Genomic DNA, 555,946 nt, shown 5'->3' on the forward strand with positions numbered 1-555,946 from the left:
TTGTGATTCATGTGAAAGTCCTGAATAATTACTTACTATTACTATTATGAATAAAAAAAAAAAAGACAAGTCGCACCCAAGGATCTGGAGAAAATATGGTACTGCATCCGATATCGGACCCACGTTGTGGGTTTTATGTGCGTTTTCATTTAAGGGAGTTGAATATTCATTTTACAGTTTGAGTTGATGTTTTGTTTGAGCTTTGCAAGGCAAATCCAGACAAATGTATTTATTAACAGATTAGTTTTAATGTTGCGTTCACACCGGGCGCGACACGAGCGACTGCAGCCACAGGTTGCCATGTAATTCCTATGCAATGATGCATTTTGGCGCCAAACTGCGCAGCGCCACGCGATGGATGCGAGTGAAGTGACGCGAGTGAAGCGATTTTGAGCGTTTTGCGCGTTTGTAGCGCGATATCGCGTCGCATCACGTTGCGTTGCCCTCCTCCCCAAGTTGAAAAATCTGAACTTTTTCGGCTCGTTTCGTCTTTTTTCGTGCCGCGATGACCAATCAGGGACTGGATATGTAGTGACGTGGAGATGTCTGGAGTTTGACTAAAGATGTGAACATGTCCTGTCTCTGGTAGCAGCCTGTGAGCAGGACTTATGTCTCTTTTGTCCTTTATTTCACAATTATGACAGAGTTTTTGGAGCGAGCAGCAGCACCACAGCAGGGTTTATTTTACGTGTGCGCGCGAGGGAATCATCCATGGAGATTATTTTACTTATTAACTACACAGATGTATAATAAAGCAAATGGTGACTGGTTCCTAAAGACAATTATGACAGAGTTTTTTGGGAAAGAGCGAGGAGCAGCCTCACAGCAAGCAGCGGAGTTTCTTTCTTTTTTTCTTTTTTTTTTTACATGCGTGCGTGAATCGTCTGTGGAGGATATTTTATTAATTAACTACACAGATGTATAATAAAACAAATGGTGACTGGTTTCTAAACACAATTATGAGAGTTTTTTGGGGGAAGAGCGAGGAGCACCAAGCAGAGGAGTTTTTTTTTTTTTATTGTTTACATGTGCGCGCGTGAACGGGACAGGAGGTCCTCAAACTGGGTCCTGCAGAGGCGGAAGGACCGCTGAAAGTGGCCGTTATCCAGACGCAGCTCCTGCAGCAAATAATGATACTCTCTGTATTGGGAGATTTTCACAACAACTCGCTCTGTGTGATCAAGGTCCGTCATGATGACTTGACGCCGAGCGGAATGGAAGCTCCTCCTATTTGATGACGCACCGTGGTGAATTTTCGCAGCGAAAGTCCACCCAAGCAGAGCGACACACCGGGCGAAGGAGTCGCGTCCATCGCCACGCGACCCCCGCGAATTTGTAGCGTCTGATCACGCCCGGTGTGAACGCAGCATAAGACTGGGATTTGAAGATCACAATATATTATATCAAATTGCAATCCAGGTGGAATTACATTTCTTAAGAATATGTATCAAACGGGGAACCAAGTACCACAATAAGTATTATAGCGGAAATAAGTATAACGTAATATAATATAAAGTTATGCCAGCTATCCTCGTGGTCATGACTAAGAGAGGTGTGCACGTGCCAAACCCAAACTCATAATGTGACTGTCACAGATCACTCACATGTGGTTCCACCTGCGAGGTACCACTATGAAGGTCCACAAACCAAAAATAGTTTACTATTTAGCTGAAGAACAATCTCTTCTCATGCTGAAAGGTTCCAGGCATCAACACCACAGCTCTTACGAAACAGTACAATGGATCAAACACATGATTAATTTCCCCTAATGACATTTATTTGTCAATTGTACCAAACCATGTGCGGCACAGAGGTGGGATGATTGACCTGAACAAATTGATGGTGCACACTGATGCCATGGTTCAAGTCACATGGTAAACACAGAAACTCAACTCCCTCCATGATCCAGTCTTGGGATGCAAAACATTTTGCAACGTGTATCAAAGACAGACAATAATGACCACTGTACTCTCAACATAAGCAGTTTAGTTATTCACACGTTTGTGTGAACGTGTCTGATGCAGAGTTGGACATAAACATCACGTGTCACAGTGTCTGCAATTGTTCTAGCATCTGATTAGTTCTCTGTGCCCAACCCCTCTATTAATAATTCATCAGATCAGTCAGATGCAAAGTCATTACAGCCATAAACCTGAGTGTTGATCTGCAGCTCGATGATGTTCAATCACTTTTAATTTTTCAAATACACGAGACCAAAATCTGATATGTGCAGAACAAGGACCACCACCAACAACAACAACAATGACATGGCTCATATTTTAATGAATAACTTCAATTTCTGTACCCAGTAAGTTTCATTTTGGACAATACTTACAACACATACAAGTCCTGGAATGTGGTCCATTTGGAAAGCTGCTAACCATGTATATGATCCTTGGTGTCTTCCAGAAGCTTGCTTAAGAATTTATCTATCATCCATTGTGCTTACATGGCAAACCAGAAAACAAAATTTAACAGTAAAAAGTGTCTGTCGACCAGCGATAAAAACAATCGTCTCCATCTTCTCCAAATTCAAAAGTAGAAGACACCAAGCTGTTCACTGAAGCCAGGGAACTTCCAATTTTGCAACATGAAAAACATTACTGTCACAAACATCCATAATGCCAATTCTATCTATATATTCTCTATAAAGAGAGAATAACAATGGAAAAGAACCTGGAGGTACACCATATGCAACTGCAGGAAATCCAAATGGAGTGCTGTTATACAGAACATGCAATCAACCTGACAAGATATGAGCAATGAGAGTATCTGACCATAATTGCCAAAATAATTGTAAATTATCTCCAACAAAATATAATGATCTTACTTAAGTCTGTGGAAAAACAGCCTCTAAATGCCAGCTGTTTGGCAAATGGTTCAAAAAGACCATTCTCCAAAATCTGTAAGAAGGTGCTGAGCACCCATTTTTTTCCGCAACTCTTGTATCCCTAAAAAAAGAACTGAAAAAAATTTAAAATAAAATACTGTAAATGAATTGCACATATATCTGTATTTTGCAGAAACCCCTGACTCCAAACAGAGTTTCTTAAGAGGTTCTTTCGTGGATCTTTAAAAGCTAATAGAAGCACTAATGATCAGTAAGTGAGCAATAATCAACATAGATTCAGTGTTAATTTCGTCAGAGGAGATGACACAAAACACACTACACAAAAACACTTTTGTTTTTGCTCCCATTTTTCATGAGCTGAACTCAAAGATCTAAAACATTTTCTATATTTCTCTCAAATATTGTTCACAAATCTGTCTAAATCGGTGTTAGTGAGCCTTTGCTAAAATAATCCATCCAACTTCACAGGTGTGGCATATCAAGATGCTGATTAGACAGCATGATTATTGCAAAAAAAAAAATAGAGGTCTGATATTCCCTTACAGACCGAGCAAGTGAGGTTAATAATTAATTTATTATATGGCTGTTCAGAGCTGTGTTTTCATCTTGTATGTCCACTTCGAGTTTGTTTGCTGTTAATTCTTCCAAGACCTCAGTCTGATATTTTCCCATACAGACCTCGAGCTCGGTCAGTAATCCTTTAATACTGACTAACATGGTAATCAGAAATAATCAAATGTATTTTATATCAAAAAGACTGAAATGTCTCAACTGAAACGAGACTAAAACATTAACTCTTTTGACTAAAATTAGACTAAAATTAACAGACCTTTAGTCGACTAAAACATGACTAAATAAAAATGGTATGTGCATGCCTAAATATAACTAAAACTAAAGAACATTTGACATAAGACAAATACTAAATTAAAAACAGGTGACAAAATTAACACTGCATAGATGGTCTTAGTTTTAACCAGAAATCTTTTAAAAGCCTGGTTGTTAACAGATCAAAAAATAAGTAGTATATTTAGCAGCCCTTACCATCTTAGACAATTTCTGTAAAGAAATAATGTCTAAATTAAGCAGAATATTTTGTTTTTAATATCCTATGTTTTATTGTTGAAAAAAAAAAATCCATAGTTACTAGTTAAAAAAAATTTTCAACATCTTCGACCCTGGTGGTTCTTGGTAACTATTTTTCTTGGCTGTATTTATATCTAAGATTCTGAAGCTCATCAGTGAGCCAAGGCAACTTTATAGGTGCAACTGAGTCCAATAAATCAGCACTAAATTAAAGTTATCAGTAATATTACCCACATGATCAGCCTGACCACAGAGTGACCAAAGAACTCCTGGTCATCTCAAATTAAGTCTATGAATGCAATGGATTAATTAAATAGTGGTGATAACTGTTTGTTTTCAAGAAAATGCTGAGAAAAGCCAGCTTGAAGAGAAAGCACCACTGGAAATATCGACACCCAGAGTAAAAATCAAGTCTGGACTGCTTCCACCACTATCAGAAGATTTCTGCACAAACTGATGAAACCCAAATCACAACAAGGTTGCCCTAAGGCGCTTCACAGAAGTAAGGTCTAACCTTACCAACCCCCAGAGCAACAGTGGTAAGCAAAAAGTCTGAGGAAGAAACCTCAAGCAGACCAGACTCAAAGCGCTGACCCTCTGCTTGGGCCACGCTACTGACACAAATTACAAAACAATTTACAAAACGAACATACAGTAAATGTTGCCGGTTCACAGGATGGTTTCTGGAACATATATTACACCCATCTCTGGATGGAGCTGCACCTCAAACAGAGAGAAAAGAAAAAAAAGCAGAATCAAGCATCAGAAAGACAACAAATAGAGTGTAATTTGTCAGCATTAAGCAACAAGAAAAACAGAAGAAACAGAAGGTGATTGCTGGTCTCTTGGCCTAAGCTTCACTAAAAGACCCACAATTTAGATAAAATTGAGGCCGCAGCCCGCTCCGTTTCCTAAAAAAATGAATTAAAAGAGTAAAAAGCATAGTAAACATACTATGCCAGTATGCTAGCCATACAAAAGGGAAAATAAGTGCGTCTTAAGTCTGGACTTGAAAATCTCCACAGAATCTGACTGTTTTATTGATGCAGGGAGATCATTCAACAGAACAGGGGCACAATAAAAGAAAGCTCTATGACCCGCAGACTTTTTATTCACCTTAGGGACACAAAGTAGTCCTGCACCTTGAGAAAGCAAAGCCCGGGCCGGTACGTAAGGTTTAATTAGGTCAACTAGGTAGGGAGATGCCAGTCCATGAATAATTTTATAGGCTAGTAGCAGAACCTTAAAATCTGATCACATTACCTTATCCGTTTGTTTTTTTGTTTTGTTTTTAAATACTGTTAAAATTCAAAAAAGTTATAACACAATCTCTTTGATGGCAGTTGTTAAGCCTTTTCTAGTTCATCTACAAAATTTAATAAATATTTCTTCTCATAACATCCAATATCCTACCACATTTCCTCAAACAAACAAATTAAAATCTGTTTATGACTTTTCAAATCATCAGCTTCTTCATGATGTTTGCACAGTTGTTGTGAATCATGATAAACTGAATATTTATTTGAATACTTCAGTGAATAGATCATCTGTTGGAATCACTCTGTAATTATAATCTCAAGTGATTTGTGTCGCTTGAAGGCATGTTGCCAGCATGCGAGCGTTCAGATGTTACCCAAGAGGGAAATGTCTGAAGAATCTGTCTCATATTCATCTCTGGCACAGTTGCCATGGCAACTCCATCGACAGAGAGACACGATTGTGCCTGTGATACAATGCGAGAGAAGGAAAAAAACGCCAAAGCACAGTGTCACCTGGTTGTTTTCCTTCTCCGTCTGCACGTGCAGTCATTCACTCAGCCACACCTGAGCAAGCACACGTGCACATATTGATCTGAAGCCCCACATTCTGAATCAGCTGCATTGGAGTTAAAGTCAGTCCACAAGGCCCTGTTTTTGAGTTTCTGGGATGCATTTGATTAGTTGTTAATGCTGAAGGACAGAATCCCTCTCTATTTCACTTAAAACAGCTGCTGCTGGAGAAACCAGATCACGTTCTTGCTGTGACTTTCCTTTGGAACTGATATTCTAATGTGTCAGCTTAGAGCATCAGATGGTGCAGACAGGAAAGAATTAACATTACAGAGGAGATACAAGAGAAATACATAAAACACAAAAGCAAGAGAATGTTTGGATACAAAAAATGCTGGTAGCAGCGTGATGACGACTAGCGTGGCATGGACGGATTTAGACATTTTTCTTGCGTATCTCTAAAGGCCCCTTCACACACAACTCGAAGTTGGGCAAAACAGGCTGAATTAGGCCGAATCCGATAAATTCGAGCCACAGTCGGGAAGGATAGATATTTGGGCAGGTGCGACCAAATGGCATCTGACTGCCACCAGAATACCCAGAATGTGGCACAAAGCTGGCCCAAATGGATCGGGGAAAGTCGGATGCCATTTGTGTGGCATTCGAGAGGAACACGACACACTCAGACGCCATGCATGTTGCACTCAGTCCCCTTTGAAACAGGGACTGGTGTCACACAGGTACAATCCACCTCACCCGTGCACACCCATGCCATTTGGTCACGGTCTGTGGTGGCTGCCCATTGCAGTATGTCACCCGGCCCCATCTGTACTGTTTCAACTGCTGTCGGGGTATTGTTCCTGCCTCCTTGGCTGCAGGCAGGCTGTGGCGAGACAGCTCATTGCCTACCCTGCGAGCTTTCGGCACCTGGGCCGCACCTTGATTGTGATGTCATGTACACTACATTTGCGCTGGCGGTGTGAACTGGCCCAGCTGTTGTAAGTGCACTGCAACTTCTGTTGGAGGAGTTTGGCTTGCACGTGGGTCGATTGGCCATTTGGGCACCATTCGTCCTGGCTCAATCGCAACTTTCGGCCAAGATTCAACGTGGCCGAACATTTTGTACAGCCCCTCGATCGCAGTCCGAATGGTCCAACTTGCCGTACGAATGTTGCAACTGCAGTCAGATGGCGGTAAAACCTCATCTTGACCGCCGTTCGATTGGGTTTCCAACACGAGTGCGCCGCGACTGTGATGTGCAAGTGCTGTGGCCGAACGGCTGTGCGAGGCATTCGAATACAGCTCGACGTTTTACGAATGTCATTCAAATACTCCGCGCAACATTCGGCTTCAATCATGCGAAGGGGCCTTAAAATTTATTTTGACACCCATAAAAAAAATGCAGGTGGTCATGATGCTGCAGTTGCATGTTTTGGTGGTCTTTTTATCTCGGGTGGTCTGCAAACCCCAGGAAGAGAAAAAACAATGAGCAGCAGTATTTGAAGTTAGTGAATTTAAAGGTGCAGACCAACAATATAATTACATCAGCAAATAAAAAGGCAGAATTTTGTGAGAATGCTTGATCAAATTAGCTATTATTTCTATGAAATGAATAATGTCAAAGTTAGCTTCTGATTTGGCAACAAAGGGGAACATTAAGGGAAAACCCACCGACAGTGCTAAGATATGGATAAAAAAAAAAAAAAAAGAAGATTATTATCGTTATTATTATATTTTTTGCACATCTTACAGCTGTGAAAGTACGGAGCCCACATTGCAAAATGTTTTGCATGTGGAGAGAATTTACGCAGTTTTATTATATTGCGCGCTCATTTTATCATATTGTGCGCACATTTTATTATATTGTGTACAACCTCCACTCAACCTTAGTCATATAACACTTTAAAACAACTACAGCACACAAAGTGCTGTACGTGACACATAGAATACTAAGAAATAAGAAAATGAGACAATAAAACAAGTTAAAAAAAACACTAAAACAAGACAAGTAACCAACAAATAAATTAAATTAAGAATAAGAATAGAGTCTCATGCTGGGTTAAAAGCCAGGGTGTAGAAATGGGTTTTGAGAAGAGTTTTAAAACTGGACAGTGAGGGGGCTTCTGTGGAGTGGAAGCTCATTCCAAAGAGTGGGAGCAGCAACACACCTGGGCTTCCGCTTCCCTAAAACTTCAGCACCATCTGAAATGCACTTCCAGATTGTGAAACTTGATTAATTTTGTGCAAAATGCATGTTTAGATCATACTGGATTGGGCCCAGGTCAGAAAATACTGTACTTAAAGTTGTTAAATCTGGACTGAAAATGATCAGACTATGAATATAAATATGACCAAGCTCCATGATTGTGTACTTAAATCAGGATGTATCTTTTTATTTACCATTTTTTTTTAAATAAATGATGCTGTTGGTTACAAGTAGAATAATCTCAGTTACTAAATATATGCAAAAGTATGACGCTTTCACAAATCTAAAGCTATGTTTTAAACAAGAGCAATCAGAGATTTCTGACATCTGGCAATCTGGACCCAGATCACCTCCAAAATTCAGTGGAGTCTTCCATGCCCTAATATCTATCTGTGGTGCAAATGTGGTGAGAATCCAAGTAGTTTTGACGTAATCCTTCAAAGCCTATGCAAAGTGAAATCTTGATCCAGAATCCGCATCCGGTGTCGCTGACTGAACACTCCCCCTAACAATCGGTCCCCCCCGATGACGCGGTCCACGGATTAACACCTTGTTTCTGCTTCAAACTGCACTCCAGTCATCATCTATCTCAGCGACAGATATCTGAAGGTTTTGTACAACAATCATTTCCACATAAATTCAGCATTATTTCATCACAAAAGGCAGCGGAAGCGATCAGAGCAGCGCGGCTAAATGAGCTGCTAGCTGATGCGTTCACTCAACTGCACGTCGGACAATTCAATGCGTGATGGAATTTTGCAGAGTTTCTGCTTAAAATGGCCTCATTTCTGCTTAAAACTGACTTTAGAGGTTTTACCTTTATCATCTGATGGTTAATAATCCCATTAAACCATTTGATTGCTTTGGGTGAAGAGACTCCGTCTGAGACGTGCTGCTGTGGTCCGACATGACGCATGCGCTGATGCAAAAGGCAGACCGATTTTTAGGGGCAGACCCTTCGGTCTGCGAGACCAGATCACCCCAAAAATTCAGTTAAGTTCCATGGCCTAATATCTATGTGTGGTGAAAATTTTGTCAAAATCCGCGCAGTAGTTTTGATGTAATCCTGCTAACAGATAGACAAATAAATAAATGTCAATGATTTTATTACGTCCTTGGTGGACGTAATAATCTTTATCTTCTCCGAGATAATCTAGTCCAGATTTCACAACGTTAGGTAGAGTAATTTTTATTTGGAACTGGTCCATTGTGGTGCAGATGTCCAGACATGAGAGAGAGAGAGAGAGAGAGAGAGAGAGAGAGAGAGAGAGAGAGAGAGAGAGAGAGAGAGAGAGAGAGAGAGAGAGAGAGGGTTAAATGTACCTTTACCTACAGTAATGCTGCAGAAAAGGGATCAGAAGGGTTTTGATGACACTGTTCTAGGTAAGATGGGTTGGGCTGAGCCAGTGGTAAAACAAACTTTACTTATTGTGCCATTATTGTTTACATCATCGCTTAATTTGATGCTGAGAGCTCACAAAGAAAGTGACTTTTTAAAGGGGTTTTAATATGTTTGCATTATAATATTTCCTTCCTGCACCCTGCCTGTGTCTAACCTATGAGATCAAGGTTCAAGGGTAACTTTATTGTCCCAAGGGAAATTTGTCTTGGGCTTGCAATGCTGTGATTAGAATAGTAAAAATACGTACAATCATACTACAACAACAACATAATATACAATTACAGGAACAAAGGAAACAGTTAAAATTAGATAGTCTTCAGTGAGACCCCTCAATGTCCAGTAATGCATCTGTAGGTACTATCCAGATTTATTCAAAAGACTAATAGACAAAGGAACAAAAGAATTTTTAAATCTATTACTCTTATACCTGACAGCCCGATACCGTCTCCCTGATGGCAAGAGCTCGTATTCACTGAAAAGCGTGTGGGGAGGCTCCTTAAGAATGTTTTTAGCTTGCGCCAGTACGGGGGTTTCCAAAATAGTTTTTAAAGAGGGATACTCTCTCTTGCCAATAATTTTCATGGCGTATCAAACTAGTTTCTCAATTTTGGATTTGCTCTGGACAGTAAGAGAGCCAAACCAGGCTACCATGCCATATCTTATTAGACTCTCCAGCACAGCGTTGTAAAAAGAAGCCAATATTGTTGCAGTTGATATTCTGCAGACACTTAAACCAGAATTTTAAAACGTGGATTAAGGTAAATACATAGACAAAATGGAATATCTGACACAATTAAAACAAAAGCAATTAATTTTCTGCAATAGGCCTTACAAAACATGTTACTTGAACCAGTGAACATTTATTCGTAGTGGTATTACTACTCAGTCATCAGAGTAAATCCATGGGCAATAAATAAATAAATAAATAAGCAAAGTGAGCGCAGCTTTCAGTCCAGCTGCACATTTGCAACACATCAGAATTTAATTTGTGCGTAATTGTAAAATATCATATAAAAATAAGAGTACGGTATTAAGTGTTATCCAGTAAACTTACTGAATAATGGGGGGTGGTGGTGGGGATCTTAAATATTTTTTTGCAGGCAATGTGTATGTGGCCTCCTTGTTAGGTGCTGACCCCCCTTAAAGATGTAATCATAGATCCGCCCCTGCAGCCAGATATGAGAAAGAGTGGTGATGCTGGTGAGGAGCAATTGTTCTTTGTTCTCAGATCCTAAAAGTATGAAGTAACACCATGTCCCTGATTCATCTAATTGTACAGGCGATAAAATGATGACACCAGAACCACAAGAGGGACTGTTTTACAGCAACCAGAAGGCATAAGCAGCTGATTTCCAAAGAAAAGGCCAAAAGTCATCAGAATCAGAAAGTCAAGAAAATCCAAATCACTGTGTTGTTTAGAAGAAGACAAACACACAAGGACATGAGGACTTACCGAACAACAGTATGAGATGAAACCGGAATACAAAACCTGGGTATTTAAAAAAAAAAAAAAAAAACACAAGTTAAAAGAACTGGGTACACTTGGCTACAAGGTGGAAGCAGGTGGAGGTAGACTTCTTATTCTTTTTCCTTTATGGCAGTTGGAAGACGAAAGTGTACTACTGCCACCTATTGGACTGGAGTATGGAGGGCGGTGATTTGATTCAGAACCGTCCGCCTTTTCATTTTAGTTAGCTAATCACAGACACGAACCGCTTTTCATTTTGCTATTTTATGTTATTTTGTGTGGTATTTTGATTGTCTCGTTTTGTTTTTATTCTATTTTTTTGCTGCACTTCACATTCAATATGCTCTTAATAAAGTATAAAAAGAAGACTTTAATTACTCATAATAATATAAGTAATCACAATAACAATGATGATTATGAGGGTGATTATTCATATCATACTTTTATGACACCAGTAAATATATAGAAATTTAAACAATAATATAAAATACATACATAAAATTAAAAGACAGTAAGCTACCAAACATCAAATGGTGACATAAACTGTCATGAGCTCATGTGACGGAGGCCACCAGGAGGCGCTGTGCCATAGCAGTCAGTAAACCTCACTCTCCTACAGCTAAAAGGATTCTCTGGCCACGGGGCCAGAACTCTGGGTTTTAGCCTTCTGGTTAGAGAGTCGGCCCCCTATTCTGAAGATCGTGAGTTTGCGTCCTAAGTAGAGGTGGGCGGATCGATCCTAATATTGATAATATCGATACCAACGCTGGTATTGATATTGAACGATCCTCGTGTAAAAAGATCGATACTCAAGCTTTTTCTCTTCCGCACGCACTGACTGCTGCGCACACAGATTCATCAAAGTCTACTATCTGTCTGTAAGAGCACCCTCCCCCCTCTGGTCTTTTCTTGTTGCGCCGTCACGTGGCTTAGTGGCGCCAGCCAACAGCCATGCAGGTAGGCTCAGCCTGGCTCGCCCACTCAGCCCTCTACCTCAAGAGATTTTGTTTTAAGTTATGTTGAGTGATATTTTTTTAAACAAAAATGTTGATTGTGATAATAAAGTATTTTGTTGTCACGCACAACGTTTGGCGAAATTCTGTCCTAGGTCTTTTGGATCCTTTGGATCTATGAAGCTTAAATATGAAAAGTATCGGTATCAGTATCGATATTGGCGATACTGGGCCTGTATTTACTTGGTATTGGATCAATACCAAAATTCCCAGTATCGCCCACCTCTAGTCCTAAGAGGAGCAAGTGGTAGGAGTCAAAAACACAATGCAGAGAAAGCCGCTACGGTTAGAACTTGTGAGATGTAAGTAGGGTTGATATAAACCAGTATGTGGGATTAAATACAGGGAGCTGAGCATATTTCTGTTATACATTTAATGAAGACAACATTACAAATATTTTATTGCTAATGTTATTTCATTGCTATTTTGACCATATTCTACGCTACCAAATGCTATTTTTCAAATTTTTGGTACTCTGATACAGTTGGCCTGTTCACGCTCACTTATTTGTTCCCAAACAATTTTTTTTGAAAAAGGATTTTTCACAAACTAATGTAATCATCTAAGGTCAGTACTCACTCAGTCATCTGAATGCTGGCAAAGTTTTAAAAGAGTACGGCTGCAAAAAAAAAAAAAAAGTGAACTTGTCCTTTAAGGTTGATCTGTGCAGGATAGTCATTCACTGTAAATAATACAGCAGATTAGTGAGAAGAATGAAACACACACACACACACACGCATGTATTCCAGCAGGCACGCTCTCGTGTAAGCCAAAGAATTGTTCCCATGTGCTGCAGACGTTACGGATTAGCAGGGAGCGTGAGAGCAGCAAATGATTTGTAAGGTTTTGAGGAATGTAACTGAAGGACTCAGTGACAGCTGAGAAAAAGAAATAAACAAACGAACAAACCCAGAAACAAACAGTGAAATTAATTATGCTCTGAGGGGAGAGAGAGAAATTTTTCCATTTTTTTCTTTCTGAGTGACCATTAGTAATGATGACTGGAGATTGTTTAAGTCTGTTCATGTAAGTGTTTCACAGAAAACCCTCTGAGCAGGTCACTGAATGACCTTCAGGGCCTCGTCTTCAAGATCTACTGTGTAGTTTACAGTCTATGATGTTAGTGCAGGTAGATCTGGGGTGTGTCTATGTGCACGTTAATGTTTCAAGGGTGTGTAATCTGAGGGAAACAGGGCACAGGGTGCAACGGAGTTGAATTAAAGGCTGATATGGATGTTAGTTATATAGGTTATTGTAGGAAGGTTATAAATTGAGGCCAAATGGTGCAAGAAGGAGGATTCCAGCGCCACTCATAAAAATCGAAGCCGCCTCACACGCCTTGTATAGCAGTTGCCACATGCATTCGGGCACGGCACATACACTCTACATTTGTATGTCACGCGTTGAAAATCCATTCGAACGGTGGGCAGGATGAGGTCGCACTGCCATCTGATCGGGTTCGCAACATTCGCACGGCATGTCAAACATAGGTCGGACACATCATGCTGCGGGCGAGGGGCTGCACAAAATCATTGGCCATGTTGAACCCCACCCGAATGGGGCGATCAAGGCAGCCTTCATACCAGTGGACAAATGACGGCAAATGACGTGTGAGTGCCCATTCGAGCCACTCTCGGTCGGAGTCATCAGAGTCCAGGTGCCATCTACGAACATCCGACACCACTCGCTGGGCACTTAGTAAAGTCGGGGCCATTCGTGCAGCCATCACAAAAATAGAGCAGGCGACCACTTTCGAGCAGGATGCGTGAATAGCTCCACCTTTACTAAATGCCCGGCGAGTGTGCTGTGTGCCCCCAAGCAACACAAGTGGCATGCGAGTGTGCCATACCCCTCCCCACCGCAAAACAAATGGCGTGCGAGTGTTTCGCCCACCACCACCACACCATGATCCAACATTTTCGAGGTGCAGCTGAGGTGGGGATGACTTGAACAGAAGTGAATAATCACAGAAAAACAGACAAACACAACTATAGATTCTATTAAACACAAATACTTGTATGAAGCCATATAAACTTCATATTGGTCACATGAACTTTGAACATGGGTGACCTGGAAAGGTCAAACTCATATCCGTTGACTGTTTCTCGGAATTGGTCGAAGATGCACTTATTAAACACTAATATGAGGTCATAAAACATATCATCCTTTCCTTGGTTATATGACCTTTGACCTTGGTGGACCACAAAAGGTCAAACTCATTTCAACTGGCTATTTTCAGGGTTTGGTTGAAGATATGCCTGCGGTTTCTATAAAACACTAAATGTATGTATTACCTGTCGACTGGTCAAATTACCTTTGAACCTGAGTGGTCTTGAAAGGTCAAACTCAGTCAGAATGGCTGTTTTGTGAAACTGGTTAATGAGAAGAAAAAGCTTACTATGATACACTAATGTGAAGTCAAATAACTTTTTCTTGGTCACATGACCTTTAGTGTTGGGTCCCCAGAATGTTCAAATTCAGGGTCCTAACTTTGTAACTCATACAGTTTGAAGCTAATATGGATTAAAGAGGGTGGAGGGGGTGTGTGTTATGCAGAGCTAACGTGGCTCGAAGAATTAAACTATTTGTTTTTCATTGATTTTCAGATCAAATGTTTAGCCATAGCAGGAGGATTCTTGTTTTTTTTTTTTTTGGTCCTCAGGGAGCGGCAGTTTGAACCAGCTGCCAACAGTAAAACCGCAATGACGTACAAGCAGGGCCCACATAGTTTGCATTAAAAGAGGAGAATTTTTTAACCCTTTGTGGTGATGTGAATAGAAGTTCTTTTAAACCAACAAGAAAACGGTTTATTTGAGCTTTGGCTTTGATCACGTTTCTTTATTTATCCATCTTGAATCAGGTTTGTACTCAGCAGTGGATCAAATCACAGATTCAAACTCTGCTCTGTTCATGATTCTTCAAATAAACCTCAGCAATCCAACCTGGTGTAAACTGCAGAAAGATCAGACTAAAGTGCCTTTGTGCAGCTGGTGAACACTGTATAATTACAGTCAATCGACAACATTTATACGCTGGATATACTTTGTACCACTGTGAAATTATTTCCAAACATCAGCTGTCTCAATGAAGCTTTTAATGTGCCGTGAATCCATGACTGTGCTTGTAGAAGCAAACCTTTTACAAGCAAAATTTATGGCAGAAACAGCTCCTTTTATTTCCATTCAAAGTGAGATGGACAGAAACAGGTCATCCCTGACCGACCAGACCATTAACAACAACAAAAAAATATTTTAAAAAAGGCTGCAACACTCCTGTGTTAATGTTTTTTGGCTACAAATCTCAATTGGGAGGTCCAATCATCATGGAATTTTCACACATCCGGGGCTTTCAAACTTTCACAAAAAGAGCAGGAGATGGAAAAAACATCCCAAGATATTCAAAGTAAACATCATCTGGCTTTATGAGTCTATCTGCAGTGATATTTTACACATTAATATTACAACCAGCAACTATTTTTTATGTAAATATTTAATGGTTTAATGAAGCAACACTCCCTCTGTGCTCTGAGCTTTTCTGTCCCGTTTGCATTCTTGATCTGGCTGTGCATGCACATTAAGTACATCAGATTTCTGCATCTGCACTTTGAGGAGACAGCAGTAGTAGTCACTGCATAGCTATTGAGTTTCTTTCAAGATGGTGGATGGCAGTTACTTTCCAGAAAGACATCCAAAAATTTGATTTAGAGGACAAAAACACCTCTTATCAAGAATGCAGCACAACTAAAGTTCACATATGGGTCTGGCTTTTCCCACACAGAGCTGTTAGACCTGTTAAGTCTCCAACTGCCATTCCTTCTGCTCAATGTGAAAGATGGATGGGAGGGCTGGGGAGGGGTGGCCAAGAAGGAAAGCTTTCCTTTGATTCTGAAAACAGAGCTTAGTGTGACATCTAGCGGCAAGAAAAAAACTCATTAAGTGCACCTTCAGACATTGTTAGCATCGCTATCGCATGTTGACTATGTGCAGCAGACGTTAAACCAAATGGCTTTTTTAAATGTGAGAATGACAAAAATTCCCTCATGTGGCTGTGAACATCACATCTACACCACGGCTGAATCTGCTCTCAAAAGTCAGCTTTTTTCTGCTTGCTATAGCAACAAAGACAAGAAGATGCTGTTTTATGTTTAACGATGGGAAAAGATGAGCTGCAAGAGGTGGACTGTAAGTGCAGACGCACCTGCTTTTATATTAAGAATAACAGAAAAATTAACCTTCAGTATCACATTATGCAAAACGCTAAAACTCTGTTGCACAGTATCTTTTAATTAAATTGTCTGTTTCATCATCTCAGGGTTTTCCTGATGTTACGGTAATCCATGTAACTGTAGGACTGGATTCCCTTTGAAGAAATTCAGTTTAATTCCATTTATTTACACCACCAGTTAAGAATTTGGACACACTTTCCCATTCATTTGATTGGGAAAGTGTGTCCAAACTCTTACAGCGCTAAATCACAACATATGTAGATCATTCCGAGGTGCTACAGACAATCAAGGTCTATATTTACCCACCCCATGAGCAAGCACTCTGGTGACAGTAAATGGTCTGCATTTATATAGCGCTTTTCCATCTGCATCAGACGCTCAAAGCGCTTTACAATTATGCCTCACATTCACCCCGATGTCAGAGTGCTGCCATACAAGGCGCTCACTACACACCGGGAGCAATAGGGGTTTTAAAGACCTTGCCCAAGGGCCCTTAGTGATTTTCCAGTCAGGCGGGGATTTGAACCAAGGATCTTCTGGTCTCAAGCCCAACACCTTAACCACTAGACCATCACCTCCCCCAGTGGTAAAGAAAAACTCTCTCAATTTTTTGATTATAGGAAGAAATCTCAAGCAGACCAAACTCAGGGGGACCATCTGCTTAGATAATAAAACCAGTGTACAATCAAGAATTGTCAGAACATGCTGTGACAGAAAAGTTGGAGTTAAGCAACTGTATACCGTCCAGCGTTCAGAATGACTGATAGTTAAAAGGGCACAAGTTGGTGAAGATTAGGGTCCCAGTAAAGTGGGATATGATTGGTGATTAAGTGACTGTATTGATGCTTGACCAATCATTGAAATATCACACTCCCCAGTTGTCACACCAATCATAATGCATCTCCATTGTAGATGTATATAGGATAATTGTGATGTCCAGCAACTTCTTGGGGATCCCACGATGGACAGAACACCCAGGCAAATATATGGCCACCCCAGGTGTATTACTCTAACATCCATATCTTGACATGTGATGATCTTTTAAAAATATTTTGTGCTTGTAGCAAGAGAATAACTGACTCTGGAAACTGGGATGAGATTTTCTCCTGGTGTTTTCATTGATACAGATTATCCAGTTGGGAATTATTTGCATTGTTAAATAGGTCCTCTTATCATCTCCTCTTTTCTTTCCTGGCTGAAAATATCTCCTCTCATCCTCTGAGCTCCATGGAAGAGACGTTAGGTGGTGTTAAGTGGTGTCACTTACTTCATCTGGTGGGAAGAGCTTTGTTCCGTTTTTAGCATTATTAGATAACGCTGTCGCCCCTGCAGACCTGCACACCTTTGAGGACAATGTAAATGTGTGTTCTTTCTTTCATCAAGTGATATAATTCACTCATGATTCAGTTTTCAAGCAGGTTTGGAGTGAAAGTTTTTTTTATGGTGGGGCAGTTTTGATGGTCAGGATAGAAATTACGTAAAACTCAGAGTGTCGGTAGAATTTAGGCATCAGTTTTCAATGTAGTCGTGATTTTGTTGAAGAAAATGTGTTATATTAGTCATTAAGGAATACAAACAGAATGGTACTGTATTGTTAGTCTGAGTGGAGTAGGCAAAAGAATCTGACAGTGCAAGGATGCCCTTAAGTAAAGGGAAGCCACCAACACATCCATGACAACTCAAACTCAAACAAAGGTTTCTGTTTCTGTGACTGGCGAAGCTGTGCACACTGTTGTTTCATTACTCACAGCCTCATGGGGGAGTCAAACAAGCAGGAAAACAGATCATATATAGGCTTGAGTTTCCTGTTTACTTTCAGGCTTTAAGTTTCATGTCTTTAATTAAAAAAAAAAAACTCATTCAGTGCCACACGGTGAGTCTTGGTGGCTTCCCTCACTGGTCTACATCTTACACAATCAACTCCAAACAGATTTGCTATGTAGTATCCAAATTAAGTCCAAGACATGTTCAGTGACTTGGAAATGTTAATGTGCTCATCAGGTGACGTATCCAAAGAAAACTGCTGCAAATGTGGTGATTCTCAGAATGTAAAAGATGGAGAACCGTGCCCGACTTTTTCTGGCTCAAAACTTCTCAGTTGCCCCTTGTACTTATGGTCTCTGAAAATGGAGGTACTCTGTATAAAAACTGTAATTCCTGAAAAGTTAATGTACATGGGTGGTGGCCAAGTGGTTAGCATGCTTGGTTTTAGTGTGGAAGGTTTCTGGTTCAAACCCCACCCCTGCCACATTTCTCCATATAATGTGGAGTTGTGCCAGGAAGGGCACCCAGCATAAAACGTGTCAAAATCAACATGTAGATCCACTTTGGATCTGCTGTGCTGAACCTGTGTGAAAACAAGGGAGCAGCAGAAGGGACTTACTTACATACGTAAAAAAGTTAATGAGATTTTTGTTGTTGTTGTTGGAGTGGGGGCAGTAAACCCCTTGAATTAAAGCTACAAGACTGATACAAGAACAGCTTAATTGTTTCATTTCAACTCCATTGCGGGGGAGCACAAAAGCAAAATTCCAAAGTGTATCACTGTCCAAATACTTATGAACCTGACTAGATTCACAAAATACAGTTTCAAAATCTAGGCTATGAGGAAGAGAATGAATACTTAAATAAATAAATAACTACCCAAAAACAAGTCACCAGAGACAGCAGGAATATGTTCATGCTTTTCTTTTAATCACTTCATAGAAAAAGTATTTCAGATTTATTTTTGAACACAATATACAATATAATACCCACATTGTGTGAAACATTTATAACCTGCCAGCCACAACGGGTGGACTTTAACATACTGGAGGGAAAAAAAGACCCATCTCTCATGCAGACAGTGCTAAACCTGGCTAACCGAATTGGACACAACTAGGACTGGAAAAAAAGAAGCTTGAACATAGATAAACAGTGCTAATATTGACAAATTAGATTTTCAAAACTGCTAACAAAGTTTGGTCAGAAAGAATTAACACATTAGCACAATCAGTTACATACCTTTTCGTATTAATTCAGAAGTCACGTTAGTGACGAGCGTGTTGTAGCATGCTATCAACAGCGCCCCGTGTTAGCTACTGTTACATGAAGTGTTTTAAGTGTAAAAGGAAACAATCTCTTTGTGTTTGTCAGTCAAATGCCTGATGGTGAAGCTTTGTTTGTGACAAGTTGCCGAGAGAAAATAAGCCGTTGGTGCGTTTTGTTAGCGCGTGTGTTCGTTAGCAAGCTAATGTGTAGCCTATAGCCAATCTGAAGCAGTTTAACATGTCCTCTATGTCACATCTGGGTTACCCGATTGCTGCTGTCAGATGAAAACCTTCAAAAACTGCTTTGGATTTGTTTATTTTTCTTAAATAACAGAATTAAGAAACACAATTACTTTTCTCATATTCTGTAACATTATGGTTGTTGAACAGATTAGAAAAGAACACATAGCATAATCATAATCACATTTACATAGTCAAGTTATGTCAACTGGTGCCAAAAAATCTTTATTGTTTACGTCAGAAAAGCAAATTGTTACACAAATTGTAATTAATTGCATATTAAGTTTCCTATTTAAACAAACACTTTCTGTGGGACCAGTTGACGTAACATTTCATTTTTTAGATTACAAAACCAAATTTTTATTTCCTGCAAAGACAAGGAGGTCATTGATATTTGTAATTATGTCATAAATAGGCATTTTTGGTTTAAATGTCAGTGCTTTGAGAGTTGCACGTTTATGTATAAAATTGCAGCACAATCATATTTATGTTAAATTCAACATACAGTACTGTGCAAAGCTTTAGGCACATTTAATGTGCAATAAAGTTTTGAAAATAAAGTACTATTTATTAATAAATATTAAGCAAAATGAGTGTGATGTTTTCAAATAATAATAATAATTGGATTTTTGTTGGAATTATCTTGGACATATCTAATTTAATTTTTTGTTTAAAATCTGAAAATAAATGTTGCATTTCCACCGACTTTCTGGCATGCCTGAAAATTTTGCACAACACTGTATGCCATGGAAAAAACAAAACAACACCAACAAAAAACAAAAATCCAAGTTAAAAAATTGCAGTTATAAGGTTTTCATGTGACAGCATCAATGTCTCTTTAGCTGCTGTTCTGCTGGGCACTCAAAATATTGTGCGAATATATACTTTTATCTATTTAGATATATAAAAACAATCTATGATACATATATATATACGTATATATATATATATATAAAAGACTCAAATCCACAGTCTCCTACATATTAGACACCACCACTTGTAGGTAATGCAAATATAAATTAAACAGATTTTACACTGACGCAGTATTTATGTACAAGCTTAAAGTATCAAATAAATACTGTTATAAACAGCAAAAAGGACCAACTTGAGCTCCTGGTGAAACAGCAGAGACAAAGGTGTGATGTAGGTGGAAGAATAAGGCCTGATGACAAAGCTTTCAAACGCACGCACACTCATACACAACCTTGCACACATAACCGCACGCAACGATGACCACTTAAGCACGCCGGGATGAAATTAGACAAAGTACCTTTGAGTGTTGCGGTAAACAGAGATGCAGCCAAGCGATCTGCAAAAGATGAATTGGAACGCCAACTTATCTTTATGCAGTGACATGCTGAATCCAGCAGTTCCATCTGTGCCACATCTGAGCAGAAAAACTGTCCTGGAAACCTGATACAGTCCATACGACGAGGGGAGGGGGATGCAGTGACGTCACTGAGGTCTTTAAATAAATCGGCGGCCTGATTGTTTTGGGGTCGTGTCTGTGAGGCCCAGCGGGTTTTGTAAACCGTATGAATAGTTGTGCTGATGAGGGGACACGGTGCCTTTCAGACATTTTAATCATCTGGTCCTCGCCTGATTGCAGACGGGCAGGAGGGGTGCAGCAGGCCGGGTCAGGGTTAAGACCTGATCCCGCTGACAGGATTCTGAAGTCTGCAGTGTACCTGCAGGATAAGAATAGTGACGTGGCTGCTGTGCATTTTGTTGTTGACGGATGTCATTCTATTTTGAGCAGCTCGGTGTCATGAGGTGTTTTGTTTTTCCTGATTTGTTTGACTTTATCTAATCGGTTCTGACAATTTAAACGAGGTTAAGGTCCAGTGCACACAGTAACATGCGGAAATTTGAATAATCAATTATTTCACTACTTTTGCAGTGTGCAATTTTTTTCCAAATATTTGAATTTTTTTATGAAATAAACTGATCAGAAAGAGAAAGAAAAAAAAAACAGAATATGGATTCCAGACATCAATGGTGTGACGGTGTAACAAATGGATGCGCTACAATTTAAAGTCTATATATGAAGACAAAACAGTACTCAGATTGAAATGCAAATGCAACAAAATGTGCGTACAACATGGGCGTGTCAGCAGACAGTTGGTTGGATTTCTGTATTGCCCAATACATGGAAGACTTTTCTTTACATACAAAAAAGATTTTGCTCTTTCAAAACAAGCAAACAAATAAAGAAAAAAATCACAAACATACTAGAGTGTTCAATAAATAAAAAACTATTATAAAGACGATAGTAAAAAAAGGCACACAAAAGTCCTTTGACAAACTGTACAGGAAAAAGTAAACACCTTTTCTCGCTATACAAATATTATCAGTAGACCTTTACTCTATGCTACTTCTAGATTATATCATAGTTGTAAAAAAAAAAAAAGTCTTAAGGTACAAAACCTCTCTCAGTAGTGTCGATGTTTGTTTAGTGCCAGTCCAGAAAATTAACAATTTCCCAAACTGGCCAAAATCCTTCAAGTTCCACGCTTGCTTGTCCGTCCATCAGGACTGAAATATTCCCGCTAATTATTTCCTGAGAACTCTGAAGCCACCTCACGCAAACTGTCCGTCCACATCTGGCTTCAAACACCCAAGTGCAAGATGCCCCTCGTGGGCTAAACCTAAGCCCCTGCTTCTGTTGCAAGAGGATCTCTCCTTTTCTCACCCCCAAAAATCTTCAAATCACCAAGTGAGCCTGATGACTGGAGTCCTATGTGTCCGTGGGCGACGCCTCGTGCGTCACGATCTCTATTGCTGACGTGGGCATCACCATGCATTCCTCCTCCTGTCGCTGACCATCCAAATAGTCCAAGGGAGGAGAACGAGAACCTCCCAAACTGTCCTCTTCCTCTTCCAAATCCTCCCCTTCACCGTCCTTTTCAAATCCGTCCAAATCCTCCTCCTCCAAGGTCAGCTCAAACTGAAATTTATCCCCACCTCCCTGCCCTCCGTTACCTCCATTGTGTCCATGCGTAACCTGGTCGTAGAAAGGCGGGGAGGGGCTCTGAGGGATCATGCTTTGGTACCAGTTCCTGTTGTCCTCCAGTGTGTCCAGAATGTCCTGGGCATCAGGGTGGACCAGATCGGCCCAAGTCTCCCACAGAGGGTGCACAATGTAGTCGATGAAACCCACCTGGAAGAGAATACAAGAGGCTTGGTTTGATTGTGGGTCATTGTGTTTGTCACTTCCTGTTTGTGCATGACTTTGTTCAGGTGTCTTTTGTCGGTTGTGTCCTACCTGGCTCTTCTCCACAGAGGCTGTGTGTTTGTCACACATGGGGCTGATCTCCATCCCCCTCTCCCGCTCTCTATCCCCTTGGTGGAAGAACTCCTCCATGATCCGGTCGGTCCACTGACGATAGAGCTCCAGGGACTTGGTGGGGTTGCTCAGGTCAGCACAGTGAACCATGTTTCGCAGAACCTGCAACCACCAAAAAGCCATGTTGCATAACCCATTAAAAAAAAACAACAACGACAACATAGAAACACATAGCACACTTTGTTTTCCTTGTACGTTTGTCTCGTACGTTATGTCATATTTCAAGAACCACTGGTCATAACTACACTTTGGTATCAAATTATTTGCAAGATACACATTTCTACAGGCTGCATTGGACCATTTTATCAGAAACTGAAGTGTTACCATGGTAACAAGCAACACCCCCCCCCCCCCAAAAAAAATTCCTTTCCTACTCAGCTCTCACTCATCACTGACAAGACATAATAAATGACATGAGTTAAATTATAATTTAATTATATAACTTAATTAAATATTAATGTCAATTTGGGGGCCCCAAATTGACATTTGATGGAATTTAGTATTTTTTTTGGGTAACACTTTATATTAACTGCATGCTATAAAGCATTAGTAAAGCATTTATAAAGTGTAAGTAAATGCTTACATAACTACTTGTAAAACATTTACAAAGCATTCTTTTTTGATTAGGTACTCATTGGTAAGAACATAAATAGATGGCTTAATAATGATTAATAACAAAATATGTAATAAAATATTTATAAATGATTTTTTAATTATCTATAATCCATTTAAGAAAAGTTGATCATTAATAGTTTCATATCAAATCATATTTTTATTGTCTTTACATTTTTCCTCACAAATTATTAAGCCTTTACTAAGCATTAATAAACCATTAGTTGATGTTCAATGTATCAGTTATAAGATTTGTAAAGACTACATGAACTACTTTTCCTTATTCCTTAATACTACATGAACTACTTTTCCTTATTCCTTAATACGTTATATATCATTTGTTAATAATGTACAAAGCTCGTCTCTTTCCCCATCACTATAAGTATGCAGTTTTAAAGACTTTATCTATGTACAATTTCTTCTTTCAGTGTACGAATAAGACTTTCCTAAAAACAACCTTATATTCCAGTTTTGACCTCTGACTCCATCCCTGCCCCTCTTACTGTATTTCATTAAAAAATCATCAGAAATCATTTCCCCCGATGAGACAAATGTAACAGAATAACAGGAATGACAGTTCAACTCGAAAACAGAAATGTTTTGTCTGTTGGGGAAAATGTAACACCAACAACCAGTTCAAAAATCAGTGGAATATGCCTGCCATGAAATCAGTCGAGGTATTATCTTCTGTTGGAGGGTTTGTAAAAGGGTGACTCCCCAGGAACAAAGGCCTACCTGTATCCTGTCAGTGTAATTGTCCAGCAGCAGCACTCCGGAGCTCGTCACCTTCTTGGTCTCCACCATGGTCTTCAGATCAGCCAGTAGACTCATGTGTTTGGACATATCAGTGGCCAAAACCTGCAGAAGAAATACAAAAAAAACAAAAAAAAAAAAACAAAACACTACACTCAGCATCAAGAGGATTCTCATCTGCATCAAGAAAATATGAGCAGATCATCAGTCTGAATGTCTCACCATGTCGATGACCATCTTGCGTAGTGACTGGCGCTGCTTCTTGGTGAGATTCTGGAAGATATCACAGTTATCTTCTTGCAGCAGTTTGAATCCCACGGCCAAGTGATGGTTCTCCAGCACAGACTCATCATTATACATGAGCGCCAGCTCGGAGTCTAGACAGGGGGTAGGAGGAGATACCATTACGTTAGCTCCTGTTAGGAAATGTCAGGCGGTCATGCTAGTGGCTGCCTGAACAGCAGCTTCTGTACTTACTGGTATTGATCAAGAACTGGTTGGAGACTCCAGGATGGTCAACATCATGGATAGCTGCAGCAAAGATGGCTGCTAGGATCTCCAGATCTGTGAAAACAGCCTATGAAAGGAAAGAAAGGGTGCAGAGAGAGAGAGAGAGAGAGAGAGAGAGAGAGAGAGAGAGAGAGAGAGAGAGAGAGAGAGAGAGAGAGAGAGAGAGATGAAAAATCAATTTTTGAACATATCAAGAAACAATGTTCATTAAATCAATGTCCAGCTATTAATTCAGAGAGCTGCACACAATTTAGACCTAATTGTACCAGTAAAGGGAGAAAGACAACATTCAGAATACAGCCTGATTATACCATGGTCTACCAATAAGAAAGAAAGAAAAAAAAAAAAAAACATGATTAACATCTGAGGGTGGCAACTATATCAAGGGTAGGGGGGTCACAACATGCTGTCTGTCTCATCACAACGTTTCCAAAACAGTTATGGGGTTATGGAGTTATGGGGGTAAAAGTGCAAAAATTATGACAAAAGCTGATTTCAGTTTGCAAACAAGTCAAAAATTAAAGTTACTCCAATTTGTCCAAAAGTGATACAAATTATTGGTTGAGCAAATCAGATTTAAACATGGAACCGTTTAGAATGATTCTTCTGCAAAGAAACTGTCATCAAGGCAAACATCTAGATTTTACGACTAATGTCAGAACTAAGAACTAAGCATAACAGATGTTGTAAACTATTCCTTTTTTAAACAGTCCATGAGCCAGTCATCAATTTTGGCCTAATTGGTACCACTTAAGGTGACAAACGACTTTAACAAATAAAAATTGAAATTGAAATTAGAATCCAGCCTCAGTGTACCATGGCCTACACAAAAATGTACAACAGCCATCCCAGGGTCAATGAAGGGTTACACAGAGACCATGATGAAAACTATACCACATTATTCGTCTATTCATAACAATTCCAAAAAAGTATAGTTAGGACTATCTATGACTGAATGTTCTTGAGTTATGGGGTAAAAACAGCAAAAATTCTGAAAAATTACGCAAATTATTGGTTGAAATAAGAGGATTAATAAATGGAATAGTTTTGACTGTGTTGGATGTTTGGATTCTATGACATGTGACATATGTTTACCCTGTAACATGATAACTAAGCATGACAGATGGTGAAAACTATTCCTTTTTAGAATCCTATTAACCCAAACAATAATTAGCACTTCTTAACAAAATTGGAGCAACTTTAACTTTTGATGCCTGTACAAACTGAAACTGACCTTTGTCACCATTGTTGCCTTTTTTTTTTACCCCATAACTCCAGAATATTCAGTAACAGTTAGTCCAAATCATACCTTTTTGGAATTGTTATGATCAAATAATGTGGTATAGTTTTAAATATGACCGGAGCATTTTTTAATTTTGACCTGTGTGCAATCATTCATTGACCCCTACCTGGCTACAGCTGCCACCCTGGGATGGCTGTAGTACATTTTTGTGTAGGCCATGGTACACTGAGGCTGGATTTTGTGTTGTTTTTTCACCTTAAGTGGTACCGAAAGCCTGCTTGACCCATGGACCAAAACCAAGAATCTTTTTTTTTTTTTTTTTTTAATTATTACCAAAACTGAATCAACTATAGTTTTGGACTCCGGTACAAACTGAAATTGTTGCTGATTTTACTCCATAAAAGAGATTGTGGAATCTGTACCTTTTTGGTCTCTTTACGATGAGACAAATAAAGAGACATACATTTCAACATGATTGAAGCATTTACAAATTTTGACCCCTGTCTGAATCTTAACCTGACTCTAACTACCCTTTCCCCGAGTCCAGCGCACATTTTTATTGATATCTATGGGATGACAGTGACAGTTACTTTTGGTATCCCAAAACAGTACCAAAGCTGGATGATGATCAGTGTGAGGAGGAGACAACAGAACCAGGGTAAAATGCTGAAAACCCCAGACGAGATTAACAGAGACACAAAAAACACGATTTTAAAAATATTAATTGGACTCGTTCTTATATAGTATAAAGGACCTGCAGTCGGTCACACGAGGCCACAGAAATATTATTTTGAATTATTTCCTCACAAAAACAACAAGCACAATATATATATTTTTTTAAATCAAATGCATTTGGGAGACTTTAACACGGCGTGTGCAAGGGATGGGAAAAAATTCCCATATTACACTCCAAAGATTGGGACATTCTGACCTGAGTGGATCCAAACCGAACAGAGGGCTGTGAGAAAATGCTAGCCAGGGGAACTGTACAAAAGAGGCATGGAGAGGAATAAAAAACAAAAAGCGAGGTCCCCTGTAATGTGTGGGTGCAGGCAGAGGAGTGGAAAAGATGATTCAGTGGAAAGATGTTGTGCTCTCAAAAGATTTTGAAGTGATCCAGGAAATTGGCACATGTAAGAGTGATGTAAGAGCCCGCTCCTCTAATTTAGATTTCCCCCTTTTCTGTGGCCAGGTCAGAGCTGGGGAACTTTTTCAACCATCAGGGAATTGAAGAATGTGATAATAACAAGATCCATAACTGAGGCAACAAAAATACGAAATACTCATTCAGCCCTTCAAAATAAAACTACAGGCTTCTATATCAAGACTGTGCGGAGGCTGTTTTTTTTTTTCTTTTTTTTTTTTTAAACAAGCAAAGGTCACCAAAGTTCATATTTGACGATGTTCACCCACTTGTCAAAAAAATGGTCAGTGACATATGCAGGTGAGCCAGTAAACTTAAAAACCTACTGATCGTTTTAGCCAAGAAGCAAAACCTCTTAAAGGGGTCATATTATTTATAGATCTCATCAGCAAGCTGACACACATCATCAAGCATCTCAAGAAGATAAAATCTTGCAGACAAAAATGCACTCAGGTGGTGTCGCCCTTAAAAATTCAGTTATTATGTCCCCAAGAAACAACCTGTTCTTGCACATGTTGCTTTAAACAGAAATAATCTACTGCTGGCCACACCCTCTCTCTAAAGGGAGGCGGAGCCAGAGCAAGGTAGTGACTGAATGCTCCGTTTTTCCCCAATAGTTCATGTTATCACATCACAAAGAGTGTAGAGTGACTTGGCAAAGTAAACGCGCATGTTTAATTTAATTATGCCACATCACGAGTCTGCGGGATGTACACATGCACATCACAATGGCGATGCTAAAACTTTATATTGTACAGCCCTATTTTGCAGCACGGTCAGAAGACTGAAGAAAAAAATATAATGCAATGTTAAAATACCCTCGGCCCTATGAGCACTGTGTTCTTTATAATTTGCAGTTGATTATTTAATTATTAACACCCTATTTCTTATGTACAATTTGTACATGTTCAATAAAGCCCCTCTACCAATCGATCAAAAACAATATTTACCCTTTAAGAGCGGAAGTTGTGCAAATCAAGGAATATTTGTATATCACCTTCTGTGCATTTGCAGGTATTGAGACAAATTCAACTACATAGGTAGTTAGCTTTGAGTTAGCGGCACGCTAACGCTCCAAAATGTCTTATAAATGACTCCAGAGGTGTTATCTGGTTACAAAAACAGCATTTTCAATTTTAGAAGTGTTTATTTCTCGCTAGCTTTTACATAATCTATGAAAAACGTATATAAACACACAAAATGAAGCGATTTTGGGCCTTATTTTTTTCTGCAATAGCAACGGACTTTCTACATGCACAGAAGCAGAGTTGTGGGACTTTGAGGATGTCTAACTTGTAATAATTAGTTTGTTTTTTTTCTTCACACTGCAACCCCTTTAAGGAACTATGTTTGGACTTACATCAAGAGCCGGTGTGGAGAGGAGGATGTGCGTGGATTGGGCTACATCTGCTGCGTGCAGGCTGTTATGGTAGGCCACGTCTGAATGGTAGTGATCCTCCAAGGTCATCATGTAGGCCACGAATGTATCCACCGGGATCTTAAATGTTTTCAGCAGGTCTCGCTCCTACAAACAACAACAACAACATTAGCGTGTGCTGACGAATTACAGTCAAAATTTGTTGCTCCTGTTTGTGCTGTAAAGGCAGCTCGTACCTGGAAGATGGCGTACATGATGCAGGTGAGAGGTCGGTTGTTTGAGTACTCTGACACGGTGAAGATGTTCAGACCCCACTTGTTGAGGTCTTCCAGCTCTTTGGACAGCAGCTCCTCCTTGTCGGTCTTGACGCCGAAGCGAGAAATGCTGCTGCTGGAGAGCGAAGGCCCGTGGGAAACCTTCTTGACACCGCTGATCTGTGTCATCAGCTGCTGTTTCTGCTGCTTCTTCTTCTCCCGCGTCTTGGATGTCGGCGACGGGATCTCCACCTCATTCTGTTTGTCTGAATGAGAGGAAGAAAAAGCTTGAAATTTAACATTTGTGCATTTTTTTTTTTGCAAAGAAATGAGGCTACATCAGCAGACAGCGAGGGCGAGGGGGACAGTTTAATCTCTCACAGTGTAACTCGCCGTTTTAATGCACTTCACAAGGAAAACTGTGCGAAACACGTAGGCTGTGTGTGAAAGCAGGTGCAGCGGAGGAACGCCTGCAGCAGGCTAGCTCCGGAGGGATTTGCTGAGTCGTCGTTCATCACAGAGTCCATTCATGCTCCCGGTCTCCTACCTGTAGTCTCACTTGTATAATCTCTCCTTGGAACACCTTTTTCCCCGTCTCTCAGCAGGAGGCATGTGCCTCGTCTGCTGTTCTGTTCCTCATGCACAGCCTCAGAACTGCGGTACTTTGGTGATGTTTAACATGAAGTTCCAGTCATAGGGAACTAAACAACTTGCACTGGTGGATCTAACCCCCACCGAGCTGTGCCAAAAATTAAATGGCTATGTTACAACTTGCCAGACAAAAGCGTAATCCTCTGGGTGTAATTGGCCATTTTTGACTACTTTGGTTTTACCTTCATAACTTACCTTAAAAAAAACAAAAAAACTGTTTTCTTTGCCTTGTTTGGTGTCTTTTTTTCAGCACTACCTCCCCTGTGTGACTTTACAGTCTTTCTTTATTCTGACATGCTGTATTAACAGGAAATTTTCAATTTTCAATTTATTCAATTTATAAAAGCTCCAAATCACGGCATCGCCCCAAGGCGCTTCATAGAGAACAGTTCAAAAACAATTTAGAACGAGTTAAAAAACAACAAATTAAAAACAACTAATAAAAGCAAAAAATTAAAAGAATAAAATTGAAAAAATAAAAAGAATAAAATACAACACACTGTATTAACTGTAGCACTGATGGAAAAAATGTGTCTTTAGTCTTGACTTGAAAACCATAAACATTTTTAACAAACCATTTTTATAACATAGAATGCAAATATGAATGGTTAATTTCAAAAACACATGTACAAATGTAGCAAACAACAAAGTTATATACAACTATTTACAATAAAATGCAGGAAATGCAGCAGGTGTTTTTGTTCAACTATTTACAAAAAAATAAAATGGCACACAAAGTATTTGTGCCACTCAAAGAACAATTCCGGTGAACACGGTCCTGACCCACAAGAGGAGTGTCACTTCTCCTGTTGTCCACCTAGAGGCAGTGTTGGCATTTTAATCCGTCTTTGGTGGGACCATCTCAACTTGTTCATAAAATTATAGCAATTACCTGAGACAGCAGAAAAATGCACCCTTATATTAAAAATTTTAGTCACCCCCCCACCCCCCCACCAACTGTACTTCGTGTATAATCCTATGAATTTCCATGTAAATCACGTTTCACATTCAACATTCAGAAACAAGGGTTAGCGTTAGAATAACAATAAAAGACTAGAGCACCGTGCTAACCTCCACCAACACTAGTTTCCAAATCCACAAAATTTTACTTTAACCTTTCAAGGTTAAAGTCCTGTTAGATGGGGATTTTCATAAGCTAAATTATATGTGATCAAATGTATCAAATGTGTCAAATGTAGTATGTATTTAGTTCATGCATGTGAATTAAAGTATTTCTTGTGGTGTTGTCAGATTTTTTCCCCCAACTTTTTATCTTATACATTAAATGGGATTTTCAATGTTAAATTTAAATGGCCACAAAATCTGCAATTTGGATCAGATCCAGATAAACTATGTCAGTCGATTAAGGTTACCATCCTATATAATGCTCTCAAATATGAAAGAAACTTGCTCCTTTTTGTCAGTTATGGATTTTTGAAAATTTGTTCAATGTTAAAGGTAGGAAAAATCTTGGAAAAATTGCTGACTTTGACCTTTGATCTTGAAAACTGAGTCAGTTCTTGTCTATCAGGATATGAATCTTCAGTAAAACTTTCATACGATATATATGAAAAATTGTGGGCTCCAGGCTGTTCACAAACAAACAAAAAGAGGTGAAAACATAACTTCTTCCAACTTTGTTGGCTGAGGTAACCAGAAACAGCCGCCTCCTGGGTGAGTATTACTTGGATTACTTTTCATACGTTTTACTACGAACGCTTTGATGTTGACAATAGCAGGTATTCACTGCGATGAGCATGGTGTGACTGAGTGACATATCGTTTATGGCTCCCAGTGGAGTTCAGACACCAGACTCTTCACTCAGGAGAGCAAGGCTCTACCAGGTCAGCCAAAGAGGGAATTCCTACGAGCCAAGCTAGTAGGACCATATTTCAATCTGGATTTTATATTGCTACAGGTCTCCCCACCTTTTTTTGACCGTCATAAGGTCACAGGCGCAGTTAAGAATTAAGAGCCTTCATCTGTGATTATCTGGTCAACTGCCACTTCCTGCCAGCCACAACAATTTGTAACTGAGCGACATATCTTTTGGGGCTGCCGGTCAGGTTCGGACACCAGACTCCTCGCTCACGAAACCAAAGCTCCACCAGGTCAGCCAAATGGGAACCAAACATATGTCAATCTGGATTTCATCTTGCTACAAGGGCAGGTGTGGGAGTCCATCAGTGAGTGGGTCCCCAAAAATAGAAAGTGGTCAAAAACAAAGCATAGGATGGGACTGCAAAGAGAAAAATGGACTAGGCTCAATAAATCAACATGAACATGAACACTGTGATCCTCCACTGTTTCTTTTAATATTTCACCCAAACTCAAAGCATCCCATTGGGTTCCTTAAGCTCACTGAGGAATTGAACCAAATCCTTCAGGGACGGGCTATCAGCGTGAGTTCTACGCTCATCCATTAAGCTTTGACTCGGTGTGCGTGCCGTCAGCCTCCCCCTGTGGAAGGTTATTCAATTACCAACTGTAATTCAAATAATCACTTTGGCTCTTGTGCTCTTTCTCTGCATTTGTCTTCAGTCCTCCAGCGGTAATTGAGAATGGGCAATTAAGCGCCCTCAGACTCATGCAGCATGAGAGAGGACAGGACGGGCAATATATTGCCATCTAATTTATTAGAAGTCTTCACTATCTTCACGGCTGTGTGGCGTTTGCTGAGCGGCCTGTCGGCATGAAATCGGAGCGTGTTGCAGGAACGCCCACACACACACACACATTTAATTCAGCTCCACAGCTTACATGATTTGTTGGTACAATTTTTTTTAAAGCCCTGTTTTAACAATCTTGAGCCCAAAATGTGTCAAATACAGAAGGGTATTTTTTTAAATTTATTCTACTACGCTCAATTGTGTCATTGTTTATCTTTATTTTCTAATTAAATTTTTAAAATGGTGAGAACTGAAGTGTGTTAAGTGTTTGCTATGCAGACACCTTAAAAGTGATTTAAAAAATGTAAATGTAGTAAAATAAGAGTGAATGGAGAAGGCTACAATAGGCAAGAAAAATTCAAGAAAATGTATGTCATGTGAATTTTCTTTCCTTTATAACTTTATTTATTTATGGCTGGGGCTTCAAAAGCCCATGTTGATCTATTTATTAATTTAACATATATTCATTATTTTCCCCTGTTTATTGTCTTTGCAGAATCATGTATTTTGTTTGTAAACCAACAAATTGCTAAAAAAAAAAAAAAAAAAAAAAAAAATTCACATGAAAAATTTTATTGCTTTAACACACCAATTTCTTTAAATAAAACTGTCAAATGTCTCCAGCATTTTTGCACTATTTTGAATAGAAACATTTGAAAATTTCTAATTTGGTATTTTAGTGATGTCATAAAGAAAACCATCAAAAGCCCCTTCTGCACAGAAACAGTTGGACACCTATGTCTGTTGCACTGTATCTGGTGTCACTTTTGATCATTTCTCCATCACCTCCCACGTTGTCTCCATTCTGCCCTCCCAGCATTATTTATCTACATGTATTTACTGCTGTCTCATCACCATGAACTGAGATGTTTTGATGTTCAGACAGTTCTGGCAGTAGAAAGGAGCAACAAATGCACAAATAAATAAACCAATAAATCTAAAAACCCACGTACAATCATCACTGGTGTTCAAAACTCCAGTCCAGCTCTTCCTTTTTCCCCCAGCAGTTTTTATTTATTCAGGGGAAATATCTGCCCTCCAAGAACACAGAGCTTCTGTTTGCACCAATGGTTTGCCTCAGTTTTTTTTCTTTTTTTGGGGGGTGGGGGGGTTGTAAATGGTATGTGAGAAAATGAAAGTGACAGGGATTTGCAGTGGAGCAGGTTTCTCCAAGCCTGACTGGAAGCTTAAATAAAATGGTACAAAGCAAAAAAAAAAAAAAAAAAAAGGAAAGTAAAAAAAAAAAGAGCGTATTAATCATTTGATGCTAATCTCTGTGGACGGATGGGTGGATGGATTAAACCGCTCTAGCGGTCATCTGAGGCTACACCCCAAACTCTGCATCACCTAAGTTGATTTTTTTTCAGCCACATCATTAATGTTAATGTAGCGTTTATTGCTGGGTGACTGTACACTTCTTATCTGTGGAGTTGTGGGGGAGGGAGCGATGGGGAGCCAGTAAGGTATTCCTGCCGATGCATTAAACCCGGGATGAGTCACCCAATCTGCAGAGCCAGCAAAGGGGGTTCCTCTGTACCTCTGCAGTCATCTCCCTCCCTCATTTGTTTATGCCTTCTCTGCACCTCACCCCTCCTCCTCGGCGCTCGTCGGCAGTGGGGGATCCACCGCTAACAACGCGATCCCAATCGATTGGAGGCATGATGCTCGTACCCTGATCCATCTTGGGTTTCCGTTACTTCTTTATGTGTCAGATCATGTCGGCTGGTCATGCTCATCTCACAGTTTTCCATAGGGACTTAATAATCTGAGTTGGCACTGGGATGGTGTCCGTAGGAATGCATTTCACTGTCCTTATCTTAATTTCATCCTCCGACCACATCCAGTTCAGGAGTGGCCCAACCAGCTCACTTTGTGAAACGTCACTGTGGCCAACTGTCTTCATTCTTGCACTTCGCATATTTTATACTCATACACCAACAGAGATGGCGTCTACGCTTAACGGCACATCTTTTTATGGTGCACCTCCCACAAACAAGCCTGGCAGATCAACATGCAGAGTGCTGAAGAAGCACAAATCCTACTTTACAGTATGTAGCCACTAAACAGAATTTCTATGGATTCATTTTGGATTGCAGAAGCAGGATTTGCATGTAAGTGTTTTGTTGTGCACGTGAAGGACTCTCGGTTACCTAGGAAAGTGTTGGAGATGAATTCTGAAACCTGATTCCCAGACCGACTCATCTCGGAAAGGTGCGTCAACTCCCGGTTCAGCATTCTCTTGAACTGCAGGAGGGAGGGAGGGGGAGAGAGAGAGAGAGAGAGAGAGAGAGAGAAGGGAGGAGAAATGTCATCATCACTTCGCCCCTCAGGGAAAACCAGGAAGAAATTATGGAAAATGCAGCAAAATCCAACATTATTCCACCAAATCATAAATAATTTTTAAATTATAGCACACAATCAGTGTGTGTATCTGTGTTGGGCTGGAGGAGATTGGTGTGTATGTGCATGTGTGTGTGTGTGTGGGATCACATTTTAATAGTCCTCAATTTGCTGCCCTGCAACCACTTTGAACTTTTATTGCACTGCGTTACATTTTTTGGTGTATTTAACTGTTCTGACTGCATCATTGTGCAAGAATTTCAATGAGCTCACGAGGAATATCAGCACGCCGCTGCCTGCCTGTCTTCTTCCCCCTCCTCACTGTATTACGTTACCTCATTCGTTAATTAATTTATGAATTTAAATAAAAACAGTCAGAGACCCTGGATGCACTTGCAGGAAAGGGGAGACCTGAGCACTGCAGCAGCATCAGCAGCTGTTAGAGTGATGCATGCGTGTGCGCACACACACACACACACACACACACACACACACACACACACACACACACACACACACACACACACACACACACACTGCAGAGGGTTTTAAGATGGAGTCTGAGCCACAAAACACCATTCTATCAGATCAATGATGAAACTTCCTGATGCATTTAGGAAACCATCCTAGACAAGATAATGCAGTTAAGAATTACCCATAAAGCAACAGTGACTTAGCACAGGAAAGCACAGAGAATCGAACTCGGTATCCCGACGACCTACGTAGACAGACGCCACACACCTTAATGTATCCCCAAGACACGGACAGCAGGTAATTGGCTTCAGGCATTTTGGACCCCGTTTTCTCCACCCTGCACAAAGCCAGCACTATAATCCAAGAAAAGGCGAGGCAGACGAATGGGAAAGTGATGGTGGGGAATAAAAAAAAAAAAGCTCTGCTCTTCTCGCTCTTCCTCAGCGGCTAAAAGAGCAGCTCGATGACGCCTTGCTCTCTCTCAGCAGCAGAAAAGGGCCGGCTCCGGCTCTCCATGGCTGATAACGGGTGGATGTTGAGGGGGAGCGCTGAAGCTTTGGTGCAGACGAGGAGGTGGAGTTCCAGCAGGCTTGGTGGATCGGCTGGAGCTCCGAGCTAGGAACTCTCAGCACGATGATGAACAATGGAGGAGAAGCAGAAGGGAGGAGGGGAAAAAACAGAGCTGGAGACAGGAGGAGGGAGTGAGGCACTGATGCTCATCTGACTGGAGGTGGAGGGAGGGGAGCAGGAGTTCCTTTTCTGGTTCTGTCTTGCTTCATTGCTGCTGTAGCTCTGCTCACGCCCCCTCCATATCTTCTGCCTGTCTGTCTGCAGACCCCAGCAGCAGAACGCTCTGTGCAAAACACTGCATCACCCAGAGAAGGGGAGCCCTCATGTACAGTCAGTTTGGAGATTTTTAGTACATCAGAGTTGAAAGCAAATATTGAATAAATCTGTGAGGGTGAACACGTCTACACAGGTCAGAAGTTATGGAACACTTTGTGTGTGCAGTCTACACATTTAAATGTATACATTGGACAGCTGACATAGCTGCACTGTTTAATAGCCTTTTGGTACTTTTCCTTCATTATTTCTAGGCTTTGGAAAAACCAGTGCACTCTGTAGTGAGGATGAACAGATTACACTTTGGTTAATGTTTATGCACACATCAACACAAAATACATAGTTGTTTTGTATCTTTTGTCTGTTGCGTTACCAGTCACAGCTTCATGGTGGACCATAAAAAGGATTTCCTTCAAAGTAACATGAAATTTCAGCTACACCTTTCCATCATGAAGCTGTGATTAGACAAATAATAAATATAGACAAAAGTTGTGCTATGCACAGTTTCTTCAATCAGCATTAGAAGCCTACACATAACTTTCAGTGTTGTGTCTTGGTGGCTTCCCTCACTAATCTCCTTCTTACCTGGTCACATTTTGAGAACCACCAAGTCCAGATACATTTAAAAATGGATGGACTGTGTATAAAACTGACTGTAATTAATAAATGATTATTGTGATACTTTTGCTAAACCCCTTGAATTAAAGCTGCAGGTCTATAATACAAGCACATCTTGGTAGTTTCATTTCATTTCCATTGTGGAACGGTGCAGAGATGAAAACTACAAAAATGTTGATGGTCCAAATACTTAAGGACCTGCCTATATAAATATATGCGTGTATAACTCCTCTTGTTTATTTATTATGTGGTGGTCGGCTGATAATATCCACACTAAGATGTCAGATCAGACTTTTTCTGCATATCTTTTGCAGAATATTCACCATCATTTCCACCGTTTTTATTTTCTTCAGATCAACTGTCGTGACGGAACATCAGTGCACACAGCTGCGCCTCTTATCTCCAGTAAAACAAAAGTGACGCGGCATGTTTGGAGGAATGTGAACGCACAGCGCCCGTTTGTGTCTCTTCGTTATCTCTTATCGTCTGCTGCTTCTGACATCCCCGAATGCAGCGGCGTCAGCAGCCCGTGATGCTGCCAGGGTAGCACTAAGGAGAACCCAGAGGGTGCTGAAGATGGTCAGGGGATAGAAAAGAAACAGATGAGCCGGAAATAATTGCATCTATTCCCAATTTGAGTTATAACAGCAGCGCAGTTTTTTCGGCCAATGCCATGGCAACCGCATCAGTTTGAACAGAGTGTTCAGAAGGGAAGTTTTCCTCTTTTCCTTCCCCGGCAGATATGCAGTGGAGCTGCTGGTCTGTCACGAGGACACACACGTCGCTGGTGCTCATATCAGCCGATACACAGGCTGAAAAAAATAAGAAATCGTTGGCCGCCCTCCCTTCCTCTGCTCAACCACTTACATGTCAATTTCCCTCCCGGCTGCCACTTGCCAATGGTCATCAATCTCTCTGTCTGTGTGCACTGCTGCCACGATCAATGGACTGTCCTCGGCGCAGGTGTTGATACAGCGGCGGAGAACACGGTACAGGGCCGCCTGACTGGAATGCACTTACATCATTAACAATGGCCATTTTGAGGCATGTCTACTCCTCTTTTGTCAATTTTTGTCGGCCTTACGGAGCGATGCATCAGTGTTCTGCTAATGGGAAAACAGTTCCTGTCAGAAGTGCTGGGAAACTGTTAACAGAATTTCCCGGGAAGCCTTCAGTGCAACGTGTGGGCCCAAGTTCAGAATCGGGGAGGGGAGAGAGATCCAAGGTTTCCCCAAGAGGATTCCAGATTATCCGCCCACTGAGGGAAAGAACGGGAAGCCGGGAGGTGGAAAAATCGAGAGAGGAGGCAGAGCTTTATATACGCCTCACTGCATAATATATAAAGAAACCAGAAATAACAGCAGCAGAAGGTCTGTGTGCAGCGTGTGCAGGAGCTGAGGAGACCTGCAGGCTGGGAGAAGCACCAGCATGTCACATGTTCTCTGTATGTGTTCAAGCATTGAAAGCAGATCCACAGCTGCACATGGACATAAGCAAGCAGCAGACACAGCGCCTAATTACTGACACCACCATAATGGAACGAGAGTACTAGATTTTTGTAGATGACACAAAAATCTAATTAATAAGTAAGCAAGTGCTTATTCTCCAGGCTCAGAGGACTGTCAGCATGGCTGCACATTACTGCATTTGTTATTGTAAAGCAGACGAGGGGCCTGTGATTCCTCCTGGACCCGATGCCAGGAAATCGCAGGTTATGTCGGGGAAGCATCTCGTTCAAGGATACAGGTAGCGTGACCAAGAATCAAATCCAGATGTACATATTGGTAGGCTTAAGTTCTTATCCACTGAGCTACCAAGAAAGTAGACAAAGAAGAAATTCAAGAAGTTCAGTTATGGCAACTGCTAATGGCTCAAAATACAAAATACGAGGTTTATTAGAAAACTAACCGGCAGTTTTATTAAAAAAAAAAAAAAAAAAACTATATGGATTTGAATCACGTGCGATTACACCAGACATGCTTGAACCCTTGTGCGCATGCATGAGTTTTTTCCACGCGTGTCGGTGACGTCATCCGCCTGTAGGCAGGCTTTGAGTGAGCACTGGTCCAGCTCTCTCGGCTGAAATCCTTTGTCTGCGATGCTGCTGGAGACGGCGCGCGTTGCTTTATCAAAATTTTTTCAGGACCTGTGAAGGATATCCGAGTGGACACTATTTGAGAAATTCTGCTGGTTCTCGGTGACAAGTTCAATGGCTGATGAGAGATTGTGGAGTTTCTTTCGCATTAAGGACAGCTCACAAAGCGGATTGGCGCGGCGCGGTCGGAGGTGGCATCCGGCTGGCTGTTTCGAGCTGAAAACGTCCTAATTTAAGGCTCTGTTCACCCAGGTCGTCGTCAGAGAACTGAGAAGTTTCAGAAGAAGTCAGCATGAGGAGTTTATGTGGACATTCCACTATGAAAGGAGATTTTGTAATGAAAGAACGTGCGGGCAAATTCGCTGAGTCGGTTCCGTGACGACGCAAATCCGTCTGCGCCGCGACAGGAAAAACACCTCCGTGTTGAAAACCATTTGTAAAATTCAGGTGGCTTTTGATGGCTTTCAACAAGTGAGTATCTGAGAAATTGTTTAACAGTTGGGCATGTTCCAACTTGTCCGTTAAGGTTTCCAATGGAGGTGTTTTTCCTGTCACGACCCCCCGCAGTCGGGTCCGGCCCGACATGCGAATCTGTCCGCACATTCTTTCATTACAAAATCTCCTTTAACAGTGGAATGTCCGCATAAACGCCTCATGCCGACTTCTTCTGAAACTTCTCTGTTCTCTGACGACGACCTGGGTGAACAGAGTCTGAAATGTGGAAGTTTTCAGCTTGAAACAGCGAGACGCCGCCGCCTCGGAGCGCAGATCGCCGTCAGGCGCCGTGGGCCATCCTTAAAGCGACACTTACAGACCAAAATCTCTCATCAGCCGTTAAAATTTTTACCGAAAACCAGCTGAATTTATCGAATGGTGTCCACTCAGTTGTGCCTTACAGTTTTGAAAAAATTTTGATCAAACAAAGCAGCAGTCTCTGAGCCATTCCTAAACAATGAAAAAATCGACGAGAGGGTGGGCGACTCCTCACTCAAAGACTGCCCACAGGCGAATGACGTAACCGACAGGCGTGAAAAAACTCTCGCATGCCCACGAGGGTTCAAGCATGTCTGATGTAATCACACGTGATTCAAATCCATATGGTTTTTGAAAAAAATAATAAGGTCGGATACTTTTCTAATAGACCTCGTATACTACAAAGGCCAATGATATACGAGCTACAATCAAACATCTGTCCGTCCGTCCGTCCGTCCACAGCCTGGAGTACGGTATGCACACTTGGTCACCACACTAGCGTGCAGATTTACTCTGTGTTTTAATTTTCTTTTTAATACGCTCCACTTCCATGGAATAATCTGCAAAATAGTTTAAATCGATTTTAAAACTCACCCTTTTCTGTTGCTCACAGTTAAAAAATTAATAATTCTAACATTTTAACCTCATATTGTGCATTTGTATAATTGGGTTGCTTTTGATTTTTACTGGATTGTTTCAATTATTTAATTGATAATATTACTATTATTATTACATCTGCCAGGGACGTAATAAAATCATCTGCGTTTATTTATTTATTTAGTTAGTTAGTTGTTTGTTTGTCTGTCTTTTAGCAGGATTACGCCAAAACTACTGCACGGATTTTGACAAAATTTTCACCACAGATAGATATTAAGGCATGCAAGACCACTGAATTTTGGAGGTGATTTGGATCCGGATTGGCGGATGTTAGAAATCTCAGACTGCTCTTATTATTATTATTATTCTCAGCAATCTGCCTCCCCCTTTTGTCTGTTATCGTTTTTCTGCTGTTTCTTGTTCATTTTCAATGTTCCATCTTGTCTCTCTCTCTGTCCAACCTTTTACTCTCACGTTCCTCGTTCCTCGTCCCTGACGGTCTTTGCAGGGGAGTCAGGTCGATTTAGCAGAGCTGCTGTGACTGAGGCACAGAACGTGAATGGAGCTCGTGACATTTCATCGGATGACGGAAGGAAAAAAAAACCTTCAGATCCTCCATTGAGATGTGAATGCATCAGACAAGTCAGTGTGCAGAGCAGACGGGAAGGCAGGCACACAGTCTGCCTCTGAGACCCGTGTCTGAGTTCATGCATGCTTTGCATTCATTATTTCATGATACACTGAGCTCCAGTTTATCGGCAGGACTCAAAAATTTAAAACATTGACAATAAAGACGACTGCCCTTTAACCTTTAAAATGAATTCTTTTTGCTGTCGCAGTGATTCCATAACTACATCCTGTTGATCACTTTCTCCTGTTTGTTGTCTTGGTGGACTGTTTGTCACTTGCAGGCTGTAAACCGACAACTCTGTCTTAATGTGTTCTTGATTGAAATAGATAAAATTCAAAATTTGGTGTTTTTCTGTCAAACTAATGCAGAAAAAAACATTTCTAAAGTATTTATAAAGAAACACGAAGGTGCTTGTACATAATTCTATAACCAGCCATCCATTGATGGATCTGTCATCTAATCCATTGATCTATCTATCAATGACCTATCAACCATTTATCTATCCATACATTCATTCATCAACCATCATTTTATTGATCCATCCATCCTTTATTGAGCTATCTATACATCTATTGATCTTTCCATCATTTATGTGAACAGACCAATCACAACCCAATATTCAAATGAACTACTTAACTTTATACTCAATTTTTCAGTGACAAAAGAGGAGAAATGTGCATATGGCCCTTTTCTGCAGTAAAATAAATAAATATTTGTGGAAAAAGATATGAATCAAATTATTAAATGTAATCTGTTATGTTTGCATACCACAAAAATAATTAATCCTGTAGGTGTCTTCACCACACAGCTAGTAAACTTTGATTTCATTAGAAATCATTTTAAATAAGAACGTTTAACTGTGAAACAGGCTGAGAATTTTCAAAGGAATTTCATATTAAAACGAGAGCAGATCAAAGGTGTGAAGTAAGCGACTGAAGATGTGTGTGTGTGTGTGTGTGTGTTCCTATGCTTTGGTCACTAGTGGGCGCAGTGTACACAGGCTGTTGTTCAGCAGCCGCTCTGTCTCCAGGGATGATTGACTCATAACCTTTCAGGTACATGCTTAAAGTCACTTTTTGTCGAAATAAAATAAAATTAAACTATGCAAACATCTCCAAGTTAATCTCAATGTGAAGCATTTCCTGTCGTGATGACATTCTGAATTTTTCTGGAGCTCTGGTATATCGATGCCATTTAATTTCTTTCTTTGGTAAACGTGTGACATAAAAGTGGGTGTGCAGTGACATCATCAAGGCGAGATCAGGAAATCGATGTATGTATGTTACTTGTGCACACGTTGGATGCAGGTAGGGAAAAGTGACAGAGACAAGCTGCTGCCTCTCACTTCCTCTGACTCACTCATGCTGGTGTGTGTATGTGTTTGTGTGTGTGTCTGAGGGCATTGAGGTGTACAGAGGAAAAAAAAACAAGCAGGGTCAACGACACAAAGGAAGAGATAAAAGAAAGCAAGAAATGTTTCATCAGACTGATAACTTCCCATCAATCTCACCCACACAAAGCCTCTGAAAAACAGAGAGAAACAATGAACACCCTTAAAAAAGGAGTGGTAGATTTTAAAAAAACAAATAACTAAAATTTAACACTAAAATGAAATCAGAGCTGTATTTCCCCGACTGTGGTCAAACAACGGCGTGCTTCATGACTGCATTTCCTGTTTTCCTCAGATGACCAGCATGTTTTCCAAGCGTCCAAAAATCAATGTTTATCACCCACTGAGGCTTCAGATGTTTGAAATTTACAGCTTAACTCCACATCTCTCTCACTTTAGAAACTGAGGATGCAAAATAAAAGAAAAAAATGAGGCAAACACTCTCCTGATGTTTTTTTTTTTAAGGTACTTTTACATTTCAAAAACTTAACTAATTCCACAGTTCCACTGACTGCAGCCTACACTCTAAAAAATGTTAAAATTGACGAGCACTGTCAGCTTGAGGAAAAAAAAAAAATTGAACGTGGGCATGTTTTAGTAAGTTACTCACTTATTACAAGATGCCAGTACATTGGTTGACAATAAACACTTTGATTATAAAACTGGAAATCTTACGTGACTTAAGTAAAATAAGTTACTAAACTTAAATAAATAAATAAATAAAAGGTAATTTACCTGGACATTTGTGAGTATAATGGAAGTAAAATAAGCATCAATAAAGTGTTAAATAATTTACCGACTTAGTAACACTTAAACCTTTTAGTGAAGTTGGTTTCATTTAAATAACCTCATAGAGGAGAAAGTGAATCAAGTGTTCTATAATACTTAACTAAATGCTTTACTAAATATGTGTTAGTCTGACTCTGAACATCTCATAGCATTAACTTGTGTGGTGGCTGTGTTGAAATTACTTAAAATGACCCATGCAAATTATGACCTTAATTTTAAGTTGAGTCAGTATATATATATATATATATATATATATATATATATATATAGTTTTTACAGTGTGAGGGAAGTTGTAGAATGTCAAGAGACAACAAACAAAAAACTCCAGAAAACTGATATTTCTCTTCGATTTAAACTTTGAGGAAAGACTTAAAGTAATTGACTCGACCAAAAACTGGACATAATTGTCAGCAAATGGCTGAGTCTTCATGTTTTTGAGGAAAAAGTGGTTAAGACTTTAAAACTGTTCTGGTATTTAATTATTCGAGTCGCTCTTCGGGCAAACATTCTCTGATTGTGTGCTCGCACCGCTCGCTGTTTTATATCATATTAAATAACATTTTCTGATGTGTGAAAGCATGATCTGCAACTCTGGAGATGTGACAGCTGTTTGACGTTAATAATCGATCAATAATCAACAGCTTCAGCTTCAATTGTGGCTTCAGTGGAGCGCTGTTTATCTGCAACACACAACTTCAGCTCCATGTGAACGGATGCACAAAAGCAGTGCACAAGTGCCTTAATGAAATAAAATAATGCACTTTGCTTTAAAATCAGTACAAAGCATTCCAGTATTAAAGCACCTACGGTGATCGAAACCATGCAAATGTGATAATGAGCTCTCACGCTTCCATTCAGCAGCCAAATATGTTTCCCCATTCAACAACAGCAAAAGGACTGAAGTGATCTCCTGAAGCAGCTCCTTTTAAAAATGACCAACCAGTGTGTGTGAAAGTCAAATCAGCAAACTCCAAAACTCAGTAAAAGTCCACAAGAGGCACGAAAACAAAAGCGGGAACCTGTAACCTTTAAAATAAAAGTAATAGTTCTGAAAAACTCACCTTTCTCCAACCATTTAGTTTCCCCAGTTTCCTCTCTTTCTTGTCAAAGCAGCAGGCTCCCATGTTGCTGTACGTGTGTGTGTATGTGTGCATGTGTGCGTGTTTGTATCGGTCTGAGTCTGACTACAGCATGAGTAAAAGCTCCTCTGTGACGCTGGAAAAGGCAACGACTCCAGTGATTCACTTCGGGCTGCACGCTGTGACTCGGCTTCACCTCACACACTCCCTGTGCATGTGCTGTGAGGAGTGTGTGCGACAACTCAGCCTTATACACACTTCCTCATGGGGGTGGTCCCGCCTGTACCCGCCCCAGCCTGCCTGCAGACTGTCAATACTGTACAAGCCCTTCTGATAAATACAACACATTCTGTTTTGATTTGATTTTTTTAAAGTGGATTTTTGTGACTTTCAGCCAATAAAAATATGACCTTCCCCTTCTTCTTGCCCCCAATGGACAGTTTAAATCTGTCACATAAAATTTTATGAGTCAAATTTGGAGGCATAACTGAATTTTACACCTTAGTAGAGTCAAATTGGAATCTCATGCTGTCGGACATGTCCTGTCCTCCCAGGTCCTGTCCCTGTCTTCTAGTACTGTCCTAATAAAAGCTAAAGAACACTCAGAGTGCGTACTTCTTCCAAGGTCCAGTAAAATGCAAACAACATGGAAATCAATAGGTAACATTATGAAACTATTCATTTAAAAGTCATTGTTTCTTTGGGATTCAGTGATACTGTAGTATGACATTCCTGCCTTGTCCAGACGGAAACAGAATTTTCCCTGTACGATCTTTTGCTTTTCTGTTTTCAAAAAGAGTTTCGTAAGCATGGCACGCTTTCAAGAACTATCCGCGTGCACACAAAACAACTAAAAATGACTGAAAATGCTGTAGTATATATGCCAGGTCTGTATGTTTATATTCCTCCGCTCCTCTGTCCATGACAAAAACTCCTGTAACAGTGGAATGTGCTGAAAAAGTGGTATGTCCACCTCTTCTGCCATTTCTGTCAGACGATGTCCCGGATCAACACAGCGTTCAATTTGGAAATGATCTGGTCATTTCAGCCTGTCGATTGCCGCTCGGAGCGCGGCGCGCCCTCCGCCGTTGTGCGCTGTCTTTAAACCAGTTGTAACACTCCTTAATCTGTGTGATCCCCATAGAATCGTCCCTGAAAGCCGTCTGAATCTTCCGAATGGTTTCGACCTGGCTGTCTCTCACAGTTTCTGGAAAAATTTGATGCAGCAAAGCTCCAAATCATTCAGACATTTTCCTCACAATGAAAATCCGACGAGGGGGGTGGACCACTGCTCACTCAAAGCGTGCTCACAGGCGAATGACGCAACCGGCAGGCGTGAAAAAACTCACGCATGCGCACGAAGGTTCAAGCTTGGCTGATGCAAGCGCACGATTCAAATCCATATAGTTTTTGTAAAAAATAAAAAGGTCGGATAGTTTTCTAACAGACCTCATATGGTGGAGAACACATTTGGAATCGTCTGAAAGGTAATTTTTATTGTAACGGATTTGTAAAACAGTTGCATGTTCCTTCCTTCTTATGAGTTTGATAATGTATCTGTAAAATTATGTTTATTATAGATGTAACCTCTTGTAATCGTTCAGATACACTGCAGAATGAGACGCATTGACACACTGTGTTTTTGAACAGGTTGCGCAATGTTCACGACTATTTCACAAAATTAATGTGTGCCAGAAGTTTTGAACATTTCAAAGATTTCATGGCGCACTGGCTCGCAGCCGCACACTGGCTCGCAGCCGTGCACAGCTCATGCACAGTTTACAACAGTTAACAACGGATTAACTCACTGGCACACCAGATTGCGTGTCAGTGTGGGGATCAAATTCATGCAAGTGTCGAGGTGCCTTAAGTCGACTAAAACTACAAGAGAATGCTGACTGGGAATCGTGTCAATCCAAATTAACCATATATTGGACATGTTGCTGCAGTATCCAAGACACCTGACTGAGAAAGACGTGTTGTCTTGCAGCCGGAGTTAAAGCTGAGGTTAGATGGGTGGGGCTATGACATGATCGATTCACAAAAGTTGTGTAGTGGTTGCAAAATTGCAAAGGCAGCTCTCATTTCTAGAAATCTGGCCAATTTTCTTAAATCCTCCAAACCGTGACTATCCAGGGTTGGGACCAGGAAGCAGAGTTGTAGTCTTACACACCTCTCTGCAGCTTCTCTCCTCCTGCCATCCCCTCATTACCCCATCCCCGTAGAGACGGTGCCTGCTCCCAGACCACCAATAACCAGCAAAAATCTATTTAAGCATAAAAATTCAAAAGAAAAAATAATATAGCACCTTCAACTGCACCACAGACTAAAACAGTTAAATGTGGTCTATTAAACATTAGGTCTCTCTCTTCTAAGTCCCTGTTGGTAAATGATATAATATTTGATCAACATATTGATTTATTCTGCCTTACAGAAACCTGGTTACAGCAGGATGAATATGTTAGTTTAAATGAGTCAACACCCCCGAGTCACACTAACTGTCAGAATGCTCGTAGCACGGGCCGGGGCGGAGGATTAGCAGCAATCTTCCATTCCAGCTTATTAATTAATCAAAAACCCAGACAGAGCTTTAATTCATTTGAAAGCTTGACTCTTAGTCTTGTCCATCCAAATTGGAAGTCCCAAAAACCAGTTTTATTTGTTATTATCTATCGTCCATCTGGTCGTTACTGTGAGTTTCTCTGTGAATTTTCAGACCTTTTGTCTGACTTAGTGCTTAGCTCAGATAAGATAATTATAGTGGGCAATTTTAACATCCACACAGATGCTGAGAATGACAGCCTCAACACTGCATTTAATCTATTATTAGACTCTATTGGCTTTGCTCAAAAAGTAAATGAGTCCACCCACCACTTTAATCATATCTTAGATCTTGTTCTGACTTATGGTATGGAAATAGAAGTCTTAACAGTATTCCCTGAAAACTCCCTTCTGTCTGATCATTTCTTAATAACATTTACATTTACTCTGATGGACTACCCAGCAGTGGGGAATAAGTTTCATTACACTAGAAGTCTTTCAGAAAGCGCTGTAACTAGGTTTAAGGATATGATTCCTTCTTTATGTTCTCTAATGCCATATACCAACACAGTGCAGAGTAGCTACCCAAACTCTGTAAGTGAGATAGAGTATCTCGTCAATAGTTTTACATCCTCATTGAAGACAACTTTGGATGCTGTAGCTCCTCTAAAAAAGAGAGCTTTAAATCAGAAGTGCCTGACTCCGTGGTATAACTCACAAACTCGTAGCTTAAAGCAGATAACCCGTAAGTTGGAGAGGAAATGGCGTCTCACTAATTTAGAAGATCTTCACTTAGCCTGGAAAAAGAGTCTGTTGCTCTATAAAAAAGCCCTCCGTAAAGCTAGGACTTCTTTCTACTCATCACTAATTGAAGAAAATAAGAACAACCCCAGGTTTCTTTTCAGCACTGTAGCCAGGCTGACAAAGAGTCAGAGCTCTATTGAGCTGAGTATTCCATTAACTTTAACTAGTAATGACTTCATGACTTTCTTTGCTAACAAAATTTTAACTATTAGAGAAAAAATTACTCATAACCATCCCAAAGACGTATCGTTATCTTTGGCTGCTTTCAGTGATGCCGGTATTTGGTTAGACTCTTTCTCTCCGATTGTTCTGTCTGAGTTATTTTCATTAGTTACTTCATCCAAACCATCAACATGTTTATTAGACCCCATTCCTACCAGGCTGCTCAAGGAAGCCCTACCATTATTTAATGCTTCGATCTTAAATATGATCAATCTATCTTTGTTAGTTGGCTATGTACCACAGGCTTTTAAGGTGGCAGTAATTAAACCATTACTTAAAAAGCCATCACTTGACCCAGCTATCTTAGCTAATTATAGGCCAATCTCCAACCTTCCTTTTCTCTCAAAAATTCTTGAAAGGGTAGTTGTAAAACAGCTAACTGATCATCTGCAGAGGAATGGTCTATTTGAAGAGTTTCAGTCAGGTTTTAGAATTCATCATAGTACAGAAACAGCATTAGTGAAGGTTACAAATGATCTTCTTATGGCCTCGGACAGTGGACTCATCTCTGTGCTTGTTCTGTTAGACCTCAGTGCTGCTTTTGATACTGTTGACCATAAAATTTTATTACAGAGATTAGAGCATGCCATAGGTATTAAAGGCACTGCGCTGTGGTGGTTTGAATCATATTTGTCTAATAGATTACAATTTGTTCATGTAAATGGGGAATCTTCTTCACAGACTAAAGTTAATTATGGAGTTCCACAAGGTTCTGTGCTAGGACCAATTTTATTCACTTTATACATGCTTCCCTTAGGCAGTATTATTAGACGGCAGTACTATCTAGCCTGGTTCTGCTGGAGGTTTCTTCCTGTTAAAAGGGAGTTTTTCCTTCCCACTGTAGCCAAGTGCTTGCTCACAGGGGGTCGTTTTGACCGTTGGGGTTTTACATAATTATTGTATGGCCTTGTCTTACAATATAAAGCGCCTTGGGGCAACTGTTTGTTGTGATTTGGCGCTATATAAAAAAATTGATTGATTGATTGATTGATTTTTATTACTCGTCCAAATCCTAGTAACAAAGAGATGAGGTGTGTTCAGGCTTGATTTGTCCTGCACAGGTGTCTCTGGTCTTGCCCATCCATGCTCCATGTCTTTACCCATTTATGGGTTGGCTGGGAGTTAGGCGGAGTCAGCCACAGCCAAGTTGGTTACATTTAGAGCCACTGTCTCAAACCCACTCCTCAGAAAACCTATGGGTGATGTTACGGACACTTTGTCCACTCATTCCGCCATTTCCAGACAATGAAAATCCGACGAGGGGGCGGGACCACTCCTTCCACAAGGCGTGCTCACAGGTGAATGATGTCACCGACAGGCGTGGAAAAACTCACGCATGCGCACGAGGGTTCAAGCATGTCTGACGTAAAAGCATATGAATGAAATCCATATAGTTTTTGAAAAAAATAAAAAGGTACGATACTTTACGGACAGACCTCGTATATATATATATACACACACACACGAGGTCTGTTAGAAAAGTATCCGACCTTTTTATTTTTTGCAAAAACCATATGGATTTGAATCACGTGTGATTGCATCAGCCAAGCTTGAACCTTCGTGCGCATGTATGAGTTTTTTCACGCCTGTCGGTTGCGTCATTCGCCTGTGAGCAGGCTTTGTGTGAGCAGTGGTTCACCCCCCTCGTCAGATTTTTATTGCGAATAAAATGTCTGAACGATTTGGAGCTTTGCTGCATCAAATTTTTCCAGAAACTGTGAGAGACCTCCAGGTGGACACCATTTGGAAAATTCAGATGGCTTTCAGGGACGATTTTATGGGGATCACACAGATTAAGGAGTGCTACAGCCGGTTTAAAGACCGTCCACAACGGCTGAGAGCGCAGCGCACTCCGAGCGGCAATCGACAGGCTGAAACCCAGCTGAAACAACCAGATCATTTCCAAAGTGAAGGCTTTGTTGATCCGGGACGTCGTCTGACTACCACAGCAATGGCAGAAGACGTGGACATCAGCACTTTTTCGGCAAATTCCACTGTTTACAGGAGTTTTTGTCATGGAAAGAGAAGCGGAGGGATGCACCACAGAGCCGCGAATGGCGCGGACAAAAGCACCTCCGTATTGGACATCAGATCTTGTAGCCAACATTCATTTTTTTTCTGGCTTACACAACATCAGAAACCTCAAGGGAGGCAGCCAGTGTCTGCTCTAAATCAGCAGGTTTGATACAACAGGAAGCATATTACTTTAACACACAGCAGTATTCAAACTCACAAGAGCCCTTGACCTGCATACGTCATCAGTGTATAACAGAGCAGACAGTTACGTACGCCGAGCGCTCCGCAGTGACAGTCTGCTTCAGTTCACCTTGGAGCAGCTTCTCACATTTCACATCCCTTTCACTTGTGTTTCATACTCGGCCATGGCTGGGATTACGCCCTTCTGATCTAAAATGCATGCACTAATTAGCAGCAGCGTCTAGTCGACTGTCATGTAACCTTGTTAATAAAACCCGGCTCTTGTCTAACGGCCCAAATGGCAACGGAGGCTGAGTTGTGTGATGTTCTAGCTTTCTGTAAGATCCTGTTCAGAAGTAATATTTCAGCTGAGTGGGAATAATGACACGGTAAAACAGCACAAACACATACAATAAGTTAAAGTGTAAAAAGACAGGCATGCTAATGGGGATGTGGACTGCGGCCTTGACAGGTCTCGATGGATTCTGTTCCTTATCAGTGTCTTAGTCACGGACGATTACATGTCAGGATGCCAAAGTCATGTCATTGCGAGCAGGTCACAGCACGCAGCATGACATCATCTGATATGGAATGACAGATAAATTAAACCAGATCTACACTCATTTTTACGAAAAGCTTTGAAAGCTATGCACACAAACATAACCATAAATAAAAGTTTGTAATCCCCCCCCCATCATTATAGACAAAGAATAAAACTATGCAGTATGACCTTGATAAAAAGCCAATATATCTGACACCGTCTGAGCAGCTGGACGATAACGTGATGTGACTAACAAACGTGGGCTTTTTTTTTTCTTTGTTTTGTTTCTGGAAATAAGGTGCTAAAGCTGCCAGTTCAATGTGCCAAGGCCGAGATATTTTGCAATTTCTCAATGCAGGAGGCTCCTGAAATCAATCACAACATGCTGACGTCACGCTGCTTCAAGCTTTTGTTTTTCCTGCGATTGCAAAAGCTGGAAATTTAGCGTCTTAATTTAGAAAATTAACTTGTTCAAATCAACAAATGAGGTTTAACATAAACCCGCTGCTGCATTCATCAACAAATGGATCCAATGTGATTCAGTGCTCCCCGTGCGCACGTCAAACAGCCAGTAACACGTCATAATCGTCATTCGAACCAACAACGGCCAATAAGGTTCACATCAAAGTTCATATTGTAGTACGAAATTTAAATGTTTTAGAGTATAAACCGGTAACGAGCCTGAACAAAGACAGCGACTGACATCATGATAAATACATTCTAGAGTACAATTAACACCAGAAGTCGCACATTTTTCTGTATTATCAGCTCTTTAATTTGGAATTTTTGTGTTTTGTTGTAGTTTACTTTTTATTATTGGCATTTATTCTTTTTTATAGGACTTCATTTTGTTTAGGGTTTTGATTCCTGGGAAAGTCATACATAAATACTACTACTACTACTAGTACTACTGCTAGTAATTAAAAATAATAACTGAACACATGATTTTTATTGGTGTACAAATTGCAGGACCTCCCAAACTTAACAAAAAAACAAAAAACAAATAAATGAATGAATGAATTTACTTATCCGGCACACAGCTGAGCAACAACAAAGGCAATAACAAAACATAAAAGACACAATGTACAAAGAACCCATGTGGCCAAAAGGGTGAAGGCAGAAGCAAGGCTTATAAGCACCCTCTCCTTATACCATTAAAAACAAAGAATGTATATATATATATATATATATATATATATATATATATATATATATATATATATATATATATATATACGAGGTCTGTCCGTAAAGTATCGTACCTTTTTATTTTTTTCAAAAACTATATGGATTTCATTCATATGTTTTTACGTCAGACATGCTTGAACCCTCGTGCGTATGCGTGAGTTTTTCCACGCCTGTCGGTGACGTCATTCACCTGTGAGCACGCCTTGTGGAAGGAGTGGTCCCGCCCCCTCGTTGGATTTTCATTGTCTGGAAATGGCGGAATGAAAAGGACTTTTTTTTCCATCAGAATTTTTTCAGAAGCTGTTAGAGACTGGCACATGGAAACCATTCGAAAAATTTATCTAGCTTTCAGTGAAAATTTTACGGGCTTCACAGAGAATAAGGACTTTAACTACAGGTTTAAGGACCCCTTTAAAGGACGGTCGGTGCGCCGCGCTGCGAACTGCGACGATGCGGCACAAACCACTGGATCATTTCTAAGCTGATGGCTCTGTGGATACGAGACCGTCGTGTGCTCTTTCTCTGGTTATCCCAAGACCTGGACATCAGCCATTTTCCGGCAGATTTCACTTTTAACAAGAGATTTTGTCATGGAAAGCCGCGCGGAGGCTTCGCGCGTCACGACCGATTCGCTGATGAAACGAGACAAAGGAACACCTCCGTTTCGGAGTGTTAGAGGACAAGTTGGGACATGTCCAGCTCTCCACAAGTTCTTTTATACTCACTGGGCTGGTAAGCACTGAAAGCCGAGATAGACATGTCCCAACTTGTCCTCTAACACTCCGAAACGGAGGTGTTCCTTTGTCTCGCTTCATCAGCGAATCGGTCGTGACGCGCGAAGCCTCCGCGCGGCTTTCCATGACAAAATCTCTTGTTAAAAGTGAAATCTGCCGGAAAATGGCTGATGTCCAGGTCTTGTGATAACCAGAGAAAGAGCACACGACGGTCTCGTATCCACAGAGCCATCAGCTTAGAAATGATCCAGTGGTTTGTGCCGCATCGTCGCAGCTCGCAGCGCGGCGCACCGACCGTCCTTTAAAGGGGTCCTTAAACCTGTAGTTAAAGTCCTTATTCTCTGTGAAGCCCGTAAAATTTTCACTGAAAGCCAGATAAATTTTTCGAATGGTTTCCAGGTGCCAGTCTCTAACAGCTTCTGAAAAAATTCTGATGGAAAAAAAGTCCTTTTCATTCCGCCATTTCCAGACAATGAAAATCCGACGAGGGGGCGGGACCACTCCTTCCACAAGGCGTGCTCACAGGTGAATGATGTCACCGACAGGCGTGGAAAAACTCACGCATGCGCACGAGGGTTCAAGCATGTCTGACGTAAAAGCATATGAATGAAATCCATATAGTTTTTGAAAAAAATAAAAAGGTACGATACTTTACGGACAGACCTCGTATATATATATACACACACACACGAGGTCTGTTAGAAAAGTATCCGACCTTTTTATTTTTTTCAAAAACCTAATGGATTTGAATCACGTGTGCTTGCATGAGCCAACCTTGAACCTTCGTGCGCATGCGTGAGTTTTTTCACGCCTGTCGGTTGCGTCATTTGCTTGTAAGCAGCCTTTGTGTGAGGATGGGTGTAGTCTCTCGTCGTTTTTTCTTTGCAAGGAAACGACTACATTAAATTTTGCCAGAAACTGGGCGACAGCCAGGTGGAAACCATTTGGATTATTCAGACGGCTTTCGGTGACGATCCTATGGGCATCACACAGATTAAGGAGCGGTACAACCGGTTTAAAGACGGCCGCACAACGGTGGAGAGCGAGCCACGCTCCGGTCGGCCATCAACATGCTGAAATGACCAGGTCATTTCCAAAGTGAACGCTGTGGTGATGTGGGACCGTTGTGTGACTATCCGAGAAATTGTGGAAGAGGTGGACATCAGCACTTTTTCGGCACATTCCACTGTGACAGAAGATTTGGCCATGAAAAGAGTTGCAGCGAAATTCATCGACACGAAGCTGATGGCGCAGCAAAAGCACCACCGTGTTGAAGTCTCACAGGACATGCTGTAACATGCCCAGCTCTTCTACCATTCGGAAGATTCAGATGGCTTTCGGTGGCTTTTCAGTCATGTGACTATCCGAGAAATTGTGGACGAGGTGAGCATGTTACAACATGTCCTGTGAGACTTCAACACGGTGGCGCTTTTGTTCCGCCATCAGCTTCGTGCTGAAGCCATCGGTATGAATTTCACCGCCACTCTTTTCATGGCCAAATCTTCTGTCACAGTGGAATGTGCCGAAAAAGTGCTGATGTCCACCTCTTCCACAATTTCTCGGATAGTCACACGACAGTCCCACATTACCACAGCATTCACTTTGGAATGATCCGGTCATTTCTGCATGTCGTGGCTCGCTCTCCACTGTTGTGCGGCTGTCTTTAAACCGGTTGTACCGCTCCTTAATCTGTGTGATGCCCATAGCATCGTCACCGATAGCCATCTGAATAATCTGAATGGTTTCCACCTGGCTGTCGTCCAGTTTCTGGCAAAATTTGATGCAGTGGCGCTGCTCCAGTCGTTCCGCCATTTCCTTGCAAAGAAAAAACGACAAGAGACTACACCCATCCTCATACAAAGGCTGCTTACAAGCAAATGACGCAACCGACAGGCGTGAAAAAAAAAATCAAATTTCCCATAGTAATGTTTGTCAATATATTGTCAAAAAGTGTTGATGAATTCCTAGTTATCCTAGTTGGATGAGTAATTACTGGATACAATCCCATACAAAATACAGAATCAATAAATTCATCTATATGTGACTGACTATGAGGATTGAGGAAATTCATATTGAAATCTCCACAGATAAACAAAAGCTTATTATTTTTTAAAGGTATTATACATATCTGTCAATTTATTCACAAAATATTTGTGTTTGATTCAGGATCTCTGTAAATACAACTTATGATTATGTTTTTTGATTTTTCACATTTAATTTACACTGAGACACATTCCATGACATTGTCAAAAGAAAAGGACATATTAACAATTTCACACTGATAACTAGAACTGACATAAAGTGCCACGCCACCACCCCTTTTATTCATCCTATTAACAACAAAAAGATTATAACCATCGAGCTGGACCGTGTCCATGTGCTCATCCCTCACCACTCTCTGTAACCGCAATGACAGAAATCGGATTATTGACACTTTTTAAACAATCCTGAATTCTGGGCAAATTCATAGGAAGACTTCTACTATTAAAATGTATAATGGAGAAAGAACCGTTTATCATGGAACAGTTCTTAAGTTGTTCCTCGGTAAAGTAATTACAGTGGTGAGTACCGTAGTTTCTGCACCATAAGGCGCACCGGATTATAAGGCGCGCCCTCAATTAGCGGGTACTTAACCCTTACAAAAGGCGCACCGGATTATAAGGCGCAGCCTCAATTAGCGGGTACTTAACCCTTACAAAAGGCGCACGCTAAAACATATAGTCTACAAAAAAAAAAAAGGTCACGGAAGCAAAACGGTGAGTTTATTTGAACTTTTTAACAACTTTGAACTACCGGTATTTAACAATATGGTACTCATTATTTTTTATTATGGTTCTGTCACAAATCCATCGAAGTCTTCATCTTCTGTGTCTGAATTGAACAGCTGGTCTTGTAGCTGTGGCCACCTCTCTTTGTTTCTGCGGAAACTCCGTTTGGTCTTTTTAACTTGGTGCAGTTCATTTTCTTGTTTCCTCTCGCAGCTGCTCTATTCCCATGAACAACCGTGTAACTGATAGCCTGCAGTTTTAATTGTGCCTCGTAAGCATGTCTCTTCGCTGGCGCCATTTTCGGGGGTCCTTAGACAAACAAATGTTTTGCAGGATACCTGTAGTATACGGTAACTACCGGAGGAGTGGCGGAGGTAAGTGTACGTACCACGGACTCACGGACTCTTCTCTGATTGGTTTATCGCTCGCAACGTACGTACTCTACGCTACCAGCGTACGTACTTTACGTATTACGTAATGTTCTCCGATTGGTTTATCGCTGCCAGGGTACGTACTCTACGCTGCTAGCGTACGTACTTTACGTATTATGTCCTTGTGTCAGCGGGAAATGGTCTGATATTCCGACTGTCAAAGACAACGTCGGCCGTTTTTACAGATTTTGGAATTCAGTGCGCACATAAGGCGCACCAAATTATAGGGCGCACGGCTGATTTTTGTGAAAATTTAAGGCTTTTAGGTGCGCCTTATGGTGCGGAAAATACAGTAGTATTTTTAAGAAAAAAAAACAATCCGGATCTATATCGTAATCAATGCTATGAGATTTACGTTCAGAGTAATAAAACACTTTTAGATCAAGCTCCTGTGCAGAAGCAAGTTGAAAAGAATCAACTGACATCATAAAAGGGTTGTAATCGACAAACCAAAAATGTGGCTAAATATAACTATTTCATGTAAACCAGTATGTGATATGGATTTAGTCAAAAGTTGTCTCATAACAAAAAAGGAAAACAAAACAAAAAACATAACAAAATCCCTTCAGATAAACAATATCGAAACAATAAGGAACATTTTCCTCCATAAGGAGCAATCATTTAAAATTATCCAAATCCGCAAGCTCTCTTATCATTATAACCTTCGCTTCCTCCGGAGTTCCATTTAATTTGATCCACACTTTACAGTTCCTAGTCCATATCGCTTGTATTTTGTCTGCTTGCGAAGGACTCTGGCTTGTCTTGCAATCTCCGCAATTTTCTTTGTCAAACGCTCGTTCACATACACCGCGGTTCCTTTCAACTTTTTTGTTTGCCTTAACAATACATTCTTAAACTTTCTATTTACAAACCGGATGATGACAACCGGTTTCGTCTTTTTGTTTCTTCTTGCAACTGAATCAATCAGCAATATCAGTACTATTAATGCGGATGTCCTTGGAAGAAAAAACTGAACAACCTGTTGCTCCAGGGAATGAGTTTCTTCTCGCGTGTCATCTGCATTATCGGCACCGCTGCCCACAGCAGTGGCCTGAGAGTATGTCCGATGCTTAATGTTCAGTCCTGAAACAATTACTTCCTCCATCATCATTTGTTGCTCAAGGTCATCGACACGATGAAAATGGGACTCATACGCCCGAAAACATGGTAAATGTTTGCTGCAATATTGGCAAAAAAGATGAAATCTGGTAGTTTTAAGTTAATAAAATGATAAGCTGCCATCTGTCTAATCTATCTGTCGGTCTAGAGTTTTTACTGACATTATAGCCTGGAATTCAAAATTAAATTTTTCCAATCGCTTCGTTTGCTGAATTTTAACGTTCCCAGTTTGGGCTTCCGGAATAATCTCATTGTTTCCTGACCTAGTTAGAGTTATATGAAATACCGGTCCGTAATGTTCAACGTAAGGCCATGTGGCATAACGTTACAACAAAAACATTTATTGGTATATTAGTATTATACACTGGCTGCACCGGAAGTACAGCTGACTGTCAAGCTCAGTAAAATAAGGCAAAATAATGACAGTGGACCACCCCCAACAGTGGCTCTGATGTGACGGTATGTGGCAGGAGAATTCCACTGAGTGGTTTCTAAAATCTAGCTCTGGACAGACAAACATACAAACAAGCAGTCCTGATATCCACATAAGTGCCAATCACCCAGTGCAGAACAGAACAAATGTATAGTCTGTACTAACCCTTGGCACCCTGGGTAAACATTGATAAACTTAACACTGACAAGTGACACTTTTCTGCAGAAGGGTTTAACTTGAAACAATTCAGGAATTTGGACCTTTGGCCTTTTGACCCCTAAATTTTTTTCTATCTGAATATTTTGTGTGCCGAATAAAAACTGTCACTTGTAAAAGAAACCTGGACAATTATAAATTATAATTATAAAATCATCAGACTTCATGAGGTCATCATGTCTAATACACATACCAAGTTTAGTGACAATCAAGCAATTATGAAACAAGTTATCATGCTAAAGACTTTTACAAGGTATATTTCAGTGACCTTGACCTTTGTGCCCTAAATCAATAGGCTTCTTGGAGTCACCATGCCTAACACACATACCAAATTTGGTGGCATGCACACAATTAGGAAAGATGTCATTGTACTCAGATTTTTAGAGAGTATGCCCCAGTGACCTTGTCCTTTGGACTCCCAAATCAATAGGCTTCTTGGGGTCATTATACATAATAGATATGTCAAGTTTTGGTGACAATGGGGCCAGCACTACTGAAGTATCTAAGCGACTGACCGGTCCTGCACATCATGTCAAGCATTTTTTTTTTTATTTGAACAATTTAATTTCACATCAGTATTTGATCAACAACAGACATGCCACACAAAACACATGTACACCTGTAAAAATACCCAGATGATAATTGTGATTCAATAAGATAAGAATGCCCCAAAATCTACTGTTCTGAAAAGGAAACGGTGGTGTGAAGTGGATGATAATTTGCCTCTACTGTTGTTCTACACATTTAAATGTTTGTTAAAATAATAAACATAATATTAAGTCTTCAATTCAATTCCGCTCTTGTTTTGAGTGATATCAAGCCACGCAAAATGCTGTGATGGAATAGAGTAGTGTTCAGAATAATAGTAGTGCTATGCGACAAAGAAGATTAATCCAACAAGACCTGCATATCATGAATGCTTGGTCTTGTTGGATTTGTGAGAATCTACTGAATCTACTGGTACCTTGTTTCCCATGTAACAATAAGAAATATACTCAAAACCTGGATTAATCTTTTTAGTCACATAGCACTACTATTATTCTGAACACTACTGCATATATGGCCGTCTGGAGAGAGCAAGGGATCAGGAGGGAGACAGGAAGAGAGTCACTCTGCTCGGGGATTCCGCTCACACACACACACACACACACACACACACACACACACACACACACACACACACACACACACACACACACACACACACACACACACACACACACACACACACACACACACACACACACACACACACACACACACACACACACACACACACACACACACACACACACACATTCTCTCTTCCTCTGAATTTATTGTGTTTGGCCTCACTGTGGGATCCCTCACATCCTGTTGTCCTGTTTTATGAGAAATAACCTCTTTTGCTTTTGGTTCACTGTCTTACAAACAGCTGCCACTCACGTCACGAGTTACTGTTAAAAAACTGAATCAATGACCTGAGATGCTGATGTCACTGAGCGTGGTTAAAAGATCAAAGTGGCATAGTTTCCTGTGGACATAGCAATGAAAGAAATAAAACCACACGCATGCTGAGAGAGACAAAAAGAGAGAGAGTATGAAGAAGTGTCTGCTTCTGATAAACAAAACCCTTCCTGCAGTGCAGTGTGGACTTGCTTCTGTAGTATTTGAGTTTATCAATGTTAGTCCTGTGATACAATCAGAAATTAAAAAATTCTTTCTCTGATTTATTTTATTTCTGTGTGAAAATGGTCTCTTTCCCAGGTTCCATTCACTGCATATTTAGCCTAAACATGTCCCTCTTTCTTGTTTTCTTTCATAGTTAAACTCATACAAAATACTTTCTGCTGGGAGATATCACACTTATAAAGAAAGAAAATAACTGCTGTGATCCCATCACAAATAATTTACTTCTCTGATTCCCTTTTTCTGTGGAGTAATGTACCATCTCGCAAAAATGACAACCACACCTGCTCCTAATCCATCATCAATCCAGCAGCAGGTGGTAGACATGTCTATGGCATATTACGTAGGCCATGCTAAGTTTGCGGTTTAATTGATCTGGTGGATCAAAATTTACCAAATGTGCAAAGGACCGTTTTCATTACGTGGACTTATAATCAAGATGGTTGTATTTATTGTTTTGGAAGTACTGCGTTAACAAACTGGACAGGATCAATCAATCAATCAATTTTATTTATATAGCGCCAAATCACAACAAACAGTTGCCCCAAGGCGCTTTATATTTTAAGGCAAGGCCATACAATAATTACGTAAAAACCCCAACGGTCAAAACGACCCCCTGTGAGCAAGCACTTGGCGACAGTGGGAAGGAAAAACTCCCTTTTAACAGGAAGAACCCTCCAGCAGAACCAGGCTCAGGGAGGGGCAGTCTTCTGCTGGGACTGGTTGGGGCTGAGGGAGAGAACCAGGAAAAAGACATGCTGTGGAGGGGAGCAGAGATCAATCACTAATGATTAAATGCAGAGTGGTGCATACAGAGCAAAAAGAGAAAGAAACACTCAGTGCATCATGGGAACCCCCCAGCAGTCTAAGTCTATAGCAGCATAACTAAGAGATGGTTCAGGGTCACCTGATCCAGCCCTAACTATAAGCTTTAGCAAAAAGGAAAGTTTTTAGCCTAATCTTAAAAGTAGAGAGGGTGTCTGTCTCCCTGATCCAAATTGGGAGATGGTTCCACAGGAGAGGAGCCTGAAAGCTGAAGGCTCTGCCTCCCATTCTACTCTTACAAACCCTAGGAACTACAAGTAAGCCTGCAGTCTGAGAGCGAAGCGCTCTATTGGGGTGATATGGTACTATGAGGTCCCTAAGATAAGATGGGACCTGATTATTCAAAACCTTATAAGTAAGAAGAAGAATTTTAAATTCTATTCTAGAATTAACAGGAAGCCAATGAAGAGAGGCCAATATGGGTGAACTCATCCATTTATCTATCCATCTATCGAGAATATTTTCTTCTCCAAAGCCAAAAAAGAGAGAAGCAAGATGGTTTCCACCATAGGAACTCCAACCTGATTTGAGTACGAGGTCTGTTAGTAAAGTATCCGACATTTTTATTTTTTTCAAAAACCATATGGATTTGAATCACGTGTGATTGCATCAGCCAAGCTCGAACCTTCGTGCGCATGCGTGAGTTTTTTCACGTCTGTCGGTTGCGTCATTCGCCTGTGAGCAGGCTTTGTGTGAGCAGTGGTCCACCCCTCTCGTTGGATTTTTATTGTGAATAAATGTCTGAACGATGTTCAAATGTCTGAATGCAGGCTTTGTGTGACCACTGCTCACACAAAGCCTGCTCACAGGTGAATGACGCAACCGACAGGCGTGAAAAAACACACGCATGTGCACGAAGGTTCAAGCTTGACTGATGCAATCACACGTGATTGAAATCCATATAGTTTTTGAAAAAAATAAAAAGGTCGGATACTTTTCTAACAGACCTCGTATGTACCACATATTTTTTCTATGTCTAATTTTCAATGTATTACATTAACGCTGATTTTTTTCATGTCTGAGATATTTTTTTTCTTTTGCATTTGGTTTTTATTTAATTCGTCCTTGATTTATATTGTATAAGTCTATGTTGGCTGGGCACCTGACAAAATGAATCAATTAATCAACCAACCAATCAACAAAATCAACCAGAAAGTGTCTTAAGTGTCCACTCATTTCAATGTTAATTTATCACTTTTTCAGTGTTAACTTTAACAGTGACACAGCTTATTTACCACTGACAGTCTTAAATTAATACTTTTGAGGTGTTAATATAACACTGAAAATAGTGGACACATATAGACATACTGTAGTGTTAATTTAACAATGAAAATAGTGGACACATATAGACATACTCTAGTGTTAATTTAACACTGGCAATTTTGCTTTGAGAGATTCTTCTCGTCTGTACCACAAAGATTAAACTTGACTATGGTCCAGAGGTTGATGTTGCCACAAATAATGTCAGTGAATGTTCAGACACTCGCATGTAAGAACATAAGGCAGCTTTATTTTAATCACTATTAGTTTGTAACTAAAAACAGTTACGTCCTTCCAGCTTCTCCCTTGTTTGACCTGGTGTCACCAAAACAGATATGAAGTAGATCTGCATGGTGATAGTTTCAGCCCGGATGCTCTTCCTGACGCAACTCCATATTACATGGAAAAATGGGCTGGGGTGGTCTTGAACTGTAAACCTGCCACACCGGAAGCAAGCCCACTTAACTGCTTGGCAAACACCACCCCTGTGTAACTATAAAACACAGACTTGACCTTAATAACAGGCAAACACACACACACACACACACACACACACACACACACACACACACACACACACACACACACACACACACACACACACACACACACACACACACACACACACACACACACACACACACACACACACACACACCAGGAAGACACAGCGGCCGTCTTTTCAGCATGGTGAAAACAATAAGCAGGAACTAAGCCGGCAGCTGGGAATTTCACCTGAAAGCCACATAGTCTGGTCCCCAGGATCTAGTTCCTGTTAAAAAATGCCTTTTGTCATCCGATGGATTGTATCGAGCTCACGTTGCTGATGGACCTACATGGTTAACAAACCCAGTGTACTCTTCAAAACTACATGTCTACTACTGCAACAGGACAACAACAGACGGTCACATCACTAGTATTGGTGGAAATAGTAATAATGTTAGTAATTACAACGACGAATTATCAAATCAATCAAGAGTAGGGCTCTATGTCATTTACACTTACATGTAAATTCACTTGGACAATTCTTCAGTACAAGCTCTGTTGAGGATATCTTGACAAACCAACAAATAAACCTCAGAGATAAGATGCATTGCTGCTCGGCAATGAGCTTATTGATATGAAGAACCACAATGAAACTTGGTACATGACATATTCATCAATGCAAACTGTAACATGTATAAAAAAGCCTATATAGGCCTTGGTGCTGGAGCTAATCCCCAGATTCCATAGGGTGAAAGGAATTAGACTCTATGGCTGTTCCTTCCACATACCATATTTGCCCCTTGGGGGACCCAGGGCCAAGCATCATCCCAACCCCATTTTTTGAATAAAGTCAGTTAAACGCCCAACTGAAATTAAATTAAATTACATGAAATACATTTAATGAATGAGAAAAGGATAAAAAATGGACAGAATCAGGTTTGCGATTTGTGTATTTTGTGATATATTTTTTATTTGTGATAAAATTAGACAATTCATTGGAATTGGCTTCCCGATGTACGCGATATTGGTCATGCTTGTGCATTGGCCCACCCCTCTTCAGGCAGAAATTCATGTGGACAGCCTTGGACCCTCTGATGGGAGAATGGGGTGTAACTGCAAGCTTAAACTTTGTATCATAACTTCTCATTTGCTGGTTAACTTTCCTGACTTTTGAGTTGAGCTCTATTTTGGATGAACACTGTATCTCTCTGTCGGCACTGTAAGCTTGTTAAATGGGTTACTTCAGTCATGGCAGGTACACTTGCTATAGGTATTTGGTGCCTCGTACTGCTGTAGTGTACATGACATGTAAAGTCTAGACCCTGAATATAACATGAACCCATTTTTGTCAGATATATTTCCAAATGTGAAAAACTCAAAACTATATGGCATTTAATGTGGGTAATATCAGATCTGCCAATGGTCAAATCCAGGCAATTTTCTGGACCTTTTTTGCCACTGCCCAGAGTACAAATGAGAAAACAGCTCAAGTTTGCATAGGATGGCCACAGAGATTGCTTCACTTTCATACAGTGGAACTGAGTGGTGGTGCAAGTTGCATGGTTACTTCTTTGAAGCATCTTTAAAAAATAGATTTTTCATGTATTTTAATATAAATGATACAAACTTCAAGAAAAAAATGTACATGTTGAAATGATGGCATAGAATTATATTATTGAAAAGTAAGGATCTGCCTCTCCTACCTTGTTGGAGGCCATGTCACTGACAGAGCGGTAGGTCTGGATTGTCTCCAGCTGGTCCAGACACCAGTCCAACTCCTCCATCGTCTCTGTGGCCAACTTCTGGTAGGCCTCATCTGTCAACAAGCAACCAGCATACAGAAACACATGGTCCCGTCAGAGTGTGCACATGGAGCAGGAGTCATGCCTGGCCACTCCCAGGCAACGTTCACCCAGAGGTCTCGCTCTCAACGGTGGCTTCTGAGAGGGAGTGAACTCTCTACAGTGCTCCTTCACCGGGAGGGCATTCGACCGTGGGGAGCTGGTGGGGCTGGCAGCTGTGCACGAGCCCACATTCCCCACAGTAGGAGGCCGACAACTCATTCACATGAAGGCACGCGCTACACTCAAACACAGAATGCTAATTAAGTGCACGGAGCTATGCAGACTAATTCTGGTTGACCATCATTATTTAACCTAATCACAAGTGGACAGATAAGAGAACTCAGCAGTTAGTGATACTGCTTTGTTTGATTAGAACACTGTGTTAGTAATAGACCCAGGTGTGTGTGGCAAGGCTTCACATGACAGCATCAATGTGTGTTTCTGATATGTTCCCTTCTGATATGTTCCATACACAGTCATGGAACAAATCTGCCTCTTTCAGACTTTTAATCAAAGTAACCAGACAATAATACACTACTTTGAAGTGCTTGAAAGACCAAAAGAAACAACTGTCTGAAGGCTGTTTCACAACTATACACCAAATGAAGCAATTGCTTCAAAGATTCACTCATTCACTGTTTTGGAGTGTGTGAAATACTGAATGAAACAACTGATTCAGGAACTGAATCAATATTTTGAAATGTATGAAACAACAAATGAAGTAATTGCCTTAGTATTCACTAAAATGCACAAAACACTAAATGAAACAACTGCTTGACAGAACAATGAGAAAAGAAATGAGACAAATGTTTCAGAAAATAATTCAAACTGTATAATTCAAAGGCTCAGAATGCTAAATAAAACAGTTGGCTTTGAAAATGATTCACTGATTTGAAACACTTGAACAACTAAATGAAACAATTACCTTAGAATATAGTTCAGTGCTTTCATATACTCAAAATATTAAATGAAGCAAATATTCAGAAAATAATTCCCGCTTTTCAAAGGCTACATAACCAAATGATTCAAATGATTCAATTTTGAAATGACAGACACAAAGTGGCACAATTGCATTTGAAAGTGATTCAGTGTTTGGAAAGGCTCAAACCACTGAATTAACTTATTGCTTCAGAAAATGTTTTGAACATGCTCAGTTTATGATATTCGTGACACCTAGTGAGCAGTGGAGGTCCTTTTGGTTCAGAAAATGATTATAGCTTTGAAACACTCAATAAGCTGAAAGAACCAATTGCTTAAAACAAAGGCTGACTCTTTCAAAATGGCCAAAACACAACTTTGTGGACAATTTCCAATAGGAATCACTTGCTATGCAGCTGCGTGACAGCATTACAGAATGTTTTAATGGGTCTATTAATCTCTACTGAGCCAAGAAACATTTTAAATTTTGGTGTGAAGTAGAAACAGTTACAACCAAATTATACTATATCACTTTATCTGTACTGTATTTATTGTTTAGGCATTGTTGCTTGTTTTTATTTCTTAAACGTTATTATGTTGGCCAAGCAGGTTGCGTTTTCAGCAACTGTGAGTGAGATAACTTATTGGCTGTTTGACCACATTGACCATTTGTCCCACTTTACAGTCCACTGTATGCTTTACATAATTTTAGTTACAATTTGGTTCCATTCATCATTCATTTGGGTTCCATATGTTTCATTCCTCTAAAGGACCCCACTAACTTTTTGTAAAAATGTATTCATGATATGAGGATGCTATCTACAGGTGGATTTTGCCTTAACTATTGTCTATTTAGGTGTCATAGAATAACAAAGCCTTGTTTAATGGATCATTCCATCTTCCATTGAATGAAAATGTTGCTTCCATTGTACTCATTAACATTCATTATTTGTATGAGATTTGCACTTTGCGGTAGAATAGAAATGATTATATAACAGCTGAGTGGATCCTTGTGATTTGATTGGTGCTTTGTATGTCACATGACAGATTAATTCATCCCATTTGTGTTGCATTGCATTCATAGTGCGGCTCGGTTCCATTTACAGTGCAAATTTGGTTCCATACATTTGGTACCATTGCACTCTCACATGCACGCGCACATTCACGGCCTCGTGCACACGCGCACATGTGATCGCGCATACACACGTGCGCACGAGTATGCGTGCACGCGCGAGCATGCTCGTGCACGCGCATAAACGCCCTGTGCATGCGCACACATGCTCGTGCACGTCGCAAAAACGTACTCGTGCCCACGCACGCACACACACAAAACAAATCCACTGTGCTGCCTGGAGGTTGTTAACAGCAAGAGAGAACAAAAGCTGGACTCATTTTTGACGTGATTTTTTTATTTATTAATTTTTTTTGCTGCACTGAGGACGTATACAGTCTTATTTTTGTTGTTCACGCACGCACAAGCGCCGACCAGGTTGCGTGTGTGTGTGTGCGCGCGCGGGGGGACATGACTCTCCTGAGACATAATTTGAGCTAACTAACACTGCTAATTCTTGTAAGATACACAAAACAAATCCACTGTGCTGCCTGTTAGGAGGAAGAGAAAGAAAACCTGGACTCATTTCTGACGTGACTTTTTTTTTTTGCTGCACTGAAGAGGTACAGCTGGACCGAGTCGGTTGCGTGGGCGCACGCACGGGACAGCGACATGATGATTTGATTGAGTTAACTGACGCTGCTACACACACACACACACACACACACACACACACACAAAATTCACTCCCCTGTAAGCCGTCTGGATGCATGAAGAGCTGCTAACATGAAACACTGATGTGATTTTTGGCTGAACTGAGGAACTACACAAAGTCTTTTTTTTTTTTTAATGGAAGTCCGAAGTCAGTGCACAGCATCACTGGACTACACGTCACAGTGTAACACCAAAATGTAAGTCCCTTTTCTGTTGTTTATAAATTAATAAAATATCAAATGACAATGATCTATTTTAGCCGTTATATAAAACAAATAATGAATGTTTTTACATTCTTTCAATAGTACGAATATTTACTTCGGTGAAATTTCACCTCATGAAATATTCATACCATTGAACTGATAAACATTCATTATTTGTATATAACTGTACCCTACTTCTTATAATTCATCAAGCTGATTCAGATCACCTATTTCAATGAGTTTTTACTGTAATTTATCCAGATCTTTATCTGGATCTGCCTGAATTATCATTTGCTGACTGTCACTGGGAATTAATTCATGTGACAGTTTTCCTCTGGATCAGTGGATTAAATTTTGAGAATACCAATCAAAAAAAAAAGGGCAAAGTAAAAAAAAAAAAAAAGAAAAGCTGCAGAATCCAAGCTGCTGATGAAGTATAAGATGCAACCGGTTCTTTTTCTTGATAACAAATGACAATTCCCACATGATTTGTGGAAACTGGATGAAAAATTACTGGCAAAACAAATACTGGTAATCACATAACCTGTTCAGGTGAGATTTTTAGGGTATAGTACAGCCAAGTGCAACCAAATCAGATTCTTATTAAAAAAAAGTCAAGCAGACAATCAGCTGTATGAGTCTTGTATGTGTCCGGTGGTGCATGTGGAAAAACAGGCAGAGGACTGAAATATTCTGGCAGAATATTCCAGCCACTTTTTTCAGAACAATCTACTGCATATGTAGTTTGGGGTCTGTGTTGGAAATCAAAGGTCAGTGTGTGTCGTGGTGGCTGGTGGGGCTGGACAGTGCACACACACACACACACACACACACACACACTTGTCTGGCGCCCTGTGTTTTGTATACTGCGGGTCTCCTAGCAGCGGAACACAACATGGCAGGCGGGTGTACACTGCAGTGACCTTAGCACGGCCGCTCAGAATGTGTCCCCCTTCTCTGATCTCCTCACCAAAGACACCAGCCTGTTTGCTCTCCCAAACATGAGAGGCACCTGGCAGCTTGCCCACTGCCTCCGATCAGGGCACAGAGCACACAGTCACACAGTCAGCGAGGTCCACGCCGACTCAAGTTCTGCACAGTTGTTCCGTTTCTTTTCATGTAGCACATGTAAAATCCAGAATTGTACTTCCCAACAAGTTTTCTTATGCACACTTTTGATCTGCTCAGACATGAAGTAACGCAGCAGACATCAAAACAACAAGCACAATACTAGGGAAAAATGTAACCATGCTTAAACCTTTCAAATTTCAGAAAACTTAGAAAATTTAGTTTCTACCAAAATCCAAGTGTGAAAATGTAGCCTTATTTGTGTAACATGTTGCACAATTACAGCTCATTTTATTGAAGAGGACATATTTATCTGGGAGGAAATTGCACAGTGAATACTGTCTTTTCCTTCATCACCATCATGTGATGTAGGGCTGAAACGATTCATCAAGTAATTTGAATAATTCGATTACAAAAAATGTTTGAGGCAAATTCTTTGGCTTGAGGCTTTGTTTAAAGCTGTAGTACATACGCCAGGCCTGTATGTGGCGCTGTAACACTCCCACAAAAAACAGAGAAGACCATAGCGCTAATCAATGTAGCAGGCGATGCTACAAGTTTGCAAAGCCACACGCTGAGTAAAATAAAGCCTTTTAAGAGAAAGGGTCCGCGGATCGTCTGAAACGGACTTATTGTGCATTTTAAGTGAAGCAGTGTGTTTGTATACGAGGTCTGTCCAAAAAGTAACGGACCTTTTTATTTTTTTCAAAAACTATATGGATTTGAATCACGTGTGATTGCATCAGCCAAGCTTGAACCTTCGTGTGCATGCGTGAGTTTTTCCACGTCTGTCGGCTGCGTCATTTGCCTGTGGGCAGGCTTTGAGTGAGCACTGGTCCACCCCTCCCGTCGCATTTCTTTTGTCTGAGAACTTGCTGAGAGACTGCCGCTTTGCTCCAGGAAATTTTTTTCAGAAACTGTTAGAGACAGGCAGTTGGAAACCATTCGATAGATTCAGTTGGATATCGGTGAAGATTCTGTCAGCGTCACACGGATTATGGACTGTTAAAACCTTTTTAAAGACGGCCCACAGCGGCGGAGGGCACGCGGCGCGCCGTGCAGCCATTCAACAGGCTGGATCGACCAGATCATTTTCTAAACTGAACGCTGTGTTGATCCGGGACATCATGTGACTACCACAGAAATGGCAACAGAGCTGGACATAGCACTTTTGCGGCACATTTCACTGTTACAGGAGATTTTGTAATGAAAGACGTGCGGAGGATTCCGCGCGTTGGCACGGAGCCGCTCAGGATGCACAGCAAAAAAAAAAACACCTCCGTGTTGGAAACCATTCAGAAGATTCAGACGGCTTTCGATGGCTTTCAGTCGAGTGAGTATCCAAGAAATTGTGTAACAGCTGGACATGCCACAACATGTCCTGTGAAACTTCCAAGACGGAGGTGTTTTTTTGCTGCGCGTCCTGAGCTGTCAATGAGCCAATAGAGGCAAACATGCAAATGGACCAAGTCTGTTACTTCTTTAACAAAGCAGGCAAATTAATATGTCATTTATACATTTATAAAAAAGCAACAGTTGTAAATTTCATATCCGGTATTTTACTAATGTATTAAAGAAAAACAAGATGATACGGACTTAATATGATGCCATCCATCCATCCATCCATTTTCTTCTGCTTTATCCGGAGTCAGGTCGCGGGGGCAGCAGCTCAAGCAAAGCTGCCCAGACCTCTCGATCCACACACACCTCCCCCAGCTCCTCCGGGGGAACCCCAAGGCGTTCCCAAGCCAGCCGAGAGATGTAGTCCCTCCACCGCGTCCTGGGTCTTCCCCGGGGCCCTCCTCCCAATGGGACATGACCGGAACACCTCTCCAGCGAGGTGTCCAGGGGGCATCTGCAAAAGATGCCTGAGCCACCTCAACTGACTCTTTTCTACGTGGAAGAGCAGCGGCTCAACTCCGAGGTCCTCCCGAGTGACCGAGCTCCTCACCCTATCTCTAAGGGACCGCCCAGCCACCCTGCGGAGGAAACTCATCTCGGCCGCTTGTACTCGCGATCTCATTCATGAGCCAAATCTCATGACCATAGGTGAGGATCGGAACGTAGCTCGATCATTAAATCGAGAGCTTTGCCCCCCTACTCAGCTCTCTCTTCACCACGACGGTCCGATACAGCGACTGCATCACTGCAGATGCTGCACCGATCCGTCTATCGATCTCACGCTCCATCCGTCCCTCACTCGTGAACAAGACCCCGAGATACTTAAACTCCTCCACTTGAGGCAAGGACACTCCACCGACCTGAAGAGGGCAAAGCACCTTTTTCCGGTCGAGAAGCATGGCCTCGGATTCAGAGGTGCTGATTTTCATCCCGGACGCTTCACACTCGGCTGCAAACCGCCCCAGTGCACGCTGAAGGTCCTTATTTGACGAAGCAAACAGAACCACATCGTCCGCAAACAGCAGAGACGAGATTCTGTGGTTCCCAAACCAGACCCACCCTACACCCTGGCTGCGCCTAGAAATTCTGTCCATAAAAATAATGAACAGAACCGGTGACAAAGGGCAGCCCTGGCGGAGGCCAACGTGCATTGGAAACAGGTTTGACTTACTACCGGCAATGCGAACCAAGCTCCTGCTGCGGTCGTACAGGGACCGGATAGCCCTTAGCAAAGGACCCCGGATGCCGTACTCCCGGAGCACCCCCCACAGGGTGCCCTGAGGGACATGGTCGAACGCCTTCTCCAGATCCACAAAACACATGTGGACTGGTTGGGTGAACTCCCATGAACCCTTGAGCACCCGATGGAGCGTGTAGAGCTGGTCCAGTGTGCCGCGACCAGGACGAAAACCACACTGCTCCTCCTGAATCCGAGGTTCGACCATTGGTCGAATTCTCCTCTCCAGTACTCTGGAACAGACCTTACCGGGAAGGCTGAGGAGTGTGATCCCCCTATAGTTGGAACACACCCTCCGGTCCCCCTTCTTAAACAGAGGGACCACCACCCCGGTCTGCCAATCCAGAGGCACTGTCCCCCATCGCCATGCGATGTTGCAGAGGCGTGTCAACCAAGACACAACATCCAGAGACTTAAGGTACTCAGGACGGATTTCATCCACCCCAGGAGCCTTGCCACCGAGGAGCTTTCTAACCACCTCAGTGACTTCGGCCTGGGTAATGGATGAGTCCGCCTCTGAGTCCCCAGTCTCTGCTTCCTCTTTGGAAGACGTGACGATGGGATTGAGGAGATCCTCAAAGTATTCCTTCCACCGCCCGACAATATCCCCAGTCAGGGTCAACAGCTCCTCACCTGCACCGTAAACAGTGCTGGTGGAGAGCTGCTTCCGCCTCCTGAGGCGTCAGACGGTTTGCCAGAATCTCTTTGAGGCTGACCGATAGTCCTCCTCCATGGCCTCCCTGAACTCCTCCCAGACCTGAGTTTTTGCTTCTAAGACCACATGGGCTGCGGCACGCTTGGCCTGCCGGTACCTGTCAGCTGCCTCCGGGGTCCCACCTACCAACAGGACGCCTTCTTCAGCTTGACGGCATCCCTTACTTCCGGCGTCCACCACCGGGTTTGGGGATTTCCGCCGCGACAGGCAGAGACCTTGCGACCACAGCTACGAGCGGCCGCATCGACAATGGAGGTGGAGAACATGATCCACACGGGCTCCATGTCTCCAACCTCCCCTGGGATCTGGGAGAAGCTCTCCCGGAGGTGGGAGTTGAAGACCGTGCTGACAGAGGGTTCAGCCATTCGTTGCCAGCAAACCCTCATGATACGTTTGGGCCTGCCAGGTCTGACCAGCTTCCTCCCCTCCCAGCGGATCCAACTCACCACCAGGTGGTGATCGGTCGACAGCTCTGCCCCTCTCTTCACTCGAGTGTCTGAGACACGTGGCTGAAGGTCAGATGATACAACTACAAAGTCGATCATCGACCTCCGGCTCAGGGTGTGCTGGTGCCACGTGCACTTATGGACACCCTTGTGCTCGAACATGGTGTTCATGATGGGCAAACTGTGACTAGCCCAGAAGTCCAACAAGTGAACACCACTCGGGTTCAGATCGGGGAGGCCGCCCACGTGGGCATTGAAATCCCCCAGGAGAACAATGGAGTCCCCAGTCGGAGCGCTATCTAGTACCCCTCCCAGGGACTCCAAAAAGGTCAGGTACTCTGCACTGCCGCTCGGCCCGTAGGCCGAGACAACGGTGAGAGACCTGTCCCCGACCCAAAGGCATAGGGACGCGACCCTCTCATTCACTGGAGTGAACGCCAACACATGGCGACTGAGCTGGGGAGCAATAAGCAATGCGACCCCAGCTCTCCGCCTCTCCCCGTGGGCAACGCCAGAAAAATGAAGCGTCCAGCCCCTCTCCAGGAGTTGGGTACCAGAGCCCAAGCTGTGCGTGGAGGTGAGCCCGACTATCTCTAGTCGATATCTCTCAACCTCCCGCACAAGCTCAGGCTCCTTCCCCCCCAGCGAGGTGACATTCCACGTCCCAACAGCCAGGGGCTGTGAGCATGGACCGGGCCGCCGGGCCACCCGCCCTCGACCGCCACCCAATCCTCTCTGCACCCGACCCCCATGGCCCCCTCTGCAGGTGGTGAACCCACAGGAGGGCGGGCCCACATCACTCTTTCGGGCTGAGCCCGGCCGAGCCCCATGGGAATCTAATATGATGCCTTAGATTCCAAAACAATAACTAGATCAAAGGTTCTCAGAGCATAGCGATGCCACACTCACATCAGGCATGGAGGGAAAACGTTCAATAACAATAAAATGTCTCAACTTAATAAAATTTGCTATATATATATATATATATATATATATATATATATATATAGTCAGATGTATCAAACGCTTCGGTGAGGTGAGAACTCATTCCCTCATGACTTCTGCATCTGACTATCTGTGAGGAAATTAGCAGTTAAAGAAAAGCACCAGAATTACTAGAATCCTCACAGTGATGTAACCTTTATGATGATGTAGGACAAAGAAGTTGAAAATGTAACCAGGCAATGGCAACATGTGTCAAAGTGAGACTGTGTACTGTAATGGCCATAGACGGACTAAAGGAAACAACATTTAAAACCTTGTTGCAATCCCCCCCCCCCTCACACACACACACACACACACACACACACACACACACACACACACACACACACACACACACACACACACACACACACTCTGAGTGTAAGATGTCAGAGGGGATTTCCACCGCCTCCCCCTCCACCACACAAAGACGGCTGTCATCAAAGCCTGTAGAAAAACACACATTCACTGTCCGTCATCATCATCACTACCAGTTTAGTATTTCAAGAATTCTTGCATTGCACGATAACCTATTAAATCTGTTTTATGGATTAAATACTGTGAATGTGTGATGAAGATTCAAATTTCACCTTCAGAGTGGATAGAAAGAGAAAAATCAACGTGAGATCCAAGCGTAACATCTGTGCTAATCAAATGGGCAAAAATATACAAACTGGTTGATATAAACTGGTATACTAGAAAAAAAACACCTATCTGGTCACATTTCTTCACATATTACTATATGATTAACTTGCCATTGGCTCAATCAAATCAAGTCTGGGAGCATAAGCTATGTCAAGGCGTCACTGCATCAATCACACCACAGAACAACCCTGGGTCCTGGATGGCAACCACCCAGGCAACCTATCTGTCACAATCTAGGTGAAACATGGGCGGCCGCTTGGCATTCTCCAGCATTCATCCTCAACACTCAGGCACCTGTGTACTGGATCATGTGCTGGGAGGTGATGGTCTAGTAGTGAAGCATTGGGCTTCAAACCCCTGCCAGGCCGGACAATCACTAAGGGCTCTTGGACAAAGTCCGTAATCCCCAAGTTGCTCTCCGTGTGTAATGAGCACCTTGCGTGGCAGCACCCTGACATCGGTGTGTGTTTGTCTGTGTGAATGGGTAAATGTGAGGCATCGGTGTAAAGCACTTTGCGCTTCTGATTGAGATGGAAAAGTGCTACATAAATGCAGTCCATTTATTCTACCTAAAGAAATGTGCCACATTGGCTCCCTAAGTAGCCATTCATTGGGCATAAAATCATTCCATTGGTACCTAAGGATCCTCCAAAAAGACCTACTTCCAAAGACAACCATGTCACTTTAGGTTTACTGATGACCATACGAGACTCAACCATTGAGTCAGACAGAAAACACCAGGACCTGAAAGACTTAAGCCCCGGTCACATGGCACTAACGAAGGACACCAAAGAAACAAGAAATCTGGACTTACATCAACTTTCGGAGACATCGTTTAACCATCGTCCAGCTTTGTTCCTGTAGCTGGTACTTCGTCAGAATTTTCAAACTGTTGAAAAATGTGAACGAATCCTGACAACAACCTCAATTCGTCTATTTTTGTTTTGCTTGCGGTCTTGACGGTTCCTCATCATTTGCATAGTTCCTGTGTCGCCGGCGTTCTGTTTGATTGTCATCCAACTTTGTCCAACCTCCCAAGTCTGACGTCTTGCACGAACGTTGATGATATCTGAATGGATCAATAACTAAAGCTCAGACAAGCTGAACGTGACTCGTCCATGTGTGAGCCGTAAAGCAAGCAATGTTTACATATAGAAACAATAGCGGCAAGAACGTTTTATCAACTACTGTAAGTATTTACACACTTTGCAGCCATCTCTGGCTGGAATGTGCATGTGTGCACGCACACTGCAGCCATGAAGACAAACCTGTTGTCAAGACAACTAGATCTCAAACCTGCAGGTGCTGTGCAGAGCATAGGGTGGCTGCAGAAATGATAACAGACTGTGGCACTTGGCCTGATACCCGCTGCCAAGTCACGTCATCATGAATGTTTTGTTTTGATTTTGTTTAAAGCATCAAGGTCACTGTTCGCTTCGTGTGTCTTTTGTTAGCTTTGGTTTTGTTTCATTCTTTTATGTGCTCTGAACTCGCAGGCTTTTCGGTGATGGAAGAAGTCCAGGCACATTTGTCCAATTTTTCTCGACAATTTGTGACTTTTTTCCTTCGTTCAGCTATCACCGTGTGCTGTGTGACCGGGCTATTAGACCTTCATTCTCTTGCAAAAATGTCACTATGGCCAAACACCTGTTTCCAGTGACCTCATGACTCTTCCCAGGAGTTTCAAAAGCCAATGACCCAGAGACATGCCTGTTACTGCTGAGGTGTCTCATTCCTTTTCATTAATTCCTTTGTCAAGCAATTTTTAACCTCGATGATACACTAATTTTACAGTTGAAAGGCTTTGTGTTTCCCAAAAGTTCAAAGTTTGCACAGCATGAACACAGTGAGAGAGAAAGAAAAAGAGAGCTGGGAGAGCGAAAGCGAGAGAGAGAGAAAGCAAACAAGAGACACAAAGAGGGAGGGAGAAAGGGAGAGAGACAGAGACAGAGAATGTAATTTTTACTCTGTAACACTTGCTTTGACAATGTAAACATATGTCTCCCATATCAATAAAGCTCCACTGAAATTAAAAATTGAGGAGAGACAGACAGAAAGAGTGCTGTCTTTTCTCTTTAAGTCTATAAAAATAAGGCTATAAAAGTCTATAAAAATAAAAGTACTTAACTCTTTCAACCAAAACATAAAATCTAGGCTTTTATCTTAGATGCACCTTCTGGCAAATTGTAGCTGAACTTTCAGGTCTCTTTTTTAAGAAAATCCTCATATAAAAGCAACAATAATGATAATAATAATTTTAAAGCAAACAGAGTTTATAATTAAATTAATTTAACTTCATTTATATGGCGCCAAATCACAACAAAGTTACCTCATGGCACTTTACACAAGTAAGGTCTAACCTTACCAATACCATTCCAATACCAGAGAAAAGTATCGGTATCAGCAGATATCCAAATTCAGGTGTCGGGATTGGATCGGAAGTGAAAAATTGTGGATCGGTGCATCCTTAATTGTGCCCCTGTTCTGTGGAATGATCTCCCCACATCAATAAAACAGTCAGATTCTGTAGAGACTTTCAAGTCCAGACTTAAGACGCACTTATTTTCCCTTTCGTATTGCTAGCATACTGGCATAGTATGTCACTATGCTTTTTACTCTTTTAAATTAATTTTATTAGGAAACAGAGCGGGCCGCAGCCTCAACTTTATCTATATTCTGTCTTTTAGTGAAGCTTGGGGCTAGTGGCCGGCAATCACCTTAGTATTTCTTCTGTTTTTCTTGTTGCTTAATGTTGACAAATTATACTGTATTTGTTGTCTCTCTGATGCCTGATTCTGTTTGTTCTCTCTGAGGTGCGGCTCCATCCAGAGATGGGTGTGGTGTCTACTTCTGAAACCCTCCTGTCCTGTGCACCGGCAACATTTCCTGTATATTCGTTTTGTGAACTGTTTTGTAATTTGTGGTGGTAGCATGGCCCAAGCAGAGGGTCACCCCTTTGAGTCTGGTCTGCTTGAGGTTTCTTCCTTAAATCATCAGAGGGAGTTTTTTCTTACCACTGTCACCTGTGTGCTTGCTCTGGTGGTTGGTAAGGTTAGACCTTACTTGTGTAAGGCAACTTTGTTGTGATTTGACACTATATAAATGAAAATAAATTGAAAAATTGAAATGAACATATCTTGCGAACACAATGAGAAAATAAAATGTGATTTTCTGAAAAGTAATTCTGCTCTGCTGTGGAGAGCAAAGACCTCTGATGTCAAAACAAGTTGAAAATTAGTGCCACAATCATCTGCATACTTTGTTTGAAAAAGGAATTTCTTGCCAGTGAGGTGAGCATGACACTCAGAAGCTTGTAACAATGCTTTAATATAACTGAGGGTGTAAAAACACCAACTTATTATTCAAACTTTGTGGAGATAATCTATTTCTTTAAATCTAAATATAAACTGTATCTTGTATTATTTACTGAGATTTATTTCAGGGAAGATTTCTTTAATTAATCGCTTTTCACCTCATTTCTTTTATGCTCATTTTTGAAATTCTCAGTTGAGCTGATTTGTCTCTTCTGCATTTCTATTAAAAAAAAAATCTTCTTTTTTATTTAGTAGCTTATGACTTTATGAGAGTCTTCTTTGAAGCAGATGAAAAAACACTCAAATGCTGACAGAGTATAAGACATATGATGCTGCTGGCTGATTCAGCAAGCGTGAGTGTGCCTACAATGTGTTTATGTGAGCAAGCAAGCGAGAGAGAAAGAGAGAATGAGAGCGAGAGAGCTGCATCCTCTCACAGGGAGCATTTTTCTGCATGTGATGTGATGGTTGGAGGTCTGCAGCACATTATCAGCAACCAAAGGCTTTGGCATAACTGGTTTATCACAGTTGGATTGGATGACATGCTGGAGTTGAAATATTTACACGCAATGTACATGCTCGAGCACATACTGTGCCGACTGTGGCTTTTAAATATGAAGTTCAAAAACAGTGTGATCCTAGTTCATTCACTTGTGTTGTAATGTTTGCACATCAAATGCACTGGAACATTTCAAAACATTTGTTTGGAATCTGATGGTGACATGCTGAGGCACCATTCGATATGGAGTCTGGAACAATGTTTCAAAACAGGTTTTGAAATATTCCGGAGCAGTGTTTCAGCTTAGTGTCATTAATTTGCAGAACTGCCAGTAAGTTTTGGCACCATCTCCAGCCACATGTTCTATCTATAATTTAATTCCAGTTTTAGTTTCTCCTTCTGTTGCATATTTTTCCTCACATATTTTTCCCTGTAGTGATGTCATCATTTTCATATGAACACTGAAACAATGCTCAAAGCAGGTTTCAAAGCGTTACAGACTAGTGTTTCCAGTTAGATGTTGTTAACTTGTAGAACCAAGAAAAAGTTTTGGCACCATCCCCAGCCACACATTCTATCTATTGTTTAATTCCAGTTTTAGTTTCTCCTTCTGTTGCATATTTCCTCACATATTTTTCCCTGTAGTGATGTCATCATTTTCATATGGTCACCGAAACAATGCTCAAAGTAGGTTTCAAAATATTACAGACTAGTATTTCGAGTTACATGTCGTTAACTTGTAGAACCAGAAAAAAGTTTTGGCACCATCCCCAGCCACACATTCTATCTACTGTTTAATTCCAGTTTTAGTTTCTCCTTCTGTTGCATATTTCCTCACATATTTTTACCCAGTACTGTTGTCTTCCTTTTCATATGGACACTGAAACAATGCTCAAAGCATGTTTCAAAATATTACAGACTAGTGTTTCGAGTTAGACGTGGTTAACTTATAGAAACGAGAAAAAGTTTTGGCAATCTCTCCAACCACAAGTTCTATCTATTGTTTAATTATAGGTAAGGTTTCCTGTTTTATTGAGGTCTTCTTTTGATATAGACTTGAAGCAATGTTCAGAACAGGTTCCCAATAAAATCCAGAGCAATGTTTCGCGTCAAACATCACTAATTTGTAGAATCAACAAAAGCATTTTCCACCATCCCCAGGCACACACTCTATCTGTTGTGAAACTCCACCTTCAGTTTCCCATTATGCTGCATATTTTGCCTAAAATATACCCACATGGTAAGAAATCATGGTTCTCTTTGTGACTGCTAGCTAGTTAGCTCAGAGGAGCACAGCAATGAGTACATAATGTATAAAGTGTTTGGGAACTGGCCGCATACTTGAGTTCCAGCTGTTCATAATTTTCAATAATTTATCCAGTTTCCACTAGTAATGACCCCTAACTTGTTTACTAATGATTGTGAAGGTAGGCGCTTCCACTAATGATCCAGCAGGTGGTGGTAACATCACATAGGACACTACAGTGGCATAGCGGTTAGCACTGTTGCCTCACAGCAAGAAGGTCATGGGATCGATTCCTACCTGTGGCATTTCTGTGTGCAGTTTGCATGTTCTCCCTGTGTTTGCGTGGGTTTCCTCCGGGTGCTTCCGGCTTCCTCCCACATTTAAAGACATGCAGGTTAGGTGGATTGGAAACTTTATAATTGCCCAGGTCTCTCTTGCAAAAGAGATCTTGATCTTAATCGGACTAACCTGGTTAAATAAAGGTTAAATGATATTGAAATAGGCAAAACAAAAGTTGCTTTTTTGATATATCCAATGCATCAATGTTCACCAGAAGGAAAAGAGTTTGTCATTATATGTCCTTTTAATAATTGCTGACTGTTTTTGAGTTATTACCAACACAAGCTGCCTAGGATGTACCCCCCCACTCAATCATCTCCATTTTGACTCTCTAAAGCTTATGGTATTACCAAAAACAAGCACAAAGCCATTGACAGACAAGCTCCTCCACTGTCACAGAAACTCATGGTGTTGACAGGTGACGTGATTCACTTCCAGCAAAGCAGCATAAACGCGCCAGACAAACAGAAACCAAACACTGACGTGAGCTGCTGGTCAGCAGAGCCATTCTTCAGAATGACACAGCTATCTTTACAAGAAACCGTATGGCTTGATATGAAAAGCTGCAGGCGGTTACAACATTTCCTCAAGCAGAGAGAGCTGACGGTCAGCCAATGGGTATCGCCATTTTAGGAGCTGAATTATGACTCTTACAGTGTTGCAAAAGCCACCACTAGCAGGCAGCATGAGAAATGTGGAGAAAAGGTGGTGGTTATTTCAGAGGATGTCATGCAGCGCTGCAATCACTATGACAAACGTTTTTGCATTCTGAGAAGTGACAGGATTACTTCATCTGCATCTGTCCTTCATTCATGTACAAAGAGGACCTATAAAGATTTTGTTGACCTGCGATGGGAGAATTAATAACTGGACATTCTGATGCAATGGAGACTTTTCACATATTTCACCACTTGTTTCAACACGGTTTCAGTGGATCAATAACTGATGAATTTATTGGCTTTTTTCCCGGTTTGTTACACCCTGCAGACACATCACGGTGACACATTTTGGATGCTCGGACTGATTAGGAATGCTGGTGCGTACTCTAATGAAACAAGCAAATCCCACAATTCACTACAAGTTCTGTTAAATTTGACCTCAACCTTTTCAGTGTGACCCTGGTCAGGTTTGCTCATGACCATAAAGTCTTGTAATGGACTGGTTAAAGAGTTCATATGACACTTCAGGTATGTAGGTCTACAGGTGACCTACATTCTTAAAGAAGAAAAAATCTTAAAGATGACTTTCTTTTTGTACCTGTTGCTTTAAATAGAAAGACGCTATTGTTGTCTAGGCCCTCACTCCATTCAAGAGCAGCCAACACTTTCTTTATTTCAGACACCCAGTATGTCCTAACGTTGGTTATGGGGCTATTCCAGAGCGCCGTTCCTTCCAGTTTAATCTCAAATACCAAATCGGGGCATGTTTTGAAGAATCATAGTAACTTGTTGACCCATCTTTGTCCATCTTGAACAAACTTGGTATACGTAGTAGTTACGGCTATTATCTGCACCAAACTTGAAATCGGATCCAAATTTGAACTGTTCAAAAATGTCATCCTGATTCTTGAAATTGTTGATAGTACATGGTAACATCCAGGAATCCACAGTCTTAACAGTTTCAATCATGTTTAGATGACTATAAACTGGGTTTTCCTAGTGAGTACTGCTTGAAACGACGCTAACAAGGCTCATCGCTGAGCGTGACACTAACTTCGTGAAGTTCAAAATTTAGCTAAAATAGCACAGGGAGATTTGTGTAGGAAGTACTACAAGGACAAACAAGGATGTTAGAGGCATGTAAGAGGTGAGTACGAGGTTGTTAGAAGCCCATTATCTGAGTATCTGGCAGCTATGAGGATAGGACAGGCTACCTGCAACAGAGCAGGTTCCACTCTGAGAAAGCCCTTGTAGCCTTTAACATCTGTTTCCTGAAATTCCTTCTGAAGAACATCATATGTTTCAAGATTCAAACAACTTTATTGATCCCTAAATGGGCAATTCATCTTCACACCCAATTACCTCAAACAATAATACAGCAATTAATCCACAATTATTACTAGTTGAACGTAATAATGGCACACATCAGAATTAAAACAACTGCACATATACATTTGATTTGTTTATGTAGCTTTGAAACAGTCCGTCATTAGAATTGAGGCAATGAGTGTGTGGGAGCTGCAGCAGCATTTCCGCCACACGGCCGATCTCAGGGGTAGTGGCAGAGGTCGGGGTGGGGGGAGACAGAAACACAAGAGAGGGAGTAGGGGTGGGGGAGCATGTGTCATGAGTGCAGATGAGTTCATATCAGTCTCTGTCTATGTATGCATAGGGTCTGGAGTGGCTTTGACGACAGCAGACTGTAGGGGAGGGCAAATGAAAAGGAACCAGATGTTTCACCAAGGCTGTTGAAATCCTTCTGGAGGCAAACAAACGGGACATTTTAACCTTCAATAGCTGATAAGGCTGCCATGTTTGGGTTAGGCAGGGAAGCACACAATTCCAATACGGCATCACTTTAACTGTCCAGATCCAATTGTGAATATTCACTAGTCTCCAACATCAATTCCTTTGCAAGGCAGACATTGCTCCGAGATGATTTCCAACTTGCATTTAAGTTCAAGAGTTAACACAATCTAAGACTGTACCGCCTTGCCCACCTCATTAATCATGACCGACAGGTGCAGGGTTGTGGTTTTGGTAACAGCCTTCTTGCCAATTTTCCGGTAGGTCAGGGCAGCACCTAATCAGCAAAAGCCCTCCTACCATAAAAGAAAATAAGAATAAATCCTCAACATCTTCCACGGAGAGTGGTGCCAAGCACGCGGCGCGCCACTTCTCCCAGGTATTGAGAACATAGCCCACAGGATAGGTTCCATCTGGGCATGCAGGGTCCCCCAGCCCTGATTTTCTTGTTAAAAAGATGGGGTTGAGAGACCAGCTGATCAATTCCATGGTTATTCCAAATATAGTTTGAAGAATTCACAGTCTGGTGAAGTTGGGACTTTTGAAGGTTGGGGCAGAGATAGAGAAACACAGAACAAGAGGAGAGAGGAGGAGATGCGACCACCCTCGCCGGAGTCCCAACCAAATATGTGTGGCTCATTATTCGAATAATCACTGAAATTTCTGACAAATCCATATGTGGCTCATTATTCATGGCTTTATTATTTGGTCTGACCAGGGCTTTAGAAACCTACTACCCAATTGTTTAATACACACTAGAAGAAAGTGAGTTAGTAATAGGGACACAATTTGGAGGAACTACACCGCCGACCTTTTACTGGATCTTAACAGATGGTGCATATGTGCATACCCGCATATCCCTCAAAAATTCAGACTTTTTAAAAATGGCTCCTGTTAAGTATTCCACCACCCCTTGAAATCTGCTACTATTTTCCTGTATGGCCATTGTCTTCTTTGCATTTTTCCTGGAGGTTCTTCTTTGGTTTAAAGCCTACAGCTGCCTCATAGTGTAGTTAGTCTGTTTGCACACTACGGAGGTAGCAGATAATCTGGATACTGTTCAACTATGACTAAATGCCTATGTTTGGTTTCTCAGTCATCCAGGCAAAGATCAGAAACTTCCTAAAGTTTAGTTGAGGCAACTGGACTAGTTCAGCTGCAGCATTTCGTCACTCATCCAAGTGGCTTCATCAGTTATTACTAATAAGATAACACACAGATTTTCAGGGTGGAGTCCTCCATTGTTAGCTGCACAAGGTCGCACGAGTGAACAATGGCCCCAGTTTTGCTGGAAGTCAATTTTTTGTCAGGACTCAGCTGTATTCCTACACCTTAAAGACAATGGACACTCCTTTGAAGATGGTCAAGTTCATACTTTGGACTGGGAACACATAATTTTAGAGGGGAGCAAAGGAAGCCATCCATGTCAGAATTGAAAGGTCTTTCCTCAACAGGGGCAGAGGTCTCAGACATCACCTTACCACAAGAGAGAATGTTGCCCTTTTATCTCTTTCATCTCTTGCCAGAAGAATCAGAACCACTTCATACCTCCCTCAAAGGGACATTAGCCTAATGACCCTATGAGGATGGAAATGATTCTGATGACTTCCAGTGAAACTCAGGCCATTGTTCATTCTTGCAGTTAAAGCCCTGGTTCCACCAAATATGAATGATGAATAATGAGCCATGTAGCATGTTTTTTGGTATGAGTCCAGTTATTCAACAAACGTGGGAGAATAGTGGCTCTTAAAGGCAGAATATTCAGCTAACGAGGCTCATCTCTGAGCGTGGTACTAATTTCAAGAAGTTCAAAACTTAGCAACAACAGTGTGGGGCAGTTTGTGTACGAGGTACTACAAGGACAAATGAGGATTTTACAGGCATGTTTGTGGTGAGGACAAGAACGTTACAAGCCCATTTTCTGAGCACCTGGCGGCTACGAGGACAGGACAGGCTATTTTGGCTCCACCCTCTTACACACTTCATCATGACAAACCCACCTGCTTTGTGCACTGGACGCTGTATATAAAATATTGTTCTACAAGATTAATCATTTTCTGTCAGAGTTTAGATGTTGAAAACACCTCTAATTGTTTCTGGACCCTTTTTCCTGTCTCTCTCGTGTGTTGCATGAGGTGGAGAAGGTATATGAAACAGCCTAAAAGGTAATTATTTATAATGTTTATGTTTTAATAGCTTGGTAAAACAGTTGCATGTTCATTCCTTCTTTATAAGCAGCTGTAAAAGTATGTCTGTGATAGAATTAACATCTTGTTATAATGGATCAGATGAGCTCCGCTGTGTGTACGTACTGATGCAATGACTCGCACTCAAGACGAGCATTTACATAGAACGCCGGCACGCAAAAGAGGAATTTTGCAATCAATAACGGATGAACACAAAGTTAAAAGTTGGATCAACAGTGTCAATATGAGGATGAGGATTTACATAGAACACCAGTGCGCAAAATAGCGATTTTGCAGACAATAATGGACGAATGCAAAGTTAAAATTTGGATCACCGGTGTCGAAATGAAGACGAGCATTTACACAGAATGCCAGTGCGCAAAAGAGCAATTTTGCAGACAATAATGGATGAACACAAAGTTAAAAGTTGAATTACTGTGTCAAAATGACTGGAAGCCACAGAGGCAACTCTCCGGTTATAGCTGGTCTATGGATGTGTTTTGTGTTGTGTCTTTTTTTTGGGGGTGGGTGGGGTGGGTGGGTAGTGAACCACACAGTTGCGGGTGTATATAATTAAAGTGGCCACCTCACTGTGGTGTGCTTGGTAAACATGCAAAACTGCTGGATTTAATGACTCTGGACCACAGGTGAACTGAAGCCTGACGCAGGGATGCGCACACTGGTCGGACTGTACAGGAGTCTTTTTTTTTGGACTGTGTTTTAAAAATGTGACATCTTGAATGGATTCTGTCAATTGAAAACCCACACTTTAAAGGGACCAAGTGTGGGAGAGCTGGAGGTTTGGACCAAACCCATGCCAAAACATGTACTAACGTCACGCTACATGGCGCTACATGGATCATATGCGGCAACACGAGCCATTCGAGGCTGGATGGGGTTCAAATGACTGGTCGGTGGTGGCTCACTAGAGGCTCATACCTGGCACATGTGAGGTACTTAAAGGCACATAGAGGCTTCTTCATAGTGGATACGTGATCGATTTATATGTGGGTCATTATTCAAATAACACTATGTAACACAATTTTTGTTCCTGGCTTCTAAGTGTTATATTTCAACTGCTTATGTCTAAAGTCTATGGAAAAATGACTACATTCAGCACAAACTTTGATTTTTTTTTTTTTTTTAACGTTCTAGAAAGTTCTAAAACTTTCTTGAAATTTCTAGATAATTCTGGAAACTTCTAGAAAATTCTGGACAGCTCTAGCAGTTAAAGAATGTTCTAGAAGACTACTCAGTAGTAGTGAAGGCGAATCGAAAATATTCTTGAAAACAGACAAATTTCAAAATATCATTGTCCTGATCACAGAAGCAAAGTTTCTGTGGAATAACAGCTATTTTCTATTTATTTAAGGCATAACAGGTTAGGAAAACACACTGTGTACCCAGGAACAAAACAAAAAAATAAAAATTTGTTACTAAGTGGCTCATTATTCATGGCTTTATTATTCGGTGGGACAGAGGCTTAACAATGGAGGACCCCACCCTATAGGGGGTATAATGTCATGTTGATGTCATCAAATCACGCCCTGAGATGGTATACCTTCATATTAGATGGGAAATTGTGGAAAGAAATCAATCGTTTAGAGCAGCCGAAAATTCCACAACCTCAGTGCAAAATCCTTTTTTTCCACTGGTGAAATCAGCAAAAGATAGGCATATGATGAACATTTCAAGGACCACAATGGATGTCTCTTGACTTTTTGTGTTATCCTTGAAATTCCATTGTAAATGTATTATATATGTTTTAACACACTGCATTTTAGTATACATCTTATGTGGAATTTCTGAATCAATCAATGACTAATGTGTGGGCTAGCCTTCAGGACCCATGTTTTTTGTAGATGTTTTCAGAGCTGCTGGCATGCGAACATGTCCCTGATATTCAGTACCTGCACGTCTATAACTATTTCGTCAGGGATACAAATACTTCGTTGCAGGGTTCGTGATCAAGATTATCATAACACGTGTCTCAGTTCATTACAGTAAAGGTGAGTTGCTTTGTGCACAGTTTTGTTTTTTTAAATGGTGGCAATGAAAATCATGTGCATCCACAGCACATGGGTTAGTTCATGTTGTTCTTCCTGCTTAGCAACACATGGAGGTAAAATACACATTAAATACTTTTCATATCAAAGTAACTTGCTTTAATGATTGTCATTGTTTTATCACAAATGCAGAGTTTGTGCATTTACCGGCGTTACTTCTCATAACACTGGTTCGGCTTTAAAGATCATTAATAAAACCAGAGCTCCGACAGCCTTAAAACAGTATTAAAGCTGTCTGATTCATGATTTTTTTTTTTTTTAATGTTCAAGTCTAAAACTGTTCCGATTCCTGTTCTCACAATGTGGACTGTCCCGTTGTCCACCTTGTTCACACACAGTTTATGGACGAGTGAACACAGCTGTTGTCGCTTTGTTTGCCATCCAGTATGCCGGTGTCACCAACCGAATGATCCGCCCCTAAAAATCGGTCCATCTTTTGCATCTGCGCATGCGTCATTTCGGACCACAGCAGCACGTCTGAGATGGAGTCTCTTCACCCAAAGCAATCAAATGGATTAATGGGATTATTAACTATCAGATGATAAAGGTGAAACCTCTTAAATCATTCTAAAGTCAGTTTTAAGCAGAAACAAGGCCATTTTAAGAAGAAACTCTGCGAAATTCTGTGACGCTTTGAAATGACTGACGTGCAGTGAATTGGATGTGGAGGTGTTTGTCAAGATGGCGCCGTTGTATGTGGCCTGCCGTTGGCACTCGCTTCTTTTGTTGTCGTTTTTATTGTTTTTGCACTTTGTTGCATGGAATGTGTCACCGCTCCTGGTGTATGATCGCCAGACTCTTATCAGCGTTCGGGCTTCACTGGAGAATTTCGCTGTTTCTGGCTCGGGCGGACAGCCAGGGTCGCAGCTGCCCCCGCCGCCTGTCTTAGCGTCCGTACCAAACTTTCTATGCCGCCCGCTTGGCGTGTTGCCTCGGCATCTGCGCCGCAGAGGACGCGGGAAGAGAGGAGGAGTCCGTGTTTGGCTCAGAGTGTGCCTGACTGTTTCCTGCAAACATGCTTCATGACAATTCATAGCCGGATTCTTCACACCATATGATGGCTACGACGTGCAGCGTTCCCTGACTTTTCGCTATCGGTTGCTCCGGCCAGTTGTGTGGGGTGCCGGGTCTACACTTCCGCGTCGCCGTCCTGTGAGGAGCTGCAGTCGTGGCTGTGTGCAGGAGAACCTGCGCCCGCTCAGTCATGTCTCCCAGCAGACTGACGTGCGCTCAGTCTGTGTGGCGCTCATCAACACAAGGTCACTCACAGGTAAGGCTTTCATTTTGAATGACTTTCTCCAGTCGTGCTCTGGATTTTCTCCTGTTAACGGAGACCTGGCTGAAACCAGGTGAAAATAGCGCCTTTTCTGAGCTCCCCCCCGGCTGCTCGTTTTTCAGCTCCCCGCAAGCATCAGGTCGAGGCGGGGGTGTGGCCACGGTTTTTAAAGACAACTTTAAATGCGGATTTTTATCTTCTAATGCCTACTCCGCTTTTGAACTTCAGTTGTTTGTGATGGAGTTCGACTGTCCTGTGCTCTGTGCTGTTGTTTATCGTCCACCAAAATTTAATAAGGATTTTATTCAGGAGTTTTCTGAGTTTCTGGCAGATTTTATCCCAAAATATGATAAATTTTTGGTCTGTGGTGATTTTAATATTCATATCTGTTGTCCTTCTAATCAGCTGGCTGATGATTTTAAAAGCCTCCTGAACTCTTTTGGTCTAACACAAGTTGTGGATGGACCAACACATAATCTTGGACACACCTTGGACCTGGTTATTTCTTTTGGGCTCTCAGTTTCACTTAAGGACATATCAGACATTGCTATTTCAAATCACTTTCCTGTTATTTTTGAATTTATTGCTCCTCCATCTGTTAGTAAGCCACTTGTTCCTGTCTCTCGCCGCCGTTTGGTTACCTCCTCGACAGCGGGAGACTTTGCTGCTGCCTTCATGGACTCTCAAGTTTTATGCCATGAATGGACTGGTTTCTCCATTACTCCCAGATAACATCCTCTCTTCTTTCCACTCTACATGCATAGTAATTTTGGACTCTGTTGCACCGATGCGCTGCAAATCCAGGAAATCAAAATCTGACCCCTGGTTAAATGCCACGACCCGTGCCCTCAGGCAACGCTGCAGACAGGCAGAGAGAAAATGGAAAAAGGACAAACTACAGGTGTCTCTGGGTTTTCTGAGGGACAATCTAACTGACTATCAGAAAGCTGTGAAGGAGGCAAAAGCACAATATCTGTCTCATATTATTTCGAGCAGTTGTCATCGTCCCAGTGTGTTATTTCAGACTATAAACTCAGTTGTAAATCCACACACCTCTGTTTTGATGGACACTACAACCACAACCTGTGAGGAGTTTCTTCAGTTTTTTATTGATAAGGTTTCATCAGTCAGACAGAACGCTGATCAGAGCTGTAATGTTGAGTTGTCTGCTCCTTGTGCACATTCTGCTGTGCTCGAACAGTTTGGGCCCATTTCTTTTGCATCTCTTGCTGATGTTGTAAAACACATAAAATCTACAAGCTGTCCTTTTGATGTTGTTCCAGCTAAGGTGCTGAAGGAGGTTTTTAAATACTGTTGGGGCGGGTCTCCTAACTTTTATCAATGCTTGCCTTAGATCAGGGTCTGTTCCAGCTGCTTTTAAACATGCTGTGGTTCGACCTCTTCTTAAAAAACCTCACCTGGACTCATCAGTTTTATCCAATTTTAGACCCGTGTCTCATCTGCCATTTCTATCTAAGGTTTTAGAAAAGGTTGTCTTTTTACAGTTACAATCATTTTTAGAAGACAATCTCATCCTTGAAAAATTCCAATCTGGGTTTAGATCGTGACACAGCACTGAGTCAGCACTTTTAAAAGTTCATAATGACATCACTTTGTCTGTGGATGCAGGGAATCCTGCTGTGCTGGTTCTGTTGGACCTCACAGCAGCCTTTGATACTGTGGATCACACAGTACGTTTCCCGGTTGGAACATTTTATTGGCATTCATGGTACTGCACTTAAGTGGTTTAGATCATATTTGGCTGAAAGGAGCTTTTCTGTCATGATTGGGGACCTCTCCTCATCAACTGTTCATCTGTCTTGTGGAGTGCCGCAGGGTTCTGTCCTTGGGCCGATTCTATTTTCTTTGTACATTCTGCCATTGGGGTCAATTATAACCCAGCACAACCTGTCCTTTCATTGTTATGCAGATGATCTCCAAATCTATCTGCCTGTGAGGACTAATGGGAGTGATGCTTTGTCATCATTATTTAATTGTATTCGTGATGTAAAGCAGTGGCTGTCCCAAAACTTCCTTTACCTGAATGAAGGTAAAACTGAGATCATGGTGTTTGAGTGCACTGGCATACCAAATGTGGTAACACCAAATTTTGGTGCTTTGGCTAACTATGTAAAACCAGCTGTCAAGAATTTGGGAATGATATTTGACAGCTGTTTGAGGTTTGATCAACAGATAAATTCTGTTGTCAAAGCTAGTTTTTTCCAACTTCGCCTTTTGGCTAAAATAAAGCACTTCCTCAGTAGACAGTTCAGTTCAGTTTATTTGCCATTTGCAGTAAAACTACATTGGAAAAAACGTTGCAAGAGCTTAGTGTGCATAAACATACATTTTAAAAACATGGACACACAGACATAATAAATAATAAATTAATAAATAGATAACACTTGCCACAATAAAAGCAATAAGAGCAATAAGAGATAATAAAAATACTAAAGTGCTTGTCAGTCAGTGTGCACAGTTCAAAGCCATCACAGCTTGTGGAAAGAAGCTGTTTACATGGCGAGACGTGGTGCATTTAATAGAACGATGGCGTTTCCCAGAAGGAAGAAGCTCAAATATATTCTTAGCAGGATGGGTGGGGTCATTAATGATCAGTAATGCCCGCGAAAGAAGCCTGCCTTTAAAAATGTCCTCCAGGGCTGGCAGCTCACAGCCTATTACCCTGCGAGCAGAACGCAGCACTCTGTTTAAAACTTTTTTTTCTTTACATGTAAGATTTCCAAACCATACAGAGATACAGTTTATAAGGAGACTTTCAACAGCACAGTGATAAAAATTTAAAAGAATGTGCTTATTTAGAGTAAATTCCTTACGTTTACATAGAAAATAGAGCCGCTGTCTGGACTTTTTGGCAATAGCTTGAGTGTTAGCATGCCAGCTCAAATCATTAGAAAGGGTCACACCAAGAAATTTCACACTGTCAACCCTCTGTACCTCTGTGTTGTTAATAATAATAGGCAAGTGAACATTGCTTTTCCCAAAATCAATAATCAGTTCATTTGTTTTGGAAGTATTAAGAACTAAATGATTTTGTTCACTCCACTGGACTACATACTGAACCTCTGACCGATAGTTAGACGTGATCTTGAGACAGCCATTCATGCTTTCATCAGCTCCAGACTTGATTATTGTAATGCACTTTATTCGGGCATTAATCAGACATCTCTTGCACGTCTCCAGTTGGTGCAGAATGCTGCTGCTCATCTTTTAACAAACACTTTTAGACATGAGCATATTACACCCGTCCTGTACTCACTCCACTGGCTTCCAGTTTGTTTTAGAATTGATTTTAAAATTTGAGTTTGTTTTTAAAGCTATTTATGGCCTTGCACCTCCCTACTTGTCTGAAATTTACAGTAGGACATTAAGGACGTCTGGCCAGCTTTACTTAGATGTTCCAAGGTCAAGATATAAACACTGGGGTGATCATGCTTTCGCGGTAGCTGGCCCCAGACTGTGGAATGAGCTACCTCTTGAGTTACGTACTATTCCTGACCTAGCACTTTTTAAATCTAAGTTAAAGACTTATTTATTTAAACTGGCTTTTAACACTTAGTGGGGAGGTGACATGTTCTGTTATTTTTATGCTCTTTTTTATGTGCTGTTTTAAAATTTTATTTATTTTTGTAAATTTGTGTTTTTAATGTTAAGCACTTTGGACAACAGTCGGTGCTGTAAAGAGCTTTATAAATAAATGTTGATTGATTGATTGATTGAATTCATCAGGGAGCAACTCGTTTAGCCATGGCGCTCTGATCACTTCCACCGTCTTTTATGATGAAATAATGCTGAATTTATGCGGAAATGATTGTTGTACAAAAGCTTCAGATATCTATCACGGAGACAGGTGATGACTGGAGTGCAGTCTGAAGCAGAAACAAGGTGATAATCCGTGAACTGTGGCTAATGACGCATGCGCAGATGCAAAAGGCGGACCAATTTTTAGGGGTGGACCGTTCGGTTGGCGACACCAGTATACTGCTGGCTCCCGTGGGTTTCACAACGTCATGTGCACACTCTCTATATCTGGGTGTTGCCAGTATTGACTGATGAAGCCACACGGTTGAGTGGTGCAACGTTGCCCAGTTAAATAAGAAGTTCCCACCCTCACATTGGGTGGGAACCATCTTACTGGGCGTGTCTCACCAAGCAAACAGGAGTGAAAATGTGGAGTTGGGCTATGTATATCAGAGGCATTTAAAATACACTTTAGTAGAGAAGCTTGAATCTTCGACTGGACTGGGTTGCTTGACGTGGGGACGTTTCGCTTCAAATCACAGAAGCTTCCTCAGCTAAAATTCCTTGCTCTGGTAGACTTCTGTCTTGACTCTTGTAGAGAAGAATAAACCAGAAGCCAACAAAAGCTGGAGTTTTTACTTAAGATTTAACCTAAGATGCAAACAAAACAATGTTATTCCCAAATGCATGAAGCAAAAGGCACTAGAAGCAGGCCACACAGCAGAAAAGATCCAGCACAGTTACCTTAGGAGGATTTTTGGTCTTAGAAGGCTTCATTGTAAAATATTAGACCTACAAAATAATCTTGATAGTCTTTACAAAAGGTTAGAAACCTTAGTGGGGGAAGAGGCCCATAATAAGATCACAAAAGTTCATAGTTAAAATTCAAAATTCAAATGGCTGAGCATTTAAAAAGTAAGGAGAGGCAAATCAGGAAGTTTCACAACCTTTTAGTGCAGAAAAGGTGTACTTTCAGTGGGAGTAGTTTTAAAGATACACCCAGACAAATTAGTGACAACAGGGAAAATTGGGTAAAGAATCTGTCCGACAGGGTTCTTACACAGACAGAAAAGGATGAGCTCACCAAAGGACTAAATTTCTCAGTGACCCCTAAACATATACCGACAGTAGATTACATCACTGCAGTAGAGTCAGCCATTAAACACAACAGTTTGTCAGAGTCAGAAGCTGGGGGCCTCCGACTAAGAGTCACAGCAGTGCTTAACAGTGCTAAGCCTCCTCCGTCCAACATCACAGGAGAACAGAAAGCTCTGGCAGCACTGCAGAAGGACCAAAGCATCCTTATCCTGCCAGCAGATAAAGGCAGATGCACGGTGGTCCTGAACACATCGGACTACGAGGCCAAGATCAACAACTTGCTCAATGACTCCAGTACATACGAACGTCTGAAGAGAGACCCCACGAGTGGCTATAAGAAGAAAATCGTTAGCTGCCTCCAAAACCTGGAGAAAGAGGGACTCATCGATAGGCAGACATACTACAGACTGTACCCGGGGGACGCCACTCCATGCATCTATGGACTGCCCAAAATCCACAAACAGGACGTGCCACTCAGGCCTATTGTATGTAGCACAGATTCCATCACATACAATTTGGCCAAGCACCTCAAGTGGATTTTGGTTCCTCTAGTGGGTAACTCAGACCACCATGTGGAGAACACACAAGATTTTGTGAACAAAATCAAGGACCTGCAGCTGAAGGCAGATGAAACTATGGTGTCATTTGATGTGACTTTGTTGTTCACCTGCATCCCCACCGCTGAGGCCATCTCAGCTGTGAGGCAGAGACTGCTGGAAGATGTGTCTCTACCTGAAAGGACCAAACTCACACCAGACCACATCTGCCAACTCTTGGAGATCTGTCTTAACACCACGTATTTCCTGTTTAGGGGGAATTACTACAGGCAGATCCATGGTTGTGCGATGGGGTCTCCGGTATCCCCCATTGTGGCCAATCTGTACATGGAGCGAGTGGAGAAGACAGACAGCCTTGACGTCGTTCACAGGCATCTCTCCCAGTCACTGGTTCAGATATGTCGATGACACATGGGTTAAAATCAAGCAACAGGAGGTCGAGGACTTTACAGACCACATCAATTCGGTGGACTCCAATATCAAGTTCACACGTGAGGATGCCAGAAACAACCATTTAGCCTTCTTGGACTGTGATGTTACGATTGGAGAGAACAGGCAGCTCCAGACAAAGGTTTACAGAAAACCCACTCACACTGACCAATATCTGCTCTTTGGCTCAAACCACCCCCTTGAACACAAGCTCGGGGTAATCAGGACTCTTCAACACAGAGCCCTACAGGTGCCCACAACTGCAGAGGGAAGGGCTAAAGAGCAACAACTTGTACGGAAAGCCCTCACAGTATGTGGGTACCCACGTTGGTCCCTGGACAAAGTGCAGAAGTCCCAGAAAACAAAGAGACCAGATAGACAGGAGACGGAGACAAGAAGAAGAGGAGTGTCTCTCCCTTATTTAGCAGGAGTAGGGGAAAACTACAGAGGATCTTCAGACAGCACAAAATCCCAGTTTACTTTAAACCAGTCAACACCTTGAGACAGAAATTAATTCACCATAAGGACAGGATCTTACAAACAGAGCAATGTAGTGTATCATATCAGATGTCAGGAAAACTGTAATGAACACTACATAGGTGAGACGAAGCAACTTTTACACAAGAGGCTATACCAGCACCGCAGAGAGGTCGCCAGTGGACCTCAGTCTGCAGTTCATCTCCACCTGAAAGACACTAACCACACGTTTGAGGACAAGGAAGTTAAAATCTTAGCCAGAGAGAGGAAATGGTTTGAGAGAGGTGTCAAGGAAGCATTCTTTGTAAAACAGTTGAAACTCAGCCTTAACCGCGGAGTGGGTCTCAGACACGCTTTGTCCCCTGTTTACAATGTGGTACTCAGGTCAAAGCAGGTTCAGTCTTTTGTTCATGGTAATGAGTCATTCACATCATCAGGAGAGAGTCGTCAAAAGAGCCATCAGGGGAGGCTTCCGTCCTGTCATTAGGAGAGTGCTAACTAGAGCACAATAGGTGCTAATTAGAGCTATTGTTTAGTCACTAGCCTATAGCAGTCAGCCTCTTGGTAGGTGGGGTCTGGTTAGGTTAAAAAACGCCAGCTTTTGTTGGCTTCTGGTTTATTCTTCTCTACAAGAGTCAAGACAGAAGTCAGACTATCAGAGCAAGGAATTTTAGCTGAGGAAGCTTCTGTGATTTGAAGCGAAATGTCCCCACGTCAAGCAACCCAGTCCAGTCGAAGATTCAAGCTTCTCTACTATGGAAACCACCTGGACAACTGAGAGCCTACACAAAATACACTTTAGTTTAAAACAGGAGCATTTGGTGAAGTTTTGTCAAATTGTAACTTCAAATTCTGTTAACAGGCTGGCATTCTGTCAAGGGTGAACCTTACCTCACAGCCTGTGACTGCTGAGAAAGGTTTCAGACCCCCCATGACCCTTTATTTCAGTCACTGGGTATAGAAAATCAATGAATGAAAACAACTTTAAATTTTCATTTGTTAAACCAAGACACGTGCAAAGGTGGAAAGAAATATGATGGATATGTGCTTATTACTGTTCCTTCAAAAACAAATACAGAAACAAATTGAATGTTGTTGCTCAATTAAAATTTAATGTGGGGTGTTTTCTTTGTGAGTCCACCAACAAGTATGTTTATAGTAGTTTATAATAACCAATTAGCAGTGCCGATTAGGACAATTTATGATGCATCCTCTTATCACTTCATTGAATCATTTCATCATTTACTTGAGTTGTAATTGGCAGTATTTGTACTCAGAGTCATGACCAAGTCACTACGAGGGGCGATTGAGACGTTTTGAACCTGACTCAGAACACGTAGGGCGAGGTTCTCCATCTTTTGCCTTCTGAGAAAACAACAATTCTAGAGAATGTGACATTTTGACTCACAGGGTGCAATGTTGAGAAATGTTGGTATGTCAGTACCCTCAGCTGAAGATAGCCTAAAGCAAATCACAACAATTTTCCAAAATATGACAGAAAACTTCAAATAACGCCGCAATTCATGCTGCATTTTTTTTAAATTAGGTCTGATGATGCTGTCAAAGCTCAAAAACATTCTGACAGATTTGGACTCTAAGATAATGTTCACTTTTGGGTGAAAAAAAAGCACAACTAGAAGGCAATGAGACAGTGTTTACCTCCGTGAAGGCCACATATTCCCCACTGCCAAAATACCCCAAAATTCACTTGCATTTAGCATCAAGGATTGTTTCCTAAAAATTTATCAAAATATCATCAAGATCCCTTCATAACATTTTGAGTTCAATGTTGCTATTTCACGAACACAGATCCACAGTATATTCCAGATTGACTCAAAAAAAACCCAGAAATGATTTCCTTGGACAGTATTCATCTGCTCACAAAATATTGATGTTCATTATTAATACATTTGTGAATTAAATCTTCTTGAATGCCTAAAATGTCTGGATCCTGGATCCAAAATGTTTTCAGGATAAAAATAAAACTCCTCTTTTTTGAGGACAACATACAGTACATCTCCTCACTAAATTACATCAACACCCCTCACCTCTTTTTAAGTTATAAATGTTGCTATGTGCCAAACAAAGTTTTCTTCCTGATCTCAGTTCTACAATATACTCTGGATCACCTCCAAATTTGAATCACTTATTTCCTGTAAAATTATCTACCTCTTCTCCTTTCGGCTGCTCCCGTTAGGGGTCGCCACAGCAGATCAATAGTTTCCATCTTGCCCTGTCCTCTGTAACGTCATCTGTCACGCCAACCACCTGCATGTCCTCCCTCAGGAAAATCATCTACCTGCTCACCAAATTTAAGAGAAATCAGTTCATTACTTTTTGAGTTATCCTGCTAACAGGCAAATACAGATGAAAACATAACCTCTTTGGCAGAGGTAACAATGCTAATACTAATACTAATAATAACAACCACTATATATCAAGCACATTCAGGGCTTTGTCAGAAAAGATACTGTCAGAGACATTTTATTCTGGTTTTCTGTACATTTTTTTTCTTCTGGTTACCCAAGGCCAAAATATGGCCATCGGGTATTGCGAAGACCTTGCGCTCGTCAGTCTGTGCTCAGCACAAGTCTAGTCCTATTACTGCCAGGGTCTTCAAATTCACAGGGAACATTCTTGGAACACAAACCTTGGACAAGTTCAAAGATGGCTAATCTTGACCTATTTTAAGAGGTCAAAAGGTCACATTCTGGTACCTATTTTTATGCTCATATGGCCGAGGGTATTTTAGAATTGCGTTATATTTTTATTGTATTGTTGTTGTATATTGTTCTTATGTGGTCAGCTTTTACTTTTGCTGTATAAAGGGCTATAAAAATAAAAGTTGACTGACGGTTGATTGATTGATACTGCAAAATAAATTTCACATCAGACTTATTATGGGGCAGCGCAGTCTCGTTTGAAACCCTCCGTGATATCACGGGATTTGACCACTTCTGGGGACAGCCTGCACAAACACAGCATCACTTCACATGGAAAGATGGTGTACCGTTTTGTTTTCAGCTGCAATCGCAGCAGCAGTCGTAAAAGTGCAGTGTCTTTCTGGTTCCCAGTGGAGAAGAGAAGATGAGGCAAATGGGAGAGGTCGTATTGGTAAATTTATTTTAGTTTGATTTAATGTGAATAATGATAATGGGGCTGTCCCCGGAAGTACAATTTTTGCATCATATGCTCTTTCAGTTAACCCCTTTATCGCCCACCCTCAAACAAGACTATGATGCCCAACTGGAAGATACTCAGCATTATTGACTTGAATGTGGATTAAACATTAATAATTTGATTACAACACCCGTAACATCAACACACTTACTTGAACACAAGGGAAAACCCTGTTTATAGTCTAAAAACTCACACTACTTAATCTATAAGCCTGAGGAAAACAAGGTTTCACAGTATAGCGACAGATTTTACAACTATTTCAGAAAATAAAATCCACAAGCTGGAGTTCAAGTAGAATTTCAAAGCTACAAATTTAATTCAAAATACAGGTGAATACTAAAAAAGTGGCATTTTTATAAGCTACAAACAGAAATGTTTGCTCAGCAAAGCCTCAAACATCCCAAGCCGGTGTTCAAGGTCTCGTAAAATTTGATGTTGTTCTTCGTGTAGTTCCAGCAAGCTGATGCATTGTGGTTTGACTCAGTATCGTAAAACTGGTGCAAATTCACATTTTTGTGGGTTCTAGTCTGATGCAACTCTTCCACTAAAGTTGGTTCTGGTAGCAATACTGTATAAATAAATAAATAACTAAATAAAAAAAAAAGAAAAAAAAAAAGGTGTTGACTGGTTCATGTGTGTGTGTGTGTGTGTGTGTGTGTTACACTGATGGTTGGTTCTTGTGCTTCTCAACCTCTTAACCTTGACACCGTGTTCCCTGTTCCCCCAATAACACACATATTCACATTCTTGTCTAATGTGGATTGAACACCATGAAAATTTCTATAAATCCAACCACAAAAAAATTTAAAAAACACCCATCAGAGCCAGATAACAACATCAGACCATATACATAATCTTTGGAGTAATTGCTGTGCCTCTCGCTTTATTTAAATCCAGGTGGGTTGAAATAAAATAATGAGGTTGTGTTAATTTTATTTTAGATGGTGTGTCTTCTTGGTGAAACAATGCATTGGTTTATTCAGGTGAAGCTCAAAAACCTTTCCATTTAAAGCCATTTAAGTCCCATTTTATTTTTTCTAAAACTTTATTTATAAACATTTTATGATTTCACAATACAAAGTTAACAGTACAAAACAAATCAAACCCACCCCAAAACTAAGGTAACACAATACAGAAAAAAGAACAAAACAAAAATCCAAATAGACAGTGACTCATACACAGTTTATAAAGTCAAATTAAGCTTTTCTTACGCATATTTCAGAAAGGGTTGCCAGATATCCAAAAATGTTGTGTTTTTGCCCTTGAGGGTATGCCTGACCTTTTCAACTCTCATGAAGTAAAAAGTGTCTTTAATCCACTGCGAGTGTGTTGGAGGTGTTGCATTTTTCCAGTTTAGCAAAATCTGCCTGCGAGCAAGAAGTGTAGAGTAGGCCAGAAAGTCCTGTTGGTATTTATTTAAATTATATGAGTCTGGGATTACGCTAAAAAGAGCCACTACTGGGCATGGGTCCAAAGGTAGCCTAAAAGTGTTCGAAAGTGTCTTAAACACACATGTCCAGAAAGGCATTAATTTTGAATAGCTCCAAAAAATGAAAATAGGTACCACATGTTATTTTACAATGATCACAGTTAGGGTCTATGTGAGGAAATCTTTTCGATAGCCTATCCTTGAACCCGATGCACTATTTTATATTACAAAAGGCCATGTCTGGCACAGATTGACAAAGTATGGACCCGAATGAGAATTTTTGCCCATATCTCCTCTCACAGATCTCTCCCTAGGCCCTGTTCCCATTTTGTTTGTATAATGTCAAGAGATGGATCACTGAATGATAACAATGCATTATAAAGAACTGAAACAATGTTAGTAATGTGTCGGAGTCTGGGTGCGGAGTAAGTCCCATTTTAGAATGAATTTAGTTTTTTGTAAATTCGGGGACCTGATTGTTGCACCAGCACATCATAGTTTAACTGAGTGGATCAGATCCCCCCCCCCGCTTTTAAAATAACAAAAGCAAAAGCATATAGCAGCCTTTGCCCACATAATATTGCCAAAGTAGAGTAGAAAGTGTTTGAACAATACAATCTATTCAAAGAGAGAGAGAGAGTACTCAACTGTGTGAAAAGTCCCTTATTGTTGTGTCTTGATTGTTTGGGATGTTAAACCAAAAAGTGTTTGCTGCCAGCGCTGTGCTGCTGAGATTTCTGACCAAAATAACGACCTCAACAAGATGAAGGGAACCATTGTGACAGTTGTTAAAGAGAACTTTTCTGATGTGGTCAAAATCACCACATTGCAACTCAAATGCATCCCAATTGTTGCTGTGTGGGTGTCTGCGCAATCCAAACTTGATGTCATTAATAGTAAGTCCAATACAGGCTCTGAGGCCTGTTGGTGACAGTGTCACCGACTGAACAGTCCCCCCTAAAAATCAATCCCCCCCACCTTTACTGCGCATGTGTCATTTCTGAGTGTCAGCAGTGATCCACTGATTATCACCTCGTTTCTCCTTAAAACTGACTTTAGTATGATTTAAGAGGTTTTACTTTGTCATCTGATGTTAATAATCACATTATTCCCTTTGATCGCTTTGGGTGTGGAAAGTCAGACTCAGAAAGTCTCAGACATGCTGCTGTGGCGCTCTGATCGCTCCCTTGTCTTTTATTATCAAATAATGCTGAATTTATGTGGAAATCATTGTTGTACAAAAGCTTCAGATATCTGTTGCTGAGACAGACGATGACTGGAGCTGGTTTTAAGCAGAAACAAGCTGATATGACGCATGCGCAGTGAAGGCAAGGGGGACCGATTTTTAGGGGTCTGTTCAGCGACACCAGTGGTGCTTATCTCTGGATTTTGTAGTCTGAAGTGGATGAGACTATGACTACTCTTGGACTGGACACCAGCCCAATGCAGGTTACGTCCCCAGTAAAGGCCGGTTCCCATTTCCAGCTGGGTGGACTGAGACAGCGCAGATGAGGTGTCTTGTTCGAGGACACAGATGGCAGCACAAGTAGAATTTGAACCCAGCTCTACATATTGACAAGCCAGGTCCTTATTCATACATTTATGAATCTGCATGTTGATTTGGCAGAAAATGTACGCTGGATCCCCATCCTGAGGCAACTCCACATCACATGGAGAATGATCAGTGGTGGTCTTGAACCCGGGAAGCTTCTGCTATGAAAGAAAGCACACTAACTGCTTGGCCACCACGCTGCCTGATACTTTGGTACTTGTATTCAGGATTAATATTCTTGCTAAGGACACCGGGCCATCCCAAATGAAATTGACTCAATTCTGCACTACCAAGTCAAGTCCAGTTAAAACTGGCAGCATGCACTGGTGCCGTGCATTGTTACATCCACCATACCATGGAAATACCTTGGGTTCTGGTTGACAGACACCCAGGCAGACAACCAGTCAAACCCCTCCTCTTGAACATATCCATGTATCTGCTACAGCCAGATGAAATGTGGGTATCCTTTGGCTTTCTCCTGCTGCTGGGGTCCTCAACACTCAAGCACCTGCATGCTGGATCATGCACAGAAAAATGCACCACATGGACAAAATATAATACCTGATGTTCCCTCACTATGCACGTTAACCTCCTCATCCGGGTCTCCTTAAGTAACCGTTTGTTCAACACAAAGTCATTACAGTTGCACCCAAGAATCCGCCAAAGAAACCTAGTGCCACAGACACCCCCTTAGGTCACAGGTTAGTGCCCAACTCAGGAAGCACCAAAACCCTAAGGACTTGGGCCCACCGAATGGAATTTTTAGTTTTTGTTATTCACTTTAAACAGAGTTCATTTTATGTTACTAATATAATTTTGATACTTGATTCATTAGGCTTTAACTTGTTCAGACAAGGTGTTTCTTGAAAGTGTCCGAGTTGTGTGTCGTTAGGTGCCAGACAAACCTATTCACCCACCTCACCGAGGAAATCTGATTCAGTCTAAATGGAGCTTTTCTCTTTGCTGACCCACAAGAAGAACCATCACAACAAATGCACATCGTGATCTTTATATAGTGATTAAAAACAGCTTAACTGGCATGAAATCAGATCCAGTTTTTTCCACACCGAGGCACACTGTGCATTCTCAGTCAAACGTGTTCTTTACGCATAAGCACAGTGAGTCAGTCACGAGGTCAACATGACGAGCATCCAAAATCCTGACTTCACAGGTCCCGACGTCTCACTGGAGCCTCTCTTACAGCGTATTCCACTACATGACCGGTCATCATGCTCTGGAGTGTTTTGTTTCTCAGTCCCCCCCAAACCCGATAAAATGGACAGGCGTCAGACCGGCTGTTTGTTTATCCTATCAGAAAGCTGTCTTCAAGGTTTTGCCCGTAGAATGGCGTCCTGTCCTTGAGTTCGCTCTGTCTCTCACTGTCTGTTTTGTCTCTGGCACTTTAAAACTCTCACATATGCCTTCTCTCCCTTTCACAGCTTTGTACTGCAGCGGCTCTTATCCTACGTGCGCCCAAACACACAGCAACAAGCCCGGCTTTGTCTGTGTTACCTGGGGTGAACTGGGCTAAACGATCCCCTTAGTGATGTCACTTGGCCCTCAGGAGGTTAAGCACAAAGAGATAAAAAGTTTTTTGTGTGCTAGAAGGAAAACATAACCTGAAAAATACCTTTTTTTTTTTTTTACATTTTCATGATATCACAAAATTTGGGGTGGCCAGGGAAGGAGGGTGGTTATGGTTAGGATTATGGTTAGAGTTAGGGGTAGGTACGGTTAAAAATAATGAGCTAAAGTTGACAGCCCCATGAAAATATGACCCCTTTTGTGACAGCATCACACAAAAAGCACGAGACTGGGCTGAAACAAAATGACAAAAAGCTAGAGTACCTTTATTCAGAAAGTAGCGACATGAAGACCCCCCCCCCCAAAAAAATGGTCACGTGATGCGTGGTACCATCTTAGGGCCAAAATTGCGTTCGCTGTTAATCTGTTTGCATGTAAATCCAACTATTTTATTTATTTATTTGCTGCAAATGCCGGGTTGCTGTGCATTTGGATGCACAAATAGTCACAACAAGGGCTTCAAGATGCAGAAATTCCCTTCAGATCTGAACAGAAAAAAATTTGGGGAAATCGTGTGGGATGTAAGTGATTTCATCGTCAAAGTTTTGCGAGGTAAAGTTATTGTTAAGTACAGTAAAACTCCCCTAAACAGTCATCGTATAAACCGGATATTCGCAGTCATCAGACAAAAAAGTCCCAACGTTTTTGTATTGATTTCCATGTAATAAACACCGTATATAACGGATTCTGTATAATGGATTTTCACTCACATCAGACACATCAGTGTCTCACATCAGTATTTCCATTTAAACCACCTCCACATACCGGACAGAGCAATCTGGATGTGCACAGTAACAGAGGCACAAAATTAAAGTTCAGAGCTGACACTCGCTGATTTGAGTAAAGTGGGACCTGAGCCATTTCTGTGATTAAAAAAAAACAACCATTTATTTTTTTCAAACTGTCCTCAGACTCGGATCCACAGCCTGATGTGCACCTGTTAAATCAGACACCACAAAAGGCTGTGATTTGACACTTTTCTGCTTTCACTCTTTCCTCTCATATTTAATAGTTTTTGCTGTGCACACACTGATTACATTTTGGGATCACATACATTTGGCAGAAAAGTCAGCAAATTTACAACGCTGAAATTGGACAGCTTAATTTTGAATTACAGGTGATGATTCTAGAAAGAAAAGCTTGAGGGACAAATGAGTCCAGAATAAAGCATAATCCAGTGACAGAGAACCTTAAAACTGCCATGAGTTACAGAGCTGCAGAAGCAGGCTTTAAATTAATTAAATAAATCATCAAAAATTGTAAATTAATGTAAATTTGATAGGTTAACTATTTTTATATTTTTTTTGATAGTACCTGTTCCTGGATGTGTTGCTGTATGTGATTAAACTGATAAAAAAATGTTGAAAACATAAAAGGTTCATTCAATAGTTCAGCACAATTGGCCCCAAAATGGTGCCATGTTCTCAGTTGTTGCTAACCTCTGTATAAAGGGACTCTACTAAAAGCTAGCAAAAGGCTTAAAACATCTTCAACTAAGAAATGAGAAAAAAAGTCCCCCCCCCCCCCCCCCCCATACAGTTGTCATGGAGGAGGAAATTACTGTATCTATAAGCGACCAAAATCGTTTTTGTACACAGTAAAATCACCAGTGTTAAATTAACACTGACAGTGAACATATGGTCCCACTCTGACCAGAGTAGGACCATATGTACATTGGCAGTGTTAATTTAACATTGTCAGTGTTAATTTTACACTGGTGATTTTACTGTGTACCAGACATGATTATTTCTGCTCTTAAGTTGGACATTTTTACATGGAGTTCTATGGGAATTTTCTCTGTTGTGAAGACAAGCTCAAGCAGCCAGTCAAGGAACTGCGACTATTTGTACTTCTGAAGTTTACCGCTTGGTATTAAGTGGAAGTGAGTGTACAAGTAACCCATTGAATTGGTGGCATGGTGAACTGTGGCAGCACGTTTGCCTCACAGGAAGAAGGTCTAGGGTTCAAAACCCACATGTCTAACAATCTCTCTGGACACCAAGGGTTGTGTCAGGGAGGACACATGGCATTCAACTTGTGTCAAATCCACAGAGCATAAGGAAAATCACACTCATGGTGAAGAAGAGGAAAAAAATTCTTCTTGACTCGCATCATTAGATTCTAAGATAATAGCTGAAATTAACTTACTTTTTAAAACTTCCATTTTTGTTGGAAGCAATTTTTCAGTATAACCTTTTTCCTGCAAGCAATCTGATTTTAATTCTCACACTCACACAAAGACTGAAGTATACGTACAGGCATGTATTTGTCCATTAACTGAGTATCAGTGGGTAAATCAGTGTCCCATGAACAGGTGGTTTGAGAGACGAGGATGAGACATTATGGAGGAGAGCCAGCGGCACGATTTCCACGTGGAGGGTTTTCACAAACACAAACCAGTTTTCAGCACTAAAAACAATCACTGGACTGATGCTCAACAGGTTCAGCTTGTGAAATCATTTCATGCTTGTTATCTGAATATCCCTTGAAAGCTGTCAAGAAAAAAAAAAAAAGATTTTGTTGTAGCTGTTGAGCTGCTGCCAAGAAAAACATGATTGTCTTATTAACATTATCTAATGGCCTTGAATCAAATCCAAGCAGCACCAGGTCGGGTGGGAGTAGAACTTGTGGAGCGGTGAGCACCAAAGTTTCATGATGAAGGAGTTTACGTGCAATGGCAGATCACTGTCCTCAGGCAGATATGAAAAGCAGCTGATATTAAACCCAAGTGCACACAACTTGCACGACTCCTTATGAAGCATAAATGTGATGCGAGTAACATCAAACCAGCATGTGTTTGCATGCCTCCGTGTCAATGCCAAAGCAAACACAGTCAATGCACTGCCAAGCCAAACCGAGCCAATGAAAGCGACTGGCACTGTTGAGCAAGCAAGAGAAGATTGATTGTGTTTGTGCATGTTGGCTGAAAGAAACTTCTTGATTGAATCAACATAGATCTACACTCAAAAGCACGTGGAGTGAGCATATGTATACCAAGGCTGGCAGCAACCTCACAACAGGCTTGTGCCCAAACCCATCATATGTCTTACTCACTCACTCACCTTCAACCGCTTATCCGAGATCAGGTCACGGGGGCAACAGCTTTAGCAGGCTCTAGCATCATATGTCTCAATATACGAGGTCTGTCAATAAAGTATAGGTCCTTTTTATTTTTTTCAAAAACTATATGGATTTCATTCATATGTTTTTACGTCAGACATGCTTGAACCCTCGTGCGTATGCGTGAGTTTTTCCACGCCTGTCGGTGACGTCATTCGCCTGTGAGCACTCCTTGTGGGAGGAGTCGTCCAGCCCCTCGTCGGAATTCCTTTGTCTGAGAAGTTGCTGAGAGACTGGCGCTTTGTTTGATCAAAATTTTTTCTAAACCTGTGAGACCCATCGAAGTGGACACGGTTCGAAAAATTAAGCTGGTTTTCAGTGAAAATTGTAACGGCTGATGAGAGATTTTGAGGTGATACTGTTGCTTTAAGGACTTCCCACGGTGCGAGACGTCGCTCAGCGCCGCCTGGATTTTACAAATGGTTATCAACACGGAGGTGTTTTTCCTGTGCCGCCGCACCGCGTCGGCTGCGTCCCGACGCGCGGACCCGTCCGCACGTCTTTCATTAAAAAAAATCTCCTTTAACAGTGGAATATCCGGATAAAATGCTGAAACCGACCTCTTCTGAAACTTCTCTGTTCTCTCACGACGTCCTGGATCAATAGAGCCTGAAATGTGGAGGTTTTCAGCTTGAACAGGCTGATGACGGCAGCTGAGAGCGCTGAGCGACGTCTCGCACCGTGGGAAGTCCTTAAAGCGACAGTATCACCTCAAAATCTCTCATCAGCCGTTAAAATTTTCACTGAAAACCAGCTTAATTTTTTGAACCATGTCCACTTCGATGTGTCTCACAGGTTTAGAAAAAATTTTGATCAAACAACGCGCCAGTCTCTCAGCAACTTCTCAGACAAAGGAATTCCGACGAGGGGCTGGACGACTCCTCCCACAAGGAGTGCTCACAGGCGAATGACGTCACCGACAGGCGTGGAAAAACTCACGCATGCGCACAAGGGTTCAAGCATGTCTGACGTAAAAACATATGAATGAAATCCATATAGTTTTTGAAAAAAATAAAAAGGACCTATACTTTATTGACAGCCCTCATATTTATATTTTCACTGTCAGAGAAACATTAAAAGTGTTTGCAACATGCTCACACTCAGGTGGCCACGTAGGTGGGTATGTGGGTGGGTATTTATGTACAACAGGTAGCTAGGTAAGTATGTAGGTGGATATTTATGTAAGTAGGTAGGTATGTAGGTAGACATTTGTGTATGTAGGTAGGTATGTGGGTGGGTATTTATGTAGGTAGGTAAGTGGGTATTTATGTACACTAGGTAGTTAAATAAGTTTATCGTTGGGTATTTATGTAGGTAGTTAGGTAGGTAGATATATAGGTAGTTAGGTAGGTGAGTATTTATGTAGGTATAGGTAGTTAGGTAGGTGAGTATTTATGTAGGTATGTGGGTATATAGGTGGATATTTATGTAGGTAGGTACATATGTAGGTGGATATTTATGTAGATGGGTAGGTATTTATGTAGGTATGTGGGCATGTAGGTATGTATGTAGGTAGATAGGTTAGGTAGGTAGGTGGGTATTTATGTAGGTATATGAGTAGGTAGGTAGGTACGTATGTAGGTAGATATTTAGGTGGGTATTTATGTAGGTAGGTAGGTACGTATGTAGGTAGATATTTAGGTAGGTATGTAGGTGGGTATTTATGCAGGTATATGGGTAGGTAGGTGGATATTTATGTAGGTAGGTAGGTATGTATGTAGGTGGCTAATGTGGATTGTCTCTTAATTTGGACTGTCTGCTCTACATGTGATCTGCTTTCGCATTTTTACTCATCTTTCTGCAGATGCATTTTGTGCTGCTTTTAATCTTTTTATTTCAGATAATGTAATGTAGGTGGGTAGGTAGGTATGTAAGCTGGTATTTATGTAGGGAGGTAGGTAGACAATGTTTGGACAAAAATGAAATAGTTGTGAATTCCCATTCACGATGAATTGTGGGTCACGTTGCCTGCTAGGCTCTATCCTGGAGACTTCTAAAATAGACAATCATTTTTGTTTGCATGTTTGACCATTCTTTGTTGTATTTTGTTCATCTGATTCTTGTTATTGTAAGTGTGGCCTAAGCAGTTGGTCACCCCTGTGAATCTGGTTTGCTTGTGGTTTCTTCCTCAAAAATGCTCAAGAACTTTTTTCCTTACCGCTGTTGCCTATGTGCTTGCTCAAGGGCGTTGGTAAAGTTAGGCCATACCCTTGTGAAGCACCTTGGGTGCGACGTCTGTTGTGATTTGGTGCTATATAAATAAACTGAACTGAAACTGAATTGAGTTGTACGTACAGGGTGACCACCCCCACCACAAAAAACCCAGAACCCATAAAAATTGTAAAAAAAAAAAAAAAAATAATAATAATAAAAATCCTACAATCCTAAACTTCAGGTTGTGTACGATCATTTCCCAAAATTTTAGTTATCTTGGTTGCGTTGCATAAAAGTCATGTTCTTTCAAAATCATGTTCCAAACGGTATGATTTTTTTAAACAAAATAAGCCTCCACGCAAAATGTCTTTTCCTTGTTTGACCAAGACATTTTGCCAGTGTCAAATTTCAAGAAATTTGCTGGACCTTTGTAGGATATATTGCAATTATTATTATTATTATTATTATTTTTTAAGGAACCCAGAATGAATTGAACAAAAACATATAAGGATTACTGTAAATACAAAACACTGCTATTACAGCCACTTTTTTTCTTCAGGGGATAGGAAACATGAACAATTACACATCACTGAATATGTCTTGACTTCATTTCCACCAATCATTCAGAAATACAAAAAGCGCAGTCTTATGTGATAAATCTGTCTGGAGGAGAGAATGCAAGAAGAAGGCTTGTGAGGGAAGCCACCAAGACACCCAGGACAAAACTGAAAGAGTTAGAGGCTTCTGCGGCTGTGATTAGATAAACTCTGTACACTGTGCAACTTTTGTGTGTTTCGTCACACAACTTTGCAACTCAAAAAAATGGCAAATGTTAAAGAAGATGACCTGAATCAGAGGAGATTCTTTTTTGGCCCATGCCCCACCCTCACCTGATATTCTTAAAAATGGGATCAGCATTTTTTGAGTAATTCTGCTAAAAGATAAACAAATGAACACGTGGTTTGAAACATTTACTTCCTTGATGAAAGTCATAAAACTCTCAGAATCTAGATGTCTGGATCCTGTCTGTGGGGGGGGTTGAGTGACCACATCGTAATGATGGACAAAAACAGGGTTCAGACGCTTGAGTTTTTTTTTGTTTTAACATATGACAATCAAGAGGATTTAATTGCAGTGGACTGTTGTTTCTCGCCAAATTGATTTTGAAAAAGCTCTTACGGTCCAGCTGCGTAAAGAGAGCGTCGTGGCAGCGATGCTGATTGGGGCATACCAAACAAAAGGGCCTGTCTGTGAAGCCGAGCGTTTGAATCCATCTGTGCCGAGCTGAACAAGCCTGCTGTCAGGGGAATACTTCAGGGGAAGGGCAGCCGTCTACTTTATGACTGTGCTGACGTCAATGGCATAATTCAAATACTTGCAGAGCGCATGCTTCCAGCCATCTAAAACCTGCACTCTCTCTGTGCGGCAGGCCGCAGCTAAAACCCGACGTGGAATCTGACTCCGGTAAAATAACAAACGACAACAACAACACAGCAAAAATAAACTACAGCTGAAGCAAAGCACTGCTGAGATGAAATGGGATGACATGGAACGAAAGAGACTCAGCTTTGAAAGTCAGATTATAGATTATGAAATATAACAGATGCCAAACTTTTTCAGACTGAAGGAGGAAACAAATCTGTCATTCATAAGAAGTGTACTTTATAGTATATATTTATCATGAGTATAAGTGAAAACGGAACGAGAAATTCCAACTAACGCCAACTCAAACCACTTTCTACAAAGAGAAATTCTCAAAAGAGAGAACTAACACCGATTTTGTGTAAATCTGTGGTATTGTACTACTGTGTTTCAAGACAAAAGACATCGACACACAAGTACACACAAACATGTGATCAGTATCACAGACAGCAAGCTTCTCCATCTTGAATGTAACTGCTAAGTTCTATGAACTGGGCAGTTAATATGAAAATCTATATATTAAAAGCCAAGTGGCCTCTGTGTATATGTGCACGTGAATGACTTCGATCACAGAGAAACTGTGAAGAGCTGACATTTGTCGTTTGATATGCTTATATATTTTGGGTCAAGGATGAACACCACAAAAACGGAAACTGATAGGACTAATATTTTGGATAAATTAGAGATATTAGCTATAACAACAGTGAGTGTGAGCCCAAATTACATTCTAGTCTCACACACCATTCCAGCAGGGGGCAGTAAATCATCTATGAATTAAAAGCGAAGTGCCCTCTGTGTACGTGAGTCTGTGCACCTTTGAATATGGACAAACAGGGGAGAGCTGGCATGTGCCGTTTGGTATTCTTATATATTTTGGGTCAAGGATGAATGCTGCCAAAATAGAACATTGATAGGCCTAATATTTTTTAGAGAAATTGCAGATATTAGCTAACAACAGTGAACAATGGATGTTAATAATTACATTGTGGACACAACCGCCATTCCAAATCATTATAGAAACTTTGCATTATTTATTACCACCCTTGAAAAATGTCAGCTGCCTGTTTTAAAAACACTACCCAATCTAAAGCCTGTGGATCCTCACGGGCAATGCACTAGTGATAAATTAACTTTTCAGGGTCATAAAGTAGTATGTATAATTTTAGGTCCATTTGGCTGATTTAGGGTCATTTCCAATTTTTTTTTTTTTAAATCACATCCACTATTATAATTTTTATGACAAGATATCATGTGCATGAAGTTTCAGAGACGTGACCCCCTGCTGGCTACAACTGCAACTGAAGCATGCCCAATGTCACCTTGCCACAAAGTTTTTGTCAGAATATCATGTACGCAAGGTTACAAGGTTAATAGCAGTAGCTTTTCTTGGACATGCATGCAGACCCACAAATGATTAAAGTCTTTTTTTCTTTTTTAGGCAAAACTTAACTTTTACACATATGCAACTTTGTGATCTGGAGTTTTTAAAATATTTTTATTAGTTTTGATTGTCCAGTAAATGTGTTATTGTGACTTTTTTTTAAAAAATGTGCACAACTTTAAAAACCATCAGAGCTCATAAAACCTCATGCAACCCCCCACCCTGTAAACTCTGACACCCCCCCAAGGGAGTTTCAGACCCCAGGTTGAAAACCAAGGGTTTAGATTATACCTACATCCCATAATATGCACATGCAATAAATAAATAAATAAATAAATATATATATATATATATATATATATATATATATATATAAAACCAAGAAGTAAAATCGGATATTATGGAAAAATTGGAAATAATGCAATGAGTTAAAGGTTTCTATCAAAACTAACCACATGCATGCACAAACACACACACACACACACACACACACACATACATACATACAAGGTCTGTCAATAAAGTATAGGTCCTTTTTATTTTTTTCAAAAACTATATGGATTTCATTCATATGTTTTTACGTCAGACATGCTTGAACCCTCGTGCGCATGCGTGAGTTTTTCCACGCCTGTCGGTGACGTCATTCGCCTGTGAGCACTCCTTGTGGGAGGAGTTGTCCAGCCCCTCGTCGGAATTCCTTTGTCTGAGAAGTTGCTGGGAGACTGGCGCTTTGTTTGAGCAAAATTTTTTTAAACCTGTGAGACACATCGAAGTGGACATGGTTTGAAAAATTAAGCTGGTTTTCAGTGAAAATTTTAACGGCTGATGAGAGATTTTGAGGTGATACTGTCGCTTTAAGGACTTCCCACGGTGCGAGATGTCGCGCACCGCTCTCAGGCGCCGTCAGCCTGTTTCAAGCTGAAAACCTCCACATTTCAGGCTCTATTGATCCAGGACGTCGTGAGAGAACAGAAGTTTCAGAAGAAGTCAGTTTCAGCATTTTATCCGGATATTCCACTGTTAAAGGAGATTTTTTTAATGAAAGACGTGCGGACGGATTGCAGCGTCGGCTCGCAGCTGCTGCGACGCTCCGCCACAGGAAAAACACCTCTCTTGGAAGCCTTAAGGACAAGTTGGAACATGTCCAGCTGTTAAACAATTTCTCATATACTCACTCCACTGAAAGCCATCAAAAGCCGCCTGGATTTTACAAATGGTTATCAACACGGAGGTGTTTTTCCTGTGCCGCCACACCGCGCCGGCTGCGTCCCGACGTGCGGACCCGTCCGCACGTCTTTCATTAAAAAAATCTCCTTTAACAGTGGAATATCCGGATAAAATGCTGAAACCAACTTCTTCTGAAACTTCTCTGTTCTCTCACAACGTCCTGGATCAATAGAGCCTGAAATGTGGAGGTTTTCAGCTTGAAACAGGCTGACGACGGCGCCTGGGACCGCTGCGCGACGTCCCGCTGTGTGGGAAGTCCTTAAAGCCACAGTATCACCTCAAAATCTCTCATCAGCCGTTAAAATTTTCACTGAAAACCAGCTTAATTTTTCGAACCGTGTCCACTTCGATGTGTCTCACAGGTTTGGAACAAATTTTGATCAAACAAAGCGACAGTCTCTCAGCAACTTCTCAGACAAAGGAATTCCGACGAGGGGCTGGACGACTCCTCCCACAAGGAGTGCTCACAGGCGAATGATGTCACCGACAGGCGTGGAAAAACTCACGCATGTGCACGAGGGTTCAAGCATGTCTGACGTAAAAACATATGAATGAAATCCATATAGTTTTTGAAAAAAATAAAAAGGACCTATACTTTATTGACAGACCTCATACTGAAAACCCCTCTGATAACTGTGCAGGCAGGTGTTTTCCTGTGGATCTGCTTTGGGCGGGAGTCTCGGGTGTCTCTGTGACAGCGGCTATGAACAGGCTCAAGTTGGGTACAAACTTGTTACCGTAGCTTTTTCATGACACTGCAGACTTGTATGATTATTTTCATTGAAACTATAAAGTCCTGACCTCAAATAAGGCTCACTTGCTCTGCAACACAGGCAGTAAATGCACTTTTTGAAATTATTTCTTAATTCGGGAATTCTGAAATCCACAAGCCATCAGCCATTGTGTGTGCAAAATCTCTCTCGGCTCCTGACTGAGACCCAGCGGGTCATGGTGACGGCAAAACGTGACCTGATGATAGACAAGGCATGTCGATAAACCGTCGCCTTTCCATTTCTTATCTGTGAAGCAGCAGGGTTTGGTACACGCAAAAAGAATCCTGTTTATAGCTGAAATGCTGCTGACTGAGTATAATTTATCTCTGGTCACGGGTCAATGTCATCCATCTAAAGTGTATATTTTTAACTGCTGCGTACGTGTAAGTATTTGGATGTTTCATGGCAGTAGATCCCAAACTGCCCCCACCTACATTCTACACTTTTTCCTTCCAGCTTTGCACAAGTGACTGTTAAACACGAAATATTGAGTTTATACATTTGAGATTCTGCAGATTAACAAAACCCCCACAGGGCTTGTACAACAATGACGGGAGTGCAAACTAAGCCTTGACCTCTTAGTTTTGACAGACATCACTGTTATATAAGCATCACCTGTTTTGCTTTTCTTCCCAGCGAAAGAAAATATTTGTCATTCTTGACATTAGCAATGTGTAAAGTACAAGTCAAGTCAGGTCCGGGAGCAAGCACAGGTATTGGCATGTTGCCACATCCAAACACTGCGGACCTGCCTTGGGTGCTGGTTGGCAAGCATCCAGATAGACAACTGAAAGTCACCTCTCCAGAGTAACCATCAATCTGCTGTAACCAGGTGAAATGAGGGTGCCCCCTTGGTCTTCTCAAGCCACACTCAAACCACCCGTTATGAAAACCACTGCCCAGTTTGCAAATGTATGCGTTAATAAATACTGTAAATAAGAATATCGAGAGACGCCCCATTTGAGCTTTAAAACTGTTCTTTAAAAAGCCTATGGCTGACGTCATGTAGAGGTTTTCAGTATGCTACACCCCAACAGACATGTTAATTTGAGATTAGGGATAGGTATTGATAGGATTTTATTGATATCGATGCCATTATCGATTCTGCTTATCGATCTGATTCCTTATCGATTCCCTTATCAATACCTCCTGTGAATTTTCTGTGTACTAAAAGTAGGGTTTACAGATTTTCTATGTCAACAACATTTTAATGAGTCTTAAAGTAAATAAATGTGAAATTAATCGCTGGATCTTTGATCTCTGGACATAAATATAAATAAATAAAATCTGTACATGGTCACTGGATCCTTGATCTCCTGACAAAAATAAAATCTGTACATGGTGGATCCTAGAGCTCTAGACAAAAATAAACAAAATCTGTTATTTTTGTTAAAAGCATTTACTTTCAGATATTAATGGCACAAATGTAACAACGTATGTCTGAGCTACAATGACACTGCTTGCAGCAGCGTTGGTCCAGAGCCATGTAGACTATGCTTGTACTTCATGGTATACCAATTTGTCCCAAACAAACTTCAGATATGTCAAAACAAACTTATTAGAACTATGCTTCATCTTCCAGCCAGAACTCATTTAGATTACTCGCACTTTTCACAAATAAATTGGTTACCGGTAGAGAAAAGTGTAACTCGATTTAATTTATGTAATGTTTATCAAATTGTTCATGGTAACTGTCCCAAATATTTGCAGAACTATTTTCGTTATGTTTCTGAGGTACACAACAACAGAACTACATCTAGTCACTCATCATTATTCATTCTAAGATACACCACAAATGTTGGTAAAAAATTCTTTTAAACATATTGGCGCTATTAGTTGGAATCAGTTGCCATCAGTTGTACAAATTTGTGATAATCTGAACCGTTTTAAGAGAATGGTCAAGTCATTTCTGCTTAACAGTATTCTAAAAAGTCAGTCCAGCCAATTTGTGTAACTATGTATTATTGTATTGGATTCTTAGTGTTTTTTTTAATTTAGTTTATTATTTTTATTTATTTATTTAGATTTTATCTTGTTGCCTATTGTGTTTGTTTTATGTAAGGACCAGAAGGGAAATAAGTCAACTGACTTTCTTGTGTTATCCTTGAAATTCCATGAATTGTATTAGACATATGTTTTGACATATTTTTGTTTATGTTTTGTATGGAATTTCATAAAACATGGACGTCTCATTTTGGGGAAAAAAAAATGTTTTGGTTTGTTGTCCATATTACAACGTTTGGAAAGAGGTGTCATTTGATTTAAAACTGCGATTTGCTTTGAAGTTATTAATTCTGACCTGACCCTATCTTTGTAACTTGACTCGGCAGAGAGCGGCACAGCGTTTGGAGTGGTACAAACGGAACGTTAGACGATTCTCGTTTCTTGCTCAAGCAGAGCCGCTACAGAAGCAGTTGATTACAGACCTGCTGCAGGGTCTCCAATCAACATAAAGAAATTATAGTTTTCCCTATAAACACCCTCAAAAACAACGGCCGCTCTGAAGGACCAATAAGAGAATAGTCAAGCAAAAAGGCTATTTATGTCGGTGCATGGAATCATTTCATAATGATTCTTGAAAAGAACTGGTTCTCGATACCCAACCCTATTTAAGATGCATGTATTTTCCATGTTATCTTTTATTACAGTCCAAAACTTTGCCTGGAAACCTTCTGAAGGCAACATAAAATAAAGGGGGGGGGGGGGGGGGGGTGCATAACTTGTATACAAGAGAAGGTACTCAAGTTCTCATGGTTTGGTTTTTTTGGTCATGAGGGTGCAACACAAAGTTTAGAGACTTTAGTGCCATCAGCTCTGTGACAAACCAATTATACAACTACTAAAATCCACTTAAGAAGTGGATATTTGAACAAACAACCCACACAGGCTTAAGAGAGAAGGTCAGAAGACAGAGAGATCATGTCATTGACATAGAGTCAGCGCATCTTTCCATCACAATACAATGATAAGCTCTACGGTCTTATGCAACACATTTCTGTGCACAAACAGGTGTACAGTACACATCGCGTCCTGTGCTTCTCTCTGCTGTTTCTCTGAGTTGCAGCCAACTCATCAATCACCACCTACAAAGAAAAGGCAAGGAAACAAATTCCTGGAAAGAAGCAGAGGAAGGACAAGCACATGATTTTTTATTTTTTTTTAAGTCCTGTCAGGAGAATATCAAAGCTGACAAAACAACTCATGAATGTCATGACTGTGTCTGTTATGAATAAATGAATCATGCTGACATCACATAAACAAAGTGACTTAATTACCTCTATAAATCTGTTCTAATTGGGATTGAGTTTTCCACGTATTGGAGGGGTGTTATTCCCCCATTACTGCCATGGCATGACTTCCACCAAACAGACGGACCTCTGTTGAGATGCTGGATATGATTATCTTTGGATCTTTGGATGTCTCCCACATTTTCCCAACTTTGTGCTTTCAGATCTAACATTAAACAGGTTTTCTAGAATATTTTTGTGAAATCTGAAACAGCTGTAGCAATCATGAGTTGCTACACTAGAAGAAGAAGAATGTCTGTCATTGCACGTTATATACTCATACAATGATATTTGTCCTCTGCATTTAACCCACTGTATTTGAATATATATGTATATGAAACAACGAAATCACTTCTTCCACATTTACATCAAGTCCATATTTGGCAGCCTCATACACAGTTGCAATCATGGCTTGAACTCATAAACCCTTCAGTTACTGGACAACCCCCTCTAACATTGTTACAGTCACTCCTAATGAGTTCATACACGCATCATCTGTGAGATCACAGAGGGTAATGGCAACAGCTCAGCGTGAAGCAGTTTAGTGAGCAGTGTTTATTATATATATATATATATATATATATATATATATATATATATATATATATATATATATATATATATATATATATATATATATACACGAGGTCTCTTAGATAATAAAGCGACCCTTTATTTTTTTTTAACTATATGGATTTGAATGACATGCGATTACACCAATCATGCTTGATCCCTCGTGCGCATGCGTGAGTTTTTTCACGCGTGTCGGTGACGTCACTTCCCTGTGGGCAGGCCTTGAGTGAGATGTGGTCCCGCCCTCTCGGCTGAATTCCTTTGTTTCACACGCTGCTCGAGACGGCGCGCGTTGCTTTATCAAAATTTTTTCTGGACCTGTGAGGAATATCCGAGTGGACACTATTCGAGAAATTAAGCTGGTTTTCTGTGAAAAGTTTAACGGCTGATGAGAGATTATGGGGTGTTTCTGTCGGTGTAAGGACTTCCCACGGAGCGGGACGTCCTGCAGCGCTTCCAGGCGCTGTCGTCGGCCTGTTTCGAGCTGAAAACATCCTAATTTAAGGCTTAATTCACCCAGGACATCGTGAGAGAACAGAGAAGATTCAGAAGAGGCCGGCATGAGGAATTTATGCGGACATTCCACTGTTTAAGGACATTTTTGTAATGAAAGACGTACGCGCAAATTCGCCGAGTCGTTTCCGTGACGACTCGGCAAATCTGTGTGCGCCGCGACAGGAAAAACACCTCCGTGTTGAAAACCATTTGTAGAATTCAGGCGGCTTTTAATGGCTTTCAACAAGTGAGTAACTGAGAAATTGTTTAACAGCTTGGGCATGTTCCAACTTGCCCGTTAAGATTTCCAACGGAGGTGTTTTTCCTGCCGCGACCCCCCGCGGTCGGGTCCAGCCTGACATGCGACTCTGCCCGCACGTTCTTTCATTACAAAATGACCGTTAACAATGGAATGTCCGAATAAACTCCTCATGCCGACTTCTTCTGAAAGTTCTCTGTTCTCTGACGACTTACTGCGTCAACAGAGCCTGAAATGTGGAAGTTTTCAACTTGAAACGGCGAGACGCTGCCGCCTCGAAGCGCAGATCGCCGTCAGGCGCCGTGGACCGTCCTTAAAGCGACACTACCAGACCAAAATCTCTCATCAGCCGTTAAAATTTTTACCGAAAACCAGCTGAATTTATTGAATGGTGTCCACTCAGTTGTGCCTTACAGTTTTGAAAAAATGTTTATCAAACAAAGCAACAGTCTCTGAGCCATTCCTAAACAATGAAAAAAATCGACGAGCGGGTGGACGACTCCTCACTCAAAGACTGCCCACAGGCGAATGACGTAACCGACAGGCGTGAAAAAACTCTCGCATGCCCACGAGGGTTCAAGCATGTCTGATGTAATCACACGTGATTCAAATCCATATGGTTTTTGAAAAAAATAATAAGGTCGGATACTTTTCTAATAGACCTCGTATAAGGGGTGGGCCGATGTAAGAGCATGACCAATATTATGTTCGTCAGAAAGCCCAGTTCAATAAAATGTCTGATTTCATCACAAACAAAAAATGTAAATCACAGATAACTCACCCATTTATGTGGATTTTTTGTCCTTGTCTCATTCGATAAATGTGTTCCTTGTAAATACATCCACCAAGGACAAAATAAAATAACTGGGGTTTATATATTTATTTGTCTGGCTGTTTTACGTCAAAACTACTGCACGGATTTTGACACAATTTTCACCACAGATGGATATTAGGCCATGGAAGACTCCATTAAATTTTGGACGTGATCTGGATCCGGATTCTGGAACAAGATTTCACTTTATATAGGCATTTAAGGATTACGTCAAAACTACTTCACGGATTCTCACCAAATTTGCACCACAGATAGATATTAGGCCATAAAAGACTCTACTGAATTGTGGAGGTGATCTAGATCCGGATTCCGCATCAGGATTTCAATTTGTATGCTTCACTTTGGAGGATTTTGAGGATTACGTCGAAACTAAAGTTTTCACCAAATTTTCATCACACATTGGTGTTAGACTTTGTAAGATTCCATTAAATTTTGGAGGTGATCTGGATCCAGATCCTGGATCAGGATTTCACTTTGTAGACTTTTAAGGATTATATCAAAACTACTTCACATATATTTTATTGGAGTCCTCGTTAACCCTTGGCGGACATCAGAAATCTCTGATTGCTCTTGTTTATTTTAATTTCAGGTGGGCTTTTAACCAACTTTCTTCAAAAAGAAATAAAAAACTGATGGGTTGATGCTCGGGCCCTCCGATGGGGGAAAGGTGGTATATTTTAGTGAAGTCAATCGATTAGAATTTTTAATTGTGCATTTAATTTGAATTGTGATTAAAAACAGGATTGTTCATAGCTACCTTGAGATACATAATCACACATTTTTATCTTCAATCTAAGCTGGTTCTTAATATATGAAGACAGAATTTAGTTTAAAAAGATTAAATAAACAGATTTTTTGTTGTTTTTTTTTGTTTCATCAATTTCACTGCAGAATTGTAGTCATGGAACATAAGCGTAATCATAGTAATCACAAGTGAGTGTTTCAGTTTAAAAATACATTCATTATCATTAGTATTCTTAATACTGTTCTCATTATTATTAGTGTTGTTGTTGTTGTAATTTATAAAAAGATGTCTTCAAAAGTGGATCTGTACTCTAACGGTGGTGCTTTTGACACCTCTCTGTGGCTCAGCACCACATACAACGGAGAGAAAAAAAAAGCTGTTTTTGTGGAAATCACAAGCTGATTGGCTGGGAGGAAGGTAATCTTACTAGAAACAGACTTGGTGTGTATTTTAAGCGATGTGTATTTTTAAACTTTCACCGTGGGAGCTGTGACAGCTCTCAGCCTCTTACTGGTCACTGCTTATGAGATGGAGCAAGAGGCACTGTTTACTGATCACACACCAGGTTCATAGCAAAGCAGACAACATGAGTACACACAGCTATTTGGCAACTTGGGTTTAATTTATCTGATACAGATCAATCAAAAAATATATACCTTTTTTTTGACTGATCTAGCGATCTTGCAAATGCCAAAGGTCAAATCACAGGGGCTGAGATCATGTCTGTTGGTCCCGAAATCAACCTGAAATAATTCATTTTGTCAAAGGTCAAGGTCAAGAAGTTTGATTTTCAAACTGATTTGGACCAAATGTGGCAGACAGGAGGATTCCAGAATTACCTGGGCAAGGTGAGCCAGAAGTCAATCATTTGAGTGAAGTTAAAGGTCATAGGGTCAAATGTCAGATTGCCTTCACCCTTAGTGTCTGCCCAGTGGTACCACTATCTACTCGTAAAAAAAAAAGAGGCACTAGTCTCCTTTAAAAGTGAAAACAAGCTTCTTGCCTTCTCTCCAACAGACTGTTGATACGACCAAATGTGTAAGTGACTATTGTGGTCTGGTGAGGTCTGTACGTGACAATTCATGCACTGCTGTACATTCACCATCACAAAATGTCCAGCAGAAAATATTATTGAGGACCTCTCCAAGACTCATATTGTATAACCAACAGACGTACACATTCAGCTAGAGTAACTGCTGTGGTATTCAGCTCCTCCCCAACAAGAGTAAACGGCATTAGTCAGAAAGTGTATACACACACACACACACACGCACACACACACAGACACACACACAGGAATGGTAGGCTCTCACTAGCATGTAGTACCTGAGCACGTAGCTCCACCTGATGATGCTGAATGATGTTTGGACACACATGCTTGCTGTGTATGTACATACAGTAGTGTTCAGAATAATAGTAGTGCTAAGTGACTAAAAAAATTAATCCAGGTTTTGAGTATATTTCTTATTGTTACATGGGAAACAAGGTACCAGTAGATTCAATAGATTCTCACAAATCCAACAAGACCAAGCGTTCATGATATGCACACTCTTAAGGCTATGAAATTGGGCTATTAGTAAAAAAAAAAGTAGAAAAGGGGGTGTTCACAATAATAGTAGTGTGGAATTCAGTCAGTGAGTTCATCAATTTTGTGGAACAAACAGGTGTGAATCAGGTGTCCCCTATGTAAGGATGAAGCCAGCACCTGTTGAACATGCTTTTCTCTTTGAAAGCCTGAGGAAAATGGGACGTTCAAGACATTGTTCAGAAGAACAGCGTAGTTTGATTAAAAAGTTGATTGGAGAGGAGAAAACTCATACGCAGGTGCAAAAAATTATAGGCTGTTCATCTACAATGATGTCCAATGCTTTAAATGGACAAAAAAACTAGAGACGCGTGGAAGAAAATGGAAAACAACCATCAAAATGGATAGAAGAATAACCAGAATGGCAAAGGCTCGCCTACTGATCAGCTCCAGGATGATCAAAGACAGTCTGAAGTTACCTGTAAGTGCTGTGACAGTTAGAAGACGCCTGTGTGAAGCCAATTTATTTGCAAGAATCCCCCTCAAAGTCCCTCTGTTAAATAAAAGACGTGCAGAAGAGGTTACAATTTGCCAAAGAACACATCAACTGGCCTAAAGAGAAATGGAGGAATATTTTGTGGACTGATGAGAGTAAAACTGTTCTTTTTGGGTCCAAGGGCCGCAGACAGTTTGTGAGACGACCCCCAAACTCTAAATTCAAGCCACAGTTCACAGTGAAGACAGTGAAGCATGGTGGTGCAAGCATCATGATATGGGCATGTTTCTCCTACTATGGTGTTGGGGCTATATATCGCATACCAGGTATCATGGATCAGTTTGGATATGTCAAAATACTTGAAGAGGTCATGTTGCCTTATGCTGAAGAGGACATGCCCTTGAAATGGGTGTTTCAGCAAGACAATGACCCCAAGCACACTAGTTATCAAGCAAAATCTTGGTTCCAAACCAACAAAATGAATGCCTCGCAGATGTGAAGAAATCATGAAAAACTGTGGTTATACAACTAAATACTAGTTTAGTGATTCACAGTATTGCTAAAAAAGCAGTTTGAACATAATAGTTTTGAGTTTGTAGCATCAACAGCAGATGCTACTATTATTGTGAACACCCCCTTTTCTACTTTTTTTTTATTAATAGCCCAATTTCATAGCCTTAAGAGTGTGCATATCATGAATGCTTGGTCTTGTTGGATTTGTGAGAATCTACTGAATCTACTGGTACCTTGTTTCCCATGTAACAATAAGAAATATACTCAAAACATGGATTAATCTTTTTAGTCACATAGCACTACTATTATTCTGAACACTACTGTACTGTACTCACAGGTGTCAAACACAGTGGTACATGCAGGTTTCAGAGTAGCCATGTGAGAAACGCTCACAGCACAGAAACAGCAAGGAGCTGGTCGGTGTGTATTGGTGGCTTTCCTCACTTGTCTTCTTGTATAGTCATTCTCTTTTGGACAACTATTCTAGACAGATATGCCATACAGTACCATACTATTTATATTTATTCATGACTGATTTATCAAAGGCATTTTTAGCATCTTGGAAATGTTCATGTATTCATCTCCTGACTAGAACAGAGGGAGTTTTTCCTTACCACTGTCACCTGCGTGCTTGCTCAGAGGAGTTGGTAAGGTTAGACCTTACTCTTGTGAAGCGCCTTGAGGCAGCATTGTTGTGTTTGGTGCTATACAAATAAAAGTGACAGTTTGTATGAGCAATACTTCTTTTATTTAGTTTGGATAATTACTTATGGGCTCTGAAAATGGAGGGCCAATGAACAAAAATGGCTAGACTTTAATGGTTAATGCAATGGTAAATGGACTGCATTTACAAGGTCTGTTAGAAAAGTAACGGACCTTTTAATTTTTTTCAAAAACTATATGGATTTGATTCATATGTTTTTACGTCAGCCAAGCTTGAACCTTCGTGTGCATGCGTGAGTTTTTCCATGCCTGTCGGTAGCGTCATTCACCTGTGGGCAGGCTTTGAGTGAGCACTGGTCCACCCCTTTTGTCGTTGTTTCATTGCGAGGAAATGGCAGAATGATTTGGGCTTTTTTTCCATCAGAATTTTTTCAGAACCTGTTAGAGACAGGCAGCTGGAAACCATTCGAAAAATTTATCTGGCTTTCGGTGAAAATTTTACGGGCTTCACAGAGAATAAGGAGTGTTACTACAGCTTTAAGGATGGCCCACAATGGCGCACGGCGCACCGCGCTCCGAGCCACCATCGAGAGGCAGAAACCACCACATCATTTCTAAACGGATGGCTGTGTGGAGCCGGGACCGTCGTGTGCAATTTCTCTGGTTATCACAAGAGCTGGACATCAGCCATTTTCCGGCAGATTTCACTTTTAACAAGCGAGACAAAGGAACACCTCCATTTCGGAGTGCCAGAGGACAAGTTGGGACATGCCCAGCTCTCCACAATTTCTCTTATACTCACTCGACTGGTAAGCACTGAAAGCCGAGATAGGCATGTCCCAACTTGTCCTCTGGCACTCCGAAACGGAGGTGTTCCTTTGTCTCGCTTCATCAGCGAATCGGTCGTGACGTGCGAAACCTCTGCGCGGCTTTCCATGACAAAATCTCTTGTTAAAAGTGAAATTCCTTTTTGATTTCCTTTTTTTTACTTGCTTGTTCATCCTGTAACTTATATTTCAAAGTGACTTGGAAGTCAAAAACACAAGGCCACAAGATGGCTTAGCAATGACCCGCATGACAATTAAAACTGGCTCATGCGCAGTAAGTTAAATGAGGGGCTGTGTGATCCATGCTGTGGAGTTGAAGGTGGCAATGCACCATTAAGCTTGATGCCAATTGCCATAAAACAAGAAGAAGAGGAAGCACAACAGAGGAGGATTGTGAGACTAAGATAAGGCTAACTCTAATCAGTCATTTTACTAAGTTGATTGGCATCCAGTGAGGTAAGCATGCACATGTTTAGCTTCAAGTTGAAGCAGTCCGTGCACGCGGGCAATTCCAATGACATTTTCCTCTGTTCAGTGGTGAGAAGAAGCAGTTTACTCTGAATTCTCTGTGCCTCCTACAATAACTTGTATTAGCCTGCTAGCTCCTGCTTCCTAATGTGGTGTTTGTTTAATAAATAAGCAATACTCCAATTAAATTAATTTTGCTTTTTGTTGCATAAAAAATACCACTATGTTTCAATAATAAAGGTGACCTACAGACGGATGTAACGTATATATATTTTTTCTTTTGCATGACACGAGGTCTGTTAGAAAAGTATCGGACCTCTTTATTTTTTTCAAAAACCTGATGGATTTGAATCACGTGTGCTTGCATGAGCCAACCTTGAACCTTCGTGCGCATGCTTGAGTTTTTTTCACGCCCGTCGGTTGCGTCATTCACCTGTGAGCAGGCTTTGTGTGAGCACTGGTCCTCCCCCCTTGTTGGATTTTCATTGCGAGGAAAATGTCTGAACGATTGGAGCAGCGCTGAATCAAATTTTCCAGAAACTGTGAGAGACAGCCAGGTGGAAACCATTCGGAAGATTCAGATGGCTTTCGGTGAGGATACTCTGGACGTCACACAGATTAAGGAGCATTACAACCGGATTAAAGACGGCCCACAGCGGTGCAGGGCACGCCGCGCTCCAAGTGGCCATCGACAGGCTGAAACGAACAGATCATTTCCAAAGTGAAGGCTGTGTTGATCCGGGACGTCGTGTGACTACCAGAGAAATTGCTGAAGAGGTGGACATCAGCATTTTTGCAGCACATTCCACTGTTACAGCAGATTTTGTAATGAAAGACGTGCGGAGGAATTCGCGCGTCGGGACAGAGCCGCAATGGCGCACAACAAAAAGCACGTCCGTGCTGGAAACCATTCGGAAGATTCAGACGGCTTTCGGTGGCTTTTCAGTCGAGTGAGTATCCGAGAAATTGTGTAAGAGCTGGGCATGTCACAACTTGTCCTGTGAGACTTCCAACACGGACGTGCTTTTTGTTCTGTGCCATTAGCGGCTCCGTCCCGACGTGCGAATTCCTCCGCACGTCTTTCATTACAAACTCTCCTGTAACAGTGGAATGTGCCGAAAAAGTGCTGATGTCCACCTCTGCTGCAATTTCTCTGGTAGTCAGACAATGTCCCGGATCAACACAGCGTTCACTTTGGAAATGATCTGGTCGTTTCAGCCTGTCGATGGCCACTCGGAGCGCGGTGCGTCCTCCGCCATTGTGCGCCATCTTTAAGCCGCTTGTAACACTCCTTAATCTGTGTGATGCCCATAGGATCGTCACCGAAAGCCATCTGAATCTTCCAAACAGTTTCCACTTGGCTGTCTCTCACAGTTTCTGGAAAAATTTGATTCAGCGCTGCTCCAATCGTTCAGACATTTTCCTCGCAATGAAAATCTGACGAGGGGGGGAGGACCAGTGATCACACAAAGCCTGCTCACAGGCGAATGACGCAACCAACAGGCGTGAAAAAAAATCATGCATGCGCACGAAGGTTCAAGGTTGGCTCATGCAAGCACACGTGATTCAAATCCATCAAGTTTTTGAAAAAAATAAAAAGGTCGGATACTTTTCTAACAGACCTCGTATATTTTTGGACAGATGTGACTAATACTTCAGTGCGACATAGTCTAGAAAATATGCAGGATGTTGCTTCTGAGAAATAGAAGCTGCAGTAGGGTGCATAAATTGAAACACCTCAATGCCATGAAACAGCACCTGGCCCAGTGCTGACCCTTCATAAAATGTGGATGTAGTTCCTATAAAACAAGCGGAACCATGAGGATAATGAGCCACACTGAAACTAGAGTAAGCTCTTCCGGCTTCTCCCTTTTTCACTTGAGCTAGCTACAGCAGATCTGATACGGATCTGCATGTTGATTTGGCACACATTTTTACACCAAATGCCCTTCCTGACGCAACTCCACATTACATGGCGAATGGGCAGGGGTGGTGTTGAACTGGGAACCTTCCGTTCTGGAAACAAGCACACTAACTACTTGGCCACCACGTTGCCTACCAGCCACACTAAGATCAATACATGTATTTATTTCATGCCAGACTGTGATAGAACCAAAATATATCAACTGATCAACTCTGTAAGTGAACTGTTGGTTCTGTAAGGGCCTAAAAAAATGTGGAGTTACTCCTAACATTCACTGTGCACTTCATAAAGGATACCATGCTGCTGTGCAGAGGACTTATCAGAGGACAGCTGTATGAGAGGATAATTGTCCTGGATCAAAAACAAAACACAAAGGGTCTATCGGGGTATAAACACACACCACGACAAGGGTTTATCAACAAGAAATGGGCAATCAATGAAGAACTGAAGTGGATAATACATGACCGGGAGTCAAGCACCTCTGAACACTGTCCTCATAATGAACCTGACACAGTTACCTTCTAAAATTAGAAAGCTCGTCTCTGAACTCCTCCTAGGGAGCACCTGCTCTGCAACTGTCCCAACTTTTTCTCCCACCCACAGCTAGTTAACTATGTCAGGTGCTCTTTCTAAGTATACTGTAGAGCAGGTATATGAGTGCAATAAGGACTTGTTCTTCCAACATATAGACCTGGATTTGATTTGCAGTCAGGCTACATGTCTGTGTCCTTGGACAACATTTTCTGCATTGTGCCAGTCTACCAAGCTGTAAATGGGTACCGGCCTTGGCTGGAGAAGTAATCTGTGTTGGACTGGCGTCCATTCCAGCCGGGGTCACAGACCCTCATCCGCTTCATGTTATGGAATCTGTGGATATGTGGTGTTAACTACAGGCACTCTGTACGCTCTTTGATGAGATCTTGGGTGGCACAGCGACTTAGTGATTAGCTGCCTCAAACACGAGCTGGTGCTTTCTGTGTGGAGTTTGCATGCTCTCTCCATGTTTGTGCCTCCATGTTTTCTCCCATCTCAAAAAGAATGCAGGTTAGATGGATTGACAACCCTACATTGACCATACAGCATACAGTGGTCCCCCCTCATTAGTGCATAGGTTAAAGCAATAAATTTTCATCCGACTGAATTTTTTCCTTCCAAAAATTAATGCCTGCAATTCCCTAAAATGTGGCGTAGTGGGGGCACACACTCCTTTTTCCTCAATAAATACAATAAACACATTATACAGTGTACAAATCTATTCTAAATAGCCTCTTAGGAGAGAGAGAGACAAAGCATGAAAGAATGCAAAACCTGAACATAAAGGTACATCAGGGGTCGAAATACATTTTTTAACCTACTTGCACTGGTCCTAGTAACAAAAAAATTACTTGCACCAAAAAAAGTTACTTGCACAACCAAAAGTCAGTCTTATATCAACCTTAAAACTCCTCCTCTGATGTGTTAGACTCTTCCTCTCTGGGGCGAGTTTGAGGGGAGAGCAGCAGCAACAACAGATATTTTTTTCACGTTCACGCACAAACGAATCGTCCGTGAAGATTATTTGATTTATTAACTACACAGATGTATAATAAAACAAATGGTGACTGGTTTATAACACAATTATGACAGAGTTTGAGGGGAGAGAGAGTGAGGAACTACGGAGCCCTGGAAGTGTCATTGCAAAATGTTTTGCATGTGGAGAGAATGTGTGCACGTTTTATTATATTGTGCGCTCGTTTTATGATATTGTGCGCACATTTTAAGCATTGTTTGAGTAAAACAAGGGCACGATCTACTTAAACGTGGCCACAATTTGTAAAACGTGCACTCAATATCGTCTTGACACATAAATGTTGGCTATTAGCCAACAAACCAGGAGACAGTGTAATACATTTCCCCATTTCGGCCCCAAAACATGCAGGACATCATGTGCGCGCGTATGTGGTTAAATTTTCCAAATGACGGAAATCCATCGTGGTGACGGAGAACTTTAACCCATGCATTAGTGGCCCCTCTCAGGAGAAGCCACCCCTCATATATGGCCTCATTTCTACTGCAACAACTATCTTTCTGTTGATTTCACCTCTCAAGAGAGGCCACCTCTCAAAACGTGGCCAGCAGCTCACTCAAAAGGATAAAAATACTCTCAACAATGGCCATTCCGTGGAAATTCCCAACCGGGTTTTCCAAAAGAAATCGCATCAAAACTCTCCTGCAAACGTGAACTTGTGAGATTACTCCAGTACAGGAAAAATGGCTCCTGTTGGCGAAACGTCCACATCTCGGAAAAGAAAAGCTTTAACATTAGAAGAAAAGGTAAAAGTCATTCGTTTGAATAAGAAAGGAGAAGATTCCCAGAAGTTAGCTGTTGATTTCAGTGTTGGTAAAACGCAGATCAACAACATTCATTTAAACACTGAAGATGCACTACAGAAGAAACTCTTGCATCATGACCTGATGGTGATGGATGACATTTCCAAGGCATCAGATGTTGCCAGGCAAGTTAAAGATTTTATGTGCTGAACTGTTTTGTGGACTGATCTTGTTACGAGTTTACATCATTTCTGTGACTTTAAAAGATACAATTCTTGTGCTGTGATATTTTGAACTGAGACTGAGTGGAAGACATAGTTTGTCTCTGACTGTACATTAGTCAATAAATCTGTGATGTTTTCCCTGATACTTCATGCTTGTAACAATATGTTATCAACTACTGTACTGTAGACATGCTGGATTTTTGTCGCCCCCTCGACAAAGGCCATCCCTCTGATGTGGCCACTTTTAGCTTGCAGTACAGGTGGCCTTAATAGAGGGGGACCACTGTATATGACTTAAAGTGCAAATGGGTTTGTCTGTCTATATGTGTCGGCCCTGTGAAAGACTGGTGGCCTGTCCAGGGTGTATCCTGGACAGGTTTCCTCGCCCAGTAACTCCTGGGACAGGCTTCACTGGGTTCAGAAAAAGATACAAAAAATTATGACATATTGTTTCCTTACATGTGAGGACACAAAATCAAATGGGGACAGAAAATTCAAGTGGCTTTGTTGAGATTAGTTATGAGAGGAAGAGTACTATGCAGTGTAGTGTACTCTACTCACTGTATTGATGTACAACGTACATAGTCCAGTGTGTGGAAACACTCGTAATCTGTTGTTCTCACAGAGATAAAGACACTGACGGCAGCAACTACTAACCTGCGATCGCCGAGAACAAACTCTTCTCTGAGCTGCTGATTAAACACCCGATAAACTGCACCAGCGCACATTCCTTATGCAACTCAGCATGTAGTATTTATTACTTTGCCAATTTAAACTGTTGCTACTGAAGTGTTTACGCAGGTTAGTGATGCATGCCAAGTCAACAGGGAGCACATTTTGTGCTGCCGATTTAGATAATATATATCTGACAAGGAGTCAGAAGATTAAAATTTAACAGCCTCATTATGTAAATGTGGCTAATCCTCTGTTGTGTGAGATGCACTGCTGATGTCTGAAGTGAAATGTCATTCTCTCATCTGTCACGCAAATTGCTCAGTAAAGATTGCAGAGAACAGTGAGTACACTCGGTGTACTTATCAGCAATGCACAACAGCAAAAAGACAAAGACACAATTTACAAATGTTTGACCAAAGTAATTGCTCAGAGCTCCATTGACATGGCGAAGTTAGTGAGACATCATCACGTGTTCCTGCAGCTTGCGTAAAATACAGAGAGTGGCGTTAATGCAAAATGTTCACTGTGCTGATTTTCAACCGAGAATCTATCGTCATAAGGAGAGGAGCACACGCAAATGAAACATAATTAGGGATGGGTATTGATAAAGTGCTATCAATATCAATGCCATTATCGATTCCGCTTATCGATCTGATTCTTTATCGATTCCCTTATCACTAATTCTGTGAATTTTATGTGTACTATAAGTAGGCTTTACAGGTTTTCTATGTCAACAACATTTTATTGAGTCTTAAGGTAAATAAATATGAAATAAGCCACTAGGTCCTTGATCTCTGGACATAAATAAAATCTGAACATGGTGGATCCTTGATCTCTGGAAATAAATAAAAATAAAATCTGCAGTTTTTGTCAAAAGCATTTCCTTTCAGATATTAATGAGACAAATGTAATTCCATACATAGCCTCCGAGCTGAGCTCTTGCAGCCGGCTGCGCTGCACATCAAGATCAATGTAATTCATAAAAAACGTAGGACATCTCATTTTCAGAGAAAAACGGTTTGGGCGATTGTAGTTTATTGTTTGTATTACTACTTTTGGAAAGCGGTGTCATTTGTTAGTTAGTTTTATATATATATACAGACAGACAGACAGACAGATAGATAGATAGATATAGATAGATTTTTATTATTACAAGTGGAAGTTACAATTGCAATGAAATTATGTTCACACCCAATTACCTCAGACAAAAATATAGCAATTAAAACACAATTATTACTAGTTGAACGTAATAATGGCACACATCAGAATTAAAACAACCATACATATACATTTGATTGTTTATGTACGCTAAACTTTAAGACAGTCCGCCACCACAATTGAGGCAATATGAGTGTGGGGTGGCTGCAGCAGTATCACGCGCAGCTGCGAGCTTGGGGGGAAAAGGAAAGCTGCAGCAGCTGAGCCATGCTGCTTCCCAGAGGGTGGAAAGGAGTGGCGGTGCGGAGGCTGGGGTAGTGGCGGGGTGGACAGAAACACAGGGGGGGGGGGGTGCGTGCATGCGTCCATGTGTGCAGGTGGCGCATATCAGTCTCTGTCCGTGTATGCTGGAGTTGCCTTGACAACAGGAGGCTGTGGGGGAGGGCAGATGGATAAGAGGGGAGCCAAATGCTTCACCAAGGCCGATGAGATCCTTCTTGAGGAATAACAAGCGGATATAAACGTGTGTGTGTGTATATATATATATATACACACACAGTAAATATTTCACATTTAAACATTTTTTGTGGTGTATAAGATGTCTCGTTTTTCTTTTTTGTGGTATACAGTAGCTCTGCAGGAGCACCCCCAATTTTGTTGTACTCCCCCCATACAATGAAAGACTATTCTATCCTATTCCTGTATTACTGTATGGTTGTGCGACATGGGTGCTAACCAGTGAAGTAAAGCATCAAGTACATGAGAGGAGTATCAACTGCACTGTGAGGGAACAGCTGCTATGATATTTTGGACATGTGGCTTGTTTTTCTGGGCATGATCCAGCATGCAGGTGCCTCAGGGTTGATGACACCAGCAGCTTCAGAAGGCTGGAGAACTCCCAATTTATACCTGCTTGTGCCAGATAGGTGGCTATTTTCAAGAAGTGAAGATGAACCAGTTGTTTGCCTAGGTGGTCGCCATCCAGGACCCAATGTGGTTTCGTGGTGTGGTCTAAGTGGCGATGTGGTGACATATAGCACCAGCGACTGTCACTAGACTTCACTCTCCTACACGAACACTCTGTTCAATAAGGTCACAGAACAAGAGCCTTAATTTTTACATAATCTTTATCATAAAATACACCTCAGTAGAACACGTGCTTCTCCCAGGGCCACACAGTCCTTTTTAAATGTCCACAGACACAATTGTAGCATCAGCTGAACAGCATTTCTGGTGTGCAGCAGATCTCCTTTCACAATGACTGTGTGAATGCAGAGTGAACAACTCACAGTGATATAAACCAGCAAACTGGTGACTGAGCTGCAATACTGTTTTCACGTGTGTTCCCTGTGCGACTTCTGTCTCGCACCAAAAAACCTCATTTGACCCCACAAACAGTTGAATGCACGGTTGTGGAACAAAAGCCCGCAGGGGGCATCCACACACCTGGGGGTCGGTGAGTGTGAATGTGAGGAAATCATTGTCATCCCACTGGACTGTTTCCTCTTTAGTGTCATGGCAACTTGGACTTCCATCCACAGATCCCAAGCTGCATGTTCAACGCACACAGCTGGACACTGACCACTTGTATTACATTACAATGTGACAACTGTGCAATGAATTGCATTTCATTATCCATGCGCACACCTGCACGACACTGACACAAATCCGGACACAAACACTTCCTTTAGCAGCTTGAGCTCATGCTGCTGCCTCTCGTCATTCTGTTGTCCCACTAAAAGTGACACTTTGAGGTGTCAGCACTCACAGCAACCGGCATCTCAGTCTGGAGGCAGGGCAATGCCGTAATGAGAGTACTCAGTAAAGGGAAAACTTTAAAATCAAATTTAAGAGCTGAATGGCACATATCTCAGTATATACAGTTGTGTTCAGAATAATAGTAGTGCTATGTGACTAAAAAGATTAATCCAGGTTTTGAGTATATTTCTTATTGTTACATGGGAAACAAGGTACCAGTAGATTCTCACAAATCCAACAAGACCAAGCGTTCATGATATGCACACTCTTAAGGCTATGAAATTGGGCTGTTAGTAAAAAAAGTAGAAAAGGGGGTGTTCACAATAATAGTAGTGTGGCATTCAGTCAGTGAGTTCATCAATTTTGTGGAACAAACAGGTGTGAATCAGGTGTCCCCTATGTAAGGATGAAGCCAGCACCTGTTGAACATGCTTTTCTCTTTGAAAGCCTGAGGAAAATGGGACGTTCAAGACATTGTTCAGAAGAACAGCGCAGTTTGATTAATAAGTTGATTGGAGAGGGGGGAAATTATATGCAGGTGCAAAAATTATAGGCTGTTCATCTACAATGATCTCCAATGCTTTAAAATGGACCAAAAAAAAAAAAAAAAAAAAAAAAACCAGACGCGTGGAAGAAAACTGAAAACAACCATCAAAATGGATAGAAGAATAACCAGAATGGCAAAGGCTCACCCATTGATCAGCTCCAGGATGATCAAAGACAGTCTGAAGTTACCTGTAAGTGCTGTGACAGTTAGAAGACGCCTGTGTGAAGCTAATTTATTTGCAAGAATCCCCCACAAAGTCCCTCTGTTAAATAAAAGACGTGCAGAAGAGGTTACAATTTGCCAAAGAACACATCAACTGGCCTAAAGAGAAATGGAGGAATATTTTGTGGACTGATGAGAGTAAAATTGTTCTTTTTGGGTCCAAGGGCCACAGACAGTTTGTGAGATGACCCCCAAACTCTGAATTCAAGCCACAGTTCACAGTGAAGACAGTGATGCATGGTGGTGCAAGCATCATGATATGGGCACATTTCTCCTACTATGGTGTTGGGGCTATATATCGCATACCAGGTATCATGGATCAGTTTGGATATGTCAAAATACTTGAAGAGGTCATGTTGCCTTATGCTGAAGAGGACATGCCCTTGAAATGGGTGTTTCAACAAGACAATGACCCCCAAGCACACTAGTAAACGGACAAATTCTTGGTTCCAAACCAACAAAATTAATGCCTCGCAGATGTGAAGAAATCATGAAAAACTGTGGTTATACAACTAAATACTAGTTTAGTGATTCACAGGATTGCTAAAAAATCAGTTTGAACATAATAGTTTTGAGTTTGTAGCGTCAACAGCAGATCCTACTATTACTGTGAACACCCCCTTTTCTACTTTTTTTTTTTTTACTAATAGCCCAATTTCATAGCCTTAAGAGTGTGCATATCATGAATGCTTGGTCTTGTTGGATTTGTGAGAATCTACTGAATCTACTGGTACCTTGTTTCCCATGTAACAATAAGAAATATACTCAAAACCTGGATTAATCTTTTTAGTCACATAGCACTATTATTATTCTGAACACTACTGTACTTCCATCAAATGGTCAGTGTTTCAATGTTAAAAATTTATGAAAAAATTCCATGAGTTCATGGGTGGGGTTGTGGAAACAAATGGGATATAGTACCTTGACTCTTGCACAAATTTGATCAGCAATCTGCCATACCAGAGAGTAAACTCACTGTAAGCTGTGCACTGTTGCGTGCAAGTGGGCAAATAAAATTTTGAAATGTTCAAAATCTCTGGCACGCATTAATTTTGTTAACTACACGTGAACATTGTGCAAACAATTCAAAAACACTGTGTGTCACTGCATCATCTGAACGATTATGATGAGATGTTAAATCTGTATTGAATTAAATTTTACAGATATTCATAAGAAGGAATGAAAATGAAAATGTTTTACCAAGACATTACAATGTAAATATTACAAACTTTGAGATCATTCCAAATGCGTTCTCCACGTCATGAAAGGCACAAGAACAGCCGCAGCTGTAGAAAGTTTCTCTGTGATTCCGGAGCGATTAGAGGTGGTTTCATCAGCCAAGTTGTAAGAGCCAATGAGTAATTCGCTACAAAATAATTATTTTATATAATGCAGTGTCCAGCAGCACAAAACGCAGCATCCAGAGGAACACAGCGGGTGGCATTGGCACGACAAATTGTGTGGCAGTGTGGGGGTTAAATGCGTGCAAGTGTCAAGGTGCCTTAAGATGCCTCTGTTTTCGAGGAAAGGTCTACTAACATTGAATTTGTGGTTGATGCTGTGATGTACATACAAGTATGTGGAGTCAATTCAAACCCTGATAGCAGCCTTTGAGAAGGTGAGTGCGGAGTCAGAGTGTCTGGATTTGTAATTGTTCTGAATCAATATTAACATTCAGGCATTCATTGACTTGACTTGGCCATCAGAAGTGTATCTGTGTGAGATGAAAGTGCTGGATTTGTGGAGGTATTCACGTATTTTGGCAATGACTTCATGTATTTGGGTCTTTGGCCTTTGAGATCAAGAGACATCTGGGAAAAGCATATGGAGTCATGAGGTCACTGGACAGAGGTGTTTGGTGATGCAGATACCTTTGCAGGACAAGGAAGGTCAATGTCTTCAGGATCCTGGTGGCTCAAGGTAATGACTAGATGTCTTTGACGCTAAGTCTCATCTGAGGGTCCTTGGGTACAGTTGGAATGACTGTGTCAAATTAATGGATACTTAGGGAGACTAACATGAGAAGCATCAGTTGCACTGTCAGGAAATGTCAGCTATGACATTTTGGCCATGTGGCAAGTTTCTTTGGGCATGATCCAATATGTAGGTGCCTCAGTATTGAGGACACCATCAGCTGAACAATGCCAAGGAGATACCCAAGTATCATTCTGTGTCTGATACATGTTTATTTTCAGGAGGTGGGGATGGGCCATTTGTCTGCTTCAGTGGTTGCCATACAGGACCCAAGGTGATTTTGTAGTGTGGTGGCTGGATGCAGAGATGCGTAACCACAGCACAGGCTCTCAGATCCAGCCTTTTACTTAGAGCCACAACAAAATTGGATAGCACAAATGAATGAAGTAATAACGTCTTCATTGGGGAAGCGATTACATCATTAATGTTTCAACATAAATTCCAACAACAGACATATGGGACAACATACACATCAGCTAATTCCACACAGCCAAAACTACAACATTCTGGCTCAAGAATTGAACTTTAAAAACTTGTACAAAACCCAAAAATGGATTCTTCTCCTTGGGAACCACAGGTTGTTGGAGCTCAATGTCAAGCAGACCTAGTAGCCCAGTGGGATACGAGTTGGACCACAAATTTGTAGATCTGGGTTTGATTCCTAGTCACGCTACTCACTTGTGTCCTTGGACATGACACTTCATCTGTATTTTCCCACTCTACCCTGTAATGGGTACTGGGATTGGCTGGGGAAGTAACCTGTGGTGATATGGTATCCCATTCAGGGCATGTTGTAGACTCTTGTCCACTCCACGCTACAGAATCTGAGGATAAATACCATTACCAATGGGTTTCAGGGCCTATATAGTACTTACATCTTCTTGTTACACATGGAATAAACAGCAATTTAACAGCTTAATGACAGATTTTTGACAAACGACAATGAAGAAGTAGAAGAACAATCTTCTCTTTGTCAGCAGAATACCTGCATCTCCAAAAGGTATAAATGGATTTCATTTAATTCTTGGATATGTCTTGGGGTGAAGAAGCGTTTATACATTTTTTGAGGTGAATCCAAGGACCATCTGGGCAATTCCATGAAAAATGGGACATAACCAGGCAAATGATATTTTCAGTTGTAGATTCTTATAAAGGCTGCAACTTATTTATAAAACACCCAACTTTACAAGTTGAATTCATTAGGAAATATCTCTTTCCCACATGAATCCTGACTGTCAAATGATTAGTTAAATTGGTTGGTTAACAATTTTAGCCAGATTTGTACATTTGACTGTTTGGTTTGCCATATGTTATTATTACATGTATCTCTAGAAAGGTCGAGCGTGTAGGGAGAGTGGAAACAGTTTTCTCAGATTTCATAAAACCCTCTGAACCCAGAAATGCATGAAAGGGTGTAACTTGATGTAATATCGTCAATAACTGGGTCATCTTTTCCTAAGCAAATCAGTAAAATATTTCAGAAAACATGCCTTTTTCATCTGCAAGTCATGTTAATCAATCAAGATGTTTTATTTGTTGAGATCATTGAGATCAAGATCTCTTTTACAAGGGAGACCTGGACAATGTTAAAAGTTTCCAATCCACCTAACCTGCATGCCTTTAGATGTGGGAGGCAGCTGGAGCACTCGGAGGGAACCCACACACCCACACCCAACACAGGGAGAACATGCAAACCCCACACAAAGGCCACAGGAGGGAACCGATCCCATGATGTTCTTGCTGTGAGGCAACAGTGCTAACCACTAAGTTACCATGCTGCCCAGTGTAACGTCTGGTACATGATTGAATCTTTCACAACCCTGGAACCAGTGCTGCCAAGTACCTCACTATATGATCTCTACTGCAGCCAGTATATTCGCGAGGTGATTGCCCCTATATCCTTGTAGTTCATAATCATGGATTCATGAGGAAATTTTCATGTGTCTTTTTTTTTTTGTAACATCCATCACACTCATATTTTTTTATTATATATATAAAAAAACAGAAGCATTACTGGATATCTTTTCTCCCAGCCTAAATACCTCCAGACCTTAACTATGCCCACATACAAGATAAGGGACTTATGGCTTCAACTTTGGTTTCACCCCTTTGAGTCTGGTCTGCTTGAAGTTTCTTCTTCAGTGTTATCAGAGGGAGTTTTTCCTTACCACTGTCACCTGTGTGCTTGTTCTAGGGGTTGGTAAGGTTAGACCTTACTTGTGTGAAGTGCCTTGAGGCAGCTTTGTTGTGATTTGGCGCTATATAAATGAAATAAATTTAATTAATTAAAGTGAAATAAATTAACTTTTAGTTGGCTCAGACTCCTTACATATGTAACGTCAGTCATGATGGAATTGCGCAACTACACAGTAAATTTTGCTGAGTAATAGGGGTGCCGGAAAAAATCGATTCATGTCCGAATCGTGATTCTTATTTATTACGATTCTGAATCGATCCAAAATGTCCAAGAATCAATTTTTAAAAAGCATTTTTTAAACATTTTCTTGCTTACGAGGTGTATTAGATAAGAAACCGACACTTTTATTTTTTTTTTTTAACTATATGGATTTGAATGACGTGCGATTACACCAATCATGCTTGAACCCTCATGCGCATGCGTAAGTTTTTTCACGCGTGTCGGTGACGTCATTTCCCTGTGGGCAGGCATTGAGTGAGATGTGGTTCAGCCCTCTCGGCTGAATTCCTTTGTTTCACACGCTGCTCGAGACGGCGTCAAAATTTTTTCTGGACCTGTGAGGAATATCTGAGTGGACACTATTCGAGAAATTAAGCTGGTTTTCGGTGAAAAGTTTAACGGCTGATGAGAGATTATGGGGTGTTTCTGTCGCTGTAAGGACTTCCCACGGAGCGGTACGTCGCGCAGAGCTTCCAGGCGCCATCGTCGGCCTGTTTCGAGCTGAAAACATTCTAATTTAAGGCTTAATTCACCCAGGACGTCGTGAGAGAACAGAGAAGATTCAGAAGAGGCCGGCATGAGGACTTTATGTGGACATTCCACTGTTTAAGGACATTTTGTAATGAAAAACGTGCGCGCAAATTCGCCGAGTCGTTTCCGTGATGACTCGGCGAATCTGTGTGCGCCGCGACAGGAAAAACACCTCCGTGTTGAAAACCATTTGTAAAATTCAGGCGGCTTTTGATGGCTTTCAACAAGTGAGTAACTGAGAAATTGTTTAACAGCTTGGGCATGTTCCAACTTGCCCGTTAAGGTTTCCAACGGAGGTGTTTTTCCTGTCGCGACCCCCCGCGGTCGGGTCCGCCCGACATGCGACTCTGCCTGCACGTTCTTTCATTACAAAATGTCCGTTAACAATGGAATGTCCGAATAAATTCCTCATGCCGACTTCTTATTAAAGTTCTCTGTTCTCTGACGACTTCCTGGGTCAACAGGGCCTGAAATGTGGAAGTTTTCAACTTGAAACAGCGAGACGCTGCCGCCTCTAAGCGCAGATCGCCGTCAGGCGCCGTGGGCCGTCCTTAAAGCGACACTACCAGACCAAAATCTCTCTTCAGCCATTAAAATTTTTACCGCAAATCAGCTGAATTTATCGAATGGTGTCCACTCAGTTGTGCCTTATAACTTTTGAAAAAATGTTTATCAAACAAAGCAGCAGTCTCTGAGCCATTCCTAAACAATGAAAAATCGAGGAGAGGGTGGGCCACTCCTCACTCAAAGACTGCCCACAGGCGAATGACGTAACCGACAGGCGTGAAAAAACTCTCGCATGCCCACGAGGGTTCAAGCATGTCTGATGTAATCACACGTGATTCAAATCCATATGGTTTTTGAAAAAAATAAGGTTGGATACTTTTCTAACAGACCTCGTACTCACTGCGTGTACTGCTTGTCAGGCAACAGCTTCCGTACTACAGCGTCCCGCGAGGGGAGGGTCCGACATGCTTCAAACATTCGTGAGCTGCAGGTTAGCATGGCGGACGAAGAGCTAATTCAGCCAGCACCGTCTTTGCTGAAGGCAAATGTTTGGGCGCATTTTGGATATTATTATTTGTTGCGTAACAAGGAGCTTGACATGACTTATGCAGTGTGCAAAATCTGCAAAATGAAAGTCAAGTACTTCGGAAACACTTCAAATCCGCAAGCCCACATGCTACGCCATCACCCGGAGCTAAAAGAGGGGAGCAGCGGTATCTGCCAACTACTGACCAGCGCTTTGCTAAACTGCCAGCCAACTCTGAACGAGCAAAGCAGATAAGTAAATTTACATCTAGAATCACTTGATTAACCTTGTAAAGCTGTATTTTCTTAAACATAAACATTTTTTAAGTAATATAACTATTTCTCAGAGCTCTTTGAATCGAAAACCGATTCTGAATCGAATAGTCACCCCAAGATTCAGAATTGAATTGAATCGTGAGTTGTTGTACAATTTACATCCCTACTGAGTAAAATATACTCTGCCGGGATAACATTTGGTCCCAGTCTAAATAGAGTATTATTGTAGTAGTATTATTAAATACACTATTATAGAGTGAAATCAGCTCTACCGTCTTGTCAAATCAAGTGTTTCTACTCCAATAAGAGTTGATTTTACACTGTGATAGAGTTGATTTAGCACTGTGATAGAGTATATTTAACTCTATTTGGACTGGGACTAAATGTTATCCCAGCAGAGTAAATTTTACTCTGCTAAATTTACTGTATACGTAAATGTGAATGGTAGCAGAAATGTAATTTGATGATGTAATTATTTTTATAAAATCTTTACTTGTATGATGGTCAAACTTTTCACCATTTCCAACCATGAATGTTCACAAGGTTAGTCTCCTGGCAGATTGCTGAAGTAGGTGCTTTTCTCTGCTGTGGTTTTACAATACCAAGAACATGTGTTCCAGAAAGAAAGAACAAAGTGATTGTACAGAACAGGAAGATTTTGTCTAGTGTTGGTACAAGACACTTGATATACCAAGCACAAAGGGGTCAAAGTCATTTTTGACAAACACCACCCCCCCACCCCAAACACACTACACATACAGTAAACCCCACCACTGAGCTTATTTGCTGTCCAAACAGTAGTTGCAGTACATGAGAAGGGAAAATAATACTTCACACGGGTTCCCATTAACTGTCCGAAGCGTTTCCGAAAGGTAAACCCAGATCCTTTCCCATCAGAAAAGTTTTGTCTCTAAGGTTTCACATGCATTCTCTGCCAAGCAACCGGACAATTCTGTCTGGATACCTGAAAGAGCTGTTGGTGATACGGGAAATTTAGCCATGCTCGGGTTATTTTGTTAATGGTGTCGTGTTAGCTTTTACTGTAACAATAATTTTAGCTCACAACATGGCCCACATTCAACAGAACAAGGTTGCCGTGTGCTTGTATATTGTACTTGGCCCCACAAATCTTAGAAACATGGTGTCTAACCAGATCCTTACTCTGGATGCCATTACCCTGACCTCTAGTAATACTGTGAGAAATCTTGGAGTCATTTTTGATCAGGATATGTCATTCAAAGCGCATATTAAACAAATATGTAGGACTGCTTTTTTGCATTTACGCAATATCTCTAAAATCAGAAAGGTCTTGTCTCAGAGTGATGCTGAAAAACTAATTCATGCATTTATTTCCTCTAGGCTGGACTATTGTAATTCATTATTATCAGGTTGTCCTAAAAGTTCCATAAAAAGCCTTCAGTTAATTCAAAATGCTGCAGCTAGAGTACTGACAGGGACTAGAAGGAGAGAGCATATCTCACCCATATTGGCCTCTCTTCATTGGCTTCCTGTTAATTCTAGAATAGAATTTAAAATTCTTCTTCTTACTTATAAGGTTTTGAATAATCAGGTCCCATCTTATCTTAGGGACCTCGTAGTACCATATCACCCCAATAGAGCGCTTCGCTCTCAGACTGCAGGCTTACTTGTAGTTCCTAGGGTTTGTAAGAGTAGAATGGGAGGCAGAGCCTTCAGCTTTCAGGCTCCTCTCCTGTGGAACCAGCTCCCAATTCAGATCAGGGAGACAGACACCCTCTCTACTTTTAAGATTAGGCTTAAAACTTTCCTTTTTGCTAAAGCTTATAGTTAGGGCTGGATCAGGTGACCCTGAACCATCCCTTAGTTATGCTGCTATAGACGTAGACTGCTGGGGGGTTCCCATGATGCACTGTTTCTTTCTCTTTTTGCTCTGTATGCACCACTCTGCATTTAATCATTAGTGATCGATCTCTGCTCCCCTCCACAGCATGTCTTTTTCCTGGTTCTCTCCCTCAGCCCCAACCAGTCCCAGCAGAAGACTGCCCCTCCCTGAGCCTGGTTCTGCTGGAGGTTTCTTCCTGTTAAAAGGGAGTTTTTCCTTCCCACTGTAGCCAAGTGCTTGCTCACAGGGGGTCGTTATGACCGTTGGGGTTTTACATAATTATTGTATGGCCTTGCCTTACAATATAAAGCGCCTTGGGGCAACTGTTTGTGAAAAAAAATTGAATTGAAAGCGCCTTGGGGCAACTGTTTGTGAAAAAAAATTGAATTGAATTGTATAATGTATTATCTTGGAGTTTGCTTGTTGACCGGAAGCAGCAGTGAACGTCATTAATATAGTCTGGAGCAGAACCCCATTTACTAAAAAAAAACAAAAGAAAGAAAGAAAGAAAAACAATGCAGAAACATGGGCTTTGCAACACCTCTGACACCTTTGGACGAGCGTGAGAACTGGTATAAAGAGGAAGCGGTAGCATTGCTTTCTCCAGAGTTGCTGCCATAGCAACTGTTTTTTTGTGGATGTGCACAGTGGAGTGAGAGACAGAACGAAAGGTTGGCAGACACAGTATATGTGACATTTAGACATGCAAGTCCTGCCATGATATCTCGTATTGAACTAATGCCATATCACGACTGCAAGACTGGCATTGCTGGAGCATTACTTCACCAATCAGTGCTGCCCAAAAGAGAATGAAGACAGTGTTGTTTGTGTTATTTCACACTCCAAGTTAACAGCACATTTCTACCAAGCAAACTGCTAAAGCTTTTATATTTTTAGGCAATACAATCAATTTAGGTGTTGCTGTAGGTCATTTATTCACATGTCTCTTGTTGAGATGTTGTGCAAGTGTCTTCAGTCATTTTGCATAAACATGTTGTACTCACTTTTCTCACCATAAAAAAAACAATGTTCACTGTTTAGGCACTCTGGAAAAGCAATTTCCTTCAGGATTATTAAAGTAGTTCTTATTATTATTTTAAACTCAAAATATTGATGGGTATTTTACATACATTCAATAGACAAAATCTGTTCCATTTTTAACAAAAGGACAACACACTTACAAATATGAGTAACTTCTGTTGGAAATACATGCATTATGTAGAAATCAAGGCTTTGAACTTGTTCAAGAAACAACAACAAAACCAGAACCTTTATACCCCCGTCAAACTAGAGGCCGAATGCCGGCTTGTAAGTGCATTCTTATTGTTCTTACTGCAATCTGGCAGCTGTCCAGGTACTCTTACTGTGTTCCACGTACATTTGTACTGCCTTCGGAGGCTCATGTGCACGGCACGTGCACAAATCAGTCAGGGCGGGATGGTCTATGGCAGTCTGGGTATTTGGATGGCTGTCCTCTGCAATTCTTATTCCCTCCCAGATGTGCCACGAATTTTGGTGTTTTTAACATTCCGCCTGATTTGGCTTGGCTCGTGCTCATTCGTACTAAGTGATGGGGCCCTTATTTTTTAAATATTGTGGAGCACAAATGTTTATTTAAAATGATGGTAATCTTGAAATAATGTTACTTTTTACTCCTTTGATTACAAACTATAACACTGCTTCCAATAACTTGGTGATGAGTTTGTTTCCTGTCTGCCTCTGAACTTGGTGACTGTTTTTTGAACAGTTAAAGGAGACCTGCATTGAAAAAAATGCAGTCAGATTTTTTGAACAAAAAATGACTTACATTTACACATGAGATCCTTCTGAATGTAGTAAAGTAAATCTGCAAGCCCAGATCTGTCATTCAACAGAGAAATCTTCATTTGAAAATGACAAATTTACAGCTAACATTTAGCCCTCCGCAAATTGTCCCTCTCATCATGGACGCTGCCGAGACGTCACGGACAAGACCCTCTCCCAGCATGCATTGCGCCAATTGTAATTTGTGGATTTACGTCAGTTTGCATCTGCACCTTTTTCTTGTCTTATATGGAAGGATCTACTTTTTTTAAAACTTCATATTGTCTTGCAGCACGTTTGGTGAGTACACATTTCTTTTATTTGTGCTTGAAAATTATTTTGAGGAACTTTTTCATACGCCCGTTTGATTGAGTGGTGTCGCATTGAAAATCTACTGTCTTTCGCCTACGGTACCATCGCGGGATATGGAGGCGAGACCCGCAAAGAATCCCAGTCATTAAAAATATATAAACCTCTCTCAGCGTCCATGGAGCTCTGGGGCTCCGACTGCCGAGACGTGCGGTGCTGTGGATTTTGCTGCAAGAAGTCTGTCCTTGCAGCAACAGGTGTACCGGCCGCTTCGCATTAAAACAGCGAGCGTAGCAGAGGCAGAGAGCGGGAGAGGAAGAACGGCGCCCGCTGTCGATGTCGTTGCTGATCTGAGCACACAGATCTGTATCTCACATTCATTGCAGCTTACTTTTGGATGTTGAAACCAGGACGTGTATAAGTAACATTACTAACAGATAAAATCAATTTCAATGCGGGATCGGACTGAAGGCGGGAGCGCGTCGTCTTGTCCCTGACGTCATGGAAATGATACGGCTGTACAAACTGTTTTCACAGAGGGCTAAATTTTAGCTGCAAATTTGTCATTTTTAAACTAAGATTTCTCCGCTGAATTACAAATTTGGGCTTACAGATTTACTTTACTGCATTCACAAGAGTCTTATAAATACATATCAGCTATTTCTTTCTGAAATCTGACCACATTTATTTCAATGCAGGTCTACTTTAAGAGCGGTAGTGTGGGTTCCCTGTTCACAACCACACATTTATCAATGTTTGATGGACAGACTAACATACAGAGAAATTATGTAACAAACAGTTCACTAAACAACATGCCCGGCATAGCCAAGCTAGCTAAATATGCCATGAGCAATAGACTACAGAGGAAAATATAACCTGTATCAAAGGATGGCGAAAAGATACATACTTGTATTGTTCTGTCACACAACCTTAAATTAGGAATGCTTAATCACGGCAAAAACCTTCAAACACAATTATTATGCCCAACACTGAAATCACAATTATTTAACAGGATAACTCATTGAGCTTTGAAACACTGATGAGAAGTATCACTCATTGTGAGGAGCATCAGCTTCAACATTTTAGCCATATTCTCTATGCAACGTCGAGCACATATAGGTGCTTCAGAGTTGAGGACCCCAGTGACTGGAGAATGACAAGGGGACAACCACGCTTGGAATGTGGTGTGAAGACCTGGCAGAAAGTAAAATCACAATTTCATCAGAGTCATCGGAGCCTTGCTAACACCTGGCTCTATTTTGAACAGCGCTCACTGAACTCCTGACTGTGTAGCTCTGAAATGATTTCCACTTGAAAGCCTATCACTCCAAACCTTGTTTTTACAGCTAAATATAACAGTCCTGGTCACAAAAAGCACACAGGCCACCTGTCATATATTCATCTGTTTGAAGTCATCACATCAGTGAAAAAATCCAGACAGGTGCACTTGTCTGGAGGTACTGCTACTGGAGCGTCACGTCACATGACGACTTATAACGAGTATTTGGGAAATAAGTGCCAGTATGCACATTTGTATTCAGCTTATGTGTGTCTGTAAAAAATTCAGGTCAACTCTGGAAATCAAAGTCATGCTATTACACATGGTCTTGCTGTGTCAGGCCTGTTTTCACCACCAACAGAACCAACTGGCCAACAGCACGCAGTCCCTGTGCGAACAAGACTCTGAAGAAAAAAAAGAGACTATATATTAATTTAGCTTTACTCAATAAATACACCCTCAAATAAGAAAAAGTGATTTCTGTTTCATTGTAGTCAGCATGAACCCAAGATGGTTTGTGTTTTTTGTGGTCACTTTTTAATATACATCCAATATATTACAAAAAAATGGAGTTAGTTTCCTTGAGACAAGTCAGGGGATGGAAACATGCACATTTCCACGTTACTGAATATATAATGTACTTTATTAAAGTCAATCATTCATTGAGTAATGACGCTGGAAACAGACTAGTGAGGGAAGCCACCAAGACACCCAGACAACTCAGAAGGAGTTATATAGGTTTCTATGGTTGTGGATGGAGAAACTGTGCAAGTGTAAGTTTAGTCTGTTGCATCATCAGCTATACAGCTTTGTGATGAAACAGTATAGATGAGGATTTGAAGAAAAAAAAAAAAAAAAGAATGTGAAATTTTAGCTGCTGTTTCCCAGAGACATGGGGGAACCCGAGCTGAGAGATTATCTGTTTTCCTGTATCACAATCTTTCTTTACTCCACCCCGACATGAAGTTGTGAATGGGGATGCAACATGCAACTGTTGCACCATTCCCAGTTTCTACACTCCCACCCACAGAAGTATAGAATTCTGTCAGGTGTGTCTTGGCAGCTTACCTCACGAGGCTCCTTTAAGCATGGTCACCCAATTTTTGAGTACTGCCTATTTATTAGATTTACCACACAGTACCATATTGATTGTATTTCTTAACGACTGATGTAAATAAAGTTCAAGACATATTCAGTGTCTTGGTTCCATCCCTTGACTTCTCTTAAAGGAACTGGCCATAAAAGTAATGATTAAATTCTTATATCTAGAGTAAATAGCCTGTGTCCCAACTTTTTCTGGAATGAGCTGCAAGTTGCAAATGCAAGAATGGATGTATATTAACAAATCAAATGAAGTTGCCCACACAAAACATGAATTATCTTGGCTCTATATTGTCTGAAATGAAGTAGAAGTCAAAGTAAAATGTAAGGATCACTGCATTTTGTTTTTAGTTGCATTTTCTATACTGTCCCAACTTTTTTCTGATTTAGGGTTGTCATTAAAAAAATATTAATAAATAAAAAAACAGTGGTGGGCACAGCTAACCAAAGAGTTAGCTTCGATAATCGTTAATCCACTAACAGACACACACCTCCCTCAGCTCTTCCGAGGGAACCCAGAGGTGTTCCCAAGCCAGCTGCAAGACGTAGTCCCTCCAGCGTGTCTTGGGTCTTCCCCAGGGCCTCCTCCCGATGGGACGTGCCCGGAACACCTCTCCAGCGAGGCATCCAAAGGGCATCCAGAAAAGATGCCCGAGCCACCTCAGCTGGCTCCTTTCGACGTGGAGGAGCAGCAGCTCGACTCCAAGCTCCTCCCGAGTGACCGAGCTCCTCACCCTATCTCTAAGGGAGCGCCCAGCCGCCCTGCGGAGGAAACTCATCTCGGCCGCTTGTACTCGCGATCTTGTTCTTTTGGTCATGAGCAAAAGGGTCATGGGGGTCGGAATGTAGATCGATCGGTAAAATCAAGCGCTTTTCCCGCCTGCTCAGCTCTCTCTTCACCACGATGGTCCGATACAGCGACAGCATCACTGCAGATGCTGCACCGATCTGTCTGTCGATCTCAGACTCCATCCGTCCCTCTCTCATGAATAAGACCCCGAGATACTTAAACTCTTCCACTTGAGGCAAGGACACTCCAACGACCTGAAGAGGGCAAAGCACTTTTTTCCAGTCGAGAACCATGGCCTCGGATTTGGAGGTGCTGATTTTCATCCCAGATGATTCACACTTGGTTGCAAACCACTCCAGTGCATGCTAAAGGTCCTGATTTGACAAAGCCAACAGAACCACATTGTCCGCAAACAGCAGAGATGAGATTCTGTGGTTCCCAAACCGGACCCCCTCTACACCCTGATTGCACCTAGAAATTCTGTCCATAAAGGTAATGAACAGAACTGGTGACAAAGGGCAGCCCTGGCCGAGGCCGACGTGCACTGGAAAGAGGTTTGACTTACTACCGGCAATGGGAACCAAGTTCCTCCTGTGGTCGTACAGGGACCGGATAGCCCTTAGCAAAGGACTCCGGATCCCGTACTCCCGGAGCACCCCCCACAGGGTGCCCCGAGGGACATGGTCGAACGCCTTCTCCAGATCCACAAAACACATGTGGACTGGTTGGGCGAACTCCCATGAACCCTCGAGCACCCGATGGAGGGTGTAGAGCTGGTCCAGTGTGCCGCGACCAGGACAAAAACCACACTGCTTCTCCTGAATCCGAGGTTCGACTATTGGTCGAATTCTCTTCTCCAGTACTCTGGAATAGACTTTACCGTGGAGGCTGAGGAGTGTGATCCCCCTGTAGTTGGAACACACCCTCCGGTCCCCCTTCTTAAACAGAGGGACCACCACCCCGGTCTGCCAATCCAGAGGCACTGTCCCCGACCGCCACGCGATGTTGCAGAGACGTGTCAACCAAGACAGTCCCACAACATCCAGAGACTTAAGGTACTCCGGACAGATTTCATCCACCCCAGGAGCCTTGCCACCGAGGAGCTTTCTGACCACCTTTTATGAAGCTAATCCAATAAATCCCTAAAAAATTTAGCGGAAGTTACAGTTAAAAGCTAAACTGATAACTTTCAGTATTGACTTCAGTAAACGGCAGCTACTGACACAACGACTCAGCGCTTTTGTCTCAGATCGGCTTTCTCTCAGCAAAAGAGACCTGGGGATCATACAGAAGGGAAACAAAATTCTCTTCCAGGACTGTGAAATGAAAATTGTGAAATCAAAGGAAAATTTGCAGGGGGGGGGGGGGGGGGGGGGGGGGGGGGATGCTGGGTCCAGGAGCTGGGGTCTAGGGCCCTGTGGGGCCCCAGAATTAAATTTTTATCTATATCTTGTCAGCATCTCCTGGAAGAACAAATCTCAAAATTAGTGCATATTTAAATGATCCGACATTCAACCTTTTATTTGACCTGTCAATGATCATGTTGAAATAACAGAATATGACATGGAAGTAGGACCTGGAATTATTTTCCTTTTAATTGTAAACCAAATTACGCATTAACTCAGAACAGATAAACTACATGAAATTTCTGAAGACTGAAAAGACTGTTACAGCATTTCAAAAACCACTGCTAAAGCTTGTAGAATATTTGGAAAATCATGGTAAAATATTAATAACATACCTTATAGTAAAAAGTCACATATTCTTATGTAAATTCATGCAGCCTAAATCCATTCAAAGCCACAATGTCTTTTTTACAATGAAATAAAGTCTAGATTAGTGAAGAAAAGTCACATAATCTTGTCTAAAATCCTGTTTGACCAGCAGAATGTTTATTTTCCAGGGAGAGATAAATTCTTACCCTGTTTCCTGTGAGAGCACACTTCACTTTTCCCGTTTCTTTTATCTTTCAGGTGTGTTATGAAGCCAGTGACAATTCCATGGATTCTTGTCCTTATAAGACTTTTTCAAAGTCTTTCTCGCCATCTTCTCTCTGTGCGATGTCGCTCCGTGACACAGACATGCTGCACAATTCTTCTTTTAAAAACTTGAAAGCTCTAAAAGTTGGGGATATCCACATGCTACATTTAGCTTAAGCACCGCACAGGAGCCACACAGCATCGCCGCAGCAACCAACCAGTCCTGCTTTACGACTGTCGTAACAGCTACACTTTGAGTGGCATTTTTCCTCCGCGAAACTCCGCGGATCTGAGGAAACTGATTTGTATCTGTAACACACAGATTAGTGTCCGCGGACTTATAAAACTTACACGATGTCGTAAAAAAGAGAATGCTTTGCGATAAGCATTTTAAAAACTCAGTGATATTCACAATTAAAGAGTACACCCCACCCCCTCCCCATGATGAAATCCGTGGATTCCCGCGGATCTGCAGAGTTTTCACAGCCCTGCTCTTCACACCATACAGACCTGCTGGCCATTTCACTGGAGACTTGCACAGGCAGACAGTTTTGACTTATGGTTATAATTTTAAACAAGCTAAATCTGTACAAGTTATTGAAATCAACATCACGTCTGTCGGTTTACAAAGTGAAAGTATCAGCTATATGTTTTAGTTTTAAAGTAATGCACTAATTTTGAAGGTTTTAGTGTTTAGACACACATGCTGCATTGCATTATGGGTACATTAGTTTCCTGACGTCATGGTTGGCTGGTCGGTATAACACACAGTTACTGAAACGTGTGGTGGGTTTTACAAATAAATCTATATTTGTAAATATGTCATTTTTTTCATTTGTAAAAAAGGCAATTTGAAAACTGAAAATTCTGTTTCTTAAGTTCTTCATCACTTTTAGCGAATGTGTGGCACACTGACATGAACATTGCCATCTATTTTACATTACAAACATTATTATACAGGGAACGTGCAGGTCATACCGACAGGCTTTGCTGTGCCAGATCCAGTACAAGGTTCCCTCGTATGCACTCAAATCATTTTGGATCCCATTTTGCAGCCATTGGAATAGGCAAATTGCGGTCAGTTGGTCCTCAAACTGCACATGGACCGCCGCAGGATAGCTGTCCCATCTCGACAGCGCCCGGAGGGTTTTGAACATGTGCATCACACTCAGGGCTGCAGGCTGATTTTGACCAATAACTGTGTGGACTCTCACAGATGGCTGTCAGAACATTTTGGAACTGAAACCCGACATTTTCGGATGTGCGCCGATTCGACATACTGACGTCATTCTGCGTGATTCTGGCTATGTGTGACGGGGGTACCAAGAAGATGAAATCAAAGTATTTGGACATTATAAAAGACTCAAAAAATCAATTTTGAAAACAGATGGAGATTAATTGAGTAGCCAATTAATCATTAATTAATTGATTTATCATTGCAGGGCTACTGGGCTGTACTCCAGTTGCTTTCACTGTGTACTTCCTCACTACTGCCACTGCTGTACTGGATCAACTGCTGGTATACACAGTCCGAGGTGATATTATACAACGTACTTTGGACTGTTTTATGGATACTGACACAAATACACCAAAATTAAAAGCTTAAATGTTACAATGGAATCCAAAGGCACACTGTTAGAAGTTTTACACCTTAAATGAAGGACCTGCTTTGGTTCATCACCAGTGTGTCTTACATTTGTCTCCACCTCCTCGTCTTCAGTTCTTTTTCCTGTTTTTGTTGTATCATATCTTCTCTGGCACCTTTTTTTTTTGCTCATTCTTCCTCCTGTCTCAATGTAGGTTTTATCTCTCCGGCCCTCTCACCTCTTCACTCCTCATTTCCACCTTTCATCCCTCCTCCTGCTCTCTTTCTGGTTTCCTCCTCTCTGTGACCTCCTCAGTGCATTCCTGCACGCACTCAGCCGCTGTTTGCTGCAGGGAGTGGAGGGTTGTCTGTAGCTTGCAGCATTCATGAACATGCTGATGGATACTCTTTGCTCATGGCTCTTTGCGCCACTCCACCTCCAACTCATGACTTCCAATTTGAGCATAAATGGTGTGTGCACAGAATTATTCTGTAATAATCAAGGTTTTGCTGTGCAGATGTATTGCATATCTGATTCCAATCTGAGCTCACTGACTGACTGCCCACATTATGTATAGCAAGTGAGCAGATCCGCTCTGTGGGTCCGTGTCACAATCCATATTTCACTCTGATCCACATCGGATGCCATAGTAAAGCACTCCAGAATGCATGCACATATACACGTGACAGCTTTATGGGTGCATATGTATATGTGTATCCATTCTATTTTTAATATTGTTACTATTATTACCCCCCCCCCCCCCCCCCCCCCCCCACCAAATTGGATTATTTAACTGAAGAACGGCTGGCACCAGACAGGATATCCTTGTGAACACGCCTCATGTCAAACATTTTGTTTTCTTTTTTTGAGTGACTTTACTTTAGTTGTCAGGGACAGAGTGAAGTAGTAGTGACTATGAGGGGGTGGAGTGAGGCGTGTGAGTGATGTAAAAGAAACCTGGAAGTGGTCAGTTGTTGCACTTTGGGACATAGGAGTACACAAGACTGAGTCAAGACCGGTGTTGCAGACTGACCCCCAAGCCCCAACCCCCCCCCAGCCTAAATTGGTCCGCCCTGCCTTCACTGTGCATGCGTCATTTGGGACCACAGCAGCTCGTCTGCATCTGACTCTCTACACACAAATGCATCAAACGGAATAATGTGATTATTAACCATCAGATGACAAAGTAAAACCTTTTAAATCATTCAAAAGTCAGTTTTAAGCAGAAACCATGCAATAATCGGTGAGTCACTACTGACACTTTGAAATGACGGAGGCGCAGTGAACACATCAACAGCTCAGCTTGCTGCTGATCTCTGATTGCTTCCTCTGTCTTTTATTATGAAATAATGCTGAACTTATGTGGAAATCATTGTTGTACAAAAGCTTCAGATATCTGTCACTGAGATAGATGATGACTAGAGTGCAGTTTTAAGCAGAAACGAGGTTATAATCGGTGAATCGTGGACGACGCACAGAAATGACGCATGTGCAGTGAAGACAGGGTGGACCGATTTTTAGGGGGAGCCGTTCGATCGACGACAACGGCTCAAGTATAAGCATTCAGACACATCTGCAGAAATCCAAGAGGAATCAGGATTCAAACCACCTCCATATGGGGCTTCAATTAGATTAGGAAAATTCCTATTTCACGTGTTTGTTTTTTTTTCTGTTGAATTTGGACTGGAAATCTAAATGTGGCCTATGAAGTTGCTGAAGGCTTGTTTACAGCAGTAATGTAAACAAAGTTGAAAAACAATGTCTATGCTTTTAGTTATATTCAACTTGCAAACAATGTAGAATGCTGATTTTGTTTTTTTTTACTTTACAAATTGTAAACTTTTCATATGCTTACCCAATGTCAGGGAGCCCTGAATATAGGTCTGTCTATAAATCAGGAAAATACATTGGAAATACTGTGCCAGACAATATTATATTATTATTATTATACATCTGATTACTTCCTAAACATGTCAGCTATTACACAAAAAAAATCTAGAAAATATATCGGAAATATAGTGTAATAAATAATTATATTGTCATATGATTATTTTTATCATAACTTTTGAAAATATATTAATACTGTGCAAAACAATATATGATTTTATTCTTATTATAAATCAGACAGCTTCCAAAATTTGTCAGATATAATAAATTTTGAAAATACAGTGTAAATACTGTGCCAAATAATATTTTTAAACAAGTGCAAACAGAGATTTCTGACGTCCACCAATCCAGATCCGGATCACCTCCAAAATTCAGTGGAGTCTTCCATGCCCACATATCTATCTGTGGTGCAAATGTGGTGAGAATCCATGAAGTAGTTTTGACATAATCCTTCAAACCGTATATAAAGTGAAATCTTGATCCAGAATCCGGATTTGGATTATGATCACCTCCAAAATTTAGTGAAGTCTTCCATGGCCAAATTTGTATCTGTGGTGAAAATTTCGTCAAAATGTGCGCAGTAGTTGTGATGTAATCCTGCTTAAAGTAATCTGTCAAAGCCTATATAAAATGAAACTTGATCCAGAATCCAGATCCAGATCAAATCCAGAATTTAATAGGTCCTTCCATGGCCTAATATGTATCTGTGGTGAAAGTTAGGTCAAAATCCATGCAGTAGTTTTGACACAATCCTGCTAAAAGACAGACAAATAAATAAATAAATAAATAAATAAACAATGATTTTATTACGTCCTTAGCGGACATAATTATTGAAAAACATGCTGCTTATTTAAAGAAAAAAATTATATGGTGATATTCGTGGATATTCATGGAACAAAGAACTGCCATTAGAACAGGAAAACCATTTTTATCCCTTTTGTGTTAAACCTAACAAAATAAAATTTTCTCAGAGGGACATGTTGGAAAAAAACACTGATCCCTGTATTTGTACAGCAGTGTTGCCACAGTTACTTTGAAAAAGTAATCCAATTACTGATTACTCCTTGAAAAGGTAGCTTACTGATTACTCAATTTTAAAATTAACTAAGTAAGATTACTAGTTACTTTTTTAGTTACTTTCAGCAGCTGCCGACAACCCCCCCAACGCTACCTCAACATGAAAATGGTAACCCGTTTTGCCAATACTCACTTTATAGCCACCCTTTCTCGACTTCAATGAATATAAATACTTGTTTAATAAAAAATGAAATAAAGACACCTTTCTTGACCTCATGTTCAAATGTTGACAGCACTGTAACAGTAAAACTTGTTTTTTCTAACCTACATTGCTTATAAATGTAACTTAAATTCTTTCTAACATTTGCTAACATTTAAATTTTCTCTAAACATTTTAGTTGTTGAAATTATTATTATTATAAGTAGTATTACTAGCTGCAGCAAAAAAAGGCTTCAAAATTGGACCTTTAATCTAGGGGTGTTGTGGGGGGGGGGAGCATACCTGCACCGCCCCATGCCCCCTTTCCGTCTGGATTCACCCCTGCTTTGGTGTTTGAGCACAAAGAATGGATAACATTTATTTATGCAGAAAACATGATCAGAACAGGTAAAGCATTAACAGCATTTTTACATCATGTTGTCCTCAGAAAGAGATTTTAGGTCCATTTGAGTGGAAAAATAGAGTTAGTGTATGCACGTCACAGATCAACTGTTTTTAACAAGGACATGCACAGAGCGGCACAGAGTTTTAAAGAAAAAAAATTTGTAAAAATGTCTTTGTAAAACCGCAGCTCTGAGCATCACCGAGCTTTGACAGACAACTGTTTTTCAACTCGGAGCTGAACTGCACAGTGGATGAGGCTCTGCAGCAGTTTGCGTAAAGGGGACCTCCACATGCATCTCGTCGAGACACCTGTTTTAACCCTCTGGAGTCGAATGACGCGCCAGCGCGTCAAAAATCACATATCCTAATTAAAGAGACGTAGGACATAATTGGCTCCACTCTGAGTGCCTGTCTGAATGCGTGTTGAACGCAGAGACTTCAACCTCCACAGCACTTTTTAAATTTTGTTAATAGGCCAAGTCTAACTTGAATTATGATTAATAACACTATGTAACAAATTTTTATTTTTGTTTTGTTCCTGGGTACACAGTGTGTTTTCCTAACCTGTTATGCCTTAAATAAATAGAAAATAGCTGTTATTCCACAGAAACTTTGCTTCTGTGATCAGGACAATGATATTTTGAAATTTGTCTGTTTTCAAGAATATTCTCGATTCGCCTTCACTACTATAGCCTTCTACAACCCCTGGCAAAAATTATGGAATCACCGGCCTCGGAGGATGTTCATTCAGTTGTTTAATTTTGTAGAAAAAAAGCAGATCACAGACATGACACAAAACTAAAGTCATTTCAAATGGCAACTTTCTGGCTTTAAGAAACACTTTAAGAAATCTGGAAAAAATTGTGGCAGTCAGTAACGGTTACTTTTTTAGACCAAGCAGAAGGAAAAAAATATGGAATCACTCAATTCTGAGGAAAAAGTATGGAATCATGAAAAAACAAAGAACGCTCCAACACATCACTATTATTTGTTGCACCACCTCTGCCTTTTATAACAGCTTGCAGTCTCTGAGGCATGGACTTAATGAGTGACAAACAGTACTCTTCATCAATCTGGCTCCACCTTTCTCTGATTGCTGTTGCCAGATCAGCTTTGCAGGTTGGAGCCTTGTCATGGACCATTTTCTTCAACTTCCACCAAAGATTTTCAATTGGATTAAGATCCGGACTATTTGCAGGCCATGACATTGACCCTATGTGTCTTTTTGCAAGGAATGTTTTCACAGTTTTTGCTCTATGGCAAGATGCATTATCATCTTGAAAAATGATTTCATCATCCCCAAACATCCTTTCAATTGATGGGATAAGAAAAGTGTCCAAAATATCAACGTAAACTTGTGCATTTATTGATGATGTAATGACAGCCATCTCCCCAGTGCCTTTACCTGACATGCAGCCCCATATCATCAATGACTGTGGAAATTTACATGTTCTCTTCAGGCAGTCGTCTTTATAAATCTCATTGGAACGGCACCAAACAAAAGTTCCAGCATCATCACCTTGCCCAATGCAGATTCGAGATTCATCACTGAATATGACTTTCATCCAGTCATCCACAGTCCACGATTGCTTTTCCTTAGCCCATTGTAACCTTATTTTTTTCTGTTTAGGTGTTAATGATGGCTTTCGTTTAGCTTTTCTGTATGTAAATCCCATTTCCTTTAGGCGGTTTCTTACAGTTCGGTCACAGACGTTGACTCCAGTTTCCTCCCATTCGTTCCTCATTTGTTTTGTTGTGCATTTTCGATTTTTGAGACATATTGCTTTAAGTTTTCTGTCTTGACGCTTTGATGTCTTCCTTGGTCTACCAGTATGTTTGCCTTTAACAACCTTCCCATGTTGTTTGTATTTGGTCCAGAGTTTAGACACAGCTGACTGTGAACAACCAACATCTTTTGCAACACTGCGTGATGATTTACCCTCTTTTAAGAGTTTGATAATCCTCTCCTTTGTTTCAATTGACATCTCTCATGTTGGAGCCATGATTCATGTCAGTCCACTTGGTGCAACAGCTCTCCAAGGTGTGATCACTCCTTTTTAGATGCAGACTAACGAGCAGATCTGATTTGATGCAGGTGTTAGTTTTGGGGATGAAAATTTACAGGGTGATTCCATAATTTATTCCTCAGAATTGAGTGAGTCCATATTTTTTTCCCTCTGCTTGGTCTAAAAAAGTAACCGTTACTGACTGCCACAATTATTTTCCCTGATTTCTTACAGTGTTTCTTAAAGCCAGAAAGGTGCCATTTGAAATGACTTTAGTTTTGTGTCCTGTCTGTGAGCTGCTTTTTTTCTACAAAATTAAACAACTGAATGAACATCCTCCGAGGCCGGTGATTCCATAATTATTGCCAGGGGTTGTAGAATATTCTTTAACTGCTAGAACTGTCCAGAATTTTCTAGAAGTTTCCAGAATTATCTAGAAATTTCAAGAAACCTTTAGAACTTTCTAGAACGTATAAAAAAAAAAATCTAAGTTTGTGCTGAATGCAGTCATTTTTCCATAGACCTTAGACATAAGCAGTTGAAATATAACACTTAGAAGCCAGGAACAAAAATTCTGTTACATACGCAGTGTTTCTTTTGGGATGATATTCTCATATTCACTGCGTGTTTTCCAGACATCTGCAGGAAAACAACCCCTTTCCTCTTCTTTCAGCTGGAGAAGCGAGAGGGCTGGGAAGAAACAGGACTCCCTCAACTGCAGCAGGAGAAAGGGGTGTTACCATTGCTGGAAAACTCAGTAACTAACCGATCATATTCACCAACTTCGCGTGGGTTTGATGACAACAGACAGTCCCACATGGGTGGGTCAGCACACTCACTGATGACTTTACACTCTACTAATCACACGCACATGCAGCCATGTGCATGTCATGGTTCAAGAGAGTTCAGGAGCTCTTTGCCTCACATGTATCCTGTATGACAGGATTTTATCACAGCTGACGACTCCAACAGGAAGTCAGGTCAGACCTTTGTGGGGTTTTCACAGGCTGCAAAACACATAAATGGGACTGAGAATATCCTGGCGCCGCCATGACAACACATCACAGCAGACAATCTCAAGTCCCCTTTGTCATTTTCAATATTACAGTTATAAACTGGATTGTTGCAAGATTTGAAAATCTGAAGACAAAGTGGATATATTTTTTAAGCAGTTGTTTGATTTGGAGTGAATTGCACATACAAAGCATCCTAAATGGAATATAAAAATATAACGCAATGCCTCGGCCATATGAGCATTGTGTTTTATAATTTGCAGTTGTTTAATTAATTATTAAGATCATACCGTCTTACGTACAATTTGTACATGTTCAATAAAGCCTCTCTATCAATCAATCAAAAACAGTATTTACATTTTAAGAGTGGAAGTTGTGCAAATCAAGGAATATTTGTAGCTCACCCTCTGTGCATTTGCAAGTATTAATGACACAAATGAAACTCAAAGTTAGCTTTGAGTTAGTGGAAGTTAGCATGCACGTGAACGTCTGCAAAATGTCTTGTAAATGACTCCAGAAGTGTTATGAGGTTACATAAACAACATTTTCAGTTTTAGAAGTGTTTATTTCTCGCTAGCTTTTACATAATATATGAAACAGAGGGTATGTTTACACACAAACAAAACAGAGTTTTGCAGCTAGCTACCAGCCTGTGATGTCACCACTCTAATGTCCGCAAAATGGCTTGTAAATAAGTTCAGAGGTGTTATTAGACTCCCAAAACAGCATTTTCAGTTTTAGAAGTGTTTATTTCTTGCTAACGTTTACATAATATATGAGAAACATGTATATAAACATACAAAAGAAAGCAACTTTGGAGAGACCAGCCACTGACATCACACTGCAGCTCTACTCTGATTGGCCGTTATGCCTGCCACTCAAACACAGAACTGAACATACTGAACTTGGACAAGTGTCCCAAGAATGTTCCCTGTAAATTTGAAGACTTTGGGAGTAAAAGAACTGGACTTATGCTGAGCATAGACAGACAGACCATCACCTTTAGGGGAGGTGACGATCCAGTGGTTAAAGCATTGGGCTTGAGACCAGAGGACCCTCGGTTCAAATCCCAGCATGACTGGAAAGCATCCTGATATCAGGGTGAATGTAAAACATTACTTGTTAAGTGCTTTGAGCACCTCACACAGATGGAAAAGCGTTATGTAAATGCGGTCCATTTACAGACAGACAGACAGACGGACGCAAAGCCTCCGCAATACCCAGTGGCCATATTTGATGGCCTCGGGAAAAAATGAAAAATCTACTTTTTTGTATTTTTTTTTTTAACATTATATTCACAATCTTTTGTGCAGGGTTCTTGAGAATAGCTCAAAAATGTATTCCACAAATTTTTTTGTAGTTAACTGAAGTAATTACTTTACTACTTCATTGCAGCACCAAAATAAAATAAAATAAAAATAAAAAAGTCCACACTGTATGAGCTACAGTTGACAGCTCAGTGTATGTGGTCTTGTTCACCCGCCTTCAGCATCTTAATGCAGTGAAATATATATACGAGGGCTGTCAATAAAGTAAGGGTCCTTTTAATTTTTTTCAAAAACTATATGGATTTCATTCATATGTTTTTACGTCAGACATGCTTGAACCCTCGTGCGCATGCGTGAGTTTTTCCACGCCTGTCGGTGACGTCATTCGCCTGTGAGCACTCCTTGTGGGAGGAGTCGTCCAGCCCCTCGTCGGAATTCCTTTGTCTGAGAAGTTGCTGAGAGACTGGCGCGTTGTTTGATCAAATTTTTTTCTAAACCTGTGAGACACATCGAAGTGGACACGGTTCGAAAAATTAAGCTGGTTTTCAGTGAAAATTTTAACGGCTGATGAGAGATTTTGAGGTGATTCTGTCGCTTTAAGGACTTCCCACGGTGCGAGACGTCGCTCAGCGCTCTCAGCCGCCGTCGTCAGCCTGTTCAAGCTGAAAACCTCCACATTTCAGGCTCTATTGATCCAGGACGTCGTGAGAGAACAGAGAAGTTTCAGAAGAAGTCGGTTTCAGCATTTTATCCGGATATTCCACTGTTAAAGGAGATTTTTTTAATTAAAGACGTGCGGACGGATCCGCGCGTCGGGACGCAGCCGACGCGGTGCGGCGGCACAGGAAAAACACCTCCGTGTTGATAACCATTTGTAAAATCCAGGCGGCTTTTGATGGCTTTCAGTGGAGTGAGTATATGAGAAATTGTTTAACAGGCAGGACATGTTCCAACTTGTCCTTAAGGCTTTCAACAGAGGTGTTTTTCCTGTGGCGGAGTGTCGCGGCGTCTTCGTCCCGACGCGCGGACCCGTCCGCACGTCTTTCATTAAAAAAAATCTCCTTTAACAGTGGAATATCCGGATAAAATGCTGAAACCGACTTCTTCTGAAACTTCTCTGTTCTCTCACGACGTCCTGGATCAATAGAACCTGAAATGTGGAGGTTTTCAGCTTGAACAGGCTGACGACGGCGGCTGAGAGCGCTGAGCGACGTCTCGCACCGTGGGAAGTCCTTAAAGCGACAGAATCACCTCAAAATCTCTCATCAGCCGTTAAAATTTTCACTGAAAACCAGCTTAATTTTTCGAACCGTGTCCACTTCGATGTGTCTCACAGGTTTAGAAAAAATTTTGATCAAACAACGCGCCAGTCTCTCAGCAACTTCTCAGACAAAGGAATTCCGACGAGGGGCTGGACGACTCCTCCCACAAGGAGTGCTCACAGGCGAATGATGTCACCGACAGGCGTGGAAAAACTCACGCATGCGCACAAGGGTTCAAGCACGTCTGACGTAAAAACATATGAATGAAATACATATAGTTTTTGAAAAAAATAAAAAGGATCGTTACTTTGACAGCCCTCATATATACATATATATATATATACATATATATATATATATATATATATACACGAGGTCTATTAGAAAAGTATACGACCTTATTATTTTTTCAAAAACCATATGGATTTGAATCACGTGTGATTACATCAGACATGCTTGAACCCTTGTGGGCATGCGAGAGTTTTTTCACGCCTGTCGGTTACGTCATTCGCCTGTGGGCAGTCTTTGAGTGAGGAGTCGTCCACCCGCTCGTCGATTTTTTTCATTGTTTAGGAATGGCTCAGAGACTGTTGCTTTGTTTGATAAAAATTTTTTCAAAACTGTAAGGCACAACTGAGTGGACACCATTCAATAAATTCAGCTGGTTTTCGGTAAAAATTTTAACGGCTGATGAGAGATTTTGGTCTGGTAGTGTCACTTTAAGGACGGTCCACGGCGCCTGACGGCGATCTGCGCTTCGAGGCGGCAGCGTCTCGCCGTTTCAAGTTGAAAACTTCCACATTTCAGGCTCTGTTGACGCAGTAAGTCGTCAGAGAACAGAGAACTTTCAGAAGAAGTCGGCATGAGGAGTTTATTCGGACATTCCATTGTTAACGGTCATTTTGTAATGAAAGAACGTGCGGGCAGAGTCGCATGTCGGGCTGGACCCGACCGCGGGGGGTCGCGGCAGGAAAAACACCTCCGTTGGAAATCTTAACGGGCAAGTTGGAACATGCCCAAGCTGTTAAACAATTTCTCAGTTACTCACTTGTTGAAAGCCATTAAAAGCCGCCTGAATTCTACAAATGGTTTTCAACACGGAGGTGTTTTTCCTGTCGCGGCGCACACAGATTTGCCGAGTCGTCACGGAAACGACTCGGCGAATTTGCGCGTACGTCTTTCATTAAAAAAATGTCCTTAAACAGTGGAATGTCCGCATAAATTCCTCATGCCGGCCTCTTCTGAATCTTCTCTGTTCTCTCACGATGTCCTGGGTGAATTAAGCCTTAAATTAGGATGTTTTAAGCTCGAAACAGGCTGACGACAGCGCCTGGAAGCGCTGCAGGATGTCCCGCTCCGTGGGAAGTCCTTACACCGACAGAAACACCCCATAATCTCTCATCAGCCGTTAAACTTTTCACAGAAAACCATTTTAATTTCTCGAATAGTGTCCACTCGGATATTCCTCACAGGTCCAGAAAAAATTTTGATAAAGCAACGCGCGCCGTCTCGAGCAGCGTGTGAAACAAAGGAATTCAGCCGAGAGGGCGGGACCACATCTCACTCAAGGCCTGCCCACAGGGAAATGACGTCACCGACACGCGTGAAAAAACTCACGCATGCGCACGAGGGTTCAAGCATGATTGGTGTAATCGCATGTCATTCAAATCCATATAGTTAAAAAAAAAAATAAAAGGGTCGGTTTATTATCTAAGAGACCTCGTATATATATATATATATATATATATATATATATGCATACTTTAAAATGTTCCACGGGAGGTTCACCTGATAGCTACATCAATTATGTGCGAATTAAAAAAAGACATGCACAAAAAACCCAAAATAAATGTGTACTGTAAAAATAAATAAATAAATAAATAGGGGGGGGTGTCTCATCTTCTGTGATCACATTGTTGTTACCGAAAATAAGAAGAATAAGAAAAGTGCTGCATAAAACAGGTAAAACATGGCCAAACAGAGAACACATGCCATACCTCTGCACTGCCCTCATGCACAGAAAAAAAAGTCTCCTCCCTGTTGGGCTGTCACACCACTCCTTGCCTAAGGTAACAAATGTGATCAATTATAGGATTATATTTATATCAGGTCCACCACAATACCACACCTCAACCGACGACTCCTGCTATCTCACCAACTGTCAGCTTCTCCGCTGAATATACATTAAATGCTCGAGTCGGCTCACTAAGTTCCTTCATAAAACAGCAGAGCGCTTGAGCGAGAACAACAAGAATATAAGCTGCCTGCAATGAAATTATTTAGAGTAAATGTAAGGGTGACTGCGTGGTTAATTTTTTTTTAATTTCCCATATCTTCCCACCTTTTTCTGTTTTGGGGTTTAGAGAGTGCAGCAGGTCCATGTGTGACCACCACAGTGTCAGTGTTATTCCATATTTGCGTCTCATATCATTGTGTCAGCTTGTGTGAGTGTGTGCAGCGTGTGGCCACATGACAATAGGCTTTTGTCTCTCCACATCCTATTTTTCTCCCGTGGCCTGACACAAACACCTCATCGACAGTTCCTCCTGGTTTCCGTCAAGTTACAGCCTTTAGAGACAACAAAACAGGAACAATCTGATCTTCTCTTCCTGCCCAACACTTCCTACGTTCTTCCTCCTCTGATACAGCAGCAAACAAACAGATGAATGAAAAGGAACGCCATCAGCAGACACGCACGCGGCGGTCCAGTCGCAGCTGTCGAACCCTCACTGTACCCGAAGCACAGCTACATGTTTGGAGCCGATTCTGCAGAACACAACAGTGCTGATAGAGACAGAAGACAAAACTGTCGGTGGCGTTTAAAGCGTGAATCAGCCGTCACATTGCTGATGTGTGCCAACGTCCGCTTAGTACAGCGTGACTCACTACATTTCACCAAAACGGGTTCTTTTCAGGTGCATCAAATTCATATGGAAACTTCTGAAGCATTTCTACCCAAAGTGGTGATTTCCAGATGGAATCAGAAAGTAGCGCAACTTGAAGTGGGAAGTGTGATGACATCACAAACGGGTGCGTATTATTCCACCTGACAATAAACGGAGAAGGAATTGTTCTCTATTGGAATGTCTCTACTGTGAATTGGTGGAAGTTCAGGATTGTGCACAATTTGGTTCATTCATATCACAGAAGAGATCTGGCTGGAGAAATAAGCTTCATTTGTTGCAGAACCGGTGGAACAGTGGTGCAGGGGTCACACGCCCGACCTGGAAACCGGGGTTCAATTCTTGTCTCTGTCTGGATGAGACACTTCATCTGCAATGTCTCAGTCCATCCAGCTCTAAATGGGTACCAGCTTTGGCTGGTAACCTGTGCTGGACTGCCGCCCCGTCCAAGTGATGAGGTGTCACAGATTTCTGCAGTGCTAATGAGGGTAAGGAGCAGCACCAAAGGTCCTCGGGATCTATATAGAAATCACTTCTCTTATTTTTGAGAAACAGGTGAGTGGGGGGGGGGGGCATTGTGCAAATTATAAGTGCAAAAAAACAAACAAACAATTCAATTCAGTTTATTTGTTCATCTCTAAATCACAACATGCCCCGAGGTGGTTTACAAGGAAAAAATTCCAACCTAACTCACAACAGTGACAAGGAAAACTCACTCTGGCATTTTTTGTTTTAAATTGTAGGAAGAAACCTCAAGCGGACCAGAGTCAGACAGGTGACCATCTGCTGTGGCCATACAAAGAAAAAGAAATAAGCAGCAAAATGGAGCACTACAAACAACTGTCAAACATGCAAAGACAGAAATTACGAAGGTAAGAAACTTATAGAGTCTAGTGGTCGCATTAGCCACTTGTTCAAACATCCGTTACCAATTTAGCATCATTCAGCAATTTAATTTTTCTTCATGACTTAAGTATAAAATCTCCAAAGGCTGATCTGAAGGGTTCTTTAAAACAACAACAATAATAATTTTACAGTGCTATTTGAAAGTAATTTGTATACATTTTGCATAAAATTTACACTAACTAGAATTTCAGAATAAGAAGTTAGAAGTTAGGGCAGCACGGTGGCTTAGTGGTTAGCACTGTTGCCTCACAGCGAGAAAGTCGTGGGTTCAATTCCCGTGGCCTTTCTGTGTGGAGTTTGCATGTTCTCGCCGTATTTGCATGGGTTTCCTCCGGGTGCTCCGGTTTTCCTCCCACATCCAAAAACAAGTGGGTTAGGTGGATTAGAATCTTTAAAATTGTCCTTAGTTGTGTGTCTGTGTTTGTTTGTCTGTTTGTGGCCCTGCGACAGACTGGCGTCCTGTCCTGGGTGTACCCCGCCTCGCACCCTATGACTGCTGGGATAGGCTCCAGCCCCCCGCGACCCTTAATTGGACTAAGCGGTAGAAGATGAATGAATTAATGAAGTGCTTCTTTGTGCTTTTTTTTCTTTTTTGTGCCCTGCAAAGCATAAATTTGCTCTCAAAGTGACATGCAGCCCAGACAAACAAAAATAACAGAGAAAAGGAAACGTGTCCAGAGGTGTATTTTATGAAGTTTGTTGAATGAAAAAGCTGAATATTTCAATCACAGCCACAGAATACCTCCTTCAGAGTTGCCGTGGCAGTCTTGATGGCTTCCCTTACTAACCTCCTTCTTGCACCATCAATCAGTTGTTGACAACTGTCTACTCCAGACAGATTTACTAAAGAGTACAATACTCCTCTCACCTGCGGGATCAACCCAAATTTTGTTGTAACCCTCCGTACAATGACAATAAAGATTATTCTATTGTGTGGTGATGTACAGAGAAAAAAGTATAAAAAAATGATGTCTATATGGACCTGAGTGTACATTTCATGCCATATGTTATGATGATTTTAAACATGACCACAAATGTTTAAAAGTTACAAACTGCTGATGATCGTAATTTGCTGCGCCGTGCCAGTCTCATTTTCTCTGAATTGCAAAGGTCATGATTCACGTTATGGGGTCGATTTACTAGATGTGTCTGCACACGCGCGCGCGCACGCACACACACACACACGTGCATATGTGCACAATAAAACTAACATCAAAACTCACAGCACCTGATGAGCTGCGGTTCTGCAGAGGGAAGTGAAAAGTCACTCCATCTGCTTTGGCAGGAAGTCAACAGAAGCCACATACAGGCGTTTTGACGTCAATCACAACCACAGGAACCCCCCTCCTCCCCCCCACCGTCCGCTGTTACTCACAGCGACGTACATATGCCACCATACACACACAAATTAAAAACACATTGCTTTTCTATCCAGTTTAAATACCACTGCACATTTGTGCACTATTGTGCACACGCAAAAACAAAAAACAGGCAAATTAACCAAGTCAACTCTTTCCAACATGAAACTGAGCACAAATACTGACAGATACAAATCATTCACACACTTGCATCAATTTAAAGTTTAGTGATTATACATTATTTCGAGTTCCACTAACTCGGTGTCATGTCGTGATTATTAAACGACTACTCCGACAGAAGAGGCAACTTTTCGGTTTTAATAACACACACGGGTTTTGTTTCAACGTTTCCTCAACGTGTTCTTTTTTCATTGGTACTGTTATTCCTGAAACTGCTCGGGGGGGGGGGGGGGGGGGGGGGGGGGGGTGTCGCTCTTTAAATGAAAAAGAAAACATGTTTCCTGAAACGAGGACTCATTTTCACTATTCTCAGTTGCGCTGTTTGTTGATGTCTTCACACAATATGTGCACAATGTTGTTTTTAGTTCTTGCTCTTTCTGCCCACTAGTGTGGTGAGAAAGTCTTGATGATTTACTGTTACAGTGATCAATATAACTGTGCTTGTGCTCTATGATGCACAAGTGGTTTAAAAACATTCCACACAAACTGCCTTCAGGATAAAATGTCCCCAATAATTAAAGTGCTCTTTTTCACTAAAAAGGTCATATCCCACACCCATATATTACATATGTCATATCACAGTTGGCCCTGTGGAAGCATGCACAATACTGAGAGAAGCACATAAGTAAGGTGCAATTTATATAGGATGGTTAATTCTTTTTAATTTGATAATTTTATTAAGACAGAAGGAAACAAGCATTTTTGTTTCTGCAAGGATGTAACTCCATCTGGACACAGATGAGGAAGTCTACACTGTTTCTTGACGCAGAGCCTTAGAAAAATTAACATCTTCATATGTGATCATTTGGTCTTTCTCTGCAAATCTAATTGAAGTTATTTTGGAGTTGGAATCAACGCCATGGCGGACCGCTTGCTGCTTTTTAATCTGCTGTGTTACTGAACAGTGCTATAAGTGTTCTCATCTTTCTGGTTCTGTACACTCTCTTTAGGATGAGGTGGATCAAACTGTGCACCATTATGGCCTGTATTCCCTTAACTTTAGCTAATGTGTGGACTGTCTCATTTTGTTTGTTTGTTTCTTTGTTTTTTAGAAGTCAGTATGTGCATGTCCCAGTCTGTTAAGAAGCTCTACAAGACTATTTCTGTTCAACTTCAAACTTTGTTTTTTTCTTAATTGGTCAGGGATCACGGGACAACTGTGATCACAACTTCAAGTACTTTCAGTTGATCATTGTCTAATTTACAGAAAAAAAGGGCAAGATGTTATGTATGTGTAAACCCACCTCCAGAAAGGGCAAAGAGGGCGATGGTTTCTTGGTAACCACCAACTCCACGAGGTGATCTTCACTGATTAACAGCAGACGGGATGAGTTCATCAATCACCTGGTGGAGTTGGTGGTTACAAAAAAAAAAACCTGAACCCTCTTTGCCCTTTTTGGAGTCAGGTTGACACCTATGGTGTTAAATTATTCAGACAAATGGTAATGATTCGGCACCGTAACTTCCAACATTTTGTACATACAGCGTCAAATCACAAGATACTTCAAATCAAAGCACTGCACAGGATCAAAGTATGTAGACTCTGGGACATTTGCATTCCGATAGTGATAGACCTCCCTCTGTGCCAAACAGGGACAGCTATTGAACTGTAGGACTCTGAATATATCAAACATAAAATTCAAACCATATTTGACTGTAAAAGATCAATAAAAATAATGTTGCACACAATAGAATAGAATAGAACAGAACAGAATAGATGTTTGTCATTGCATTTCTGCAATGAAATTCTGGTGGCACTTTCCAAACAGCTATACACAAAAACAGCACAGCAGTAGCTTTAAAAAAAAAAAAAAACAGCAAACAGCTTCACAGGATGGCAAGTCCTTCTTAAAATACCAAAAAAAAAAAAAAGAAAAAAAAGAAAAGTGCTTCATAAAATTTAAAGGTGCTTAATGCTCAGTGAGATAGGATAGTTGTAGGTATGTAAACAGTGTATTATGTTGTTATTCGTGACTGAATGTCTGTGTTGGTGGGAGGGGGATGGAGGCTACAGCTCTGGGGAAAAAGCTGTTCCTTAGCCTATTAGTCTGCGTCCTTATCGTGCAGTACCTCTTCCCCGATGGCAGAAGAGCAAACAGGGAATGTCCCGAGTGGCTGTTGTCCTTGCAGATGGCCCGTGCCATCCTCTGCAAGAGCTCAACACCCTTTTAAACTGAACGCCAGCCTACAAAGTTGGACGACTACTACTCTTAGTGGTGCTGCTACTGCACCAATCCACATTTTTATCCTGTACCACCTCCACCTTACCAGCATCCTTCTGCAATCCCTGGCTGTATTCCACAGAAAGAATAACCTGTTATTCCACAGTCTTGCCGTATGGTACCCAGATTGTGCTGTATTAACATTTCAATAAACTACAAGCACCAGCAGTATGTGTCTGACTGACAACGCCCAGACACATCCCACTGTGCCAGTAACGCTAATTAAACTAATACATAAAAAGATAACTGCAAATGATAATGTTAAAAGATGGCAAGATGGCTCAAAATAGGAGGTTCACTGGTCCTCATGTAAACATTCAAAGTCAAATCTAAACATTCAAACCTGAATATGAAGTAGTTCTGATGATTACTGAAGGATTTTTGCAATCTCGCTTGTTGACTCACAGACTGATTGCATGTGACCAAATGCATCTCCAGATGCACAGGGAAACAGACAAATAAAAAGAATAACTAATCTTCTCCCAGTATTCTTCTCAGCCTAACTAAGTGCCATATGAGGCACCACAGGTGCACCACAGTGACACACCTACAGCATCTTAAAACCCACAATGAAAGAAGAGAGGGAGACTCGCTGTCCACTTTGAAGCCTTAATGTGTGTGTCTGTGTGTGTGTGTGAGACAGAGAGATTCCACTTCAATTGTGTGTTCAAAAAACAGTTAATGAGCTTGATGACAAAACAGTCCAGAGCAGCGCGACACGGCTGAAGAAAGGGGGCACGAAAAAGTGAAACTTTTCAAATACACAATTTTTTTTTTCTTTTCAGAGACAGATGAGATGGAGCAGACAGAGCGAGGGAGGAAAGAACGGTGACGATGAGTAAAAAGAAAAACATGGTGGTGAAAGAAGGTGTCAGGCAGAAAGATAACCAAAAAAATATTCTTTACAAATGTCAGACATGTAGTAGGACTTTCCAGTGAGCTTCTTACCTGGTAGACAAACTCTGGTGATGGGAGGCTGAGTCGTGGCTGCTGGGGACCTCCTGAAGAAAAAATAGAAGTGCATAAAATGGAGATGTGACAAAAAGAAGATGAGTGCCTCACAGAGTCACTGTGCTTAGATTTTTTTTCCTCTCTGCTGGTTTCAACAGAAATCATTTATAGCGACGAGTACCGATATACAGTGTGTAAGGGCCACTGTGGATTTTTCTTCACAAGAGCTTGGCAGTGGGGGGGTTACACAAAAAGCTGTGATATTAAAAATTAAAGTATACAGTAATAAATTTGTGAGGGGGAAAAAAGTCAGATTCTCCAAAATGAAAGTCATGAATTTACAAGAAGGAGAAAAAAGAAATAAAGAAAGAAAGAAAAACCTCAGAAAACAGTGGTGGGTTTTCATTGTGGAACCACCACGCTTCACTTTGCAGGTAAATCACACGCATTCACTAAATCGGGATTTTTGTTTTTCACAAATTTGAGGGTTTTTTTTTTAAAAGGAATTCTACAAGTTATTGTCCTGCAAATGTATGATGTTTTCTTGCAAATTTATGACTTCATATTCTCACAGAAGTGTTTTCTCATAAACATGGGGTTTTTCTTGTAGATTTACGAGTTATTGTCCTGGAAATTTATGATTTTTTTTTTCTTGCAAACTTACGGCTTTTTTTTTCCTCATAAACTTACAAGTTCATGTTCAGGAATTCAGGAGTTTTTTGTTGTTGTTGATGTTTTTTTTATTTGTTTAGTAAATATTGCTTCATTACTTCTCCCTACTCTTTTTTAATTCCTACAATGGCCCATTATGCCATTGTATCTATACATTTCAGATGGATTATTTCAGGTAGTTTAAAAGCATATACAGCATATATGTGCTTTTCCATGCTGATCCATGCCAGCTTTTGTGTGCAAGTGTTTCAGTCTCTGAATGTAGGTCAGACAGACTCAAACTATTCAATGCTGCAATCTGAGTGTCAATACACCAAACAGAACCTGATCGTGCACACACAAAAGCTACAGACAACTACACAATATAATGCACAAATATGATGAGTGACAATGCATCTGCAGCCTGACCTCAAGGACAACAGTGCTATGAAAATCACTGTGTGTGTGTGTGTGTGTGTGAGAGAGAGAGATTGAGTGAGTGAGAGAGAGAGAGAGAGAAAAGATGAAAAATAGCATCACAAAGCAGAACTTTCAGTGATGGCTGCAGTAAGGTATTTTTTTTAATTAGGGGTTATTTTATATTAAAAATAATTAGTTTTTATATTCATGTGTTTCTTATTTATTTATTTTTATTATTAGCTTATAATTAGAAAATTAATACATTTTAATGTAAACAGTTGCACTGCTTATAACATCAAGGCCATTATAACAAAAAAAAAAACAAAAAAAAACAAAACAAAAACAATTATGTCTGTTGTACAGACGTAAAGAAAAAAAAAACATAATAAAGCTAAAAATCTGGGCATTATAAACCAACATTTTGCACTTGTGATACATATATTTGCCTCCTTAAAAAAAGGTACTGTTCTGTACTACTACACAAGTGGTAAAGAATAAATGTTAAAGAGACAGAGCAGGAAATTAAGGTTGTTGTAATGTCATTCAGGGTTTTAAATCACTGCACACTTTTTATTGGAGATTTTCAAAGGTGGGTCATCATAGATCTGCATTTTTGTTTGCAGTGCTGCTGAGCCACAGTCCAATACTGCCATCGTGTGGCCACAACAAGAAATCGCAGACCAATGTAAATACCAAATTCCCTCTCCCTCCCTGTTATTTTCATTTATGGCAAATAAAACTATTCTGAAACACATTTAATGGGGATTTTTTTTAACAACTTTCCTGTTAAATATTATATGCACAATTTAACTGTTTTATGAGCCTTGTGGTAAATCAAATGTCTGAAGGAAATCATGCAACAATCAGCAGAATTTATTCATGATTTTCTTTCTCATAGCCAGATAGGGCATTTTTGATCTTTTTTAAAAACAATAACTACAGTACTTTTTGATAGAGGTCACAAGCAAGAGCTCAGTGATCTAATATCATCAATAATTTGTTTTCAAGACTTCAGATGTAAACACTTTTGGCATTGTTGACTAACAACTAACAAGTGCTTTTCTAGCTTTTATGTTGATTTTTACAGTCTGATTGTGAGTTACACTCAAAAATAGAAACGCAACACTTTTGCTCCAATTTTCATGCATTAAAGTGACAGATCTAAGACTTACTCTATGTGCATTATTTCTCTTCAGATTTTGTTCCCAAAATTGCTAAAATCCCACATTAATGAGCACTTCATCCTCACCAAAATAATGCAGTTTGGTGCAGCATATTAAGCTGCAGAGTAAACACTATGATTACTGCACATGTGTGTCTTGGATTGGTCACAATAAAAGTCACTTTAAAATGTGCAGATGGTGTTGAAGAAAAGCTCTTTTTTTCCTGTGAAGAATCTGGATGTGATGGTCCGGAGCTGGCGTGGTTACACGTGGACAGCATGCTTTTATTCTGACATGTCTAAAGCACATCAGTGCAATAATCATGCTGTTTAATCTGCATGCTGATATACCGCACCTGCCAGGTCAATGTATTACCTTGGCAAAGATGAAGTACTAACTAACACAAATTTTGAAAGTTTTGGGACAAGGATGTGAGATAAATAAGCCTTTTGGGCACTCACAGAAGGAATCTTCCATCTTTTCATTAAATAAATGAAAAGTAGGAATGAAAACAAGCGTTGCATGAATATTTTATTTAAAAAAGTAAAGGTCTGCAGCCATACAACACCTAAACCTATGTCCCTAAATCAGCAAGGCAGTTTCATGGAATTCCAGAGTCACATAGTAAATATGAATAAGACAAAATGTATAAATATCTTAATTAATGAATTCTTAATAATAGTATACGTTAAAAACAGAAGGACATCTTTTTTTGGTTGTGCAGATCCCAATTAACTGCAGCACTTTTTAAAAACTGTCTCAGCCTGTAAATCCCAAATGAAAACTGACAGCACATCACTCACTACATTTTGCTTAAAAAAAAAAAAAATCTCTTAATTGTTCGTCTGAACACTGATTGAGACTTACTTGCTGGAGGCACACTGGACATTGGTCAGAACAGTGAAGTTGTTCCTGACACTTCGGAGGCTTGCCAGAACCTAGAAAATCCCAATGAGGGGCAAATAAATAAAGAAAACTTACTATTTGTTTTTGCAATTAGGTGGTAATAATAATAAAAACAACAACAACACTGGTCAACATGATTTTTCTTACATGGAGTTTTTCCAATGGATTTTGGATAATTTGGGTGCTCTGAATCCCAATCTGGTTTTAGTTTTGCCAATTACATCACGTTTTTGAGATATGAAAACATTGAAGCAAAAGCTGCAGTCTCACACACCTCTTCGGTGTCATGAACGATATTATAGCTCTTGTTCACGTTTCATGAACCTGGTTTAAAAACTATGCTTCTGAAGCTGTTTTGAGCATGATTAGTGGTGTCAAACTTGTGAGTGAATCAGCAACTTTTGCGTAATCCATCAATATAGAACATGCAGACTGCAAAAAACGTGATGTGATAGAGGAAATCTAAGCTCAGATTCGGATTCAGTGCCCCTAAATCAGTTCTCAAAGGGCGTGCGAGAAAAAAAAATGTTTACCAGTGTAATAATAGTAATTTTATAGTATTATTTTATTCTCTTTTTTTTTAAAATATAATATATTCACACTGAATTTTTTGCACACATATAAAATCGTCATGTGTTTATGTTTGGGTGCATGAAGCGAGATATTTACCTGAGCAAAAGGTGTGACAATCAAATCATCACCATGTCTGGAAACACAAACAACAGATGCATTAAGTAAGACGTTAAAAACCCAGATCAGGTTTCACTGTGGCATAATGTTTAGACTGCAATCTCCTTCATAGCCAAATGGGAAAGACATGAAGAATCAATAACCAATAATCACCCAACGAGCTTCATTAGGACAATTACCTCTATTAATTATCATGAACAGTATACATTATTCAACTTCCTTTTAAGCATTTGTTGTTATTTAATAATGTATCAGCCTTCAGGCACACACTATTCCATTGTTGCATTTGGTTCCAGTCTACTTTTATTAATTATATATTTTACTCAATGACAAATTTCAGAAAGTTGTTGACTGTTTGAATAAGGAAAAGGCTATACGCCCAATCGTTGGGCAAATAAATATAATGTCCTACCTTATTCGCCCAACCGTTGGGCAGATAAGTCATACACTGATCGTTACATGCACAACCGTTGGGTAGATAAATATAATGTCTTACCTTATTCGCCCAGCCGTTGGGCAGATACGTCATACATTGAACGTTACATGCACAACGGTTGGGCAGATAAATATAATGTCTTACCTTATTCGCCCAACCGTTGGGCAGATAAGTCATACATTGAACGTTACATGCACAACCGTTGGCCAGATAAATATAATGTCTTACCTTATTCGCCCAACCGCTGGGCTGATAAATATAATGTGTTATCTTATTCGCCCAACCGTGTTCGGGTAGTTGACACGTTTTGTGCATCACCACTTTTTAAGGCTCTATTGCGGCGTATGTTTGACACATTTAATGGCGCCGTCTTTAATTACTGCGAAAACACCGCAGTGGATGAAAACAGACAAACTTCATAAGCATTTTGAATGGAAACCTGTTAACGACGAAACAGTTTTTAACAAAATGCTGCTTGCTGGCTGTAAGATGATGTTAGTTTGACACTGTTCCCTGGGTGTGATGAGCTAAACAGAACCACTTTAGATCACAGCTCCTTCGTGGGCTGCGAACCCTCCCGCAGCCGGCGAGAAAATATCTGCCTTTTTTCCCCTCCTGCGGTGAAACCAAAAGTGAGCTTACAAGCGCGCTCATTCGTCGGTTGTGGTTGGGCGTATATGCTCGCATATTTACTTTACTGAACCAACGGACAGGCGTATAGCCACTCTCTTTGAATAAATGCGCACAAATTGTTTTTAAAAATTATGTTTTCTGACTTATCTAGGTCTACATAAATGCCTGGGAGGAAGGTGGGAGGGGGTGCTGATAATTTGGTGAAACAACTTAGTAATATTATTATTATTATGGCCTGAATCTAAAACCAAGAAGATATAAAGTTAACTGTAAGCTCAGCGAATATAAGGTGAATAAATTTAAAATGAACTAAATATAAACTGCTAACAAAAATAGTAGAAAGCGAAGTGAATATAACCTAAATGAACAACACAAAGTTTACTGAATAAAGCCAATTAAATCTAAACCCAATGGAATATAAAACTAATTTAGAGTTATGATCGAAAACTATACAGATCTAAAGTTAATAGAGATAACTGAAAGCTTAGTGGATTTAAAAGTAACGATAAAGTTCACTGAAAGCTAAGTGAAATATAAAGTTAATAGAATAGGAGGCTTGTTAATAGAATAGGAGGTCACTGAATGTAAGAGTTATGCAAATATTTTGATCAAAAGTAAAATAGATTTAAAGTTAATGGAATATAAAGTTAACAGAAGAGTAGGCTAGTTTGTCTAAAACGGCAATAAATATATAAAGGTAACTAAACGTAAAACTAACTCAGAGCTATGTGAATATTTTGATCGAAAACAAAATAGATTTAAAGTTAATGAAATATAAAGGTAACAGAATACAAGGCTAACTTTTTATCAAACTAAAAAAAAGAAATAAGATTAATTAAACATAAAACTAAGAGGGTGGTCTGTGTCACAGGGCTGTGAAATGAAAATTGTGAAATCTGAGGAAAATTTGCAGGGAGTCGGGGCGGGGGCGGGCATCCAGGAGCTGAGGTCTAGGGCTCTGTGGGGACCCAGAATTAAATTTTTATCTAATGATACTTTTTCAGCATATCCTGGAAGAACAAATCTCAAAATTAGTGCATATTTAAATGATCCTACATTCAACCGTTTACTTGACCTGTCAATGATGATGTTGAAATAACAGAATATGACATGGAAGTAGGACCTGGAATGATTTTCCTTTTATGCATTAACTCAGAACAATTAATCTACATGAAATTTATGAAGACTGAAAAGACTGTTACGGCTTTTCAAAAACCACAGCTAAAGCTTGTAGAATATTTGGAAAATCATGGTAAAATATTAATAACATACCTTATAATAAAAAGTCACTTATATTCTTGTGTAAACTCATGTAGCCTAAATCCATTCAAAGCCACAATGCCTTTTTTACAATGAAAGAAAGTCTAGATTAATGAAAAAAAGTCACATAAACTTGTCTAAAATCCTGTTTGAACAGCAGAATGTTTATTTTCCAGGGAGAGAAAAATTCTTACCGTGTTTCCTGAGAGGGCACAGTTCACTTTCCCCGTTTCTTTTATCTTTCAGGTGTGTTGATGAAGCCAGCGATGATTCCATGGATTCTTGTCCTTGTAAGACTTTTTCAAACAGTTTTTCTTGCCATCTTCTCTCTGTGCGAAGTCGCTCCGTGACACAGACATGCTACACAAATCTTCTTTTAAAAACTTGAAAGCTCCAAAAGTTTGGGATGTCCACATGCTACATTTAGCTTAAGCCGCACAGGAGGCACACAGCGTCGCCGCAGCAACCAACCAGTCCTTTACGACAAATGTCATAACAGCTACACATTGAGTGGCATTTTTCCTCTGCGAAAACTCCGCGGATCCGAGGGAACTGATTTGTATCTGTAACGCACAGATCAGTGTCAGCGGACTTATAAAACTTATGCGATGTCGTAAAAAAAGAACGCTTTGCGATAAGCATTTTAAAAACTCAGTGATGTTCACGATTAAAGAGTACATCACTAACACCCCACCCCACCCTCTCCATGATGAAATCCGCGGAATCCCGCGGATCCGTGGAGTTTTCACAGCCCTGGTGTCAGCGTCACGGTCACTTGAAATTACTGAGCGGCCAAATCTTAACTGACATGATTGTTTTATTCACGTGTACTTTTCTAAATATCTGAATACACTCAGCATGCACGTGCACTGAACGTGTGCTGTTCTTATCCGTGTAAAGTTCTGCTTACAGTTCTGATGCAATGGAGGAGTTCCGGGACATGGACTTGGGGGACAGGTCATAGTCGCTGTCTGAGCGGTAGAGGAAGGACTCTCTGCGCTGGTTATGAGTAGGGAAAGTGGTGTGGAGGACCAGACCAGAGCCAGGAGACGTCTGGGAGTCCAGCGGGCTGCAACTGGCAGATGGGCCATTTTCCACATCAAAACTGCAAACACAAACAGTTTTAAGATGTCACATATAAAATGGATAGAAAATCTTCTTTTCCACTCCTTTAAAATACTTTTTCTAGCAACTAAAAAGGGCAGGAAGCTCCTGTCATTTAATTATAACAACCACAACATGAAATGACTCTCCTTTTCTCACATTTTATGATTATTGACTGAAAGTGAAGAAAGGGGAAGTGGAATCCCTTCATGTGCACCATCTACATCCCCTTTAAGAGATAAGTGGACTCAAACACTCTCACACACGATGACCGGGTAAGAACAATCAGGATGACACGCTGCAAAGCACACAGCTTGATCAATAATGGAAATTAGACAAACAAACGCTACTTTGTGTGCACTGAGGGAAACGTGGAGGTGGAGCTCATTAAAAGAAAATCCCCTAAAAGTAACAGGACCGGAGCAGGGTGCATAACTTTGAGGAGGGTTCCCCCTTCACTGTTTTTCTGCCAGCATTGTTCATTAGCTGGCATCCAGTTTTAGTCTAATCACTACCACCTACAGTTACTAAACATAAAGTCCAGCCTCAGTGCACTGAGGATGACGCTCTCCCAGGGTGGTTTGGATGTCAGTGCAGGATTACACAGGGATCAAAATATAAAAATACTCCAATCATGTTGAAAAACATACCACATTATTTGCCTGATCATAAGGATTACAAAAAGGTATAGTTTGGACTATCTATGGCTGAAAGTTGTGGAGTTATAGAACAAAAACGGAAAAAAAGGTGGAAAAGCCCATTTCAGTTTGTACATGAGTCAAAACAAAAAACTACTCCAATTTGGTCAAAAGTGGTACAAATTTTTGTTTGAGTGAATAGGATTAAAAACAGGATAGTTTTGAATACTTGGTTCAGGGTCTGGACTTCTGTGCTAGTCACAGTTTGTCCATCACAAACACCATGTTCGATCACAGGGGTGTCCATAAGTGCACGTGGCACCAGGACACCCTGAGCCGGAGGTCGATGATCGATTTTGTAGTCGTATCATCTGACCTTTGGCCACGTGTCGCGGACACTCGAGTGAAGAGAGGGGCTGAGCTGTCGACCGATCAGCACCTGGTGGTGAGTTGGATCCGCTGGGAGGGGAGGAAGCCGGTCAGACCTGGCAGGCCCAAGCGTGTCGTGGGGGTCTGCTGGGAACGACCGGCGGAACCCTCTGTCAGCGAGGTCTTCAACTCCCACCTCCGGGAGAGCTTCTCCCAGATCCCGGGGGAGGTTGGAGACATGGAGCCCGAGTGGATCATGTTCTCCACCACCTCCATTGTCGATGCGGCCGCTCGTAGCTGTTGTCACAAGGTCTCTGGTGCCTGTTGCGGCGGCAATCCACGAACCCGGTGGTGGACGCCGGAAGTAAGGGATGCCGTCAAGCTGAAGAAGGAGTCCTACTTGTCTTTGTTGGTAGGTGGGACCCAGGAGGCAGCTGACAGGTACCGGCAGGCCAAGCGTGCCACAGCCCGTGCGGTCGAGGAAGCAAAAACTCAGGTCTGGGAGGAGTTCGGGAAGGCCATGGAGGAGGACTATCGGTCGGCCTCGAAGAAATTCTGGCAAACCGTCCGACGCCTCAGGAGGCAGAAGCAGCTCTCCACCCGCACCGTCTACGGTGCGGGTGGGGAGCTGTTGACCCTGACTGGGGATGTTGTCTGGCGGTGGAAGGAATACTTCGAGGATCTCCTCAATCCCATTGTCATGTCTTCCAAAGAGGAAGCAGAGACTGGGGACTCAGAGGCAGACTCATCCATTACCCAGGCCGAAGTCACCGAGGTGGCTAGAAAGCTCCTCGGTAGCAAGGCTCCTGGGGTGGATGAAATCCGTCCTGAGTAACTTAAGTCTCTGGATGTTGTGGGACTGTCTTGTCTGACACGCTTCTGCGACATCGCGGGGCGGTCGTGGACAGTGCCTCTGGATTGACAGACCGGGGTGGTGGTGCCTCTGTTTAGGAAGGGGGACCGGAGGGTGTGTTCCAACTACAGGGGGATCACACTCCTCAGCCTCCCCGGTAAGGTCTATTCCACAGTACTGGAGAGGAGAATTCGACCGATAGTCGAACCTCAGATTCAGGAGGAGCAGTGTGGTTTTCATCCTGGTCGAGGCACACTGGACCAGCTCCACACGCTCCATCGGGTGTTTGAGGGTTCATGGGAGTTCGCCCATCCAGTCCACATGTGCTTTGTGGATCTGGAGAAGGCGTTCAACCGTGTCCCTCGGGGCACCCTGTGGGGGGTGTTCCGAGGGACACCGGGTCCAGGGTCCTTTGCTAAGGGCTATCCGATCCCTGAATGACCGCAGCAGGAGCTTGGTTTGCATTGCCGGTAGTAAGTCAAATCTGTTTCCAGTGCACGCTGGCCTCCGCCAGGGCTGCCCTTTCTCACCGGTTCTGTTCATTATCTTTACAGACAGAATTTCTAGGTGCAGCCAGGGTGCAGAGGGGGTCTGGTTTGGGAACCACAGAATTTTATCTCTGCTGTGTGCGGATGATATGGTTCTGTTGGCTTCGTCAAATCAGGACCTTCAGTGTGCACTGGGGCGGTTTGCAGCCAAGTGTGAAGCGTCTGGGATGAAAATCAGCACCTCCAAATCCGAGGCCATGGTTCTCGACCGGAAAAAGGTGCTTTGCCCTCCACAGGTCGGTGGAGTGTCCTTGCCTCAAATGGAGGAGTTAAAGTATCTCGGGGTCTTGTTCACGAGTGAGGGACAGATGGAGCGTGAGATCGATAGATGGATCGGTGCAGCGTCTGCAGTGATGCGGTCGCTGTATGGGACCGTCGTGGTGAAGAGAGAGCTGAGTAGGGGGGCAAAGTTCTTGATTTACCGATCGATCTACATTCCGATCCTCACCTATCGTCAGGAAATTTGGCTCATGACCGAAAGAACGAGATCGCGAGTACAAGTGGCTGAGATGAGTTTCCTCCGCAGGGTAGCTGGGCGCTCCGTTAGAGATAGGTTGAGGAGCTCGGTCACTCGGGAGGAGCTTGGAGTCGAGCCGCTGCTCCTCCACGTCAAAAGGAGCTTGTTGTGGTGGCCCGGGCATCTTTTACGGATGCCCCCTGGACACCTCGCTGGAGAGGTGTTCCGGGCACGTCCCATTGGGAAGAGGCCTCGGGGAAGACCCAGGACACACTGGAGGGACTGTGTCTCTCGGCTGGCTTGGGAACACCTTGGCGTTTCCCTGGAGGAGTTGGGGGTTGGTGTGTGTGGATCGGGAGGTCTGGGCGGCTTTGCCTGAGCTGCTGCCCCCGCGACCCAACTCTGGATAAAGCAGAAGAAAATGGATGGATGGATGGTTCAGGGTCAATGTCTAATGGACTTTATGACATGAAATATGAGACCCGTCGTCTTGCACTGTTATGCTAGCTTCATGGCACAGCACCCTATAAATGAAGAAAAGCCAAAACCTGTAGAGCTAGTGCGCTGTGCATCTCATATTAACTACTTTGGTGTGTAGTCAATTCATATGTATCTTTGTTATTTTTGTGTGTGAACATTGCCAATGACCCTGTGTCATAACTGTTAAAAGTTTCCAATTGTGTTTTACCAGGAAGTATAGTACAAGTATTACCAGGAATTATGGATAATCGCATTACAACCTTCTGTCATGTTAACAGTGACAGTAAACAAAACTGTTTCGCTATTCAAACAATAAAACAGAATACATATACATACAGCAGCATGGTGGCTTAGTGGTTAGCACTGTTGCCTCACAGCAAGAAGGTCATGGGTTTGATTCCCACCTGCAGCCTTTCTGTGTGGAGTTTTCATGTTCTCCCTATGTTTGCATGGGTTTCCTCCGGTTTCTTCCGACATCTAAAGACATGCAGGTTAATGACCTGAATTTATGGAGTGCTTTTCAAGACACTTAAAGAGCTTAACAAGTTGCATTATTCATTCACTCACACATTTACACATTGTTGGTGTCAAGTTACTACAAGGAGATGCGGTGTAAGGCGAAAAGAGAAGTGGCAAAAGTGAAGGAAAAGGCATATTGCGAGCTGTACAAGAAGTTGAATAGTAAGGATGGAGAAAAGTTCTTGTACCAATTGGCCAGACAAAGGAACAGCGCTGGAAAGGATGTGCAGCAGGTTATGGTGGTAAATGATGCAGATGGTAATGTGTTGACAAGTGAGGAGTGTGTGCTGAGAAGGTGGAGGGAATATTTTGAAGAGCTGAAGAATAAAGAAAATGAGCGAGAGAAAAGGCTGGATGATGTGGTGAGAGTAAATCAGGAAGTACAAGAGATTAGAAAGGAAGAAGTGAGGGCTGCTATGAAGAGGATAAAGAGTGTCCACATGACATTCCAGTGGAGGCATGGAAATGTCTAGGAGAGATGGCAGTAGAGTTTCTAACCAGATTGTTTAATAAAATCTTGGAAAGTGAGAGGATGCCTGAGGAGTGGAGACAGAGGGTGCTGGTTCCTATTTTCAAGAACAAGGGTGATGTTCAGAGCTGCAGTAACTACAGAGGCATAAAGCTGATCAGCCACAGCATGAAGTTACGGAAAAGAGTAGTAGAAGTTAGACTTAGAAAACAGGTGAAGATCTGTGAGCAGCAATATGGTTTTATGCCGAGAAAGAGCACTACAGATGCAATGTTTACTGTGAGAATACTGTTGGAGAAGTATAGAGAAGGCCAGAAAGTTACATTGTGTGTTTGTGGACTCAGAAAAAGCTTATGATAGGGTGGCAAGAGAAGAGCTGTGGTATTGTATGAGGAAGTCTGGAGTGGCAGAGAAGTATGTTAGGGTAGTGCAGGACAACAAGAATAGTGTGACAGTGGTGAGATGTGCAGTTGGAATGACAGACTCATTCAAGGTGGAGGTGGGATTACACCAAGGATCAGCTCTGAGTCCTTTCTTGTTTGCAGTGGTGATGGACAGGTTGACGGATGAGATCAGACAGGAGTCCCCATGGACTATGATGTTTGCAGATGACATTGTGATCTGTAGTGAGAGTAGAGAGCAAGTTGAGTCTAGTCTGGAGAGGTGTAGATATGCTTTGGAGAGAAGGGGAATGAAAGTCAGTAGACGCACGACTGAGTACATGTGTGTGAATGGGAGGGAGCCCAGTGGAATAGCGTAGTTGCAAGGAGTAGAAGTGGTGAAAGTTGATGAGTTTAAATATTTGGGGTCAACTGTTCAAAGTAATGGAGAGTGTGGTAGAGAGGTGAAGAAGAGAGTGCAGGCAGGGTGGAGTGGGTGGAGAAAGGTGGCAGGAGTGATTTGTGACCGAAGAATATCAGCAAGAGTGAAGGGGAAAGTTTACAAGACAGTAGTGAGACCAGCTATGTTGTACGGCTTAGAGACAGTGAGACTAACAAAAAAGACAGGAGGCAGAGCTGGAGGTGGCAGAGCTGAAGATGTTGAGATTCTCTTTGGGAGTGACAAGAATGGACAAGATTAGGAATGAACATGTCAGAGGGACAGCTCAGGTGGGACGATTTGGAGACAAAGTCAGAGAGGCGAGATTGAGATGGTTTGGACATGTGCAGAGGAGGGACCCAGGGTATATAGGGAGAAGGATGCGGAGGATGGAGCCACCAGGCAGGAGGAGAAGAGGGAGGCCAAAGAGGAGGTTTATGGATGTGCTGAGGGAGAACATGCAGGTGGTTGGTGTGACAGAGGAAGATACAGAGGACAGGGTGAGATGGAAATGATTGATCTGCTGTGGCAACCCCTAACGGGAACAGCCGAAAGACAAAGAAGAAGGTCGTGTCAAGTTACTAGTGTAGCCACAGCTGCCCTGGGGAACTGAAGGAAGCTTCGCTGCCTTCTGCAGTTCTACGGTTAGGTGAAGTGGAAACTTTATAATTGTCCAGGTCTGCAAATGAGATTTCAATCTCAGTGGGACTAACCTGATTAAATAAAGGATAAATAAAATAAAAATACGAGATCTTTGAATCTCTTGAATCTCTTAAAATAGCAGTAAAAACTTTTTTTTTTCTGCTCATTTTTTGCTAATTTTTTGCTTTGGGTCAGGCCACCTAAAATACTACAGGCACACCTTAATTACTATTTCTGGCTCCGCCCCTGCTGTGTAGTCTTTCATTGACTCCTGCTTGGCTACTGATGCCAATCTGGGACGGTGATCATCCATTTTGCTATCGGACCTGCTACACTGAGCTGGGGTATTGTTTTGTCACCAAAAAACAACAATAAATGACTCGTAGACTAATACCCCCATAACACATATATGCTGATTGAGGCCAAACTGTGTCAGAATGACACATCCAGCCACAATTGGGAAACACTGAGTTGCGGTCTGAAGACCAACAGATGGCAGTCTGTGAACATCTACATATTTGGTCCTATTCACTCAGCTGTCCCGAGTTTGTTGAACATGTTCAAAACACTCTCGGCGTAATCAAGATGGAACGCACATCTGACGGTGGTCTATATGCAGTTTTTGCATCATCTGATCGCAGTCTACATATTCGGACGGCATCAAAACAGCATCTGAAATGATCTGATTGTGGGTGATTGAGCTCTGAGATCGATCGGTCACAGCAAGGCCGGCATGTTGTGGGATGTCCACCTCCACTGGACCCCGGACAGGGAGAGCAACCAAAATGTTGATACGTAATAACATGTATGTGACACACATTCAACATATACAGTGAATGTGAACAGCGCACAACCAAACCGAATGTACCATGTGCCGCTGCGCCTCTACGTCAGACACGGAGCTGAATGGATCTTATTGCTGTAATATGCACATTATTACCTGATCACCATCTAAACTCTGTTGATGTGGAAATGTATATCCCAGGCCGTGACAATGTTATTACACATGAAACTCACCTTCCAGCACAGAACCATGACCCTTTCACAGCACAGAGTGCACAGGAACCAAACCACAGCCTGTGGTGAAAAGCCTCACCCTGGCTGTAAAAATTAAATCCCATGTGATAATACAACCAACATCACAGTGTACAGAGTTGTGCTGTGCTACTGAAGTGAGCAAAAAAGAAAAAAAGAAATTAAAGTTTGCTGGAAAGGCTGCGTCTGACACATGGTGGGACTGCTTGGCCCACTGCCAGCAAACTTTCAGCAAAGGTGTCCAGCGGCACGGGGCGCATGTCCTTAGTGGCTCATGCAGCCTTTAAGTACACTCACACACAGGAACACACAACTGAGTGATAATTTCAGCACCACACGTGTGAGCAGGGCACACATGAGGAACACAGCGCTGCCTCCCACTCCGGCCCCGTGTTTGCCATCCAGACGTCTGGACATGGGGCAGTCTTCAGCGCCTTTTATGGTGCTTTGGATGCCATCATGCAGGTGTGGACGATGTAATCTGGATGCGTTCTGACACTGCTGACCATGCCTCTTCTTCCTGACTGTGTCCGACGATGGTAATATTTGCCGTTTCAACCTGGTTCCTACACATTCTTGCTATGTGTGACAGGGGCTTAAGAACTGACTTGTCAAATTGCATCATGTTCTTCATGATATCCTTTTGTAAATTTTTTTTCTTTATTTTGAATAAGTTTCTCTTTTATCACTGTTTGTTTTGCCCTGATCCAGCCCTGTAAATACACATCAGAATAAGGAGTGCTGGTTACAGTACAAACTCAAAGCAGGAAAAGCATGATTGTGGAAAAACTAAACAATGTATTGTAGATGTGTGGGGACACACACACACACATTCTGTTAAAAGCCAGTGTTGCCTGAAAGGTCTAAATAACATTTTGAAGATGTATTTGATTATACTGTGTATTCTGTGGTGTCACCGCACAGATCCTTGTATGTTTATTCTTATTAAATCTGGAAAGAAAAACACAGAATATATTTTATACAAAAGGATTTCGCCAAGAGTGAACACTGTGGAAATGTAAAGCCTCTTTCAAAATAGTTTTGGCTGCACCAATACCTCCGTGTTGATTCAAATAAAGTTTTAAACTTGGACACTAACCAGTGGCCTAAGGTGATGACAAGATGTCTTTGGTACTAGGTCCTTTTGGAGGATTGTTGAGTAACGTTGGAATGACTGTGTCCAATGAATGGTTACTTAAGGAATGTCAGCTACGACATTTGGGTATGTGGCGCATTGCTCGTGCCCTGATCCAGTACACAGGTCCCTCAGTATTGACAAGCCCACTGGCTGGAGAAGGCCAAGGTGATGTGGTACATAGATGGCTACTGTCAAGAGCTGGGGATGGATGTGTTGTCTGCATGGGTGGTTGCCATCCAGGAGGCGGTTCTGTAGTGTGGTGGAGAGACCAGACTACACCAAAATCTTATCATATCTAGATATCTATCCAAATAATATTTCCACCAAGTTTAAAGGAAATCTGTCCAGCCATTTTTACCTGAGGCCAAAATATAGCCATTGGGGTATTGTGAGGACTTTGAGTCTGTCCGTCCATCTGTCTGTGCTCAGCATAAGTCCAGTCCTATTACTGCCAGGGTCTTCAACTTCACAGGGAGCATTTTTGGGACACAGGCATTGGACAAGTTCAAAGATGGCTAACCGTGACCAAGGGGTCAAAAGGTGATATTCTGTTTCCTATTTTTATGCTCATACAACCGAGGATATTTTAGCATTAATTATTTTAAAAATATTTATTTCAACTGTAGCCTAATTGGACTTAAAAATAGAAATTATGCGTGTCATGTATTTTTACAAATAGACATGCACCAGACCTTCATTTGTTATGACAAGTTTAAATAATCCATCAATTTCAAATTAAATGGAAAACATGGACAATACAATATATCATGCCGACTTCAGGTTTCAGTTCATAAACATTGCAGGTGAAGCACTGACTGTGTTGAACAATAAAAAAGCAACAGATCAGCAACAAATTAAAAATGATAATTGTTGCGAATTGAATGCGTTGGCCCTCAGGTCATGCCACGGCTTCCTGAACTGTAACCACGTGTACAGACGGGAAATTCTGGAACCAGCGCAGGCAAGTCAAATTAACCACAGCACACGAACGCTTCTTTCAGCTTCAATAAAGCACAAGAAGCTTCCTGTAAACTGCAGAGGAGGATGACGTTTCTGAGGAAAAGGCTGCCAGTCTCACAAAGACTAAATGTCCCCATTAGGGTCAGGAAAAGTCTGCAGGGCCCCTTTGTCCCTAAATATGTACTTAAAAAAACCCTTCCCACCACAAGGTAAACACTAAGGTTGTTATATTCCAGCTAAATGATCTTTGTTGTATGTATAGTGCAGAATGTTACACGTTATTCCTGTGTAGCCCTGCTGCTAACATTACGTGCTATCAAGTTATTACCTCCTCAATGACCAGAAACAGAGTCACGTCTTCAGAAACTCTTTACAGTAATACGAGTCATACGTAACAAAGTAGGTGTTATGATGTCAAATTATACTTTTGGAAGACATAATATAGTGTGAAGCTGTGGCTTCCAACCTGGGGTCCGAGCTTCCTGCATGGAGCTAGATCAGAAACACCGGCCGTTCTAAGATTCCAGCCCATTACAACATAGTCTTTTTAAAATTTGTAAATATTTTTAACTGTCGTGTTAGCACTTTATTCATTTACACAAAAGGGCTTATTTTTTATGTATTTAGTTAAATACATTAAAATAATTTATCTGATGTCTATACTGTATGAAGCACTTGCTAATCCATATATATCAGTCCTCAGAAAAGTATTTATTTATATATTTATTCTCATCACTTTCATTAAGTAGCATTTAATAAATTATTTTAGCTGACTACACTTACAGTATAGTGTACTACAGGATAGTATAGTGCATGCAGTACAATATAGTACAGTGTAGCATAGTGCATTATAGCATTGTACATTGTAGAATGCCATAGTTCTGTAGATGACCGTTATAATAAAAAGAAATCTCATTAAAACTTTGATAATAAATTAGAATTGTAGTTATAGAATATAAAAAGCAGCTCTTCCTAAAATCTACTGGACCTCAGATTCCAATGTTGAAAAACATTATGATAAACTTCGATTTCACAGATGGTCTCAAGACTCCCTGGTGACTTTGTGAATGATACCAGTGTTGTGTCACAATCAGTCCCCAGGTAGCGCCAACTACACCCCCTTGCCTCCCCCTCGTACTTAAAAGTCTCATCGGACACTTGACAAAATTACAAAACATGTTGTACATTTAGTGTGTATTTAGTTTATCTGAGTGTCCTAAATATCTCAGTATCGCATTGTATTTTGTAGTTTTACTTTCCACCCAGTCTACTCAGCAGGAAATAAAAGGTACATCAAGTTATTCGGACTTTGAGTAACCAAACGGAGTCAGACGTTGGGAATCGTGACCCCCCCCCATTGATCTGGGTGATTACTGTGTTTCTTGCTGAAGCTGCTCTCTCGTGCTTTATAATCCGAGAATGATCTACACAGTAAAGCAGACATCCATCTTTTCAGGCATGACTGGATGGAAACAAATGCAAATGTACACACGTATATTTATAGTCTTTGTACCAAACTACTCACTGACTTTAAAAGCAGAGTTGTGTTTGTGCTTTTCGACATGACTGGAATAAATGTTTCCAACACAATATCGATTTCTGAGAATCAAGGGTGTATTTTGAAATGAACGATAACTGAGTCAGTAATGTTTATTTTTGTTAACGCGAGAAGGAAGCCCCTCTGACCTCGAAATTATTTAAGAGAGTGACAAACATCCCGTTCCCATGAACCAGCGGAACCTGTCTGAGCAGCTTTATGACTAAGCGTCGGCTACACCAGCACAAGAACAAACAACACCGCTCCAACCCTGCTGATCAAATCTGCATTTGCTCCGAGGTTCGTGAAAGTGTCACTAATTATTCTGTGAAAATGGAACACTGAAGGTGCAGGCGGCTCCTGAATGGGAACGCCAAAGCAACTTCACACCACTCACATAATGCCGACTTGTAATTTTGAGACAGACAGATTTTCTTATGAGTTTTACACAGTTTATACATTAGTACCCTTAGCAGCCAACCCTCCGTACGAAAGAACCCCCCTGAGTGCATTGGAGTGGTGGTCATACTGCCCCATGTGGTAAAGATCTGAAGTGTACGATCAAATAGAGCAGAGAAATATTGCTATCCTCAGCCCAACAGTGCAGATATTTGTGCATGGTTGAACGTAGACTTAAACGCACATTCTGTGAATACCTTATAAAGTGTTTTAACAGTTCAAAAGTTTCTGGATAAATCAGCTGATTGACAGGCATTGACAAAAACTATTCTAAATATCACTTCTTTGTTGTGAAAGTGTAGTGACACGGACCCACAACAGGGGGCGCAAATGAACGGACAATAGGAGAAGTTAAATTTGAACACTTTACTGTTGTGAATGCCACAACTACACACAGCAGATTATAGAAGGAATACAAAGTCAACTAATAAAGGTGTCGTGTGGGCAGGCTCGACGATAGAAGACGTCCGTCTGGAGAAGAACCGGAACCACCCGATTTCCTCCGCCACCGAACCAGGAGGATACTGGAGCCGCCAGGTCCCGAGTCCCCCAGGTGGCCACCGTCTCCGCGTGTCGGATCTGGTACTGCTGGCGAAGAGCAAAAACAGTCAGGTGTGGGTGTGTGTACACCCCGTAACAAGGATGGTGGTTATTCCACCTCCACCTCTAATCACACGCTCGTGCAGCTCCTGTCTAATTACTTATCTGGCGGAATGCAGAGCGAAGCAGTCGCAGCATACGCCGGTCCTTCGGGAAGACAGCTGCAACAATGTATCAACTGAAAACAACGTTTAGGAATTCTCAGGCTGAGAGAGTTACCTCCTTGGAAGAACGATATCTCGGCGACGTGGTGGAGGTGTCGTCCTGCTTTTATTTGGGGTGAGGCGTAGATGATTGGTGACAGCTGTCATAGCCGATGAGTGACAGCTGTCAACCCAGCCGCTCTTGGGAGGTGGCAGCGCCCTCTCGTGCCTGAAGCCCGCACTTCAGACAGGGCGCCCTCTGGTGGTGGGCCAGCAGTACCTCCTCTTCTGGCGGCCCACACAACATTCTTAATCTCATCATCTTACTCACCTCAGAGTTATTTACGGTGTCTTTTTTCCTGGTTGAAATGCAGATATGAATGAATGAATCTACCAGACTTAAAAATGTTTCATGCTTTTTTTTTTTTAAATTGGTCTAAAAATACATTCATTATCATGTTAATCAAGAAATCATCATGGTTTTAAGTTACAGATTAACAAAGATTTCTAAAGAACCTTTTCTATATTAATTAAAAGCTTTTTAATGTAAGAAAGGTTTTTTAAGTTCAAAATGTACAGTAATCAGAAATTAATCTTGAGGTTAAAAAAACATTTGTATGGATTTTCTTTAGAAAACTGCTGTGTATAAATTAGCAGTTCTGATATTCCTCTGACAAACATTTTTGCACTCTGTTGTTGCCTGTGTTTAGGCTTGATGTGTCAATTCTACTGGACACGCAAAGATACCTCACAGCGTGCAGCGGTGAAAGTTGGATTGAGTTGAACTTTGACCACGGTGAGTTTGATGTCAAGCGGCACTGCACAGTCACTTGCGGGCGCAAGTTCTGTTTTTACACATCGTGTGACGTAGCGTTTGCACAAAGCTTCTCATTGAGAATAATGGGTTTTAGAGCGAGGATGTGTTTGTGTGCTTGGTGCGAAAGGCCCTTTATGCTACAGAATCTGGCACTAGCACAGACTCCAAGGTATCCAAACATTTCATTCTTCAAGTGCTGCACTTAGGCAAAAGTCACCTCGTGAACCTGTTTTTTTAATACACAGTACCTTACACACATAATACATACATACTGTACGTGATAATGATGTGGACTATTTCTAATATTTGCTTTATTATCCACAATAGATTGTACTATTAAAAATGATTGTCTGCTGCACAAGAACTGTGTGTGCAGGGCATTATGGGATATTGCAGAACACTCAAAGCTCATTTGCATTTCATTTATATATGAAAATCTATCCATGCGTTTCAAAGACTGTAACTGTCACTGCCCATATACTTCCATACGTACTTTACATTGGCATGGATTTGGACTGCATTTACACTGAACAAAAATATAAATGCAGCACTTTTGTTGTTGCTCCAATTTTTCATGACCACTGAATTCAGCTCATAAAAAATGGGAGCAAAAACAAAAGTTTTGCATTTATATTATTGTTCAGTGTATATAGCGCTTTTCCATCGGCATCAGAAGCTCAAAGTGCTTTACAATTAGGCCTCACATTCAACCATTCACACAGATACACTCACACACCGATGTCGGGATGCTGCCACGCAAGGCGCTCACTACACACAAGGAGCAACTAAAGGATTAAGGACCTCGGCGAAGGACCCTTAACAATTTTAAGATCTGGCTGGGTTTTGAACAGAGGATCCTCTGGTCCGAAGCCCAACGCTTAACCACTACACCATCACCTCCCCTGGAACTATTTGGAGCAAAATAGCCACTAGGGGGCATTACAGGGCTTCTTTAACTTTTCTGACAACAGCAAACATACACAACTTGTTGACCCACATAGAAAATAAAATCAATCAATCAAGTTTTTTATATAGCGCCAAATCACAACAAACAGTTGCCCCAAGGCGCTTTATATTGTAAGGCAAGGCCAGACAATAATTATGTAAAACCCCAACGGTCAAAACGACCCCCTGTGAGCAAGCACTTGGCTACAGTGGGAAGGAAAAACTCCCTTTTAACAGGAAGAAACCTCCAGCAGAACCAGGCTCAGGGAGGGGCAGTCTTCTGCTGGGACTGGTTGGGGCTGAAAGAGAGAACCAGGAAAAAGACATGCTGTGGAGGGGAGCAGAGATCGATCACTAATGATTAAATGCAGAGTGGTGCATACAGAGCAAAAAGAGAAAGAAACAGTGCATCATGGGAACCCCCCAGCAGTCTAAGTCTATAGCAGCATAACTAAGGGATGGTTCAGGGTCACCTGATCCAGCCCTAACTATAAGCTTTAGCAAAAAGGAAAATTTTAAGCCTAATCTTAAAAGTAGAGAGGGTGTATGTCTCCCTGATCTGAATTGGGAGCTGGTTCCACAGGAGAGGAGCCCGAAAGCTGAAGGCTCTGCCTCCCATTCTACTCTTACAAACCCTAGGAACTACAAGTAAGCCTGCAGTCTGAGAGCGAAGCGCTCTATTGGGGTGATATGGTACTACGAGGTCCCTAAGATAAGATGGGACCTGATTATTCAAAACCTTATAAGTAAGAAGAAGAATTTTAAATTCTATTCTAGAATTAACAGGAAGCCAATGAAGAGAGGCCAATATGGGTGAGATATGCTCTCTCCTTCTAGTCCCCGTCAGTACTCTAGCTGCAGCATTTTGAATTAACTGAAGGCTTTTTAGGGAACTTTTAGGACAACCTGATAATAATGAATTACAATAGTCCAGCCTAGAGGAAATAAATGCATGAATTAGTTTTTCAGCATCACTCTGAGACAAGACCTTTCTGATTTTAGAGATATTGCGTAAATGCAAAAAAGCAGTCCTACATATTTGTTTAATATGCGCTTTGAATGACATATCCTGATCAAAAATGACTCCAAGATTTCTCACAGTATTACTAGAGGTCAGGGTAATGCCATCCAGAGTAAGGATCTGGTTAGACACCATGTTTCTAAGATTTGTGGGGCCAAGTACAATAACTTCAGTTTTATCTGAGTTTAAAAGCAGGAAATTAGAGGTCATCCATGTCTTTATGTCTGTAAGACAATCCTGCAGTTTAGCTAATTGGTGTGTCCCCTCTGGCTTCATGGATAGATAAAGCTGGGTATCATCTGCGCAACAATGAAACTTTAAGCAATACCGTCTAATAATACTGCCTAAGGGAAGCATGTATAAAGTGAATAAAATTGGTCCTAGCACAGAACCTTGTGGAACTCCATAATTAACTTTAGTCTGTGAAGAAGATTCCCCATTTACATGAACAAATTGTAATCTGTTAGACAAATATGATTCAAACCATCGCAGCGCAGTGCCTTTAATACCTATGGCATGCTCTAATCTCTGTAATAAAATTTTATGGTCAACAGTATCAAAAGCAGCACTGAGGTCTAACAGAACAAGCACAGAGATGAGTCCACTGTCCGAGGCCATAAGAAGATCATTTGTAACCTTCACTAATGCTGTTTCTGTACTATGATGAATTCTAAAACCTGAATGAAACTCTTCAAATAGACCATTCCTCTGCAGATGATCAGTTAGCTGTTTTACAACTACCCTTTCAAGAATTTTTTGAGAGAAAAGGAAGGTTGGAGATTGGCCTATAATTAGCTAAGATAGCTGGGTCAAGTGATGGCTTTTTAAGTAATGGTTTAATTACTGCCACCTTAAAAGCCTGTGGTACATAGCCAACTAACAAAGATAGATTGATCATATTTAAGATCGAAGCATTAAATAATGGTAGGGCTTCCTTGAGCAGCCTGGTAGGAATGGGGTCTAATAAACATGTTGATGGTTTGGATGAAGTAACTAATGAAAATAACTCAGACAAAACAATCGGAGAGAAAGAGTCTAACCAAATACCGGCATCACTGAAAGCAGCCAAAGATAACGATACGTCTTTGGGATGGTTATGAGTAATTTTTTCTCTAATAGTTAAAATTTTGTTAGCAAAGAAAGTCATGAAGTCATTACTAGTTAAAGTTAATGGAATAATCAGCTCAATAGAGCTCTGACTCTGTCAGCCTGGCTACAGTGCTGAAAAGAAACCTGGGGTTGTTCTTATTTTCTTCAATTAGTGATGAGTAGAAAGATGTCCTAGCTTTACGGAGGGCTTTTTTATAGAGCAACAGACTCTTTTTCCAGGCTAAGTGAAGATCTTCTAAATTAGTGAGACGCCATTTCCTCTCCAACTTACGGGTTATCTGCTTTAAGCTACGAGTTTGAGAGTTATACCACGGAGTCAGACACTTCTGATTTAAAGCTCTCTTTTTCAGAGGAGCTACAGCATCCAAAGTTGTCTTCAATGAGGATGTAAAACTATTGACAAGATACTCTATCTCCCTTACAGAGTTTAGGTAGCTACTCTGCACTGTGTTGGTATATGGCATTAGAGAACATAAAGAAGGAATCATATCCTTAAACCTAGTTACAGCGCTTTCTGAAAGACTTCTAGTGTAATGAAACTTATTCCCCACTGCTGGGTAGTCCATCAGAGTAAATGTAAATGTTATTAAGAAATGATCAGACAGAAGGGAGTTTTCAGGGAATACTGTTAAGTCTTCTATTTCCATACCATAAGTCAGAACAAGATCTAAGATATGATTAAAGTGGTGGGTGGACTCATTTACTTTTTGAGCAAAGCCAATAGAGTCTAATAATAGATTAAATGCAGTGTTGAGGCTGTCATTCTCAGCATCTGTGTGGATGTTAAAATCGCCCACTATAATTATCTTATCTGAGCTAAGCACTAAGTCAGACAAAAGGTCTGAAAATTCACAGAGAAACTCACAGTAACGACCAGGTGGACGATAGATAATAACAAATAAAACTGGTTTTTGGGACTTCCAATTTGGATGGACAAGACTAAGAGACAAGCTTTCAAATGAATTAAAGCTCTGTCTGGGTTTTTGATTAATTAATAAGCTGGAATGGAAGATTGCTGCTAATCCTCCGCCCCGGCCCGTGCTACGAGCATTCTGACAGTTAGTGTGACTAGGGGGTGTTGACTCATTTAAACTAACATATTCATCCTGCTGTAACCAGGTTTCTGTTAGGCAGAATAAATCAATATGTTGATCAATGATTATATCATTTACCAACAGGGACTTAGAAGAGAGAGACCTAATGTTTAATAGACCACATTTAACTGTTTTAGTCTGTGGTGCAGTTGAAGGTGCTATATTATTTTTTCTTTTTGAATTTTTATGCTTAAATAGATTTTTGCTGGTTATTGGTAGTCTGGGAGCAGGCACCGTCTCTACGGAGATGGGGTAATGAGGGGATGGCAGGGGGAGAGAAGCTGCAGAGAGGTGTGTAAGACTACAACTCTGCTTCCTGGTCCCAACCCTGGATAGTCACGGTTTGGAGGATTTAAGAAAATTGGCCAGATTTCTAGAAATGAGAGCTGCTCCATCCAAAGTGGGATGGATGCCGTCTCTCCTAACAAGACCAGGTTTTCCCAAGAAGCTTTGCCAATTATCTATGAAGCCCACCTCATTTTTTGGACACCACTCAGACAGCCAGCAATTCAAGGAGAACATGCGGCTAAACATGTCACTCCCGGTCCGATTGGGGAGGGGCCCAGAGAAAACTACAGAGTCCGACATTGTTTTTGCAAAGTTACACACTGACTTAATGTTAATTTTAGTGACCTCCGATTGGCGTAACCGGGTGTCATTACTGCCGACGTGAATTACAATCTTACCAAATTTACGCTTAGCCTTAGCCAGCAGTTTCAAATTTCCTTCAATGTCGCCTGCTCTGGCCCCGGAAGACAATTGACTATGGTTGCTGGTGTCGCTAACTTCACATTTCTCAAAACAGAGTCGCCAATAACCAGAGTTTGATCCTCGGCGGGTGTGTCGTCGAGTGGGGAAAAACGGTTAGAGATGTGAACAGGTTGGCGGTGTACACGGGGCTTCTGTTTAGGGCTACGCTTCCTCCTCACAGTCACCCAGTCAGCCTGCTTTCCCGGCTGCTCGGGATCTGCCAGGGGGGAACTAACGGCGGCTAAGCTACCTTGGTCCGCACCGACTACAGGGGCCTGGCTAGCTGTAGAATTTTCCACGGTGCGGAGCCGAGTCTCCAATTCGCCCAGCCTGGCCTCCAAAGCTACGAATAAGCTACACTTATTACAAGTACCGTTACTGCTAAAGGAGGCCGAGGAATAACTAAACATTTCACACCCAGAGCAGAGAAGTGCGGGAGAGACAGGAGAAGCCGCCATGCTAAATCGGCTAAGAGCTAGTAGCTACGCTAAGCTAGCGGATTCCTAAAAACACGCAAAGTGAATAATGTGTAAATAATTTAGAGGTGATTCAGCAGAAGGAGTGCTTTAGTTAAGGCACGTAAAGATTACAATGGGAAACAAATCGTAATCTAGATAACTAGATCAATCTAACTGCGCAGATTAAACAGCTAACAGATACAGAAAAACACCGCTGTGCTCCGGAACAGGAAGTGATACAATACCGCAGTGAGAGCCAACCACCAGTAGAGGCCAGCAAGACCCTCTGGATAAATTCCTAAATAAATAAATAAATAAATAAATAAATAAAATAAATAAATTCCTCTGGAGCTGCCACTGCCTCACAGTCTTGCTCGTGTGTTTACGGCAGCTGATGCGGAAGCGGCATTAATCTGATCTCTGAAAAAAATTTAAGCTGTGTAAGGCTGACAGTGACCGGTGAAAGAGACTCTGTTCTGCTTCACACATGAGTCATCTCTGTGTTTGTGTTCGCTGATGGATCATAAACAGTTTTCAGTCCATGTTTTTCAGGATTTTTAGTAACACAAATTGACATCTAATGCAGAAAAAGTGAGAGCGGTGCAAAAAGACCTGAGATCTTTTCAAAAGGTTGGAGCCCAAAAAGTTTTTTTTCCAACTCTGATGTTAATGCTGACAGTTAATAAATGTTGACATTTATGATATATAGAACACTGTATAATCCAAGTAAAAATAATACTTAAAAAACTACTAAACAAAGCAAAAATATATGGGAAATAACTCAGTGATCAGGAAAGAAACATTATTTTTGAACTTTGCTGATGGTTTTATATTGGCCTTGCATTAAACTGATTTTAGTTTAGAAATCTTATATTAAAATTTTATTGAAGCAAACAACTCTTTGCTCACTGAAAACAGACCACAGTGACAAAAAGTAGTGACTAAATATGAAGATGTGTGAAGGTATGTGACAGATATTACTACATACATTGTTCATCAGAACTGACTTTGATTCCCAGCACTGATGTACTTGTTCCAATTTCCAGGTTAAAGCGTCATCACTGACCGTCACTGTGTGCATGTTCCTTTACATTACTCATGTTCCACAGCATCCATCACAAGACAAAACCATCCAGGTCCTGGATGACAATCACACAGGCAGGCAACCGCACCATCGCTACCTCTCAAAAAGTAAACATCAGTCTGCCATAGACAAGTGAAACATGGCCTTTTCAGATTGGTGCAGCCCTCAACTGGGTACACAATAACTCACTAACTAGAGGACAGATTCCCAAGCATTTTATCAAAAGGTGACCCTTGGATCAGTTAAGATTTGATTACACTGAGACACATCCAAAATCAGATTCCTATGACATCATAAAGACCTGCATAAAAGGTGCATAGAGAGTTTAAGATCCAGGATGACAACAACTCTTTGTTAGATGGCTGAGTGCAGACAGGTAAACAAAGTAACAGGGTTCTGATAGAGATTGGGGACCCGTGTCAGTTTGAGATGCTTAAAATGAAAAACATAAATAAATAAAACAAAAAAAATATTTAAAATTATTATTGTGTTTTCTAGGGTCCTCTTTATTATCTCCAGCAGAGAGGTTATAATTTCCAATTGTCTTCGTGGTGAGCTGAACTTGTAGTAAAATTAACTGAAACAGAAATGTTTTGTTTTTTTTTGCATAAAATACTAGAAAATGTGGTATGGTACCAGGGTTGTACAAAATTCCAAATTGAATTGAGAATGACTTTTTAATTTTAATTAAATTCTTGAATTTGAGTTGAATTTTGAATTGAAGTAGCAAACAGAATGCACAAATACAATTCAATGTTTCTGAATGGTGCACAGCCCTGCATGGTAGACGAGCCTACGAGGATTGGAATGATACACCAACTTTTCAATGCATATCGCGATTCACCTATCATGATTGAACACATATCACAATACATAATTACATCACCGTTCCCAACAATTATGCAGAAAAAAAATGTGAATCTTTAACTTTAATGAAACAAATTATTCTGAAGTATAAATTGTAATCCTCGATCTTATCCAGTTCCTATTTGTATATGTTATAAATCATCTATAATTATTTTGCCAGAGGTTACTTCTTATGTTGTAATTGACTTTTCATTGTATCATAATACATTAAAAAAAAAAAGCACGATTCGATACATGCTTGACAACAGGATTATCACAATTCACCATGCATTGTTACACCCCTATAACTTACACAACAGCGATAAGCTTTCATTGTGTTTTTTTTAATGTTTTGCTTGGCGAGCAACAGTGACATCTCGAGGCCGCCTACAATCTGGTATGCATGGTGCAGATGCAGGTGTTAACGACAGGCACAGGTGTTTATGATGAATCTATGAACACTGACGCCAAATGTAAATTGTCCCTTCATTTTAAAAGCATAAAATGTTAAATTCTTGATGGAAAAGTTAAGGTTCACTGCTTCTGGGGGAGAATCCCTTCACAGTTATTTGTTCTTCAGCTTTAATCCTAAACATCTCACGTTAGCCAGCCAGATTAGAAAGTGAGACAGACGAGGGGGGGACGCTTTCTTACACTCTGATTCAATCTTTTCCTTCCTGTCTTCCTGTGTTTTATGCTGAGGGGAACTGCTGACCATTTGTCTGTCTGGCTGTACAAACACAGGTGCCATGGTGACACCTCATGTTTGTCCCACTGTGAGCTGAGGATTTAAACAGATGTTTCAAAATTCTTTGGAATTGTTGAATTTTGTTCTCTTATAGAAACGCCATGAACAGAACTGAATGTGCATCCTCATATTGGAGACAGTATTATGAATGTCATGAGGAAATATACATACATACATACATATGTCTTCAACCACTTATCTGGGATCGGGTCACAGGGCAACAGCTCCAGCAGGGGACACCAAACTTCCCTTTTCCAGGACACATTAACCACCTCTGGCTGGGGGATCCCAGGGCGTTCCCAGGGCAGTGTGCTGATATAATCTCTCCACCTAGTCCTGGGTCTTCCCCGGGATCTCCTCTTAGCTGGACGTGCCTGGGTAAGGACGCCCAGGGGGCATCCTTACCCAGGATGGACCGAGCTTCTCACCTTATCTCTAAGGGAAACATCAGCCACCCTCTGTTGTGAAAGTGTAGGTACACGGACCCACAACAGGGGGCGCAATGAACGGACAATGGAAAAAGGTAAGAACAAGTTTTACTGTTGTGAAATTAGCACAACTGATACAATAATTCACAATTTGGAGGTGTAAGCCGAAATCTGCTGGTGTCTTGTGGGCAGGCCCGAAGGTAGGAGACGTCCGTCCTAGTCGAACCGGAACCACCCAGATTTCCTCTGCCACCGAAACCCAGAAGTACTGGAACCGCCAAGTCCCGAATTCCCAGGTGGCCACTGCCTTCGCTCGTCGGATCCGGTACTGCTGGCGGGAAAGAACACAAACACACAGGTTGGGATGCGACCGCACCCAGTAGATGAGAGGGGCAAGCCGCCTCCACCTCTTGTCACAATAAGCAGGAAGGTGAGTACTTATCCGATCACTCGGCTTTCGGTAGTCAGCTGTCCTGAAAGGTTTAACAAGTATTATAGGATTATACTTAAAGAAGCTGCAGAGAAGATTACCTTAGGCTCAAGGCGATATCTCGGCACTGAGGTGGAGACGCTGTCCTGCTGATATACCTCCGTCCTGAGTGCAGTCAGCTGTGTCCAGTAATGGGTGACAGCTGTCACCCTGGCAGCCTTCGTCGGCGGCAGCGCCCTCTGGTGCCTGGAGCCCGCACTCCAGGCAGGGCGCCCTCTGGTGGTGGTGGGCCAGCAGTACCTCCTCTTCAGCGGCCCACACAACACCCTCCTGAGGAAAGCCATTTCGGGCCGCTTGCACCCACAATCTAGTTCTTTCGGTCATGACCCAACCCTCATGACCATAGGAAAGATAGGAACGAAGATTGATCAGTAGACTGAGAGCTTCGGCTTTTGGCTCAATCTCCCTTTTCGTCACAACAGTACGGAGCAACAGAGCAAATGCAACACTGCCCCTGCTGCGCCGATTCTCCGGCCAATCTCATGCTCCATTGTCCCCTCACTCATGAACAAGAGCCCAGGGTACTTAAACTCCTTCACTTGGGGCAAGACATCATTCCCTACCCTGAGTAGGCAATCCATCGGTTTCCTGCTGATCACCATGACCTCAGATTTAGAGGTGCTGATCCTCATCCCACCCGCGTCACACTCGGCTGCGAACCAATCCAGTGAGTGTTGGAGGTCACAGGCCAATGAAGCCAACAGGACCACATCATCTGCAAAAAGCAGTGATGAGACCCTGAGCCCACCAAACTGAAAACCCTCCTCCCACGACTACGCCTCGATATCCTGTCTATGAATATCACAAACAGGATTGGTGGCAAGGCGCCAATTTCACGAGGAAATAGTGTGTCTATAAATGCACTAAAAGTTGCCTTTAAATTGAATTTTCTACTTATACTTCTACTTTTATATTCTACTTAATTATTTTCTACTTTGGGCAGCATAGTGGATTAGTGGTTAGCAATGTTGCCTCACAGCAAGAAGGTCATGGGATCGATTCCCACCTGTGACCTTTCTGTGTGGAGTTTGCATGTTCTCCCCACGTTAGGTTTCCTCCGGGTGCTCCGGTTTCCTCCCACATACAAAGACATGCAGGTGAGGTGACTTGGAAAACTTTATAACTACCCAGGTCTCCCTTGCAAAAGAGATCTTGATGTCAATGAGACTAACCTGGTTAAATAAATGTTAAGTTAAATTCAATTAAAACCAGTACTGAAACAATGGTTATTTTTCTATAGTGATGTTTATGAAGAGCTCCAGTCAGAATGGAAACGCACATGACCTTCATAAAAATCATTGGACAGATGAGGTTTGATATCAATGTTCACGTGTCTCCTGACCCATTGGTTATTACTACCTATGCCAAGGAGGTTAGGTGTCTGTTGGTTGGTTTATTTGTTCAATTGTGAGTAAGGTAGGGATAAGGATTAAAAACAGCAGCGATAATAACAATAATGATAATAATAATAATAATAACAATAATAGCATATATGTTGGGGTTAATATGGTTGAAGAGTCTGTTGTGCCAATTGAGATCTGTGCTTTAGTGAATGCAGGTCAAGTCAAGTCTGGAAGCGAATGCTGGTGCCAGTGATCATCACATACACCAAACTACAGAACCACCTTGGGTTTTGGACAGCAACCACCCAAGCAGACAAATGGTCCATCCCCATCTTCTGAAAGTAGCTATCTATCTGCCACAGCCAGGTGAAATGTGGGTGTAGCGTTGGCCTTTTCCTGTACCTGGGGTCCTCAACACTGAGGCACCTGCACACTGGATAGTGATCAGAGAAGCACACCACATGCTCAAAATGTCACGATATTTCCTCACAATACAAGTGGCTGATTTATAGAAACAAAGTAACCGTCTGTTTGACAATGCCAATGCAATAGTACTCAAGGATTGTTTTGGTTACATATTTAATATTGTGTTATAGCTGCAACATTTTGGCCATGTGGCATGTTTATATGGGTATGATCCCACACTCAAGTGCCTCAATGTTGAGGACAGCAAAAACTGGATAAGGCCAAGGGGACACCCATATTTCACCTGGCTGTGGCAGACAGATGGCTAATTTTGACAGGTGGGGACACAGTTCCTCAGTGTGGTGAATGTGGCAAGTTGGCCTTCAGCACACATTATTTCATGTGTTTTTTTTTTTCTTCAGTTTACAAAGAGGACCAATCAAAATTATATTAAATTAGATAATCTAATTATATTAAATATTATTGCCGGAAGCATATGTGACTGTGAATTAGTTAAAATATGCCATATATATGTTCAGGAAAAGTCCATCATTATAATGCCGTGAACCTATATATCTAGTACTGCACCAGAACAAAACCAGGTCAGGCCTCATGTGTCTCAAAAACCTTCGGGCAGTTTCATATTTTTGAAGAGACAGCAATAGCGTGAGTGATCTACTGATTTTGTTTTCAGAGGAACCAAAAACAGCGCTTCACTTTATGTTCCACAGATTCCAGCTAGTTTTGCCTACTTTCACAGATATCTAAAAATAGATCAAGGACTAAAGCAAGTCCAAATATGTACCTAATGAAGGAAACATGATGTCTTGATGACATTCAGATGACGGAGGACAACTCAGATTGTACAAAATGTCTAAACCCATCATAAAAGGGGTCTCTCAGACTGGGGACAAGGATACCCTTGAGAGGTACTGAGCTATTGCAGAGAAGGATCACCCTATTGGTGGAAAATTCCATTCGGACAATCTGTTTCACTTATACCATTAGGGGTTGAGGGACACTTTGGAGCCTATCCCAGCATAGACATGACTGAGATGTGATTTGTCCAGGCACAACACAAACAGTCAATTATTCACACAAAGTCATTTTAGTGTTTGAAGGGCAGATGTTTTCCTGAAACACCTGATCCTGGTGAAATGGGCCCTCGCCAGATCTCATTAACAGATCAGAAATTAAACGTAATTATTTTCCAGGACATAAACAACAGAAGTTATATAATCATAGCTTTCTTTCAACTGATGATGTGATACAGAAGTGACATTTTTCACCAACAACAATATGATACAATCAGTCCAAAAATATCTGGGGATGGCCTGCAGAAGAGTGGGCATTGCAGTGTCACAAAAATTTGCTTTGTTATTCTACACAAGTCAATATTCTTGGATAAAGAATCTGTTCAATAGATGTGGATACCAAGTTAAATCTGGGAGCACACTTTGGCGCTGCTCATCACTGCATCCACCACACCACGGAACTTCTTTCGGTTCTTGATGGCAACCGCCCAGGTGTTCGATCCCCACCTCTCAGAAATAATCATCTGTCAGGCAAAACATGGGCATGGCCTTGGTTGTCTCTACCAGCTGGGGTCCTCCACACTGAGGCACCTGCATCCTGGATCATACCCAGAGAAAAACACCACATGGCCAAAATGTTATAGCTGACATTCTCTCACCAAGCACGATGAGGAATCTATTCTCCAGAAGTGGAAACCACAGTAATAAAAAACATGAATTGTTAGAAATAAGTATACATATTAACTACTGGACTCTAATTTGTGGACACGTTTTAAGAATAAAACAATGAAAATAATGAATCAGTGTCTTTAAGTTGAGCTGATACAGTACCAATTAGAAATTAGGTCACTGACATTACTCAGTCACCCACTAAATAACTGCACATGCATATGTCACAGCAGGGGCGTAGGTTTGCATATGGACCATAGGGACAAGTCACAACCAATATTTTGGGATGGCAAAATAGTCCCTACCAATATTTAGAATTTTTTTTATATAACAAAATCATTCACTATTTTTTTGCGAACTCGATACTATAATTTTAGTCGTCACGTTTTGTGTTTTCGACGTGCCAGAGTGACAGGGTTACCCATGTTGCAATTTCATTAGCTCACGTTCTTCTCACATGGACGTAAACAAAGCGCATCTCGTGGCAGGCAGTGCTTAATTTGTAAAGTGGGAGGTCCCAGAGCGCAGAGGATGGGTGGCTCCGGTGCAGTGTTGCCAGATGTACGATAATTATCGTATTTGTACGATAGTTTTGCCCTCTGTACGATGTACGATCAATAAATGTACGATCAATAATGGGAAAAAATCCAATATGTACGATAATTTCAGTTGGTTGCCCAAACACGCATCTCTCTCTGACACCCAAGAATCATTTTGCAGGTGTTGCACTCAGGCGGCATCAAATGCTGGCTTTGGGCGACCGGGACAGTCATTTGAAAGCCCGCCCCCTCTCCATACAGAGTTCCCATCCAATCTCTGCCGTGACAGGAAGATTCCCCAACCAACATCTTTTTTTTTTTTTCAAAACTTTATTTCAACAAATGCAATAACAAACGAACAAAACACAAGAGCAAAGAGATATACAAGAAGAATAAAAAAAAGTTAAAGTTCCTTATGGAGGTGTCAACATTTTTTTCTGTGTTCAACAAAATCTGCACAAGTGGCCATGGCATCGGATGACGACAGCGACCTCGAGGTTGAATTCGACTCTTTCTAGTCTGGTAATTAACACGTTTGTGTCCCTTCACAGAAAAAAAAAAATCTTTCTAGTCTGGTAGTGCATTTGCGTTCTTTTTGTGCCATAGTTTCCCCATTACTATAATTACTGTTTAAAAATGTGACATAAAATTCTTTGTAAATTAAAAAAAAAAACACTAAAATAGCTACGTTGTATGCGTTTTGTTTGTGTACGATAATTTCTCCCAAAATACGATAATTTTGAGGTTTTGGTACGATAGTTTCATATTTCATATCTGGCAACACTGCTCCGGTGCAGAAAAACAAGAAGGGCGGGGGCTTGCGAACAATGCTGTGCGCCACACTTAAAATAAACTGCACACCCACACAAACACGCACGCACACCTTCACAAATGACACTAACACCCTGCCTTTTCCTCAAAAATTACTACATTTATGTTTGCTGTCTGTACTTTTCTGTCACTTTTGCGCTCTTTTTCATACTTTTCCCTCGTTTCAAAAGTCACCGAACGCACTTTACCGTAATATATGCAACATATAGCATACTGTTGGAAAGCACGGGTTCTTGGCTTGCTGTCAGTGTTGAAATTTTTCAGCGTGAGGGCTTACATGAGAACTTACGGTAATGAGAATCAGCGGCGCACTAGTGTGAAACTTCCATGTTTTTCCTCTGCACAGGCTTACGTTTACCGTAATACACCCTATATATCATTGTAAAGCCCTTTTTTTTGTTGGCAAATTAGGTTGCCAGATACCTACAACTGCATTATTGATGAAGAGAATAGATTATACATCTTGGTTGCAAAAACCTTTTTTTTTTGTTAGCTCCACAAGTATTTTTTTTGTTGCCTTGTTCTCTCAGGTGTAGGCCTATAGAATAGATTCGTGATTTTGGGTTTGTTATTTAAGCTATTTCTTTGTCTGCCTACACACTTAATAATGTAAATAAAGTGTTAAATTATTCAGCATTATGTCGTCATATGTTATGTATTATGCTGTACTTGTGCGTCTAATGGTATGAGTGGGTTAGGGGGTGGTGGTGGTGGTGGGCAGGGGGGTGGTATTGTCCCTACCAAAGCTGAGACCAAACCTACGCCCTTGTGTCACAGTCATTCAGCAGATGGCCTTTTATAATCATTTACAGTCTAAATAAAACAACCCTCATATAACACAATTTGAGGAAACAGAAAACAGAACAGGCTAAAAGGTATCATGATGAGGGTGGTGATGAGAAGGATGTTACAACCACATGAGGGTGACAGAATGACGGACACTGAGCAGATGTCAAAGATAGAAACTGAGTTTGTAACCGCAATGTCTAAAGATAGAGGATGTAACCTAACAGCTAACACACAGAGATATAGGAAGGAGAAACAGAGCACAATTTGGCAGAACTTGATTTTTCAAAAAAAATCCTGTCAGCTGTCATATTGCAGAGTGGCATTCTACTTTTTCCATGACATATCCCATTTGGTGCAGTCAGCCGAGGCCACTAATCCATGAGAACAACTTAAAAAGTCAACATTTCAAAACACAAAATGAAACCAACTCTTCAGAAAATAATCAGTAGTGAAACCCCCTAAACGCTACATAAGAGAAAAGCATGAAACACTACTTTGGAGAGATCTGTTTCATAGCTATTACCCTGCATAGCAATAGGGGAAGAAGCTAATGTATTGCCGTTTCCCAATCACTGTCAATGTCAGTTGGTTCCGGGCAGTTAGATGATTCCATCATCAATTACTGGATGATGGAATCATCCATCCATCACTGACATAAGCACCTTGATGCCACCTAGAACCGCCTTGGGTTGTGGATGGCAGCCAAGCCGCCTACACCTCTCTAAAGTAACCATCTATGTGCCACAGCTGGGTGAAACATGAGCATACCCTTGGTCCTCTCCAGCCGCTGGGTCCTCTGCACTGAAGCATCTGCATGCTGGATCATGCCCAAAGAAACAAGACTGTCAGGCACCTGAATTGTCAGGACCCAAAATGCAAACTCTCTGACTAGGTGTGGATGTTGAAGAAATCATGGTGTTTAATACAGGCTCTGGTTCGGTACACAGGTGATCAGTTAGCGAGGCAGAAGCACAAACAGGGTCAGGCAAAAACGCAGTCATGGGCAAGCAGGGTTCAATGGCACGAGCAGACAGACATCATGGGCAACGCAAAAGGCGCAGTCAAAAAACACAAAGCAGGGTCTGGATACACAGCGAATCAAAAACAGGACTAGAAACAGAGCTGGTAAGCGTGCAAAGACAACAAACGAGCAAGGGTGTGGTGGCTGGGTGGAGATTAAATAAGACTGGTGTTAACAAGGTGCACCTGAGGAACAATCAAGAAGGGGCGTGGCTAGTGAACGAAGATACTACATTGTGCAAGACAGTGAGGGAGGACAACACAAGGTGGAGACAAAGATTTGTGAACAGGTGTCAAGAGTGTGACTAAATGAAAACACAAAGCAGACAGAGTTAAAGTGAGAGACAGGGACACATAGCAGGTGCAGAGAGAACTTAATCAACTGGCTGTGAGAGATGAAGACAGGAATGCAGGTGCAAGATGTGGAGTGAAACAGAAATAAGTACAAAGCTACAACTGAATATAATATTACTGAACAGGAATCAGACATGAACATGAGAACTGGACTAAACATGAACTGGCGAGAGACTTAACAGGACAGAAAAGCAGACCGGAGATAAACTAGATAACACAGCTCACAGAATAATAAGAAATTAAACACCATGACAAAACTAAACTGGAACTGGCAGACAAACTCCTGACAAAGTGCAAACAGAAATGAGAACAGCGAAAATAGGCAAACGATAACTAAATGATAACCCATGAAAACACAGACTGATAGAATGGAACTGAGACATGGCTAAAGTATTAAAGTAACAAGGAAAGAAAGTGACAAAGCAAACAGAACTGAGAATAACCATAAGATGAAAATAATATAACTAGTGAATCAAAACACGAACCAAGTGACAAGAAAAACAAGACAGAATAAAACGATGAAAATAATTACTAATAAATCAAAGCCGCAGCAAACGGGAAACCATAAAAGGGGAAAAATAAGGGCTCAGCGCCCTGACCTGGCCCAATCGCTGACAAAGCCAAAATATTGACGCTGACATTCCCTCAAAATGCAACTGATTCTCCTCAACTGGATCTTCCCAAGTAACATCTAATTGTTGCCTAAGGTCACTGGTCTGTTATAATGTAACAGACACATTATAGTAAAGACACGTTACAGTAAAGAGCATCAGTCAGAGGGCGCACAACTCAAAGATAGCACTGAGCCTTTAGTTGTTTGTGAAACAGCTGAGATAGACTGTGACTGAAATGTGGTGGGAAGTCTGACAGAGCACCAGCAGAGCATCAGAGGAGATACTATACTGCCCAACAACAAGCAACTTGGCATCCAAGTCTTACCAAGAACAGAAGAAATTCATCTGAGATATCAAGAAGAGTTCTGTTGCCTTCCTAAATTTACCCAACTGGGAAAAGATGACGTTTCCTGACTTTTACCAAATGCTGAGAAGGATTCAGCTTCTCTGAACACAGCCAGAAAGAGCAGTTCAGAAAATCAGCTGATGTGTGTGGTTACTAGGCTAGTTACCGTAGATTATTAACTTCATAATAGTAAATTAAATTAGCAATTAATATCTTATTTAATGAGTAGGTAAAGAGCAAAATAAAGTAGACCTGCCAGCAGGTACACATGGGGTTCAAGCCCTGTATGTGGACCACCTCCTGAGCCCCCGCAAGGCCCATGTGACTCGTAAAGTTGCAGCTGTTGGGATGTGGGTGACGGCGCTGTTACACCACCTTTGTCGCCCAAAAGACTAACTTTAACTAAGAAGTCAATACGTTTTCTTTAAGTCCACAAACAAGCAAACAATGGAACGCCTTCTGGCCTTCTCCACACTTCATCATCACTCTCAGAGCAGATATGGCATCTGCAGTGCTCAGATCTGTGTGTGATTGAAAACTATTCATATCAAAACTTAGAAAATTCTTCCTTCAACTTTGATGGTCTTTGCCGTATACATTGTTGAGATATGAATTTTATGCTTTTCTATTCACATAATTTCAGATTATTACTTTCCCCTTTATGGCACCAATTGCTGACTGAATGCTACAAAATTTGGCAGGCCGGGTTTTGTTAATTTTTCTGACATTGGACCATGTTTTCTGTTTATTGGACTTACTTTTTGAAGATAAGCAAGCCTTCCTGTTGTGACTGCTATCCGCAGTGGCTTTTCTTGTACAACCCCAATTCCAATAAAGTTGGGACTTTGTGTGAAATGTAAATAAAAACAGAATACAATGATCTGCAAATCCTTTTCAACCAATATTCAATTGAATACACTACAAAGACAAGATATTTAATGCTCAAACCCATAGACGTTTTTGTGCAAATATTTGCTCATTTTGAAATGGATGCCTGCAACACATTTCAAAAAAACTGGGACAGAGGCAACAAAAGAAATTGATGAATGCTCAAAGAACACCATTTTGGAACATTCCACAGGTAAACAGGTTAATTGGAAACAGATGAGTGTCATGATTGGGTATAAAAGGAACATCCTCAAAAGGCTCAACCATTCGAAAGCAAAGATGGGGCGAGAATCACCACTTTGTGAACAACTGCATGAAAAAATAGTCCAACAGTTTAAGAACAATGTTTCTCAACATTCAATTGCAAGAAATTTAGGGATTCCATCAGCTACAGTCCATAATATAATCAGAAGATTCAGAGAATCTGGAGAACTTTCTACACATAAGCGGCAAGGCCGAGAACCAACATTAAATGCCCGTGACCTTCAATCCCTCAGGTGGCAATGCATTAAAAACCGACATCATTGTGTAAAGGATCTTAGCGCGTGGGCTCAGGAACACTTCAGAAAACCATTGTCAGTTAACACAGTTCGTCGCTACATCTACAAGTGCAAGTTAAAACTCTACCATGCAAAACGAAAGCCATATATCAACAACATCCAAAAATGCCGCCGCCTTCTCTGGGCCCGAGCTCATTTGAAATGGACAGACGCAAAGTAGAAAAGTGTGCTGTGGTCTGATGAGTCCACATTTCAAATTGTTTTTGGAAATCATGGACGTCGTGTCCTCCGGACAAAAGAGGAAAAAAGACCATCCAGATTGTTACCAGCGCAAAGTTCAAAAGCCACCATCTGTGATGGTATGGGGGTGTGTTATTCCCCATGGCAACTTACACATCTGTGATGGCACCATCAATGCTGAAAGGTACAGCCATACATCCATGCTTTGTCATGACTCGGATGGACAACTGTAATGTGTTCACTGTTTGCCAGTTCAATACCGTATTGATTTTAAAATTTTATTGTTTGTTTTTAAATGTCTCAATGATCTTGCCCCACGTTATCTGTCTGACCTGCTCATGTCTTATTCTCCATCACGTTCTTTCAGGTCACGAGATCAAGCTCTGCTTGCAGTTCCTCAGACCAGTGGTGGGCACAGTTCCGCTAGCTGATAATTATAAATAACAAAATTTTGGTCCGATAAATCTGTTTTTGCAGGCATGGTGAACAAAGCTTAACAGTTACAAACATTTATGAAGTCCGAAATCAAAGATTTGAGTACCTACCTGTTAAATGCTTTGTAGTAGATGCACAGCTGTATTCTCTGCAAACAGAGGAAAGCTGGTTCCAAGAGAAACTGCTCTATCCTCTGCAGACAAAGGAGAACTGGTCACAGAAAAGAAAAGCTCATTTCTTTTGACCCCAAACGGATGTGCTGGCAATATCACCCAAGCCATCCAGAGGCATTCAGTTTTAACTTATGGTTAAAATTTTAACCAAACTAATTTCGGACTAGTTATTTAAATTAACGTCACGTCTGACGTTTTATAACGTGAAAATATCAGATATATGTTTTAGTTTTAAAGTAATGCACTAATTTTGAAGGTTTTAGTGTGGACATTGTGTCTCCACAAAGTGCATTATGGGTTGGCTCTCACTGCGGTATTGTATCACTTCCTGTTCCGGAGCACAGCGGTGTTTTTCTGTATCTGTTAGCTGTTTAATCTGCGCAGTTAGATTGATCTAGTTATCTAGATTACGATTTGTTTCCCAGTGTAATCTTCACGTGCCTTAACTAAAGCACTCCTTCTGCTGAATCACCTCTAAATTATTTACACATTATTCACTTTGCGTGTTTTTAAGAATCCGCTATCTTAGCGCAGCTACTAGCTCATAGCCGATTTAGCATGGCGGCTTCTCCTGTCTCTCCTGCACTTTTCTGCTCTGGGTGTGAAATGTTTAGTTATTCCTCGGCCTCCTTTAGCAGTAACGGTACTTGTAATAAGTGTAGCTTATTCGTAGCTTTGGAGGCTAGGCTGGGCGAATTGGAGACTCGGCTCCGCACCGTGGAAAATTCTACAGCTAGCCAGGCCCCTGTAGTCGGTGCGGACCAAGGTAGCTTAGCCGCCGTTAGTTCCCCTCTGGCAGATCCCGAGCAGCCGGGAAAGCAGGCCGACTGGGTGACTGTGAGGAGGAAGCGTAGTTCTAAACAGAAGCCCCGTGTACACCGCCAACCCGTTCACATTTCTAACCGTTTTTCCACACTCGGCGACACACCAGCCGAGGATCAAACTCTGGTTATTGGTGACTCTGTTTTGAGAAATGTGAAGTTAGCGACACCAGCAACCATAGTCAATTGTCTTCCGGGGGGCCAGAGCAGGTGACATTGAAGGAAATTTGAAACTGCTGGCTAAGGCTAAGCGTAAATTTGGTAAGATTGTAATTCACGTCGGCAGTAATGACACCCGGTTACGCCAATCGGAGGTCACTAAAATTAACATTGAATCGGTGTGTAACTTTGCAAAAACAATGTCGGACTCTGTAGTTTTCTCTGGGCCCCTCCCCAATCGGACCGGAAGTGACATGTTTAGCCACATGTTCTCCTTGAATTGCTGGCTGTCTGAGTGGTGTCCAAAAAATGAGGTGGGCTTCATAGATAATTGGCAAAGCTTCTGGGGAAAACCTGGTCTTGTTAGGAGAGACGGCATCCATCCCACTTTGGATGGAGCAGCTCTCATTTCTAGAAATCTGGCCAATTTTCTTAAATCCTCCAAACCGTGACTATCCAGGGTTGGGACCAGGAAGCAGAGTTGTAGTCTTACACACCTCTCTGCAGCTTCTCTCCCCGTGCCATCCCCTCATTACCCCATCCCCGTAGAGACGGTGTCTGCTCCCAGACCACCAATAACCAGCAAAAATCTATTTGAGCATAAAAATTCAAAAAGAAAAAAATAATATAGCACCTTCAACTGCACCACAGACTAAAACAGTTAAATGTGGTCTATTAAACATTAGGTCTCTCTCTTCTAAGTCCCTGTTGGTAAATGATATAATAATTGATCAACATATTGATTTATTCTGCCTTACAGAAACCTGGTTACAGCAGGATGAATATGTTAGTTTAAATGAGTCAACACCCCCGAGTCACACTAACTGTCAGAATGCTCGTAGCACAGGCCGGGGCGGAGGATTAGCAGCAATCTTCCATTCCAGCTTATTAATTAATCAAAAACCCAGTCACAGCTTTAATTCATTTGAAAGCTTGACTCTTAGTCTTGTCCATCCAAATTGGAAGTCCCAAAAACCAGTTTTATTTGTTATTATCTATCGTCCACCTGGTCGTTACTGTGAGTTTCTCTGTGAATTTTCAGACCTTTTGTCTGACTTAGTGCTTAGCTCAGATAAGATAATTATAGTGGGCGATTTTAACATCCACACAGATCCTGAGAATGACAGCCTCAACACTGCATTTAATCTATTATTAGACTCTACTGGCTTTGCTCAAAATGTAAATGAGTCCACCCACCACTTTAATATCTTAGATCTTGTTCTGACTTATGGTATGGAAATAGAAGACTTAACAGTATTCCCTGAAAACTCCCTTCTGTCTGATCATTTCTTAATAACATTTACATTTACTCTGATGGACTACCCAGCAGTGGGGAATAAGTTTCATTACACTAGAAGTCTTTCAGAAAGCGATGTAACTAGGTTTAAGGATATGATTCCTTCTTTATGTTCTCTAATGCCATATAACAACACAGTGCAGAGTAGCTACCTAAACTCTGTAAGTGAGATAGAGTATCTCGTCAATAGTTTTACATCCTCATTGAAGACAACTTTGGATGCTGTAGCTCCTCTGAAAAAGAGAGATTTAAATCAGAAGTGCCTGACTCCGTGGTATAACTCACAAACTCGTAGCTTAAAGCAGATAACCCGTAAGTTGGAGAGGAAATGGCGTCTCACTAATTTAGAAGATCTTCACTTAGCCTGGAAAAAGAGTCTGTTGCTCTATAAAAAGCCCTCCGTAAAGCTAGGACATCTTTCTACTCATCACTAATTGAAAAAAATAAAAACAACCCCAGGTTTCTTTTCAGCACTGTAGCCAGGCTGACAAAGAGTCAGAGCTCTACTGAGCTGAGTATTCCATTAACTTTAACTAGTAATGACTTCATGACTTTCTTTGCTAACAAAATTTTAACTATTAGAGAAAAAATTACTCATAACCATCCCAAAGACATATCGTTATCTTTGGCTGCTTTCAGTGATGCCGGTATTTGGTTAGACTCTTTCTCTCTGATTGTTCTGAGTTATTTTCATTAGTTACTTCATCCAAACCATCAACATGTTTATTAGACCCCATTCCTACCAGGCTGCTCAAGGAAGCCCTACCATTATTTAATGCTTCGATCTTAAATATGATCAATCTATCTTTGTTAGTTGGCTATGTACCACAGGCTTTTAAGGTGGCAGTAATTAAACCATTACTTAAAAAGCCATCACTTGACCCAGCTATCTTAGCTAATTATAGGCCAATCTCCAACCTTCCTTTTCTCTCAAAAATTCTTGAAAGGGTAGTTGTAAAACAGCTAACTGATCATCTGCAGAGGAATGGTCTATTTGAAGAGTTTCAGTCAGGTTTTAGAATTCATCATAGTACAGAAACAGCATTAGTGAAGGTTACAAATGATCTTCTTATGGCCTCGGACAGTGGACTCATCTCTGTGCTTGTTCTGTTAGACCTCAGTGCTGCTTTTGATTCTGTTGACCATAAAATTTTATTACAGAGATTAGAGCATGCCATAGGTATTAAAGGCACTGCGCAACGGTGGTTTGAATCATATTTGTCTAATAGATTACAATTTGTTCATGTAAATGGGGAATCTTCTTCACAGACTAAAGTTAATTATGGAGTTCCACAAGGTTCTGTGCTAGGACCAATTTTATTCACTTTATACATGCTTCCCTTAGGCAGTATTATTAGACGGTATTGCTTAAATTTTCATTGTTACGCAGATGATACCCAGCTTTATCTATCCATGAAGCCAGAGGACACACACCAATTAGCTAAACTGCAGGATTGTCTTACAGACATAAAGACATGGATGACCTCTAATTTCCTGCTTTTAAACTCAGATAAAACTGAAGTTATTGTACTTGGCCCCACAAATCTTAGAAACATGGTGTCTAACCAGATCCTTACTCTGGATGGCATTACCCTGACCTCTAGTAATACTGTGAGAAATCTTGGAGTCATTTTTGATCAGGATATGTCATTCAAAGCGCATATTAAACAAATATGTAGGACTGCTTTTTTGCATTTACGCAATATCTCTAAAATTAGAAAGGTCTTGTCTCAGAGTGATGCTGAAAAACTAATTCATGCATTTATTTCCTCTAGGCTGGACTATTGTAATTCATTATTATCAGGTTGTCCTAAAAGTTCCCTAAAAAGCCTTCAGTTAATTCAAAATGCTGCAGCTAGAGTACTAACAGGGATTAGAAGGAGAGAGCATATCTCACCCATATTGGCCTCTCTTCATTGGCTTCCTGTTAATTCTAGAATAGAATTTAAAAGTAAGAATTTTCTTCTTACTTATAAGGTTTTGAATAATCAGGTCCCTTCTTATCTTAGGGACCTCATAGTACCACATCACCCCAATAGAGCGCTTCGCTCTCAGACTGCAGGCTTACTTGTAGTTCCTAGGGTTTGTAAGAGTAGAATGGGAGGCAGAGCCTTCAGCTTTCAGGCTCCTCTCCTGTGGAACCAGCTCCCAATTCAGATCAGGGAGACAGACACCCTCTCTACTTTTAAGATTAGGCTTAAAATTTTCCTTTTTGCTAAAGCTTATAGTTAGGGCTGGATCAGGTGACCCTGAACCATCCCTTAGTTATGCTGCTATAGACGTAGACTGCTGGGGGGTTCCCATGATGCACTGTTTCTTTCTCTTTTTGCTCTGTATGCACCACTCTGCATTTAATCATTAGTGATCGATCTCTGCTCCCCTCCACAGCATGTCTTTTTCCTGGTTCTCTCCCTCAGCCCCAACCAGTCCCAGCAGAAGACTGCCCCTCCCTGAGCCTGGTTCTGCTGGAGGTTTCTTCCTGTTAAAAGGGAGTTTTTCTTTCCCACTGTAGCCAAGTGCTTGCTCACAGGGGGTCGTTTTGACCGTTGGGGTTTTACATAATTATTGTATGGCCTTGCCTTACAATATAAGGCGCCTTGGGGCAACTGTTTGTTGTGATTTGGCACTATATAAAAAAAAATTGATTGATTGATTGATTGAACCTTAATACATTCACGACAGAAGAAATGCATTTGCGACGCTCTGATCAGGCTCCACACGGACAACAGTATTAAACCCTTTGTATATTGTGCCTAAAACTCTCGTGAATATATTCTGTGGGTTTATAGACATTGTTATTGGGTTTGTTTTATGTAAAAATCCCAGAAGGAGCTCGGGTTGCTTCTCCATTATTTTCAATTGGAATCATTGTGAGCTGCAACGCTTCATGTTCTTTAATGTCTTGCTTTTGTCAAACACTGACTGTCCTCTTTGTTCCAGAATAATATATATAAGATGTCTGAAATTCGGTTTGCGTTAATTAAATTCCATGCATCTTAAATGTAGCAGACATGGACGGATTATTTATAAATGATCCGTATGATCCGTATGAAAACTGCAAGTTTTCAGGGTCTCTACTGCCATCTACTGGCCAGTAGTGTTCATGGCAGTATTCGCCCTAAGTACTAAGCATCTGGGCACCAGTAGATGGCGGTGTTCTATTTATTTTGTCCCCGGTTATATCAGATGGTTGTCAAATCAACTTTTTGGCTTAGCAAATGTGTGTTTTTTTTAAAAAAATACAAATACGAAAATGGCATATTTGACCAGAACACAACACACACACACCTCACATTAACGTGTTGGTTTTTACAGAGAATGAATGACTCAACCAATCAGTGATAGCGGAGGCTCATTTACCCATAATCCCTTTGGCATCTGTCTGTGTTTGTTACAAAACTTCAGAATTAGTGCATTATCTAAAATTAAAAGATATATTTTACATTTTAACTTTGTGCAAATGACAGATCTGACATTAATGGAGTTATTCTATCTGTATTTATTTTATTTACACTTCAGAACCATAAGTCAGCACTGTTTTATTTTCCAAGACCTCCGCCTCACGGTGACACTGCTCTTGCGTAGAGAGTTGAGCTTTGCAGCTCCTCTCAGCTGCTTCACTGCTACAAGCTATGTAGTTAACAGGAGCTTCCAACAGTGGGCAGGGTGCACAAAGATGGGTGCTCAAAGTGCTGACTCATTGTTTGGGTCTGTGGTCGCCTTTGACGCTACCAGAAGTGATTCAGCTTGTTAGCTGCAAGTGTACCGAAGACAATACTGAAAGTTATCGGTTAGCTATAGCTTCCGATAATTTTTTGGGTGGTTTATCGGTTTAGCTTCATAAAAGATAACTTTTCAGTTAGCTGATTATCTGTTATCGAAGTTACCTTTTTGGTTAGCTGTGCCCATGACTGCCTCAGACCAAGCTCAAACTTAGAGGTGATTGAGCATTTTCTGTTGTTGGTCCCAGATTGTGGAATGACCTGCCTCTCTGTATCAGGCAGGTGGATTCACTTCGAGTCTCGCTGTAAATCATATTTGTTTTCTTTGGCTTTTGACTAGAGAGTTGATGATTTTACTGTTCTAAAGACTTATATTGTTGCCACTTTTGTCTACTATGTATCTATTTTTTGTCTACTATGTATTTTATTTATTTATGTCTGTTGTACAGCACTTTGGGGTAGGTGATGATCTAGTGGTTAAGGTGTTGGGCTTGAGACCAGAAGATCCTTGGTTCAAATCCACGCCTGACTAGAAAATCACTAAGGGCCCTTAGTGAGGTCTTTAATCCCCTATTGCTCCCGGTGTGTAGTGAGCGCATTGTATGGCAGCACCCTGACATCGGGGGTGAATGTGAGGCATAATTGTAAAGCGCTTTGAGCGTCTGATGCAAATGGAAAAGCACTACATAAACGCAGTCCATTTTATTTCACTTTGGTCAACCTTGTTGTTTTTAAATGTGCTCTACAAATAAATTGGATTGGATCCAGATTTTGGAGCAACACATCATGCCATGCAGGCAACGTCTTTTTCAGGGATGTCCCTGCTTATTTCAGCAAGACAATGCCAAGCCACATTCTGCCCAGCTTTTTTGAAACGTGTTGCAGGCATCCGTTTCAAAATGAGCAAATATTTGCACAAAAACAACAAAGTTTATCAGTTTGAACATTAAATATCTTGTCTTTGTGGTGTATTCAATTGAATATAGGTTGAAGAGGATTTGCAAATCATTCTATTTGGTTTGATTTACATTTTACACAACGTCCCAACTTCACTGGAATTGGGGTTGTATAACTTCAGTAGCCGTTGAGTTATCAAGCTTATCTTAATAACATAAATCTTTGAGTGTCCATTGAATGTATGTGCAACTCTTGGTGCAGATAAGACTCATGATCAAGGCTGAGGTTGAAAAAGGGAAAGTTTTACATTTGTTGCAATTTTGCAACAAAATTAAAAAGTAGAAATGGGCGTAGCCCATTGTGGAACATTCAATACACATAAAATGATGTGGACATGCATGTATTTTGATTGACACTTTGAATGCTGACTTAATTTTGCAATGCACATGTAACCCAGTTTATATTTATACCCGTTTCGTGTTGAGTGAACTACATTTCCCATGAGTCTTTGCGATCCTATCCGGAAGTCCGGTGCGCTCTAGTGAATAAATCCGCAGTAGTAGCCGCCGGCCGGCTAGGTGCGTGGGGAATACTGGAACGCTGAGAAGCTACAGGTGTCTATGTGTGGAACCGCTACCATCACCCCTTTGATGTTTTTTATGAATGGGATCGGCCAGGTATCACTGAGGGAGTGTAGCTGCCAGAAAAAAAGCCAGTTGTACAGGGCCTGTGTGTGCGCCCTCCACTGTGAGACCACTGGAACTAAGGGTGCGGTAGGAGGCCTTGTGGCCATTTTTTCCTCCTCCTCTGTTGTGCTGTTGCGCGTTCCCACCACCTCCAACGCGCTGGACTACGGCGGGCCTTTGGGTCCCGGTTCAATTTAGTGTTGAGGAGAACACTCTCCCCAACCATGGACTTTTTAGTAGTGGATTTCTAAGGGCAGAGTGTCAGAGTATATTGCTCATTTCTTCATGAACTTTTAATCTGAACTTTAGACCTGAGGCCATTTATTTTGAAGTGCACTATTCTGTAAGTATTGTAGATGTAAACATCCTACTGTAAATATCCCCAACCACTAAAAGATATTTGGGTTGCACCGCACATTGTTGTGTTTATTTGAACACTGTTTTAGTATTTTCCTCCTGAGAGACGAACTAATATACAATTGTACTTGCATATGAATATAATCACATACACTTTATTTAAATCTAAAGCCTTGCAATTGTTACACACATTTCAGGCCAGAATGCATTTTTCTTTATAATAGTGCCATGTGTAGGTGAATAAATGTAATTCTTTGGATGTGAGTAACATCAACAGATCTTTATCGTCCCTAAAATTTTCAGGTTGTTAAGCTGTATGGTGTGAGCCACGCCCCCTTTCATATGATAAGCCTTATTTTGAAAAATTAAAAAAAAAAAAAATAGCAAACTTGGACCAAGCATGAAAAGAAATTACACACTTCATTTCTACATGAATGATGAAGTTTCTCTCAGCTTTGGTAGTATTTTACATAATACATGGAAAGATATTAATTTTAATGATTATTCATATTTTGAAAAATATAGAGTGACAGGCTTCAAAATAGACAATAGGTATCAGTGTATGAAAGTCTGTTCTTTATTCACTGAAGATGTATAAAAAGTTTCAGCTCTGTAGGACAAACGGGTAATTTTTGGTGAATTTTTGAAATTTTTAAGGCGGAGGTACTTGAGTATCATTTGCATAATGAGGCACACCCACTTGATGCAATTATCACCAAATTGTAGGGTTCAACTCAAACATGATCTCCGATCATACCATGCAAATTTCGTGCAATTTGGTGCACATTTTTTCAGATTATTCTTTTTGCATTTATAGTGCCCTCTATTGACAAAAAAAAAAAAAAATCAAAAACAGAACAAAAAACCACAGGGTTCCCAGCCTTGCTGGGATTGGTAACAGTGTTGCAGCCCATTCGGGCTTGAACCCCTAAATATGTACAGCACAGAGTCGACGCCCTACCCAGTTCCACTGCCCAGCACAGTGTTCTATTGTAGACGTCATGATTTTCCAATGAAGTAAACATTTGCAGCTGGATCTAGCCAGTTGTATTGTTTTGGTTAGTATGATAGCTATAATTTGTGTTTTGATCATTGACAAACTTGCTGTTCATGCCAAACCAGTTATTATCCATCAATAAATTATAGCAGTGGAGATGAAGAAACTAATCATTAGTAATTAACGTCAAAGTTCCATGATGAAAATAATGTCTGGCTAGGGAAAAAAAAAAAAAAAAAATGCCCGTGTGTTTGTGTTTTAATATGCTGCATCAGCCTAAGGTGACGAAGTTATAAGCCTTCAGGCTATTTGCTGTGTTTGACTGTTTAAAGATAAAGCACAAGCTTTAGAAAAGATACTAGTTTAAACTGTCTTTGTATTCAACTGAAGGTGATTTACAACCTTTTGCCTTGTTTTTAGCCTCCAAACAAAGTTCTCAAAGCTTGTTAGGCTAATTTTCCCCTTAGTAATGTTTCTAGGCTTCTTGGTGATTGGAGTCTGAGGAAAATCCATTGTGTAGTAAATCCATTCTGAGGTCGAGCTGCAAGCGGCAGATTTACACAAGTGGGCGTGGGACCAAGATTAATGCATACTCAAGTCAAAACACAATGGAGCAATATTTTTGTTGCAACTCTGAATTATTTACAACATCATAATAGCTCCACCAGAAAGGCAATGAAATACATATTTCTCAACTACAGGTCACGTCTCGGTCCATGCAATGGTACTATTACAGACCCTGTGTACCTGGTACCATAAGATGCTGTAATTGCTATGTTGGAGGGGTAGAAAGGCTGGTTAGTGCAATGTATAACTTGCAAATTCTGTACGTCAATAATCTGTTATTTTGGAACCTTCTGCTTGAACACATGGGTTCATTTTAGTATAAGGTTTACCAGTTGACATGGACAACAGAAGGATATTTCCTTCTAGAGAATTGCATGAGACCCAGAAAGATGAGCTAAATGAATGGCAAGGACAGAGTAGGGGACAAGACATTTAACACAGATTTCTCAAATGGTATGTTGTTCTCTTAGTTTTGCTAACAGTATGAGATACGTAATTTGTTAAGACTAGAAATGTGGCATGTCTTTTTTTTTTTTTTTAACACCTCAGACAAGTCTGCAGAATTGGGCACCGCAGTCTAGTTTGAGGGCGGGCACTAAAGGGGTAAAATCTGATGCATATGATGTAATTTCTCTACTTCCGGGGGAAATACCACAGCATTTTTGGGCAAATTACACGCAAATAAAAAGTTATGATGCGGTGGAAAATGTGTTGCGGTTTGTTTATGACCCAGAGCACAAACATGTCGAGGCGGTTAGCTGTGTAGGCTAACACTTACCGACACGGTTCCACTGGGAACCGAAAAAAAAAAAAAAAAAAGTTTCGCAATGGCTTTGGTGATTGCAGCCAAAAACAAAACAGTACACCACTTATCCGTGTGAACTTGTGCTGTGTATATATTACACAACCGTAAATAATCAAATCCCACGATGTCACATGGGGTTCAAACAAGACTGCGCTGCCCTATTCCTCTGTATATGTGTGTGTGTCTGTTTGTATGCTCCTTTCTATATAGACAAGTGGCACAAGTCCTTATCATAAAAGGGGGATGGAATACCCACCATATTGAATTTTGGTCACGCAGGGGATTGTGGGAAATGTGTGCCTGGTCCAGATGCACAGACATGGTCAGAAAGTAAACAAAAGGCTCAGAATGCTGGGCATGACTTGTTACATCCCTGGATGCTTCAATAACCATCTCAGGGATAAACATGTGAACTTCTATGTTTTTCCTAAGAATGCAATGCTTAGAAACAAGAGGATTCACAACATTGGGAGGGCTGGAAATAAGTGAGTTTAGTAAGTTCAAGCAGACATCAACCCATCAAGTCTGCAGCAGCCAGAAAACTTACATGGTAGACACAAATGGTTTTTCCACTCAAACCACTTCCATTACTGTAAAACCACCAGTATTGTAGTTTTGACGACTTGCAACAAAATCACAGCCAACATTTAACTTAGTCACGTAGTAAATCCCTCCCAAAATCTTCCGCTTCTTCGCCCAGAGTAGCTTTTTCCTGCTGCATTTTAGTGCAGATTCAACTCTCTTTCTTTCCCTGGAGGTTCGGAGTCCCAGCCACAGAGAAATGCATGTGCTTAGCTCAGCACAGAGACGATGCAGTGCACACTTACTGATCTGAGTGAGCTCAAAGATGTGTAGCTAAGATTATCTCCATTACAACAGTTTTTGTTTCCCCAGTGGAAAAAGGCCAAATATTAAGCATTTTATAAACATTTGATATATAACCTCTACGTAAAATTTACCTCTTCACTCACAGGGTAATACGTTAGCTGGAACTTACTCCTCTATCAGAGCCTTTTTTCTTGACTTTTAAACTTGCAATTCTGCACTTTAACCAGTTTTTTTTTTTTTTTTTTTTTTTTTTCTTTAGTTCTGCTACTGTTGCTGCCTCGACTAGTGAGTTAGTAACAGCTCCAGGTGCATGTTCTCGGTCCAAAATTGATTTAAAAGTACTGCATGCCTCTTTGCTTACATCCATAGATACCAGCTGTAGGCATACAGTCTATCCCATGATACACTGCAGGAAGGCTACTTGAATGCATGCATGCGCACTGACACATGCAATCCCCGTAATAACGTCCCCTTAAATGATCATTTCTTCTTTCTTTACACCATTTACGAAGCTTGTTTAGTGCATTTATGTTGGAATCAATGTCATTTCGTACTGGTACTTGTGAATGAGCAGCTCTTTCATGAGTAGCACAGCAGCGCATCTGGTTCTGTTCCCTGTTCTGGTTCAGTTTTGCCATTTAAACCAGGTGCATTTACCCTGTGGTTATTTCAAACCAGGCTTAATTAATGTCAAGTTACTTTTGGACGTTTTTAGAAATTAACACATGCACTGGAGTTCAGGAACTCCATGGGTTCATGTCTGGTCAGCTCCAGTCTTTGTGTTATTTACTCAACAGTCACCATGATACAGTTATACCAGGCATTTTTACATTACCATTGTGTAGTTTGAGGAAGGAAAGGTAGTTAATTAAATCACTGGTTCCAACCTTTTTCTTTGGAACCCCCCTACTTGTAGATAAGAAAGGCTGAGTGCACCCCCTTCTCTCCCGCCCCACAAAAAAGATCATTCTCTTCTCTTTGAATCACCCAAATAAAATGAGCTTTTTACTTAGTTTTGATTGTCATAGAAAAGGGAGCTGACTCAAAAGGCGAAGCTCTCGATCTACATGTCAATCTTCGTTCCTACTCTCACCTATGGTCATGAGGGTTGGGTCATGACCGAAAGAACTAGATCGCTAGATGGCTAAACTGGGCTTCCTCAGGAGGGTAGCTTAGCGATAGGGTGAGAAGTTCGGTCATCCGTGGGAGCTCAATAGTAGAGTTGCTGCTCCTTCGCGTTGAAAGGAGCCAGCTGAGGTGGCTCGGGTATCTGATAAGGATACCTCCTGGGCGCCTCCCTAGGGAGATGTTCCAGGCACGTCCATCTGGGAGGAGACCCTGGGGAAGACCCGGGACTAGGTGGAGAGATCATATCTCCACACTGGCCTGGAAGGCCTCGGGATCCCCCAGTCAGAGGTGGTCAATATGGCACGGTAAAGGGAAGTCTGGGGTCCTCTGCTGGAGCTGTTGCCCCGGCAACCCGAACCCGGAAAAGCGGTTGAAGATGAGTGAGTGATGAGAGTGACTGTCATATGTGTAATTATGACTTTATTTAATAGTTGAACATTTAATAATGTTAACCTCAGGCACCCCGTGTGATCTTAGGTGCTCCCCTACCGGAGACTCAGACCCCAGGTTGGGAACCAAGATGATAAATTATCCACGCAGACTGAATGGATCCTGCACCCCAAAAACCAAACATTTTGCCACATATATCGATCCGTAACTTCACCGTCTAAGTGTTCAAACTATTTAGAGATGACCACATTTGTGCCTGTGCTTTGCATGCACATTATAAAAAGCATATTCGTGCACTACGGGAATGAATCCAGTGTCTCTTTAGTGACGTCATCACTGAAGTTGCATGACCAGACTGCACGTCATTACTCCACGGGGTCTCTAAAGGTACCAGCAACGACTGTCACCATAATCACTGACACCCGTGCTTCACAGCATCAGGTGCTCGCTTCAACTGGAGCCTGTCGCTGTGAAAACTGAACATCGCAACCATTTCAGGCCTGCGAGCACTCTCCATATTTTCTTACACAACCATCTCTGGAACAACAAATTATACAGTACATGTTAGGCACTGAAAATAAAATACTCCTGAGCCACAATTGCACACCAACCATGAACAGGCCTGTTCAGATTGTTGAGTAAGTCCAGTTCTCCAAAAACAGAATATGGAAGGGAATCAAATACAATATGTTGTGAAATACACAGTGGACTAAGCACCAGTGTTATTTTGTTTTAAATATTTTCATTGCAGGAGTGAAAATCATGATGCTGTTAAGCAGACAATGATACCTTTTTTCCCCATTTGTGGGCATTTGACACCTTTATTTAACCTTCAAACAACCCAGCTTTTATAGCAACTAAAATGAGTCATTTATACGTTTTACTTTTACAATTCAATTTGTTGATAAATTAATTGGCTGAATTTATTTACTTTTTACTGGCTCTATTTGTGAATCATACTGCTTTCTTTATCTATGATAAATATTCTGAAATATTATAATTAATTATTGATTTTATATGATAAATCAAAGTCTCTTAAAAAACAACAGTCATAAATGACCCCACATAAATTTCTGTTATCCATGACACACCAATGAGACAATGCCTGTAAAAATAAACACACAAACAAACAATCAAACAAATAAATAAACAATTTATAATAATAATAACAATTAATAATAATAATTGACCCCATTCGGACACTTGAAGGTTAAAGCCACAGTGTGTAAGGTTTAGTATCACTGCGTAAAGAGGCCGCAGAGTGCTTTAAGTAACAATGTTTTGGTGTAATGGCCAATTACTTTCACTGTTACAGGTGCCCATACATTTCGTAGGGTGGCCTTCCTCTGATCTTAGTGACATAAAGTTTGGGGTTCCACAGGAATCCGTTTTAGGCACCCTGCTTTTTTCCCCTTTATGTAGCACCCCTTGGGAATATACTGCGGTGTTCTGGGATTGCCTTTCATTGTTATGCTGATGACACCCAATTGTACATGCCGATAAGTGCTGGTAATCTCATTCACATAAAATCTTTGGAAGATTGCCTTGCATCAGTGAGAAGTTGGATGTCTAGTAACTTCCTACTTTTAAATTCTGATAAGACTGAAGTGATGGTTCTTGGTCCAGTGAGGTATCAGCATCAATTTGATCAGCTAGCACTCAGCTAGCTGATCATTAGTGTGTTATACATCATACGGATATAGAGAGAAATCTTGGGGAAATTTTCAATCCTACGTTGTCTTTTCACCACCACATTGGAGACATTACTAGGACTGCTTTCTTCCATTTGCGAAATATAGCGACGATTCATCCCATCCTGTCTATGGCTGATGCTGAGACTTTGATTCATGCATTTGTCTGTTCTAGATTAGACTATTGTAATGCTCTATTTTCTGGTTTACTGCAGTCAAGTATTGGGGGTCTTCAACTGCTTCAAAATGCTGCTGCCAGACTTTTGACACAAAGCAGAAAACTTGACCACATTACACCCATTTTGGCATCCCAACACTGGCGTCCACTCTCTACAAGATTGGATTTTAAGGTACTGTTATTAGTTTATAAAATTGTTCATGGACTTGCACCTCTCTATCTGGCTGACCTGGTAAGACGCTATGTACCAGCTCGGGCCCTGCATTCTCAGGGTGCAGGACTTTTATGTGTTCCCTGGGTGAATAAAAAGTCTGCCGGTCACAGAGCTTTTTCCTACCGTGCCCCAGCTTTGTGGAACGATCTCCCAGCACACATACGACAGTCGGATACTGTGGAGACTTTTAAATCACGTTTAAAGACTCATTTGTTTTCCTTTATTTATCATTAGTGTTATGTGTTTTTACTCTTGTATTCTTTTATAGTTTTGTCTTTTTATTGTTTTTAAATTTTAATTCAATTTTTTCTGTTTTTATAATGCTGTGTGAAGCGCTCTGAGACGATCTCATCGTGAATTGGCACCATATAAATTAATAAATTTGATTTTGATTTGGCCAATAAGAACATTTTAACATCAAACCAATGTTGTGCTATGGAAGTAAATCTGTGCCATCAGAGTTGAGTTTTTAAGGTTTAATTTTTTAGCATCAAAATATTCAGCCTCAAAACTTTCAACCTAAAAAAAAAAAAAAAAAAAAATTCAACCTCAAATATTCAACCTCAAAAAATTCAACACAGAAAATAGAAAAGCAGGGAGAAGAAATCGATCCCTGTCTCAATCATGCAACATTCACGTTTTGCTCCACTGGTCATGTGACACAGACCAAATCAAAAGAAGATGTGATACATTCAGTCAATCACGTTTCGCTCCACTGTCAATTGTCACCGAGACCAAATCAAAAGAAGACGTGATACATTGCTGAACACTGGATGACTGAGACAGGGATCGATTGCTTCTCCCTGCTTTTCTATTTTTTGAGGTTGAATTTTTTTTTTTTTAGGTTGAAGTTCTTGAGGCTGAATATTTTGACGCTAAACAAATTCAACCTTAGAAACTCAACTTCAAACTCTAATTTTGCATTAAAAAAAATTTCACCCTTAAAAATTCAAATTCAAACTCTGATGGCACAGATTTCCTCCCATATTGCACTTTTTCTGTTGAAACATTAACAAAAGTGCTCAAGGAAAGGATAGCTGGCTAACAGGGCAATGGCACTCCAGCTAACAAGGGAAAAACTATGCAAAAAGTAATTTTAAAATTTTAACAGTGTTAATAAATTTTATTAGCGACTCTTTGGAAAACATACAATATCCAAAAAATTATTTTTAATCACAATTTTTGAGGTCATCCAGTTATTGTTTGGAGAAACTTGCAATAGCTACAGCGCTAAATAGGCAACAGAACCCTAACCCTAACTACAGCTTTGCCATTTATACACTGACAAAAGGAAATTGAGTTAAATATGTCCATCTGTTGTACATGATCACAATGTGTCTAAAGATAATTTTCTTATGTGTCTAATTAAGATACATTTTTAAAAATGTCATTTGGACACATTAGGATCATGTGCAATCCAATGTACATATTTATGTAAATCCAACAGAAATCTGAATGTTGCAACTAAATTATCCCACATTATAAATGCTGTCACTTGAGAAATTATGCAGGTGATCTAAGATAGAAATGGGTGAAAAGAAACCAAGTGACACTGGGAAAGCTCTAAGTAGCAGTAATCCTCGTTATTGTGCCATCGGTATCCGGGTCACTGTCCAAATATTTGGATAAACCCTTCTCTCAGAGAGATTATCTGTGCTGAATGAACACGTGAGAAATGCATTCTGGGAAATACATGGATTGGCAATTTTTTTCATGTCCACATGCCAGACATGGCACAGGACAACTCTACACAAAATGAGTAATACCACAGGATACTGAGCAGCTAGACAGAAAATATTAGGTGTAGTATGTAAAAACAACTACACTATGTGGTCCATTATTACAAAGTAGTAAGTTCTATATACCCCACGAGGCCTCTTAGGTGTCACTGCTTATCTCCGGATTCCGTAGCATGATTCAGATGAAAGTCTATGACTCCCACTTGACTGGACACCAGTCTGAGACAGGTTATTTCCCCAGCCAAGGTCGGTACCCATTTATAGCTGGGTGGATGGAGACAATGCAGAGGAATAATCTCATCCAATGACCCAGACACATAGTGTGACCAGGAATTTATCCAAACTCCTTAAGGGGTGGTGGTGGTGCAGAATTGATTATTTCAGATGGAAAAATAACAATTTAGACCATGACTATCAAGGGTGCTGGTCAACAAAATAAGTAAGAAAACACATGGCCAGATCAAGAACCTCCTCCACACAACTCCAAACGTACATGGAAAATGGGGCACTGCTGGGCTTGAATTGGAGGCAACCAATTAAGATTCTACTTTTCCCAAGATAAAACTCAAACAGCAAGGCCTACTCTTAGCATAAGAAGGGCCAATTTTTTTAAAGTAATAATTGCACACAGGTCGCTGTCTTTTAGTTATTTCAAAGTGCTGCATGATAGAGAACCTGTACTTTTGAAAGCCTGAGTCACACAGACAAACTTTGACCAGGCAGCTAGAGGTGGATGGTCAAAGTTTTGTCAAATCAGCAGCTTTCCCTGATTACAAGACATCTAGCAATGTGCCATCAGGACGGCTGTATTATGTACCTAATAAATTGACTGTGGACAACATAGAGCACTTTTCCATCTGATGTAGACGATGAATCCTCTTTGCTGAAAGGCACCTTGGTGATTTACCATTCTGGTTTAAGCCCGCTTCTCTAACCTTAATGATAGACAAAAGCATTATGTGGAAAAACACATTGCACAACATATATATTTTCCCCAAATCTCATTTTTGTGAATTTTACTTTTTAGCAGATATTTTATTGTGCTCTTTTCCCTGCAGACGATTGTGAAAGCAGTTTTCTATACTTGCATTTGTTTTTGCAGTTGGTGTCCTCCTGTTTTTTTTCTTTAAAGTCAAGTCATCCTTGCGACGCTCCAAACCATCAGCCTCATTGTCTCTGGCTGAGCTAGAATACCCACAATCCTCCTGGGAGGAGACCCAGTCTAGTTTATCGCACCTCTTTAATCCTTTCCAGACTGAAACATTCAAAAACACCCCCCACGTATAACTGCTGTTGCTCCTGGTCACATCTCACTTCATTTTTATTCTCCAGTGAAGTGGTTTGAGAGTGTTGTTTAAATTCTAATTTTAGCAACGACACACTGATGCTGATACAGTTTTACTTTCTTGTGTTACAACAAAACTGATCAAACTGATCTCAAAACTGATCAAACAGGAATATAAAACTTCAGCTTACACATTTAAAATCATGAACACCAAATACCAAAGATGAGACTACAAATTACATTTTCATTTAGTCAACTAACAGCTAATTTGCTAAGCTAACTTTCTTGTTTGTGGATTAGCTTTTCTGCTAACTTTGTAAACCATTAGTGTATCAATTAGCTTCCACTAAATTTAGTCCGGCTAACTTTAAGCCCACTAACGTATTTTTGAAATAAATTTGACAAGTCCAAAAATGTTGAAAATCATATATATTTGTTCCTGTTGGAGCTTATTCTCAAGGTCGGTCATGCGGCCATTTAACCTCAAGGGGTGGCGTTTCTCGGTGAAAACATCCACAAACTCAATACCAATACATGTAATTTGGTCACTTTTCAAACGAGTGAGACTCATCAATAAAGTCAATTTAATATACAACGGTTCATTTTAGGTCAGCTTGGTGTATAAATTTCATCATTCAACTTGATCTAAATTCTGGGTCTTTTAGTGAAGCTTAGGGCTAGTGGCCGGTGATCACTTTAGTATTTCTTCTGTTTTTCTTGTTGCTTAATGCTGACAAACGATGCCTGATTCTGTTTTTTCTCTCTGAGGTGCGGCTCCATTCAGAGATGGGTGTGGTGCCTGTGTCTGTTAAAATTATTTTCCACATGTATTTTTTTCTTAAATTCATTATATTTTTAATGCTTTCTGTACTGTGAATAAAGTTTATGTTTGTGTTTTGTGTTTTATTAGTTATTATTTATTATTAATGTTTTAGCGGTTTAGTGATATTACAGTTAACTTTTCAGTTCTGATTAGCAGTTATTGATGCTAGCTTTTAAGTTAGCTCTGGCCATGATAAAATATTTGTGACAAACTTAATTTTTCCTAAAAGTAACCATACGTCAATCAACAACAGTAAATTTGGGTGTTCATCATATAGTTCACATTTGAACAAAAACTAAACAGCATGTGTCACACATCTGACAGACTCAAAGTCTTTTAAGTGAACTACAATAATTATTTAAATGTATTAGTTCTATCAGGTTTACATCAGCCACTCTTAACAGATTTGTTGCATTCTTCTAAACAACCTATCTGAGTTAGTCTACTAGAGTATGGCTAACAGTAGTAGTTATTAATAATATGACTGACTGCAATCATGTAGCAAGCATTTCTCCCCATGCCACTTCCTGCAATCTGGACCAGTGATCACAAATCAATCAAGTTCAACCACCTGTGGGGTAGGCTGAGCTTTTGTGAATATCTGAGTTTTCTGTAGCCTGAAAGCAGAGGCAGTTTCTCTAAGACTGCAAGGGAAGCTCAGCATCCCCTAAATTGTCAACAAATTAAATGTACAGTTTATAATTTCATTGACTACAAATGCGTTCGAACACGTTCATCTTGAAGACGAGTTCTTTTGGAATCAGCTACTTATCACAAATCGATTGACTCTATTTTGTTCATTTCTCATACATCTTTTTTCTCATACGCTCTGTGGTCAGTACATTTTCCTGTAGAAGCTGAGCATCTGTTCACTTCAATGGGACTGTCTGGAAAGGTTTTTTCATTGCCTCGAAACGTGACAGTCATTGGATAAAGCCACGATTTTGTCCCACCCCCGGACGCTGAGCTTATCTGGGGGTGAATGGAGCTGTGGGCGGTCCTGGACCCTGGAGTTCTGCACAATGATTGGATGATCAGTCAAAAGGCTGAATCTTGTTTTGATTGACAGCTATAGGAATGAGAATTAGTTTGCACATTTTTGCGTATTTATGCATTTTTAAATCTATGCCAAAGTGTTTTGTGTGTGCTATAAATCTGTTTTAAAGGCACACAGAGAAGCACACTAGATTAGACGTTATGTCAGAAGATCTAGGTGAGTTAATCTCTGCTTCGTTCTTCAGTAAGTGTTTAAAAGTTGTCGCACGTTAATTAACGTCTCGGTTCGCAACACAACATCAAAGTAGTTATAATTACAACCCCTGGCAAAAATTATGGAATCACCGGCCTCGGAGGATGTTCATTCAGTTGTTTAATTTTGTAGAAAAAAAGCAGATCACAGACATGACACAAAACTAAAGTCATTTCAAATGGCAACTTTCTGGCTTTAAGAAACACTATAAGAAATCAAGAAAAAAAATTGTGGCAGTCAGTAACGATTACTTTTTTAGACCAAGCAGAGAATGGTCCATGACAAGGCTCCAACCTGCAAAGCTGATCTGGCAACAGCAATCAGAGAAAGTTGGAGCCAGACTGATGAGTACTGTTTGTCACTCATTAAGTCCATGCCTCAGAGACTGCAAGCTGTTACAAAAGCCAGAGGTGGTGCAACAAAATACTAGTGATGTGTTAGAGCGTTCTTCTGTTTTTCATGATTCCATAATTTTTTCCTCAGAATTGAGTGATTCCATATTTTTTTTCCCTCTGCTTGGTCTAAAAAAGTAACCGTTACTGACTGCCACGTTTTTTTTTTTTCCTGATTTCTTATAGTGTTTCTTAAAGCCAGAAAGTTGCCATTTGAAATGACTTTAGTTTTGTGTCATGTCTGTGATCTGCTTTTTTTTCTCCACAAAATTAAAGAACTGAATGAACATCCTCCGAGGCCGGTGATTCCATAATTTTTGCCAGGGGTTGTATAACTCTATCCTGGCATATGTGGTAATAAGTAGCGGTTGGTGATGTATTTTATTCATAGAAATCAGTGACGGAGAAATCGAAGCATATCGAAACACTGGATCAATATGAAGCAATGGTTCAGTGTTTTGAAGCATTGATACAATTACATATGGTGACATCTGCTGGCCAATCTTTAAAGTAACATTTGCATGGAACAATGTCAGGAAACAGGCTCTGTTATGTATGTTTAATAATAAAGGTTCTATGTGCTTCTTGAAATTTTTGATGATATTTTTGTTTAAAAACATTAATATTCTTGTAAAAGTAAGTCCCTTTGGCTGCTCCGGTGTTTGTACATTTTACACATTTGAATTTACATATAAAAAAATAAATAAATTGATACATTTTATGATGTAAGCTGACAATGAGCTTCCCCTCTTTGACAGACCAACAGCTGCCACTGTCTGAAAGTAACCTGCCTTCTCAAAACAAATTGGTTGGAAAAATGCCACTGAGTGACTCCCATAACCTGTATAATCATTGTGCAAAAACACGTGGATGATGGAATTCAGGGTGTGGAGTGGTGCTGAAACCAGCCCTTTGTCATGTTTTAGACAGCACAATACTATAGATGGTTAGGTCAGGTCTGGGTGCATGCACTGGTGCCTTGTGTCACTGTATCCATCACACTATGACACCGCCATGGATCCTACATGGCAACCACTCTGGGGCACAACCAGGCCATATCCACCTCCCAAAAGTAAACGTCTGTCTGCCGAAACCAGGTAAAATTTGGCCTTCCACTTGGTATTCTCTAGTTGCTGGGATCCTCAACACTGAGCCACCTGCTTGCAGGAGAAACACACTGCATGGCCAAAATGTCATAACCAATGTTCTCTCACAATGCAAGCGATACTCCATCTCCCTAAATGACCATTTGTTTGACACAAAGTCATTTCAGAGGTGCTCAATAATCTTGGCCTGTCAGTCTGTGTATAAGAAATCTCAAAACACAGACATTTTAACAGTACTTTGTTGAGCGATGGTGCTTGGATCAGGGCAGCTTTTTATTAATTCAGATAGATAAATAGCTGTATGAATTTTTCCTTTTATTTTTATTTTTTTTAATTTTTATTTTCCTTTTATTTTTAACACAAATAAAAGAGAAGGCACATTCCAAAAATTCTAAATTTTTAACTGAATTTTTAGTATCTTGAGCTGATCAACAAACAAAAAGCGGTTGCTGCAGACTGTCAAATTAAAATGCAGTGTAGACAATTACCTGCAACATGCACCTTATGGTTATTTACAATGTGTTTATCACAAATAAACAGACTTTCTTACACGAGAAGACAACTAAAACCAGAAACATTTGTGCACGTTTTGCTTGAATAGCATATTAGTGTCTTGTATGTTATTTATTATATATATATATATATATATATATATATATATATATATATTGGGTTTGCACCCTGTTTTTAAAGAAATGAGAGGCACAAACACTGAAAAGAACCCAGTCAGAGAGAGACAAATATATATTTTTTGCTCTGCGCAGAAGAGGAGAACAATGAAGCAGCTTGTAAGTGCTCAGCTACAAAGCTCTCCTAAAATCTCCTCCTCTGGCCCAGCCTTTTATTTAGTTCAACATGAGAAAAAACAAAGAAGGACAGTCGGGAGAGGTTACACGAGTCATGTCTGCAAGAGGGAGATATCGGGACAAGGTGACTGCTGGAACCTTCCATTCCTGCGACATGAACCTTGCGGCTCCCACAGCAGGATAAGGCACTTATGTAAAATGAAAAATAGCTTGCTCACTCATGAAGAATGCAGTCAACAAATCTTTCTTTCTAAAATCTCCTCTTCTCACAAAGAGGAAAAATAAGCATAAACTAAAGAAAATAAATGATAAGAGCATGAACTATATAAAATCCTTGACAATATATATATATATATATATATATATATATATATATATATATATATATATATATATATATATATATATATATATATATATATATATATATATATATATATATATGGACTGGCATCTTGTCCAGGGTGTACCCCTGCTCACGCTCTACAACTGCTGGGATAGACTCCAGCGCCCCATGACCCTTATTTGGAGTCTGGTTTCAAATCATGTGAGAGATGAAACTACATTTTTTTGAATTGCAATAAAGATTTTTAAGCTGCTGAGTTATTTGTAAAAGACGTAACATTTGCTTACACTAGTAAACTAAATCTTAAAATGAGACATCACAGTTCAAGACCTTATTTTAAGAACTCAATTAAATTTTCACTTGTTTCACTGGGTAGTATTTTTAATGTTACGAGTAAAAATTCTATTTAGGTCTTTTTAAATTTAATATAACCATTATTTAACCAGATTACTCCCACTGAGACTGAAATAAGATGAGAAAGTAGTATTAAGTGCTACATCTTTTAGAAATACAGCTAAAACCTTGCTAACTCGCGTTCGTGTAAGTCGCGTTTCGACTTTACTCGCATTCGATTTGTGGACCCTGAAAATTTAGACTATTGTATAAAAGTCCATTTGGATCTGACCGGTTTTTTGGGAGGAATGATCAGTGCTGATGATTCTGGACAATGATTTCTTCTTCCTCCTCTGGCTGCTGCATGTCAGCGTTGAGGGCGGATGATTCTGTGAGGACAATTCTGGGCGATTTGAAGTTTTTGGATATGACCTTCCTTTTTAGATCCTTACTGACGGTTCAGATTGGACCGGAATTTGGGAACATGTGTAAATTCCAGCCCGATTTGAACTGGCAGTAAGGATCTAAAGAGGAAGGTCACATCCAAAAACTCTAAATCATCCAGAATCGTTCGCGTAGACAAAGTCATCATCACTGACATGCAGCAGCCGGTAGAGGAAGAAAAATATCTCAAACCCACACCAGATGACGAAATCATCACCATTCAAGAAGAAATCACACTTCAAATGGTCAAAACTATTGTAATATGGCAAGGTAAGCTGATTTTAAGTTTTTGGTCAGCCTCATTAACTCGTGGTTTCAAATAACTTGCGGTCAGATTTTGTGGACCCCAACTTGCGAGTTAATGAGGTTTACCTGTAGCAGCAGTTTAAAAAAAAAAACCTTATGGTAATGATGAATATATATTTAAGATGTACTATCTAAAACCAGGTCCGTATATATTCCTGAAATTTTACTTTAACTGATTTTGTCTTATTGTAAGTGTAATTCGATATTTTGGCTAAAAACAATACAAACTGTGTGTGTTTTTCCATTGTGCAGAATGCTGACATTCACAAAATGAGCACTGAAACCATACTTTCACCTTTGGAAACACATCAAATCCCATGTGGGGGAAGCTGGCCTCCGAGTCCCTTGAAAACTATCTGTAGCATAAAACGTCTGATGTGTCACGTAAAACTTTATAAAGCTGAGATCTGCCTGAAAGTGTGTGTGCGTGTGTGCGGATGGCATCGGCGTCCTGACCTGTGAGGGTGGCTGTGGTTGGCGGCGTGAAGCCTCCTGATGACTTCCTCACTGAAGTCAAAGTGAACCCTTCCTCTGGCACATGGGGAATGCCGCCGGTACATGGCCCCGACACGTATGCACGTGTACATACAATCATGCACACACCAGCCAACACACACCAATCATGCGTGTGACCACAAACAAGCAAAACTGTGAACTATAACACACCCAACACTATTTCACACACAGACCGCAGCACAGGAATGTGTCAGGCACAAACATACACACACCAGACCAGCAGCAACACATGGACACATTCATGTCCTTTGTGTCACATACAAACAATTCAAACCTGATGCCGAGCACCATCACATGCACAAAAACCCGTCATCTCAAAAGCAAAAAGTCTTCATGAAGCTCCAGCAGCACATAGAAGTACTCCTATACAATCTGATCAAAAGTTACTCTGTAGATTATTCACCAGAGATCAGGTCTACTAGAAAAGCCAAAACAGCAAAGATCTCATTCACACACTTTGTGTCACATCACTCATTCACACACACAGACGTCACATCACACACTCCTCACGCTCTTTTCACTCTGCCCGGCTCTCTTGTTTCTCTGCTGACTCCTCATCACAGTGGATACTTCCTCACCATGGTGTGTGTGTGTGTGTGTGTGTGCGTGCGTGCGTGCGTTTGTGTGTGGTTTTCCTTTCAAAGCAGCCAACAGTGTCAGGAGGAACACCCAAGATGTGGAGTGGAGTAACTGGAGTGGACTCATCATCCATTCATCACTCCTCATGGAGCTACTCCACAGTGCGACATTCCATCCCGTTTAGTCCAGAATAAAAAAAAAAAAATCAGGGCGTGTTTTGAAGCATCGTAACTTCTTCACCCATCTTTGCCAACCTGATTTGAAATCGGGATTCAGTTTTTTAGCTGTTTAAAATTTTCATTCTTATACTCAAACTCGTGGATATCACTGGTCAAAATAATTTTTCTTGCATAGAGTTGCACAGAGTTTTTCAATGGATTATGGGTCATTTGGGGACACTGAATCCAAATGTGGTTTTAGTTTTGCGAATCACATCACGTTTTTGAGATATGAAAACAAATTTCTTGTGTCAAGTACTGAAGCAAAAGCTGCAGTCTCACACACCTCTTCAGCACCATAAACGATATTACGGCTCTTGTTTACCTTTTGCAAGCCTGGTTTAAAAACTATGCTTTTGAAGCTGCTTTTGTGCATGAATAGTGGCGTCAAACTCATGAGAAAATGAGTAACTTTGGTGTAATCCATCAATACAGAACAGGCAGATTGCAAAAAAAATGTGATGTGATAGAGGAAATCTGAGCTCAGATTCAGATTTAGGACCACTTAATTACCCTAAATCAGTTCTAAATGTCCATACAAGAAAAAAAAAAATAAATAAACTTGTTGACCAGTATAGTACGTGGCAACGTTCAGGCAGATGTAGTCTTAACAGCGTTTTGCGTTCAATTGTCAAACTTGTTTGATCGTGTTCCATCTACGTAAAAATTTGAAGCCGAAGTACCATTTGTGCTGTTTTTGTTCAAAGTTGAACAACTCGACCCTGTCTGGCCGAGGCACAGCTCCATTCTTTTGTTTTTTGGGCATGTTGCCAGGTCTGCGCTTTGTAAGCCAGCCTGTTAGCAAGCAAGCCGGATTAAGCCTTTTATTCCATTTTTACTCTAGGACCAGGGCTTAATTTGAGGGGGAGCAAGCCAGAGCGCGCTCCAGAACCTCTGACGCGCGCTCCGGAACCTCTGACGTTGGCTCCGCCAGCTATTTATACTGGATCCATGATCCGCCACCTCTCTTGACTAACAATATATATATATATATATATATATATATATATATATATATATATATATAAAAATCACCGCGATTGCTCTCACTGCCAATCACACCGCCGCCCTCCTGTCTGCTGTGCGGAATTGCACCAAATCTGGCAACAGGTCCAGAGGCTACGCTCGCTGTTTTGATCCGGATGTTGACCGTAGCCGCAGAGCTCCGTGGCCACCGAGAGAGGACTTGGATTCTTTGCGGGTCCCGCATCCGTACCCCCAGAGGCAGTGAGTGAAGGGAGAGCCGCGCATTGTGTTCTGCGTGTGTCTGTTTATAATCTTCTCGCACAGAAGAAAAAAGAGAGTGTTTACACAAGAGAGAAAAGTGAGAAAATGTTAATGCCTGTTTGAGAAAAGTGTGTAGTGAGGGGTTTTACAGCCTTAAAACATCTATAATAAGTGTAAAAAATAGCACTGACTACGCGGATTTCGTTTATCGTGGGTTATTTTTAGAACGTAACTCCCGCGATAAACGAGGGACTACTGTACATCATTAAACAGAAATTTGTACTCTATCCGGATTTGGTGTGACTAGTGTTATTAGGCCTACAATACATGCCCAGTTTATTTTCGGTGTGGCGCACAGCGTTGTTCGCAAGCTCCCCCGCCCTTCTTTTTTTTTCTGCACTGGAGCCACCCATCCTCTGCGCTCCGGGACCTCCCACTTTACAAATTAAGCACTGTCTAGGACAAAATAAGGCCATCGGGTATTGTGAAGACTTTGAGTCCGTCCGTCCATCTGTGCTCAGAATAAATCCAGTCCTCTTACTGCCAAGGTCTTCAAACTCACAGGGAACATTCTTGGGACATAGACCATGGAGACATTCAATGATGGCTAACCATGGCCTATTATAAGGGGTCAAAATGCCCCATTCTTTCTACACATTCAGCATAACTCCATTCCTATTACTGCCAGGGTCTTCAAATTCACAGGGATCATTCTTGGGACACAGAGCTTGGACAAGTTCAAAGGTGGCTAACCTTGACCTATTCTAAGGGGTCAAAAGGTCACATTGTTTCTACACACTCTTTGATTACATGCTCATATGGCCGAGGATATTTTAGCATTGCATTATACGAGCATTTTTTTTTGGGTTCATGGGCGATTGCAGTATAACGGTGCCCTGCGGAATAGCCCTATTACTGATTTTATATGAGAGGATTAATGGTTTCAGTGTGCTTGATCAAAATTACCAGTCCAGAAGCCATATCTGGGTCACAAGAGAATTTTAGAAGGATGACAACATGGGGAGAATTTATTCCTTGGCTTTGGAATGTCCTTGGAATAAACACACAGACTAACCAACAACTACAAGCATGTTCACACAACCCCTGCCCCTCCTCCGAGAGTTGGCAGACATTTACACAAACTCAGTGTTTATGTTTAGAATTTACTGATTTTTTTTTTTTTTTTTTTTTGCTCCCCCCATATATTATTACTGGGGCTGGATGATTAGGATTTTAGCTTCCAACTATTACAAGAACAGCATAATGAATGATGCAGATCGCTACTGTTAGCAGTAGTCTCTGCTAGGCTGGCAGGAGGCAGTTAGCTACTGTGGACTTGGCTATGTTTTTGCTTTGAACATTTTATTTGAAATATCTGAGATCATTTAGCTTGCTGTGTGGTTCAATGTATTAACAAAACATCTAAGAAGTTGGTGATCCAGTATCGCAGTTTAGTGAAATTTTAGTCTTATTTAATTTACACTGTTAGCACTAATTAGCAGGACCAAATAGTTGGTGACGTTAGCTCCAGTGATGGCGCCACACTTGCTGAGGCAAAATGCTGGTCATAGTTTATAATACACCCAAACTGAAGTCACCTTTTATGATAACCACCACCCAAACTGTAAAAATATGTGTTAATCATACATCTGAACCAAAATTAGCCTGTTAGCCTTCGCTGGCTTGGAAAATATGAGAAGGGGCACATTTTTGCTGAAGAAAATCCAGTGTTTTAAATTTAAGGGTTTTTTTTGTTTGTTTGTTTTTTTTTTTTGGCAAAGTTCAATAAATGCAGATTGTTTAGAAACCCGATGAATAATCATGTTAAAATCAGACTCAGTTTGGCCAAAATAACCGTGATTGTGATTTCTGTCTAGCTGTGATAATTACATCATTTTGCTTCTTTTACCCCCCACCAATATTCAGCTGAAACAGACGAATATAAGGAGAAAATAGTGCATGTACACAGCTTGTAATGCCGATCACATGTGAATGAGACATTGAAAATTAAAGCTTTACAAGCTGAGGAATTTTGGGAATCACTGGTATGTCTAATTACATAAATCTATACAAATGAGCTATGCAGCTGATCTTTTACAACCCATAAAATAAATTTTAAAATATGTTTAAGCTATATTTACACTCACACATGCACACGTCAGAAAAAACAGTATGCTTGAGATTGTTAATTCTGCTAAAATGGTCCTATGTGAAGAGAAGGTGACATCTGTTCCGCTCACAGGGGGCCACAGAGCCTGATGACGTTCGGGGACTGCTAAACAACATTTGTGTTCGGCTGTAACACATACAAGAGACAGGACCTAAAAGGTAATTAACATAATTCATGTTGAAGATATATTAGTTTTATGACAGTTGTAGCTGCTCTAATTTTATGTCTGACTCTAAATATGCAGATTCTAGTGAATCATAGCAAAAGTACTAAGGTGGATCAAGGGTAGGACGTATTGGGGCAGCACCCACACCAAACAAAGAATTTCAGAAGCCCCTGCAAGAAATCAAAATTCTGTTGTCAAACTCACTTTCTCATCGTCCCCCCCCCCCGACTAATCTAGTCCTATAGGGCTCCCACTTTCCATAGCACCCGTGAAGTATTGCTTATATTAGCTGAGCAAATTAACACCGCTCACCACTCTTTGGGGGGGTGGGGGTAGTGGTGGTTAGGCTAGTATACTAGCATGACTAAGAATGCATAATTTACTTATCAAACAACTTTGCCTGGAAACCAGAACCCATTAAAATTAGCAACGACGCAGACGGCAGCATGGTAGCCAAGAGCAAAACATCCCTGGTTCAAGACCCCCCCTGCCCATTCTCCATGTAATATGGAGTTGCATCTGGAAGGGCATCCGTCATAAAACATGCCAAATCAACTGTCACGCCCCAAGGAAAAAGCCAAAAGGACTCACAGAAAGAGTGAGACATCCACAATGAGTGAAGGACATTATAAATTATTGGTTGAAATAAAAAGATTAATAAATTAAATAGTTTTGACTGTGTTGAATGTTTGGTCTCCAAAGTAAAGGCCAAACAAGGTCGATGTATGTTGGATTCTATGACGTGACCCTGTAACATGATAACTAAGCATGACAGATGGCATAAACTATTCCTTTTTAGAACCCTATTAACCCAACCAATAATTTACAACATTTTTTACTGAAATTGGAGATTAACTTTTGACCCCTGTACGTACAAGCTGAAACTGACCTTTGTCACCATTTTTGCTGTTTTTACCCCATAACTCCAGAACATTCAGTCATAGATAGTCCAAACGTCACCTTTTTGGAATCATTATGATCAGACAAATGATGTGGTATAGTTTTTAACATGATTGGAGCATTTTTACATTTTGGCCTCGCTGTAATTCTTCATTAACCCCTACCTGGCTATAACTAAATTTTTGTGTTGGCTATGGTAAACTGAGGCTGGATTCTAAGTGTTGTTCTGTCACCTTAAGTGGTAACAAAAACCCGTTTGGCCCATGGACTATCCACATGAAAATGCTCAAACCACCTGAAAACGCTGCAGTACATATGTTCGGACTGTATGTGATGCTGTAGCACTCCCGCAAAAAATGGAGAAAAAGAAGTGGAGCATACAAATAACCAATGTAAGGAGCTAATCAGTGCAGCAGCAGCAGAAGCTCGATCTTTACAAAGTAACACACAAAGTAAATATAAAGAAGTATTTTAGTCTGACCTGTTGCATCCTTTCAGTCGGATTCATCATCACCACCTGACGAAAACTGTTGTCCACATGGATGACAACGTCTGGAAATACTTCAATCTCTTGTCATGGAAACTGCTTGTGAATAAGCGCAGCATTTTTAAAGAAGGCCCTCTGTGTCCCACATCCAACAAGAAGAAAAAATAACTTATTTTAAAAGCTGAAAGACCTTTCTACAATTATTTATTAGCATCACAGCGCTCCATTTAATTACAATCAGCATGCATGCTTTTGTCTGCTCCCAGTGTTTCACTGTGATTCCTGGTTACTGATCTTGTTTTTTCAGTGTTTGACTTTTCCCTTCAGCCTGCTGTTTTGGATACTGTTTGCCTGTGTTTTATCTCCTTAACTTTGACCTCTGGTCTGTTCCCTGTTGTGCAAACCCTCCCAGACAACTCTGCTCATTTATTGATCTCCTGTGTATGAACTTGGACAGTCTCTGCATTATGACTAAAATGTTAGAAATAAAGCATGAGAACAGAACTGTTCAAAATTCTTAAACATTCTTATGGTTTTATATATATATATATATATATATATATATATATATATATATATATATATATATATATATATATCTCAAGCAGCAACCTCTAGGGCTGAAAAATGAAGCCCACGTGGAAGTGCCAAAATGTGCAGTTCTTTGAATAACCACTTGAGGCTGTCTCCAAAAGCAAGTCAATCCTCCAATAGACCCCCATATTAAAATCCACAACTTTACAGCAGAACTAAATATATTTACAGCCTGCTACATAAAACAGTTTTTGTCTCTATAACTAGTTGTCTCCATTCATGACAATTGTATGGAGGGTGAGGGGGGGTGAAGTTTTAAAATAACTCATCAGTTAAAGCTATTTTAAGCCATAAAGTTATGAATAATTAGGGGTGTAATCATTTTGAGTGGCAGCTAGTGTGTGCCACATCAAGTTTGCCATCCTCTAGGTGCTAGCACCAGCCGCTAGTAGTCAGCTCCAGGATAGCTCCATATCTGAAAATAAACATTAGTTAATTTAGAATATGTGTGCCAAATTCCATGCTTTTATCACAAAATGAACAATTTTTATGTAAACTTTAGCTAAGCTGCACCACTACCTGAACCAAGTTAGCCTCAGCTTGCTTGGTAACTAAACGATAGACAGGTGGGCATGTTTGGGCTTCATTTGTCCTGCTCAGGTCACAGTAGTCTTGGCCAGGCTCCACCCCTTTATTTGTTTATGGGTTGGCTGGGAATTAGGTGGAGTCTGGCATTGATAAGATGGTGACATTTGGAGCAGTCCTATTTTGGCTTCAAACCCGCTCTTCAGAAAACCTATGGGTGATGTCACAGAGATTTTGTCCATATTTCTATATACAGTCTGTGATTAAAAACCTTTCCACTTTATAGGATTTAGACTTTGTAGAACGTATGATTCTACATAAACACCAAGCAGGTGGTGATAACAATGAGGTGATCATCATGCCAGTCTTGCAAATCCACAGGGCAGGTCAGCCAAAATAATTCATTTAGAAATTTGTCATTGTTTTTGCAGCATGTTAGAGTTACAGATTCCTAAGACTTTTGCACAGGACTACTATACATATTGCTTGGCTGGAGGGTGCATAGTGAAGCAGAGCTTGCCTAATGGCACAAGAGGGCAGTGTTTCCCTTCACTGTCACACTGATTTTCATTGCTTCATTGTGCCAACATGGACACGAGATGGCAACGTGTGCCTGGATTTTCTGCCTTCAACGTAGAAGAGACGAGCCACGAAATTCATTTGCAGGTTGTGACATGCCAGATGTGCCACCAAATGAGACATACATTGAGGAAAATAATCTCAAAACTGCACGTATGAGATGCGGACACAGTTCTTTGAACGTCAGTTGGAAATACAAAGGTAGAGTAACTGGCATAATTGTGATCAAAGAGCATCCTTTAACCACAGAGTTAAGTGCATCCCTTAATTACAGCAATATTTGATGCTTAATTATGTATTTTTGCTTGCATATGTTGCAGCAAATTGTTCCAATTAGCCTCTTCTCTGTTCAGTTGCAACCCGGTTACTGATTTATGTTAAGTATTTTTATATAATTTAACTTCCTGCATGACATTTGACAGCTGCAGCAGGTCTATAATCTGGGTGTAAACACAAGGAAGCTTGCACATTAAGAGCAGCACTTATGTAATTAAATTTTTTTTTTAACATTTTCAGCAGAGATTCTCAATTAAACATCAAACAAGCATCCTTTTGATGGTATAAGAACGTCTGTTAAATTTTCACCGACAGTCTGACACTGTGACTTCCCTTTTGAATTTAACTGATAAAATTGGAGGGGAAAAAAGCAAAGATATTTTCTGTCCCAATGCTCAAAAAGGAATGACTGCAAATAGAATCTCATCTTTCTGTCTTTGACAGATCCCAAAAAACACAACATCACCTTCGACATGAAAGCCATTTCTACCTCACCGCCGAACACAGGCATATTAAACAGAGATCACAAAAACATATCAATCAAAGCTGCATGGATATAAATTCTACAAAGGGACAGACAAATCAAGTGGAGGTTAGACTTTAAGACAAGTTCACCAATGCACAGTTAATTCTTGTCTCATTTTCACTTAAATAAAGACAGGGTGAGATAAAGACAATAACACCGTGAGCCACTGTTCTTTAGTGGGACTCAGATACACTTCAGCTTAAACCCTCATGTTTAATTCCAACCTAAGTTAAATCAGCTCTGGGAGCATGTGCTGGTACCAAGTGTTACCACATCCATCACACTATGGACCCACCTGTGTCCTGGATAGCAACCACCCAGGCACACAGTCGACCCATCTCCACCTCGCAAATGTAACCATCTACACCGATCATCCATAACATTGTGACCACTGAGAGGTGAAGTGAATCACATTAATTATCTCCTTACAGTGGCACCTGTCAGTGGGTGGTACAGATATTAGGCAACAAGTTAGCACTTTGTACTGGAAGGACATTATATAGTCATCTCATCCATCCGGGCGTCGATACAGGTTTCAGTCCAGGCGTCAGTCTGTAAAGGTTTCATTTCTGCACAATAAGTAGAGAACACCTCATCTGATTGAAACCATTTCTTTGTTGTGTATTGTAGGAGGCTAGAGGAAGAGTCCTTTTGAAAATGGCTGTTGTCCATTACCAATACGGGAGTTATGGACGCCATCTTGATTTTTGTTTCTGCGCAATAAGTAGAGAACACCTCATCTGATTGAAACAATTTCTTTGTGCATTGTAGGAGGCTAGAGGAAGAGTCCTTTTGAAAATGGCTGTTGTCTGTTACCAACATGGCCGCTACAGATGCCATCTTGATTTTCATTTCTGCGCAATAAGTAGCACCTTGTTTGATTGAAACCATTTCTTGGCAATGTACGGGGGAAGCCACAGGAAGTATCATTTTGAAAATGGGGTCTATACACCATATTGTAAAGTGGCAATCTTTTACTGTACAAGTAGGCATACCATCTTTAAACCACCAGTCTTTACTATAGAAACAATTTCAAGACTTCATTTTCACCTTTATTATAAAACCAGACACAAACTTAGCATATGAGTGGGGGTATATGCCACACTTTGCATTACTCTTATTGTTACTATCCTGTTCATTCTGGGGGTTTTGTGAGTTCTGTTTAGATTTGAATCTTATTTATATATTTCCTTTTTGCTTATTGGATGTTTTGTCTCAGCTGTTGGTGTCTGTCAGGTATCCTCCCTTGTGTGCTTTCACCTCCCTGCTGTGTTGTACACGTTGTCTCCACTCTAACCATATCTGGTGTGTCAAGTTGTTATTCAGCTTGTGTGCTGTGCACGTTGTCGCTGCCCCTAACCACATCTGGTGTGTCAAGTTGTGGTTAGGTCTGTTCTGTCAGTTGTTATTTAAATTCTCCCCAGTCTGTTGCATGTGAAATCTCTTTTGTCTGTCTCCTTCATTTGTGATATAACACCCTGTTGCTTTCTAGTTTTGCAGTATTTGTCACACTCTCTTTTCTGTGATTATGTCTTTGAATTTTTGTGTGAGTCTCTGTGTCTGGTTGTTTGTGGTTATTTCTTTTGTCTCTCAGTTTGATCACCTTGCTGTTTAGGTCTTCATTTAGAATTAGCTTTTATGTTGTACATTCACTAGTCATTTGTGCAGTTCATGCTTCAGTCACCTTTGCTTATGTTAGTTCTTCTCTGTCGCCCTCTTGTGATTTGTTCTTTTATTACTACTTGTTGCAGCCATATTTGATGTCACACGTTTCCAATTACCTGTGATTACCACACCTGTGCATTTATGTGTTTGTGTATTTAAACCACACCCTTGTCCTGTTTGCTTTGTGAGCCCATTGTGGTTTGTTATCTCTCTCCTGTGTTGCCAGTGGTTTCTTCGAGTTGTGAGTATTTGGTTAAGAGTTTTTGGTCCTTCTTGTTTTGTATTTTTGAATGCTTCTGTCACCTTCCTAATTCCCTTTAACCTGAGAGGTTGGAATTGTATTTTTGTTGGACTTGTCACCTCCTTGGTTTTTGTGTTTCACCCACATTTTTTGGATGAATAAATAGTTTTTTTTACTTCACTTTTGAGTCCTCACTGACCTGCATTCTTTGGGGTTCTAGTCAGATTGATTTACACTAGCGTAACACTTATTTTAAGGGAAAGTTCTTTCTCAGATTAGATCAGTAAGATAAGGAGTTGGGCTACTAATATGTAGATCTAGGGTCAATTCCTGATCATGCTTCCTGTCTGTGTTCTTGGACCAGAAACTTTATCTGCATGGTCCCAGTCCATTTATCTGTAAATTGGCACCAGTTTTGGCTGGGGAAATAACCTGTGTCAGAGTGGCGTCCCATTCAGGGGAAGCTAGACTCTCATCCTCTTCACCCTATGGAATCTCAAGCTAGGCACCAAATGGATCTCAGTTTACATAAGACTTGTACTTGCTGTAGGATAAGCTTCTAGATATCGTTCACCTGCAAGATTGACAACCTTCCTCGAGAAGCCCCAACACACCAAGTCCAGTTGCATCTAAATTCGGTACAAGGGCAATACTATGGTCACAACATTACAATGACTGCAAAATCTTGCCAAGTCTCAGCTTACTGTTAACATAGATTGTAACTCTATTACTATAGAATTACTCACAAACAGCAGTTATACTGTACTGACATGGTGGCTGCACACAGCAGATAGTAAAGTGGATGTTACGTTGTTTTCGATGAGGGGAAGCTTAGAAAAACTTTCCCCCCCCAAAAAAATCATCATCAGCCACAAATCATTAACATTAGAATAATTAATAGCAGAGCCCTGGACCACGACATCTGTGGGTACCCACAATAAACCGACAGATAATGTATGAACTTACATTACACAATAACAAAAATATGTATTTCTGTTTATACCATATATGCACAGTGGTTCAGAAATGTTATTATGCTATTATCACTTATTTATATATCATCATTTATAAATTCTTTTTTTTACTTCAATTATAAAATACCTTATTATAGTGTATCGATAAGATTTTAGCGATATCGGTACCATTATCGATTTTGCTTATCGGTCCGATGCCTTATCGATTCCCTTATCAATGCCTCTTGTGAAAAGTAGGCTTTACAGGTTTTCTATGTCAGTGGGTCAAAGAGCTTTTTCTTATCGTGCACCCACTCTGTGGAACAGTCTGTGACCGTGAGGCAGTCGGAGTCATGGACATTTTTAAGTCAAGACTTAAAGCCTATTTTTATTCTCTTTCTTATGAATAGCTTTTAATTTAATCTTTTTTATTCTTTTACTTCTGTTTTTAATTATGAATTTGAATGTTTTTATTTTTTTATGTTGAACTGTTCTGTGTGAGGCGCCTTGAGACGGCTTTTATTGTAATTTGGCACTTTATAAGCTGATTAAATTGAAATTGAACAACAATTTGAGTCTTAAAGTAAATAAATATGAAATTGGTGCCTGGATCCTTAAGCTCTGGATATAATAAACTACATGGTGGATCCTTGATCTCTGGACATATATAGAAATAAACAAAATCTGTAGTTTTTGTTAAAAGCATTTCCTTTCAGACATTATTGGCATGAATGTCTTACCATACATCTGAGCTGAGCTCTTGCAGCTGGCTGTGCTGCACGTCAGGATGTAATTCATAAAGAATGCAGGATGTCTCATTTTGGGAGGAAAAAGACCTTTTAATCGACTGTAGTTTGTCTGTATTACAACGTTTGTAAAGAGGTGGCATTTTATTTAAAGTGGCAATTCGTTTTGAAGTTATTAATTCCGATTGGACTCTGTCTCGGCAGAGAGCCGCACAGCATTTGGAGCTGTGCCAATGGAACAGAGGACGAGTCTCGATTCTTGACTGCAACAAGACAAAAGTCCCAGTTAGTGACTTTAATACACACAAAGTAACTCACGATATTTTAATGGCTTTGAGAGGGGTTAAGAAGCGGACTTGCCGTTTCTGAAAAGCAGCGAATCAAAGAACCGAGCCAGTAGATCAAAGCACTGGTTCACGCTTCACAGTGGTGTCGCGCTGCAGAAACGGTTGATTACAGACCCGCTGCAGGATCTGTAGTCAACGTAGAAAAATTACCATTTTCCCGACAAACACTCAAAAACAACGGCCGCTCTGAAGGACCGATAAGGGAATCGTTAAGTACAAAGGCTATTGATATCGGTGGATCGAATCATTTCTTAATGATACTCGAAAAGAACTGGTTCTCAATACCCAACCCTATTACAGTGATTACAATTATTTTTGTAAACAGTCTAAGGGCAGTCATAGTGACAACTGTATCCTACAGTCAGCAGTTCCAGGGCATCCCACAGTATTTATATAACCTTCCACTTAATAGGAAGTGTCCTTCATGGATGTGAGTGTGACTTCATTTGGAGTGACACTCAGCACTGGAGTGCTACTGGGGAGGACAGGTTGGAAAATGCTGGAGAGACGTGTACATCCACATTTAACATCACAGAATTTCCTGATCAGGAAATTCTGGAGTTGCCAGGGAAACATCACCATAGCACGTGAATGTGATGCAGGAGAATGGCAAACAAATCTCCAAGCTCTGATGCTTTAATGAGGACTTTAAGCGCCACGCCACTTTTGCCCGACAAACTCAATGTGCCGCTCATCATGTGCAGAGATTCAGCAATTCAATCTGATAGGTGTGCTTCCAGTGTGAAGGGGGAAAAGAGAACTAACCAGGAGAATAAATCTTAAATCTCAACCAAAGGTAGAGAGAGTGATAGAGAAGCGGCAGAGAGCAGACAGAGATAATACACCCTGATGGAAAAGATGCAATCTTCGATGAGGCAACAGAAGAAGACACTGTGATCAATGGGGGGTGGGGGGGGGGGTGGGGGGGTGGGGTGTCTTTCTGCCAAAGTTTCTTCACCTCTGACTCTCTGGGAGATGGCAAATTTAATTTGCCTCTCTGAAAATCAGTTTGCTCCCTTGTGATCAACCTAATCCACTAGTCACCGAGTGCATGGAGCTCTCTTTTTAGTTCCTGTGACACATCATATATGACGTCAGTATCATCCATGCCCCCCCCCCCCCCCCCCCCCAAAAAAAATAAAAATTATAAGCAAGGCACACTGTCACAGATATATAGGAAGTGCCCCCGGTCAAAATGCTAAAACCCCGCAGTGCTCAGTGTGGAAAATGTCAATGTTATGTCTAAAAACAGGAATATGGGTGATTCTTAGAGTACGGGCACTTATTATGTCCTTTGATCATATTGTATGAAAAACAGAAAAAAGGGGAAATTTCGCACTTTTACAGTTATCTTTACAATGAAAGTGTGTTAAGAAATTTGTTCTAGTCTAATCTATGATGACTTTTTCACCTTTTTTCAGTGTCATTACATGCAAATATTGCCGTTTTGTGCTTGTCCCACACCCAGACTTTTGATCTTCAATGATAAAAATGAATGGTAAAAAAAACGTTTTTTTTTCTAATGTTTTAAAATATCTCAATGAAATATCAGTAAAATAATCAAAACATAATTGGGGTATTCAATGTCATACAACTGTTGTGATTTTTTTTAAACAAAATGTAGTTGTCCCACACTATTGCCATAATTTCCACCACAACACTGTAATGTCCCTTTAAACAGTTTGTATGAAAGACTGTTTGGGTAGTTTCTATGGAGATAAACAGTGACATCACAGCACATGTATGTAGGTCCAAATCGCAACAAACAGTTGCCCCAAGGCGCTTTATATTGTAAGGCAATGGTGTGGTGGAAATTACATTTACAAGGCCAATAGTGCCCGTAGTTAAAGAATCACCCATATACAGTAGGTGAGACAAATGACAACAAATAACTAGAAGGATGCACTGAGAGCTCATGTCTCGACTGGGGTAACAATGGTCACATGTCTGTTAATTAAGAAGGGCTAACAGTTTATGTCAAGGTTCTTCTAATAAGTGGTAATAAACTGGTTTTGGTGCCATTATAAGTGCTTATATAACGCTTATTAAGAGTATTATGTGTTAAAACATAATAACCATATGCGTTAACACAGTAACTGCATAAGAAACACATTATTAGATTATAAGGCATTACTCTTATTAGGTAGCCACAAAACCCGTGGTTGAACATTAACACATGTATGGTTTCCCAATAAATGCATAACTACTTATGTATCAATCAAAATAAGACAAGAACAAAAAATCAGTAAAGATAAAGACAAAACAACTGGAAGACCAACGAGAAGTCTAGTTGCTGTTGAGGTAACGTTTATTCTTAACATATAGTCGCATTAATGAGCATCTTGGAATATGTATAACGTCTATTACTAATTAACTCTTATGACATGGACCTTAATAAGAAAGTGTTACTAAAGGGAGAGCAAATATGTTTCGCCCCATTAGGCCTTTAGAGATGGCGTAAGGTAAGAATGTAAAATTAAATAAATAAAAAGCATAAAAAAATAAAATTGATTTTGTTATGTACAAATATGCAAAATGGAAAATTTTGAGGCACCACCACAATTTATAGAACTCCGCCCTGACCTAAGGACCATCTGGTCAAAAAATTGACAACTGCATAACCTCAGCCCAACTCTATTGGTTGGTTGGGGGAGGTATAAACAATGGTTGGGGAGGGTTTGGGTCTCCTTAACTAACTGTGCCACCAGTAGGTCAAGTGATACCCAAGGATTCTTTGCAGTAAAGACTTCCCGTTACTGGGTTCAATCACTACTTAGGGTACAGTGTCGCAGACCGAACGGTCCCCCTAAAAATCGGTCCCCCCTGATGACGTGGTTCATGGATTAACACCTTGTTTATGCTTCAAACTGCACACCAGTCATCATCTATCTCAGTGACAGATATCTAAAGCTTTTGTACAACAATCATTTCTATACTCAACAAAAATATAAACGCAACACTTTTGGTTTTACTCCCATTTTGTATGAGATTAACTCAACGATCTAAAACTTTTTCCACATACACAATATCACCATTTCCCTCAAATACTGTTCACAAACCAGTCTAAATCTGTGATAGTGAGCACTTCTCCTTTGCTGAGATAATCCATCCCACCTCACAGGTGTGCCATACCAAGATGCTGATTAGACACCATGATTAGTGCACAGGTGTGCCTCAGACTGTCCACAATAAAAGGCCACTCTGAAAGGTGCAGTTTTATCACACAGCACAATGCCACAGATGTCACTTACTGGGGATTCTAAAAGTACTCAGGATGCCTCAAAGAGCATTCTATTGAAATGGGTCAAACACAAATTGTAATAAAATACTAAGTGATGCATAAAAAGAAAAGTGCATGGATATTTCTCAAATCTAGGACCCTGATGAGTTCATGTTGTACAATTAAACTATGCAAAATATTGTGTACCCACTGTACAGCATCAGTGCCATGGTATGTACAACATTGCACAGAACACTTCTTGACTGCTTATAACACAAAGCTGAATGATACTGTATCTTGCACAGATTACCTGAACACATCACTTTAAAATGGAAAAAGTACATCTGCACTTAGGTAATGAGGCATGTTTGCCAAAAGACATGTGCCACTCATTCACACAAAGGCAGCAAGACTCAATTATTCAGAGGTACTACATTGTTAAATTATATGGGTGTGTGCGCTGTGGTGAGGATGTGATTGGCTAAGAACAGAGTAGATGACTCGTGTATAGGGTTAGAAGTCTTAACCCTGACAGAAGAGTCGGGTAACAAGAACCATGTGTCAGCTTGTCTCTCTTGTGGCTTCTTTTCTTTCTTCTTCTAAAGATAGCACCTTTCAATGAAATCCATCTCCACCTGTCAGTTAACAAGTGCTGGAGGAGAGTGGTTCAAAAGCAATTCATTCCAAGATCACAGATCAAGGACAATGAAGGAGGGAATCAAATCGTCAAATCACTGCTCTGGCAGCTCTTCATGCACTTGAGTGGTGCTTTTTTCCAAACAAGTGCACGATACATGTTCCAGATGAAACCATGAGAGGATTACTGAGTTGACAAAAGGTAAGTGACTGTTGTGTGGGCCGCTGAAGAGGAGGTACTGCTGGCCCACCACCACCAGATGGCGCCCTGCTTGAAGTGCGGGCTTCAAGCAGGAGAGGGCGTTGAGCAACCGGGAGTGACAGCTGTCACTCATCATCAGCACCAGCTGTCACTCATCCACAGTTCATCACCACCACCATAAAGGCCGGACTACAACTCCACCTCCCCGCCGAGAAATCAGCCACTAGAGAGGTAATTTTCTCTGCTGAACTAAAACATTGAGTAATAGTCTGAACTTATTTGCAGCCGTTTTCCTGTGGTGTTGCCTTATCTGAGGGATTGGCATTTGGTGTGATCAGCGACGGCTTCGCTTCACACTCCAACCAGATAAGTGGTTAGACAGGAGCTGCACGAGTGTGTGATTGGAGGTGCTCCCTCCCAAAAGAACACAGACTGTGGGATTACTGAGTGTGCGAACTCACATTCATCAATACTGTTTGTTCTCTGCCAGCAGTACCAGGTCTGACAGCTGGAGACGGTGGCTACCTGGGGATCCAGGACTTGGCGGCTCCGGTGTTCTTCAGATCTGTTGGCGGTGAAGGCCGTGTGGGATCCGGCTCGGTTCAGGACGGACGTTTCCTATCCTCAAGCCTGCCCACACCTCACGCTACATATAATTGTCTGTGGTACCAAAACTGTTTCTGTATTCCGTTGTGCACTTCACAACATTAAATTGTTACTGTTTGGCTTATCCATTGTCCGTAAATTTAACGCCCCCTGTTGTGGGTCTGTGTTCCTACACCTTCACAACAGTGACATCGATTCTAAATATCCAACAATATCTGGTTTCACGATTCTTCTAAAATGAATCTAATTTAGAAGACGTAGAAATCTTGTACAGACCTGGAGGTCGTTTGGTGCAAGTGCTTATCCCCAGACTCCGTAGTGCAGGGGCGTGCATGAAATGCTATGATGGTGCAGGTTTTCCTTGCTGCTAATGACCTCAGCAGGTGATTTCATGGTTGATCAGGATCTAAACTGCATCAAACTGTGAGTGAGACTGTTTACTTTTGTTACAAAATTAACCTTTTGTTCATGCATGCTGTTGACAAGATAACTCAAACATAACAAACACAACGCAATGCTAAAATACCCTCGGCAAGGTCTGTGTCCTAAGAATGCTCCCTGTGAATTTGAAGACCCTGGCAGTAACAGGACTGGACTTATGCTGTTGTCCATATGAGCATAATAATAGGAAACAGAATGTGACCTTTGACCTCTTAAAATAGGTCAAGGTTAACCATCTTTGAACTTGTCCAAGGTCTGTGTCCTAAGAATGTTCCATGAGAATTTGAAGACCCTGGCAGTAATAGAACTGGACTTACGTTGAGCACAGACAGACGGACGGATGGATGCAAGGATTTCGCAACACCGATGACATACTTTGGCCTCGTAAAAATATATAATAAAGGCAAAACACTGGATTAAAGCACAGATAAATCTTCATGCTATGATAGTTGCTCACAGATGTTTATATTTTGATATAAGTAGTCGGTAGCATGGTCCAAGTAGAGGTTCACCCTTTGAGTCTGGTCTGCTTGAGGTTTCTTCATCAAATCATCAGAGGGCGTTTTTCCTTACCACTGTTGCCTGTGTACTTGCTGTGGGGGTTGGTAAGGTTAAGGCCCAGTCACACGGCACTTAACGAAGGGTGATGAAGCCCTGACGAAACCAGAAACCTGGACTTTCGTTGGCATCGTTTAACCTTCGCGCAGCTTCGTTCCTGCAGCTGGAACTTTGTCAGGATTTTTAAACTGTTGAAAATGTTGAACGAAGGGCAACGAAAACCTCAATTCGTCTGTTTCGTTTTGCTGTTCTTGACATTTTTTTAATCGTTTGTGTAGTTTTTGTAACGTTATTGTTTAATTTGACTTCGTTGGAGCAGCTGAATGTTTTCACACAGTGCAGAAGTCAGTTTGTGAGCGCTGAGGCTGCTGCTGCTTCATGTACCGCTGGAAATTAAGGACCAGTCACACGGCACTTAACGAAGGGTGACGAAGCCCTGACAAAACAAGAAATCTGGACTTTCGTTGACTGTCGTTAGCATCGTTTAACCCAGTGATTCTCAACCGGGGTGCTGCGGCACCCTAGGGTGCCGTGGGCAATTATCAAATATCACCATTATCGGGTGTATGTGCTGTAATAGTGTGGCAGATGGTGTAATGCTCTTTTATTCCATTAGATGGCAGCAAAGCGCGCAGTAGTACTGAGCCGTGTGCCAACAAGGAGGCGTGATCGCCATTTTAATTCAGGGCAAGTTAGTGATTTGTGTGCATAGAAGTTCACTTAGTCTCATCAAGAAACAGGTGGAATATGCCGGAAAGCTGCGCATGTTGGCAAAGTCACAAATGGAGGAACAAGTGAGACAATATTTCCTTACATAAGTAAGTGGTTTTGGTTATTGTTGTCACTTTGTCCGTGATATTTGGATGATAAACAGCTGTATGTCTCCTGCCGTACCTGTGTCGCCCGATGACACGGATCATTATTTTCACTTATGTCTAGTTGATATTTTCCACTGCTAGACCAATGTCTAGTTAAAATTCTTGTCGTTAGGGACTAAAAATTGTTGGACAAGACTGGGGAGTTTTTTTTTTTTTTTTTGCACCTTAAAATAATGAGATTAATGACCCGCGCTGTGCTGCCACACACAGAGATGTGCACGCACACACCACTGACTTCATGAATGAAACTCGGTCAATAAAGGATAATTGAACACAGCAGCAGTTCAGCCGAGCAGCGTAGCTTAACAGCACAGATCTGTGTAACCTTCAACACTAATATTTGAGAATGTGTGTGTGTCAGAGTAAGTTTAATACTTTCCTGACATAATTTAATGTAATTTAATTTTACTGGCTCGATATCCAGGCCAAAATGGCATTTTAACACGTATTTTGCGAGCATTTTTCTGAGTGTGTTCAGTCGCGAATCTCCATTGAAAATGCATTAACATCCGGGTACTTCGTCAATATTTTGCCCGGTTAGGAGACGTCATGTCGCTGTCCATGAAGGGACCTTTTCGTTTAGTGTGCAGCATTGGGACTGCGCTCTCTAGTTCTTATATACAGCTCCATGACTACAGTATACTATGTTAGTCATATCTGTACCGCACGTGTTGCTAACGTGCTAAGGCACCGTGTAGAGACAGTCGAGTTAGTGGTGCGTGACACATGACAGTGGTGTGCCGCAGGATTTTGTAAATATAAAAAGGGTGCCGCGGCTCAAAAGATTGAAAATCACTGGGTTAACCTTCGCGCAGCCTCGTTCCTGCAGCTGGAGCTTTGTCAGGATTTTTAAACTGTTGAAAAATTTGAACGAAGGGCAACGAAAACCTCAATTCGTCTGTGTCTCGTTTTGCTGTCCTTGATGTTTTTTAATCGTTTGTTTAGTTTTTGTAACGTTATTGTTTAATTTGACTTCGTTGGAGCAGCTGAACGTTTTCACACAGTGCAGAAGCCGGTTTGTGAGCACTGAGGCTGCTGCTACTTCATGTATCGTTGGAAATTACAGGACAAACTCAGCCTGCTTGCTTGGATTTTTTTTCTGTGTGTGTGGGGGGGGGCAGCTTACATAGGCCAGAATCTTTTGTGTGGATATAATTAATTATTTTGCAACAAGCCACTGTTGAATTTGAAACAACATAAAAGTTGTGTAATTTCCGACGGTACTTGAATGCAGCATCAGCGGCAGCAGGAGCTGCTGAGTGCACGTATTATTTTGTATTAAATCTAACAATATGAGTGTAGGAATGACAATCCAGTCCTTCTGTACATGTGGCAACGCGTAGATGAATTAAAATGATATAAAGAGCTGTTCTGGTAGGAAGAATTCACGTTGTGGATCAGTGATCAGCTGGTGGAAATAACCACACGTGAGTCAATGCGCGCGTTCACACGCACTTATTAATTTACTGCTCTGATATATTCAATCATCTTTACACTTATATTTATTCTCCCTTTTGACAGTTTTCTGTTATAAATCAATATATATGGCTTAGAACATAATACTGTGATACAGCAGTGACCACAGCACACTTTTTTCTTTTTTTTTAAATTGGAGGAAGACGGAGCACGCAGAGTGTCGACAGACAGTGTGGATTCTGATAATGATGGAGATGATCCCTCTTTTGTTCTGGATGAGGAGCAGGTGGTCCACCAACGTGCGCACAGATCTCCACAGATTCTGTTGGCAGTTTCTCCAGGACCCAGCGCCAAGTCCTGGAACGCAGAGAAGCAGACACACACTGCTCCAGCTGTGGCTCCAGGCGTGTTTCGTTAAAGCGTCGAGATCATTAACTGCGGTTTTTTTAAGTTGCGCTCTTGCTTCGCAGGCTGTTCGGTGATAAAAGCTCTTTCGTCCAACTGTTCTCAACGAATTGTGACTTAACTTTTTCCCTTCGTTCAGGAATCATCGTGTGAAATGAAAATAAATTGAAAAATATAAGTACCAGAATGGATTATCAGTTCTTCGACTGAATTGACCTTCCAGTGCAAACATCCCACCGTAATCTCAAATTTTCACTCGACATCAGTACACAGTAAAATGTTTACATCAACATTTTTTAAATTGACCAATACAGCGATATCTTTCACTTCTCATGCTTCCACAATGCTCCCTTCATAGCACTCTCAGAGCCACAACATCCATTTTCATCTCGCTGCATGTGACTGGACCTTCATGTCCAATTTCTCGGAGCAGCACACAAGGTATCACACGACCAGGACAACAGCAGGAGCTTAAGCCTTTACCAAGACAATTAATCCACACTTTTCGGAACAGCAGCTATCTCAGAGCTATGCATAAAAAACAAAAATATAAATAAGAAATAATAAAAATAGTACGAACTGAAGAGCTTTCAGCCGACCGTAACAACAAAAGGTGTTTTTCCACCTTGTACCTGTTTTGTTAGGCCTCCCTTTTATGTAAAAGGATGTGAAACCGCTGAGTGACAAGTGACTGACTTGGAAAGTTTTGATTTATGGCTTTGTGTGGTTGATTATTATGTGCCCTGAGGTCTGGTATTTTATTCTCCAGTGAATGGAAACAGGCTCAACAACTGAAGAAATGTGGTCTTAAAGGTTAGAGAAGCATCCTGGTGAGCAAAGGGTTGTGCGTTTAATCTCACAAATTGACCAAAGGTGAAAGAACAGCACTGATGGCAAGTAATCTTTGTCAGCAGGGTAGCTGTAGCACACTGTGATGTTATACGGCAGGTTCACAAAGACATCAAAGGAAATCTGACAGGCAGATCCAGATCACCACAAAAATCTATACCCCCTATAGTTTAGACCCAAATGTTACAATGCTGCGAGTTTCACTTGGTTTGGTTTGTTCACCCATGATATTTCAAAACAAAAGCCAAATGTAAGTACAGTTTATATTTATAACAAGAATACTATAACTGACAATCTAAAATACTGAACACGACAACAGTCTACCCATTTGTCTGAAGTACTGTTTATTTTCTAGAATATACGTCATAGAGGCAACTCTCGGCACCTGCTAAACTGACATGCTAATTATCTATATATTATATATACTGCCAGCCTCAACTGGTTTATGTTAGTTTGGTCTCAATTTGGTCAAATAAGCCAATCCAAGTTGTGGTCATCTGACCAAATTTAGCCAAAACATTTTAGAGCAAATACTGTCACCCTACATAAATTGTCAATGGTGATTCATGTTTGTGGCATAAATTGACATCAATGATGTCTTATGGGTGCATAAATTTCCATCAACATCCATATGTGCCGTTTGCCAACAATATCTGCTGTCACCAGGGGCAATTTATGCAGGGCAACAATATATGCAGAGTCACATTGTCACCAAATGGGACATATGGTTGTGTGTGATAATTTATGACAAATTTGTTGTTATACCCATGAGATAATATTGATATCAATTCATGCCATAAGCATTGCCGCATACTGTTGTCCAACGAAGGCAAAAGAAACCATCAGAATTCAATTGATAATGGGAATATATGAAGTACATGAGTACATGTTTGCTTTGCCCCATTAAATATGAGGGTGACCTCCTGGTCCTGGGATGCCAACAGATGGGCAGTTATAAAGTGCACTGCATAAGTATTTAGAGTAAAGTCATTAAAAATGAGCTTATGTTTGGTTGTATCTACAGAAAATACTTTAAGTTCATTTGAGCCATTATCATCCCTTTTAAGCGATCTAATGTTCACTCAAGGCCGCCACAGCAAATCTTAGGTGGATCTGCATGTTGATTTGGCACAACTTTTTCACTGGATGCCCTTCCTGATGCAATTCCACATTGCGTGGAGAATGTGCAGGGGTGGCTTTGAACCGTGAACATTCCTCATTGGAAACAAGTGCACTTACACATGGGCAGTGGGTCTGGAGTGGTATGTTCCATTATCAGTATTGTTTTTAACAAATGAAATAGTTGATTTTTAAGGATGCCTAAAGATAAAAGCTCAGCCTCCGTTCCATCAACTCATGTGTAACACAAAGATGGATGAAGTCATAATGGCAATACTTCGAGAACGTAGATTATGAAAGTCGTGGGCCGAGTCGATGAGTTTATTCAATACTTCCATAACATTATGTGTAACACCACAATGGTGAATGAATAAGTAAACACTAAATTATTTTCAGTAAATTCATTACGAGCAATTACGTGGATGCTTAGGATGAAAAAAAGACAGCAATCCAAAGTCTTGGTAAATTAAAAGACTAACTATTTGCAGCGAAGCGGAAAGGGGTGGGGGGGTCTGAAAATTAAGAATGTAAGTGCTCTGTGGTGCATTATTTGGATTAAATTTGGACTTGAAACAGCTGTTAAATTTCTCTTGTGATCTCATGCAGTATGGCATGTTGTACCATCCTGTAGGAGTATATACAGAATATAACAATAGTTTACAAATATAGCTAACTCATGCAAAAAACTTTATTGATTTAGTTTGTTTTGATTGGGCTCAAAGTTGTTGTAATTTGGCGCTTTATAAGCTGATTAAATTGAAATTGAACAACATTTTATTGAGTCTTAAACACAAAAATGACTCATGCTATTTTAATGGCTTTCAGAGGGGTTAAGAAGTGGACTTACCGCGTCTGAAGAGCACCGAATCAAAGAGCCACAAGCCATTGAATCGAAGCGCTGCAGAAACGGTTGATTACAGACGCTGTATTGAAAATCGTAATGGTCCAAAATGAAAGCGTAACGGGCCGTAATGCAAGTTTGCTCTAGCCAGAACCCTGAACACATCACTATTTTATGATACATTTCTCAGCGATTTGGAGTTTTTCCGATAAAATACCATTTCACGGATTTGAGGAAATAAAAATTAATGTTTTGCTAGTTCTTTTAGAAGGCGAGATTTTGCAAAAAGACAGAAATCCGTCCAAAGACGGCGAATAAGCATCCATGCAATTATTATTTTCCCAACAGTGCAAACCCTGAAGAGTTAAGGTATTGTTTTTTGTTTTGTTTTTATGTCTGCCCTCTACTGGTGAAAATACAGAATGCCATTTTCCTATAATCAGATTAAAACACTTCTAAATTGCTTTCGTTTGGAATCTTGCTGCAGAAATAATATGGATATTGATAATATGGATCAGCAATTGCAATTAAAATGTTATTTTAGAAAGGGAGCTTAGAAGCATAAAAAAAGAGAAAAAAGTTATACTACTCCTTGTGTAACGTTCTCTGACAGCTGAACCTCCTACTTGTGTGCCATCAAAAACAAGTGACAGATGGAGCGTGATTCAAAGTTCAGCAAACTCTTGTGCACGCTTAAAGCCAGGTCACGACTCCCATTTAAATGTGCAATAAAAGAAATTTCACTTAGCCTTCGACAACCAGACAGTCCAGACACACACAAATTCTCCAAGTACCAGTCAGGAGGAAAAGTCTGCAGAACCATGAACATCAGCAATAAGAAGAATCAGGGGAAAGCAGTGAGGTGAGAGGCATTTCCATGGCAACCAGCTTCATGAGCCAGACTCCACCAATGAGCTGTGACCTCATTGAAAAGCGGAGAACCCGTACTGCACCTGAGGTGATGACTTGACAACATTTTACACATAGATTTTGCATTACTTTATTTACGTTATTGTACTTTTTTTGCAACATTATATTTGGCATAATTTGTTTTATAGATAAATTAATCATACAAAATGTAATTACTCAAATTTAACAGAAAGTGACACAACTGGCCTGTCACAGTAGTGGTGGTGGTGGCTTGGGGGGGATCACTTGCCGCAATCCAGCGTGCAGGTGGCTCAGTGTCGAGGACCCCACCACCTGGGAAAGTCCAAGTGGCACCACAGGTAGCTCAGTGGATGAGGAGTGGCTTACCAATATGAACACCTGGGTCTGAATCCTGTTTATGCTACCTGTCTGTGTTCTTGGAGAAGACATTTTCTCATGTGCATTTTCTCAGTCCAACCATCTGTAAAAATGGATACCAGCCTTGTATGGGGGTATCACTTTGAGCATCTGCTAGATGGAAATGCGTTATAGAAATGCAGTCAACCAAGGAGAAGGTCACATATTACCGGGGTGTGGCAGAAAATGGTCTACGTTTGGGAGGTGGGAATAGAGCAGTCTGCCTGTGTGTGCTTGCCATCCAGGACCCAAAGTCATTCTGTAGTGTGGTGGATGCAACGCTGCATGGCACCCAACCTGACCCATCCTAATGGTCTGTTTTCCAATGACAATTGATCCTCCATGCTGGAGCTGCCCATGCGTCAAGGGTAGTTAGTTTTGATCCAATGGCCTTAGAAATATACAGTAGTAGTAAATGCTTATGTGGATGGACAGTGCTAACTATATCGCACAATGGTAGTTCTGTAATGGATCATAGTTGATCCATGTGCAAATTAATGGCGAAGATTACACAATAGTGTGAAATACAGATTTTCTATCATAGTCACTTGTATTAAAAGTAATAGCTGTGTCAATTTAATTAATTATTTTGATTAATAATTAATTTAAAAAAATTAATTAATTTAATTTAAGTAGTTGTACACTCACATGAACAGAGCATGTTAAAAGCAGACAGCCTCTGCTACCTTGGACTATGATGGAGGCACCCTATGAAGCATGACGCCAGAGCCCGATCATCGCATACGTAACAGATGAACTCTACGGATGACAAAAATTCATAAGGACGCCCCAAATAAGAAGAGAATCTAATCTCAATTTACACATTTTTATTCATAATATCTCAGTACTATTACCTGGGACATTTATTAATAACTATAACAAAAAGTCTAACAAGTACAGAACTGTGTAAAAAGACAAAAATTAAAAACAGGCTCACCTTAAAATCGTACACTAAGCATGGACATGTAACATTTCTCCACAACAGTAAGTAGTGACAAAATGACCTTAAGCATTTCCGTTTACAAGCATTCCTACCCACCAAACAAGAAGTGAAAGTCAGTCCGTGAAAAACAATTTACACTCAGTGGTAAATGTTGCGTCTTCATTTTAGTATCACAATCACTTATCTACATAACTTTAATGTCATCACCACAAGAACCATTATATAACATTATTAAACAGAATAAATAGCCAATTGTTTAACTTTACAGTTCTCCCAGAATCCTTTGCACTGCCACGAAGTCCTGTGTACTAATACTAGCATGAAGTAAATCATTTCCCCACCCCAAAATAATTTTTTTTTTTAAAAAGGTGCATGTTATTTGCTCTGCTCAAATTTCATCAGGAGAGATCTTATGTTAATAAAGAGAGTAATGGATGTACAGTATATTAACAAATAAAATTAATTTTGGCACACATATAATGAGGTGGGCTTCATAGATAATTGGCAAAGCTTCTGGGGAAAACCTGGTCTTGTTAGGAGAGACGGCATCCATCCCACTTTGGATGGAGCAGCTCTCATTTCTAGAAATCTGGCCAATTTTCTTAAATCCTCCAAACCGTGACTATCCAGGGTTGGGACCAGGAAGCAGAGTTGTAGTCTTACACACCTCTCTGCAGCTTCTCTCCCCCTGCCATCCCCTCATTACCCCATCCCCGTAGAGACGGTGCCTGCTCCCAGACCACCAATAACCAGCAAAAATCTATTTAAGCATAAACATTCAAAAAGAAAAAATAATATAGCACCTTCAACTGCACCACAGACTAAAACAGTTAAATGTGGTCTACTAAACATTAGGTCTCTCTCTTCTAAGTCCCTGTTAGTAAATGATATAATTGATCAACATATTGATTTATTCTGCCTTACAGAAACCTGGTTACAGCAGGATGAATATGTTAGTTTAAATGAGTCAACACCCCCGAGTTACAATAACTGCCAGAATGCTCGTAGCATGGGCCGAGGCGGAGGATTAGCAGCAATCTTCCATTCCAGCTTATTAATTAATCAAAAACCCAGACAGAGCTTTAATTCATTTGAAAGCTTGACTCTTAGTCTTGTCCATCCAAATTGGAAGTCCCAAAAACCAGTTTTATTTGTTATTATCTATCGTCCACCTGGTCGTTACTGTGAGTTTCTCTGTGAATTTTCAGACCTTTTGTCTGACTTAGTGCTTAGCTCAGATAAGATAATTATAGTGGGCGATTTTAACATCCACACAGATGCTGAGAATGACAGCCTCAACACTGCATTTAATCTATTATTAGACTCTATTGGCTTTGCTCAAAATGTAAATGAGTCCACCCACCACTTTAATCATATCTTAGATCTTGTTCTGACTTATGGTATGGAAATTGAAGACTTAACAGTATTCCCTGAAAACTCCCTTCTGTCTGATCATTTCTTAATAACATTTACATTTACTCTGATGGACTACCCAGCAGTGGGGAATAAGTTTCATTACACTAGAAGTCTTTCAGAAAGCGCTGTGACTAGGTTTAAGGATATGATTCCTTCTTTATGTTCTCTAATGCCATATACCAACACAGTGCAGAGTAGCTACCTAAACTCTGAGATAGAGTATCTCGTCAATAGTTTTACATCCTCATTGAAGACAACTTTGGATGCTGTAGCTCCTCTGAAAAAGAGAGCTTTAAATCAGAAGTGCCTGACTCCGTGGTATAACTCACAAACTCGCAGCTTAAAGCAGATAACCCGTAAGTTGGAGAGGAAATGGCGTCTCACTAATTTAGAAGATCTTCACTTAGCCTGGAAAAAGAGTCTGTTGCTCTATAAAAAAGCCCTCCGTAAAGCTAGGACATCTTACTACTCATCACTAACTGAAGAAAATAAGAACAACCCCAGGTTTCTTTTCAGCACTGTAGCCAGGCTGACAAAGAGTCAGAGCTCTATTGAGCTGAGTATTCCTTTAACTTTAACTAGTAATGACTTCATGACTTTCTTTGCTAATAAAATTTTAACTACTAGAGAAAAAATTACTCATAACCATCCCAAAGACGTATCGTTATCTTTGGCTACTTTCAGTGATGCCGGTATTTGGTTGGACTTTCTCTCAGATTGTTCTGTCTGAGTTATTTTCATTAGTTACTTCATCCAAACCATCAACATGTCTATTAGACCCCATTCCTACCAGGCTGCTCAAGGAAGCCCTACCATTATTTAATGCTTCGATCTTAAATATGATCAATCTATCTTTATTAGTTGGCTATGTACCACAGGCTTTTAAGGTGGCAGTAATTAAACCATTACTTAAAAAGCCATCACTTGACCCAGCTATCTTAGCTAATTATAGGCCAATCTCCAACCTTCCTTTTCTCTCAAAAATTCTTGAAAGGGTAGTTGTAAAACAGCTAACTGATCTGCAGAGGAATGGTCTATTTGAAGAGTTTCAGTCAGGGTTTAGAATTCATCATAGTACAGAAACAGCATTAGTGAAGGTTACAAATGATCTTCTTATGGCCTCAGACAGTGGACTCATCTCTGTGCTTGTTCTGTTAGACCTCAGTGCTGCTTTTGATACTGTTGACCATAAAATTTTATTAGAGATTAGAGCATGCCATAGGTATGAAAGGCACTGCGCTGCGGTGGTTTGAATCATATTTATCTAATAGATTACAACTTGTTCATGTAAATGGGGAATCTTCTTCACAGACTAAGGTTAATTATGGAGTTCCACAAGGTTCTGTGCTAGGACCAATTTTATTCACTTTATACATGCTTCCCTTAGGCAGTATTATTAGACGGCATTGCTTAAATTTTCATTGTTACGCAGATGATACCCAGCTTTATCTATCCATGAAGCCAGAGGACACACACCAATTAGCTAAACTGCAGGATTGTCTTACAGACATAAAGACATGGATGACCTAATTTCCTGCTTTTAAACTCAGATAAAACTGAAGTTATTGTACTTGGCCCCACAAATCTTAGAAACATGGTGTCTAACCAGATCCTTACTCTGGATGGCATTACCCTGACCTCTAGTAATACTGTGAGAAATCTTGGAGTCATTTTTGATCAGGATATGTCATTCAAAGCGCATATTAAACAAATATGTAGGACTGCTTTTTTGCATTTATGCAATATCTCTAAAATTAGAAAGGTCTTGTCTCAGAGTGATGCTGAAAAACTAATTCATGCATTTATTTCCTCTAGGCTGGACTATTGTAATTCATTATTATCAGGTTGTCCTAAAAGTTCCCTGAAAAGCCTTCAGTTAATTCAAAATACTGCAGCTAGAGTACTAACGGGGACTAGAAGGAGAGAGCATATCTCACCCATATTGGCCTCTGTTCATTGGCTTCCTGTTAATTCTAGAATAGAATTTAAAATTCTTCTTCTTACTTATAAGGTTTTGAATAATCAGGTCCCATCTTATCTTAGGGACCTCATAGTACCATATCACCCCAATAGAGCGCTTCGCTCTCAGACTGCAGGCTTACTTGTAGTTCCTAGGGTTTGTAAGAGTAGAATGGGAGGCAGAGCCTTCAGCTTTCAGGCTCCTCTCCTGTGGAACCAGCTCCCAATTCAGATCAGGGAGACAGACACCCTCTCTACTTTTAAGATTAGGCTTAAAACTTTCCTTTTTGCTAAAGCTTATATTTAGGGCTGGATCAGGTGACCCTGAACCATCCCTTAGTTATGCTGCTATAGACTTAGACTGCTGGGGGGTTCCCATGATGCACTGAGTGTTTCTTTCTCTTTTTGCTCTGTATGCACCACTCTGCATTTAATCATTAGTGATTGATGTCTGCTCCCCTCCACAGCATGTCTTTTTCCTGGTTCTCTCCCTCAGCCCCAACCAGTCCCAGCAGAAGACTGCGCCTCCCTGAGCCTGGTTCTGCTGGAGGTTTCTTCCTGTTAAAAGGGAGTTTTTCCTTCCCACTGTCGCCAAGTGCTTGCTCACAGGGGGTCGTTTTGACCGTTGGGGTTTTTACGTAATTATTGTATGGCCTTGCCTTACAATATAAAGCGCCTTGGGGCAACTGTTTGTTGTGATTTGGCGCTATATAAATAAAATTGATTGATCGATATAAAAATATACCAACCGGAAAGAAACAGAAGTCAAAGGAGATGTAAAAAATGACAGTTTTTTGGTCTTTTATTTTTCATTGTTGATACAGTCCCAACTTCATCTGATTTTAATATAACTAATTTTATTTTTAAAAATTTAATTTGGGACTTGTTCTTTAAAAATTCTTTTTTAAAAAATGGAAAGCAACATTATGTTTGTTTTTCAGGACAGATGAAAGCAACAAGTAACAACAACTAAGCTTGCAGCTGGGACTAGTACTTGGACGCTGAATAGTTTGGTCACGGTGCCGCAGTGTAGTAGTGGAAAAGAGCAGAAACTCACTACGCAACAGCAGCCAACCCAGCGCAGTCATCACAGAGACGCCACCGACATCACAACACACACAGCAACGCACAATGTTAATCAAGCTTTGTGTTGGATTTTACCCATCTCACGCCACATACAAACATCACTTAATCTGCGTCTGCAAATGACTCATGAATCATGTCAGAAATGAGCGCACGTGTATGTGTCTGCTCATACACGATATGGCTCAAGTGTGAGCCATATCACCTGCTGTGTGCATATGTCAGCGAGCGATGGCATGACGCACACAGCTACGAGCAAACATCACTGCTCGGTTGCCATGGCTGATGGTTTCAATACAGCCCAGCTTCAAATTGCTTCCTGTATCTCTTCATCTGTTTCTTGAAGTCATTTTTCCTCGTCTTGCCTTCCCTCTTCCCTGCTGTGCACTGGAGACAGCTTTGTTCACTGAATACAGAGCTCATCTCTCTACTTCCATCTTTTCTCCTCTTTCTGCTGTCAGACCTCCTTTAATTCCAGTTAATCTTTCCCTATTATTTTTTTGGGGGGGATGGGTAAGCCATTTTATCCTCTCCTATATGTCTCAGGTTATATATCATTTTTAATCTCATCTATTGGTTTCTTGCTTCATCAGATTTCCTATTGTCTTATTTCTTTCCACTGTCTGTCAGTGGATGTGTTTTTGTTTGTGCAGCCTTTGTCGTTTTCTCTCTCAGATGAAATTATACGGCGCCGTTCAACCAGGACTCTCGCTCTATTTTTGTCTTGTGTGAGTTTTATCTGCTAAAAAAAACAAAAAAACATTGAGGGATGAAATGGGCTGGCTGAGGTTTCCTTTTTCCTCCTGAATTCCCTCCTGAAGACGATGATGGTGTTGGCAGATTTTGGCAGAGAAGCAGCACTTACTGGGCTGAGATAATGTGGCAGGGGCTACAAGTTTCATTCTTAAAGCACCCAGATGATTGCAGTGCCTCGCCGCTGCCAGCTCGTTTTTCAATATAGCTTGATGTCGTCACACAATGTCACTGATAAAACTGTTAGCTCCCACGAGAGCAGACCTCTGTGCAGAAGTCTCAATGGTCATTAATGTATTTTAGATGACGATGTCATCTGATTTGACCTTTATCTCAGAATTACCACCCTGACATGATTTGTGTTGCAACCGAACGGAAAGAGTTCAATTACCAAATTTAATTGAAATTTCTCTGTGTTTTGAAGATGTTGCCGTGGAGAGTAGACAGTGACCTCTGATTTGACCTTGATCTTTGACCTTGACATGGTTGGTGTGTATGAGAGGGAAGTACCCTAAGTTTATCCACCAAATTTACTTGAAATTGCTCTTTGAGTTTTGAAGATATTGCTACAGAGATTAGTCAGTGAACTCTGGTTTGACCCTGACCTTAGACATATGACCTTGACATGACCTGTGTTGCGAGTGGACAGGCCACTGAGTTTAAATGGTAAGTTTAATTCAAACTGCTCTTTGCATTTTGAAGATGACACTGGAGAGAGCAGACAGTAACCACTGATCTGACATTAACCTTTCACCTACGACCTTTATGGGACTTGTGCTGTCAGACAGACAATAACAACAACAACAACAACAGATGAGCAGACAGACATGGTCATTGCACCAGCCTCCTTCCACTTCACAGTGAGACTAAATATCTCATCATTCTCTGAAACACTTTTTTCCTTTTTATAGAATAGAATAGAAAGCCTTTATTGTCATTACACACAGCAAACAGTGCAGCAATTGAGAGAGTGCAAAAGGAAATGTAAAACTGTATGACAACTATAGGCAATGTAACAATTGAAAAATGTGCAAAAGTCCTGTGCTACAAATGAGATAGATATGGCGCGGCTCAGTACCTAATATAGTCCGTTTTTAGTGCAGATTATTGTTCAACATGGTGATGGTTTTGGGGAAGAAAGTGTCTCTGAGTCTGTTTGTCCTGGCCTGTATGGACCTGTAGCGCCTGCCAGAGGGCAACAGGTTGAATAGGTGAAAGCTGGGGTGTGTATTGTCCTTGAGAATGTTCTTGGCCCTACAAAGACAACGGGAGGTGTAGATGGTGGAAATGGAGGGCAGAGGACAGCCAATGATTTTTTATGGGCAGTGTTTGCTACCCTCTGCAGTCTCTTCCTGTCAGCTTCAGTGTAGCTGGAGTGCCACACTGACACTGCGTAGGTCAGCAGGCTCTCTATAGTGGAGCAATAGAAGGTCACCAGCAGGGGTGTGCTTAATTGCTCCTTCCTAAGCACCCTTAAGAAGTGTAGTCGCTGCTGGGCCTTCTTGACCAGTGCTGCGATGTTGACTGACCAGGAGAGGTCAGCAGAGATGTGAACCCCTAGGAACTTGAAGGACTCCACTTGCTCCACGCATTCGCCATTAATGTATAGGGGGGCAGGGGCAGCTTTCTTTCGACGGAAGTCCAGGATGAGTTCCTTAGTCTTTGTGATGTTTAGTGCTAAGTTGTTGGCTGCACTCCACTCGACCAGTTTTTGGACCTCATCTCTGTAGGCCGCTTCGTTTCCCCTTGTTATCAGCCCCACCACTGTTGTGTCATCAGCAAATTTGACGATGATGTTCTCCGAGTGGGTGGGGGTGCAGTCAGATGTGTAGAGCGAGTAGAGGAGTGGGCTCAGCACACAGCCCTGGGGGGAGCCGGTACTGAGAGTATGGAAGGAGGAGAAGTGAGGGCCAAGCTTCACCTGCTGTGGTTGGTTGACCAGGAAGTCTTTGATCCAGGAGCAGGAGGGCAGTGGGATCCCCATGTTGGATAACTTGGGATAAGAATGTCTGGTATTATGGTATTAAAAGCTGAACTATAGTCAATGAAGAGCATCCTGACGTAGCTCCCTTGTTTCTCCAGGTGAGTCAGTGCTGAGTGAAGAGCAGTTGTTATTGCATCTTCTGTGGATCTGTTAGACCGGTATGCGAACTGATGCTGGTCCAGGGTAGGGGGGAGACAAGCTTTGATGTGTCTTAGAACCACTTTCTCAAAGCACTTGGTGATGACTGGGGTGAGTGCTACCGGGCGGAAGTCATTTAGGCTGGTTGTGGGTGATTTTTTGGGAACTGGGATGATAGTGGTGGATTTTAAGCAGGCTGGGATGACGGCTTGTTCTAGTGACAGGTTGAAAATGACAGTGAAAACCTGTGCTAGCTGGTCAGCACATGCCTTGAGCACCTTCCCTGGTACTCCAACCGGGCCTGAAGCCTTCCTGGGGTTCACAGCCCGGAGCACTCATCTCACGTCCTCAGCCGCTAGAGTAAGTGGGGGTGGGGGGGGGGGGGGGGGGGGACTGGAGGCTGGAATGGGTTGTAGTGGGGGTTGGGGTGTTGTGGTTGAGTGCTGTGCCTGAGACTCAAAACGGGCATAGAAGCTGTTCAGCTCCTCTGCTAGTGCCAGATCTGAGTTCCCTGGTGTCGCAGCACAGCCTCTGTAATTGGTGATCGACTGTATGCCCTGCCACACCCGTCGGGAGTTATTAACCCCTTAACGCCTGAATTTATATAGCTGTATATAAAAAAATGTTTTGTGTGTGTGTGTTTGCCTTTAAGTACACTCAACAAAAATATAAACGCAACACTTTTGGTTTTGCTCCCATTTTGTATGAGATGAACTCAAAGATCTAAAACCTTTTCCACATACACAATATCACCATTTCCCTCAAATATTGTTCACAAACCAGTCTAAATCTGTGATAGTGAGCAGTTCTCCTTTGCTGAGATAATCCATCCCACCTCACAGGTGTGCCATACCAAGATGCTGATTAGACACCATGATTAGTGCACAGGTGTGCCTTAGACTGTCCACAATAAAAGGCCACTCTGAAAGGTGCAGTTTTGTTTTATTGGGGGGGGGGGGGGGGGATACCAGTCAGTATCTGGTGTGACCACCATTTGCCTCATGCAGTGCAACACATCTCCTTCGCATAGAGTTGATCAGGTTGTCAAGTGTGGCCTGTGGAATGTTGGTCCACTCCTCTTCAATGGCTGTGCGAAGATGCTGGATATTGGCAGGAACTGTTACACGCTGTCGTATACGCCGGTCCAGAGCATCCCAAACATGCTCAATAGGTGACATGTCCGGTGAGTATGCTGGCAATGCAAGAACTGGGACATTTTCAGCTTCCAAGAATTGTGTACACATCCTTGCAACATGGGGCCGTGCATTATCCTGCTGCAACATGAGGTGATGTTCTTGGATGTATGGCACAACAATGGGCCTCAGGATCTCGTCACGGTATCTCTGTGCATTCAAAATGCCATCAATAAAATGCACCTGTGTTCTTCATCCATAACAGACGCCTGCCCATACCATAACCCCACTGCCACCATGGGCCACTCGATCCACAACATTGACATCAGAAAACCGCTCACCCACACGACGCCACACACGCTGTCTGCCATCTGCCCTGGACAATGTGAACCGGGATTCATCCGTGAAGAGAACACCTCTCCAACGTGCCAAACGCCAGCGAATGTGAGCGTTTGCCCACTCAAGTCGGTTACGACGACGAACTGGAGTCAGGTCAAGACCCCGATGAGGACGACGAGCATGCAGATGAGCTTCCCTGAGACGGTTTCTGACAGTTTGTGCAGAAATTCTTTGGTTATGCAAACCGATTGTTTCAGCAGTTGTCCGAGTGGCTGGTCTCAGACTATCTTGGAGGTGAACATGCTGGATGTGGAGGTCCTGGGCTGGTGTGGTTACACGTGGTCTGCGGTTGTGAGGCTGGTTGGATGTACTGCCAAATTCTCTGAAACGCCTTTGGCGACGGCTTATGGTAGAGAAATGAACATTCAATACACGAGCAACAGCTCTGGTTGACATTCCTGCTGTCAGCATGCCAACTGCACGCCCCCTCAAATCTTGCGACATCTGTGGCATTGTGCTGTGTGATAAAACTGCACCTTTCAGAGTGCCCTTTTATTGTGGGCAGTCTAAGGCACACCTGTGCACTAATCATGTCTAATCAGCATCTTGATATGGCACACCTGTGAGGTGGGATGGATTATCTCAGCAAAGGAGACGTGCTCACTATCACAGATTTAGACTGGTTTGTGAACAATATTTGAGGGAAATGGTGATATTGTGTATGTGGAAAAAGTTTTAGATCTTTGAGTTCATCTCATACAAAATGGGAGCAAAACCAAAAGTGTTGCGTTTATATTTTTGTTGAGTGTAGATGGTAAATAATGTTGCGATTATTAATTTCACTTTTGCACAAAATAAATAGTAATTTTGGTAATAATTTATGTTAGAATGTTATAATAATAATAATGGTATGTTGCAAATTTGTGACAACAGGCATACTGGTCAATTTGGTATGTTGCATATTTGAGTCAAATATTGTAGCATATATGCGACAATAGTTATTAAGGGGTTAAGCGGTCCTCTATCCTGCTCTTATGCTCTGCTTTGGCGGTCTTGATGCCTCTCCTGAGGTCAGCACGGGTGTTGTTGTATAGTGCTCTGTCTCCCAATCTGAAGGCTGCGTCCCGGTCACGGAGGAGCGTGCGGACCTGGCTAGTCATCCATGGTTTTTGGTTTGGAAACACCAGAATGTTCTTTTCCACAGTAACCATTTCAATGCAGTACTTGATGTAGGACAGTACTGTGTCTGTGAGTGTAGCCAGGTCTTCATGGTAAAAGGCTTCCCACTGTGTCTGGTCAAAGCAGTCCTGCAGACAGGCGAGGGCAGCATCAGGCCAGGTGTTAATGGTCAGCCGTTTAGGCTTTGTCGGTTGAGGAGGGTGTAAGCGGGGGTGAGAAACAGGAAGAGGTGATCTGACTGGCCCAGGTGGGGGAAGGGTATGGCTCTGTATGCTCTCTTGATGTTGGTATAAACATGGTCCAGAGTGTTTTCCCCTCTTGTAGGGCATTTCACATGCTGGTGAAATTTTGGTAAAACAGTTTTAAGATTTGCCTTATTAAAGTCGCCCGCAATGATGTGAATGCCGTTTGGATAGGCATTCTGTTTGTTTATGGCGTTTAGCAGCAGGGAAAGAGCTATGTTTACATTAGCATCCGGTGGTATGTAGACTGCTGTGATGACCACAGCAGCTAGCTCTCTAGGCAGGTAGAATGGTCTGCATCTCACTGACATAAACTCTAAGTCAGGAGAACAGTGTCTGACCACAACAGTACTATTTTTGCACCAACCTTCATGTACAAGGTCTCTTAGATAATAAACCGACCCTTTTATTTTTATTTTTTTAACTATATGGATTTGAATGACATGCGATTACACCAATCATGCTTGAACCCTCGTGCGCATGCGTGAGTTTTTTCACGCGTGTCGGTGACGTCATTTCCCTGTGGGCAGGCCTTGAGTGAGATGTGGTCCCGCCCTCTCGGCTGAATTCCTTTGTTTCACACGCTGCTCGAGACGGCGCGCGTTGCTTTATCAAAATTTTTTCTGGACCTGTGAGGAATATCCGAGTGGACACTATTCGAGAAATTAAGCTGGTTTTCTGTGAAAAGTTTAACGGCTGAGAGATTATGGGGTGTTTCTGTCGGTGTAAGGACTTCCCACGGAGCGGGACGTCCTGCAGCGCTTCCAGGCGCTGTCGTTGGCCTGTTTCGAGCTGATAACATCCTAATTTAAGGCTTAATTCACCCAGGACATCGTGAGAGAACAGAGAAGATTCAGAAGAGGCCGGCATGAGGAATTTATGCGGACATTCCACTGTTTAAGGACGTTTTTTAATGAAAGATGTGTGCGCAAATTCGCCGAGTCGTTTCCATGACGACTCGGCAAATCTGTGTGCGCCGCGACAGGAAAAACACCTCCGTGTTGAAAACCATTTGTAGAATTCAGGCAGCTTTTAATGGCTTTCAACAAGTGAGTAACTGAGAAATTGTTTAACAGCTTGGGCATGTTCCAACGTGCCCGTTAAGATTTCCAACGGAGGTGTTTTTCCTGCCGCGACCCCCCGCGGTCGGGTCCAGCCCGACATGCGACTCTGCCCACACGTTCTTTCATTACAAAATGACCGTTAACAATGGAATGTCCGAATAAACTCCTCATGCCGACTTCTTCTGAAAGTTCTCTGTTCTCTGACGACTTACTGCGTCAACAGAGCCTGAAATGTGGAAGTTTTCAACTTGAAACGGCGAGACGCTGCCGCCTCGAAGCGCAGATCGCCGTCAGGTGCCGTGGACCGTCCTTAAAGCGACACTACCAGACCAAAATCTTTCATCAGCCGTTAAAATTTTTACCGAAAACCAGCTGAATTTATTGAATGGTGTCCACTCAGTTGTGCCTTAAAGTTTTGAAAAAATTTTGATCAAACAAAGCAACAGTCTCTGAGCCATTCCTAAACAATGAAAAAAATCGACGAGCGGGTGGACGACTCCTCACTCAAAGACTGCCCACAGGCGAATGACGTAACCGACAGGCGTGAAAAAACTCTCGCATGCCCACGAGGGTTCAAGCATGTCTGATGTAATCACACGTGATTCAAATCCATATGGTTTTTGAAAAAAACAATAAGGTCGGATACTTTTCTAATAGACCTCGTATATAGATGCAGAGGCCCTCACCTGTTTTTCCCTGAGTCGCTGTTCCTGTCCCATCTGTGTAGCGTGCGGCCTGCTATCTGCGCCGAAACATCGGGGATTTCTGCATGTAGCCATGTCTCTGTGATTATAAGTGCGCAGCACTCTTGAATGTAGTGATTCCCAGCTAGATGTAGTTCCAAATCATCCGTTTTGTGTACCAAGGATCTGGCATTTGAGAGATAAAGGCTTGGCAGTTTCCTTGGTTTATGCAGCAGTCCAGCCCTGCAGCCCCGTTTTTGCTTTCTCTCGCGATGCCGCCTGTGTCGCTTGCCGGCCCCAATAACAATCCACGAAGATCCCTCTGGTCTCGCTATCTCGTCTGGGATGTTGTGAGTTTGCTGAAAGTCGCTGCAGATGGTAGTTTTCTGTTGAAAACCGATGTTTATTAAGTCCACCCGGTCATACTGTTTGTAAAAGTCCGTAAGCGACGTACAAGATTCCAAAACAACACACAAAAGACACAAAAAGGTGCACAAATAGGGAGAGCTGTAAGCCGCTGCGTCTGCGCGCGCTGCCATCTTATGCCAACTTATGCCATCTTATTTCTATATTTGTCCATTATTTCATTATTTTCATTGTGTCACCAATGATCCTCTATAGAGAAACACCTGGGGTACTGTTTATAACCGTTGTGGATGCACCAAACTGGAGCTGAAAGATGTGCATGACAATATTAAGGTACACATTGTGATTTATAAAGCAAACTTGACTGCAGAATGTTGCATGTGTACACAAACAATGGCCCATGAGTACTAACATGTTGGAGAGGGATGAAATGTGAGTGGCAGCATTATTACACATATGACACCGTGCGAGTGAGTCATAACCCATATATTTAATCCCACTTAACACGCGTCACATACACATCATCATAAATTTCAAAAAACTGTTAGATGTGATTGTGAGCCATAATTATTCCAGAGTGACTGTTCAGTTGTTAAATATATGACGACTCAGATCTAAATCACACGTTTAATAATTTATCAGCACACTGCAGCTGTTGAAATATATATTTGTGGACATGGCTGAACTGTCGCCCTCATGTGGACATGGTGTAACATCCTGCCTGTTCTCTCTGGCATGAAGCAAATACAAAGGTTTTCCTTCATGCAATTTTCTATTAAAAAAAATGGGCCGACATTATTTTCACTACTCAAAATTTTTTTAGAAGAAATTTTATGTTAGGAGAGCAAAGGATTGTGGGAGAATTAAGGATAAATAATTGTCCAGTTATTGTTTTATTTATTTATTTATTTATTTGGTCAGTTTCACGTTGGTTCTGGTCAAAATATTATTACAGTTTGTTAAAGCTTCTTAAGTTAACTTGTAGCACCCTAAGTGGATGGTCATTAGGAAGTGTTGCACTTTTTATGGGCACTTTTTATTTATTTATTTATTTTGTTTCGGGGCGGGGGGGGGGGGGGGATGTCATGCACTGCTGTGATCACACACAAGAGCCCCAATTTCTGCTGCAGAATCATTTCTTTTCCCGTTCTTCCTCGCTGTTGGAACAATAAGTTCAGGTTTTGGGCTTTATGTGTTGTGTCTGAACATTCATGAGGTGTTTTACATTCACCGTTTTTGGTTGAATGTGGGCATGCAGAGGACAAGATATGAAGGAGATCAACATGTACAGTTCAATGCAGCATGGGAATTGTTTTGAGTTAGATTTTTTTTTTTTTTGTGCCCCATTTTTGCCTTTTGTTAGTATGTATACTTTTAGTATGGATTCTATGCAATGTCTTCTAAATGATGCCCATGGTTTTTACTTCTACACTACTGGACAGCCGCGCTGTCTTGACAAATGTTTCTACTCACTTTTGTAGATCACCACTGGGGGCAGTGTTCCACACAGTAGCAAAAAGTGTAATGTATAAGAAGAAGAAATACAATTTTCAGCCTGTTAACTTAAACAAACCATAGTATCTTATCTCTTTGGGGAGATAATACAACATACTGCATAAAACAAAGCAGTTTCCTATGTTTTTTGCTTGTTGCAATTCATTTGTTTCTTGTTTCTTAATTCCTCCTTTGTCTCCATTACTTCACCACGGTTCAAGTCTATGCAGAAGAGATGACTGTGAGGGAAACCACCAAGACATCTATGGCAACTCTGAAGGAGTTACAGCCTTCGGTGTCTGTAATTGGATTAACTATGCATTGTGCAACTCCTGCATGTTGTACCACCAGTCATACAGTGCATCTGGAAATTACTGACAGCACTCCGCTTTTTCCACCTTTTGTTATGTTACAGCCTCATTCCAAAATGGATGAAATTCATTTTTTCCTCCAAATTCAACCTGCTCCAGAGCACTCCTCACCTCAAACTGGGGCGACGGTTTATCTTTCAGCAGGACAATGACCCTAAGCACACAGTAAATATATCAAAGGAGTGGCTTCAGGACAACTCTGTGAATGTACTTGAGTGGCCCAGGCACAGCCCAGACCTAAATTTGACTGAACATCTCTGGAGAGATCTCAAAATGGCTGTGCACTGATGCTCCCATCCAATCTGATGTGCTGCAAAGAGGAATGGGCAAAACTGCCCAAAGATAGGTGCACCAAGCTTGTGGAATCATATTCAAGAAGACTTGAGGCTGTAACTGCTGCAAAAGGTGGATCAACAATGTATTGAGCAAAGGGTGTGAAGTCTAATGTACATGTGATTTCTTAAATTTTTAATAAGTTTGCAAGCATTTCAAAAATCTTTTTTTCATTTTGTCCTTATGGGTTGTAGTGGGTAGAATTTTGAGGGAAAAAATTAATTTACTCCATTTTGAAACAAGACTGTAACATAACAATGTGGAAAAAGTGAAGTGCCGTGAATACTTTTCTGGATACACTGTACATTAATGTTGGAGTCCAACAAGGAAGGATTTTCATACAAGCAAATATGCCAAATCAAGGCTCAAATCTCCTATGTGGCTTCTGGCAAACTGAGTAAAATTTCCCAAACCTATTCAGCTCCACCATGAAACAGTCAAGTATGACATAAGAGTTTTGGTGGCTTCCCGCACTAGTCTCCATCATGCATGATGGCCTGTGTCCATCTCCAGACATGTGTATAGAAAGCTGGTAATGGAGGATCTTTGTGTAAAAATGGCTAGAATTTCTAAATGGTTTATGTTGTATTACTGTTAAAGATCCTAAATCAAAACTAAAAGTCGATGCTGCAAACACATCTTGAATCTTAATTCCACTGTAGACCCGGAAAGAGAGAGAGAGAGAAAAAAAAAAAACAAAAAACTGTCCAAATACTTGTGGGCCTGACTGTATATACATTAAATCTGCCAAAAAGGCCACATTTAGAAGTTCTGAGCTTTGGCGAATGTCTCTTTAAAGACTCAGTGTTGTAACATATCGTAAAGCTGTAGCACTGACATCACTGATGTAAAGGGACACATAAGAGTTTGTGTGCACTCCCTGTGTTTATAGAGCAGCTCCTCTGTAAGGCACAGGTTCATAAATACACACACATCACAGCGTCTGTAGCCTGAGTGCCGGGAGTCATATTCCAACCTCTCTTCACGTGTGCAACACAGACACAATCTCAAGAGCCTCTATCACAGAAATGACACTTCGTGGGAGCCGACCACAAGGACCTGGGGTTACCAATGCAAACAAAGGCCAGAGTTGAAGAACGGACCTCACTTCTTTTGCCCCTCCTTCACTATGCTCAACCTCCCCTTCAAACGGTCTTTCACCGCTCATCTGTTCTCCTCGATGTCACTCACTCATCTCGTCTGCACTCATTTCACCCTGCAGGCTTTTTCCCGCTGTATTATTTAATAGCAGGGACAGCTTCTTGTTTTCGGTGTTTGCACACTGTCAGCCGCCGGACACAACCAGGGCCTCTAATCGTGGAGGAGTGCACCTTACCATACTTCACAAAAACCAACCTGCAACCAGAGGGAATGCATTTAATCACATTCTGTTCTCCTGATGTCTCTTTCATGGCTAGATTGCTCACGGTGTCATACGTTAAAATGTCTGTATGCTGTGAAAATGTTGAACTTGTACAAACATTCACTTTTCGGAGGTTTGAATCGGCGCATCTCCATTTATATCTTACTGTTTTTTTTCCCCCTTTTCTTTACTGCAGTGTGATAAGGAGATGGCTCCTATATGTAGACCTGGGTTTGATGTCTGTGTCCACTGACAAGACATTTCATCTGGATGGTCTCAGACTGTCCTGCTGTAAATGGGTGGACTGGAGAAGTAACGTGTTGGGCTGGTGTTCCATCCATCCATCCATTTTCTATACCCGTTTACTCCAATTAATGTTCATGGTGGTGGGGGGGGGGGGACTGGAGCGTATGTGAGCAGCCAAGGGCATATGGCAGGGTACAACCTGGACAAGACGCTAGTCTGTAACAAGGCTGGTGTCCCACCCAGTGGACTCTTATCGGGTTTATAGGACTTGAAACATCCAACGTACAAATTGTTTTCTTTGGCTACTCTAGTTTAGCTCAGGGTTTCCATGGTAGATCCAGGATGGACCGCATGTTAATTTGGCAGAGGTTTCACACTGGAACCCCTCCCTGATGGTGACAGTTGGTTGTGAACCAGGGACCTTCTGGTTTGGAAGTAAGCGCACTAACAACTTGCCTCCCCATGGTCCAGTTACACAATTTACACATTTCAAAAATGTGTAAAGAACTGCAGAGACAGAAGAGAGACACATAAAAAGAACCATAAAAATAATAAACATCAGAATAAATTAAACATTTATTTTCCTCATGCTTCGCCAAAAACAATGGACCCAGCAAGATGCTGGTGACAAAACATCGACAAGGGAAACCAATACATTGTCATGACGTTCTAAGAAAAATATAAAGCGGATAATATTTTTTAACATTTCAAAACATGTCGTGGTGCATCATGGGCCATGAAGGAGCGGTCGATGTCAGAAAGATGTCAACAGGATCCACCAAGTCTGAGTGGAATCTGGACACCACCCCCACCCACCCACGACCCTTTACGTGAAATTTCTTCATAAGTAGTAAATGACGCCGGACCTGCATTTTTTCAAAAACCTGTTCAAGACAGTCGCACAAAGAAACACACAACAATCACCCGTGAAAGCATGATGTGGGTGGTAAAACGAGAAGAACAACGGCCAAAAAGAGATGATGAGAGAGATGAAATGTGATAGTTAACAGATTCAAACCGGGGGGGCTACAAAGAGCAAGCCGAAACAGGATTAAGATTAAAAAGACCAAACACTGTCTACTTAAAAGCTCGGCAGCTGAGTCACTCGCTGCAGAACGACGGCAGAAGACGAGGCGTCTGTGAGCTGCTCTCCATTTATTTCACAGCCCAGATGATAAATTATCAAACGTGTCGAGTCACAGTCACAACAGCAGCTGTGAGGCCGACACCAACACTGAGGCCGCTGCCTTACCAGCAAAAAGGGCTAATGCTCACGCCACAAACAGCATCGATAAGATGTACAGCACAGTGGGATTAATATAAGCACCATCTTTCAAGCTCAAACTATTTTGAATGATTAACTATTGAATGAAACAGTTCAGCATACATCTCAGCTCTTTAGCTGGTGTGCATAAATATCGATGGTGAAAAAGAAGGATGGCCAAGAAGGCAGGGTGTCGTTTCACTTTTTTCCTTACATGATAATCTGTTCTTACTAGTGATGCACATCTCTTTATTATAAAATAATCTGATACATATCTAGTTAAGTAAGCTATGACACTTTTTATTATGAAGGGGTTCGATTCTGTGTGATATGATGCAATCCAGTACAATTCTTCATTTACTGTAGAAATTCACTTTTAATAACTTAGAAAAAGACAAAAGTGGCTTTGCTTCCCTTTAAATGTATATTTCATGAAAAACCAGGGACTTTAATCAGGTTTTTACTACTATGCTGTAGTACAGTGGCACTACCTCTGCACACCTTTTGTTGATGACTACAGGCAGCACTCCATACAGTAGCAGAAATTGTAGCATAGAAGAAGCCCAGAAGAAGCCAGCTGTTGACAGCACTGAATAAATAGCTACAATAGCACAACTTTCCCACTCTGAACCAGTATTACAGTATTAAATTGTTAACTGAATGCAAAGTTCAAACGTGCAGATTTATCTTTGCTACCGGTGACCACTACTGATCATGCTGATTTTATTTTTACGTCACAAAGTTAATGTCCATGTGACCAGACCTGCGCCAACCTTTGACCTTTTTTTTTTTATATAGCCGTAAAAGGAGCAGCATAATTCAACAAAATTAGTGAAAAATCAATGTGACCCACTCTCCTGACAAAGTCGAGTTGAACCCACATCAGCTGACTCTCTCATATGCTTCAATTGGCACATTCCTTATAGAGCACCCTAATTAATTTTCACAGCTGGCATAGCTGCTTCCTCCGCAAGCTGAATTGCACCACCACCTCAACACCTCCTGTTTCTTGTTATCCAGCTTAATTGCTGTCATTTCATTGTCTCTGCTGCCTGCTCTGATCTATTGCTCGTGATTGGGGTCTTTGTTGTTGCCTCCCTGCTATACAGCCTTTCCATGTTGGCACACGGAGGGGTAGGGAGGCACTTTCAATGCATGTAGGTTTTTCCACTAAAGGTTTTTCCTTGATCACACTGTGTTCTATTTCTTTACAATATGTCAATAATTTAAAATAATGTTACTTGATAGTGGAAGAACTACTTGCTTGTTATACCACCCGCAAAACAAAGGTTTAGGGATGAGGCAATAGCAATCAAGCTGTCAGTCTGTCAGGTGTGGGCAACAAGGGCAAACATGGCGCAAGTTTTCGTTGACACCGATGACCTCAGCAGGTGGTTTTACTGATGATTTGGATCATGCACAGAGAAACGGGCCATATGACCAAAATGTCATAGCTGACGTTCTCTCACAATGCAACCACTCATTTGATATAAGGTCATTCTGGCGGTACCCAAGGACCTTTCAAAGACACCTAGTACCAAAGACATTCAGTCGTCACCTTAGCTCACTGGTTAGCATCCGAGTCTAACAGTCATACAGGGACACAACATAGGTTAGGATACCCATCTAACTACTTGAACAAGACAATTCATCTGCAATGCCCCAGTCTACCCAGTTACAAATGGTTACTGGACTGGGCTGGGAACTAACTTGCTTTGGACTGGTGTCTCATGTAGGGGGAGTCCAAGAGTGTCATCTACTTCACATGGGGGATAAACACCAGCACCAGCAAGCATCGGGGCTTGTATCAGACTTTCTGCTGCTTCCTCTTCATGGTTCACATTTTGATCACACCTCTGCTATCTTTAGGTTGGTACTCCTGGTTATTGTACTTTTACAGTGAATTCTCCTCTACATTTGTGCTGCTGTTGGGTGATGGCTGTGCATGCATGATCACATACAAAAAGTGATTGTGCCCTAATTCACGTCTGATCAATCACAGAAGAGACTTTTAAACGTCATGTGCAAAGATTGTGGATGAACTCTGAAATGTTGCCTGGTGTACACACACACGCAACTGCTGTGTTTAACTTTATTCCAGCTTTCTGGGACCGTGTTTTGGACACGATGTTATGAGGTGAGTTTGGGTAGTGTGTGTACACACAAGTGCTATCACCCAACAGCATGTCCCTGTAAACACATCACATGTCAAACGTTTTATTTTCTTTTTTGAACACGCAGTGAGTGATTTTATTGGATACCTGGAGAGTTGGAGATGTGTGCAGAGTGGATGTGGGTTTTTGCTGTTCAGACTAACAAAAAAATTATTTAGATACAATCTTGATATGTTAAAAATCCGATTTGAACTGGTCATCTGAACGTGGCCTAAAGTCTGGTACTTTGACCTACCACTGTGGTTCTCTGCACAAGGGTCACCAGTCATACTAAACTCCTTACATTCTTCTTCAACACCATTCAAATTCACGGTCCTATTAGAGGCTTTTTTTTTAAAGCAGGTTGGCTCTATGGAAGTCACGATCCTCAAACTGCAGTTTGCAGTTGGAAATTAACAGATCACTATCACTCATAATCTTCTTATATCAAACAAGGTCTGCATACTAATAGGGGTTTTAAGGCGTGACGGGGACAGCACATGACTTTCTCTCACCGTTAATGATGGCTTATTACTCAGTCACACTCACAGACTATAAGGCAGTGATGAGTTTATTGCAAAGTAACCCCCACATAACAAGACTTAAGTCACGCCTTTCCACTGAAATACACAGCGCAGTGGGGCAGAATGTGTTGTTCTTACTCATATATTGTGCCGTGTGATGGGCTGGTAGAAATCACACATAGAACATTATAAATTTAGTATTTTAAACAACACTGCCAATGACACAGTCTTCATATTTCATTTAGTTAATAGGGGAAAATGTGCTTGTACAAGAACATGTTCCATCATGCCAGAGCATCTTTGGGACTAAAAATTTGTCCCGTATTTCAACCAAATTTATTCACTAGCTGACCCCACAATTTGAGGAAAAAAAGAAGCGTCGCACAAGAACAAAGAGATGAGGATTGTAATGGTGCTGGCTGGCAGTGGCACTCTGTCACACTCTGACATCATCTCGGCCCATGACATTAGCCAGTAAAAGAAATAACGGCAGATAATGGCTTCATTATTTCATTTGCCGTGTGGGTGTTTGATTGTTTTAGCTATGAGTGGATCTCTAAAAGCTTAAATTTACAGTGGCGAAGAGGCGAGATCCTGCAGCCAGCCACTGGATTTAACAGCTCCAAATGAAAGCCATAACATCAGGCTGCAGATAATCTGGTGAGGAAAAAGCCAATTGAAAGCCCTCTGTGAGCCCAGGTGAAATCCTCATCTGGACTCAAAGGAAGCAAACTAAACACTTAAACCAATTATATATTTTAAATACAATGTTACCTGAATATTCCAGAGAAAATGCAACAACAACAACATAGCAAAATTAAATGAGCATAGAAGACTAACAAATAAAAGCACCTGAAACATGGCATTAAAGGATTTGAAAACTAGGTATTTGTCCTAGAACCAGTGCTGTGTGATTTGAAAGCAAATAACCTGCATACAAACTCATATCAGGTCCATACATTTAAGATGTGTGTGTGTGTGTGTGTGTGTGCGCATGCACGCACACACGAATACAGGGAAAAATTGCAGGTGAATCAAAAGTGAAGCCATCAAATAGTACCTAAAAGGAGAACTCTGGTATTTTCATCCATGTTTTAAGGTTCATCGTTTCACTCGGGGAAAAAAAATAATGTAACGTATTTTCTGATGAAAATAATGCCTCTTGAAGAGGAAAAAAACTTATATATAGTTGTGGCATACTTTTTAAAGTTTATTTTGTTTAGGGCTTGATTCATGGGAAAGTCCTATCTAAATAGTTACAATTATTATTATAAGTAACAAATGAGTGAGATATTATACAAATAATGAATGTTTATGAGTTCAATGGTACAAATATTTCATGAGGTGAAAGCTGGAACATACCATTCACTAATCATGGTGTCTAATCAGCATCTTGATATGGCACACCTGTGAGGTGGGATGGATTATCTCAGCAAAGGAGAAGTGCTCACTATCACAGATTTAGACTGGTTTGTGAACAATATTTGAGGGAAATGGTGATATTGTGTATGTGGAAAAAGTTTTAGATCTTTGAGTTCATCTCATACAAAATGGGAGCAAAACCAAAAGTGTTGCGTTTATATTTTTGTTGAGTGTGTATATATATATATATATATATATATATATATATATATATATATACACAACCCCTGGCAAAAATTATGGAATCACCGGCCTCGGAGGATGTTCATTCAGTTGTTTAATTTTGTAGAAAAAAAGCAGATCACAGACATGACACAAAACTAAAGTCATTTCAAATGGCAACTTTCTGGCTTTAAGAAACACTATAAGAAATCAAGAAAAAAAGATTGTGGCAGTCAGTAACGGTTACTTTTTTAGACCAAGCAGAGGGAAAAAAATATGGAATCACTCAATTCTGAGGAAAAAATTATGGAATCACCCTGTAAATTTTCATCCCCAAAACTAACACCTGCATCATATCAGATCTGCTCGTTAGTCTGCATCTAAAAAGGAGTGAACACACCTTGGAGAGCTGTTGCACCAAGTGGACTGACATGAATCATGGCTCCAACACGAGAGATGTCAATTGAAACAAAGGAGAGGATTATCAAACTCTTAAAAGAGAGTAAATAATCACGCAATGTTGCAAAAGATGTTGGTTGTTCACAGTCAGCTGGGTCTAAACTCTGGACCAAATACAAACAACATGGGAAGGTTGTTAAAGGCAAACATACTGGTAGACCAAGGAAGACATCAAAGCGTCAAGACAGAAAACTTAAAGCAATATGTCTCAAAAATCGAAAAATGTACAACAAAACAAATGAGGAACGAATGGGAGGAAACTGGAGTCAACATCTGTGACCGAACTGTAAGAAACCGCCTAAAGGAAATGGGATTTACATACAGAAAAACTAAACGAAAGGCAACATTAACACCTAAACAGAAAAAAACAAGGTTACAATGGGCTAAGGAAAAGCAATTGTGGACTGTGGATGACTGGATGAAAGTCATATTCAGTGATGAAGCTCGAATCTGCATTGGGCAAGGTGACGATGCTGGAACTTTTGTTTGGTGCCTTTCCAATGAGATTTATAAAGATGACTGCCTGAAGAGAACATGTAAATTTCCACAGTCATTGATGATATGGGGCTGCATGTCAGGTAAAGGCACTGGGGAGATGGCTGTCATTACATCATCAATAAATGCACAAGTTTATGTTGATATTTTGGACAATTGAAAGGATGTTTGGGGATGATGAAATCATTTTTCAAGATGATAATGCATCTTGCCATAGAGCAAAAACTGCAAAAACATTCCTTGCAAAAAGACATAAGGTCAATGTCATGGCATAGGGTCAATGTCAATGAGCAGATGATTTGATGCAGGTGTTAATTTGGGGGATGAAAATTTACAGGGTGATTCCATAATTTTTTCCTCAGAATTGAGTGATTCCATATTTTTTTCCTCTGCTTGGTCTAAAAAAGTAACCGTTACTGACTGCCACAATCTTTTTTTCTTGATTTCTTATAGTGTTTCTTAAAGCCAGAAAGTTGCCATTTGAAATGACTTTAGTTTTGTGTCATGTCTGATCTGCTTTTTTTCTACAAAATTAAACAACTGAATGAACATCCTCTGAGGCCGGTGATTCCATAATTTTTGCCAGGGGTTGCATATATATATATATATATATATATATATATAGTCAGGGATTTGGCAGGGTCAGGGCGCTGAGCCCTTGTTTCTGGTCTGCTTCGGCTTTGGTTTATTAATATTTGTTTTCTTTGGGATTTATTTAGTTATGTTTTGCTTGTTACTTTGTTTCTTGTTATTCTGTTGCCATTATCCAATTCCGTTCTAGTTTTGTTCTGTCAGGTTATGTTTGCATTATTGATCATTAGTTTATCATCCATGTATTTTCTCATTTGTGTTATCTATTATGCTTTATACTGGGGTTTTGCTTTCTGTTTTTCTTGTAGTTTGTTTTCTTCTTATAGTTCATTCATCACCTTGTTTTCCTAGTCTAGTTCTGCTCTTGTATTTGTTTCCGATCAGTTCTCATGTCTAGTCTGCTTCCAGCCATGGTATGTTCTGTTCATAGTTCCCTGGTTCTCCTCACGCCCCTCTGCGTTCTGTTTTACTCCACACCCTGCACCTGCCTTCATGTCTTCATCCCCCACTCTCACTTTAATTCTGTCTGCTTTGTATTTCCCTTCTCTCACGCTCTGTGCACCTGTTCACATATCTGACTTTTCTCCACTCCACCTTGTACTCTCTTCCCTCACTGTCTTGCACACATAGTATCTTTGTTCATTAGCTACACCCCCTTTCTGGATCCTTCCTCTCACGTGCATCTTGTTAACACCACCTGTTCCTAATTTGTCTACATGCATATAAACCCTCACAGTCTCAGTCCCTCGCCAGATTGTTGTCGCTTCTAGCACACTCTCCAGCCTTTGTTGTTCTCTGTCCTGATTAGTCTTGCCGTGTACCAGTTCCTTGCTCTGTGTTTTTTGACCGCCTTTTTGCCTCAGCCTATATGACAGTGTTTGCCCGTGCCTCAGACCCCTGCCTGGAGATGACTGCATTTTTGCCTCACCCTGCTTGTGCCTCTGCTCCGTTTTCTCACAACCTGTGCACCGAACCTCTGCCCGAAATAAACATGACGACTCAAAGCCTGGTTTGGGAGTTTGTATTGTGGGTCCACCCGCTCCTGGGGTCGGGCAGCCGCCCGCCATGACATATATATATTTATAAAGTTGGAGTATAAGTTTCAGAACCCCCCACCCCCCCATTAAAAATAATACCAATTAAATTAAAAAAATTTAAAAAGATTTTCTCTAGAAATAATGTTAAATGGACCTGCATTTAGTATATAGCGCATTTCCATCTGAATCAGAAGCTCAAAGTGCTTTACAGTGATGCCTCACATTCGCCCATTCACACAGACACCAGGGTGCTGCCAAACAAGGCGCTCACTACATACTGGGGGCAACTTGGAGAATAATGACCTTGCCCAAGGAGCCTTAGTGATATTCCATTCAGGCTAGGGTTTGAACCGACGATCCTGTGGTATCAAGCACAACGCTTAACCACCAGACCATCACCTCCCATAATGGCACACGGGCAAGCTAAAAACACTCAGTTTGTTTTGCTGACACTGACCAGACAAATATGTGATGAGACATGCCTGGTAGCATGGAGAGGATCCCCACAGAGTACATTTTTAGCTCACTAAATACAAAGTAAGTAAGTAAACTTTATTTATATAGCACCTTTCACAGATACCAATCACAAAGTGCTTTACAGAGTGCAGTAAAATAGATAAAAACAAAGGCATAGAATACAACAAAGTTAGAACAGCAAAATAAAAACAAAAAGTAGTGCCACTAATTATAAGCTTGTCTAAATACAAGTGTCTTAAGCTGCTTTTTAAAAGAATCAACAGTCGGAGACATGGAGAGCCGGGTCAGGGCATTCCACAGCCTGGGGGCTACTGCTTGAAACGACAGCCGCCCCCCCGAGTTTTAAACCAGGTCTGGACCTTCAGAAGGTTCTGGCCCGAGAACAGGAGAGAGCGGCCAGAAGAATAGGGGGTTAACAGGTCTGTGATGTATTGGAGGGCCTGTCCAATAAAGCCTTAAAAGTCAAGACTAAAATTTTAAAATCAATTCTGAACTTCACAGGTAGCCAATGTAAAGAAGATAAAACCGGTGTGATGTGCGCCCTTCTGTTAGTTCCTGTTAAAAGCCTGCCTGGAGTATTCTGGACCAACTGGAGACGAGTGACAGCAGATTTGTTAAAACAAGTAAAAAGAGAGTTACAATATTCTAAATGAGAGGAAATTAAAGCATGAGTGATCATCTCCAGATTGGGCATGGATAATACTGCTCTCAATTTCTCAAATGATAAAAGCAGTTTTTAATCAGATCTCTTGAATGGCTGTCCAGAGACCTCTGAACCTCAGTTTCTGAGACAGGACTGAGAAGAAGAGCCCAGAAAACCAAGGTGTTGTTTGATTACAAGAATCTTCTGTTCAGGAGCAATGATCAGAGATTATGTCTTACTGGAATTTAATTGAAGACATTTTTAGCTAGCCAGTCCTTGATACAAGAAACACAGTTTATTAGATCAGTTAACTTGTGTAACTCAGATTCCTTGAAAGACCAATAAAACTGAATGACAAAGAACCTTTTCCAACATTTTTTAAAATACCGTAGTTCTCCTTTAATATATGATTAATTCATATTTCTCCGGTGCAGACTTGGCATAGTGCTTGAACATTCTTGTGTTTGCAGAAGAAATTTTGCAGAATTAAGATGAGTCTGCAGAGAGTGGACAAAATATTGTTAAATCAACTCTGTCATTGTGTAAATCAACTCTACAGTATTAGAGTTGACTGACATGCATTAACACTATGATAGAGTACATTTAACACTATCTGTAATAGGACCATATGTACAGTCCTCAATGCAAAGTCTGCAAACATATGACTGTTCAAGCACGTGGACTGTTTTGATGGTGTGATGAGCTCAACAGCGCCGTGGCGCCTTGTTGTAAATGTACAGCTGAGACTGTGAGACAGCAAAGCTTTTGATAACATATTAATAAGCAGTTTTTTATTAAATATGGATGTCACATAAGGACATGAGCACTATGTGTGAGTCACCAATGTTGCTATTGTCTGGCAGACTTTTTAGCACTGAAGCAAAATCGACACGACTGAAACGTGGGACTCTGTGTTCCCCAGCGCACAGCATAGTGCAGGTGTCACTGGGAGTGTACAACTGATGCAGTTGTCATTTTCACAGTCAGTGCCCACGTCGTGTAAATAACAAGTGTAATTGCACTCGTGTGCAGCCATGAGATGTGGTCGGGCGCAGAGCAGAAAGTGACTATACCACAGACAACTGAAAACCTGGGCTAAAGTGGAGAAGAATGTTTTGTGTTATTCACACTGCAGCATTTAAGTACATCTTACACATGCTCCTGACTCTCATACACTCAACTGGGGTGCACAGGACGGCACATTAGCGCAAAACTGAATTGGAAACAAAAATTAACAATGAAATAAAGGTAAAAATGAATGGAAAAATACAAAACTTTAATAACCTGCCTGTATTTTTACACTGGTTTTCTCCTCCAAGGTTGGCACAAACAAGGCGGAGATGGTGGTGGTAATGGGTTTACTGCCTGTGCCTGGCGGGATATGGAGAAGATTGGATGGATTCGGAATGAGGCATATAAAATGCTTCACCTCAAGGAGCTGTGGTGGATGGCTGCTGCTCCTGTAAATTCGCTGGCACAACTTGGCACTACACCTCACAAAGAAATCACACTTCTGAGTTCACCATCTGAACACTAATGAGTCCTGCAGTGGCACACGTAGTAAAATGATTTAGACAGTTGTCTGGGAAGATATTCCTCAAGTCAAGTCAACTGTGTGAGCATGCACTGGTGCTGCGCTTTGCTGCATACACAACAGCATGGAACCTCCTTGGGTCCTGAATGGCAACCACCCGAGCACATGTCCATTCCCACATCTCTAAAGTAACCATTTATCTGCCGCAGTCTGGAGAAACATGGGAGGCCCCTTGGCCTTCTCCAGCTACTGGGGTTCTTAACACTCAGGCACCTGTGTGCTGGATCATGCGCAAAGAAATGAATCACATGGCCAAAATGTTGCAGCTGACACTCCCTTGTCATCGACAGCAGTCACTTGTGTCCATGTAGTGGTTCTATGGCAGGATCCCTTGGGGCTCAATTACTGCTGTTTGGGGGGGTGGTGGTGTCTGATGTGGTTGTTCAAGCCCAGGGAAGAGTGGAAGAGACATGGACATGTTTTGCAGGGGAGGGTGGAACATTCTTTGCTTTGTTGTCTCTTGGCCTCTACCTCATGACGCCGTTAATATTCCATACAGTCTGTTCCCTGAAAGATGGTGCGCCTCCACTCAGAGCGGTCCTCTGTGATGGTCTCCCAGTTGACATGTTCGATGTTGCAGCGGAGGAGAGTGGCTTTCATTTGGTCATGAAATCAACATGTCGGGGCTCTTCAGGGTCTTGTGCCAAGTTCAAGTTGTGAGAACAGGATCTAACAAGGGAATCGAGTTGTGGACATTCTCCTAACATGTCCTATCTAGCGGATATGGTGCCGTGCCATCGTGGCCGAATACTGGGGAGATTGGCTCAAAGAAGAACGGATTCACAGGTGACGAGGTCTTGCCATTTGACCTTGAAGATCGGCCAGTTTCTGCTGTTGGAAACACTCCAGCTTTTTCACATCACACCTCTACAAAACCTACACCTCAGAGCCATAGAGAAGGATGGAAAGAATGACGGCTCAGAAGACAATGATTTTGGTATGAAGACTGAGTTTGTGGTTTAAGAAGACACATTTGGAGAGTCTCCCAAATGCTGCATGTGTGGCACAAATTCTATTGTCGATGTCTTTCTGCACAGCGCAGTGACTGGGCAGGTAACTTCCCAGACAGGGCATCTCAAGGACTTTACCAAGAATGTGTATGTTGCTGGTGTCTAAAGGGGGATGACCTGGGACTCCCTGCGCAAGGATCTTAGCTCCCTCACAATGCAAGTAATACTCCTGATCTTAGTCTGAGACTAGGTTCAGGAGTATATTCCTTCATCTTAGATATTGTGTTTGAGTTTGTGTTTGTTTAGTTTTACATCCTCATTGAAGACAACTTTGGATGCTGTAGCTCCTCTGAAAAAGAGAGCTTTAAATCAGAAGTGCCTGACTCCGTGGTATAACTCACAAACCCGTAGCTTAAAGCAGATAACCCGTAAGTTGGAGAGGAAATGGCGTCTCACTAATTTAGAAGATCTTCACTTAGCCTGGAAAAAGAGTCTGTTGCTCTATAAAAAAGCCCTCCGTAAAGCTAGGACATCTTTCTACTCATCACTAATTGAAGAAAATAAGAACAACCCCAGGTTTCTTTTCAGCACTGTAGCCAGGCTGACAAAGAGTCAGAGCTCTATTGAGCTGAGTATTCCATTAACTTTAACTAGTAATGACTTCATGACTTTCTTTGCTAACAAAAGTTTAACTATTAGAGAAAAAATTACTCATAACCATCCCAAAGACGTATCGTTATCTTTGGCTGCTTTCAGTGATGCCGGTATTTGGTTAGACTCTTTCTCTCCGATTGTTCTGAGTTATTTTCATTAGTTACTTCATCCAAACCATCAACATGTTTATTAGACCCCATTCCTACCAGGCTGCTCAAGGAAGTCCTACCATTGTTTAATGCTTCGATCTTAAATATGATCAATCTATCTTTGTTAGTTGGCTATGTACCACAGGCTTTTAAGGTGGCAGTAATTAAACCATTACTTAAAAAGCCATCACTTGACCCAGCTATCTTAGCTAATTATAGGCCAATCTCCAACCTTCCTTTACTCTCAAAAATTCTTGAAAGGGTAGTTGTAAAACAGCTAACTGATCATCTGCAGAGGAATGGTCTATTTGAAGAGTTTCAGTCAGGTTTTAGAATTCATCATAGTACAGAAACAGCATTAGTGAAGGTTACAAATGATCTTCTTATGGCCTCGGACAGTGGACTCATCTCTGTGCTTGTTCTGTTAGAACTCAGTGCTGCTTTTGATACTGTTGACCATAAAATTTTATTACAGAGATTAGAGCATGCCATAGGTATTAAAGGCACTGCGCTGCGGTGGTTTGAATCATATTTGTCTAATAGATTACAATTTGTTCATGTAAATGGGGAATCTTCTTCACAGACTAAAGTTAATTATGGAGTTCCACAAGGTTCTGTGCTAGGACCAATTTTATTCACTTTATACATGCTTCCCTTGCTTAAATTTTCATTGTTACACAGATGATACCCAGCTTTATCTATCCATGAAGCCAGAGGACACACACCAATTAGCTAAACTGCAGGATTGTCTTACAGACATAAAGACATGGATGACCTCTAATTTCCTGCTTTTAAACTCAGATAAAACTGAAGTTATTGTACTTGGCCCCACAAATCTTAGAAACATGGTGTCTAACCAGATCCTTACTCTGGATGGCATTACCCTGACCTCTAGTAATACTGTGAGAAATCTTGGAGTCATTTTTGATCAGGATATGTCATTCAAAGCGCATATTAAACAAATATGTAGGACTGCTTTTTTGCATTTACGCAATATCTCTAAAATCAGAAAGGTCTTGTCTCAGAGTGATGCTGAAAAACTAATTCATGCATTTATTTCCTCTAGGCTGGACTATTGTAATTCATTATTATCAGGTTGTCCTAAAAGTTCCCTAAAAAGCCTTCAGTTAATTCAAAATGCTGCAGCTAGAGTACTGACGGGGACTAGAAGGAGAGAGCATATCTCACCCATATTGGCCTCTCTTCATTGGCTTCCTGTTAATTCTAGAATAGAATTTAAAATTCTTTTTCTTACTTATAAGGTTTTGAATAATCAGGTCCCATCTCATCTTAGGGACCTCGTAGTACCATATCACCCCAATAGAGCGCTTCGCTCTCAGACTGCAGGCTTACTTGTAGTTCCTAGGGTTTCTAAGAGTAGAATGGGAGGCAGAGCCTTCAGCTTTCAGGCTCCTCTCCTGTGGAACCAGCTCCCAATTCAGATCAGGGAGACAGACACCCTCTCTACTTTTAAGATTAGGCTTAAAACTTTCCTTTTTGCTAAAGCTTATAGTTAGGGCTGGATCAGGTGGCCCTGAACCATCCCTTAGTTATGCTGCTATAGACGTAGACTGCTGGGGGGTTCCCATGATGCACTGTTTCTTTCTCTTTTTGCTCTGTATGCACCACTCTGCATTTAATCATTAGTGATCGATCTCTGCTCCCCTCCACAGCATGTCTTTTTCCTGGTTCTCTCCCTCAGCCCCAACCAGTCCCAGCAGAAGACTGCTCCTCCCTGAGCCTGGTTCTGCTGGAGGTTTCTTCCTGTTAAAAGGGAGTTTTTCCTTCCCACTGTAGCCAAGTGCTTGCTCACAGGGGGTCGTTTTGACCGTTGGGGTTTTACATAATTATTGTATGGCCTTGCCTTACAATATAAAGCGCCTTGGGGCAACTGTTTGTTGTGATTTGGCGCTATATAAAAAAATTGATTGATTGATTGATTGAGTAATCAACCAATGTACATCATGCTGCCATCACACTGCCTTAACCCGGATTATCACTTCCCACTGTAAAACACCCACTCTAATTGAAAATGAATAGCTAATGTGACCAGGGGCTGAGGGGGTCCCAGCCATGCTTGATGCTGTCAGCGCTTAATCTGCTTGGAAAACTACGTAATGGCACAATTTCCAACAAAGTGTTTTTCTGAATTGTTTCTTTGGTAAAATATAAGTTTCCCTATCAGCAAAATAACAGATACTGATATGTTTGTCAAAGGCTCATATGAGGACACAGCATTGGCCAACCAATATATCAGTCTGGCTCTACTAAATATAACCTCTTTGCACCCTACTTTGCACTCAGATTAACTCATGTCTAAATAATGTGGAGTTGAACATGCCAAAAATGCACTTGCAATACGTACTATAGACTATGCACCGTAGAATGTCTCAAAAGGACCCTTGGTTTTCAAATTTGATGACGCAACAGAATACAAACACAGGTATTTGTTGATTTCTGATGTGTTCATTGCTTACAAGATCCTGCTGCATATTTGTCTGTCTTTGACGTGTTCTTGCAGGGATCACGATAGGCCACAAGCTTGTGGTTTTACTACTGCCTGCTGCTGCCCTAAATGCAGCCCCAAGCCTGGTTGAGTGGTTTGTGATGACAGATGAAGTCAGTGTGAGAGAGAGAAGCAGATAACCCCTGTGGGATGTATTTAAGTGATAAAAATGACAACAGTAAACAAGTATGTAATTAAAAGCTCATCTTGTTTTTTCTCCCTGGTGGAGGGAAGTGGATTGCTTTTTCCACAAGTCAAGATGATTTACTCCAAGAGACAGGAAAGCCACAAACATTTCAAGCTATTCATAGCAGATGGGAGGAAGCCTTTCTTTCTTATTACATCAGCCACAAAAACCAAATTTGCCTGCTGAGGCTAACATCAGTTCTAATGGGGTCTACGCAAGTTACAGATGACTGTTTCTCCACCACCGCACGTTCCTGTGGGCTGCGGTGGTGTCGCAAGTTGACTTTGAAGTTTGTAAGTGAACGTATTCAAAGGTCTTTCACTTTAATGTGACACTGTCACTCTAATTAACCTCAATCTGTCCCAGTGGGTGCTTTAATCAGGTCTACAGGATAACGTGTGACAAACCATAGAGTCAGACAATAGACAAGGTAGAGTGTCACCGTGCATTGGTTCTCCCTCACGGTCAGCCCAATGTAGGCCAAAATTCATATTCTTAAAATTACTTAAAGTTTTACCACACACACACACACACAGAGACAGAGAGAGACAGAGACAGAGAGAGAGAGAGAGAGAGAGAGAGAGAGAGAGAGAGAGAGAGAGAGAGAGAGAGAAAAAAATGCAAGAAATGGTCCTTGGGTTATTCCTTAAAAAAGTCTGCATGATTCACGTAGAATGTTTCACGTGGAAGGAAAGAACATTATTCCACAGGGGTAACGAGCTAAATTTCAATCTGAAAATAAGCTGAAAGTGTTTTGTAATGATGCCTCACATTCACAGTGTCAGAAAGCCACCACAGAAGGTGATCAACTGCACAGGTGCAACAATTTAGTGATTAAAACACTGATCAAGGACACTTTATGTTGTGTGGGCCGCCAGAAGAGGAGGTACTGCTGGTCGTTAACCAAGCCGTGGTGGAGGGAGAGGTCGGTGTGCCCTCGGTCCAGGCCCACCTGCGGAAGTGCCGTCGGGTGTGGCGCTCCGCCCGTTCTGCCTTGTTGAAGGCCCGGATGAGGGCGAAGACCCATGCAGACTGCCGGCGATTCCCGGCCCCTGCTTACCAGCCCGGGCAGGAGGTGTGGCTTTCCATGAAGGACATCCCCCTCCAGGTGGACTCCCCAAAACTTCAGGACAGGTACATTGGCCCCTTCAGGATCCTCAAAGTCCTCAGTCCTGCCGCAGTGAAGCTCCAACTCCTGGCTTCACAGCGGATCCATCCGGTTTTCCACGTGTCCTGCATCAAACCTCACCACACCTCACCCCTCTGTGCTCCCGGACCGGCGCCGCCTCCTGCTCGGATCATCGACGGGGAGCCGGCTTGGACGGTGCGCCGGCTCCTGGACGTCCGTCGGATGGGTCGGGGGTTCCAGTACTTGGTGGACTGGGAGGAGTATGGACCCGAAGAACGCTCCTGGGTGAAGAGAAGCTTCATCCTGGATCCGGCCCTCCTGGCCGACTTCTACCGCCGACACCCCGACAAACCTGGTCACGCCCGTTGAGGGGGGGGTCCTGTTGTGTGGGCCGCCAGAAGAGGAGGTACTGCTGGCCCACCACCAGAGGGCGCCCTGCCTGAAGTGCGGGCTTCAGGCACGAGAAGGCGCTGCCGCCATGGACACAGCCGGGGGTGACAGCTGTCGCTCATTACCTCTTGACAGCTGTCACCCATCTACTCAACATCATCTCACTCCATGAAGACCAGACGTCATCTCCACCTCGTTGCCGAGATATCATACTTCATAGGAGGTAATACTCTCAGCCTTTTTGGGAGATTTGTAACTGTTATTGTGAGAATTTGCAGGAGAACCGGTCGTTTGTGAGGAGGCTGTGCAAGACGGCGCTCCTTTTCAGCTGAGACCGCTGCAACATATTGAATGAGAGGTGGAGGTGGCATTCCCACCGTTGTTGTTACTGGGTGTACACACACCCACACTTGACTGTCTTTGTTCTTCGCCAGCAGTACCAGATCCGACAGTCGGGGACGGTGATCACCTGGGAATTCGGGACTTGGCGGCTCCAGTATTCACCAGGTTCTGGGGTGGCGGAAATCGTGTGGTTCCGGCTCTTCTCAGGACAGACGTCTTCTATCCTCGAGCCTGCCCACACGTCACCTCTGTGTATTGACTGTTATGATATTCTGTGATTGTCTGTATGTTCGTTGTGCACATTCACAACATTAAATTGTTACTTTTTGGCTCATCTATTGACCGTTCATTTGCGCCCCCTGTTGTGGGTCCGTGTCACTACACTTTCCCAACACTTTATTGGAGTTAATGAGGGTAAGTTTTGAGAAGTGGTGGCCAACAGTGTAGAGAAGCATCAGCTACACCACTGTAAGAACACAGGAACACATCCCTGATTAACACCAGTTTTCAGTGGGGAAAAAACTCAAGCGTCTCTGCCTCCACTCCCATACACATTCACAGTATCTGTGTATACACTGGCTATGATGTACTATAACTTCTTGGGGATTCCACAAATTCTCACGATGATCCAGAGGGCAGCCCAACCAACTGAATCAAGCGCTTTGTAAAAATCAACATGCATGTTGTGAAGATGCACTGCTGACATCAGGCTCTCTAATTAACATCATGGTAGGTCTAAAGACTGTTCAGACACATTGACATTTATCATCTGCATCCTCATAAGTTCCATCAGCCTCATCATTCGCTGCATGGTGATGATCAAGAGGCGTGAGATTAACATGTCCGTGGGAGCTAAAATGTGTGTATTACGGTTGTTTTTACCAATCTACACCTGGGCTTCTCACGAGGTCCTCTGCAAGGACCTTTGGCAGATGGTGAGTGCCAGCAGAGACTTGGTGGCAGGGCTGCCAGTGAGCGGAGTGTTGTGCAGCTACACTGAGGCCTCTTGGTAAACGCTTATTTAACACAAGTTGCTGGCAGACAGGTCATCTTTAAACACACTACAGGGCCACTTCTCAACACATACAAAAAAATACACACACTCGTTTATAGCCACAGACACCGGTAGCCCAGAATGTGCGTAAGGCAAGACTCACCAGCATCATAATTCATTTTGGGCCCGCTGAGGCTTTTCTAGGTCAGTAGGTGTAAAAGTAGAGTCTGGGATTCCCAGGAGTGAATAGAGAGAAAAAGAGATCAGAATGTCTACCTACAACGTCCAATTAAATAGAGTAATTATATTGTGGCTTATTTCTTTGCTAGTATCTCAAAAGCTTAAGACAAATATCACCACGTGGGCCAAAATATTGCAAAACTATTCTCTTTGAGTAAAAAAAAAAAAAAAAATTTATTGTGTTGCATCGCTGAATGAGAAGCATCCACTGAGGGTGGGATTTAGTGACACCTCGTGGTTGCAGATTGCATTATGATGTTGATTCCTTCTACGTTTTCACTTCTTTAGCAATGGGGACTCATGCTCCCTTTCGATAACCAATATGTATGTTCTTTAAAGCAGGTTTTTTTTATCGGATGAGGAACTTGCCAATGCGTAGTCTTCAGTTCAATTCCTGCTCACATTATCTCTCTGTGTTCTTGGACAAGACACTTGATCTGGAATATCCCACCCAGCTGTAAATGGGTACTGGCCTGGTGAAGAGACTTGTGTCCTGTCCAATGGGAGTCATAAGGCACCTTGACACTTGCACAAATTCGATCCCCACGATGTTGAAAATTTCTGGCACGCATTAATTTCGTGCCACTTGCGTGAACTGGTCGTGAACATTGCGCAAACTATTCAAAAACACTGCGTGTCATTGCGCACAGGGCATCTGAACCAGAAATTAGAGTATGATGAGATGTTTTATCTATAATAAACATAACTTTACAGATACATTATCTAACTCATAAGAAGGAATGAAAATGCAACTGTTTTATCAATCCATTACAATATATAAGTAATTACCTTTGAGACAAATGTGTTCTCCACCACACAATGAGCACGAGACAACCTGCAGCTGTCGATAATTTCTCTGTGATTCTGAGGAGCGAAGACAGAATGTGTTGTGAAAGTGTAGGAACACGGACCCACAACAGGGGGCGCAAATGAACGGACAATGGAGAAGGTAAATAACAAGGTTTTACTGTTGTGGAACGTGCACAACCAATACAACAATTGACAATTTGGGGTTAAACCGAATTCCACTGGTGTCGTGTGGGCAGGCTCGAAGGTAGGAGACGTCCGTCCAAGTCGAACCGGAACCACCCAGATTTCCTCTGCCACCGAACCCTGGAAGTACTGGAACCGCCAAGTCCCGAATTCCCAGGTGGCCACTGCCTCCGCTCGTCGGATCCGGTACTGCTGGCAAGAGAACAAACACACAGGTGTGGATGCGGCTGCACCCAGTAACACAGAGAGGGGAGAAGCCGTCTCCACCTCACGTCACAATACTGCAGGAAGGTGAGTACTTATCTTTGAGTAGACAGCTGTCCTGCAATGCTCAGAAAGGCAATATGATATAGCAGAGAATTGTTACCTCTATCTTAAGGCGATATCTCGGCACTGAGGTGGAGACGCCGTCCTGGTGATATACCTCCGTGCTGAGTGGAGTCAGCTGTGTCCACTGATGGGTGACAGCTGTCACCCTGGCTGCTCTCGTAAGGCGGCAGCGCCCTCTGGTGCCTGGAGCCCGCACTCCAGGCAGGGCGCCCTCTGGTGGTGGTGGGCCAGCAGTACCTCCTCTTCAGCGGCCCACACAACAGGACCCCCCCCTCAACGGGCGCCTCCTGGCGCACGACCGGGCTTGTCCGGATGGCGACGGTAGAAGTCGGCCAGGAGGGCCGGGTCCAGGATGAAGCCCTTCTTCACCCAGGAGCGTTCTTCGGGGCCGTACCCCTCCCAGTCCACCAGGCACTGAATACCCCGGCCCATTCGACGGACGTCGAGGAGCCGGCGCACGGTCCAAGCCGGTTCCCCGTCGATGATCCGGGCAGGAGGTGGTGCCGGACCCGGGGTGCAGAGGGGTGAGGTGTGATGGGGTTTTATCCGGGAGACATGAAACACTGGATGAATCCGCAGCGAGGCCGGAAGCCGGAGCCTCACTGCGGCGGGATTGATGACTTTGAGAATTTTGAAGGGACCGATGTATCGTTCTTGGAGCTTTGGGGAGTCCACTTGAAGGGGAATGTCCTTGGTGGACAACCACACGTCCTGCCCAGGACGATACTTGGGGGCCGGGGCCCGCCGCCGGTCTGCATGTTTCTTCGCCCTCATCCGGGCCTTCAATAAAGCAGAGCGGGCGGCACGCCACACCCCACGGCACTTCCGTAGGTGGGCCTGGACCGAGGGCACACCGACCTCTCCCTCAACCACCGGAAACAAGGGGGGCTGATACCCCAAGCACACCTCAAACGGGGAGAGGCCGGTGGCTGATGACACTTGACTGTTGTGGGCGTACTCGATCCAGGCCAGGTGGGTACTCCAGGCCGTCGGGTGCGCGGCTGTCACACAGCGTAGTGTCTGCTCCAGTTCCTGGTTGGCCCGCTCTGCTTGCCCGTTGGTCTGGGGGTGATACCTGGACGAGAGGCTGACCGTGGCCCCCAGTTCCCGGCAGAAGCTCCTCCAAACGTGTGAGGTGAACTGGGGACCGCGATCGGAGACGATGTCTGATGGTATCCCATGCAGACGGACGACGTGGTGGACCAGGAGGTCCGCTGTCTCCTGGGCCGTTGGTAGCTTCGGGAGGGCCACGAAGTGGGCCGCCTTGGAGAAACGGTCCACTATCGTGAAGACGACTGTGTTTCCCTGGGACGGCGGGAGACCCGTGACAAAGTCCAGGCCGATGTGGGACCAGGGGCGATGAGGCACGGGCAGCGGCTGTAGCAGCCCTGAGGTCTTTCGGTGGTCGGCCTTGCCCCTGGCGCAGGTGGTACAGGCCTGGACGTAGTCCCGGACGTCGGCCTCCAGGGACGCCCACCAGAAGCGCTGCCGGACGACTGCCACGGTCCTTTGCACCCCAGGGTGACAGGAGAGCCTAGAACCGTGACAGAAGTCCAGCACTGCCGCTCTGGCTTCCGGTGGGACGTAGAGTCTGTTCATTGGTCCGGTGCCGGGGTCCGGGTCACGGGTCAGGGCCTCCCGGACGGTCTTCTCCACGTCCCAGGTGAGGGCGGCCACGATAGCGGACTCCGGGATGATGGGATCCGGGGGATCCGACGGTTCCGTTTTGACTTCGTCTTCGTGTACCCGGGACAATGCATCCGATCTCTGATTCCTGGTCCCGGGATGATAGGTAATCCGGAAGTCAAAACGGCCAAAGAACAGTGACCAGCGGGCTTGCCTGGGGTTCAGCCGCTTGGCGGTCCTGATGTACTCCAGGTTCCGATGGTCAGTGAAAACCGTGAATGGCACGGCTGTTCCTTCCAACAGATGTCTCCACTCTTCGAGGGCCTCTTTCACCGCAAGGAGTTCTCGATTGCCGACGTCATAGTTCCGTTCGGCCGGGGTCAACCTGCGGGAAAAATAGGCACACGGGTGAAGGACCTTATCGGTCTTCCCGCTCTGGGAGAGCACCGCTCCTATCCCTGAGTCCGAGGCGTCCACTTCAACCACTAACTGGCGGCTAGGGTCGGGCTGCACCAGAACTGGTGCAGACGAGAAGCGCCGTTTCAACTCCTTGAACGCGGCTTCGCACCGATCCGACCAGGTGAAGGGGACTTTTGGTGAGGTCAGGGCTGTCAGGGGGCTAACAACCTGACTGTAGCCCTTAATAAACCTCCTGTAGAAATTAGCAAAGCCGAGGAACTGTTGCAGCTTCCTACGGCTTGTGGGTTGGGGCCAATCTCTCACCGCCGCAACCTTGGCCGGATCAGGGGCGACGGAGTTAGAGGAGATGATGAACCCCAAGAAGGACAAAGAGGTGCGGTGGAACTCACACTTCTCGCCCTTCACAAACAGACGGTTCTCCAACAACCGCTGTAGGACCTGACGGACATGCTGGACATGAGACTCAGGATCCGGGGAAAAGATGAGTATATCGTCTAGGTACACGAAGACGAACCGGTGCAGGAAGTCCCGCAAGACATCGTTTACCAACGCTTGGAAAGTCGCGGGAGCATTAGTGAGACCGAACGGCATGACCAGGTACTCAAAATGACCTAACGGGGTGTTAAATGCCGTCTTCCATTCGTCTCCCTTCCGGATCCGAACCAAATGATACGCATTCCTAAGATCAAGCTTGGTGAAGATTCTGGCTCCATGCAAGGGGGTGAACACTGAATCCAACAAGGGCAACGGGTATCGGTTGCGAACCGTGATTTCGTTCAACCCCCTGTAATCAATGCATGGACGAAGCCCGCCATCTTTTTTACCCACAAAAAAGAAACCAGCACCCATCGGGGAGGTGGAATTTCGGATCAACCCGGCGGCTAATGAGTCCCGGATGTAGGTCTCCATTGATTCGCGTTCCGGCCGTGAGAGGTTGTACAGTCTACTGGACGGGAACTCACTGCCTGGAACCAAATCAATGGCACAATCATACGGGCGGTGGGGAGGAAGCGTGAGAGCCAGGTCCTTGCTGAACACGTCTGCAAGGTCATGGTACTCCGCTGGCACCGCCTTCAGATTGGGCGGGACTCGGACCTCCTCCTTAGCGTGGGAGCCGGGAGGAACCGAGGAACCTAGACACTCCCGATGGCAGGTCTCGCTCCACTGTACCACTACCCCGGACGGCCAATCGATCCGGGGATTGTGCTTTAGCATCCAGGGAAAACCCAGAACCACACGGGAGGTGGCTTGAGTCACAAAGAACTCGATCACCTCCCGGTGGTTACCTGACACCACCAGAGTTACTGGTGGTGTCTTATGCGTGATCGGTGGGAGTAGGGAGCCATCTAGTGCCCGAACCTGTACAGGCAAGGTAAGAGCCACCAGAGGGAGCCCTATCTCCCTGGCCCATCTACTGTCTAGCAGATTCCCCTCAGAGCCCGTGTCCACCAGTGCTGGGGCCTTCAGGGTTGAATCCTCATACAGGATCGTGACTGGGAGTCGTGTGGCAATGTGGGTGTGTCCCACGTGAATGTTTCGGCCCACCCCTGGCCCAGTCTCTAGGGGCGGGCGTTGGAGTTTAACCGCTCGGGGCAGTCGCTTGCAAGATGCTCACTCGAGCCACAAACAAAACAAGCTCCGTAGGCCCGCCTCCTTTGTGCTCCAGGTGCCCTAAATGTTGCCCTGCTCGTGTCCATAGCTTCGTCAGCAGGGGGAGCCGTAGGCGCACGGAGCGCAGGAACAGAGGAGCGTGGGGAGGGCGGAGCGTGGTCGGAACCGGAAGGGAGAGGGACGACGCGTGCCTGGCCACGCCCTTCGCCTCGTTCCCGACGGCGTTCTTTTAGCCGGTTGTCGAGTCGTATGACTAGATCGATGAGCCCATCTAAGTCCCGCGGTTCGTCCTTCGCCACCAGGTGCTCTTTTAGGACCAGTGACAGTCCGTTTACAAAGGCGGCGCGGAGAGCAGTGCTATTCCAGCCGGATCTCGCCGCCGCGATGCGGAAGGCGACTGCATAGGCAGCTGCGCTCCGACGCCCCTGTCTCATTGACAGTAGCACGGTTGAAGCGGTCTCTCCTCTATTGGGGTGATCGAACACCGTTCTGAGCTCCCGCACAAACCCATCGTATGTATGAAGGAGCCGTGAGTTCTGCTCCCAGAGCGCTGTAGCCCAAGCGCATGCCTCCCCACAAAGCAGGTTTATTACATAAGCTACTTTGCTAGCGTCAGTCGCGTACATCACGGGAAGCTGTGCGAAGACGAGCGAACACTGCATCAAAAAATCCGCGCACGTCTCCACACAGCCTCCGTACGGTTCTGGAGGGCTTATGTATGCTTCTGGGGACGGAGGGAGGGGCCGTTGAACGACCAGTGGAACGTCACTATCACGCGCAGGACCCACGGGAGGGAGAGCAGTACCTCCTCTTCAGCGGCCCACACAACAGAATGGTTTCATCAGCCAAGTTCGAGCTAATTCATGCAAGTGTCAAGGTGCCTATAGACTCTCATAGATGAATGTCACATTAGGAGAGTTCATGGTAGTGCAACATGGAGATCTCCAGAGAGGACCCACGGAAATATGAAGCGCTCATTCTAAGCTTAGGATCAGGTGGCGATGAATGATATGATTTGATTTCTACTAATGAACAACTCTAAATCCTACGAACTGTCGCTTTAAATGTTTAATGCGTGAATAAAGTCAACATGAAAATGCAGTGACAGTGATATGGATCAGTTTTTCTGAACCTAATGTCATGTCAGGTTGTGATATTTTTATGTTATGCTTTTGTTCTATTTTGTTCATATGGCCAAAGCAATTGGTCACCCCAGTGATTCTCATCTGCTTGAGGTTTCTTCCTATAATCAAAAATGCAGTAGGAGCTTTCCCTTGCCACTGTCAACAATGTGTTTGCTCATGGTGGTGGGTAAGGTTGAGACTAGACCTTGTTCTTGTGTCAAGCCTTGAGATGACTTATCGGGAATCCGGAAAGTATTCACAACACTTCAGTTTTTTCACATTTGTTATGTTACAGCCTTATTCCAAAGTAGAGTGTAAGTTTCATTACACTAGAAAGCGCTGTAACTAGGTTTAAGGATATGATTCCTTCTTTATGTTCTCTAATGTCATATACCAACACAGAGCAGAGTAGCTACCTAAACTCTGTAAGGGAGTTAGAGTATCTCGTCAATAGTTTTACATCCTCATTGAAGACAACCTTGGATGCTGTAGCTCCTCTGAAAAAGAGCTTTAAATCAGAAGTGTCTGACTCCGTGGTATAACTCACAAACTCGTAGCTTAAAGCAGATAACCCGTAAGTTGGAGAGGAAATGGCGTCTCACTAATTTAGAAGATCTTCACTTAGCCTGGAAAAAGAGTTTGTTGCTCTATAAAAAAGCCCTCCGTAAAGCTAGGACATCTTTCTACTCATCACTAATTGAAGAAAATAAGAACAACCCCAGGTTTCTTTTCAGCACTGTAGCCAGGCTGACAAAGAGTCAGAGCTCTATTGAGCTGAGTATTCCATTAACTTTAACTAGTAATGACTTCATGACTTTCTTTGCTAACAAAATTTTGACTATTAGAGAAAAAATTACTCATAACCATCCCAAAGATGTATCGTTATCTTTGGCTGCTTTCAGTGATGCCGGTATTTGGTTAGACTCTTTCTCTCCGATTGTTCTGTCTGAGTTATTTTCATTAGTTACTTCATCCAAACCATCAACATGTTTATTAGACCCCATTCCTGCCAGGCTGCTCAAGGAAGTCCTACCATTATTCAATGCTTCAATCTTAAATATGATCAATCTATCTTTGTTAGTTGGTTATGTACCACAGGCCTTTAAGGTGGCAGTAATTAAACCATTACTTAAAAAGCCATCACTTGACCCAGCTATCTTAGCTAATTATAGGCCAATCTCCAACCTTCCTTTTCTCTCAAAGATTCTTGAGAGGGTAGTTGTAAAACAGCTAACTGATCACCTGCAGAGGAATGGTCTATTTGAAGAGTTTCAGTCAGGTTTTAGAATTCATCATAGTACAGAAACAGCATTAGTGAAGGTTACAAATGATCTTCTTATGGCTTCGGACAGTGGACTTATCTCTGTGCTTGTTTTGTTGGACCTCAGTGCTGCTTTTGATACTGTTGACCATAAAATTTTATTACAGAGATTAGAGCATGTCATAGGTATTAAAGGCACTGCGCTGCGGTGGTTTGAATCATATTTGTCTAATAGATTACAGTTTGTTCATGTAAATGGGGAATCTTCTTCACAGACTAAAGTTAATTATGGAGTTCCACAAGGTTCTGTGCTAGGACCAATTTTATTCACTTTATACATGCTTCCCTTAGGCAGTATTATTAGACGGTATTGCTTAAATTTTCATTGTTACGCAGATGATACCCAGCTTTATCTATCCATGAAGCCAGAGGATACACACCAATTAGCTAAACTGCAGGATTGTCTTAGAGACATAAAGACATGGATGACCTCTAATTTCCTGCTTTTAAACTCAGATAAAACTGAAGTTATTGTACTTGGCCCCACAAATCTTAGAAGCATGGTGTCTAACCAGATCGTTACTCTGGATGGCATTTCCCTGATCTCTAGTAATACTGTGAGAAATCTTGGAGTCATTTTTGATCAGGATATGTCATTCAAAGCGCATATTAAACAAATATGTAGGACTGCCTTTTTGCATTTACGCAATATCTCTAAAATCAGAAAGGTCTTGTCTCAGAGTGATGCTGAAAAATTAATTCATGCATTTATTTCCTCTAGGCTGGACTATTGTAATTCATTATTATCAGGTTGTCCTAAAAGTTCCCTAAAAAGCCTTCAGTTGGTTCAGAATGCTGCAGCTAGAGTACTGACGGGGACTAGCAGGAGAGAGCATATCTCACCCGTGTTGGCCTCTCTTCATTGGCTTCCTGTTAATTCTAGAATAGAATTTAAAATTCTTCTTCTTACTTATAAGGTTTTGAATAATCAGGTCCCATCTTATCTTAGGGACCTCGTAGTACCATATTACCCCATTAGAGCGCTTCGCTCTCAGACTGCAGGCTTACTTGTAGTTCCTAGGGTTTGTAAGAGTAGAATGGGAGGCAGAGCCTTCAGCTTTCAGGCTCCTCTCCTGTGGAACCAGCTCCCAATTCAGATCAGGGAGACAGATACCCTCTCTACATTTAAGATTAGGCTTAAAACTTTCCTTTTCGCTAAGGCTTATAGTTAGGGCTGGATTAGGTGACCCTGGACCATCCCTTGGTTATGCTGCTTTAGACGTAGACTGTGGGGGGGTTCCCATGATGCACTGTTTCTTTCTCTTTTTGCTCCGTATGCATCACTCTGCATTTAATCATTAGTGATCGATCTCTGCCCCCCTTCACAGCATGTCTTTTTCCTGGTTCTTTCCCTCAGCCCCAACCAGTCTCAGCAGAAGACTGCCCCTCCCTGAGCCTGGTTCTGCTGGAGGTTTCTTCCTGTTAAAAGGGAGTTTTTCCTTCCCACTGTAGCCAAGTGCTTGCTCATAGGGGGTCGTTTTGACCGTTGGGGTTTTTCATAATTATTGTATGGCCTTGCCTTACAATATAGGCGCCTTGGGGCAACTGTTTGTTGTGATTTGGCGCTATATAAGAAAAAAGTTGATTGAGTTGATAGAGTAAACTCTTTCTTTTTTTCCCCCCCCCCTCGAAATCCTACTCACAACACCCCAGAATGACAACATGAAAAAATTTGTTGACATTTTTGCAAATTTCTTAAAAATAAAAAAACTAAGTAATCACATGTACAAAAGTATTCACACCCTTTCCTGAATACTTTGTTGACGCACCTTTAGCAGCAATTACAGCCTCGAGTCTTCTTGAATATGATGCCACAAACTTAGTGCACCTATCTTTGGGCAGTTTTGTCCATTCCTCTTAGAAGCACCTCTCAAGCTCCAACAGGTTGGATGGGGAGCGTTGGTGTACAGACATTTTCAGATCTCTCCAGAGATGTTCAATCAGATTCATGTCTGGGCTCTGGCTGGACCACTCCAGGACATTCACAGAGTTGTCCTGAAGCAACTCCTTTGATATCTTGGCTGTGTGCTTAGTGTCATTGTCTTGCTGAAAGATGAACCGTCGCACCAGTCTGAGATCAAGAGCACTCTGGAGCAGGTTTTCATCCAGGATGTCTCTGTACATTGCTGTATTCATCTTTCCCACCATGCTTCACTGTAGGGATGGTGCCTGGTTTCCTCTAAACATGAGTCCTGGCTTTCACGCCAAAGAGTTAAAATTTTCTCTCATCAGACCAGAGAATTTTGTTTCTCCCGGTGTAAGAGTCCTTCAGGTGCCTTTTGGTAAACTCCAGGCAGGCTGCCATGTGCCTGTTGCTAAGGAGTAGCTTCCGTCTTGCCACTCTGCCATACAGGCCTGATTGGTGGATTGCTGCAGAGATTATTGTCCTTCTGGAAGGTTTGCCTCTCTCCACAGAGGAATGCTGGAGCTCTGACAGCATGATCATCAGGTTCTTGGTCACCTACCTGACGAAGGCCTTTTCAACTGTGGGTCCTTATATATAGACAGGTGTGTGTTTTTCCAAATCATGTCCAACCAACTGAATTTATCCAAGGTGGACTCCAATTAAGTTGTAGAATTTCAATTTCAGTTTCAATTTATTTTCATTTATATAGCGCCAAATCACAACAGAGTTGCCTCAAAGCGCTTCACACAGGTAAGGTCTAACCTTACCAACCCCCAGAACAACAGTGGTACTGAAACTTCCTTACCTTCCTTACCAATAAAATCTTTGATATCAGACTTAAAGGTTTTTAACTGTTAAAGCTTTATTCACTTCACCTGCAAAAACATGTTAGCGAGCTAAAAATTATCAGACCAAAATTTATCGGAAGATAATTGGTCCGATGATTTCCGATGGTTTTCAAAGTTATCTGAAAAGCTAATCCGATAATGAAAACATTAGCTTTGATAATTAGCGGTTAGCAGAACTGTGCCCACCACTGGTAGCATGCTGCTTGAAATGAGCCTGTTTGTCAGTTTCTTCCATCTCCTAAGCCTTGGTCCAGTGGCCACCAAGGTACTGCTGCTTGTTTTTACTGAATAAAATTTAACATTAAAGCTCAACTTGAGTTTGCCAGAAAGCACAAACAGTGCCCTTCAAAAGTATCGGAACGCTTGGTATTTCAGGTATTTTCATTTCTTTATGCCCTTTTAAATATAAAAACTACAAAAAAAAAAAATAAAAAAAAATATGAAATTATGTTCCTTAAATTCAAACTAAAAGCAAATCTCTACAACATGATTTAAATTAATTAAAAACATATAAAGCCAAGATGATGGGTTGCATAAGTAATGGAATGCTTTGGTATAATACCTGTAAATAATCAGTTTTATTACCAGTTTTCTTCAAACAAGTCAGGGGATGGATACATGAAGAATTCCAAGTCACTGAATATGTGCTGGACTTTATTTAAATAAATTCTGAAGAAATAATAGAGTATATTTTGCATTTTGTATCACCAGTTATACAGCTTCATGATGAAGTGGTAAAGAGGAGGATTTTCTTTCACCAAACATCAAAGCTAGGCTTGAACCTCAGATGTACCTTCTGGCAAACTGCAGTTGAACTTTCAGGTCTTCTTTTAAGAAAATCCTTCTCTGCTCCACTTCATCATGAAGCTGTATAACTGGGGATACAAAATGCAAAACATCCACTGTGCACAATTTCTCCAATCACAGCCACAGAAGCATGTAACCTCTTCTGGGTTGTCTTGGAGTCGTGGTGGCTTTCCCCACTCTTCTCCTTCTTGCACAGTCACTCAGTTTCCACACAGATTTACCATAGAGTGCCATACTGTTTGTATTTCTTCATAACTGATGTAAATAAAGTTGAAGACATATTCAGTGACTTGGAAATGTTAATGTATCAATCCCCTGACTTGTCTGAAGAAAACTGGCAATAAAACTGATTATTTACAGGTATTATAGCAAAGTGGCCCATTATCTATGCAACCCATCATCTTGTCTTTTATAATTTAATTAATTTATATCAACTTGTAAAGATTTGCTTTCAGTTTGAGCTTAAGGAAGATAATTTTAGAAATGTTTATTTTTTTTGTGTTTTTGTATTTGAAATGGCATAAACAAATTAAAATGTGTGAAAGACCAAGTGTTCCAATATTTTCAGAGGGCACTGTATGTATCAATATCTAACCAAGTAGAGAACAGCAACAGGGGTTTGGTGAACATAAAAACTGGTGAATATAACTGACTTGAATATGGATAAAAATGAATAAATAAAATGAATACGTGGCCAGACGAGTATTAATAAAGCACTACTTGAGCTACCAAAAGTGCACAGACATATAGTGAGAAATGTCAAACACCATTTCATGACATTTACACCAGGATTAATGGTGTGATCTTAAAAAGACAGCCAAAAGTGTTCCTCCATCCTGCAAAATTAATTCTTCTCAGAACGTCAGCTGTGGGGTTTTTTCTATTGTGTCCTGGTGGCTGTGATGACTAACACACAGCCTGACTACCCTCCAATCTGGCACGCAACCGTCGCCACATGTCAGCACGCCTCTGTGCAGTCTGTCAACTTGCAAACACAACAGGTACACATGGAGCTGAAAATGGGCAAATCAGACAGGTGCGACAGCAGCAGTACTGTAAATATGAGACATAAATGTTTTGGGGGTATTTTTTTTTTTTTTTTTGGTTGTTATTTCACTGTTAACAGCACTAATGGAATGCATGAGAGGATGAGAAACGCAAAAACAATCAGCTGGTCCCTCCTGGCCACAGTCAAGCCCACGTCCCCAATGATTTCAATTAAGATGACTGTTATTAGACGACATATGCAAAATGCATTTGATGGACTGGTTTCCTAATTGAGTGCTGCAACAGATTGGAGCGGGGAAAAATATATATTAGGAAGGGACTTCATTGTCACTGAAGAGCTGGATATGGAATTGGAATTACACCAAGCAATAAAAGAGAAATTACACAAAATGTCCTCGTAGCTGATGACAGCTGATGCATTTGACAGCAATAATAATTTTATGGTTGTAAACTCTGCCATTGTCGAGGTAAGTGGTGCCTGAACAGAAAGCAGGTAATGAGACTGAATGCAAAAACAACAACAACAAAAAAAAAACCTAAATATTTTCTAGGCACAATCCAATTTCAGCACATAGTAAGAGTCCCTGCAACCAGGAAGTATTTCAAAGTGAATGAAAAAAAAAACATACACATGAAAAAGAAGAATAAGTCAATAGTTAGATGTAGGGGATTTTCAACATGCACAGAGAGATTGTGGGACTGAGAATTTCTACTACAACCCCTGGCAATAATTATGGAATCACCGGCCTCGGAGGATGTTCATTCAGTTGTTTAATTTTGTAGAAAAAAAGCAGATCACAGACATGACAAAACTAAAGTCATTTCAAATGGCAACTTTCTGGCTTTAAGAAACACTATAAGAAATCAGGAAAAAAAAAATTGTGATCAGCTTTTTTTCTACAAAATTAAACAACTGAATGAACATCCTCCGAGACCGGTGATTCCATAATTTTTGCCAGGGGTTGTATATGTAAAAGTAGAATACAGATTTATGGAAGATTTCTGCACGAGACGTCCCCTTTAAAGGCTGAATTGTGCTTTGCCTTCATTGTGTGTAGGATCGCACATGTGTGACTTCAGGTCATGCACAACATTACTTACTTCCCAGTTTATTTATGGTTAAATAACATGGGTATCAATGGAATACATTATTAAAAAAAAAAAAAATTATGATAGTGGGTCTATATGTGTCAATAAATCTGTCAAACTCTTCCTTGACCTGAGATCTACCTGCCCATCAAATGACATTTACATTTATTTGTGTGCCTTTACGGTATACTGCTGACAATCATAGTTGAAAACAAGGCTGCTTTTCTGCTTTTTAAATAAAACTTCAATCGGATACAAACAAAAAAAAGTGTGGTTTGTGGAACTTGCAGAAATATAGAGTGGAATCGCACTCATATGTGCACCTGTTGGTACATTGGTATTTAAATGAGGTGTGCTTAGGTGGAGGCAGGAAGGTATTGCATCACATACCCCTGAAAACCTATTCTAAAATCAGGTGCAGAGTCGTTCTGGTATTTATGTGGCACAATATTTAGATGTATAAAAAATGAAGTGAAGATCCGCACAGCCGGTTAGCTCCCAAACAAGTCTTTAAGTCTCCACCAGTGTCAAGATAGGGCCCAAAACTTGGGAGCTAACCGACTGTGCGGATCTTCACTTCATTTTTTGTGCTATTTTTCTGTTTGATCCTGCACGCCAATACAGGCTCGGATGTGCGTGTCATTTCATTATATTTCGTACAATATTCAGATGTGCCTTACAGAAGCAGATTCACAACACATATACACCCTGTTCATGTGCAAAGTTAAACTGAACTGAATATGACAATTAAAGCAAATCTAAAGAAACACTGATAGAAAACTTCACTGTTTCACCTCAGGGAGCTTTGGTAGCAGCTATCGACTGGTGTGCTCTGTTGCGCCCCCGCAGATCTGTTAATTCTCACTTAAGATCACTTTAAAAAGAAAGAAAATGATAAGAGGGTTGATGCATACCCTGCAGACTCTACACACCACAATATAAATAAGTAAATGTACATATATAGGTTATGGCATTTTTGACGATGTACGACTTCATCATATTACTTCAGGGTGACTTCATTATGAAGTCATTCATACCAATCGATCACAAATATTTTGCTGATTAATAGATGCTTTAGATAGTCCAACTAGGCTTCTTAGTTGTTGAGGTATACAAAAAGTGTTTTTACAGACCATCTTTTCTTAATCTTTGACCAAATTACTCCAAAATAGAAATATTTCTAGATAACTCTCCAAGTAATATTCCCATCAAGATTGAAGGAAATCTGTCAAGCCATTTTTTAGTTATCTTACCCACAGACACGCACACAAGCCATTGAAAACAATACCCTGCTATTGCCGCTTCGCAGATGAACAGCAAATACAATGGCTTTGTGCCCTACAACATATTTTGAACTCAGATTATGTATCAAATAAATAGTAAAAATGAGTTGGACATGCCTCAAACGGACTTGCACTATGGGGCTTAGACTGTGCACCAGTGTCAAGATAGGGCTCAAAAGTTAGTCACATTATGCATTTAGTTTGTTTTGTGCTTCACACTGAGTATTTTATCTAACATTATTTGATATATTGAAACATTAAATTATTTTTGCAGTATCTTTGCTTATGAATTTTTCTTCATAATCATAAGAGATTGCAAAATACAGCATGTACATGATGCCAGCAATTAGATATAGTTTGTGAAAAAGTGTGAATAACAAATGCAAAACTAATAAATCAGTAAGAAAACATACGTGCTTGCTTTGAATTCATGATGACAACAAAGCAAACTCTGCTTTCCCACCTGCAGAACATCAACACGGGAGGAGGAAAGGATTAAAATGAGACAAAATGAAGGAGAAAGAAGTAAAAGAAGTAAAAGGAGGAGAGGTGTAGTACATTTTTCATATTGTTATTATGGGGTATTATGTGTAGAATTTTGAGGGAAAAATTAATTTCATCCATTTTGGAATAAGGTTGTAACATAAAAGACATAGGCACACACATTTATATGTGTGTGCACAAACGTGTGTGCGTGCGTGTGTGTGTGTCAGGGGGACTAAAACTGGGAGGAAAAGTTAAGATTTATCTGATGCAAGCATTGATCATGTCTGAACCTATCTATCAAAATTTTAGATGTGGAAAAATATCTGGAAAGATAAAAAGTTTTGTTTTTCAATAAAAAGTTTGGCTTGATGTTTTAGCTATTCTGGTAAGTCACATTAATTTAAACTTGACATATCAAATATTTTTTGGGTGTGGGGGAGTGTTGCTTGTACTCAAAATTATTGTCAAAGTCTTGACACGTAAACATAAACACGATATAAGTCATGATTAATGATGAAGTAAAAGTACAAAGTGTAAGGAAAAAAATCATGACAGTCTTTTACATTTTTAAAAACCTGAAGTTATTAATTTCTTGCAAATTATTATTATTTTTTATTTATTTTTATTTTTTTGCATGAAGTTGGCAGGTCTGTGCATGTTGCTGTTTTATTCATGAGTCCAAGTTGGCTGAAGAGTTATTTGCCTGGATCCCTGACAGAACAAGTTCCTCACATCTGTGACTGACCTTTTCAGATGGTTCTTCAAAAAATTTGAATTGGGAGAAATGTGCAAAACCACCAGCAGTGGATCAGTGTCATCAAAACTCATGAATCCTCAACCACGTTCCATGAAGTCAAATAAGCTGTTCCACCACCAGACCTGTTTAAAGGCGCATCCCAGACCACTGCCATTCAAAAAACACCTCATTATCCTGCCTTTGTTTGTTTATACTGAACCAACAAACCAAGGTGGCACAGTGATCCCAGAGTGGGCGATTACAAATGTTCCAAGCATATGGAGAGGTTTGGTCCTTCTTCTTGGCTCTTCTTCCTCAGTTTGTTAGGGGTTAGAGTACGGCGATACCCAAACATATAAACATTTTAACAGTAATGTCTTGGTTTCTGCAGTTTAGCTGTCACCTATTTCTTCTAAATGCCCTGACAGCAGGACGCGCACACACAATGCATCAAAACCTCACAGCCCTATCGCGCCACATCAAATCTCCTTTCCATTGTTGATTCGGCTCTTTGACTTTAAGAAGGGAACAACAATGACCCCTCATGCTGTGTTCGTATGCTTTTTACAGAACGCCACGACAGAATAACGGCACATCACTCCCACTTGGAACAGGCTCTGTAAAAGGGGCGACCGACTGGCTGGAATGAAGAAGTGCAGATTGTTGGACCTTCCTGGCAAATAGTCACAGACCCCCAAAGGATGGCGTTAAGACAGTTGAGGTGTACCTCTTTGTCTTAAAAGCTGTCTGTGGTTAAGTGAACAAATTGTGGTCTGTGGAGGTTTTTTCTTGACAAACCTTTCAGAAGTTACAGCAAAATCTCTACACTTTTCTCCCATCAGATATTTTAACCAGTCACACTGTCCACTCTAAAACCCCGTTCACACTGGTGTTTGCAATCAAGCTTAAACCAGATTCAAGCCAGACTGTTTTCTAGCTAGATAGCATTCAGACTTGTTTTTAAAATCTGGCTCATCCTACTAGACTAAGCTTTGCAATACAGCTCAAGGCCCATCCTACACCAGACTGGAATGTTTTGTTTCTGTCCAATTTTGCACAGAAAGTAAAATGGAAATGAATACCTGACAATAAACTGATCAATTTTATCTCAGAGACTTCTTTGACTCGAGCCTAATTCCTTGGCATTGCAACAAAATTCTAATGTACCTGGTTTTCCAGAGCTTGTTACTGCACCAAAATGCAGGAAATGGTACTTAAATATTCACTGACAAATGCACACTCCCCCCTTTAGCGCCCCTTCACACACAGTGCGAATTTGGTCAAATTGTGCATAAAGTGCACATGAAGCAGGAATCGTATGCAAAACGTGTAAATTTGTAGCTGTTTCCAACGCCTGGTACACCTGTTGCTACAAATATTTGCGCACACCAGCGACTGAAAGAGAGTGTGTGCTGTGAGAGCCCAACGAACCCTCTCGCGGCAGGTGTCAGCCAAATTCCAGGTGACAAGCACGAGCATCTAACACCGCTCGCGTGGCACTTAGAAAATGTGTGGCCATTCGCACTATTAACACGACAACAGTCAGCAGACAATCACTGTCGTGCTGGCAGTGAAATTTTTTTTAAGTGGCCTGCGAATGTGGCTTTGCACAGTGACACAGTGTGTGTGCTGAAATGACAGGGGGTGTGTCTGCCAACAGAAGCGGTTATGGAGATCTGGGGATCTGGACGTAACGGCTGGACAACACGTACTGTGTTTGGACGACATGGACTAACAACTGCCCACTGTGATGCGCGTGTGTCTGCTTGCTGTCCTCAAGTGGACATAAATAAATGCATATATCATTGTGGCGACGGGCTGCAGTGAGCGAGTGCGTGCACGGCGTGCACATTGACAGGCTACCCCCCAGGTTGAAACGGACCGTGAGATTATAACACATAGCGGGCAATCTCACTGTCACGTCACCCACGTGAGATCTGTTCCACATAACGCAGTGTCAGTCGCACCGTCCACAAGATACACATGTCGGGCAGGACACGCGCGGGGCAGGCTGGACATGTGCCAGCATATGTGGACATGATGAGATGAGGGCATTGCTCTATTCATGTCATTTCATGACCGTATGTCTGTGACCATGGGTCATCTACAGAGAAACAGATGGTTCATACATGTATTGTCCAACTGATAAGAGGGATTCAAGAGAATGTGGTGTTTTTATGTGGTGTGTGGTTTTATTTTTTCTTAAATATGTCCATGTCCTGCCTGATATAAGGCAGTTACGAACATTTTTCACAGGACAGTGATGGTAGCTCAGTGGTAAAGTGTCTGACTGGCAATCAGAGCTTTTGGAAAGTGCGGCTTCGAGTCCCGTGGGTGGCATGTAATTAAAAATTTTTTTTATTTTCACAGCAGCTGTGTTGCTGTGTGCACGAACCATCGCAGGGGCATCGTGCACGCCTGCCCGTCTGCGCAATGTTTCGTGGTTCGCTCATACAAGCTGTTCCAACGGGAGTCGCCCTGAGTTGTACATATTCGCACTATGTGTGAAGGGGTCCTTACAAAATCCTGGATCTGCCCCTGGATTTTCAGAGTGACTTTCAATGTACATGTACAGACTGCAGAATGTTTAGGTCATGTCAAATCCTGCAGATGCAGATTTTTCCGCATGATCAAAAAAAAAAAAAAAAAAAAAAAAAAAAAAAATTTCAGTGATTAAAAATGGCATTTGCCGAACATGTGGTCGAGCTAAAATCCCACACAGAGATGTTAAACTTGTGAAAAGGATCCAATACAATGCGGAGGAGGGAGGGCTGAGGAGGAGTGACCGAGGTAGGAAGCTTTGTATATAGTCCAGCAGTTAAGGGATAGAATCGTGCACTTTTTTACAAAAGCGCCAAACTTTGTCCAGGGACTCTTTAGGTTATATTAAGTCATGTAAAAGCGGGAGACATTTGATTTTAGCCCTGTATTCTGTTTTTCTTAAAAGGGTGTTTGCAAGGTTATAATACAGTGTATATTTTGCTATTCATACGACAATACGATCATATGGTTATTATGTAGGGGGCCAGTGATCAAGACTGGACATTGTTAAGCTGTAGAGAATGGCTACTGCAACTAGTGCAAAGCTATACTGAGCTTATGTGATCATGTATCGTCCGTCGTGCGGTGACATACGTCGTCGTACATCCTTATACATTAGCAGGGTGGTATATTTCAAAATGGAAAGAGATACAGGACTCATTTCAGGCCTGTAGGGATCTTTAACAGGCCTCTACCTTTGAGACATAAAATTAGTTCACTGTGATCTTCCTAGCATGAAAGCTGTAGAGAGTAGTTTATTAAAAATATTCATGAAACATTTGTGCATATCTAGGAAGTTTGCCAACCAGGTATTTACAATGTTTTCAGTTAAAAAATATGGTGATAATCGTCTTAATACCAATAACATAAAATAACAACAACGACAATAATAATGATAATGTTATGGCCATAAAAACAAAATTGATTTCTTGTAATTAATAAAAAAGCATTCATTTCTTTCCGTTCAAACACTGTTGTTATTTTAGAGTGTAAATATGTTAGAGTGCATGAGTAGCATCTTTCCTTTGCCCTATGCTCGCAAACAGCTATATTGCATAGATATATTGATATTCACAATGGGTTAGACAATATTTAGTCACTTTCCCTAGATTAACGCTTTTTCTAAGAGTGTAGGCACACTGAAGTACATTCGAAGCATCCCTACTTAGCCTTAATACATTTTTCATAACATTCAAGTTTATATTATGAACTTAAAAAGACATTTGGATAAGAGTTTGTCATAAATTATATGCTGTAGAAGGCTTAAAATGGTTATTCTCTTAAACCCAAGTTTTTAGAGTGTAGACGTTTATGGATTCAATGTTTCCCGATCTTATATACTTCAGGACACTATAAAGTACCTCTGATAAAGTTTTGACGCTTTTGTATAAAAGTGCATGATTCCCCTAAAATTTGTCCCTTAAGCCCCGTTTACACAGACGGTAAGAGCTCCCGGAAGCGTCCCGGAAGAGTTTTTGGCCATCTTAAGGATTACACGCCGTTGTTAACACCGGCACTAGGGGGCGTGGCTTAGTTCCGGCTTTACTGGGAATCGTCAAATGTCGAATAATTCCGGGAGCGCTCCCGGAGAATTTGCGTGACGACAGAGACAACGCGAACAACAGCGTTTGATACTTTTTAATCGCCGTTTCATCCTGCCCCTTCCTGTAGTGCTGCAGTTTACACCTCCATAATTGGCGGACGGTGTTGTATCCCTAATCAACGGCGTGTAAAACAGCAATAGAGCTCACATCGGCGTCCTCAAGGGCGTTTTAACCGGCGACAGAGACAGACAAAACAGTGGCGTTAGCAGACAGTACGCCGTTCTAACGCTACCTCCCGGTTAACGGTGTTCCAAACGGCCGATAGGCGGCGGTCAATATAAAAACGCTAGCGCGCTGCATGCAGGCCTCTCACTCGCGGCCAGCTTCAGATATTTTTGCAGAGAAGCTCAAGTATGCCTCCTAAAAGAAAATTGGCAGCGGCAAGGACTTACCAAGAGGTCTGGTTCAGAAGCAGAGGGTAGCCCTGTGGTGGAGGGTAAAAGGAAGGAGAATAAAAGGCTGAGGATCCCCCTGCACTGACAGAGGCATGTATTCCTGCTGCTTCAGCCTATTATACTCTGGGGGCGGTGCCTATATGCAAAAGTTCCTGGAGTAACGCAGGATTTGCCTGGATAAATCCAGTGGTACACAGGGCATTATCGGCGGCAGCAGAACACCGCCATTCTCATGCGCGTGCAATTGTACCATTTACCTGCGATTGTAAAGGATAGAACTGGGTATTAACCCCCATTGCCTGACGTGTGCCGGATGCTACGGTGTCAAAACGCCGCTTTATTCGGCGGATTTAGCAGCGTTTTATCCGCGTATTTGCGAATAGTACGGCGGCCAAAACGCCGGCGAAATGCTCCGCCCCTTTCCACCGCGAAAACAGCCGGAACTACCGCGAACTTCGGTCTACGTACTGCCCGCCGACAAAACCGTCTATGTGTAAACTAGGCTTTAGCCGCCGGACTAATACGTCCTACTGACATGTCGTGGCATAAAATCATTCACAGCACCTTCAAAGTCAAATGACAGACAATATAGAGAGTGAAAAGGTTGTGACGTTGTATTCATCTGTGGCCTTCCAGCATGAATGTGCATGGTCTGGCAATCAGCATTCAGCTTTACAATTAAGACTTAAAAAGAGAACACTGTCGGAGTCGAAGCTGAATCATCACAAAAGCGGCAGCTTTCAGCAGTATCATCTTTACGAGTACAAACACACAGACACCCACACATGGAGCTCAACCAGCTGTAAGCCACCCTGAAAACCGTTACTTTTCAACAACTTCAGCTGAGAAACTCAAGAACAGTGTGAGGCGCTGATGGGAAATGAGCAGATAGACAGACCAGAAAAAGAGAAAGAAAACATGATAACAGTGAGTCTGTTGTACAAAGACACACCACCTCCAACAGTCCTCCTGCATGCGATCTAATCTATGGGTCATTAAAACACAAGATATAGAGATTCTGATTGGCTTTCCATAATATTTCATGCTGTGTGTATTATCAGGTCAAAATTCTTCTGGAAGTGAGACTACTTTGTGCACGACTGGAAAAGGACAAAAACATGTTCATGCCATTTGCTTTAGTCACAATTCATCTCTAGATGAACATTTTCTTTGGTGTTTTTGCAAGTCGCAGCAGCATCTGAAAATGAAGTGACGACCACAAGTGCTTTCATGGACATACTGTTAACGAGTAATCACATGAAAGCGTTTTGGTGCGTCTGTAGGTGTTCACTCAACCAGAACTCAAATGTGACACATTCAGAAAAGGAGTTTAAAAAAGTCCACAATATGAACAGAATATTTCTGACTTGATTCCATGCATTCCCGGAATCCCCAGTGTCTGTGTATTTGGTGTGTGTGGAAGGGAGTGTTTGCTTTAATTTCAACTGTTGCTCCTCTCCTGGCTTCGTGTGACTGACCTTCAAATGCCAAACTCACCAGCTCAGCCTTTGCTGTGTCCTGTATTAATCCCAAAGGTTACAAACAAAGAAAGCAGGCAGACATCGCAAAGATTCACAGCTCAAGAGCTAATGAAACCTCAACAAAAGAATTAAATGAAATAAAAAAAGATAATGAGAGATAAGAGGTCATCCTTGATCCAGGATTATCAGGATTCAGCACAACTGAAACTACAGTGCAGCAGTTCTGTGGATTCTTCCACTTTACTTGAGAATCAATCAATCAATCAATTTTTTTTTTATATAGCGCCAAATCACAACAAACAGCTGCCCCAAGGCACTCTATATTGCAAGGCAAGGCCATACAACAATTATGTAAAACCCCAAAGGTCAAAACGACCCCCTGTGAGCAAGCACTTGGCTACAGTGGGAAGGAAAAACTCCCTTTTAACAGGAAGAAACCTCCTCTATAGCAGCATAACTAAGGGATGGTTCAGGGCCACCTGATCCAGCCCTAACTATAAGCTTTAGCAAAAAGGAAAGTTTTAAGCCTAATCTTAAAAGTAGAGAGGGTGTCTGTCTCCCTGATCTGAATTGGGAGCTGGTTCCACAGGAGAGGAGCCTGAAAGCTGAAGGCTCTGCCTATCATTCTACTCTTACAAACCCTAGGAACTACAAGTAAGCCTGCAATCTGAGAGCGAAGCGCTCTATTGGGGTGATATGGTACTACGAGGTCCCTAAGATAAGATGGGACCTGATTATTCAAAACCTTATAAGTAAGAAGAAGAATTTTAAATTCTATTCTAGAATTAACAGGAAGCCAATGAAGAGAGGCCAAAATGGGTGAGATATGCTCTCTCCTTCTAGTCCCCGTCAGTACTCTAGCTGCAGCATTTTGAATTAACTGAAGGCTTTTTAGGGAACTTTTAGGACAACCTGATAATGAATTACAATAGTCCAGCCTAGAGGAAATAAATGCATGAATTATTTTTTCAGCATCACTCTGAGACAAGACCTTTCTGATTTTAGAGATATTGCATAAATGCAAAAAAGCAGTCCTACATATTTGTTTAATATGCGCTTTGAATGACATATCCTGATCAAAAATGACTCCAAGATTTCTCACAGTATTACTAGAGGTCAGGGTAATGCCATCCAGAGTAAGGATCTGGTTAGACACCATGTTTCTAAGATTTGTGGGGCCAAGTACAATAACTTCAGATTTATCTGAGTTTAAAAGCAGGAAATTAGAGGTCATCCATGTCTTTATGTCTGTAAGACAATCCTGCAGTTTAGCTAATTGGTGTGTGTCCTCTGGCTTCATGGATAGATAAAGCTGGGTATCATCTGCGTAACAATGAAAATTTAAGCAATACCGTCTAATAATACTGCCTAAGGGAAGCATGTATAAAGTGAATAAAATTGGTCCTAGCACAGAACCTTGTGGAACTCCATAATTAACTTTAGTCTGTGAAGAAGATTCCCCATTTACATGAACAAATTGTAATCTATTAAACAAATATGATTCAAACCACCGCAGCGCAGTGCCTTTAATACCTATGGCATGCTCTAATCTCTGTAATAAAATTTTATGGTCAACAGTATCAAAAGCAGCACTGAGGTATAACAGAACAAGCACAGAGATGAGTCCACTGTCCGAGGCCATAAGAAGATCATTTGTAACCTTTACTAATGCTGTTTCTGTACTATGATGAATTCTAAAACCTGACTGAAACTCTTCAAATAGACCATTCCTCTGCAGATGATCAGTTAGCTGTTTTACAACTACCCTTTCAAGAATTTTTGAGAGAAAAGGAAGGTTGGAGATTGGCCTATAATTAGCTAAGATAGCTGGGTCAAGTGATGGCTTTTTAAGTAATGGTTTAATTACTGCCACCTTAAAAGCCTGTGGTACATAGCCAACTAACAAAGATAGATTGATCATATTTAAAATCGAAGCATTAAATAATGGTAGGGCTTCCTTGAGCAGCCTGGTAGGAATGGGGTCTAATAAACATGTTGATGGTTTGGATGAAGTAACTAATGAAAATAACTCAGACAGAACAATCGGAGAGAAAGAGTCTAACCAAATACCGGCATCACTGAAAGCAGCCAAAGATAACGATACGTCTTTGGGATGGTTATGAGTAATTTTTTCTCTAATAGTTAAAATTTTGTTAGCAAAGAAAGTCATGAAGTCATTACTAGTTAAAGTTAATGGAATATTCAGCTCAATAGAGCTCTGACTCTGTCAGCCTGGCTACAGTGCTGAAAGAAACCTGGGGTTGTTCTTATTTTCTTCAATTAGTGATGAGTAGAAAGATGTCCTAGCTTTACGGAGGGCTTTTTTATAGAGCAACAGACTCTTTTTCCAGGCTAAGTGAAGATCTTCTAAATTAGTGAGACGCCATTTCCTCTCCAACTTACGGGTTATCTGCTTTAAGCTACGAGTTTGTGAGTTATACCACGGAGTCAGACACTTCTGATTTAAAGCTCTCTTTTTCAGAGGAGCTACAGCATCCAAAGTTGTCTTCAATGAGGATGTAAAACTATTGACGAGATACTCTATCTCCCTTACAGAGTTTAGGTAGCTACTCTGCAATGTGTTGGTATATGGCATTAGAGAACATAAAGAAGGAATCATATCCTTAAACCTAGTTACAGCGCTTTCTGAAAGACTTCTAGTGTAATGAAACTTATTCCCCACTGCTGGGTAGTCCATCAGAGTAAATGTAAATGTTATTAAGAAATGATCAGACAGAAGGGAGTTTTCAGGGAATACTGTTAAGTCTTCTATTTCCATACCATAAGTCAGAACAAGATCTAAGATATGATTAAAGTGGTGAGTGGACTCATTTACTTTTTGAGCAAAGCCAATAGAGTCTAATAATAGATTAAATGCAGTGTTGAGGCTGTCATTCTCAGCATCTGTGTGGATGTTAAAATCGCCCACTATAATTATCTTATCTGAGCTAAGCACTAAGTCAGACAAAAGGTCTGAAAATTCACAGAGAAACTCACAGTAACGACCAGGTGGACGATAGATAATAACAAATAAAACTGGTTTTTGGGACTTCCAATTTGGATGGACAAGACTAAGAGGCAAGCTTTCAAATGAATTAAAGCTCTGTCTGGGTTTTTGATTAATTAATAAGCTGGAATGGAAGATTGCTGCTAATCCTCCGCCCCGGCCCGTGCTACGAGCATTCTGACAGTTAGTGTGACTCGGGGGTGTTGACTCATTTAAACTAACATATTCATCCTGCTGTAACCAGGTTTCTGTTAAGCAGAATAAATCAATATGTTGATCAATTATTATATCATTTACCAACAGGGACTTAGAAGAGAGAGACCTAATGTTTAATAGACCACAGTTAACTGTTTTAGTCTGTGGTGCAGTTGAAGGTGCTATATTATTTTTTCTTTTTGAATTTTTATGCTTAAATAGATTTTTGCTGGTTATTGGTGGTCTGGGAGCAGGCACCATCTCTACGGGGATGGGGTAATGAGGGGATGGCAGGGGGAGAGAAGCTGCAGAGAGGTGTGTAAGACTACAACTCTGCTTCCTGGTCCCAACCCTGGATAGTCACAGTTTGGAGGATTTAAGAAAATTGGCCAGATTTCTAGAAATGAGAGCTGCTCCATCCAACGTGGGATGGATGCCGTCTCTCCTAACAAGACCAGGTTTTCCCCAGAAGCTTTGCCAATTATCTATGAAGCCCACCTCATTTTTTGGACACCACTCAGACAGCCAGCAATTCAAGGAGAACATGCGGCTAAACATGTCACTCCCGGTCCGATTGGGGAGGGGCCCAGAGAAAACTACAGAGTCCGACATTGTTTTTGCAAAGTTACACACCGATTTAATGTTAATTTTAGTGACCTCCGATTGGCGTAACCGAGTGTCATTACTGCCGACGTGAATTACAATCTTACCAAATTTACGCTTAGCCTTAGCCAGCAGTTTCAAATTTCCTTCAATGTCGCCTGCTCTGGCCCCCGGAAGACAATTGACTATGGTTGCTGGTGTCGCTAACTTCACATTTCTCAAAACAGAGTCGCCAATAACCAGAGTTTGATCCTCGGCGGGTGTATCGTCGAGTGGGGAAAAACGGTTAGAGATGTGAACGGGTTGACGGTGTACACGGGGCTTCTGTTTAGGGCTACGCTTTCTCCTCACAGTCACCCAATCAGCCTGCTTTCCCGACTGCTAGGGATCTGCCAGGGGGGAACTAACGGCGGCTAAGCTACCTTGGTCCGCACCGACTACAGGGGCCTGGCTAGCTGTAGAATTTTCCACGGTGCGGAGCCGAGTCTCCAATTCGCCCAGCCTGGCCTCCAAAGCTACGAATAAGCTACACTTATTACAAGTACCGTTACTGCTAAAGGAGGCCGAGGAATAACTAAACATTTCACACCCAGAGCAGAAAAGTGCGGGAGAGACAGGAGAAGCCGCCATGCTAAATCGGCTAAGAGCTAGTAGCTACGCTAACCTAGCGGATTCCTAAAAACACGCAAAGTGAATAATGTGTGATTTAGAGGTGATTCAGCAGAAGGAGTGCTTTAGTTAATGCACCAGACAGGCCATGAAGCAGCACAGGTAACGCACGGCAACAGTGCTAAAAAATAAAATAAAATAAAAATCCACCAGACAGGCTGTGGAGAAGCACAGGTAACGCACGGCAACAGTGCTAAAAAATAAAATAAAAACAAAAGCGTTAGCAAGCTAGTTAGCTTGCTAAAAAAAAAAAAATTGATATGGCCAAAAAATTGAAAAAAGTGCTCAGTCGCGACGTTTCGACCGTTAGAGGTCTTCTTCAGGCATCGGAGCACGGTGAAAAAGTCTTGAAAAAGACTGTTAGTTCAGAGTCCAAAGCAGCAGGTAGCAGTCTCTGTGTAAACAGTTCGGCGTTCGGTGCGGCAAGAATGTGGACATTCTGTTTGAACAAATACCATCTATCCCAGTAAAAGCCAGCAAAGCACCTCCCCTTTGAGAAGGTAACTTGATTACACCCTTTTCGCATCTACAACCCCTGGCAAAAATTATGGAATCACCGGCCTCGGAGGATGTTCATTCAGTTGTTTAATTTTGTAGAAAAAAAGCAGATCACAGACATGACACAAAACTAAAGTCATTTCAAATGGCAACTTTCTGGCTTTAAGAAACACTATAAGAAATCAAGAAAAAAAGATTGCGGCAGTCAGTAACGGTTACTTTTTTAGACCAAGCAGAGGAAAAAAATATGGAATCACTCAATTCTGAGGAAAAAATTATGGAATCACCCTGTAAATTTTCATCCCCAAAACTAACACCTGCATCATATCAGATCTGCTCGTTAGTCTGCATCTAAAAAGGAGTGAACACACGTTGGAGAGCTGTTGCACCAAGTGGACTGACATGAATCATGGCTCCAACACGAGAGATGTCAATTGAAACAAAGGAGAGGATTATCAGACTCTTAAAAGAGAGTAAATCATCACGCAATGTTGCAAAAGATGTTGGTTGTTCACAGTCAGCGGTGTCTAAACTCTGGACCAAATACAAACAACATGGGAAGGTTGTCAAAGGCAAACATACTGGTAGACCAAGGAAGACATCAAAGCGTCAAGACAGAAAACTTAAAGCAATATGTCTCAAAAATCGAAAAATGTACAACAAAACAAATGAGGAACGAATGGGAGGAAACGGGAGTCAACGTCTGTGACCGAACTGTAAGAAACCGCCTAAAGGAAATGGGATTTACATACAGAAAAGCTAAACGAAAGGCATCATTAACACCTAAATTTCCACAGTCATTGATGATATGGGGCTGCATGTCAGGTAAAGGCACTGGGGAGATGGCTGTCATTACATCATCAATAAATGCACAAGTTTATGTTGATATTTTGGACAATTGAAAGGATGTTTGGGGATGATGAAATCATTTTTCAAGATGATAATGCATCTTGCAAAAACTGCAAAAACATTCCTTGCAAAAAGACACATAGGGTCAATGTCATGGCATAGGGTCAATGTCAATGAGCAGATCTGATTTGATGCAGGTGTTAATTTGGGGGATGAAAATTTACAGGGTGATTCCATAATTTTTTCCTCAGAATTGAGTGATTCCATATTTTTTTTCCTCTGCTTGGTCTAAAAAAATAACCGTTACTGACTGCCACAATCTTTTTTTCTTGATTTCTTATAGTGTTTCTTAAAGCCAGAAAGTTGCCATTTGAAATGACTTTAGTTTTGTGTCATGTCTGTGATCTGCTTTTTTTCTACAAAATTAAACAACTGAATGAACATCCTCCGAGGCCGGTGATTCCATAATTTTTGCCAGGGGGTGTAATCATGATTATAATTTCACCACTATTTGGAAGTGCACTATGTATTCGACAGCAGTCTGCTATCCCTACAAGACCTCTATGTCTCCAGGACCCTGAGGAGAAATCTTTGGTACTGCTGGAATGACTTTCCGTTAAACAAACCATTACTTAGTGAAACTCAGATGAAGAGTATCACTTGTATTGACTTGTATGACATTTTTGTCATGTGGTATGTTTCACTGGGCACAATCCAGCACACAGATGTCTCAATGTTGAGGACATCAGTGGCTGGAGAAGGCCAATGGGATGCCCATGTTCGAGAGGTTGAGATGGGGCTTCCGGTTTCCGCCACCACCGAGATGGCGGCGTAAAACACGGTCTCCTCCGACCAAAATACTAAAATGCCCTGCTAACTAGAGAATAACCACAAGAACATACCAAAACAATTGGATAGCAGCGTAACAATGGAGATGAGGGCAAAAAGTAAGAAAACTGCAGCGGAGTTCAACGAAAACGAGGAGGAAAGACAAGCTACAGAAGAAGGTGCTAATGCTAAAGACGGCGGATGACAGAGAAGCACCGAAAGACCAAAGCTGAATATGTAACGGATTCTACAAGAAATACTGGAGTTCCGAAAAGAGGACGGTCAGCGATTGGACGATATAAAAGACGAGATTAACAAAACAAACCAGAGGATTGAAGAAGCAGAGGAGCGCATTGACAGTGCCGAAGCTAGGCTGCTAACAGTCGAGGAAGTGATAAGAAACATGTTAAAGATTCAGCGGCAGCATGAAGAGAAACTAATCAACCAGGAGGGAAGAACAAGAAGGGAGAATATCAGACTGTACAATGTACCAGAAGAAAAAGAGGGAAACTCAATAACTTTTATTGAGACGCTTCTCCGAGAAAAGCTGGATTTTTCCCCGACCACTGAACTACACATTGAAAGAGCACACAGAGCGCTGGCCAAGAAACCCGCCGCTACAGACAGACCCCGATCCATTGTAATTAAATTTCACGGATATAAAGCAAAAGAAGAAGTCCTTCGCAGAGCCTGGAAAAAGAAGGAAATTCGTCTGGACGACCAGAGAATATACTTTGATCACGACTACCCTACAGCCATCCTGAATAAGAGGAAGGAATACAATGAGGTGAAACGAATGTTAAAAGTGAGGAAAATTCGCTTCCAGACACCGTATCCTGCCAAACTGCAGGTCTTCTATGAGGATGGGACACGACTCTACCACACGATCAACGAAGCCACGAGCGACATGGAGGCCAGGGGCCTCCCAGTCAAAGCTGTCCCCCCACCAGAAGATCCACTTGAGAAACTGAACCAGAACTCCTGGCACACAGCGAGAGGAGGGCGAGTGGCGCACACTGGAGGTTCACCAAGGAGCACCGGCATCAGAGAAAAGCTGCAGATCTTCAGACGACAAACTTCCACTTAAAAATAGTTCAAATGATTAAAAGGAAAAGAAAGAAATATAAGAAGAGAGAAAAAAATCTGAAACATTCGGTTCTAACCAGCTCAAATTTTAAAACTAAACTGATGAAAAGCAAAGGCTGCGATAAATAATAGTATATTATTAACCTAGAGAAAGATTATACTCTCCTCAATAGGAGTGGATAGACAGGTCTCAGACATACCCCCCAATTTCCTCAAAATAAATAGATACTAAAATTAGTCGGAGGCTGACAGCAACTATTTAAAGGCAATGGACGTTTTATGGCTTAACCCCCCAGGGAGGGCCCTCTACCTGCATGTGTTTAAAGAGGCTTCCCCTCCAAATCCAGAGATACTCTGGCTATTTAAGGGATCACTCAACAAATTCCCTTTCTTGAAGCTAATGTTTTGTACTGGTTCAGCTTGTTCAACGTTAATAGCTGCTTTAGTTATGTTTTCACTTACGTGTTTTTCAATATTTCACCAGAGGGAAGACCTGTAGCATCGATCGACCCCTCATATGCCTCTAAAGCAATAAGTAAGAAATTTAAAGAATTGATGAATGAAGTAGGATTAATCGACATATGGAGAGAAATGTTCCCCTCTGCTAAACAATACACACACTATTCCACCGCCCATTCAGTATACACCAGAATTGATTACTTCATCATATTAGCCCGAGACAAGTCAAGGATTGTAGACTCAGAAATTGGCACAATGGACCTAAGTGATCATGCCCCAATATACCTCACCCTCAATCTGGAAAGTTGCAAGAGGAATACAACATGGCGGTTTAACGCCAGCCTCCTCAATGACCCACTATTCAAGAAGCAAATGACAAATGAAATTCAAATGTATATAAAGGAAAATGCTAATGGAGTAACCTCACCACTTATGATATGGGATACAGCAAAGGCTGTTCTATGGGGTAAGATCATAGCTATGTCCTCGCTCAAAAAGAAATTATGCCAAGGAAAACGGCTTGACCTACAAAAACAATTAAAACAATTGGAAAACTACCATGCACTAAATCAAGACTCACATACACTGCAAAAAATAAAAAAAGTTAGAAATGAAATTAATCTAATGTATACACAGGAAATTGAGAAGAAAATGCTCTTTACTAGACAAAGATTTTATGAAAATGGTCCTAAATTCACAAAATTACTGGCTTGGAAACTGAAAAAGCAATATGCAAACAATATGATATACAGAATTCGAGACCCGCGAAAAAATAGCATTGAAAGCAAACAAGAACAGATCGAAGCAGCTTTTGAATCATTCTACAAGCGGCTTTATTCTAGAACAACAGAGACTCAAGGAGATCAGATTGACTCATTTCTAGAAACTCTAGATCTACCAGTTATGACAGAGGAACAAAACAAAATTCTAAGTACAGAAATAACCCCAAAAGAACTATCAGATGCAATAAACAGATTAAAAAGCAATAAATCACCAGGTAGTGATGGGTTTACAACCGAATGGTACAAGACATTTAAGGTAGAACTATATTCTACCTTATATATTCTACATGCTAACTGCATGTAACTGAGCACCGAAAAAAGCAGAGACTCCGCCATCTTGGAAAGAAGCCATTATTTTCCTCATACATAAAGAGGGGAAAGATAAACTCGAGTGCAGATCATACAGACCAATTTCGATACTCAATGTTGATTACCGCATATACACATCGATAATGGCCCGAAGAATGGAAAAAATGTTGCCCACCCTAATTCACAATGATCAGACAGGTTTTATACACACACACAAGACAACATAAGACGCACCCTGCACATTATGGACCACATTAAACAACATAAGATAAAGGCCTTAATCCTAAGTCTAGATGCAGAAAAAGCCTTTGACTCTGTCAGGGGGCAATAGCTCTTTAAGGTCCTAATTAAATTTGGTTTTAATGAAATGATGGTAAACAGCATCAAAGCTATTTGTAACAATCCTACGGCAAGAATTAAAATAAACGGCTACCTATCCAAACCACTCACCTTAGAGAGAGGAGTGAGGCAGGGATGTGCCTGGTCTCCACTCCTTTTTGCCCTATTTGTAGAACCGCTAGCCCAACACAGACAGAATGTTAAAATTAAGGGAATTTATATCAACAAAACTGAACATAAAATAGCATGCTATGCAGATGATGTCCTCCTGTATCTTAAAAACCCTGAGACATCCTTGCCGGAGGCTTTGACTTTCTTAAATAACTTAGGTTCTATGTCAGGGTATAAACTAAATGTCAATAAAACTGAAACTCTAGCATACAACTTCAGTCCATGTGAAAAAATTAAAAGAAAAATACCCTCTAAGATGGAAAACAGAATCCTTTAAATACCTGGGAGTAAACCTACCTAAAGATTTGACAAAACCTTATGAGAAAAATTATGAACCTCTGCTTTGTAAAATTAAGGAGGATCTTAGGAGGTGGAATCTTATACCCATTCTGAGTCTGAGCGCAAGAATTGAAACAATAAAAATTAATATATTACCGAGGTTCCTTTACCTATTTCAAACGTTACCAATCTTAGTTACAAGAAAACAAACTGGAGAATGGGATAAAATAATGTCAAGATTTATATGGCAAGAGAAAAAACCCACAACCCAATATAAAACGTTACAGCTACCTAAACAGAAGGGGGGATGGGGCTTACCATGCTTGGAAAAATATTATGTCTCAGCACAGATGAGAGCGTTGCTCTGTTGGTGCAACCCCTCCTACAAGGCACAATGGAAAGATACTAAGTGCAGTCTGATACCTGACCTACATATACAGGCCGTAGTACCGGATAAAAACTTATAACAATATATAGATAGATTCGAAAATCCATGGGTGAACTCCACTCTCAAAACATGGAAATCATTAATTAGAAAATATAAACTGAATGAGGAGGTTAGAATTTTAAGTTGGTGTGCTTTTGATTTGGATTTCATACCAAACAAATTTGATGATAGATTCAAAGCTTGGACTGAAAAAGGCATCACATCAATGTGCAGTATTATACAGAAGGATACTCATGAGTTTTCAAAGTCTAAAGGATAATTTCTCATTACAAAGACAAGATTTCTATAGATACCTCCAATTATGACATTATTATAATCAAAAAATAAAAAATAGGGATGGTAGAGAGGCCAGTAAACCATTTGTTCAATTATTTATTGATGCATACAAATCGAACATAGAGAGAGGGATTATCTCCCGACTGTATAAGAGTCTACAGAACTTAGAAACTAATTCAACAAAATATATACAAGTTAAATGGGAAAGGGAAGGAAACATAATAACAGATAAAGAATGGGAAGACATTTGCACACTTCAATGGAAAATTACAAAATCTCACGCATGGAAGGAATTATGTTGGAAAAATATAACCCGATACTTCATCACCCCAGTCATGAAGGTGCACCAAAACAATAATAATGCTCTCTGCTGGCGAGGCTGTGGATGTCAGACTGCGAATCACTATCATGTTTTTTTGGGATTGTCCAAAAATACAAAATTATTGGAAAGATGTACATAATGCAATACAGGAAGTCCTCAATACATGGATACCATTTGACTTCAAAACCATGTACTTAGGACTTATCCCACCAAGACTGATGGCTAAAGATAAGTATCTGATAGGGGTGTTGCTGGCAGCAGGGAAAAAGGCTTTAACTAAGAGATGGAGGCTGCAAACTGGACCTACACTTAATAATTGGATGTGACAATGGAAATATACATTTTGGAAAAGGTTACCTTTTCTTTGAATCTAAAGATGGACATTTTTATGAAAAACTGGAAAGGATGGGTGCATTTTATTAGACCTTGAAGACAAGACTTTGTCACGATAGTGAACTAAGGGAATGGCAACCTCTCATCTACTACACAGGGTGTTTTGTTTTTTTTTTGTCTTCAAGTCTTCAACAGTATCTCAATGACTAAGATAACTGAATGAAACTAAAATACTGCAGATACTCTTTAAAAAGTATTTTATGTGTTTTTGACTGTTGTTTTATAACCCCTCTGGATGTAAATAGTTCAACTGAACATGTCCTGTTTCTTCCCCCCCCTTTTCTTCCTTTCACCCTCTACGGTGTTAAAACAAAAGGAAATGGACCAGCCATACGGCCGTTATAAACCTTTGGAAAAAGAAATTCCATTACAACTATAACATAACAGTTAAAAAAATGCGGTTGTATTTGTATTTGGATGTTTTATAACGTATCTCCAAATAAAAACATAATTTAAAAAAAAAAAAAAAAGATGTTGAGATGGGACAGTTCCGATGTGTGGTGGATGCAACAACACGTGGCACCAGTTTATGCTCCCAGATCTCACCTAACCTAGAATAATTGAAAATCTATATTTAACTAAAAATACACTTGCTATGTAAGCAAACATTTGTAAAAATCAATCAAATGTTTATAGAATGTATGCTTAATGTTCAGTGTGTTTGCAAGCATTCACATAATGTTCATGTTGTATATGTAAAGCTTACCTCTAAATAAAAGTATATATATATATTCTAAAAAAAAAATACACTTGCTACTTTTAAAAAAGGGCACTCAATTAAAAGAAAACATGGCACTGTGACAGACTGGTGTCCTGCCCAGGGTGTATAGGCTCCAGCTTTCCTGTGACCCTTAACTGGAATAAACAGATGAAGAAAATGAAAGAATGAATAAAAGTGAAAATTCTCTTATGAGAAAAGCTAAAGTAAAAAAAGTACATAGATAAAATTACTCAAAGCACAAGTTATTTTCCTGTGAAATATGTGATATATGATATGTGGCTAAGTGACATAGAATAAAACAATGGGGAGAAAAATTCCCAGCACATTGTACTTTACGTGATCCTACTGTAGAAAGTTGGCCAGCTTCTCCTGCATAACAATCTTAATGACCAAACGGTGCTGAATGTGATGTTGATGGCTTTTTATATTTGTGTGTATTTTACTGTGTTTTATATCGTCATGTATTTATTAAACTGGAAGTAATAAAATAGAATATGTAGTAGTATATATATGTAATAGTAGTATATGAATATGTAATAGTAATAAAAACTGAACATGTCTGCTTTCATGTGAAATTGAGTGTCTGTTTATTAGAGGTGGGCGATACCGGAAATTTTGGTATTGATCCGATACCAAGTAAATACAGGCCCAGTATCGCCGATATTGATACCAATACCGATACTTTTTCATATTTATGCGTCATAGATCCAAAGGATCCAAAAGACCTAGGACAGAATTTTGCCAAACACTGTACGTGACAACAAAATACTTTATTATCACAATCAACATTTTTGTTTAAAAAATATCACAACACAACTTAAAACAAAATCTCCTGAGGTAGAGGGCTGACTCGAGCAGAACACTGAATGGGCGGGCCAGGCTGAGCCTACCTGCATGACTGTTGGCTGGCGCCTCCGAGCCACGTGGCGGCGCAACAACAAATGACCAGAGGGGGGAGGGTGCGCTGCTCCTTGTTGTGTGACACAGCGCAGCGCTGCTCTTACAGACAGAGAGTAGACTTTGATGAATCTGTGTGCGCACCAAAAGTAAAGTAAAAAAAAAGTAAAAGTAGAAATTACATTGTTTTTTGGGAATCACAGCAAGCACAGAATTGCAGAACTTTGTTTTTTTTTACTTTTAAGCGGCCACTGTTGCTACAGGACATTGCATCTTGTTTTGTTCTTCTGTCACCATATTGAAATAAAAGTGGATTTAAGATTTATGGCAGAGTAATTGTGAAGAAGGGCGGCACAGTACTGTTGCCTCACAGCAAGATGGTTATGGGGTCAATTCTCACCTGTGGCCTTTCTGTGTGGAGTTTGCATGTTCTCTCCGTGTTTGCGTGGGTTCCCTCCGGGTGGTCCGGCTTCCTCCCACATCCAAAGACACACAGGTTAGGTGGATTGGAAACTTTAAATTGTCTGTCTGTGTGTGTGCGGGTGTGAATGTGTTTGTCCATATGTGTCCCTGTGGCAGCCTAGCATCCTGTAGAGGGTGTACCCCACCTCTCGCCCTGGTATGGGTTGCCGCGGACTTTACCCAAGGGCCGTCTGGTTGCCATTTTTGGCTGATGAAAATATCGCTGAAGGCAATACAAATACATGTAATTTGGTCACTTTTCAAAGGGGTCAGACTCGTCAATCAAGTTAATTTAATTTACAGTGGTTCATTTCAGCTCAGCTTGGTGTATAAATCTCAGTGTTCCAGGCAATGAAAGCCATCAGCTGGCTGTTGACAAGCAAGTTAGAGACAAAACAAAGCCAGCTGATTTCAACAGACAATCGATGCAGCCCGAGCATGTTTTCACTAGGTGGCCACTCGTGGAAGTACAAATTCTCGCCTTCAGATTAACCAATTTGCCGGAAGTGATGTGTCTCCGCGCCAACCAATAGGCTTCAGCCACCCCATGACCCTTGATTAAAGTAAGCGGATATAGAAAACGAATGGATCGATAATTGCAATGAAGGCATTGTGGGATATGTTGTGAAGTAAAAAGTAGATTACTGAGAGAATGCCACCCGCTGTGTTCCCAACTGGATGCAGTGCTTTGTTATTTTGTAGCAGATGAATCGTTCTCTCTCTCTCTCTCTCTCTCTCCCCCTAAGAGCTGGAGAATGCATTTGGAACAGTCTAAAAGAGAATTATTTGTAATATTTATATTGTAATAGCTTGGTAAAACAGTTGCATGTTCAACTTCTTATGAGTATATGTAAAATTATGTTTATAATAGATTTAACATAACTGTTCAGATGAGCTGTGCTGTGATGTGGTGCGCTGAAGCAATGACTCGCACTGACATTCAGCCTGCAGATCAAATTCATGCAAGTGTTAAGGAACCTTAAGACTAAATTAAAAAAACAGGTGACAAAATTAACATTACAAGGAGGATGTAGTTGCTGTGCTGCTGGAACAGCCCTTTGTTAAGTGCATCAAGTTAATGGAAAGGTTTCAAATGCGATAAACACAGGCACTATTATATTAGCACTCTCTAAATTTACATTTAACTTTGATAAAACAGGCTACGTGTGCAAACCTCACCTATTTGCATGTTCCTGCCTACAATTTTGTGCACTCGGGTGGAGAAACCCCAAATTGCATATTTGTGAAGGCAAATATGCATGTTTTAAGACATGCAAACCTTTAGTAAGTCAAGCCTCATATCCTTAAGGATACACTCCAATCCAAGGTGGTTCTGTAATGTGGTGGATGCACGGTGCCAGACCTGATCTAACCTGACTGGAGATTTTGCTCAATGTGTTTTCTTTATTGTGTTAACCAATAACTGATGCACAGCCAATTTCATTTGTAACGATATAAAGAAAGAAAAAAGGACTCCCAAAATAAGGTCAAACCTCTTTCTCAGGTGCATTAGATGGATTCTTTGAATGGAACAGGTGATGACATATACAATACAGCCTCCGTGTTTTAACCTTAAAGAAGTTAAACACAGCTTTAGCACAGGGCTGATGTTTGAGCAGGTTTGACAGAGAAAATATGTTGAAAAAAGAGAAGGATTTCAAAACAAACTCAAAATATTGCTGGGACTTCTTGGCCGCATGATGAAAAACATTCATTCTGTTATAAACTGGTGTGGTCTGTTTGCAAAATGTCTTTTTATTGCTTCACTGGAAGCTTTTCCTCATTAACTCCTGTATTAAATCAAATCAAATCAATTTTATTTATACAGCGCCAAATCACAACAAACAGTTGCCCCAAGGCGCTTTATATTGTAAGGCAAGGCCATACAATAATTACGGAAAAACCCCAACGGTCAAAACGACCCCCTGTGAGCAAGCACTTGGCGACAGTGGGAAGGAAAAACTCCCTTTTAACAGGAAGAAACCTCCAGCAGAAACAGGCTCAGGGAGGGGCAGTCTTCTGCTGGGACTGGTTGGGGCTGAGGGAGAGAACCAGGAAAAAAAACATGCTGTGGAGGGGAGCAGAGATCAATCACTAATGATTAAATGCAGAGTGGTGCATACAGAGCAAAAAGAGAAAGAAACACTCAGTGCATCATGGGAACCACCCAGCAGTCTAAGTCTATAGCAGCATAACTAAGGGATGGTTCAGGGTCACCCGATCCAGCCCTAACTATAAGCTTTAGCAAAAAGGAAAGTTTTCACTGAGTCACTGTATGAGTTTCTAAACATATTTTACTGCCTGCAATCAATCTCTCTGTCTGTGTGTACAGTACATAGTCATACGTCAATAAAACAGTCAGATTCTGTGGAGACTTTCAAGTCCAGACTTAAGACGCACTTATTTTCCCTTTCGTATTGCTAGCATACTGGTATAATTTTGTTTTACGCTTTCTACTCTTAATTCCTTTTATTAGTAAATAAGAGCGTGCCACGGCCTCAACTTTACCTAAATTCTGTGTCTTTTAGTGAAGCTTAGGGCTAGTGGCCAGTGATCACCTTAGTATTTCCTGTTTTTCTTCTTGTTTAATGCAGGCAAATTATACTGTATTTCTTGTCTTTCTGATGACTGATTCTGTTTTTTTTTCTCTCTCTGTTTAAGGTGCAGCTCCATCCAGAGATGGGAGTTGTATTTGTGTTGGAGATCCTCCTGTCCTGTGCACCAACAGCATTTCCTGTATATTTGTTTTGTGAATTGTTTCTGTGAATTGGTCTCTAATTTGTGTCTGTAGCATGACCCAAGCAGAGGGTCACCACTTTGAGTCTGGTCTGCTTGAGGTTTCTTCCTCAGAGGGAGTTTTTCCTTACCACTGTTGCTCTGGGGGTTAGTAAGGTTAGACCTTACTTGTGTGAAGCGCCTTGAGGCAACTCTGTTGTGATTTGGCGCTATATAAATGAAAATAATTGAAATTGAAAAATGCATAGGATCAGCTCAGCTAGACTTGGCAAATCCACTTTATCTGCAGTAGCCACTGTGAAAGATTTTGACTTCATCATACCTGAGAATTCAACAGGTTTGTGCTCTAAAAATACAACAATGCAGTCTGATTGTTGAGCCATGAAAAAGCCTTTTTAGACTCAGATCAGGTCTGGTAGCATGTGCATGTGGTGCTGACCATGGTAACATCCATCAAAAGATAGAACTGCCTTGGGTCCAGGATGGCATCCACCCAGGAATACAACCGGTCTATCCCCAGCTCTTGAATGAGGCCATCAATCTGCCGCAGCCAGGTGACATATGGATGTGCTCTTTGCCGTTTTAGGCAACTGTATAGTGCATCATGCCCCTGGAAGCACATCACATGACTACAATGTTGTAGCAGACAATTCCTCGAATGCAAGAGGCAGGCCTCATGTGAGTCTCCCTACATAACCATTCATTTGACACAAAGTCCTTCCAAGGCTACCTAGGGATCCTCCAAAGAGAGCTAATACAAGAAACATCTAGGGCCTTGGGTTATTGGGTTATTATTAGGGATGTCCCGATCAGGTTTTTTGGCCCCGATCCGATTCCGAGTCATCTGATTTTGAGTATCTGCCGATACTGAGTCCCGATCCGATACTTTAAAAAAACTGAATGAACAATGAACAGATGCTAAATATATAATATTTTCATTTTAATCACCTTATTTTATTATTTATCACTTAAACAGTGCACTTCTCCTTGAGGTAGCTTGAACAATCAAGCAATAATCTACCAGACTTAAAAAATGTACAAATTTCCATGTTATTTTATTTGACTAAAAATAAATGTCCAAGGTTCCTTATGTTAAACAAGAAATGATCTAATCTGAAATAACAGGTGGTTTTAGTTTACAGATGAAAGGTTTTCTAAAGAACCATTTATTGATTTAGCTAATTTAATTACAAGTGTTCTAAACTTTTTTAAACAGTAATCAGAAATTTTGAGGTAACAAACACGACACGACTCTCCTGAGACATAATTTGAGCTAAATGTTGTTCATTCGGATGCTCCCGGGTTTGTTCGGGGTCGCCACAGCGGATACAGCTACATCCGCATTGGTAATTGGCACAAGGTTTACGCCGGATGCCCTTTCAAGATATCCCAGAAAGCTGCACAGTCAACCAAATAAAAACAGTATTTTTAGCGGCAATTTGCACATCTCTTTAAGCTGAAAATCTTTCTGGCTGTTGAGCTACTTGATGTTTGGCTTTCTTCACCAGGCATTCATAAACTTTGTCTTTGGAAGTGGGCAGGTAGCATACGGGGTATTCACTTGAGGCATTTCTGCTGAAAACAGTGGCCTGCTGCTGGAAACGGGAAAGATGCACAAACTGAGAATAAAGCCCAGAGTGCATGTCGACGATATGAAGAGCTTTAAGGAGGCTGTTGCTTGCCACGGAGCTGCAGAACCACATATGACTATCAGTCAAAACACACGTTCTAATAAAGATGAATGGGAAAGTGTGTCCAAACTTTTTCATTGCTTTTCCAAAGAGGGTGTATGTTGATGTGGTACATGAACACACTTTATACTACACTGAACAATGCTAAAAACTTAAAAGTATTAATTAGATGAAGTATTTAATTGACCAAACTAATGCCCACAAGTTGAGTAAGTGGCAAAACTTTGTGCAGCTTTGGAATATTTAGGATTTCTCACCTTTTTCTTTTTACAGTGTACAGTATTACTGTTCATCAGGTTCCTCTGGAAATTCTAGAAGTACATGTGTGTAATGTGAGGATTGATAGTGACCCACAGCACCCGTCTGAATAGGATTACTGGCTCCAGCTGTTCCCACTGTGCCTGTGGGGCGCCGCCGTCATTAGAGAAGTCTGGGTCATAGAAGAAAAGGTCTCATACTCTGTCTGAGTGTATAAATCAATGTGACACCAACTAAACAAATACTGCTGGAGAGCCGGGCTAATGAACAAAAACACACTACAGGAGCGATGGAGGGAGAGAGCGGCCACAGAGAACAGACCTGGTTTACAACCAAACCTACTGGCGCTGATTTGGTAACTTTAGATTTTCCAGTGGGCTGTTCCACTTTTTGGTCCTTGTTCCAAATGTATGACCCAAATGAACTGGAGGAACCCTGGGGACAGGGCGACTGCACTGTTTAGATCTGATTAATGGCAAACTTTTCAGACAGTAAAGTTAATATTTCTCCTGAAGACATTTAGAGAACACAAAGTGACTAGAACTGGATTGTGGACTAGTTTTCAAATGTTCCTACGTTCTTGTTTCGCGTAAAATAATGGACTCTGTATGACCTTTCTGAGGTTCTTTGGAGATGGTTGACTTTGGTGATTGATGTTTAAAGTAATACCAACTGCCCTCACCGGTTTTCCTGAACAGTATGTTGATACCACAGAGTGTGTGTGTATATACTGGACAAGTTTGGACATGACATCACCCACAGGTCCTTTGAAGTGCTGGTTTGAAGCTCAAACAAGGCAGCTCTAAATGCCACCAACTTTGCAGTGCCAGACTATGCCTAACCCCCAGGCTAACCCAAAAATGTGTTAAGAGGTAGAGTGGGAATGAGTCCTGAACAGGCCCGTCTACCTCATAGCTACGAACCTAGCTAAGGTTAACTTGATTCATTTGTTGGATTACAGCATGTTTTTGCTGACTATTTAATGGTTTTCATAACGAGTGACAATGACTCACATATTGCTCAACAACCGTGGCACCATCAATGTAGCTAATGCCACCATTTTATCGATTCCAGCTAACTATGGTGCTAACACAAACATTAAATACTACAATGTTACTCAATGCAAATATTTAATTAATTAATTTAGCTTATAATGCACCAAATCACAGCAAAAGCCATCTCAAGGCGCCTTACATGAAACAATTCAACATAAAATTTAAATAAATAATTAAAAAGTTATTAAAAATACTGGAGCACAGACTTCTTTGATGGTCAGTTTGTACAATTAAAAACACAGTAAGCCATATTATCTAATATATTTTTAATAAAATGCTTGGAAATGACAAAGTTTGTTTCACAGCAGCTACTAGCCACTGTTAGTAGCTGGACCCAGCACAAGATGTCACTCAAAGCAACCGCAACCCAGATTATTCATAACTTTGTCTTAAAATCATTTAAACAGATGTGATATATTAAAACTCACCTCCCATACAGTTGTTGTGAATGTTTAAACATGGGAACTTATGCGGATTGACTCTTCTTTGGAGGCACCCTCAAGTGGTCATTCAAGGAACTGCATGTTTTGTTACTTTCATTGTTGACTTCATATTTTATCACTAGAGTGCCACCTGTTTGATTTGTTAAAAAGAATAGACACCAACTTCTGAATTGTTTGAGAAATAGCAGAATTTCACAGCCTTTTCTCCTCAACTACAGTAAATGCAAACATGGACAGAAACAGTCGACAGCAGTGAACGACAGCTTTGGATCAGCCAGCAATGAAGTCAGACGCATGTAAACATACTCTATTTACTGTTCCAACTTCAATGGGAAGAAATTCATATAAGGAACAAATTTTCAACACTAAAGGACAAAGTACTAACTACCCTAAGAAATCTGTATAAACCTGTACTGCAATTTTAAAAATTGGCTTTGAGAAGTAACTTGCTCCAACAGTAAGCTTGCAGTTATATTGTGGCGGTGCATGGAAGGATATAAACAGGGAAATTCCACACAGGACCCCTAATGCCCTCTGCCTTAAAGGAAACATGTTTAAATAATGTTCAAATAAAAACCTTATGTGATACATACGCGGACTTTCCAAAATACTGGTTTTAAGGATTGCGGTGCAACAGCATGGTACAGACAAAAACTGCAACAAGATGCTGTATCCTGACTGTGAAGATCATAAACATATTCTTGGATACAGGTATCTGTGTTACTTTTGCATAACATTTGTTTAAAACCACATATTTTAGATGATGTCTTTATGAAACCAGTGGGTCATGATGGAACACTGTTCTGTTTGGTAGAAGTGCTTCGAAAAGCTGGGCATTACTGTCAATATTCCACATACTTATAATCTCAAAGCTGCATAAAGGCGAGAAAATAAAGCTTTAAGCATCCTTGAATTTTGATTATAAAATCTGACTTTTTTCCCCAACAAAAAAGTCAAATGTGGCTGGGAAGGGGGTTAATTAAGAAAAACTGATAAATCAATTTTCAAGTTACAAAACACAATAAAAATGTTTGCTGATAACTGAATAATTATTGCTAAAAACTTGATAAAAAGATAACCTAATGTCCTATCATTTACAGGAGAGAGCTTTACCCCATAACCCTACATCGTTTGACCATAGATACTCTACACCGAACCTTTTTCTAATCTTTATGATCAGACAAATAATCTGCTCTACACTAGCGTACATTGGTACATTTTAAATTTTGACCCCATGGGCACGCTTTAACTGATCCCTATCTGGCTACACTTACAGTAGTGTTCGGAATAATAGTAGTGCTATGTGACTAAAAAGATTAACCCAGGTTTTGAGTATATTTCTTATTGTTACATGGGAAACAAGGTACCAGTAGATTCAGTAGATTCTCACAAATCCAACAAGACCAAGCATTCATGATATGCACACTCTTAAGGCTATGAAATTGGGCTATTAGTTAAAAAAAAAAAAAGGTAGAAAAGGGGTTGTTCACAATAATAGTAGTGTGGCATTCAGTCAGTGAGTTCGTACATTTTGTGGAACAAACAGGTGTGAATCAGGTGTCCCCTATTTAAGGATGAAGCCAGCACCTGTTGAACATGCTTTTCTCTTTGAAAGCCTGAGGAAAATGGGATGTTCAAGACATTGTTCAGAAGAACAGCATAGTTTGATTAAAAAGTTGATTGGAGAGGGGAAAACTTATATGCAGGTGCAAAAAATTATAGGCTGTTCATTACAATGATATCTCCAATGCTTTAAAATGGACCAAAAAAAAAAAAAACAGACACGTAGAATAAAATGGAAAACAACCATCAAAATGGATAGAATAATAACCACAATGGCAAAGGCTCACCCATTGATCAGCTCCAGGATGATCAAAGACAGTCTGGAGTTACCTGTAAGTGCTGTGGCAGTTAGAAGACGCCTGTGTGAAGCTAATTTATTTGCAAGAATCACCCGCAAAGTCCCTCTGTTAAATAAAAGATGTGCAGAAGAGGTTACAATTTGCCAAAGAATACATCAACTGGCCTAAAGAGAAATGGAGGAATATTTTGTGGACTGATGAGAGTAAAATTGTTCTTTTTGGGTCCAAGGACCGCAGACAGTTTGTGAGATGACCCCCAAACTCTGAATTCAAGCCACAGTTCACAGTGAAGACAGTGAAGCATGGTGGTGCAAGCATCATGATATGGGCATGTTTCTCCTACTATGGTGTTGGGCCTATATATCGCATACCAGGTATCATGGATCAGTTTGGATATGTCAAAATACTTGAAGGGGTCATGTTGCCTTATACTGAAGAGGACATGCCCTTGAAATGGGTGTTTCAACAAGACAATGACCCCAAGCACACTAGTAAACGAGCAAAATCATGGTTCCAAACCAACAAAAATAATGCCTCGCAGATGTGAAGAAATCATGAAAAACTGTGGTTATACAACTAAATACTAGTTTAGTGATTCACAGGATTTCTAAAAAAGCAGTTTGAACATAATAGTTTTGAGTTCGTAGCATCAACAGCAGATGCTACTATTATTGTGAACACCCCCTTTTGTACTTTTTTTTTTTTTACTAACAGCCCAATTTCATAGCCTTAAGAGTGTGCATATCATGAATGCTTGGTCTGTTGGATTTGTGAGAATCTACTAAAACTACTGGTACCTTGTTTCCCATGTAACAATAAGAAATATACTCAAAACATGGATTAATCTTTTTAGTCACATAGCACTACTATTATTCTGAACACTACTGTACCATTCTGGAAAGGTTATACCATTTTTGTTGAGGCCAAGGTATACTGAGCCTGGATTATTGTTAGAAAAGTTAATGTTGCTAATGCTCTGTCAAATATATTTATCATTACAACTGTCTTAATAATTGATATAACTAATAGATTGCCATTTCTTGCTGCTGTACTACTATGTTTGCTGTGATAGATTCAATATTCAATAAAAGGGCAATTCATCATCACACCCAATTAGCTCAAAATTGAGGCAACGAGTGTGTTAGGGCTGCAGCAGCATTTCCGCTGTGCAGCCGATCTCAGGGGGAGTGGCAGAGCAGAGGCCAGGATACGACTGCCCTCACCGGAGTCCCAACCAAGTCCAGCACTTAACACTCTGTCTATTGAAATGTTTTATGTGAAATGTTGTATTGCAGAACAATGCCATGTAAGAGTGAAGTGTGCAAAGAGCACAGATAAGACTAATGAGGTGAGGCATTCTTTCATCACTCCATGATGAAGAAGCAGGAATTATGAAACTGATTGTCTTATGCTATCAATTTTTTTTTTTTTTTTTTTTTATCTTTTAACTGTGCTTTTCTTGCTTTTAATTTTGAATTTAGATTAATTTGTGTTGTGAATTATGTGAAGCGCCTTGGTGCGACTGTCGTGATTTGGCACTATATAAATTAATAAATTAATTAAATTATCAAATGATTTCAATCAAGAACTTTGGCTACTTGTCTTCAGACCGTATTCTGTATGACATGTACCTTTAAGTTTAAATAATCTGGGTATTTGTCTTCAGACCTGTACTCTGTATGACATGGAGCTTTAAAGCTTTACATAACAAAACAACTTAAAAAACTGAAACCCGTTTCCTCTGGTGTCTCATTTGTTGTCTGTGTCAGAGAGTTTTAGGTAATTTTCCTAACAATTAAATAATTATAAGTGTTGGTTTGTCACTTTAGGTGGTACACATTAGGTGTAGATTGCTGGATTTACCTCATAATGAGTGCTGTTTTAGTTTTGGATCTTCTTAGATGGTGCAGACTTTCCTAATAAACCCATAGATCAGAGTAAGTGACTGCAAGTTTGTTATTAATCACTTTGTTGATCTGAAGCGATCAATATACATTGAAATGTGTGTGTCTGTGTTGGGGGGGGGGGGGGTTGTGAATCACCTATGTCATCTCTATTATCGTCACATACACGTAATTTCTTAGATCCCTGACAACTGTTCATCCTCACTGCAAAACCACTTTTACTTGCATCAGCGCACGCAAACAGCATCTCCTGGTGCATTTCGTAAAATGTGTGGGTGGTGATTTTCCCATCAACCGGTGGTGACAGTGAGTCAGGGAGACTGCAAATGTTCATGCACTCATCACATGCACAGATGGACAAACCGAGCATACACTAGGCGCAACTGCTTCTGTTAAAGCCTTTGGACACACTCTGTACTCCTGTGGGCAAAAAACACTGACGGCCAGCACGGAACCAACAAATACCGACATATACTGCAACACAATGAAAAACAAAAGCCAATGCATGCGTTAGAAAAATGTGGATTTTTAGAAAGATGATGATGATGTCAGACTACAGGAGCCCTCAATGTGGACAATCAAGAAGCCCTTTTTGAATATTCAAAAAGGGCTAGGAGGTCACTTCAGTAGCAGTTTTAGAGGTAATCCTGCATGAATTGTTTTTCTAACAGCATTAGATCACCCAAAGGACACCTGCTGCTCAGCTAGCCAGCAAGAAGAAGAAGGAAAAAAATGTTGAAACATCCATAAGCACCTCTATGCCAAAACTTCCAAAACGTTTACCATCTTTTTGAAGATAGCTGAGAAAAAAAAAAAGTAGACATCGTCCATGACATTTACATTGCTTCTGGTTGGGTCCTCAAGGTCAAGAAATGGTGGGTTTTTGGCAAAGAAAGGAAATTTTGCCATTTTAAAAAAGTAAAAGTTACATATAGTTTTGGCTTTGGATGCACAAACACAAAATATAGATTAAGAACAGAATAGCTTGATGCCCTTCATCCAGAGAGATAAATACTGGATTTGCAATTTTTTGGTTTGAACAAATGAAAATATAAACGGTACATCTCTGATTGAATTTAAAGTCAGAAATGTATATAAACTTGTGTTGCTGTCATGGATTTATATTACTGTAGTTTGTCATTATCCTTATGCATCATTATTATTACTATTGTTGGGTAAAAAGAAATGTCTAATCACTTGCAGATTTCTAAAGAACATTCATAAATCGTGAATATTTCCAAAGTGGGATTTCCATGAGAAACCAACTCCTGGTACTCCAGCTGCTGGATTTGCTGCAGAGCTTTTAAGTAAACACAGACCGTCTGACATGTAGATACAAATCTCAGGTTTCAGTAGCTTTTTTTTCCAATCACCAGTTCATTAATGATTAGAAACCATAGGACTTGATGTTGGCACGTAAAAGTTACAAATGCAAGTGGACACAGATTTTTTTTTCTTCAGTTGTCAGTTGCAGTCACCAAAAATCAGACTGGGAGAATATAGTCTGGAGATTTCAAAACAGCCTTTGATGCACATCCACATTTCACCACACCACAAACTGCCCTGAGTCCTGAGTGTCAACCACATGCCTAAAATGTCACAAATGATGATTCCTAACAACGCAATCAACATTTTATGTTAAAACCCAAAATGGAGTAAGTTCATTTTTAAAATTATACTCACAACACCCCATAATGACAACATTAAAAAAATTTTTTTTTAATTTTTGCAAATTTATTAAAAATAAAAATCTAAGAAATCACATGTACATAAGTATTCACACCCTTTGTTCAATCCTTTGTTGATGCACCTTTGGCAGCAATTACAGGCTCGAGTCTTCTTGAATATGATGACACAAGCTTGGTGCACCTATCTGAGGGTGCCCGTTCCTCTTTGCAGCACCTCTCAAGCTCCATCAGGGTGGATGAGGAGCACTGGTGCACAGCCATTTTCAGATCTCTCCAGAGATGTTCAATCACACTCAGGTCTGGGCTCTGGCTGGGCCGCTCAAGGACATTCACAGAGTTGTCCTGAAGACGCTCCTTTCAATTTAAATTTATTTTCATTTATATAGCACCAAATCACAACAAAGTTGCCTCAAGGCACTTCACACAAGTAAGGTCTAACCTTACCAACCCCAGAGCAAGCACACAGGCGACAGTGGTAAGGAAAAACTCCCTCCGATGATTTGAGGAAGAAATCTCAAGCAGATCAGACTCAAAGGGGTGACCCTCTGCTTGGGCCTTGCTACGACAATTTGCAGAACAATTCACAAACAAAGCTGCTCTGACATACACTGACGACTGTAGGACCTTATATGTAGACAGGTGTGTTTGTCTTTCCAAATCATGTCCAATCAGCTGAATTTACCCCAGGTGAACTCCAATTAAGCTGTAGAACCATCTGAAGGATGATCAGTGAAAATATGATGCACCTCAGCTCAATTGGCATCGAGTGAGAATATTTTTGTACATGTTACTGGTTAGTTTTCTTATTTCATTTTTTGGAAGAAGGCTGTATGATAACAATATGTGGGAAAAAGTGAAGTGCTGTGAATACTTTCCGGATGGATGGATAGATGGATGGATGGGTGCGCACGCACACACACACACACATAGCTCACAGGTTTTTTTTATACTACTTTGGGAGTTCCTGCAACGTACGAGGTCTGTTAGAAAAGTATCCGGCCTTTTTATTTTTTGCAACAACCTTATGGATTTGAATCATGTGTGCTTGCATCAGCCAAGCTTGAACCTTCGTGCGCATGCCTGAGTTTTTTCACGCCTGTCGGTTGCGTCATTCGCCTGTGAGCAGGCTTTGAGTGAGCAGTGGTCCACCCCCCTCGTCGGATTTTCATTGCGAGGAAAATGTCTGAACGATTTGGAGCTTTTCTGCGTCAAATTTTTCCAGAAACTGAGAGACAGCCAGGTGGAAACCATTCCGAAGATTCAGACGGCTTTCAGGGACGATTCTATGGGGATCACACAGATTAAGGAGTGTTACAACCGGTTTAAAGACGGCGCACAATGGCTGAGGGCGCACCGCGCTCCGAGCGGCGATCGACAGGCTGAAACGACCAGATAATTTCCAAAGTGAACGCTGTGTTGATCCGGGACATCGTCTGCCTACCAGAAAAATGGCAGAAGATGTGGACATAGCACTTTTTCGGCACATTCCACTGTTACAGGAGTTTTTGTCATGGAAAGAGGAGCGGAGGAATTTGCCACGGAGCCGCTAATGCCGCAGGACAAAAGCACCTCCGTGATGGTCTCACAGGACATGTTATAACATGCCCAGCTCTTGCACCATTCAGAAGATTCAGACGGCTTTTGGTGGCTTTCAGTGTGACTATCCGAGAAACTGTGGACGAGCTGGACATGCCACATGTCCTGTGAGGCTTCATCACGGCGTTGCTTTTTGTTCTGCGCCATGCGGCTCCGTCCCAACACACGAATTCCTCCGCACGTCTTTTCATGACAAAAACTCCTGTAACAGTGGAATGTGCCGTTCATTTCCAAAGTGAACGCTGTGTTGATCCGGGATGTCGTCTGACTAACAGAGAAATGGCAGAAGAGGTGGACATAGCACTTTTTCGGCACATTGAGACAGACGTGTGGAGGAATTCGCGCATCGGGAAGGAGCCGCATTTCAAGCCGCAGTTCAAGTTTGGCTGATGCAAGCGCACATGATTCAAATCCATAAGGTTGTTGCAAAAAATAAAAAGGTCGGATACTTTTCTAACAGACCTCGTATATACAGAAAAATCACACATTTTGTATTCATAATAATAATTATTTATATCGGATTTTCACAGGAAAATAAACTGTACACACACACACACACACACACACACACACACACACACATATATATATGATACACAAATTTCAGTTTCAACCTCTATTAAAAAAAAACATTCCTTGTCATTATTGCTTTTAACAGGAAAACATTTTTAAATTGTCTGTAAAAAGTGACTTTGATTGAAATGGCATTTTTTTCCCCAAACATTTATTTTGCTTTCTTTCTGTTATGAAAAATCTTCCTTTTTTCTTCATTCTTGTCAGACTGAAATTCTGAATAATTTCAAGTACAATAACGTCATCTCCCCTTACAGCCAGGCTGTGCTCTTCTGGTAAAAGACACTGTCGCTCTGCCTCACTTATTCTTCATCAATGCATTTTTTGCTCAGTGAAGAAAAACTTCTTTCAGTGTGACAGACAGCAATCAAGTGGAGAATAATCACTGCTTTTTTCTCAGAGCAGACAGAGAGAAGAGGCACAGAGGAAATTAATTTCTGCTTAGCTCCACGCACACAGACGCCGCTTTCCAACTCTTATTAATAAATGCTCTGAATGCACTGAAAAGAAACAAAACAGCTGGTGCTTAACACACAGTCACACAAAGGGCAAAGACCCAAAAAGACACACACACCCACAGGGCACAGACACGCAAAGGCACACACACACACACACACACACAAACAGCAAAGGCACACACACACACACACACACACACAAACAGCAAAGACACACACACACACACAAACAGCAAAGACACACACACACACACAAACAGCAAAGACACACACACACACACACAAACAGCAAAGACACACACACACACAAACAGCAAAGACACACACACAAACAGGGCACAGACTCACAAAGACACACACAAACGGGGCACAGACCCACAAAGACACACACAAACGGGGCACAGACCCACAAAGAGAGACAGACACACAAACAGGGCACAGAAACACAAAGACACACACAAACAGAGCACAGACGCAAAGACACACATAGCCATCACGGCTCCTGCGGTCGTTCTTTCTCAGAATGAAGTTCTGCACACAGATCAAAGTCAGTCAGACGCAGATCAAAGTGAGTCAGACTAGAAACACATGGTTTGACCTCTGACCCAGATGAAAGAGCCACTTAAATCTAAGAAAAAATTGGGGTTAAATTTTTCCCAGTCCCCAAGTTTCCAATTGATTCTGCTGAAATTCTCCTGGCGGATGACCAGAAATGTTTGACTTTTGCCTGTGTCCTCTTTATTTCAGTCACCACCGACAACAGAGAGAAACTGTGGACATAAATTACCCAGAGACCCCAAATTAGTGTTTGCTGTAACTGCCAAAAATCACCAAACATGAGCGTTCCGACTGATGAAACAGCACCAACAACTGACGCTCTTGTTTTTTTTGTAGCTCGGTCTCTCTGAACTCTTTCCTGTCTCACTGAAGATTTGTCTCCATATGGAAGAAATCATTTGCAGCAGCTTTACAAAAACGGATGGAAGTTCAACCCAAAAGCAACATTTATTTGACATTTTTCAAGGCATCGTGTTTGAGCCATGGCTTCTGCAGCATTCCAAATTTGATTACAAATGTCACATTATCATTGGAGGCTAGACATGGGGCGGGGGGGGGCAAAGAGCGGGGGCGGGGAGGCATGAAAGAAAAATGAGCACAGAGCATAATGAAAACAAATGGATTTTCCAATATTCCCGAATGCCGGCTCTAAAGGCCTCCCACTTTGCAGACACCTCGGGGATAAACGCCTGCAGCGTTACGGTGACAGTAAGCGTCGATTCAGATAATTAAACGACTCCAATAACCGTGATCATCAATTAAAAGGCACTTTCTGACAGACGTTTTTTGTTCATCAATGACTTAACGGTGGATAAATCATCAAGTGGGCCTAAAGGCTCTAAAACGTGCACTTTGTGCGCATTGCTCATTTTAAACAAATCACAACTTCAAACTTGTGTGTAAAGTCACATCCAGTCAGACTGAGAGGGACTTTAGCATGGTTGGATGAATATTAATCCTGAGCCTCTTTCACACACAAACTGCAGCCTTGAACGTGTGTACTGTAGAAGTTACCCAGAGGAGCTGCATGTGAGCAGGCAAGTGTTGAAATCATTGCGACTGGATATTTAAGGGATTTGAACTTGCAACCTCCGGAGAACAATGTCCGATTGAGTCCAGATGTGATAGATGTAGGTGGAGCTGGTCTGTCAGGCCTCCTGGAGACATGTGATGTCTACCTCGAGCTTCATCAGTCATCTGTCAGTCATCAGCTCATCCAGTTTTCTCAGACCCCCAATGTGACGCAGGGCGAATCCCAATCAACTGGTGTCAGCTTGACCACACCTAGTTTTTTTGGAGAACTATGCCAGTCTCCACGTTACCAAACTAGTTAAGGCTAACAGGCTAAGTCACCTGAATTTGGAAAATCAATTAATGGGCATTTATTTGCAGACTGAGCAGTGATTATGCAAGTATTAAAACCTATGTTTGGCATACTTCCTCAATAAACGTGGCACCCTCAGTGTAGTTAATGTCACCAAGCTAATGATACCTACTGATTAGTGCCAACTTTGCTAACAAATTTAATAATTTAAAAATTTCACCCAATATAAATAACGGAACACAGACTTATTAGTTGGTACATTAGTATAATTAACTGCACAGTAAGCCATATTATCCGGGATATTGGCAATTAATTGCGCAGAAAGGGGAAACATAGCCAACTGTACAGACTAGCAGTGACTGCTAGTGGTTTGTCCCGGCACACTAACTGTCACTCAAAGCGACCATGTCACAAATTATTCACAAATTTATGACTTAAAATAGCTTAAAAGTGTGAGTTATATAAAAATTTACCCCCACACAGTTGTTACATGAAAACTAGCTAGAGACCAAAACCATTTTTTGTACAAGCTTAAGCATGTTTATTTCGGCTGTGAAGATGGAGAGTTTAACATGGGGCTCTTTGGAAATGAACTCAATTTTGAGTCAGCTTTTAGCACTTCTGTGTTGGCTTTGTATTTCAGCACTGGAGGTTGCAGCTTGGTTCTAATAGATTACTCCTTGTTTTTAAAGTTAAGTTAATTCAAAATGCTGCAGCTAGAGTACTGACAGGGACTAGAAGGAGAGAGCATATTTCACCCATTGGCCTCTTCATTGGCTCCCTGTTAAATCCAGAACAGAATTTAAAATTCTTCTTCTTACTTATAAGGTTTTGAATAATCAGGTCCCATCTTATCTTAGGGAGCTCTTAGTACCATATCACCCCAATAGAGCGCTTCGCTCTCAGACTGCAGGCTTACTTGTAGTTCCTAGGGTTTGTAAGAGTAGAATGGGAGGCAGAGCCTTCAGCTTTCAGGCTCCTCTCCTGTGGAACCAGCTCCCAATTCGGATTAGGGAGACAGACACCCTCTCTACTTTTAAGATTAAGCTTAAAACTTTCCTTTTTGAAAAAGCTTATAGTTAGGGCTGGATCAGGTGACCCTGAACCATCCCTTAGTTATGCTGCTATAGACTTAGACTGCTGGGGGGTTCCCATGATGCACCCAGTGTTTCTTTTTATTCACCTCTTTTTGCTCTGTATGTACCACTCTGCTTTTAATCATTAGTGATTGATCTCTGCTGTCTTCCACAGCATGGCTTTTTCCTGATTCTCTCCCTCAGCCCCAACCAGTCCCAGCAGAAGACTGCCCCCCCCCTGAGCCTGGTTCTGCTGGAGGTTTCTTCCTGTTAAAAGGGAGTTTTTCCTTCCCACTGTCGCCAAGTGCTTGCTCATAGGGGGTCGTTTTGACCGTTGGGGTTTTTCCGTAATTATTGTATGGCTTTTGCCTTACAATATAAAGCCCCTTGGGGCAACTGTTTGTTGTGATTTGGCGCTATATAAATAAAATTGATTTGATTTAAAGTAATTTTTTGAAGGGTTTTTTTTGTCTGCATGTGGACTCAAGTGATTCAAAAGTAAGAGAAAACAATCAAACTTGGATTAGTCTGCATTCTTTTCATGAGGAGTTAATAAACACGAAGGAGTACTTTTCCAAACTGTTGTTGAAAAGACAAAATTTTAAAAAACCCAACCAAGCAGAGTCTTTGTGGATGCTACAAAAGTGGATTTTGAATATTTTAAATCGTGATGTGAACAGTTTGATCGCTGATCCATTTCTTAGGAAACTGCAGGTAATTTGAGAGCAACAGAGCAGCAGACAAACAATGGAGACACTGTACTGCAGACAAAGCGCACAAGCTTAGGCAGACTTACTGTCGACTGAAAATTACATCACAGCAGCCAAATATGTCACTAACAGTCGGTTAGGGGAAAAAAAAAAAAAAAAAAAAATCACATTATCCCTCCATAGAAAACCTCTAACAAGGCGGCGACGTCAGCCTGCAACACAGCAATAACCAAATGGTTTAAATATCAGGGAAGTCAGGAGAGGAAAAATAGCGAGGGAAGATGATTTAGAGGAAAGGAAAAAAAATCCCTATTAGCTGCTGTGACATTTAGAAACGTTCATCGTTTTCTTTCACCACACGCTTATCATGATGGATGAATGGAGCTGCTGGCATGGAAAATACAGCACAAAGTCACAAAGTGGTCAGAGCGGTTCATAGGGCCACAATGTGACCCGGTGGCAAACATTCCCACGGAGGCCCAAGTAAATTACGCAACGCGACGCTCATTCCGACTCTCGGCCAATCAGCTGACGCTGCTCTTATACATCCTTCGAATATTTCCACCTGTTAATTTTGATGATAGGCCCCTGCACTGTGAAATAACGCTTCTTATTTCATCTGGCCGTCTGTGTCACAGTGAAGTGAGCAGCTGACAAACACAACAACAAAAAAATCTAACGATAATCACGTCAAACCTTCTCTGACGCTAATACAAAGATGATTTTGGGTGAGTCACGGAGGCAAGCGGGGAAAGAAACTAATCAATAGCAGAAGGGAAGCCGAATGGAACACTGCGTAGAGGGGAGTATTTCAGCTGACATTTCAGTTGAACAACGTTAAAGAGCGAAGTCTGTTTATGCCGCCGTAAACAACTGCTATTTTTCCGCTTATCTTTCTGCCTTTTTCTCTGTGGGGAAATTTTCTCTTCCATCTATCCATTCTCTCCATTGCATTAAAAAGTACAGCGGTCATGCTGCGAAAACCAGTTATTGAAAGCTGGTTTTAAAAATTAAAGCTACAGTGTGTAGGATTTCTGGGCGTTTAATAGCAGAAATGTAATATATCAATTATAATCGTCTCTAACCACAAACCACAGTCCATAACCACAAGAGAATCCCCTTTAACAAAGATACAAAAACATCAAGGGAAACAAAATTGTGACCGGTGCAATCTGCAACCTCACCACTAGATGGCACTAAATCCTACACTGCAGCTTTAAACATGATTAGGGCCACAATTTTCTCTGTGCATGTAGAAAGTCCCGTGCAAAAATCAAAATAGACCTGAAACGTATCATTTCTGATTTTGTGATGTATGTCACAAGCCAGTGGCTGACCTGTGTTCTGTGTGGCACACCCACGCCGTCTGAGGGACAGGGATGGGCTGCTAAACCATTACATTACTGTTGCTCCTCCTTTCTTCACAGAGGGGGTGTGGCAAGCAGCAGCTCCATTCCATTTAAAAGATAGATTCACTGTTCTATAATGCTAGTCATCGCAAAGCAATGTTTGTAGTCAAGCCTGTGCGTGCAGTATTTCCTATGTGAAAATTTTTTAGTTAGCAACTAGTCTTTAAAGTGCCAGACGCACAGCTGTCTGCAGGACAGATGCTAAACTAACTAAAACAAAAAACCTTTATTCACCTTCAAGGTTTTGAACAGAAGTCTAAAATTAGTTTAAAATAAAGAAAGTTACGATGCTGAACAGGACTCGTTAGCAGCAAGAACCAAAGAGAGCAACATTTTCACATATTTGCAGGAAAGGCATCAGAGGGCTGATACATACCCTGCACACACTCTACACACCAAGATATAAATGCACATATAAACATACATAAGCTCTCATTTCTAGAAATCTGGCCAATTTTCTTAAATCCTCCAAACCGTGACTATCCAGGGTTGGGACCAGGAAGCAGAGTTGTAGTCTTACACACCTCTCTGCAGCTTCTCTTCCCCTGCCATCCCCTCATTACCCCATCCCCGTAGAGACGGTGCCTGCTCCCAGACTACCAATAACCAGCAAAAATCTATTTAAGCATAAAAATTCAAAAAGAAAAAATAATATAGCACCTTCAACTGCACCACAGACTAAAACAGTTAAATGTGGTCTATTAAACATTAGGTCTCTCTCTTCTAAGTCCCTGTTAGTAAATGATATAATAACTGATCAACATATTGATTTATTCTGCCTTACAGAAACCTGGTTACAGCAGGATGAATATGTTAGTTTAAATGAGTCAACACCCCGAGTCACACTAACTGCCAGAACGCTCGTAGCACGGGCCGAGGCGGAGGATTAGCAGCAATCTTCCATTCCAGCTTATTAATTAATCAAAAACCCAGACAGAGCTTTAATTCATTTGAAAGCTTGACTCTTAGTCTTGTCCATCCAAATTGGAAGTCCCAAAAACCAGTTTTATTTGTTATCTATCTCCTGGTCGTTACTGTGAGTGTCTCTGTGAATTTCAAAACTTTTGTCTGAGTTGGCTTTGTATTTCAGCACTGGAGGTTGCAGCTTGGTTCTAATAGATTACTCCTTGTTGTTAAAGTTACGTTAATTCAAAATGCTGCAGCTAGAGTACTGACAGGGACTAGAAGGAGAGAGCATATTTCACCCATACTGGCCTCTCTTCATTGGCTCCCTGTTAATTCCAGAACAATTTAGAATTCTTCTTCTTACTTATAAGGTTTTGAATAATCAGGTCCCTTCTTATCTTAGGGACCTCATAGTACCATATCACCCCAATAGAGCGCTTCGCTCTCAGACTGCAGGCTTACTTGTAGTTCCTAGGGTTTGTAAGAGTAGAATGGGAGGCAGAGCCTTCAGCTTTCAGGCTCCTCTCCTGTGGAACCAGCTCCCAATTCGGATCAGGGAGACAGACACCCTCTCTAAAGCTTATAGTTAGGGCTGGATCAGGTGACCCTGAACCATCCCTTAGTTATGCTGCTATAGACTTAGACTGCTGGGGGGTTCCCATAATGCACTGAGTGTTTCTTTCTCTTTTTGCTCTGTATGCACCACTCTGCATTTAATCATTAGTGATTGATCTCTGCTCCCCTCCACAGCATGTCTTTTTCCTGGTTCTCTCCCTCAGCCCCAACCAGTCCCAGCAGAAGACTGCCCCTCACTGAGCCTGGTTCTGCTGGAGGTTTCTTCCTGTTAAAAGGGAGTTTTTCCTTCCCACTGTCGCCAAGTGCTTGCTCACAGGGGGTCGTTTTGACCATTGGGGTTTTTACGTAATTATTGTATGGCCTGCCTTACAATATAAAGCGCCTTGGGGCAACTGTTTGTTGTGATTTGGCGCTATAATAAAATTGATTGAATTGATTGATTGATAAGTATTTAATAACATTAACATATCATGGGACTTCTGTGTGGCTTCATGATGAAGTCAATCAAATCAAACAATCAAATATTTTTGCTGATCAATATATGCTTTAGATCATCTATCAAGGTTTCTTGGTTGTTGAGCTATAAGAAAAGGTTTTGTTGTACTGTTTTCTTAGACCAAACTACTCCAAAGTCGAATCACCTCTCAACAGCTATCAAATCCCTCAAACCATTTCTGAGTTATCATCCACAGACACACACACGGCTGTGCACAGGATAAGTATGGCTTCACATATTTTCTGTTATAAATGTTTCTTTTTTGGGTACGCTGTCAACTGAGCGTTGAGGACCCCAGTAAGTGAATATGGCCAAGGGAATGCCCACTTGGGCCAGTTGTCTGGGTGGTTGCCATCCAGGACTCAAGACGGTTCTGTGATGTCATGGATGGCGCGAAGCGCAGCACCAACACATTCTCCCAGTCTTGACTTCAATACCTCATGCAGCTACTCCCAAAGATATAAATGTAGTGACACGACACTAAGATGAATTATTTCCTTATAAATTGTTACCTCAAATAAGTCAGAGAAATGAAATTTTTTTTTTAAATCAAATATTTGGGGTTATTTTAAACTTTCAATTCAAAGACTTCTTTACTTGTTTTCAATGACCTCTCAAGCCCTGCATGCAGTTCCACAATGGCCCACCGGGGGGGTCACAGACTACAATTTGGCATTCACTGATCTTGTGTATTTTTGGACACCTGCTGACCTGTGTTTGGTTTCCTGAAAAACTAAAAGGACTGACATCAGCCATCAGTCATTGTACCTGTAACTAAAAGCAGTAATGCTAACCATCGTGTTTGGCGTCGTAGCTGCACGTCACCGTGTGTGTGCTGGTTCTTTCTTCTAGCCTTAACGTGTGTATGTTTTTTTTAATTCAAGTGGAAACTGGACCGGCAATATTCGCTTTAGTCGGCCATCAAACATTTATGTCATGTGGTGAGTTGCAGCGCAAACACACACAAAGACAAGAGTGTGAAATACACAACAAAAGACTGCAACTGCTTAAAATAAGACTTCACAGACTGTCTGCGCGAGACAAAAGAAAGATAAGAACGTAGAACAAGTTAAAAGGACAGTAAAAGAATGAAAGCAAGGGAGAGTCGTGCAAAGATGGAGACAGAAGGAGACAGGACGGCTGAACAGAAGCGTCTTTGTCTGAGTGCCAGTAGGTCAGAGAGGCTCACCAGTCACCGGTCCACAGTTGGGCCAAATACGTTAGTGTTGAGTAAGAGCACAGACGCATTGTGTAACTGATTACTCAAGAGTGTGGGAAAACATTTTTTTTAAAACAACTTAGAGCAGCACCACAGAAGACTGACACGCAGATCTTTATCAGAAACAAGCGTCAGTTAAAAATGCACCGTTTTATTCTTGCTTGGACCTTCCATCTGTGCATCGTCCTGCTTTAAAGCTACTGTGTGCAAGATTTACGGGACGGGCCCCCTCCCAATGGACGCCATGCAGCATCGCCATGTCGTAACGCCAAAGGGGGACATACTTATTCTGCCTTTTGTATTTTTTGATGTGTGGCCAGAAGTCTGAAGAAAAAAAGCAGAGGGACCAGTGGTTGTTCCCCCTACACATCGTCTACCAGTTGCTAGTGCAGGCTAACAAGTGTGAGAACTTTCAGTTGTTGAAATGTAGGGTTGAATACACTCACTTTATTAGGTACACCTTGCCAGTACCGGGCCTGGACCACCTTTGCCTTCAGAACTGCCTATATTCTTCATGGTATAGATTCAACAAGCTGTTGGAAACTTCCTCAAAGATGTTGGTCCATACTGACATGACAGAATAATGCGTCACCCATTCAACCAGTCTGTCCATCTCCTCTGACATCAACAGGCATTTTATACAAAAAACCGCCGCTCACTGGATATCTCCTCTTTTTCAGATCATTCTCTGTAAACCCTGGAGATGGTTGTGCATGAAAAATCCCAGTAATCAGACAGCTTCTGAAATACTCAGACCAGCCGTCTGGCACCAACAACCATGCCACATTCCAAGATGCTTAAATCCCCTTTGTTCCCCCATTTTGATGCACAGTTGAACTTCAGCAGTCGTTTTCACCATGTCTAGATGCCTAAATGCATTGAGTTGCTGCCATGTGATTAGCTGAGTAGCTTTTTGTGTTAACAAGTAATTAACAGGTATGCCTAATAAGTGGCTGCACAGTAAATTTTGCTGAGTAAAATACACATCTTTCATACAGTGAAATCAGCTCTACCATCTTGTCAAATCAAGTGTTTCTATATTCTAATAAGAGTTGATTTTACACTGTGATAGAGTTTATTTAGCACTGTGATAGAGTATATTTAACTCTATTTAGACTGGGACCAATTTACTGTGTATTAAGTGTATATTTCTTATCACAAGAGAATGCAAGACAGCAAGAATACCCATCACCAAAGAAGGGAAAAAAGCAAAGAGGAACAAAATCATAACCTGTGAACAACCTCACCACTAGACAACATGAAATCCTACACGCTGTACTATGCATCCAGAAAGTATTCATAGCGCTTCACATTTCCCACCATTTTTCCAAAATGGAGCAAAAATAATTTTTTCCCCTTAAAATTCTACTCACAACACCCCATAATGACAACATTTTGTTGTTTTTTCAAAACTTTGCTTTCCAAATCATATCCAGTCAAGTGAATTTACCCCCAGGTGGACTCCAATTAAACTGTAGAAACATCTCAAGGATGATCAGTGGAACCAGGAGATACCTGAGCTCAATTTTGAGCTTCATGGCAAAGGCTGTGAGTATTTATGAATATATAATATCTTAGTTTTTTTTTAATTATTTTCAATAAATTAGCAAAAATCTTTAAAAAAAATGGACTTCCTGGACTCAGCCATCAGAAGTGTATCTGTGTGTGCTGAACATGCTGGAATTGTGAAGACATTCACTCACTCAGTAGTGACATTCATGTGTCTGGGTCCTGGAAAGAGCTCATGGAGTAATGAGGTTGCTGGACAGAGATGTTTGTCAAGGAGTTTGGATAATGGATTTAAAGTAAATTGCTGAACCATCCCAAACTGTTTAAGATTCGACTGGTGCCATCCTTCAAGCAAAAAACCTCTTATGACTGGAAACGCTGTGATATTATTACTGCTTTCAGTACAAACAAAGTCAGAACCACTGAGAGTTAAGTAAAGAATAAAGCCAAAAGATTTTTGGCTCCCTGGTGGATCTGATGGACAGATAAGCGATGGTGAAACATCATCACTGCTGCCAAGGTTAGTGTGACATCCACCAGTGACTCACAACTCATCTTATCAAGTGGGAATGCTGTGGGAAATAGATCTTTGATATTTCTTTACATATGCACATTCACACAACCAGATAATGAAATTGCTTTGGAATGTTAAGTGTCAAATATACAGTGAGGAAAATAAGTATTTGAACACCCTGCGATTTTGCAAGTTCTCTCACTTAGAAATCATGGAGGGGTCTGAAATTTTCATCTTAGGTACACGTCCACTGTGAGAGACATAATCTAAAAAAATAAATAAATAAAAAAAATCCGGAAATCACAATGTATGATTTTTTAAATAATTATTTGTATGTTACTGCTGCAAGTAAGTATTTCAACACCTATGAAAATCAATGTTAATATTGGTACAGTAGCCTTTGTTTGCAATTACAGAGGTCAAATGTTTCCTGTAGTTTTTCAACAGGTTTGCACACACTGCAGCAGGGATTTTGGTCCATTCCTCCACACAGATCTTCTCTAGATCAGCCAGGTTACTGAGCTGTCACTGAGAAACACAGAGATTGACCTTCCTCCAAAGATTTTCTATTGGGTTTAGGTCTAGAGACTGGCTAGGCCCCTCCAGAACCTTGATATGCTTCTTATGGAGCTACTCCCTGGTTATCCTGGCTGTGTGCTTCGGGTCATTGTCATGTTGGAAGACCTATCCACGACCCATCTTCAATGCTCTAAGTGAGGGAAGGAGGTTGTTCCCCAAAATCTCGCATACATGGCCCCGGTCATCCTCTCCTTAATACAGTGCAAGTCGTTAGTGAAGGAAAAACACCCCCAAAGCATGATGCTTCCCCCCCCATGCTTCACAGTAGGGACGGTGTTTTTGGGATGGTACTCAGCATTCTTCTTCCTCCAAACACGGCGAGTGGAATTAAGACCAAAAAGTTCTATTTTGGTCTCATCTGACCACTTACCTTTCTCCCATGTCTCCTCTGGATCATCCAAATGGTCATGGGCAAACTTAAGATGGGCCTGGGACGTGTGCTGATTTAAGCAGGGAACCTTCCGTGTCATGCATGATTTTAAAACCCATGACGTCTGAGTGTATTACCCACAGTAACCTTGGAAACAGTAGTGCCAGCTCTCTTCAGATCATTGACGAGCTCCTTCCGTGCAGTTCTGGGCTGATTCCTCACCTTTCTTAGGATCATTGATACACCACAAGGTGGGATCTTGCATGGAGCCCCAGTCCAAGGCAGATTGACAGTCATGTTTAGCTTATTTCATTTTCTAATAATTGCTCCAACAGTTGATCTTTTTTCACCAAGCTGCTTGGCAATTGCCCCATAGCCCTTTCCAGCCTTGTGGAGGTCTACAATTTTGTCTTTGGTGTCTTTGGACAGCTCTTTGGTCTTAGCCATGTTAGTAGTTGGAGTTTTACTGATTGTGTTGGGTGGACGGGTGTCTTTATGCAGCTAACAACCTCAAATAGGTGCTTCTAATTTGGAATAATAAGTGGAGTGGAGGTGGACTTTTTGAGGCTGACTAACAGCTTTTTGGGGCCAGAATTTTTGCCTGATTGGCAGGTGTTGAAATACGTATTTGCAGCAGTAACATGCAAATAAATTATTTTAAAAAAATCATATATTGTGATTTCTGGATTTTTTTTTTTTTTTTTTTGGAATCATATATTGTGATTTCTTCGGATTTTTTTTTTTTTTGGATTATGTCTCTCACAGTGGGACATGCACCTAAGATGAAAATTTCAGACCCCTCCATGATTTCTAAGGTGGGAGAAAAATCGCAGGGTGTTCAAATTCCTTATTTTCCTCACTGTATATATATATGAGTGTCACAGACAAATAGGATTTTGGAAAAAATTAGAACAGCCGCCTACGTTTTTACCTGTTAACCATCCCAAGTGGCCTGTGGGTGGACCCAACTCTCTTGGGCTCAAGACCACCTTTCAGTTACTTGGTCTGGTCTTGGAATTGAAAACTTAAAACTTGAACTTGACTCTGTCGCCGACAAGAATAAGCATTAATTAAAAATTCTAAAAAACAATTACTGCTCTGCCTCTCGCCCCATGACTGTTAAGATGGGGTCCAGCCCCCCGTGACCCTTGACTGGACTAAGCGGGTATAAAATACGAATGAATTAATGAATTATTATTATATTAACAAGTCATTTTATAGAATTTCATCAAAATAGCTCAGTATTTATCTCAGTGCATTTTACATTACAGCTTATTCACTTTTGGTATACTTTTTTGTTGTTGTCGTAAGACCTTTTGACCCCTTACAGTTTTCAGGATGACCCCCAGCTGAGCTGTTGAGCCACTCTCCCCAACAGAATTTGGACTTATGAATAGAAGTAGGTGTGATATTAAGTGTAATTAAATTTATGTTCTTGAAACAGACTGTTTTTGTAATGTCACAGTGTCGATTCAGTCTCGCCTCCTCCAAAGACAGTCTTCCCAAAGTTTTCATATTGCAGTATATTGAGGCATACATGGTAGAGGTGTATATTGTGACATATTCTTTGGTATTATTTAAAGTCAATCCATTGTACGTATATATGTACTTGTCACTTTAGCAGCTCTGCCATCCATTAAGACAAAAAACACCTTCAATCAAGCTGCTTCTTAATGGTAAATGGTCTACATTTATATAGAGCTTTTCCATCTGCATCAGACGCTCAAAGCACTTTACAATAATGCCTCACATTGACCCCGATGTCAGGCTGCTGCCATACATGGCACTCACTACACACTGGGAGCAACTAGACCATCACCTCCCGTCTTAATGTTTGTATTCATTTGTTAAATAAAAAAAAATTAAGTTAACAGATTTTTTTTTAAACATCTCATCAATACCACTTAGCGCAGAATTATAAGGTAAAACTAGGACACTCAGAGTATAAGTGGCTGAATGACAGTTGTTACAAATGTCGTCGAATGTAAAAAAAATGTTTTTATTCGGGGTTTTCACGTATCCCACAATCCCTTGCGTGCCAGAGAGTCTCTGCAGTCAAAACAGAGAATCCACACGATGACAATTGTAAATGAATATTATACTACAAAAATGTCATTTTTATGCTTTTCATCACGTTAATAAGAGACTTCTGCATGATACCCTGAAAACCTTTTTATTTTTTGAAAAAACTATGGATTTGAATCACGTGTGCTTCCATCAGCCAAGCTTGAACCTTCGTGTGCATGCGTGAGTTTTTTCCCGCCTGTCGGTTGCGTCATTTCCTTGTAAGCAGCCTTTGTGTCAGGACGTGTGCTGTGCGCTCCGCGTATTTTTATTGCAAGGAAAATGTCAGAACGACTGGAGCAGCGCTATTGCATCAAATTTTGCCAAAAACTGGGCGACAGCCAGGTGGAAACCATTCGGAAGATTCAGACGGCTTTCGGTGATGATGCTATGGGCGTCACAAAGATTAAGGAGTGGTTCAACCGGTTTAAAGACGGCCGCACAGTGGTGGAGAGCGCGCCACGCTCTGGGCGGCCATCGACATGCCGAAATGATGAGATCATTTCCAAAGTGAACGTTGTAGTGATGCAGGACTGTCGAGTGACCATCAGAGAAATTGCAGAAGAGGTGGACATTAGCACTTTTTCTGCACATTCCATTGTGACCAAAGATTTGGGCATGAAGAGAGTGGCTGCGAAATTCGTGCCGAAGTTGCTGACGGCGGAGCAAAAGCACCTCCGTGTTGAAGTCTCACAGGACATGCTGGACTCCATACAAAGTGATCCCAGCTTTATGGACACCATAATCACCGGTGATGAGTCCTGGGTGTATGGGTACGACCCGGAAACCAAATTCCAGTCGTCACAATGGAAGCATTCCATGTCGCCACGACCAAAGAAGGCGCGCCAAGTGCACAGCAACATTAAGGTCATGCTGACTTTTTTTTTACTCCTTCGGTGTGGTACACCACGAGTACGCACCACAGGGTCAAACAATAACGAAGGAGTACTACAGGGATGTCCTCCGTCGCCTCTGTGATGCTGTACGGCACAAGAGACCGGAGTTGTGGGCCACAGGGACGTGGCGCATTCATCACGACAATGCTCCAGCACATTCCTCGAACTTAATTCGGACTTTTTCGGCTAAAAACACCAACTCCTGTGGTTCAACAGGCTCCTTACTCTCCTGTTATGGCCCCTTGCGACTTCTGGCTGTTCCCAAAACTCAAGAGGCCATTGAAAGGAACGCGTTTTTGAGACGAGAGAGGACAAACGCGGTCGAACATCGCGACGGAGCACTTTTATCAGCTAACTTTCATCAGCGTTGGCAAGCTAACTAGCTTGCTAACGCTTTCGTTTTTATTTATTTTTTAGCACTGTTGTCGTGCTGCTCCACAGCTGTCTAGTGGATTTTTATTTATTTTAGCACCGTTGTCGTGCGTTACCTGTGCTGCTCCACAGCCTGTCCAGTGGATTTGATTTTGTTTTATTTTTTTTAGCACTGTTGTCGTGCGTTACCTGTGCTGCTCCACAGCCTGTCTAGTGGATTTTTATTTTATTTTAGCACCGTTGTCGTGCGTTACCTGTGCTGCTCCACAGCCTGTCCAGTGGATTTTGATTTTGATTTTATTTTTTTTTTAGCACTGTTGTCGTGCGTTACCTGTGCTGCTCCACAGCCTGTCCAGTGGATTTTTATTTTATTTTTTACCACTGTTGTCGTGCGTTACCTGTGCTGCTCCACAGCCTGTCTAGTGGATTTTTATTTTATTTTTGCACCGTTGTCGTGCGTTCGCTGTTGCCGTGCGTTACTTGTGCTGCTTCATGGCCTGTCTGGTGCCTTAACTAAAGCACTCCTTCTGCTGAATCACCTCTAAATTATTTATACATTATTCACTTTGCGTGTTTTTAGGAATCCGCTAGGTTGCGTAGCTACTAGCTCTTAGCCGATTTAGCATGGCGGCTTCTCCTGTCTCTCCCGCACTTTTCTGCTCTGGTTGTGAAATGTTTAGTTGTTCCTCGGCCTCCTTTAGCAGTAATGGTACTTGTAATAAGTGCAGCTTATTCGTAGCTTTGGAGGCCAGGCTGGGCGAATTGGAGGCTCGGCTCCGCACCGTGGAAAATTCTACAGCTAGCCAGGCCCCTGTAGTCGGTGCGGACCAAGGTAGCTTAGCCGCCGCTAGTTCCCCCCTGGCAGATCCCGGGCAGTCGGGAAAGCAGGCTGACTGTGAGGAGGAAGCGTAGCCCTAAACAGAAGCCCCGTGTACACCGTCAACCCGTTCACATCTCTAACCGTTTTTCCCCACTCGACGATACACTCGCCGAGGATCAAACTCTGGTTATTGGCGACTCTGTTTTGAGAAATGTGAAGTTAGCGACACCAGCAACCATTGTCAATTGTCTTCCAGGGGCCAGAGCAGGCGACATTGAAGGAAATTTGAAATTGCTGGCTAAGGCTAAGCGTAAATTTGGTAAGATTGTAATTCACGTCGGCAGTAATGACACTCGGTTACGCCAATCGGAGGTCACTAAAATTAACATTAAATCGGTGTGTAACTTTGCAAAAACAATGTCGGACTCTGTTGTCTTCTCTGGGCCCCTCCCCAATCAGACCGGGAGTGACATGTTTAGCCGCATGTTCTCCTTGAATTGCTGGCTGACTGAGTGGTGTCCAAAAAATGAGGTGGGCTTCATAGATAATTGGCAAAGCTTCTGGGGAAAACCTGGTCTTGTTAGGAGAGACGGCATCCATCCCACTTTAGATGGAGCAGCTCTCATTTCTAGAAATCTGGCCAATTTTCTTGGATCCTCTAAACTGTGACTGTCTAGCGTTGGGACCAGGAGGCAGAGCTGTGGTCTTATACACCTCTCTGCAGCTTCTCTTCCCCTGCCATCCCCTCATTACCCCATCCCCGTAGAGACGGTGCCTGCTCCCAGACCACCAATAACCAGCAAAAATCTATTTAAGCAAAAAAATTCAAAAAGAAAAATAATATAGCACCTTCAACACCAGACTAAAACAGTTAAATGTGGTCTATTAAACATTAGGTCTCTCTCTTCTAAGTCCCTGTTGGTAAATGATATAATAATTGATCAACGTATAGATTTATTCTGCCTAACAGAAACCTGGTTACAGCAGGATGAATATGTTAGTTTAAATGAGTTCAACACCCCCGAGTCACACTAACTGTCAGAATGCTCGTAGTACGGGCCGGGGCGGTAGGATTAGCAGCAATCTTCCATTCCAGCTTATTAATTAATCAAAAACCTAGACAGAGCTTTAATTCATTTGAAAGCTTGTCTCTTAGTCTTTTCCATCCAAATTGGAAGTCCAAAAACCAGTTTTATTTGTATTATCTATCGTCCACCTGGTCGTTACTGTGAGTTTCTCTGTGAATTTTCAGACCTTCTGTCTGACTTAGTGCTTAGCTCAGATAAGATACTTATAGTGGGCGATTTTAACATCCACACAGATGCTGAGAATGATAGCCTCAACACTGCATTTAATCTATTATTAGACTCTATTGGCTTTGCTCAAAAAGTAAATGAGTCCACCCACCACTTTAATCATATCTTAGATCTTGTTTTGACTTATGGTATGGAAATAGAAGACTTAACAGTATTCCCTGAAAACTCCCTTCTGTCTGATCATTTTTTAATAACATTTACATTTACCCTGATGGACTACCCTGCAGTGGGGAATAAGTTTCATTACACTAGAAGTCTTTCAGAAAGCGCTGTAACTAGGTTTAAGGATATGATTCCCTTCTTTATGTTCTCTAATGTCATATACCAACACAGAGCAGAGTAGCTACCTAAACTCTGTAAGGGAGTTAGAGTATCTCGTCAACAGTTTTACATCCTCATTGAAGACAACTTTGGATGCTGTAGCTCCTCTGAAAAAGAGAGCTTTAAATCAGAAGTGTCTGACTCCGTGGTATAACTCACAAACTCGTAGCTTAAAGCAGATAACCCGTAAGTTGGAGAGGAAATAGCGTCTCACTAATTTAGAAGATCTTCACTTAGCCTGGAAAAAGAGTTTGTTGCTCTATAAAAAAGCCCTCCGTAAAGCTAGGACATCTTTCTACTCATCACTAATTGAAGAAAATAAGAACAACCCCAGGTTTCTTTTCAGCACTGTAGCCAGGCTGACAAAGAGTCAGAGCTCTATTGAGCTGAGTATTCCATTAACTTTAACTAATAATGACTTCATGATTTTCTTTGCTAACAAAATTTTGACTATTAGAGAAAAAAATACTCATAACCATCCCAAAGATGTATCGTTATCTTTGGCTGCTTTCAGTGATGCCGGTATTTGGTTAGACTCTTTCTCTCCGATTGTTCTGTCTGAGTTATTTTCATTAGTTACTTCATCCAAACCATCAACATGTTTATTAGACCCCATTCCTGCCAGGCTGCTCAAGGAAGTCCTACCATTATTTAATGCTTCAATCTTAAATATGATCAACTTATCTTTGTTATTTGGCTATGTACCACAGGCTTTTAAGGTGGCAGTAATTAAACCATTACTTAAAAAGCCATCACTTGACCCAGCTATCTTAGCTAATTATAGGCCAATCTCCAACCTTCCTTTTCTCTCAAAGATTCTTGAGAGGGTAGTTGTAAAACAGCTAACTGATCACCTGCAGAGGAATGGTCTATTTGAAGAGGTTCAGTCAGGTTTTAGAATTCATCATAGTACAGAAACAGCATTAGTGAAGGTTACAAATGATCTTCTTATGGCTTCGGACAGTGGACTTATCTCTGTGCTTGTTCTGTTGGACCTCAGTGCTGCTTTTGATACTGTTGACCATAAAATTTTATTACAGAGATTAGAGCATGTCATAGGTATTAGGCGCACTGCGCTGCGGTGGTTTGAATCATATTTGTCTAATAGATTACAGTTTGTTCATGTAAATGGGGAATCTTCTTCACGGACTAAAGTTAATTATGGAGTTCCACAAGGTTCTGTGCTAGGACCAATTTTATTCACTTTATACATGCTTCCCTTAGGCAGTATTATTAGACGGTATTGCTTAAATTTTCATTGTTACGCAGATGATACCCAGCTTTATCTATCCATGAAACCAGAGGACACACACCAATTAGCTAAACTGCAGGATTGTCTTACAGACATAAAGACATGGATGACCTCTAATTTCCTGCTTTTAAACTCAGATAAAACTGAAGTTATTGTACTTGGCCCCACAAATCTTAGAAGCATGGTCTCTAACCAGATCTTTACTCTGGATGGCATTTCCCTGACCTCTAGTAATACTGTGCGAAATCTTGGAGTCATTTTTGATCAGGATATGTCATTCAAAGTGCATATTAAACAAATATGTAGGACTGCCTTTTTGCATTTACGCAATATCTTTAAAATCAGAAAGGTCTTGTCTCAGAGTGATGCTGAAAAACTAATTCATGCATTTATTTCCTCTAGGCTGGACTATTGTAATTCATTATTATCAGGTTGTCCTAAAAGTTCCCTAAAAAGCCTTCAGTTAATTCAAAATGCTGCAGCTAGAGTACTGACGGGGACTAGCAGGAGAGAGCATATCTCACCCGTGTTGGCCTCTCTTCATTGGCTTCCTGTTAATTCTACAATAGAATTTAAAATTCTTCTTCTTATAAGGTTTTGAATAATCAGGTCCCATCTTATCTTCGGGACCTCGTAGACCATATTACCCCATTAGAGCGCTTCGCTCTCAGACTGCGGGCTTACTTGTAGTTCCTAAGGTTTGTAAGAGTAGAATGGGAGGCAGAGCCTTCAGCTTTCAGGCTCCTCTCCTGTGGAACCAGCTCCCAATTCAGATCAGGGAGACAGATACCCTCTCTACTTTTAAGATTAGGCTTAGGATTACTTTCCTTTTCGCTAAGGCTTATAGTTAGGGCTGGATCAGGTGACCCTGGACTATCCCTTGGTTATGCTGATTTAGACGTAGACTGTGGGGGGGTTCCCATGATGCACTGTTTCTTTCTCTTTTTGCTCTGTATGCATCACTCCGCATTTAATCATTAGTGATCGATCTCTGCCCCCTTCCACAGCATGTCTTTTTCCTGGTTCTTTCCCTCAGCCCCAACCAGTCTCAGCAGAAGACTGCCCCTCCCTGAGCCTGGTTCTGCTGGAGGTTTCTTCCTGTTAAAAGGGAGTTTTTCCTTCCCACTGTAGCCAAGTGCTTGCTCACAGGGGGTCGTTTGACCATTGGGGTTTTTCATAATTATTGTATGGCCTTGCCTTACAATATAAAGCGCCTTGGGGCAACTGTTTGTTGTGATTTGGCGCTATATAAAAAAAAAGTTGATTGATTGATTGATTGATTATGGCTGCAATGACGGAGGAGTTGCACTCCATTCCGAAAGAGGCTTTTTTGGAATGCTTCCAACAGTGGCGACACCACTGGGAGAAGTGTGTAGAGTCCCAAGGAGACTACTTCGAGGGTGATTAGGTTTCCAACGCTCCAGGTAAGCCTGTTTTTATTCCCCGGCCAAAGGTCGGATACTTTTCTAACAGACATCGTATTAGTCTGGAACAGAGGACAAAAGAACATTGTAAAGAATGAATATTGTAAAGAACAATAATCAAGACGTTAAAGAGCAAACTTCACTTTCCCCCAGAACGACATGAACAGGAAGCGAGCAGAGCTCACAGCAGCTCCCATTGAAAATAACGGAGAAACAGCCTGTGATTCTCGCATGTTTACATAAAATAAACGCAATAACGTCTAAAAACCCAGAGAATAAGAGTTTTAGGCACAATATAAAAATAGTTTTATGTTGAGATGTTAATTGTGTTGTCCATGTGCAGCAGTTAAAGTGAAGCATGATCAGAGCGTATCAATGCAGTTCTCAATGTTACTGAGATCTCGCAGCGCGGCAAACTCTCCGAGGTTTTGCGAGATTTGAAACCTGAAAAGCCTCAATGTCTTCAAAAGTGGACGTTTACTCTAACAAAGGGGGCAGGGCCCTTTAAACTCGGCTCACTGGCTCCACCCCTGTAAACTGTCTGTAAACAGGAGAAAAACAGAATGAGAAGGAATGAGATTTTTTCTTTTGTGTGTGAAAATGATTACCTTGCTGGCCAGGAGAAAGGTCATATCACACTGTTCACCAAAAACAGAGTTGGTGTGTATCTGAAATGATGATCATGAAGTTTATGAACCTTTCACCGTGTCCACTGTGATTGCTGCCTCTTATCCTTGTGCACTTATTAAGCATACCGAGACTGATGCTCACTCTTATAAGCAATGGGGCTGTGGTTAAATTGTTTTTAAAGTGCACACTGTGGCTGTGGTTCTGCCCTGAAGCAGCAGCTGTCATGACTGTTCACTCCACTAGCAGAGGCAAAACTCAGGTTTAAGCAGGTTAAATTAACCACACCCACACACACCCACCCACACCCACCCACACACACACACACACACCCACCCACCCACATACACACACACACCCACCACCTACCACACCACACCCACCCACATACACACACACACCACCACATACACACACACACACACACACACACACACACACACACACACACACACACACCCACCCACCCACACACATATATATACACTCAACAAAAATATAAACGCAACACTTTTGGTTTGGCTCCCATTTTGTATGAGATGAACTCAAAGATCTAAAACTTTTTCCACATACACAATATCACCATTTCCCTCAAATATTGTTCACAAACCAGTCTAAATCTGTGATAGTGAGCACTTCTCCTTTGCTGAGATAATCCATCCCACCTCACAGGTGTGCCATATCAAGATGCTGATTAGACACCATGATTAGTGCACAGGTGTGCCTTAGACTGCCCACAATAAAAGGCCACTCTGAAAGGTGCAGTTTTATCACACAGCACAATGCCACAGATGTCGCAAGATTTGAGGGGAGCGTGCAATTGGCATGCTGACAGCAGGAATGTCAACCAGAGCTGTTGCTCGTGTATTGAATGTTCATGTCTCTACCATAAGCCATCTCCAAAGGCGTTTCAGAGAATTTGGCAGTACATCCAACCAGCCTCACAACCGCAGACCACGTGTAACCACACCAGCCCAGGACCTCCACATCCAGCATGTTCACCTCCAAGATCGTCTGAGACCAGCCACTCGGACAGCTGCTGGAACAGTCGGTTTGCATAACCAAAGAATTTCTGCACAAACTGTCAGAAACCGTCTCAGGGAAGCTCATCTGCATGCTCGTCGTCCTCATTGGGGTCTCGACCTGACTCCAGTTCGTCGTCGTAACCGACTTGAGTGGGCAAATGCTCACATTTGCTGGTGTTTGGCACGTTGGAGAGTTGTTCTCTTCACGGATGATGCGAAGGAGATGTGTTGCACTGCATGAGGCAAATGGTGGTCACACCAGATACTGACTGGTATCCCCCCCCCAATAAAACAAAACTGCACCTTTCAGAGTGGCCTTTTATTGTGGGCAGTCTAAGGCACACCTGTGCACTAATCATGGTGTCTAATCAGCATCTTGGTATGGCACACCTGTGAGGTGGGATGGATTATCTCAGCAAAGGAGAAGTGCTCACTATCACAGATTTCGACTGGTTTGTGAACAATATTTGAGGGAAATGGTGATATTGTGTATGTGGAAAAAGTTTTAGATCTTTGAGTTCATCTCATACAAAATGGGAGCAAAACCAAAAGTGTTGTGTTTATATTTTTTGTTGAGTATATATATATATATATATATATATATATATATATATATATAAATGGCAACATTCTGGCTTTAAGAAATCAGGAAACAAAATTGTGGCAGTCAGTAACGGTTACTTTTTAGACCAAGCAGAGGGAAAAAAAATATGGAATCACTCAATTCTGAGGAAAAAATTGTGGAATCATGAAAAACAAAACAACATCTCCAACACATCACTAGTATTTTGTTGCACCACCTCTGGCTTTTATAACAGCTTGCAGTCTCTGAGGCATGGACTTAATGAGTGACAAACAGTACTCTTCATCAATCTGGCTCCAACTTTCTCTGATTGCTGTTGCCAGATCAGCTTTGCAGGTTGGAGCCTTGTCATGGACCATTTTCTTCAACTTCCACCAAAGATTTTCAATTGGATTAAGATCCGGACTATTTGCAGGCCATGACATTGACCCTATGTGTCTTTTTGCAAGGAATGTTTTCACAGTTTTTGCTCTATGGCAAGATGCATTATCATCTTGAAAAATGATATCCCCAAACATCCTTTCAATTGATAGGATAAGTGTCCAAAATATCAATGTAAAGTTGTGCATTTATTGATGATGTAATGACAGCCATCTCCCCAGTGCCTTTACCTGACATGCAGCCCCATATCATCAATGACTGTGGAAATTTACATGTTCTCTTCAGGCAGTCATCTTTATAAATCTCATTGGAACGGCACCAAACAAAAGTTCCAGCATCATCACCTTGCCCAATGCAGATTTGAGATTCATCACTGAATATGACTTTCATCCAGTCATCCACAGTCCACAATTGCTTTTCCTTAGCCCATTGTAACCTTGTTTTTTTCCTGTTTAGGTGTTAATGATGGCTTTCGTTTAGCTTTTCTGTATGTAAATCCCATTTCCTTTAGGCGGTTTCTTACAGTTCGGTCACAGACATTGACTCCAGTTTCCTCCCATTCGTTCCTCATTTGTTTTGTTGTGCATTTTCGATTTTTGAGACATATTGCTTTAAGTTTTCTGTCTTGACGCTTTGATGTCTTCCTTGGTCTACCGGTATGTTTGCCTTTAATAACCTTCCCATGTTTGTATTTGGTCCAGAGTTTAGACACAGCTGACTGTGAACAACCAACATCTTTTCATTTCCTTATTTACCCAGGTAAAAAAACTCATTGAGATTGACATCTCTTTTCCAAGAGTGACCTGGCCAAGACAGCAGCCAAAACATTGTTACAACGGTGAAACAACAATTTCACACGAGTAAAACAATTAAAACCATTAAGACCATTAAAAACCACAGTGAAATTCAGCATGTACTAGAAGCAGTCACAATGTCCAATAGTGTTAGTTTCACGTTCCTTCAAAAGAGATTTAAATTCACCCAAAGTCATAGGATCAGTTAATTTCAGATCCTTTTGGAGTTTGTTCCAATAAGCGGGGGCAGCATATCTGAAAGCAGTTTTTCCCAGTTCAGTTCTCACCCGAGGAACTGACATCTGAAATGTTTGTTGGGAACGTACCCAGACAGCAAACAGATCCGGGTCAGATGTAGTCCAACATCTGGTACCAATCCTGAAAACAGATCCAGTCCAGACAGTTTTTGGCCCAGATCCGGCATGGCTCCGCTTTACAGTTCTGGAACAGATATGGACCAGATCTGAACTGGATCCGCAAAAGACCAACCATTTACAGACCATATCTGGCACGGATCTGGGGCAGATGTGGATCGCATTACAGCACCGTGGCAGGAACAAGTTTTACAGGGGTAAGTTCCGTGGAGCCGAGGAAACTGATTTGTACCTATAACACACAGATCAGTGTCCCTGGATTGATAAAACTTGATTGTCGTAAAGAAACAAACCACTTTGCAATAAGCATTTAAAAAAGCCTCAGTGATGATCACGATTACAGAGTACAGAGTTTACAACCGCTAATGGATAGTTTCTACCGAGTGCAGATAAAATTGCTTATCGTTATGCCCCATGTTCCTGCCACGGTGCTGTGATGCGGTCCACATCTGCCCCAGATCCGTGCCAGATATGGTCTGTAAACGGTTGGTGTTTTGCGGATCCAGTTCAGATCTGGTCCGGATCGGTTCCAGAACTGTAAAGCGGAGCCGTGCCGGATCTGGGCCAGGGTACAAAAACTGTCTGGACCGGATCTGTTTTCAGGATTGGTACCAGATGTTGGACTACATCCGGCCCGGATCTATTTGCTGTCTGGGTAGGCCGTAAGATGGTTGATTTTTAAACATATATACACACACAGGTAAGATGGCAGGAGCCCAAGAATACATTTATAGACAAATAAAAACCAGTGTGACAATCTACGAGCAGACAGAGATGGATACTCAGCTATAGAATATAGTGTACAGCGGTGAACACGGTTTCCACAACCAGTGATAAAACGCAAAGCACTATGGTACACACTGTCCAATTTCTTGAGGTGCTGTAAAGTTGCATTCATGTACAATAAATCTCTATAGTCCAACAAAGGTAAAAAAGTTACAGAAATTAGACGCTTTCTTACAAGAAATGAAAAACAGGATTTGTTCCAAAAGAAGAAACCCAATTTCAACTTTAGTTTTCGAACTAGGCCCTCAATATGGGGTTTAAAAGACAAATCTTGGTCAATTAATAAGCCGAGGTACCTGTAAGTTGACACAATTTCTATGTCTGTGCCCTCGGTGCTTTTTATCTTGGGGAGATTTGCGGGTAACTGTTTTGCATTTGAAAAAAGCATTACTTTTGATTTGTCTGCATTTAAAACCAGTTTAAGATTTGTCAAATGAGACTGAATTATATTAAAAGCCGACTGTAAAACTGCAAAGGGTTGTTCAACTGTGGCAGAAGAACAATAGATAACTATCATCTGCATAAAAATGATAAGATGTATTGGATATATTACAGCAGAGATTATTAATATAAATAGAAAATAACAGTGGGCCTAGGACAGATCCTTGGGGAACCCCTTTTGTTATGGGAAGAAACGGAGAGGAAGACCCTGAGAAATGAACAGATTGCATCCTCCCTGATAAGTAATTACTAAACCAGCCCAGAGCTTCTTTAGAAAAGTCAATCACAGAGAGTCTGTTTAAGAGAATGGCATGATCAACGGTATCGAAGGCCTTTGACAGATCAATAAAAAGTGCAATGCAATATTTTTTACTGTCAACAGCCTCGATTATGTCACTGAGAACTTTCACAGCAGCTGTCATTGTGCTGTGTCCTTTTCTAAAACCTGATTGATTATTAATTAAAATGTCATTTTCTTCTAGATACTGTTTAAGCTGGTCTGCAACAAACTTTTCAAGAATTTTAACTAAAATACATAATTTTGAAATGGGCCTGTAGTTATTTAAAACTGATGAATCCCCTCCCTTTAAAAGAGGAAGAACATATGCAGTCTTCCACACAGCAGGAATGATATTGTTAGTCAGACTGAGATTGAACAGATGTGTGAGGGGCTCAGAAATAAAATCTGTGGATAATTTAAGAAAATGAGAATCCAGATTATCAGGACCTGCAGATTTAGAAGCATCTAATTGCTTTAGTGCTCTGTGAACCTCGACTTGTGTTAAAGGCCTCAAAACAAATGATTGGGAAACATTTTGTGATGGTGAAAGGGAGTAACTATTAGAGTGGTTTGAGTTTGGATACAAAGACTCAGAGAGCCAGATGAAACAAAGTGATTATTAAAAAAAGATAGAATTTCTGATTTATCAGTAATAAATTGTGAATTACTGACAATATGAGTTGGGAAATCATTAGTTTGGATTTTCCAAAAGTTGATTTTATTGCTTTCCAGAATTTCCTTGGATCATTGAGGCTCTTTGTTGTTTGGGGAAAGTAAAACTCAGATTTGGCCTTTTTAATTAAAGCGGTACACCGATTTCTGAGCTGTCGGAAACTGACCCAGTCTGTCTCTGACTTGGTTTTTCTCGCCCGGGCCCAGGCTTCATCCCTTTCTTTTAAAAGATTTGACAATTCAGTTGAAAACCAGGGGTTGAAGCGGCCCTTGACTTGGGAGAAGACTTCGAACGTTCATATGCACTATTCCAAGGCCAGATTTGGATTTAAAATCTTCTGGAGTGTGTAAAATATTAATATCAGGACCAGGATTTGTCTTGACATTTCCAGAAAGAAGAAGCAGGAGAATTATAAGGCATTTCCTTTTTAAAGAGATGTGTACTGATACCAATTCATTGCCGTTAACCCTTGCCCTGCTGAAAGAGGGGCAGTACAATGAGATGAACCAGTTTTGTAGCTCATCGGTATTGGTAAAAGATGGTAGATAAAGTATTTCATTCAGACGGACAGTAGAGCAGTATATTGGGCTTCTAAGATGATCATGACAATAACTGAAGTCCCAGATTGCTCCTTTATGCACAGAGATAAGAGGGGGTGAAGAGAAATTGGGTGTAGCACGTTTGCCCTCCTCACTGGGACCAAATAAAAACATAAAAAGAAAAGTATATACTGACAGGAACATGCTGATAACGTTTAGAAGAAGTTTTTTAGACCAGAACAGCACAGTGGGAGGTCCAATGTGAGTGACAACTTTGCTGGACGTGATGACGTAGAGTCACAGCGTCGCATGTAAACAGGAACCAGCATGGACAGCCAGGCTGTAAACAAAACCCAAAATCAGCCCAACCAGGGGTCTAAAACCAAGATAAAAATCTACAAAGGCCGGCACTGGCCAATGGAGGTAAAATCAAGCACTTCCCTTTATTCGGAAGATTCCAAGCTGAACTCAATGAGACGCTTCGTCGGTCACCGGGCTGTGCTGTGCTGCGGGTCTCTCTCACTCTCGGCCGCTAACGGTGCAGTGAAGGAGGCGCGTTCTATTATCCAAAACGCTAAAACTGCAGAGCAAAAAATGTTGGCAAGCACACAATTAATGATAAAAGCAAGCACTTCCCTTTACTATGTGAATTATGGGCTCATCACAGTGAAACGCCGGGTCCAGGTAGCTCCAAGGCCAAGCAGCTCCAGGTCCTCTGGGGTCCACGACGCGTATAGTGTGACCAGGACCATATAGTGTGACCATCTTTTGCAACATTGTGTGATGATTTACCCTCTTTTAAGAGTTTGCTAATCCTCTCTTTGTTTCAATTGACATCTCTCGTGTTGGAGCCATGATTCATGCCAGTCCACTTGGTGCAACAGCTCTCCAAGGTGTGATCACTCCTTTTTAGATGCAGACAAACGAGCAGATCTGATTTGATGCAGGTGTTAGTTTTAGGGATGAAAATTTACAGGGTGATTCCATAATTTATTCCTCAGAATTGAGTGAGTCCATTATTTTTTTCCCTCTGCTTGGTCTAAAAAAGTAACCGTTACTGACTGCCACAATTTTTTTTTTCTTTATTTCTTAAAGCCAGAAAGTTGTGTCATGTCTGTGATCTGCTTTTTTCTACAAAATTAAACAACTGAATGAACATCCTCCGAGGCCGGTGATTCCATAATTATTGCCAGGGGTTTTGTGTATATATATATATATATATATATATATATATATATATATATATATATATATATATATATATATATATATATATATATATATATATATATATATATTAGGGTGACCATATTTTGATTCCTGAAAACCAGGACATTCAGCCCAGCAATGAGATAGCAGGTAGTAATTGGCAGAACCGGAATGATAATACAATTGATGGAATGATCGACAGACCAGTGTCATGCCTGGCCCAGTTCCAGGTTTTAATCCTCATTTTCCCTTTTTATTTGGTTCATCTCCATCTGCCCCAGGCTTGTTTTATTTTATTAATTGTTATTTTCATGATGTGGTTATTCTCTGTTCTAGTTTTGCTTTGTGGTACTTTCATACTTAAGCCATTGTCCAGTTCTGTTCTTGTTTGTTCAGCCATTTCATGTTTTCATTGTTTATCACTTGTCTATTTTGTTCTCATTCGTTATATTATCTATTGTGCTTTAGTGTCAGGTTTTGTTAATCACTGAGTCCCTGTTTCCTTTATAGTTTGTTGAGCCACTCTGTTTTCTTAGTCTGTTCTAGCTTAGTTTTGTCTTAGTGTTTATTTTCTTTCAGTTCTCATGTTCATGCTCGGTTTGTTGTTGTATCTTATTCTGCCCTCGATTCCTGTTTTAGTTCTGTTCAGTTTTTCCTCATTGACATTTGTTTGTTTCCACTCCACACCCCTGCACCTGCCCTCATGTCTTCATCCCTCACTCATATTATTTGATTGTGTTCACTGCACCATTCTCGTATCTTTCACTCACACTCTTGGCACCAGCTCACGTGTCTTTGTCTATTACATCGCTCCACTTGTGCACTCCTCTCCTCACAATCTTGCCCAAGTATAATCTTTGTTTACTAGCCACGCCCCCTTCTAGGTCTTTCCTCACGTGCACCTCGTTAACGCCACCTGTTCCTCATCTCACATCCTGATTAGTCCACCTGTATTTAAACCTCAGTCCTTCACTTCCCTGCCAGACTGTTGTCTTTGTACACTTTCCAGCACCCTTCACAGTCCTGAGTTTTGTTCTGCCATGTTCCGAATCCTGCTCTGTATTCTTCGACCATGCCTCTTGCCTCATCCTAGATGTCAGTGTTTGCTCATCTCTGACCCCTGCTCATTTATGACTGCATTGCTGCCTAATCCTGCTAGTACTTCTGCTGCTGGAATAAAGACCATGATTTCTCTTCCAATCAAAGCCTAGTTTGGAAGTTTGCATTGCGGGTCCAGCCACTCCGGGTGCTGGGCAGCCACCCGTCCTGACACACAGCACCTTGCTATGCCCCCTACTCTCAAGATATTGATAACCAATCTCAAGATAATGTAATAAAATGTTATCATGCAAAGCAGAAAGTCCCCTTGTCATGTTCAAAGCACAAATATATCTCTTTTGTGTCCCAGTTAGCACTAATTGCCAGAATACCAGATCGACATATTGGAAAATGTAGCTTCACTAACACTAGATGGCACCATACAACCTCCGGTTCTGTGATTCTGTTGCTGTTCTGTCAAGATTTTGGGGCTTCTAATGCCGACCTATAGCTTTATATAGTAGCTAAATAACGATTATTTTAATGGTGAGACCTGATCACCAATACTTGTTTTGGGTGTAATATAAGCAATAACAACCCATTCCACCAATTACCAGTTGTTCCAGTTCCATTCCGCCTATAGTTGCAGTGATAAGTAGCTCCCCAATGAGATACTCGAATGATACTCAAAGTTTACCCAAAGATGAAAAACAATGAAAACCAGGACATTTTCATCACTTTCTTAAAAAAAAAAAACAGGACAGATATATATGTAGGAAAAAACTTCAAGCAGACCAGAAGTAGAGGGGTGACCATCTGCTTTGGCCACACTACCAATAACAAAATAAACAACAACGAATTGTCAACCATGCAAAAACAGAACTCCAGTGGTGGCATTAACCAATCATCCAAACAATCAAGCAGTAAAGATCCTGGACCCCTGAAGTGGAACATAACTGGGATCATCAGTCGGTTGACAGTTCTCTTCCTTAGAACATCCCCCAATGGTTGATATAATCCCTCAGAACCCTGCACCCAAATCCCAATGTGGTTGCGTGGTTAATTTTGCAACACAGTTGGTTGTTTTTATTTCCAAATATGTTATCAGAAGACAACCCTTACCAAAAAATAGCACTGATAAGTATATAAAAAGTAAACTAGAAGTATACTTGAAACATACTTGCATATACTACTTTTTGGTAAGGGAAGCTTCAGTGAGTATCTCCTCATTTATTGAGCAATGCGGTCAAACAATCACTAGGCTCGTCAATATAGAATTCCTCAACTCGACACCTGTGCAGTATTTCTGGTTAAAAATGTGAACGTGTAGTTTTAAAAGCTGATCTACGTCGGCTCTCTGCAAAGATGTAAAATATCACCCCTTTAATGACTACACTGGCTGCTGCTGGTCGTTACAGGTGGTGCTATGTCTCTGAAACAGGCCAGGTATGTTTTCATGAGAACAAACAAGGCCAAGGACACTACAGTATAGCGCATCTTCAATAATTTCTAAATGAAGCCATTTTCCCTTGCTTTTCACCTGCAATTCCCCCCGTGCCCACCTAACCCCCACAAATCTCTCTCAGTCCGCTCAGAAATAGGCTGTACATTGAGAGAGGGAATAGATAAAAAGAAATGACTCCCCAGTCTGACTAAAGCTGTGCAGTGAGAGATCGAAAGAAGAGCGTCAAACAGTACGTGTGTCCGAGAACACCGCGCACACGCGTGCATGCCAACATGATTGCACCGGCAGAAAGATGACAAGAAATGCATGCAACTATCTATACATGCACCTGACGGGTGTTCACCTTTATAAACCGCATGATGACATCGATCACAGCTGAGCGACAGATGGCTAAACCAGAACACATCGGACTCACTGTTTACGTGAGTGGGAAGTCACCTTGAGCCTTTACGAGCACACGGCGGCTCCTCGCTACTAATCCATACGCTGCTTTAACACGTTTACTCGTTTATGATTTAGCCTGGAAAAAAAACGCAGAGGTAGAGTCTGAGAAGTGGAGGGATGGGGTGCAAAAAGATGCAAAGCAAGGAAAACACGCTTCTCGAGGTGGGAATTCACCAGAGAGGTTTTTGTGAATGGCACAAAATATATGAATGGAATCAGGTGCTGTGTAGAGTTTGTAATGGTGGGAGGTGTGACCAGCTTGCTCAAAGTGCCTAAGACTCATTCCACATGAACAAAAAAAAAAACGGGACTGCCTCCCCCTCCCCCCAAGCACAGGTAACAGGGCAGACAGTCTGCATCAAGATGGACGACATAGAAGTCTGTCGAATATGAATTTTATTCCATTATGTAATCGTCTGATCTTGTAACAAACCAGCCCACAGCAGCAGTTATCTGTGTTCGACCTTGTGCATCACAACCAAACTCACTGACCACAAAACTCGCCCTCTTATCCTGTCGTCTGTTTACCGTCTAGCTCACCCCATCTGTGCAGCCGTTTCACCCCCTTGTTCAGTTTGGCGCCTGCACCTTATGTCCTCACCTCTGCACCACTCCCCTTTTCCCTGCTCTGACCCCTGATTCACGCTCCAGAACCTCATTTCTCACCGTTAATCCCCCCCCACCACCACCAGCCTTACCATGTGTGCGCCACAGTGAAGCGGCGCCGCTGGCGGATGCTCTTGTTGACCATCAGCTTGCGGAAGAGTCGCGGGGAGCTTCGTGGGGAAAGTTTGGGCGACGTGGCACCCCTCTTCCCACCCACCACACGTGGAATCTTGGGGGGCTCCAGCTCCAGATGCATGTGCTCCTTAAACGTCCGGATGCAGGAGTCCATCTCCACAACACCCAGCTCGTTGGACGACATTCCTGCAACCTTGGTGTTTCACGGGGCTGATCGGGTCCGACGTTACGATGTGTCTATCAATCAGTCACATGCAGCGGGTTCACGCCGGGTGCCTCTGCGCTTCCCATCATTCCCCCCGGGTTCCTGCTCTTTGTGGGTTTAAGGATTAGCCAGCCGATGTGGTTTTGCCCCCTTTGTCTCGCTTTCTGTTGGTGCTTTTCTGTTTGTCTTCTGCACATCAGAGGCTCTTAAAGAGCTTCACCCACTGCAGGGTGACAGCTCATAGAAGCTGCCAGCTCTTATAAAGTTCACAGTTCTCTCTCTCTCTCTCTCTCTCTCTCTCTCTCTCTCTCTCTCTCTCTCTCTCTCTCTCTCTCTCTCTCTCTCTCTCTCTCTCTCTCTCTCCTCTCTCTCTCTCCTCTCCTCCCTCCCTCCCTCCCTCCCTCCCTCCCTCAGCTCAAATGCACCTCAACATCTCCTCTTTCCCATCCAGCCAGTTTGACGTTGGAGGATCTCCCTTATGAATGATTCAGAAGGTCTGGAGCCTGCTCTCTCGTGCACTCCCTCCATCAACAACATGCCTGGCTGACCTCCTCTCTCTCTCTGTCTCTCTCTTTGTCTGTCATTGCGAACAGCTGCCGTGTCTCCTGCTCCAGCGCTGCAGAGACGCACACCAACGCCGAGCCTCCAGTCAGGATCACTCGCACTCAGCGTGCAGGCAAGAGCCTCACTTGCAGCTTCATTCAGAATTATACACAAGCAGCTCAGAACAGGAAGGCAGCACGGTCAGGCCACTCCCCCGCCTGCACAGGATTGGCTGTTTGCTGTTGTGACGCTAAGCAGGCAACCACAGTAACCGGTTAGTAGATTTACATTTTTGTGTGTGTGTACTGCTGCTGATGCTGTGACCTCAGCGCAGCAGGTAAACGGTAAAGGTTAAGAAGGAGACAAAAGAGTTTAATGAGATTAGCGACTGAAGAACAAGATTCTCAAAGGTCACTAAAGGTGAGCTGCGAGCAGGCCCGAACACGTTAGTGAGGTGTGACACAAAGAACGCCGCGCTGCAGGCTGTTTTCTCATGCGACATGCGGTCTGGGATGAACCCAGTTCAGTCACGAGAGTGTTACAGCCTGCAAAGGGGGGTGGGGACAAAAAAAGAAAGAAGGACACAGTCATTCCAGACACATCCAGAGGGACAAACAGTAATGGAAAGATGAGAAAGTGAAAGAAGGGAAAACCCTGCAGGGAGAAGGAGATCAGAAACAGGCAGAGCGGCAGCGTGATGTGAGTCGGAGACGTGATCTGCTTGGCTGTCTGCAGACTGTTTGTTGTTTTGGTGTGAGTCAGCGATGATGCTGAGGAATCGAGGCATGGCATTCTTTCGCACCAAATGGTGTCTAAAAACCTACTGGGGAGGAAAAAAAGGTCCTTCTGGGGTCTGATATGAAGAATTAAACTCCTCAGCAACAGGAGACATCACAGAAGCAGTGACAATCCACAGGTACATATGTATTTGGACAGTGGCAGCTTTTTATTTGTAATATTTCACCACAACAGAGATAAAAATATGGAACGCAATGCTAAAGTACCCTCGGCCATATGAGCATTTAATCAATGAAAGAGTGTGCATAAAGAATGTGACCTTTTAGCTCCATAGAATAGGTCAAAGTTAGCCATCTCTGAACTTGTCCAAGGGCTGTGTCCCAAGAATGCTCACTGTGAATTTGAAGACCCTGACAGTAATAAGAATAGAGTTATGCTGAGCACAGACAGACGGAAGGACACACGGATGCAAACTCTTCGTAATAGTGATTACCATATTTCGGCCTCTGGTAAAAATGAAACAATTAATATGTTGTTAGTCGTTCGGCTTTAATTTAAGATGTTTATAAAAAATACATCAACCGTTTATGAATTATAGCCATTTTTATGCAGGGCTCCTCCATTTTCTGAGGCCATAGGTAATTGGACAAATTAAATATAAAGTCTATTTTTCATGCAAATCATCACTTTTACAGCCAGTATTCTTGACATGTTTCATGGATACATGAACATTTCCAAGCTGCTGAATATATCGTGGACTTCATTTATAGTAAGTCCCTTCGGCTGCTCCCTTGTTTGCACTCGGGGTCGCCACAGCAAATCCAAAGTGGATGTGCATGTTGAATTGGCACAGGATTTACGCCAGATGCCCTTCCTGATGCAACTCCACATTACATGGAGAAATGTGGCAGGGGTGGGATTTGAACCCGGATCCTTATGAACTGAAACCAAGCGCATTAACCACTTGGCCACCACCCCTCCCTTGGACTTCATTTATATCAATCACTAATAAACATAAAGTAGTAAATGTGTGTGTAGTAGGCTGTACTCAAAAAGTGAGTGACTGTGCAAGAATGTGCATCTTGAAGCTTCTGTCTTTTGGATCATCTGCTGTGTAGCTTCAAGGAGTGCAACAGATTTTCTTGAAAAGAAAACATGAAATTTCAAATGGGAGACTCAAGGTCTAGTTTGGATCAGCACATCTTGATCGTTTCATTTTAACTCGTAGTGGTGTACAGAGACATAATTACAAAACGTGTCACTGTCCAAACACTTACAGGGGTGTTGAGTCAGCTGTCCTCCAACATTTAAATAATCTGATTGAATAATTTGTCAAAAATGCATATTTGTCAAAGTGTTATTTACCACCTGAAAGTCACATGTTATTTTTTATACTTTTATCCTAGCGGTACCAAACAATTTAATTCTCCTAACCATAAATGTGAAAATGGTTTGGTCCATCATGTCAGCATTTAGGTTACAGTAGGGATGGGTATTGATAAGATTTTATCGATTTCGATACCATTATAGATTCCGCTTATGGATCCAATTCCTTATCGATTCCCTTATCGATATCTCTTGTGAATTTTCTGTGTACTAAAAGTAGGCTTTACAGGTTTTCTATGTCAACATTTTGTTGAGTCTTAAAGTAAATTAAATACGGTGGTCACTGGATTCTTAAACTCTGAACATAAATAAACTCTACATGGTTGATCTTTCATCTCTGAACATAAATAGTAACAAACAAAATTTGTAGTTTTTGTCAAAAGTATTTCCTTTCAGACATTATTGGCATGAATGTCTTTCCATACATCTGAGCTGAGCTCTTGCAGCTGGCTGTGCTGCACATCGGGATGTAATTCATAAAGAATGCAGGACGTCTCATTTTGGGAGGAAAAAAATGCTTTAGTCAATTGTAGTTTGTCTGTATTACAGTGTTTGGAAAGAGGTGTCATTTTATTTAAAGCGCCAATTTGTTTTGAAGTTATTAATTCAGAACGGACTCTGTCTCAGCAGAGCCACACAGCGTTTGGAGCAACGGAACGGAGGATGATTCTCGCTTCTTGACTGCAACGAGACAAGAGTCCCAGTTAGTGACTTTAATCCACACAAAAGTGACTCACGATTAGCATATTTTAATGGCTTTGAGAGGGGTTAAGAAGCAGACTTGCCACTTCTGAAGAGTTATTATTACTATTATTGTTGTTGTTGTTGTTGCTGTTATTATTATTAATATATAAATAAAAATAAATTTAAAAATATTACAATTTTGAATACATTGACTTTTACAACAACAAATGCTGAGCCATTAATTATTATACAGAAAACAAATGCACACAAACGTGCTGAGATGCAAACAGCTAATGCTACATTGAAAAGGCCATAGACATGCTAACACGTTAGCATCGGCCCCGTTTAAGTTATAAAATACAACTATCACCTGTTTCAGATGACCATAACAGGTCAGTTAAACATAAAAGGGTATATATTACTCACAGACATATGCTCTTTAGGCGTTTAGCGTGGAAAAAATAAGATAAAATGAAATAAAACCAACCAACAAGAACCGGCGAGCCAGTGGATCGAAGCATTGCTTTATTGGTTCATGCTTCAAAGTGGAGTTGCACTGCAGAAGCTGTTGATTACAGAGCCGCTGCAGGGTCTGCAATCAACGTAGAGAAATTATCATTTTCCTGACAAACACCCTCAAAAACAACGGCTGCTCTGAAGGACCTATAAGGGAATCGTTAAGCAAAAACACTATTGATATCGGTGGATCGAATCATTTCTTAACAATACCTGAAAAGAACCGGTTCTCGATACCCAACCCTAGGTTACAGTGTTACCAGACTGGGTGTAACAGGAACTTCGCACTAGTCCTAGGGTCTACTAGTCCTATGGTCCACTTGTCCTAGTATTAAGGAGACCATTTAATTATGGTGAATTACCATTATTTGTTGCTTTTCAATTCCACAGATTTCTAGACAGCAGTGCAATTAAAGGTGATTAATGGTGTATGCAGTGGTGGGCACAGCTAACCAAAAAGTTAGCTTCAATAACCCTTAATCCGCTCATTGAAAAGTTAACTTTTATAAAGCTAAACTGATAAATCCCTAAAAAATTTAGCGGAAGTTACAGATAAAAGCTAAACCAATAACTTTCAGTATTGACTTCAATACATGGCAGCTACTGACACAACAAGTCAGCCCTTCTGTCTCAGATTGGCCTTCTCTCAGCAAAAGAGACCTGGTGATCAGAGAGAAAGGAGAAAGGGGAAAAAAATAATTTCTCTTCACACCATACAGACGTACCGGTCATTTCACTGGGGTCTTGCACAGGCAGCCAGTTTTGACTTATGATTATAATGTTAAAGTAGACCTGCATTGAAATAAATGCAGTCAGATCTTTGGACCAAAAAATGACATATTTACACATAAGATCCTTCTGAATGTAGTAAAGTAAATCTGCAAGCCCAGATCTGTCATTCAACAGAGCAATCTTCATTTAAAAATGACAAATTTACAGCTAAAATTTAGCCCTCCGCAAAACTGTCATTACATCCGGGACGTTGCCGAGACGTCAGGGAAAAGACCTTCTCCCAGCATGCATTGCGCGCGGCAACTGTAATTTGTGGATTTATGTCAGTTTGCATCTGTACCTTTTTCTTGTCTTATACAGAAGGATCTACTTTTTTAAAACTTCATATTGTCTTATGGCACGTTTGGTGAGTACACATTTCTTTTATTTGTGCTTGAAAATTATTTTGGGGGACTTTTTCATACACCCGTTTGAGTGGTGTCGCATTGAAAATCTACTGTCTTTCGCCTCCGGTGTTACCGTCGCGGGGTACGGAGGCAGGACCCGCAAAGAATCCAAGTCATTAAAAAGATATAAACCTCTCTCAGCAGCCACAGAGCTCTGCGGCTCCGATTACCGAGACGTGCGGCGCTGCGGAAAGTCTGTCCTTGAAGCAACAGGTGTCACCGGCCGCTCCGCATCAAAACAGCGAGCATAGTCTCTGGATTTGTGCCAAGTTGGCTGCACCTCCATTCAGTACACAGAGAGGTGATGCCGGCTGCAAAGCAGACACGGGGGCGGTGTGAGTGGCCCGCTTCGGCAGTTACCGAGCACGACTCGGTAAGTGCAGCGGAGGCAGAGAGAGAGGCGTCGGGGAAGAACGGCGCCCGCTGTCAATGTCACCGCTGATCTGAGCATGCAGAGCTGTAGCTCACATTCATTGCAGCTTACTTTTGGATGCTGAAACCAGGATGTGTATATAACAGTAACATTACTAACAGATAAAATCAATTTCAATGCGGGATCGGACTGAAGGTGGGAGCGCTCCGTCTTCTGCCGAACGTCACTGCAATGTCCTGGATATACAAACAGTTTTCACTGAGGGCCAAATTTTAGCTGCAAATTTGTCATTTTTAAACGAAGATTTCTCCGCTGTATTACAAATCTGAGCTTGCAGATTTACTTTACTGCATTCATAAGGGTCTTATAAATACATATCAGCTATTTCTTTCTGAGATCTGACCACATTTATTTCAATGCAGGTCTACTTTAAACAAACTAATTCCATACAACTTATTGAAATTAACATCACGTCTGTCATTTTACAAAGTGAAAATATCAGCTACATCTTTTAGTTTTCGAGTAATGCATTAATTTAGAAGCTTTTAGCGTTTAGACACACATGCTGCATTGGATTATGGGTACATTAGTTTCCTGATGTCAGTGGTTGGCTGGTCGATAACTCACAGTTACTGAAACGTGTGGTGGGTTTTACAAATAAATCTGTATTTGTAAAAATTTTTTTTTATTGGAAAAAAAGGCAATTTGAAAACTTAAAATTGTTTGTTAAGTCCTTGATCACTTTTAGTGAATGTGTGGCTGCTCAAATTGCCATGAATACTGCCATCTATTGCCAGTAGATGTAACTGATCCGCTGATGGTTTTCAAAGTTATCTGGAAAGCTAATAAGCGAATGAAAATGTTAGCTTTGATAATTAGCGGTTAGCGGAACTGTGCTCACAACTGAGTGTATGTCAACAGAATCATATGTTTTATTTTTGTAAACTGAACAAAACTGGATCTGGTTTTTCAGCTATTTGAAAGTATTACATTTATTTGTGAACTTTAAAATCAGTTTGGGGTTGTAATATACACCATCAAATAATATAAGGAGGCTAGGACCAGCGGACCCGAGGGCCAGTGGACCATCCCCGGGTGAAGCAAAAGTCGGACTGGTTTGGGATCCATTTGGCTTTTGTTTTAAAATACATTTAAACGCTAATTTGAAACAAAACCCAAGAGTGCAGAAACTTGTTCTGGTCTACAGCCACAAGAGCATCCATCAGTTTTCCTGTCATTTGCTTCTTAGCCACTCTGCTGCTAACATCTGAAGCCCCTCCCACCTCACCTTCAGGCACCCCTCATACACACTGCTATCAGTCTGTGCATTACAATAATTGTATAATAGTTGTCATTAGTCTGTGTACACAAAAATAATTACTTAAATTCTTTAGTAATTTAAGTTGTTCTAAAAGTGCACAGTGAGTGTGCACACTAATTTTGGAGGTTGTACAAACAACGTCTGAAATGACACACTGTAACGTGTGATCATGGATGTTTAGTTATAACAAAAACTATTTGTGGGTCTTACTGAATAATAATGCATAAAACTGAATTAGACCCTGAAATTAGACTCCCCCCTTCTGTAATCAGACCAATGACAAGTATTTTGATTGGCTTTTTTACAACAGTAGAAATAATCATTTCAACATACACAAAACTGTGCAGCATTATTCATGTCTCCACTATCCACTCTAAAGTACAGTATACATATCCATCCTCCCTATAAGCTTTGTTGTGTTTGATGATATCTTTCTAAAATAAATTCTGTTTTTAGTTTTCAATCTCTGAATGGTTTCGGCTTAAAAGGGAATTCCATCTCATCACAACCTAGGTTCTATTTTGAGATGTTGTGAGGGTCATCTTTTCACTTGGGACAAAAATGAATTTAATCAATGCCTTGTTTGTTGGGGCTGTCCCACACAGTGCACACAAGTCACGTGTCGAGTAAGGATTCATTCTTTAAGATGCGTCCCTACTAATCGCTCAACTTGCTTGCAGTTTGTGTGACAGCCACAACAGAAGAGGACAGCTCGACTAAGGTAAGGCTAACTGTATAATTGGCCATTTTATAAAGTTTCAGATTTAGTAAGGGGAAACATGCCCATACTTAGTTCCACCCTGAAGTGGCCCATGCAACCAGACACTTCTAACAGCGTCTTCATCTTTTCTGTGGTGAATAGCACTTTACTGTGACTTCTTATTGCCACACACATTAAAACATTACTTAGCTGGTTAGCTCATGTCAGCAAATACGATATATGTTTAAATAAAAATACAATTATTTAAATTTTGTCTCAAGTGAAAAAAAAATGACTCCCACAACATCCTTTACTATTTTAACAATGAGGCCATAACAGACTTTGAAAATACTGGGCTTGTTTTTGAAGATGTGATTTCTTGTTAGTCTGATGAGACATGGCAACACTGGCATAATTATCCATTTTCCTCCTCTTCCTCTTTAAACCAGCGCCGCTGCTTTCAAGTTAAAAATAAAGAATAAAAGAACAGAAAAAGCCAGAGGTCCCGTGCACAAACATTTAAACGTTGAAACAAAGTACCACTGACACACTGATTGAAATTTCTTTTCTACAGCAGGAAAGATGATGATGAAAGATGAAGACAAAGCACAAATAGGAAAGGCAAAGAACAAAACGTGATTTCAAGAAAGATGACAGTGGAATTGCAGAGTGACCGGGTGAATTCATTCTATTATTAGACTATGGTTTTCACATCGTGAGGTTACAAAATGCTGAGTCACTGTACACCAAACACTCCTACAGCTGTTCTACCTCACCTTTACGACATCACTAAGAGTATCTTAGTACCTTTTTAGCTTGTAGGCCAAACCCCATAATGAAACAATCCATTGTTGGTACTTGAACTTCTTTATCCTCTCAAAACTTTTTATCCTCTCAAAACAGTCATTTAATAAACAGTTCAATTAATAATAGTGACACTATTTAAAAAAAGAACTATAATGTTTATTTGTTTTCCATATTTTTTTATTAAATTGATATATATTTTACTCTGTGTCAAATGAAAAACAAGTTATACTCTAAGTAAACTGCCCAGTCTTTAGACACACAAATGCACATAAAGAATAAACAAAGTCAGCGTTATCCACACACAGGCTCCATTCATTTTCTATAACTGCTTACTCCAATCAGTGGTCACAGGGGTGGGGGTGGGGTGGGTGGAGCCTATCCAAGCAGTCACAGGGCAAAAGGCAGGGTACACCCTGGACAGGACGCCAGTCTATCGCAGGGCTACATATAGATGGACAAACACGTTCACACCCGCACCTACGGTCAATTTAAAGTTTCCATATTAACAAGCATGGCGGACCCATGGAACATGGGGAGAACATGCAAGTTACACACAGGAATGCTCCAGAAAATGATCACATGACCTTCTTGCTGTGAGGCAACAGTGCTAACCACTAAGCCAAATGCATGCACCATAACCGTGTCAAATATTCCGGTCAAAGTTCACAGTTACTCACATTAGTAAACAAAGCCACATTACTGGAGTTTCTGATCCATTTATATCTTGTCCTCCAAGTTAAATTTAAGCAGTGTTTAAAGCAGCGTGCCAGGTCCACATTTTTCAGTGGATGGTTGTCACAATGGTACACGTGCGCTGCAAAACTGGAAAAAGCTAATTTGCCCAGTACACAAGTGCAAACAAGGCACCACACATTGCATTTGCATTCCGCCATACGTCTTACACACTTTTACAATGGAACTGCAAGATCCTGAGTGGACTAAATTAGTAAGATGTAATGATTATTTTTACTTTCATTTGTTACATATCCAAATAAATCCAGACAAATACAGTGAGGAAAATAAGTATTTGAACACCTGCGATTTTGCAAGTTCTCCCACTTAGAAGTCATGGAGGGGTCTGAAATTTTCATCTTAGGTGCATGTCCACTGTGAGACATAATCTAAATTACATAATCTAAATCTAAATCTATTCCTCCACTCCTCTTTCCATGACAAAAACTCCTGTAATAGTGGAGGAATGTGCCGTTCATTTCAAACTGGACGCTGTCTTGATCCGGTATGTCGTCTGACTAGCACAGGAATTGCGGAAGACGTGGACATCAGCACTTTTTCGGCACACTGAGACAGGAATTCCGCGCATCGCGGCAAAGCCGCATGGCGCAAAGCAACGCCGTGATGAAGCCTCACAGGACATGTTGGGGCATGTCCAGCTCATGCTCAATTTCTCGGATATTCACACGACTGAAAAGCAACCGGAAGCCGTCTGAAAGCCACCTGAAAGCCGTCCTGAGAGACCAACACGGAGGTGATTTTGTCCCGCGCCATGAGCGGCACGGTGGCGCATTCATCCGCTTCTTTTTCCATGAAAAAAACTCCTGTAACAGTGGAATGTGCTGAAAAAGTGCTGATGTCCACGCCTTCTGCCTTTTTGTGAAAGTCAGACAACGTCCCAGATCAACAAAGCCTTCACGATGGAAATGATCTGGTTGTTTCAGCGGGGTTTGAGCCTGTCGATCGGCGCTCTCAGACGCTGTGGGCGGTCTTTAAACCGGCTGGAGCACTCCTTAATCTGTGTAATCCCCATAAAATTGTCCCTGAAAGCCATATTAATTTTCCGAATGGTGTCCACCTGGAGGTCTCTCACAGTTTCAGGAAAAAATTGATGCAGCAAAGCTCCAAATCATTCCACCATTTCCTTAACGACGAGAGGGGTGGACCAGTGGTCACTCAAAGCCTGCTCACAGGCGAATGACGCACCCGACAGGTGTGAAAAAACTCACGCATGCGCACGAAGGTTCAAGCTTGGCTGATGCAATCACACGTGATTCAAATCCATATGGTTTTTGAAAAAAATAAAAAAGGTCCGATACTTTTAAAAACAGACCTTGTAAGTATTTGAACACCTGTGAAAATCAATGTTAATATTTGGTACAGTGGCCTTTGTTTGCAAGTACGGAGGTCAAACGTTTCCTGTAGTTTTTCACCAGGTTTTCACACACTGCAGCAGGGATTTTAGTCCACTCCTCCATACAGATCTTCACTAGATCTTTCAGCTTTGGAGTTTCAGCTCCCTCCAAAGATTTTCTATTGAGTTCAGGTCTGGAGACTGGCCAGGCCACTCCAGGACCTTGAAATGCTTCTTACGGAGCCCCGCCTTAGTTGTCCTGGCTGTGTGTTTGGGGTCATTGTCATGCTGGAAGACCCAGCCATGACCCATCTTCAATGCTCTAACTGAGAGAAGGAGGTTGTTTGCCAAAATCTTGCAATACATGACCCCATCCATCCTCCCTTCAATACGGTGCAGTCATCCTGTCCCCTGTGCCGAAGAGCACCCCCAGAGTATGATGTTTCCATCACCATGCTTCATGGTTGGGATGGTTTTCTTGGGGTTGTTCTCATCCTCTAAACATGGTAAGTGGAGCTGATTCCAAAAAGCTCTATTCTGGTCTCATCTGACCACATGACCTTCTCCCATGCCTCCTCTGGATCATCCAGATGGTCACTGTTGAACTTCAAATGGTCCTGGACATGTGCTGGCTTGAGCAGGGGGACCTTGCCGCCCTGCAGGATTTTAAACCATGACAGCATCATGTGTTACTAATGTAATCTTTGTGACTGTGGTCCCAGCTCTCTTCAGGTCATTGACCAGGTCCTCCTGTGTAGTTCTGAGCTTTCTCAGAATCATCCTTACCCCACAAAGTGAGCTCTTGCACGGAATCCCAGACGGAGGGAGATTGACAGTCATCTTGTGTTTCTTCCACTTTCTAATAAATAATCATAACAGTTGTTGTCTTCTACCAAGCTGCTTGCCTGTTGTCCTGTAGTCCATCCCAACCTTGTGCAGGTCTACAGTTTTGTCCCTGGTGTCCTTAGACAGCTCTTTGGTCTTTGGCTTGACAGGTTGGAGTATGATTGATTGTGTGAACAGGTGTCTTTTATACAGGTAACAAGTTCAAACAGGTGCAATTAATACAGGTAAAGAATAAGAGGGCTTCTTAAAGAAAAATTAACAGGTCTGTGTGAGCCAGAATTCTTGCTGGTTGGTAGGTGTTCAAATACTTATTTGCAGCAGTAACATACAAATAAATTATAAAAAAAAATCATACATTGTGATTTCCAGATTTTTTTTTTTTAGAGCACCCAAGATGAAAATTTCAGACCCCTCCATGATTTCTAAGTGGGAGAACTTGCAAAACCGCAGGGTGTTCAAATACTTATTTTCCCCACTATTTGGTAATGTAATGTCTATATTAAGGCAGGCATCGACATTAAAGCTTGTCCGATTGTCCAAGACAAGTGTAAAATGTGATCGTACAAGCAAAAGCTCTAAATCGTTGTCCAACCGGACAAGAGGCATTTTTTTGGTTTAAAACGTTCACATTCTTTATTTTCATCGCTCAGAACCAAAATACCTGACCACCGCCTTTTTGTTTTCTTATTTACATCACGTCTTGTCTCGCACCTCGCGAGAAAGCGTCTCTCCATGCAGCGGACAATCGGAAAACATGATATCAATGTGTTTCGCAAGACTACTGTATGGAGTGAGTGTTCGTAGTAGAGGCTGACATTTTTTGGGAATCCCACGGGTCACGAGATTCCCGTGGGATTCCCACGGGATGGGAGTCAACTTTGCTATTTATCACTTGATTGGGACCGTACAGGATTAAAAATTCACGGGAGCAGACGGGAGCGGGAACCATGGTTTTAGGCAGCGACCCGTCCTGCTGTCATTTGAGTGGTCAATTTTCAAAAAAGATGCCGAGAAAATATTGGGCGGCTTTGCTTAAAGCCATCTAAAATTAGGACTGGGTCCGATCGCTGGAGCCATGTGTGTGAGTGCGCGTGATTTGGCTGGCTGCAAGGAGGGAGGAGAGGGGCGCGGGGAGGGGAGGGGCACTGAGCACAGAGTGAAAAACACAAACTAAACTGTGGCGCTGCCTTTATTTCTCTCTGGACTGTTCTGATCGTGCGTCCTGTAGTGAAATTATGAGATGAAATAAATTGGTCAAAATTCCTTAAAATACGAATATATGGATGAACAGAATAAAAATCACACACGTGTGTTTTAAAAAAAACTGATGTAGAGAAACTCTGCAGTGATGTTCAGAAGCAGAAATCACATAAAGCAGCTGAACTTTAACAGGCTGTTAATTTTACAAAGATATTTATTTTAGAGGGCTTAATGTAGTTGTTTAATGTTCAAGCGCAAAACGTGACTGAGGAGGAGAATTAAAGAGGAAATTAAATCTAGTCAGCATAAAAATACAAGCTGCTGATTTTTATTTTTCAAAATTATTAGGCTGCAGTTCTGATTTTCATTTATTTCAAAGTAAGTTATTGCTTATTATTTTCAAAAATCACGAGCCAAATCAGTCTGCATTGTTCAGTTTTTCCTGCACGTTTGTGTATTTTTTCGTTCTTTATAAGAGTTTGGTTTTTGTTTGTTCTACTACAAAGTTTGAAAAACAATAAAATGTTAACACTTTTCCTTACAGCAGTTCTTTAATTTCAGAAATGGAACAGAAACAACCACAAATAAAAAAAAGTAGGAACTGTATGTAAAATGAAGATAAAATAAAAATGTTGTTATATATATTAACATATATATAAGAGAATATATGATGAACAATCACGGTTATATAACGCATATAGTGAGGAAACTGATCCGAAACATTGAGATTATCACGGCAGTATTACGGGTGTATTATGAATGCATAGCGCACGTGTTACGCGTGCACGGCCTCTACTAGTGGTTGGCTCTCACTGCGGTATTGTATCACTTCCTGTTCCGGAGCACAGTGGTGTTTTTCTGTATCTGTTAGCTGTTTAATCTGCGCAGTTAGATTGATCTAGTTATCTAGATTACGATTTGTTTCCCAGTGTAATCTTTACGTGCCTTAACTAAAGCACTCCTTCTGCTGAATCACCTCTAAATTATTTACACATTATTCACTTTGCGTGTTTTTAGGAATCCGCTAGCTTAGCGTAGCTACTAGCCGATTTAGCATGGCGGCTTCTCCTGTCTCTCCCGCACTTTTCTGCTCTGGGTGTGAAATGTTTAGTTATTCCTCGGCCTCCTTTAGCAGTAACGGTACTTGTAATAAGTGTAGCTTATTCGTAACTTTGGAGGCCAAGCTGGGCAAATTGGAGACTCGGCTCCGCACCGTGGAAAATTCTACAGCTAGCCAGGCCCCTGTAGTCGGGGCGGACCAAGGTAGCTTAGCTGCCGTTAGTTACCCCCTGGCAGATCCCGAGCAGCCGGGAAAGCAGGCCGACTGGGTGACTGTGAGGAGGAAGCGTAGCCCTAAACAGAAGCCCCGTGTACACCGCCAACCCGTTCACATCTCTAACCATTTTTCCACACTCGACGACACACCCGCCGAGGATCAAACTCTGGTTATTGGCGACTCTGTTTTGAGAAATGTGAAGTTAGCGACACCAGCAACCATAGTCAATTGTCTTCCGGGGGCCAGAGCAGGCGACATTGAAGGAAATTTGAAACTGCTGGCTAAGGCTAAGCGTAAATTTGGTAAGATTGTAATTCACGTCGGCAGTAATGACACCCGGTTACGCCAATCGGAGGTCACTAAAATTAACATTAAATCGGTGTGTAACTTTGCAAAAACAATGTCGGACTCTGTAGTTTTCTCTGGGCCCCTCCCCAATCAGACCGGGAGTGACATGTTTAGCCGCATGTTCTCCTTGAATTGCTGGCTGTCTGAGTGGTGTCCAAAAAATGAGGTGGGCTTCATAGATAATTGGCAAAGCTTCTGGGGAAAACCTGGTCTTGTTAGGAGAGACGGCATCCATCCCACTTTGGATGGAGCAGCTCTCATTTCTAGAAATCTGGCCAATTTTCCTAAAATCCTCCAAACCGTGACTATCCAGGGTTGGGACCAGGAAGCAGAGTTGTAGTCTTACACACCTCTCTGCAGCTTCTCTCCCCCTGCCATCCCCTCATTACCCCATCCCCGTAGAGACGGTGCCTGCTCCCAGACTACCAATAACCAGCAAAAATCTATTTAAGCATAAAAATTCAAAAAGAAAAAATAATATAGCACCTTCAACTGCACCACAGACTAAAACAGTTAAATGTGGTCTATTAAACATTAGGTCTCTCTCTTCTAAGTCCCTGTTGGTAAATGATATAATAATTGATCAACATATTGATTTATTCTGCCTTACAGAAACCTGGTTACAGCAGGATGAATATGTTAGTTTAAATGAGTCAACACCCCCGAGTCACACTAACTGTCAGAATGTTCGTAGCACGGGCCGGGGCGGAGGATTAGCAGCAATCTTCCATTCCAGCTTATTAATTAATCAAAAACCCAGACAGAGCTTTAATTCATTTGAAAGCTTGACTCTTAGTCTTGTCCATCCAAATTGGAAGTCCCAAAAACCAGTTTTATTTGTTATTATCTATCGTCCACCTGGTCGTTACTGTGAGTTTCTCTGTGAATTTTCAGACCTTTTGTCTGACTTAGTGCTTAGCTCAGATAAGATAATTATAGTGGGCGATTTTAACATCCACACAGATGCTGAGAATGACAGCCTCAACACTGCATTTAATCTATTATTAGACTCTACTGGCTTTGCTCAAAAAGTAAATGAGTCCACCCACCACTTTAATCATATCTTAGATCTTGTTCTGACTTATGGTATGGAAATAGAAGACTTAACAGTATTCCCTGAAAACTCCCTTCTGTCTGATCATTTCTTAACATTTACATTTACTCTGATGGACTACCCAACAGTGGGGAATAAGTTTCATTACACTAGAAGTCTTTCAGAAAGCGCTGTAACTAGGTTTAAGGATATGATTCCTTCTTTATGTTCTCTAATGCCATATACCAACACAGTGCAGAGTAACTACCTAAACTCTGTAAGTGAGATAGAGTATCTCGTCAATAGTTTTACATCCTCATTGAAGACAACTTTGGATGCTGTAGCTCCTCTGAAAAAGAGAGCTTTAAATCAGAAGTGCCTGACTCCGTGGTATAACTCACAAACTCGTAGCTGAAAGCAGATAACCCGTAAGTTGGAGAGGAAATGGCGTCTCACTAATTTAGAAGATCTTCACTTAGCCTGGAAAAAGAGTTTGTTGCTCTATAAAAAAAAGCCCTCCGTAAAGCTAGGACATCTTTCTACTCATCACTAATTGAAGAAAATAAGAACAACCCCAGGTTTCTTTTCAGCACTGTAGCCAGGCTGACAAAGAGTCAGAGCTCTATTGAGCTGAGTATTCCATTAACTTTAACTAGTAATGACTTCATGACTTTCCTTGCTAACAAAATTTTAACTATTAGAGAAAAAATTACTCATAACCATCCCAAAGACGTATCGTTATCTTTGGCTGCTTTCAGTGATGCCGGTATATGGTTAGACTCTTTCTCTCCGATTGTTCTGTCTGAGTTATTTTCATTAGTTACTTCATCCAAACCATCAACATGTTTATTAGACCCCATTCCTACCAGGCTGCTCAAGGAAGCCCTACCATTATTTAATGCTTCGATCTTAAATATGATCAATCTATCTTTGTTAGTTGGCTATGTACCACAGGCTTTTAAGGTGGCAGAAATTAAACCATTACTTAAAAAGCCATCACTTGACCCAGCTATCTTAGCTAATTATAGGCCAATCTCCAACCTTCCTTTTCTCTCAAAAATTCTTGAAAGGGTAGTTGTAAAACAGCTAACTGATCATCTGCAGAGGAATGGTCTATTTGAAGAGTTTCAGTCAGGTTTTAGAATTCATCATAGTACAGAAACAGCATTAGTGAAGGTTACAAATGATCTTATGGCCTCGGACAGTGGACTCATCTCTGTGCTTGTTCTGTTAGACCTCAGTGCTGCTTTTGATACTGTTGACCATAAAATTTTATTACAGAGATTAGAGCATGCCATAGGTATTAAAGGCACTGCGTTGCGGTGGTTTGAATCATATTTGTCTAATAGATTACAATTTGTTCATGTAAATGGGGAATCTTCTTCACAGACTAAAGTTAATTATGGAGTTCCACAAGGTTCTGTGCTAGGACCAATTTTATTCACTTTATACATGCTTCCCTTAGGCAGTATTATTAGACGGTATTGCTTAAATTTTCATTGTTACGCAGATGATACCCAGCTTTATCTATCCATGAAGCCAGAGGACACACACCAATTAGCTAAACTGCAGGATTGTCTTACAGACATAAAGACATGGATGACCTCTAATTTCCTGCTTTTAAACTCAGATAAAACTGAAGTTATTGTACTTGGCCCCACAAATCTTAGAAACATGGTGTCTAACCAGATCCTTACTCTGGATGGCATTACCCTGAGCTCTAGTAATACTGTGAGAAATCTTGGAGTCATTTTTGATCAGGATGTGTCATTCAAAGCGCATATTAAACAAATATGTAGGACTGCTTTTTTGCATTTACGCAATATCTCTAAAATCAGAAAGGTCTTGTCTCAGAGTGATGCTGAAAAACTAATTCATGCATTTATTTCCTCTAGGCTGGACTATTGTAATTCATTATTATCAGGTTGTCCTAAAAGTTCCCTAAAAAGCCTTCAGTTAATTCGAAATGCTGCAGCTAGAGTACTGACGGGGACTAGAAGGAGAGAGCATATCTCACCCATATTGACCTCTCTTCATTGGCGTCCTGTTAATTCTAGAATAGAATTTAAAATTCTTCTTCTTACTTATAAGGTTTTGAATAATCAGGTCCCATCTTATCTTAGGGACCTCGTAGTACCATATCACCCCAATAGAGCGCTTCGCTCTCAGACTGCAGGCTTACTTGTAGTTCCTAGGGTTTGTAGGAGTAGAATGGGAGGCAGAGCCTTCAGCTTTCAGGCTCCTCTCCTGTGGAACCAGCTCCCAATTCAGATCAGGGAGACAGACACCCTTTCTACTTTTAAGATTAGGCTTAAAACTTTCCTTTTTGCTAAAGCTTATAGTTAGGGCTGGATCAGGTGACCCTGAACCATCCCTTAGTTATGCTGCTATAGACGTAGACTGCTGGGGGGTTCCCATGATGCATTGTTTCTTTCTGTTTTTGCTCTGTATGCACCACTCTGCATTTAATCATTAGTGATCGATCTCTGCTCCCCTCCACAGCATGTCTTTTTCCTGGTTCTCTCCCTCAGCCCCAACCAGTCCCAGCAGAAGACTGCCCCTCCTTGAGCCTGGTTCTGCTGGAGGTTTCTTCCTGTTAAAAGGGAGTTTTTCCTTCCCACTGTAGCCAAGTGCTTGCTCACAGGGCGTCGTTTTGACCGTTGGGGTTTTACATAATTATTGTATGGCCTTGCCTTACAATATAAAGCGCCTTGGGGCAACTGTTTGTTGTGATTATTATATATTAACAAAAATAAAAAGTAAAAAATAAAGCTGACCTCACAAAACATGAAATATGTTGGTTTCATACAGTCTGCAGTTACAGAAACAGAAGACAAAGTAAATGGCAGGATCATTATTTGTCCATCACCACCACATTTTGAAAAACTATAAGACCACAGGCCATGCATTATTTATGTTTGTGTCTTTTAGTGATTTCTTTTTTTTTTCATTTTTAATTTGGATTAAGGCAATAAGTGCCTCCCTGTATTACCACAGATGAACTGTTTCTGTTGCCATGTCTTCTAAAATAAAACTGCAGAACACTAAAGCCTAAAAACTAAAAGAAGGAAAAAAATAGGATTAGTACAGGAGTGTGAGTCATTCTGAATGGGAGCGGGATGGGAGTGGGAGTCATTTTACCAGGAGTGGAATTTTTCTGTGGGAGTGGGACGGGACAGGAGTGAAAATCTACTCCGGTGTAACCCTCTAGTTCATAGCATCTTCTTGCGAGATGCTTTTGTGGGAAACATTAGATAACGAACATCGCATCGATTAACACACCTTTTGAAGAATATATTGAACAGAATGTCTTTTCTAAAACCTCTGATACCGGGCCAGATACCAGGGAAAGCGCCAGTCAAACGCAAAGCATCAACCCCTGCAAGTGTAGAAGCTTCAAAAAAAGAGGTATGAAGAGAAAGGAAGAGAGAGGAAGTTTGTGAGTACCTGGACACAGGATTATCCGTGGCTGGGGCACAAGGAAGAGGACAAAACAATATACTGCCATGTCTGTCGGGATTTTCCTTCAATTGCGGACAAGTAAGTCATTTTAAATGTTGAAATCAAAGAATTTGATTTGCTTTATAAAATACATACTGGCAAATGATCATGCATTGAACAGTGATGAATTCAGAAAACACAGGCTATGTATGCAATATGTAATAAAATTTATTTTTTTGGAAATTAAATTTTACCACCCACACAGTAGAGTGACAGTATTAACTTTTTCATGAAGTGATATGTCACAGCAAAGTAGATGTGATAAATATTTAATCTGAACCTCAGTCCCAGAAAATGTTGAAATGTAATTATTTTTCTATTTCAACTGCAATTCTTATGTTGGAATATTAAAGTTAAAGGACTTACAAACAAAATAAGTATGACAGGTTTTTATTAAGTGACAAGTCAGAGCAAAGTACATGTGATAAATATTTAATTTGAATCTCTTTGACAGGTTGTCTGGACAACCAGCTTTTCCTCCTATAGGACAAGTAAACTGCCAGGGTTACTGTACACATATATATATATACACATATATACACATATATATATATATATATATATATATATATATATATATATATATATATATATACACACACACAGTGAGGAATCTAAGTATTTGAACACCGTGCAGTTTTGCAAGTTCTCCCACTTAGAAATCATGGAGGGGTCTGAAATATTCATCTCAGGTGCATGTCCACTGTGAGAGACATAATCTAAAAAATAAAAAAATAAAAAAATCCAGAAATCACAATGTATAATTTTTTAAATACTTTATTTGTATGTTATTGCTGCAAATAAGTATTTGAACACCTACCAACCAGCAAGAATTCTGGCTCACACAGACCTGTTAATTTTTCTTTAAGAAACCCTCTTATTCTGCACTCTTTACCTGTATTAATTGCACCTGTTTGAACGTATTACCTGTATAAAGACACCTGTTCACACAATCAATCATACTCCAACCTGTACAAGACCAAAGAGCTGTCTAAGGACACCAGGGACAAAACTGTAGACCTGCACAAGGCTGGGATGGACTACAGGACAACAGGCAAGCAGCTTGGTAGAAGACAACAACTGTTATGATTATTTATTAGAAAGTGGAAGAAACACAAGATGACTGTCAATTTCCCTCGGTCTGGGATTCCATGCAAGATCTCACTTTGTGGGGTAAGGATGATTCTGAGAAAGCTCAGAACTACACAGAAGAACCTGGTCAGTGACCTGAAGAGATCTGGGATCACAGTCGCAAAGATTACATTAGTAACACATGATGCTGTCATGGTGTAAAATCCTGAAGGGCAGCAAGGTCCCCCTGCTCAAGCCAACACATGTCCAGGCCCATTTGAAATTCACCAGTGACCATCTGGATGATCCAGAGGAGGCATGGGAGAAGGTCATGTGGTCAGATGAGACCAGAATAGAGCTTTTTGGAATCAACTCCACTTACCATGTTTAGAGGATGAGAACAACCCCAAGAAAACCATCCCAACCGTGAATCATGGTGGTGGAAACATCATACTCTGGGGGTGCTCTTCTGCAAAGGGGACAGGACAACTGCACCATATTCAAGGGAGGATGGCTGGGGTCATGTATTGCAAGATTTTGGCAAACAACCTCCTTCCCTCAGTAAGAGCATTGAAGATGGGTCATGGCTGGGTCTTCCAGCATGACAATGACCCCAAACACACAGCCCTGGCAAAGGAAGGACTCCGCAAGAAGCATTTCAAGGTCCTGGAGTGGAGTGGCCAGTCTCCAGACCTGAACTAAATAGAAAATCTTTGGAGGGAGCTGAAACTCCAAACCTGGCTGATCAAGAGAAGATCTGTATGGAGGAGTGGACCAATATCCCTGCTCCAGTGTGTGCAAACCTGGTGAAAAACTACAGGAAACGTTTGACCTCTGCAAACAAAGGCTACTGTACCAAATATTAACACTGATTTTTACAGGTGTTCAAATACTTATTTGCAGAAATAACATACAAATAAATTATTAAAAAATCATACATTGTGATTTCCAGATTTTTTTTTTAGATTATGTCTCTCACAGTGGACATGCACCTAAGGTGAAAATTTCAGACCCCTCCATGATTTCTAAGAGGGAGAACTTGCGAAATCACAGGGTGTTCAAATACTTATTTTCCTCACTGTGTGCATATATATATATATATATATATATATATATATATATATATATATATATATGTGTGTGTGTGTGTGTGTGTGTGTGTGTGTGTGTGTGTGTGTATGGAGTTGCCAGAAGGCAGGATAGGAGACATACAGGACAGCTACAAGTACCTAGGAATCCCACAAGCTAATGGGAACCATGATGAAGATGCTAGAAGGTCAGTCACAGCCAAATACCTCCAGAAGGTAAGAGAGGTGCTGAGAAGCCAGCTCAATGGTAGTAATAAGATCTGAGCCATCAATACATATGCTCTACCAGTGATCAGATACTCAGCTGGGGTAATAAGTTGGCCATAGGAGAAGATAGATGCCAAGGTCCAGTACCCTGAGGCTCTATGAGCGACGCAAGGAGCATTACTGAGTGAGACAAGGAGCATCCACAAATACATGAAAAAGATTGCCCCCTCAGAGCAGCTGTTACAAGAACGCTTCAGGTAGCTGAAGACAGATGTGATGAGGAACAGAAAAAGAAGATACCATAGAAGACCAAGCCCCTCCATGGGAGGTACCATCAACAGACAGAAGTGACTGACATCAAGAAGACCTACCAGTGGCGAGAAAAGCCCGGCCTAAAAGACAGCACAGAGGCTCTGATCCTGGCAACACAAGAACAAGCCCTAAGTACCAGATCCATAGAGGCAGGAGTCCACCACAGCTTCCGGGATCCAAACTGCAGACTGTGCAAATGTGCCCCAGAGACAGTCCAGCACATAGTAGCAGGATGCAAGATGCAAGCTGAGACAGTGTGTACTGAGAGGCACAACCAAGTGTCATGAATTGTGTACAAGAACATCTGTGCCACGTATGGATTAGAAATCCCCAAATCCCGATGGGAAAATGACAGGGCTAAGGTCTTGTGGGACTTCAAATTCCAGACAGACAAGCAGCTGCTGGAAAACCAACCAGACATAGTGGTGAATGACAAGGGAAAGAAAACCGCAGTTGTGATCGATGTGGCAATCCCAACTGACAGCAACATCAGAAAGAAGTACCAAGGGCTTAAGGAGCAACTGGAGCAGATGTTGAATGTAAAGTCCAAAATGGTCCCAATGGTAACACGAGCACAAGGAGCTATAACCTCCCAAATTGGAGGAGTATCAGCAGATTCCGCAGATTGCAGGCAAAACATCAGGTCTCTGTCCAGAAGAGCGCAGTCCTAGGAACAACTAAAATACTGTGCCAAACCCTCAAACTCCCAGGCCTCTGCTTGAGGACCCAAGCTCGAGGAACACACATGCCACCCTCAGTATGTGTGTGTATATACTCGTATATATAAACAAACACACACACAGTATATAATACTGCTAGACAGAATATAGACTCTAGAAATGGACAGGTCTCAGTCTGTATACCCTGTGTGTTGCATGGCTGTGTTTTGTTAGTATTTCTGTATGAGATACTCCTTAATAGAGACATACAAGCGGGGGGGCCATGTGCTTGTTGCCAATGTTTTGTTTTACCAACCATCTGACAGTTGTAACAGATTGGGAAAAGGTGTCCATTTGAAATGTCAGTAAAAACTGATTGGCTTTCTTTACGGTCTCCCATTCGTCTTCTATAGTTCGTACTATGGGGGCATTTTGTAGTGTGAGTGCCTAAGATAGGGCCACGAGTTCTTTCTTCCGCTTCCTGCCTATTTTGGAGCCCCATTTTTTGCAAAATTCTTTCAAAACTTTTGACTTTTCAGCACTCAGTATCTTCAATTTTTACGCTGTGGTTGGCTCTCATCGTGTATTTTAGGTAGTTGTAAAGTTTGACACATCCCAGCATAACCAGATACTGAATTCACTTATTCCTCTCAGAACACCTTCAGTGTGCCCAAGAGTGAGGCTGAAATAGATTTTATTCTATTTTGGGTATGAGTGACATTTTTACTTATGAATATCACTGTTGTTTTCTCTTCCCTGTCAAATTTCTGTTGGTCTTATATTTGACATGCTGTTTAACTGTCTGAATGAATCTTGTTAACTTGTGCGTCCATCTGACGTCACAGCCATCTTATTTATCATTTCCACATGAGTTTGTTTGACTCAACTTTTGTCATAATTCACATTGTTCACTGCGTTATTGAACATCTGCCCCTGCAGTCATCTCACTTTTTTGTCAAAGTCTACGAGTCTCGTATAAAATGTCCCAAGATCGTAAAATAGCTCTGTGACTGACACGTCATTATCCAAGACAGCGTCCATGCTGTAACAGTCTACCCCAGACAGTCTACAGTCTAACCTTTCTGAGATTATGAATTCATAAATTTGTGAGAAAAAAAACACACAATTTACATAATCCCTGAGAGGATTTTTTTCTTCATAACTTTACTAATATATTGTCAGAATTTTTGAGCTTCTTCTTTGAATATTATAATCTTTCATACAGTAGTGTTCAGAATAATAATAGTGCTATGTGACTAAAAAGATTAATCCAGGTTTTGAGTATATTTCTTATTGTTACATGGGAAACAAGGTACCAGTAGATTCAGTAGATTCTCACAAATCCTACAAGACCAAGCATTCATGATATGCACACTCTTAAGGCTATCAAATTGGGCTATTAGTAAAAAAAAAGTAGAAAAGGGGGTGTTCACAATAATAGTAGTGTGGCATTCAGTCAGTGAGTTTGTCAGTTTTGTGGAACAAACAGGTGTGAATCAGGTGTCCCCTATTTAAGGATGAAGCCAGCACCTGTTGAACATGCTTTTCTCTTTGAAAGCCCTGAGGAAAATGGGACGTTCAAGACATTGTTCAGAAGAACAGCGTAGTTTGATTAAAAAGTTGATTGGAGAGAGGAAAACTTATACGCAGGTGCAAAGAATTATAGGTGTTCATCTACAATGATCTCCAATGCTTTAAAATGGACAAAAAAAAAAACAGAGACGTGTGAAAGAAAACGGAAACAACCATCAAAATGGATAGAACAATAACCGGAATGGCAAAGGCTCACCCATTGATCAGCTCCAGGATGATCAAAGACAGTCTGGAGTTACCTGTAAGTGCTGTGACAGTTAGAAGACACCTGTGTGAAGCTAATTTATTTGCAAGAATCCCCCGCGAAGTCCCTCTGTTAAATAAAGATGTGCAGAAGAGGTTACAATCTGCCAAAGAGTACATCAACTGGCCTAAAGAGAAATGGAGGAATATTTTGTGGACTGATGAGAGTAAAATTGTTCTTTTTGGGTCCAAGGGCAGAGTTTGTGAGATGACCCCCAAACTCTGAATTCAAGCCACAGTTCACAGTGAAGACAGTGAAGCATGGTGGTGCAAGCATCATGATATCGGTATGTTTCTCCTACTATGGTGTTGGGCCTATATATCGCATACCAGGTATCATGGATCACTTTGGATATGTCAGAATACTTGAAGAGGTCATGTTGCCTTATGCTGAAGAGGACATGCCCTTGAAATGGGTGTTTCAACAAGACAATGAATGAAATTGGGCTATTAGTAAAAAAAAAAAAAAATAGTAGAAAAGGGGGTGTTCACAATAATAGTAGCATCTGCTGTTGATGCTACAAATCAAAACTATTATGTTCAAACTGCTTTTTTAGCAATCCTGTGAATCACTAAACTAGTATTTAGTTGTATAACCACAGTTTTTCATGATTTCTTCACATGTGCGAGGCATTAATTTTGTTGGTTTGGAACCAAGATTTTGCTCGTTTACTAGTGTGCTTGGGGTCATTGTCTTGTTGAAGCACCCATTTCAAGGGCATGACCTCTTCAGCACAAGGCAACATGACCTCTTCAAGTATTTTGACATATCCAAACTGATCCATGATACCTGGTATGCGATATATAGGCCCAACACCATAGTAGGAGAAACATGCCCATATCATAATGCTTGCACCACCATGCTTCGTCTTCACTGTGAACTGTGGCTTGAATTCAGAGTTTGGGGGTCATCTCACAAACTCTGCCCTTGGACCCAAAAAGAACAATTTTATTCTCAGTCCACAAAATATTCCTCCATTTCTCTTTAGGCCAGTTGCTGTGCTCTTTGGCAGATTGTAACCTCTTCTGCACATGTCTATTTAACAGAGGGACTTCACGGGGGATTCTTGCAAATAAATTAGCTTCACACAGGTGTCGTCTAACTGTCACAGCACTTACAGGTAACTCCAGACTGTCTTTGATCATCCTGGAGCTGATCAATGGGTGAGCCTTTGCCATTCTGGTTATTCTTCTATCCATTTTGATGGTTGTTTCCGTTTTCTTACATGCGTCTGTTTTTTTTTTTTGTCCATTTTAAAGCATTGGAGATCATTGTAGATGAACACCCTATAATTCTTTGCACCTGCGTATAAGTTTTCCCCTCTCGAATCAACTTTTTAATCAAATTACGCTGTTCTTCTGAACAATGTCTTGAACATCCCATTTTCCTCAGGCTTTCAAAGAGAAAAGCATGTTCAACAGGTGCTGGCTTCATCCTTAAATAGGGGACACCTGATTCACACCTGTTTGTTCACAAAACTGACAAACTCACTGACTGAATGCCACACTACTATTATTGTGAACGCCCCCTTTTCTACTTTTTTTTTTACTAATAGCCCAATTTGATAGCCTTAAGAGTGTGCATATCATAAATGCTTGGTCTTGTTGGATTTGTGAGAATCTACTGAATCTACTGGTACCTTGTTTCCCATGTAACAATAAGAAATATACTCAAAACCTGGATTAATCTTTTTAGTCACATAGCACTACTATTATTCTGAACACTACTGTATATTCATTCACTATGGTTTTTTTTTTTATCTCACAGTGACCCTAATACACCTTTACAAATATTGAAATGCGCGCGCATGTGTGTGTATACGTGCACACACACACACACACATATATATATATAAATATAAAACTAGAGTACTAAAGTAAAAAGATATATCCAAAAAAAAAAAAAAAACTAGCAGTGTATTTATTAGAATTTGAATGCCGAAAATGCTTAAATCCAAATTACAAACATTTAAATTTTCTGATGGGACTTGTTTCTGCATTTTATGGATCACCCCGAAAATGTATTGTTAACTGTTCCAGACCAAGTCAATCAGTTTCACTAAGTTGATTTTTTTAAATGTGCCTATTGGAAAAGTAGTGATTGTGAAAGATTTGAAAATCTATTGAATCTTCCACTTTATCTTCATCAGCCTCAAAATGATTGAAAGTTCTCTCAACCTTGACATGACCTTTTCATGTTCCAGGAAAATCAAAACTGATGAAAACTTAACTTCTATGTCTGAGGTCAAAGTACAAAAGAGGACAGTGAGTTAACATCCTTTTGTCGCTTTCTTCAATGTCAAAGTGTGAAAGAAAGTTTTGTCTTCCTGAAATATGGACAGTTCATCTCCCACAGTGAAATTCTGAGCAGAGACGACACCTTTACAACCTGTGTGTGTGCACACACTAGTGCGTGTGTGTGTTACTGTTGGGGGGCATCAGATGGTGACAAGGGGAGTACATGATGTGATGAAGTTTACATAACATTTTCCTCTGTTTCTTACAAATTCTCACTGAAATATGATTTAAAAAATGACTTTGGATCATTTTGCACTTTTGCACCCCTGCTGTTGGATCAGATGTGCAAGGGGAAGGCTCAGTTGGACAGTTTGAGTTTATTTCAAATATCCAATCCGGCCATTTTGGCAGATATTGTAATGGTACCAATCCAAAACATCAAACTGCCACATTCCTCATGGAAAACTCAAAATACTGCTCCAAAAAATGTCAAAACCTTCATCTATATATTAAAAGCGAAGTGGCCTCTGTGTACATGTATGAGTGCGTGCGTGCATGTATGTAACTTCGATCACAGAGAACCACAGAGCGCTAATATTTGTTGTTTGGCATGCTTATGTATTTTGGGTCAAGGATGAACGCAGCAAAAACAGAAAGTTGATAGGACTAACATTTTTGGAGAAATTAGGGATATTATGTAACAACAATGAACAATGGGCATTGAGCTCACCATTAATCAGTCCCTGGTAACCAGACAAGCTCTCAACAAAGGAAATATATCAACCTTGACAGTTGTACAACATGACATCAACTAAATGTGCCAAATAATAAATACAATTATTCACAAAACTTTTTCATTTTAATTTCCTGCATGTTCAGTTAAAAACATAATAGAAACTTTGCATAATTTATTAGCACACTTGAAAAAAATGCCAGCTACTTATTTTATAAAACGTTACCCAATCTAGAGTCCACGGATCCCCAACACTTAAATTTCTGAGCATTGTTCCAGATTCTGTATCAAATGGAAGACATCTCAGGCTGTGCTGCCACCTGCTCGATAGTTCAGGAATGTGCATCCACAAAAAATTATGAATTTGACAGGCTATAGTGAGCGCAGGGGTGGTGGCCAAGTCGTTACATGCACGTTTTCCCAGTGCGGAAAGTCACCCCTGCCTATTCTCCACATAATGTGGTGCTGCATCATATCTCAGACCTGTTGTGACAACCTTGAGTGAAACAAGGGCAGAAGGGACTTACTGGGCTACAGTCAGCCCAGGGTCCCTCCGTGCACCATCACATGCGTTTGTCGTCATTATACAGCCCTTTAATGTAGTGACTTTCAAGACAACAGCATTTATTGTTCTTGAGTTATCGTGTTCACACAGTGGAAGGCATGGATCTGTTCACTCACTGTGTGCACAATTATAAGGCAAGTGAGTATTTTAATGATGTCATTTTTATGCATATTTTCCAACTCCGCTGTATAAACTTGAATGCTTTTAAGATTTAAGCATATCAGGTGATGTGCATTTGTGTAATGAGGGACAGTGTGGCCTAAAGAGATCAACACCCTATATCAAGGTGTATATAATTATTAGGCAGCTTCTTTTCTTTTGTCAAAATAGGCCACAAAAAAAGAGATTTAACGGACCCTGAAAAGTCAAAAATTGTAAAATGACTTTCAGAGGGATGCAGCGCCCTTGAAATTGCTAAGATATTGGGGCATGATCACAGAACCATCAATGGCTTTGTTGCAATTAGTCAACATGTTAAGGGAAAAAAAGACAAATTAACTGCCAAAGATTCGAGAAGAATCAAACATGAAGCTACCAGGAACCCAATATCCTCCAGTGCTGTCAAATTCCAGAAATGCAACCTACCAGTAGGGAGGGGTGTTATTTCAAAAAATGTATAAATCTATAAATTTTTGAATGGAATATGGAAATATACATGGAATAAACCATAACAGTATAATTTTTGGGTCATTTGGTTCCAAAAACCCATATGGACGGAGCGTCGCATGTGTCGTATATGTGCTGTTGATGTAGAACACCACTCTGTTGCTTATAATTAGTTCATTGTGGCCATGTCATTCTTTACATGTGATGATTATACTCAACTGATGTTCCTGAAATAAAAACTACATAGATTCTGTTTGTTACAATTGATCGTAACATATGTACTGAAATTAGGTTTTTTGTCAATTACTCTTAAAAAAACACCAGATAGGCTTATTGTTACTATAGAAGTTGAATATAAACTTGGGGTCAAGCAACATTTGGAGCCAAATTTCAAGTCTCTAGGTGCAGCGGTTCTCAAGATATGACATTTTCGTTGATTTTTTTGGTAATTTTTGAACCTGATATCTTTACTGGCTCTGTCCATATGGGTTTTTGGAACCAAATGACCCAAAATTTATCCTACTATGGTTTATTCTGTGTATATTTCCATATTCCATGCAAACATTTATAGATTTCCAAATTTTTTTGAAATAATACCCCTCCCTACTACCAGGAGTGCCCAGACGTACAAGGTGTTCAGTGCTCAGAGACATGGTCAAGGTCAGGAAGACTGAAATCCACCCACCACAGAACAAAACATACTGAAACGTCAAGACTGGGCCAAGAAGCATCTGAAAACCGACCTTTCAAAGGTTTTATGGTTTTATGAGAGTGAATCTTGACGGATCAGAGCAACGGGCCCACGGCTGGATCAACAATGGGCACAGAGGTCCACTTTGACTTACCTTTTGAAAAGCCACTTCTAACAGGACGCTGACCTTGATCATTTTTTCCAAGGTCAAATTTTGTGGAATTGGAAACTCGTGTTGGTGGAGTGTGATGCTCTCGTTAACATTTTGTATTGATGGAGAGTGCTGCAGTTAAAAATAAAAATTAATCTTCAAAAACATGACTTGCCTAATAACTGTGCACACAGTGTATTTCAGAGGATGCATGCTCCAGCTTTTGTCAAAGCCTAGGAACAAAGGATGATGACACATGGTGAGAGTAAAGAGTCAAGAAGAATGAAAAGAGCAGAAAAGGGGTGAAGGGGGGGTTTTGAAATGTGCAGCAAATAATGAAATGCATTATGACCCGATGGTGACTTTGTTTAAGTCCCTGTGGGTCGGTTTTATATTTGGTGGCTGACTAACAGATAAAGACTGATAACTGCTGTGGATTTGTCCCCGGTGTGGCGGCATGCAAATATCTGTGAATCGCAGACTTAAGTCACATCCTCAAACACCAACACTGTGCTCAGCTGCAGAAGATTTCCATGCAACGTGGGAAAAAAAGCTGACAGGTTTTCCCTCTGAGTCTCAACTAAAATTGTCAGAGTGACTCAAACTGATGAACCTGTCGAGAATAGGATGCGTTCCAAGGATTTCACAGTAAAACAGCATCTGCTCGAACCATCCAATGTGCCACTAAACAGCATAATTATGCAAACTCATGCTCAGATATTTAGAGAGGTTTTGTTTTCATTTTGGTGAGCAGATACACATGAATAATATTCAGATCATTTCTTCCTCAAAAAGACTGTCTGTGTGTATTTTTGCAGACGGTATAACTCAAAGTGGTAGACGGATTGCGATGACATTTTGAGGAGAGGTGGTCTTTGGGATAAAGCAAGGGTCAAGCAAAATTTGGTGACACCCCCTTTTAATTCCTTCACATTTCTGCCATCATGGAAGAGGGACATCAGCGCAACAAAATAAGATTTACAACAAAAATTAATCTCTGTGGGATTAGTGATATCACACTGAGCATGATCAGTGTATTATCGCACACATACGATCGTTTATACAAAGTCATTAGACACACTGGGCGGAATATGTTCATCGAGAGAATGTTTGGAAATCCAAAAAGACTCCTGTTCTGTGAAAACGCTCTTGTAGCTTAGCTACCGGTGAAAACCTTACATGAACAAATCTATGCATTTCATCTATGGACAGGAACAATGTCATTGTATGGCCATGTCAATTTAAGAGAAAAAGTTATTTGATAATGTTTGAGAAAACTGCCTTAAGATGCTCAAAATGGCTATTTTCTGCCTAAAAATGTCCGCCATTTCCAAACGAACAAATCTACGGAAATGATTTTGGGATGGGAACAATGTCAATGACCAATATTGTGTCATTGTTAATTTAAAAGAAAAGTTATAAGACAGTTTTTGAGAAAACTGGGTCCAAATAGCCAAACTGGCTGTTTTTGGCATAAAATGGCAGCCATTTCCAAACAAACATATCTATGACTATAATTTTTTGGTGTGAAATATGTCAACAACCCAAGATGCACTTATTTTCCCTTTTGTATGGCTAGCATACTGGCATAGTATAGTTCTACACTTTTTACTCTTAATTCATTTTATTAGGAAACGGAGCTTGCTGCAGCCTCAACTTTACCTAAATTCTGCGTCTTTTAGTGAAGCTTAGGGCGAGTGACCAATGATCACCTTAGTATTTCCTGTTTTTCTTGTTGTTTAATGCAGACAAATTATACTATATTTCTTGTCTTTCTGATGCCTGATTCTGTTTTTTCTCTCTGTTTAAGGTGCAGCTCCATCCAGAGATGGGTGTGGTATTTGTGCTGGAGACCCTCCTATCCTATGCACCAACAGTTTTTCCTGTATGTTAGTTTTGTGAATTGTTCTGTAATTTGTGTCTGCAGCACGGCTATTACAAGTCGCATAACATACAGAAAGCATCACATGACATTCTAAAATACACAACGTGGTACATGTGGTTGGCGTAAAAGATGAAAAGCTTGTTAAACAATATAAAATAACAGCAATAGTGGATTTTTAAAAACAATGAAATGACAACACTGTCGCTATGAATATTGGATTTAGAGTTGCTGCAAGCATCTCACTAAAATGACAGCTATCATGAGAACACAGAACCCAGCAGTCACATTCCATCAGTTAAAGGCAACGCTGTCAATTAGCTGTTCTGCAATGTGAGCATTCTGAAAATCTCGCTAAACTTTTACAATAACCTGTAACGGAAACCCAGCTGCTGAGATACAGAGAAATCGAGAAAGAGAGATAGAGCTAGACAGAGAAACTGAGCAAGACGGACAGGTGGTCTTGTTATGAAGCACAGACTGTAATCTACTTGACAGGTAAGACCTCAACCTTGACAGCACCTGACCACAGATGGCAAAACCATTTTCATGCCTCTCCAACAATATATCATGCTAAATTGTATTAAAAGCCACACTCCAATCTAAGAATAGCAGCACTGCTGTAGAATCAGCATCCACAGCCGGCAGCAGGTCGCTCACCGCTCTAGTGAGTGCAGTTTCTGTGGAACGATGCACACTAAATTGATTCAGAGGTTCAAAAAGGTCAATCTCTGACAAATATGACAGCAACTGATCAGTCACTTTTTTCAAGAATTTTAGAAAGACACGCCAGATTAGAAACAGGTCTGTAGTTATCCAGTACCCCAGGAATGAAACTGGGATTCTTAAGGAGAGGTCTTCATCTCCTTTTTTCTCTCTGTCTGAGGTGCCGCTCCATCCAGAAGTGGGAGTGGGTGTCTTCTTCTGTAATGGTCATGAAATAGATGGGATCTGTTGACCCAAACCCCCCTCCACTCCTCTGCCTGCCTCCCATCCTGGACACCAGCATGAACTCCCAAAATCTCCTGTATATTTGTATTGTCAAGTGTGTTGGTAGCATGGCCCAAGCAGAGGGTCACCCCTTTGAGTCCAGTCTGCTTGAGGTTTCTTCCTCAAATCATCAGAGGGAGTTTTTCCTTACCACTGTCACCTGTGTGCTAGCTCTAGGGGTTGGTAAGGTTAGACCTTACTTGTGTGAAGTGCCTTGAGGCAACTTTGTTGTGATTTGGTGCTATATAAATGAAATAAATTTAATTGATTTGTTTTCAAAGTAGTTTTAAAGTAACCAGGAGCAAGTCCAGTAGAGCAAGACATGTTAACAGCATTCAGCCTAATGGGTCTATGATAAAACCACAGATCCTTAACAAGCCAACTTAATGATCAAGAAAGAAAGTAAGTAAGTACATCTGGCACCCATAGCAACCTCAGATAAATTCTAGTAAGAAAAACAATGAGATTCTGACCAATCTTGGCACAGTCTCTGAGAGACAGTCCTATTTTTCAAATGCATCAGAGGTAGGCAGGAGTATCTTATTTTTAGTATCTTCAATTCTGTCATTTGAAAATACCATTAAATTACAAAAGTTGGGACAAATACCAGACTGACAAATATTGGACATTTGGATATTTGTTGAACATTTCGTACATACTTTAACACAAAACATTTTGTGTTGATTGGTCTTAAAAGGAAAAAAGCTTAACAAACAAACTGTTATTTGAAACTGTGAAACAACACACGACTGAATAGTTTTTATCCACATTGTATGGCCACAATTAAACAGAAACGTGAGTCTATCTCTTGTTTGTACCCTAAAATGGAATGAATAAAATCTAATTCTGCTCTCTGGATGTGTGCATTACTCACAACAGCTGTGTGAAACACCAGCAGAGAGGGCAGCGACTAACACGCCACACAAAGAAGGTACACAGAGAGCAGACGGGCTCTAATCTCACTGGTGTCATTCCAAAGCAAGGTGAAAAACATGTAAACACAATTTCACATCACTTAACAGAATTGTTCAAAATGACATCTTAGTGTACAACATATTTGAATATTTGATCACTGTCCAATACGGACTGCACTTCTTTTGGATTTTCAATAAAAGTTCGACTATGACCTTATACGTACTGAATGCTTTTTGTCATGTAGGCCTATAAATCATTTTACTGAAATGCAGCTTATTTTAATTTTAAAGCCTACCAATATTTTATTCTTTATAATTCATTTATTTATCAGGTGTATGCATCTCTCCCTTATAAACAATAGGTCTGTGTTCAGGGGGACGAAGGCCCGTCGGCGCCATGATTCAGGTACTATGATGCGATTCAGGAATGACACTTCTTATTATGGAATGATTTGATTATGTAGACTCAATACAATGAAAACTCAAACAATTCTTTGTTTAATGTAGACGTTCATGTCATGGAAGGACAAACTAGGATAAGCCAAACGTGACTTTGCTGAGCATCAAATACGAGGTCTGTCAATAAAGTAACGGTCCTTTTTATTTTTTTCAAAAACTATGGATTTCATTCATATGTTTTTACATCAGACATGCTTGAACCCTGGTGCGCATGCGTGACTTTTTCCACGCCTGTCGGTGATGTCATTCGCCTGTGAGCACGCCTTGGGAAGGGGTGGTCCCGCCCCCTCATCGGATTTTCATTGTCTGGAAATGGCGGAATGAAAAGGACTTTTTTTCCCATCAGAATTTTTTCAGAAGCTGTTAGAGACTGGCACCTGGAAACCATTCGAAAAATTTATCTGGCTTTCGGTGAAAATTTTACGGGCTTCACAGAGAATAAGGTCTGTTAGTACAGCTTTAAGGACCCCTTTAAGGACGCTCGGCGTGCCGCGCTCTGAGCTGCGACGACGCGGCACAAGCCACCGGACCATTTCTAAACGGATGGCTCTGTGGATACGAGACCGTCGTGTGCTCTTTCTCTGGTTATCACAAGAGCTGGACATCAGCCATTTTCTGGCAGATCTCGCTTTTAACAAGAGATTTTGTCATGGAAAGCCGCGCGGAGGCTTTGTGTGTGACGACCAATTCGCTTTGGAAGCGAGACAAAGGAACACCTCCGTTTCGGCGTGTCAGAGGACAAGTTTGGACATGTCCAGCTCTCCACAATTTCACTGATACTTACTGGACTGGTAAGCACTGAAAGCCGAGATAGACATGTCCAAACTTGTCCTCTGACATGCCGAAACGGAGGTGTTCCTTTGTCATTCCTTTGCCATTTCCAGACAATGAAAATCCGACGAGGGGGCGGGACCACTCCTTCCCAAGGCATGCTCACAGGCGAATGACGTCACCGACAGGCGTGGAAAAACTCACGCATGCGCACGAGGGTTCAAGCATGTCTGACGTAAAAACATATGAATGAAATCCATATAGTTTTTGAAAAAAATAAAAAGGACCATTACTTTATTGACAGACCTCGTATATATTTCCATGAAAGACCAGGGAACTTCTACGGGTTTGTATGTACCTATAGCACATTGGCGCTGCCTCTGTTCGCCACTGGGGACAGCAGCACATACAGTAGAAGAAACTGCAGTATAGAAGAAGCCCAGAGGAAGAAGTCAGCTGTGGCCATGTGGGAAGCTTTAATTGTCCCAAATCAGTACAGCAGGTAAGTGTAAGAATTGTTCAGTTGATGATACAAGCACCAGATTTGGTGTAAATATTTCAGAGAAGTCAGTTTCTGGAAAAATAAATAAATAAAGGCATTAGCCACATGAAATTTTAATGTTACATTTTTTGGAGGGCGGGGATGGGGGGGGGGGGGGGGGTGAAGTCACTGTTTCATCTGTTCAACAGCCCGTTCTGGAAGTTTCCAGTCTTCATGCACTGATATGGCAGCAAAGTAAACTCCATCACAGAGAATCTCTCCTTACCTAGTTTAGCCCAGAAGCCAATGCGGTTTACCCGGCTGTGGCTGTTGCCCTGCACAAGCAACTACCTGGACCCATAGGTAAGAGTTATGTAAGCAGTGAGGACTAGTGTTCATGCAAAGAACATGGCTGACTTTAAAAGCAAAAATACTACCACTGCTACTAAACCCTTACAACCCAATCACTGTCGCATGCTCTACGGCATACACGCTCTACTACATGGATGCACACTTATTAAAAACTTATACAATCCATCTAAAAAGCATGAAAATAATGGCTGAAATAAATTTCAAATCCCCACCACCACCCCAGTCCACAGTACAATATTTAACAGGTGCAGCATGGAAATAAACCAAGATTGTGCAAATATATCATGACAAAAATACATATTTCCAGGTGCCATCTTGGAAAAACTGCAGTGGCAAATGGCTTTTTTTTTTTTTTTTTCGAAAAGTAGACCAAGAAGTACCATTATGCCAAATTTGGTGCTTTCATCACAAAATGAAAGATTCTTACAGAAATTTTGGGCTTCACAGCAGCTCTGTCAGGTCTCTAGAAGAAACCTATGGGTGCCGTCACACAACTTCAAAGGTTTGTCCAATATTTGCAGACTATAGCTGTTGCTACCATAGCATAGCATCACTTTCATATTCTGAACTGATATGACAGTATTAAATTCTAAACCAGATGTCAAGTCAACAGGTACATTTACCCGTTATGCCACCTACCACTACCAGACATATTTAGGGAATAATTCTGTTGTGTCTGATGATATGCGGACGGTAACGCTGGATTTTACGGTCGCAAATCCAGTTTTAAAACTGCTATTTGCAACCGTAATTCAGCATTAACGACTGCAAATCATCACATGCAAGGGGGTTATTCCCATTCTAAACCAATTCCAATGTTTGCACGGATCTGTGTGCACCACTGAAGGCTACATCTTAATCCGCATAATAATACAATTTGATAAAATTGTTACGCAGACAAAGGGTGTGGTCGGCTCATCAAAGCTTACCGTAGCAACAGCGTCTTTATACCAAACTGGAAATTTTGTGAGCAGAATCCACATTAACACTTTCCTATGGTAGCTTAAATTAATCAATTTCGGAATCGTCGTCGCTACGCCACTTTCTTTCTTAGCTGATGGCGCCATTATTGGCATCTGTGTAGCAGCGCACGCGGTCAGGGCACGGAGTAATACATCAAATGGGAAGCAGTTGAATATTTTGCCACCGTCCATGCAATATTTTATGGTCTGAAATATTGCACGTGATTAACCAATCCAATACAATTGCGGAAAAAAATGTAATTGGATTAGAATTTGTTTTTAATCACGTAAAGTTAATGTTCTTGCACCACCCTTGGAACATTTGAGAATTTGAAGACACGGATGTAGCAGCAAAACCACATTTAACTCACTCACTCCAATTAAGGGTCATGGGGCGCCGGAGCCTATCCTAGCAGTCATAGGCCGTGAGGCGGCGTACACCCAGGACAGGACGCCAACTTATCACAGGGCAACATATAGACAAACAAACACATTCACACCAAGTTTCCAATCGACCTAACCTAACCTGCATGTCTTTGGATGTGGGAGGAAGCCGGAGCAGCCAGAGGGAACCCACGCAAACATGGGGAGAACACACAAACTCCACACAGAAAAGCTGCAGGTGGGAATCAATCCCATGACCTTTGCTGCTGCCTCACATTTAACTCAACTGATTTAAAATTTTAAAATTGAACCATTACCAATTCATAGCATATTTAGATTGATTCAGGAGTGTATGTATTGTTACACAATTACAATTTCTAATTTGCTGAATGTTTACACCTGTTTCTTTATGAATGCTTTGATAGATTCTGGTCATCATGACATAAAATATTTCCTCAAACTGCATTAACAGACTAACACAAGAGCTGATTTATGGAAGAATAAATGTACAACATGCAGTTTTTTTGAGCACAAAACCATTTTATCACTGCATCTGAATCACTTTGTGTCATGTATTTTCTGCATGCAGTCAGTAATCTGTGCAGAATTTTCTATAATTAAAGCTCCACATAATAACCAAAGGCCGAGATAAAAATGTCACAAGGCCAGTAAAAACATTTTCACGAGATGTAATTTTGTTTTCCACATACATAATGACATTGTTAAAACAGATTCACATTTGCATGAAAAATGTGTATTTAGTTTTGTCTGTCTTTCTTTGATGCAGAGGGCAGTGATGGTGGATTGATATTGCTTTTCCTCAGAACCCTAATGATGCTCTCCTTCATCCTGCTCACGTGATTAACCAATCCAATTTGCGGACAAAATGTAATTGGCTTACACTGTATGTCTATTAATAGATCATATCTTTACACAGTGTTCTAGACAAATATATGTCTCACATTCAGAAAGCCCAGATTGTTCTGAACATTTTGATGTGCAACACATGGACATTATACTAAAAGAAAGTATAATGGGCAATTACTTAAGGTATGGTAAAATATAGAAAAACACCTTTAGGGTTCTGAGGGTTAAACAGCAGAAAGCGATTGCATGCAAACTTAAAAAAAACCTGCTTGAAAGTTGTCCTCAGAGATTTTCTAGTACAACCCCTGACAAAAATTATGGAATCACCGGCCTCGGAGGATGTTCATTCAGTTGTTTAATTTTGTAGAAAAAAGGCAGATCACAGACATGACACAAAACTAAAGTAATTTCAAATGGCAACCTTCTGGCTTTAAGAAACACTATAAGAAATCAAGAAAAAAATTGTGGCAGTCAGTAACGGTTACTTTTTTAGACCAAGCAGAGGGGAAAAAATATGGACTCACTCAATTCTGAGGAAAAAATTATGGAATCACCCTGTAAATTTTCATCCCCAAAACTAACACCTGCATCAAATCAGATCTGCTCCTTAGTCTGCATCTAAAAAGGAGCGATCACACCTTGGAGAGCTGTTGCACCAAGTGGACTGACATGAATCATGGCTCCAACACGAGAGATATCAATTGAAACAAAGGAGAGGATTATCAAACTCTTAAAAGAGGGTAAATCATCACGCAATGTTGCAAAATATGTTGGTTGTTCACAGTCAGCTGTGTCTAAACTCTGGACCAAATACAAACAACATGGGAAGGTTGTTAAAGGCAAACATACTGGTAGACCAAGGAAGACATCAAAGCGTCAAGACAGAAAACTTAAAGCAATATGTCTCAAAAATCGAAAATGCACAACAAAACAAATGAGGAACGAATGGGAGGAAACTGGAGTCAATGTCTGTGACCGAACTGTAAGAAACCGCCTAAAGGAAATGGGATTTACATACAGAAAAGCTAAACGAAAGCCATCATTAACACCTAAACAGAAAAAAACAAGGTTACAATGGGCTAAGGAAAAGCAATCGTGGACTGTGGATGACTGGATGAAAGTCATATTCAGTGATGAATCTCAAATCTGCATTGGGCAAGGTGATGATGCTGGAACTTTTGTTTGGTGTTGTTCCAATGAGATTTATAAAGATGACTGCCTGAAGAGAACATGTAAATTTCCACAGTCATTGATGATATGGGGCTGCATGTCAGGTAAAGGCACTGGGGAGATGGCTATCATTACATCATCAATAAATGCACAAGTTTACGTTGATATTTTGGACACTTTTCTTATCCCATCAATTGAAAGGTGTTTGAGGATGATGAAATCATTTTTCAAGATGATAATGCATCTTGCCATAGTGCGAAAACTGTGAAAACATTCCTTGCAAAAAGACACATAGGGTCACTGTCATGGCCTGCAGATAGTCCGGATCTTAATCCAATTGAAAATCTTTGGTGGAAGTTGAAGAAAATGGTCCATAACAAGGCTCCAACCTGCAAAGCTGATCTGGCAACAGCAATCAGAGAAAGTTGGAGCCTTATTGATGAAGAGTACTGTTTGTCACTCATTAAGTCCATGCCTCAGAGACTGCAAGCTAAAAGCCAGAGGTGGTGCAACAAAATACTAGTGATGTGTTGGAGCGTTCTTTTGTTTTTCATGATTCCACAATTTTTTCCTCAGAATTGAGTGATTCCATATTTTTTTCCCTCTGCTTGGTCTAAAAAGTAACCGTTACTGACTGCCACAATTTTGTTTCCTGATTTCTTAAAGCCAGAAAGATGCCATTTGAAATGACTTTACTTTTGTGTCATGTCTGTGATCTGCTTTTTTTCTACAAAATTAAACAACTGAATGAACATCCTCCGAGGCCGGTGATTCCATAATTTTTGCCAGGGGTTGTATTTATACATTGCAGAGAGGTAGTTAGATGTTTTTGTTTGAGAACGTTTGTCTGTAGACTTTTCATTTCAAAAGTAATTTGTTGGGAGAATTATGTGAAAATAAACAGTTGTTCCTCGCACCACACTTTTTAAAGGATTCTTGGTAGGGGAAACCTGGGCACAGTGAATCACAGGCACAATGAATCAGTAGCTATATCTGCAAAACTACATATATATACATTTGCAACAGTTATGCCATATTTTTATGCATAAAGATATCCCCCTTATAAATTAATGTTTTGTTTTTGGATACATTAAGGGTAAAACTAAGTAGCAGGTGAAGTCAGTTTTTTCCTATCAAAAGTAAATTTTGTGGATGTCAGTGTCTTTGTATTTATTTCTCACAACAGAGGAAAGGTGGCCCAAAAAAATTATTATTAGTTAGAAGACTACTCCGTCCAACTGATGAGCACGTGTCCAGACTATCAGCTATTTGATAACATGACTCGTTTGTGTCACATGCCCCCGGGGCACAGTGAATCAGGGCACAGTGAATCAGTCTAGAAAGTGATTTGCTAAGCTCCAGTATCAAGTGGATGACAAATATTACTTGTTGAAGCTTATGCATTTATTTTTCCATGAATTTTTTCTATAATTTGTGTATAGAAACAACTGTTTTCACATTTGAACAGAAATTATGTCCGCTGTATTTATAATAGTTTCTAAAGGACTTATATCACTATATCAGACACTCACACATTACACAGCTGGTTTGCTGGATTATAGTTTGTATATGCATCAGCATATATTGAATAATTTTGAAGAAATCTTTATAATCATGTGTTTTTTCATTATATTCTAAGTTGATTCACTGTGCCCCCTGAATTAGTGTCCGGGGCACAGTGAATCAAAAATTTTAAAATAGATTTGAAACACCTGTAAATTACACTTGAGGAGACATAAATAACACAGCCTTATAAACAATAACTTGCTGCATTAAATCCACAACAGAATGACTGAAACTTGTGCATAATGTGTTTACGAGGTCTATTAGAAAAGTATCCGACCTTATTATTTTTTTAAAAAACCATATGGATTTGAATCACGTATGATTACATCAGCCAAGCTTGAACCCTCGTGGGCATGCGAGAGTTTTTTCACGCCTGTCGGTTACGTCATTCGCCTGTGAGCACGCCTTGTGGGAGGAGTGGTCCAGCCCCCTCGTCGAAATTCCTTTGTCTGAGAAGTTGCTGAAAAACACAGGAAAAACACCTCCGTTGGAAGCCTTAAGGACAAGTTGGAACATGCCCTGCTGTTAAACAGTTTCTCAGATACTCAACTGAAAGCCACCAAAAGCCGCCTGGATTTTACAAATGGTTATCAACACGGAGGTGTTTTTCTTGTGGCGGGCGCGCTGCGCCGGCTGCGAGCCGACGCGCCAATCCGTCCGCACGTCTTTCATTTAAAAAAATGTCCTTTAACAGTGGAATGTCTGGATAAACTGCTGATCCTGACTTCTTCTGAAAGTTCTCTGTTCTCTCACGATGTCCTGGGTCAACAGAGGCTTAAATTTGGAGGTTTTCAGCTTGAAACAGGATGACGACGTCGCCTCGGAGCGCTGCGCGACGTCCCGCTCCGTGGGAAGTCCTTACAGCGATACAAACAATCCAAAATCTCTCATCAGCCGTTAAAATTTTCACCGAAAACCAGCTTAATTTGTCGAATGGTATCCACTTGGATGTGCCTCACAGTTTTGGAAAAAATTTTGATGAAGCACAGCGCCAGTCTCTCAGCAACTTCTCAGACAAAGGAATTCCGACGAGGGGGCTGGACCACTCCTCCCACAAGGCGTGCTCACAGGCGAATGACGTCACCGACAGGCGTGGAAAAACTCACGCATGCGCACGAAGGTTCAAGCTTGGTTGACATAAAAACATATGAATCAAATCCATATAGTTTTTTAAAAAAATAAAAAGGTAGGATACTTTTCTAATAGACCTCGTATGATGCCACAAAATAACATTTTTGATCCACTGTACCCCAGTTTCCCCTACTAAGCAGGTTGTTGTTGGTTTTAAAAAAATACACTTATTTTTCTGACAGCAAGTCAGATAAACAGCATGCATGTTGGCTGTTTGGTCGACAGCGTGTAATCTGATTTTCTGCTGTCAGACAACAGGAGGCGACACATCAGAGCGCAAAGCTCAGCTGCTCACAAAATGACAACATCAACCTTGCACTGTTCTGGACTTCTTCTGAGTCCAGAACTATTATCCAAGATAAAAAAAATAATAATAATCAAAGATAACTTTAATCTAATCCACAAATATTTTGACCATTGCAGTGTCCGTCCACTGAGGAAGACATGCTCTCATTGCAGTTTGTATGATTATAAACAGGATATAGAAATACATTTTGTACAGAGAACAACCTTGGGTCAAGGAAGACCTGACTAATTTTTGGATCATATCCATATCAAGGTGCAGATCTGCATTTGTTCAAAGATCAAATACAAGAAACAAACAAAGCAATAATACAAACCGAATGACTGAAGGTAACTGCAGAGGTAACAGGTTAACTGTGATGTAACTTTATAAAGAAACTAATTAGTCACAGATAACCGAGTAAAAGTAAATAGTAACTTGAGTGCAACTGTAATGGGGTGACCTGGAGTAACTAAGGGACTTAAAGTAACTGACTAATGTGCCACTGGTTAACCTGAGGTTACTAATGTGTAGTTAAGTACCTGTACTTTATCAACTTTAAATGACTCCTTTAAAGTGACCTCATCCGACCTTTTGACTTGTGGCATCATAAAGGAAAACCTAACTCTTGCACAGTGACATCTGAAAGTCAAGTCAAGTCTGGGAGCATGCATTGGAACCGTGCTTCACCGCATCCACAACACCACCCAGGCAGACAACCGGTCCACCCTACTAAACACCTATTTGTCTACTGAAGCCAGGTGAAATGTGGGCATCCCCTTGGCTTTCTCCAGCTACTGGGGTCCTCAGCACTCAGGCACCTGCATGCGGGGTCATGCAGAGAAACGGGTCACATGGACAAAATGTCAAAGCGGACGCTCCCTCACAATGCAGGTAATGCTCCTCATCTTAGTGTCCTTCAGCAACCGCTTGGTTGATACAAAGTCATTCTAGTGGTACTCAAGAATTCTCTGAAGAAAACTTGTAACCAGAGATACAGTCATCACTTTAGCTCACTGGTTAGTTAGTGTCGAAGTCCCACAACTATACAGCAAGACAGGCAGCACCAGGACCTTAAAGACTTAGACCTTTGTTCTCCTGCAAAGATAATGTCATCGCCAAACACCCCTGTTCAGTGACCTCATGACTCCATAAATTCTTCCCAGGTGCATCTCAATCTCAAAAGCCAAGGACCCATAGACATCTTCAAGGAAAACTTATTTTTGCCCTGATGACATCATAAAGAAAACTCAATTTTTTTCCCCATGACCTGAAGGAAAACTTAATATTCTACCCTGATGATATTGTTAAGAGTCATTAAGTCTTACAGCTGAATCACAGCCTGCTCAGGCTCTTCAGGCCAGTGCTCATCTCAGAGACCATACTGTGAAGTGAATTAGAGTCCATTACCCCCCAATGATGGGATGACAGTCGGTCACAGGTCATCATGCCATGAGGATCAATGTTCAATAGAGCAGCAGATAACTGAAACAATCCTTCAAATGGTGATACAAAAACCACATTGGACACAAATACACCTTAGACATTACTCTTTTGAAAAAAACGATTTGCCACTTGAATTTTCAATTGGTGGTCAGGTACGGGTCAATAGAAGAATAAAACGGATCAAAAGTAAAAGACGATCCAATCATATTGAATACTATATCACATTATTTGCCTGATCTTAAAGATTCCAAAAAGGTATAGTTTGGACTATCTGTGACTAAATTCTATGGAGTTATGGGGTAAAAACAGCAAGAATGGTAACAAAGATCAATTTCAGTTTGTACAGGGGTCAAAAGTTAAACTAAAAAGTGATGCAAATTATTGGTTGAGCTAATAGGATTAAGAAATGGAATAGTTTTGACAGTGTTGGTCTCCAAAGTAAAAAAAAAAAATCAAACAATGTCAACACCCATTGGATTCTATGACATGTGACATATGTTACCCTGTAACATGATAACTAAGCGTGACACATGGTGCAAACTATTCCTCTTTAAACCCTATTAACTCAACTAATAATTTGCATCACATTTTACCAAAACTGGAGTAACTTTAACAACTGACCTGACCGCCGATTGAAAATTTGAGTGGCCAGTCGGTTTTTCCAAAAAAGGAATGTCCAAAGAATATTCATGTCAAATTTGATGCTTCTATCGCCATTTGCAGGATTCTAAATATTCTCTTAACTGCTGCACTATCAGTGATAAGCATCAAAGATAAAAGATCAGGGTCAAAGTTGCGTGATTGTGGTTCAACTAAAAGGGGATTGCAGAATTCCAGCAGCTACACCATAATGACCAGTAAAATGACACTCACCATTTAAAAATTGTATGTTTTCAGACTATTTATCACCAACAACACTGATGCTTGCCTGACTGATCTGCTCCTATAGCATCACCAATGTCCGAAGCAACTGTTGTCAGCAGTCCTTTTAGAAGACAAATTATGATTTTTTTAAACAATTGCTATTGTTAATTTTATCTGCTTTTGTGTACATTGTATGTATGTTGTAGGCCCTTAACATTTACTATAAAATACATATTTACATATTTTCTACAAATTCTGTTGCTCCACCGCTACATAATCAGAGTCCCACCTGGTGCCCCCAAGGAAAATAAGACCTGTAGAGCTGCCACTGTGACGCATGTACTATCTCTAGACACACCTGAAGGCTTCAGCAGGGGAGAGTGGAATCTGACACGTAGCTCTGGTGATTTTATCTTTTATCAGCAGTGAAGCCTGAAGGGGACACAGTGTCGCAGCTTATACAATGAGGAGGCCAGCAGGAAAAAAATGAAAAATAAAAAAATCCCAGAGGGCAAACGTATCTGCGGCTATCATTAGGGACATTCGGCGACACACAACTGACCTAGAACAAACTCTGCCTTTGCTGCTGATAGAAAGAAATGGAAGCCATCATTAAAAACAATGTCAGGTCATTCATGTTCATATTGCCCCCTGCTGGTGATAAGCAGAATATTTTTTTCCCAAACCTATTACACTGATGTATCACTGAAGAGATGTAGTTTGATATACTGCTGAAAATGAGTCATATGTCTTTAATATGCAGAACCAAACCTAACAAAATTAATTACTGGAATCAAAGTTTTTGAAACTTTTGTAATAATAATAATCAACAACATCTGCATCCTTCCTCCTCCACTGTGATTCCATTTAAAAGGCCTATAATATTCATACTTTCTAGGCATGCATTTCTCTGTCATACACAAATCAATCGCGGATGCAGTTGGAAGGTGCATCCACGCAGACCACATTTCTGAAGAAATGTGTGAGGTTTTGACTCACTGGGTGCAATGGTGAGAAATGTTGGTTTCTCAGAATGCAAAAGATGGAGAACCATGCTCTACTTCTCCTGGGTCAGGCTCAAAACTCAATCGATTTTTTATGCATGTGGAACACATTTTTTAAAACAGCATTTCCATGAGGGTGACTTTTAAATTCTAAAAATAAGCAAGATGGACAGATAAACATGCAATGAACAACATACTGTATGATATCTGATGCAGGCTGAGCAACAGAAAACATCACAGTTTTGGAAACCAATAAAAATGTGAATCCATCTGTTTTTTTTTTTTTTTAAATCAACTTAAAATCTAAAATAAAAATAAAATAAAATAAACTTAAAATCAATAAATTCAACACTGTTGAATTGTACTTTAATAATTAATAATAATAATTAATAATAATGGAATTTTGTTTGTTTTGTGTGTCACTGGCTGAGCACAAAGAGCACAAACCGGGGTTCTTGCCAGCACAGTTGTTTTCTATTTCCTTTTGTAAAAGGACATGTCGCACATTGTTACCGCCCCAGTTAGAAACACAAAGTGGCCTTCAAAATCCAGGAAATAGTGCTTCAAAGGGCTATAAATTTCAAAATTTTCTGGGGGGAAAGAATGCCCCTGGGTCAGAACCCTGCAAACCCAATAAGCATGTATTTTTTTGTTGTTTTGTTTTTTTTAATCCTGGGAGGAAAGCCTGGGAGTTGCCAGAGGAAACCCATGCAGACAACATGCATTCTCAGTACAGATTGGAACTGGGCACCGGCGCATTCCAAACCTGCATCTTCTTGCTGTGAGGAAAAGGTGCTAACCACTGGGCCACCGTGCTGCTGGTGCTAATGTATTGCATGTTGGTAAATTTTCATTGCAGATAAATTTTGTTAAGAACACGGAGCTCCGTATGCGAACAAAGTGATTAAGTATTTACCTCCAACAAAATGTTTGTGCCTATGCGACTGGTTTTTACAGGTCACAGTGAACATGGAGCCAACCATTTCCAACTCCATTCTGCATTGGTTAGAAACCTGTGAAACAACAATCTCGCCTTTTTCCTCTGTACTTGGTTCATAGACCTGCTACACGATTCAGAACCATCCTTCCGAACTGTTTGAAGCAGACTCAGTAGTGCTGAGTACACGAGACATGCAGTTATCTTGTAATGGTACGTTTTTGTTTCCACTCCAACATGTGGGCCATATGTCGCGAGGCTCATACAAATCCCATGATACACTAGTGTGTGATGTCAGCTGCAAACACTCTATAGGGGTGCAACCGCTGAGTCCTCTTGTTGTTTCATTCTTCTATTTTCCATTTCTTCTCAAATGCTCCTAAATCATGCACACTGTAGCTTTACGCAGCAGTGGGCACAGCTAACCATAAAGTTAGCTTCGATAACAGCTAATCAGCTAACTGAAAAGTTATAAACCACCCAAACATTTTTTGGAAGCTACAGCTAACCGATTACTTTCAGTATTGTCTCCGGTACACTTGCAACTACTAACAAGCCAATTTTGAGTTTTAACACCACGATCGCTTCTGGTAGCATTAAAGGCGACCACAAATCCAAACAATAAGTCAGCATTTCTGTCTTTGTGTGCCTGCCCACTACTGAAAGTTCCTGTTTACTACATAGCTTGCAGCAGTTGAGAGGAGGAGCAGCGAAGCTCAACTCCACACACGCACACTCACGCACGTCATTATTCCTTAGCAGAATACAAGTCGTGAGGGAGACGTCTTGGAAAATAAAGCAGTTTTGACTTATGGTTTTGATAACAAAAAAAATAATCTGGATAGAATAACTCCATAAATATCAATTCTGTCATTTGTACAAAGTTAAAATATAACATATCTTTTAATTTTAAATAATGCACTAATTCTGAAGTTTTGTAACAAACACAGACAGATGCCAAAGGGATTATGGGTAAATGAGCCTACACATTAATGTGACGTGACGTGTGTGTTGGTATTTACATATAAATGTGCTTTTGTAAAATATGCCATTTTATTCATATGTAAAAAAAAAAAAAAGAAAAAGAAAATTTTGTAAAAGCAAAAAGGCAAGTTTTGATTACTGTCTGATATAAGCAGGGTCAAGATGCATAGAAGACTGCCATCTACTGGTGCCCAGATGCTCAGACTCTTACCCATAATCCTTTGCATACCTGTTTTTGTTTTTATTTTTTCGTGCGCCAGAGAGTTGCTGCAGTTTAAACAAGAATCCACGACGACAATTGTAAATGAACATTATGTAACATTATGCATATTTCTTTAGCTGCTGCAAGAGGCTGCAACAACTCTCAGGAGTGCAAAGCATTATGGGATATCTCATTACTTAGGGCGATTACTGCCATGAACACTACTGGCCACTAGATGGCAGTAGAGACCATGAAAACTTGCCAAAACAAATATTCCAAATAATCTGTGTGCTATATTTAATCTGCGTGGAATTTAATAAACGCAAACCGAATTTCAGACATCTTATAATTATTACTCTGGAACAAAGACAACAAGCAGTGTTGAGGACAATAAGCAGGACATTATAAAGCAAACAGGAATCGATTGCAACTCTCAGTGATTCCAACTGAAAATAATGGAGAAGCAACCTGAGCTTCTTCTGGCATTTTTACATAAAACAAACAATAACAACGTCTATAAACCCAGAGAATAAATTCATGAGAGTTTTAGGCACAATATACCAAGAGTTTAATGCTGTTGTCCGTGTGGAGCCTGATCAGAGCGTCTCAAATGCATTTCTCCTGTCGTGACTGTACTGAGATTACCCATAATGCACCTGGACACAGCATTATCCACATGAAAACCTTCAAAATTAGTGCAATACTTAAAACTAAAACATATAGCTGTCTTCACTTCATAAAACTTCAGACATGACATTAATTTAAATAACATCTCCAAAATTACTTTGGTTAAAATTTTAACCATAAGTTAAAACTGTATGCCTCTGGATGACTTGGGTGATATTGCCGCTGAGTTAGTATGGTGTCAAGAGCAATTATCTTGTGACTAGCTCTTCTGATTGCAGAGGATAGAGCGATTTCTTCTGAAACCAGTTCTTCTCTGTCTACAGAGAATAGAGCTGTTTATCTGCTACAAAACATTTAACAGGTAAGCGCTAAAATCATTGATATCAGACTTAACAAGGGTTGTTAACTGTTTCAGATTTATTACTTCACCTGTCAAAACATGTTAGCGATCTAAAAATGATTGGATCAAATCTTATCAGAAGATAATTGGTCTGATGATGGTTTTCAGAGTTATCTGAAAAGCTAATCCGATAATGAAAACATTATCTTAGATAATTAGCGGTTAGCGGATTAGCGGAACTGTGCCCACCACTGGCTTTAAGCTTGAGATGTGTCCTGATTTACAATTGGGCACCACAGTCTCGTTTGAGGGCGGGTGCTAAAGGGGTAAAATATGATGCATATCCTCTATTTCCGGGGACAGAAACACTGGATTTTCTCTGAGTTTTTGGGCAAATTACAAGCAAACAAATAAAGTGAAAATGCAAAGAAAAAGTGATGACGCAGTGGGAAAGTGGACATGTGTTGCGGTTTGTTTATGACACGGAGCTCAAACGTTATCGAGGCGTGAAACTACAGCTACTCTGGTTAGCATTTACTGAACAGACCTCTTCCATTTGCCTCATCTTCCCGTCTCCACTGGGAACCGAAGAAAGAACTTTTCACGACTGCTTCGATTGGAGCCAAAAACAAAACAGCAGGCCATTTTTCTGTGTGAAGTAATGCTGTGTTTGTATTGCACAACAGGAGCAGCGGTCCCCATAAGTGGTCAAATCCCGCGATATCACGCAGGGTTCAAACGAGACTGTGCTGCCCTATTAACTCACCTGTCAGGATCCACTGGAGTGATGTCTATTCTGGGAGGGGCTCCAAAGGGCAGGAATGTTGGCCTGGTCATTAACTCTTCGTCAGGCGTCCGTGACCTCTCCCCGAGTCGCCACAACAACGGGGGTAGTTGAAGGTTACCTGAGAATCGGCGTCGGCAGCGCCGCATGTCCACGCCCAGTGTGCAAGATGGGGATGTGAAAGACTCACTGAGGCAGCAGTCTGAAGGCTCTTTGCCATCCTGAAAGTGATACAAAGAAAGAAAAAACAAGATTAGGACTTCAGTATTCATTCAGGAGGAAAGAGCTAAAAAAAAAAAAATCACAAGAGAAAAAATGAAAAGAACAACACAAACGCTAACTCACACGAGGAAAAAAATTAAAGAAATCACTTCAGTTGGTGTGCTGACCGGGATTCAAGCAAATCAAACAAATTTTTCAACTTTGGCTGAACCTGTCTGATGTTTATGCAGGGAGTGACTACTTAATATTTAACATGAAAATACTGTTGATTTGCTGCAGCATCACTCTCAAACTCATTTTAAACATCTTACACATGTGGTCTTCTTGGGCTTTCTCCAGAAACTGAAAAATGTGAATTGTGTAATGTACCTATATTCACAAATATAAGTTGTGCTTGTCAAGAGAAATTCTGCCCTTCAGTAGGTCCTTCTGGCAAACTTTGGTATCTGAAAACTCAAGAACCGGAAACTCCCAAAATCAAAATTTGTATACGTTAATAATGGGAAGTCAAACTCTGTATGGCAAAAAAACAAACAAAAAAAAAACATGCATTTCTGACATTTAGAAGTGTCTTTTTTTGTTTTTAGGTTTCAAGTAGGAAATGTACAAGAAGCCCTGAAATGCTCACGTCTCCCACTAGATGGTGACAAAAGCTGCTCAAATGTGCGGCAACGTCTTGACAAAAATCACAATGTTAGAACTACCCCGCAAATACAGAGTTCAGTGACATGGAGGAAACACGTGCACATGCTCAAGGATGGACATTCATGCTGTGTTTGATGGAAACTGATTTTTGTTATGGTTCATTTTGGCACAGTGAAAATGTAATTGCAATGAACATACTGACAACTGGCACCGCAAACCTGTGCAAGTCTTCCCTCTCCAGCAGATATACCATGAAAACATCATGTGAAATATTGCCAGATTGTACCCTGATTTCTTTCTAGCAGGATCTCTGGCCACTTATGTTTACTAGCTGTGTTCATCACTTTCATTCTGCTTCACTTTTAAGGGTTTTTTTTTTTTTTGGCACTTTCACTTGTAAATAAATGTCAGCAACCATGGCATTACCACAGAAAGGGTGTCATGGCATTTTGTCACTGGATTTTAACCCCTGAGGGACAAAATCCTGAATCCAAAATTTTTTTGTGGACAAGGCAAAATTTTTTATAATCTTCTTGATATAACACTGCAAATCCTTTATTCATCACCCTGACATCAGTGTGTGTGTCTGTGTGAATGGGTGAATGTAAGGCATCATTATAGTGTTTTGAGCTTCCGATATAGATGGAAAAAGCACTATATAAATGCAATCCATTTACCATTTATCCTTTATACTAAGTAACATGATTATGGCTGTGAACAGAAAATCCTTTTTCAAGACTTAAATGGTTGAAAAAAAATCCAAAAAGGGACTAGCCCTTTTAAGATTTTGTAAGGATTTTATGGATATGGGTACCACTGACTTGTGCACCTCAGTGAAATGTAAACCATGTTTTCCTTAGTGCAGCTTGTTTCCCCACGTTCATCAACAGTTTGTCCACTAAGTGGCACCATAAGCTCGTCAGTGACTAAAGGTGGTCTCGCACACACTCAGAAAACAGCCAAAAAACATGTTCCTGAGAAACCACAAAGTTGATGTAGTGAGCTCATCACTACAGGGCCTTTATGACCTCACATAGACGTGTAATAAACAACACTGGAAGAATACCTGCTAAAACGGCTTTAAGACATTATTTATAGTGTTACATTCATAAATTACACAAAACTGAAAAGATTTTTTTGTCCTCTAAAGCTTCCTCACTTTTCTTCTGCCTCATTTGCTGCCTTAATTTATCTTGTTAGCGTGCACACTGTGTGGCAAACTGATTGCAGGACATAAATAACCACCATTCTTCCTCCCCTTTCTCATTTCTGTACGGGTTTGAAGGCCATGTTGAATGCAACATGTGTTTGTGGTGTGTAACGTGTTTCATTCGGCACCTTGAACTACACACCTGCGTGGAAATGTAGTCACTCGCTCTTCTCTGTCATCTCAACGGTTTTTGTTCACACTTTTAAAACACTGCAAGCGACTGCACAAAGTCTGACTCTCAGATTCTCATCAAGCGTCCTTTTATCAGAAACACCTCAGCAGCACTGTGCACAAACAGAAACACTCATTCAGTCGTGTCTCTGTCCAGTTAAATTTCCCTTGCAATTTGCACCAAATAATTTTAGCAAATTGTTCATCCTTCTTGTGCAAAGATCACGCTGAACCAGTCACATCATCCCTGTTAACTACATTTAACAGGCCCCCATACGAGAGGACTGTTGCCATATTAATTGTCCTGTAAATAACAGGAAAATAATGAGATGAGCAGAATAGTGTGTCTCCTTTCCTTGCTTCTGCCATTCTTTATACAACCAAATGTATTTTCTTTATACAATCAACTGTATTCCAGTTGCTTGTTCACTGTTTGTAACATATTTTCCTTAAAAAAATACAAAATTATCCACTTGCCAAAACATATGCAAATTAATTTTAAAACAAATGAAAATGCATACCAATGTGGTCCAAAACTATTATTAACTGCATGTAACCACTTTATAGACTTCCAGTTAACCCGGCAAAGAGGATGATAATCCTCGCTTAGCATTGTTAGCTTAATTAAAGAGAAATCCCATAGAGAAAATGGCTAAGCTAGCCAAGTTAGCATTTTACGGATGATAATCCTCGCTTAGCATTGTTAGCTTAATTAAAGAGAAATCCCATAGAGAAAACGGCTAAGCTAGCCAAGTTAGCATTTTACTTTTTTAACCATTATAAACACACAAAATATGAACAAACAGCTTCTTGTAACTTATGACTGTTGTAATGGATGTACAGGAGCCTTATACAGCTAACCAAGAGATAAAGGGAGTTTAAAAACCAGATATGGCTTACTTTAAGTGTCTTCCATTACTCACATAAGCTAAGCTAATGCTAATTAGCATCATGACCATAACTACTTCACAGACTCTCAAACAAACAAAACTACACTTCCTGGTGTAACACATAAGGATGCTGTTTTAATATAACCACAAAAGGTGTGCTTGGTGACATATACTAACCTGTAAATAACAGGAAAATAATGAGATGAGTAAAGAGGCAGTGCATCTCCTTTCCTCACTTCTGCCGTTCTGAAGATGAGGGATTTTGAACACACTGAGCAGTCTCAGGGGGAGGCTGTCCCCCTCCTGGCAAAACGTGGAACTACACTAAAACTAAATTCCTCACAAAAACCTTACTCCCTTTCATGATTTTCAAAGAAACAACACAAAAATGTGATCACACATTTCTGTGTGTCACACACAGTTGTGTTCAAAATAACAGCAATGTTTTTAAAAAAGTGAGTAAAATGGACTGCATTTACAGTGGGGAAAATAAGTATTTGACTCCCTGTCAGTTTTGCAGGTTTTCCCACCTACAAAGAATGGAGAGGGCTGTCATTTTTATCGTAGGTACACTTCAACTGTGAGAGACCGAATCTAAAGAAAATCCAGGAAATCACACTGTACGATTTTTAAATAATGAATTTGCATTTTATTGCATAAAATAAGTATTTGATCCCCTAGAAAAACTTAACAATTGGTACAGAAACATCTGTCTGCCATTACAGAGGTCAGACATTTCCTGTAGTTCTTGACCAAGTTTTCACACACTGCAACAGGGATTTTGGTCCACTCCTCCATACAGATCTCCTCCACATCTTTCAAGTTTGGAGTTTCAGCTCCCTCCAAAGATTTTCTATTGAGTTCAGGTCTGGAGACTGGCCAGGCCACCTTGAAATGCTTCTTACAGAGCCCCTCCTTAGTTGCCCTGGCTGTGTGTTTGGGGTCACTGTCATGCTGGAAGACCCAGCCATGACCCATCTTCAATGCTCTTACTGAGGAAAGGAGGTTGTTGATACATGACCCCATCCATCCTCTCTTAAATACGGTGCAGTCGTCCGGTCGCCTTTGCAGAAGAGCACCCCCAGAGTATGATGTTTCCACCCCCATGCTTCACGGTTGGGATGGTTTTCTTGGGGTTGTTCTCATCCTCTAAACATGGTAAGTGGAGTTGATTCCAAAAAGCTCTATTTTGGTCTCATCTGACCACATGACCTTCTCCCATGCCTTCTCTGGATCATCCAGATGGTCACTGGTGAACTTCAAACAGTCCTGGACATGTGCTGGCTTGAGCAGGGGGACCTTGCTGCCCTGCAGGATTTTAAACCAAGACAGCATCATGTGTTACTAATGTAATCTTTGTGACTGTGGTCCCAGCTCTCTTCAGGTCATTGACCAGGTCCTCCTGTGTAGTTCTGAGCTTTCTCAGAATCATCCTTACCCCACAAAGTGAGATCTTGCATGGAATCCCAGCCCGAGGGAGATTGACAGTCATCTTGTGTTTCATCCACTTTCTAATAAATAATCATAACAGTTGTTGTCTTCTACCAAGCTGCTTGCCTGTTGTCCTATAGTCCATCCCAGCCTTGTGCAGGTCTACAGTTTTGTCCCTGGTGTCCTTAGACAGCTCTTTGGTCTTGGCTATGGTGGACAGGTTGGAGTGTGATTGATTGAGCGTGTGAACAGGTGTCTTTTATACAGGTAGAGTGCAGAATAAGAGGGCTTCTTAAAGAAAAATTAACAGGTCTGTGTGACCCAGAATTCTTGCTGGTTGGCAGGGGGTCAAATACTTATTTTATGCAGTAAAATACAAATTAATTATTTAAAAATCATACAATGTGACTTTCTGGATTTTTTTTTTTTTTTTTAGATTCTGTCTCACAGTTGAAGTGGACCTATGATAAAAATTACAGACCTCTCCATTCTTTGTAGGTGGGAAAACCTGCAAAACTGACAGGGCGCCACATACTTATTTTCCCCACTGTATATAGCGCTTTTCCATCTGCATCAGATACTGAAAGCGCTTTACAATAATGCCTCACATTCACCACGATGTCAGGGTGCTGCCATACGAGGCGTTCACTACACACTGGGAGCAACTAGGAGATTAAGGACCTTGCCCAAGGGCCCTTAGTGATTTTCCGGTCAGGCTGGGATTTGAACCGAGGATCCTCTGGTCTCAAGCCGAACACTTAACCACTAGATCATCACCTCCCTAAAGTAAAGCTCAAAATGCAGTGGCCAAACGGAACATTCTAATCAAAATCAAAATATGAAGAAAAATTTAACAAATTATCAAATTTTAATCAAAGTAGACTGTTGGTCTGAGCAATGCCGAACAACCCATTTTACTCAGATTTTCAGAGAGAAATGCAAAGCAACCAGCATGTACAACATTTGCTGCCTTCGTCCTTAAATAAGGGCCACCTGTAAGGCTGTAATAAGGGTCATAGAAAGAAAAATGCAGACACTGCTATTTTTTTGAACAACCTAATATTTCTTTTTCTTCACTTTCTGTAAAGTAATAACATATCATTTTGATTTGGAATAGAATTGGCAGTGCCCCCAATGCATTTGCATGTATTGTAAGGATTTTGATCTTTAATCACTTTTTTAAACACACGAATATTATTTTAAACACAGCTGGACAAGGATCCATACTTCTACTTCCAGGATTGTTCAACCTTGGGTGGGATCTTAATACCATATTTTCAAAGACTAACTTTTTTTTCTTTCGTTCTTTTTTAAACTAGCCTGGAAGGTCCTGCAACTTATATTCCAAAGCGACTTACATATGAAAAAAATACTGCATTATCATCTATGTCCACAAGATGGCACTATCTACATGCATGACAAACTGATCCTACCGTGATTCAAACTCTGGAGCAGAAAAAGAAGCAGCTCTGATGAGGGAGGCAAGAAAACTGAAAGGCAACACTCTCAAATAAAAAGAGGGAATATAATTTTCATACTTCTTGGCACAACACTGGCTTGAACTGTTTGACAATAAAAACAGCAACAGCAAAACAGATAAGTGCATTCATTTTGCAGGTTTTTACCATGCACATTATTCCAGCTGTGATCACCTGTTTACTCACATTTTCTGCCTCATGCTACAACAGTGCCTCTGGATTGGCAGGCTGGGGTGGTGGTCCCTCTGTTTAAGAATGGTGACCGGAGGGTGTGTTCCAACTACAGGGCGACTCACCTCAGCCTCCCCGGGAAGGTCTATTCCAGAGTACTAGAGAGGAGAATTCGACCGATAATCAAACCTCGGATTCAGGAGGAGCAGTGTGGTTTTCGTCCTGGTCGCGGCACACCGGACCAGCTCTACACCCTCCATCGGGTGCTCGAGAGTTCATGGGAGTTCGTCTAATCAGTCCACATGTGTTTTGTGGATCTGGAGAAGGCGTTCAACCGTGTCCCTCGAGGCGCCCTGTGGGGAATGCTCCGGGAGTACGGGGTCCGGGGTCTTTTGTTAAGGGCTATCCGGTCCCTGTACGACCGCAGCAAGAGCTTGGTTCGCATTGCCGGTAGTAAGTCAAGCCTGTTTCCAGTGCACGTCGGCCTCTGCCAGGGCTGCCCTTTGTCACCGGTTCTGTTCATTACCTTTATGGATGGAATTTCTAGGCGCAGTCGGGGTGCAGAGAGGGTCCGGTTTGGGAACCACAGAATTTCGTCTCTGCTGTTTGCGGACTATGTGGTTCTGTTGGCTTTGTCAAATCAGGACCTTCAGCGTGCACTGGAGCGGTTTGCAGCTGAGTGTGAAGCATCCAGGATGAAAATCAGCACCTCCAAATCCGAGGCAATGGTTCTCGACCGGAAAAAGGTGCCTTGCCCTCTTCAGGTCGGTGGAGTGTCCTTGCCTCAAGTGGAGGAGTTTAAGTATGTCGGGGTCTTGTTCACGAGAGAGAGACGGATGGAGCGTGAGATCGACAGATCAGTGCAGCGGCCGAAATGAGTTTCCTCCGCAGAGTGGCTGGGCGCTCCCTTAGAGATAGGGTGAGGAGCTTGGTCACTCAGAAGGAGCTCGGAGTCGAGCCGCCGCTCCTCCATGTCAAAAGGAGCATCTTTTTCGGATGCCACCTGGACGCTTCGTTGGAGAGGTGTTCCGGGCATGTCCCATTGGGAGGAGGCCCCGGGGAAGACCCAGGACACACTGGAGAGACAACGTCTCGCAGCTGGCTTGGGAACGCCTCGGGGTTCCCCCGGAGGAGCTGGGGGAGGTGTGTGTGGATCGGGAGGTCTGGGCAGCTTTCATGAGCTGCTGCCCCACCTACAATGAAGCAGAAGAAAATGGATGGATGGATGCTATAACATTAATTAGCTTGGGAGCTAGTGCTCAAAATTAATTATCTGTTTTTGTTTTTTGTTGTTATTTATTTAAATCAATTTAGCTTTGCAAAGGGACTACATGACCCATTAAGAAACACTTCCATTATAACTTTTACACTTAAGTTTATATCATGATATATACCGTTACCGTGAAGGGATTCAATTTATATTGTGATATGAATTTTAAGTCATATCGCCCAGCCCTGTTGACACCTATGATTTTGCTTCTTTTTGCGTGAAGCAAAAGCACCACATTTGAAAAATAAATGCAACTTATAGACTAGTGTGATTTATGTTTTTTTCCTTGAGATGACACATTTTTAGAGAAATACCCTGGTGTAACATAGTTGGGAAAATATGGTACAAGAAAACAGAATAAATCAAACCTCAGCTGTTCCATTTGCTTTCAGTCAAACAATTGCTGAAATTTCACCGCTTTCAGAGAAAATGCTTTTCTGTTCCCCTCGGAGGCTATATAAGCTGGAGCGACAGACAAAAGATGAACTATGCACAATTACTACGTAGTGGTGCACAAAGGCAAAATTCCATAAATTGCCTTCCTGTCCAATTACATGCGGACCTGACTGTCCAGTGAGTCGTGGTTAGTATTTATATTGAGAGCTGGCTTTTGTTGTAGGCAGAGTTGAAGTAGCCACACTGACAACGGTGCATGGGAGCGCCATCCATCGCTTCCTAAATCACAGCCATCGTACCTTTGACAGGGAACAGATTCCCAAATTACAGACATCAGCCTGTCAGTCTTCGGCTGCCAGCACGAGAGGCGAGAAAAGCTCTGAGACCTGGACGGTGATTTCATGTCATGGTGTTGAGTGTTGTCAAAAACAGTGATGTCACTGCATCTCAGAGGAGATCCTCTGCTGCTTTCTGAGAGCGCGTGTAGGAAGCTGCGTACGCATTCAGCTCTGAGGTGGGAGTATTTCTATTTCTGGTATTCTATTACAGATCAGAGCCACCAGCAGTAGCAAGAAAAGTGATTAAATAATGGATTCACAATAGTGAGCACATCTAACAGCAAATCCAACGTCCGGATACTTGGACTTTCCTCCTGCTTTCCCCCCATGTGAATGTGGGTTTTGGGTTTTGTTCTGAACTAATTTCCTTCTACTCACCGCAAGTAGCAACAAAATGTGTTGCATACTTATAACAGTGTGTCTGCTCAGTATTTTTTGCCCTCCTGGATAAAGCGTTCAGTAAAAGCTGCAAACACTGGATGCTGGTTTTAAAGTGCATGCTGATGCCGCTGACGCAAACTGTTAAGAATTCTTATTTTCAAGGCGTTTGCAGAATGTTGGTAGTTTTTCTTTGTGTTACACAAAAACAAACACATTTATGTTTGACAGAGCAACAGCTCAGATTTTATGATCAGCAGTTTCTTGTGTACTCCCTCCAGGCTCCCGTACGGTTCTGACAGTGCGAACAGATGACGGACACAAAAAACAAACAAACAAACAGGAAGCTCGTAAAGAACATTTCCTCAGAAAGTGACATGACCCATACTGGTGGCCGATTGCTCCAACATTCACAGAGATTTTGAACATTACCTGGTGGTCACACACTAAGGGCCCTATCTTGATGATCTAAATTGAACAGCAAGTTCAATAAAGAGCTACTGTGATCTACCGTAATACATATCAATTGCATTACTATTTAAGCAGCGTATAATCTGAGCAAGGAATGTAGCAGTTGTCCTGGATCACAACTGAGACCCAGGCTTTCAATGACTTCCTGGACTCAGCCATCATAAGTGAATCTGTATGCGGTGAAAGAAGAGTTGGAAAATAATATTGATACAGTATGTGTGACATTTAATTTTATGATATGAAAATCAATTTTTAAAGTCAAGAATCATACCCCCATCACACATATGCCGACTGAGCTCGAATTGTGTCAGAATGACACACAATTGGGAAATATTGTCTTGCAGTGCAAAGACCAACGGACAGCAGTCTGTGAGCATCTACATATTTGGTCCCATTTGCTCGGCTGTCCTGAGTGTGCTGCATATGTTTAAAACATTCTTGCCGCCACTGAGATGCAACGCACATCTGACGGCAGTCTATAGGCAGTTTTTGCATCATCTGATCGCAGTCTATATATTCTGACGGCATCAACACAGCATCTGAAACAATCTGATCGCAGCTGATTGAGTTCTGAGACTGATCGGTCACAGGAAAGCCTGCTGACATGTTTTCTGTCATAGCTGTTTCACATTCCAAATCACATTCAATCCGATCCACTTTATTTCTATAGCACATTTTACAAACAGAATGTTACCAAAGTGATGCACAAAAATTTAGTAAAACAGTGCTCCTACCATAAAAATAATATAAATGCATTCAAACCATAAATAAATAAATGATTATATCATTAGAAAAGTACAAAATTAAACCATAGGTAATCCATAATAAAATATCATAAAAGTACAAGTTAAAACACTAAAAGACAACAGAGGACCATACAACCCCACAGAGCTAAAATCCAGAGAATAAAAGTGGATCTTTAGGCAAGACTTAAAACACTCCATCGTGGGGGCAGTTCAGACGTGGAGGGACAGAGTGTTCCAAAGTCTGGGACCTGCCACAGAGAAGGCTCTGTCCCCCCTGGTTTTAAGCCTGGTCTTTGGCACCACAGCTGGAACTTGCCCTCAGACCTCAAAGCACGCGACTGAGAATAAATCTGGAGGAGGTCCACGGGGTACTGTGGGGCCAATCCATTTAAGGCTTTATAAATAAATAATAAAATTGATTCTAAGATTAACAGGGAGCCAATGCAAAGATGCAAGAATAGATGTGATATGAACATGTTTTTTGCTCCTTGTTAACAGGTGCACAACAGCATTCTGGACCAACTGCAATTGGTTAAGGGTATTTTGATTTATTCCAGTGAATTGCAGTAGACGTGACGTGATAAAAGTATGCATGACACACTCAAAATCTGAGGATAAAATCGATTTAATTTAGGCTAAAAGACGAAGATGATAAAAGCTAGATTTAACAACTGCATTGACCTGCTTGTCAAGTTTCCGAATACCAAATCACATCACCTGTCGCTTGTCTACTCATCTCTGTGTCACCACTTAAGTTTGTCACTGTGTGGTTCTTGGCTGCTGGGTTTTTCTAGTTTATAGTGTTATTGTCTGGTTTTGTTAATAGAGTGTTTGTTCATGCTGCTTGTCCTGGTGTTGCTGCTGACTCCCCTCCTGTGTTCCTGTTTGTTTGACCTGCTCATTAGCTTTGGACTCATCATCTGGTCCATTAATCATTGATTTTTTTTTTTCCTACAACTGTCTGGTCGATGTCTGCATTTTTGGATTCAATCCCGTCATAAAACACCTCTAGTATAAGCTTATGTGGACATGGGGTCAATAGGCCATTGAATCGAGTAAAATTACATGAGGCTTCTCACTGAAATTGACACCCAGGAGAATCCCAAACCCAGATTCTCCAAATCCTCACTCAGTTTCTGGAGTATGGGTGTAATGGCACCACTAATTAGAAAAAAAAAGAAGCAAAAATTTAAGTCAAAAACATAACTTCAAAGTCAAGGTCAGTCCTAATACCTTCACCACAAACAAACAAGATGGCAGAAATAAAAAAAAAAGCTGAAATTTATGTGTATATATATATATATATATACACATATATATACGAGGTCTCTTAGATAATAAACCGACCCTTTTATTTTTTTTTTTAACTATATGGATTTGAATGACATGCGATTACACCAATCATGCTTGAACCCTCGTGCGCATGCGTGAGTTTTTTCACGCGTGTCGGTGACGTCATTTCCCTGTGGGCAGGCCTTGAGTGAGATGTGGTCCCGCCCTCTCGGCTGAATTCCTTTGTTTCACACGCTGCTCGAGACGGCGCGCGTTGCTTTATCAAAATTTTTTCTGGACCTGTGAGGAATATCCGAGTGGACACTATTCGAGAAATTAAGCTGGTTTTCTGTGAAAAGTTTAACGGCTGATGAGAGATTATGGGGTGTTTCTGTCGGTGTAAGGACTTCCCATGGAGCGGGACGTCGCGCAGCGCTTCCAGGCGACGTTGTCTGGCTGTTTCGATCTGAAATCATCCTAATTTAAGGTTCTGTTGACCCAGGACGTCGTGAGAGAACAGAGAAGATTCAGAAGAGGCCGGCATGAGGAGTTTATGTGGACATTCCACTGTTAAAGGTCATTTTGTAATGAAAGAACGTGCGCGCAAATTCGCCGAGTCGTTTCCGTGACGACGACGCAAATCTGTGTGCGCCGCGACCAGAAAAACACCTCCGTGTTGAAAACCATTTGTAAAATTCAGGCGGCTTTTGATGGCTTTCAACAAGTGAGTAACTGAGAAATTGTTTAACAGCTTGGGCATGTTCCAACTTGCCCGTTAAGATTTCCAACGGAGGTGTTTTTCCTGCCGCGACCCCCCGCGGTCGGGTCCAGCCCGACATGCGACTCTGCCCGCACGTTCTTTCATTACAAAATGACCGTTAACAATGGAATGTCCGAATAAACTCCTCATGCCGAGTTCTTCTGAAAGTTCTCTGTTCTCTGACAACTTACTGCGTCAACAGAGCCTGAAATGTGGAAGTTTTCAACTTGAAACGGCGAGACGCTGCCGCCTCGAAGCGCAGATCGCCGTCAGGCGCCGTGGACCGTCCTTAAAGCGACAGTTACAGACCAAAATCTCTCATTAGCCGTTAAAATTTTTACCGAAAACCAGCTGAATTTATTGAATGGTGTCCACTCAGTTGTGCCTTACAGTTTTGAAAAAATTTTTATCAAACAAAGCAACAGTCTCTGAGCCATTCCTAAACAATGAAAAAAATCGACGAGCGGGTGGACGACTCCTCACTCAAAGACTGCCCACAGGCGAATGACGTAACCGACAGGCGTGAAAAAACTCTCGCATGCCCACGAGGGTTCAAGCATGTCTGATGTAATAACACGTGATTCAAATCCATATGGTTTTTGAAAAAATAATAAGGTCGGATACTTTTCTAATAGACCTCGTATATACACACACACACACACGAGGTCTGAGCCAAGTATCGGACCTTTTTATTTTTTCAAAAACTATATGGATTTGAATCGTGATTACATCAGACAAGCTTGAATGCTTGTGGGCATGCGAGAGTTTTTTCACGCCTGTTGGTTACGTCATTCGCCTGTGTGCAGGCTTTGAGTGAGGAGTGGTCCACCCCTCCCGTCGGAATCTCTGTCTGAGAACTTCCTGAGAGACTGGCGCTTTGCTTTATCAAAATTTTTTCAGAACCTGTGAGGCAGATCGAAGTGGACACCATTCGAGAAATTCAGCTGGTTTTCCATGAAAATTTTAACGGCTGATGAGAGATTATGGACTGTTGCTGTCGCTTTAAGGACTTCCCACAGAGCGGGACGTCACGCAGCGCTCTGAGATGCCGTCGTCAGCCTGTTTCAAGCTGAAAACCTCCAAATTTAAGCCTCTATTGACCCAGGACGTCGTGAGAGAACAGAGAAGTTTCAGAAGAGCTCGGGATCAGCAGTTTATCCGGACATTCCACTGTTAAAGGAGATTTTGTAATGAAAGACGTGCGGACGGATTGGCGCGTCGGCAGGCACCCGGTGCGGCGCGCCATCAAAGGAAAAACACCTCCATTGGAAGCCTTAAGGACAAGTTGGAACATGTCCAGCTGTTAAACAATTTCACAGATACTCACTCTACTGAAAGCCATCAAAAGCCGCCTGGTTTTTACAAATGGTTATCAACACGGAGGTGTTTTTCCTGTGGCGGCACACTGCGCCGGCGCGCCAATCCGTCCGCACGTCTTTCATTACAAAATCTCCTTTAACAGTGGAATGTCCGGATAAACTGCTGATCCCGTGCTCTTCTGAAAGAACTCTGTTCTCTCATGACGTCCTGGGTCAACAGAGGCTTAAATTTGGAGGTTTTCAGCTCGAAACAGGCTGACGACGGCGCCTCGGAGCACTGCGCGACGTCCCGCTCCGTGGGAAGTCCTTAAAGCCACAGTACCACTCCATAATCTCTCATCAGCCGTTAAAATTTTCACCGAAAACCAGCTGAATTTCTCGAATGGTGTCCACTTCGATGTGCCTCACAGGTTCTGACAAAAATTTTGATAAAGCAAAGCGCCAGTCTCTCAGGAAGAAGTCAGACAAAGGGATTCCGACGAGAGGGCTGGACCACTCCTCACTCAAAGCCTGCCCACAGGCGAATGACGTAACCGACAGGCGTGAAAAAACTCATGCATGCGCACGAGGGTTCAAGGTTGGCTGATGTAATCGCACGTGATTCAAATCCATATAGTTTTTGAAAAAAATAAAAAGGTATGTTATTTTTCTCGCAGACCTCGTATGTTTGCATATATGTTATATGTTTTTATCAACATTGATGTCTGTGTTGATAAAAACACAACTAATTAAGTAGAGTACATTAATATTTTCAGCTGATTCAACATATCTCCTGACAAAATAAGAAATTCAGGGAAGAGAAGGTACACAGATCCCTGACAATCAGTCCATTACTTTCTCACATCCTATAAAAGAAAAACGTCTGCTTCTGACAAGACGAGAAGTCTTAAAAACGTAGAAAATATACAGAATGTGTTAACACATTACTGTATTACATCTTAATATGATATAATGATATATGCTACCATGACAAAAATCCATTTTGTGTCTCCTTGGGCTTTGTATCATTGGCCTTCCACAGAGGAAAGAATAAATAAATAACTTTAAGGAAAACATAACGAGCTCAGTGTACTTCAGAGAGTCCCAGAACTCTATGTATTGGTAAGTGGCACAGAATGTCCAGGACCAACCTGACTCAAAAATAAATAAAGTAAAAGAAATAAATTTTAAAACAGCCCTCACCAGAACACAGAATTACCAAGTGAGAGGAGTTTTACAATAAGTGAGAGGACCTGGCCCTGTATGATCCCATTAGCCGTTTTTAAAATAGTCAATGAATTAAAAGGGAATCCAGCCACATACGTGACCACGATAAGGTGCTGGTTCCCAGAGAGGTTAAAAAATATATAAGGTGGCATAAATTAATCAATATATGTTTTGTATATTCTGCAATAAATCACATTTAAGCCTCATATCCTACATACAGTTTTAAAAACTAATTCGTACCAGAGATTAAGCTGGATAAATGTCTTGGTAACTTCTCACATTTTTATCCAGTTGTTTTTTCTGGTTTTCTCTTTTCTCTTTGCAGAAAAGAGAGCCTATGCTCTCTTTTTGTAGATTTAACAGTTTGTTTTTTAATGTGAGTCAGCTGTGGTTCATTCACTGTAAATCTATTTACATATGTCTGTAAAGTTATCTACTGTGCTGCTGTATTTTTTACAGGAATTCCCTGGTAACCACAGCTGCCAGCGTTTTCCTGTAAAAACAGTTTTGTTTTTTACAGTGTAAAGCATTTTAGCTTGTATGTCACATCTTGGAATAAGCATAAATATTTAACATTTGAAAAATGAACCCATATAACATGATTTCCCATTTGGGAATAATAATCCAAACAATAATTGCTGTCTTTCAATTTGACAAAGTTATATACATATATACAACAAAAATATAAACGCAACACTTTTGGTTTTGCTCCTATTTTGTATGAGATGAACTCAAAGATCTAAAACTTTTTCCACATACACAATATCACCATTTCCCTCAAATATTGTTCACAAACCAGTCTAAATCTGTGATAGTGAGCACTTCTCCTTTGCTGAGATAATCCATCCCACCTCACAGGTGTGCCATATCAAGATGCTGATTAGACACCATGATTAGTGCACAGGTGTGCCTTAGACTGCCCACAATAAAAGGCCACTCTGAAAGGTGCAGTTTTATCACACAGCACAATGCCACAGATGTCGCAAGATTTGAGGGAGCGTGCAATTGGCATGCTGACAGCAGGAATGTCAACCAGAGCTGTTGCTCGTGTATTGAATGTTCATTTCTCTACCATAAGCCGTCTCCAAAGGCGTTTCAGAGAATTTGGCAGTACATCCAACCAGCCTCACAACCGCAGACCACGTGTAACCACACCAGCCCAGGACCTTCACATCCAGCATGTTCACCTCCAAGATCATCTCAGACCAGCCACTCGGACAGCTGCTGAAACAATCGGTTTGCATAACCAAAGAATTTCTGCACAAACTGTCAGAAACCGTCTCAGGGAAGCTCATCTGCATGCTCGTCGTCCTCATCGGGGTCTCGACCTGACTCCAGTTCGTCGTCGTAACCGACTTGAGTGGGCAAATGCTCACATTCGCTGGCGTTTGGCACGTTGGAGAGGTGTTCTCTTCACGGATGAATCCCGGTTCACACTGTCCAGGGCAGATAGACAGCGTGTGTGGCATCGTGTGGGTGAGCGGTTTTCTGATGTCAATGTTGTGGATTGAGTGGCCCATGGTGACAGTGGGGTTATGGTATGGGCAGGCGTCTGTTATGGACGAAGAACACAGGTGCATTTTATTGATGGCATTTTGAATGCACAGAGATACCGTGACAAGATCCTGAGGCCCACTGTTGTGCCATACATCAAAGAACATCACCTCATGTTGCAGCAGGATAATGCACGGCCCCATGTTGCAAGGATCTGTACACAATTCTTGGAAGCTGAAAATGTCCCAGTTCTTGCATGGCCGGCATACTCACCGGACATGTCACCCATTGAGCATGTTTGGGATGCTCTGGACCGGCGTATACGACAGCGTGTACCAGTTCCTGCCAATATCCAGCAACTTCACACAGCCATTGAAGAGGAGTGGACCAACATTCCACAGGCCACAATTGACAACCTGATCAACTCTATGCGAAGGAGATGTGTTGCACTGCATGAGGCAAATGGTGGTCACACCAGATACTGACTGGTATCCCCCCCCCAAATAAAACAAAACTGCACCTTTCAGAGTGGCCTTTTATTGTGGGCAGTCTAAGGCACACCTGTGCACTAAACATGGTGTCTAATCAGCATCTTGATATGGCACACCTGTGAGGTGGGATGGATTATCTCAGCAAAGGAGAAGTGCTCACTATCACAATTTAGACTGGTTTGTGAACAATATTTGATGGAAATGGTAATATTGTGTATGTGGAAAAAGTTTTAGATCTTTGAGTTTATCTCATACAAAATGGGAGCAAAACCAAAAGTGTTGCGTTTATATTTTTGTTGAGTATATATATATATATATATATATATATGGCAAATGGACTGCATTTATATAGCACTTTTCCATCTGCATCAGATGCTCAAAGCGCTTTACAATAATGCCTCACATACACCCTGATGTCAGGGCACTCACTACACACCGGGAGCAACTAGGGGATTAAGGACCTTGCCCAATTTGTAATGAAAGACATGCGAAGGAATTCGCGCGTCGGGACGGAGCCGCAATGGCGCACAACAAAAAGCATGTCCTTGTTGAAGTCTCACAGGACATGTTGTGACATGCCCAGCTGTTACACAATTTCTCGGATATTCACTCGACTGAAAAGCCACCGAAAAGCCGTCAGAATCTTCCGAATGGTTTCCAACACAGACGTGCTTTTTGTTGCAAGAATTCCTCCGCATGTCTTTCATTACAAAATCTCCTGTAACAGTGGAATGTGCCGCAAAAGTGCTGATGTCCACCTCTTCTGCAATTTCTCTGGTAGTCAGACGACGTCCCGGATCAACACAGCGTTCACTTTGGAAATGATCTGGTCATTTCAGCCTGTCGATGGCCGCTCGGAGCGCGGCGCGCCCTCCGCCGCTGTGGGCCGTCTTTAATCCGGTTGTAATGCTCCTTAATCTGTGTGACGCCCAGAGTATCCTCACCGAAAGCCGTCTGAATCTTCTGAATGGTTTCCACCTGGCTGTCTCTCACAGTTTCTGGAAAAATTTGGTTCAGAACTGCTCCAATCGCTCAGCCATTTCCCTGACAACGAAAATCCGACGAGGGGAGTGGACCAGTGCTCACTCAAAGCCTGCCCACAGGCGAATGACGCAACTGACAGGCGTGAAAAAACTCACGCATGCGCACGAAGGTTCAAGCTTGGCTGATGCAAGCGCACATGATTCAAATCCATATAGTTTTTTTAAAAAATAAAAAGGTTGGATAGTTTTCTAACAGACCTCGTATAGGACCCGATCATGTAGCTTCACACCTGATGGTAGACAACCTGACCGTGTATGTGTGTGGCATAACAAGGGTAGATGGGCTCAGTGGGCATGTTCCAAATGCCTGTGACATATCCCACACAGGTTCCAAACAAACTGTTTCCAGCTTAGTTTTTGCTTACAGCTGTGGAGATTAGACATGAATCCTCTTACATTTTGAGGTTTCAGGGATGCTTAACATGCATGTAAACGTGAAATAATTGTGATTGTCTGGAGACAAACGGTTTGCTTCACAGGGCTTCCTTGATTGGCACCTTTCCCATTTCTCACTCACACTCACTAACAACCAAATCCCTCTGCATCTTGCCATTTTGACACCAAGGCAACAAAACGAGAGGAAATGAAGAGATGAGTAAACAACACCTGCTTCCGTCGAGTTATCCCGGAGGATATGGAGGGCTGTGGCTAAGGAACAGGAGGGGAAAAAAGGTTTTATAGAAAGGAAAGTGACAGAATCACGATGGAGGGACCAGCTGGGGCAGGGAAACCTGGAAAGAAGAGAGAGCAAAGAAGATTGAAAAAAGAGAGATTTATAAGACAGATAAATGAGTGATTAGAGCACCAACAGAGAAGCAGCGCAACTGAAAGAGAATGATTAGTGTTGAATGAAATAAGACATTAATCTACTGGCGAGCACAGCTTCCAGTAGTGCGCACATGAAAACAGGAGTCATTTATACACAGTGGGCCTCATGTATCAAAGTTGCGTACGGCGATATTTGAGCGTATATGGGGTGTACGCCAAAACGGCTGCGCTACTTGGCATTTATCAATGTGGTCGTTGGCGTACGCTGCGCTGAAAATATACACCAGGTCGAGAGGTGGCGTAAATTATACACCAAAATGAACCAGCGCTGGAATCCACATAAAAATGAAGATGATCAACATGATAAACAGTGCCATTATACAAATCAATGCATATGTTACATAAATAACACTTTCCTGATTATACTACATAATAATCAATACAAATCCCGCTTTTGCGGGATTGTTATGGAGCACGATCCGTGGCCACAGCGCTGACAGGAAGGAAAGCGCTGTTCACGTTTTTCTACAGACTTCGAGCCTGGAGCCAGAGCAGCGCTGAGCTTAACTTCATGTGGTGTGATCGTTTTAGACTATGAAATTGATAACAACTGTAGTTCCATCATTCCCTTAATTCGCCCGTGCTGCAGCCAGGTTTTGTCATCTCCATTTGGTTGTCACAATAAAATAAATACAGAAATACATTTAAAAAATAAAGAAATCTGACAGATTAGGCGTGTCTTATTGAGCAAGCAAATATCCACATGTCAAGAATTATTGACATGTGAAAAGAGAATACAGTGGTCCCTCGCTATAACGCCGTTCACCTGTCATGGCCTTGGAGTCTCGGAGTATTTAGTCCAATTTTGCATGCTTTTTTTTTTATATATACAGTGTTCTTCTGTTTATAAGAATCTTGTTGCCCAGAAGAGAGAAGAGTGCCAACAACTACTCATAACTGTGTTTGTCACACGGAAACACACCTGCAGCCAGGTGTGAGTGGGAAAAGGCGCAGCGTCAGGATGCACAGGCGCGATCTGTGAAATACTGGTCAGTCACTATTAATAATTTATGCGTTCGACCTCGTTCGTTGATCGTTAAAATTAATTAATTAGTTCTAAATGCCATCATAATTATTTATAGGAAAACGTTCTATTTTTATTTCTCAAACAAATGTTTGGGCCTGAAACAGTTTGGTATTATTTTCCTACTAAGGTTTGAACTTTGAGAGTGTTTACACACGAGAGAAAAGTGAGAAAATGTTCATGCCTGATTGAGAAAGTGTATAAACTGTGTAGTGAGGGGTTTTACAGCTTTGAAACGTCTATAATAATTGTAAAAAAATAACGCTGACTACGTCGCGGTTTCACGTATTACGGGCTATTTTTTAGAACGTAACTCCAGCGATTAATGAGGGACCACTGTAACACTTTATTGATTATATACTACAAAACAATTGATACGACGGCCGCTTTTAACGCTCTATTGGCACGCGTCGTGATTGGTGAAGTTCTTTTTCATTGCCGTCTTCCCGACTTCCATGTCGTAAAATGAGGGTGTGTCTGAAGCGGAGTCTGAATATTTATGGGCGTGTTTATTATGATTACGATTGTTTTCACCCGCCGCATTTATCAAGGTCACGTCAGGCGTACGCCAGAAATGGGCAGGTGCGCACTGCTAGATACATGTCACGGCGACTTTGGTGTATTTCAAGTTTACGCCGTAAATTTACACCACAAGTGCGCAACATTGATACATGAGGCCCAATGCACCTGTGCATGAATACTGACACTCAACTACATCAGGTGAAATCCAGATTTATTGAGAGTCAGCCAGACCATTCACTATTTTAACAATATGACTTGGCAATAAAACAGTCAGAAACTAGAAAATGCTCAAATAAGTCACACAACACATCTGACTATTTCAGTCACTGGTGTGTCTTAGGATATTTATGTCTGACCTGTTTCGTGAGGATTATTGAATCATTAGCGAAAAACATTACAAAAATGCGCCATTGTAATATGAAGATTAAAACAAATACTGCCGTATTAATCGAAATTAGTCAGCATTTCTGTTCTTCAAAACACATCTGAAGAAAGTGGGGTCGTCTTATATTCAGGGTTTAGACTTTTACATGTCCTATGCATTCCGAACAGGAGTTGGGACCAAATATCTAAACCAATGTGCGCCACAGGATTGAAGTGACCCCGGTGTTGAACTAGCTTACAATGCTGTATGATGGACAGTCAGCGTGAGTGATCATCCAGGACCAGTGTTGCCACAGTTACTTTGAAAAAGTAATCCAATTACTGATTACTCCTTGAAAAAGTAACTTAGTTACTTTACTGATTACTCAATTGTAAAAGTAACTAAGATTACTAGTTACTTTTTTAGTTACTTTCCCCAGCTGCCGACAACAACCCATGTCAACATGACAATGATACCTGTTTTGCCAAAACTCACTTTATAGTCACCCTTTCTTGACTTCAATGAAAATAAATACTTTTATAAAAAGTAAAATAAAGACCTCTTTCTTGACCTCATATTTAACTGTTGACAGCACTGTAACAGTAAAACTTGCAATTTCAAACCTACATTTTTTATAAATGTAACTATTCTAACATTTTTCTAACATTTAAATTCTCTCTAAATATTTTACTTGTCGAAATTATTATTATTTTAAGCAATATTAGTAGTTGTAGTAAAAAACGGCTTCAAAACTGGACCTTTAATCTAGGGGTGTTGTGGGGGGGCACATCCCTGCCCCACGCCCCATTCCATCTGGATTCGCCCCTGCTTTGGCATTTGAGCAAAGCAAAACTGGTCCTCCATGACCAGTAAAAGATCAAGGACCAAGACGTCGCCCGGTATGGCGGAGCCGGGGTCCCGCCCTGGAGCCAGGACTGGGGTTGGGGCTCGTGCGCAAGCACCTGGTGGTCACGCCTTAGCCCATGGGGCCCGGCTGGGCTCAGCCCGAAAGAGTGACATGGGCGCGCCCTCCTGTGGGCTCACCACCTGCAGAGGGGGGCATGGCGGTCGATTGGGTGGCGGCCGAGGGCGGGTGGCCCGGCGGCCCGGTCCATGCTCACAGCCCCTGGCTGTTGGGACGTGGAATGTCACAGATAAACTTGATTAATTTAAAGTGCCCGTCCTTTCACTTTATCTGTGAGGTGATCAGCCAGTGCTTTAAATACACAATAAGTCTATTTCAGATGATCAGTGTGAACCCTCTTTCTCTTAAAAGGCCTCATTTTACTCAGTGTGCCACTTTGTGAAGTTCTAGCTTCTGCTGCTGCACTGATTAGCCCCAGTTACGCACATGCTGCACATCTGTTTTTTTTTTGTTTGTTTGTTTGTTTGTTTGTGTGAGTGTTAGAGCACATATTTGCGGAAAACGTTTTGAAAATGACAACAAAAAAGATCATATTTCTGTGAAGACAAGGCCTTTGTAATTTCATTTAATTTATTTATAATTTGAAGCTGAATTTGCAAGAAATGGCTTCCACTGGTATTTGAAAAAGGCAAAATGCAAGAGCTTCTCCCCAACAAAGCCCCCCGGGCCTGACCCCGAGTGCCATCATGCTCTAAATTCCTGGGGAAAGCCCCGATAATTCTTAAAAGAATGCAGCTCTGAAGTCAGGTAAGTTAACCAAGAAACTAAGGAGACTTTATAATACAAACTTTAAGCTTATGGTAATAAATGCTGCAGAGTCATCAATTAACATTCAAGCACCCAAGAGATATGGTCTACCAAAGTGGAATAGTAGAAGATATCAAGCCCAAATTTGCCTTGTAAAAATAAAAAATAAGAATAATAATTCTAAATCCATATCTGTAAGCTGATCAACACCAAAAAAGGTTTTGTGGAAATCAGCTGAAAACACTTTTAGTTGACAGAATTATTAAATATGTCGCCCATTTTACTGTAATAGAAACCTGGGGGGGGGGGGAAGACTCCTTACAACTGGATCACCATCAAGACTAAATTTCAAATAACCCCAGAATCCATGCCTCCTCTCAATGGTTACAGCAGAGATGTAATAATAGCTTTAACAGTTTTTTTAACTGCATATTTAAAAATAAATTCAGTAAAATTATATTTTGGAACTTTAATATTCAACAATATTCTTTTCATACAACAGAGACTGCTTCGTGCGAGCATTAATACATCCATTCTGTTGGTTTTATGAACTGCTAAATTGATTAAAGTCTGCTCTGAGGAGAGCAGAGGAACAGGATATTAAACCTGTTTAGGAAATTATGATCAACCTTTTCAATTTTTCCTATATCGCTGAGCAATAACCTGATTATTGTGACTCCAGAGATGAAATACAATTCCAAAACCCTCTCTAGAGCAAACATGTGGCATGTGACACATTTATCTGAGAATACAATGGTGACACACTAAAGAAGTATTTTGCCTTTCTTTAGTAGCTGTAATTGTAGAAGATTACACTTGACCATGCTATAAGACAATGAAGTGACAGCTTTAAGGTGGAATTTTTACTCTGATATGGAAGATGTCCAATGATTTGATGGTTCCTCAGACATATGGATATTTTATTCATTCGTTCTTTCTTTCTGTGATTTTCTGCTGCTTTTCTGGCTACAAATCACAGTGGAAGCTCCTCCTATACCTCCTTATCCCCAGTCAAGTCATCAAGCTCTTACTGGTAGATCCCAAAGCGGTCCAAAGCCAGCTGAGAAATGTAATCCCTCCAGGGTGTTCTGGGTCTTCACCAGTTTCTCTTCCCAGCTGGATGTGCCTAGAAGACCTCCCATGAAGCAGTGGCTCGAGTCCCTCCCCCAAAAAATTTGTATAATTTCCTAAACAGTTCATATATACAGTATGGAAAAAGCAAAAATAAATTAACTAAATAAAATACAAAATAAATATATCCATTCCTGCCAGTAGATGTGGACATGATAAGAGGACACTGCTTCATTCATGTCATTTCATTACTGTACATCTGTGACCATGGTTCAGATAAACAAACGGTTCATACTTGTATTCTTCGCTCCATAAGAGGGATTCAATAAAATGCGGTGTTTTTATGGTGTGTGGTATTATTTTTTTTAAATACATCTACAACCCCAATTTCAATGAAGTTGGGGCGTTGTATAAAATTTCAATTTATTTTCATTTATATAGCACCAAATCACAACAGAGTTGCCTCAAAGCACTTCACACAGGTAAGGTCTAACCTTACCAACCCCCAGAGCAACAGTGTTAAGGAAAAACTCCCTCTGAGGAAGAAACCTCAAGCAGACCAGACTCAAAGGGGTGACCCTCTGCTTGGACCATGCTACTAACATAAATTACAGAACAATTCACAGAACAATTCACGGATGAATATACAAGAAATGCTATTGGCGCACAGGACAGGAGGATTGCCAACACGAACACCACTCCCATCTCTGGATGGAGCTGCACCTTAAACAGAGAGAAAAAACAGAAATAGGCATCAGAAAGACAAAAAATACTGTATAATTTGCCAGCATTAAACAACAAAAAAAAACAAACAGAGAAATACTATGGTGATCACCGGCCACTAGCCCAAAACTTCACTAAAAGATCCAGAATTTAGGTAAAGTTGAGGCCGCAGCCCACTCCAATTACTAATGAATTAATTAAAAGAGTAAAAAGCGTAAAACAAAACTGTACCAGTATGCTAGCCATATGAAAGGGAAAATAAGTGCGTCTAAGTCTGGACTTGAAAATCTCCACAGAATCTGACTGTTTTATTGACGCAGGGAGATCATTCCACAGAACAGGGGCACGATAAGAGAAAGCTCCGTGACCCGCAGACGTCTTATTCACCTTAGGGACACAAAGTAGTCCTGCACCCTGAAAACGTAAAGCCTGGGCCAGTACATAAGGTTTAATTAGGTCAGCTAGGTAGGGAGGTGCCAGTCCATGAATAATTTTATAGGTTAGTAGCAGAACCTTAAAATCTGATCTCACTGAGACAGGAAGCCAATGAAGGGATGCCAAAATGGGTGTAATGTGGTAGAACTTTCTGCTTCGTGTCAAAAGTCTGGCTGCAGCATTTTGAACCAATTGGAGAGCCCTAATGCTAGACTGCGGCAAACCAGAAAATAGAACATTGCAGTAGTCCAGTCTAGAAGAGATAAATGCATGGATTAGGGTCTCAGCATCAGCCATAGACAGGATGGGTCGAATCTTCGCTATATTTCACAGGTGGAAGAAAGCAGTCCTAGTAATATTTCTAATGTGGAGGCCAAAGGACAATGAAGGATCAAAAATTACTCCAAGGTTCCTCAATTTGTCAGTGTGATGTATGACACACGAGCCGAGACTGATCGTTAACTGGTCAAATTGATGCCGATGTCTCACTGGACCAAGAACCATCATTTCAGTCTTATCAGAGTTTAAAAGTAGGAAGTTTCTAGACATCCAACTCACTGCTGCAAGGCATTACCAGCAGTTTTCAGCATGTATAACTGAGTATCATCTGCATAGCAGTGAAAGGTAATCCCAAAACGCCGCAATATGTGCCCAAGGGGTGCTATATAAAGGGAGAAAAGCAGCGGGCCTAAGACAGACCCCTGTGGAACCCCAAATTTCATGTCACTAAGGTTAGAGGTAGTGTTACTGTACAAAACACAGTGAGAACGACTGGTCAAGTATGACGTCAGCCATGCAAGGGCACTCCCATTAATCCCAAAATGATTTTCCAGCCTATCAAGTACAATATGATGATCCACTGTATCAAATGCAGCACTGAGATCCAACAGCAACAGAACCGTAGTGGTGTACGAATCCAATGTAAGCAGAAGATCATTCACCACTTTAGTGAGAGCTGTCTCTGTGGAATGATATTTTCTAAAAGCAGACTGCAGTGGCTGAAAGAGATTATTCTCAGTAAGATAGTCTACGAGCTGCCGTGACACCACTTTTTCCAGAATTTTAGAGAAAAATGACAGATTTGATATCGGTCGATAGTTTGTCAATACACTAGGGTCAAGATTAGGTTTCTTAAGTAATGGTTTAATCACTGCAGATTTGAAACATTTAGGAACAGATCCAAAAGTTAAAGAAAGATTAATAATTTCCAGCACAGTTGGCCCAAGAGTGGGCCACAGGTCCTTAAACAGTTTTGTTGGTATAGGATCAAATAAACAGGTTGTGCTTTTGTTGACATTATGAGTTTTGTCAGGATGCCTAGTGAGATACTATCAAATTCTGTAAATCTAGGTAATACCTCAGTAGTGGCGCCCACCTCAATAGCAGGGTGTAGTGGCTGGGTTAAGGCATGCCGGGATATGTTTAACCTGATGTCTTCTATTTTCTTCCCAAAGTAATCCAGGAAATCTTGTGCTGTAAAAGGAGAGCGAACTACAGGTGGTTGTCCATGCATAAGTGTTGCCACCGTGTCGAACAAGAACTTTGAGTTATGCTTGTTTTTGTTGATCAAATCAGAGTAGTAAGTCCGCTTTGTAGCCAGTAATGCATGCTTATAGTCTAAGATAGCATCACGCCACGCAAGGTGAAATACTTCTAATTTTGAATGACGCCATTTCCGTTCTAGACCTCTTGCTTTATGCTTGAGGTCACGCAGATAATCACTGAACCAAGGTGACTGTGATTTGGGGGAGCGCGGTTTTAACACAGGTGGTGCCAACATGTTGAGTGTAGTTTTGAGCACTGAGTTTAAACTATCCACAAGTCTGTCTACTGACTGGGTATTTGTCAAATGTGAAGCTAAGACATCAGGTAGTCTAGCTTCGAGTTCAGTCTTAGTTGAGGAGTTGATGCATCGCCGTAATGATATATAAGATTGTTGTTCCACTAAATACGGCAGCGAAACTGTAAAATTAATAAGTGAGTGATCAGACACCACTGATGTAAGAGGCATGCGAGAACCAGATCCAGGGTATTTCCACTAATGTGCGTTGAATCCCGAATGCATTGCCGAAATCCTAATGCATCCACAATTTCCATAAATGATTTGCAGAGGGGATCAGAAGGCTTATTTATATGAATGTAAAAGTCACCAATGATCAGAATGTTATCTACACTAGTTGACAAGTTAGAGATGAACGCACAGAATTCATCTAAGAATTCAGAATATGGGCCAGGAGGCCTATATACAGTGACAATGTAATACGACTGATTTTTATTCTTCTGACCTTGGCAATGTGCAATATCCTGAGCAGAGCGGAGAATCAGATGCTCAAACGAGTGATATTTGTAACCCCCAACAGCTAATAAGATAAACCTAGATTTATAAATAAGAGCAACACCCCCGCCTTGCTTCGCATCACGAGGGATGTGACTAAATGTATAAGCTGGTGGGCAGGCCTCATTTAAGGGGAGGACAGCTGTAGGTTTAAGCCAGGTTTCACATCGCCCAATCATATCTAAGTGATGATCAATAATTAGATCATTGATCAACAATGATTTTGAGGACAGTGATCTTATGTTAATGAGACCCAGTCTAAGGACCTCAGTGGGGTTGACAGTTGAACTGTTTGGGTTTAGGGGTGGTTCCAGAGTAGCATAAGATTCCTAGAAGTAGGTTTAGGTTTAAGACATTCCACGCTCGTTGTAGGTAGCAGACATGAAATCTTGACTATTGCTGGAACAACCACTGGGCCATCCTCAATTTCAACATCATCCAATATAGTAATGGGTATTAAGTTTGGAAAGCATATCCCTCTATGATTTTTATGGACACGACTACAGAAACAGGCCACAGTCTCAACTTGTTGAAATTCCCTCACTGTCAAAAAAACTGCACTATCACCATAGTGGATATTCTGCACTAAATTCCCCGCTAAGCTAATGGATTCCACATCCACATTTGTCATAAGCCTTGCAGGGTCTCTAATCACCTGCTCCGTGGCCTGTTGTAGATTCCTAATGGTACCCTCTCTGTCGAGCTCTATCTATGTTCGCAGACAAGATGGCGGTGCCTTCCCCAGTAGGGTGGAGGCCGTCCGGCATCAGCAAGCCACGGCGGCCCCAGAACGAAGGCCAGTTATCAATAAAGCTAAAGCCTTCCTGTCTACAAAACTACGCCTCACCAGTACCCCGGGAGGGGAGGGGACCAGAGACTATTAATCGATGCCGACACATCTTTCTGGCAAGGTCACAAGTCCTCTCTATGTCCATTTTTGTGACCTCTGAGTGCTTCATCCTGATATCATTGGTGCCAACGTGAATAACTGTGACTATATCTCATGTGATTTGGCGCTATATAAAAAAATTGATTGATTGATTGATTGATGTCATGTTCCTTCATCTGTCTTCCCTTCTGCAGCGTCAGCACCCTAAGATGAGATGCAATGTCGGGAGCTCTGGCCCCAGGAATACATTTAACGTCAGCCGGCATCTGTAACCTGACTTTGTGGGTGATAGAATCCCTTATCACTAAAGTCCAGTGTACCGGCCTGGAGACAGGAGTGGAAGTTACTTGTGGGCTCAGAGAATTCGCATCTGACAAATCCAAGGGAGAGAACCGATTCACAGTTCGCACTGGCGACTGTGATCGGGGTGCCACAACCGGGCACCAAGCCCTACGGGGCTTCCTCCGCCTAGCCACAGTCCGAAAGCCGTCCTCCACAGCCGGCGTCTCTAAGCTGATGCTAATGGGCTCGCTAACCGGCCCAACACTAACCTCATCTGGAGTGACGTAACATCTAACCTCCACTGCGCTAAGAAGCTGCTCTAACTTACGGACACGGCTCTCTAAGAGAGCCGCCCTATCTTCCAACATCACACAGGATTTACGGAGGGTGTAAAGAAGAATTAGTAGTGTACTTTGTGCACTAAGAAATTCGAGAATGTAGCAAAGGAAACATGAGCTAACCAATAATGGATAAGCTAACCACTCCTAAGGCTCACACAGACACAAATAAATTTATTAAAATTCACAGCAGTTACACTGAAAAACTAACAGAAGTATTAAACAGGTAAAAAAGCTAAACTAAACAACTAAACAGTTAACTAACTAACTAACAGGAGTGTAAAAAAATGAAATGGAAAAAATGATGACGGGGGTCCGAAATAGTTAACGCAAGCTAACCGCTAGCGAAAATGCTAGCCGATCCTAAGATTTTACACAGGAGTAAAATTACTTAAAATTCACAGCAGTTCGACTGAAAAACAGTATTAAAGTATTAAATGGGTAAAAAAGAACAGCTATAAAAAGTAACGACGAAGAGGGGAGGGGTCGACCTAGCTAGCCAAAGCTAACCGCTAGCGAATGCTAACTGCTAGCAATTCACAACAGGACTGTTAAATAACGTTCAGAGTAGATAAAATTAATAACCAGAAGAGTGCTAAACAGAAATAAAAGAAGTGTATACAACCGTGTGAAGTTCAGAGTGGCGTCACAGCAACAAACAATCTGTCAGAAGCAAGTTGCCAGATCTGTGAAAATCAGTAAGTAATTCCTGCAACATGTTTCAAAAAACTGGGACAGTGGTATGTGTACCACTGTGTTACATCACCTTTCCTTTTAACAACACTCAATAAGCGTTTGGGACCTGAGGAGACTAATTGTTGAAGCTTTGTAGGTGGAATTCTTTCCCATTTTTGCTTGATGTACGACTTCAGTTGTTCAACAGTCCGGGGTCTCCGCTGTCGTATTTTGCGCTTCATAATGAGCCACACATTTTCAATGGGTGACCGGTCTGGACTGCAGGCAGGCCATTCTAGTACCCGCACTCTTAGTATCAAGCCACGCTGTTGCAACACGTGCAGAATGTGGCTTGGCATTGTCTTGCTGAAATAAGCAGGGACGTCCCTGAAAAAGACGTTGCTTGGATGGCAGCATGTGTTGCTCCAAAACCTGGATGTACCTTTCAGCATTGATGATGCCATCACAGATGTGTAAGCTGCCCATGCCATGGACACTAACACACCCCCATACCATCACAGATGCTAGCTTTTGAACTTTGCACTGGTAGCAATCTGGATGGTCTTTTTCCCCTGTCCATGATTTCCAAAAACAATCTGACATGTGGACTCATCAGACTACAGCACACTTATCCACTTTGCATCTGTCCATTTCAAATGAGCTCAAGCCCAGAGAAGGCGGCGGTGTTTCTGGATGTTGTTGATGTATGGCTTTTGCTTTGCATGGTAGAGTTTTAACTTGCACTTGTAGATGTAGCAACGAACTGTGTTAACTGACAATGGTTTTCTGAAGTGCTCCTGAGCCCACGCAGTAAGATTCTTTACACGATGTCAGTTTTTAATGCAGTACAGCCTGAGGGATCGAAGGTCACGGGCATTCAATGTTGGTTTTCAGCCTTGCCGTTTACGTGTGGAAAGTTCTCAAAATTCTCTGAATCTTCTGATTATATTATGGTCTGTAGATGATGGAATCCCTAAATTCCTTGCAATTGAACATTGAGAAACACTGTTCTTAAACTGTTGGACTATTTTTTCATGCAGTTCACAAAGTGTTCATCCTTGCCCCATCTTTGCTTGTGAATGGCTGAGCCTTTTGGGGATGCTCCTTTTATACCAAATCATGACACTTGCATGTTTCCAATTAAGTGTTCTATGAGCATTCATCCCAGTCTTTTGTTGCCACTGTCCCAACTTTTTTGATAGGTGTTGCAGGCATCCATTTCAAAATGACCAAATATTTGCACAGAACAACAAAGTTTATCAGTCTGAACATTAAATAGCTTGTCTTTGTGGTGTATTCAATTGAATATAAGTTGAAGAGGATTTGCAAATCATTGTATTCTGTTTTAAATACATTTCACACAACGTCCCAACTTCATTGGAATTGGGGTTGTATCTCCTTGTTGATTTCAGGCATTTTTCTGCACCTTTCATAGGACAGTGATGGTAGTGCAGTGGTAAAGTTTCTGGCTGGCAAGCAGAGCTTTTGTAAATTGCAGGTTGAATCCCATGGGTGGCATGTATTTTTTTTTTCACAGCAGCTGTGTGATATGGTTACACATGCTCCAGCTGCCCGCATGACCACGTGTCCCTCCCGACGTCGGCTCAATGTTTTTGTGGTTCGCTCATACGAGCTGTTTCACCGTGAGTCGCCCTGATTTGTACTTATTCGTACTATGTGTGGAGGGACCCTTATAATATAATTGGGCACTGCAGTATAATTTGAGAGCAGGCGCTAAAGGGGTAAAATATAATGCATATGACAATTTTTCTACTTTCAGGGGACCAACCATGGCATTTTCAATGGGTTTTTGGACAAATTATATTCAAACAAAGTGAAAATGCAAAGAAAAAGTGACGATGCGGTGGAAAGTGGACATTTCTCCAAAAATATTAGTCGTATCAACTTTTTGTTTTCGCAGAATTCATCCTTGACCCAAAACACTTAAGCATACCAAATGTCCAATGTCAGCTCTCCCCAGTTTCTCCATGATCAAAGTCATACACACACAGGCGACTTAGCTTTTCATACATAGATATACTGTTTAGTATAGCAAAGGATATCACAAATCATTGGTTGTTCCAAATTAAAATGTCCTCTCCTGTCAGTACAGAAAGCGTAACAAACCACCACAGCCATCCAAATAACAGGATGACATTCATAGAACAACAAGGAATTGGACTCAAAACAATGGCAGACGCAGGGCTGACAGGCACGGAGCCAGAGGTCATAGGTTCTCTAATCTCAAGATGCCACACAAGAGAAGAGACCGTGTTGCTGTGGTAACTGGCATCACTCTGCCTGACCAAACATGAATGATACACATGCAGGAGGAGGAGAGAGGTGAAGGCGCTGAAGAGACGTGAGGACCCGTCACTAAAGACAGAAGAGAAAAAGATGTCGGGAAACGCAGAGGATGGAAAGAAAGAGGCAAAATGTTTAACGGCTCCTCTTGATGGCAACGTCTCATCGCTCAGCTTCAGAGTGCTCCAAATGAAGAAACAGCTGCTGCGTTTGACCTGCTGTCCCCGCACACACGACTACCCCGCAATGACAGATGGAGCCAAAAAAAAAAAGCAGAAGCCGAGAGAGAAAGTGAGAAGAAAAACAGTATGAAAGTTCAACAAGAGACAAAAAGTACATGAAGGCCAGAAGAACACTGAAAGAATTTGAGATACATGAAATGTGGAATAAAGCAGAAAGATATGCAGGTTAGGTGAATTGGAAACGTTATAAGTGTCCAGGTGTCCCTTGTAAAAGAGATCGTGATCATTAAATTTGGAGGTGATCCGGATTGTGTATCAAGATTTCACTTTATATACGCTTTTAAGGATTACGTCAAAGGTACTTCACAGATTGTCACCAAATTTGCACCACAGATAGAGATTAGGCCATAGAACACTTCACTGACTCTTGGAGGTGATCTGGATCCGGATTCTGATCAGGATTTCAATTTGTATGCTTCACTTTGTTGAATTTTGAGGATTATGTCAAAACTACTAAACGGATGTTCACCAAATTTTCATCACACATTGGTGTTCAGCCTTGGAAGACTACATTAAATTTTGGAGGTGATCTGCATCCAGATCCGGATTCTGGATCAGGATTTCACTTTGTAGACTTTTAAGGATTATGCCAAAACGACTTCACGAATACAACATTACGACGTAAAACCAAGATCAAGAAGACACTATTTTGTTTCAGCTTGTGAATTAAATATCAGATTGCAACATCTTGATCAGTCGGACCATGCTGGATCAGTATGCAATTATTGCATTGTGTTGTGGATTCCGAATCCAGGTAAAGTCCGGGTCACGATGTGAATAACTTAACTTTTATTTTGAGTCCTCGTCAACTCTTGGCAGACATCAAAAATCTCGGATTGCTCTTGTTTTAACCATAAAATGGGCATGTTTTTGTTGTGTGGGCTGCCCGAAGAGGAGGTACTGCTGGCCAACACCAGAGGGCACCCTGCCTGTAGACGGGCTTCAGGCACCAGAGGGCGCAGTTCGCCGCCAGGAGCTTCAGGAACTCTGACAGCTGTCACTCATCACCTCATCATGCCATCCATAAAAGCCTGGAGAAGACACCACACCCCTGCCGAGAAATCGTCTGAAATATTCAGACGTAACCCATTACACTTGCAGCTGAGGTTGTAGAAGTCGGGAGGAGTTGGCGTTCCCGCTCCTCAGCGGTTAAGTGTAAATTGGGATCTGCACGAACTGTGGATATTGTGAGAGTGGGAGGTGGTGTTTTCTCCCTTTATCAGAAGAACTCTGCTGACTGTTTACTGGGTGTGTGCTCACACACCAACTCTTGACTGTTTCTGCTTCCTGCCAGCAGTACCCGATCTGACAGCTGGAGACGGTGGCCACCTGATGACTCGGGACTTGGCGGCTCTGGTGTGTTCCAGATCCGTTGGCGGTGGAAACCGTGTGGGTCCCGACTCTTCTCTGGACAGGCGTCTCCTATCCTTGAGCCTGCCCACACGACACCAACTTTATAATTGACCGTAGTATTGAATTGTACCTGTATCCGTTGTGCACATTTCACAACATTAAAAGTGTTACTTCTTATTTCCATTGACTGTTCATTTACGCCCCCTGTTGTGGGTCCGTGTCATTACACTTTTCACAACAGGATTTCTCGGCCATCGTCATGGATCCTGAGGGAAGTCAACCATCGAGTGAACCACCAATGGAAACGCAGGGTGCACGGGGGCCAGCAGGAGGCGTACTAGGTGAGCTGCAGCAAATCCTAACTGCCTTCACTGCTCGGTTGGACTTGGTAACCGAGCAGAACGTTATCCTCAATCGGAGGATGGAGGCTCTCACCGCTCAGGTGGAAGCACACGCGCAGGGCGCTGCTGCGGCACCTCCTCCTGCTGCTTGAGTGCCTGATACAGATAGTCCAGTGGCCGTTCAACGAACCCCCCCCCCCCCCCCCCCCACGTCCACTGAAGCATACATAAGCCCTCCAGAGCCATACGGAGGCTGTGTCGAGACGTGCGCTGACTTTTTAATGCAGTGTTCGCTCGTCTTTTCACAGCGTCCGGTCATGTACACGTCTGACGCTAGCAGGGTGGCTTATGTGGTAAATCTGCTTCGAGGAGAGGCACACGCCTGGGCTACGGCACTTTGGCAGCAGAACTCATGCCTCCTAACTACATACACTGGGTTTGTGCGGGAGTTCAAACAAGTATTTGATCACCCCAATAGAAGCGAGACCGCTTCGACCGTGCTGCTGTTGATGAGACAGGAGCGTCGGAGCGCAGCCGAATATGCAGTCGACTTCCGCATCGCGGCAGCGAGGTCCGGCTGGAATAACGTTGCGCTCCACGCCGACTTCGAAAAAGGACTGTATCCGGTCCTGAAGGAGCATTTGCTGGCGAAGGATGAGCCGCGGGATTTCGATGGGCTTGTCGATCTAGTTATACGGCTAGACAACCGACTACAAGAACATCGCCGGGAGCGAGGCGAGGGCCGTGGCCGGGCACAAGCTGTCCCGATTCCTTCCGGGTCCGAACGGATGTCGTCGTCCCTCCGCTCCACTGCCAGAGCCCTCTGACGAGCTATGGACACGAGCAGGGCTAAAGTAAAATCAGAAAACAGACAACGGAGGCTGGCCTGCGGGGAGTGTTTTTTCTGTGGCTCGAGTGAGCATATACAGAGAAATTGCCCCAAATGGTCAAACTACAACGCCCGCCCTTAGAGACTGGGCTAACGGTGGGCCATAACACTCACGAGGGGAAATCCCGCAAATCCGCACGAATCCCAGTTATGATCCTGAGTGGGGATCTCACCCTTCACGCCCCAGCACTGGTGGACACGGGGTCGGAGGGGAATCTGCTGGACAGCAGATGGGCTAGGGAGGTAGGGCTCCCTCTGGTGGCCTTACAATCACCTTTGTCGGTACGATGGCACCCTTCTCCCATTAATCACACACCAGACACAGCCATTGACATTGGTTGTGTCTGGGAATCACAGGGAGGAGATTGTGTTTTATGTAACACCTTCTACCTCCCGGGTGATTTTGGGTTATCCCTGGATAGTAAAACACAATCCCCGGATTGATTGGCCGTCTGGGGTTGTAACGCAGTGGAGCGAAACATGCCACCGGGAATGTTTAGGATCCTCGGTTCCACCCGGTGTATTAGCGAAGGAGGAGGTTCAACTCCCCCCCAATCTCGCGGCGGTGCCAGCTGAGTACCATGATCTTGCTGACGTCTTCAGCAAGGATCTGGCACTCACGCTGCCCCCGTACCGTCCATACGATTGTGCCATAGATTTGGTACCGGAACGCGAATCAATGGAAACCTACCTCCGGGACTCTTTGGCTGCCGGGTTGATCCGGAACTCCACATCCCCGATGGGGGCTGGTTTCTTTTTTCTGGGTAAGAAGAACGGCGGACTCCGTCCATGAATTGATTACAGAGGGCTGAACAAGATCGAGGTTCGCAACCGATACCCGTTACCTCTGCTGGATTCGGTGTTCACGCCCCTGCATGGAGCCCAAATTTTCACAAAGTTGGATCTTAGAAATGCGTATCACCTGGTTCGGATCCGGAAGGCAGACGAGTGGAAAACGGCATTTAATACCCCCTTAGGGCACTTTGAGTACCTGGTCATGCCGTTCGGTCTCACTAATGCGCCCGCGACGTTCCAAGCCTTGGTTAATGACGTCTTGCCGGACTTCCTGCATCGGTTCGTCTTCGTGTATCTGGACGATATTCTCATCTTCTCCCCGGATCCTGAGACCCATGTTAAGCATGTACGTCAGGTCCTGCAGCGGTTGTTGGAGAACCGGCTGCTTGTGAAGGGCGAGAAGTGTGAGTTCCACCGCGCTTCTTTGTCCTTCCTGGGGTTCATAATCTCTTCCAACTCCGTCGCCCCTGATCCGGCCAAGGTTGTGGCGGTGAGAGATTGGTCCCAACCAACAAGCCGTAGGAAGCTGCAACAGTTCCTTGGTTTTGCAAACTTCTATCGGAGATTCATTAAGGGCTACAGTCAGGTTGTTAGCCCCCTGACAGCCCTGACCTCCACTAAAGTCCCCTTCACCTGGTCGGATTGGTGCGAAGCCGCGTTTAAGGCGCTGAAACGTCGGTTCTCGACTGCACCAATTCTGGTGCAGCCTGACCCTGATCGCCAGTTTATTGTCGAAGTGGATGCCTCTGACTCAGGGATAGGGGCTGTGCTGTCCCAGAGTGGGGAGTCCGATAAGGTAGTCCATCCTTGTGCCTACTATTCCGGCAGGTTGACCCCGGCTGAGAGGAACTATGACGTTGGCAATCGGGAACTTCTGGCGGTGAAAGAGGCTCTTGAGGAGTGGTGACACCTTCTGGAGGGAGCCACGGTTCCCTTCACGGTTTTCACGGACCATCGGAACCTGGAATACATCTGGACCGCCAAGCGTCTGAACCCCAGGCAAGCCCGTTGGTCACTGTTCTTTGGTCGGTTTGACTTCCAGATCACGTATCGCCTCGGGACTAAAAACCAACGGTCCGATGCACTGTCCCGGGTGCATGAAGAGGAAGTCAAGCCAGAACTGTCAGATCCACCGGACACCATCATTCCCGAGTCCACTGTCGTCACAACCCTCACCTGGGATGTGGAGAAGACCGTCCGGGAGGCCCTGACACGACACCCGGACCCCAGAGATGGACCTAAGAATCGGCAGTACATCCCACCAGAGGCCAGGGCTACAATCTTGGACTTCTGTCATGGTTCAAAACTCTCCTGTCACCCAGGGGTGCGTAGAACCGTGGCAGTGGTCCGGCAGTGCTTCTGGTGGGCGTCGATGGAGACCGACGTCCGGGAGTACGTCCAGGCCTGCACCACCTGTGCCAGGGGCAAGGCAGAACATAAGGCCCAAGGACTCCTCCAGCCGCTACCGGTGCCTCGTCGCCCCTGGTCCCACATAGGCCTGGACTTCGTCACGGGTCTCCCTGCGTCCCAGGGTATGACGACCATCCTGACGATAGTGGACCGGTTCTCCAAGGTGGCCCACTTTGTGGCCCTCCCGAAGCTCCCAACAGCCCAGGAGACTACAGACGTCCTGGTCCACCATGTCGTGCGTCTGCATGGTATCCCCACAAACGTAGTCTTGGATCATGGTCCCCAGTTCTCCTCGCAAGTCTGGAGGAGTTTCTGTAGGGAACTGGGGGCCACCGTGAGCCTCTCGTCCGGGTACCACCCTCAGACCAATGGACAGGCAGAGCGGACGAACCAAGACCTGGAGCAGGCCCTGTGGTGTGTCACCTCCGCACACCCGACAGCCGGGAGTCAACACCTGGCCTGGATCGAATACGCCCACAACAGTCAGGTCTCGTCTGCCAGCGGCCTCTCCCCCTTTGAGGCGTGTTTGGGGTACCAGCCCCCATTGTTTCCAGCCGTATGGGGAGAGGTCGAGGTCCCCTCGGTCCAGGCCCACCTCAGAAGATGCCATCGGGTGTGGCGCACTGTCCGCTCTGCCCTTCTGACAGCCCGGACGAGGGCTAAGGACCATGCAGACTGCCGGCATACCCCGGCCCCTGCATACCAGCCCGGGCAGGAGGTTTGGCTGTCAACTAAGGACATCCCTCTGCAGGTGGACTCCCAAAAACTGAAGGACAGATACATCGGACCTTTCCCTATCATCAAAGTCCTCAGTCCAGCCTCAACTTCACTGCGGCTGCCAGCTTCACTGCGGATACATCCAGTCTCCCACGTGTCCCGGATAAAACCGTGCCACTCCTCCAACCTCTGCACTCCGGGACCAGTGCCGCCTCCTGCCCGGATCATCGATGGAGAGCCTGCGTGGTCCGTCCGCAGGCTTCTGGACATCCGTCGACGGGGCCGGGGGTTCCAATATCTGGTGGACTGGGAGGGGTACGGACCCGAAGAACGATCCTGGGTGAAGCGGAGCTTCATTCTGGACCCGGCCCTCCTGGCCGATTTCTACCAACGACATCCCGACAAGCCTGGTCGGGCGCCAGGAGGCGCCCGTTGAGGCGGGGTCCTGTTGTGTGGGCTGCCCGAAGAGGAGGTACTGCTGGCCAACACCAGAGGGCGCCCTGCCTGTAGACGGGCTTCAGGCACCAGAGAGCGCAGTTCGCCACCAGGAGCTTCAGGAACTCTGACAGCTGTCACTCATCACGCCATCCATAAAAGCCTGGAGAAGACACCACACCCCTGCCGAGAAATCGTCTGAAGTATTCAGACGTAACCCATTACACTTGCAGCTGGAGCTGAGGTTGTAGAAGTCGGGAGGAGTTGCCGTTCCCGCTCCTCAGCGGTTAAGTGTAAATTGGGATCTGCACGAACAGTGGATATTGTGAGAGTGGGAGGTGGTGCTTTCTCCCTTTATCAGAAGAACTCTGCTGACTGTTTACTGGGTGTGTGCTCACACACCCAGTCTTGACCGTTTCTGCTTCCTGCCAGCAGTACCCGATCTGCCAGCTGGAGACGGTGGCCACCTGGTGACTCAGGACTTGGCGGCTCCAGTGTGTTCCAGATCCGTTGGCGGTAGAAACCGTGTGGGTCCCGACTCTTCTCTGGACAGGCGTCTCCTATCCTCGAGCCTGCCCACACGACACCAACTTTATAATTGACCGTAGTATTGAATTGTATCTGTATCCGTTGTGCACATTTCACAACATTAAAAGTGTTACTTCTTATTTAGACGGTATTGCTTAAATTTTCATTGTTACGCAGATGATACCCAGCTTTATCTATCCATGAACCCAGAGGACACACACCAATTAGCTAAACTGCAGGATTGTCTTACAGACATAAAGACATGGATGACCTCTAATTTCCTGCTTTTAAACTCAGATAAAACTGAAGTTATTGTACTTGGCCCCACAAATCTTAGAAACATGGTGTCTAACCAGATCCTTACTCTGGATGGCATTACCCTGACCTCTAGTAATACTGTGAGAAATCTTGGAGTCATTTTTGATCAGGATATGTCATTCAAAGCGCATATTAAACAAATATGTAGGACTGCTTTTTTGCATTTACGCAATATCTCTAAAATCAGAAAGGTCTTGTCTCAGAGTGATGCTGAAAAACTAATTCATGCATTTATTTCCTCTAGGCTGGACTATTGTAATTCATTATTATCAGGTTGTCCTAAAAGTTCCCTAAAAAGCCTTCAGTTAATTCAAAATGCTGCAGCTAGAGTACTGACGGGGACTAGAAGGAGAGAGCATATCTCACCCATATTGGCCTCTCTTCATTGGCTTCCTGTTAATTCTAGAATAGAATTTAAAATTCTTCTTCTTACTTATAAGGTTTTGAATAATCAGGTCCCATCTTATCTTAGGGACCTCGTAGTACCATATCACCCCAACAGAGCGCTTCGCTCTCAGACTGCAGGCTTACTTGTAGTTCCTAGGGTTTGTAAGAGTAGAATGGGAGGCAGAGCCTTCAGCTTTCAGGCTCCTCTCCTGTGGAACCAGCTCCCAATTCAGATCAGGGAGACAGACACCCTCTCTACTTTAAGATTAGGCTTAAAACTTTCCTTTTTGCTAAAGCTTATAGTTAGGGCTGGATCAGGTGACCCTGAACCATCCCTTAGTTATGCTGCTATAGACGTAGACTGCTGGGGGGTTCCCATGATGCACTGTTTCTTTCTCTTTTTGCTCTGTATGCACCACTCTGCATTTAATCATTAGTGATCGATCTCTGCTCCCCTCCACAGCATGTCTTTTTCCTGGTTCTCTCCCTCAGCCCCAACCAGTCCTAGCAGAAGACTGCCCCTCCCTGAGCCTGGTTCTGCTGGAGGTTTCTTCCTGTTAAAAGGGAGTTTTTCCTTCCCACTGTAGCCAAGTGCTTGCTCACAGGGGGTCGTTTTGACCGTTGGGGTTTTACATAATTATTGTATGGCCTTGCCTTACAATATAAAGCGCCTTGGGGCAACTGTTTGTTGTGATTTGGCGCTATATAAAAAAATTGATTGATTGAAATTGATTGATTATTTCCATTGACCGTTCATTTACGCCCCCTGTTGTGGGTCCGTGTCATTACACTTTTCACAACAGTTTTCAGACCTCTAGTGACACCAGAATACCATCAAGAGCAGCCATATTTGTTTTGTTGTTGGGATTGCCCCATGATGTCATTAGATATTACCATCACATTTGTTTTAACTCAACACAGGACAGTTCCTATTGTTTCCACTCCCTACGCAGGGAACAATTCAAAACATTTTCTTACTCTCTGCACAGGAAATGGTTACCATTTTTTTCCTCCCTACATGGGGAACAATGCAACATTGAGCACATTTTCACGACCATAATAATCCGATAATAGTCATAATCTGATCTGACGCGTTTACATGCACTTCTTCAAAAATGCGATGATTGGAAAAACCTGGTTTACATGATTTCAATTCATTAGTTGGATTTCTTTTGAAGTGGAGAAAGGAAAAAAATGGAGCTTTTGAAGAAAAAGCACAGACTGTACAGAGAAAAAAAATTCTCTCTCAGCAAGGAGGTGTGCAGAGTTCATTCATTTTATATACCCGCTCACTCCAATTACGGTTCACGGAGGGGGTGCGGGAACTGGAGCTCATCTCCCTGGACAGGACACCAGTCTGCTGCAGGGCCACATATAGACAGACAAACCAATTCACACTCGCACGCACACACACCTACGGTCAATTTAAAGTTTCCAATTCACCTGACATGCATGTCTTTGGATGTGGGTTGGAAGCCGGAGCTCCCAGAGGGAACCATGTGAACACGTGGAGAACATGCAAACTCCACACAGAAAGGCCACAGGTGAAAAGCGATCCCATGACGTTTTTGCTGTGAGACAACAGTGCTAATGACTAGAACAGAATAGAATAAACTTTGTTTGTCCCAAAAAGGTCACAGAAATTCTTCTTCAACTGGCTCATAAAAATACTTTAAATACTCAAAAATTAACTCTACATTGTTAAAAAAAAATGCACAATGCATAATTGACAACACAAGCATCTATCTGGTCTTATTGAGGATTGCTACAGCAGAGGGGATGAAAGATTTCTTGTATTTTTTCGGGCCAGAGGGACTTCGTATTGCTTGCCTGATGGCAGTAACTGGAAGGAGTGGTGAAGGGGGTGTGAGGGGTACTCTTTGATCAAGGTGGCTTTCCTGATTACACAGCAATTGTATCGTTCAGACAGAGGGGTTTGGGGTGAACCAATTACTTTGCTAGCATGTCTGATAATGTGGAAAAGTTAAGTTCTGTGTTTGATAGTGAGGAGGTTGTGCCAGGATGAGATACTGAAGGTACTGAAGGTAAGATATTGAAGGTACTGAAGGTAAGATACTGAAGCAAATGTCGCCATGTCGCCTGGTGCATGAACAGTGAGGAAATATGACATCATGCTTTTAGACACTGCAAACTCCATTCAACTCCAACATATATGGCTATGAACTGCATAGATCGCCGAGGAATTTGCTCTTTAGAATGCTGAAACAACACACAAGGAACATACAATGGACTCTCTGAACTTTGTGATCAAATGAAAGATGTTAGGAGCCCCAACGAGACAGCACTGTGTCCCACTGTACCTCTGGAAATGAGTGGCAATTACTTTTACAAATGAGCAAATGTAAAAATCAGATTAATGGTATATCTGTACCGAAGAAATAGGAGTATTAGGGAGGAATCCAGGTGTGATAATCTGATTTCCTCATAATCAGATAGCGGCATATCGGATTTCACTGATTACATGACTGCATAATAATCAGATAACAGCCAGTAAACAGATAATGATGAGGTTTTTAGTGTGCATGTAAATGGGGCCAGTGTCTTACTCCCTGCACAGAGAACCGTTCCTAATGCTTTCTTATTCCCTATGCAGGGTGCAGAAGGGGTAATATGTGAACACAACATCATCTACAATAGCAGGTGTCAACGCAAACCTAATACAGTGTTATTCCTCTTTCATTAACTGAATTTAATCAGTGTGTTTTAATAATCCATTAGATGGGAAATTATTATCATTTATTAGTCATGTAACCATTCAGTCACACTGTCGCTTTGACCTCGAAGAATCTGCTCCTCACTTAAGCACTAACAGGATTATATAGATACGGAAGATTTTACTGTGCAGGAACGAGAGAAGAGATCCTTAAAGAATTAAATATAACGCAATGTTAAAATACCCTCGGCCATATCAGCACTGTGTCATTTATAATTTGCAATTGTTTCATTAATTATTAAAATCCTATTGTCTCACGTACAATTTGTACATGTTCTATAAAGCTCCCCTGGAAGTTGTGCAAATCAACAAATATTTGTAGATCAACCTCTGTGCATTTGCAGGTATTGAGACAAATTTAACTAAGGGCCTTGTCCCACTGGTGTTTAGGAGGATTTGCGCATGAAATGAGGAGACAAAAGCTGAGCATCCGCAACAAAGGTGGGCGGAAATGACAAATGTCCCGGGGTGGATCAGCGAATACATAAAGAAAAGCGGATATAACAGAGAACAGAAGCGAAGGCGACCACGGAGGAGTCCCCATGAGGGGCACAGCGGCCGTGATGCACTCGCTTCATCCGTGCCCACTATGTCTGCATGCGCGACATACCATTTGCGACCGTGATGTGGCCATGCTGGGCACGCGTCATATCTGTTTTGCACGCTGTCCCGGTCCGCCGCCAAGCCGCGCCAACCCATCGGTTGGGGATATCAGCGGTTGTTTGGCGGATGTGGGCCACTTTTGTGCGCATTCCATCTGCAAATCCTCCTAAACGCCAGTGGGACAGGGCCCTAAAGTTAGCGTGCACGCTGACATCCATGAAATGTCTTATAAATCGCTTCAGAAGTGTTATTAGGTTCCAAAAACTGCATTTTCAGTTTTAGAAGTGTTTATTACTCACTAGCTTTTACATAACATACAGTGAGGAAAATAAGTATTTGAAGACCCTGCGATTTTACAAGTTCTCCCACTTAGAAATCATGGAGGGATCTGAAATTTTCATCTTAGGTGAATGTCCACTGTGAGAGACATACCTGTGAAAATTAATGCTAATATTTGGTAAAGTGGCCTTTGTTTGCAATTTAAAAAAAAAAAGAAAATCCAGAAAATCACAATGTATGATTTTTTAAGAATTTATTTGTATGTTACTGCTGCAAATAAGTATTTTAACACCTGTGAAAAATCAATGTTAATATTTTGTACAGTAGCCTTTGTTTGCAATTACAGAGGTCAAACATTTCCTGTAGTTTTCACCAGGTTTGCACACACTGCAGCAGGGATTTTGGTCCACTCCTCCATACCGATCTTCTCCAAATCTTTCAGGTTTGGAGTTTCAGCTCCCTCCAAAGATTTTCTCTTGAGTTCAGGTCTGGAGACTGGCCAGGCCACTCCAGGACCTTAAAATGCTTCATACGGAGCCCCTCCTTAGTTGCCCTCGCTGTGTGTTTGGGGTCACTGTCATGCTGGAAGACCCAACCATGACCCATCTTCAATGCTGTTACTGAGGGAAGGAGGTTGTTTGCCAAAATCTTGCAATACATGACCCCATCCATCCTCCCTTCAATACGGTGGTCATCCTGTCCACTTTGCAGAAGAGCACCCCCAGAGTATGATGTTTCCACCCCCGTGCTTCACAGTTGGGATGGTTTTCTTGGGGTTGTTCTCATCCTCTAAACATGGTAAGTGGAGTTGATTCCAAAAAGCTCTATTGTAGTCTCATCTGACCACATGACCTTCTCCCATGCCTCCTCAAGATCATCCAGATGGTGAATGGTGAACTTCAAACAGGCCTGGACATGTGCTGGCTTGAGCAGGGGGACCTTGCTGCCCTGCAGGATTTTAAAGCATGACAGACAGCATGTGTTACTAATGTAATCTTTGTGACTATGGTCCCAGCTCTCTTCAGGTCATTGACCAGGTTCTCCTGTGTAGTTCTGAGCTTTCTCAGAATCATTGACCAGGTTCTCCTGTGTAGTTCTGAGCTTTCTCAGAATCATCCTTACCCCACAAAGTGAGATCTTGCATGGAATCCCAGACTGAGGGAGATTGACAGTCATCTTGTGTTTCTTCCACTTTCTAATAAAAAATCATAACAGTTGTCTTCTACCAAGCTGCTTGCCTGTTGTCCTGTAGTCCATCCCAGCCTTGTGCAGGTCTACAGTTTTGTCCCTGGTGTCCTTAGACAGCTCTTTGGTCTTTGCTATGGTGGAAGGTTGGAGTGTGATTGATTGTGTGAGTGAACAGGTGTCTTTTATACTGGTAACACGTTCAAACAGGTGCAATTAATACAGGTAAAGAGTGCAGAATAAGAGGGCTTCTTAAAGAAAAATTAACAGGTCTGTGAGAGCCAGAATTCTTGCTATTTGGTAGGTGTTCACTCGGGAGGAACTCTGAGTCGAGCCGCTGTTCCTCCACGTCGAAAGGAGCCGATTGAGGTGGCTCGGGCATCTTTTCCGGATGCCCCCTGGACGCCTCGCTGGAGAGGTGTTCTGGGCACATTCCATCGGGAGGAGACCCAGGAGAAGACCCAGGACACGCTGGAGGGACTACATCTCTCGACTGGCTTGGGAACGCCTTGGGGTTTCCCCTGGAGGAGCTGGGCGAGGTGTGCGTGGATCGGGAGGTCTGGGCGGCTTTGCTTGAGCTGCTGCCCCCATGACCCGACTCCGGATGAAGCAGAAGAAAATGAATGGATGGTAGGTGTTCAAATACTTATTTGCAGCAGTAACATACAAATAAATTTTAAAAAAATCATACATTGTGATTTCTGGATTTTTTTTTTGTTGTTTTTTTTTTTAGATTATGCAGTGGACATGCACCTAAGATGATAATTTCAGATCCGTCCATGATTTCTAAGTGGGAGAACTTGCACAACCGCAGGGTGAAAATACTTATTTTCCTCACTGTATGAGAAAGGTGTTATTTCTAGCCACAAATGAAGCAAAGACACTAGGAAGTGATGTCACCATGCTAATGTCCGCAAGATCATACCATGAAAATAGGAACAGAATGTGACTTTAACCTCTTATAATAGGTCAAGGTTAGCCATCTTTGAACTTGACTAAGAGTCCCTTCACACACAGCACGAATAGGTACGAATCAGGGCAAATCGCGGTGACACAGCCCAACTGAACAAACCCCGAAAACATTGAGCCGTTTCGTGCACAAGTGTGCACAAACATAGTGCAAGTAGCTGGAACATGTTGCACCACATCGTGTCGCTGCTGTGGAGAAGAAAAAAAAAAAAAAACACACACACCATAAAAACACGACAATGTCCAATATTTAATCCCTGTTATTGAATGGACAACACAAGTATGATCCCTCTGTAGATGACCCACGGTCACAGACATATAGTCATGAAATGACATGAATGAAGCAGTGTGCTCTCATTATGTCTTATTATATAACGGCTGAGTGGATCCTTGTCATTTGATTGGTGCTTTGTATGTCACATGACATGGACTAATTCATCCCATTTGTGTTGCATTGCATTTAGAGTGCGGCTTGGTTCCCTTTAGAGTGCAAATTTGGTTCAATACATTTGGTACCATTGCACTCTGCACTCGTGCATGAGTACGTGCACTCCCACACATGCTCGTGCATGCACATGCACACACAAAACAAATCCACTGTACTGCCTGGAGGCTGTTAGCAAGAAGAGAGAAAAAAGCTGAACTCATTTCTGATGTGATTGTTTTTTTTCACTGTACTGAGGATATACAGTCGACCAAGCCAGTTGCGTGTGTACGCATGTGCGGGGGACGACATGATGATTTGACTGAGCTAACTGACACAGCAACACACAAAATCCACTCCGCTGTAAGCTGTCTGGATGCATGAAGACCTGTTCACATGAAACGCTGATGTGATTTTTGGCTGGACTGAGGAACTACACAAAGTCTTTTTTTTAATGGAAGTCCGAAGTCAGTGCACAGCATCACTGGACTACACATTACAGTAGAACACCAAAATGTAAGTCCCTTTTCTGTTTATAAATTAGTAAAATATCAAATGACAAGGATCTATTTTAGCCATTATATAAAACAAATAATGAATGTTTACATTCTTTCAATGGAACGAATATTTAATTCGGTGAAAGCTGGAACAAACCATTCAACTCAGTTCCTCCTTGTTCCAGCTTTCACCTCATGAAATATTCCTACCACTGAACTCAAACATTCATTATTTGTATATTATGTCCAGCCGGGTATAGAAATAATTACTACCATAACTACATACACTATTACATAAATAACTAAACTAAATAATGGCAAGGCAAAGAAAAGAAAAGGAGAGTGACACTTTGTTCTGTGGGATGATCGAACAGATGGGCGTGTCCGCATGAGCCGTTGATATCCCCTGGACGTCACAGCTGGAGAACATGTACCATGTTTTGAAGGACATGACCTTACAGCTGTCTACCATGAGGCGTGTGTGTCTGTGCCTGCTGTCCTCACATGGAAATACATAAAAACATGTATCACCTTTGCGACAGGCTGCAGTGGCCGCACATCATGCACCTCAATAGGCTGTACCAGGAGAAACGGACCGTCAGATCATGTGTACACTCAGCTGGCGATCTGAATGTCACGTCACCCACATGTGAGCTTGACATTAATATTCAAATCTCTGCTGAGGTTTGGCCACCAAAAGCAACTATTAAAAAAAAAAAAAAAAAAAGAAAAAAAAACACAAAATATAGACTATACATACACATATATCTGTCTGATCATTCTTATGGACATGTTAATGACGCCTGTACAAAGTCTGATCTGAATTTTTCCATTCCACCAGGCTGCTGTTCACTCTTCACATATCTGTAGCTACAGAGACAGAGAAGGCCGGTCGATATAAGGTCACACACCGCTGCAGGGTTTGTTGATGGTCATACATGTCTGCAGAGTTCACAGTTTCGTCTGTGTCACTGCTGCAACCATAATTCTTTTCCTTTATCAAAGCATGACAATATATCTTTATTTTGTTTGCATTCAAAGTAAAGCTTTGTGAACTAGAGGAACGTGTAAAAGTATACACACTTCATTCTGAAATAGGAGGTTCCAACCCAGAGGTTATACTGCAGCTGAAGGGTCAGTGGGTCAAATCCCAGTTGCTTCTGTCTGCAAATTCAGACTCCACAGCCCATTTAAAAAAAAAAAAAAAAGACCCTTTTCAAACCCACATGGGCATGGAAACCGATGCAGAGCAAAGTAAAGCCCAGCCGATAAGACCTACAGGGATTAGGTCTTCTGACTAAAATTTTTTCACGGCCACAGAAACTAACAAGGTGGAGATGGATAAGAAAAGAGAAAATTGTTCTCCTGCTGAACATTATTATACTTTATTATTATACCATTGCTGCTCTTTTTGAATGCAGCATAATATTATAGAAAGACTTTAACCTGCACATTATTCAAATACTTCAGGATAAAGACATTTTAAAGGAACAGCTTTTCTACAGATTTAACTTAATTCAACACCAATTAAAATCTCAGGGCTGTAGACAGGATCTGAATTGTCCATGGGGATGAAATGTGTTTTGGTGAAAGTGGACTGTTGTGGCCCACTCTTGGGGGCCGATTGTGCTGGAAATGATTAATCTTTAACTTCTGGATCTGTTCCTAAAAGTTTCAAATTTGCAGTGATTAAAGCATTACGTAAGAAACCTAATCTTGACCCTTGTGCACTGAAAAACTATTGGCTGATATCAAATCAAATTTTGCTCTAAAATTCTGGAAAAAGTGGTTTCACAGCAGCAGATCTTACTGAGAATAATCTCTGAGCAACTGCAGTCTGCTTTTACAAAATATCATTCCACAGAGACATCTCTCACTAAAGTGGTGAATGATCTTCTGCTTGCAATGGATTCGGACACCACTGCAGTTCTTGTGCCGTTAGATCTCAGTACTGCATTTGATACCGTGGATCATCATATTCTACTTGACAGGCTGGAAAATCATTTTGGGATTACTGGAAGTGCCCTTGCATGGTTGACGTCACACTTGACCAGTCGTTCTGTGTTTTGTACAGTACCACTACCTCTAACCTTAGTGACATGAAATTTGGGGTTCCACAGGGGTCCATCTTAGGCCCCCTGCTTTTCTCCCTTTATATAGCACCCCTTGGGCACATATTGCGGCGTTTTGGGCTTACCTTTCACTGCTATGCTGATGATACCCAGTTATACATCCCAATAACTGCTGGCAATCTCATTCACATAAAATCGTTAGAAGATTGCCTTGCATCAGTTGGTTGTCTAGAAACTTCCTACTTTTAAACTCTGATAAGACTGAAATGGTGGTTCTTGGTCCAGTGAGACATCGGCATCAATTTGACCAGGTAACGCTTAGCCTCGGCTCGTGTGTCATACATCACACTGACAAAGTGAGGAACCTCAGAGTAATTTTTGATCCTACATTCTCCTTTGACCTCCACATTAAAAATATAACTAGGACTGCTTTCTTCCACCTGCGAAATATAACAAAGACTCATCCCATCCTGTCTATGGCTGATGCTGAGACCCTGATCCATGCGTTTATCTCTTCTAGATTGGACTACTGCAATGTTCTATTTTCTGGTTTACCGCAGTCCAGCATTAGGGCTCTCCAATTGATTCAAAACGCTGCAGCCAGACTTTTGACAAGATGCAGAAAGTTTGACCACATTACACCCATTTTAGCATCCCTTCACTGGCTTCCTGCCACAGTGAGATCGGATTTTAAGGTTCTGCTACTAGTCTATCAAATTGTTCACAGACTGGCACCTCCCTACCTAGCTGACCGAATTAAACCTTACGTACCGGTCCAGACTTTGCAATCCTCAGGGTGCAGGACTACTTTGTGTCCCTAGGGTGAATAAGAAGTCTGCAGGTCATAGAGTCTTGCCACTGCTGCTCTAGGGGTTGGAAGTTGCTTGTGTGAAGTGCCTTGAGGCAACTCTGTTGTGATTTGGTGCTATATACAGTGAGGAAAATAAGTATTTGAACACCCTGCAACTTTGCAAGTTCTCCCACTTAGAAATCATGGAGGGGTCTGAAATTTTCATCTTAGGTGCATGTTCACTGTGAGAGACATAATCTAAATAAAAAAATCCGGAAATCACAATGTATGATAATAATTATGTTACTGCTGCAAATAAGTATTTGAACACCTACCAACCAGCAAGATTTCTGGCTCACACAGACCTGTTAATTTTTCTTTAAGAAGCCCTCTTATTCTGCACTCTTTACCTGTATTAATTGCACCTGTTTGAACTTGTTACCTATATAAAAGACACCTGTTCACACACTCAGTCACACTCCAACCTGTCCACCATAGCTAAGACCAAAAAGCTGTCTAAGGACACCAGGGACAAAACTGTAGACCTGCACAAGGCTGGGATGGACTACAGGACAACAGGCAAGCAGCTTGGTAGTGTTGGGGAAGTGTCATGACACGGACCCACAACAGGGGGCGTTAATGAAGGGACAATGGAATAGCCAAAAAGTAACAATTTAATGTTGTGAAGGTGCACAACGTAATACAGACAGATACAAACATGCGTTAAATCAAACCGACAAAAAGGTGACGTGTGGCAGGCTCGAAGATAGGAGACGTCCGGTGAGAGAAAAGCCAGAACCCACACAAGCCTCACCACCAACGGACCTGAAGAACACCGGAGCCGCCAAGCCCTGTGCCCCAGGTGGCCACTGTCTTCAGCAGTCAGACCCGGTACTGCTAGCAGAAAACAGAAACAGTTCTGGATGAGTGTGAGTTCGCACACTCAGTAATCCCACAGTCTGTGTTCAGTAAGGAGGGAGAACCTCCACCTCCAATCACACACTCGTGCAGCTCCTGAGATAACCACTTATCTGGGTGGGGTGTGAGGCGAAGCCGTCGCAGTCCACACCAAACGCCAACTCCGCAGACAGGGTATCCGTCCCAGGAAAATGGCTGCAAAAAGAGATCAGACTAATACTCGAAGTTAAGGTTTAGCAGAGAATTACCTGTATAGTAGTAGATTTCTCGGCGAGGAGGTGGAGTTGCAGTCCGGTCTTTGTAGTGGTGGTGATGGGTGACAGCTGGTGTTGATAGATGACAGCTGTCACCTCCAGCGGCTCCGAAGCCCTCTCGTGCTTGGAGCCCGCACTCCAAGCAGGGCGCCATCTGGTGGTGGTGGGCCAGCAGTACCTCCTCTTCAGCGGCCCACACAACAGGTAGAAGACAACAACTGTTATGATTATTTATTAGAAAGTGGAAGAAACAAGATGACTGTCAATTTCCCTCGGTCTGGGATTCCATGCAAGATCTCACTTTGTGGGGTAAGGATGATTCTGAGAAAGCTCAGAACTACACAGGAGGACCTGGTCAATGACCTGAAGAGAGCTGGGACCACAGTCATAAAGATTACATTAGTAACACATGATGCTGTCATGGTTTAAAATCCTGCAGGGCAGCAAGGTCCCCCTGCTCAAGCCAGCACATGTCCAGGCCTGTTTGAAGTTCACCAGTGACCATCTGGATGATCCAGAGGAGGCATGGGAGAAGGTCATGTGGTCAGATGAGACCAAAATAGAGCTTTTTGGAAACAACTCCACTTACCATGTTTAGAGGATGAGAACAACCCCAAGAAAACCATCCCAACCGTGAAGCATGGAGGTGGAAACATCATACTCTGGGGGTGCTCTTCTGCAAAGGGAACAGGACGACTGCACCGTATTGAAGGATGGATGGATGGGGCCATGTATTACGAGATTTTGGCAAATAACCTCCTTCCCTCAGTAACAGCACTGAAGAAGGGTCATGGTTGGGTCTTCCTGCATGACAATGACCCCAAACACACAGCCAGGGCAACTAAGGAGAGGCTCCGTAAGAAGCATTTCAAGATCCTGGAGTGGCCTGGCCAGTCTCCAGACTGGAACTCGAGAAAATCTTTGGAGGGAGCTGAAACTCCAAACCTGAAAGATTTGGAGAAGATCACTGCTCCAAAAATATGTAAACTGTACCAAATAGTGCTGACAAATGTTTGAATAATAAGTAGTTTTGACAGTTTCCTGTACTTTTGGGAATAATTTGTGAATATTGAGGTTTATTGCTTTTTTTCATGTTTTGCAATTTGTATGAAAACATGATGCACTTTTATATATTGGATTGCTTTTCTGTGCCAAAGGAGGAGCACCAGTAGAGCCAAATCTTTTTGTAGATCAGCTATTTGTGGCTTGAAAAATGTAGAAATTGAAATTAAATCCTTTGGTCTTGGGCTGCAGCTATTGATTATTTTAGTAATCGAGTATTCTATCGATTATTCTGGCAATTAATTGAGTAATCGGATAAAAAGTACTTTTGCTTTTTTAAACATCAATAGTCCAGGGCTCTCCCTTAGCACAATGCTGCTGTGCCAAAGTCTTGACATTTTGCTGAAATGGCGTTGGGATGTGGCTTTGTTTTTTTTTTTCCCCCAACTTGTAAAATTTAACCATTTTGAGTTTTATTATTCTTATTATTTTTTAAAGGTTGGTGGACTGAGTTCCTACATGATTTTTTTTAATCCCTCTTTCTCTGCGATTCAGCAGATGCATTTCAGCTGGAGGTTGAACATGCAAACCTCGCAGTCACTTTTTTTTAAGTTACCGTGTTTTGTAAAGAAAAGCGAAAATTATAAAGCAAAACACTCAGTGCGAGTCTGAGCAAAACAGACTGCAGCAAGCTTTGACTGCAGGTACCCAGTCATCACTCGCCACGTCAAGCAGACCGTGTTTTTTAATAATAGGCAAACACACTGCTTCACTTTAAATCAATCAATCAATCAACTTTTTTCTTATATAGCGCCAAATCACAACAAACAGTTGCCCCAAGGCGCTCCATATTGCAAGGCAAGGCCATACAATAATTATGAAAAACCCCAACGGTCAAAACGACCCCCTATGAGCAAGCACTTGGCCACAGTGGGAAGGAAAAACTCCCTTTTAACAGGAAGAAACCTCCAGCAGAACCAGGCTCAGGGAGGGGCAGTCTTCTGCTGAGACTGGTTGGGGCTGAGGGAAAGAACCAGGAAAAAGACATGCCGAGAAGGGGGGCAGAGATCGATCACTAATGATTAAATGCAGAGTGATGCATACGGAGCAAAAAGAGAAAGAAACAGTGCATCATGGGAACCCCCCCACAGTCTACGTCTAAGCAACATAACCAAGGGATGGTCCAGGGTCACCCGATCCAGCCCTAACTATAAGCCTTAGCGAAAAGGAAAGTTTTAAGCCTAATCTTAAAAGTAGAGAGGGTATCTGTCTCCCTGATCTGAATTGGGAGCTGGTTCCACAGGAGAGGAGCCTGAAAGCTGAAGGCTCTGCCTCCCATTCTACTCTTACAAACCCTAGGAACTACAAGTAAGCCCGCAGTCTGAGAGCGAAGCGCTCTAATGGGGTAATATGGTACTACGAGGTCCCTAAGATAAGATGGGACCTGATTATTCAAAACCTTATAAGTAAGAAGAAGAATTTTAAATTCTTTTCTAGAATTAACAGGAAGCCAATGAAGAGAGGCCACATTGGCACATTAAGCACATTAAGTCTATTTCAGAAGATCAGTGTGGACCCTCTTTCTCTTAAAAGACTATTTTACTCTGTCGCATTGGAAAGCGGTAGCTTTAAAGGCTAAATTATTAGCTGTTACACGGCCTGAGTGCATGCTCTAGTCTTCTGTTTTTCTGGGGACATCACAGCACCACACACAGGCCTAGCATATGTACTACAATGTTAAACGAAGCTTCGAGGCACAGATTTTGCCTTAAACATTTTTTTAATCGAATTATTCAAGTTATTCGAGTAATCGTTTCAGCCCTACTTTGGTCGCTTAAATAATAACCATAATCCTCATCCTTTTTTTTGGATGATCCCTGCTCCTTGTAACCTCACCATGCCACCATTCTCCCTTAAAAATCACATACGGACACCATCTTGCTGCTCCTGACTTTCATTCCCCTTCTCTCCAAAGCATACATCCAACTGTCAATACTCCTGTCTATCCGCTCCCTACTCTTATTATAGATTGCAATGCCACCTGCAAACATCACAGTCCACGGAGGCTGCAGTCTGTTGCTGTCCACCAACCTGTCCATCACCACAGCAAACAACAAAATGCCCATACACTCTGTATCTTGTCAATTTATTTTATTTTTTAAAATCATTTTTGAACCAGAGAATGTCTAAATATGAAGAAAACCTATTGTACAGAAACGTTAAAGGTTCTCCCATTGATTTCTACAACTTTGTTTAAAGTAAAACAATTTTGGTTTCCTCACTTAGGAGAATATTGCATAAAAAAAACAAGTTTAAAAGCATTAATATGCTACTTTAGAAGTAAAATAGTAAATAAAACTAAATTAACCTGGAAATTTTAAGACTACAAAATCAGGAAGAAAAACATCTAAAACTGCAATTACACAGATGCACAGAAGTGCTTAATTTGCACTGTATATGCATATGGGAGTCTGCATTGAGAGATGAGTGTATGTGCACAGTAACAAATACATAATGTATAATGTAAGTAACACTCACTAATGGAGAGCCACAGTTGATCAGATCAGCCTGAGGCCGCTGTGATTTGCATCGGGACGAGATGATTAGGTCCGCAGGGTGCAGACATGATTTAACCGCATCACCTCGCAGAAAACCCACAGTGCACGAACACACTCACCCCATGACAGACAGACACAAAAACACACGTGGATCCAATACAAACCTAATCACACGCACATATCCCCAGTCTTTCTGTTCGTACATACATGCCAAACTAAAACCAGTTTCGACATGGAGTAAATCATTACCACAAACACACCGGTCCAATGTGATCACAGATAAACATCAAGTCCCTTCTGTTAGAGCTGAAATCCAATCACATCCTTCTTAAGCAGACTTCACCTCATTGACAGAGAAAGCAGCCCTCCATTCACTGAAACACAAGATGGTAATTACGCATTCAAATCTCTCTGCAGAAGGTCACACACTTGCACCTACGCACAAACGTGGAGCAATACAAAGACCTGCTGCTTTGTCAGCTGTGGCTGAGTCGACATCGCGTAGTAACAGCTTCAATGCACTTCAAAAGAAATCATTTCTAAAATAAAATACATAAATAAACCCGTGTCACACAGCCTACTGATAAATAATGACATAAGCTTCAACAAGAAAAATCTGGTGGTGTAAAACTACTCGAATAATATTTTCTGAAATGGGAATGAGATGCTGAAAATATGGTGAATTCAAAAGAATGCAATTCTTTAGAATATTCTGAATTATTCTTTTTCTTGAACTGAGAAGACTTCTTGTTGCAACAGTAGAAGATTTGTCTGAATGGCGCGACCCCACTGCTGGCATCAAAGACTGAGTGATAATGTCACAATATAATACGAAGATACAAGAATCCAAATTCATCTTAAGGGGGGGGGTCTCCCACTATCAATTTGCGATGCCTGTCTACATCCACAATTGATGAGCTCAAGAATCACAGATTCTTGCTGAGGAGGTTCAAGACTGCATTTGAGCAAAGTTTCATTGATGTACTCAACATGTTAATTAAATTCAAAATATGCTAATGCACTTCGGCCCTTTCTTAAGTACCTTTGGCCAAAACCTATGAACTTAAGAATTGTAGATCCTTAGTCAGAGTGTCATGGGCTATATTTAAGCAAAGATTCGTGGACGTACTCGAGATGTGAATTAAATGTGAACATAAGCCCTTCTTAAGCCCCTTAGTCCACAATTGCTGAACTTAAAATAAATAAAAAAAATCCTTTATCAGACTCCCAGACTGAACATTTTGGCACAGGTTTGGTGGATCTACCCGATGTGAGAATTAAATCTAATCTTGTGGATATGTCGTGTGGTGCCCTCTAGTGGTAGTCCACATTTGCAGAATTTAAGAAAGGCCTTTATGAGTGTTCCCGTGCACAGTCTTACCCATCCCAGGTGTCAAACCTTTCGTACTCGAGATGTGAAACAAACTAAAAGTTTTGTGAAATTTGTGACGACAGGTTACATCATGATCCTAAACAATGAAGAGACAGATGTAATTTGTGCATGGCAGGAGTAATGTATATTTTGTACAAGCAAGTGATGGTGAACATCCAGGTACAATATATGGTAATGGGGACCTTCTGATTCTCCTCTGTAACATAAATCCCATGAAAAACATATCACACTCTTCAACAGAAGACAGTTTTAAGATGCAAATGAATACATTTTAGTTTTGTGGAAAATTGTGGGAGTAACAGGAGTACTGTGTGGTGTGCATTGTGTAATAGGTGTCATGGTTCTCCCTGACCCCTGGTTTTTATTTTGTTTTTAACCTTGTCATGTGTGAGTTTTTCCCCCAGATGGCGCCTTCGGGTTAGTTCCACACCTGCTGCACCTCACCGCTCACCACAGCCGCAGACCTGCTGTGAATAAGCGACTGATGAGCAGCAGACTATTTAAACTCAGACTTTCAGATCATTGGTTGCCAGATTCTTGCATGAGATTCCACAGCCAGATTCTTCCCAGAGATTCCAGGTGCTTCCATAATCCTGTGGACCCAGTCCGATTCCTCTCTGTGACCTTGACCCGCTCTTTCTGCTGCCCCATGCGCCTAAGACGTTGGAGCTTCCCGCAGCTAAACTCAAGGTAACCTAGCCAACTCTATAATTCCCGTATTAGAGTGAAGTGTCTTTCCTGGTGTTCCAGATGCCTTCCTCAGTGGTTCCCAAGCTACCCTGGTTCCTGGCTCCCAGCTACCTGCACAGCAACGTCACTTTGGAACTCTACGGCTCTCAGCTCAGAGCGTGGCTCTGACTCACGCCATTTAAGTTCCTTCTCGTCTCAGTGGGATTCCGTTCCCACTTGTTCCTGTCTGTGACTGTGCTATGATAAAGAACTGTTCCAAGAACTCTTCCTAAGAACTGTATGAACTTTGAAATTGAACGATTAAGAGCCCAGTCATCTAAGTCCTGCTTAATAGGAACTACATCACACACACTCTTGACCTCTGGAGACAATTTATGAACTGTGAACTCTTTCTGAACCATAAACCTTATTTTCTAAGAAGAGAACATTTCCAGAACTGAACAATTCTATTTTAAGCCTTCTGAGAGCTGTGAATCGTTTAAGGCTTCCAGTGTTACAAGTGCAATCACTCACCATCTGTGTTTTCGTTCCCTCAGTTGCTAGTTTCAGATCCGACCTTGCCCTAGTCCCTGAACCCCAGCTCTCAGTTATCCTTCAAGACTGGCTCAGAAAACTGCAGCTCCCCATTTTCACTGCCCGGAGCGGGCTAACTCTCCATTCTGCAGGCATCCCCAGCACAGTACTTTTATTTGTCCTTATAAATAAATATCTTTTCTTTTGCAAACCACCCTGTGTCTTGCTCCCTAGCATTTGGGTCCATTGTCTGAATTGGTCCAGTCCCGTCCAGGCCTCTAACCTTAACAATAGGACTTATACATACTTAGGTGTATTTAGCAATGGCTAGCAAGCACTGGCAATGCTCAGTGATCATCGGGTACACTTGTTTGTAAGTGGCAGGAAATATGAATTATGCCTATTTTAACCAGGTCCATGGACGCACCACTGCATCCAAGAGTACTTTTTGTCATATTTCTATTAATAGATCAGCAACGGCATGTCACAGAGACTGTCTGGCCACATCCAAAACTACAATTTCTTAGCTGTAATATCCATCTCTCTTCAAGATGATCTTTGACCCACAGCTAATCCTAGAAGCAGTATGGTGCATCCAGAAAGTATTCACAGCACTTCACTTTTTCCACATTTTAATGTGTTGCAGTTTTATTCCAAAATGGACAACAAAGTTTTTTTTAAAATTTTTGTAGATTTATTCAAAATTTCAAAACAAAAAAAAAACTAAGAAATCACATGTATGTACATAAGTGTTCACATGCTTTCCACAATACTTTGTTGATGCACCTTTGACAGCAATTACAGCCTCAAGTCTTCTGGAATATGATGCCACAAGCTTGGCGCACCTATCTTTGGGCAGCTTTGTCCATTCCTCTTTGCAGCACCTCTCAAGCTCCATCAGGTTGGATGGGGAGCGCCAGTGCACGACCATTTTCAGATCTCTCCAGAGATGCTCAATCGGATTCATGTCTGGGCCCCTCAAGGACATTCACAGAGTTGCCCTCAAGCCACACTCGGACTGGTAATCTGTGATTTTGGGCATTTGCCCGGTGGGCCGCTGCACATTTAGACGTGCGTGGGCCGGCCCTCCCAAGTTCACACCAGCCCCGTTCTCTACTTTGTAACTGCGAGTAGGTAGTGCCGACTCAAAAAACCGTTAGAGGTTTAATTTTTACGATTAATTGATAGGGAGGTACGTGCAGTTTATATACCATTTACTTGTAGAAAACATCTTTGTGACGGTTGGAATATGGTGTAATTTTCTTTTTCTTTAAACTGTAAAATCCTTGCAACAAACTAAATTATAATAAATATTACTTTGTTTAAGCAAAACTACGATGTTCCTCTTGTATTTGGTGGATTTATGTCCGAAGATTTTGCAAAAAATGTGATGCGGTGCATGGGGGTATGCATCTAAAGGCTGTCGTTTTCCGTCTGATATGCAGTGTTGCCAGATTGGGCAGTTTCCCAATTGGGCTGCTTAGGATGGCTGTCTGCGGGTAAAAAATGTTTTTCTGTAGATTTATGGCCATAGAGATCAATAGACTTTTGTTCAAATTGGGCGAGATTTAGTGCATCCAGGCGGTTTTTGAGCATTTTTTTGGGGCTGGAAATCAGTCACATCTGGCAACCCTGCTGATGTGATGAGTGGCGCAGGTCCATGGGAACATGGATGCATGTCGCGCATATTTTTATTTTATTTTATTTATTTCTTTTATTAGGGGGGAGCGGAGAAGATTCGGGACAAAAAGCAGAAAGCTCTACAAGCTGAGGCTTCCGGGTGTTTTAAAATAGATCATTTGTTTGCTGTGGCCAATACTACTTCTAGCGTTGCTGCTAGTGCTCCCGACGTCCCTTCTACAACGGGCAAAAATGCAACTTCAGTGGGCGAAAATGAGGACAACTTTACTGGAGAGATTAGTCCAGGCTCAAAGCCAATTGATGTCTATGTTGGGTCGGAATCGGAGAATTCCGTGTCCAGTGAGCAGGTCGTGGGAAAGGACGCACAGGAGATGACAGAACCTGAAGTTCATCATGCTAGTGCTTCTACTGTCAACATCTCTTCAGCTACGTCTGAGGCCGAGCCTGCTATGGATTATTTCAGCCGCCCTAACCGAAATGAGCTGTCTATTTTTTGAAAAACACCCAACACCGAACACAAAAAAGACCCTGAATAAGTGGTTGTGTTCCCCAAGACTGTCTGCTGTAAGGTAAGATAAACTAAACACACACGCACATTACCATTCTCTCGCTCACACACGCACATTACCATTACCTCTCTCTCTCTGTCTCTCACACACACAGTTTCCGCTTGTGTGCTTTTGCTTCCGTTTTGTACTATGATCAATCACAGGGGGTCGTTTTGACCGTTGGGGTTTTATATAATTATTGTATGGCCTTGCGTTACAATATAAAGCGCCTTGGGGCAACTGTTTGTTGTGATTTGGCGCTATATAAAAAAAAAAAATTGATTGATTGATTGATCAAGGTGAAATGACAAAAATGTGTGTGTTCATGGTGTTTAGGTGTATAGTATTTGTTCATTGGGGGTTCGGTATGGACGGGTGGGTGTGCATGTTTGGGGGTGGATTCATCGGGCCAATAGTGAGCTGGTCCAGAGGAAAAATTCCAGGGCCGAAATTTGTTCCCAGTCCAACCCTGCCTCAAGCCACTCCTTTGATATCTTGGCTGTGTGCTTAGGGTCATTGTCCTGCTGAAAGATGAACCTTTACCCCAGTCTGAGGTCAAGAGTGCATGAAGTACTGTAGTAAATGCTCATGACTCTGGAAGAACAGTCATGTCAGCGTGAAAACACTATTTTTATTTAGTCTTGCAGACAAAGAAAATCATGGAAAAACCATATCGTCTTAGTCCATCCAGCTGTAAATGTCTGGTGGTGTCCACCTCAGCTGGAGAAATAGCCTGTAATGATCTAACACCACATTCACAGAGATTCGTAAACTCTTATCTGTTTCACGTTATGGTAGAGATAAGCACCGGCATCAACAGGCCTCAAGTCCATATCGGTCTTACGTCTCAGCAGATGCAGCATAGTTTGTGATTGGGTATCAACACATTCATTGCACATACGATTTACCAAAGTCAATATATCACCCCGTTTGGAAAATCCAAGAAAATGTACCAGCCCAATTATATGTACAGGAATTGCAATTTGCTGTTAAAAGTTTGGAAAATCTGCCTGCAACATAAAGCAGCACAAGTCCATCAATGAACATATTTCCCCATCGCTGCTCCTGCTAATGTCTGTGTGTCACTAACAAAGGGTAAATCTGAACATGCATCATGTCAAGTCCATGACAGCCCCCCTGAGACTGATTCTCTCCTGTCATGTATCTTTTCACACTGTCACACCATTTTCCCCTCATCGCCAGCGGATACGCTGACTAGCTGACATTAGCTGACCCCGTCAGTGTGTCATGTGCTCCCAATACTGGCTGAAAATTTTAACATTTTTCCTCCTTTCTCAGCTTCAAAATTGCTTGTATTTTTAATCACAGACAGCTCTCTGGTCTTTGTGTTGTTTTATCCTTTTTAACAACACTTACTGCTTTCACGGGTCAAACCTCAGGCTAAAACCAAGACTAGACAATCAGCTGTATTTTAGTGGCTCTGTGATGCAGCGGAGACATGCTTATCAAAACTGTGCAGTATTACCTGTAACAATAAGGACATTTTATGCATGCCTTTTTTAAATAATTGTATGTCTGAGATTGCTCTCAGGGTGTACATTAAACAAATGGGTGTGAATCCAACATGAAATTTCACTTTCAGCAAGACATGCAACTCAGAAACAAGAAACAGCTTGTCGATGCACTATTCACATACAGAAACTTATCCGTGCAGAATTCCATATGTTCTTTACCTTAGCACGGATGTTTAGCATTACATCCCAGCAGTGGTGGGCACAGTTCAGCTAATCCGGTAACAGATATTTATCAAAGCTGATGTTACTGCTAGCAGATTAGCTTTTCAGATAAGTTTTAAAACCATCATCGGACCAATTATCTTCCAATAAATTTAGTTCAGATAACCTTCAGTCTGATAACATTTTTTTTGCTGGTAATGTGAGCAAAGTTTAACTGTCAAAAATGTTTGTAAACCATAAAATCAAACATTTTAGTCCATCTGTTGTGTGTTTGTAGCAGACTGGCTGCCCATCACTTGCTGATGACATCATTAAGTGCAAAACGTGACTGACCGGTTGACTTCTTCTCTACAAGAGTCAGACAGAAGTCAGACTTCCAGAGCAAGAATTTTAGCTGAGGAAGCTTCTGCGATTTGAAGCGAAACGTCCTCGCGTCAAGCAACCCAGTCCAGTCGAAGATTCAAGCTTCTCTACTATGGAAACCACCTGGACAACTGAGAGCCTACACAGAAACAAAGACCGGTTGACACCCTCCTCAGCGTGCTGCTCTCATTGGACTGACATCTGTGCTATTTTGGAATTGTGGGATAGCTCGCGCTCACAGATTGAACTCGCCGGACTACTTACGCCACACTCTCACGAGCACCACTATTCCCAGATAGATCTCTTTGAGTGCACCTTCTTGTTCTGACTTTAACACGAAGTTAACACCAAAGTCTTTCATCGCCAACTGTAAATGGTAATCAAAACATTCCAATCATATCTTTCTAAACTCTTCCGCATCAAACTCCATCGTGTCAAAGTTTACAATTTGCTTGAGCGATAACAGGTGAAGTTGCTCGTAAACTTTAAGTTTCTTAAATATTTATTACGGCCATTCTTAAAACTTCCGTTATCTTTATTATAATTTATTACTGGTAAATTTTAGAATTCATTTAGGTGTGATATACTCATTATCTCACAGGGTTACGCTCACTGGGAACTACTTTTTGCGCAGGAATTTATCAAGCACATCAGCCGCAGGCACATATTAACACAGAATACCCAGAAACTGGACAGTTGTTTTTGTTGTGGGCTGCCTGCTCTGTTTTCCTTCCTGCTGCTGCTCGTTTCTCCCTCTTCTCCGCTCAGGTGGCGCACCTCAAGCTGATCAACACACCTGTTCCACATTTCATCAGCATCTGTATATGAACCCTGGCTTTGCACTCCTTTCTTACCAAAAACTCTGCAAACCTTCCACAGTAAGCCTGGCTCCTTTGCTTATACTTGTCTCTCGGTGTTTCCACACACCAGCTAGCCTGAAGAACTGCAGCTTATCACTGAAGCAACCGGAATGCTATCAAGACTCTTCTGCAGTCTGTTGTGGAGCTCCCAGGCTCACGTCAGCCAAGCTAAGTGTTCGCTCTCCTTTTTGTTCATATGAGCTGCTGCTCACTGAACACTGCCTGGAATAATCATATGAACTGAACTGTGAACTTTTCCTGATAAGAACCACTAGAAGAAACTGAATGAACCGTTCTGTCTAATTGCCTGCATATCTGGACCAGCTGTGATAGTTGTCTCTGATTGACTGAAAACCACTTCAGTGACTGGCTCAGCACTCACCCTTCTGTGTATCTTCCTCAGCCTCGTCGACAGCTTGCAGGCGGCCACCTGGCTCTGGATCCAACCACTAGGACTGAAGTCGTCTGGACTGCGGACTCCCTGGTTCCACCGTTCAGTGGGCCGGTCTCCACTCAGCTAGGCAGCCTAGTTTATTTTGCAATTTCTGTACTGTCATATTCCGAGCAATAAATCTGTTAACTGCTTATTTCTGCTTCCTGCTTCTGGGTTCATCTCCCACGCACGCCCGAACCATAACAGTGTGGCCAGAACGAGAGCGTCCACTTTTAGCTTGTCATAAGCTAAGCTTGTGGCGCTCGTGAGAGTGTGGCCAGTTGACGCAGGGAGGACTGTGGGTGGTGTAGTTCAGGTTCACTTTGGCTGTTACAGTGAGTGAGTCTGCTTGACACAAAAACAAAACAGACTAATTTTGACAGTATTTTATTTAATTTCTGGCTGTAATGTAATCGCCAAGACAATGTGGGGGAGAGGAGCTCTCACGGCGCAGCTGTGTGTACAGAGGGACTTTTCTTCACGTTTAGACACTGTTGTGGATTTTTTTTTTTTTTGAAGATGCTTTATGTGGATTATTTAATCAGATGAATCCCACTAAAACTAACAGGTAAGAATTTAGATTTACTACATATATTTTGGCATTCAATGCATTAATGGGCATATTTTGGTTGATTAAGCTTCGTAAATGACTTCTAATATTGTGTTTTATTGCTTTTGAAAGATTATGACAGTGTTTGGGGTGTTATTTTTTCATACGTTCTTATGTGTATGTGATCCTTAAATTTAACCAGCCGCGAAAAGTGAAAGTGAAACTGGTTTGTCAGAAGCTGACAGTGTCGCGTCCGAATAAAAGTTATCGTTTATTTGTAATAATGATAAATTTTTAGCAGTTTCAGTTTAGAGTCATAAAACAACTTTTCAGTTATAATATAATTTATGGGATTAATGGTTATCGAACCTAACTTTTTGGTTAATTGTGCCCACCACTGCATCCCAGAGAGGGCACTGCAGACCCTCTTAGAAGTCTGATAACATCAAACATGATGACAGATGAACTTGGAATTATGCTTCTATCACAAAAGAAATAAAAGCATAGGTGTGCCCACTCGCCTTGAAATTGGCAAGTATAAACACCATCACTGAGCAGTTCCTTTGCACCTTTTGCAGATTAAGTTCCTCACTCAAGAGCATCATATTGCTGGTAATAAGGGTGTGATGTTTAATGCCTTATAATTTGTAATAAACATATAATTTTTTATTTTCTCCTCAAAGTACAGATTTACCCAGCTGGTCAAGGATTTGAAACAATAACTAGGGATGGCACAACAGGACTTTTTTAGCCCTATACAATACAGATAATGGAACCTCCACTATTGGCTAATACCAATCCAATCATTTTTTCCCCCTCTCTGTTAAAACAACTCATGTATTAATAAATACTTTTTTTTCTGGATGCGCTTTGCTAAACTAACCATGTAAGCACACATCAACTTAATCTGTGAAACAAATATTCAACTCCTCTAAATATACATAGACCACAACATAACTCACATGTGCAATAGAAGACTTGAATTAGATTCTTATTATTTACAATAACTGATTTGAGAGTTTCGGCCAATGTTGGAATTTTGATCCAAAATATCAGATTGGTGCACATATTACTAGTACCCCTGTGGTATATGTTTAAGCTTTAGGGCACCAATACTATCAGTGAATTCTGGTCCAGTGCTTTGAAAACTGAGTGCTGAGGTTCTCCCATGGATATTTACTTTTTGGCAAATGTTGAGGGCTAAACAGCAGCACAGCTTCAGGCAAGTAAAAGAAACCAGAACCAAGATTAGAATGACTTTGGCGTAATAAAAGGGAATTAAGTCAGAAAAATAAATAATTCAAAAAAGAAACAGCAACTTTGAATTTTCTTGTCTATACATATTTGTGCAAACCAGTGCCAAAATGTTGTTGCTTGTCTTTCAGCTGCTCCCAGTTTTTCTGGGTCACCACACCAGATACAGTGCAGATCTGCATTGGGATTTATCACGTTTGGCACCGGATGTCCTTCATGGCTCAAGTCCAGTTTTATTTGTAGAAATACAAACAGCCCCTGGTCATCCCAAGCAACCTTCCAGCCAAATATTAATCAAGATCTACTCTGTTTCACATCTCAGATCCAACAGGATCAGGTGGACCCAACGCAGCATGGGTTCTACATCAGCCCCAAAATGAAATGGAATCTATTCCATACCAGGACATATTTTCAGAAAATGTTCTCTTGTTCAATTCTCCACCTTCAAAAAAATGTATTTTTCTTTTAGATACTTCTTGTTCCAGATGTGCTCCAGAACATGCCAACATCTATTCCATGTGAGGCCCAACCAATTTTCCAGAAAATTGATTCACAGCAGGTAACAAATGAAAAAGGACATGTTCAAACTTGTGGAAAGAGAAAGAGATGGTGAGTAATTTCACACCCACACCTTCAACTGTGGACTATTTGGAACCAAACGCCCACTGCCACAGGAAAGGCCACCTTCTTGTTTCTGCCTATAGAATATGAGTGTGCCTGATTCACTGCGCAGATGTTACACACGTCAACCACTTCTTTGACTCCTACAAACTATTTCTAATGGAAACCATTTGAAACAATTTCTGTTAACAGGCAGCATTCAGCTCCACTTTAAAAAGTGACACATGCATCATCAGGGCAGTGGAAATGACTAACACTGCTTAAATAGCTGAGGGTGCGATCAATGAACAATCAAATGATTTGTTGCAGATTAACAACAGGGTTACAGTAGAGAAGAAATGATGCTAACAACCTGCAAAAGGCTTGAGATGAATTCAACATGATGCTACCAGGAACCAGTTATCCTCCAGTGCCACCATATTCTAGAAGCGGAACCTCCCTGGAGAGTCCAGAAGTACAACGTGTTCAGTGCTCAGAGATATGGCCAAGGAAAGAAACACGACCACCACTGAACAAGACTCAAGTTGAAATGTCGAGATTGAGCCAAGAAATGTCTGAAGAAAGATTTTCAAAGGTTTAATGGATAGATGAAATGAGAATGACTCATTATGGACCAGATGGATGGGCCTGTGGCTGGATCACTGATGGACACACAGCATCACGCCAAGTCAGACGGCAGCACGGTGAAGCAGGAATACTGCTACGAGCTGCTATTATTAACACTAAGGTCTGTGGAAGTGATGGTGCATCACTCATGTCTATTAATGAATTGGTGACAAAACGTCACACAGACTTCATTCGGCCACTTCCTGTCCTGAAAGTATTTTTTTTTTTTTTAACCAGGTTAATCCCATTGAGATCGAGATCGCTTGTGCAAGGGAGACCTGGACAATTATAAAGTTTCCAATTCACCTAACCTGTATGTCTTTAAATGTAGAAGGAAACTGGAGCACTCGTAGGAAACCCACACAAACACAGGGAGAAATTGCAAACTCCACACAGAAAGGACACAGGTGGAAATTCAACCCATGACCTTCTTACTGTGAGGCAAATGTGCTAATCACTAAGCCATCGTGCTGCCCGTAAAGACAGTATATAAAGTATAGAGCGTCACCTCGCATTTAAATCCGGTGTTGCCAACCGAACGGTCCCCCCTAAAAATAAAAAAACGGTCCACCCTGCCTTCACTGCGCATGGGTCATTAGCCGCGGTTCACTATGATGTATGCGCAGCGCAGGCACAGGAGGTTAATTTTTAGGGGACACCAGGTTGGACCCCCTTTGTCTTCAGAACTGCCTTAGTTCTTTGTGGCATCGATTCAATAAAATGTTGGATACAGTCCTCAGAGATGTTGGTCCATACAGATGGTTCAGTTGGTTCACAGATTAACACCTCGTTTCTGCTTCAAACTGCACTCCAGTCATCTGGAGCTTTTGTACAACAATTATTTCCACATAAATTCAAGAATATTTCATCATAAAAGGTGGCAGAAACAATCAGAGCGCCTCGGCTAAACAACCTGCTAGCTGATGCATTCACTGCGCGTCTGACATTTCGAAGTGTTATGGAATTTCGCCTTGTTTCTGCTTAAAACAAACATTAGAATGATTTAAGGGGTTTACCTTTACTATCTGATGGCTAATAATCCCATTAATCCATTTGATTTCTTTGGGTGAAGAGACTACATCTCAGACGTGCTGCTGCGGTCAAAATGATGCATTCGAAGATACAAAAAGTGGACCAATTTTTAGTGGCAGACGGTTCGGTTTGTGACACTGGGTTCTAGGCAAGCTTTGCCTCATAGACAATCCTAGAGCCTGGAGGAGGTCATATGGGTCACTACACACCCCCACCACCCGCCTGCCTGTGTGTGTGTGGTTAACGTTGCTGGCCATTTTGTTGGTCTTCGGTCTTCGTTTTGCCGGTCTTCCGTTGTCCTGTGTTTTAATCCAACACGCCTTCACAAACCCTCAGCAGCTAGGTTAAATTGGTGGCAGCGGTGAGATTGCTCGAGCAGGTTGTCATACATTACATACCAAGGTGTTAATTCACTGTGTTGCAGTGATTAGCTTAACTGCTAACTCGCTATCGAAGACTTGCGGCGGCATTGCAGACGTGGGGTGGAGACAAAGGCCTGCTGAAGCCCTACACGGCATGGACTGCCAAGACCTCGCTTAACAGAGAGACTAGGGTCGACCAGACCGCTCCTTTTGCTGATGCCCGTCACTCATTCATATAAATATTTAGCCTTGCATCCAAACACGTTTTTTGCATGTACTGGGTTGTTAATTTACAATTTGTAATCCCTTAAATAATGGTATCTGTCTTTCACAGGGCTGAGTAGACCTTTATATTTGTTTCATCAGTTGTCTTCCTTGCTGCCAGTGTCCTGATGTGCTTTCTCCAGCATCCTTCTTAAGACCAAGTGAGCAACATACTGTGTAGTCATCATTAATTTATTTATACAAATAATGAATGTTTATGAGTTCAATGGTACAAATATTTCATGAGGTGACATTGAAAGAATGTAAAAACATTCATTATTTGTTTTATACAATGGCTAAAATAGATCCTTGTCATATGATATTTTATTAATGTATAAATAGAAAAAGGACTTACACTTTGGTGTTCCACTGCTGCTGAAGTCCAAATTGTGACGTGTAGTCTGGCGATGCAGTGCACTGACTTCGGACTTCCATAAAAAAAAAAAAAAAAACACTGTAGTTGCTCAGTCCAGCCAAAAATCACGTCAGCTTTTCATCTGAACAACTCTTCATGCATCCAGACGGCTTACAGCGGAGTGGATTTTGTGTGTGTGTGTATTACAAGAATTACCACCGTCAGTTAGCTCAATCAAATCATCGTCTTGCTTGTGTCGTCCTGCAAGTGTGCGCGCGCTGACACAACCGGGTCGGTGCTTGTACATGTGTACTACCCAAAAAAAAATTAAAAAAAAAACCAGTGCACATCCTCCGTGCAGCCAAAAAAAAAAACAAAAAAAAAAAACAACCCATGTCAGAAATTAGTCCAGCTTTTCATTCTAAGCCTTGAGACAGCACAGTGGATTTGTTGTGTGTGCGCGCGATGTGTGTGTGTGTGTGTGTGTGTGTGTGTGTGCGCGTGCGTAAATGTGTTTGTGCGCAGAGTGCAGTGGTACCAAACGTATGGAACCAAACTGCACTCTAAATGCAATGCAACACAAATGGGATGAATAATCCATGTCACGTGACATACAAAGCACCAATCAAATGACAAGGATCTACTCAACCATTATATATAAAGGGACATTGTTCAGTATAGTGTTATTAAGGGCTTGTGTTTTTATATGTACTTCAACAGGGGGTGAGTTGGCACAGTATCTGCAAGCAGATAGTGGTGGGCCAGTCTGGACCGAAAAGTCCAGGGCTGAATTTTTGTCCCAGTCCAGCTCTGTGCAGGAATGACTCAACAGAGGAGACAACCAGACAGCACAGTGAAGTGCTATCAAATCACAGAAATACACAATAAAAAGCAAGGACAAAAAAAATAAGTTGTGAAAAAAGCCTGTCATTTGAACTGCATGAAATCTAAAAATGTGTTTGATCCATGTTCGATATCTGCAGTCTGTTTTGTTTGTGCATCTCAAACGTGGTAAGATTAAGACATTTTTGTGACTTACGCTGTTGGGAGACACCGTGAGAACACTACGACTCTTCCTCATGTTTCCTGCCGTTGGTCCCTCACTGTTCAACCACAGCAGCGTTGCATCCACACCTGGAAAACCACAACAAAGGATTTGGTTATTTCTGCTTGGTGGCGCTGTGGAACTATAGTTCCAAAGAAAACTGCTAACCAGAAAAATCTGTGCTCTGTTGGACGAGATTCTTCTTGGAAGCTGATGTTGCTGCTAAATCTTCAGTTGTACAGAAATTAAAATGGAAGCAACTTGTTTTGACATATTTCAGCAACAGACATGTTATATAAGAGATACATGAGGAAGTGCAATTACTTAATTTGGGTTAAGTGACTCTAAAGTAGCCTTTCTTTGGACTGTGACTCAGAAGAGGCTTATTTCCCTCGCCCGAAGGTTCAGTAGTCTGTGTGTGTATTTACTCCAGATTAAGCCAAACATCGCAATTCACAGTCAACTGTAAAGGATGGATAATTGCACTTTGAATGAAATGCCAAAGTCTTGATTACAGAATATTGTGTATGACATTTACATTGTACGGTGCATCTTTATAACCAGCGAAGTTAAAAACAAACAAATTGATGCTTATTATTATTAAAGTAACATTCACTCTCTCATCACAGATGAAAGATACATCTTTTTAAACTGAAATGAAAAGCACATGTAGGTATGCAGCAAGCAGTGCAGTTCACCGAAACCTGGCATCAAATATTATACAAACAATGAATGTTTATGAGTTCAATGGTACGAGCCTCGTTGATTGGAGCATTCCAAAATGTGAAACCATTTTCTGTTGTTTATAAGTTAATATAATATCAAATGACAAAGATCTATTTTAGACGTTATTTAAAACAAATGTTTTTACATTCTTTCAATGGAACGAATATTTAATTCGGTGAACTATTCGTACCATTGAACTCAAGCATTCATTATCTGTATAATAAACAACAGAAAATGGACTTACATAATGGTGATTGTCACTGCTGCTTTGACAACAGTCCAGCACGAACTTTAAATAGGTCTCCAAAATTTTGGAAAACAGTTTAAAAATAATTCTGACAATGTAGTCCGTGATACTTAAAAAAAAAAATTATAAAAATAGAATATATAAATATAATAATATAAAATTATAATAAAAAATAAACCAAATGGCACTCTAAATGCAATGTAACACAAATGGGATGAATAATCCATGTCATGTGACATACAAAGCACCAATCAAATGACAAGGATCCACTCAGTCCAGCAACAAATCAGGTCAGAAATTTGTCCAGGTTTTCATCCCAACAGCTCTTCATACCGCCAGATGGCTTGCGGTGTAGTGGATTTTTGTGTGTGTGTGTGTGTCAGAAGAATTAGCACTGTCAATTAGCTTGTTCATATCATCGTCTGTCAGTAAAACAAACTCTGCCATGTTTTGGACTAGTGGTTTGTTCCCATTGCCCTTGAGTGGCTGACCACTTTGGGACCCGAATGACGTCGTCATGATCCTGAGGCAGCCCGTGGCATAGGCGATATAGACTCTCGACTTCAGTGGAAAGTACCAGAGAGGGGGTAGACTACGACTCCCACAGCACCATTTCTTTCTCCACATGTAGTGGTACAAAAAAAAAAAAAAAAAACACAACAGCTGAAGCAGATGAACTTACTGTAAAGACTGTGCTGTTAAAACAGATTGCATCATGTTGGATTGTTACATCACAGCTTGAGTTGTCTCTCTCAAGTGCTTCAAAAGACTGAATTCCTTTTTCAAATTACACACAGTAATTTAAAGAAAAAGCACCATTAATTTCATGTAGGTATAGTCGTCTACATTAAGAATGTCATTTCAAATATTATGTTAGTTCAAGTCCACAGGAAATGCCGTTCAGACTGACAAAATAAGGTGGATGGAAAGAATAGAAATGAAGCACATAAATCCCAGCAGCAGCACATAAGCTCATTTCTGACCAGCCTCACTCTTTTCATGTGAACTGCTCTCATAAGGCCAATCTTTGAATTTTCTTCCTGTTGCCTTGACAAGTCATGCTTTTTCTTATTTTTTCTTTCTTCCAACAGGCACTGTTGGAAAAGGAGCGTTAATGAAAGCTGAAGCGGCCTTGATGACTGTGCACGCCGTAATTCATCTCACTGTGATCACTCAAAAGCAGGCAGGATTGACTCACTGAGTTTCTTTCTAATGAGGCTATTCAGACTGCAAGAACTCAAGACGTACCTCCTGTGTGACAGAGGGTTTTTTTTTATACCAGGAGAGAATGAGGGAGGGAGGAAGGGCCAGACAGAAAAAGGTGAATGAGAATTGTTAAGAAACCATTTTTGAGGAGGGTATACAAAAACTAGAGCATCGCTCTCATAGTGCGCAAACCTCCACCAACACTAGTTTGCAATTCCACTCATTTTTACCTTGGAAAAGTTTAAGGTCAAAGTCCTGTTAGAAGTGATTTCTCATAAAATAAATTAGATGTGATCAAATGTCAGGAGTATGTATTTAGTTCATGTATTTGATTGCTTCTTGGCACTTGGTTTCCAACTGATAACTGGAAGACAAACAGGCATAAAATTGGAACCTCCATCCAATTTTGGTGGCGTCGGTAAATCCATAACAAAAATGAGAGTGATCGAGACACTTTATTGAGATAGAATGTAAAATGTACACCAAATGGGGTTTTTCAATATTAAATTCAAATGTCAACAAAATATACAGTCTGGATCATACTTTGTCTGGTGATAGTGAGTGCCAGTCTGCACAGCACTTTCAAATATGAGAGCGATTGGGACATCTTTGATGAAGTTAAGGTTATTGGTTAGCACTGTTGACTCACAGACAGAAGGTCCTGGGATTGCTTCCCATATCATCCTTTCTGGGTGGAGCCTGCATGTTCTCCTGGTGTTTTGTGGGTTCTCTCTTCCTACTTCCAAAGACATGCAGGTTAGGTGTCTTTGTGACTCTAAATTGACTGTAGGCGTAAGTGATACTTGGAATGTGTCGGTCCTCTATGTGTGGGCCCTGCGTCAGACTGGCGACCTGTCCAGAATGTACCAGGCCTCTCGCCCAATGACCACTAGTATAGAATTTGCTCAGTCACACAGCCCCTGGTGTTCCCAAGTTGGTTCCAATGCAGAAATGTTGTTGCATCTTTCTGTAACACTGGAAAAACATACATCCTATACCTGTGTCCTATATCCAGTGTCCATGGCAACAGTTGCTCAGAACATATACCAACTATTTAGAAAACATCCTTCCTGCATTGAAATAACATGAATCCACTAACAAAAACCTGATGTTTGGAAACTCCACAGAAATGAAATCTGTGTGGATCAGACGATCCGTGCACACACATTTAACAATCTCTAAATAACCACAACAGAATGAAACCATGAGCATACCTGAAGTCAAACTCAGAAGAGAAGCAGAGTTCTTCCCAATTCATTTTTGGCTGGGAAACCACTAGGGAACACCAGGAGCTGTGCAGCCCGTGTGAAGCCTGTGCCGAATGGCAGCGTGGATCTGGTTAAGATTTGTTGTGGCGATCCCAAACAACTGCCACACACCTGTGCTTTTTTAATTGCAGTACAATTTTTGCAGGTGGAATCATGTTGCAATTTCGGTCTGCTCTCTCATTTTGCAAGGCAACAGAGAAGAACAGTTCATGTCCTTGAAGCAGATAGACATTGCTGAGCTTGAATGGGCAGGAGAGCCTCTAAAGGCTGCAACACTATTCATCACGCAGCCTATCAAACAAAGAATTTTAAAAAAAGATTCCACATCTGATGTCGAAAAGACAGAGCAAAGAACAAAGAATTTTTAGGGACAGAGTATTTTATCTCCATATCAGCCTGGTTTTAGAAAACAGCATAGCACAATAACAGCTGCTGTTAAGGTTGTAAATGACATTATTGAGGCGCAGGACTGCAGGAAATATTGTGCAACTCTTTTTAATGATTTGTCAAAAGCCTTTGACACAGTAGACCATGTCACTTTGGCAGAACGACTATACTGGCTAATATTGGCTTATTTGAGCAAGCTATAGGCTGATTTTCCAACTACTTGTCAGCTAGATCTCAATGTGCCCAATTTGCTGAGTCTTCCTCTGCCTTCCTCCCTGTATCAAAGGGCGTGCCCCAAGGCTCCATTCTGGGGCCACTGTTTTCGATATATGCAAGTAATGTTTGTGACAATTTATCGAATTCTGCTAACTATTTCTATGCAGATGATTCAGTCATCTATTGTTCCTCCTGCTCAAACAAAACTCTGGAACACCTGCAGTCTGCCTTTGATGTTCAAACCCACTCAACTCAAACTGGTGTTACATGCAGGAAAATCTAATGCACATTGTTTTCAAATGGCAACAAATGATCATCTAATGTTCCTAAAATCTCAATTACTCAAGGGGTTTAAATTGAAGTATTCACATCATACAAGTATTTAGGTATCATCACTGATCAGAAACTGTATTTCAAAACACACATTGAAAACCTTGTCTCCAAATTGTGGCTCAAATTGGGTTTCCTCTTTAGGAACAGATCTAGTTTCACCCTCGAGGCAAGGCAGTACTTGATATCAGCAACATTTGTACCTCTGCTGGATTATGGTGATTTATTAATTTTGAATGCCCCTGATCAGTATCTTAAGAAATTAGATACTGTGTACCACTGTGCTCTGCAGTTTATTACTGGTTGTGGATATCGCCCACATAATTGTCTTTTGTATGGTAGTGCTAACTGGCCATCCGTCTATGTACGCATGTTCTCTCATTGGTTGATCTTTATATATAAAACTATTCTTGGCATAGTTCCTCCTTAACCCTCTACCTACATGTGATGGCCTTCGCTGTCATGCTATTCTACAAATGGTGCTCCAAGAGTGAGAACAGAACTTGGAAAGGGTTATACTGCTCATTCCACATGGAATAACTTACAGACTGAATGGAAATTGTCTGATCTGTCTAGGGGAGTTTGACAAAGGGAGGTTTCCTTTTGATCCCTCATAATCAATGTGACTGCTTTTAAATGTTTTTATGACGGAATTTTAGAAACGGTACCTGTATCCCATACACATATACACACACACACATATCTGTGCAGTGGCATCAGCTGGTATTTTTTTCTTCCTGATGGAAATGAAACAGTTAATGAAAAATGGATCACAAAACTGAGGAAACAGCAGGAGTTTTTCCTCCAACAGCCTCAGAAAAGTATACCCACAGAGACTATTCCCAACCTAGCCAACACTGAAATATGCCAAGATCTAAAGGACCGAAGAGACATCACCATTAAGTAAACACTCCATTATGCATAATCACTTAATTGGAGTGAAACTAAATGCTGAAAACGTCATTGTTGTTAGAAACATAGAAATAATGTTTGCAGCTGTTTCTTGTCAGCAGTGTGTTAGTACCATAACTGATCTGTAATCAGACAGCTAATATCAACAGTTTTTCCTGTGAGGAGTATTTCAGAACAAATCATTTGTAGAGTTCCTTCATGATGGCTTCAGACTTTGTTACATTAAAAAAAAAAAAAAAAAAACAACACACACACAGGGATCTGTTCTGGCTCCTACAATGTTCAAGGCTTCCATGGACTGGGAGTTGGGTAGTTTTGTGGTAACAATTCAATTTTCATTTATATAGCGCTGAATCACAACAGAGTTGCCTCAAGGCGCTTCACACAAGTAAGGTCTAACCTTACCAACCCCCAGAGCAGCAGTGGTAAGGAAAAACTCCCTCTGAGGAAGAAACCTCAAGCAGACCAGACTAAAAGGGGCAACCCTCTGCTTGGGCCATGCTACAGACATACTTACAGAATTCACAAAACGAATATACAGGAAATGCTGTTGGTGCACAGGACATTAGGGTCTCCAGCACAAATACAACTCCCATCTCTGTATGGAGCTGCAGCTTAAACAGAGAGAGAGAGAAAAAAAACAAAAAACAGAATCAGGCATCAGAAAGACAAGAAATACAGTATAATTTGTCAGTATTAAACAACAAGAAAAACAGAAGAAATACTAAGGTGATCGTCAGCCACTAAGCCCTAAGCTTCACTAAAAGCCCCAGACTTTAGATAAAGTTGAGGCCGCAGCCCGCTTCATTTACTAATGAAATTAATTTAAAAGGGTAGGAAGTATAGTACCACACTATGCTGGCCATACGAAAGGGAAAATAAGTGTGTCTGAAGTCTGGACTTGAAAGTCTCCACAGGATCTGACAGGGGTACGATAAGAGAAAGCTCTATGACCTGCAGACTTCTTATTCACCCTAGGGACACAGGTAGTCCTGCACCCTGAGAATGCAAAGCCCGGGAATGGTACATAAGGTTTAATTAGGTCAGCTAGGTAGGAAGGTGCCAGTCCGTGAACAATTTTATAGACTAGCAGCAGAAGCTTAAAATCTGATCTCATTGGGACAGGAAGCCAGTGAAGGGAGTGTTAAATGGTCAATTTGATGCTGATGTCTCACTGGACCAAGAACCATCATTTCAGTCTTAGAGTTTAAAAGTACATTTCTAGACATCCAACTTCTCACTGCTGCAAGGCATTACCAGCAGTTATCGGCATGTATAAGTGAGTATCATCAGCATAGCATTGAAAGGTAATCCCAAAACACTGCAATATGTGCCCAAGGGGTGCTATATAAAGGGAGAAAAGCAGGGGGTCTAAGATGGACCCCTGTGGAACCCCAAATTTCATGTTACTAAGGTTAGAGGTAGTGTTACTGTACAAAACACAGTGAGAACAACTGGTCAAATATGACGTCAACCATGCAAGGGCACTCCCAGTAATCCCAAAATGATTTTCCAGCCTATCAGGTAGAATATGATGATCCACGGTATAAAATGCAGCACTGAGATCTAACAGCACAAGAACCATAGTGGTGTCCGAATCCATTGCAAGCAGAAGATCATTCACCACTTTAGTGAGAGCTGTCTTTATGGAATGATATTTTCTAAAAGCAGACTGCGATGGCTGAAAAAGATTATTCTCAGTAAGATGGTCTATGAGCTGCTGTGAAAACACCTTTTCCAGAATTTTAGAGCAAAATGATAAATTTGATATCGGCCAATAGTTTTTCAATACACTAGGGTCAAGATTAGGTTTCTTAAGTAATGGTTTAATCACTGCAGAATTTGAAACATTTAGGAACAGATCCAGAAGCTAAAAAAGAGTATTAATGAAATTAATGAAAGTATTAATATCCAGCACAATCGGCCCAAGAGTGGGCCAAATTTGGGGACTTGGCCTGTTTTGGAACATTTGAACAATCATAACTAATCAATGCTGACACCAACATACACTTATTATACATCAAAATGTCAAGCGAAGTGTCCTCTACAAAAGTATCCACTTCAATCACATTTCAACTAACAACAGCTGAAACGCCAACCAAATAAAGACATAAATCGGAATTGATTTTTTTTTGGGAAAAAAAAACCCTCATTTATGCCTACCTAGTATTATTTACTTTAAATTTTTTGCATCCACAACACCCCCTAGAACCTGTCTTTTAGCTGATCCAAACATTTGCATTTTTGACTTTGTACAAGCTGAGAAATAAATCATAATGTATGGGTATGTGATTTTGGTGAAATAGGCTCTAGGGCTTAAACATTTTTGTTGGTATAGGACCAAATAAACAGGTTGTGCTTTTTGTTGACATTACGAGTTTTGTCAGCATGCCTAGTGAGATACTCTCAAATTCTGTAAATCTAGGTAATACCTCGGTAATGGCGCCCACCTCAATAGCAGGGTGTAGCGGCTGGGGTAAGGCATGCTGGGATATGTTTAACCTAATATCTATTTTCTTCTCAAAGTAATCCAGGAAATCTTGTGCTGTAAAAGGAAAGCGAACTACAGGTGGTTGTCCATGAATAAGTGTTGCCACTGTGCCAAACAAGAACTTTGAGTTATGCTTGTTTTTGTTGATCAAATCAGAGTAATAGGTCCACTTTGTAGCCTGTAATGCATGCTTATAGTCTGAGACAGCATGACACCACGCAAGGTGGAATACTTCTAATTTTGAACTACGCCATTTCTGTTATAGACCTCTCGGCTTGTGCTTGAGATCACACAGGTAATCACTGAACCAAGGTGAATGTGTTTTTGGTGAGCGCAGTTTTAACACAGGTGGCGCAATCATGTTAAGTGTTGCCAGCAACTTAGGTGCTTTGTTGGCAACGCAAGGTTGAGTGGCCTTGACTTTACAGATGATGCTGTGACCTTTGCAGAGTAGATGGATTCGCTGATTGCAACACTTGAGAAGCTGCGTTTGCAATTATCCTGTATGAAAACTAAGATCTAGTTGTGTGTCGCCCTGGTTTCTCCCCCCCCCCCCCCCCCCCCCCCCCAGGTGGCATTCCTTGTGGATCTGATGAGCACACCTGTCTACAATCAACCTGCCTCCATAAAAACCCTGGTCCAACAGCTCATCGGCGCCAGAAACTCAGTGTTCACGACCTGGTACCTGGCCTCTCTATTTCTGGATAGAGTCAACCGTTTTCGTTCTGTTGCAGTAATTCTTGGACTCTGTTATCTACCTGATTTTTGACACTTGTGCTATTTTTGGTTCTTAGCAATTGTACACTGCCACCCTCATACAGTTTCTCCATTTCTGTAGTGACACCACTCTGTCAGCTCCACTGGGGGCCACCTGGACCACGGACCTCAAACCATTCCACACCTTGGAACTCCACCTGCACACAGGACCCATTTGGGCTGCGACCACCGGTTCCCACCGCAACGCGGGCCAGGCCTCCACTCAGCTAACCTCCAAGACTGTACTCACCATTCCCACTGCACTTGTTCTTGTACAATAAATCTGGTTCTCTTTTTCCATTCAGCCTTCCTGCATTAGAGTCTAACCCAGGTTTTTGGGGATCAAATCCATAACACTAGTCTTTCAAACACTTCTTGGACTCATTCATTTTATATACCTGCTTACAATTAAGGGTCACAGGGGCCTGGAGCCTATTCCAGTGAAGCTTAGGGCTACAGGCCGGCGATCGCCTTAGTATTTCTTCTGTTTTTCTTGTTTCTTAATGCTGACAATTATATCTTATTTGTAGTCTTTCTGCTGCCTGATTCTGTTTTTTTTGTCTCTCTCTGAGGTGCGGCTCCATCCAGAAGTGGGAGTGGGTGTCTTCTTCTGCAAGCCTCCCATCCTGGACACCAGCATGGACTCCCAAAATTTCCTCTATATTGGTATCGTCAAGTGTGTCGGTTGTGATTTGGTGTTATATAAATTAAATACGAGGTCTGTTATAAAAGTAACGGTGCAAAAACTATATGGATTTGATTCATATGTTTTTACGTCAGCCAAGCTTGAACCTTCGTGTACATGCGTGAGTTTTTTCACGCCTGTTGGTTGCGTCATTCGCCTGTGGGCAGGCTTTGAGTGAGCACTGGTCCACCCCTCTCGTCGTTTTTTCATTGCGAGGAAATGGCAGAATGATTTGGGCTTTGCTCCATCAGAATTTTTTCAGAAACTGTTAGGCAGCTGGAAACCATTCGGAAAATTCATTTGGCTTTCGGTGAAAATTTTTTGGGCTTCAAAGAGATTAAGAAGTGTTACTACCGCTTTAAGGACGACCCACAATGGCGCATGGCGCGCCGCGATCGACAGGCAGAAACGACCATTTCATTTCTAAACGGATGGCTGTGTTGCTCCGGGATCATCATGTGCAATTTCTCTGGTTATCACAAGAGCTGGACATCAGCCATTTTTCCGGCAGATTTCACTTTTAACAAGAGATTTTGTCATAGAAAGCCGAGCGGAGGCTTCGCGCATCATGACAGAGCCGCTGATGGAGTGTTTTGGAGCGTCAGAGGACAAGTTGGGACATGCCTATCTCGGCTTTCAGTGGCTTACCAGTTGAGTGAGTATAAGAGAAATTGTGGAGAGCTGGGCATTCTGCCAAATGAATTTTCCGAATGGTTTCCAGCTGCCTGTCTAGTTTCTGAAACAATTCTGATGGAGCAAAGCCCAAATCATTCCGCCATTTCCTCGCAATGAAAAAACGACGAGAGGGGTGGACCAGTGCTCACTCAAAGCCTGCCCACAGGCGAATGACGCAACCGACAGGCATGAAAAAAACTCACGCATGCGCACGAAGGTTCAAGCTTGGCTGACGTAAAAACATCAAATCTATATTTTTTGCATAACAAGGTCCGTTACTTTTCTAACGGACCTCGTAAATTGAACTGAATTATCCCAACAGTCATAGGGCGAAAGACGGAGGTCACGATGGAAAAGGACATCAGTCTATTGTATCTATATGCAGTGAAAGTGTTGAACTTGTCGAGACATTTATCATTCATGTCTCTGGGTCCTCAGCCTTTGACAACTGGTGACACTTTGTAAGAACGTATGGTGTAACGAGGTGACTGGGCAAGTCTTCAGAGTCCTGATACTTCCTATGTCACTGTATGGTTCTGAGACTTGGGTACTAACCAATGACCTAACAGAACAACTTGATATCTTTGGCATTAGGTCTCTTCGGAGGATCCCTGGTTACTGCCGGGTTGACTGTGATCCTCGAGAAGTTACTCAAGACCCATTCACAAATAACATGAAAAATGCAGAAACCAGAAGAAAATCCGCAAACCAAGCACAAAATGGGGAACCAAAAAACATTCCACCTGCTGTCGTGAGGGACGCATGGTCACATAGGCATGCATAACAAACCGGTGATGTTTTTGTGCATGCTCATGCATGTGCACAAACTGTGCGAGCAGCTGGAACGTGTTGCACCACATTGCGCCGCTGATGTGGTGAATAAAAACAGCTGGTGTGGAACCACATTGCGCCACTGATGTGGAGAAAAATTAAATAAAAACCAGCTGTATAATTAGCGAAAGTCACTGGGCTGATATGAATAATAAATAAAAGGGGACGTAATACAGAACTCTGAGGTTAAATAACCCTGGTTTATAAAAAAAAAAAAAATTAGATGGTGTATAGAAGAAGTTGTCATCGTCTTTAATTACAGCGAAATAAGTTCTGTAATAATTGAAAAAGCGCCATTTGTTACAGCATATTTTTGATGATATGTGACTGAAAGTGGTGTATTTGTGGCACTGTTGGCTGGTCATACTGTCATATAGTCCTGTGGCGCACGTGTTCTGCCAGACACGAGTGTCCGGTCGGACATGCGTGACATTCAGATCGCTTGCTGCGTGATCTGAAGGTCAGTTTCACATGGAGCAGGCTGCGGAGGTGCGCTGTGTGCGCTCAGACGTGGCTGTCCGGCCCCCATGTTATCACGTCTGTACATCAGCATGTCATGCAAGTGTGCGCCGCATGTGTTGGGAGAGGACGGGGGGTTGAAAATACGCACGCCACGTGGGGGGGGGGCGACACATGCACGCCACGTGTTGCTTTGCAATGCCACACTCGTGAGGGCACTTAGACAAATGACACTGCCAGCTCAAAAGTGGTCGTCTGCTCACTATTTTCGTGCGGACACCGTGAATTGCCCCACATTTTCTAAGTGGACTGCAAGCGGTGTCAGATGTTCGCGTGTGACACCTGGAATTTGGCCGACACCTGCCACGAGAGGGATCGAATGGGCTCTCAGTCTTTCGGCTGCTGATCTGTGCAAATAGTTGTAGTGGCAGGTGTACGAGGCATTGGAGGCAGCGCCAATTTATTATGAAATGGCATGCAATTCCTCCTTCGTGCACTAGTTGGCTTCAATCGTGTCACGTGTGAAGGCGCCCTTAGGGACGCTCATCACTTGCGTTGTAAGACAGCATTAGTGACAACATTTTGGCCATGTAATGCATTTCTCTGCGCAGGATCCAGAGCACAGGTGCTTCAGTGTTGAGAACCTCAGCAATTGGAGAAGGTCAAGGGGATACCCAAGTTTCAGATAGACAGATGGTCACGCCACTATACCAGCTTGATATTAAATGTTTAAGATTCCATCTGTATTGCACTGGAAGCTCTGTTCAGTATTTGTGCTAAAATTCTCATATCTTTTCATAAACTGAGTTCTTCCAATCACCTTCATGAAGCCTTGCAAGCAAGGTTTAATCAAGTTTTCTAGTTTTTTTTTATAACTTTGGCATAACTACTTTTCAGATAATTTAATACAACACTTAAAGTAAGAGGTGAAGAAAATCAGTTTTACCATCTTATTGAAATGTTTCAGGCAATGTTTTTGTACAAGAAATTGCCATCAGTGAGACTTCTCCATGGGGACAATAATCAGCAGCAGTTTTCAGAGCAGATAATTGGTGGGTATATGGGAAATTTGTGTTTCAGTACAGATTGATGAATTGTGCAGGGCAGCACAGACGTAGAGAGCCACTTTCTGAATGCACATCAATGCCGTCGCCTTTGGGAATGATGTGCTTAGTGCACTAACAAGGAGTACGTGTTTGTGGGTACCTTCCAGTTCCTTTCACTTCTGCTTAATAACAGAGCATGAGTGCAGACAGGCATGAAGAAACAAAACAGAAGCACACACAAGAACAGTCCCAAAAATAAATAAATAAAAAAATCTGAGGCTTCCAACAACACTACGGCTGCGAAACTATGTGTTGCTCAGCCAAGAGAACCTGACATTGTGTGTTCTGCACAACCCTCAGTGCAAACAACAAAGAATGGCAATCAACATTTTGCAGAGAAAACCTTGAAACAGAAGACACATTGTCGCAATAACCTGTGGAAGGTCAAGAGGAAAGCGAAAGCTACTGAGTGACACATTAAAGATTTGTCCAGCATATGACAGATATGCTTAAGCTTCTAGAAAATTCATCTGCACATCACATACTGCTTTTTCCCCCTCATATGTTGTGTACTGAACAGGTCAGGAGTACAGATGTCAGAGCCGAGTTTGGTTTATAAGCGCATCGCTTCAGGTCAGGCAGCAGCAAGAATGAGAGGAATTGTTGCAAGCCACAGAACGGTTCGCCCAGTTCAGTGCAATTTCAACACTGCTCATGTGATACTAACTCATGCATGCGAGTGTGTGTGCGCATGTAAGCATGCAGTTCGCCGCCTTCATTTATTGGCTTGCCAATGACTCATTTACACAGCCACCAGTAAACAGAACAACCAGCCATGGTCAACTAAAACAGTCCCGTGGTCTTTGGCATAACTTCAGTTTGACTGAGAATTTGGCAGAGGTGATCACAACATTACAAACTTCTCAAAATGACTTTCTGCAACACTTCTCTCATTACAATCTCTACAGCTGTCCGCAATAGTGCAGCAGATAACTGAAACAGTCCTTCAAATGGTGATACAAGCATCAAAATTGACATACGAGGTCTGTCAATAAAGTATAGGTCCTTTTTATTTTTTTTCAAAAACTAAATGGATTTCATTCATATGTTTTTACGTCAGACATGCTTGAACCCTCGTGCGCATGCGTGAGTTTTTCCATGCCTGTCGGTGACATCATTCGCCTGTGAACACTCCTTGGGGGAGGAGTCGTCCAGCCCCTCGTCGGAATTCCTTTGTCTGAGAAGTTGCTGAGAGACTGGCGCGTTGTTTGATCAAAATTTTTTCTAAACCTGTGAGACACATCGAAGTGGACACGGTTCGAAAAATTAAGCTGGTTTTCGGTGAAAAATTTTAACAGCTGATGAGAGATTTTGAGGTGATACTGTCGCTTTAAGGACTTCCCACGGTGCGAGACGTCGCGCAGTGGTCCCAGGCGCCATCGTCAGCCTGTTTCAAGCTGAAAACCTCCACATTTCAGGCTCTGTTGATCCAGGACGTCGTGAGAGAACAGAGAAGTTGGTTTCAGCATTTTATCCGGATATTCCACTGTTAAAGGAGATTTTTTTAGTGAAAGACGTGCGGGCGGATTGCAGCGTCGGCTCGCAGCCGCCGCGACGCTCCGCCACAGGAAAAACACCTCTGTTGAAAGCCTTAAGGACAAGTTGGAACATGTCCAGCTGTTAAACAATTTCTCATATACTCACTCCACTGAAAGCCATCAAAAGCCGCCTGGATTTTACAAATGGTTATCAACACGGAGGTGTTTTTCCTGTGCCGCCGCAACCGCGCCGGCTGCGTCCCGACGCGCGGACCCGTCCGCACGTCTTTCATTAAAAAAAAAAAAAAACTCCTTTAACAGTGGAATATCCGGAGAAAATGCTGAAACCGACTTTCTGAAACTTCTCTGTTCTCTCACGATGTCCTGGATCAATAGAGCCTGAAATGTGGAGGTTTTCAGCTTGAAACAGGCTGACAACGGCGCCTGGGACCGCTGCACGACGTCTCGCTCCGTGGGAAGTCCTTAAAGCGACAGTATCACCTCAAAATCTCTCAGCCGTTAAAATTTTCACTGAAAACCAGCTTAATTTTTCGAACCGTGTCCACTTCGATGTGTCTCACAGGTTTAGAAAAAATTTTGATCAAACAAAGCGCCAGTCTCTCAACAACTTCTCAGACAAAGGAATTCCGACGAGGGGCTGGACGACTCCTCCCACAAGGAGTGCTCACAGGCGAATGACGTCACCGACAGGCATGGAAAAACTCACGCATGCGCACGAGGGTTCAAGCATGTCTGACGTAAAAACATGAATGAAATCCATATAGTTTTTGAAAAAAATAAAAAAGGACCTATACTTTGACAGCCCTTGTAAATACACCATAGACATTACTCTTTTGAAAAAGAAAAAAAAAAAAAAAAAAAAACATCACTGGCCACTTGAATTTTCAATAGGCAGCCAAATAGAGGTCAACTGAAGAATCACACAGGAGTCAAAATTTAAAAATGCTCCAATCAAATTGAAAACTACACCCCATTACTTGTCTGTTCATTAAGATTCCAAAAAGGTATAGTTTGGACTATCCACGACTGAATGTTATGGAGTTATGGGGTAAAAACAGCACGAATGTGACAAACGTCAATTTCAGTTTGTATAGAGGTCAAAAGTTAAAGTTGCTCCAATTTTGGTAAAAAGTGATACAAATTATTGGTTGAGCTAATAGGATTAATAAATGGAATAGTTTTGACTGTGTTGAGTGGTTGGTCAAACAAGGTCAATGTCCATTGGATTCCATGACACACGTTACCCCATAATGTGATAACTAAGCATGCATGACACATGGTGCAAACCATTTCTTATTCACTTGTTCATGCTTGTTTTTAAGGCAGGATTCCAAAAAGAATGATGGAAGAGATTGAGCAAGTCATAAACATGAATGTGACATACACAAAATAAAGAGCGAGAGAGATAATTCAACAATCAAATATGCATTTGTAATCTGTACATCTGTTTGGCAAATTCAGTGTCATATAAAGGCGCGTTGTCATACTGACGTAAAAATCCTGATAATCCAACACTGCCTAAAGCACCCTGTGTACTGATTTGGTTCATTACCCCCAAAGGCCTAATACAAGCAGAGATATTAAAGGGAGAGCTGCCACAGCCAAAATGACAACTAAATCTGTACCAGGACACAATTCGCTACCATCTCCCAGTTGACACTTTGCCTAATCACGGAGTAAAACATCTCTCTGTGTAAAGTAGACTCTATCTCCAATGTGTTCTTCTGTTAGTAAATCAATTGCTTTGATAGACTAATGCCTTAAAAACTCACAATTCCCCAGAACCCAGTTCACACAAGTATCCAGTCCTAAGACCATTTCAGCCTGTCTTCACAAAAAGGTATTCTATCACATCCCAGCTTGTTCTTGTCACACTACATCTGATGTATGACACACGAGCCTAGGCTAAGTGTTAACTGGTCAAATTGATGCCGATGTCTCACTGGACCAAGAACCATCATTTCAGTCTTATCAGAGTTTAAAAGTAGGAAGTTTCTAGACATCCAACTTCTCACTGATGCAAGGCAATCTAAGGATTTTATGTGAATGAGATTACCAGCAGTTATCAGCATGTATAACTGAGTATCATCAGCATAGCAGGGAAAGGTAATCCCAAAACGCTGCAATATGTGTCCAAGGGGTGCTATATAAAGGGAGAAAAACAACATACTTCACTTTTTCCACATTTTGTAATGTTACAGCTTTACTGGGGTATTCATACTTCGCCACGATTCTCCGAAGGCCCTATCTACAAACAGTATCAGAGGCATTGGTCAGATCGACGTAGGTTGAGTAGAAATCGGTGTTCTGCTCTTGACACTTCCCTTGTAGCTGTCTGGCAGCAAACAGGACCTGTATAGGACATACTACGTCTTCTATAGCAACACACAATCATGTGGCATACTTATGTCTTAAGCGCAATAACAGATACCACTCTGACTGGTTGATTTTATGTTATGCACACAACATACCCATGACCAATCAAATTACTTTATTCAATACCTTTGTGCAGCTAAAACAAAAACATTTGAGACCAAGCAATGCAGACTCTCAAAGAGGGCTCCCTATACGTCATCTTCAGGCTGATGTGCTTGGAACCTAACTTAGCCTTGGGCCAACTGACTTGTAATATTTCAGGATTGCCTTTGGGAGGGTGTTAAACAACTCACTGCATCAGAGGCTTATAGGGTCATATTGTCCCTACTCACATGCCTCTCAATATCAAGGGCAGAACACTTTTACAAGTCCTGAAACAAATTTACAAACGGCAGAATACCTTTACAAGTCCCAAAACAAATTTACAAACGGCAGAACACATTTACAAGTCCCAAAACAAATTTGCAAACAGCAGAACACTTTTACAAGTCCCGAAATTAATTTACAAATGATAGATTCTGGCGGAAGGTGAATGTACCAAATGCCAAACATTACAGAAGGGGAACGTACCAAATGACAGATTCTCACGGAAGAGGAATATACCAAATGCCATGTGTGACAGAAGAGGAATGTACCAAATGACAGACATTCCCCTTCTGTCACGTTCAGCATTTGGCATATTCCCTCTCTGTCAGAATCTGCCATTTGTAAGTTTGTTCCGGGGCTTCTTGTAAAAGTGTTCTGCCATTTGTAGAAGTGTTTTTGTACTTTCCAGCCACTGTAGACATCTATGCAGAAATCACTGCCTGTGTGACAAAAGGATTGTCGACTGATTTTACCAGCCAAGTTGGATTAATATTGGTTGTTGTATTTTGAAGATATTGTTGACAAACATGGCCAATACAGTAGCCAACTTCCACTTTACAGCAAGGCTAATGATCACATTGTGGTTGAGTGTTTTACATGACACCACTTATCTATGAATATTGTGGTAACAGCCGAGAATTCAGACTCGTATTAATATAAACTGGGGTACTAATAAATCTGAGGATTACACTAATCCTGTACAGATCCTAAATCCTGTCAAAACCCTGAGAAACATTCAGTTCAACCTAATTCCTCACATTAAAAACAAAATAAAATTATATGTAAAGCTCAGGTTCATCTCCAGCGCAACATAAGCATTACATTCATTCTCGATTTTGGACATTATACATTTCAGACCAATGTGGTGACAGGTAAAACCCATGCCTTTGGCTGATAAGACAAGACTCAGAAGACCAGTGTTGATGTTTCTCCTCTTTAACTGGGTCAGACCACTGTTTACTTAAATGGGTTTTGCAATCTGTGTTTCCATAACAAGAGCTCATTGACTCATATGCCACTTCATTTTTAATCCAGTCCCTAATAAATCTATTTAATCCAACTCATTTCTTGAGCATACTGTGCTACCTTGAAGCACATCACTATCATGACCACCAGAAAACAAGTTCACTGTGTAGCACCTCTGCTGTTGCCTTCCACTGGATGATAATATGGGTTTATAGTAGATGGGGGAAAGCTGTTTGGATCCTCATCACAGAACATTAAGAAACCACCACACTGGGTTTTGTTCCTGGAGGTTGTCCACTTCACAATAGCAGCCAGGTCAAAACTTGAAGCAGCTCACGCAAGCAAGCGATCGCCTGGAAAACCTTTCTCAGCAAATATGACATCTTCCACTACTGTCAAGGGAGACTGGAAACATTGTACAAGTAGAAGCAGCCCGCTCTGAGGTCTGCAGACCTGGAAGTGGCCAGACAATTTGTTTGATTGTTCCAGTGGTTAGCATATGAGGGAGTTGCAGTTATGGTGGTGGACATTATGAGGGTCAGACGTACGCATGTGACACTCCAATGGTCATGGGTGATTTCAATGTGGCCATAGGCCCTAAAGGAGCTAGTTACAAGGACTATATTATCCACATGGATTTGGCAACTATGGTGAAAATGGCTCAAAGCTCCTTGATTTGGTAAAAAGTCAGGGGCTGCCCGCTGGAAGTTCCTGAAGGATCCGATTAAATCCTACAAAAGGTCCCATGGACTTTTGCTTGCTTTATTCCAGACTTTATCTGGTTAGACTATTTATTGGGAGTACGCACAGAATCTGGGTGGACTTGGTTGTATGTGAAAAATCGCAGTTTCTGAAATACTCCAGCCATTTGGCACCAACAACCAAATCTTGTTAAAAGTCCCTTAAATAACAATTTCTCCATATTCTGATGCTTGGATTGGATGTAGCAGATGTTCTTGACCATGTCTAGATGCCCAGTGCTGTGTTCACAAACTATTGTAATCTCAAATTATCTCCAATTCCCCCCCCACCCCCAACAAAAAGATAAAAAAAAAAGCCTATTTGAACATGTGGTCGGTGTCAGGCTGGATTTTTTTTTTTTGGCTGGGAAACTCGGGTAGAAATTCAGTGCTCCAATTTATCCAACTTGACGTCATAACAACCACAATCACTCCATCCTCCCTCATGACTATTGACAGTAATATTGCAAATGCATTTCACTCACACACATCTTCAACTACTTATCTGGAACCAGGTCGCGGGGTGCATTTTAATTTATTGTTAATAAATTATTTGCTTTTGTCTTTGATATTTTTGCATGGTTATATATTAGTGAAGTTGCCAGTATTCTAGTTTTTACAACGGTGTCTGCAGTAATTGATATTGTCACTCCAGACGACAAAGAGGCACACTCATATGACCCAGTTTCCATCTTGCTTACACACAGCAAGCAACTGTTTTAATTTATTAATCTGTTCCTTGAGAAAAAGAGTTATCCATATTGTTTTCCGAATTTAGCGAGTAAACCCACAATTTTTGGAAATTGAATATTTCCAGCTTGAGTTTTAGGAGTTTACATTCTCATGAATGTAGCATAAATCCATGACTTTCTGCAATGTGATTGGTTGATTAGAAAGTTGTTGATTTTTACAGATAAGTCCATGACAGTGAATAATTAAGGCTTATTATATAACGGCTGAGTGGATCCTTGTCATTTGATTGGTGCTTTGTATGTCACGTAACATGGATCATTCGTCCCAGTTCTGTTGCGTAGCATTTATTGTGCAAATTTGGTTCCATATGTTTGGTACCTGCCCACTCGCGCGGGCAGCATTTACCCAAACATGCAGAGTTTGTTTTGCTGACGGACGACAATTTGAAGGAGTTAATTAACAGTGCTAATTCTTCTTAAAACACACACACACACAAATCCACTCCACTGTAAGCCGTCTGGATGCAAGAGATTTTTTGATGAAAAGCTAAAAAGATGACGTGATTTTTCACTGTATGAAGTCAGTGCGCAGCATCATCGGACTACACGTCATAATTTGGACTCCTATTTAAAGTTCATGTTGGATTTAAGCAGCGGAACACCAAAATGCAAGTCTCTTTTCTGTTTATAAATTAATAAAATATCAGATGACAAGGATCTATTTTAGCTGTTATATAAAACAAATGTGTTTTTATTAGGGATGTCCCGATCCGATCACGTGATCAGAAATTGGGCCGGATCACATGGTTTCAGACTTGATCGAAATCGGACGTTGCATCCCGATCAGGAATTTGATGTAGATTTTATCCTCATTATTTTGATCAGCGCTATTTCAAGCTCATTATTGCAGATTAATGGGCCTTTCATGCGTCGGAAGTGTCAAGAATCGTTCTAAAAAGCATTATTTTCAATGAGACGCGTTGCTTTTTAGAGACATCAGAAGTGTTGCGTCAAAAGCCGAGGCTGACGCGGTAAAAGTTCAACCAATCCAACTTTCGACGCAATGAGCTGTGACGTAGCTTGGTGCTGTCCAATAGGAATGACGCGTCAGGCCAAAACACGGAAGACTAGTGGCAGAAACCACTGATCTCTACAAAACAGAAACGTGTCACAGGACTGCTCATTTATAGAGCAGTTTTCTGAAGAAAAATCCTTGGAAATGTTTTTTTGTTGTTGTTTGTTACCTCAAAATTTCTGATTACTCTTAAAAAAAAAAGTTTTGAACACTTGTAATTAAAATAGCTAAATCAAATGATTCTTTAGAAACTTTTCATCTGTAAATTAAAACCACCTGTTATTTCAGATTAGATAATTTCTTGTTTAACATACGGAACCTTGGACATTTATTTTTAGACAACATGGAAATTTGTACATTTTTTAAGTCTGGTAGATTATTACTTGATTGTTCAAGCTACTGTTTAAGTGATAAATAATAAAATAAGGTGATTAAAATGAAAATATTATATATTTAGCATTTGTTCATTGCTCAATTTTTTAAATTATCGGATCAGGACTTGGTATCGGCAGATACTCAAAATCAGATGACTTGGAATCGGAGCAAAAAAAAAAAAAAAAACCTGATCGGGACATCCCTAGTTTACATTCTTTCAATGGAACGAATATTTAATTTGGTAAAAGCTGAAAAACCATTCAACCAGGCGAAGCGTACCACTGAACTCTCAGCAAATATCACATCTTCCACTACTGTCAAGGGAGACTGGAAACACTGTAGAAGCAGTCCTCTGAGGTCTGCAGACCTGGAAGGGGCCAGATTATCTGTCGAAGCATACCACTAAACTCAAACATTCATATTTGTATAATGATCACAGCACAAAGCCTGTTGGTTCACACAACATAATCATAGTTTAACCATTTCTATGTTATGTCCTCATGTGAAAATAATGTTTTAACCAGGTATATGTACAAGAAAATTTAGCAGGTGTTTTGACTGGCATGTGGAGCTTAGTAGAATGGATGGGGTTATGATTAATGGCTGCACAGAACACCTCCTGCCCCACCTCTGATCATCACAACCATAATTCCAAAGTGCTGATCAGAGCTGAGCTAAAATGGTTATTGATTTCCAAATTAACGACTATTTGATGTTACAACTGTGCAGGAAGGAATTTCTATGAAGACCCTTTGTCCCTTTCAATACATGTGGTTTTGAAGTTACATGTAGCTTGACAAGAGCTCATCTGTCAGTTTGTTCCATGTCTTCGGTGGTCCTACAATGACTAACTGTGCTGTTTTGAAAGACATTTCAACTGGAGACTGTTAATAACCCTGCAACGTGACTCCCAAAGTATTAAATCAAGTACAAGGACAATACTGATCAGCACCGAGGTCAAATGGACTCCTCCAGGAAAACTGGACTCCCATGACTCAAACTGGTTGTTTTGATTTGTTACAGCAGGATAAATGCAAATGAAGTAACATAATGACAATTCTGTTCCACTTGTTCCAGAAAGACATACCAGTGAGCGATCATGTACAATAAAGCATTAAGTGCCGCTATTTCTTATTTTTAGTCTCTATTAGGGGACTAAATGATTATTTTCATAAATGATGAATGAAAATATTTTTCTTGATTGACTGATGAGTTGTTAGGCCCTTAAAATCTTAATTAATGGTTTCTGAAAGTCTAAGATTTTAGATACACATACATACGAGGTCTATTAGAAAAGTATCCGACCTTATTATTTTTTTCAAAAAACATATGGATTTGAATCACGTGTGATTGCATCAGCCAAGCTTGAACCTTCGTGCGCATGCATGAGTTTTTTCACGCCTGTCGGTTGCGTCATTCGCCTGTGAGCAGGCTTTGAGTGAGGAGTGGTCCACCCTCTCGTTTTTTTCATTGTTTAGGAATGGCTCAGAGACTGCCGCTTTGCTTGATCAAAAGTTTTTCAGTAACTGTGAGGGACATCAAAGTGGACACCATTCGAGAAATTCAGATGGTTTTTGGTGAAAATTTTATGGGCTTCAAAGAGATTACGGAGTGTTACTGTCGCTTTAAGGACGGCCCAGAGCGACTGGTGGTGCGCCACGCTCCGAAGCCGCCATCGACAGGCTGAGGGACCATTTCATTTCTAAACGGATGGCTGTATGGCTCCGTGACCATCGTGTGCAATTTCTCTGGTTATCACAACAGCTGGACATCAACCATTTTCTGGCAGATTTCACTTTTAACAAGAGATTGTCATGGAAAGCCGAGCGGAGGCTTCGCGCGTCATGATGGATTCGCTACTGGAGCGAGACAAAACCACCTCTGTTTTGGTCTCACAGGACGGCTTTGAGATGGCGTTCAGACAGCTGTCGGTGGTTTTTCCATCGAGTGATTAGCCAGATGACATCCCGGATAAAACACAGTGTCCAGTTTGGAAATGAATGGCACATTCCACTGTTACAGGAGTTTGTCATGGAAAGAGGAGTGGAGGCTTCGCGCGTCGCGGCGGTGCAGAATCCTTCATGCTGCTCAGATGGTTTGAGAGCTCTTTAAGAGTGGATCTGCATTCACAAAATATAGCCATCTGCTACAAATGGTCAATGCCTTGATCTAAGCCTCTGTGACGCCACTGCCCCCCCAGTCTGTCGATGATAATTTGTGATCTTGACATTAAATGAGTTACTTCTCCATTGGGTCCATCCCACTCACTCTAACCCGAATCCTGCTGGAGCCTCAGTGCTCCCTTATAAATAATCAATCAATATATTACAAACAATGGACCAAGCTAATAAAAATACCTTGTCAATAAACGTTCAAAATATGTTTGAAAAAAGAGTAAGTAGTTATAATTTGAAAGGAATAGAAGTCTTTAAAAAAAAACAAGATTCAGAACTAAAGTAAAGGAATGGAGTATTGCAGTGAATGGTGTAAAGTTATGGAACAACCTCAACAAAGAAATCAAAGAATCAAGGTCGCTTAAATTATTTAAAAAACGCATTAAACTAGATGTATTAAGTAAGTATGAAACAAGTCAGTGGGTTGTGACTAAAATGTAATCTGTTAATGTCTAAAATGTAACCTGTTAAAAATGTAATCTTTTAAATAATGGCTAAAATTATGAAATAAGTCAGTGGTATGTGACAAAGTCAAAAAATGTAATCTGTTAAATAATGATGCTTAAAATTGAAAGATTGTATTGTAAAAAGGGGCAGAAAATATAAGACTTATTCTTCCCTCTGCTCCTTTTCATTCAGTGTTTTGTAATATATTCATTTCTGCTTTTCTGTTTTCTTTTAAATGAATGAAATAAATATTGAAGAAGAATAATTAAAACCTATCAAAATGAAGATTTTGAGAGAAGAGCCTGCAAAGGGTTTTTAATCTGTGAGCACTGCACAGAATATCAATAATCTGTCGGGATTGTTTAACGTAATGTACCCAATTACTGTTTAAATGTTGATTATTCTAATCAGCCTAATTGGCTATGGCCAGCATGAGTGAGAATTTATTGAATGTACTATTACTGAACACGGAAAAGAATTTACGTGCAGCCGACTGTGTGACACAGTTAGATTAGACCGCCCACGCCGGAGTGACAAAGAAAGGTTATACAGCCAATTTTAGCCTCTTAATGAAATTTAATTCTTAAAATAGTGAATCAGTCTTAGACGTAGCTGCTCACATGTCATGAGACTGACTGTTGACCAAGTGCTCTCCTCACGGATCAATGAGTTTCCACATTGACATGCTGACTGTAAGCCAACAGATCGATAGACTGGGATGTAGCAATTTGGATACAACAACCGCTATGGAAGATCACATTACTTTACTTCCATCCAGAAAGGAAGTAACGACATAAGAGAGAGAAAAAGAAAAGTCAAATTATCAGCAGCTCAACACTGGATGTACAATTTAATCACAGTGAGGAGGATGGAGCAGAAATGGAGTTTCCAGAAGGTGTACGATTACAGCAAAGTGATGGAGATAAAGACAAGAACCACGGAAAAAAGAGGAAACAGCATGTCAGCACAATGAGTGGCATGTTTTCCTCAGCACAGCTGGTTTGGATCGGGAACGAGTGGAATCCAACACTTTGTTTCCTGATGTGGAATAACTCCCTCTGTACCAAATATTCCAGATCATTTTCTGAAAAGGTTCTGCGCCAAGATTTCACTATAACATACTGCAATTTTGTCATCCATCAAGGAGGTCATGAGCTCAAATGTTGTTTGTTTCAGTGGCATCTGATATTGTATCTTTTAAAAAGACAAAATTTTAGTTAACTTTGGTGTGTGACAGAGGATTCAAATTGGAAGTAGATGCGGAAAAAGTATCTGCTTCCACCAAATTTAACCACTTGCTATAAACTGTATAAATCCCCTCCATGGGATGTACCGTCAACACGAATGGCTGCATGCTCATCTCAATAGTACACTTTGGTTTGGTCATTACTCTCTTTTTTTGTATCCCGTTTCTTCAGCTTGGTAAATCTTTGTAACAAACTTATAACTGTTAGAATAGCCTAAGCAGTGGGTCACCCCTCTGAGTCTGGTCTGCTTGAGGTTTCTTCTTCAGTATCATCAGAGGGAGTTCTTCCTTACCACTGTCGCCTGTGTGCTTGCTCTAGGGGTTGGTAAGGTTAGACCTTACTCATGTGAAGCGCCTTGAGGCAACTTTGTTGTGAAATTTAGCTGCTTCAAATACACACAAATTTAATTCTATCTGCATGGGGTGTTTTTTTTTTTTTTTTTTTTTAATATATCACATCGTTTAGAAATATTTTTATCTGTGGTTAGTGTTTGATTTGACCTACACTGAAAAAAGAGAATAGTTGAACCAACTTAATTGAATGGTTTCAATTGGTAACACCTGTTAAGTACTTCATTTCAAAGAACTTAATTCATTCAGGTGTTACCAACTGAAACCATTCAATTAAGTTGGTTCTTTTTTCAGTGTATGTATTTATTTTTAAAACACAAAGACATGAATTGTCTTTTGGAAACATTGTGTACATATTTTATTATCTAACCAATGCATTATGGGTAGTTAAATTACAACTGGACCAGCCTGAAGAACAGCGTGAGGCTCAAAACATCACGAACTACAAATACTGGTGTGCGGATTCCCCTTTATCTCAGTTTTAAATGTTCCACTGCAAGTTATCTTTATTCTGGAGAAATGGTGCCCCCACCTGCTTGCCAACTTGGTTACAAAAGGTCTGTCTCTCCATCTGATAAACAATTGCCAAAATGCTGCTCTGTCAAAAAAAAAAAAACTAATCTTTTTACAGAAAAGTAATCAGCTGATGTTATCTGATTCATCATTTAAATATACTGCACATTCTCCAGGTAAAACTTATCAAATGTGAGAATTTGCACACATTTCAGGTTTTTAACACTAAGATTATTATTTGGGGGTTTGGGACTAACTGTCAGATAATGTGAAGCTGTCATCAGTAAAACAGGAAAGCTGCTGTTGCTGGTATCTGCAGAAACTGGACACTAATTTGCCAATTTCACTAACAGGGAGATTTCTTTCCAGCACTCTAAATTTAGAAAAATAATGAATTTATTCATCAGATAAGCATGAACAATTTAGATGAGTACAATGCATGCCCAATCTTTCATTATGTCAAGATTAAAACATGGGGATCTAATGAGGACATTTGTTTCAGAAAACTGCGTGCATCTCCTTCAGGGGCTAATGAGCCCTTATACTGGAAAGAGTGGAGATAAATATGGATGGCATTTAAAAAAATAAAAATACTGCTGGCAAATACCTACACAGTAAACACAAACAGGCATTACAGGGGTTTGTGCATTGTTAGTTTTTGGGTTTTTTGTTTTGTTTTTTCAATTTATGACATAAGGCACAAAACTTCTCTCTGATGTTATGAAATTGATTTTTATTATGTAATAAGGTAAAAATGCTGTCATAATTCAAGACTATTGAGACTTGAAAGTAAAAAAAAACCAAAACAAATTGCAACCAAATTTAAAGGCTTTTTTCCCCCCACACTTTTTCAAATTGTTGGACACAGTAAATTAAACAAATGCTTGACAAAATGTTTCAGAGTTTTAAAATCTCTGGAACCACAAAATTAAATATTGCATCAAGCAAAAAACAAAAATACACCTCAGTTCTAAACCGTTCAATGAATTATCCATATCACATACAGTAGTGTTCAGAATAATAGTAGTGCTATGTGACTAAAAAGATTAATCCAGGTTTTGAGTATATTTCTTATTGTTACATGGGAAACAAGGTACCAGTAGATTCACACAAATCCAACAAGACCAAGCATTCATGATATGCACACTCTTAAGGCTATGAAATTGGGCTATTAGTAAAAAAAAACAAAAAAAAAAAGTAGAAAAGGGGGTGTTCACAATAATAGTAGTGTGGCATTCAGTCAGTGAGTTTGTCAATTTTGTGGAACAAACAGGTGTGAATCAGGTGTACCATATTTAAGGATGAAGCCAGCGCCTGTTGAACATGCTTTTCTCTTTGAAAGCCTGAGGAAAATAGGACGTTCAAGACATTGTTCAGAAGAACAGCGTAGTTTAATTAAAAAGTTGATTGGAGAGGGGAAAACTTATACGCAGGTGCAAAAAATGATAGGCTGTTCATATACAATGATCTGCAATGCTTTAAAATGGACAAAAAAAAGAGACGCGTGGAAGAAAACGGAAAACGACCATCAAAATGGATAGAAGAATAACCAGAATAGCAAAGGCTCAGCCATTGATCAGCTCCAGGATGATCAAAGACAGTCTGGAGTTACCTGTAAGTGCTGTGACAGTTAGAAGACGCCTGTGTGAAGCTAATTTATTTGCAAGAATCCCCCACAAGTCCCTCTGTTAAATAAAAGACGTGCAGAAGAGGTTACAATTTGCCAAAGAACACATCAACTGGCCTAAAGAGAAATGGAGGAATATTTTGTGGACTGATGAGAGTAAAACTGTTTTTTGGGGGGGTCCAAGGGCTGCAGACAGTTTGTGAGATGACCCCCAAACTCTGAATTCAAGCCACAGTTCACAGTGAAGACAGTGAAGCATGGTGGTGCAAGCATCATGATATGGGCATGTTTCTCCTACTATGGTGTGGGGCCTATATATCGCATACCAGGTATCATGGATCAGTTTGGATATGTCAAAATACTTGAAGAGGTCATGTTGTCTTATGCTGAAGAGGACATGCCCTTGAAATGGGTGTTTCAACAAGACAATGACCCCAGGCACACTAGTAAATGAGCAAAATCATGGTTCCAAACCAACAAAATTAATGCCTCGCAGATGTGAAGAAATAATGAAAAACTGGTTATACAACTAAATACTAGTTTAGTGATTCACAGGATTGCTAAAAAAGCAGTTTGAACATAATAGATTTGAGTTTGTAGTATCAACAGCAGATGCTACTATTATTGTGAACACCCCCTTTTCTACTTTTTTTTACTAATAGCCCAATTTCATAGCCTCAAGAGTGTGCATATCATGAATGCTTGGTCTTGTTGGATTTGTGAGAATCTACTGAATCTAGTGGTACCTTGTTTCCCATGTAACAATAAGAAATATACTCAAAACCTGGATTAATCTTTTTAGTCACATAGCACCTCTATTATTCTGAACACTACTGTATATGTAGTTACCTTCGAACCAGCATGGGGGGGTGCATTATGATTATTGCCTTATTTTGCTGAGATTTTCAGTCTTTCTTCCACATCCGGTTGCTTTGTAACTTCAGGCTGTATATACGAGGTGTATCCAAAAAGTATCCGACATTATTTTATCCCACGGACACAAATGCAGCACGTGAGGTGTCAGTTAGTGGAGTGGTGACGGGAACATTCTTGCACGTGTGAATTTTTCTAGTCCACAGTGCACCAGTCACATGCACCAAGCCAAACATTGGAGACACGTACTGTGCGTTCGTCAGATTTTAACATGACAGAACAACTTGAGGTGGGGACTTTTGGTGATGTGTAGAGGTCATTCAGGCTTTACTGGCCACACTTCACTCCTATAATCCGTTGAGACTTTCTGCTACCATGATGTGGCTCTCTCTGATTTGTGGTTGTTCAAAACAACTTCAAAAAGTTAATCTATTTGAGTCACGAGAACATTTCATCCGGAACACGACGGCCCGGACGGACACCATTACAAAGAGGACTTCCAGAAGTGTTTCAAACAATAAAACTGCTAGGAGAAGTGTGTGTGAGACCGTAGGGATTGTGAGGAATTAAGGGAGTGTTCCGTTTGGCCATGAAAGCCTGAATTAGTTAAGAAGAGTAAGCGGCTGCGGGACTTCCAAACTTCGGGATGAATTTCGCACACTCTCCACATGCCCAAATCCTCCATTAAAATGGAACCTATGCCAATCCCCACATCCTCCACAAATTCTTGTATGGTGATGCAATGGTCATCCATGAGCAAAGCCTGTGTTTTATCAATTACTTAGTCATTTCAGCTTGTGGATGGCCTCAAGTCATTCCGTCATGAAAATCTGATGGAGGCGCACATGGCTGCACTCTTTGGCTTGGTGCATGTGGCTGGTGTGCACTATGGATGAGAAAAAGTCACACGTACAAAAAGGTTCCTTACACCTCTCCACCAAATGACACCTCACATGCTGCATTTGTGTCCATGGGATAAAATAAGGTCTAATACTTTTTATTTGCATCTTGCATACAATGGACAAAGCCTGCATGATGTCACCCACAGGTTTTCTGTAGAGACCCGGAACAGGCGATATCAAGCCCATATCTAGGCGTCGCCATGTCGGCAGCAGCATCGCTGATTCTAGCTGCATTTTGCATAGGTGGAATGTGGGTGGCTCCAATGTGTGATTTAAAAAAAAAAAAAAAAAAAAAAAAAAAAGCCATAAAATACCCATATCCACATCATATAACTCTTCCACGGGGATTCCAAGGCAAGCCTCCTAGGAATTTCACTTTTTATGTTAGCCTCCTTGCCCAATTCGAAATTTCTAAAAAATTTGATCAGTTTCACAAAAATTCTACCTTAATCCAAACACTTCACAGATAAAATAATTTGCAAAGTTGGTAGAAATGGAGGTCATATTTGGGAATTTTTAAATAAATAAAGCCCGGCCGATATAAGCCCTTTTCAAAGTACTCGCTATTGGCTGAAATTTTGCCGACAGAACACCGATAATTTCTCATAAACAGAACAGTTACTGAAATAATGTTTGTGTCGGCAATGTAAAATGTCCTTGCATCATTTGTCCAGTAGATGGAGCTCTGACTCCATTTAACTGAGAGCTGCTTACACCCCTGCTTAAATGTGTTCATCACCAGCCCCTGTAGTTCGCCGTCACACTGCACTGATCGGCTGACAAAAGCATACAAGTAAGTTTATAAGGATGTTGTTTGTAATAACTTTGCGATTACATTCACCCCACATTTCTCCCGTTTCAGTTCAACTCAGTTTGATTAACTCAGTTTATGTAGTAATGTGTCAAATGTGCTTCATTGCGTCGGTCACACTTTTTATTAAGCCCACGTTGTGTAGACCTTATTTCTCGCATGAAAAACTTTTGTTTACTGCTAAGAGGTTGAAACAGTCAGATTCACTGGTCGTCCGGAAGGGTTCTGGGAATTACTGCCATTCGCCCCTCTGGGGCCGATGCGGTCGTATACGACGGCTGGAACCAAGCTTTACTAAATTGTAAATAACTTTTTAATGATATGAGATAGAAACTTACTTTTTTAGCTGAAAAGTTAAGTCCGTGGACTTTGGATCCACCGTTGGCCATCTTGGTACTCCTCATAGAAGATGTGTGATGATGTGCGCTATGTGAGTGTCCAATCTGAATTGGTTCTCTGTCACATGGTTTTCCAAAATCCAATCATAGGGCAGATTTACCTCATGTGATATGGCAAAGATCGTTTTCAGGAGTGATAGCTTACTAGTTGGCCCGTCTGAATAGCCCCTAACTGCTCCAATTGCATTTTTGCATTTTTTTGAACTTGAAAAATTCTTCTCTGTTATAAAGTTAATCAATATGAGGACAAAGCTTCAGCTTTTAGCTCATACCTCTTTTGTTAAGGGTCCCAAAAAAAAAAAAAAAAAAAAAAATCGGCAATTTATCGGCAGATCAGCCAATTTATTGATTATTGCCATTTTTTCATCCAAATATCGTTATTGGCCTGAAAAATCCATATCAGTTGGGCTCTATAAATAAGCAAATCCACTATTGCTCTAATTGAAAACTGTGCAGAACAGACTGCTGAGCATATAAAAAGAAAATGGCATTTTTTTTTAACACTTTTACTGAGTTTTAGGTTTTTCTTTGTTTTTTGGGGGGGGGGGTCTAAACTGAAGTTGAGGACTGCCACTTTAAGAGTTAAAGAGCAGAAAATAACTAGACCCACAAATAAATAAATTAAATAAAGAAAATTACAAACTATGTGATTTTAACAATGAATGACTAATCCGGTGTTAAGGCACAATGCAGTTTTTATGTTTATATAAAATGAAGGCACCTGATAATCTGAATTAATATGAGACAAACAAACCCGCTCAAAATCACATTTTAGTCCTCTCTGTAAAGCTGTTCTACATCACAAAATCTGTTCTGTGACAAATATCTGATTTGATAAGAAGAAATAAATAAAAGCTTCTTACCCACGGTGGGTTTTTTCCACGCTGATCATTCGCACGTGGACAAAGGGAATTCCCGGCAGTGTTTGCGCGTGGCTTTCACGCAGGGCAGAGCGCGCGAGAGCTGTCAGAAATACAACAAAACAAAAAAGCTTGACCTGCTTTCACCATCCTCTGTTTGGGATGTGTGATCACTCCACCGAGCCCCCACGGTGTGGTCCAGACGTGTTTTCACGTGGTTTGTGGATTCTTGCTGTGATCCACTTTAACCGACACACAAGTGACGCGCGAACAAAGCTGCTTCTTTGTTGTCCCGCTTTCATTCCGTCTCCTGATTCAGTTTATCATTAAGGAGCTAACGTGCTGTTTACACGGAGTGGGAGCGTTTGAAAACGCGTCTGAAAACTCAGTCACCTCCTCCGTCCCTCCTTATCTCCTCCTCCCTCCTGACAGATAGGGAGAGAGAGACAGAGCAGGGGAGATCTCTCATAAATCCTGAAACAGCTAAACTAGAACATGTTAAAGACGCTAGGAATGGCATTTTAAACATTAAAATAACAGCCAACAACTATTTCCTGTGAGAAGATTTTGTGGCTTTCAAATTTCACAAAACTCAAAATTTAGTTTCAACTGAAATTAACTGAAATCCAAGCACGCAAAATTACAGCACTTTTTAATTAATAGAATATATTTACCTGGGGGGGAATTTCATAGCACATATTTTATTTTGCAATTAACACCAGTCTCCAGGAAGACGCATTTGTGCACATGCATGAGATTTTGAAATTATCTTGTGTGATGTGAGTACACGGGGTATGCGTGCACGCTAACATCCACAAGATGTCTTAAATCACTTCAGAGCGTTTTTACGTTTAGAAGTGTTTATTTCTCGCTAACGTTTACAAAATGCATGAGAAATATATTAGATTTATATGGAAATAAACTGTTTTGATGCATTTGCTGCCATCTTGATTTATTTGGTTTGACCAAGCAACCAGCTGATGTCACCATGCCTTTCTCTACTCCGATTGGCTGTCGCCATGTGCTTCCCAGCATCCTTTGCACAAGTCAGGAGAAGCCCCCACATGATCTATGATATCGCTATGGTCGCTAACAGACTGTATGGATCAAGACCAAACGTAGTTCAAGGCCATCTGTTTGAAATTTTTCCCTGCAGGGAAAATAACTGAATAATAAGTAAGGAGAAAAGGATTGTACTAATTGGCAAGTTGAGAAGGTGGAGGGAATATTTTGAGGAGCTGATGAATGAAGAAAATGAGAGAGAAATGGCTGGATGATGGAGAGAGTAAATCAGGAAGTGTAAGAGAAGGATGAAGTCATGGCAGTTATGAAAATGGAGTGTAAAGGCAGTTGGTCCAGATGACATTCCAGTGGAGGCATGGAAATGTCTAGGACAGATGGCAGTGGAGTTTTGAACAAGAGGGTTTAATAAAATTTGGGAAAGTGAGAGCATGCCTAAGGCATGGAGACGAAGTGTGCTGGTTCCTATTTTTAAGGACAAGGGTGATGTGCTTGAAGTTATGGGAAAGAATAAGAGAAGCTAGGCTTACAAAACAGGTGAAGATCTGTGAGCAGAAATATGATTTCATGCCAAGAAAGAGCACTACAGATGCCATGTTTGCTCTAAGAGTACTGGTGGAGAAGTATAGAGAAGGCCAGAAGTTACATTGTGTGTTTTAGTGCAGCAGATAGACCATTTACAGAGGAATCTTTCAAATGGTGAAACAAGCACCAAATTTGGCACAAATAATCCTTCGACACTACCGTTTTGAAAAAAAGTGAATTACCACTTGAATTTTCAATAGGCAGCCAGGTAGGTGTCAATTGAAGAAGTACACAAGGGTCAAAATTAAAAGATGCTCCAATCATATTGAAAACTCACTCATCTTCAACTACTTACTCCAATTATGGGTCATGGGAGGGTGGAGCCAATCCCAGCAGTCATGGGGCATGAGACAGGATGCCAGTCTGTCGCAGGGCCACATATAGACAAACAATCACAGTCACACCCGCACACAGCTACAGACAATTTAAAGTTTACAGTTCACCTAATCTACATGTGATAGGAAGCCAGAGCACCCACTGAGAACCCATGCAAACATGGGGAGAACATGCAAACTCCACATAGAAAGACCACGGTTGGGAATCAATCCCATGACCTTCTTGCTGTGAGGCAACAGTGCTAACCACTAAGCCACCATGCTGCCCCATATTGAAAACTATACCACATTATTTGCCTGATCAAAAATATTCCGAAAAGGTACAATTTGGACTATCTATGATTGAATGTTATGGGGTATGCCAGAATTCATGGCGAAGAACAAACATATCTGGAAAAACTAGCACAGATTCACTACACAGGTAATCAGTCAAGGTGGCGGAGGTAATAGGTAGACGTAAGGCTGAAGCGTGGTCAAAGCAAGCTGGGTTCAGTGGCACAGAGTGGCAATGTTGTCAGGACTTTGGCAGAATCAGAGTAAAAAAAAACAAGCACAGTTCAAAAAAGCACAGTGAGTCCAAATACAAGGGCTGAGGCAAAAAACAGGGTCTACCACAAAGCAAGGACTTACACGATTGAGCAAAAGGTCAGGCGCAAAACAAGGCTGGAATGCAGACTAGGTCAAACAAACTGACAACAAACAGAGAAACATGCAAGGCTTAAATAACAGGGTGTGATTAAGGAAAGTGAAAACAGGTGTGTGAGAAAGTTCAGGAAGGAGACAAAGCTGAGGGAAGCAGGAGCAAGAGAGTGCAGTAAAACAAACACTAAGCAGCATGGAAGAAAGAGACAAAGATGAAGCGAACAGGTGCAAGAGAGTACAGTAAAGTGAACACTAAGCAGATAGAAATAAAGTGGAAGGTGAGTCCCAAACATAATGCAAAAAATCTACACATGGAAGAAGCAAAGAAACAAAACCAGGAAAACAAAGGTGAGAATTTAATAGTGGTCAACAAGAGAATTAAATGCTGGGGCTGAAACTAGAACACAACTAAGATGTGGAAAACAGAAATTACAAGCAATGACTACAGTGGTAGAAATGCAAAATGAAACCAGTGACTAAAGTAATCCTAAAATGAAATCAAAGACAGGAGATCGAGACTTGGGACATGGACACAGACAAAACCAAGATGAAAACCCAGACATGGGGCAGATCATGACAGGGTAAAAACAGTAAGGATGGTGACAAAGGTCAGTTTCAGTTTGTACAGGGGTCAAAAGTTAAAGTTGCTCCAATTTTGGTAAAACATGGTGCAAATTATTGGCCCTGTCTTCCTGTATTATCATTCTGGTAAAAAACAAAGAAACAACCTGATTGACACATCATACCAGAAAGCAGGCATATCAGGCTTCTCCAGTTGTGTGGAACATGCCAGTGTCATCTGGCATGAAATCCAGGTCGCCAAGAAGGAGGGCACAGATCTCCACATGGTGTTCCTAGATCTCGTGAATGCTTTTGGCTCAGTCCCTCACAACCTCCTGTGGACAGCCTTTGACTACTTCAGGGTCCCAGCAGCTCTCACATCCCTTGTCAAGGCTTACTTCCAGGATGTCCAGCTCTGCTTGACAACAGCAGAGTACACCACAGCATGACAATACCTGGAAGTAGCAATCATGGCTGGCTGCACCATCTCCCCGCTGGCCTTTACCCTTGCTAGGGACGTCATCATCCAGGCCTCTCAATGGGTGGTTGGCGGACAGCGGATAAGGGATGAGGCTGCTGCCAGTGAAAGCCTACATGGACGACCTCACAACACTCACCACAAAGAAGGCTTGCACTGTACAGCTACCTAGAAAGCTCCAGGAAACTATAGAACTGGCTTGCATGAAGAGCAAGCCGAGCAAGTCCCAGAAGCATCTACATCGTCAAGAGCAGAGGTCTCAAACTGATTCCAGAAAAGGCCGACAGGGTGCAGGTTTTCTTTGTAACCACCCACTCCACCAGGTGATTTCACTGATTAACATCACTTTGAGCAGGTGGAATCAGTTAATCAGTGAAATTACCTGGTGGAGTGGGTGGTTGAAAAGAAAACCTGCACCCTCTTTGCCCTTTCTGGAATGTGTTTGAGACCTCTGGTCAAGAGGAAACTGTCAGACCACCGCTTCCACATTAGTGAGGAACCCATTCCACTGGTCTCCAAGAAGAATGTGAAGAGCCTAGGTCATTGGTATGATGCTTCCTTCAAAGACAAAGAGCAAGTACAGCAGCTCAGAAAGGAGGTAGCCAGCGGCCTGGAGATCATTGATGCTTCCTGGCAAGCTGAAGATTTGGTGCATGCAGTATGGACTACTTCCATATTTTCTGTGGCCGCTTACCCTTTAGGAAGTCCCAGCCTCAAAGGTGGAAAAGCTGGAGAGACTGATTAGCTCATACGTAAGGAAGTGGCTTGGCCTTCCCAGGTGCTTCAGCAGCATTGGGCTATATAGCAAAGGAATGTTACACCTGCCCATTTCCAGTCTAGCAGAGGAGTACAAGTGTGCCAAAGTCAGACTGAAGATGATGCTACTGGATTTGAGCGATCCATGTGTAGCCCAAACTGCCCCCATCCTGGCCACTGGGGGGGAAGTGGACCCTACTGGCTGCAACTGAGCAGGCAAAGGCAGCACTCAGACACCGGGACCTCATGGACCAAGAGCAGGAGGGGAGGAGTGGTCTTGGCCTTGGGGCCAGTACACCAGCATGGAACAAGGCCACTCCATCTGAGAGAAACAAGCTGGTGGTGGTCCAGCTTGGTACATCAAGAAGAGGAAGTGGTAAGGTGTACACAAGTTGCACTGCAGGTAAAGCAATGGCAGTGGATGGCCTGGGAAGGAGTGGAGAAGAGAAAGAGCTCGTGGAAAGAGCTGTGGGAGATGGAGGCATTCAAGGTGATCTTTACCATCAGGGCTACCTATGATGTCCTGCCTTCTCCTGCAAACCTAAGCCAGTGGTAGGACAAAGACCCCATAATCAAAAACCCAGACGGAGCTTTAATTCATTTGAAAGCTTGACTCTTAGTCTTGTCCATCCAAATTGGAAGTCCCAAAAAACAGTTTTATTTGTTATTATCTATCGTCCACCTGGTCGTTACTGTGAGTTTCTCTGTGAATTTTCAGACCTTTTGTCTGACTTAGTGCTTAGCTCAGATAAGATAATTATAGTGGGCGATTTTAACATCCACACAGATGCTGAGAATGACAGCCTCAACACTGCATTTAATCTATTATTAGACTCTATTGGCTTTGCTCAAAAAGTAAATGACTCCACCCACCACTTTAATCATATCTTAGATCTTGTTCTGACTTATGGTATGGAAATAGAAGACTTAACAGTATTCCCTGAAAACTCCCTTCTGTCTGATCATTTCTTAATAACATTTACATTTACTCTGATGGACTACCCAGCAGTGGGGAATAAGTTTCATTACACTAGAAGTCTTTCAGAAAGCGCTGTAACTAGGTTTAAGGATATGATTCCTTCTTTATGTTCTCTAATGCCATATACCAACACAGTGCAGAGTAGCTACCTAAACTCTGTAAGTGAGATAGAGTATCTCGTCAATAGTTTTACATCCTCATTGAAGACAACTTTGGATGCTGTAGCTCCTCTGAAAAAGAGAGCTTTAAATCAGAAGTGCCTGACTCCCTGGTATAACTCACAAACTCGTAGCTTAAAGCAGATAACCCGTAAGTTGGAGAGGAAATGGCGTCTCACTAATTTAGAAGATCTTCACTTAGCCTGGAAAAAGAGTCTGTTGCTCTATAAAAAAGCCCTCCGTAAAGCTAGGACATCTTTCTACTCATCACTAATTGAAGAAAATAAGAACAACCCCAGGTTTCTTTTCAGCACTGTACCCAGGCTGACAAAGAGTCAGAGCTCTATTGAGCTGAGTATTCCATTAACTTTAACTAGTAATGACTTCATGACTTTCTTTGCTAACAAAATTTTAACTATTAGAGAAAAAATTACTCATAACCATCCCAAAGACGTATCATTATCTTTGGCTGCTTTCAGTGATGCCTGTATTTGGTTAGACTCTTTCTCTCCGATTGTTCTGTCTGAGTTATTTTCATTAGTTACTTCATCCAAACCATCAACATGTTTATTAGACCCCATTCCTACCAGGCTGCTCAAGGAAGCCCTACCATTATTTAATGCTTCGATCTTAAATATGATCAATCTATCTTTGTTAGTTGGCTATGTACCACAGGCTTTTAAGGTGGCAATAATTAAACCATTACTTAAAAAGCCATCACTTGACCCAGCTATCTTAGCTAATTATAGGCCTATCTCCAACCTTCCTTTTCTCTCAAAAATTCTTGAAAGGGTAGTTGTAAAACAGCTAACTGATCATCTGCAGAGGAATGGTCTATTTGAAGAGTTTCAGTCAGGTTTTAGAATTCATCATAGTACAGAAACAGCATTAGTGAAGGTTACAAATGATCTTCTTATGGCCTCCGACAGTGGACTCATCTCTGTGCTTGTTCTGTTAGACCTCAGTGCTGCTTTTGATACTGTTGACCATAAAATTTTATTACAGAGATTAGAGCATGCCATAGGTATTAAAGGCACTGCGCTGCGGTGGTTTGAATCATATTTGTCTAATAGATTACAATTTGTTCATGTAAATGGGGAATCTTCTTCACAGACTAAAGTTAATTATGGAGTTCCACAAGGTTCTGTGCTAGGACCAATTTTATTCACTTTATACATGCTTCCCTTAGGCAGTATTATTAGACGGTATTGCTTAAATTTTCATTGTTACGCAGATGATACCCAGCTTTATCTATCCATCAAGCCAGAGGACACACACCAATTAGCTAAACTGCAGGATTGTCTTACAGACATAAAGACATGGATGACCTCTAATTTCCTGCTTTTAAACTCAGATAAAACTGAAGTTATTGTACTTGGCCCCACAAATCTTAGAAACATGGTGTCTAACCAGATCCTTACTGTGGATGGCATTACCCTGACCTCTAGTAATACTGTGAGAAATCTTGGAGTCATTTTTGATCAGGATATGTCATTCAAAGCGCATATTAAACAAATATGTAGGACTGCTTTTTTGCATTTACGCAATATCTGTAAAATCAGAAAGGTCTTGTCTCAGAGTGATGCTGAAAAACTAATTCATGCATTTATTTCCTCTAGGCTGGACTATTGTAATTCATTATTATCAGGTTGTCCTAAAAGTTCCCTAAAAAGCCTTCAGTTAATTCAAAATGCTGCAGCTAGAGTACTGACGGGGACTAGAAGGAGAGAGCATATCTCACCCATATTGGCCTCTCTTCATTGGCTTCCTGTTAATTCTAGAATAGAATTTAAAATTCTTCTTCTTACTTATAAGGTTTTGAATAATCAGGTCCCATCTTATCTTAGGGACCTCGTAGTACCATATCACCCCAATAGAGCGCTTCGCTCTCAGACTGCAGGCTTACTTGTAGTTCCTAGGGTTTGTAAGAGTAGAATGGGAGGCAGAGCCTTCAGCTTTCAGGCTCCTCTCCTGTGGAACCAGCTCCCAATTCAGATCAGGGAGACAGACACCCTCTCTACTTTTAAGATTAGGCTTAAAACTTTCGTTTTTGCTAAAGTTTATAGTTAGGGCTGGATCAGGTGACCCTGAACCATCCCTTAGTTATGCTGTTATAGACGTAGACTGCTGGGGGGTTCCCATGATGCACTGTTTCTTTCTCTTTTTGCTCTGTATGCACCACTCTGCATTTAATCATTAGTGATCGATCTCTGCTCCCCTCCACAGCATGTCTTTTTCCTGGTTCTCTCCCTCAGCCCCAACCAGTCCCAGCAGAAGACTGCCCCTCCCTGAGCCTGGTTCTGCTGGAGGTTTCTTCCTGTTAAAAGGGAGTTTTTCCTTCCCACTGTAGCCAAGTGCTTGCTCACAGGAGGTCGTTTTGACCGTTGGGGTTTTACATAATTATTGTATGGCTTTGCCTTACAATATAAAGCGCCTTGGGGCAACTGTTTGTTGTGATTTGGCGCTATATAAAAAAATTGATTGATTGATTGATATGCCTGCTATGTCCAAGTCCAGCCACACTGAAGCACATCGACCAGCCTCACCCAAGGCCACGATCACCTGGCGGCACAACTAGGTCCTAAAGTGTCTTGCGGCAGTGCTGGAAAGTTGATGGGCAAGCATGGGCAAGCCAGCCTCACCACCATAAGAACAGCACTGGGCAGCTGGGCAGAGCACGGGACTGGAAGCTGCTGGCAGACTTGGGCAGGAAACTCTGCTTCCCAGCTGAGATCACATCCATCAACTTGCGACCAGTGTTGTGTGGGCCGCCAGAAGAGGTACTGCTGGCCCACCACCAAAGGGCGCCCTGCCTGAAGTGCGGGCTTCAGGCACGAGAGGGCGCTGCCGCCACGGACACAGCCGGGAGTGACAGCTGTCACTCATTAATTCCTGACAGCTGTCACACATTCTTCATCATCACACTCCATAAAGACCAGACGTCATCTCCACCTCGTTGCCGAGATATCGTACTTCATTGTAGGTAATATCCTCAGCCTTTTTGTGTTTATCTGTAATCTGTACATTGTGAGTGTTTGCAGGCGTACCGGTCCCTTGTTTTGTGGAAGCTGAGTGAGTGCAGGACGGCACTCTTTTTCTCTGAGGGATCACTGCAAACACATCAGCATATTGAGTGAGAGGTGGAGGTGGCATTCCCACCGTTGTTGTTACTCGGTGTACACACACCCACACTTGACTGTCTTTGTTCTCGCCAGCAGTACCAGATCCGACAGTCGGGGACGGTGATCACCTGGGAATTCGGGACTTGGCGGCTCCAGTATTCTCTGGGTTCGGTGGCGGAGGAAATCGTGTGGTTCCGGTTCATCTCAGGACAGACGTCTTCTATCCTCGAGCCTGCCCACACGTCACCTTTGTGATTTGACTGTAATTATATTCTGAGATTGTCTGTATATTCGTTGTGCACGTTTCACAACATTAAATTGTTACTTTTTGGCTCATCTATTGGCCGTTCATTTGCGCCCCCTGTTGTGGGTCAGTGTCACTACACTTTCACAACAGGATATCTCGGTCAGCGTCATGGACTCCGAGGGGCGTCACCCGGTTGTTGAACGACCAATGGGAGAGCAGGGAGCGCAGGCGTCTGCAGGAGACGTGATTGGTGAGCTGCAGCACATTCTCACCGCCTTTACGGCTCGGTTGGATCAAATGACCGAGCAAAACATCCTCCTGAACCGCAGAGTGGAGGCTCTCTCCGCACAGATGGCGGCGAGCGCTCAGGGCGCTGCTGCAGCTCGTCCTCCTGCCGACCCTGTACAGGATATAAATGTTCCAGTGGTGGTTCAACAACCCCTCCCACCATCCCCTGAAGCATACATAAGCCCTCCTGAGCTGTACGGAGGTTGTGTGGAGACGTGCGTGGACTTTCTTATGCAGTGTTCGCTCGTCTTCGCACAACGTCCCGTCATGTACGCATCAGATGCTAGTAAAATAGCTTATGCGATTGCTCTGCTTTGGGGTAAGGCACGCGCCTGGGCTACGGCGCTCTGGGAACAGAACTCACGGTTGTTATCAGCATACACTGGGTTTGTGGGGGAGTTCAGAACAGTGTTTGATCACCCTAACAGAGGAGAGACCGCTTCAACAGTGCTGCTGTCAATGAGACAGGGACGTGAGAGCGCAGCCGCTTATGCAGTCAACTTCCGCATCGCGGCTGCGAGGTCCGGCTGGAATAACGTTGCGCTCCGCACCGCCTTCATAAACGGACTGTCGTTGGTTCTGAAGGAGCAGCTGGTAGCTAAGGAGGAACCGCGGGATTTAGATGGGCTTATCGATCTCGTTATATGGTTAGACAATCGGTTGGAGGAACGCCGTCGGGAGCGAGGCGAAGGACGTGACCGGATACGCGCCGCCCCTCTCCCTTCCGCGTTCGAAAAGGCGCCGCCCTCCCCTCGCTCCATAGCCACAGCGCTCCGTGGGGCAACAGCTCCCCCTGCTGACGTTGTTAGAGAAACGCACAGGGCCAAAATGAGGTGGCTGATCCGCGGGGAGTGTTTTCTCTGCAGCTCAACTGAGCACACACAGAAAAACTGCCCCAAACGGCCAAAACAACAACACTCGCCCTTAGAGACTGGGCTAAGGGGGGGTCAAAACATTCAAGTGAGACACACACAGATTGCCACACGACTCCCAGTTACAATCCTGAGCGGGGATTAAACCCTTCAAGCCCCAGCACTGGTGGACACGGGGTCAGAAGGGAGTCTGCTAGACAGCAGATGGGCAAGGGAGGTAGGGCTCCCTCTGGTGGCGCTTCCTTCGCCAGTGCAGGTGCGGGCACTAGATGGCACCCTCCTCCCTTTAATCACACACAAGACACAACCAGTAACTCTGGTGGTGTCTGGAAACCATCGGGAGGAGATTGAGTTTTTTGTAACGCCTTCTACCTCCCGCGTGATTTTGGGCTTCCCATGGATGTTGAAGCACAATCCCCGGATTGATTGGCTGTCTGGGGTGGTGGTTCAGTGGAGCGAAACCTGCCATCGGGTGTGTTTAGGATCCTCGGTTCCCCCCGGTTTACAGGCTAAGGAGGAGGTCAAAGTCCCTCCCAATCTGACGGCAGTGCCGGTTGAGTACCACGATCTTGCTGACGTCTTCAGTAAGGATCTGGCACTCACCCTTCCCCCGCACCGTCCGTACGATTGTGCCATTGATTTGGTTCCAGGCGCTGAGTTTCCGTCCAGCAGGCTGTACAACCTCTCACGACCTGAGCGCGAATCAATGGAGACCTACATCCGGGACTCATTAGCTGCCGGGCTGATCCGGAACTCCACCTCCCCGATGGGGGCAGGTTTCTTTTTTGTGGGCAAGAAAGATGGCGGACTCCGTCCATGCATTGATTTCAGGGGGCTGAATGAGATTACGGTTCGCAACCGATACCCGTTGCCATTGTTGGATTCCGTGTTCACCCCCCTGCATGGAGCCAAAATCTTTACTAAGCTGGATCTTAGAAATGCGTATCACCTGGTTCGGATCCGGAAGGGAGACGAATGGAAGACGGCATTTAACACCCCGTTAGGTCACTTTGAGTACCTGGTCATGCCGTTCGGCCTCACCAACGCCCCCGCGACGTTCCAAGCCTTGGTTAACGACGTCTTGCGGGACTTCCTGCACCGATTCGTCTTCGTATATCTGGACGATATTCTCATCTTTTCTCCGGATCCTGAGACCCATGTCCAGCATGTACATCAGGTCCTGCAGCGGTTATTAGAGAACCGACTGTTTGTGAAGGGCGAGAAGTGCGAGTTTCACCGCACGTCTTTGTCCTTCCTGGGGTTTATCATCTCCTCTAACTCCGTCGCCCCTGATCCGGCCAAGGTTGCGGCGGTGAGAGATTGGCCCCAACCAACAAGCCGTAGGAAGCTGCAACAGTTCCTCGGCTTCGCTAATTTCTATAGGAGGTTCATTAAGGGCTACAGTCAGGTAGTTAGCCCCCTGACAGCCCTGACCTCTCCAAAAGTCCCCTTCACCTGGTCGGATCGGTGCGAAGCCGCGTTCAAGGAGTTGAAACAACGGTTCTCTACTGCGCCAGTTTTGGTGCAGCCCGACCCTAGCCGCCAGTTCGTGGTTGAAGTGGACGCCTCTGACTCAGGGATAGGAGCCGTGCTATCCCAGAGCGGAGAGACCGATAAGGTTCTTCACCCGTGTGCCTACTTTTCTTGCAGGTTGACCCCAGCTGAACGGAACTATGACGTCGGCAATCGAGAACTCCTTGCAGTGAAAGAGGCTCTTGAGGAGTGGAGACACCTGTTGGAGGGAGCGTCTGTGCCGTTCACGGTTTTCACTGACCATCGGAACCTGGAGTATATCAGGACCGCCAAGCGGCTGAACCCCAGGAAAGCCCGCTGGTCACTGTTCTTCAGACGTTTTGACTTCCGGATCACCTATCGCCCCGGGACCAAGAACCAGAGATCGGATGCCTTGTCCCGGGTACACGAAGACGAAGTCAAAATGGTGCTGTCGGATCCACCGGTGCCCATCATCCCGGAGTCCACTATCGTGGCCACCCTCACCTGGGACGTGAAGAAGACAGTCCGGGAGGCCCTGGCACGGAGCCCGGACCCCGGAACCGGTCCGAAGAACCGTTTGTACGTCCCACCAGAGGCCAGACCTGCAGTCTTGGACTTCTGTCACGGTTCCAAGCTCTCCTGTCATCCAGGGGTGCGAAGGACCGTGGCAGTTGTCCGGCAGCGCTTCTGGTGGGCGTCTATGGAGGCCGATGTCCGGGAGTATATCCAGGCCTGCACCACCTGTGCCAGGGACAAGGCAGACCATAAAAGGTCCCAAGGACTTCTTCAGCCGTTACCCGTGCCTCATCGCCCCTGGTCCCACATCGGCCTGGATTTTGTCACGGGCCTCCCGCCGTCCCAGGGCAACACCACCATCTTCACGATAGTGGACCGATTCTCCAAAGTGGCCCACTTCGTGGCCCTCCCGAAGCTCCCAACAGCCCAGGAGACAGCAGACCTCCTGGTCCACCACGTCGTCCGTCTGCATGGGATACCCACCGACATTGTCTCAGATCATGGTCCCCAGTTCTCCTCACACGTCTGGAGGAGCTTCTGCAGGGAACTGGGGGCCACCGTGAGCCTCTCGTCCGGGTACCATCCACAGACGAACGGACAGGCAGAGCGGGCCAACCAAGAACTGGAACAGACCCTCCGCTGCGTAACATCCGCGCACCCGATGGCCTGGAGTAACCATCTGGCCTGGATCGAGTATGCGCATAACAGCCACGTGTCTTCTGCCACCGGCCTCTCCCCATTTGAGGTGTGTTTGGGGTAACAGCCCCCATTATTTCCCGTGGTGGAGGGAGAGGTCGGTGTGCCCTCGGTCCGGGCCCACCTTCGGAGGTGCCGTCGGGTGTGGCGCACCGCCCGTTCTGCCTTGTTGAAGGCCCGGACGAGGGCCAAGACCCATGCAGACCGCCGGCGCTCCCCGGCCCCTGCATACCAGCCCGGGCAGGAGGTGTGGTTATCGACGAAGGACATCCCTCTACAAGTACAGTCACCAAAACTGATGGACAGGTTCATTGGACCCTTCAAAATCCTCAAGGTCCTCAGCCCTGCCGTAGTGAAGCTCCAGCTCCCGGCTTCACTGCGGATCCACCCGGTGTTCCATGTTTCCAGGATCAAGCCTCACCACACCTCGCCCCTCTGTGCTCCCGGTCCGGCGCCGCCTCCTGCCCGGATCATTGACGGGGAGCCGGCTTGGACTGTGCGCCGGCTCCTGGACGTCCGTCGAATGGGCCGGGGGTTCCAATATCTGGTGGACTGGGAAGGGTATGGACCCGAAGAACGCTCCTGGGTGAAGAGGAGCTTCATCCTGGATCCGGCCCTCCTGGCCGACTTCTACCGCCGACACCCCGACAAACCTGGTCGGGCGCCAGGAGGCGCCCGTTGAGGGGGGGGGTCCTGTTGTGTGGGCCGCCAGAAGAGGTACTGCTGGCCCACCACCAAAGGGCGCCCTGCCTGAAGTTCGGGCTTCAGGCATGAGAGGGCGCTGCCGCCACGGACACAGCCGGGAGATGGAGGCTGTGGGAGATGGAGGCATTCAAGGTGATCTTTACCATCAGGGCTACCTATGATGTCCTGCCTTCTCCTGCAAACCTAAGCCAGTGGTAGGACAAAGACCCCATATGCCTGCTATGTCCAAGTCCAGCCACACTGAAGCACATCGACCAGCCTCACCCAAGGCCACGATCACCTGGCGGCACAACTAGGTCCTAAAGTGTCTTGCGGCAGTGCTGGAAAGTTGATGGGCAAGCATGGGCAAGCCAGCCTCACCACCATAAGAGCAGCACTGGGCAGCTGGGCAGAGCACGGGACTGGAAGCTGCTGGCAGACTTGGGCAGGAAACTCTGCTTCCCAGCTGAGATCACATCCATCAACTGTTGTTGTGTGGGCCGCCAGAAGAGGTACTGCTGGCCCACCACCAAAGGGCGCCCTGCCTGAAGTGCGGGCTTCAGGCACGAGAGGGCGCTGCCGCCACGGACACAGCCGGGAGTGACAGCTGTCACTCATTAATTCCTGACAGCTGTCACACATTCTTCATCATCACACTCCATAAAGACCAGACGTCATCTCCACCTCGTTGCCGAGATATCGTACTTCATTGTAGGTAATATCCTCAGCCTTTTTGTGTTTATCTGTAATCTGTACATTGTGAGTGTTTGCAGGCGTACCGGTCCCTTGTTTTGTGGAAGCTGAGTGAGTGCAGGACGGCACTCTTTTTCTCTGAGGGATCACTGCAAACACATCAGCATATTGAGTGAGAGGTGGAGGTGGCATTCCCACCGTTGTTGTTACTGGGTGTACACACACCCACACTTGACTGTCTTTGTTCTCGCCAGCAGTACCAGATCCGACAGTCGGGGACGGTGATCACCTGGGAATTCGGGACTTGGCGGCTCCAGTATTCTCTGGGTTCGGTGGCGGAGGAAATCGTGTGGTTCCGGTTCATCTCAGGACAGACGTCTTCTATCCTTGAGCCTGCCCACACGTCACCTTTGTGATTTGACTGTAATTATATTCTGAGATTGTCTGTATATTCGTTGTGCACGTTTCACAACATTAAATTGTTACTTTTTGGCTCATCTATTGGCCGTTCATTTGCGCCCCCTGTTGTGGGTCAGTGTCACTACACTTTCACAACAACCAGACCTTGTTCTGTGGTCAGCTTCACTCATGCTCATCTACATCATCTAGCTCATGGTGCCCTGGGAGAGTGCAGTGGAGGAGGCCTATGAATAGAAGAAGCTGAGGTACGCTGAACCTGCAGCCGACATGCAACAACAAGGCTGGGAAATGAAAGTGTGCCCTGCGGAAGTAGGCTGCAGAGGGTTCGTAGCCACATCAATATCCAGGCTACTTAGGGAGATGGGAGTGCAAGGAAAGGTCCAGGTAGTCAAAGACCTCTCTAGGGTTATTGAGAAGGGGAGCCAGTGGCTGTGGATGAAGAGAAACGATTCTGCCTGGGCCTACAAGTGAGTTGATGTCATCTAGGGAGTGAATCTGGGATGCTGGGATTCACTGCTGAACCCTCTGGAGGTGTTATGGGCCTATCAGCGAAACACCCAAAAATGAGGGTAACCCAAAGGATGCCATCACTCAATTCACCACCCCACAGAGTCTCATTGGTGCCTTGAGTAATGTTTTATTGTTTTTTTTTTGTTGTTGTTTTGTTTTTGAGGGATAGCAACATCTAGTCCTACACAACAGACATGAGAAAAGACCCCAGAAAAAGTGCGTTGAGCATTACTCAGACAAAAGGTGAGATTTGTACCTGTTATGTGGTGTTGGACTTCCTCAATCATACATTTTAAGGGTTTCTAGTCTTCTGTTGACACTTCAAGCTCTTATCAAACCTTTGCTTGAGTTTGGATAAAGTTCTATGTTTACATATTATGCTGTTTGTAGTTGTGCTGTCAGACTTGAGGTAGAAGAGGATGCGGTCTTTACCATATATAGTTGTATGTAAAAGTTTGGGCACCCATGATGATTTCCATGATTCTCCTTTATAAATCATTGGTTGTTTGGATCAGCAATTTCAGTTAAATATATCATAAAGCAGACAAACACACTGAAATTTGAGAAGTGAAATGAAGTTTATAGAATTTACAATAATTTGTGCAATAATTATTTAAACAAAATTAGGCAGGTGCATAAATTTGGGCACCCCAACAGAAAAAAATACATCAATATTTAGTAGATCCTCCTTCTGCAGACATAACAGCCTCTAAATGGTTCCTATTTCAGGTTGTCATACTGTATTTTATGTGTAGGAATTTTTGTATTGCTACTTTGAGCTATATTTAGTTGTGCTATATTGTTACCTGGTCAGGTGTAATGGTTTCTGTTTTCCACCATCCACATACAGTATTCATGTGCACATTGGCCATATTCTCAGGTGGAACTACATGAGGTTTTATTTATTCTGTCTAATTGACTTTCCTTAGTAATAGAGTGTTCCTTTTCTTCTAAGACAGGTACTTTTAATGCTGGTCAAGATATTTCTTTACAAACTGTGGAGCTTCCAGATTCCAAACCAATCATGTGTTAGAATCCACTCTACTTAAAACTTCATGTGTGCATATTCAAATGGTTTTCTAAGTGGCACCTGTAATACGAGGTTTGTATACTTATATACCTTGATTATAATGGTGATTATGATGGTAGAAAAAATTATCGTTATTACACCAAAGATATTTTTCCTGAAGCGCATTTCTGTATAGTTTAATATGCAGTTAGTAATATTGTTTTGAATTTTGTCTGTAACAAAAAATTGTTTTATAATTTACTACTTTAAATTTTCAGATATATAGTTGATCTTTTAGCCATAGGGTAGCTTTAAATATAGTGTTTTTCTGTTTATGGTGACATTGAACAATTTATTCAAGAGAATCAGAAAACTCTTATTCAAATAATTTGAGAAAGACACTTGTATTTAAATTTGTTTATCTTTGCTATTGTGTTGTTCTCTATACCCAAGGCTAAAATATGGTCATCGGGTATTGCAAAGACTGCGTGCGTCTGTCTTTGCTCAGCATACTCGTACGTCCTGTCCTATTACTGCCAGAGTCTTCAAATTTATAGGTGCTATATTTATGCTCATATAGCCTAGGGTATTTTAACACTGGGTTTTTGTTTGTTTGTTTGGTTGGTTTTTACTATTATTAAGATGTATTGCCCCTAAATTGAATGCTGGAAGCTAGATTTTTGACTTCTTAAACTGTTAAATTGGGGAGATTTTTGGTACAAAGGTCCACTTTCACCAAAAAAGAACCTTCCTTTTTCAAATCCTCGCTGCTGGCATGATTGGATGGATGGATGGATGGATGGATGTGTGTGTGTGCGTGTATGCCTAAAGCGGTGAACGTGACCTACATTCTGTTGGGTAACACCTCTAAGTTGTTCTTCTCTTGGGATCAGCAGGCCGATATTTGTGAAACAACTACACAAATTCAAATTCTCACAACCTTTTTATTTCACATCTGAATTTTTATTTACATTTTTTAGGAGTCTCCCATGTTGTTGTGCAAAATGAGTCCATTTGTGCTGTTTGAGTCAGCGTGAGAAAGAATAATAGAGAACAAATTGAAAGTATCGCTCCTGTTATTTCATATATTATGTTTTGTGCACAAAGTGGCTGCTCTTATGTCGTGGAAGTAAGTGGAAGCTACATTTGTAACTGAATTACCCATACGTCATGGAGTCACCTGGTGTTGTTGCATGTGATGAATCCACGTGTGCTCTCCAACCATCTTCATTAAACCATGTCACGCTCTGTTCCACAAAAATTAAAGATGCCACGTCTTTTGCAACATGTGATCCTCTGGATTAATTGAAGGATAACAGGGCAGATGTTATGTCAGTTTTTGTAAATCCTCATACAGTCAGAAAAAATTAAAAGGGGAAGGGGCTTAAAGCATGCTTAATGTGATGAAATTACACACACTTTTTAAGTTGTTCCTCAAAACTTAAAAACAAAATCAAAAGAATCATAATGTCAAGCAAGTTCACCTTAAATTCTATTTGTGACTAAACAGTTTTATCCATGTTTCGATTTCTTCTTTAATCCAAGCAGACAAACCAGTTTTGTGTGTGGTCTCAATTCTATGACATTAGAAGCATGACAAGCAGACATTAAATGAAAACACAAAAGCTGCTATGAAACTGAGATATAAATACAGTTGCTGCAATATTTCATCATTGCAGTCATTTCTCATTAAAGGTGTACAGTCGTTGGATTTTTAAAGATTTAAATTCTAACAATATTTTTGTGGCACCAATATAATTTTATTCCCTAACATATATATATGATATTGCCAATATGATCAAATTGCGCTGTCTGGAAACAATTTAGAATTTTGACCCCTGATTGGTAAAAATTCAAGTGATCAAATACCATGACCTACAATTAGTAGCGACGTCATAGATCACATAGGGGCTTCCCCGATCTGTGCAAGAATGCTGGGAAGGACACAGCAACCGCCAATCAGTGTAAAGCAAGGGAGCGTGACATCAACTGGCTGCTCGCTAGAACAAAATAAACCAAGATGGTGGAAAACACTCAGAAACAGCTTATTTCTGTACAAATCTGTTTCTCATATATTTTGAAAAAGTTAGCAAGAAATAAACACTTCATCTAAAAATTATGTTTTTGAAACCAGATAACACATCTAAAGGATTTACAAGATTTCTTACGAATGTTAGCTTGCACACCATAGGAACGGGTGGCACGGTGGCTTAGTGGTTAGCACTGTTGCCTCAGAGCAAGAAGGTCATGGGATTGATTTCCACCTGAGGCCTTTCTGTGTGGAATTTGTATGTTCTCCCTGTGTTTGCGTGGGTTTCCTCCCTCATTTAAAGACATCCAGGTTAGGTGTATTGGAAACATTAGAATTGCCCAGGTGTATGTGTGTGTGTATATATATATATACATATATATGGTTGGTTTTCTTGGGGTTGTTCTCATCCTCTAAACATGGTAAGTGGAGTTGATTCCAAAAGGTTCTATTCTGGTCTCACCTGACCACATGACTTTCTCCCATGCCTCCTCTGGATCATCCAGATGGTCACTGGTGAACTTCAAATGGGCCTGGACATGTGCTGGCTTGATCAGGGGGTCCTTGCTGCCCTGCAGGATTTTAAACCAAGACAGCATCATGCGTTACTAATGTAATCTTTGTGACTGTGGTCCCAGCTCTCTTCAGGTCATTGACCAGGTCCTCCTGTGTAGTTCTGAGCTTTCTCAGAATCATCCTTACCCCACAAAGTGAGATCTTGCATGGAATCCCAGACTGAGGGAGATTGACAGTCATCTTGTGTTTCTTCCACTTTCTAATAAATAATCATAACAGTTGTTGTCTTCTACCAAGCTGCTTGCCTGTTGTCCTGTAGTCCATCCCAGCCTTGTGCAGGTCTGCAGTTTTGTCCCTGGTGTCCTTAGACAGCTCTTTGGTCTTGGCTATGGTGGACAGGTTGGAGTGTGATTGATTGAGTGTGTGAACAGGTGTCTTTTATACAGGTAACAAGTTCAAACAGGTGCAATTAATACAGGTAAAGAGTGCAGAATAAGAGGGCTTCTTAAAGAAAAATTAACAGGTCTGTGTGAGCCAGAATTCTTGCTGGTTGGTAGGTGTTCAAATACTTATTTACAGCAGTAACATACAAATAAATTATTTTAAAAAAATCATACATTGTGATTTCTGGATTTTTTTTTTTTTTTTTTTTTTTAGATTATGTCTCTCACAGTGGACATGCACCTAAGATGAAAATTTCAGACCCCTCCGTGATTTCTAAGTGGGAGAACTTGCAAAATCACAGGGTGTTCAAGGGTGATTCTTAGACTACGGGCACTTATTATGTCCTTTGATCATATTGTATGAAAAACAGAAAAAAGGGGAAATTTCACACTTTTATAGTTATCTTTACAATGAAAGTGTGTTAAGAAATTTGTTCTAGTAGTCTATGATGACTTTTTCACCTTTTTTCAGCATCATTATATGCAAATATTGCCGTTTTGTGCCTGTCCCACACCCAGACTTTTTTTCTTCAATGATAAAAATGAATTGTAAAGAAACGTTTTTTCTAATGTTTTAAAATATCTCTGAATAAAATATCAGTAAAATAATCAAAACATAATTGGGGTATTCAATGTCATACAACTGTTGGCAATGGTGTGGTGGAAATTACATTTACAAGGCCAATAGTGCCCGTAGTTAAAGAATCACCCTCAAATACTTATTTTCCTCACTGTATGTTCTCTTGCTGGATGGTGAATTTGGGGATAAACTAAATTTTTATCAGTTTTGTGCAATTTGAAAGGCCGTGCAGCTTTAAATAACAACTTTACATGGACCTAAAATTTGAATATATTTTTTTCTGCAAATCCTGAAGGTTTGTGCCTGGATAATGGAGTTGTGGATCCATTGAGTTCAAATTAGGTGCCTCTGGGTGGTTGGCAGAGGGATGCACTCCCCAGAGCATCCCTCTTGTTTTCCAGTATATTAGGGGTCAGTGTTTTGTTTTGTTTTTTTGTTGTTTTTTTGTAACCCTCTGGCAGCACAAAGCACATCTAATCTTCTCAAGCAACCACAAGCACAGATTTTAGCTGAAATAAGGATTTGAATGAAAGCAGTGGCCCACTGACTTCATATGTTATTTATTCATGTCTTCTAATGACATTGTTGACCCTCTTATCGGAAGCTTTCAGTCTTTCTTTTTTAAAATATAGGTCAAAAAAGAATCACACATATTGACATTCTTATCACTGAGGCTGAGATGTTCAAATAAAGTATTTAAGGCTTAGTGCTGCTGGAGGAGGTTTGGATGATACAAAGAGCAGTCAGTTGTGTGTGTGTGTGTGTGTGTGTGTGTGTGTGTGTGTGTGTGTGTGTGTGTGTGTGTGTGTGTGTGTGTGTGTGTGTGTGTGTGTGTGTGTGTGTGTGGTGTGTGTGTGTGTGTGTGTGTAGGCCTGCACAACAGTATGTCTGGGGCACTGTTTCCTTTAATTACTGCTCATTGCCAGGCCTCATTATCAGTGTTTAGCACCCTCGCTTCACAGCAAAAAGGTCGTGGATTCACAACCATGGTTTATTTCCTTGTGTAGTTTGTATTTTCTCACCCCATGTGTGTGGGCTGCTTTTCCTTGCAGGTCTGGAGTCGTGTCAGACGTGCTTTTTTAAAGCTGCTCATTGCTCTCTACAAGCCACTGTCTGCACTTCGCTGCCCGAAGTCTGTTGCCGTTTTCAGCTGTTGACATCTACTATCTGTTCTATCTGTACGTTGCTTCCATCCTCCTCATCTGTCATTCCCACCTTGTCCCTCATGTTCACACTCCAGTGTTTCCATTTTTCATTTCTTTCAATAAATCACTCAGGTTCGCAGACCCATCTGTGTCCAGGTCCTACATTTGGGTTCAGGTTCCTATTAGCTGTGATGCGGTTGGCTCACACAGGTGTTTACCAGCCCCAAACTGTCAGTGGCACGATATATTCTTATTCTTTGTAAACATGGCTAGAATTTATCCATGTCATTACCTTGGCACCTGGATTTAAATTCCAGTCAAACTAGCTGTCTGTGTCCTGTCCACCAGTAAATCCACCCAGACAAACAGGAATGTCACAAGATTGCATGACTTTTGGTGTATAATTTTCAACATTTTTGCCAATTTCTCCACATCATACCTGTTGCATCACTGCAACGGAAACATCACACCCACCATCTTTGAGCTCGGTTTCTCTGCCTACTCTAAAATCTCTTGAAAGGGCAGAGTACTGCTGAGAAGTCTATCATATTGTGTTGATAAGGAGAACTGTATCAATATCCATCATCATAGAATAAACACAATACCCATGTTGGATTATAATATCAACTTTTAGCTCCAGATAATCACTAAGATGCATGTGATAGTATTGTAGAAATTTATTTTCTATGTGCATACTCATAAATTCATGTTTTGAAATTTGCTCTTGTAATATTAACCACATAAATTTCCCATTTAAAGACAAAGGTCCTTTTAATTTTATACACACACACACATCTTCAACCGCTTCGTCCAATCAAGGGTCACGGGGGGCTGGAGCCTACCCCAGCAGTCATAGAGCGCGAGGCAGGGTACACCCAGGACAGGACGCCAGTCTGTCGCAGGGCCACAAACAGACAAACAAACACATTCACACCCACTCGCACACCTACAACAATTTAAAGATTCCAATCCACCTAACCTGCATGTCTTTGGATGTGGGAGGAAACCGGAGCACCCGGAGGAAACCCACGCAAACACGGGAAGAACATGCAAACTCCATACAGAAAGGCCACAGGCGAGAATTGAACCCATGACCTTGTCGCTGTGAGGCAACAGTGCTAACCACTAAGCCACCGTGCTGCCCTAATTTTATATATTTATTTATTATTTTTAAAATATTTGCAGTTTTGCACCACTGAAGTTTTCAAAACGTTGCTTCCTTATGTTGGAAGGCTAATGTAGAAACACTGGAATATGGTTTCCTCTGCTCTTCCTGGGTCAAATTCGAAAAGCCTTCTGATTTTGAAGTTTCCTACCGAAAACTGCCCACACCACAGCAAAATGCAATATGACTGCCTCGGGTGATGCATATTGCATGATACGGATAAGTAATATACACCAGGTGGTGCAAGTTCGCATTCGTGCACCACCTGGTGCATATCGTGCATCCATATCTCACAATATGCACAGCCTGTGGTGTATATAGCCAGTCCGGGTTCTCTCAGTTCTCTGTCCAGTAGACTAACCATAAGCATGTATTATTTATTTATTTTGTCAGATGATCTGAACAAAAGTCTGATCAGGATTGAGGCTGGATCCACAAATTTAACAAATGTTAACATACACACACTACCCACAAACCCCAAGATCTTCAACACTGATATTTCAAAAGGTCTAGATGGTGGAACCTTTGAAAAAAATTCACAGGTTTAGATTTCTTAAGCCCACAATTTGTGGTCATACTCGTACGTGTATATGTAAGTGATTCTGACAAGGCTGAACTGTCTCTTTGAAGCCGGTGAACTTGTTTTGTTTTTTTTTGTGCTCTGCTGTTCTCGAAAGCAGTAACCCTGAAAAATTCCTATTTTTCTGTCTGAGCTTCTGGGCATGTAAAAAAACACACACACAGCTGCACACATAAAGCTGTTTAAACCACTTGCTTTTCTTACAAATAACTGAAGCGGTCCAATCCACTTCACAGTAATCAACGACACAGTGTGATTGTTTTTGTGGAGAAAAGACTCAGTTCTGAGTGATGCCACGCACCTGAACAGCAGCAGCACTCATCTGCCAGTGAGGAATCAGGAGGTGATCATCATTCTGCATCACCTTGATATGACAGCACATTAAGATGAAATGGATCTATTTAGGTCCATTTATATCTCCGAGCTGAGCTGCATTTCATTTGCAAGAAAAGAGGTGAGAACAGGATAGTATTGAATGAAAAAAGAGGCAGAAAGAGAAGTCGAGCTTTTGAATGCAAATAAAATCTTTGCTGTGTCTCTGCAGATTGACTCAGTCACACATTTAAGCACCGATACAAAGTTCAGCTAAAAGAGCTCTCATATGCAAAGCAGACCCCAAGGCTAGGTAGACTCTCTCTACCCCGATAAAAGTACAGCAACTACATTTTTATTCAAATAAATAGTTTGCTGAACTCACATATCCTCACTTTACTGTGAAATGCTCTCACATGTTGACAGGTAAAAACTGAATACAAAAAGAGGGTTTTTGGATTTCTAACTGATCAAATGCTGGCACATTCTTTTCAAAAGTACAAATACTGTACATACAGTGACAAGAAAAGATATGTGAAGAAGAGCTATTACATGTCTTAATTTTGAAATGGCATTAAATTTTAAAGAATATTTAGGCTTTGTATAGAAAGTTTCTGAAATTATGCACTTTAAACTCATATTGAAAATAAACCCTTACAACACGACACCACCTGTGAGGATTTTACCTTTTTCTGTTTTTCTTGAGTCTTAGCCTGGCCCCAGCCATTCACACCTGCAATCAATCATCTACTCCAGTGCATTTTGAAAGACCAGCTCATTTTTCCACTCCTGGCTAGTTTGTTGACCACTTCACCACATTCACCACCTGTTTTGCCCATGTCCAGCATTTAGACCTGCCTTCTCTCCACTTTGGACTGTTTGGACAGATCCCTAGCTTTTGGACTCTGACTCTTCTCTTTTGGTTATTAAAATCACTTATTTCACTAAGTCAGTATGTGGTTGTCTGCATTTTGGGTCCAATTCATGCATCTGCATAATACATGAAATAAAATATAAAAGCCAAAATAAACAGTTGCATCCTTTGGTGTTACACAACTAAATCATGACTTTTTACAGGCAGTTTTCTTCAGACAAGTCAGGAGATGGACACATGAACATTTCCTTCAGACTTCATGTGTCAGCTGATCCGTCAGATCTCAGAAGCTAAGCAATACAGGATCTGGTTAGCAGTGTTGCCACAGTTACTTTGAAAAAGTAATCCAATTACTGATTACTCCTTGAAAAGTAACTTAGTTACTTTACTGATTACTCAATTGGAAAAGTAACTAAGTTAGATTACTAGTTACTTTTTTAGTTACTTTTCCCAGCTGCCAACAACAACCCTCTGCCACCTCAACATGACAATGATACTTGTTTTGCCAAAACTCACTTTATAGTCACCCTTTCTTGACTTCAATGAAATAAATACTTGTTTTATAAAAAGTAAAATAAAGACGTCTTTCTTGACCTCATATTTAACTGTTGACAGCACTGTAACAGTAAAACTTGCCATTTCTAACCTACATTGTTTATAAATGTAACTATTGAATTCTTTCTAACATTTTTCTAACATTTAAATTCTCTCTAAACATTTTACTTGTCCAAATTATTATTGTTGTGAAAGTGTAGGAACACGGACCCACAACAGGGGGCGTAAAATGAACGGGCAATGGATAAGCCAAACAGTAACAGTTTAATGTTGTGAAGTGCACAACGAAATACAGATAAATACAGTTTTGGTAATACAGACAATTATATGTTGAGTGAAGTGTGGGCAGGCTTGAGGATAGGAGACGTCCATCCAGAACCGAGCCGGATCCCACACGGCCTTCACCGCCAACGGATCTGAAGAACACCGGAGCCGCCAAGTCCTGGATCCCCAGATGGCCACCGTCTCCAGCTGTCAGACCTGGTACTGCTGGCAGAGAACAGAAACAGTATAGATGAGTGTGAGTTCGCACACTCAGTAATTCCACAGTCTGTGTTCTTTTGGGAGGGAGCACCTCCACCTCCAATCACACACTCGTGCAGCTCCTGTCTAACCACTTATCTGGTTGGGGTGTGAAGCAAAGCCGTCGCTGATCACACCAAACGCCAATCTCACAGATAAGGCAACACCACAGGAAAACGGCTGCAAAGAAGTTCAGACTATAAGTCAGTGTTAAGTTCAGCAGAGAAATGACCTCTTCTGGTAGCTGATTTCTCGGCGGGGAGGTGGAGTTGCAGTCCGGCCTTTATGGTGATGGTGATGTGTGATGAGTGACAGCTGGTGCTGATGACGAGTGACAGCTGTCACTCCCAGTTGCTATGACGCCCTCTCGTGCTTGAAGCCCGCACTTCAAGCAGGGCGCCATCTGGTGGTGGTGGGCCAGCAGTACCTCCTCTTCAGCGGCCCACACAACAATTATAAGTAGTATTAGTAGTTGTAGTAAACAAAAAAGGCTTCAAAACTGGACCTTTAATCTGGATTCGCCCCTGCTTTGGCGTCTGAGCACAAAGAATGGATAACATTTATTTATGCAGAAAACAGGACCAGATTTACAGGTAAGAAAGTTTTATTGCGTTTTCACATCATGTGGTCCTCAGAAAGAGAGTTTAGGTGCATTTGAGTGGAAAATAATGTTAGTTGTTGACACGTCGCGGAGGATCAGCTGTTTTTAGCAGCAGATACGGAGCGGCTCAGCTCAGAATTCTAAATAAAGGAGAAAAAAAGCATAAAAATGTCTTTGTAAATCTCAGTGCAGGTGTGCTGTTGTCACCGCGCTTTAAGAGGTGAGGACGAGTTGTAGCTGCTGTAGAAAACCGCGGATGAAAAGCTCACAGCTCGTTTAAAGTGGGCAGTTCAGTCGAACCACGACCTCCTTCCCACGGACCAAGTTTGATGCTGCTATCGACCCACAATGCAAAAATAATAGTAACACACAGTGCCTTGGAGAAGTAACTTTAATCTGATTACTGATTTGGAAAGATTAACGCATTAGATTACTCGTTACTAAAAAAAGTGGTCAGATTAGAGTAACGCGTTACTAAGTAACGTGTAAGTATTGAAGTAACGCGTTACCGGCATCACTGCTGGTTAGTACTTGGATGGGAGACCTCTTTGGAATACCAGCGGCTGTGTGTGTTTCTCCAGGTAACACTGGAGTTACATCTGGAAGGGCATCCGGCATAAAACGTGTGCCAAATATCAATGCGGATCTGGTTGTATCCGCTGTGGCGACCCCGAACACAAAAAACGGAAGCAGCCGAATGGACAACACACACAAACAGTATGGTACTGGAAGATAACTCTGCCTGGAGGAGTCACTTCTAAAAAAACTGAGTGACCATGCAAGACAAGTGAGGAAATCCATCAAGACATCCAGACAACCCGGAAGAAGTTCTAGGCTTCTGTGTCTATGATTGGAAAAATTACACACAGTTAAACACTAACTTTTGAAAGTGTTATAATTGTAACATCCTGCAAGTGCTAAATTGCTAACTCTTACACACCGAGTAGTTTTTGAACACTAACTGAGCTGAGCCATAGTGACCTACGCAGCATGTGAACTTGGAACTGAAGTGTGGCCAACAGAAAATACTTTTCATTACCCAAACTCAAACTTAAAGGGTGGCCGTACAAGTAGTACAGGTTTTATTGAGATTCATCCACAAGAGGTCAGCTATTAAAAGGACCAGTATTAGGAGGGTTTGGATAGAAGAATGTTTGTGTGCATGTTTGTTTGTGTGTTTAGGAGGATTTAATTCTCAAGTAACACAACCTTGAAGAGGAGGCAAAGCCATCTGTTACTATCTGAAGGATGCTGAGAGAAACACAGCCACAGACGGAAATACACACATACACACACGTGGCTGCACATGTGTGCACAGTGGGGCTTAACAAATGCTTTTGTTTTAACTACTGATGAATCTAATTAAAGATTGTTTATTATGGTAATAGAACAACACGTAGCAGGAAACCAAGTGGAATTCATTGAATTACTTCTGTGTTGGGTCCTTTGTTGTTTTCTCTCTACATTGCACCTCTTGGACAAATTTTTTGAAGATACAAATTACTTTTCATTGTTATGCTGATGGCACCCTGCTTTATATGCCGTGTAATGCTGATAATCCTTCTCACAGGACCATGGAGGATCGTCTAGCATCAGTCAGACGTTGGATATCTATTAACTCAATGCTCTTGAACTCAGGCAAGACTGAATTAATGGGTCCCTTGAGGCACAAAATTCAGTTTCTGGATGCATGTGTCATTAAACAGAGCAATAAGGTAATCTTTGATCCTATCTTGTTCTTTGATCTGCACATTACAGAGATTACTAAGATCTCTTTCTTTCATCTATGTAATATTGCAAGGATTCAACCTATGCTGTCAATGGATGATGCAGAGACACTAATTCATGCCATTGTTTCATCTAGAATTGCCTATCGCAATGTTCTGTTTTCTAGCTTGCCTGCTTCGAACATCAAAGGTCTCCAGCTGGTTCACAACACTGCTCCTTGGGTCTTAACTAGGAGAAGAGAGTTTGATCACATTACTCCAGTTCTGGTTTGCCTTCACTGACTTCCTGTTCATGTGACGTCTGACCTTAAAGTTTTATTGTTAACATATAAAATTCTTCATGGACTAGCAGCCTCACATTTGGTTGATTTACTTACACCATATGTACCTGGTTGTTCTGTCCTTGTCGGGATCTAGGTTTGTTGTGTGTTCCGATGGTGAAGAAGTCAATGGCTATAGGGCCCTTTTCTTATTGGAGAGTTTTTCCTGTTTTTCTGTTTGTTATAATTGACAGTGATTTAGCAGTTTTGATTTGCACTTTTACCCGTTCTGATTGTTTCGATTGTATTTTATTGAATTTATGTTGTCTTATCAAATTGTAATTTTATGCTGTTAGCTGTAATAAAATCTGTTTTTTTTGTATTGCTTTGTGTTGATGTTTCATATTGGTGTGGTAACCAGAACATATGGTTGCTCAGTTGAGTTGGGTTGGGTCCACTCTTTTGCTTCCAACTCTTATGACGCGCCTTCACTTCACTTTTATTTGTGTCCCCATGGGGCAATTAGTTTTGCAGCTTGAGAATACATTAAAAGCACATGACACACAGAACACATATCAGTACCATGGTGCAGCATCACAAACAATTACACAGTCCAAACATTAAAAATACAGTCCATTAAAATGCTTCCACAGTTTTAACTCCTTCCTTGGTCTGTGTTCAGAACAGTAATGGCTGCAGGAACAAAGAAAACTTAAATCTGTACCCTTCACAGAGGGAAACCTGAGCTGTGAGCCAGAAGGTAAATATTGAAAGTCACTAAAAACAGGATGAGCAGAGTTCGACAGTATACTCGATGCTTTCCTCTTTACTTGACTGTAGTATAGGTCAGACATTGTACTCTGTGGTACTCCCAGTACCTTTCCACAGGCCTTCAGTATTTTAACCAGTGAATTTTTAGCCTTAAGACTGAGATTCCCATACCAGCACAACATAGAAAGGTTAAAACAGACTCCTACAAGATTTGTAAAACAGAATCTAATAGTCCTATCCACTTGAAAATAAGACAATTATGACGACAGAACAGCTATTTGTTGACCCTTTGTACATAACATGTCAGTATTAACATTAAAATTTAGCTTGTGGTTTAGCCTTGAGACAGCCTGTTGTGATTTGGTCATGTTTTGTCTAAAAATCAAAAAATGTTCAGTTTGGAATTATATAAGGCAGGAATTCAGCATATTTGAGAACCTGGTGCTTCCAGGTTCTCAAATATACTGAATTCCTGTTTGAAAGTCACAACAGAACATATACACAAGTATGGTTCATCAGGAGTTTATCAGAATTTTTTGCAAATCCTGACAAATGCCTGATCATGCAATGTTGATGAAAATTAAAAACTATTTCCTGCACCAAAATTAAGTAGTTTCTTCTATGTTTCCACCAGCTTTCATAAACATGGATTCAGAAGTCATTGAACACTGGTTAGTAGGGGTGGAGCAGTACATCACTTATCATGATAATCATATCTTGAGGCCTGTATCAAAGTGTATCATGTATTTTTTTAAATGAGTAGTGAGACACCATGAAAAGTCAACTACTGCATGGAAGAAATAATTATATCTTACAAAAGAATCAGAAATATAAATAAAATATTTATAAAAGATACAAATAAGTTAAACAGATAACATCAAAGATTTAGGACTTTCAGAATACAGCAAAACTATTCTCTTTAAAGTTAATCATTCACCACAGATTACATCCTACATAATTACTGTGAACATTGATGTAATTATCTATAGTGACGTATTGAATCGTGATACCTGTATCGTGATATGTGTGGAATTGCAATAGGCGTCATATGTATCAAATCGTGATAGTTGTATAAAGATATGTGTCAAATGGTGATATGTAGATGACATTATGCATCGGATCGCAATAGGTATAACCTGACATGTATCATACTGTGGAACTAGTGTATATCTCCATCCCCTACTGTCATAAAAAAATAAAAATTCCCAGATCTGTCTGTGGTTCAAAGCCAACTAACAAACAATAGTCTATTCTATAACAGTCTTCCATCTGATGTAGATGTGACATATTCAGTGACTTAGAACTGTTCATGTATTCATTTCACTGACATATCTAAAGCTGGCTATAAAAGTGATAATTTAGTGCTAAAAGTTGCCTATACTTGTGCATTTCATTATTTTGGATTTGACATTATTTAGAAATTTGTAGTTACTGTGAGATTTATGAGTATAATGGTAGATAATTTAACATGGAAAATCCTGAATTTTTTATTTTTTTATTTGATGTCATTCATTCATTTTCAAAGGCTTATCCGAGTCGCAGCGGCAAAAAAATTAAAACGTGAAAGTTGTTTGTTTCTACACACTACACTGAATACTGTGGTCTACATCTGCTGGGCATATTCTGCAGCACTTTATTATTCTTAGTCTCTCAGGCAGTGATACTTTCAATATTCTCCCTGTGAGCAAAAAAAATCCCCATCTGTTGGCACAAGTGAAGATAAAACAACTCTGTTTCTAAGCAACGCATTTTGCCAGTCTGCACTGAATTAAAATCTTTTTTTTTCCACAACAGATGTAAAGACAAAGACTTTCTGTTTTCTCTTTGTCTCACACACACGAACACACACACATCAAACAACCTCATCCCGCCGCATTAGTTTGACCTTTGAAAGCCGCTGAGCCAAAGTGGTGCAAAAAAATTTCACTTAGGGCCCGACATGGTCAGTGAGTGTTATGTTTTTTCTCTCCATATACAGCGCATCCAGAAAGTAATCACAGCGCTTCACATTTTCCACATTTTGTTATGTTACAGCCTTATTCCAAAATGGAGAATTTTTCCCTCAAAATTCTACACACAATACCCCATAATGATTTTGAAGTTTTTGTAAATTTATTAATTAATAGGCCACTGCAGTCTCGTTTGGAAACGGCCGCTAAAGGGGTAAAAAATGACGTAATTTCTCTACTTCTGGGGGACCATGGCATTTTCAGTGGGTTTTTGAGCAAATTGCAAGCAAAGAAAGTGAAAATGCAAAGATAAAGTGACGATACAGTGGGACATATGTTGTGGTTTGTTTATGATCCGGAGCTCAAACGTGTCAAGACAGTTTTGCAGGCAAGTGAACGGAGCTACTCTGGTTAGCTGTGTAGGCTAACACTTACCGACACAACATCTCCCACTCGCTTTGCCTTTTCTTCTCCACTGGGAACAGAAAAAAAAAATACTTTTTGTGATTGCTTTGGTGATTGCAGCGGAAAACAAAACAGTACACCATTTATCCATGTGAAGTTATGCTGTGTATATATTAAATAGAGGTCCCTGTAAGTGGTCAAATCCTGTTATATCACGGAGGGTTCAAAGGATACTGCGGTCTCCTACTGGCAGCAATTACAGTCTTAAGTGTTCTTGAATATGATGCCACAAGCTTGGTGCACCTATCTTTGGGCAGTTTTGCCCATTCCTCTTTGTAGCACCTCTCAAGCTCCATCATGTTGGATGGGGAGCATCAGTGCACAGCCATTTTCGGCTCCATCCAGAGATGTTCAATCAGAATCAGGTAGTGGGCTCTGGCTGGCCACTCAAGGACCAGAGTTGTGCTGTGAAGCCACTCCTTTGATATCTTGGCTGTGTGCATTCTTACTTTTTTTAAAATACATTTGCAAGAAATCTAAAAAAAAAAAAATCACATGCATTATGGGGTACTGTGTAGAGTTTTGAGGAAAAAAATTATCTTATCCCATTTTAGAATAAGGTCTGTAACATAAAATGTGGAAAAGTGAAGCGCTGTGAATACTTTTCTGGATGCACTGTATAAAGGATAAATGAAACCTGGAGTTTACTTCTGTTCTCACTTCATCATACTCTCATTTTCAGCTTTGTGCATCACTTGGAACTGAACTGGACTCCACATAATCGCATCACTATTTTCTTTCATATCGCAACGCATTATCCAGTTGAAATTCACATCCTTCTGACTGCTTTGAGATCTCATCTCCTTTTCTGGCTTCCTTCTTAATGTCTGACATAAATCTTCTTTTCTTATACTCTTCTTCTCACTCCCTATTGCCTGAAGAAATGAAACCCCAATGAATAAAATCACTATCATAAATCTATATCATTACTTTTATTTTTTTTATATATATATATATATAACTAGAGTTTTTCTGTGTGAGTGACGACATCGGGTTCACTTCCATCCACCAGGACTGCATTCCAGCAAAATGAAGACGGGTTGCGATGCTTTGCCTCGATTGTACCAACTCATTTCTCATTGTAAAGACCTCATTTAAGAGATTATATGAGCTGACAGGTGCACTGCACAGCTGCCTCGACTTTTACTGTGCCATACCCACGGATAAGCTTGGGATTCTCCAGACAGTTCAAACGTGTCATCAAAAAAAGAAAATGGTTAAGCAAATGTTTACTGATCAGTTTAAATTTAGCAGGAATAACCTTAAATTTCTAAACAAACTCCTTAAACGTGCTGAGAAAAGGTAAAGGTCAAATCTGATTGCAGCACAAACAGAAATGCAAAACGCAATATTTTTAAAATGAGAGCAAAAACAGAACCAGACAATATCAGCAAGTAGAGGTTTCTGCCAACATCAAACTAAACTAGACACTTTGACTTGTTTTGAAAGGCCTTTTTATGCTTCTACTACTCCGTAACTCCGTGGTCACGCAATCATGTTTTCCTGTCAGGGTTGGTAGTGTTACAGTGCATTCACCATGAGAACAGTAGGGTGCGCAATATTTTTCATGATGAATGGCCTACGATCTCACGGAAGTCATTGATTGTGAAACCAGAAAAGTGAGATTCTGGAAATGATTAGTCAGCAGACCAATCATAGCCCATCAGTCTGTATTCATCTCGACGTAGTTAGTTCCAATTTTTGGGCGGGTTGTACGAGGCTGTCAATAAAGTAACGGTCCTTTTTATTTTTTTTCAAAAACTATATGGATTTCATTCATATGTTTTTTACGTCAGACATGCTTGAACCCTCGTGCGCATGCGTGAGTTTTTCCATGCCGTCGGTGACGTCATTCGCCTGTGAGCACTCCTTGTGGGAGGAGTAGGTCCAGCCCACGTCGGAATTCCTTTGTCTGAGAAGTTGCTGAGAGGACTGGCGCGTTGTTTGATCAAAATTTTTTCTAAACCTGTGAGACACATCGAAGGTGGACACGGTTTCGAAAAATTAAGCTGGTTTTCAGTGAAAATTTTAACGGCTGATGAGAGATTTTGAGGTGATTCTGTCGCTTTAAGGACTTCCCACAGTGCGAGACGTCGCTCAGCGCTCTCAGCCACCGTCGTCAGCCTGTTCAAGCTGAAAACCTACACATTTCAGGCTCTATTGATCCAGGACGTCATGAGAGAACAGAGAAGTTTCAGAAGAAGTCGGTTTCAGCATTTTATCCGGATATTCCACTGTTAAAGGAGATTTTTTTTTAATGAAAGACGTGTGGACGGATCCGCGCGTCGGGACGCAGCCGACGCGTGCGGCGGCACAGGAAAAACACCTCCGTGTTGATAACCATTTGTAAAATCCAGGCGGCTTTTGATGGCTTTCAGTGGAGTGAGTTATGAGAAATTGTTTAACAGCTGGACATGTTCCAACTTGTCCTTAAGGCTTCCAACAGAGGTGTTTTCCTGTGGCGGAGCGTCGCGTTGGCTGCGTCCCGACGCGCGGACCCGTCCGCACGTCTTTCATTAAAAAAATCTCCTTTAACAGTGAATATCCGGATAAAATGCTGAAAACCGACTTCTTCTGAAACTTCTCTGTTCTCTCACGACGTCCTGGATCAATAGAGCCTGAAATGTGGAGGGTTTTCAGCTTGAACAGGCTGACGACGGCGGCTGAGAGCGCTGAGGCGACGTCTCGCACGTGGGAAGTCCTTAAAGCGACAGAATCACCTCAAAATCTCTCATCAGCCGTTAAAATTTTCACTGAAAACCAGCTTATTTTTCGAACCGTGTCCACTTCGTGTGTCTCACAGGTTTAGAAAAATTTGATCAAACAAAGCGCCAGTCCTCTCAGCAACTTCTCAGACAAAGGAATTCCGACGAGGGGCTGGACGACTCCTCCCACAAGGAGTGCTCACAGGCGAATGACGTCACCGACAGGCGTGGAAAAACTCACGCAATGGCACGAGGGTTCAAGCACGTCTGACGTTAAAAACATATGAAATGAAATCCATATAGTTTTGAAAAAAATAAAAGGACCGTTACTTTATTGACAGCCCTCGTACGTTAGGATACAGCGAGGGAATTCACAACAAGGGAGTTGGAGATATGGTTGTAGCTAGCAATAAATTGGACTTAACTGTTAACATACAGTGATTGAATAAGATCATTCCTCACAAAAACAACATTTGAGTAAGTAAGGATAAAAGTTTAAAATCAGGCCATGTGCTTGTGCCACACATCGCCACATCCACCACGCATCATGGCTACAACCACTCAGGCAGAAAACTGGTCCATCCTGCAACCCCCAAGTTATACATGCACATCCCCTTGGCCTTTTGTAGTTACTAGGTACTTCAACACTGAAGCATATGACCACTGTATTGTGCTCAGAGAAGAGCAGCCCATGACCAAAACATCGCAGCGGACATTCCCTCACACTGTAAAGCGTGTGTGGCTCCCTGAGTGACTGTTTGACATGAAGCCATTCCAGCGGTATACAAGGATCTTCCAGAGACTTCGTACCAAAGATATTGAGTTATCACCTTTTGCCACCAATTAGCATTCAGGTCCATGCTGTAAGACTGAAAGCACCAAGACCCAAGAGTTGGACCTTTGTTGTCCTGCACAGGTACTGGCATCACCCCACATACCTGTCCATGGACCTCCTGACTCTATAAGCTCTTCCCAGGCATCTCTGAAATACAGTACGGTTTGGGCCTCATATTTCTAGCTGAACCCTACTTGGGTCTGACAGAGTAGTTTTTGAACCTGACTCAAACCAGAAAGGCATTTTAATGTGTCTGTCTGAACCTTAGCCAAACCTGACTCTGTTAACATCTCTTATTTCAAAACTAAACAAATCCCCCTGAACAAGTAGAAAGCTGATAGATCCTGCATTCTCTTTTTCAAAAAACAAAATGAACATCATGTGAAGCAGACCTGTTGGCCCCAGCACACAGAGTAAATAAAGTCTTTTAATCTGACGTATTGTGTTATCAGCCAGATTCATCATCATAGTGGTGCAGCAAAGCAAAACAATTGCTCATTTTGTGATAAAAGCATGGAAGCTGGCACACATATTCTAAATTAACTAATGTTTATTTTCAGATACGGAGCCATCCTGGAGCTGACCTCTAATGAGCTACAGGGGTCAAAATGTAAAAATGCTCCAGTCATGTTGAAAACTATACCACATTATTTGTCTGATCATCACAATTCCAAAAAGGTATAGTTTGGACTATCTATGACTGAATGTTCTGGAGTTATGGGGTAAAAACGGCAAAAATGGTGACAAAGATCAGTTTCAGTTTGTACAGGGTGAAACTTAATGTGCTCCAATTTTCGTAAAAAGTGATGCAAATTATGGTTGAAATAGAAGGATTAATAAATTGAATAGTTTTGACTAAAGGCAAATTCCATGCTTTAACACAAAATTAACAATTTTTATGGAAGTTTTAGCTAAGCTGCACTACTACCACAGCCTGACGAAAAACTGTTTATCCACGTGAGACACCTTTATTTTGGAAGATGTCTGGAAATACTTTAATTCCTTACCATGGAAATTGCTTATGAATAAACACAGCATTTTTAAAAAGTCCCTCTGTGCTAAGATATGGTGCTCCGGCTGCATTTCTCAGCTTACCACTGTTTTGACCAACCACCAACAATACGAGAGAGAGAGAAAAAAAATCACTTATTTTAAAAGCTGAAATTCCTTTCTGTAATTATTTATCATCATCATCACAGTGCCTAAAAACATTCACCACAGCCATCCGTTATGCCTGGTCTGTTCAGCACTCTGCTAGAAACGAAAATAAATCCTGTTAATGATCCACCAAGACAAAAATAAAGTATGTTAAATTACAATAACAACAACTTGTCATTCATTATGAGCGGCTGAAGTTACAGAGGCAGGTATGATGTTTTTCAGAAAACTTCTGTATGTTCAGTGTCTTTGTGCTGATGTGACCGAACCTAACCAAAATTAGAGTATCATTTTGAAATATTCGTCCAAACCCGACCCATTGTGTCCCGTCGGGCCCAGGTCGGATATCCATGCTCTATTCTGAATCTCAAAGGTTATTTTTCTCCATGTACAGTAGTGTTCACAATAATAGTAGTGCTATGTGACTAAAAAGATTAATCCAGGTTTTGAGTATATTTCTTATTGTTACATGGAAAACAAGAACTCAGCCACATGGGGTGTGCAGCCAGTACATTCCGAGTGCCGGTCCCAAGCCCGGATAAATGAGGAGGGTTGTGTCAGGAAGGGCATCCGGCGTAAAACAAGCCAACCCAACTATGCAGACTAAGAATCGAATTCCCATACTGGATCGGTCACGGCCCGGGATAACAACATCCGCCACCGGTGCTGTTGCCCAACAGGGTGCCGGTGGAAATTGGGCTACTGCTGGGCGAAGACGACGAAGAAGAGGAGGAGAACGTTGCCACAAACAGCGGGAGAAGAAGAAAACCAGATGGGTGGAAATGATAGTGGGGACTTTGAATGTTGGTAGTATGACTGGTAAAGGGAGAGAGCTGGCTGATATGATAGAGAGGAGAAAGGTAGACATATTGTGTGTGCAAGAGACCAAGTGGAAGGGAAGTAAGAGCAGGAGCATCGGCGGTGGGTACAAGTTGTTTTACCATGACGAGGACAGGAAGAGAAATGGTGTTGGGGTCATCTTAAAGGAAGAGTATGTTAAAAGTGTGTTGGAGGTTAAGCGAGTGTCTGACAGGGTGATGAGTGTGAAGTTGGAAATTGAAGGGGTGATGATGAATATCATCAGTGCATATGCCCCACAGGTAGGTTGTGAGATGGAGAAAGAAGAAACTGGAGTGTGTTAGATGAGGTGGTGGAGAGTGTGCCCAAGCATGAAAGAGTGGTGATAGGAGCGGTCTTCAATGGGCATGTTGGTGAAGGGAACAGAGGTAATGAGGAAATAATGGGTAGATATGGTATCAAGGATAGGAATGGGGAAGGACAGATGGTAGTTGATTTTGCAAAAAGGATGGAAATGGCTGTGGTGAATACCTACTTTAAGGAAAGGGAGGCGCACAGGGTAACATATAAGAGTGGAGGAAGGTGCACACAGGTGGACTACATTCTTTATAGGAGATGCAGGCTAAAAGAAATCAGAGACTGTAAGGTGGTGGCAGGAGAGAGTGTCGTTAGACAGCATAGGATGGTTGTTTGTAGGATGACTTTAGAGGTAAAGAAGAAGAAGAAGAGAGTGAGAGCTCAACAAAGGATCAGATGGTGGAAGCTGAAGGTGGAAGACTGTTGTGTGAAATTTAGCAAGCAGGTAAGAGAAGCACTGGTTGGAGGGGAAGCAATTTTGGACAACTGGAAAAGTACTGCAGATGTGGTGAGGGAGACAGCTAGGACAGTACTGGATATGACATCTGGACAGTGGAAGGAAGACAAGGAGACTTGGTGGTGGAATGAAGAGGTGCAGGAAAGCATAAGGAGAAAGAAGTTGGCGAAAAAGTTTTGGGATAGTCGGAGAGATGAAGAAAGTAGACAGAAGTACAAGGAGATGCGGCGTAAGGCAAAAAGAGAAGTGGCAAAAGCGAAGGAAAAGGCATATTGCGAGCTGTACAAGAAGTTGAATAGTAAGGAAGGAGAAAAGGACTTGTACCGATTGGCCAGACAAAGGGACAGCGCTGGAAAGGATGTGCAGCAGGTTAGGGTGGTAAAAGATGCACATGGTAATGTGCTGACAAGTGAGGAGTGTGTGCTGAGAAGGTGGAGGGAATATTTTGAAGGGCTGATGAATAAAGAAAATGAGCGAGAGAAAAGGCTGGATGATGTGGTGAGAGTAAATCAGCAAGTACAAGACATTAGTAAGGAAGAAGTGAGGGCTGCTATGAAGAGGATGAAGAGTGGAAAGGCAGTTGGTCCAGATGACATTCCAGTGGAGGCATGGAAATGTCTAGGAGAGACAGCAGTAGAGTTTCTAACCAGATTGTTTAATAACATCTTGGAAAGTGAGAGAATGCCTGAGGAGTGGAGACAAAGTGTGCTGGTTCCTATTTTCAAGAACAAGGGTGATGGGCAGAGCTGCAGTAACTACAGAGGCATAAAGCTGATCAGCCACAGCATGAAGTTATGGGAAAGAGTAGTAGAAGCTAGGCTTAGAAAACAGGTGAAGATCTGTGAGCAGCAATATGGTTTCATGCCGAGAAAGAGCACTACAGATGCAATGTTTGCTCTGAGAATACTGTTGGAGAAGTACAGAGAAGGACAGAAAGAGTTACATTGTGTGTTTGTGGACTTAGAAAAAGCTTATGATAGGGTGCCAAGAGAAGAGCTGTGGTATTGTATGAGGAAGTCTGGAGTGGCAGAGAAGTATGTTAGGGTAGTGCAGGACATGTACAAGAATAGTGTGACAGCGGGTGAGATGCACAGTCGGAATGACAGACTCATTCAAGGTGGAGGAGGGATTACACCAAGGATCAGCTCTGAGTCCTTTCTTGTTTGCGGTGGTTATGGACAGATTGACGGATGAGATCAGACAGGAGTCCCCATGGACTATGATGTTTGCAGATGACATTGTGATCTGTAGTGAGAGTAGAGAGCAAGTTGAGTCTAGTCTGGAGAGATGGAGATATGCTTTGGAGAGAAGGGGAATGAAAGTCAGTAGAAGCAAGACTGAGTACATGTGTGTGAATGGGAGGGAGCCCAGTGGAATAGTGCAGTTACAAGGAGTAGAAGTGGTGAAAGTAGATGAGTTTAAATATTTGAGGTCAACTGTTCAAAGTAATGGAGAGTACATGTGTGTGAATGGGAGGGAGCCCAGTAGAATAGTGCAGTTACAAGGAGTAGAAGTGGTGAAAGTAGATGAGTTTAAATATTTGGGGTCAACTGTTCAAAGTAATGGAGAGTGTGGTAAAGAGGTGAAGAAGAGAGTGCAGGCAGGGTGGAGTGGGTGGAGAAAGGTGGCAGGAGTGATTTGTGACCGAAGAATATCAGCAAGAGTGAAGGGGAAAGTTTACAAGACAGTAGTGAGACCAGCTATGTTGTACGGCTTAGAGACGGTGAAACTAACAAAAAGACAGGAGGCAGAGCTGGAGGTGGCAGAGCTGAAGATGTTGAGATTCTCTTTGGGAGTGACAAGAATGGACAAGATTAGGAATGAACATATCAGGGGACAGCTCAGGTGGGACGGTTTGGAGACAAAGTCGGAGAGGTGAGATTGAGATGGTTTGGACATGTGTAGAGGAGGGACCCAGGGTATATAGGGAGAAGGATGCTGAGGATAGAGCCACCAGGCAAGAGGAGAAGAGGGAGGCCAAAGAGGAGGTTCATGAATGTGCTGAGGGAGGACATGCAGGTGGTTGGTGTGACAGAGGACGATACAGAGGACAGGGTGAGATGGAAACGATTGTTCTGCTGTGGCGACCCCTAACGGGAACAGACGAAAGACAAAGAAGAAGAAGGGAAACAAGGTACCAGTAGATTCAGTAGATTCTCACAAATCCAACAAGACCAAGCATTCATGATATGCACACTCTTAAGGCTATGAAATTGGGCTATTAGTAAAAAAAAGTAGAAAAGGGGGTGTTCACAATAATAGTAGTGTGGCATTCAATCAGTGAGTTCCTCAATTTTGTGGAACAAACAGGTGTGAATCAGGTGTCCTTTATTTAAGGATCAAGCCAGCACCTGTTGAACATGCTTTTCTCTTTGAAAGCCTGAGGAAAATGGGACGTTCAAGACATTGTTCAGAAGAACAGCGTAGTTTGATTAAAAAGTTGATTGGTGAGGGGAAAACTTATACGCAGGTGCAAAAAACTTATAGGCTGTTCATATACAATGATCACCAATGCTTTAAAATGGACAAAAAAAAAAAAAAAAAACAGAGACGTGTAGAAGAAAACGGAAAACAACCATCAAAATGGATAGAAGAATAACCAGAATGGCAAAGGCTCACCCACTGATCAGCTCCAGGATGATCAAAGACAGTCTGAAGTTACCTGTAAGTGCTGTGACAGTTAGAAGACGTCTGTGTGAAGCTAATTTATTTGCAAGAATCCCCCACAAAGTCCCTCTGTTAAATAAAAGACGTGCAGAAGAGGTTACAATTTGCCAAAGAACACATCAACTGGCCTAAAGAGAAATGGAGGAATATTTTGTGGACTGATGAGAGTAAAATTGTTTTTTTTGGGTCCAAGGGCCACAGACAGTTTGTGAGATGACCTCCAAACTCTGAATTCAAGCCACAGTTCACAGTGAAGACAGTGAAGCATGGTGGTGCAAGCATCATGATATGGGCATGTTTCTCCTACTATGGTGTTGGGCCTATATATCGCATACCAGGTATCATGGATCAGTTTGGATATGTCAAAATACTTGAAGAGGTCATGCTGCCTTATGCTGAAGAGGACATGCCCTTGAAATGGGTGTTTCAACAAGACAATGACCCCAAGCACACTAGTAAAGGAGCAAAATCTTGGTTCCAAACCAACAAAATTAATGCCTCGCAGATGTGAAGAAATCATGAAAAACTGTGGTTATACAACTAAATACTAGTTTAGTGATTCACAGGATTGCTAAAACGGAGTTTGAACATAATAGTTTTGAGTTTGTAGCGTCAACAGCAGATGCCACTATTATTGTGAACATCCCCTTTTCTATTTTTTTTTTTTTTTTTTTTACTAATAGCCCAATTTCATAGCCTTAAGAGTGTGCATATCATGAATGCTTGGTCTTGTTGGACTTGTGAGAATCTACTGAATCTACTGGTACCTTGTTTCCCATGTAACAATAAGAAATATACTGAAAACCTGGATTAATCTTTTTAGTCACATAGCACTACTATTATTCTGAACACTACTCTATAGTTGTGGAAGATAACAAAAACTGAAGTCAGTATTTGTCAAAATGGAAAAAAACAAACTGGCATTGTGACATCATCCAGAGTTGTCTACAGGAGGTTTTGTGCGAATTTGGTTGCTCTATTTAGGATGTTGCTGCAGCTTTATCAGTGGAATAGTGGACAGCTGAATTTAAAAGGGTTACCATGATGCCTAAGGTCTGGACAGGTCAATACTAAAAATGAGTTGGACGAGGATTCTTGGTGTCACTATAGGGGCAGGGGTGGGATTTGAACCCGGAACCTTCTGAACTGAAACCAAGCACGTTAACCATTTGGCCACTATCCCTTCAAAATCATGCTCTTGGTCATGTTCAGGATTCTGGCAGCCCCCCTGAATAGATTTAATATTTTAATGATTTAATATTTAGGCGTGACTTTAGCCCAGCCTTGATCTTTGTCTGCGTTATAGTCATGGTTATAGTTTAGTTTTATTTGTGAGATCATTTCACGCATTTTGTTGTGTACCTTTTTTTTAGTATTTTAAAAACCAAGTTTCCCAACAAAGCTTCATTTAAACTTAGGCTCTACAGGTAACATCATGAATTAGTCCAGTTTAGAACTGATATTAGATTTATCCCGAGCTTTACCAGTCTCAAACACAGCGAGCAGTTTTCCCAGCTCATCCTATTACATTTCCCACAAATCAGAGGGATAACGCGCTGCTTAGTGCCACTTAACTGGCCTGTGAGGAGTCAAATTAGATTTCATGGGGGCAGAAAACTGTGACCTTACCTTCTGTATAGTTATCATTTTAGCTTGGTTTGGTTTGACTGCATTTTATCATGTTTTTGTGCAAGACACCGCTGGTATTGTATCTGGTCCCGTGTGTGACCAGTGTAATTCAAGAGTTTTGATCCAACTTAGTGGAATGATTTAGTTAGCCAGGGACAAATTGACTTGATTTGAGAGATAAAAGATTGAAGTTAAGGTCACAGCCCAAGGTCAAAATTCTGGCCAAATATGATGGAGATATTTAGAATAGCTATTTTGAAGAACTGGTTAAATGTACATCTGTGGTTACTATTAAAACTAATATTAAGAAACAAAAGAAAATTGCATTATTTGGACACATTCTGATTATGTGCAACTGACGTACAACATTAAATCATGTTTCCTTTTTTCAGTGTACAAATGGAGCCTCCTTGTAGACTACTTTTAGTAAACATGTGGTGCTGTGGGATGAAATGTGCCATTTCTGAGCTCGTAATTAAATGGCAGATGGTAAACCATAGATGGAGGGCCGATAATCAATCATAGAGTCCTCCAAATTGTATACTGTATTTAATTTGCATAACTTTGGGAAACACAGAAAGTGTCATTGTTGCACTCTTCCTGCCCTTTAAATTTTCAAAATTTCATTTAACAGAAAAAAAAAAACAAAAAACTCCCCCCCCCCCCCCCCCCCCCCCCCCCCAGGAGTACCCAAATGCATGCTTTTTAAATTTTTTCTTACAGGAAAGCCTTGTTTAAAGCACAAATTCCATGTTCCATGCTAAGCTGTTTGGAAAAAGTCGATCCATGCATCATCTCTCTTTATTATGGGGGAATTGCTTTTATATTCTGTGTTGATGTTGTGAGTATTTGAAGTGCACGAGGAAACCCACGCACTCAGAGGGAGCGACAGGAATCAAACGCTGGACCCACCGCAGTCAGGCTTTTTACACCGCTTTGATGAAACAGGTAGCGAGCAACTCCAATTTCACATACTGGTAACATCAAATGATGACTATAGGCCTTGTTAAGTAATTATGGCATTAAACGTAGCTGCAGAGTAATTACAAAACCATGTTTCATTAAGGAGGCACAGATCAGAGGCTTCTGATTTTGTCCTCTGAATGGAGGCCAAAGACTAAATAAATCAACAAGGAAGTCAACAAATACATCTTGATGTAGGACGCCCTCTCCTGGTCAGTGTGAATTCAAGTAGTGTTACACAAGTCAACCACAGCATATTTTTGCCCTCTGTACACTACCACAGTGGAGCTGAAACAAAACCATGGGCATGTGTTTGTTAGAGTGGAAAATGTTCATGTATCCGTCCCCTGACGTCTGAAGAAAAATGGTTCTAAAGTGACAGTTTGTATTAAAAAAAATACTATTCAGTTTGTCCAATTACTTATGGGCTTTAAAAAAAACATAGGGACTGTGTAAAAAAACAAAAAAAAATATAAATGGTTATTGTGATCCTTTGTTAAAAACAAAAGCATCAGCACATCTTGACCATTTCAATTCAGCTCCACTGTGGGGTACAAAGGCTAAGTTATGAAATTGTGCTCATGTCCAAATACTTATGATCTTACAAGCAACAAATATGAGGATTATTATGTTATATTAATTTATGCCTTTGCCAGCCATCTGATCTGAGACAGCCATCAGTTATTCTCATTTCTGACAAGAAACCTTTCACCAATTTGAACTATGGTCATCTCATTAAGACCTTGGACAAGTTTGATGTTGAGCATGTTTGAATTCTAATTGTGGCCTCCACAA

The 555,946-nt window shown here is 41.5% G+C and overlaps 1 protein-coding gene and 4 long non-coding RNA genes across 9 annotated transcripts; all 5 read right to left on the bottom strand.

Annotated features, from left to right (window-relative positions):
- Nucleotides 1-18,690: 18,690 nt before the first annotated feature.
- On the bottom strand, nucleotides 18,691-482,520 carry pde4ba (phosphodiesterase 4B, cAMP-specific a). Of its 5 annotated transcripts, XM_034179584.1 has the most exons (15): nucleotides 482,432-482,520; nucleotides 415,629-415,867; nucleotides 170,731-170,925; nucleotides 167,471-167,507; nucleotides 166,763-166,833; nucleotides 163,659-163,711; nucleotides 62,591-62,703; nucleotides 33,997-34,090; nucleotides 28,509-28,792; nucleotides 28,255-28,419; nucleotides 24,475-24,574; nucleotides 24,220-24,374; nucleotides 23,980-24,102; nucleotides 22,552-22,734; nucleotides 18,691-22,446 (listed from the first exon to the last, which is right to left on the bottom strand). In XM_034179584.1, exons 1-15 carry the CDS (start codon nucleotides 482,471-482,473, stop codon nucleotides 22,024-22,026), a joined length of 2,277 nt encoding a protein of 758 aa, XP_034035475.1. In that variant the 5' UTR covers nucleotides 482,474-482,520; the 3' UTR covers nucleotides 18,691-22,023. The 5 variants fall into 5 exon arrangements, with proteins under 5 accessions (XP_034035475.1, XP_034035476.1, XP_034035477.1 ...); XM_034179585.1 differs by lacking the exons at nucleotides 415,629-415,867; nucleotides 482,432-482,520 and adding an exon at nucleotides 367,286-367,884; XM_034179586.1 differs by lacking the exons at nucleotides 415,629-415,867; nucleotides 482,432-482,520 and adding an exon at nucleotides 226,584-227,130.
- On the bottom strand, nucleotides 248,576-268,125 carry LOC117518459. Its single transcript, XR_004562993.1, has 3 exons — nucleotides 267,850-268,125; nucleotides 258,080-258,084; nucleotides 248,576-248,586 (listed from the first exon to the last, which is right to left on the bottom strand). It is a non-coding gene; the product is annotated as an uncharacterized LOC117518459 (long non-coding RNA).
- LOC117518458 lies at nucleotides 367,939-382,034 on the bottom strand. The gene is made up of 3 exons (XR_004562992.1): nucleotides 382,022-382,034; nucleotides 378,722-378,724; nucleotides 367,939-368,055 (listed from the first exon to the last, which is right to left on the bottom strand). It is a non-coding gene; the product is annotated as an uncharacterized LOC117518458 (long non-coding RNA).
- On the bottom strand, nucleotides 422,366-426,273 carry LOC117518460. Its single transcript, XR_004562994.1, has 3 exons — nucleotides 426,168-426,273; nucleotides 424,860-424,862; nucleotides 422,366-422,379 (listed from the first exon to the last, which is right to left on the bottom strand). It is a non-coding gene; the product is annotated as an uncharacterized LOC117518460 (long non-coding RNA).
- Nucleotides 482,521-490,785: 8,265 nt separating the features above from the next.
- On the bottom strand, nucleotides 490,786-510,918 carry LOC117519483. Its single transcript, XR_004563301.1, has 3 exons — nucleotides 510,908-510,918; nucleotides 494,850-494,854; nucleotides 490,786-490,910 (listed from the first exon to the last, which is right to left on the bottom strand). It is a non-coding gene; the product is annotated as an uncharacterized LOC117519483 (long non-coding RNA).
- Nucleotides 510,919-555,946: the final 45,028 nt, after the last annotated feature.

The sequence above is a fragment of the Thalassophryne amazonica genome, chromosome 10, assembly GCF_902500255.1.
Source record: "Thalassophryne amazonica chromosome 10, fThaAma1.1, whole genome shotgun sequence".
NCBI lineage: Eukaryota > Metazoa > Chordata > Actinopteri > Batrachoidiformes > Batrachoididae > Thalassophryne > Thalassophryne amazonica.

Bases quoted from the DNA above. Each gene is read 5' to 3' on its own strand.
- pde4ba (XM_034179584.1), bottom strand. From the start codon at position 482,473: ATGAGGAAGAGTCGTAGTGTTCTCACGGTGTCTCCCAACAGC. The intron at 167,508-170,730 runs GTAAGCAGAACT...TTGTGTTTCCAG, and splicing joins TCCTCCATTGCATCAGAACT to ACATGGTGATGATTTGATTG. The intron at 163,712-166,762 runs GTAAGTCTCAAT...TTTTTTCTTCAG, and splicing joins GTCCAGTGTGCCTCCAGCAA to GAGGTCCCCAGCAGCCACGA.